Raw genomic sequence first — 502,647 nt, 5'->3', positions numbered from 1 at the left:
CTGCCTGACCTGCTGAGTTCCTCCGACATCCTGTGTGTGTTGACTTTTTTAAACGACATAAATCATATACAACTTGCACACAAAATAGTGACACTAGTGCAAGTTAAGAGAGAAAAAGGTCAGTCGGCATCTGCGGGGAGAGACAAACGGATAACGTTTTAGGTGAAAGATCCTTCACTTCTTCTATTCCAAAACCTGTCCGTGTGGACCAATTAATCCCAATTAATTGCCAGTTTTAACTGCCCCACCCTGATGGCTGAGGCTGAGAATTACGTTCACCAAGCTGAACAGGCCAGGCTTCCCCAGGAACAAACCACCCCACCCCAGCACTGAGAAGGAAGGACCAGCATTTCTGTAGCACCTTTCACATCCTGAAAGCCAACAACGTCATAGCTGTAGGAGAGAGGACTGGCAGGCGAAGGCTCCGTGAACTCACCACATAAGGGGGCTCTTGGCCCATTGCATCCGTGCCAGCTCCGTACAGAGCTGAGGGGAAGAAGCTATTCCTGAATCGTCAAGTGTGGGTCTTCAGGCTCCTGTACAGCCTCCCCAATGGTAGTGATGGGAAGAAGGGCGTGTCCCAGGTGGTGAGGGTCCTTAATGATGGATGTCGCCTTCCTGAGGCACCGCCTCTTGAAGATGTCCTCGATGCTGGGAGGGTTGTGCCCGTGATGGAGCTGGCTGAGCCTACAACCCTCTGCAGCCTCTTGCGATCCTGTGCATTGGAGCCTCCATACCAGGCGCCAGTCAGAATGCTCTCCATTCTATCCGTACTGCATGTGTCACCAGTCCTTCATCATTGCTGGGTCTAAACTCTGGAACTCCCCTCCCAACTACATCAGATGGGCTGCAGCAGATCAAGAAGGTGGCTCACACCCTCACCCAACAGCAATTAGGGGACAGACAATGAATGCTGGCCTTTCCGACCATGTTCAGATCCCAGAAAATTACATGTACTCTGGGTGTGAGCAGTAGGGAGAGGGCACAGTGAGTGTGAGCAGTAGGGAGAGGGATCAGTGAGTGTGAGCAGAGGGATCAGTGAGTGTGAGCAGTAGGGGGAGTGCACAGTGATTGTGAGCAGTAGGGAGAGGGCACAGTGAGTGTGAGCAGAGGGCATAGTGAGAGCAGTAGGGAGAGTGCACAGTGAGTGTGAGCAGTAGGGAGAGGGATCAGTGAGTGTGAGCAGTAGGGGGAGTGCACAGTGATTGTGAGCAGTAGGGAGAGGGCACAGTGAGTGTGAGCAGAGGGCATAGTGAGAGCAGTAGGGGGAGTGCACAGTGAGTGTGAGCAGTAGGGAGAGGGATCAGTGAGTGTGAGCAGTAGGGGGAGTGCACAGTGATTGTGAGCAGTAGGGAGAGGGCACAGTGAGTGTGAGCAGAGGGCATAGTGAGAGCAGTAGGGAGAGTGCACAGTGAGTGTGAGCAGTAGGGAGAGGGATCAGTGAGTGTGAGCAGTAGGGGGAGTGCACAGTGATTGTGAGCAGTAGGGAGAGGGCACAGTGAGTGTGAGCAGAGGGCATAGTGAGAGCAGTAGGGGGAGTGCACAGTGAGTGTGAGCAGTAGGGAGAGGGCACAGTGAGTGTGAGCAGAGGGCATAGTGTGAGCAGTAGGGAGAGGGCACAGTGAGTGTGAGCAGTAGGGGGAGTGCACAGTGAGTTGAGCAGAGGGCAGTGAGTGTGAGCAGTAGGGGGAGTGCACAGTGAGTGTGAGCAGAGGGCACAGTGAGTGTGAGCAGTAGAGAGAGGGCACAGTGAGTGTGAGCAGAGGGCACAGTGAGTGTGAGCAGTAGGGGGAGGGCACAGTGAGTGTGAGCAGTAGGGGGAGGGCACAGTGAGTGTGAGCAGAGGGCACAGTGAGTGTGAGCTGGGTGGGAAAGTGCACACCGCGTGTGAACAGGTAGTGAGCGCGCAATTGCGAGCAGTCGGGAGCGCGCACGGTGAGCGGTCGCGGGCGCGCACGCAGCGGCCGGGTCCGGGCCGTCTGCTCATCAGCAGGGGGCGGGCGGGAGCGCGCTCCGACGGGACGGCCGCCGGGAGCGGGGGCGCGCTCGCTCGGCGCGGAGCGGCGTCGTGACGTCTGTGAGAGGGCGTCCAGCTGCGCGACTGACGTAACGAAGAGCGCGACGGAGCCAAGGGAGCAGGAGAGGGAGAGCGGAGCCATGACGGTGAGGGGGGTAAATAGTGGGGGCGGGGGCGAGGGGAGGGGCCGAGCGGCCCCGGGGGGGGGGGAGGGAGCGAGGGAGAGCGGCCCGGGGCGGGGGCGGCGGAGGGGGCTCGGCTGCTTCAGTGGGGGGGGGGGCGGTGACAGTTCCTGGGGTGAGGGACAGGGCGACCCCCCCCTCCCTCCTCCCTTCCCCCCTCCCTCCTCCCTTCCCCCCTCCCTCCTCCCTTCCCCCCTCCCTCCTCCCTCCCCCTCCCTCTCCCCCCTCCCTCCCCCTCCCTCCCCCTCCCTCTCCCCCCTCCCTCCCCCTCCCTCTCCCCCCTCCCTCCCCCTCCCTCCCCCTCCCTCTCCCCCCTCCCTCCCCCTCCCTCTCCCCCCTCCCTCCCCCTCCCTCCCCCTCCCTCCCCCTCCCTCTCCCCCCTCCCTCCCCCCTCCCTCCCCCCTCCCCCCTCCCTCCCTCTCCACCCCCTCCCCCCCTCCCTCTCCACCCCCTCCCCCCCTCCCTCCCCCTCCCTCTCCCCCCCCTCCCTCCCCCTCCCTCTCCCCCCCCTCCCTCCCCCTCCCTCTCCCCCCCCTCCCTCCCCCTCCCTCTCCCCCCCTCCCTCCCCCTCCCTCTCCCCCCCTCCCTCCCCCTCCCTCTCCCCCCTCCCTCCCCCTCCCTCTCCCCCCCTCCCTCCCCCTCCCTCTCCCCCCCTCCCTCCCCCTCCCTCTCCCCCCTCCCTCCCCCTCCCTCTCCCCCCCTCCCTCCCCCTCCCTCTCCCCCCCTCCCTCCCCCTCCCTCTCCCCCCCTCCCTCCCCCTCCCTCTCCCCCCCTCCCTCCCCCTCCCTCTCCCCCCTCCCTCCCCCTCCCTCTCCCCCCTCCCTCTCCCCCCCTCCCTCCCCCTCCCTCTCCCCCCCTCCCTCCCCCTCCCTCTCCCCCCTCCCTCCCCCTCCCTCTCCCCCCCTCCCTCCCCCTCCCTCTCCCCCCCTCCCTCCCCCTCCCTCTCCCCCCCTCCCTCTCCCTCCCTCTCCCTCCCTCCCCCTCTCTCCCCCTCCCTCCCCCTCCCTCCCCCTCCCTCCCCCTCCCTCCCCCTCCCTCCCCCTCCCTCTCCCTCCCTCCCCCTCCCTCTCCCTCCCTCCCCCTCCCTCTCCCCCCCCTCCCTCTCCCCCTCCCTCTCCCCCCCCTCCCCCTCCCCCTCCCCCTCCCCCCTCCCTCCCCCCTCCCCCTCCCCCCTCTCCCTCCCCCTCCCCCTCCCCCCTCTCCCTCCCCCCTCCCCCTCCCCCTCTCCCTCCCCCCTCCCCCCTCCCCCCCTCCCTCCCCCTCTCCCTCCCCCTCCCTCCCCCTCCCTCTCCCCCTCCCCCTCCCCCCTCCCTCTCCCCCCCTCCCTCCCTCTCCCCCCCTCCCTCTCCCCCCCTCCCTCCCTCTCCCCCCCCTCCCTCCCCCCCCCTCCCTCCCATCTCCCCCCCCTCCCTCCCCCCCCCTCCCTCCCATCTCCCCCCCCTCCCTCCCATCTCCCCCCCCTCCCTCCCATCTCCCCCCCCTCCCTCCCATCTCCCCCTCCCTCCCACCCATCTCCCCCTCCCTCCCACCCATCTCCCCCTCCCACCCATCTCCCCCTCCCACCCATCTCCCCCTCCCTCCCATCCTCTCCCCCTCCCTCCCATCCTCTCCCCCTCCCTCCCATCCTCTCCCTCCCTCTCCCCCTCCCTCCCATCCTCTCCCTCCCTCCCTCCCATCCTCTCCCTCCCTCCCTCCCATCCTCTCCCTCTCCCTCCCATCCTCTCCCTCCCTCTCCCCCTCCCTCTCCCCCTCCCTCCCATCCTCTCCCTCCCTCTCCCTTCCCCCTCCTTATTTCTCCTCCTCTCCAGGAGATAGGGTTGTAATATATTTACAACAGTTTGGCCTTAATGTAGGAAAGTTTAATTGCAGATGATTGTTGATTTTCTCAAGAAATAAATTACATTTGGAGTTTGGGGCAAAATTAAGCTACGGTGTGGGGTGAATTTTGGTTTAATGGGCTGTAACTTTCCAGGTTGTTGGTTGAGATTTGCTGGGCTGGGAAACTAGCACAAGGAGGGCTTTTGTTTTAATTGGTTAAAATTATTTACATCTAGGCATTTTCATTTTGCTGGAACGTAAGCTATTAATTTAAAACTTGATCCGTGTTCTGGATCTGGTGATCTATCAAGTCCCTTCAGTTTGAATGAAATGCGTCGTACCCAGTGACAGGCCTGTGCACGTTACTGTATTATCAGAGCCAGGTTCATTATCACTGACATGTGTTGTTTTGTGGCAGCAGGACAGTGCAAGGCATAAAGGCATAAAAATTACTATAAGTTAAAAAAATAAATAAATAGTGCAAAAGAGGAATAACGAGGTCGTGTTCATGGGTTGATGGACCGTTCAGAAATCTGAGGGTGGAGGGGAAGAAGCTGTTCCTGAATCGTTGAGTGTGGATCCTGTACCTCCTCCCTGATGGTAGTAATGAGAAGAGGGCATGTCCCGGGTGGTGAGGGTCCTTACTGATGGATGCTGCCTTCTTGAGGCACCGCTTCTTGAAGATGTCCTCGATGGTAGGGAGGGTTGTGCCCATGATGGAGCTGGCTGAGCCTACAACCCTCTGCAGCCTCTCTCGATCCTGCACATTGGAGCCTCCATACTAGGCGGTGATGCAACCAGTCAGAATGCTCTCCACTGTACATCTGCAGAAATTTGCAAGACACTTTGGTGACGTACCAAATCTCCTCACCTCCTCATGAAGTAGAGCTGCTGGCGTGTCTTCTTCATGACTGTATCAATGTGTTGGGCTCAGGGTAGATCCTCGGAGACGTTGACGCCCAGGAACTTGAAGCTGCTCACCCAGTGAACTGTTACTGGAAACCCCAATGACAGTAAGAGAAGGGATATCTGAGACGTGATTCCTGCCCCCCAACAAATGAGCTTTAGCAGGAGTGGATGTGTGAACTTGGTGCGATTGTGTGAGAGTGTGAGTGAATCAAGTGCCCAGTGCTGATTGCTGTTCCAATCCCTCTTCTATCAGTAAGCACACGGTGTTTTGTTGTGATGTCGGTTCTTGCGTGGAATGTGCGGTGACTACATTCTCTTTGTCAAACATCCAGACCTAGAAGAGCGGAAGTTTCAGTATTTCCTTATCGGGAATTCCAAAGCCACCATCTCTGCCCCCAGCCCCTGAGTTCTCCCCTCTTCCCAGTACCTCTGAGGTTTGCAGCCTTAGTGTTATATTTGATCCTGAGGTCAACTTCTGACCACGTTTCGGTGTTATCATCAAGACCACCTATTTAGCCCCCATGTCATTGCTGGACTCCACCCTGCCTCAGCCCATGCCTTGGTTACCTCCAGATTTGATTCTTTTCATTGCTTCTCAGCCTTGTCTTTGAATCCTTCCATGGTCCTGCCCCTCCAGTGTCACTCCTTCAAGCTTCTGAGATCTCTGCCCTCCCAATTTTCACCTCCTGATCATCCCCACAATTTCCACCATTCCACCGTTGGCAGCCTTCCCAGTGCTTGGAATTCTCACCCTAATCCTACAGCTTCCTCTTTTATAATGCTGCTTGAAACCTCCTCCTTTGACCGAGCTTCTGGTCACTTGTCTTGATGCTCTCTTCTGTGAGTCACTTTTGTTCGGATAGTACTCCCGTGAAAGCCCCAGGACATTTCTGCATCAGTGCAGTGGAAGTGCAAGTGGTTGTTCTTGTGATGGGATCGTGCTGGGAGCCTGTGGGAGATGTTCCAAGTATTTGGTCAACACCTTAGATGGGGAGAGTTCGGCTGAGTGGAAGTTGAATTACTGAATGTTTACTGAATTTAACGTCTAATGGCAATCATCTGGAGCGTATCTGGAAAACAAAGCACTTTCAGTTGCAGTGCATTTATCCCGACCTCAATGTCACACAGCATTTTACAGCCAATGGAAAGTTTTCTGAAGTGTGACCATTGTAATATCTTCCAAACCAATGTGATATTGCTTGAAGAATAACTTTGACCCTTGCTCTTCTCTGGAGATCTTTATGCCCACCTGAAGTCTCAGTTTAATGTCTCATCAGTGAGCAGAACTTGTGACAATTTGCAGTTAATGGTTTGTGTGCCCTTCCATCACGAGGTCACAACACTGTACCAATGCTGGTAGGGTGCCGAGTTTCCTCTGAGGAGATGCATGTTGGTACGTTCTCAGTAGGGAAGATGATCCCTCCGCCCCATCCCACTCTTTCCCCACCCTCTTGTCTGGGAGGACACAGTCTCTTTCCTCCCCGTCCTTCTCTCAGATCTTGATTGCCCACCTCTATGCTTACATAAAGCCCGGTGCTGACCTTCCCCAGCACCTGTCCATTCCACCAAGACAAAATAAGATTTCTTTATTAGTCACACGTACATCGAAATACACAGTGAAATGCATCTTCTGCATAGAGTGTTCTGGGGGCAGCCGCAAGCGTCGCCACACCTCCGGCGCCAACACAGCACTGACTCAACTCTCAGCTTCAAAATGCACTTGTGTGGGTTCCAACTCTCAGCCGACTCCCCCACCCCCCCACCCCAACACCCCCAAACTCGATGAGACACATCCAAGACAAGAGTAAGTTATTCTTCCTCATGACCAAGCTGCCTGGTAAACCTGTATGTTGACTTTTATTCAGGCCCCTATTACAAAAGTTCTAAGAGCTTTCTGGGACTTCAGTCTCGGCAGACGATTTTGAGTCCAGTTTAACGCTCAGGGTGCCACTTGCGAATCTAAATGCCGCTGGCTGGAATAAGTCGTGGGTGAGGAGTGTGACGGAATACTTTCCACTTTGCTGACCTTGTTATCAAATTCTGCTCTTCTGTCCCTCAGCATCATCGTGTTTTTCATCTAGATTCCAGCATCTGCGGCCCTTTGTTTCTTTACTTCCCACTTGCCTGGATGAGCACAGCTCTAACAATGTTTGACACCATTGGACCAGGCAGCCTGGTTGATGCCATCCCCTCCACCAGTTCGACAAGAATTCTCTCCATCACCAGCACACTGTGGCTGCAATGTGTACTGTCTACAAAATGCACTACCATTTCTCGTCAAGGTTGGACTGACGGTACTTCCCAAACATTCACCAAGAAGGACAAGGGCAGAGGGTATACAGGAACACCAGAACTTGCAGGGTCCTCTCCAAGTCGCACAGCATCCCGACTTGGAAAAATAATCGCCATTCCTTCAGTGTCTCAGTGTCCAACTTGGAGTTTGAGGGGTTTCAGTTGAGGGAATGCAGGTAGAATATGCTATTGCACTATTGTCCAGCCTCATTGCTTATTTCTCAGCCAATGCATCAGTGCTTGTGGAATGGTGCACTGTGTCCTGTATCCGTGTTGCCCTTCAGAATTACATCATGCTCTTTGGGACACTGAAGTCGGGAAAGCTGCTGTGGGAATGGGGATCTGTGCAGAGATTTGGACCAAGGGCAGATTTGGGCATTGGTGCACTTTCCCCACATGACATTGTGCATGGCTGGTGTGAATTCGGTTCCGGTGAGGGGGTTGGGATTTCTTGCAGAGAGCTGGAGCTGAGCTGTCCCTAACACCGTGGTAAATCGTTCAGACAATCACAGTTCCTGTAACATGTGGGATGGGTGCATTCTTCTTTTGATAGGGAGACCAGACCTCTACACAATATTACAGGTGCAGCCTCGTATAAATGGTGCAATACATCTTAACTCTTGTACTCAAACCCTCATGCAATGAACATCAACATAACCCTAACTACTGATTGTACCAACATGATCACTTCCAGTGATTTACATACAAGGGCATCAGACGTACCTCTGAACATCAACACCTTTCAGTCCTTAAGCATTTAAAAAATACCTTTCCATTTATCATCCAGAATGGATGAGCTCACATTTCCTCCGTGTTCTGTCCGTCATGTCCTTGCTCATCCACTTTGCCTGTCTCTATACCCCGTGTCCTCTCCACATCCTCCTGAGCAGCTGGACCCCAGCACTTATCATTGCAGCACCCCACTGGTCACAGGCTTCCAGCCTAAAATTGGCCCATTTATTCCTGCCCATTAACCAATCTTCAGTCCACAGTATTATTTTACCCCCGATATCATGCTCTTTAGTTTTGTTTAATGAGCTCTCGTGTGGCACCTTAACAAAGGTCTTCCGGAAGTCAAAATACAGCACATCAGCTGGTGGCTCTTATCTACTTTGCCAGTTACATCTTCAACAACCCTTGGCAGATTTGTCAAACCGATTTTCCTTCAAAAAGTCTGAGCTGATTCTGTCCAATCCTTTTCCAATTATCTGGTTCCTCTTCAGCTCTTAGTCCTCCTGGAACATTCCCAATCCTCAGGACTACTGCGGTTTTTTTACTACATTATGCACCTTTTCCTTTGAACTTCTCTCGATAGCGATGGTTGGACCAGGCTTCATGTTTTGTTTTACTGTAAAGGGTATGTAATACTTCTCAGCTGTATGCTATATAACCACTAGGCATTGCTGGTTGACCTTTAAATGTAGATTCCCCAACCTACCACGGTCAATTCATGCCCAAACCTTAGTTTGCTTATTCAGATGTAAGAACCTGGTTTTGGATTGAACTAAATCACTTCCAATCTTTATATAAAATTCCATCCTGTTTTGATCACTTGGTTAAACCGTCGTCAATGAACCCTTCCTCACTGCACAAAACCAGTTATAAGATGTCCTGTGCCCTTGTTGGTTCCTCAACGCACTGATTGGCAAAACCATCCCTCATACACTCCACACCATCACTGCTCGGCCTGTGTGTAGACTGAAGTCCCCCCGATCACTGTCATTGTTACCATCACCTCTAATTTCTTGGTTTATACCATGGGCTGCGTTGCTGCCACCTGTGAGTTTTTCCCTTTGCCGTTTCTTGGCAGCCCCTGGTTTACTTTACCATGAGGTTCTAAGCTGAAAGCCTCCCTACTCCCTTTATCCCACTTTAAAAAATCAGGGCCACCCCGCCTCCTTTATACTTCTGCCTGTCTCTTCCAAATGTTAAAAATCCTGTAGTATTTAATTCCCAACCTTCGTCACTTTACAACGGTGTCATAGCTATTAAGTGGTACCTATTTATCTCCATCTGTGGTATTAATTCACCTATTTTGTTTTGAATGCTGGGTGCATTTTGGAGTGTGTGTGTTTGGAGCACACTTACCTGCTTCACAGTAGTTGGAGGTACACTCCGTTTATGTGCACTGTCTATTCCTGACGGATTTTTGCTACCATGCATTATCATTTTTGCCTTTCCTTTTTAACTGGATCTAATGAAGGAGAGACTTTAATCGCTGGGTTGCTTCCATGTGTAGCCAATACATTGGTGGTAGAGTGTTTCAATGAGTCTCTTTAAGTAAGTGGCAGTTTGCATTGATTAACGCTTCGAGTAAGGTGTTCCCTTTGCTAAGCACATTGATTTGAAATCAGTGTTCAATGCTTAACAGATTGGGCAAGTTATTAAATGTTGCTTGAGTTTTAGGATGCAGGGAAAGTGGAGAAGGGTGGAGAGACTCAACGAGGAGGTTTGTGACGGGGCTGAGGTCGGGAGAGATTAAAAGACAAATGGAATGATGGGGCAAGACAGAGAGGGCAGTAAAAGGGCAAATAATGGTGGTGGAGGAAGTGGGACTGCAAAGCAGTGGAGTCATCACCGGCAACTGTTGGGTGCGGAAGGTTGGGAAATGAGGTGCTGTGCCTCAGGGTTCTGTTGAACTTCACTGGGACAGTGCAGGACACCGATGACAGCGAGGTCAAAGCAGGTGCAGGCTAGAGAACTGACTGGGCTCAGGGTGAACAGTGGTGTGCCTACCTGCGTTTGGCCTCCCTACTGTGGAGGAGACTGCATTGTGGGTAACAGGTGCGGCGTGTTCCAGTGCAAGTACAAGGGGTTCGCTGATGCTCCTGGAAGGAGTGTTTGAGCCTTGGATGGTGGAGACACAGTCTTAAGACCACAAAGAGGAGCAATTTCAAAATCAGGGTTGTGAAGCCTTGGAGTTCTGTATCCCCGGGAGATGCAAGGAGTACATTTGGGAATGAGCTTTCTGGACCAGTGGCGACTTGAGGAATCTGGGAATTGGGCAGCTATAACACTGACTGACAAAGCAGATACATAGGGCTGTAAGGTCTTTCTCCCAGTCCAGGTGTTTTTGAGAGATGGTTAGGGGATTGGAGAACTTGGGGCCTGGCAGCAGGCTGGGAGAACTTGGTTATGGAGGAGAGGCCAGGATTAGAGGGAATCTCAGGGTTGGAGAGTGGGCAGTTGTTGGACATAACCTGGCCACTGGATTTTGAGGCCTTGACATTCAAAACCAACTCCAACCCTGGTGTGTTGCTTGGTTTGGGTTAGTCTGGAACTCCTTTCATGTTCAACTGCTTTTCACTCTAAATTATTTGAAGGGACGTTGGTGGGAAGATTGCATCCAATTTCTTGTTCCCGGTCACCATTTGCTGGAAGGGAGGTTTGTACAGAGCATGGTTTTAATTCTGTGCGTGGAACGGTGCAGAAATGACAGCTACCCAAGTGGTGTGCGTGGCGCGAGAGGAGAGCAGCGCGAGAATAACCTGTGTTAAACACCTCTGCTTTCTAAACCTGCAGGTATCTAGAAAGGATGCAAGATAACACTCAAAGAAGGCAGCCACTGTGAGAAGACTCATCTCAAGCGTGACGGATCATCCCCCCGACCCAAGAGCAGCTCTGTTCCAGTCGGAGGATGGACTTCAGAGGGAGGAGAGTGAAGCCTCTGTCGGCCGAAGCGTGGTTCCTTGAACAGGAGGGATATGGTGGTTCAGACCTGGCCGGGGGCAAGCTGCAGAAAGATGGGAGCTACTCCTTGGCCAACCACACCACCTGGAACAACGTGTCGAAGAAGAGCAAGGCCGCCTTTGAAGAACCGCCCGAGAGCTGTGCGAGCAGCTGGGGCGTGCTGTCTGGTTGGGAGGTTGCAGACTGCAGCGGTCCGGGTGACAGGGCCACCGGTACTTGGGCTGGCTCCAAGCAGGTGGGGAACAATTGCAGCTTTGTCGGCCCCCCTGCCAGCTGCGGCCGCTACGCTCCGACGGGAGGCGCGGCTCAGCGAGAGATGCAGCACAGGAGCCGAAGTGGGCACGGGACGGAGTCTGGCACAAAGACCTGCCGCCAGCTGAGACGCAGGCGGTTTCAGAAGAGGCGCAAGCTGGTGCAGGCGCTGCACATGCTGCTGTACCACCGCATCTCCCCCCTGACCTTCCACTGGCGGATCTGGAGCTTGTTCTCTGGGCGGAGGCGATCTGCTCGGCCTCGAGCCGCCCGGCACAGCCTGCCCCATTCCCAACGGCTGGTGGGTGAAGCATTGGAAGGGGGAGGGAGCGACCCGCCGCAGGAGTGCCGTCCCAAGTACCTTGAGGCCGGAGAGCTGTTCCGGACTGACGTGTCCAGCTTGGGCCCCGGTGTCTGCAGTCCTTTTGTGGAGGGCCACAGAGACGCCCACCTGCTGGAGGGAAGCAACAACCTGTGGCCGAAGCCGGCAGGCAGGAGTCCCAGTGCCAGGCTGCAGGGTCCGCCTGTCGCCAATTGCCAACCCTTGCCCGTGGACTACAGGCTCCTAACTCAAGCGAGCCCCTTTGAGAAAGTCGGCGATCCACCTGCGGGGTCCGTCCTGCTCAGAGGGGGTATTTCCGCCGACTTTCCGGAGGCGCCAAAGGAAGGCCCGAGCACCTTTGTGCCGACCGGTCACCGCGGACTTTCGGGAGCTAGCCGGGCGCCTGGGGGCGCGGACCAGGGGGAGAGCACGAGGCTGCTGGGCAGGGTGAATGTGGACCGGGATCACCTGTTGTACACCCGCTTCGTGGCTCGGCAGAAGGACACTCTTCAACTCTGCCAAGCCGACGCCAGTGGAGACACCCTGACCCTTAATTCCGTCGGCATTGGCACTCAAGAGCAGGCAAGAGGGATCACGTTGAACCGGGCAAAGGCAGCCGAAGTGGGGAGCTTCAGCCGGGCACCAGTCTCTGGCATTGGAGGTAGTTGTTGTGCTTACAGAGGAAAAGATTCAGTGCAGCTCGTGAAACCTTCGAAGGGTTTGGTTGGCTGATGGCACCATGTATCGGTGTTCCCTATTGGTCAGAAGGTCCCAGATCGCTGACCTCCACCAAGGCCACGATTGGGATGCTACCCTTACCCTCCACAGCCAGGGGTCAGCCGATTGTGTACAAAATGGAACCATGCTGGCTGGGCTTCACCCTGCACAGGTCAGACTGACTCACAATGCAACTGGTTGTCAATGGGCTCGGTGAATCTGTGCCAGCTCCTCACAGGGCCATGTGAGTGTCACTCCCCTGTCCTCTCACCCATGACCCGCAAGTTAATTTCTCCGAGAGCTCATCCAGTACCCCACCACCATCCCCTCCCCCCCCACCCCCCATCAGCTGTATCCCCCATCAGCTGTATCCAGCCCTCAGCAGCCAGTTCCAGGTCATAACTCTTCTCTGCACGTCAAAACAGCTCTTTTTCGTCCCTTTTGTAACTTTTGCTCGATATTTTAAATCAGTTTCTCCTAGTCTCTGAACCGCTAGCGGGGAATGGCTCCCTTCCCATCTCCCCGCTGTAAGCATCAGGTATACTTCTATCAAACGCCCTCCTTTTCTCCAAAGGAGAACAGCCCAATCTAACCTCGCAGCTGAAACCCCTCACTCCTGAAGCCATTGTGGTCATTAAGCCATTAATGAAGCCATTAAGCCTAGTGACCACATTGCGGTAACCTCTCGACCCTTGCTTATCAAGCATCCTTCTAACTTTGCCTTAAAAATATTCAGGGCTGTGCTTGCACTGAGGAAGTGAGTTCCAAAGACTTGGATCACTCAGGGAAATAAACTTGCCTCATTTGCAAACTGTGATCCCTGGTTCTGCCCTAACCAGTGTTTTATACAGGTTCATCGTAACTTCCCTACATTTGTACTCTGTCTCTCCAAGTTCCCAGCTGCACCAAGCTTAGTAGATTGTGCTGTAGTATATCTCAAAATCCTCACGTTCCATTGACTGTGCGACTGAGAATGGAGAGATTATGTGCAGTTAAATGAAACTTGAGGAAACTGGTCCATGTGTTTATGTTCGACTCACCCCTGTCTCAGCCGATTAGCTGCCACTTCTCCTCCGTACTTATCCAGCTTCCACCGAAACACATCCAGGCTGTTGGCTGAATTACTGCTCCTGGTAACGATCACCAAAGCTTGCACCATCACAGTTGTTAGTCACAATAATCATGCCATATGCTTATCCAAATCCCCACTATTTACAGCAATGTGCCACTTGGGGTGACCAGAACCACTGCCATTTATACACTGCAGGATGGCCACCACTTTACAAAATACCACAGTTCCACCATTTGCAGTTGGCGGTTCCAGGTCTGTGTTCTGTGCTGATTCCTTGTAGGTCAGCAGAGAAACTCTAGTAGTGTTTATAGTCTGAATTAATCCGGGCCAGATTATCTGCCCCTACGGCCTTAGTCCTTTCAAGCAGTGGGTTCCAGATGCCTACCATCTTTTACTAAAAAATAATTATCCTAAACTCTCGCCTGATCTCTCTGAATTACCTTAAATCCACGTCTCCCAGTTAGTGACCTGTTGGCCAAGTTCCCGTTCACCTCATCAATGCCTCGTAATTGTTATACCTTTTAATTAAATCTCCCCTCAGCCTCTGGTTCCATAGCAAATGCCCAGCCTGCTGGTACCAAACCTTGCAGCCCTGGCAACATCCTCCTGACCCTCCTCCACACCCTCCCCAGTGTTGTCACATCCTTCCTGTGGAGCTAGGCTAGATCTGCGCACAGAACCCAAGCTGTAAGCTTCTTGTGGCACATTCACTTAACGAACATTTCCATTACTTAAAGGGCTAGCATTCGTCTCTTTCCCTGGTGTGTGCGAGTGCCACGGTAAGCAGTGGTTTTGGCAGGGAGTCCATGCATGTAGGATCCTGATGAAGGTTTCCGTAGAGTGGGTCCGTCTGTGTTGGGCTCTGACTCCAGAGATAAGCAGTCTGTGTTTAAACCCAATGCTCTGCAAACTATGCCGTACAATTGAACATTCTTGTTTTATCACCTGCCTTGATTTTGCAGATACACTCGAAGTGAATGGGCACCCACTGAGTGACCCAGACGAAGTTCCCCGGTCAGAGGGCAGCGATCCACGGCAGCGTGTGGCTGGTGAAGACGCCATTGTCATCAGCCACGTGTGCAGCATTGGGTCCCAGATGGCCGAGCAGCTGTTTGGCGGAGAGGAGGACAGCAGGGAGGGCAGCTCGGCAAGCGTCAGCAAGCACAAGCGGGTGTCTGACGGCCAAGCCAGCGGAGCTGGGGATTCAGAGACCGAGGGAGCTGCTGCTGAGCAGCCGAAGAGCGGGGACAAACCTGGTGCAAATCACGTGTCGGCAATGAGTGACGAGCACATCGCTTGCATTCACGGTAAGAAAGGTCATCACAGTGAACCGGAGCGTGCAACTGAGAAACCATCCTCTGACGTTAGGGTGTTTCCAACATCGGCAACTCGTCATAATGGGTTTCAGTGGAATACAGAGAACTGGAGTCAGGGAGCGTCATACTGGGAGGGGCAGTGCTGAGGGAGGGTCACTGTGGGAGGGGCAGTACTGACGGAGGGTCACACTGTGGGAGGAGCGGTACTGAGGGAGGGTCACACTGTGGGAGGGGCGGTACTGACGGAGGGTCACACTGTGGGAGGAGCGGTACTGAGGGAGGGTCACACTGTGGGGGGGGCGGTACTGCCGGAGCATCACTGTGGGAGGGGCGGCACTGATGGAGGGTCACACTGTGGGAGGGGTGGTACTGACGGAGGGTCACACTGTGGGAGGAGCGGTACTGAGGGAGGGTCACACTGTGGGGGGTGGGCGGTACTGAGGGAGGGTCACACTGTGGGGGGTGGGCAGTACTGAGGGAGTGTCACACTGTGGGAGGGGTAGTACTGGGGGAGGGTCACACTGGGAGGGGCAGTACTGAGGGTGTGTTGCACTGTGGGGGCAGTGGGGAGGGAGGGTTTGTTGAGATGTGAGACCTAAGTTCCTTCTGCTCCATCAGATCTAAAAGGGCGCTGTTTACAGATAGTGAGGGCTGGTCTTCCCTGTGTTTGGGGACAGAAATATCTGATCATTCTCAGTTGCAACAGCCCTGTCACACAACCAACACACATTATCCACTGTATTTCCTACGTTACCACAGAAGTATTACACTGGCTGTAAAGTGTTTTGGGAAATGCTGAGGTGGTGGAAGGTTTTTGAAGATGTGTCAGTTAGGTGTACTTTGCTGTGCTGCTTGATCTTGTGGGCAGCCCTGAAATGCCTCTTCGGATTCCTGATCCGAGTGTAATTTCTCTTGTTGTCCTGTCCCTGAATCCTTCTGCAAAGTGTGTGGAGAGCAGATGATAACATCCAGCTTCACTGTCATGCTGCCTAACAGTGGAGTGTTGGTGCTCGGAAAGCCTCTTGGTATTGGTTTATTGTTGTCACTTGTACCGAGGTACATTTTTAGAAGGGAGTGATTTCTTTCACCCAAACGGACGATGGTCTTCCTTTGCAGGCCTCCTGGATGAGTATATCCAAGCATACGGCAGCCTAATCCCCCTGAACACTGACGAGGTCATTGAAAAGCTGCAGGATGTCTTTGAAGAAGACTTTGGAACTCCGCACAGGTACGTGACCTGTTGTGAGTGTTAGTTCCACGGCAGGCTGGGGGTGTAAACTTTAAGCTTTTCACTCACAGCAGAGCGGAGATTATGACCCCCCTTCCTTTTCCTGTGCCTGTGCTATTGCCTCCTTTACCCAAGGCCCATGCCACCTTCTCACAAAGCTTCCCTTCCCTCCCACCTCTGTGGACAGAGAGAGTGGCCAAAAACAGTTGTTTTCCATGCTTAGATTTCGAGTGCTGGGTGGACACACAGTCATTCCCCTCACTGCTGAGTGTGCTGACCTTGGCGGGCAGTACACTGTCCACAATGTTCCTGTGACTATGGGCTGGACAGGGCTCGGTGGGATTGTTGAATTGTGAGCTGGTGCAATGTGCCTGAGTGTGGAGTGGCCCACTGATGGGTGGAACTGGGAGATGTGGCGCACGTTGTTGGATTTGGAGCAGTTGTCAGGTTCAAGTCTTCACCGTGGCTTTTGTTTGTGTTTGCGCACAGGAAGAGTATGATTCACCATGTGATGCAGTCTTACCACCGGATGGTTGGGAATAATGCCGTCCGCAACTTCCGTGTAACCTACAAGAGGCACGTGCTGACCATGGACGATCTCTCTACTTTGTATGGACAAAACTGGCTTAATGACCAGGTTATACTTCTTTTGTTGTCGACTGTTTTGGATTGGAGGGTTATTGTTCCTGAATCTGTGATTTGACGTTTTCTTTCCTCTATCCTACACCACCACCCCCCACCCCCCCCCCCCCCCAAATGCTGAAGTAAGGCGCCTTGGTCTTGCCAACAACTCTTCAGCCAAATGGCCCTCAGCCCCAGCACCCACACTTCTGCGCATTGCTCTGTGGTCATCCGTGGATCTAGCCAAAGCCCAAGAAAAGATTTCCATTTCTGTGGCTGCCACAACCTTGACTCGGTCCAAACCTGGCAGCGTTGTGTACACAGCAGGCTCCCACGAACGACACCAGCATGGCACAGTGGTGCTGCTGTCTCACAGCACCAGCGACCTGGATTCAGTCCTGACCCCCGGTATTGTGTGGAGTTCTTCCTGTGTCTTTGTGTCCTCTGGGTGCTCCAGGTTGGCAAGGTAATTGGCCATGTTAAATTGCCCCCCAATGTGTAGGAGAGTGGTAGAATCTGGGGGGAGTGGATGGGAGTGTGGGGAGAATAAAATGGGATGAATATAAGTGGGTGCTTGTTAGTTGGTGTAGACCTAGTGGGCCAAAGCGCCTGTTTCTATGCTGTACGTATGACTCTGGTGGGTTAGGAACTGCTGTACAGCAGCGCACATCTGGAAGTCTTTGTGGAAAACTGAATGAATTGAAATCCCACTAAAATCCTGACATCGAACTGTTGTAACATAACATATAAAATGAATAAGATGTTCGATAGATTTGGTTAGTCAGGCAGGCCCTGTGGAGAAAATGAAATAGTTAACATTTGAAGTCAGTGTCCCGTCAGAAGTGAGGGATCTGGTGGGTTAGAGTGGACCTTTAAACTAAGTTTGCAAAATGTAATTTTGAGATCTAAGAATTGTACAGGCAGTGATTTTCAGAGCTGTCTACTGCCTCCCTGTGGGTGTGATAGAAAGGAGAAGACAGCAGTGATGATCATTGTACGTGCATGTTTGATTCTCAGCTCAGGGAGACTGCCATAACAGGTTGTGTTTCCAAACACAGCTCTTGGAAGAAGGGTAGAGGCACTCTACACTGAGGCAGACAACAGCAGGGAGAAAGAAAGGTTTTTGAAGTGATAGTTGGCAGTAAATGCAGAGAGAACAGGGCATTGAGTTCTAGAGGTCAAGAGAATGGGGACAGATCCAAATCAGATTAATTCTCACTGACGTATGAGGTGAAATGTGTTGTTTTGCGGCAGCAGTACAGTGCAAAGACATGAAATCCATAAATTACAGAAATAAATAAATGACGCAAACACAAAGGAATAATGAGGTAGTGTTCGTGGATCGTTCAGCAATCTGATGGCGGAGGGGAAGAAGCTGTTCCTGAATCACTGAGTTTGGGTTTGGCGCGGATTGCCACAGGTGGGAGAGCGGAGAACGTGGAGACGGCCATTGCTGGTGCTATAAACCAGGGCAGTGTCCCTGAGGTGACGTCATAGAGTTCAGATTTCCAGCAGCAGCCTGCTGAATGTTTTATACCATCCTAACATGACTTCCCTACTCTTCGATTCTTTGTCTCACGTATCCCAGCGGTTTTACCTGCCCTGCTACATTCTGGGATCCGGGGATATACGCTCCAATCTCTCATTTATTGTTCGTTCCCTTCACTGGCTGCCCTCTTGGAATGCATCGTCACATTTCTCCAGATTAAGTTCCAGTTTGCTTTATCAACTCATTCAAGAGGAGCTCTGTCCTGCTGCTGGGGGTAGTTGAAGAGTCTTTGGGTGAATGGAGGCTGAAGTCCTTGTCAGGGTGTGCTTGTAGAAACTGCCCCGTGGTATTGCTGATGCATGTAGATGCTGAACGATAGGACCCCAGCCTGCACATCAAGGCTGTTGCTATAAAGGGTCAGGTAACTTCTAATGATTTGAGGGGTGTCCCTGGGAGATTTTACCCCAACTCCAGTGATCAATGGAGGACGTCAGTGAATATGTTGGGTACGTGTGTATGCACATGTGTGCATTCTGTATCTGTCCTGGAGCGAGGGATAAACGTAAGGAAAAACATTAACGTGCGTTTCTCATTTTCATGGCTGCCTTTTGAGAGGCTTGAGCAAGAGTTCTGCATAAAATATTTGGGCTTGGGGGCAAAGAAAAGAGAATGAATGTTATCTGATTGCTGGGGTTGTCCTTTGTGTTACATTGGTGGGAAATGAATTACTCTTTCTTGTGTTTTACTGCAGGTCATGAATATGTATGGAGATCTCGTTATGGACACTGTCCCTGACAAAGTAAGTTCATTTACTTCTAAATCACTGCTGCCTGTAATGGTCTGTGCATGTGTGAGTATGTCTGCGTGTCCAAACATCACCGAGTATTGTGATACAGGTACAAGATGCTGAAATTTAAAGTTCCCATTCCTCATCGCTGATACCCCGAGCACAAGAGTGTGAAATGAGGGGTGTAGCTTTTTAAATGCAGCAACTGGCTCCAGTTGATGGCGAGCAGGATTAACACTGAGGTGCAGGTGACTGCTGTCACTTCGGGAATTATGTGAAGCACAGAAGGAGGTTGTTTTTCAGGATTTATAATCGGACGACTGACAGTGAAATGTATCCCCCAGTGCAGATGCCTAGATTTGCCTCGCATGCCACATTGCTGCCTTGTCACATTATGCTCATTTCTCCTGTGTCTTTTTGTAGATTATCGTAATGCTGTTTCTTTTATTTACTGACCCTCTTACCAGATGAAGGTTTCTCCCTAACTGATTCAAAGCTCTTATGGTGTCCCCTTAACCTCTCCAAGGACAGTGCCAGCTCCTCCAGTCTGTCTCCCTATAACTGAATTCCCTTGCCCCTACACCAACCATGCCCTCAACCTAAAGATTACAGAATGGTCCGGTAACGAAGGCTATGGATTACTGAGGGAAAGGTTCTTGTGGTTTGGATACGACCAGTTTGATGTGGAGGTGATGGGTATGGCGCAGGAAGATGTGATCACACACAACTAACGATTTGTCTCCTTCACTCAGGTTCACTTCTTCAACAGCTTCTTTTATGACAAGCTCAGAACAAAGGGATATGACGGAGTGAAAAGATGGACCAAAAATGTAAGATTCTACCCCACCCCCAGCCCTGTCCTGCCTTGAAAGTGGATTGGTTCAATGGAGCAAGCTGCCTCTGAGCCGTCTCTCCCAATCCTTTCTTCCGGGCCGGGTAGATCTTGGGTAGGATGTGGAGTGAACTTTATCCTAACCGCTGATCTCAACACTTGTGGGCAAAGTGCCTGCAAAGATTGGGTGGAGTGTGTAAAAGCTGCTCTAACTTCTAAAGGTGCTCCCACTTCACCCTTTGTGTTTTGTGGGGCTGATGTTCCTGAAAACCTCTCTTCTACCCCTCCACATGTTCTCTCCTTATCTCCAGAAGGCATTGAATGAGTGATTCCAGTTTACGATTCCAAGTGTATTCTGCACCCTCTGATGCTGCAACAGTATTTAACTTGGAAGGAGAATGTGGGAGGGAGTGGCAGGAATCTTGTCTACTGGATCCTCATCCCACGCTTGAGCGCACTGAGAGCAGTCACGAACTGCCCAGTCACATTATTTATTACCCTTCCACCCCACAGGTTGACATCTTCAACAAGGATCTGCTCTTGATCCCGATTCACCTGGAGGTCCACTGGTCCCTGATCTCTGTTGATGTGCGTCAAAAGACGATAACATACTTTGACTCCCAGCGCACCCTGAACAGGAGGTGCCCCAAGGTACAGTGGAAGGAATTGGCTTCTAGCGTTTGGGGATTATTGCAACATAACTTGCACTGTGTCAGGTGTAAGAGATCTGTTGGTTTCCCAGTTTCCACATGGCAAGATCAGAAGGCCCGTATATTTTGTTTGTCATCAAAGCTCGATTTCTGACAGCGATGAACTTTGTTGGATCACCTTCTACTCCAGAGCAGGAGTGACCAAAGCCTTGTACCTGCTGGCTCCTTTGCACTGAATCTCGGAGCTCCAAAGAGAGAATTAAAGAACTTACCAAAAATAGGAAATGCATGCCGACATTTACCTCCCTCCTTGCTGCGCTAAATTAAAGGTAGTAGTTTGTATTTGCAGCTCCAGTTTAGAAGAGGATTGCGGTTTTACGGGCCACTTTGCTAGAGATTGCAGCTAAGGTGTTGCTCGTGGCACAGTCGGCAGAGAGAGAAACTCCAGTAATCACTGAGGCAGGAGCCATGTAATCTTACACAACAATAGATCCATATCCAGCAGTGCTGTTTCCCAGTGTTAAAGAACAACAGACATGCCCTCTGGAACTGTTATACAGCGTCAGACTTATCCCTGCCAGCATTGTACCCGTTGTATTTCAGTCGAGGTGTATTTATGAAACAACTTGTGTTGGAAGGACTGAGTACTGAGCCGTGTGGCAGTAGCCAAGCTGCTGTCGTGCTATACTCAAGTGCAATGGTGAGGTTCAGTTTGTGAGCTGGCTGTAAGTGAAGGCAGTGTTGAGCTGGCTGGAGTCTGACAGTGTCAGGGCTCCAGGGCAGTGACGGAGAGCAGACATGGTATTGTAGCGGTTAGCGGAATGTTTTACAGCGCCAGCGACCTGGGTTCAAATCTGGCCACTGTCTGTAAGGGGTTTGTACGTTCTCCCCATGTCTGCGTGGGTTTCCTCCGGGTGCTCTGGATTCCTCCCACATTCCAAAGACGTACGGGTTAGGAAGTTGTGGGCGTGCTATGTTGGCGCCGGAAGCGTGGCGACACTTGTGGGCTGCCCCCCAGAACACTCTACGCAGAAGATGCATTTCACTGTGTTTCGATGTACATGTGACTAGTAAATATATCTTATAAACTGAAACATGTATTTAAAAGTCACCTGAAATCTCATTTCCATTTTAGCACATTGGAAAGTACCTGCAGGCAGAAGCTATGAAGAAGAACAGACATGACTTCTATGATGACTGGAAGGGATATTTTAAAATGGTGGGTAGCCTGCAAAATCAGCACTGTGGATTGAGAGTAGCCAGCCTTTGGAAAAGTTAAGGATGTTATTTTAATGTGAAAGCTTGCTGATGATGTATAAAATGTAATGAGACAAGTTATGTCACTAAATTGAGTGCAGCCCATTTTATATCCAGAGTAGGTAGCATCAAGTGTGGGACAGCTCAGGTAGAACCATGTAAAGTTCCCACCTCACTAATGTTCCATCAAACACCCCAGGGCTGGAACAGAAGAGGCTGTTGAGGGTCCATCCAAACTGACGGACTGCCTCTCTTCCAATGTTGTGTACGTGCCTGAGTGTCCCTGGAGAGGGAGCATGAGGTGTCTGCTGGGGGCCTTCTAGGACCAGCGGGCACCACAGGGGCTGTAGTTCGTACTGAACAAGGACGATAACTTTATTTACAACAGTTAAATTCGTGTGTGAGGTGATCAGCAAAAGAACTAGTGTTGATGTGAGGAAACCTTCCCCTCTGCGGTGAATTGTGAACTGGATCTTGCTGCCTGTGTGAGCAGTGGAGGCAAACTCAGCCGGGATTTGGAAAAATGAAGGGGGCAGTTTGCAGGGCTGTGGGAACAGAGTGAGGCTAATTAGAAAGCTCCAGGAAAGAGTCCGCATTTGGATAATAGCGTGAATGGCTTCCTGTGCTGTAACGATGTACTGAGGGACAGTGATATGGGTGGGACGTGCTACATTGGTTCAGCTCCATTCAAAGTTCTTGCCCCAAATGAAATGTCATCTTAAAGCAGCCGTCCGTATTCACTGGCAGGGATGTATTCCTACGGTCAGACCTGGGATTACACAAAAAGTTTTAAGAAAGGCAGGACCTGTGTAAAAGGTATCTTTTATATAGAGCTGTACCTCCTCCCCAGGGCATGTTGTAACTATTGCTGATGAAAGTACAGTGAGTTCTAGTTTACATAGACTGTAATTGTCACAGGTGTTAAGACCTATAAAATAGCCCCAAGCTAATGATGTCCCAAGTGCTAAACTCAGTTTGCTTTTTGAGAGGTTTCTGCTTGATTGTGCCCGGTGTCTGGAGCAGTGTAAGGAGTGTTACTTCAGTCTCTGACAGTCTGGAGGGGGAGACATACTGCCTCTGGTGGAGCTGATGTGGGAGAACACAGGACCGCGAGGTTATTGCGGTTCACCTGGCAGACTGGTCAGGTGGATCGTATTGTAGCGGCGAGCTACACGCTACAAAATGAAGACACAGAGTCGCTGGTTCGAAATCAGAAGTCGAATGAACGACAGGGGCGCAGTGCGCCTTTAATATCCCAAAACTTCCCGCGCTGACGTCACACGCGGGTCACCTGACCTTCCCGCGCGCGGGCTTTCCTAGCCCACCGATGGGGAAGAAGGAGGGCCCCGCGCCATCTTGGATCGGGGCCTCTGACGACGTTCGCGATGCCGGTGCGGTGAGTCGCTGCAGTATCGCAGTATCACTCTTACCCTCGATCAACAACTTCTGAGCTGCCAGTGTAACCCCATTAACTTGCTGATGGTGTTTGGCCCCATTGCCTCCCTTAGTTATTCTGTGTGATTCTCAAAATGGGATTCCCAGCCTTCCCTGAGTTACCAACAGGCTCGTTGATGCACACACCTCTTCTGTCTCTCCTTGACGCTGCTCCATCCTTTTTTTTAAACAGAAAGGGAAGCAGGATTATCCAGCTCCTCCTCAGCCAGGGAAAATTGTTCACCATCACCTCTCTGTCCCGTGTGACCTGTATTTGGTGAAGTGAGTGAGATCAGAGGGCAGTTGAACCCAGACTGTATCACTCCAAAGTACCCTGAGGGTCTGGATCCTGGGCAGGATTTTGTTCGATAAGCTCAAGAACAAAGCTGCTGATCTGTGGAACATCTTAATTCCGACTAAGATGAAGAATTTTTCTTGTTAATTGGTTATTTTGATCCGTTAGGTTTCAGTACGAAAGCAGTTGGAAAATTGATAAGTAATTTGATTACAATGTGCCCCTTCTATGTGTTAAAGTTTTCTTGAGATCTGACACAACAACTGTGGGCTAACATTAGTGATTGTATTTGCAGAACGTCGCGAGGCAAAACAACGACAGTGATTGTGGAGCCTTTGTACTGCAGGTACCTGTCAGACTTGGGTACTGAATTGTCAGTCACCCATTCCTCCTCCCAGCCCGAGTACAGTGTGTGGGGAAGTGTTCCTAATTTCTGCTCTGCATTATGTGAAGAAGTCCTTGCTGCATCCACTCCTCCATGGCCTGGCTCGAATTTTGTTACGCTCCCTTGTTCTGAACTTGTTATTTCTACTGCCCCCTTCTCCACCACCCACCGTTACTCTGCCCCATTGAATCTTTCAGTCATTTCAAATACCTCGATTAAGTAAACCTTCTAAGCTTAGGAATACAGGCCTGGTTTGTGTAACGTGACCCATTTAGTTGACGGCCGGGTGATCCACAGAGCCTGTCCTCAACTATCACAGTGTAAGTTTGGAACGCGCTGCACTTGGCTACCCCTCTCTCTCCATCAGTATTACCCCTCTGAATTTGAGGAACTGCAGATGCTCTCACCACCTGTGTGTAGATACACAGGCTGTTCCAGCTCTTCCCACACCCCTCACTTTCTTCAGATTGTCTCAGAGGTTGCTGACTCCAAAATGTATTCCCTCCCTGTACTTTAAATTTCCATGGTTCTGTGACACGTACCATTTATAGCCTGGCCACATTGACCTCGGATGGAGAATGCCTGTGAAGTATAACTGTCCAAAGTTCGATCAGTAAGAGGTGTTTTAGTTATCTATCACTTATTAAGTTAGTTTCTAGATATCTTTCCTTAAACGTTGTTTGCATGCCAGGCAGCGCCAAATCCACCAGGCCACCTGATGTGACTGTGGAATGTGACACCACACTTGTTATTTAGGCTTTTGTAGTGAAGAGCACAGTTGGTGCCCAGTGGAATTGTCTCCCCAGTGTAAGTCAGGACCTTGCAGTGGGGAAGATTGGGACGGGAGGTGGGGACACCAGAGCCCACAGACGCTGGAATCCGCAGCAACACACAAAGCACTGGAGGAACTCGGCGGGTCGGGCAGCATCTGTGGAGGGAAGTGGACGGTCAACGTTTCAGGTTGAGACCCTGCATGTATCCCTCATCAAGGGAGAGGCAGGATAGCCAGAATGGAAAGGTGGAGGCGAGGGGGTGGAGCCAGAGCTGGCAGGCAGGTGTGGGAGGGGAGGGTGGAAGTAGTGCCAGGAGAGGAAGGCGGAGCACGGAACCAAGGCAGGGAGGTGGGGAGGGCAGACGGGGACAGTGGTGGGACGAGTGTGTGGCTGATGGGCAGATGTGGAGGGAGGAGGAACTGGGTGCTGGGGCTGGGGTGGGTGCAGGAGGAACTGGGTGCTGGGGCTGTGGTGGGTGGAGGAGGAACTGGGTGCTGGGGCTGGGGTGGGTGCAGGAGGAACTGGGTGCTGGGGCTGGGGTGGGTGCAGGAGGAACTGGGTGCTGGGGCTGTGGTGGGCGGAGGAGGAACTGGGTGCTGGGGCTGTGGTGGGCAGAGGAGGAACTGGGTGCTGGGGCTGTGGTGGGCGGAGGAGGAACTGGGTGCTGGGGCTGTGGTGGGTGGAGGAGGAACTGGGTGCTGGGGCTGTGGTGGGTGGAGGAGGAACTGGGTGCTGGGGCTGGGGTGGGTGCAGGAGGAACTGGGTGCTGGGGCTGTGGTGGGTGGAGGAGGAACTGGGTGCTGGGGCTGTGGTGGGTGGAGGAGGAACTGGGTGCTGGGGCTGGGGTGGGTGCAGGAGGAACTGGGTGCTGGGGCTGTGGTGGGTGGAGGAGGAACTGGGTGCTGGGGCTGTGGTGGGTGGAGGAGGAACTGGGTGCTGGGGCTGTGGTGGGTGGAGGAGGAACTGGGTGCTGGGGCTGTGGTGGGCGGAGGAGGAACTGGGTGCTGGGGCTGTGGTGGGTGCAGGAGGAACTGGGTGCTGGGGCTGTGGTGGGTGGAGGAGGAACTGGGTGCTGGGGCTGTGGTGGGTGGAGGAGGAACTGGGTGCTGGGGCTGTGGTGGGCGGAGGAGGAACTGGGTGCTGGGGCTGTGGTGGGTGCAGGAGGAACTGGGTAGATCAGGAGGAGAGAGAAAAGGGACGGGGGGGGGGGGGGGAGTCGGAGAATGTGCGGGGAAGAGAGACTAGAGAATTGAGAAGATTTCAAATGCCCAGGCTAACAGCAGTGGCTTGTGTTGTTTCAGTTCTGTAAATGCCTGGCTCTGGGACAGCCGTTCAGCTTCACCCAGCAGGACATGCCCAAGCTCCGACGGCAGATCTACAAGGAACTCTGCAACTGCAAGCTCGCTGTGTGAGGAGCCTGCTCCCAGAGGGTGGCCAAGGCAAGCCCGGCATTGGGTGATCAACCAATCAGATGCACCCTTTTGTGAACATTACAAAGATGATGCAAGATAAGAGGCTTGGTTAAATAATCCCCGTCTTCAAATGTGTTGAAACATGAAAATGTTTTTCTCCTTTTTTTAAAAAAATCTTTTTTTCTATGCCATATTTTTTCAGTTATTTAAGTGTTGTTCAATTTTGAGGTTCCGGTTAGCTGTGTTGTACTCTCACATCCGGATTACGGGACAAAAAAGGCAGCAATGGCTAGACGTGAAGGTGTTTGGTCAGTTGGCATTGTCAAGGCTGCCCGATTGAGCTTGCAGACTAGGGCAGAAAGCAACCTGTGGGGGCAGAACTTCCATGCGGACAATCTGTTTCAGTTCGAGGCTTGTTTTCCTTGAATTGTGGCTGCAGTGGATGTGGAGTGAGCACGGTACTGGCCACCTTGTGACGATTACTGAGCTGCTCACCTGCCACGGGCTTGGGGAAAGAAAGAGAAAGTTCACTTGGTTACATGAGGTTTACAAGAAGAAAATTGCATTCAGTGACCTCTGGGTAAATGTGATTGCGGTGGTTACTCACTGTCCACCAGATTCACTGAAGACATTGTTTGGTGTTCTATTTCATATATTTTTGTGTTTATATTTTTTTTACAAGCTGGGACTTAATATGTGACCAAAATGTTTTGAAAGGAGAAGGGAAAGCACGTCACCCCAACACTCGAGTACCTCACTGTCCCGGCAGTGCAGTTGTGACCTTCTCACCAGACATCTCTCTGTGAGAGGTCCTGCTGTTCACTGGTAGCATGTGAGTGATCATTTCTCTCTGGACTGTGTAGAGAAAGGGGGGTGCAGCTGGGTAGGCAAGAGGCAATGGATGATTGGTTCTGGTTTCAGTGGAATACTTTTCCTCAAGAACTTCTGTATAAATGGCGTGAACTGGATTACCTTCTGTCTGTTTCCCTGTCTTATACTGCTCAGTAGGTACCATGGGTTTAAGGATTTTTTTTCTTTTATTTAAAGTTCCTAGTGGGAATTCAAAATTGATCCGTGGCATTTGGGCTGCGTTTTGAGTAGTCCCCGATACACTAATTGATGTTTTCTGTGTATAAATACAAGTAGCTGAAAACATTTTCCGAGATTACTTCTTTAAGCTGTGGTATGAAGTGTATTTTACTGGTGCCATCCCTGTTAATCTAAACAGCTGCCTCACAAAGTACCCTCTCATTCACCTGTGACATCTGTGACCTACAAAGTGCTACACTGAAGTTGCTTTGTTCACCCTCTGATCCCCTGGGTTTCCGATTCACATGCAGCTCAGATTGAGAGCACGTGGACTCTTCTATCATCTGGCTGTAAATTAAAGCAGAGCAAGGCCAAGGATAAGCCTGACTTCATATCATAACTTGCGATTAAAGTAAGGGACAGTCCAAGCTGGGGACTTTGGGGCAGGGTTAAAGGAGCTTTACTTGATCTCAGTCCATGGTGTACCTGAGCTGAGTGCCTGACGTTGGCAGTGGAGCCCACTGCTCCTCCGTACTGCCGTGTCCCTTTCTCAGTTCATGCTGCAGAAGAAGTGTCTGTCGCATTTGCCGGTTGTTTGCTATCCAGCTGAAGTTCTGTAGTTGTATTTTCTGGTTCCCCTTTGGTACCTCACTTGGCAGTTTTGTGGAAATGGGGTTGCAGGGTGCTGGCATGAAGCTGAGCTTAAGTTCCAGAGATGGGAAGGTGATGGCAGTAAGATTCTAAACAGAAAGGCTTCTGTTTTAAGTTGCTCTGTTTTGGAGAGGGGGAGGTTACACCCTATTTGTGCCAAGACTTCCTGAGATTCGTATCCTTCAACAATTTTTCAGTAACAACCTATTAATAAAACAGTTCTTGACCCAAAAGAGGAAGAATCCACCAGTAAGTACTGTGCAGTCAGCGAGCTGAACCTTTGAGAAGCCCAAGTATTTCTGGAACATACACAATCTGTCAGCTTCAGCCTGAGAATGGTGGTATTGTGGCTGAGGAGAGGAGCACAAGTGGGATTGATGGAAACTTGGACACCAGCTTTCTTTGTTACAATGTATGGAAGGGACAGGAGCTCTGCCTCTGCAGTACAGGTTTTATTTTAAGGTGTCTGTAACTCTGGGGCTGAAACCTACTGTGATCAAGTTGTTCTGCCTTAATCATCCCAGTGCAAACAAACTAGCAGCAGTTTGCAGCCAGAGGAGTTGATGTAAAGCTGCTTTCTGTCGTTCTTCCTCCCCATCCTTTGCCTTGGAAGCAGATGGAATTTGTACAGCATCTCAGAATTCTTGCAAAGACTTTTCTAGAAAGTTTGCTGATTGTTCTTCTTTGGATAAACCCATTTACATGGGCACAACGGAATCCATGACGTTGAATGGTCCAGTTAATGCAGGATCATTTTGCTGTGTACCTGCTTCCTCCCTCTAATCTCACCACTGAGGCCCAGACCTGTGAGGTGATACCCACACACCATATTGCTGGAGATCTTCACAATGATGCTTCACAATGAGCTGCCGCACGTGAGTGAGTTACTTTTGAACTTGTATATTCTGTCAGACCAGCAGACGGAAGAGAACAAGTCGGTTCCAAAATGTTACATTCAAATTAGGAACGAAGGGGTGAGAAGTTCCCTCATGCAGTGTGATGCCTGCAAATTGTGTGGCTCTTAGGTGTGCTTTTGACTAAATTACTGTAATTTGTTCCTAATTTATATCTGCAGCCCACATGCATTAAAATTCAAACGGATTAAGTCCAGCTCTGCAGGGTGTGGTGCAGCTGGGGTTAATGTGTTGATGGAAATGAGCAAAGACAATGGGAGGATACCCCTTGAGCTTTAAATATGGGAGGATACAAAACCTACAACCTGCTTTGCCTCACTTCCCAGATCTCAGCCTGACAACAGCCAAGAATGGTGCAGGCTCAGTGTCAACTCTATGTGTCTGTGAAGACAGCTCGCCTTTCAAGCTCTGGAAGAAGCATTTGAACAAGACTCTGCAGCTAACCTGGCTTTTGGAGGCTGCAGTACCATGCATTCCTATCAATTGGGGATTAGCTGCATGACTGTTGTGCAGTTCAGTGAGTAGTGTGCCAGCTACATTTCTGTCGTGTGTTGGGGTTCCACTTCACTGCTGTAGTCACCAGTTCTCAGTCTGTGCATTCTGACGATGGAGCACTCCAGTGATCACATGCTACCTCTAGGCAGTGAATGGTTAATCTTTGAGAGTCTGGGACAGTGCTACTGTTTTCTCACAAAGATTTTGTTCTGAAGTGCTCAGAACTTCATCAGATGTTTAAAACTCAGCTCCTTGCTGGGGTTACACTCTCTTCCAACACTAAACTGCCTAAGAGGTTTTGACCTGTGTGGCTGCAGATATGCTCTAGATTATTGTGCCTTTTTTATGACCAGGACTAATTAACATTGATGCACAGGTGTCGGTGTGGTCTATTCAAATAGTTCTCCAAATCCCTTTCAGAACCTGCTTCCACTGCCCTTTCTGACAGCATTTTCTTGATCACAAATCATTGCGTAAATACAAAATTCTTTGTTGTATTGTCTTCTGTCTTTATCCATTGATAAACAATCCTACTGCCACTACAGCCAGTTTCTTCTTTTCATGAAAACCTGCATGATTTTGAATACCTCTATTAAATCTCCTCTTAACCTTCAGAACAACACCAGGTTCTTAGCCTGTCACTCTCTATTTCACTCCTGTCCCGGTTGGGTTTTGGAGACGCCACGTCCTGCTAATGTTGTGAGAGGGGAAGGGGAAGGATTTGCTTCAAGAGAAAACACCACCCTGGAAGACCCCCTCTTTCATTTCTGGGTGGAAGCTCTGCTATAAGTAGCTTATGTCCCCTAAATTCCTATCACTGAAAATAACCTTTCACTGAAGGATTTAGACCTTGTTTGCAAAAGGCACTTGGGTGGTAACGAAAATGTCAAACCTCCATTATATTATATCGACTTTTATAAGCTGTGGATTGAGTCATTCCATGAGTCCATCCTCTCCCCCCACAAGCACGATCCACTGGCCATGCTCACGGTGGGAAGAAGAGGCTTGTAGAGTAAAGCCACTGCATGGAAAATGATGTGGCCAGAAACGGTGAAGGATTTAAGATATAGGCACAGCAATTATCTCTTGCACGTGGCTACAAAGGCCAGGTGTGGACAGAAGAGGGGAGACTTTTAGCTCTAGGTCACCTTTCTCATCCTCACTGCTTTTCCATCAACCCATCACTCCCCCATCCCAACCACCACGCTGTGTTCTCCAGTTGCTTTCTGCATTTGGGCAAAGGCTTAGATTGAGCCTTGCTGGATGGCTCCACCACCGTCCGTGGTAGCGGAAGCCGCAAGACCAGACATGGAAACTTTAGGAAAGCGAATGATGTGCACACAGGACCAGCAGCCAGTGCAGGTGCAATCAGCATGTGAGTTGTACCCTGACTGGCTCCTCATCGATAGGTCGCTGAATGTTGAATGTGCTGGGGTTGACTGGGTGGTGTTACCTGTTGGTGAATGGCAGTAGAACTGTAGAATGCACCCATCATTTTCTGGCCAGCTTCAGCTTTCCCCTCCATTCTGAACTCCACATCGGTACTTCCCTTCGCCTCTCCCAAGTCCCAGTTCCCACATCTGTGCACGTGTGCGTATCAGTTACATTTCATGCTCATTGGACACCGATGCGATATATACAGATGGGATTTTTTTCAGGTCATTTGGCTGGAAAGTAGGGTGGGTGGTTGGGAGGGGTGAGGGTCGTCATATACATGGGTTGTGTTACACTTGAGTATATATGATATAATGCAGACATGAAGGTTTATTGTGTTTTATACTCCTGTGCCCATATTCAACATGTATGAATATCACTGTTGTACCCAACTGGATTTCCTACCCCTTGTATTGACACAATAAAGATCTGAATCTTGAGCATATAAAAGAGAATATGAACGGTGTTTGTCGTGTAAGGGCTGGTAACTGAGTGCCTCTGAATAGTAGAGAAGTTGAAATTCTGGTAAAAGGAACAACCCTTTCTCCTTCCATCCAAAGTATGTACGTGACAGTCCCAAGATTTCTTCTATCCATTTTTTTCATTCCCCCACTCCCAACTCTAACTCTCACAGGAATGTAGGTCCACAAATATTGGCCATTTGCGAGCACCTTACCAACCTGCCTGTGTTTACTTTGTGCATCTGCCTCGGTGATGGATGTCACAGTCAAACAGCCACTCTCCCGGTGCCATCTCAGTTGGTGCTTTCTCCACAAGGGATTGCTGGCCAGTGCTCAAGATCCAGGTGCCTCTAGCTGATATTCCCTCTATGTTCCCTTTATATTATATAAATCTCAATTCAAGACCCATGGATGCTTAGTTTAATTGAAGTTCCTCTTGGTCATGTGCTTCTATGCATCAGTTGTAGCTCAGTCCATTAGCCAGAAAGTTATGGGTCAAATCCTACTTAAGCACAGAAATCCAGGTGATATACCAGATTAACACTGAGTGGGAAAGTCAGAGGGGTTTGTTAAACCGCAGGGAGGATGGGTGGGTGGGGGGGGGGGGGCTGGTGCATGTGATAGTGTAAAACCAGGGTGACCATGGGGACAAACTGTAAACAAGGTTATCTGGTCAGTGAGTGAATGGGAGCAGTTGTACAGTGAGAACATGGACAGAGAATGTAACTAACACATTACAAGCCTACCAATTCCCACAGCTGCCTCAATACTTTTACCCACCCTGCCTTTCTCTAAAGTCTCCCATTTCCCAGTTCCTCCATCTCCATTGTATTTGCTGCGATGATGAGACTTTCCGTATAGGTGCCTCTAAAACATCTTTCTCTGTGAACCTTGGCTTCCCCTCTACCATTGTTAGCTCAACCCTTGACCACATTGCATCATTTCCCCATGCCTCTATCACCCCTGTCCTCCAGGACACAAGGAAAGTGCTCCCCTGGGTCTCAGCTTCCACCCCACCAGCTTCTTCATCCAACAGATCATTCTCGGCAATTCCCGCCACCTTCAGAGAGACTCCACCACCATACACATCTTCCTCTCTCTTCCCCTTTCAGCATTTGGCAGGAACTGTTCTCTGGTCCAATCTTCCCTTCCCACCATCCAGGGACCCAAACTCTTTCCAAGTGAAGCAGCGATTCACTTGCACTTCTTCCAGTTGTGTTCACAATGTGTCTCCTCTGTATTGGAGAAACCAAACACCGATGGGGTGACTATTTTGCAGGGCACCTGTGTTCAGTCCATAGGGCCGATCCTGAGCTTCCCGTTCCCTGCCATTTTAATTCTCCACCCCATTCCCAGTCTGACCTGTCAGTCTGTGCCCTCCTGCACTGTTACGCTGAGGCCCGATGCAAGCTTGAGGAACGACACCTTGTCTTCTGTCTGGCCACGTTGCAACCTTCTGGACTCGGTACTGAACTCTACAACTTTAGGTAACTTGATTTCTGGGTCTGTATCAGTCACTGTCTGTGAGGTTGGCTCAGCTCGGTTGTGTTTCACTGAGATGGAGGAGATGCCCAGCCTGACCTGTCAGGCACGTCTCCCTGCCCGGCATTTTGTTCTTTCATCAGTGGTCTCTGTCCATGTTCTCACTGCCCAACTGCTCCCATTCACTCGCTGACCAGAAAACCTTTTTACAGCTGATCCCCGTGGTCACCCTGGTTTTACCTTGTCAAAGACACCCCTCCCTACAGCTTAACAAAGCTTTTTGCTCCTTCCCGGTGCTGACAAAGGGTTTTTGACCTGAAGTGTTATTTCACTTCCCACGGGAGCGGACCGGCCTGCTGAGTACTTCCAGCGTTTTCCATTTTTATTTTAGATTTCCAGCATCTGCAGGTGTATTTTGTTTTTATTTAGAGGGATTGCCTTTTGGGGATATTAAATCACAGCTCCTTTACCCTCTCAGACAGGCGTAAAAGATCCCCTTCTGCTATTTTGGGAAGTAAAGAGTTCTCCCCAACTGGTAATCCAGCTTGTTTAAACCTTGTTTAACACCACCAATCACGGTGCTTTTTGGGATCTTGCTGTGCACAATTTGCCTGCCCTTACATCCCTACATTTGAATGCTTCACTGTCAGTGAGGATATGGAAAGAAATATTTAAATGCGAGTTCTTTTTAGTCGCATGATTTTTTATATGTCAAGATGCCTGCTTTCCTTGTGTTGGATGTGGTTTTGAGGTCTGAAATTTTCCACGCCCATGTGTGATTATACAGAAGAATCTTTGCTTCAAGGAAAGTTGCACGTATTGCTGAATTTTCCAGTCTGTGATTGCAGTGTGTTGTAAGTTTCTCAAGGGGCAGATTGCAAGTCAACTTGTTTAATAAACACATTTTGCAGAGAAGGAAGTTATTGATCTGAAATCACTTGTCCGCACATGTCCATTTTCCTACCACGGTACCCAGCTTCTGTCTATTAGCTCACATATCTTATCTGTTCTGTCACAGGGCACCAATGAATTATCAGAATTAATCAATTGGTGTGGCTCAGTGTGTGCTGCTACCTAAGACCTATCAATCCTATAAAGAAGCTTAATACTTCCTCTATATTTTCACAGGCACTGCCACAGTTACAGAAAATATTTTTGCTAAAGTTACTTGTAAGTACCAAGAACACTAATAATAGGACAAGTTGTACCTTTTGCCTGGAATCTCAACAACCCTACACCAAAAACAGTTGACACGTTTTGCTAGCTCGTGTCCATTGAGTCAGCATGGTGGGAAGGCAGCTCCAGCGAGCCCAGGTTTGATCCTGACCTCCAGTGCTGTATGTGTGGAGTCTGCATGTTCTCCTTGTGACCCTGTGGGTTTCCCCCGAGTGCTTGTGTTATTCCGCACATCCCAAAAATAGTAGGTGAATCGTCTGCTGTAAACTACCCCCAGTGCAGGTGGAAGGTAAGAGAATCAGGGTGAAGTTGTGGGGCATACGAGAGACAATCGACTGCACAGACATGAATGGGGCAATCGGATCCCTCAGAGCTGGCGCAGATTTGATGGGTCAAATGATGTTCCTTGTTCTAAGAAAATATGAGAACTCAGTGTGTGCATTGCAAAGGAAGCTTAGATGCATATTAACAAAATGGGCTTGGGGGACTAACGACTTTGCCCCTGGCACTGAGATGCTGATGTGAGGCCAACATTCTTAGCCTATTGCTGTAAGCTAGTGAACCATGGACTACATACAGCTGCCAGGAAGGAAGGCTCAACAACTTCCACCTTCAATGTCTGCGGCATATTCTTGGTAACTCATTGAAGGGAAAGGTTTCCAACACGATAGATCTCTCAAACACAAAGTTGCCAGGCATCCCAGCATTCATAAAGCGAACAATTCACCAGCTCAAGCATGTGCCAGGATGAAAGATGGCCATAGCCCCAGATAGATTGTACAGGGAGGTAGCTCCCAAAGCTCTATATTAGGGATGTTAGTGTAAGAGACAGGAAAACCTTCAACATAAAATGTGACGAAAGGGAAATGGCTAATAACAGAAGTGAATGGCAGGGTTGGCTGTGGTGGGATCCCTAGAGTCTGTAAAGATAACTACAGAGGCACGAGAGAGGAGCTGGCCAAAGCTCATCGGAAGGGGACCCGAGCAGGGATGCCGGTAGAGCAGCAATGGCAGGAGTTTCTGGGAATAATTTGGAAGACGCAGGATCTGTTCATCCCAAAGAAGCAGCAGCATTCTAAAGGGAGGATGAGGCAACCGTGGCTGACAAGGGAAGTCAGAGACAGCATGAAAGCAAAAGGAAGGGCACACAATATTTCAAAAATTAGTGGGAAGCTGGAGGACTGGGAAGCTTTTAAAACCAACAGAAGGCAACTGAAGAAACAATAAGGGGAAAGAAGATGAAATGTAAGCCGGCCAATAATAGAAAAGAGGATACCAAAAGTTTTTTCAGATATATGAAGAGTAAAAGAGAGGCAAGTGCGGACATCAGACCGCTGGATGACAGGAGAGGTAGTAATGGGGAACAGAGAAATGGCGGACGAACTGAATAAGTATTTTGCGTCAGTCTTCACTGTGGGAGACACCAGCAACGTGGCAGAAATTCGAGAGCGTCAGGGGGCAGAGGTGAGTGTAGTTGCTATTACCAAGGAGAAGGTGCTTGGGAAGCTGAAAGGACTGAAGGTGGATAAGTCACCTGGACGGGATGGACGACACCCCAGGGTTCTGAAAGAGGCAGCTGAAGGGATTGCGGAGGCATTAGTGGTGATCCTTCAAGAATCACTAGAGTCAGGAATGGTTCCAGACGACTAGAAAATCACAAATGTCACTCCACTAGGAAATTATAGGCCGGTTAGCCTGACTTCAGTGGTTGGTAAGATTATTAAGGATGAGGTTTCGGGGTACTTGGAAGCTCAGGATAAAATAGGCTGAAGTCAGCATGGTTTCCTTAAGGGGAAATTTGCCTGACAAATCTGTTGGAATTCTTTGAGGAAGTAACAGGCAGGATAGACAAAGGAGAGTCAGTGGATGTTGTTTACTTGGATTTTCAGAAGGCCTTTGACAAGGTGCCACACATGAGGCTGCTAAACAAGATAGGAGCCTGTGGTATTACAGGAAAGGTACCAGCGTGGATAGAAGATTGGCTGACTGGCAGAAGGCAAAGAGTGGGAATAAAGGGGGCATTTTCTGGTTGGCTGCCGGTGACTAGCGGTGTTCCGCAGGGGTCGGTGTTTGGTCTGCTACTTTACACATTATATGTTAATGATCTGGATGACTGAATTGATGGTTTTGTGGCCAAGTTTGTGGCTGATACAAAGATAGGTGGAGGGACAGGTAGTGTTGAGGAAGCAGGGAGTCTGCAGAAGGACTTGGACGGGTTGGGAGAATGGGCAAAGAAGTGGCAGGTGGAATACAGTGTGGGGAAGTGTACGGTCACGCACTTTGGTAGAAGGAATAAAGACGTCAACTATTTTCTAAATGGGAAGAAAATTCAGAAATCAGAGGTGCAAAGGGACTTGGGAGGCCCAGTGCAGGATTCCCTACAGGTTAACTTGCACGTTGAGTCGGTAGTAAGGAAGGCAAATGCAATGTTAGCATTCATTTCAAGGGGTCTAGAATATAAAAGCAAGGATATAATGCTGAGGCTTTATAAGATGTTGGTCAGACCACATTTGGAGTATAATGAGCAGTTTTGGGCCTCACGTCTAAGGAAGGATGTGCTGGCATTGGAGGGGGTCCAGAGGAGGTTTACTAGAATGATCCCAGGGGTGAAAGGGTTAACATGTGAGTAGCGTTTGATGGCTCTGGGCCTGTCCTCGCTGGAGTTTAGAACGATGGTGGGGGGGGTCCTCATTGAAACCTACCAAATATTGAAAGGTCTGGATAAAGTGGACATGGAAAGGTCTGGATAGAGTGGACGTGGAGAGGATATTTCCATCAGTGGGAGAGTCCAGGACCAGAGGGCACAGCCTCAAAATAGAAGGACATCCCTTTAGAACAGAAATGAGGATGAATTTCTTTAGCCAGATGGTGGTGAATCTGTGGAATTCATTGCCACAGACGGCTGTAGAGCTGTCGAATGGCAGAGCAGACTTGATGGGTAGAAAGGCCTAATTCTGCTCTATATCTTATGGTCTTATGGTCAGCAGCACCCTAAGGAAGGCAGACCAGCTGACATCATCTGCCACAGATACTAACTGTTGTAGAACGTGGTGGACCCTTTCCAGAATCAGCTTGTTTAGTCATTAGTGGGAGGACCAGTACAGGATGTGGCCTCATCGGAGTTTGAAAGCTGTGTATCATCATCTACTGTGGATGGAATGATGCCAGCCGACCATACCCAGAGATTGAATGCACTGCTGCTCTCACTAGGCAAAGATTTCAACTGCCTGAAGACTGTTGGAAGGTGTGATGACTATATCCCATTCCCCACAGATTGTAGCACACTTGGCCAATTCCAGATTGCATCAGGACAGATGAGTTGGCAAGAACTGAAGCTGGAGAATGCTGAAGTGTACACACTACTGATAGGTGTACATCCATATGGAGGAGACCCACTAGTTGGTAACTCATTGCCGTGCCTATCCAGTCTGGGTTTGAAATGAATATATTTTTTATTATGAGTAAAATTTATTTTTGAAATAAAAAAGAAGTTTGTCCCATAAGATTGACTTGGTTGCAGTCGGCCAGCACCATCTGGGAGATTTGTCTGTCCTTGCCTCTGGGTAGGATGGGCACTAGGCAACTGAACCACACAAATTTGTTCAGTCTCTGGCTCAGATGGTTCACTCTGTGTAAGGGCATTGATTTTTCTGCCCATGTACTAAGAACATACACTGTACCCCATAAAGCTACAGCTGAAAGGGTTCTGCAACATCAGCTCACCTCTATGTAAACCCTGCTTCTAGGTAAAGCTTCCCACCCTACACAGCACAGCTAGTGTATGCCCTGCCACTTGATATTTCAGATGTCTCATGGTACAAACCCAGATTGGTCAGTATTTTAAATCCCATTTTTACGAGTGTCAGGGGCTTTATTTGGTGGTTGATGTAAATCAAAATCAGCTTTGCAACTGGGTTTTGGGCATTTGCACAGTTTTCACTTGCACACCCAGGAGGGCTGCACCACAAAAGGAAGTTGTGTATTTTTCAGGTACCCCAGAGGTATTGAAACTCAGCTTTGGAAAACCCCCGAAAGACCATAGAATTTAGCTCCTCCAAGTGGTCCAGAAGAACATTAGATAGATGAAACAAAATTGTCTCCCCGTAATTTTACCTTTGGGCTCTAAGTTAATTCCAGTAAATCTACCCTACACTCCCCAAAGGGCTAAAACAAATCCTTCCCAGAACTCCCTGTATAGCTGAGGCATAAGTTTCCTGGTAGTCCAGATCTCAACATGTAAAGTCCTGCATTCCATTAGCCTCTGATTAGTTCCTGTGCCTGCTTACAACATTTTAATGATCTACAGAGATTTACCCACACTTCCACATTTTCATCAGGAGGTACTCATTCTCAAAATGGATGACCTCTGATTTATCTATGTTGAAATCCATTTGCCAACTGCTTTCACATAAACGTCATTAGTCAGAGGTTAGTAAATAAATTTGGCTTATTGTTCAATGCTAAATCTACTTTGACCTGCTGCTATGACATGTTCTTGCTGCAAATTACCCTGAACAAATACAGAGCAATTTACTACATTTCACTCCTGAACTAAACCACTTGCCCCAATCTATATAAGAATGGAAATCCCCTTTAAACCCATCCTTCGCTATATGCCTGTCTAACTCCTGCATTTACATCACGTTGCAGCTGCTACCTGGGGTCCTCGACATGTGGCCAGAGTCTCAGATCATTTTTCTTAAGTCACAACATAAGAAATAGGAGCAGAAGTAGGCCAGCTGGCCCCTTGAGCGTGCACTGTCAGTGGTATTGGCATTGGTTTATTATTGTCACTTGTACCGAGGTCCAGTGAAAAACTTGTCTTGCATACCGATCGTACAGGTCAGTTCATTACACAGCGCAGTTACACTGAGTTAGTACAGAGTGCATTGATGTAGTACAGGTAAAAACAATAACAGTGCAGAGTAAAGTGTCACAGCTACAGAGAAAGTGCAGTGCAATATTGTGCAAGGTCACAACAAGGTAGATCGTGAGGTCAGAGTCTATCTCATTGTATAAGGGAACCGTTCAATAGTCTTATCACAGTGGGGTAGAAGCTGTCCTTAAGTCTGGTGGTACGTGCCCTCAGGCTCCTGTATCTTCTACCCAATGGAAGAGGAGAGAAGAGCGAATGTCCCGGGTGAGTGGGGTTTTTGATTATGCTGGCTGCTTCACCAAGACAACGAGAGGTAAAGACAGAGTCCAAGGAGGGGAGACTGGTGTCCGTGATGCGCTGGGCTGTGTCCACAACTCTCTGCAGTTTCCTGCGGTCCTGGGCAGAGCAGTTGCTGTACCAAGCCGTGATACATCCACATAGGATGCTTTCAGTAAGATCATGGCTGAACTACCTCAAAACCATTCCTGCCTTATCCCCATATTCCCCAATTCCTGTAATAACCAGAAATCTATTGATCAGTGTTTTGAATGGAATCAATAACGGACGAGAAGCAACCAAACCTTTCTGGGGTTTAGAATTCCAAAGATTCACCGACCTCTGAGTGAAGAAATGATTCCTCATTCCAGTGATAAGATGAATAACCACAGTCTTTTCCCCAGGGTAAGAGAGTCCAAAACTAGAGGGCATAGGTTTAATGTGAGGGGGAAAAGTTTTTCATACAGAGGGTTGTCTGTATATGGAACGAGCTGCCAGAGGAAGTGATTGAGGCAGGTACAATTCTGACATTTAAAAGACATCTGGCCAGGTACATGGATAGAAAAGGTTTAGAGGGACGTGAGTCAAATGCAGGCAAGTGGGACTAGTTCAGGTGGGCAACTTGGTCAGTGTGGACAGGTTGGGCCGAAGGGCCTGTTTTCCGTGCTATCTCTGCATGAGCCACCTTCATTTTGAGACTGACCATTTGTTCCAGACTCCTCAGTCTAGGGAAACGTCCTCCTGTGTCTACTCGATCAAGCTCTTAAGGAATTGTGTATGCTGCAAAGAGGTCATCTCTCATATTCTAAGCTCTAGAGAACGACAAACCCAGGATCCCAGGAACCCAAACTGGTGAGTCTTTGCTGCATTCCCTTTGTAGTACATATATCTTTATTTCAGGTAAGGAGACTAAGTGTGACGGTAAGGAGACAGGTTCGGTAGTGTAGCGGTTAGTGTAATGCTTTACAGCACCAGTGACCCGGGTTCAAATCTGGCCACTGTCTGTAAGGAGTTTGTACGTTCTCCCGTGTCTGCGTGGGTTTCCTCCGGGTGCTCCGGTTTCCTCCCACATTCCAAAGATGTATGGGTGTAGAAGTTGTGGGCGTGCTATGTTGGTGCCGGAAGCGTGGCGACACTTGCGGGCTGCCCCCAGAACACTCTGAGCAAAAAGATGCATTTCACTGTGTGTTTCGATGTACATGTGACTGATAAAGAAATCTTGCCTTCTATCAATAACATTTCCATAGACTGTTTAGCTTTCTTTATATTAGTGTGTCCACTGGAACCCAAGGCAGTGATGGCCTCAGTTTCGTTGCTGAGATCCCTTCCTGTGCAATGCAGAATACTTGCATTGTCTACTATTTAACCCACTCTTCAAAACCCTGATGGGATGCTCTGGATTGCCAGGGCATGGTGTCCACACAAAGAATCTTTGCCAATCTGTACACTATCATCAGCACCTTTCTGTCCTGTCCTTCCTGCCAAAGTGGATGACCTTCCACCTTCCACCTTCCAACATTCCTTGGCTGCATCTTTAATTAAGCCCCTTATAACCAATAAGATCTCCAATTAAAATCAGTTCTTGGAACAATCCCTTGCTTTTTGTTTTAGGTCTTTAGTATGTAAGAGTGCAGAATGGGCTAATCTAAAATGTGTATGGAATTATACAACAAATTCCATTTGTGTAGCTGATCTAACATCGTAAAACATGTAGAGGTGCATTTCTGGAACTTGACAGATAAAAGTTGACTCTGGCACAGAATGGTTTTTATTATAAGAGGTATGGAGGACAAAAGTAGGGAGGTTTTGCTGCAGCTTTCCAGGGGCCTAGTGAGACCACCGTTGGAGGACTGCATATTTAAGGAAGAGGGTTGACAATGCCGAGAAAGTACACTGGAGATGAATTTGGGATGAAGAGTCGCTGAGCAGGTTGGCCTTGTATTCAGTGGAGTATAGAAGAATGAGAGGTGATCATACTGAAACATTCAGGATTCTGAGGGAGATTGATAGGGTGGATGCTGAGAGGATGTCTCCCCGAGTGAAGATATCTAGAACTAGGGGGCATAGTTTCAGAATAAGAGGTCACCCATTTCTGATGGAGATGAGGAGGAATTTCTTCTCTAAGAGGGCTGTGACTCTTTAGAGTGAAGAGTCAGAGACTTTTTCCCAGGGCGACAATGGCTAACTTGAGGGGACATAATTTTGTGATTGGAGGAAGGTATAAGGGGGATGTCAGGGGTAAGTTTTTTTACACAGAGTGGTGGGTGCGTGGAACACACTGCCGGCAGAGGTTGGGGGGGGGGCAGATACATTAGGGACATTTAAGAGGCTCTTAGATATACACATGAATGATAGAAAAATAGGGGGCTATGTGGGAGGTAAGGGTTAGATACAGCAGGATAAAATGTCGGCACAACATTGTGGGCCGAAGGGCCTGTACTGTGCTGTAGTGTTATATATTTGTTTGACTCTCACAGCCGTTTTGTGTCCACTCACGTGAACAGTCCATAACCTTTTGCAGGCGTTTTGTGTATTCATCAAAACATTCCTCCCATCTATCTTTGTATTGTCAGAAACTTTCGACACATTCTCTGCGTTGTTTGTTAGATTATCTGCACAACTGGAGGATAATTGGCCCGGCTCCTTGTTCAAGTCCTATCGGGTCCGATCCTGACCTCGGGTGCTGGGTGTGTGGAGTGTACACGTTCTCTCCGTGACCACGTGGACTTCCCCAGTGTACCCAGTGTGTTCAAAACTGGCTGCTCTAAATCACCCCTAGAGTATGTGGATGGTAGGCGGGTGATGGGCATACGAGAGAGAATAGGTTACAGGGAAATAAGCGGGTGAATGGAACCCACATGAGGTCGAATAGGTCCTTATAGGGTGTAAAAAAATGCGAGTTACTTTTTGAAAGTCTGGAGCAACACACAGAAAGCTGGAGAAACTCAGCGGGTCAGGCAGCATCTATGGCGGGAAATGGGACAGTCGGCGTTTCGGGTCAGAGTCCAGATGAAGGGTCTCGACTCCTTAGACCCGCTGAGTTCCTCCACATCCCAGCATCGGCGGTCTCTTCTGTTTGAAAGTCCTCGGTTTCCTCTCCCAGTGAGTTCCAGACTCCGTGTGATTTTTTTTACTGTATTTTTGCCTAATTATTAACGTCCATTCTCCAGTCCTATTTACTCTCATCTAACCAACAGCGATCCTTCAAGTCTCTAATGTCCTCTGGACCTTCTTTACTGCAAGGATAGCCTCGCAACAGCGATCCTTCAAGTCTCTAATGTCCTCTGGACCTTCTTTACTGCAAGGATAGCCTCGGCGCTTGCAGAAATCCCAGACTACTGCCGCTCTCTGCCGTCCCTTCCCCAGGGTGGCAGCTGCTGGAGCGGGGCCTGGCCTCCTTTGTCTGGGAATGAATGGAGAGGTTTCCCGGACACGTGGTCGGCTACAGAGGGAATTCCCATTTGTCCCGCCAGCGCTCCATCACGTGCTCAGACCGGGGAGCTGGGCGGGGGGGGGGTGAAAACCTCTGCGGGCACCGGCGCTGCCCTGCTTTACCCGCCAGCCGGGCACCGCAGCGACTTTACCATTAAAATAAAAACCAAAAAAATCTTATTTCAGCGGACCGGAAATCGGGCTCGTCAGCGACCGCTCAACCTAACTTGGAAGCCGGGCGGGATCGCTGACGTCACTGGGAGGCGGGAGCAAGGGTGGGGGGGAGACGGCGGGCCGGGGAGCCGACCAACCAGGAGCGGCGGCGTGAGGGGTGACGCAGGAGCCGGCCGGCGCGGCGGCCAATGGGGAGGGGGCGGACGCCGGGCCAGCAGGTTGGGATGCGCCCGCGCCGCCGCGCCGGCGGTATAAAAGGCGAGGCGAGAGGCGCCGCGGTTCTCTCTCGGCTACGAGATGTCTAAAGCGGTCATGTCAGAGGACGGTGCGGACTATAGGTACGCCGCGGGGAGTGATCGGGGGGGGGGCTATCGGGGAGGGAAGGATGATTTATATAAAAAAAAACATCCTCCAAGGAAACCCCAGGCGTTGTTTTTAAGTCGGATGGTTTAGTGAAGGAAAAGCGGGGTGGAAATGTTCCACAAAATGGCCGATGGTGGTGGGGGGGGGCCGTTGGGGAGCGGAGCCGGTTCATTCAGCGCACTTACTCTGTGTCTTCAGCGTCCTGGTGAGCGGGAGCTTTAACCGGGCGGCGGCGGCGGCGGCTCCGGCTGGCGGTTGGCCGCGCGCCCGGCGACCGTTGGGGTTCAAACCCGCGGGGCGGGAGTCGCGTGCCGCGGGGCGTAAAATGGCGGGGTGGGGTTGGGGGGGGGGGTGCTGCTTATTGTCCGTGTGTCTCGGTGCCGCGACGGCGGCTCGACGGCCGCCGCATGGCGGGGCGGTTCGGCGGGGCGGGGGGGGGGGGGGGCGGCTGCGGCGGGAGCGCGGACCTTTCACAGCGAAAGGTGGCGGGGTTGGGGGGGGGGGGTGCGGACGGCGCAGTGCGCAGGCGCGGGAGGCTCCTCGTGGTGGCTGCGGGGGTGGGGAGCGCGCGCGCAGCCGGGAGGGGGGGGGCGCGTTCCCGCCATGTGCACCCGCTGGCCCCGCCCCTTTGCGCCAGCGGCGCTGCGCAACTGGAGCCGCATGGGGCTGCGGTTGCGCATGCGCGGCCGGTCACGGGACACGACTGCTCAGGTAAACAGGCCATTCGGCCCTTCTAGTCTGTGCCTGAACTTTACCCCACTAGTCCCATTGACCTGTGCCCGGTCCATAACCCTCCAGACCTCTCCCATCCATGTATCTATCTAATTTATTCTTAAAACTTAAAACTGAGCCTGCACTTACCGCATCAGACAGCAGCCCGTTCCACACTCCCACCACTCTGAGTGTAGATGTTCCCCTAAAGCCATGTCCTCTCGTATTTATCTCTCCTAATCTAGGTGGAAAGAGCCAACTCACATTTACTTTGTCTATACCCCTCATAATTTTGTAAACCTCTATCAAATCTCCCCTCATTCTTCTGCGCTCCAAGGAATAAAGTCCTAACATGCTCAATCTTTCCCTGTAACTCAACTCCTGAAGACCCGGCAACATTCTAGTAAATCTCTGCACTCTTTCAATCCCTGTTCATTTGGAGACAGGAAGTGGTGGGGAGGGGCCTGGGCTCCATCCAGTGGCATTGCTGTGTTCTAATGACTGTGGGGAACGGGTATGTCACTTGTTCCCCTTGTCGCTGTGTGTGGTTTGCTTCTAATTAGTGTTCTTTGCCATCTTTACAGTGCGAGCCCTTGTAGTTTCTACCCCTTTTCTGCCCCTCCCATGATCCTTGGCACATGGGTGATGAACTGTCTGTCAACAGTGATGCAGTCTGAGTTGTCAGTTCATCAGAATCTGCTACCCTTCAACCAGATCCTGTATAGGGCTAGCAATCCCGATTACCACAATGGTGTGTTCTCTTTTGCCGTAATGTGGTTCCTCATGTCTAGAATAGAGAAGTTATTCATTACTTAGGAAATGTCAGGAAGTGTGCCTTTCTTCTGCTAGCAGCTTTTGTTCAGGCTTGTATTACTCATAGTAAATTACTCTACAGGCAAAAATACAACTCGGTGAGTCATGACAAACTGTCTCACTTGGGTATTGTGAAATGCTTTACTGCAGTTACAGTTTTTACTTTTTTATGAATTTGTTAGGCTGGTGATGTCTTTGTTTCTAATCACTCATCCTTAATCTTAGATCTAATGATCATGGCTCCCCTGATGGAATGGAACCAGAAGGAGTCATTGAGGTAAGCAAAACAGTTCAATCTTGTGACTGAGGGTTTCCTTTGGGTGCTCCAGTTTCCTGCCACGTCTCGAGATACGTGGGTTGGTAAAGTTAATTGACCACTGTTACTTGCCCCCAAGTGTGTGGGTGAGTGGTAGAATTGGGCAGGGTGGGGGGTGGTTGAGAATGTGGGATTAATGTGGGGTTAGTGTAAATGGGTGGTTGATGTGGATTCACTTGGCTGAGAGTCTGCTTCTGTACCTCTACAAGTAAGGTCTTGTAAGATATGAATTTTGCAATTACATGCAATTTCAGTTTTAACTGAGATTTTGTGGAGTTAATGGGTGGACAGTGAGGGATATTGCACTAAGAACTGTTAGGTTGCCAGTAATTAGATTACAGAACTTGTATCAGATTCTGAACATCCCAGACTTGTCCTGTTTGAGTCTTCGGTAGCACAAACTTGGGGCCCAGTGCTGTGCTGAGCAGATGCTGCAGCCTGGAAGGTAGCAGGGTGGTGCCATAAGGGAGTGACACTTTTCATATGCAACTTCAAACCAAGCCCTAGTTGCAAAAGATTCTTGAAGTAGGGATTTTACTTCTGGTGTCCAGGTGTTGTTTGTGCAAGTTTGATCACTGCATTTCTTGTACTGCAACAGTAGCTGACGTCAAAGCCAGCTTTATTTGTATAGCACTTAGAATGTTGACTTGGATTAAAGGGGTTTGGAGGGGTAGTGGATTATTGTGGAGACAGACTGCAGATGCAGCAACACAAGAGGTGCTGGAGGAACTGTGCAGTGTCACTCCTGCCCCTACACCACCACGATGCAGGGCCCTAATCAATCCTGTAGGTGAGCCAGTCCTTCACGTTGTCAATCCATTGGTGTTATTTATTGCATCTAGTGCTCCATGTTACCTCGAATCTCCCACTGGCCAGCCATTCCAATTCCACTTCACATTCCCACACTGACATATCTGTCCACAGCCTCCTCCAATGCCAGGTCACAGCCAAACAAAAATTAGAGGAACAACGCCTCATATTCTGCCTGGGTTGTCTCCTACCTGGTGGCATGAACATGGAATTCTCAACCTTCCAGTAACTCCGCCCCCTCTCCTTTTTCCCCTGCTCTTTCTTTCTCTCCTGATCCAGCTTGGCCCCCCCCATCACCCATGTCTTTTCCCCTTCTCCATCTGCTTGGATCCACTTACCACTGTTAGTTCTTTACCCATTCCCTCCACCTTGTTATACTGGCCATCTTTCCCTTTCTTCCAGTCCAGATGAAGGGTCTCAACCCAAAATGTCGACTGTCCATTTCCTTCACAGATAGTGCCTGACCTGAGTTCCTCCAGCACCTCTTGTGTTGCAGTGGATTATTGTGCATGTGTTTGGTGAGTGGTAAATTTGATTGTCTGAATAACATGGATTGTTTTGTGTTTGCAGAGTAACTGGACTGAGATTGTTGATAACTTTGATGACATGAATCTACGTGAAAACCTCCTTCGTGGAATCTATGCCTACGGGTTTGAAAAACCATCTGCTATCCAGCAGCGAGCCATTCTTCCCTGCATCAGGGGTAGGGATTGCACTCTGTATTAAGGTAGTAGAGCAACTCACCAAACTTTCTGACTGATCACAGGGTGAGGTTGGGTTAGATTCAGGCAGGTGGGGCTACAAGCTTTAAATAACGCACACATCTAAAGCACTGAAGAAGTTTTTATTCATGGTGGTCTTGTTCTCTGACATAGAGTTCTATGTCTGGCCTATCCCCTGTCACTGGGCAAGGAATTACCTTTAAATATGGTAACATTTCTTAAATCTGACTTGGGGTATAATAATCAGCCCTCGTTCATCTCAGCATATTCTGTCAATGAATGCTTGCTGATTCATGCTGTGGGCACAAGGTTTCGCACAAACATTTGGGTTTCATTGACCAATGTGAGCTGTTCTGGACAGGTACTGTAGAAGAGCACAGTTCTGCTCTAATTATGACATTCTCCTTTCCAGAGTATGATGTCATTGCCCAGGCTCAGTCAGGAACAGGCAAGACAGCTACGTTTGCCATTTCTATCTTGCAACAGCTAGATGTGGAGCTGAAGGAGACACAGGCCTTGGTCCTGGCCCCAACCCGAGAGCTGGCTCTGCAGGTAATGCTTTGTTTATTTTCTGATCATTTTCTTTCCCTTACTCTTACAAATGTCTTTCCTTGCCAGTGGGGCTGCTGTGTTGGTCCATAGTTTGTGTGGAGGTGAGGTTTTCAGTGAGTCCACTTTTCCAAAGCTGCTTTGTAGTGGGTTGCACTGTTTGTTAACCTGTTAGTCCTGTGGAAAGTCATTAGCTTTGTAACACATTCAGACTGGGCCTTCAAGTAACATTTTGTATTTGCTTTAGATTCAAAAGGTCATTGTGGCTTTGGGAGACTACATGGGTGGAACCTGCTTCTCCTGCATTGGTGGCACCAGCATCAGGTCTGACATGCAGAAGTTTCAGCTGGAAGCACCGCACATTGTTGTAGGGACCCCAGGCCGTGTGTTTGATATGATGAACCGTCAACACCTTTGTAAGTATACCAAGTTTGGAGTGATTTTGCCAAGTTCCTAGTCAAACAAGCAATTATGTGTTGCCCTGTGTGGTAGACCAATAAAATGGCTTATTTACTGAGTCACTCAGGCAGCTGATGTTTCTGGTTGAAGGACCAGGATCAGATTTTCTGCCTCAATGATGACACCTGGGTGGCAAGTGCAGCTTACAGGCTAATATGGATATTGATGGGCCAGATGATTAACTGCTTCAAAAAAAAATTGCTGGAGGAGCTCTGCAGGTCGGGCAGCATCTGTGGAGGCAAGGAGATGGTCAATAGTTTGGACTGAGACCTCAGGTGTTGCCTGGCCTGCTGAGTCCCTCCAGCAATTTGTTTTTTTTACTCTATCTAGATTACAACATCTGAAGTTTCTTGTCTCAATTAAAACTGATTCAAGGGTATGAATGGTTCTTAAGTAGATCTCGTTTGCTGTGCAGCAAATCAGTTTAGATTGATGGATTTCTTTTTATTCTAGCTACAAGGTACATCAAGATGTTTGTTTTGGATGAAGCAGATGAAATGCTGAGCAGAGGATTTAAGGACCAGATCTATGAAATATTTCAGAAACTTAACACCTCCATTCAGGTATTGTTTGTGGAAGGCTTGTTAATTACTAGGCCTTAGCACTGCAGTTTGTGGCAATTTCATTACCTATGCCCATCTTGGCTTTCAGCTGTGCATAGATCATGGCAGTGTAATAAATCCCTTGGATCAAAGGTAGTTTAACACCCCTGCCTGTTTACTCCCCCACCCCCTCTTCCAGAACAGCATCTGGATGAATACTGATCTCAGGTTTTTGACCTGCTTGTCAAGCTTGTGTTGTATTTCAGTTAAAATTAAACACCTGTTAGTGTCTCAATGCAGTTTAATACAGAATTTGTTTGCAATCAGACTGTCCCTTGCAAGTATCTTGCTGAAGTTGAGAGCCTTGGATGAAATCTGATGTTCTCATCAGTGACAGTAGGATTTGTTGGGACATAGATTAAATTCCACCCATTGAAATGGGAGAAGTGGACCTCTTTCTTAATGTCCGGTGCTTTGACCTGTAGATGTGGTGGCACATTGTCCATGTAAGGACTGTTGCATCCGTGGCAGCTGGATGGAGATGGTAATTCTGAAGTGCTCTGCCTATTCTGTTCTGTTCAAACAGGTGGTTTTGCTGTCTGCTACAATGCCTTCTGATGTTCTGGAGGTGACGAAGAAGTTCATGCGCGATCCAATTCGTATCCTTGTGAAGAAGGAGGAGCTGACACTGGAGGGTATCAGGCAGTTCTACATAAATGTGGAGCGAGAGGTGAGGCCTTGGCAGTTCATTCACCGTTGTACCCAGGTGGGGGGAGGAGTGGGAGCAAACTACTGCCAATATGAAGAGTTATCCAGGGAGCTTTTTCACTTCCGTGACAGCTCTGTGCTGCATTTGGTCCCAGCTCTCTGGTAGAATGACAACCTGCACTCCACTGTGCTTGACTGTTTCAATAGTTTTGCATAACTATATTGCAGATGACATTTTTAGCTAAAGAATCTGATATTGTGACACCAGGGTTGGGGATGTTAACATTTCATTGATTTATTGTTAGTGCTGTTGCATAGAGACCTTTGCATCTGTTTCCTCCTAGGAGTGGAAGTTGGACACACTCTGTGATCTGTATGAAACTCTGACCATCACTCAAGCTGTGATATTCATCAACACCAGGAGGAAGGTGGATTGGCTGACTGAGAAAATGCTTGCCAGAGATTTCACAGTTTCTGCATTGGTAAGGATCGAGTAGCGATGTTTCTGGTTGATGAATGTCCTTTGTTATTCTGAATGTAGGTCTTCAGGTTGCTGCTTATTGCATTAACTCTTCATTATAATCCTGGCTGTGACTATGTCTAAATCTAGGTGTGGTTGCCCTGTTGATTTTCTGCTGTGACTGATCAGTTATAGTACCAAATAGCTGTGAGCATTCACCTAAATTGTGGCAGACAGCTGATGTGTGCTTTTCCTTACAGCACGGTGACATGGAGCAGAAGGAGAGAGACCTCATTATGCGAGAGTTCCGCTCTGGATCTAGCCGTGTTCTCATTACTACTGACTTGCTGGTGAGTCTTGTGGTGATTTGCATCTCTGACATACAATGACTCCTAGTCTGTGCCATGTTGGACTTTGTACTCAGTACAGAGTGTTTTGTGTGTTGCTCTGCTTAATAGTTTGCATCAATGTTACAAAGGTTGCTGCTGGTTTCTCTGGCAAATTCAAAGCCTTGCTGCTACTTCATCAATGCACTGTGTGACCTTGAGTGCAGGCTGCTGTAGCAAAATTGTTTATTGGCGTCTGATGGTGCTGGCTGTCTGTTTTAGGCCCGTGGGATTGATGTGCAGCAAGTCTCCTTGGTTATCAACTATGATCTGCCTTCAAACCGTGAGAACTACATTCATAGGTGGGTAATAGGCTTTATCCTTGCATTTTGATTAACTGCATCTAGTGAATCCTTGCCCCAACCCACTGACTGACTTCCCTTCCTCTTGCAGAATTGGCCGTGGAGGCCGTTTTGGGCGTAAAGGTGTTGCCATTAATCTAATCACTGAAGAAGACAGACGGACGCTTCGTGACATTGAGTCGTTCTACAACACTACTGTGGATGAGATGCCGATGAATGTGGCCGATCTGATCTAAGTTGATTCTGAGAAGCTGTGATTGAGGCTGTGAATGCTGACTGTTTACCTGCAATCCCAGATTCTCTCTTTAAACTGTTGAGTGTCGCCTGGATGCTCAGAACTGATCATTGTGTACAACACTGTTGGTGGTCAGCTTGCTTTTGGAGGCATTCCTCGTCCTTCCTCCTTGAAAGGTTCAGACTGGTATGGGGTGGGTAAAGAAAATACTTATGGGGTCATTAAAAATTCTGGGTAAGTACCTTTTTGGGCCCAGTCTTATCTTAGATTTAGTAGCATTAGATATTCTTCATCATGTAACCATGTACTTGCGGACCAGGAAGTATCACCGATGTTTGAAGTCTGCCAACTATGTGAAGCCAGCTTACTTCAGGATAATGTTTTAGGATTTGAAGTGCAGTGTGGGATAGCATTCTGGGTGTGTGTGCTAATCATGGACAGAGAAAGTGTACAAATCTTGCATTCTGTATAGTATTTATTAAATGCCGTTCAATAAATTTGTATTTGTTTACGTGCATTGTTCTGGGAATCTTCAATAACATCCTCTGTTGGAATAGGGCATGGGTTGATTTTTTAGTGTAATGGAGCCTTTCTCCAGTGCCCATAGTATTAGAATGGGGAGCGGCTGGAATTACTGTAGCTTGCAACACTTGTGCACAGAGCATTCTCAATGTTGCTGGGCAGGGCTACACATCTGTAGCCTTCTGGATGCCAAACTATCGTGTATAGGGCCAGTTTGAGGCCATCTCACCACCCTGTTACTTAAAAGAAAATTCCTCTTGCCTGAACTACAGCAAGTTGTTGAGCTCACCTTATGTTGCTGCAGAGTAGTGTCCCGTGTCTTGTGCTTTGGATGTTGCACTTTATAAATCCATGTATTATTGAACATTAAACTTGGTAAACACCCACCAATGCTGTTTGATTACATTATTTGACAATGCAATTCTGCTCAGTGAGGTGATGCTGGTGATTGTGGTCTGCATTACCCCAGCGTCTGTATTCCTTGGGTTCAGAATGAGGGCTGGCAATTCAAATATACAAAATCCTAAGGGGACTTGACAGGGTAGTTTTGAGATGTTTTCACTGGCAGGGGAGTCACAAACAAGGGGACATTGCTACAAAATAAGGGCTGATCATTTAAAACTGAGGTTTCCTAGAAATTTAAGGTTGTGAATGTCAGGAATTCTGCCCCCAAGGGGTGGTGGAGGCTTAATATTAGGTATATTTATGATGGCTTTTGGGGAATTTAAATAAAATTGGAACATTGGTTTATTGTCACATGTACTGAGATATGGTGGGGGGGATAAACTGTTGCATACAGTCCATACAGATCATTCACCACATCTGCACTGAGGTAGTACAAGGGGAAAGCAATAATGCAGAATGATGTTACAGTTACAGAGTACAGTGCAGGCAGACAATAAGGTGCAAGGCCAAGAGTACATTGTACAAGGGGACTGGTCAATAGCCTTATAACTGGGTTAGAAGCTGTCCATGAGCCTGGTGTTATGCGCTCTCAGGCTTCTATCTTCTGGCTGACGGTGGGGGGGGGGGGGGTGATGAGTTGAGGCCAGCACAGATGTCATTCAGTGACAACTGAGTTGAGGGGCTGAATGGCCTCCCTATTTTCCTGTGACTGCATATTTGCCCTACATCCATGGAGTGGGGCAGTGTCTGGAGAAATGGACAGGATGAGGTTACAAGCCTAGAATGGAGCATGTATTCAGTTGCTAATAAGGCTGCAGGACATGCCCAACTGACCAGACAACCAATAAAGGCTGAGCCAAAAATATGGATGGGTGAAAGTGACTAGTTCTGATGCACTGTTTTGTATTTGGAAACTACAGTATTTTGATAAGGGCATTGTGCTTTGCAGAGAAAAGCACCCAGCTTCTATTTCATTGGACTTGTAAACATTTGCTTTACAAACATTTCCAGCACAGTGGCCTCCTGAGTCCCAGCTAAATTTATAATGCAGTAGAACTGATCATATGTTTGCCTTAACCTAAAACCTTTCAGTTTCTCTAATTGCCTGTACTACCTGTGACCTTTTTGGTTCTGTACAGTTCTGGCCTGAAATGTAAATTTTCAGTAGGCAGTCTCCCAGCCCCCATGATCTGTGATAGTTTCCACTTCCCCTATCCCAACCAGAGAAGTAAACTGTGCACCTTCCAACATCTGGATGGCTCGAGGGTCCTCTGCTTCCTTGAACAAAGGCCCACTCGGCACAAGATGCTGGAATCTGGAGCTCAATCTGCTGGAGCAACGCAATGAATCGATTTGCATCTGTTGGGCCTGAAGCAGGGTATTGGCCAGAAACATTGACAATTCCTTCCTTCCCCCCCCACACCACCCCACAGATGTTGCTTGACCCACAGTTCCTGTGGCAGATTTGGTTGTTACAGAGGTGGCTCAGCTTGTTCTCACATTCAATGACTTCACTTTCTCCAAATCAAAGGTGGAATGGTGGTAATTCACATGGGCCCAAGTTATGCAAGCTATGTTTGTTTGGAGGAGCTCTCCCTCATTCTTTTTGCTGTGTTGACTGCATTAGTGTTGCTCTCTACAGAGCTTGAATTTTGTAACTTTTGAGACCAAGTTTCACCCTACTTTCACATGGCCCATTTGGCTTCCCTTTTTGGATCTCCATTTTAAGGGATAGGCTAGTATCAAAACCCATTACAAGCCTGCAGACTTGCCTCTCTCACTTTCTACCACGCTAAGGACTCCAGTCTCCCAGTTGTTCAGTCTGTCATATTTGCTCTATGACATTCCACATGAGGATCTGAGGACCTGAGCCATGGCTTCCTTTTGACCATCGTTGACAGAGTACTTGACCTCTGTCAGATTATACCTGACATCTCTGCTCTTTCCCAACTGGGCAGAGAGTTCCCCTGGCCCTTACCTTCCACCTCACCACCCTCCATATTCGACAAACCATCCTTTGTAATTTACACCAGTTTCAATAAGATTCCGCCACTGGAATTCCCTCATCTGTTAGCATTTGAAGGAACTGTTCTCTTTGTGACTCCCTGATCCATCCCCTCCTGCCACTACTTGGAGGACTTTGCTATGCATCTGTTAAATGATGCCTCATCTGCCCTACATTATCCACATATTTGTAAAATGAAATGGGTGTAACTGACTGGAACAGGAATCCCATTCTGGGCTCCTTCCACCTCATCTGACACATGGCACTCTGACACTGTGGTTTAGTTGATAGTAAAGGGTATAATGCTTGATCTGGGTTCTACACACCAGAAGAACTTGGTGAGGGGATTCCTATATTGGAGCCTGGGCTACTTTTAAATTGGAAGGTTGGAGAGGCCAGAAAGTTGGGCCTATCATCATTAGTATAACTGCAAGTCAAGATGGTTGGACAGTCTGGTCCAGGAAGGTTCCTATGGACCAATCTGGGTTTACTTCCACCCTCAGCTAGATGGTGCTGTCAGCACAATGATACCACTGCCTTGGGAGGCAGGCTGGTCCATCTGTAAGTACACAGGCACCCAGACACTTGGAGAGGTCCAGTCCAGTGGGTACAGGTTGCTGCTTTTGACGATCCTCTTGGAGGAGAGAGAGGTTTGGGGGAAGGGATTTCAGTGGTCGTAGGAATGGTGCATCAAACTCTGGGAGGGGCAGTGCTGAGGGAGCTTCGCAATGTGGGGGGGTAGTAATGTCGGAGCGTCACACTGGGAGGGGTGGTACTGAGGGAGTGCCGTGCTGTGGGAGGGGTGGTATTAAGGGAGTGCCACACTGTGGGAGGGGTGGTACTGAGGGAGGGTCACACTGGGAGGGGCAGTACTGAGGGAGCACCCTGTGGGAGGGGCAGTAGTATAGGGGGGCCCCCAGTGGTGGTGTCTACGTGGGAGTCCTCCCCGTTTACATCGGGGACCTGGGGTGGAGGGTGCTGCACCGGGCGGCGCCACGCAACCGTTTCCTGAGCCGGTTCACTGACGCCCCGGCTGCCTGTCACTTCTGTGGCCGGGAGGAGACGGTGTACCACGTGTACGTGGAGTGCGCGAGGTTGCAACCCCTCCTCGCATATCTGAGGGGGCTGCTGCTCAAGTTCTGGCTGCACTTCAGCCCGACGCTGCTGATCTACAGTCACCCGGTGAGGCGAGTTGTTGGGTGAATTCTGCAATCAGTGGGCCCCCCAGGGGATCACATGTCGTGGATGGTGTGAATGAGATTGTGATCTAAAGTAGTTCATTTTGCGGTAGTTTAGTTAGCATTCTCTGCTGTAGTTATGAGTCTGCGTAGTTCTTTCTTGCGTAAGTTGCTGTAGTTTTTGACACAATGTCATTTTGTGGTGCTTTTAGTGAATAAACTTTTGTATATAAAAAATGGGGCAGTACTGAGGGAGGGTCACACTGTGGGAGGGGTGGTACTGAGGGAGGGTCACACTGTGGGAGGGGTGGTACCGAGGGAGCACCGCACTGGGAGGGGCCGTACTGAGGGGAGGCCGTACTGAGGGAGTGCCGCACCACACTGGGAGGGGCAGTACTGAGGAGATTGTTGGCTGACTGTCAGGTTTTGAGGCGTTCGGTGAAATCGGTGCAATGAATTTAACGTCCTGCCTGACTACTCTGCCCCCTTGTATCTCCTTGCAGTAACAGCACCTGGCTGAACAAGATCAGGGGCATCTAGCTGGTCTGCAGGGTTCTCAACAGCAGCAGAGACCAGCTGTGTCCCATTTTCTCTTGCAAGGCAGAATTGGAACCTACTGATGAGGCTGCAGTTGCAGGAACTGCTGCTGACTTTGACACATGATCAGTGAGTCATACCAGAATCACCCACAGCTGATGAGGAATATGCAGCAACCTAGCTATGGATGGTTGCAGTAGACTGTCTATTCCTCTCCATAGATGCTGCCTGACCTGCTGATTACAACATAGATTCTGTGGGAGCTTGGCAGGGTGGATGCTGAGAAGATGCTCCCCCCCATGAGAGTAAAGGGGGGGGTCACAAATTTCAGGTGGAGTCATAGAGTCAAAAAACAGTAATGGCACGGAAACAGGCCCTTCAGCCCAATTATCCATGCTGACCGAGTTGTCTACCTGAGCTAGTCCCATTTCCAGGTGTTTGACCCACATCCCTCTGAACCTTTCCTGTTCGTGTACCAGTCCAAATGGAGGTGAGGAGGAATTTCATCCCACAGAGGCTGGTGAATCTTTGGAATTCTCTTCCTCAGTGCTGTTTAGGGGGAGTCACCGAATACATTCGAGGCCAAGGTGGATAGATGTTGGGATTCTAGGAAAGTCACAGGTTATGAGGAACGGTGGCAGAGTAGAATCTGCCTCCAACATCAGATCAGTCCTGAGACACAAGATATCCTGATGAAGGGTCTCGACCCAAAACGTCGACTGTCTATTTCTTTCTGTAGATGCTGCCTGACCCACTGAATTCCTCCAGCATTTTGTGTGTGTCAGTTCAGTCATTGGCAGGTTCAACTTTAACCAGTCCTTAACTCAATGATTCAAACTTCCTACCCTGTAGGGTATTTGGCCCATCAGACCTGCCCTGCTGATAACCCATTGGGCAGCATTGAAGGGAAAGGAGAGTACTTCTTGTTGTCTTCAAACAACACGTAAGAATTTGCAAGTGTATAACGGGGAAGAGGGGACAGCCAAGTAATGGAAATAACATTCCTTTGTGATGAAGATGTTGACTTGACCGTTCAGTATTCATATATTTTAGAACGTTTGTGTGACTACATTGTGGGCCAAATGGCCTGTCCCGTACTGTCATGTTCAATGTTCTCTGATCACATGGACTGATGTAGTTGACCAGGAGTTAAGGATGGGTGACAAACGTCAGCAATGCAGACGTCACTGCAAAATAAGTTAACTTCCCTAAATTTCCCTGAAACATCTGACGTTTAAGATGTTTATTTATTAATCACATGTACGTCGAAACACACAGTGAGATGCATCTCTTGCGTAGAGTGTTCTGGGGGCAGCCCACAAGTGTTGCCACACTTCCAGCGCCAACACAGCATGCCCACAACTTCCTAACTCATACGTCTTTGGAATGTGGGAGGAAACCGGAGCACCCGGAGGAAACCCACACAGACACGGGGAGAACGTACAAACTCCTTACAGACAGCGGCCAGAATTGAACCCGGGTCAGTGGCACTGTAATAGTGTTACGTTAACTGCTGTTACATCACTGAGCACACAACAGAAGTATTCCATAAACCCACATAAGTCAGACTTTACTTTTAGTTGTGTAAACCAAAAATGCAAATCAGGTGCTAATCAAAATGATGTCTTGCCCCTCCCACATTGTGACCCTCCCTCAGTACCGCCCCTTTTTTTATCTAAAACGTTTATTAGTTAAAAGCACTACAGAAGACTACAAATATCAAATGTATACATCTAATACAGAAAGGATCATCAAATCGACTACAGAACTTCAGAGATTACTGTAAACTAACACCCGCGAAAACACACCTACATCACTATGCCCAGTACCGCAACACTCAATATTTCATATCAAAATCATATTGGTGTCGTCCACGACACACGCGATCTCTTGAGGAGCACACCGAGTGCGGAACTCAGCCAGTGTGCCCGTGGAGACCGCGTGCTCCCTCTCCAAAGACACCCACGTATGCACGGAAGACGGGCAGGCAGGCAGACCGGCCAGGACCCTCGGCTGCCCGCCGCCACGTCCCATGGATGGTCAGCTTGGCCAGGCCCAGCAGAAGACCCACCAGGAGATCTCCCGCACACTCCGCCCCACACCACACCGAGTGGCTGTATACCAACATCGTCGGGCTGAAGTGCAGCCAGAACTTAAGCAGCAGACCCCTTCAGTACTGGCCCTTTTTTTTGTACAGAACGTTTATTCGTTAAAAAACACTACAAAAACAACCAACAGCAAACACGCTACATCTAGTACAGAAGACACAACCCGGCCGAAACCAATACCCGCGCAACACTACGCCCGCAACCACAAAACGCACGACACTTCACACCAGAATCGCATCGGTCTCGTCCACCACACACGCAATCCCCTGAGGGGCCCACCGAGCGCGGAACTCAGCCAGGGCGCCCGAGGAGACCGCGTGCTCCCGTTCCAATGACACCCGCGCGCGCACGTAAGCGCGGAAGACGGGCAGGCAGGCCGACCTGCTGGGACCCTCGGCCGCCCGCCGATGCGTCCAGTAGATGGCCAGCTTGGCCAGGCCCAGCAGGAGACCCACCAGGAGATCCGCCGCGCACCCCTCCCTGCGTCGCACCGGGTGCCCGTAGACCAACAGCGCTGGGCTGAAGTGCAACCAGAACTTCAGCAGCAGCCCCCACAGATACTCGAAGAGGGGCTGCAACCTCTCTCACACCACGTACATGTGGTACACTGTCTCCTCCCGGCCATCAGTACTGCCCCTTCCACGGTGTGACCCTCCCTCAGTACTGCCCTCCCAAAATCTTGAGATGGCTGCACGAGTTGTCCCTCTGCAGAACCCGGAGTGGGTCTCGAACCCACGACCTTCACCCTTGGGGACAAATGAGCTGCCCACTGAGCCACTGCCGTCTCTGAAGAGTCCTGTCATCATGTTCCTGACCCTGGAGTTGGCTCACAGCCACTACCGCCTGCAAGCAGAGGGCAGCCGTTTCCCGATTACCTCTGGACAAGCCAGGGAAGGTCACAGACAGGCTAGGCCAATTGGTATTGGTTCATTATTGTCACTTGTACCGAGGTACAGTGAAAAACTTGTCTTGCACACCGATCGTACAGATCAATTCATTACATAGTGCATTGAGGTAGTACAGGGTAAGAACAATAACAGAATACAGAATGTCACAGCTACAGAGGAAGTGCAGTGCAGGTAGACAATAAGGTGCAAGGTGCCTGATCCAGAAATTGCACAACTTTCACAGAACAAAAGTTTGAAGTTGAGACTGACAGGAGACTAGGGCAAGCTGTGCACTTCCTGCCACTTCCCTACTGCTGACTGCCCGCACTCTGACTGCAAGAATATCCAACAAACTCAGAGCGGCAACAAAGCTCCCCGCTCCCCAACTGACCCCAGTCTCAGCTACTGAGCACTCATTGCCTCTGTGGAGTCATTAATCCCCACCTCATTCACCCTCGTCAGTCTGAGGGCTCCTCTCCCAGCTTCTCCCAGCCTGCTCGCTCAGAACCTGCTGTCTCAACCAGAGCACCTCTCATAACCCCTACTGAGTTCAGGCCAATCGTACTCAGTCCTTCCACAGACAACAGCCCTCACCCCTGGAATTAACCCTCTGAGTTCAGGCCAATCGTACTCAGTCCTTCTACAGACAACAGCCCTCACCCCTGGAATTAACCCAGCACAGTCTCCAAAGGAAGCGTGTGCAGCAGAGCCTCTGTACAGCCCCTCCGTCAGTGTAGAGCCACTTCAATCCAGCACTGACCACATGGAGCACCCTCAACACAGTCCCTACGACAGTGTAGAGCTCTCTCAACACAGCCCCTTCGACTGTGTGGAGATCCCTCAGTACTGCCCCTATGACAGTGTGGATCTCCCTCAGTACTACCCCTGTGACAGTGTGGAGCTCCCTCAGTACTGCCCCTGTGGGTTGATTGGACCTCATTCCAAGCCTCAGCCTGTGGACAGGATGTCCTCGGCTGGTAGGGTGTTGGGGCGGGGGGGGGGGGTGGGGGGGGCTTCAGTTCCGGGGGACGTCTAATGGAGACATTGGGAATTGGGGAGTGAATGAGGGTGGGTCCCCGGTGCCCCCAGGCAACCTGGGTTCAATTCCCACCGCTGTCTGTAAGGAGTTTGTACGTTCCCCCCGTATCTGTGTGGGTTTCCTCCGGGTGCTCCGGTTTCCTCCCACATTCCAAAGACGTCCGGGTTAGTAGGTTAACATGGGTGAAATTGGGCGGCACAGGCTCGCTGGGCCAGAAGGGCCTGTTACCCTGCTGTATAAATAAAATGTTAAAAGATCATAAGGCCATAAGATATTGGAGTAGAATCAGGCCATTCAGCCCATCGAGTCTGTCCGCCATTCAATCATGGCTGATTTTTTTTCTCAACCCCATTCTCCCACCTTCTCCCCGTAACCCTTAACCGCCCCCCCCCACCAATCAAGAACATGTCAATCTCTGCCTTAAATGCACCCAATGACTTAATTCTCTACAGCCATCTGTGGCAACAAATTCCACAGATTCACCAACCTCTGGCTGAAGAAATTCCTCAAGGGATGTCCCTTTATTCTGAGGCTGTGCCCTCTGGTCCTAGACTCTCCCACTGATGGAAACATCTTCTCCACATCCACTCTATCGAGGCCTTTCCATATCCGGTAGGTTTCAATGAGATTCCCCCTCCTCCTTCTGAACTCCCGTGAATACAGGCCCGGAGACATCAAACGCTCCTCCTATGACGAGCCTTTCACTCCTGGGATCATTATCGTAAACTTCCTCTGGACCCTCTCCAACGCCAGCACATCCTTCCTTAGATAAAACTGCTCACAATACTCCAAATGTGGTCTGACCAACGCCTTATAAAGCCTCAGCAGTACATCCTTGCTTTTATATGCTAGTCCTCTCGAAATGAACGCTAACATTGCACTTGCCTTCTTTACGACTGACTCAACCTGCAAGTTAACCTTGAGGGAGTCCTGCACTTAGGACCTCCAAGTCCCTTTGCACCTCTGGTTTCTGAATTCTCTCCCGATTTAGGAAGCAGTCTACACCTTTATTCCTTCTACCAAAGTGCATGACCATACACTTCCCTCCACTGTATTCCATCGGCCACTTCTTTGCCCACTCTCCCAGCCTGTCCAAGTCCTTCTGCAGACTCCCTGCCTCTGTGACACTACCCGTCCCTCCACCTATCTTGGTATCATCTGCAGACTTGGCCACAACGCTGTCAGTTCCTTCATCCAGATCATCAACTTATAAAGTGAAACTCTGCGGTCCCAACACTGACCCCTGCGGAACTCCACTGGTCACCGGCAGCCATCCTGAGAAGGACATGTTTATCCCCACTGACCTTCTGCCCGTCAGTTCATGCTGCTACCTCCCCTCTCACACCATGGGCTCTTACCTTGTTTAGCAGCCTTGTGTGCGGCACCTTGTCAAAGGCCAAAGGGAGTGTCTCTGACATGTCCGATGAGGAATGTCCAGTTGATCCCAGTATTTACGAAGCCATCTGGTTAACAGGTTAATGGAGGACAGTTAGAGAAAAGAAAGAAACAAAGGGCGATAAAATAGAGGCCAGAACCTCAACCTGACAGTGCAGGAAGCTGGAAACTACCAGATACTGAAAGGCCCAGATAGAGTGGACATGGAGAGGATGTTTCCATCAGTGGGAGAGTCTAGAACCCGAGGGCACAGAATAAAGGGAGGTCCCTTTAGAACAGAGATGAGGAGGAATTTCTTCAGCCAGAAGGTGGTGAATCTGCAGAATTCATTGCCACACATGGCTGTGGAGGCCACGTCACTGGGTGTATTTGATGCAGAGACTGACAGGTTCTGGATCGGTGAGGGGAGAAGGATGGAGAAAAGGGCTGAGAAAAGAAAATCACGGTGATCGAATGTTGGAGCAGACATGTTAATGTTTTGTTTTATAATAATAATAGGTCAAAGTTTTGGGTCGACACCCTGCACCAGGACCAGGAGGGAAGAGGAAAGATTGCCAGTGGATTGTGGGAGAGAGGGGTGAGATAGAGGCTGGGAACTGGGTGGGGAGGGGATGATGGGCAGGAGAGCCCCAGGGTGTGGGTTACCTGCAGTTGCACAGTTCACTGTTCACATCATTGCATTGTACACTACCCAGGCAGAATCTGAGGTCCTTTCCAACCCTTTATCCTTTCTAACCCTCCTCCACCCTCCCTGTAACCTTCAAAGTCAAAGTGAAAGTCAAGTTTATTTTCACAAGTCTGTGTGTGCATGGGTGCAATGAAAAACTTTCTTGCAGCAGCATCACAGACACAGAGCATCAGATAAGTAGCATTCACAAGAAAGACATAAATTAAACATAAATTATACACAATTTTTACAAGAAAGAACACAATTAGAACCAAAGAAAAACATTTTCGTGCAAAGTGATCACGGCTGTCCCAGTGTTGCTGTACTGAGGCAGTGATCAGGGGTGTGCAGGTTGGTTCAAGAACCGGATGGTTGAAGGGCAGTAGCTGTTTCTGAACCTGGTGGTGTGGGGTCTTCAGGCTTCTGTACCTCCTGCCCGGTGGGAGCTGTGAGAAGACGGCATGGCCTGGATGGTGAGGATGTGTTGAAGTTGTTAAATAATATTAAGACATTAATCTCTGGGGCCTGACGCGATTTTTCCCCAGGCTGCTTCGAGAGGCTAGGGAGGAGATTGTTGAACCACTGGTAAGGATCTTTGAGTCCTCGTTGTCGACAGGGATGGTGCCAGAGGATTGGAGGGTTGCGAATGTTGTCCCCTTGTTCAAAAAAGGTAATAGGGATAGGCCAGGGAATTATAGACCGGTGAGTCTCACGTCTGTGGTGGGTAAACTGTTAGAAAGGATTCTAAGGGATAGGATTTATGAACACCTAGAGAATCATGGTCTGATTAGAGACAGCCAGCATGGCTTTGTGAAGGGAAGATCTTGCCTCACAAGCCTGATAGAGTTCTTTGAGGAGGTGACCAGGAAGATTGATGAGGGCAGTGCGGTGGATGTGGTTTACGTGGATTTTAGTAAGGCGTTTGATAAGGTTCCTCATGGTAGGCTTCTTCAGAAGGTCAGAGGCCAAGGGATCCAAGGAAGCTTGGCTGTGTGGATTAGGAATTGGCTTGCATGTAGAAAGCAGAGGGTTGTGGTGGAAGGAGTGCCCTCGGATTGGAAGGCAGTGACTAGTGGTGTCCCGCAGGGATCGGTTCTGGGACCTCTATGTTTTGTGATATTTATAGATGACTTAGATGAGGGGGTTCAAGGCTGGGTTGGTAAGTTTGCGGACGATACTAAGATAGGCGGTGTTGTGGATAGTGTGGAGGGCTGTCGGAGCTTACAGAGGGATATTGATAGGATGCAGAGCTGGGCTGACAAGTGGCAGATGGAGTTCAATCCGGAGAAGTGTGAGGTGGTACACTTTGGAAGGACAAACTCCAGGGCAGAGTACAGGGTAAACGGCAAGGTACTTGGCAGTGTGGAGGAGCAGAGGGATCTGGGGGTTCATATTCACAGTTCACTGAAAGTTGCCTCACGGGTGGATAGAGCAGTTAAGAAGGCCAATGGGATGTTAGCTTTCATAAATCACGGGATTGAGTTTAAGAGCCGCGAGGTGATGATGCAGCTTTACAAAACTCTAGTTAGGCCACACTTAGAGTACTGTGTTCAGTTCTGGTCGCCTCATTATAGGAAGGATGTGGAGGCATTGGAGAGGGTGCAGAGGAGATTTACCAGGATGCTACCTGGATTAGAGAGTATTGAATATGAGGAGAGGCTTAAGGTGCTAGGGCTTTATTCACTGGAAAGGAGGAGGATGAGAGGAGACATGATAGAGGTATATAAAATATTGAGAGGAATAGATAGAGTAGACAGTCAGCGCCTCCTTCCCAGGGCACCAATGCTCAAGACGAGAGGGCATGGCTTTAAGGTTATGGGTGGGAGGTTCAGGGGAGATGTCAGGGGGAGGTTTTTCACCCAGAGAGTGGTTGGTGCATGGAATGCACTGCCTGGGGTGGTGGTGGAGGCAGATACATTGGACAGGTTCAAGAGCTTGTTGGATAGGCATATGGAGGAGTGTGGGATGGGGGGATATGCGGGAGGAAGGGGTTAGGTAGTGTGAGGGTGGTTTGATGGACGGCACAACATGGTGGGCCGAAGGGCCTGTTTTGTGCTGTATGGTTCTATGGTTCTATGATCTTTGATGATGGATGTTGCCGCCCTGAGGCAGCGCCTCCTGTAGATACTCCCGATGGTGGGGAGGGATGTGCCCGTGATGTATTGGGCAGAGTCCACTACTCTCTGCAGCTTCTTACGTTCCTGTGCATTCAAATTGCCGTCCCAGACCCTGATGCAATCAGTCAGGATACTTTCACCAGTACATCTGTAGAAGTTTGTTGGGGTGTTTGATGACAAGCTCAACCTCCTTAACCTCCTAAGAAAGACATTGGCGCGCCTTCCTTGTGATGCATTGATGTGCTGGGCCCAGGACAGGGATTTCTCCTTGACCCTGATTTAAAGGTCTTTAACCCAACATTAACCCTGTTTTCCTCTCTCTGCAGTTGCTGCCTGACGTGCTGTGTGTTTGTAACCCAGTGCTGGCGGTTTCTATGCCTCAATGCCGCAAATTTTCAGGGTGGGTGTCAGGACTGAGTCAATGGAAAAATAACGTTACTGGCGCTTGGGTCAGAGGCGAACTTTGGTTTGAGCAACTTTCGGTTTGCGATTGGTGGGTTGGAGCGAGAGCTCAGTTTCATTTCCTAAAGTCGACGCGGAGATCACACACACACACAGCCCGCACTCGGTGAGCTCGGCAATGGCTCTCCTCCTCCTCCTCACCCTCCTGGCCTCGGTCGCCCTGGGTGAGTTTGCCTCCGCAGTGACCGACTCCGGGCAAAATTCAGAGCGGAATATTTAAAAGTTTGTCGAGTTGTTTGGCTGCAGCCCCGCCGTCTCTGCAGTTGTTGGGGAGTTAACGGGGGGGGGGGGGGGGGGCTCCCGCTGTAACGGAGGGAGTGGGGAGGGGAGGGAGTGAGCAGCGGGCGGAGGGAGTGGGGTGGGGAGTTGTGTGGGGTGGGGTGGGGAGCGTGGGGGGCGGAAGGGAATGCGGTGGGGGAGGGGTGTGGGGAGTGGGCGGAGGGAGTGGGGAGGGGAGGGGAGGGAGTGGGGAGGGAGTGGAGTGGGGAGGGGGCTGGGGAGGGAGGGAGTGGAGTGGGGAGGGGAGGGGAGGGGGCTGGGGAGGGAGGGAGTGGGATGGGGAGTGGGGAGTGGGGAGGGGAGGGGGTCAGGGCTGGGCGATGCCTCGCTAGGTTAAGGTAGAAGTCCGGGCTGAAAACGGAAAGCGCCCGGAATACTCAGCGGGTCGGCCGGCGACTGTGGGGAGAGATGGACGGGGTCCGGGGTCCGGGGTCGAAGGCCCTTCGTCAGAAGCGGCAAAGGAAGAGTGAGCGAGATTGTGGAGGGGGGGAGAGGGGAGAGGGGGAGAGGGAGAGGGGGAGGGGGGAGGGGGAGGGGAGGGGTGGGGAGACGGGTGTCGGTGACGGGGGTGGGGAGGGAGGGGGAGGGAGGGGGAGGGGAGGGAGGGGTGTCGGGCCTGCTGAGTCTGTGGGTGGCCCCAGGTTCCGGCATCTGCAGAGTCTCTTGTGTCTCGAAGCCTTGAGGCCTCTCATTCCAGGGGGCAACCGCTCGGCCCATCCAGCCTGTGCTAGCTCTGTGCACAATCTCTTCATCCAGCCACCCGCTCTCCCTGCTCCCTCCCCACATCCCGGCACGTTCCCCCGTCCTGGGCCCCCCCCCCCCCCCCCCCCAACGTTCCCTTCAGAAGTTCCCGTTGAATCCGCTCCCACCGCCCCTCCAGGCAGCGCGTTCCTGATCACAACAACCCTCTGCGGAGAAACGTTCTCCTCCTCCCCACCCCACCCCACCCCACCCCCGCAGTCAGTCAGCAGTGGTGGGTCAGGATGGTCCAGGCTGGGAGGTATCAATGGCAGGGTTATGGGGCCCTCCAGTGAGGCAGTGTACAATAGTACTCAGGAAAGCAGAAGCTGCAGGAAACCCTCAGCAGGTCAGGCAGCACCTGTGGAGAGAGAATCAGTCAATGTTTCAGGTCTGGGACCCTCCATTCGAACAGGGAAGGAGGGAGACTAGTTTTAGGCAGCAGTGCCGGGAGAGGGGTGTACATCGGAGGGATTACCTCCGATGGGGTGGGACCAGATGGGGTAAATGCTTTTGGTCCGTGCAATCTGTTGTTAGCAGGGAGGCTGTGTGACATTACACAGATTTGTACAAATAGAATAAGAAAACTGAGCCAAAATAACGTCAGCAGCAACGACCGTGTGTGTGTGTGTGTGTGAGAGAGAGAGAGAGAGAGATGAAGCTGGGGACCGACGTTGAGTTGGGAAGACAAGGTGCTGTTCCTCAAGCTTGCCCTGCGCCTCGGTGTGAAGTGCGGGAGGGCACAGACCGACAGGTCAGACTGGGAATGGGATGGAGAATTAAAGTGCCAGGGAACGGGAAGCTCGGGGTCACTCCTGCTCGCACACTGCTCTACACACCAGTCACACTAAGTGTGACAAAGTGCAGGCTGACACACCCGTGCAGTGCTGCAGTGTCACAAGTTCTTTCTTTAGGTCCAGCCCCCGTTTGTTCTCCCAGCTGGTGTGGATGATTCCGTTGCACTGTTCTGAAAAGGGCAGCAGCTTGCCCCAGTGTCCTGGCCAATATTTTTTCACATTTTCTAAGATATATTAATAGGATCTTACTGTGCAAAAAATCAGTGTTGCGTTTTCTACATTACAAAAGTGATTCAACTTAAAAAGTACATCATTGGCTGTAAAGAGATTCAGAATGTTCTGAGCAGGTTGTGACAGGCGCCTTATAAATGCAAGTTCACGGTCTGTTGTTTGTAATTTGGGAGCCATTTAGTGTCTCAGCCTGGTCTACAGCAAGCAGTTAGTGCCTCTGTCGCTTGTGTGACAATGGCTCTTAAAGGGCCTGTTTTGTGCTGTATGGTTCTATGGTAATCAGAAGGCAGCTCATTCACACACAGGGGACTGGGAACGCCGTAACACTCCTCCCCAAATGGTTATCCACACTGTGTCCACTGGATAGTTCAGGAAGCATCAGGCAAAGGAAAGTGGCGGCAGAAAGTGGATAGACAGAGCGGCTCTGGTTTGGCTGCTTATACTAGTACATCCCTTCCTGTCAAGGCATTCAGAATCAGGAAGGGTTTTGATTGGGTAAGCAACAAGCAGAAAGAGTAGAGGCGGTGGTGTCAGTGACCAGAGGATGTGGCTCTCAACACCTGCCTTTCACACAGTAACACTGCATTTAGTGCTCACCGTCCGGCCTCCTGTACACTGGAGAAACCAACAGGCAGGTTGGGTGACAGAAGCCAGAATAAGAAGGTCGGGGATGGGGAGGAGCGCACGCAGGCAGGTGATGGGCAAGGGGGGGAGGTAGGAGGGTGGGGGAGGCATGAAGCTGAGGTGACAGGTAGCAGAGGGCTGAGGAAGGAATCCGGTAGGAGAGGGCAGTGGACCGTGGAATAAAGTGGGGAATCGATGGGCAGGGAAGGGGGAGGGGGCCACAGGAACGAGGGAGGACAAAGGAGAAAAATGAAAGAGCGAAGGGGAGAGAAGAGTTCAGGAGTCACCGGGAGTTGGAGAAATCAATGCTGAGGCCGTCAGGTTGGAGACCACCAGGGCGAAATATGAGGTGTTGTTCCTCCAGTCTGTGTCTGGCCTCAACGTGGCCGTAGAGGAGGCTGGGGACAGACAGGTCAGTGTGGGAGTGGGATGTGGAATTGAAGTGGGTGGCCGCCGGGAGGTCCTGGCTGTTGTTGCAGACGGAGTGAAGGTGCTCAATGAAGCGGTCACCCAATCTGCGTCGGGCCTCACCGATGTGGAGGAGGCCGCACCGGGAGCACTGGATGCAATAAATGACACCCTTGGATTCACAGGTGAAGCGCTGCCTCACCTGGAAGGATTGTTTGGGGCCCTGAATGGTGGTGAGGGAGGAGGTGTAGGGACAGGTGTGGCAGTTAGCACACTTGCAGGGATCAGAGGGTCATCTGTGGGGAGGGACAAGTGGAGAAGGGAGTCGCAGAGAGCGATTTCTACAGAAAGCGGGGAGAGGGGGGAAGGCGAAGATGTGCCTTGTGGTGGGATCCCGTTGGAGGTGATGGAAGTTTATCTATGCCCCTCATAGTCTTGTAAGCCTCTGTTCTCCCTGGACCAGAGGGGGTTACAAGGGGACATGATTAAGGTATACAAAATTCTGAGGGGTACAGATAGGGCAGACTGCAGGAAACTTTCTCTCATATTAGAGGTGGACAAAACTAGAGGACGTGGATTTGGGATTAGGGGGAGAGGTTTAGAGAGGATCTGAGGGTTCCTTCTTCACTCAGAGAGTGGTGAGTACCTGGAACACTGCCAGAGAGTGTGGTGGCAGTGGGGTTGCTGAGGAAGTGTTGAGATGAGCATTTGAACCACCCAGGTACAGAAGTCTATGGGCCAAGTGCTGGAAGATGAGATTAATACGGGAGTGTGCCCACTGGCCATATTGGGCCAAATGGCCTGTTTCCATTCTGTATGACTCTGTGACATTCAACGGCATTCCTGTCACTGAGCCTCCGACCGTCAACATCCTGAGGGTCACCATTGACCAGAAACTCACTGGGCTACAGGAGCAGGTCAGAGACTGGGGGTCCTGTGAAGAGTGACTCACCTCCTGACGCCCCAAGGCCTTTTCCCCATCTACAGGGCACAGGTCAGGTGCGATGGAACACTCCCCACTCGCCTGGGTAAATGTGGCTCTAACAACTCCCGAGAAGCTCGGTACCATCCAGGAGAAAGGAGCCCTTTTGACTGACACCTTAAACACCCCCTCCCTCCACCACCAGCGTACAGTGCAGTGCACACCATCCACAGACTCTGCTGCAGTTACTCACCCAGGCTACTCTGTCAGCACCTCCCAAACTCGCCACCTCTCCCACAAGGAAGGACAAGGGTGCAGGTTCAGAGAACGCCACCACCTGCAGCTTCCCCTCCCACTCCCACACCATCCCGACGAGGAAATACATTGTCACTGGGTCTAAGTCCCGGAACTCCCTCCCCAACAGCACCTTCCCCAGAAGGACTGCTGCGGTTCCAGAAGGTGGCTCACCCTCAGCTTCTTGGGAGTAGTTAGGGACAGGTGATGGGTGCTGGTCTTGTCTGTGATGCTCACATCTGCTGACAGAATGAGGAAACTGACCTCCTGTTGCCTACTGATCCTCTGTCTGCAGATCTTCCACCTTCCCCACATAGAGATATTTAAGATATTGAAAGGACTGGACAGAGTAGATGTGGTCAAGCTGTTTCCCTTGGTGGGTGAGTCCAGGACCAGAGGGCACAATCTTAGAATTAGAGGGTACAGGTTTAAAACAGAGATGAGGAGAAATTTCTTTAGCCAGAGGGTGGTGAATTTGTGGAATTCCTTGCCACGTACAGCAGTGGAGGCCAGATCATTGGAGGCGTTTAAGGAAGAGATAGGTAGATATCTAAATAGTGGGGGTATCAAGGGATATGGGAATAAGGCCGGAAATTGGGGTTAGAGTAGGGGTTTTTTGCGCCCCCCCCCCCCAATTTCTCATTTCTTTTTCTTTTTTCCCTTTTCTTTGGAGCAGACTCGATGGGCTGAATGGCCTACTTCTGCTCCCTTGTCTTGTGATCTTGTGACTTGTCCTTGAAACACGCTCAAAGTTCATTCCTTTCTGCCACCACTGATATCTCTGTCTTGCTGCTTCCCCTCACCCCCATTAACTCGTCTACTGGAGCCCTTCAGAATAGGTAAAGGGGGAGCCCGTACTGGCATTTTGTCTGGGCAACGTCTCGCAGAGGACACTGGGGGTGATATACTGGCACAGAGTGAGGACTAGTAACCAGATGGAAAGCAAAGAGTGGGAGTAATTCAGGCCGTCAGGGTGAGGCTGATCGGTGCCTCTTCACACACTGCTGCTACCATCTGTCTGTAGGACCCGTGTCATTTTCCCAAGTTGGCTGTTGGTACAAGCCAGTGGGACCGGATATGGTGGAGGATGGAAAGACGTTTGGAATTGGTTATTATTGTCACTTGTACCGAGGTGAAAAATGTCCTGTTCATACAGATTACAACAGTGCAGCGAGGTACTATGGCGAAACAGTAACAGGATGCAGAATAAGTTACAGAGAAAGTGCAATACAGGCAGACAAGAAGGTGCAATCATAACGAGGTAGGTAGTGAAAACAGGAGTCCATCTTATTGTACTAGGGAACCTTTCGATAGTGTTATAACAGCGGGATAGAAGCTGTCCTTGAGCCTGGTGGCACGCACTTTCAGGCTTTTGTATCTTCTGCCCGATGGGAGGGGGAAGAAGAGAGAATGTCCGGGGTGGGTGGGGTCTTTGATTATGTCGGCTGCTTTACCGAGGCAGCGAGAAGTGTAGACAGAGTCCATGGAGGGGAGGCTGGTGTCCGTGATGTGCTGGGCTGTGTCCACAACTCTCTGCAGTATCTTGTGGTCCTGGGAAGAGCAGTTGCCGTCCCAAGCCGTGATGCATCTGGATAGGATGCTTTCTGTGGTGCATCGATAAAAATTGGTGAGGGTCAAAGGGGACATGCTGAATTTCTTTAGCCTCCTGAGGAAGTAGAGGTGCTGGTGAGCTTTCTTGGCCATGGCGTCTACATGAATGGACCGGGACAGGCTGTTGGTGATGTTCACTCCTAGGAACTTGAAGCTCTCAACCCTCTCGACCTCAGCACCATTTGAGGAGACAGTTTGAAGGGGGTATGTATAAACTGGGATCTAACACTGCAAAAGTGTGACGTTAAGCACTTTGGAACCCAAAACAGAAAAAGCAGAGTAGGTTTTTAAAATGGTGAAAGACTGTGTAACATGGGTGTGTCTGTACACCAGTCACTGACAGCCAGTGTACAGGTGCAGCTGGCAGTTGGGAAGCAAGTTGTATGTTGGCCTTTGTTACATGAGGATATGAACAGAAGAATAAGGAAGTCTCATCACATTTCATGGTGAGGCTGCACCTGGAGCACTGTGGGTCATTGTGGTCTCTGCATCTAGGGAAGGAATTTATCTCCCGGGGAGGGAGTGCGGTGACAGTTCACCAGACTGTCCCGGGGAGGGTGGGTTTGTTGTACAGGGAGGGCCTGAGTAGACTGGCACCGTATTCAGTGTCAAAGGATGAGAGAGGGAGGGAGAGAGCGAGGGAGGGGGAGTGAGAGAGAATGGGGGTGTAGAGGAGAGGGAGTATGGGGGAATGGGACCGGAACGGAGAGGAGAGAGGTAGGGGGGAGTAGAGGGAGAGGAAGCAAGGGGGGGGGGGAAGATTTGTGGGAGGGAGAGAAAGAGGGGTTGTAGAGGATGTGGGAAGACTCTCCCCTCTACCCTCCCCCTCTCTCCCCTCCACCCTCCCCCTCTCTCCCCTCCACCCTCCCCCTCTCTCCCCTCCACCCTCCCCCACCCTCCCCCTCTCTCCCCTCCACCCTCCCCCTCTCTCCCCTCCACCCTCCCCCACCCTCCCCCTCTCTCCCCTCCACCCTCCCCCTCACCCCTCCACCCTCCCCCTCACTCCCCTCCACCCTCCCCCTCTACCCTCCCCCCACCCCCCCTCACCCCTCCACCCTCCCCCTCTCTCCCCTCCACCCTCCCCCTCACCCCTCCACCCTCCCCCACCCTCCCCCTCTCTCCCCTCCCCCTCTCTCCCCTCCACCCTCCCCCTCTCTCCCCTCCACCCTCCCCCTCCCCCCTCCACCCTCCCCACCCCCCCCTCCCCACTCCCCTCCCCCTCTCCCCTCCCCCCTCCCCTTCCCCTCTCTCTCCATTTCTCCTCACCCCCTTTCCTATCCCCTCTCCTCCTCTCTCTCCCCTCTCCCTCCCTCCGTCCCTCTCCATTCCCCCTGACTCCATTGCAGACAGTCAGTCCCCTGGAGCTGGGAATGATTTCAGACTTCCCTGTGGTGATGAGTCAACCACTTCCCTCCCAGCCACTGTTGAAATGGAGAAGTGGTGCGAGAGGCTGGAGCTGACACTGGGACAGTGAACTGCTGATGGCAAAATACTCAGCAGTTTTACAGCCTGTTCAGTGAATTCTGAAACCCCCAAACCTTCAGAGTTTGAAGGAATTTCCATGTGAAGAGAAACGGGGAAGGGCCGGCAGAAGAGAGAGAGTGTGTGGTAGAGAGAGAGAGAGAGAGAGAGTGAGAGAGAAAAGGAGAGCTGGAGAGGGACAGATAAAATGAGGAGAGAGAGAAGTAGAGAAAGAGAGAGTGTGGGGATGGAGAGGGAGAGTCCAGCTCTTTTTCCCAGGAGAATCAGATATCTGATCTCTGGGAACTGTCTAAGGTACCCTCCCCCAAGGAGGGATGTCCACAGTTCCAGCTTCCCCTTCCCCCCTTCCATACTCAGGAAGCTCGGATCCCAACCAGTCCCCTCCCCCTGCACCCCAACCCCACTCAGCACCCCTCCCCCTCTTGGTATTTTGGTTTATTATTGTCACTTGTACCAAGGTCCAGTGAAAAACTTGTCTTGCACACCGATCGTACAGGTCAGTTCATTACACAGTGCAGTTACATTGAGTTAGTACAGAGTGCATTGAGGTAGTACAGGTAAGAACAATAACAGTGCAGAGTAAAGTGTCACAGCTACAGAGAAAGTGCAGTGCAATGAGGTCACAACAAGGTAGATGGTGAGGTCAGAGTCCATCTCATCATATAAGGGAACCGTTCAATAGTCTTATCACAGTGGGGTAGAAGCTGTCCTTAAGTCTGGTGGTACGTGCCCTCAGGCTCCTGTATCTTCTACCCAATGGGAGAGGAGAGAAGAGAGAATGTCCCGGGTGGTGGGGTCTTTGATTATGCTGGCTGCTTCACCAAGGCAGCGAGAGGTAAAGACAGAGTCCAAGGAGGAGAGGCTGGTGTCTGTGACGCGCTGGGCTGTGTCCCTCCAGCTTCCCACATACCACAACAGTCTCCTCCCCGATGCCCACCATTCCCCTCCCTCCTGACACACCCTCAGCCACCCACCTAACTCCCTAGCACATTTTCTTCCACCTCCACCATTTTGCTTTCTCAACCCTCGCTGTACTCAACCCCAAAATACCTTCCCTCCCCTCTCCCTTGCCCACAATACTGTGGTCAGGCTGCACTTGGAGTGTTGTAAATTTTTTTTAACAGAGATCGGTGGGTGCCTGGAACGGGCTGCCAGGGATGGTGGAAGCAGGTATGATAATGGCGTTAAGAGGCCACAATCAAATCTGCTCTTGACGCCACTATCGGATAGACGTGTGAAAGTGCAGAGAATGGAGAGATATTCATCACGTGCAGGCAGAAGGGATTTAGTTTAATTTGGCATCGTGTTCAGCACAGATATTGTGGGCCAAAGGGCCTGTTCCTGTGCTGTTCTGTGTTCTATGCTCCACTCCTTAACCCCACTGTCACCGACCCAGAGGACACAGGATTCTTACTGTGAACAGGGACCCTGGCAGATTTCCCCACTCGCTAACACAGAGCTCACTGATACACACTGAGGTTGAAATCTCCAAAATTAGCCACAAAAGCATTATCCTCCAGATAATATCAGACAAATATGGTCAGTTCATTCTCTGCAGCTCTGCTTACACATACTCATTGCCACCCTGCCCTCAGTTTCCTGTAGAGACATGACTACCGGTCTCTGAAGATCAGAACCATAATGATATCAAGTCCTTCTGAGAGATGTTACCCTGGACTTTGTCTAACTGAGGAAAAATAGTGTTCTAAATGGAACATTCCCAGGGCAGGGACAGCCAGGGTCAGAGGCGGGGTGAAGCTCCCTCTGCACCGTCCCATCACACACTCCCAGGGTCAGACACAGGGTGAAGCTCCCTCTGCACCGTCCCATCACACACTCCCAGGGTCAGACACAGGGTGAAGCTCCCTCCACACTGTCCCATCACACATTTCCAGGATCAGACAAAGGGTGAAGCTCCCTCTACACATTCCCGTCACACACTCCTAGGCCAATTTTCTGCCTTCTACAACTGCATTGCAGAATTGTCTCAGTACAGGTTCCTGTTTCAGCCCAGGTTCTCTCCACACAAGTGACCTTTAGTTTTGAAGGGGTGTTAAATCTAAACATCTTTAATTGGTCCTGTGCAACATGACACTTGTACCAGGGTCTCCTGACCAATCAGACTGAGGAAATCTACTGCAGGGGCTGGGTTTGATGTGTTGGTGACACTGACCTTGCCTTGGTCCTGTGGTCTCCACACTGGGAGTCCCACCAACCGAGCGAGCTCAGACATTTGGGAGAAGTAATGTCGAGAATTGTGTTTTCTTTGCAGGAAGTGCTGAAGTCCAATGTGAAGGGAAGAACTGTAAGCCCAGACCAGCCACGCTCCTTCCTGCCACCTCTGTGATACCCCCAACCCCAGCGTCATTGGAGCCAGCCAGCACTCCACTCCCCACCACCCACACGCCAACACCGGCCAATCACACCACGCCAACACCGGCCAATCACACCACGCCAACACCGGCCAATCACACCACGCCAACACCGGCCAATCACACCACGCCGATACCATCTAATCATACCACTCTAACCAATCACACCACACTGATACCAACCAATCACACCACACCGATACCAACCAATCACACCACACCGATACCAACCCATCACACCACACATTTAATCCCACCCACTGTGGTCCCTCCGGTGCTGAGAAAGGGGACGTACAAAGTGACAGACAAGAAGGTGGTTTGTGCCTTGGCAACAATGAAGATCGAGCTCCGTGTTCACTACAAGGGTTACAAGCAAGAGAAGGTGAGCAAGTTGAGGGTGGGGAGATACAGATCTCCCTCTACACTGTCCCATCACACACTCCCGGGGTCAGACACAGGGTGAAGCTCCCTCTGCACCGTCCCGTCACACACTCCCGGGGTCAGACACAGGGTGAAGCTCCCTCTACACTGTCACGTCACACACTCCCAGGGTCAGACACAGGGTAAAGCTCCCTCCACACCGTCCTGTCACACACTCCCGGGGTCAGACATAGGGTGAAGCTCCCTCCTCACCCGGGGTCAGACACAGGGTGAAGCTCCCTCCGCACCATCCCATCACACACTCCCAGGGTCAGACACAGAGTGAAGCTCCCTCTACACCGTCCCATCACACACTCCTGGGGTAGAGGTTAGACACAACTGCCCTGCCCACAGGGAGCGTCCCTTGCCTGTTTGGCTCCCCCTCTCCTCCCTTGGCCCCACTTCAAACCCTAGGCTAAAACCCCAGTCCCGTCTGTGCCTGATCACCTTCAATGGGAACCGCTCAGGGTTACGCCTGGGGTAAATCCCACAGCCAACATCCCAGCTGCAAGTTCCTGGAGCCATCATTATCAGAGTGGGGGGTGGAAGAGAGGTGTGTAAAACGTTGCTGCTAACCTCGTGCTTTGTTTGCAGTGGGGAACATTCTTCATCCAACCCAACAAGACCAGGGCATCAGGAAAATGTGGTGACGATTCCGTGAACATGACTCTGACGTTCCCGCAGGGGTTCCTGACCTTCAGATTTCTGAAGGTGAGTATTTGCAAAACGTGGTCAAAGGAGGTAGGACCTACCTCTAGGGGTGACTGGGCAGGGGGTGGGAGCAGGAACCCTCTGACCCAGGGGTCAGAGGACAGGGATCGAGGGCAGGAACCCTCTCTGACCTAGGGGTCAGTGAATGGGGAGCATGAACTCTCTTTGACCCAGGGGTCAGGGGACAGGGATTGGAGGCAGGAACCCCCCTCAGAGAATGGATGGCATTGATACACAGGTCTCATCTGCCTGGGTTACCTTGGGGTCAGAGGGTAAGGGTTATTAGTGGTTGCTGTATATTGTACCTGCTGACGTGTGATGTTTCGATTCCCACAGAACACCAAAGACAAGACGTACCACCTCCAGCAGATTCAGACCCAGCTCACCTATCAGTTCCCGGGTGCGACTGGTGAGTTCCCACATCTCCATCTCGTCAGTGACACCAGGACGCACTTCAGCCCCTTGGGGCTGTTCACAGAAACCGGGAGAGACTGTCCTGTCCCTCGGGGTAGAGAACATCACAGAGACAGGCGGAGGTGTAGGGGCCGGAGGGGGTCACAAGTGACAGGGAGGGGTGTAAGGGTTGGAGGGAGTTACATAGATATGGAAGGTGTAGAGCCTGCTGGGTGTCACAGAGACAGGGAGGGGAGGGGGGATTCGAGGGGAGATCAGGATGATCTGAGTGGATTGCATGGGTCTGGTCCTCACACCTCGGCAGCTGCTGTCAGCGCTCAGGAATGCCACAAGCTGAACGTGCACTGATTGTGGCAAGGGGCCGTTCTCCCCATCACACCCTGTGCTAGCCCTTCCAATGTCCACTCTCATCCCAACCCCAAACCCTTCTGCAAATCCTCCTCATCTTTGAGGATTTCTCCATTTCCATGTGTAAAGATGTTCCAGTCCCAGACACTCGCCTCATTCAACGCACCAGCTGCCAGGAACACTCAGCGGGTCGGGCAGCCTCTGTGGAGAGGGAAACAGAGTTAATGTTTTGGCTCAGAGACCCCTTGTTTCCCTCACCACAGACGCTGCCCAACCCGCTGACAGTTTGTGACATTTTGTTTTATTTCAGCATTCCGGTATCTGCAGTGATATCTCCCTGCTTGGGTGCTGGTCCCTGGTTGAGCAATTCTGCTTCTGGCGGCGTCTCGCTCTGATTCAGCTGCTCATGTTCCTCACAAGATGTGAATTGGCACTTTCACATCCTCTAACTGCCTGTTTCTCAGCTCCCACTCCCTGCTCAACCCTTGTCCCTCTGGTCTAACCCCTGCCCTCCCTCTCCCTCCCTGCCCCTCCCACATCCCTCTACCTCCTCCTCCACCATCTGTCTATTCCTATATCTCTCTCTCTCACCATGTCCCCACCCCCCTCCCTGTCATGAGCCTTTGACCTTTCTACCTTGATCCCAGTTGGGCTACCTTTGACCTCCAACTCATGGACAGCAAAGCAGAGAGAGAGAGAGAGAGCGCGGGGTGGATGGAGAAAGTCAGGGAGAGAGGTGGAGGCAGTGAGAATGGATGGAGAGAGGGCAAAAGGGATGGGTATGAATGGATAGAGGGAGGGAGAGCAGGAGAGAGGTGGGGAGTGGGATGAAGAGAGAGAGATGGGCAGAGATGCTAAGTCAGAAGGAACAGGAGAGAGTTTTAGGCAGAGAAAGGGAGGGAGGACAGTGAGAGGTGGGGGTACAGGGAGGGGCAGAGAGGTACAGGGAGAGATGGATACGGGGGGGGGAGGGAGAGAGGGACATGGGAGGGGGACGGGGTGGGGATTGGATGGGCTGTGGGTGAATAAATGCAGAGGTTGGGGGGTTTTGGCAGAATTTTCCAGAGAGCAGAGCGAGGAGGGGCAGAGAACCACGGTGACAGTCACCCCGGGCACCAACCCCATCCCAAGGCAGCGACCAATCACAGGAGGGAGGGAGGGAGCCGGGACTGGGGACAGGGACGACACTTGGGAATTCCCAGCGGAGGGAAGCTCGGCTGCCTCAGGTGGATGTGGCCCTTGGTCTCAGCGGGGTCTTGGTTGTTTTGGCAGCACCGACGAAGTTCGTGGCACATAACTCGGCCTTGCTGGTGATGCACACACGGCTGGGCCACTGCTACCAGTGCTCCAATCAGACGCTGGAGGCCAGCAACTCCTTCTGGGTGGACCTGGTGGACCAGCAGCTGCAGGTCTTCGAAATCCCAAAAACACAGACCTTTGGCCCAGGTACCACCGGACCCTGGGGGGTGGGGCGCGGGAGGGGAGGGGGGATCGGGGTCACGGGCACAGGCTGGAGGTGTTGGCTGGGTGTGGATGGTGAGTTGGGAGGGGGATGGCTGGTGTTATATTGGGAGGGGTGGCAGGTGGGACACTGGGAGATGGGAGGAGGGTGATTATTTGAGAGAGGGTGAGGGGAGGGGGTGGGTGTAATGGGGAGGGGAGTGGAAGAGGCAGGATGGTGGATGTAACAAGCACGTGGGGAGAAGGGGTGGGAAGGTGGTCAGATTGGGTTGTGTGAGGGGAGGGGGTGGGGGTTGAAGGGAGGGGTTGGGTGAGTTGAGAGGCGGGTTGGGTGGGGTTTGGATGAGGGGGTGGTTAGGTGGGGGGCTTGGGCGAGGGGGTTTGGTGAGTGGTTGAATTGGGTGGGGAGGGTGGGTGAGGGGGAGTGGATGGGGGGGTTTGGGTTGGGTGGGAGGGGTTGGGCGAGGGGTTTTGGTGAGTGGTTCGGTTGGGTGAGGGGGTTTGGATGGGGGGGTTTGGGTTGGGTGGGGTTTGGTGAGAGGGTGGGTGGGGGTATTGGGTGGGGGGGTTTGAGTTGGGTGGGGGTGTGGGTTGGCTGGGCGGGTGGATCACGGCAGTGAGAGGAGGTTGGGGCGGGGTTGTGTGGGGGGTTGAATGAGGGGGTGGGTTGGGTGGGTGAGGGGTTGGGTTGGGTGGGGAGGGGGTGGGTGATTGGCTGGACGGGTGGATCGTGGCAGTGGGAGGAGGTTGGTGGGGTGCAGTGGGAGACGGGAGCAGGTGGGGGGCAGGGGAGGGTTTCATTGATTGGGTGGCCTCTGGGCGAAGGGTGAGTGGTCCCACACTGAGCCGTCCCTCGGTCCCCCTGCCCACAGCGGACATCTGCCCCAGCGACCACAAGGTGCCGGTGGTGGCCATCGTGGTGGTCGTGCTGCTGGTCGTCCTCATCCTCATCATCGTCATCGCCTACCTGATCAGCAGGAAGCGGAGCCCGGCCGGCTACCAGAGCATCTGATTGGAGCCCCGTCACCCCCGACCTCCGACGATGAGGAGATGCTGCTGGGTTCAGGGGTTAGCAGGTTACTGGGGTTGGGGCCAAGGGGTATTTGGGGATGCGGGGGGGGGGGGGGGGTGAAAGGGTGAGGGGGTTCCTCTAACCGTCTGTTGAAGATCTGGGATGGTCCCGGGGACGGATGGACCTTCCTTTTGTCTCGTTGTTGCTCAGAGACGGACCGTGTGGTTGGGAATCAGGATGGCCAGATTTTCGATGTGTGTGTTTGTGCTTGGTCCGCTTCATGTTGTTGGGGCGCGGTGGCAGGGAACATTTCCTCCCTCCCACCTCCCTCATGCCCCCTCCCCTCCCCTCCCCTCCCCTCCCTACCCCCTCCTCCACCATTCCATTCTCCTCCCCTCCCCATCCCCTCGTCCCCTCCCCACACTACTCCCTTCCCCCTTACCCTATCCCTCCACCTCTTCCCTTCCCACCCTCCTCCCCTTCCCCTCTGCCACCCCTCCCCTCAGCCACCATTCCCCGTCCTCTGCCCTTCCCCCTTCTCCTGGTCCAGCTCTCAGTGCTTGCTACTTACAGTAGTGTGCGTGTGCGTGTGTGGGGGTTCATGTTTAAAGTACCTACAGTGGGAGGGGTGTTGGGGGGTGCTGTGTGGTGTCTCCTCCTCCCCCCATCTCTCAGCTTGGGGGTGGAGGTTGGAAGGGGAAGCGATAGGTGGGTGGGGGGTAGTGAGGGGGCAGGACAGTTGTCAGAGAGGTTGGGAGTCCCGGACCTGGGAATAAAGCAGGAGGCTGCGGCTGCTCTGGGAGAGCTCTTCACCGAGCCGGCACTGGTTCGATGGGCCGAGTGGCCTCGCAGAGACCTCCATCTCTCTTCAGGGGCTCAGTCTGGAAGGCTCATCGACTCGGAGAGGCATCAGCCCTGGGAAAGAGGGCGAAGGTTTGTTCTGCTGGCTGCCACTGAGGGCCAGTCAAACCCAACTTCATTCTGTGTTGAAAACTCTGTTTGTAATAAAAACGGAAAGGGTCCGTGCCCAATTTCTCCCGTGTCTGTTCTCTGCAGCCAATCCTCTGCCCCCAACTCATGGGCTGCCGGGGGAGCAGGGTTCCTTCAAAGCCCCAGGCCCCAGTTCCAACACCCTTGCCTGGTTCAGGGGTGGAATTCAGGGTGGGACTATTGTGTTCATCATTCAGGCAGGGTTATTTCATTGTTTCTGATCAACCCTGGTATCAAAGGTCTCTGGTTCTGCTCTTCCCCACAGATCCAAGTACCTTCTCTCCATCCATTCACCCATCCAAACCCTTCATCACTGTGAGAACCTCGAGCAGGTCTACCCTTAGCCTTCTTCTCTCAAAGGAGAGAGGCCCATCCCGTGCCTCCTCTCGCCATATGGGAACCCCCACACTTCAGGTATCCCCCTCCACATCCACATGTGGTCTCACCAAGGTCTGAGTTGGCCTCAGTATCACCCCCTTTGTTCAGTCCTGCCCCTCTAGAGATAACCCCTAGTCTCCGCACTCTTTGTACGGCCTTTCATGCCTGTAGTATCAGCATGCTGAGATCCCAACCCAGACCCGCACGGTGCTAGTCACCTCCCCTCCCTAGTATCCCTCCCACAAAGTACCAGCGTCCACTTATCTGTGTCCAACTTCTTTTGTCACGATTCCCCCAGTCTGCCGGCTGAGTCGCATCCTCCTGGGAGTGGTACAGCACAGAAACAGGCCCTTCGGCCCACCACGTCTATGCTGACCTTTTTTTTGCTCACCTACATTAATCCCATTTGCTTGTATTAGGACCATCTCTTTCTACACCTTGTCTGTTTACGTGACTGTCTAACTGCCTCTTAAACATAGCAATTGTATCTGACCCCACCACACTCTCTGGCAGTGCGTTCCAGATACCAACCGCGCTCTGCGTAAAAAGCAAAACCTTTTACCGCCTCAGATTCCCTTTAAATCTCCTTCCTCGCACCTTAAGCCCACGCCCTCTTGCTCTCGTTGCACTCCTCGTATCTCCCTGTTCCAATGCAGAAACTGTGTTCTTGATTCCAAAGTCTAAACGTTTGGAGTGAACAGTGCGTGACATCGTCTGATCACTGATCCCTGCGGAACACCACAGCCAACCTCCCTCCGCTGGCAACCGCATGCATTTTACGCCCACCCTCTGCCATCTGCTTTGTAGCCAGAGAGCTGCCTCCCCTCAAATGTAAATTAATCATTTGTAGATGGTAGAAACCTGAAATAAAAGCGGAAAATGCTGGAAACACTCAGCAGGTCAGGCAGCGTCTGTAGGGAGGGAAACTGAGTCATTGCAGCAGTGCCTAGCCTAAAACATTCACCCTGGTTCTTTCTCCACAGGCGCTGCCTGACCTCTTGAGTGTTTCCAGTGCTTTCTGTTGCTCAGCCTGACTCCGCATTCCCTGACCCTGTTCTTTCGTCTATTATAGATGAGCTTATCTGAAAGGCTTTTGAAAATCCTGATAACTTACATCAGCTGCGTCTCCCTGTCACCTCTTCAAAAATTCAATAAGGTTGGATAAGCAAAATGTTCCCTTTTTGAAGTTCTACACTGACTACCTTTATACCCACCTACAGTCTATTCCCTCCCTAGGTAAATATTCCATTATTTTTCTTAACACCGCTGGTAAACTGACTGCTCTGTAATTCCCAGGACACCTTCTACCCCTCTTCTTAAGCACATTAACTATCCACCAATTCTCTAGCACTGTATGGTGATAAGATACTGCAGACACTGAAATCTGGAGCAACAAACAAGATGCTGGAGGGACTCAGCGGTCGAGCAGCATCTGTGGGGGAAAGAGATTAGAAAATTCCTCCCCCCCCCCCCCCCCCCCAACAGATGCTGCTCAACCTGCTGAGTTGAATAACCTAAACACTCCTGAGACTCTGTTGATGGACAAGGCACGTTATTTGTTGTTTTGGCACTATCTGTTCCTAAAATGTGTGGATGCAATCTATTTGGACCCTGGTTTTATCAAACTCAGATTTATGTAATATACACCCCTTTCCTATTTTAAATGTACTTCTTCATTGCTCATTATCCAAAGTTGGTATCCAAGAGAGATTCTATCCCTGGTAAACAATGACTGGAGACTTCTGCCAACTCTCTGTGTTATCTGTGGGAGGGTTTAGTCAGCTCCTCATGACTGTTTCCATACCAACCCTCAACTAGTTTTGTTTTTCTTTGAGAATTTAATTTCATACTCCCCCTTTTCTGCCTTAACTTTCTATTACTTCACTTGTAATCCTGTTGTACCCCTTCGCCTCTGTCTGTACTTAACCCTTTCCTTACCCACAAGAGGCCCCCAAAGTCTTTGTCTGTCCACAGAGTCTCAGGAGTGTTTAGGTTATTCATTCTTTTTAGTGGATTATATTTTCCCTTTGTTACGTGCCAGCAACAATACAAACACACCGAGGTAAGTGCACAAGTGTTAGAAACTATTTTATCAATAACTACTTGTAATAATAAGTAAAACCGTTAGATATCAAATATAATCCCCAAAACTAAACTCAAAGTGTGTGTGTGGCAAATTCCCAAACTCCAAGTCCAGGAATAGTTCTCAAAGTTCAGTTCAGCAAGTCATTAGATGAAACAAGAGCAAAAGCTTTTGCAAAACCACCGTTGACTGAAGAGAGTGTGGAGAGAATTTACGAAATCCACATGTTCCACGATGGAACCCATACGACACCTCAATCTCTGATGATCTCCACTGCTTTGTTCTGAAGTATCTGCCACCCCAAAAGGCATTCGATACGTGGCCGTCCCCAGAAATACCTGTTTCCCACTACAGGTTAACGACAAAGTGGACCCCACTTGTTTGCTCCAAAAATCCATACATGGATTGTAGTGGCGGACACAGCTGTTGGTCCTCATCCATCGACACAGAGACCAGCAGTCAGTGTCTCTCTCTTCTCAACTTCCTTCAACTCACTGAACAAAACCATCAGCACATTGTCGTCTTCGTGCTGTCTTGATGACACCACACACACACACACAGTCCAGGTGCCTTAAAGGGACATTCACCAAATAGCAACCTGGCTCGTAACACCTTCACCCTGCTAAACATTTCAAATGCTCCTTGTTGTCGAACATCACTATTTGCCAATATTGTTCCCATTTTATCTCCCCAAGTGTTGTTCTCAGCCCCTCAAACCTTTAACCTTTTTGTCCCATTTATGTCCTTCTCTGTTGCCATCCAAAAGTGTATTATGGTCACTATTGCCTCGATGCTCCTCACTTTTATTGCCCTATTTACTCTGGTTCATTTCCCATTGCTAAATTCTCCCTAGTTAAGCGTTTAATATGTCAGAAAGGGGTGTTTGATGTGTTCGTGCCCTGGGTGCGCACGGAGCCCTGCGTAAGTAGCGGAAGGAGTGCGTCACCTCATACACTAGTCACCTGCCCACCCCGTCAGCCGTCTGTAGAAAAGAACGTTCGTCATTTATATGAATGATTTGGATGAGAATTTGTTGCCATGGTTACTAAGTGTGCAGGTGATGCTGAAATTGGTGATCTAGTGGACAGTAAGAAGTTTATCCAAGATTACAACGGGATCTTGATTAACTGGACCAGTGGGCTGAGGAGTGGCAGATGGAGTTTAATTCAGATGAACGCAAGGTGTTGCACTTTGATAAGACAAACCAGGGCAGGACCTGCACAGTAAATGGTAGGGCCCTGGAGAGTGTTGTAGAACAGAGAGACCTAGGGGTGCAGGTACATAGTTCCTTTAAAATGTGACAGAGGTAGACAGAATGGTGAAAAAGGCAATTAGTCACTTGCTTTCATCGGTCAGAATATTCAGTACAGGAGTTGGGATGTCACATTACACCTGGACGTTGGTAAGGCCACGCGGCTATACGAAGGGACATCACTAAACTAAAACGATACAAAAAAGATTCACGAGGATGTTACCAGGACCGGAGGGCTTGAGATATAAGGAGAGGCTGGATAGGCGGGACTGTTTTCCCTGGAGTGTCTGAAGGGTGATTTTAAATGTTTATAAACTCATGAGGGGCATAGATAAGGTCAAGGGCCAAAGTCTTTTCCCCAGCGTAGGCGAGTCTAAAATTAGAGGGCATAGGTTTAAAGTGAGAGCAGAAAGATTTAAAAGGAACTGAGGGGCGAGTTTTTCACACAGGGTGGTGGGTATGTGGAACGAGCTGCCTGAGGAAGTGGGTGAGGTGGGTACAGTCACAATGTTTAAAAGACATTTGGACGGTTACAAGGATTGGAAAAGTTTAGAGAGATATGGACCAAACAAAGGCGAATGTGACTGGCTAATGTAGGCACCTTGGTCAGCATGGATGCGTCGGGCCGAAGGGCCTGTTTTTCATGCTGTGTAACTCTGTGAATCTGTGGTTCCGACACTGGGCACATCAGAACCCTGAAAACCAGAGTGGAACTGAGCCCCCTTTGCTGAAGAAGAAATACTTTAAGAATCTCCTTTACCTTTCTCTTCAATACGGTTCATATCACGGTTGTATAAATTATAATGAAACTGACTGAGGCCATTTGGCCCATCAGATGCATGCTGGTTCCCATCAGTCCCATTCCACCTCCTTAATTCCCTATACCCCTACAGCATTACCCATCGCACCAGTTTGACTCTGTTGCCATTAACCCACACCAGGGCATTTTTTACAGCAGCCAATCAGCCAACTCGCACGTCTTTGGAGCACTGTAGACTCCTTACCCAAGGCAGGATGGACTTACCACAGAGGGAGAGCGGTGAAGATTCCCAGGAATGCCGGGTTTGCCACACAAGGAGAGGTTGGCCAGACCGGGACTGTGCTCTCTGGGGTGTAGAAGAATGTAGGAGACTTACCAGGTCACAGAAGGACGATAGGCTGGATTCAGGGAGGATACAGGGTCATAGAGAGATGCAGCACAGAAACAGGCCCTTCGGCCCCCGAGTCTATGCCGACCATTGACCACACGGTTACACTGATCCTACATTCATCCATTTTATTCCCATCAGCTCTCCCCAGATTCTAGCACTCACCTACACACCAGGGGCAATCTACAATGGCTAATTAATGCACCAACCTGTACGTCTGTGGGAAAAAACTGGAGCACCAGGTAGTCACAGGGAGAGCGTGCAAACTGGAGCACCAGGCAGCCCCAGAGGTCAGGACCAAACCTGGGTCTCTGGTGCCGTGAGGCAGTGACTCCACCAGCTGCAAGGCTATGCCCCAGCTGAGGTTGTAGTTTAAGGACTGAGATGACAAAAAGTTTTCTCTCCCCCAGAGAGGTAGGGAATCTTTGGAATTCTCTACCCGGAAGCTCAGTCACCGAGTTCATTCAAGACAGAGATCAATAGATTTCTGGACATGAAAGGAATCTAGGGATTTGGGTTAGGGCCAATTCAGATTAGCTTATTGCCATTTACACCGGGGTGCAATGAAATGCCTTGCTCACGTGAAGCTCACAGAGAAAGCAGAATACATGGTAATAATAAACACAAAACTTAACACAGCAACGAGCACAGACAGACAGAACGGTGCAGAGACTGTGGTGCAGTCTGAGGTGGTGCAGAGAGAAATGCTGAAGTGACAGTAACAGAATAACTGAGAGAGGGAGAGTTAAGATGGTGCCAGCACCTTCAGGAAGGGGGTGTGAGAGAGGGGACTGGTTCAAGAGTCTGACAGCAGTGGGGAAGAAGCCGTTCTTGGGTCTGACATCCGGGCTTTCAAGCTCCTGTATCTTCTCCCAGAAGGTAGAAGAGAAAAAAGGAAATGGCCAGGGTGGCAGGCGTCCTCGACGATACCGTCAGCCTTCCTGAAGCAATACATTGATAGGTCTCAGTTGTTCCCTTCTGCACCATCTCTAGATCAAGGTCAAAAGTCGAGTTTATTGTCACATGCACAAGTCCGTGTGTGCACAGGGGCAATGAAAAGCTTACTTGCAGCAGCATCACAGGCACGTGGAATCAGATAGGTAACATTCACAAAAAAAACATAAATTAAAGATAAATTATACCCAATTTTTACAAGAATGAACAAAATTAGAACGAAAAAAGTCATGTGATCATAGTGTTGCTGTACTGAGGTGGTGATCAGGGATGTGCTGGTCGGTTCAAGAACCGAACGGTTGAAGGGAAGTAGCTGTTCCTGAACCTGGTGGTGTGGGACTTCAGGCTTCTGTACCTCCTGCCTGATGGGAGCTGTGAGAAGATGGCATGGCCCGGATGGTGGGGATCTTTGATGTTGGATGTTGCCTTCTTGAGGCAGCACCTCCTGTAGATACTCCCGATGGTGGGGAGGGATGTGCCCATGATGTACTGGGCTGAGTCCACTCCTCTCTGCAGCTTCTTACATTCCTGTGCATTCGAATTGCCGACCCAGACCCTGATGCAACCAATCAGGACACTTTCAACAGTACATCTCCAGAGGTTTGTCAGTGTTCGGTGACAAGATGAACCTCCTTAACCATCCAAGAAAGTAGAAACACTGGCATGTGTTCCATCGAGATATAGGAGCAGAACTAGGCCGTTCGGCCCATTGAGTCTGGTCCATCATTCAATCACGACTGATTTTTTTCAAACCCATTCTCCTGCCTTCTCCCTGTAACCCTTAACCTCCCCCCCCCCCCCACCTTACCAATCAAGAACCTATCAATCTCTGCCTTAAATACACCCAATGACTTGGCCTCCACAGCCATCTGTGGCAACGAATTCCACATATTCACTGCCCTCTGGCTGAAGAAATTCCTCCTCTTCTCAGTTCTAAAGGGACGTCCCTTTATTCTGAGGCTGTGCCGTCGGATCCTGGACTCTCCCACTGATGGAAACATCCTCTCCACGTCCACTCTATCCAGGCCTTTCAGTATCTGGTAGGTTTCAATGAAATCCCCCCTCATTCTTCTGAACTCTGTTAAGCACAGGCCCAGAGACATCAAACGCTCCTCACACATTAAGCCTTTCATTCCTTGTGATTGCATCCATGTGGTGGGCCCAGGATAGAGCATCCTACCTGGATGTATCACGGCTTGGTACGGCAACTGCTCTGCCCAGGACCGCAAGAAACTGCAGAGAGTTGTGGACACAGCCCAGCACATCACGGAAACCAGCCTCCCCTCCTTGGACTCTGTCTTTACCTCTCGTTGTCTTGGTGAAGCAGCCAGCATAATCAAAGACCCCACCCACCCGGGACATTCTCTCTTCTCTCCTCTTCCATCGGGTAGAAGATACAGGAGCCTGAGGGCACGTACCACCAGACTTAAGGACAGCTTCTACCCCACTGTGATAAGACTATTGAACGGTTCCCTTATACGATGAGATGGACTCTGACCTCACGATCTACCTTGTTGTGACCTTGCACCTTATTGCACTGCACTTTCTCTGTAGCTGTGACATTTTACTCTGTACTGTTATTGTTTTTACCTGTACTGCATCAATGCACTCTGTACCAACTCAGTGTACTGCACTGTGCAATGAATTGACCTGTACGATCGGTGTGCAAGACAAGTTTTCCACTGGACCTCGGTACAAGTGACAATAATAAACCAAAACCAATACGTTAACGCCCAGCAATTTAACGCTGATGACCCTCCCCACCGCCAATCCCCCAACGAAGACTGGTGCATGTTCGTCATCGATCCAGTTGCAACACACACAAAGCGGTGGAGAGACCCAGCGGGTCAGGCAGCATCTGTGGAGGGAGATGGGACGGTCAATGTCTTGTCCAGAACCATCAACCCTTTAGTTTTACTGAGGATGAGGAAGAGTTTGTGGCACAACTGATTCAACCAGATTAAAACTATTGTTTTAAAGATATAAACCCTGCTGCTTTGAAGTTAAAATTATCATTATATTTTAAAAAATGGATGGGGGGGGGGGAGGTAAAGAATCTTTGATGCTCCAATGGCCAGGTAGGTAGGAACCTTTGACGTGGGAACCTTACGAGTCGGTTTGCACCGCTTCCGGTTCCGCCCGGACCTCCGGAGCGCGACACACGGGAAGGCATCAGGCGGTGGCCCTGCGGAGATGGCGGCCGCCGAGCTGCTGAAGACGCTGCTGTTGAACTTTCTCCTCACCGAGCGATGCTACGACGAATTCTTCCTGGAGCTGAACGTCCTGCACGGTGAGTCCCGCGGTCGAAACCGGCCGCCAACCGACCGCCGGCGCCCTCATCCCGCCGCCGGTCTGCGGGGGCCGTCCGCTGAGCCGCTCCCGTTCCCCGCATCCGATTGGCTCATCCCGGTGCGCTGTGGCCAATTAGGAAGGCGCGGAGAATGCGCTCGCGTCCGGTTGGCGGAGATGGCTGTCAATCACCAGAGGAGCCCCCCCCCCGACTTCTTAAAGCGGTAATGTCCTGGGTGGCGTTTGGCGCTGGGACCACTGCAAACCACAAGTTGCAGCCAGACGTTTTTATTTTATTTTATATTATATTATATATAATGTTACGTAATATGTAATATTATATATCCAGATAACATAAGGAGTAGGAATAGGCCACTCAGCCCTTCTAGCCTGCTCTGCCCTGATCATGACTGATCCAACCTTGGCCTCAGCACCGCTTCCCTGAACCTGTCATCTCTTGTGGAGTCAAAGGGTCACATAGCACAGAAACAGGCCCTTCGGCCCAACCTGTCCATGCCGACCAAGGTGCCTTCCGAGCTAGTCTCATTTGCCTGCATTTGGCCCATATCCCTCTAAACTTTTCCTATCAATGGACCTGTCCAAGTGTCTTTTAAATATTGTTAATGTACCTGCCTCACCCACTTCCTCTGGCGGCTCGTTCCATAAATGGACCACCCTCTGTGCGAAGAAGTTGCCCCCTGTTATAAGACTATTGAACGGTTCCCTAGTACGATAAGATGGACTCTTGACCTCACAATCTACCTCATTCCGACCTTGCACCTTATTGTCTGCCTGCACTGAACTTTCTCTGTAGCTGTAACACTTTATTCTGCATTCTGTTATTGTTTTACCTTGTAATACCTCAATGCACTGTTGTAATGAATTGATCTGCATGAATGATGTGCAGGACAAAGTCCTTCCCTGTACCTCAGTATGTGTGACAATAATTTACCCTATTAAATCTTTCACCTTAAACTCGTGCCCTCTGGTTCTTGATTCCCCAACCCTGGGAAACCCTGGCAGCACCACCGACACTTGTCTCCTGGTCTCACAGACACCCCTTTTGTTCTCCCCATTGCTTTCTGTCTTTAAAACTTAAAACATGCTTGTTTTCCAACCTTTCCTGGTTCACCAAGCTGAAACGTTAACTGATACATCAGACTGCTGTTTATCATTTACAGCTCGACGTTCAATATCATCGTCCCTTCAGTGTTAATCACCAAGCCTCTAAACCTGGGCCTCTGTATCTCCTTCTGCAACCAGATCCTCAACTTCCTCATTGCGAGACCACAGTCAGTGTGGATCGGTAATAACATGTCCTCCTCGCTGACAATCAACACAGGCACACCTCAAGAATGCGTGCTTAGCCCACTGCTCTACTCTCTCTACACTCACAACTGTGTGGCTAAGTACAGCTCAAATGCCATCTATAAATTCGCCGATGACACCACTGTTGTTGGTAGAATCTCAGATGGCGATGAGGCGGCTTACAGGAGTGAGATAGATCGGCTGGTTGAGTGGTGTCACAACAACAACCTCACACTCAATGTCAGCAAGACCAAGGAACTGATTGTAGACTTCAGGAAGGGGAAGTCAGGAGAACACACACCAGTCCTCATTGAGGGGTCAGCGGTGGAAAGGGTGGGCAGCTTCAAGTTCTTGGGTGTCTTGAAAATTTCTATAGATGTACAGTGGAGAGCATTCTGACTGCTTGCATCGCCGCCTGGTACGGAGGCTCCAATGCGCAGGATCGCAAGAGGCTGCAAAGGGTTATAGACTCAGCCAGTTCCATCAAAGGCACAACCCTCCCCACCAACGAAGACATCTTCAAGAAGTGGTCCATCATTAAGGACCCTCACCACCTGGGACATGCCTTCTTCTCGTTACTGCCATCGGGGAGGAGGTACAGGAGGCTGAAGACCCACACTTAATGATTCAGGAGCAGCTTCTTCCCCTCCGCCCTCAAGATTTCTGAACGGTCCATGAACCTATGAACACTACCTCATTGTTCCTTTTTTTTTTGCACTATTTATTTATTTTCTCATTTATGGGTTTTATGCTGTGTGCTGTACTGCTGCTGTAAGACAACACATTTCACATCATATAAGACAGTGGTAATAAACCTGATTCTGAACTCTGCTTCTCTCTCTGCAGACGCTGTCTGATCTGCTGACTATCCCCAGCATCCTGTATTTTTATTAACGTCAGCAGGCTTTGTGCAGGTGGAACAGTAATATTTTATTTTCCAACCCTTTCAGTTCCATGTCTGAAGATTCTCCTCAGCAAGGTCCTGGGACTGGGCATCATCGCAGGATCAGTGATGGGTGAGTACGCTTGAACCTTCCGCCACTAACGCAAACCCCAGCACTAAATAAGGACTGTAAAATGCCATTTACAGAAAGAGAAACAAAGCGAACATTTCAGCCTGATGAGCAATTCATGATCGGGAAGCCAGTGGGGCCCCAGTGAGTGCTGCTGCCTCACAGCTCCGCGATCCAGGTTGAATGACACGAGAGGCTTGAGGGGCTAAATGGCCTATTTTCTTGGAGACAAAAGACACTGCAGATGCTGTAGAACCATAGAAAACTACAGCACAGAAAACAGGCCATTCGGCCCTTCTAGTCTGTGCCGAAAGATTATTCTGCTAGTCCCATCTACCTGCCCCCAGCCCATACCCCTCCAGACCTCTCTCGTCCATGTATCTATCCAATTTACTCTTAAAAGTTAAGAGTGAGCCTGCATTTACCACATCAGATGGCAGCCCGTTCCACACTCCCACCACTCTCTGGGTGAAGAAGTTCCCTCTAATGTTCCCCCTGCCTTTACCCTTTCACCCTAAAGCCGTGTCCTCTCGTACTTATCTCTCCTAATCTGGGTGGAAATAGCCTACTTGCATTAACTCTGTCTATGCCCCTCATCATTTTGTAAACCTCTATCAAATCTCCCCTCATTCTTCTCCGCTCCAAGGAATAAAGTCCTAACATGCTCAATCTTTCCCTGTAACTCAACTCCTGAAGACCCGGCAACATTCTTGTAAATCTCCTCCACACTCTTTCAATTTTACTTTGAAATCTGGAGCAACAAGGAATCTGCGAGAGAGAGAGAGAGATATCTTTATTAGTCATATGTTCACTGAAACACACAGTGAAATGCATCTTTTGCGTCGAGTGTTCTGGGGGCAGCCCGCAAGTGTCGCCACGCTTCCGGCGCCAACATAGCACGCCCACAACTTCCTAACCCGTACGTCTTTGGAAGGCAGGAGGAAACCCACGCAGACACGGGGAGAACGTACAAACTCCTTACAGACAGCGGCAGCAATTGAACCCGGGTCGCTGGTGCTGTAAAGCGTTATGCTAACCACTACACTACCGTGCCTGCCCTGTCGACGTTTCGGGTCAAGACCCTGCATCAGGATTGAGAGTGGGGAGGGGAGCTAAGTGGTATAAAGAAGAGGGGGAGGGGTGAGACAGGAGCCCGAGCTGATTGGTGGACTGAGGAAGGGTGAAAGGTGACGGGCAGGTGGGGGGTGGAGTTGGAACACAGTGGCAGGTAGACAAAGAGTTCCTCATCTGCGACCCAGCCGCTGGTGAGGACCTGCCGAAACCCAGGCCAGGCTTGTGTTTCCACTGCCTCCTCTGACACTTACCGGATGTTTCCCTTTGGAGAGGGTGGGTCACTGGGGAGTTGTGGAGTGATAAGCAGACACCAGTTCTGTGCACTCCCCCCCCGCTGATTCCAGACACTTCACGGTGCCTTGCTTCAGGAAGGCTGATGGTATCGTCGAGGATTCCTGCCGCCCCGGACTTTCCCTCTTCTCTCTTCCACCTTCTGGGAGAAGATACAGGAGCTTGAAAGCCCAGATGTCAGACTCAGGAACAGCTTCGTCCCCATTGCTGTCAGACTCCTGAACCAGTCCCCTCTCTCACACCCCCTTCCCGGTGGTGCTGACACATTCTTGGACTCTTAACTCTCCCGCTCTCGGTTATTCTGCTATCGTCACTTCAGCATTTCTTCTTACACGACAATCTTTGCACCGTGCTGTAGTTTAGTGCCACTGTGTTTACTGTTGTAAGTTATTATCACCACGTACACTGTTTACTCTGTAGGCTTCAGGCGAACAAGGAATTTCACTGCTCCCTGGTGGATGTGACAATAAACTCAGCTGAATCCGACTTTTCTTTCTGCTTCCAGTGAAACTGCCTCAGATTTTTAAAATCCTTCGAGCAAAGAGCACGGCGGGTCTCAGCTTCAAGTCGGTGCTGCTGGAGATGCTGTCCATCACGGGGACCATGACGTACAGCATCAGGAACCACTTCCCCTTCAGGTACCCTTCCCCCACCCCCCCACCGCATCCTGCTCTGTGTTACCTGAACTGCCCCCGTCCTGCACCACGTTACATGACCCCTGCAGCTTCGAGGCCGCTCTGTCTCCTCTCTGAATCATACAGCACGGAAACAGGCCCTTCGGCCCAATGGGTCCATGCCGACCAAATACCCATCTAATTCAGTCCCATTTGCCAGCGTTTGGCCCGTATCCCTCGAAACCTTTCCCATCCATGGACCTGTCCAAGTGTCTTTTAAATGTTGTTCATATACCTGCCTCACCCACTTCCTCTGGCAGCTCGTTCCATATACAGACCAGCCTCTGGGTGAAAAAGTTGCCCTCAGGTCTCCTTTAATCTCTCCCCTCTCACTTTAAACCTGTGCCCTCCAGTTCTTGATTCCCCAGCCCTGGGAAAAAGACCGTGCACATTCACCCTATCGATGCCCCTCAGGATGTTATCCACCTCTCTCAGGTCACCGCTCTGCTCCAGTGAATAAAGTCTCCCTTTACCCCTGTTGATCCAGCTTCTTCTTAGACTCCCTCCCCTCCCTTTGGGAGTGAACCCCCCTCGTGGGAGTGAGCTCCACACTACCCCCACCCCCCCCCCCCCCCCCCCCCGCCCCGGGAGTGAGTGCCACACTCCCTCCCCTCCTGTTCTCTGGAGAACAACATTTCTCCTCCATTCCTCAGGATTCCTCAGTGGGTTTATAGCCGAACCCTTGTGGTCAGACTCTGAAAAGCTGCTCTGTAAGTGTTGTGAAATCCCGGCGGTCCGACAGGTGATGTCTGCCACACTTTCTCTCAGCGCGGCCCTGGTTCCTTTGCCCCCTCCCAACTCACCAGGGCTTTGGCTTCTGCGCTCACGTTAAACCGTCCGGGACCCGTCTCCCTCCCTCCCTTTAAATCACCAGGAAGTTTATTTAAAAACATTGTGTATCATCTAAAAATAGTGACTTAAAAATCCTTTGGGATATTAATTGGGATTACCATCCAAAAGTCTGGAAGATCTGCATTCCTAGTCCTGAATGTTCCAGATTATTGGACTTTTACCTCTTCCACAAGAGGGAAGATCTGTACCGCTGCCTTGCTGGAAGAGGACGGACGCCGGGGTGTGTTTGGTTGGTGTTTCTCACAGTCCCAAGATGCTGCAAAGAGCTGTCCTGTGACGTCACTGTTCGCTGCAGGAAATGAGGCAGCGTGTTTCCTCGGTGACCTTACAGGAACATGCCAAATAGAAGCGGGTGTAAGCTGATGGCCCCTCGAACCTGCTGCAGACCTACCTCAGCTCCAACCTTCTGCCCTTTCCCCATGTCCCTCAATTCTCTTGACGTTCCAAAATTTATCCCTCTCTGTTTTGAATGAACTCAAACACCGAGCCTCCACAGACCAGGGCAGAGGATTCCAAAGATTCCGCACCCTCTGCATTAAGAAGTTTCTCCTCCCATCAGTGCACTTTTGCTGCATGTGTGGAGGGAACTTATAAATTCTGTTCAAACAGAATGTCTACCGTGACCCCCAAATTAGCAATGTTCCAACTGACCCGTTCTTCTGAGACTGTGACCGCTTGATCTGGTCTCAGCCAGGAGGGATATGGGCCGAACTCAGGAAGCTGGGACTAGCTGGGTGGGCACCGTGGTCGGCATGGACTAGTTGGGCTGAAGGGCCTTTATCTGTGCTGTGTTGCTCCCTGACTCTGAGAAACATCCACTCCTGTCCAGCTGTAACAATTTTGCAAGTTTCAATAAGATCACCTCTCTCTTCTGAACTCTAGTGAATGCGGTGTTAGCTTACCCAGTCTCTCCGCTTACGACAAATGCACCATCTTCATTATACTCCCTCTGTGCCAAGTCTATTCATTTTCAGCAAAGCAGACCAAAACTGCGGGCAATACCCCAGCTGCAGTCTCACTCGAGGCCATTACTGCAGTGAGGGACTTGTAACAATCCAACCTACCATTTGCCTTCCTGATCAGTGCATGCTGGTTTTCAGTGACTGATTACAAGGGCATGTTGTCCCTCTGCCTGTCAACATATCCCGCTCTCAGCATCTGAAACACTCTCACACTTTTCCACGGAATGTTCCGTCTGCCACGTTCTCACCCACTCGCTCCCTGCCCACTTCCCCACTCACACCTCGTGTAGTGCTGTCAGCAGACCTGCACAGTGGTGTTTGGTCTCCTTGGCTGACCCCACCTGTCTCCTTCAGACACCCAGATAACACCGATCCCTGTGCTCCCTCAGCACCACCCCTCCCCCAGTGCAGTGCTTCCTCGGTACTGCCCCTCCCTCAGTACCGCCCCTCCCTCAGTACAGCGTTCCCTCACCGCCCCCCCACAGTGTGACCCTACCTGTACTGCCCCTCCCACAGTGTGACCCTCCCTCAGTTAAACCATCTTTCTGTTACACATTGGCTACAAATCCCCAGATTAAATCAAGCGAAGAGTGTTTCAGATTGACAGTAACTTGAAGCCAAGTTGAGAGAACTTCAGCCTGGAAATTTCTACAATTCCTGCTCTATCTCTCCTCATCTTCACACACAGCTCGTGGGGTGAGGCGCTGTTCCTGATGTTACAGACCCTGACAATCGGCTTCCTTATTCAGTACTATGCAGGCCGGACGCACCAAGGTACTATCACCTCGGGCAATCGCTTGCCTGCTGTTCCAGTAGCTTTACGGAGTGCTCTGTGCTGTCTTGTGAGGGTTGAATGATGCTTTAGGACATCACAGCCTCTGGCATCCCGGACAGGGAAGGCATCACAGAAAGGAGGACTTGCCGACGTTTGGGGTTGAAGCCCTGCGTCAGGGCTGAGAGGGGAGAGGGGAGGTGGCCGGTATAAAGAGGAGAGGGGGGAGGGGTGGGTCAGGAGGTGATTGGTGGACTGAGGAGGGGTGAAGGTTGACGGGCAGTTGAAGCCAGGGGAAGGAAGGAGAAGAGCTGCTGGCAGAACTTGTTCTCACCCTGACCAACTTCTCTCTCGACTCCTCTCACTTCCTACAAACCAAAGGTGTGGCCGTGGGCACCGATGGGCCCCAGTTACACTGCCTTGTCGTTGGCTCCGTGGAACAGTCCCTGTTCCAACCCTACCTGGACACCACTGCACACCTCGTTCTCCGTTACGGCGGTGACTACATACGTGCCGCTTCCTGCCCACTTGTCAAATCCGCCACCGACTTCCACCCCGGCCTCAAATTCACTTGGACCATTTCCGACACTTCTGCTCCTTTTCTGGATTTCTCCGTCTCTATCTCGGCAGACAAACCTTCCAGTGACATTAACTTTAAACCCTCTGACTCCCACAGCTACCTCAACTACACCTCCTCCCACCTATGGCCCTCTGCAGCCTTCTTTTGCCCCCTTCATAACTTTTCCTCCTGATTTCAGTGTGATTGGCAAATATACAACCATGTCCTCCGTGTGTTCAGCCAACTCGTTTGTGTAAATTGTGAAACGCTGGGGCCCCGGTTCCGATCGCCCGTTACACCTTGTCAACCAGAGTAATACCTGTTCACCCACTCTCGGATTGCTGTCAGTCAATCTTCTATCACGCCAATATAAGCAGAAACTATTCAGCAAGTCAGGCAGCTCCTGTGAAGAGGGAAATGGAGAATGTTTCAGGTGGAAGACGCAGCAGAACTGGGAAGGGGAGGGAATGGGGAGACACCAGACTGGAATCTGGAGCAACACACGAAGAGCTTTCTGTTGCATGGAGGGTGTGGGGAGAAACAGATACTGTGTGGGAATATCTGCAGTAGGTTGAGGCGTCAGGGTTGGTGAACGCAGGTGTTATAAGTCAGACCATAATACATAGGAGGAGAATTAGGCCATTTGGCCCATCGAGTCTGCTCCGCCATTCAATCGTGGCTGATTTTTTTTTCAACCCCATTCTCCCGCCGTCTCCCCGTAAAACCCCCTTCACCAATCAATCTCTGCCTTAAATACACCCCGTGACTTGGCCTCCACAGCCGTCTGTGGCAACAAATTCTACAGATTCACTGCCCTCCGGCTGAAGAAATTCCTCCTCATCCCAGTTCTAAAGGGACGTCCCTTCATTCTGAGGCTGTGCCCTCGGATCCTGGACTCTCCCACTGATGGAAACATCCTCTCCACGTCCGCTCTATCCAGGCCTTTCAGTATCCTGTAGGTTTCAGTGAGATTCCACCCCCCCCCCCCCCCCCCCACCCATCCTTCTGAACTCCAGCGAGTACAGGCCCAGAGACATCAAACACTCCTCATGTGTTAACCCTTTCATTCCCTGGATCAGTCTTGTGAACTTCCTCTGGACCCTCTCCAACGCCAGCACATCCTTCCTTAGATATGGGGCCCAAAACTGCTCACAATGCTCCAAATGTGGTCTGACCAACGCCTTATAAAGCCTCAGCATTACATCTTACTACTGATTCAACCTGCAAGTTAACCTGAAGGTAACTAGGACCAGGACTCCCAAGTCCCTTTGCACCTCCCATTTCTGAATTCTCTTCCCGTTTAGAAAATAGTCTACGCCTTTATTCTTCCTACCAAAGTGCATGACCGTACACTTCCCCAGGCTGTATTCCAGTTTCAGAAGGGGAAAGGTTGGAGAGTGTGAGGGGGAGTTCAAAAGTCAAAGCAATCAATGTCCCATCAGCAAATAGAGGGGAAGAGGCCAGAGAGAAGGGTCCAGGTGGATCGAGCGAGGGTCTGCAGTCTGGGCCAAAGAAGTGAGCCTGGAGGAGCTGCAGAGCAAACGTTCATCGTTACCGTCACCCAGAATTCATTAAGTTGGGTGTAGGGGACCGTGCCTGGGATCAATCGCTGGGCTTCAGAGATGGGGAGGCTGGAGAGCTGGGGGTCAGAGTGTAAGGGGAGAAAGGTCAGGGAGAGGGGGCATTGGAAGCCAAGGGCTGCTGAAGTTTGAAGTCTTTCATGTTTGAAAGGAAAGTAAAAAAAATATAGGTGTCCATTTGTAACACCAGATGTGGCAAGGAATAAAGTGGAACTGTGGGTTACAACACCTCTGAGACGCAGCGAGTCAGTGTGGTTGCAGAGAGGGGGCCAGGGACATGGATGTGTCAGTGCGCGGTCTCAGGGTGGGATGGGAACACCTCCTCCAGGAATGCTGGCTAATGTGTTCCTGGGCGGGCCAGTTGTGAAGGTTGGAATTAAATCCATGTGGGGGCAGTTGGATTCCGAGGTGTTTCCTAAAGTAGCAGATATGGCTGTGGAAAGCAGTTCTGGTCAAAGCTTGATCAAAGAGAAACTGCTGATGGCAGAAAACTGGTGGTGAATTCACCACTAAATGAAAGCCACAACACACTGGATATCTGAAATAAAACCCAAGCACAGGAAACACTCAGTGGGTCAGGCAGCATCTGTGGAGAGAGAAGCAGAGTTAACATTTCAGGTCAGAGACCCTCTGTCAGAAGTGGGAAGGAGAGATGACAACTTGGAGGACAGATGGGAAGGGGATCACTGAGTGAACTGCTGTAACTCCTGACCAGATATTCTTTGTCCAATCCAGTCCCCTGCAAACCAACTTGTTCCCCACCACCTGATCAGCTCACCCTCCTCCCTCCCCTAACCCCACACGTTCCAGCCCTACACTTGTAGAGAAAGGATTTGTGACTGTCAGCGTGCCTAGAGCTATGTATACTGTTCCCAGTGTGGTCTGACCCAGGGACAGAGAGACCAGAACTGTGGGTGGTGCTCCCAGTGTGGTCTGACCCAGGGACAGAGAGACCAGAACTGTGGGTGGTGCTCCCAGTGTGGTCTGACCCAGGGACAGAGAGACCAGAACTGTGGGTGGTGCTCCCAGTGTGGTCTGACCCAGGGACAGAGAGACCAGAACTGTGGGTGGTGCTCCCAGTGTGGTCTGACCAAGGTCCTGCTGACTGACTAGTTGAGGGAGGGGTGGGGTGATGGTCAGTGTGGATCTGTAGTGGCTCACTGGCCGTTTGGGTCTTAGTGGAGTAGCCCACATCCTATCCTGCTCATTGACCGCGTGGGGCATCGACCCTGCGTGTATTCCAGAGGGTGGGGACCAGTTCCCCTCGACGTGAGTCTGACCTTGTGCGTTGCAGGTTGGGGAGGGAGGAGTTGGGTGTGGGTGAAGGCAGCAGGGCCAGGGTTTCTGCTGGGAGGGGGAGCTGCAGCCTGGGGAGGGGGTTTCCTCATCTGTCTCCGCTCCCTCTCCACTAGGCGTGCTGCTCCTGCTGGTTTACTCCCTGCTGGTCGGGCTCCTGCTGTTGTCTGTCACCCCTCTGGTGGTCGTGGCCTTCCTCCAGACCCTCAACATGCCCGCGGTCATCGTCAGCAGGGTAAGGACTATGCGGGGCAGACCCAGAGCTGCTGGGGCACATCCCCAGGGGGGTACCGCTGCACAGCAGGATCCCACACATCTGCGTTATCGACCGGTGCAATCTCCTGCCTTCCAAAGTCGCCGACGGCCACGGCCTTGAATGAAATAACAGCATCTAACGGTGCGGCACTCCCTCACTGCCCGCCCCCCAACAGTGACACCACACCCCCCCACAGTGACGCACCCTCACCGCCCCCTCACAGTGACCCCCCCCCTCACTGCCACCGCTCCGCCCCACAGTGACCGCCCCCCACACAGAGCAGTGCTCCCTCAGCACTGCCCCTCCCACAGTGTCACCCTCCCTCAGCACCGCCCTGGGTCTTCAGTCTATCGGACGGACTTTCCGACCGAGTGACTCGGAGGTCGGACTGACCGACAGCAGGCAGCAAAGTGTAACCTTCGACCTTCCGTCCAACAGTGGAGGCCTTTTGGCCCATCGAGTGTGGGCGATCCAATTCCACACGGTCTCTCCCTGTCACCACGCTCCCATCAACTCCCCCCGGACTCCACCCCTCACCCACACACTGGGGGCCGATTAACAGACGTGGGAGGGAACCGGAGCCCCTGGGGGAACCCTCACAGACACAGAGAACGTGCAGACTCCACACAGACAGCGCCAGAGGTCGGGATCGAACCCGGGTCCCTGGGGCTGTCTGTCAGTAGCTGTACCCGCTGCACCACTGGAGCACAGATGGGGCGAGGTTCAGGAAGGGGTTTCCGGGTGGGGGAGGGTCCTTGGGGGAGGGAGGTCCCAGGTGGGAGTGGGGGTCCAGGGTGGGGGTCTTCACTGCTGACTCTGCTGCTTTGCTCCCCCCACAGCTGATCCAGATCGTCACCAACTACAGGAACGGCCACACGGGGCAGCTGTCGGCTGTCACCGTGCTGCTGCTCTTTGCTGGCTCCGTGGCACGGATCTTCACCTCCATCCAGGTCAGTGCGGCCAGTGTTGGCCGATGACCCCCGACCCCCCGCCTGACCCCCCCCCCACCCCCACCCCCGGACCCTCCCGACCGCTGCCTGACCCCGCTAGACCCCCCTGACTGCCGCCCGACCCTGCCGGACCCCCCCGACCCCTGCCGGACCCCACCCCCTCCCCCGACCCCTTCGGACACCCCCCGCACCCCCCCCAACATGACCCCTGCTGGACCACCACCCCCCCCCCCACCCCTGCCGGACCCCCCGAGCCCTGCTGGACCCCTGACTCTGCTCCGGACCCTCCTCCAGGCTCCCAACCCCACCAACCCCTGTCCGTCCCGGTCCGGTGCCCTCCCCAGGGATGTGACGGCTGCTCCTCCCCCCCCCACAGGAGACAGGAGACCAGCTGATGGTCCTGACCTACGTGGTCTCGTCCTTGTTCAACGGAGTGATCGCCACCCAGCTGCTCCTGTACTGGTCCGTGCCCCTGGACAAGGTCACCAAGGCCGACTAACCGAGGCCGGGGCAGCACCGCAGCCAAAATCCTCAGGAGCCCCCCCCAACCCATTCACCGCACTGCCCCAGGGACAGGGGGCACACCTCAATCATGGATACCCTCCTCCCCTCTGACCCTCACTGGGGGACGGGTCCCACACACACCCACCCACCCACACACACACACACACACACACACACACACACACACACACACACACACACACACTGACCCTCACTGGGGGACGGGTCCCACACACACACTGACCTTCACTGGGGACTGGGTCCCCCACACACACACACACACACTGACCCTCACTGAGGGACGGGTCCCACACATGCTGACCCTCACTGAGGGATAGGTTCCACACACACTGACCCTTACTGGGGGACGGGTCTCACACACACACACACACACACACACACACACACACACACACACACACACACACACACACACTGACCCTCACTGTGACCTGTGCTCCTAGACCCTGTGGTTTAGTGCCCAGGACTGGGCTGTCTGAGCTCCCAGCACTGGGACTGTGTCGGAGGGTGTGGCTGGACTTTGGGGGCCTCTCAGTGAGGTGGAGAATCATTGACGCAGTATGGAGCTGGAAGTTTGGAGGGCTCTGGGGTAGGGTGGGGAATGTTTGATTGGGGTAATGTACACTCCAACTTGCTGATACCCCACTTAAACCCCCAGGGGCTGGGGTCAGTTCCCTCAGTGTGGGGAACTCACCATTACACCATCGGAAGTCCCGGGAGGGGGAGAGTCTGCTGGGGATTGGTGTGGGTTGGGCTGTATTGATGTGGTGGGGGTGAGATTCTACATTCCCACCGTGTTATCCCGGGACCAGGGCAGCGCTCCCATGCTGGGACAGGGCTGGAATTCTCTGTTCCTTCCCTCCCGCTGTTCCACGGTGTCCAAATCCATCACCGTTCTGTCGATGCTGTCTGTAGATTAACTGTGATTAAAACCTGATTTGATTGTCCCTGATCTCGGTGAAGTGTTTCTCTGCCCACGGTCTTTCACTTCCATATCCAACCCCCCTCCCCCCCGCCCCCCTCCCTCCCCTCCTCCGTCCCTCCCCTCCTCCGTCCCTCCCCTCCTCCGTCCCTTCCTCCCTCCGTCCCTTCCTCCCTCCGTCCCTTCCTCCCTCCGTCCCTTCCTCCCTTTCCTTCCCGGTCTCCCCCTCCCCTTCCCTCTCCTCCAAACTCACTCCCACTCTGCGCCCCCACCCCTGCTCCCCCAACCCTCACCCATTTCTGGGATCTTGCAGTGCACAAAGAGACTGCCCACTCTCCCGACCTGCAGCAGGGGCTCCTGGTCACCCACCAGAATGGGGCAAGAGGTGGGGGGGAGAGCCCAGGGAGAGCTGGCACCCCTCGGCTCCCACCACAGCCCTGGGCTGGCGAGGAGGCAAGGCTGAGCGCCGCGGTGGGGTGGCACAGGGGAGCTGGACGGAGAGGAGGGGGAACAGGTCGTCCCCCTGCCCCAGGGGATGGGCTGCAGGTGGACAGGTGAGTTCCTGCCCCCATCCCTTCAGCTGCCCCTGTGGGCGCCGTTGTACCGGTGGCGACCTGCAGGTCGCGCTGCTGAGCCGAGTCACGTGGGGCGAGCCTCGAAGCGCCGCCTGCTGCCCATTGTGGGCACTGCTGCTGTTCATGGCTCTGCTCCAGATTCGGTGTCTGTCTGTGTGTGTCTGTGTCTGTGTGTGTGTCTGTGTGTGTGTGTCTGTGTGTGTGTCTGTGTGTGTGTGTCTGTGTGTGTGTGTCTGTGTGCTGTGTGTGTGTGTGTGTGTGTCTGTGTGTGTGTCTGTGTGTCTGTGTGTGTGTGTGTGTCTGTGTGTGTCTGTGTGTGTGTGTCTGTGTGTGTGTGTGTGTCTGTGTGTGTGTGTGTGTCTGTGTGTGTGTCTGTGTGTGTGTGTGTCTGTGTGTGTGTCTGTGTGTGTGTGTGTGTCTGTGTGTCTGTCCCCAGATCCAGGGTGTGTCTCTGGCTTCCTCTCTCACTTTCTTAGGCTTGGGACCAACAGGCAAAACTTCCTAACTGCTGGAAAACTATTGCTGTAACCAAAAACCTGCTTCCTCAGCCTGCCAGTCACTCCTGAGAACTGTTCTACGAGAGGCCCCCAACCCCTGGATCGGATTCCCACCCATAGCCCATTCCCTGGTATTCCAGGTATAAACCCCACACATCTCTTGATTAGACCCCTGCCTGTAACCCTCTTCCAGGGATCTATCCTATATATAAACTCCTGAACTGTTGGATTAGATCCCAGCCTGCATCCCACACCTGGGGATCAGTATTTCTAGAAGCATCATTAACTCTTGGATTTTTGCACTATATTCTTCCATTGTGGCTAAAGCCATTTTTTATTATTATGACCTCGGCTGCTGCCTGTGTGGAGTTTGCACGTTCTCCCTGTGACGGAGAAGGCAGCATCAGTCACCACCCAGGACACACCCTCTTCTCGTTACTACCATCAGGGAGGAGGTACAGGAGCCTGAAGACCCACACTCAAAGATTCAGGAACAGCTTCTTCCCCTCCGCCATCAGATTTCTGAACGGTCCGTGAACCCATGAACACTACCTCGTTATTCCTCTTTTGCGCTATTTATTTATTTTGTAATTTATCGTGATGTTTATGTCTCTGCACTGTACTGCTGTTGCAAAAAACACATAAGATATCTTTATTAGTCACATGTACATCGAAACACACAGTAAAACGCATCTTTCTGCAGAGTGTTCTGGGGGCAGCCCGCAAGTGTCGCCACACTTCTGGCGCTAACATAGCACGCCCACAACTTCCTAACCCGTACGTCTTTGGAATGTGGGAAGAAACCGGAGCACCTGGAGGAAACCCACGCAGACACGGGGAGAACGTACAAACCCCTTACAGACAGCGGCCGGAATTGAACACGGGTTGCTGGCGCTGTAATAACGTCACACTAACTGCTACACTACCTGTGCCCGTCATCTAAGTCGGTGTCATTATGTCATCTGATTCTGACTGTGCGGGTTTCCCTGGGTGCTCTGGTTCCCTCCCACGTCCCGACGACATGCGGGGTCGATAGGTTAATTGGCCGCTGTAAATTGCGCCCAGTGAGTAGGTGGGTGGTAGGGAAATCGGAGGGAGCTGAAGGGAACGTGGGGAGAACAGGTCACAGGGAGATGTGAGGGATGCAGTCACTGACTCACACAGCACGGAAACAGACCCTTTGGCCTAACTCGTCCGTGCCGACTGTGTTGCCCAGTGAGCTGGTCCCGTCTGCCCGCATTTGGCCCAGAGCCCTCTAAACCTATCCATGGATTCATCCAGATGGGTTGTAAACGTTGCTAATGTGCCCACCTCAACCACTGTTTCTGGGAGCTCGTTCCAAATATGCACCACCCTCTGTGTGAAGCAGCTGCCCCTGATGTCCCTTTTAAATCTCTCCCCTCTGATCTTAAACCTATGCCTGCTTGTTTTAAGCGCTCTCCCTCCCTGGGGAAAAGACTGTGTGCTTTCACCCTGTCCATGCCCCTCGTGATCTTATAGCTTGTGCCAACAATGCGCTACACACCTCCTATGTGGTAAGAGTAAATGAGGGATAAGAATATAAAAATCTTCCAAAAGCCAATCAATTAGTTTCTAGCCTGTAGCTCCCTATTGGTTATTCTATCGTTAAACCAACCAATAAACCTAAAGTAGGAAAGGACTTGGGAAGAGGTTGGCCAGGCTAGGACTTTATTCTTTGGAATGTACGAGACTGAGGGGTGACCTTATAGAAGTGTATAAAACCATGAGGGGCATCGATAAGATCTCTATTAGTCACATGTACCATCGAAACACGCAGTGAAACGCATCTTTCTGCAGAGTGTTCTGGGAGCAGCCCGCAAGTGTCGACACGCTTCCGGCGCCAACATGGCACGCCCGCAACTTCCTAACCTGTACGTCTTTGCAATGTGGGAGGAAACCGGAGCACCCAGAGGAAACCCACGCAGACACGGGGAGAACGTACAAACTCTTTACAGACAGCGGCTGGAATTGAACCCGGGTCGCTGGTGCTGTAATAGCGTTACACTAACTGCTACACTACCCTGCCTGAATGGGAAAGGGAACCAAAAACTAGAGGGCGCAGGTTTAATATGAGAGGGAAAAGATTTAAAAGGGGACTGAGGGGCACCCTTCACATGCAGAGGGTGATCTGTATATGGAACGAGTTGCCAGAGGAAGTAGTTGAGGCAGGTACAATAACATTTAAGAGACGTTTGGACAGTTAGGTGGATAGGAAAGGCTTCGAGGGATATGGGCCAAACGTGGGGAAATGGGTGTCTTGGCCAGCAGTTGAGCTGACCTGTTTCTGTGCTGTATTGGTTTATACCGAGGTGCAGTGAAAAACTTGTCTTGCAAACCGATCGTACAGGTCAATTCATTACACAGTGCAGTTACATTGAGTCAGTACAGAGTGCATTGATGTAGTACAGGTAAAAACAATAACAGTACAGAGTAAAGTGTCACAGCTACAGAGAAAGTGCAGTGCAATAAGGTGCAAGGTCACAACAAGGTAGATCGTGAGGTCAGAGTCCATATCGTATAAGGGAACCATTCAATAGTGTTATCACAGTGGGGTAGAAGCTGTCCTTGAGCCTGGTGGTTCGTGCCCTCAGGCTCCTGTATCTTCTGCCAGATGGGAGAGGAGAGAAGGGGGAGTGTCCTGGGTGGGTGGGGTCTTTGATCATGCTGGCTGCTTCACCAAGGCAGCGAGAGGTAAAGACCATGGAGGGGAGGCTGGTGTCTGTGATGCGCTGGGCTGCGTCCACAACTCTCTGCAGTTTCTTGCGGTCCTGGGCAGGGCAGTTGCCGTCCCGAGCCGTGATACATCCAGATAGGATGCTTTCTATTAGCATTGGCTCCCTCCGAGGTAAAAGGGCCACCACTCACTTTCCACCAGTGGTCACAAGAGGGCAATGTGGTCCCACCCACAGCTGAGAGCAGTGGGAACCTGGAGCACCCACCTGCTGGGGGACCGGCGGGCGGAGGGGCATCTGTGGGGGAGGGAGAGGAAACCTGCCGGAGGCTGGGTTGAGGATTTGGTAGTGGCAGCTCCTCAGGGTGATTAGACCGCGTGATAAGAAAATGCAACTGGTCTTCATCACGTTGGGGAAAGATAACAGAGGAGTTAATGAGGCAATTCTGCCGCACCTTTTGTCTTGAAAGGGCCCAGATGAAGGGTCTCCCCCCGCAGATGCTGCCTGACCCGCTGGGTTCCTCCGGCCGTTTGTGTTTGGCTCCTGATTCCAGCATCTGCAGTCTCCTTCCTGCTCCTTTTGTCTCGGGTTTATTGTCATCTGCACAAGTACAGGTGCGACGATAAACTTCCAGCAGTATCACAGGCACAGAGCATCAGATAAGCAACATTCACAAGAAAAACAAACCTAAATTTTTTGCAAATTTTACAAGAACACAATTAAAACAGATAAACAAAGGTCCACCTTTCGGTGCCTATCGATGTGTAGTCTTGCTCTGGGCATGCAGTGGTGTGCTCACCAGAACTGGTTGTGGTGTGAGGGAGTTCCCCACTGACCCACTCCCAGGTGAGCACAGACTCTGACGTTTCCACCGTTTCCAGTAAAACTCCAATAATCCGACACCCTCAGCACTTTGGTGCTGGAGTAGTCGGTTTTCCGCACTATCACCTTTCCTTCATTATACTCTCTGATATCTTTCTGACTGCTCACTTAACCTGTCTAAATCGATTTGTGTTCTGCTCACAACTACGTTCTGCCACCTGACTTGGATACCTTACACTGAAGTCATCGATGCAGGCCATATTGGGCAAAGGAAGATGTTTATGACAGGAAAAGTTGATGAGCCTAATTTTGCTCTGACTGGGTCACAGGTAGACAGGGTTGTAAAGGAGGCTTTTGGCATCCTGGCATTTATAAATCAAAGTATTGAGTACAGGAGTTGGGATGTTATGCCGAGGTTGTATAAGACATTGGTGAGGCCAAATTTGGAGCATTGTGTGCAGTTCTGGTCACCTAACTATAGGAAGGATATCAGTAAGATTGAAAGAGTGCAGAGGAGATTTACTAGAATGTTGCCAGGCCTTCAGGAGTTGAGTTACAGGGAAAGAGTGAACAGGTTAGGACTTTATTCCTTGGACCGTAGAAGAATGAGGGGATATTTGATAGAGGTTTACAAAATTCTGAGGGGTATAGACAGAGTAAATGCGAGTAGGCTCTTTCCACCTAGATTAGGAGAGATAAGTACGAGAGGACATGGCGTTAGGGTGAAAGGGGAAAGGTTTAGGGGGAACATTAGGGGGAATTTCTTCACTCAGAGAGTGGTGGGAATGTGGAACGAGCTGCCATCTGACGTAAATGTGGGCTCACCCTTATGTTTTAAGAATAAATTGGATAGATACATGGATGAGAGGTCTGGAGGGTTACGGACTGGGTGCAGGTCAATGGGACTTGCGGAATAAAGTTTCGGCACAGGCTAGAAGGGCCGAATGGCCTGTTTCCTGTGCTGTAGTGTTCTATGGTTCTATAACTGATTTGCTATCTGATCTGAGAGATTTAGAAGGGACATCGGGGGCAGCTTCTTCACACAGAGGGTGGTGCGTATTTGGAATGAGCTGCCAGAAACAGTGGCTGAGGCGGGCACATCAGCAACGTTTAAAAGCCATCTCGATAAGTCTGTGGATGGGAGAGGTTCAGAGGGCTCTGGGCCAAATGCAGGCAGGTGGGACCAGCTCGCTGGGTGACAGAGTCAGCATGGACGAGTTGGGCCGAAGGGCCTGTTTCTGTGCATCTATGGGATGTTAATTAATACCCAAACGCACTTTTATTTGTAAATGTTGTAAATAAATATTCTGGTGAACCCGGTGAGTTTAAAGGGAGCGGGAAATATACACAATCCCTGGACCCCAGCTCAGGTTCCGGACTAATGAGGGAACCAGGCATCCGACCAGGAGGGTTTCCACAGAATCGGGTGCCGGATTACCGGAGGTTTGTGGCTGTAACTTGTTGCCCATCCCTACCTGCCCCTGACAGGGTGGGAGTCAGCCACTCCTTGAAGGTCTGCAGTCCTGGGGAAGTTCCGATGGTACCACTGGGAGGGGAACCTGCGGGTGGTGGTGTCCTCTACATCAGCTGCTCTTATTGATGGTTGGGGGAGGGGGTGGGGGGTGTTGAGTGGGAGAGGGTGGGGGAGGGGGGTGGGGGGATTGTTGAGTGGCTTCACCAGTAAAACTGTTCCTCACATCCCATGAGTTTCCCACCTCCATCTCCTGGACCCCCTTCCCCAACCCCCCCGGTACCCTCCTGCTGTAACCCGCTTCCTGCACAGCTGCCCACAGCTGCACTGTGTTTGCTGATGTGTGGGACATTTCACTGTGTTCAAGGTGCCCGATACAAGTTGGGCTCATAGACCAGAGGCATCAGTGTTGGTAACATCTGTGTGCCTTGTCAGTCTGTCTGTGTCTCCCCGCCCTCCCTCCCTCTGGTCCCCGTCTCTCTGCCTCGTCTCCTCTCACCCCCGTCTCCCCCCCCCCCCCCACCCATCTCCTCATCCCAAGCTCTCTCCCGCCATTTCTACTCTCCAATTCTCTCTCTGTTCCTCCAATTCTCTCTCCCCTCCCCATTTCCCTCACTTTCCCCCTCCCTCTGTCCTCTCTTCCCTTCCCCCCTTCCATCCTCCCTCTCCCTCCTCCTGATTCCCCTCTCTCTACCTCCCCCCATTATCTCTCTCCCCCACCCGCTGAGTCAGAGACTCGGGCAGATCAGAAGATCTCCAGGAGGGACGAAGCTTTGGGGCGGCGATGAATATTTAACCCTGGGAGTGGGATGGGTCTGGGGATCCGTCAGTGGGACCTCAACACTAGTCAGGATCTCCCAAAGCCTCGGAGCCGTTGGGAATCACCGGCCACTGTTGTAATGAAGGAAATGAGGCACCCAGTTGTACACAGCAAGATCCCACAAACCGATGGGAGGACCCAGAGCAGGAATTTCACGAGTGTTGACGTGAGGGGTGCTGTGGAGACCTCCCCCGCTCACGGCGGTGGTCGGGGGTCCCTTCCATCCAGCTGAGATACCATTCAGTCTCCTCCGGAATTCCACATTCCCTGGCTGATCTGGACCTCCACCAACACCCCCCCCCCTCCTCCGCCGTTCTCCAAAAACCCTCCACACCCCCCCCCACCCCAATAAAAACTTGCCTCCCCCGGGCCTGAGCGCACTCAGTCACTCCTCCCTCACAGCCGACAGGGAGTGAACTCCCAAATTCCCGTTCTCCTCCCCCGATACGGACGGGACCTTATCCCAAAACCTCCCCCCCCCCTCAGTTGTAGACACCCAACCCCTTCCGGGAGGGGAGAATCCTCCCCGCACCCATCCTGCCCTCCCCCCCCCCCCACCACCCACCCCACTCCCAAGTATGGGAAAGGTTTGCACGATGCATCGCCCCAACCTGTTGATCCCAGTGAACCCTCTCAGAGTTCATGCAGTGTGACCCTCCCAGACACGGAGCCGCCCCTCCCCGGGTGCGGTCGCACCCCCGCCCTGCCCGGTTGTGCTGAGAATTCCCTGACAGTCCACCCCCTCCGCAAAACATGACGCTCCACTCACCCCCCTCCGCTGTTCCTGCGTCATGGGTGGTGAGGGGGCTGGTCTGGTCTCAAGCCAAGGACTGCACCGCCCCTCCCACAGTGCGGCGCTCCCTCCTCCGCCCCTCCCACAGTGCGGCGCTCCCTCCTCCGCCCCTCCCACAGTGCGGCGCTCCCTCCTCCGCCCCTCCCACAGTGCGGCGCTCCCTCCTCCGCCCCTCCCACAGTGCGGCGCTCCCTCCTCCGCCCCTCCCACAGTGCGGCGCTCCCTCCTCCGCCCCTCCCACAGTGCGGCGCTCCTTCCTCACCGCCCCTCCCACAGAATTAGCCCGGTAACTGCGGAGGGGGAGGGGAAGCAGACCCCCTGCCTGTGTCCCGGCCACAACAGCTGGATGTAACGTCCCGAAATCAGTGACAACCCCCAGCACATGGGGGCCCCTCCCGACTCCACCCCACCCGGGACATGCCCCCTTCTCGTCACTGCCATCGGGAGGGGGTGCAGGACCCCGAAGACCCGCACCCAACGATTCAGCAACAGCTTCTTCCCCTCCGCCATCAGATCCCTGAACCCACGAACCGCCTCGTTCTCCCTCTGCACTGGGGATTTACCCCCCCCCCCCCACACCACCACCCCCACAACCCCCGCGCTGTTCCGCTGCGGCAAAACCAACAGTTCCCCACGTCAGTGATAAACCCCATTCTGATACCGACACCCCCACCCCCTACACACCCCCCCCCCTCTACACTCCCCCAGCCCCCTCTACACACCCCAAACCCTCTACACACCCCAAACCCTCTACACCCCCACCCCCTCACACACCCCCACCCCCCTACACTCCCCCCACACCCTATACACCCCCACCCCTACACTCCCCCACCCCCTCTACACACCCCCACCCCCTACACTCCCCCACCCCCTCACACCCCCCCACCCCCCTACACTCCCCCCACACCCTATACACCCCCACCCCTACACTCCCCCACCCCCTCTACACACCCCCACCCCTACACTCCCCCACCCCCTCTACACACCCCCACCCCCTACACTCCCCCCACACCCTATACACCCCCACCCCTACACTCCCCCACCCCCTCTACACCCGCCACCCCTACTCCCCCACTCCCTCTACACACACCCCCTTACACCCCCACCCCGCTACACTCCCCCAGCCCCCTCTACACCCCACCCCCTCTACACACCCCCACCCTACACTCCCCCACCCCCTCTACACACTCATCCCCCTTACAACCCCCACCCCTTCTACACTCCCCCCACACCCTCTACACTCCCCCCACCCTCCCCTCTACACCCCCACCCCCTCACCCTCTACACCCCCTCGACACACCCCCACCCCCCCCCCACTACAATTTCCCACCCAACTCCCTGAGGGGAGGAGGCTGTGAATCCTCCCCCCCCCCCCCGGGAGACCACGAGTCAGGCCGATCCCGCAGCCTGAGGGGGTGGGTGCTCGCACTCGACACCCCCCCTCCCTCTCCCCCCCCCCCCGTGTGTTTTTGTCTCAGTCCCTGACTCTGCCGCTCCCCTCGGTGGGACGGGCCGCCCTGATCCCTCTGCATACCTGCGCTGTCGCTCGGCAACCGGGTGGGGGGAGGCGGGGCGGGGCGGCCTGTTCCCAGGGTCGGGGAGGCGCTGGGCGGGGCTCCCGCACACACACTGCCCCCCCCCCCCACCCCCCACCCACCCCCCGCCGCCACCACCCTCCCTCTCCGCCGGAGGGTGGGTGCGCTGCGATCTCTCCCGTCTTTCCGGGAAGGGCCGGGGCTTGGGTGGCCGGAGAGGGAGGGGTCCAGGGTCCAGGCCCCCTCAGATGTCACCACCAACTGGTGCAGAGCAAGACTCCACAGGCCACCTCAGTGACGGGGAGGGGGGAAGGGGGGAGGGGGGAAGAGGAGGGGGGAGGAAGGAGGGAGGGAGAGGGGAGGAGCTGGGGAGATATTCCCCGTCACACCCGGGAAGGGTTAATGGGGAAGGTGAGTGCAGGGAGGTGTCCCCCGAGGGGGTGAGAGGGAGGGGGATGTTCCGTCGGGGCGGGGCTGACTGCCTGAGGCCAAAATCTCGCTCGTGTGTGAACAGGACCGGGCAGATCTTTGCCGCTGCTCCCCCTCCCCCTCCCTCCTCTCCCCCCTCCCCTCCCCCTCCCTCTTCACCCCCTCCTCTCCCCCTCCCTCCCCCACGTCCCCCTCCCATCCCTCCCTCCCCAATGCCCCCCATCCTGTTGTTAAAAGGTTAATGAGGTCATCAGAGGGGAGCTGGAAACAAGCGTGGAAGGATAGGATCGTCTTCAGGGGCCGACTGGCCGCCTGGTTCTACCGCAGGCTGAATCTGCTTTGAAAGGGCTCATGGGATCCTGCTGTGCATCGCTCCCTGTGAATCCACCTTTTTCCCTTTAAGAGAATTAGCGAGAGAAGTCATTTCCTTTCTGCGTTTTGTGGGAGCCCCCGGTGTAGTGCGGGGAGCCGGCTGTCACCTGGGAACTCGGTCCGGACCCTCCGGCAGGTCCGGAGGGACCCTCCGAAGTTCATGTCCGCACCCGAAACCCCTGAATCCCAGCGCTGAGGAGCGGATGTTCCCAAACCTCGGGCGGGAGATGCAGTCCAGGGAACTGAGGGCAAAAATCGGGACTGTTGTTCCAAGTGCGGTGGGGAGGGAGCGCCGCACTGTGGGAAGGGGCGGTGAGGGAGCGCCGCTCTGTGGGAAGGGGCTGTGAGGGAGCGCCGCTCTGTGGGAGGGGCGGTGAGGGAGCTCCGCACTGTGGGAGGGGCGGTGAGGGAGCGCCGCTCTGTGGGAAGGGGCGGTGAGGGAGCGCCGCTCTGTGGGAAGGGGCGGTGAGGGAGCGCCGCTCTGTGGGAAGGGGCGGTGAGGGAGCTCCGCACTGTGGGAGGAGTGGTGAGGGAGCTCCGCACTGTGGGAGGAGTGGTGAGGGAGCTCCGCACTGTGGGAAGGGGCGGTGAGGGAGCTCCGCACTGTGGGAAGGGGCGGTGAGGGAGCTCCGCACTGTGGGAGGAGTGGTGAGGGAGCTCCGCACTGTGGGAGGAGTGGTGAGGGAGCTCCGCACTGTGGGAGGGGCGGTGAAGGAGCTCCGCACTGTGGGAAGGGGCGGTGAGGGAGCTCCGCACTGTGGGAGGGGCGGTGAAGGAGCTCCGCACTGTGGGAAGGGGCGGTGAGGGAGCTCCGCACTGTGGGAAGGGGCGGTGAGGGAGCTCCGCACTGTGGGAAGGGGCGGTGAGGGAGCTCCGCACTGTGGGAGGAGTGGTGAGGGAGCGCCGGTCCTGCCGCCCACCCTGCTCCCCCGGGGCAGTGTCCTCTGGCACTCTCGGCTCTGCTGTTGCGTCAGCGCCCGGACTGTGGATGGTGTTTACGGGTTTGTGAGATCCTTTAACCAGCTCAACAGGTTACAGGAGCCGGAGATCTCGGCACGCACAGTGTGGGAGATCCGTCCCTCCCTCCTCCCACGTCCTCTCTGATTTGCTGGTTCCTGTTGTCAAAGACATTAAGTAGTGTGGGGGAGGTGAGGGCCTAAGGATTGACCAGGCTGTCTAGATGGGCCCAATGGCCTCCCTCTGTGCCGGCACTGGAGGGAGGGAGGGAGGAATGTTTGCAAAGCGGGAGTTGTGGTCGGGGTTTACCCCACCCTGATCCCCACCATTACCCCTCGGGGTTCCTGTCACAGGAGGTGAGGGGGCTGGAGAGGGGGCAACCCCCGGGCATCAGACGGGTCCCCACCACCCCTGACCCTTTACTGAGGCTCTCAGCGCACTGGTATCACCACCTCCGTCCCTCCACCCCATCCCTCCCCCTCTGTCCCTCCCCCTCCATCCATCCCCTCCATCCCTCCCCTCCACTTCCCTCCCTCCCCTCCACTCTCTCTCCCTCTCTTGCTCCCATCCATTTCCTCCCCTCATCCTCTCTCCCCCTCTTCCCTCTCTCCCTCATTACATCCCTCCCTGCCTCTTTCCATCTGTCTCTTCACTCCCCCTCACACTCCCTCCCTCCCTCCCCTCTCACCACCCCCCCTTCCCATCACCAGACTCAGTAACTCTCCTACCCCTGGGTCAGTAGGTTAGTGACCCTCAGCCGCTTCCGACTACGCCCCCTCCCTCCCTCCCCCCCCTGCTGTCTCCAGATAACCCCTTTCCCCCTCCTCAAGTGTCCCCCTCACCTCCAATGGTCTGTCCATCAGTAGAGGCGCCCCCACACCCTCCCTCACCCTCTTCCCCTCCCAAACACCCTTTTACATCGCCCCCTCCCTTCTTCACCCCTGTCCCGTGATTATCACCCCTCTCACCCCTCGCGCCCTCTCTTCACTCAGTCCCCTGCGGATGTTGGCTGCCGCTGGGGAGGAAGCCCCCTCTCTGTGTGGGCCACACTGCCCCTCCCACATTCCTGTCTGTGACTCAGGGTGGGCACACTGAGCTTCCAGTTCTTATCTGCACCACTTGTTTATAAACTTGGCAGGTCCAGGCTCAAGGTGGGTGGTGGAGGAGGGAGGGGCGGGGAGGAGGGAGGGAGGGACGGGACCACAAATTCGGCAAGATTCACCCTGGCAGAGCTGCAGGGACAGGTCTCCGGGGCAGTTCACACCACGACGATCACTGTGATTCATATGTAGTGGCATTAACCTCCCCACCCCCAACTACTCCCCAGTCCCTCCCTCTCCCTCTGTTTAACTCTTTCCCTGAATACTTTGGGCTTTTCACAACACCAAGTGATTCACAGGAGACAAGAGCTGAAAGTCACTGAAAATCAAAACTCTGACAACACTGTAAACCTGAAGTAAAGCCCAGTGGGTGCTGGGAACACTTAGTAGGTTGTGCAGTGTCTGTGGAGAGAAACACCTTTCAGGTGTTGGTCTGAACTCAGAACTGAGAAAGGGTCTCAGACCTGAAACATTACCTGTGTTTTTCTCTCTCCACAGACGCTACCTGACCTGCTGAGTGTTTCCAGCATCGCCTGGCTTTATTTAAAACTTGACCTCAGTCACGTAAAACATTGAGCCAAAGAATGGAAGAGGGAAGGTTTTTCTTCGAGGACGTGAGGGTTTAGGGCGTGAGTTCGGGGCCCGGGCAGCTGAAGGCCTGATGGGAAGTGGCTGGGATTGGGAGAGCACAGACATCGGAGTGTTGTAGGGCTGGAGGGAGGGAGGGTGGATGGAAAACTTTCAAATCCAAGTGTTGCTTTCACAGAGGGACTCAGTCAAAATGCTGGAGGAACTCAGTGGGTCAGGCAGCGTCTGTGGAGGGAAATGAACAGTCGATGTTTCGGGTCGAGACCCTTCATCAGGGAGGGGTCATCAGCCTCAGACAGGAGCTTAGTATCACAACCGTCCCTCTCTTCCCCCAGACACACGCGCGCACACACACTAGAGGGTGGTGAACCTCTGAAGCTCTCTGAAGATGAAGTCGATCAATTTTTGAAAGATCAGGGAATCGAGGGCTGTGGGGAACTGGCACAGAGGGGTGAGATGGGCAGAGCAGCCATGATCAAATTGAATGCTAGGGTGGGCTTGAGGGGCCGAATGGCCGTCTATTTTCTAGTCTTGTATTCTCTCTTCCTTGTCTCCTTCATGCTCCCCTCTTCCCAGCTTCCTCGTGCTTTCCCTTCACTCTCTCCCCTCCCCTCTCTCTCCCCCCCACTATTCCTCACTCTGCTAGCAGTTCCCAGGCCTCGAGTAGACCAGGTTACCCCGAGGGGTCCTCTCATCATTCCAGCGAACCTGGATAATTGATGTCTGAGCAGTGTGTGTGCAGTGACTCCGGGCTCCAGGGCAGCTGGTTCACGGTGACTCACCGGCAGTGCTGATCTAATACTCTGAGAATTCCACCCTCCCCTCTCGCCCTCCTACCCCTGTCCCCCTCCCTCCTGTCCCTCTCCCCCCATCCCCCTCCCCCTTCACCCTCCCTCCTACCCCTCTCCCCCTCCCACCTGCCCCTCTCCCTCCCCCTCCCACCCACCCCCTCCCTCCCCCGCCCACCCCCTCCCTCCCGTTCCTCTCCCCCTCCCACCCGCCCCTCTCCCTCCCCCTCTCCCTCCCACCCACCCCCTCCCTCCCGTTCCTCTCCCCTCCCACCTGCCCCTCTCCCTCCCCGCCCACCCCCTCCCTCCCGTTCCTCTCCCCTCCCACCCGCCCCTCTCCCTCCCCCTCTCCCTCCCACCCACCCCCTCCCTCCCGTTCCTCTCCCCTCCCACCTGCCCCTTTCCCTCCCCCGCCCACCCCCTCCCTCCCGTTCCTCTCCCCCTCCCACCTGCCCCTCTCCCTCCCCCTCCCACCCACCCCCTCCCTCCCCCGCCCACCCCCTCCCTCCCGTTCCTCTCCCCCTCCCACCTGCCCCTCTCCCTCCCCCTCCCACCCACCCCCTCCCTCCCCCGCCCCACCCCCTCCCTCCCGTTCCTCTCCCCCTCCCACCCGCCCCTCTCCCTCCCCCGCCCACCCCCTCCGTCCCGTTCCTCTCCCCCTCCCACCCGCCCCTCTCCCTCCCCCACCCACCCCCTCCCTCCCGTTCCTCTCCCCCTCCCACCCGCCCCTCTCCCTCCCCCCCCCACCCCCTCCGTCCCGTTCCTCTCCCCCTCCCACCCGCCCCTCTTCCTCCTCCCTCGCTCTTACTTTCATCTCCCTCTCCCCTTCTTTCTTGCTCCCTCTTTTTCTCCCACTATCCTTCCCTCCCTCTCTCCCCTTCCTCCTCTCACTTTTGCCCTCTTGTCTTTTCTTCTCTCTCTCTGTCTCTCTCTCTCTCCCTTTTCCATAAAGGTTTGGGTTCCTCTAAAGAATTTTAAAGTTCGGAGGTGAGGCCACGTTGTGAGACACAATGTACATCCAGCTAAGTCACACAAACATCTCGGGGAATATTTACCCTGATGTCCAGGGCACAGAAGACCGTGTCTGTTTTGTGGAGCTGTAGGTGACAGAGTGGTGCAGTGGACAGAACACTGCTCCACAGCTCCAGAGACCCCGGTTCGATCCCGACCTCTGCCACTGTCTGTGCAGAGTTTGCACGCTCTCCCTGTGACTGCGAGGGTTTCCCCCGGGGGCTCCGGTTCCCTCCCGCGTCCCAGTGCAAATTGCTGATTTAGATTAATTTTTGTCTTCATCTATCACTCTCTCTCTCTCTCCCTCCTCTCTTCCTCCTCACATTTTCTCCCTTTACCTCTCTCTCTTTCACCTCTCTATTTCTCCCTCTCTTTTGTAAGAGAAAATGGATGAGGCCATTCAGCCCCTCATTGTTGTTCTGCTTGATCTTGGCAGATGTTGTAACTGAGCAACACTTCCCTGCCCTCAGTTCCACAGGTCTATTGACCTCTGACTACACTCAGTGACTGAGCCTCCCTGGTGCTCAAAAGGGGAATTCCAAACCTCCCCCACCCTATGGGTGAAGCTATTTCTTCCCATCCGTGTGTGAATGACCTGCCCCTAGACCAATGACTTGTAGGAGGGGGCAGAGTGTGAGGTGTCGCCACAACGGGATGTAGGAGATTGAGGAAGTGGGTGAGAACTTGGCAAGAGGAGTTTAATGTGGGCAAGTGTGAGGTCATGCGCCTCAGCGAGAGAAATCTGAAGGCAGGTTATTGTCTAAATGGAGAGAGACTGAAGTTCAGAGGGATCGAGGTGCTCTGGTGCATGAAAAGGTTCACAAGCAAGTGCAGCGAATGGTTCAGAAGGCAAACAGTGTGTTGGCCTTTATTGCAAATTCAGAGGTAGGGAAGTCTCGTTACAGATGTACAGGGTGTGGGTGAGGCCGCACCTGGAGTGTTGCCACAGCTTTGATTCCCTTATTTAAGAAAGGATTTACAGGCGTTGGAAACGGTCCAGGAAAGGTTCACCAGGCTAATTCCCGGAATGAAAGGGTTTTCCTAGTACCAGTGGCTAAAGAAATTAGGTCTGTATCTTTTGGAGTTTCGGAGAAGGAGGGGTGATCTTATTGAAATGTATAAAACCCCCGAGGGGTCACGAGAGGGAAGTGTGGAGGTGTCTCCACCAGTGGGGGAGTCTAGAACGAGGGGACGGAGTTACAGGATTAGGGGGAAGTCATTTCAAACTGAGGTGTGTGGGCATGCCTCCTCACAGAGGGAGGGGAATCTCCAGAATTCTCTGTCCCAGAAGGCTGTGGAGGTGGGATCGCTGCAGGGATTTAAAGGGGAAATAGATAAATTTCTGGGAGATGGAGGAGTTGAGGCCAGTGGGAACTGGTACAGAGCAGGAGGTGAGACCTGAGGCCGTGATCATTTGACTGGTAGGGCAGTCTTGAGGGGCCGAGTGGCCTATTCCTGCTCCTGTTTCCTTATGACCCAGGTTATGGAAACCCCAGCCAGGTTATGGAAACCTCAGCTCCTATCTACCCTGTCAAGACCTGTACATTTAAGTGAGATCACCTCTTGTTTTTCAAAAGCACAGATCTAGTCAGCCTAGTCTTTCTTCCTGAGATAGGCCATCGATCGGTCTGGTGAACCTTCAATGCACCCCCTGGTTACTCCTCCCTGTGGACATTAATCCAGATGCAACCCACCAGGGATCAATCTAATTTTGCGAAGGCATCTTTCCTCCTGTGGACATCAGAAAAAACCCACAGGTGTGGGAAATCTGGAACAAAACCAGAAAAAGCTGGAAACACTCAGCAGGTCGGGCAGCATCCGTGGCGTGGGGGGGGGGGGGGGTGATGTTTCAGGTCAAACATCTTGTACTAAAATCCGCAAAGACCAACATAGTTCCTGACTCCCTGTACTTTAAGGTTCAGGGCCCCCCACGTCCCAGAACACCAATACCTTTCAACCTCAACAAACTTGGATATATTACACTTGATCCCTCCAAGTCATCAGTTTTCATTGTGAGCAGTTGGGGCTCTGGCACTGACCCTGCAGCTCACTGAACACAACCTGAAAATTACCCACTTCCTTCCCACTCTCCACTTTCCCCTAGATAGCCAATGGTCGATCCACTCCGGAATCCCACCTGAATCCACTCTGGTGACCCTCCTCAGTAACATGTGTTCCAATGTTGATTCATGTCCTCTTGTGTGGCACTTTATAAAAGGCCTTCTGAAAGCAGCAATTTATCACGTTAACTGGTATAACCTCATCTCCTCTGTCAGCTGCAACCTTCAAAGATTCCAAAGGGAGTTTGTACAACTTAGCTTTCCTTCCATAAATCCACGTTGACTTTGCCAAACCCTAGTATTGATTTCCAGATGGCCTGTTACTGCTTCGTCAATAATAGGGACTTCATGTAGCGAGTATCCAGAATATTCTTTGGGTGGGGACTTCACCGGTGGGGGGGCGGTGTCGGTAGGACCACCCTTGACCCAGCTGCTTGGGGGCTGAAGTGGTGAGTGATCCAACAGGAGGGGTAAACCTACGGGACCTCGTCCTCCCCGATCCACCTGTGGCCGGTCCATCTGTCCGTGACCGCAGTGGAGGTGACCACTCACGGTCAAGTCATTGACTTCAGGAAAGGGGGCGGTTTACATGCACCTGCCTACATCAACGGTGCTGACATTGAGAGGGTTGAGAGCATCAAGTTCATGGGAGTGAACATCACCAACAGCCTGTCCTGGTCCAACCACATTGATGCCACAAGCAAGAAAACTCACCAGTGCATCTACTTCCTCAGGAGGCTAAAGAAATTCGGCATGTCCCCTTTGACCCTCAGCAATTTTAACAATGCACCATAGAAAGCATCCTATCCAGATGTATCACGGCTTGGGACGGCAACTGCTCTGTCCGGGACCGCAAGAAACTGCAGAGAGTTGTGAACACAGCCGAGCGCATCATGCACACCAGCCTCCCCTCCATGGACTCTGCCTACACTTCTTGCTGCCTCGGTAAAGCAACCAACATAATCAAAGACCCCACCCACCCTGGACATTCTCTCTTCTCCGCCCCCCCCCCCCCCCCATTGGGCAGAAGATACAAAAGCCTGAAAGCACGTACCACCAGGCTCAAGGACAGCTTCTATCCCGCTGTTATAAGACTATTGAACGGTTCCCCAGTAAGACAAGATGAACTCTTGATCTCACAATCTGCCTTGTTATGGCCTTGCACCTTATTGTCTGCCTGCACTGCACTTTCTCTGTAGCTGTAACACTTTATTCTGCATTCTGTTATTCTTTTACCTTGTACTACCTCAATACACTGTGTAATGAATTGATCTGTATGAACGGTATGCAAGACAAGTTTTTCACTGTGCCTCGGTTCAAGTGACAATAATAAACCAATTTAACAATTGACCAAGTCAAGTTTATTGTCGTGTGCACAAGTACAGTCAGGTACAGGTACAGGTACAATCACAGGCACACAGATTCAGACATCACACGGAACATAAATGATACAAGACAGTAAAGAAAAAAGTGTGCGAAACAAGACATTAGTGCAAGGAACTCACAACCAGAGATGTCTCTGGTAGTGTAAGAGGTGGTTCTCCTTTTCTCTCTCTCCCTTTTCTTAATTTGTGGGCTGTTACCTTCCCATCTGCGGGAAGCACTCTAGAATATCCAGAATTTTGTTAGATGACAACCAGTGCTCCCACGGCCCCCACAGACACTTCCTTCAGTCCCCAGGATGTAAACCATCTGGCCCTGGGTGCCCTGTTGCCTTTCAATAACTTCACCAGTATTTGCCTTTCACCAATGCAACTTTCATTCAACTCCTCAATCACTCTGAATGTTCCACGATTCCCAGGTTTTATCTGAACCTTCTGTGAAGATGGACACTAATTTACCTGCCATTTCCTTATTCACAATGTGGTTTCTCCTGTCTCGGCCTCTGCAGGACCCACATCAATTTAGCTTTTATTTTCCTTGATATGTTGCTGGGGGAGCTCCTCCAGTTGTTAACTTTCCCCATTCCTCATCGATGCTGAGTTCTGATGTTTGCCCAGTGCCCAGTGTTCAGTCTGCAGGGGCGACCTGAGCTTCCCGTTCCCTGCCACTTTAATTCTCCATCCCATTCCCACTCTGACCTGTTGGTCTGTGTCCTCCTGCATGGTTACACTGAGTCCCCATGCAGGCTTGAGGAACAGCACCTTGTCTTCTGTCTGGGCATGTTGCAACCTTCTGGACTCAATATTGAACTCTATGACTTTGGGTAACTTGATTTCTGGGTCACCATCTGTGAGATAGGCTCAGCTCGGTTGTGTTTCATCTTTTATCTTGTTTTTCTCTCTGGGAGTGGCAGACGTGCCCAGCCTGACATGTCGGGCATGTCGCCCTGCTCTGCATTTCACAACTTCTACATTCTTCTGTCCACGTCTCACTCCCCAACTTCTCCCGTTCACTCACTAGCCTTGTTTACAGCCCATCCTCATGATCACCCCAGCTTTACCCCATCAGAGACAACTTATCCCCCGTCTCTCTGCTGTTTAACATCTTATCCCTACTTCCCAGTCTTGATGAAGGGTTTCCAGCCTGAAACATTAACTCGGTTTCTCTTCCCACAGATGCGATCTGACCCACTGAGTGCCTTCTGCTTTTATTTAAAATAAAAGTGTGTTTGGGTATCGGGATGAGTAACATCCATTAGTCCAGAAAATCTGTCGGTCCGACATTACTGAAACCCCAAGGGTGTCGGATTATTGGAGATTGACGCCAGCGTTAATTCTTTATTCCCTGTTTTCACTCTCTTTCGCAAACACACACTCACTATCTCTCTCTCTTTCTCACACACACTCAATATCTCTCTCCTTCCTCTCTCCCTCTCTCCCTCTCTCCCTCTCTCTCTCTCTCTGTCTCTCTCTCTCTGAGAGTTCCACTCGGCACTCACTGTGTGTGGGAAATCTGAAACCTGCGTGCAAGCCCAGGGGTGTGTCAGCCGCGGAGAGGTTCAGGTACCTAGAGGTGGGCAGACCCAAAATGTGAGCGCTGGTGAGCATCGGAAGCTGCCTTGACATTTAGAACATGACGTGAATTGGACACTATCGCTCGATCTCGCCAGGTAGGCCGGGAGTCTCATTCAGCTAATAATAGATCTGGGTAGATCTGGGAGATGTTATCAGTCATGGGATGGGAGGGGGGGTGTTGGCAAGAGAAGGTTTGTCTCTCCCTGATCAAGCTGCCTCGACGTCAATTAGTGGCCAAGGATTGATGGCATCCTGAGCTGTCAGTAACCTGTCCCCTCTCACTGGGGGACGGGCCCCATACACACTGACCCTCACTGGGGGACAGGTCCCACACACTGACCCTCACCAGGGTACAGTCCCAGACACACACACACACACTGACCCTCACTGGGGGACGGGTCCCCCACACACACACTGACCCTCACTGGGGAACGGGTCCCACACACACTGACCCTCACTGGGGGACAGTCCACACACACACTGACCCTCACTGGGGGACAGTCCCATAGACGCTGACGGCCCACACACACCAGTTCTCGGTGGTAGCTGCCACAATGACAGCGTAGCACTCACAGTCCTGCAGTGTTTCAACAGTGTCTCCTCTTCCTCTTGGTGTGGTAACACTGAGACAGTCTGTAGACACTGACCAACTCACGGGGATGTCTATCATTTCAAGCAGACTCTTGGATGGCCCTTGTAAATACAAACGAGTGTGCAGGGAACCCCTGTAATACTGACACACTCCATGGGACCCCCTGTAAATACTGACACACTCCCCAGGAACCTCCTGTAAATACTGACACAATCCCCAGGACCCTCTGTAAATAGCGACACACTCCCCGGGAACCTCCTGTAAATCCCGACACACTCCCCAGGACCCTCTGTAAATACCGACACACTCTCTGGGACCCCCTGTAAACGCTGACAACCCAAAAACAGATCATACTGCAAACACTCAGGAGGTCCGGCAGCATCTGTGGAGAGAGAAACAGGGTCAGGCACTGCCTGACCTGCTGAGTATTTGCATCCTCCTGTGCTTTTATTTAAGGATTTGCTTTGCTGGGGACTGGGGCTGAGGAAATTTCCACCCTCCTGACCCTCATCCCCCCTGACCCTCACCCCCTGACCTTCACCCCCCCCGACCCTCACACCTCCCCAACCCTGTCCAACACACAAATCACCTCCCCTCTGCTGACTCCGTCTACACTTCCCACTGCCTCAGGAAGGCAGCTGATGTAATCAAAGACCCCTCCCACCCCAGACATTCTCTCTTCTTCCCCTCTCGTGTGTGTGTGTCCGTCTGTGCCAGAGGTTGTGTGTGTGTGTGTGTGTGTCCGTCTGTGCCAGAGGGTGTGTGTGAGGGAGAATGTGTGGAGGGGGTGGTCTGTGTGTCTGAACCAGCGAGACTGCAGCTGATGGGGATGGGGTGGTGCTTCTGAGTTTGTGGGGAGGGCATTTGGGGTGGGCTCGGGTGTTTGGGGGGGGTGTGGGTTAGTGGGGAGGGGGCAATGTTGGACTTTCCCCCTTTCACCTTTCAAGCACCATCACCTATCTGCTCACTCTCACAGCACCGTTGGTGGCATCCTGCTGTGCGCTGGTGGGCCCAGCTCTGAGCTCTCTCACTGGTGGCTCTTCCAGCGGTCCAGAGATTCCCATCTGCAGCTGTGACCGTGGCCTCCCTCCGGCCTCCCTCTGATCAATAGGCTGAGTCACCAAATGACACTCACAGGGCAGCTGACGTGTGTGTGTTGATCACCCGTTAACGATGCAGTTATCCATGGTAACAAGGGACTAATGACCTTCCCTCTGTGTCAGTGTGGGCTGAGCCAACACCTCCAATCCACTGACTCTGAGGGGGGACGTGAGTGATGTGATTTGCAGAACATTACAACACATTCAATCATTCAGACCTGAGAGAAGTTCATAAAATGTTGAGGGGCAGAGATGGGGTGGACAGTCAGAACCTTTTCCCCAGGGTAGAAATGTCAAATACTAGAGGACGTGTATTTAAGGTGAGAGGGGGAAAGTTTCAAGGAGGTGTGCGGGGCAGGTTTTTTATGCAGAGAGCGGTGGGTGCCTGGAACGGGCTGCCGGGGTGGTGGAGGCAGGTATAACAGTGGTGTTTAAGAGATGAACATGCAGGGTGTGGAGGGATGTGGATCGTGTGCAGGCACCATACAGGGAGGTAGAAGCCTGAAGTCCCACACCACCAGCTTCAAGAGAGGAATCAGAATCAGGTTTATTATCACTGACTTATATGTGGTGAAATTTGCTTTGAGGCAGCAGTACGGTGCAAAGGTAAAAAAATTACTAGAAATTACAAAATTAATAAATACTGCAAAAATAAGGAATAACGAGGTGTTCATGGGCACATGGACCGTTCAGAAATCTGATGGCAGAGGGGAAGAAGCTGTTCCTGAATCGTTGAATCTTTAGGCTCCTGTACCTCCTCCCTGATGGTAGTAACAAGAAGAGGGCACGTCCCGGGTGGTGAGGGTGCCGCCTTCTTGAACCAACCAGCACAGCCCTACTCACTACAGTTTAGCAACACTATGTCCTTCTTATTCTGGCTTCTACCCTCTTCCTTTCCAGTCCTGATGAAGGGTCTCGACCCGAAACGTCAACTGTTTATTTCCCTCCATGGATGCTGCCTGACCTGCTGAGTTCCTCCAGCACTTTGTGTGTTGCTCCAGATTCTGGCATCTGCAGAATCTCGTGTCTGCACTGTGACCACTTCAATCACTTTCCACTGTGTTCTAATTGTGTTCTTTCTTGTAAAATTTGTGTATAATTTATGTTTTTCTTGTGAATGCTGCTTATCTGATGCTATGTGCCTGTGATGCTGCTGCAAGTAAGTTTTTCATTGCACCCGTGCACACATGGACCATAAATTTCGACTAGTTTAATTCGGCACTGTGTTTGGCACAGACACGGTGGGCCGAAGGTCCTGTTCCTGTACTGTACTGTTGTATGTTGTAGGTAAACCCTCCCCACACATCTGCCACTGCTCATTCCCCTCTGACCCATCACCCTCCAGTTGACGTTTTACCAATAACCAGGTTGGCACTGCCAGTCGAACGACCGTCCCTCAGCACCAGAGACCCCGGTTTGATCCCGACCTCCAGCACTGTGTCTATGTGGAGTTCGCACGCTCTCTCTGTGACCGACTGGGCTTCCCCCGGGTGCTCCGGTTCCCTCCCACATCCCAAGGTCTGTGCTGGTGGGTTAATTGGCCGCTGTAATTTGCTCCTAGTGTGTGAGTGGTAAAGTTAATGAGCTTGTGTCACACGGAAGATCAGTGGGGAGAGGGAAGTGCTGTGGCAACACACAGTCTGCCAGAGGAACACAGTGGGTCGAGCAGCATCATTGGGGGGAAAGGAACAGTCGATGTTTTGGGTCGGGACCCTGCTGTGAGTTGGCATCGACTCCATGGGCCAATGGTCAGGGGAATCATATAAAAAAACAAGCTGCTGGAGGAACTCAGCGGGTCGAGCAGAGTCTGCGGAGGGAAATACGATGGAGGCATTTAAGAGGTTCTTAGGTACACGGATGTGCAGAGAATGGAGGGATGTGGACATTGAGTAGGCAGAAGGGACTCAGTTAGTTAGGTGTTTAATTACTAGTTTAATTAGTTCAGCACAGCACTGTGGGCCGAAGGGCCTGTTCCTGTTCTGTTCTGTGTTTATGGTCTATGAAATAGACAAGGAGGAGGATGAGAGGAGACATGATAGAGGTGCACAAAATATTAAGAGGAATAGATAGAGTGGACAGCCAGCGCCTCTTTCCCAGGGCACCAATGCTCAATACAAGAGGGCATGGCTTTAAAGTAATGGGTGGGAAGTTCAAGGGAGATATCAGAGGGAGGTTTTTTACCCAGAGAGTGGTTGGGGCGTGGAATGCGCTGCCTGGGGCGGTGGTGGAGGCAGGTACATTGGTTAAATTCAGGAGATTACTAGATAAGCATATGGAGGAATTTAAAATAGAGGGATATGTGGGAGGAAGGGGTTAGATAGTCTTAGGCGAGGTTTAAAGGGCGGCACAACATTGTGGGCTGAAGGGCCTTATTGTTATATGTTCTAAGTCAACGTTTCAGTCCAAGACCCCTCATCGGGGCTGCCCATTTGTACGGGGAATCGTGTTGACAAAAGTCTTGGAGTTTTTTGACACCATAACATGCAGGATAGATAAGGGTGAACCAGTTACGAGTTGTACAGCACAGAACCAGGCCCTTCCGCCCATCATGTCTATGCCGACCATCTTGATGAGCACTTGGTCTGAAGACTACATGCCTTAAGTGCTCATCAAGATAATTCTTAACTGCGAGTGTCTCTCCCCTCCACCACCCCTTCAAGCAGTGCATTCCAGATTCCAGCCCCCCCACCGGGGAGAAGATTCCTCCCCAGATCCCCTTTAACCCCCTCACTCCTCACCTTAAGCCCATTCCTTCTGGTCCTTGACCCCTCTGCCACGGGGAAAGGTTTCCCACTATGTAACTTGTATAATGTTGTAACCTCTATCAGCACCACCTGCACTCCAGGGAAAACAAGCCCAACCTCTCCTTATAACCGAGAACCACACCCCCCCCCCCCCACGTCCTGGTGAATCCCCTCTGCACCCTCTCCAGTGCAGTCACCTCCTTCCTACAGTGTGGTGAACAGAAATGCACACAGTGCTCTGGCTGTGGTCTGGCCACTGTTGAATAAAGTTGTAGAAAGATCTCCCTGCACAGACTCCAAGTGCCAGCTGAGGAGGGGCTTCCCAAGTCTGTGATCAGGAGCCACACAAGAGCTTGGTAAACAAAATTCGTGTGGGTAGGAGAGAGGAATAAGCAGGCCAGTTCTGTGTGGAGGACATATTGTCAGTGGTTCCCACAGGGATGTGTGGAGGGGCTTACCATCCATATAGGTGCCTTGGATCAAGTGTAATATATCCAAGGTTAGGGGCAGCAGCGTGGGCTGGCAGGAGGGTACAAAGAGGCTTCTTGGTTGGTTAAACCACCCTCCTGTTGTGTTAGGGCAATGAGACGTCCAACCCAGACACCAGCACCTGTGGGTGCACATCATCTGGGAGAGAGAGACCACTAACTGCTGCCCACGCATAGGATTGTTTCCTGCTGTGTACCTCACTGATGGCAGTCTGACATGAGGCTGCTGCCTCTTCCCCTATCGCTACCAGTAACATCACTGACCAGCACTGTAGCTCACTGACAGCTGCACTCACAGTAGTTACTGGCAATATAACTTGACCATAGGTACAGCCTAAGCTGTCAGTAAACAGTCTGGGTGCTTTAGGAAATAGTTTTGCGTGTGTACATGTAAATACAACCGTGGCCTGTTTAATGGACGAGTGGTTTATAGTCACTGAAGTTGCCTTTCTTCAGGCAGCCCCTGGGCGCGGAGGGAGGCTTGTTTTCACACCAGTCCTGAGGTCTTGTTGTGGACCCACAGGGATCATCATGGGGGGGGGGGGGGGGGAGAGAAGAAGTGGTGCACCCCTCTCTTTACACAGGGTTTCTATGCATTGGAATTGGTTTGCCATCATGTGTGCCAAGGTACAGTGAAAAACTTGTCTTGCACACCATTCATACAGATCAATTCATTACACAGTGCATTCAGGTAGTACAGGGTAAAACAGTAACAGAATGCAGAATAAAGTGTCACAGCTACAGAGAAAGTGCAGTGCAGGCAGACAATAAGGTGCAAGGTCATAATGAGGTAGATTGTGAGGTCAAGAGTCATCTTATCATACTAGGGAACTGTTCAATAGTTATAACAGTGGGATAGAAATTGTCCTTGAGCCTGGGGGGGTACGTGCCTTCAGGCTTTTGTATCTTCTGCCCAATGGGAGGGGAGAGAAGAGAGAACATCTGGGGTGGGCAAGGGCTGATTATGTCGGCTGCTTTACCAAGGCCGTGAGAAGTATAGACAGAGTCCATGGAGGGGAGGCTGGTTTCTGTGATGCTCTGGGCTGTGTCCACAACTCTCTGCAGTTTCTTGCAGTCCTGGGCAGAGCAGTTGCCATATCAAGCCATGATGTATCCAGATAGGACAAATAGACCCAAGGTTATTTTGTCCCCAAGGGGAGCCCTAAAAAGCTCATGAATCCTTCCTCTTGCTGTGACACAGCTCAGAGTGGTACCTGTTTCAGGAGTCTGATGTCAGGACAAAGCCCGTGTCATCAGGACCCTGTGCTGGCATCTGGTCCAGGAGAGGACACTGGTGTTAGTCCACTGACAGTCATGCCACATGTGCCATGCAGTGCATCTCCGAGAGAATCCAGCCACCTAACATCGACATTTCCCCCTCTACCACCCCAAGACATCCTGGGGATCACTGCTGACCAGAAACTCAACTGGACCAGCCACAGAAACACTGTAGCTGCAAGAGTTGGGGACCCTCAGATCATGGAACATTACAGGCCTTTCAGCCCAATGTTGTGCCAACATTTTATCCTGCTCTAAGATCTAACCCTTCCCTCCCACATAGACACATGAATGATAGAGAAATGTGGGCTAAGAGTCTCTTAGATGTCCCTAATGTATCTGCCCCCACAACCTCTGCTGGCAGTGCGTTCCACACACCCACCACTGTGGGGAAAAAAACTTACCCCTGACATCCCCCTTATACCTTCCTCCAATTGCTTTAAAATTATGCCCTTGTGTTAGCCATTGTTGCACTGGGAAAAAAGTCTGACTGTCCACTCAATCTACACCTCTTATCTGGTACATCTCTCAGGTCACTGCTCATCCTCCTCTCCAAAGAGGAAAGTCCCAGCTTGCTCAACCTAGAGGATAAAATGCATTCTCTAATCCAGGCAGCATCCTGGTAAATCTCCTCTGCACCCTCTAAAGCTTCCACATCCTTCCTAAAATGAGGTGACCAGAACTGAACAATTAAGTGCAGTCCAACCAGAATTCTATAGAGCTGCAACATTACCTCATGGCTCTAAACTCAATACCCTGACTAATGAAGGCCAACACTCCATATACCTTCTTAATAACCCTATTGACCTGCGCAGCAACCTTGAGGGATCTATGGACATGGACCCCAAGATCCCTCTGTTCCTCCACACTGCTAAGAGTCCTGCCATTAACCTTGTATTCAGCCTTCAAATTCAACCTCTTGAAGTGTATCACTTCACTTTTCCAGGTTGAACTCCATCTGCCACTTCTCAGCCCAGCTCTGCATTCTATCAATATCCTGTTGTAATCTACAGCAACCTTCTACACTATCCACACCACCACCAACCTTTGTATCATCAGCAAACGCACTAACCCACCCTTCCACATCCTCATCCGTCATTTATAAAAATCAGAGCAGGGGTCCCAGAACAGATCCCTGTAGAACACCACTGGTCACTGACCTCCAGGCAGAATACGCTGTGTCTACCACCACCCTCTGTCTTCTATGGGTGAGCCAATTCTGAATCCACACAACCAAATTTCCCTGGATCCCATGCCTACTGACTTTCAGAATAAGCCTTCCATGAGGAACCTTAAAGGCCTTACTAAAATCCATGTACACCACACCCACTGCTCTACCTTCATCAATGTGCTTTGTCACATCCTCAAAGAATTCAGTCAGGCTCGTGAGGCACGACCTGCCCCTCACAAAGCCATGCTGACTGTCCCTAATCAGCCTGCGCTTCTCCAGATCAGGAGTGCGACAGAAAATTCCCCACCTGCCCGGGTGAGTGCAGCTCTGACTCTGGAGAAGTCCAGCACCACCTAGGGCAGATCAGCCCCTCCCTCCACTGTGTCTGTATAAACATGGGATCCTCAGCTCCCTTAACTGAGGCAAGAGCAAGGAGGTAATGTGGACATCAAAACACTTATGCAGATGCTGGAGATCTGCAGTACAAACAGAAGATGCTGGAAACAGGGGACAGCCCAGTGACACAGCGGGTAGAGCCACTGCCTCCCAGCTCCAGGTTCGATTCCCACCTCCGGTGCTGTCTATGTGGAGTGTGTACGTTCTCCCCAAATCCCAAAGACTAGGCAGATCAGTGTGCGTGTGAAACCGATGGGAACGTGGGAAGGAACCGGTGTGGCTGACGGTCAGGACGGACTGGATGGGCCGAAGGGCCCGTTTCCAGGATGTACCCGTGACACACGAGGGGTCAGGCAGCATCAGTGGGGAGAAGCTGAACGTTGCAGGTGTGACGAGCCCCGGTCCTCTCGTCACAGACGCTGCCCGACCTGCTGAGTGTTTCTAGTCCGGTATCTCTCAGAGGTCAGTGGGGACCGACTGACTTATCGGGTCAGGGAACAGGCAACGGGCGAAAGCGGAAAGGGGCGGTGGAGGAGAGAGAAAAGATTGCAGGATTTTAAAAAAGGCAAAACTGACCGTCTGGGGAAACTGGAGGGAAAATTCACAGCATCTGCAGAGTTAACATAGAGCCACTTGTAGCAGGAAGGGGGTGAGAATTTGGAACAGGGAGGGCCCCAAGCGAATCCTTAAATATTTAGAAACTCAGATACATAATCCACTCCTTCCCCAAACCCACGTTAAGGGGTTTCCCCACAAAGTGTGTAGATTACCGCAGACTCTTCAGGACACCGATTGTGATGTTAAAACAGTATGACTGACTTCACAATGCGGCTCCCCACCAGCGAATGTTAGTGCAGGCGCTGCGAGCTCCCCCGTTTAATGAGCTTCTGACACCAAGATTAAAATCGAACCATTCCCACCCACCCCGGGTTCTAAAGAAAAAATTTAAAAGTGAGAGAAATCCATGGTTTTGCTCCGGATCGTTCTGGTTTGAGACTATCGTGACAGTAAAGGTCTTCCGGGCCCCAACCATTAGCACCACGCCCACAGTGTAAATCCACCCAATTCCCCTTTCTGCAAATTCAAATAAACCTGCTTCCACTGACCACTCGGCCAGAAGTAATTCGATGGCACAGACACTGGAGCCTGACAGACTCACCGGAGCGTCGAACACTCATTTCTGACCTTCCAGTAATTTAGAAATAGGTTTTATTTTTAAAAGTATGGAAGACACGAGAACTGACGAATTCTACAGGAGAGTGCGCCGAGCAATAAACCACAAGTTCAAATATATCAGAAAAAGGGAAAAGTTTTTAATGTATAAACTTTCCCCAACCACTAAAATAGAGGAGCACTCTCCTCAGAATCCAACCGATTTGTAGGTTAGTAAAACCTTTTGTTAACACAAGGCGATTTCACGAGGGGGGGGGGGGTCTCAGAGATAGGATTAACAATTAAACACTGATCATTTCCCCCTGCAGAATGAGGCAATAAATCTTAAACTTACAACTTATTTGTTACAAACAGCCCGCGTCCTGTCCGTAAAACGATCCAGGAACTAGTTTTAAAACCACAAACCAAAATTATTTGTTTAACGTGTCTCAGCCCCACCACACAGCGAGGTGGAAATTGCAGAATCAGTCGGCGAGTGGGTCGCTTGTTTACCAGCGGAGTGGCGTCCCACTCGCCACAGGACCTCTGGCGCACTCGGTCACACCGGTTTACACTCCTTGTACAACCAGTTCCAAACCCACCACTGATCGGGCGCACGTGCAAGGAACGCCTTGCACAAACATCGATAAATACTGTACAACCTAAGGAGATATTATCGTTTTCTGCACGCACTTACTGCGTTAGAACAGAAATAACCTGTACATCACTTTAAAATAATACGTGGGGCCAACTGTCTGCAGTGCAGCCGGTTTGACCCATGTTATACACCGGGCTGTTTCTCCCAGAAAGCATTAGATAAACAGGCAATACAAAATTTACAAAAAACCCTTGTTGTCAGCACTGGAGCGGTTGGAACGGTAATAACACAAGATCCCCGTTTGTAACTGGCAAAACCACGCGGAGAAGTGGTAGCTATCTGGATATGCTGATAAAACTGACGCCCAATAAACGATTAAGATGAAAGTATCACACGGGAGCCAAATGGGCCCCTCCCCGTGATAAACCTGGTCCTGAAAGTAGGAGTTGGGCAAGTTGAACAAGACACACAACCTCTTAAAAAAAACACACAACCTCTTAAAAAAAACACACACATTACCTTCTATCTGCAACCTGGGAACCCAGAGCTGGGAGTATAAAACGTTAAAACTCATTCCTTAAAAAGTTCATTACAAGTTTAAAAATTACTCCCCCCCCAACTCCGGAGGAATTCAAATCAAAATATATATAAACATATATACAGTGAATAAAAAAGTTCCTTCCAGAAGTATTTCCGAGTCCGTTCCTGCTTATCTCCGGTCAGATGTGCGTGAGGGGCACCGTGCCGTTCAACGGGACGTTCTGGTAGTGCTGAGGCAGGGGGTGATAACTCCTGTGGCCGAAAAGCTCCTGCCCGTCACTGCCAGGGAGGAACAAGCTGATGGTGTCGCGCAGTTCCCCTGGCGGGGCCCCCGGCGTCTGCGCATGCGTCGCTGCCGATACCTCGCTCTTGGGCAGGGAGGCGGGCGGCGGGCGGTAGGACGGCGGCAGACTGTAGGGCGACGACCCGGCCGGGTAGGGCTGAGAAGCGGGCGGGTACTGCAGTTCGTAGCGGGGCTGGAGGGCGGCCGGCGGCGGCTGGTAAGCCAGGGGCTCGGGCGGCAGCGTCGCGAACCCCCCGGGGGAGCCCCAGCCGAAGGAGTCGAGACGCTGGCTGCCGCAGGGTCCCTGCGCCCGCAGTGTTCCCCCGGCCAGGCTGCCGCAGGGTCCCTGCGCCCGCAGTGTTCCCCCGGCCAGGGGGAACTTGGCTTCTTTCTTGGCCAGCGCCTTGCTCTTGCGCCGGGGCCGGTATTTGTAATCCGGATAGTCCTTCATGTGCACAGCCCGCAGCCTCTTGGCCTCGTCGATGAACGGCCGCTTCTCCGAGTCGCTCAGCAGCTTCCACTCCGCTCCCAGCCGCTTGCTGATCTCGGAGTTGTGCATTTTGGGGTGCTGCTGGGCCATCTTCCTCCTCTGGCCCCGGGACCAGACCATGAAGGCGTTCATGGGCCGCTTCACCTTGTCCAGTTCTACCTTGGGGCTGGCGCCGGGGCTGGGCTGGCCGGGCTGCTGCTGCTGGTCCAGGACACCGAACATCTCCGGCAGACAAGTAACTCAAGTCCAGGTGACTCCCGGCACCGCCGTTTATACAGGTTAATCAGCCGCGGCAGCCAATCAGCGTCCAAAGCCCCGCCCACCCCGTGTGATGATGTCATCCTGCCCCGCCCCGTCATTAACATACAAGGTGGGGGCTTCACGCCGGTTCAGTGGGTCTCTGAGCTCCCCCCCCCCCCCCCCGACCCCACCCCACAGTCAGTGTAAACTGACCCTCAGTCCAGATTCCTGCACGGTTCCCCACTCCCTATCTGTTAGATCCCCCACCCCTCCCCGTGTCTGTCAACCCCTCCGGCCCCTACACCCCTCCCATATCTGGGACCCCCTCTGGCCCTTCCACCAGTTTTTAAACGTCTGCTGCAGACGCGGTGGGAACACAACCCTCTCCAAGGGAAAACCTGCTCCACCAGACCTCACATCAGGGGGCATCGGACATGGAGGTTGCCCCAGGGTGTGCTCACAGAGTGTGAGTTGGAGGGGGAGGGAGGGGAGGGGGAATTCTGGCTGCTGGTAGTAAAACGATTTAATTCAGAGACAGGAAAGAGGTAGAACTGGAGTAAAACATTTCTGTCTCGAGTTCTGACGTGTACACCCATCCACCACACACACTGCGCCCACTGACCCTCATCCCATCCCGGTGAAGCAGAGCCTCTGGATTTATTGTCACATTCAGATTCCTCCATTGAGTTCCCCTCCCGATCTCTTTACTCCACCTCTCCCCATCTCTGTGACCCCTCTGGCCCCTCCACCTCTCCCCATCTCTGTGACCCCCTCCGGCCCCTCCACCTCTCCCCATCTCTGTGACCCCCTCTGGCCCCTACACCCCTCCTCCTCCCTGTAACATCACTGAACAATCACGATGTCCACTCCCTCAGAACCTCACGTCGGTCAGTGGGATCACCTCTCACCCTGAGCCTCACCCTGCCCCTTGGCTCAGCCCCCTTTACCCCTGGGATTGCGCTAGTTCATCTCTGCCACAGGAAACTAGTGGTGTGCAGGGTTCCTGAGGTGTGGTCTCTCCTCAGAATTAGTTCCAACAGGACCTCGCCACTCTGAGGCAGTTTGGGAAGTTGGAACTGACAAGTTAATCATCAGCGAGACGCCAAACCCCCCCCCCCCCCCCCGAGCGATTCCCCGACCTCACGGAACAGTCACAGATACTTGTTGTTGGTAATGTTGGGGGTCAGTCTACACTAACGAGCATCCCGTTATCTAAACTCTTCACTGGAAACAAAGGTCTCTCCCCAACCAGATTCATCACTATAGGCCTGCCTGTGGTGCTGAGGGAGCACCACACCTTGGGAGGGGCAGTGCTGAGTGCAGCACTGAGGGAGCACTGAACTGAGGGAGGGGAGCTGAGGGAGCACCGCGCTGTGGGAGGGGCGGTGCTGAGGGAGCACCGCGCTGTGGGAGGGGCAGTGCTGAGGGAGCACCGCGCTGTGGGAGGGGCGGTGCTGAGGGAGCACCGCGCTGTGGGAGGGGCGGTGCTGAGGGAGCACCGCGCTGTGGGAGGGGCAGTGCTGAGGGAGAACCGCGCTGTGGGAGGGGCGGTGCTGAGGGAGCACCGCGCTGTGGGAGGGGCAGTGCTGAGTGTGGAACCTCCCCTCCAAGCTGCCTCTCCCCCCACCCCTGACCACTGGGGACAGTTCTCCCGGTGCGGGCCGAATGTCCTGGGTAGTCTGTTACCTGTTGAGCATCCTTGGGGGTGGGGGAGAGAGTTAACGTTAACCTGATAAAGGTTTATACACAGTCAGAATCTTTTCCCCTGGGTAGACACGTCCAACACTGGAGGACGTGTATTTAAGGTGAGGGGGGGAGTTTAAAGGTGACGAGGAGGGCGTTTTTCACACAGTGCGGTGGGTGCCTGGAATGGGCTGTCAGGGGTGGGGGTGGAGGCAGATACGATAGAGGGGGTTAAGAGGCTGTTAGACACATGAACATGCGGGGAGTGGAGGTGTGGATCGGGCAGGCAGATGTGGTTTAGTTTACTTCGGCATCGTGGTCAGCACAGACATGGTGGGCCGAAGGGTCTGTTCCTCTGCTGGACCATTTCTCCTCCTCGCCAGCTTCCCCTTAAACTCACTCCCGCCTTCACCCTCTGTCCCTCCTGGGGGGTGAGGGGGGAGTTTCACCCTCCCTGGGGAAAGAAGTGTCTCCCCTGGGTGAGGAATGGCCAGCACCGGGGGGTGGGGGGGGCACTTGGTTACTGTTATTACATTTCAGATTTGCGGGCGGGGGGGGAAGGGATTGGAGGGGGAGGGGAGGGGAGGGGATTAGGGGAGGAGGGGGAAGGGGAAGTGGGGGAGGGAGGAGGGGGGAGTGGAGTGTGGAGGGGGAGGGGGAAGGGGAGGGGGAGGGGAAGTGAAGGCTGACAGGGAGGTGGGGTCAGACGCCGTCCCCAGGACGATGTGCCCTTGGGGAGTGAAGGGTCCCGTTCTGCAGGGTGAATTTCACACAGTGACAGAGTTTCTCATTGCACCTGTGCACGCATGTACCTGTGCATGCATGTAGCTGTACATGCATGTAGCTGTGTACGCATGTACTGGTGCACACGTACTTTGACAAGTTGCAGACTCTTGCTCAGAATTGGAGAGAAAAACAAGGCAGTTTCTCTCTCCACAGATGCTGCCCGACCTCACAGAGCCATAGATACAGCGCAGAAACAGGCCCTTCGGCCCAACTCATCCATGCCGACCATGTTGCCCAGCGAGCTGGTCCCACCTGCCCGCGTTTGGCCCATAGCCCTCTAAACCTCTCCTACCAATGGACTTATCTGGATGGGTTTTAAACGTTGCTGATGTGCCCGCTTCAACCACTATTTCTGGCAGCTCATTCCAAATACGCACCACCCTTTGTGTGAAGAAGCTGCCCCTGACGTCCCTTTTAAATCTCTCTCCTCTGACCTTAAACCTCTGCCCTCTTGTTATCCCCCTCCCTGGGACAAAATTCTGTACTTTCACTCTGTCTCCACCCCTCGTGATCTTATAAACCCCTCAACCTCCCACATTCCAGGGAATGAAGTGTTTTATTTTGACCAGGGTTTGCAGCTGCCAGCAGTGTATTTAGGATTAAACTGAAGGGTTTACACTGACTCTGACCCTTTAGTGTGTTTGCAACTTGCAGGAGCCCCTGTAATACCCTGCGCCTTCCAAACACAAACTCCCCCCCCCACCCCCTGAGTTGCTGGGTGGGAGCCATCATTAAAACCCGGGCAGGGGATTGGGTGAGGCTGCAGCCGGTGCCGTTGCCCGGGAGACGATGAATGGGGTCCCGGACGGAGGCTGTCAATCACCCGGCCAGGCAAACGCCAGTGCGGGGCACCCACCCCGGGAGCGCGTTCACATAAATGCGGAGTCCGCTCGCTGCAGGGCAAAGGGTTTGTGGGCGGGGGAGGGAGGCAAGGGGGAGGGGAGAGGGAGAGGAGGGGGAAGGGGGAGGAGGGGGAGGGAGAGGAGGGGGAGGGAAGGGGAGAGGGGGAAGGGGAGGGGGAGGGGGCAGCATCGATAGATCCAAGACTCACAACCGCATTCCCGGGAATTCTTTGTTCCAAGGCTTCAAAGGAAGGAAAGTGAATGTTCCCTTCCGCGGGGCAGGAGCATCTGGCAGGGGTTGGGATCTTGCTGTGCATGAGGGTGAGGGGTGAGGAAGGGGGTGAGTGGTGAGGAGGGGGTGGGGTGGGTGATGAGGGGTGGGGAGGGGTGGGAGGGAGGGTGGGGTGAGGGGTGAGGTGGGGGTTGGGAGGGTGGGGGAGGGGGTGGGGATGGGAGGGGTGGGGTGGGGTGGGTCTCCTGAAGCCACAGTGTTGAGGGTGGTGGGTAGGGGTGAGGGGTTGGGGTGGGGGCGAGGGGTGAGGGTTGGAGGTGAGGGATGGGGAGGGGGTGGTGTGGTTGATGGGGGTGGGGATGGGAGGGTCTCCTGCAGCCACAGTTGAACCCTAAACTCTCCCGCCGAAAGAGTTCCTCAGGACAGGGTGGGCGAGCTGGTGCCCCCGACGGTCCCACTGTGCGGCACCCTCTCGGATTAGAGTCTGCTTCCACAGTCAGTGCCTCCTCTGGGCAGCGAGTGGACGCCGTGCGTCGCTTGGCCGCAGCCGACTGTCCGGCGCCGTGTCGTGTAACCCGTTCCCCGCTGACCAACCACACCGTTCCTGGGATCTCATCAGCTCCCGCCTCGCCCTAACGCCGCTGACCGGCTCCTCGTTAATCGCCTCTGAATCGGTTACATTAGCAACTCGTCTGCTCCGATTATTGACACCGGTAGGAACAGGTTAACACACAGTCTGCTGGGGGAGCTCTGCGGGTCGAGCAGCGTCTGTGCAGGGAAGGAGTCCTGACAGTTCCTCCCCCACAGATGCTGGTCGACCCACTGAGTTCCTCCAGCAGATTGGGGGTTACTCCAGGTTCCAGCATCTGCAGTCTCTGGTGTGTCCTCAGAACCTGGCTGTTGGTGACCACACCTCCCCATCTCCCCCCACCCACACACCCCTCACCCATTCGGCCCATCATGGCTAAATTTATTTCAACCCCCTTCCAATCAAGAACCTATCGATCTCTGCCTTCAGTACACCCAATGACTTGGCCTCCACAGCCGTCTGTGGCAACGAATTCCACAGATTCACCACCCTCTGGCTGAAGAAATTCCTCCTCATCCCAGTTCTAAAGGGATGTCCCTTTATTCTGAGGCTGTGCCCTCTAGTCCTGGACTCTCCCACTGATGGAAACATCCTCTCCACGTCCACTCGATCCAGGCCTTTCAATATTCAGTAGGTTTCAATGAGATTCCCCCCCTTCATCCTTCTAAACTCCATTGAGTACAGGCCCAGAGACATCAAACGTTCCTCATATGACAAGCCTTTCACTCCTGAGATCATGCTTATAAAGCCTCAGCAGTATATCCTTGCTTTTATGTTCTAGACCCCTTGAAATGAATGAACAATGCTGCCAGGTCTCTCCAGTGTAACCACTCCACTCCCAGTCCTCCGGCTCGCTGGAGCTGAGGGATTTCCCCATTGCCCTCCGTCTCTCCCTGAAACCTCCCTCCCTGACAGCCTCCCTGTCACCACCCCCCCCCCCCCCACCGCCACAAATATCTCATGATCTCCAACAGGGAAGAGCTGCAGGTTGTTCTGATCCAATTGGATTTTCTAACAGTCCCCCCCTTTCCCGTTGAGAGTTGTGTCCGGCAGGTTACTGGCCTGGGGGGGGGGCGGTGCCTAACACCACTCGCCCACAGCTGGTCAACAACAAACAGACAAGATGGGGGGTGGGACCAGGGGTGGCGGGGCTCAGACCCCGACCGAAATAAGGGCCCACATCCCAAAGCCCAGACCTCAGTCCCACCACAGCAGGGAGGCGAGGGAGGGGCGGACGCAGGGTGAAGAGGTTGGGTGGGGGGGTGGGACAGCACAGGCCCTGGGGAATGTTGGCCCAGGATGGAATGGCCTCCCCTTGCTGGAGATGTGCCCAGAATTCGAGGGGACGAGTGGCCTCCTTTTACTGGAGACGTTCTTGTCCATGGGTGGTGCTTGTCCATTGGTCAGTCTGACCCCTTCTGTCACGGAACGCCTCTACTTCCTCAGGAGGCTAAAGAAATTCAGCATGTCCCCTTTGACACTCACCAACTTTTACCGATGCACCATAGAAAGCATCCTATCCACATGTATCACGGCTTGGGACGGCAACTGCTCTGCCCAGGACCACAAGAAACTGCAGAGAGTTGTGGACACAGCTCAGCACATCACGGAAACCAGCCTCCTCTCCTTGGACTCTCTGCACCTCTCGCTGCCTTAGTGTAGCAGCCAGCATAATCAAAGACCCCCCCCACCCGGGACATTCTCTCTTCTCCCCTTCCATCGGGTAGAAGATACAGGAGCCTGAGGGCATGTACCACCAGACTTAAGGACAGCTTCTACCCCACTGTGATAAGACTATTGAATGGTTCCCTTATACGATGAGATGGACTCTGATCTCACGATCTACCTTGTTGTGACCTTGCACCTTATTGCACTGCACTTTCTCTGTAGCTGTGACACTTTACTCTGTACTGTTATTGTTTTTACCTGTACTACCTCAATGCATTTGGTACTAACTCAATGTAACTGCACTGTGTAATGAATTGACCTGTATGATCGGTTTGCAAGACAAGTTTTTCACTGTACCTCAGTACAAGTGACAATAATAAACCAATACCAATCAACTCAATGCAGAGGCCCTTGCACAGTGCCAATGAAACTAGTTGATGCACAGCAAGATCCCATTAACCACGTTTCTAACCAAGCAACGTGACAACTCTAGTTCACCCAAGCGACTCCCTAGTTCACTCCCCCCAACCCCCCCCCCCACCCATCCCGCTCCCACCCCAGGAACTTTCCACTGCCCCTGCCATAGGTGCAACACCTGCCCCTACACCACCTCCATCCAGGGACCCAAACAGTCCTTTCAGGTGAGGCAGAGATTCACCTGCACCTCCCTTCATATCATCGACTGCATTCGGTGCTCCAAGTGTGGCCTCCTCTACATCGGTGAGACCAAAGGCAGACTGGGTGACCGTCTCTGTCCATAACCGCGACCTACATCTCCCCGTCGCCGGTCACTTCAACTCCCCTCCCAGACTATCACTGATATGTCCGGCCTCGGCCTCCTCTGCTGCCGGCAGAATTCCCAGCACAAACCGGAGGAACAGCCCCTCATTTTCCGTCTTGGAACCTTGCAGCCTGACGGCATGAACATCGAATTCTCCCGCTTTAAGTAACCCCCCCCCCCCACGACCCCCACCCCCACTATACTTCTTCTCTTGGTCCCTCTCCAGCCTATCCCTCCTTCTCCTATCCCTTGTTTTTCCTCTCTCCTTATCTTTCACCCACCCCCCGGTGGATCTGCTCGCCCCTCGTCCCCGCACCTGCCCATCACCACCCTGTGCCCACCCCGCCTCCCCCCTTCTGTCCACCTGTCACTGCTCGGCTTTCCCCTCCTATATGTCAGGCTTCCCCTTTTCCTATCTTCAGTCCTGAGGAAGGGTCCTGACCCGAAACGTTGACCAGCTGCTTTTCTCCACGGAGGCTGCCCGGCCTCCAGCATCTGCAGTTTCTCTAACATGACAACCTGGTCCCTCGCTGCAGTGGGGGAACCCCCTCCACCTCTCCAGTAAGACCCCTCCACTCCTCCTCTCCCCCAACCCTTCCTCCTCACATACACCCGTAACATCCATGAAACAGAAACTTGTTTCAAATGATTGCTCCCTCAGTACTGCCCCTCATACAGTATGACCCTTCCTCAGTACTGCCCCTCCCACATTGTGACGGCTGGGTAGGCGGTGGCGGGATGGGGAGGGAGTCTGGGAGAGGTGGTGGGGTGGTGGGGAGTCCGGTACGGGAGGGGTGTGAGCCCACTGCCTCCTGGCCTGCATTGACCAGCAGAGCCACACACAGACGGGGGGTGTGTGTAGAGGGAGACAGGGCATCGATCTGTAATGAATCAGAGGTTGACTGAGCGGGACTTCAATGGCCTGGGACTGGGGAGGGGGTGTTGGGAAAATGGGGACGGGAATGGCCCCTGATGCGGAGCGGAGGCGGGGGCAGGGTGAGGGTGGGGCTGCAGGGAAGGGACAATAGGCCCTGGGGAGCGAGCGCTGTCAGAGACGTGCTCTCCATCACCCACCATTGTCCGGGCCATCTGCTCCATTCACCGCTGCGTGAAAGCGATTCCAGGCAGTGGGAGCACTGGATTGACAACCGGGGGAGGGGCAGTGTGGGGAGGGGAGGGGGTGTGGGGAGGGGAGAGAGGGAGGGAGGGGAGGGGGTGTGGGGAGGGGAGGGGGTGTGGGGAGGGGAGAGAGGGAGGGAGGGGAGGGGCAGTGTGGGGAGGGGAGGGGGTGTGGGGAGGGGAGAGAGGGAGGGAGGGGGAGTGTGGGGAGGGGAGGGGGTGTGGGGAGGGGAGAGAGGGAGGGAGGGGGAGTGTGGGGAGGGGAGAGAGGGAGGGAGGGGAGGGGGTGTGGGGAGGGGAGAGAGGGAGGGAGGGGAGGGGGTGTGGGGAGGGGAGGCAGGGGGAGTGGGGATGGGGAAGGATGTGGAGAGGGGAGGGAGGGAGTGTGGGAGGGGACAGAGGGGAAGTATGAGGAGGACCAGACTGTGGGGAGGGGAGGAGAGGAGAGGAGAGCGTGGGAAGGGGAGGGGAGAGTGTGGGGAGGGATGGGGAGGAGAGGGGGGTGTAGGGAGGGCAGGGGGGTGTGTGGAGAGGGGAGGGGGTGTGGGGAGTGGAGGGGGGAGTGTGGGGAAGGGGGAGTTTGGGGAGGGGAGGTGGGAGTGGGGAGGGGGAGTTTGGGGAGGAAGGGGTAGTGTGCTGGATAGGGGAGGAATGGGGGGGAATGTGGGGAGGGGTGGGGAGAGCAGAGGGAGGGTGGGGGGAGTGGGGAGGGAATGGGGGAGTGTGCGAGGGGGCAGGGGAGACGGAGTGAGGGAGAGCATGAAAAGGGGGAGAGAGAATGTGGGGACAGGAGGAAGGAAGTGAGAGAGGGGAGGGGGAGAGAGAGGGGAGGGGGAGAGAGAGAGGGGAGGGGGAGAGAGAGGGGAGGGGGAGAGAGAGAGGGGAGGGGGAGAGAGAGGGGGGGAGAGAGAGAGGGGAGGGGGAGAGAGAGGGGAGGGGGAGAGAGAGAGGGGAGGGGGAGAGAGAGGGGAGGGGGAGAGAGAGAGGGGAGGGGAGAGAGGGGAGGGGGAGAGGGGGAGGGGGAGAGAGAGGGGAGGGGAGGGAGGGGAGGTAGAGAGAGGGGAGGGGGAGAGAGAGGGGAGGGGAGGGGGAGGGGGAGGGAGGAGGGGGAGGGAGAGGGGAGGGAGAAAAAGAGAGGGAGGTGGGGGGGAGGGAGGGAGAAACTCTGAAAACATTGAGAGATAAAGTGAGTGTGAGAAGGGATGTTAATCACAGATCCAACCCTCACCTCCAGACCTGGGGGTGGGGGGGAGGGGGTGGTGCCCAGAGTGGGTGGGACACCCAGTGACCCAAACACACCCTGACCCACACCCACTGACCGGACCGAACAAGTGAACCCATTGAGAGGTCAGTGAGCAGCTTCAAGTTCCTGGGCGTCAACATCTCAGAGGCTCTGTCCTGGGCCCAACACATTGATGCAATCACGAAGAAGGCACGCCAGTGACTCTACTTTGTTCAGAGTTTGAGGAGGTTTGGTAGGTCACCAAAGACTCTTACAAATTTCTACAGATGTACGGTGGAGGGCATTCTGACTGGTTGCATCACCGCCTGGTATGGAGGCTCCAATGCACAGTATCGCAAGAGGCTGCAGAGGGTTGTAGACTCAGCCAGCTCCATCACGGGCACAACCCTCCCCACCATCAAGGGCATCTTCAAGAGGCGGTGCCTCAAGAAGGCGGCATCCATCACTGAGGACCCTCACCACCCGGGACATGCCCGCTTCTCGTTACTGCCATTGGGGAGGAGGTACAGGAGCCTGAAGACCCACACTCAACTATTCAGGAACAGCTTCTTCCCCTCTGCTATTATCATGAACCCATGAACACTACCTCGTTATTCCTTTATGTGGCACTATTTATAATTTGTGATTTACAGTAACTTTATGCCTGCACCGTGCTGCTGCCACAGAACACACTTCAGTCATCCGAGTCAGTGATATTAAACCTGATTCCAATTTCTAATGGGACAGCAGCCAGCTGCTGCCCTCTGCTGTCACTGCCCCGAACTGCAGCCTCAGAATGATGTCCGGCTTCTGAGGCTGCAACTTCTCTCTACAGAAAGGGACCATTCAGCCCATCTAGCCCATGCTTGTACTTTGGAATGGCTCTGCACTTAAACCCATTTACATGCTCTGGCCACAGCTTTTTCCAGTTTGTTTTGGTTCAACGTGAGATTTCAACAAATAGTGTGTGGTATCACCCCTCCCACAGTGGGTGCTCCCTCACCGCCCCTCCCACAGTGTGACCCTCCCTCACCGCCCCCCCCACAGTGTGACCCTCCCTCACCGCCCCTCCCACGGTGCGGTGCTCCCTCACCGCCCCCCCACAGTGTGATGCTCCCTCACCGCCCCCCACGGTACGGCAGTACCAGAGATCAGGTCGGCACCGTTGGTCCTGACAGATCTTTATTATGCTGTCGTTAAATATCACTTTCTAAACTTTTAACATTTGTTATTTTTCAGGTGCAGCTTGGTGCTCTGCATGTTCCGGAGGGCGCATGCGTGGCTTTTCAACTTTAACCTGCAAATACAGGAGGAGAGGGGTGAGAGGGGCAGTAACACCCTCCCCAGACCCAGTGTGGTGGGTCCGCTGTCCGCGATCAGGGAGAGTGTGGGGGGGGGGGGAAGGTTCCCAGCCCCGTACCCACTCATTCTCCCCCCCGACTCTGAGCCTCGAACCGTGGCTGGCAGTTAAGCTGATGATGCCTCCTCTAGTCAAATAGCTTTCTTCCCAAGACCCACATCCGATCCTGGGCCCCTCTGATATTCCACCCAGTTTCTTGGACCGAGCCTTTAACATGAATAGGATCAGCCCCCTGCCCCCTCTCTGGGGGGGGTGCGGTGGAGAGAGTGGTGCAGGGGGTAGAGCTGCTGCCTATCCCAACCTCTGGTGCTGTCTGTGTGGAGTTTGCGTGTTCTCCCTGTGACCACATGGGTTTCCCCTGGTCTCCGGTTTCCTTCCACATCCCAGCGATGTGCGGGGTCAGTAAGTTAACTGACCGGTGTAATTTACCCCCAGTGTCTGGGTGTGGGGCAGAATCTGGGGGGGAGGGGAGGAGTTGGTGTGAATATGGGGACCAGTGAAAAGGGGTGTTTGATGGTCAAAATGGACTTGACGGGCCAAAGGGGCTATTTCAGTGCTGTACAGATCTAGAAGTGTTTATCTGATGCTTCCAGGCCTCTACCCGCAGGGTCAATCATCGAACAAAGGAAATCGGAGCTCTTAGACCTGGTCTCGCCCTACCGCAGGTACTACCTTCGACCTGGTCTCACCCTACAGCAGATATTCCCCTTGACCTGGTCTCACCCTACCACAGGTACTACCTTCGACCTGGTCTCACCCTACCACAGGTATTCCCTTCGACCTGGTCTCGCCCTACCACAGGTATTCCCTTCGACCTGGTCTCGCCCTACCACAGGTATTCCCTTCGACCTATCCATTCTCCTACCACCTTCTCTGCAACTTAAAACTACCTGTTTTTCTCTATTCAACCTGAAACATTAACTCGGTTCCTCTCTCCACAGGCGCTGCCCATCCCACTGAGTGTTTCCATCATCAAGCAGAGTCTGACACACAGTCACATCAGATATTGGGCCCAGTGACTCGAGGCTTAGTCACACGGAGAGGTGTTAAAGGTGGAGAGAGACGGGGGCGGGGGGGGAGGAGGTTTAGGGGGGGAATTCCTGAGCTCTGGCACAGTGGGGAGGTGGGACGGAGAGGCCAGTACTCAGACTACAAGTGTTCCAAACCCTCAGCCCCCGACACATCTCATTGGGTCCCTTTGGATTCAGGACAAGCTGCCAGCCTGCACAAGTGGCCGGGATTGGAGGGATGCAGAGATCTGAACCAGGAGGTGGGGAGAGAGGTGGGAATCGTGGATTCCAGAGCCAGGGAGCTCAGGGACAGATGGGAACTACACGGAACTGCCCCCAGTAGTTGGGACTGAGGGAAGGGTTGCACGGGTTGGGGGTAGAGGAGGGGCCACAAACTTCGTTCCCACCCATACCCATAGGAGGAGGGTGGAGGGTGGCCTCCTCGGCAGAAATACAGACTCGTGTTGTTAAAGCAACATTTTTCCCAGGACCACAGAGGTGTTAAAGGGTGTGGAGTGCGAGGGGATTGTGGGATTAGACTGGGTGGGGAATTAAAGGGTGAAGGTACAGTGGGATTAGAGGGCACAGCGGGATTAGAGGGCACAGCGGGGTTAGAGGGCACAGCTGAGTCATTCTTCCTTCTCGAGAGTTAGAGCAACCACATGCAGGTTATTGAGCAGATTCACACCTAAAGTTAAAGTCACCACACGGATGCCTGTACACACATGCACGCTCATGTCCCCATTATGTATGTTGGCATGTCCCCTTTGATTCTCACCAACTTTTATCGATGCACCATAGAAAGCATCCTATCTGGATACATCACGGCTTGGTACGGCAACTGCTCTGCCCGGGACCGCAAGAAACTGCAGAGAGTTGTGGACACAGCCCAGCGCATCACGGACACCAGCCTCCCCTCCACAGACTCTGTCTACACTTATCGCTGCCTTGGTAAAGCAGCCAACGTAATCAAAGACCCCTCCCACCCTGGGCATTCTCTCCCCCCTCCCATCAGGCAGAAGATACAAAAGCCTGAAAGCACATACCACCAGGCTCAAGGACAGCTTCTATCCCACTGTTGTAAAACTATTGAACGGTTCCCTAGTACAAGATGGACTCTTGACCTCACAATCTGCCTCATTATGACTTTGCACCTTATTGTCTGCCTGCACTGCACTTTCTCTGTAGCTGTGACACTTTATTCTGTCTTGATGAAGGGTCTCGACCCGAAATGTCGACTGTTCCATTTCCCTCCACAGATGCTGCCCAACCCACTGAGTTCCTCCAACACTTTGTGTGTTGCTCCAGATTCCAGCATCTGCAGAATCTCTTGTGTCTGCCCTTTATTCTGCAACCTGTTACCGTTTCCCTGAACTACCTCAGTGCACGGATGTGATGAAATGATCTGTATGGACGGCATGCAGAATGACGGTTTTCACTGTACCTCGGCACATGTGACAATAATAAACTGATTTACTGATGTGTACATTAACGTGCTCATGTATACACATCCACACACACACGCAACACGCACGTACACACCACATGCACACACAACCTTCCAGCAGAGGTGACACTATTGTGAACAGAAACTGGAACCTGGGCTGACCTTTTTCCCTGCCCCCTGACCCTCCCTGCCGTCCCTTCCTCTACCTAACCGTGCGCTCGAGGCTGGGCTGGGCCCTGGGGAGGGCAGGGGTGACATCTGGGCGGTGGGTGTGCGGCCGTGTTACCTGGGCTGGCCTGATAGGTATAGTTATTGGCCCGCTCATCATCCCGGAGGTTTCTGTGTGAGCCTCGCCGTTTACTGTAGGGCTGGCGGTCTTCGTAATCTGGCACCTCGTCACCCTGCTCTCTGGCCCTCCTGCAGCGCAACAGATAACAGTGTTACCCTCAGCTGGGCCTGGGGGCGAGGGGGGAGCAGGGAGAGGGGGACGGCCAGGAACTGGGTGGGATTCTCTCCCCCCGTCAGCACATATGCCAGGGCACAGCACAGCGAGTTGGATGAGGAATGGTGGGGGAACTGATGGTGTCATCGCTGGTTTGGGCCACTCAGCCCCTTGAGCCCAGTGATATCCCTCTCTCAGTTTCTTCATCCCCAACTATGGCTCTCTGCCTGCATTCAGACCTCTGCTTTCACAGTTCCCGTTCCGTCCCCGACCCCCCTGCACCCCCCAGACCCTACCCTCATCACCCCCACACACCCAGCTGGTGCTGAAGCCCCTGCCTCTGGGGAATGTTCCCACTCAGTCCACCCCTCAGTGAGGCACAGTGGGGGAGTGCGCTGAATGCCCTTCAGTGACCTCTTCTGGAAGTGGTGCATGTGCATGCGTGTGTGTGCGTGTGTGCAAGTTTACATGAGCAGGTGTGCGTGCATACCGGCTTGTGCACTTACACCTTTACCTTACACGTGGGACTTGCTTCAAGCTGAGGTCAGCGCCTTCAGGAGAGGAGAGTGGGGACTGGGAGGTAAACCCTGGGGAGGAGGTTGGGTGGGGGGTGGGAGGGGGTGTGGGGGGTGTTACGGAGCCTTACAGCACAGAAACAGGCCCTTCGGCCCACCAGATCCGTGCTGTCCATCAAGCACCCATTTTCGTGTACCCACAAACCAGGGGCAATTTACAGCGGCCAGTCGGGATGTGGGAGGAAACCGGAGCCCTCGGGGGAAACCCACGCGGTCACCAGGAGAACGTGAAAACTCCACACAGATAGCGCCGGATGCTGGGATTGAACCCCGGTCTCTGGAGCTGTGAGGCAGCGGCACTACCCACTGCTCCACCGTGTCTCCTCTTGGTGGAGAGGGGAACTGCGGACGAGACCATTAAGGAGGCAGCCAATCAGCCCCCAGCTTGTTCCGCCATTGGATGAATCCCAGCCAATCGCTGACCCACATCCCTGAAGTTAACAATTTTCCCAGGATGGATCGGTGCGGGAGAGAGTCCGGAATTCTGACCAGCCGCTGGGTGTCGGAGTTTCAAAACTCCCCTTGCTCCCTGCACCCAGTCTAACCCCACTCCCTCCTCCCTGTAATATTCTGCCCAGACTAACCCTCTGAATGGCCAATATTCTATTCGCTTTCCTAATCTCTTGTTGAACACAGAACAGTACAGGAACAGGCCCTTCAGCCCACGACGTCAATACTGACCATGATGCCCATCTAACTAGTCCCATCTACCTGCACACAGCCCATCTCCCTCCATCTGTCTAAACACCTCTTAAGCACACACTGCTCCAAGTGCAGCCTAACCAAAGCTTCATACAGCTGCAACACGACTTCCTGGCCCTTAAACTCAGCACCCCGGCTGATGAAGTATACCGTACACCTTCTGTCCACCCTATCTACTTGTGTGGCCAATTTCAGGGAGCTGCGGACTTGGACCCCAAGATCCCACTGTACTCAGTGCTGTTAAGGGTCCTGTCATTTACTCTACACTTTCCCCTTACATTTGACCTCCCAAAGTGCATCAGCTCACACTGTGCAGATTAAACTCCATCTGCCACTTCTCTGCCCACGCCCATACATTCTGCTGAACCCTTCGACATGTCACCATTCACAACTCCATCCATTTTTGTGTCACCTACAAACTTACTAACCCCACCCCCTCCCCACCTACACTTTGGTCCAAATCATTTCTATATGTCGCAGACAACGGAGGTCCCAGCACCGATCCCTGCGGAACACCAACGGTCACAGAGCTGCAGTCAGAAGAACACTCCCCCAACACCACCCTTTACTCCCTGCGTGCCACGTTCCCGATCTCTCTATAAACCTTGGGATAGGTTTTGGGGTTACATCGTACAGGCCCTTCGGCCCACTGTGTCTGTGCCGAACACAATGCCAGGTTAAACTAAATCCCTTCTGCCTTCACGTGATCCCCACCCCTCTATTCCCTGCATGTTCACGTGCGGAGCTAAAAGCTTCTTAAACGCCACTGTCGTATCTGCTTCCACCCCCAACTCCTGGCAGCCCGTCCCAGGCACCCACCGTGCTCTGTGTAAAGTAAACTTTCCCCACACATCTCCTTTAAACTTTGCCCCTCTCACCTTAAACCCACGCCCACTAGTATTTGACATTTCCACCTGGGAAACAGACTCTGACTGCGTACTCTATCTGTGCCTCTCAGAATTTTATAAACCTCTATCAGATCTCCCCTCAGCCTCTGCTGCTCCAGAGAAAACAACCCAAGTTTGTCCGACCTCTCCTTATAGCTCATGCCCTCTAATCCAGGCAGCGTCCTGGTGAACCCTGTCCAAAGTTTCCACAGCCTGTAATGGGGCGACCAGAACTGCAGACAAAACTGTGAAACATCCTGGGCTCTCGTATTATCCATACCAGCTGGGTGACCCCAGAACCTGCCACACTACCAGCGGCTCAGCCTGGGCCCTGCTCCCCCGTCACCTTGGGGCGAGCTGTGACTTGACGACGTCTCCTGACGGCCCCGTGTCAGTGATCTCATTACTGGCAGGGTCGTTTCTTCCCCCCACCACCCAGATGGGGTCTGAACCCTGCTGATCGGGTTGTGATCTCCCCTGGTCAGATGACAATCTCCCCCTCGGCCCCTCAAGCCTGCCTCAAAGCACTCGATATGACTTTTGCTGATCTACCCCGGGCCACATCTCCTCCTCTGCACCAGATCCCCACAGCCCTCGATTCCCCGATCAAACGTTCATCCCCCACAGTGATCCCACCTCCACAACTCGAGGTTCCCCTCCCTATACATCCCAGTTTTAAATGACTGCCCCCAATCCTGTAACTCTGCCCCCTCATTCGAGATAGATAGAACCCCACCTCATGACCCCTCAGAGTGTTGCAGGTTTCAATAAGATCACCCCTCGTTCCTCTAAACCAAAGAATACAGACCTCAGTGATGGGTGAAAGGACATCTCCCTCACCCCGGATCTCACCTCGGGAATCTCCCCCAATTCCAGCAGATCCTTTCTTACATCAGGGAACCCCTCCCACCACACCCCCACCCTCTCTCCCCACACTGGGGGCAGGTCTGCACCCACGTGTGTAACATCTGGCAGCTCTCCTCCCTCCCCCCTCCCAACATCTGGCTGCCAGTTCCTCTCCCAACATCTGGCAGCCAGCACCTCCCATCTCCCACCCTAAACATCTAGCAGGCAGCTCCCCTCCTGCCCCTCCCTATTGCACACGGGGTGGGGACCTGCCCACTCCAACTGCCCCCAGTGTGGGGAGGAGGTGGGGGTGTGGTGGGGGAGTTCCCTGATGTAGGAAAGGATCTGCTGGAACTGGGGGAGGTTCCCGGGGCGAGATCCAGGCTGTGGGTTTCCAGTCGACACCTCTCGTGGCGGCAGGTAAAATGAATCCAAACCTTCACAGACCCGAGGCTGACCCCAGCGGGTCAGGGATGGGGGGGGGGGGGGCGGCAGCAGTAGGTCTGTGCAGATCCCAGCCCACGGGCAGGGTCTGGGGTTCGGGGGGTGGGTAGGTGACTCCTCGAGTCGACCGCAGGGACGCAGGGAACAGGCGGATTTCTCAGCGACATCCTCGGTGAAGGCTCCCAGCTGCAGGGAGTGGGGGGAGGGACGGGCTGGGGGTGGGGGGAAGGATAGGGAGGGATGGGGTGGGAGATGGGACGGAGGTGCGAGGGAGTGGAGGGAGGGTGGGGGAGTCGGGAGGGAGGGGAGATGGGAGGGAGGGATGGGAGAGGAGATGGGAGGGAGGGAGGGGAGGGGAGATGGGAGGGAGGGAGGGGAGGGGAGATGGGAGGGAGGGAGGGGAGGGGAGATGGGAGGGAGGGTGGGGAGGGGAGATGGGAGGGAGGGAGGGTGGGGAGGGGAGATGGGAGGGAGGGAGGGGGGGGAGGGGAGATGGGAGGGAGGGAGGGTGGGGAGGGGAGATGGGAGGGAGGGAGGGGAGGGGAGATGGGTGGGAGGGAGGGGAGGGGAGATGGGAGGGAGGGTGGGGAGGGGAGATGGGAGGGAGGGAGGGTGGGGAGGGGAGATGGGAGGGAGGGAGGGTGGGGAGGGGAGATGGGAGGGAGGGAGGGGAGGGGAGATGGGAGGGAGGGAGGGGAGGGGAGATGGGAGGGAGGGTGGGGAGGGGAGATGGGAGGGAGGGAGGGTGGGGAGGGGAGACGGGAGGGATGGGAGAGGAGATGGGAGGGAGGGAGGGGAGGGGAGATGGGAGGGAGGGAGGGGAGGGGAGATGGGAGGGAGGGAGGGAGGGAGGGAGGGAGGGGAGTGACCAGTCAGAGGTAGGGAACTGACCTGAGCCTGCGGTACCAGAAGTAGTAGATGAGAGCAGCCACGACGGCGACACCCACTCCCACCCCCAGCAGCTTGGAGAGGCACTGCTGGAAAAACCCGCTCTCTGCTGGGAGTAAACAGCAGCAGGTCAGAGGCAGGGTGGGGGTGGAGAGGGGGGAAGGAGGGAGAGGGAGAGCGGTGGGACGGGGAAGGGGAGGGGGACAGGGTGTAGAGGGAGTGGTGGAAGGAAGGAGAAATGGAGAGAGGGAGCAAGCTGGGGACAGAGATCGGGCGGGAGAGGACGGAGAAGAAAAGGCGGGGATAGACAAAGATGGAGAGGGGAGAGGGGAGAGGGGAGGGGGAGAGGGGGAGAGGGGAGAGGGGAGAGGGGAGAGGGAGAGGGGAGAGGGAGAGGGGAGAGGGGAGGGGGAGAGGGGAGAGGGGAGAGGGGAGAGGGGAGGGGGAGAGGGGAGGGAGGGAGAGGGGAGGGAGAGGGGAGGGAGGGAGAGGGGAGGGAGAGGGGAGGGAGGGAGAAGGGAGGGAGGGAGAGGGGCACAGTGAGGGTTTAGGGGTACAGCTGGGGCAGGGGGTATGGAGCGGGGGGGGGTGGTGGAGGGTGTGAGTGAGGCTCCTCACACACACCACCGACCTCAGAAAGGTACAGGCCAGCAGCAGAGGGCTGGAGAAGTGGTGCGGACGGGGGGCACCCTCCTGCGGACGGGGGAGACAGAGACAGAGACAGAGACAGAGAATGAGAACGAGAACAGAGAGAGAGACAGACAGGGAGAGAGGAGGATAGAGAGAGGGGAAGGGAGAGAGGGGTGGGGAAGAAATGGAAGGAGGGGAAAGAGGGAGAGAGGAGAGAGAGGAGAGGAGGGGAGGGGAGGGACAAAGGGAAACAGAAGGAAATGGAGGGAGGGGTGGAGGGACGAAGAGGGAGAGGGGAGTGGGAGGAGGACAGGGGCTCCCCCTTGCATGGGGAAGGGGGTAGGGAAGAACACACAGGTAGGGGGATCGACAGGATGTTCAGTACCTGAACGCTTGGGTCTGATGAAGAATCCCGAATCATAGATCACGGGGTAGGTGACTGTGGGAGAGGCCGGAGCAGGAGGTTAATGAGGCCAAGTCCATGGAGACGAGAGGCAGGTCAGCAGCCCCTCTCCCCCAGTGCCAGGCAGCTCCCTCTCTCACTGTGGGGGCCACATTCCCATCTCCCTCCCCCTCAGAGAACCATCGTTCCCAACGTAATTTGTACACCTCACTCCCGAGTGTCTGTCATTCCCACCGAACACACTCCTGAGCCACTGCTAACTCCCACTATCTCACTCCCAGGTATCCCTTATTCCCAAGCACTTCACTCCCAGTTTTCCATTATTCCCCATGTAGTTCCAAGACCGGACACAGGGAAGGAACTCAGAGCCGGAATAACTCAGCCAGGTCCCAGGAATGTGGAGACAGACCCAGTTGGAGAGCTGTCCTGCCCCAGTGACACACACATGCACATCCTTCCGTCAACACCCCACACTCTCCCCCGTCAGTCGCTGGGTGCGTCCTGCCTCACTGACATAACCGACACTCGCGGAGGTAGTGGAGGGGCTCAGCTGGTAGAGACACTGCCTCACAGACCCGGGTTTGATCCTGTCCTTATCCTGGGTAGAGGCTCCTCAGACACCTAGTGTGTCATCCCAGGAGGTCACCTGAGTGGCGATGGTGCTCTGCACACAAAGTGTGCGAACACGATGCATGTGTGGGACCATAAACATTGGGAATGTATGAACAGAACATGAATGTACAGACAAACGATATGTGTCCCTGTGTGTTAGAGTGTGCCTGGGGCCCTGGCCTTCATTGCAAAGGGGTTGGGGTTCCCGAATAGGAAGGCTTTGCTCCGGTTGTACAGGGTGTTGGTGAGGCCACACCTGGATCTGGTAACATCGGAGGCAGTCCAAAGGGGATCAGAGGGTCGTCCTACCAAGAGAGGCTGAATAGTCTGGGTCTGTTTTCCTTGGTGAGGGGCGACCTTATTCAAATGTACAGATAATTATTCCTAAGGGTTCTGACTGGGGAGATGTTGGGACGTTTCGTTCAGTGGGAGAGTCACGACGGAGGGGACGCAGTCACAGAGTAACGGGCCAGTCATTTAAAACCAAGGTGTGTAGAAATCCCTTCCTTTGGGGCGGGGGGGGGGGCGCGGTTGAATCATTGGATATATTCAAGGTGGAGATAGATAAATATTTGGAAAATCAAGGAATTGAGGGTTATGGAGAGGTGCTGAGGCCAGTGTAGATCAGCCATGGACTGAATGGTGGGGTAGGTTTGAGGGGCCGAGTGGCTGACTCCCTATTTCTTTGTGGACAGGCGTGAGACATCACCCTTTGCAGAGTTCAACCACAGTGCAGGGGTTGGTGGGGCAGTTAACGGGAACGGTGTGGGGGCTGACTGTCAGCAACTCACTGACCCCACCACATGCCTGCGGACAAAGAGCCTTAATGGGAAGCAGTCTCCGGGGAAAGACTTACCTGTGGTGATAATGTCTTCCTCAAAGTATGGCTTTCCTGTTTCATGAGGCTCTGGGGAGAGGGAGAGAGGGGGGAGAGATAGAGGGGGGAGAGATAGAGGGAGTGGGGAGAGATAGAGGGGGGAGAGATAGAGCGAGAGGGGGTGAGAGATTGAGGGAGGGGGGAGAGATGGAGAGATGAAGTTACTTCAGTGAGCTAAGGACGAGACAAACCCCTGCCCTTTGACTTGAGCTACCAGAAGCAGCTGATTCTGCGGAGACCAGGAATGTCATAGAGTCACACAGCAGGGAAAGAGGCCCTTCAGCCCAACTTGTCCATACCGACCAAGGTGCCTTCCTGAGTTGGTCCCATTTGCCCATATTTGGCCCATATCCCTCTAAACCTTTCCCATCCACGCGCCTTTCCCAGGGTCTTTTAAACACTGTAATTGTACCCGCCTCAAGCACTTCCTCCTGCAGCTCGTTCCACCACCCACCACCCTCTGCGTGAAAACCCTGCCCCTCTGGTCCCCTCTACATCTTGCCCCCCTCACCTTCAACCTATGCCTTCTAGTCTTAGACTCCCCTACCCTGGGGAAAGGTTTTAGACCCCCCAGTCCTGCTGTGGCCACCAAGTCACAGATTAGGGCACACTGAACCTTCACTTCCAGTGGGTCGGGAACATTTCACCTTCCCGTCTCTGAGGATCCACAGTCTGCCTGGTGGTGGGTCTGGGGACTCAGCCTTCCACCAAACCCACTGCCGGGTGTTCGCTGCATCAACCTCTCCCACCATCCACAGGGACCAGGTGGCATTTCAACCACCCCTCGATTTGCCAGACTCCCCGGCCCCACCCTCACCTCTTCCCCACAAACCCGGCCCCTCCACACAACCCCGGCCCCTCTCTCACCCCCTCCCTACAAACCTGGCCCCTCCCTCATCTTATGCACAAGGAGTTGAGTCAGGTTTGAGGTGGGTCAAGCTGCTGCCTCACTGCTCCAGAGACCCGGGTTCGATCCTGACCTCTGGCGCTGTCTGTGTGGAGTTTACACGTTCTCCCTGTGACCACGTGGGTTTCCCCCGCGGGCTCCTGTTCCCTCCCACATCCCAACGACACGCGGGGGTTGGTGGGTTAATCGGCCTCTGTAATTGTGGGTGGGGGGTGGAATCTGGGGGGAGTTTGATGGGAATGTGGGGGTAATGGGGGAACAAAAGGGAGTGTTCTGCAGGGAGCTAGCATGGACCCGATGGGCTGAATGTCCTCCCGTAAATGAAATGCACAGGTTGTGCTTGAGAGACCATCAGGGCGGAACATGTGACGGGACCCTCCCCCACCGCCCCCACACACAGAAATCCAACACCACTGCAGCCTGCCTCCACGCCTCTACCACCCCCCACCAAATCCATTCTCCCCCTCCCCAGAGGAATCAGGGGTCCCGGGGCAGTGTGTGCGTCCCGTGGGGGGAGGTGATGTGGACTTGGTCAGTGGTATTGGGATTGGTATTGGTTTATTATTGTCACTTGTACTGAGGTACAGTGAAAAACTTGTCTTACAAACCGATCGTACAGGTCAGTTCATTACACAGTGCAGTTACGCTGAGTTAGTACAGAGTGCATTGAGGTAGTACAGGTAACAACAATAATAGTGCAGAGTAAAGTGTCACAGCTACAGAGAAAGTGCAGTGCAATAAGGTGCAAGGTCACAACAAGGTAGATCGTGAGGTCAGAGTCCATCTCATCGTATAAGGGAACCGTTCAATAGTCTTATCACAGTGGGGTAGAAGCTGTCCTTAAGTCTGGTGGTACGTGCCCTCAGGCTCCTGTATCTTCTACCCGATGGAAGAGGAGAGAATAGAGAATGTCCCGGGTGGGTGGGGTCTTTGATTATGCTGGCTGCTTCACCAAGACAGCAAGAGGTAAAGACAGAGTCCAAGGAGGGGAGGCTGGTGTCCATGATGTGCTGGGCTGTGTCCACTCTGTAGTGACTGACAGGCAGTGGGCAAGTCCTGCCCCTTCCCTCTAGAAGCTCAGGGTCAAGGGCACAACCCAAGACCCTCCCAGCTCCCACCCATCCTCCTGTCAGTGAGGGGCCGGCTCACACCCCAAACCACAGCCGATCCAAAGTCCACCGCACTTACGGGACGTGATGTACTCTTTGAGGTACGGCCGACTCGACGGGGAAGGTTCTGCACAGAGGGAGAATCATTACTAAATGCTAGATAAAGAAAACCTCAGCCCAGACCTAAACATCTGACCCCCCTCGACAGACGCCAATCAGACCGAAACACTCCCCCCAATATGCACACAGGATGGAGGCCATCCTTAACTGCCCCTTCAGGAGGTGGGGTGAGCCGCCCTCTCGAACCGCTGCAGTCCCTCCAGTGAAGGTGCTTCCACATTGCTGTCGGGATTCCCAGGATTTCAACCCAATGACGATGAGGAACGGCGATAGGTTTCCCGGTTGGGACGGTGTGGGACTTGGAGGGGAAGCTGGGGGTGGTGGACATGGAGGGGAAGCTGGGGGTGGTGGTGTTCCCCGGCACCTGCTGCCCTCGGTGGGAGAGGTGGTGGAGGTCTTGGCGAGTAACCGCAGTGCTGTCTGTGGATGGTCCACACCGCAGCCACTGTGCGCCGGTGAGGGGGTGTTTGGGGGGTGGACGGGGTGCCGATCGTGTGGCCTGCTTTGTCCCAGGACGGTGTGGAGCTGCAGTCGCTCGGCAGGCGGGGGGTGTCCCGTCACACTCCCGACCCGTGCCCTGTGGATGGGGGAAGGGCCCTGGGGTGTCAGGGGGCGAGTCACTCACCGCAGGAGCCCCGACCCCTCACCCGCGCCTGAAGCCCAGTGTTTACGTGGCAGATCCAGTTGAGTTTCTGGTCAATGGTGAACCCCAGGATGTTGTTGGTGGGCGACTTGGCAATGGTGACGGCACTGAGGGTGGGCTGCTGGACGCTGTTGGTGGAGGGGGGACCGCCTGACGTTGGTGTGTGAAGGTTGCCTACCGCAGATTATCCTGTGCCGGTGTGTGCGGAGAGGTGTGTGTGGGGTGGTGTGTGGGGGGGGAGGTGTGTGGGGTGGTGTGGGGGACGAGATGTGTGGGGAGTTGTGTGTGGGGAGAATGTGTGTGGGGAGAATGTGTGTGGGGAGAATGTGTGTGGGGAGGTGTGTGAGGAGGTCTGGGGGTGGGGGGAGGTGTGTGAGGAGGTCTGGGGGTGGGGGGAGGTGTGGGGGTGTGGGGGGAGGTTTGTGGAGAGGTGTGTGGGTGTGGGGAGGTGTGTGGGGAGGTATGGGGGAGGCATGGGGGAGGTGTGTGGGGGTGCGGAGGTGTGGGGGAGGTGTGGGGGAGGTGTGGGGGGGGTGTGGGGGAGGTGTGGGGGAGGTGTGGAGGAGGTGGGGGGGAGGTGTGTGGGGGTGCGGGGGTGTGGGGGAGGTGGGGGGGGGGTGTGGGGGGTGTGGGGGAGGTGGGGGAGGTGTGGGGGAGGTGTGGGGAGGTGTGTGGGGGTGCGGAGGTGTGGGGAGGTGTGGGGGGGTGTGGGGGGTGTGGGGGAGGTGTGGGGGGTGTGGGGGAGGTGTGGGGGAGGTGTGGGGGGGGTGTGGGGGAGGTGTGGGGGAGGTGTGGAGGAGGTGGGGGGAGGTGTGTGGGGGTGCGGGGGTGTGGGGGAGGTGTGGGGGGGGTGTGGGGGGTGTGGGGGAGGTGGGGGAGGTGTGGGGGAGGTGTGGGGAGGTGTGTGGGGTGCGGAGGTGTGGGGAGGTGTGGGGGGGGTGTGGGGGGTGTGGGGGAGGTGGGGGAGGTGTGGGGGGTGTGGGGGAGGTGTGGGGAGGTGGGGGAGGTGTGGGGGAGGTGTGGGGGAGGTGTGGGGGAGGTGTGGGGGGGTGTGGGGGAGGTGGGGGGAGGTGTGGGGGGTGTGGGGGAGGTGTGGGGGGAGGTGTGGGGGAGGTGGGGGAGGTGTGGGGGAGGTGTGGGGGAGGTGGGGGGAGGTGTGGGGGAGGTGTGGGGGGTGTGGGGAGGTGGGGGAGGTGTGGGGGAGGTGTGGGGGAGGTGTGGGGGGTGTGGGGGAGGTGTGGGGGAGGTGGGGGGAGGTGTGGGGGAGGTGTGGGGGGTGTGGGGGAGGTGTGGGGAGGTGGGGGGAGGTGTGGGGGAGGTGGGGGGAGGTGTGGGGGAGGTGTGGGGGAGGTGGGAGAGGTGTGGGGGAGGTGTGGGGGAGGGGTGGGGGAGGTGTGGGGGAGGTGTGGGGGAGGTGGGGGGAGGTGTGGGGGAGGTGGGGGGAGGTGTGGGGGAGGTGTGGGGGAGGTGGGAGAGGTGTGGGGGAGGTGTGGGGGAGGTGTGGGGGGGTGTGGGGGAGGTGTGGGGGGGGTGTGGGGGAGGTGGGGGAGGTGTGGGGGAGGTGTGGGGGGTGTGGGGGGTGTGGGGGGGTTGTGGGGGTGTGGGGGAGGTGGGGGAGGTGTGGGGGAGGTGGGGGAGGTGTGGGAGGTGTGGGGGGGTGTGTGGGGGAGGTGTGGGGGGTGTGGGGGAGGTGTGGGGAGGTGGGGGAGGTGTGGGGGAGGTGTGGGAGGTGTGGGGGGGGTGTGGGGGGGTGTGGGGGAGGTGTGGGGGGTGTGGGGGGTGTGGGGGAGGTGTGGGGGAGGTGTGGGGGAGGTGTGGGGTTGTGGGGAGGTGTGGGGGAGGTGGGGGAGGTGTGGGGTTGTGGGGAGGTGGGACGTCTCACACGCCCGGTTACCCACACAAATCACCTGGGATATCTGGCCAGAGGAGCGGAGGGTTCAGGGTAACATCTGGCCCTGGGGTGGAGGGTGGAGGGTGGAGGGTGGAGGGTGGAGGGGGAGGGGGAGGGTGGAGGGTGGAGGGTGGAGGGTGGAGGGGGAGGGTGGAGGGTGGAGGGTGGAGGGTGGAGGGGGAGGGAGGGGGCAAGTGCAGGGACGGAGGACAGTCCATGTACCTGCACGGCGGTTTCGGTGAGCTTGCTGCGTGTTGCCCTTCCTGATGGGACGACGAGCTGCGAGGAGGAAGAGGAGAGGTCGTTACCCAAAGTGTCCACAGACCCCCTGCTCCCACCTCGCGGACCCTCACCCACACCCTACAGCACCCGGGATGGCCAGATCAGGACAGACCGGTGGGAGGGTGGCGGAAGGGGGAGGGTGTGGAGGGGGGAGAAGGGGGGGAGGGTGGCAGACAGGGGATGGTGGCGGAGGTGGGGCTGTGGGCTCATCCGAGTAGAACCTCACTGGCTCCATCACTGACCTGTGGTGATCGCCTCGCGAATCGGCCAGAACTGGGCTCCTGGTTTCGCTGTGACGGACAAACAGAATGGAGCAGTCAGTCGCAGCCTTCCAAAGTCCCCCGACTTAATGCCCACCACCCCCCTCCACGCCCCCACCCGTGCTCAGTTCTGATCTCCCCCTCCACAGCCCCACATAGGTTAAGGGTCAAACCAACCCTTGGACCCGTCCCAGCCAAAGCCACAAATATACCTCATTTCATGCAAAACACATCCAATGGGACCCTCCCTCACTGCCCCTCCCACAGTACTGCCTCTCCCATAGTGTGACCCTCCCTCACCGCCCCTCCCAATATGACCCTCCCTCAGTATTGCCCCTTTTTTTAATAATAAGCGTGTATTCGCTAAAAGCACTACAAAAGACAACCAGTGTCAATACACGACATCTAATACAGAAAAGAAGAAACTACGCAACGACAGAACTACGGTAGAGAATGCAAACTAATACTACCGAAACACACACGCAACGCTACACCCGTTAACGTGACACGCGACACTTCAAATAAGAATCGCGTTCGTACCGTCCACGACACACGCGATCCCCTGAGGGGCCCACCGAGCGCGGAACTCGGCTAGGGTGCCCACGGAAACCGCGTGCTCCCTCTCTAAACGCACCTGCGCGCGCACGTAAGCGCAGAAGACGGGCAGGCAGGCCGACCTGCCAGGTCCCTCGGCCGCCCACCGACGCATCCCGTCGATGGCCAGCTTGGTCAGGCCCAGCAGGAGACCCACCAGGAGATCCGCCGTGCGCCTCAGTATTGCCCCTCCCACAGTGTGACCCTCCCTCAGTACTGCCTCTCCCATAGTGTGACCCTCCCTCACCACTGGCCACACGTCTCACACACGGGGGCTGACAATTCGCCTCTAGGACAGTGAATCCTGGTCAGGACACCAGCCTTTGAGGAGAATCTTCCATCAGGGAGATGGGTGGTGCAGGGACATAGTTCCAGAGCTTCTGCTGCCTTGTTTATTAAATTCCCATTCTGAATTCCCGATCCTTCCGGTTCCGTCCCCTCATCCACCCCTGCACAACCTCTGCTCCATTGTCCTCATCGTCCTGGAATTTGTTGTGCCAGTGGTATCCACGCCTTGAGTTGTCAGGGGTCCAATTGGACATCCTCCCGGGACCCCTCTGCTCTGTCCTGATGCATGGGCTCGAGCTTTGCATTTCTATCCCTGAACCTCTCGCTCCTCCCTCAGCTGCCCAGACCCCAGGCCCCAGAACCCTCTCCATCTCCCTCCCCCCTCCTCTGTGGTTGGTCACTCCTTCCATTGATTCACTGCTCTTGAACAGACCTCTCACACGCTAAAGATGAACTCTTGATCTCACAACCTACCTCATTGTGGCCCTTGCACCTTATTGTCTGCCTGCAACTGCAACACTTTATTCTGCATTCTGTTTACTACCTCAATGTACTAATGTACGGAATGACCTGTCTGGAGTGTGTGTAAACAAATCTTTCATTGTATCTCGGTACATGCGACAATAGTAAACCAATTACCAATCACCACCGTAGAAGTGGGAGGATATGTTAACTCACGTAACCCAGGATACCACCGGATAAATCAGTGGCTGTGTCTGGTGCAATGTGGGAAGGCAGGAGCCAAGTGTCAACTGACTGGGCATGTTCCCACTGGGGTCACAGTATAGGGGGAAGGGGTCAGCTATTCAAGGCCAAGAAAGCTCACTAGCGCCTCTACTTCTCCAGATGGCTAAAGAAATTTGACATGTCTAATTTGCCCCTCACCAATTTTTATCGATGCACCATAGAAAGCATCCTATCCAGATGCATCACGGCTTGGGACGGCAACTGCTCTGCCCAGGACCACAAGAAGCTGCAGAGAGTTGTGGACACAGCCCAGCGCATCACGGAAACCAGCCTCCCCTCCATGGACTCTCTGTCTACACTTCTCGCTGCCCTGGGGAAGCAGCCGACATAATCAAAGACCCCACCCACCCCGGACATTCTCTCTTCTTCCCCCCTCCCATCGGGCAGAAGATACAAAAGCCTGACAGCACGTACCACCAGGCTCAAGGACAGCTTCTATCCCACTGTTATAAGACTATTGAACAGTCCCCTAGTACAACAAGATGGACTCTTGACCTCACAATCTACCTCATTATGATCTTGCACCTTATTGTCTGCCTGCACTGCACTTTCTCTGTAGCTGTAACACTTTATTCTACACTCTGTGTTGTTTTACCCTGTACTACCTCAATGCACTGTGTAATGAAATGATCTGTTGCAAGACAAGTTTTTCACTGTACTGATAATAAACCAATTACCAGATACTGAGATGAGGAGGAAAGACTTCTCGCAGAGTGGTGAATGTGGGAATTCTCTCAGGAGGAGGTTGAAACCAGATCTTTGACTGCATTGGACATTGTTCCGAGGTGGGGTCAGGGATCACAGTGAGACTGAATCTGGTCGATCAGTCGTTGGGCGTATGACCTGGGGAAGTGTGTGTGGAGACGGTCGTCGCTGGGGAGGGAGGGTGGTCTTTGTGGCCCCTTTCACAAGAAGGATGTTTGACCAGTTTGGCATGTGGACCTCAAGCTGAAACATTAACCAGTTCCCTCCTCACAGTTGCTGACTGACCCACAGAGTATTCCCAGTGTTTCCTGGTTCGGTTTCAGATATCCAGCGTCTGCGGGATTCCTGCTTTTGATTGGCCGCTTCACTTACCGGCTTCCCTCTTGTCTCGGATGACCTCAATCATCCCTTCGTCCTCCAACACCGGGAAGAGTGCTGTAACAGAGGGACGGGAATTACAGGACCTTTCTCCGGTGGAGATGCCACACACAGAATGGGTGTAGTGAGTGAGAGGGGGCTTCATGGCAGAGCCAACCCCAGCCAGTCACAGGCCAGCGTCCTCACTGCCCACCCCCAACCGACTCTCCACATCTCCTCCAACCCCACCTCAGTCCAGCAGAACCTGGAGCTCCCCCCAACCCACCCACCACCAGCCATTGCCCGTCACCCACCCTACCACAAGTACCGTCCAACCACGGGTCTCCGAACCCCACCCCAAGTCCTCTCACACAGACGGACAGCACGGGAACAGACCCTTCGGCCCAACAAGTCTGTGCCGACCACCCAGAATCTACTTGCATCTATCTTTGGACAGGTACATGGATAGGAAAGGTTTGGAGTGTATGGGTCAAACACAGCTTCGATGGTTTGCAAGACAAGTTTTTCACTGTACCTCAGTACAAGTGACAATAATAAACCAATTCCAGTCTTGGTCAGCATGGACGGGTTGGGCTGTATTACACACTGACTCTAATCTGACATTAATCCCACTGCATTCTCCCCATAGCCCTCGTCACCACCATCGGGGAGGAGGTACAGGAGCCTGAAGACCCACACTCAACGATTCAGGAACAGCTTCTTCCCCTCCGCCGTCAGATTTCTGAACGGTCCATGAACCCGTGAACACCACCTCGTTCTTCCTTTTGCATTAATTATTTAGTTTGTAACTTATGGTAATATTTTAGGTCCTTGCACTGTACTGCTGCCAGAAAACAACATACAGGTCAGTGACAACAAACCTGATTCTGATTCTCCCCCCTCACCCACACACTGGGGGCAACTAACCCACCGACCCCGCATATCGTTGGGATGTGGGACACAGTCACAGGGAGAACGTGCAGACTCCACACACAGGCAGCGCCGGAGGTCGGGATTGAACCGGAGCTGTGAGGCAGCAGCTCTACCAGTGCACCCCTGTGCTGTTCGCAATCCCTCCATCTCACCTCCATCTCCAAACCAGCCAGCCCCTCAGTCCAGGCCCAGCAGATACCGGGACAACTCATCCAATCAGACACCTGAACTCTGGGCCAACCCTTGCCCCAGTTGTGGATCACCTGCTGTGTTCACTGAGCCATGCCCCAAGACACAGGGTGTCCTCGCTGGCCTCCCCTACAATGCACCTCTCCCCACAGCTCTGCTCCATCTCTGGCCAGTGGCGCAGCAGGTAGGACCATTGCCCGACAGCGCCAGAGACCCGGGTTCGATCCCGACCTCTGGCGCAGTCTGTGTGAGTGTGTGGAGTTTGCACGTTCTCCCCATGTCCGTGTGGGCTCCCCCCACCACCACCCCCTCCCCGAGTGCTCCGGTTTCCTCCCACATCCCAACGACTTGAAGGTTGGTAGGTTCAGTAGCTGCTGGAAACTTCCCTGAGTGCATAGGTTAGTGGCAAAAGACTGGAAAGGGGAGATTGTGGACCTGTGTGAGCGAGGAGTGTTTCAGGAAATAAGGAGAGGAGAAAGGGATGGAGGGATTCGTGTTCCTGGGAGCTAGCACCGATCCAATGGGCTGAAGAGCCTCAGGTTAAATACATTAGGTTAGGCCGTGCATTATATTTCCAGTCGCTGCCTTGGGAAAGCAGCCAATGTAACCAAAGACCCCTCCCAACCCAGACATTCTCTCTTCTCCCCCCTCCCATCGGGCAGCAGACACTAAAGCCTGAGAGCACCTACCCCCAGGCTCAAGGACACCTTCTATCCCACTGTTATCAGACTAATGAACGGACCTCTTGTACGATAAGATGGACCCTTGACCTCACAATCCACCTCGTCATGACCTTGCACCTTATCGTCTGCCTGCACTGCACTCTCTCTATAGCTGTGACACTATATTCTGCACTCTGTTACTGTTTTCCCCTGAACTACCTCAATGCACTGATGTTTCGAAATGACCTGTCTGGATGGCATGCAAAACTAAATTTTTAACTGCACCTCAGTACATGAGACAATAATAAACCAATCACCAATATCAGTCAGCTCGGTCCCTGAGGAACAGTCCCCTCCTGATCCCATCCTGCAGCTCCGCTGGATATTCGACTGCAGTTTCCTTCACAAAGCCTCGTTCGATCAGCCTCAGAGGTTAGACCAGGCGGAAGGAAGACCCACAGGGATACGTGGTGTGGCGGGAGTTGGGGATGCTGAGGTCGACTGCAGTTTGCCCCCTTCCCCTTCCCATCCCGTGAGCCCACCTGAGCAGGGGGCAATTCCCTGTAAGTTACCCAACATACGTACTGGTGCTGATGTATTCCTTGATGGGACGGAACATCACGGCATGCTCTGTGGGAGGAGGGCGAGAGGGTTAAAGCTTTACAGTAGGCAGGTAATCACAGGGCAAAGTCCCCCCGAACCCCCGACTCACACACAGCGGACCCCACACTGAGGGAGCGTCGCACTGTGGGAGGGGCAGTGAGGGAGGGTCACACTGTGGGAGGGGCAGTACTATGGGAGTGTCACACTGTCGGAGGGTCACACTATGGGAGGGGCAGTACTGAGGGAGGGTCACACTGTGGGAGGGGCAGTACTGAACCCGGTGCAGTGTGGAGCAGGTTGCGCGGGGGATCTCCTGGTGCGTCTTCTCCTGGGCCTGGCCAAGCTGGCCATCCACGGGTCACGGCGGCGGGTGGTCAAGGGTTCCAGCCGGTCCGCCTGCCTGCCCGTCTTCCGGGCTTATGTCTGCACGCGGATGTCCTTGGAGAGGGAGCACGCGGTATCCGCGGGCACCCTGGTTGAGTTCTGCACTCGGTGGGCCCCTCAGGGGATCGCGTGTGTTGTGGACGGTGAGAATGCGATTCTTATCTGGAGAATTGCCTGTGCGTTTTGTGGTTGTTAGTTGGCCTTACTGCTGTAAGTGTGTAGTTTGCAGATTTTCTTCTACTTTCTTGTATAGTTGTAGTATTTTTGACACTGGATGTCCTTTCGTAGTGCTTTTAGCAAATAAACGTTTGTAATTTATAAAAAGGGGCAGTACTGAGGAAGTGTCCCATTGTGGGAGGGGCAGTGAGGAAGGAGCACCTTGTAACGTCCCCCCGTCTCTACATTAAAGGGGAGGGCTCTATTTTTTGCGATTTGCCCAAGGCGGAAAAGGCGGTCAGCCTCACTTACCTGCCTTCCTTTTATTGCGGATCACTTCAATAACCCCGTCCTCTTCGATCTCTGGGAAATGAGCTGTGACACAGAGGCTCAGAGTGAGGGGAGACATCGGGGACACCCCTGGGGCCCTCATGGAGCAGTGCCCCTTCCCTCCACTGGCCGGTACGCACTGGGGAATGACCCGTCCCAAACCCCTCACCTTCGGGGAGATTGGGAACCCAACCCCAATGTCACCCATGTCCCATCCCAAACCCAACCCCAATCTCATCCATATCCCACCCCAAATCCACTCATATCCCATCCCAAACCCAAGCCCAACGTCACCCATATCCCACCCCAAACCATCCCAACTCAGACAAGACCCAGACCTCTCCTGAGCCACACCACAGTGACCCATCCCAGCTCAACTCCCCCCACTGGACCAGGGTCCCTTCGATAACAGAACCCATCTCATCCCAACATTACCCAAAGCCACTGCAGTAAAACTCCGGTAATCCGGCAACCAGGCAGTGCCGGACTATTGGATGTCACTCCCATTAATACCCAAACACTCTGTTCTTTTACCTTCCTCCCATTACACAGCTGTGTAACTCAATGTTCCAGTGAAGCCCCGGAATCCAGCTCACGTTCCCGACTAATGAGTGAGCCAGACCTTCAGGAATTCCGAACTATTGGACAGCGGATTACCGTAGTTTTGCTGTAAAGCCAATCTAACCTCAGCCCACACACCAAGACCCAGCTCCTGACGGTGCGCCACCGCACTTTGTGAACGTGCACGCCCGCAGGCCCGGTGTGATGCAAGTGTGCTCCTTTTGAGAAGAATGCACTCCCTTGAGCTCCATCGACCACACCGAATGCATCATCCTCGGTGGGGGGATTTCACCTGTACCCCGAGGAGGGATCACTCCTGTACCCAGCGCGGCCAAGCGTTGAAGAACTGGTCGGCTCCTTTGATTTGGTGGAATGTCCCTCCCGACTCCATCGTCTTCACCTGTAGGTCTGGAGGAGGGGGCTCCCGGATCGACCACCTGTACGTTCCACAGGTGGACGTCTCCTGTTTCTCGGCAGCCTCCATGCGGCCGGTGCCGTGCCCAGACCACCAGCTGGTGTGGGCGCATGCAGGTGGGGCCCACGTGCTGGCACTTCAACGACCGGCTGCCGGAGGGCAGCCGATTCTGCGCCCTGCTCCCGTCTGCCTACTGGGAGCTGTTGGCCGACAACGGCTCCTCCATCAGCCGACTCCCTGGATCCCTGCAGCCAGGACACGCGGAGTCTTGTGGGAGGCCCTGTCGAAGGGAAGCCCGGAGGGTGCCAATTGCTTGGACAGTCCGCTGGCATTGGGGAGTTGATGGGTACCCCCCTCCATCTCCGGGGGGGGGGCATGTCCCCGGGGCTGGGACCGGCTGGCTGGAGTTCCTCAGGACTTTCTGGGATCAACTACAAGCAGGGAGATCCCTCACTTGTCGTTCAGGGCAGTTATCCCAACCAGTCCTGCACAGTCCTGGGCCATCCAGCCAGGACAACATCCATCTGGTCCAGGACCTTGCCCACCTTTCCCCAGAAGAATGGTCCTTCAGTGTCCTCTCCCTCAGGCAGGAGAAGGTGCCCGACAGGGGACCTGTACGGGACTCTGCGTGTGTACAGACTTGGGCTACATTTCACGGGTCTGATGCCTGTCCGGTGCTGCAGAGAGCCCGGTGAACGGTAATGGGTCCATCACGGTTGCCACTTCACTTTGGGAGAGGAGTACGTCAGGGATGCCCCCATCCGGCCAGTTGTATCCCATCTGCATGGAGTCATTCCGGTGTCTACTTTGGAGGAGGTCGACAGATCTGGCTCTGCACGGGACGGGCGCGGAGGTGGTCTTCTCGGCTTGTGCCAACGACGTGCCACTGATGGTCACAGATCCCATTGACCTGCGGAGGATGCACGAGTGCCAACGGGTCTTCTCAGCCGTGTCCTCTGCATGGACCCGTGTTCCGGACTCTTGGTAGGTCAGTGTTGGGTGGGCTCATTCCCGGAAGAGATGACACCATTTGCAAGGGATTTGCCCCATCCGAGTGCCAGCCCCTCTTCCGGGGATACATCCGTGCCCAGGTATCCCTGGATAGGGAGCACGCAGTGTCCACTGACCCTCTGGAGGCTTTCTGGGACTGGTGGACACCTCAGGAGCTGAGTATGTCCCAGATCCTGACAACCCTCATTTTAATTCAAGTTCTGTTGATGTATTAATGAAGTTGTTTTAAACAAGAAAGGGTTAATTATTGAACAAGATCCCAACTTGTGGAAGCACTCATCTCCCAGCCCGCACTTGGCCAGACCCGTGGGTTCACTATCACTTGAGGACACCTCCCTCAGTGCTGGCAGTTAGTACCCTGGGGCGTGGGGCAGTGCAGAGCCATCCCCAGTATATCAGTGGCCCTCAGTGGTACTCACTGGTGGTGATAATCTCCTCAATGGGCCAGAACGTTGGAGAAGGAGAGGGCTCTGTTCAAGGCAAGAGAAGCAACGTCACACAAGGCTCACTTCCAGTGTGTGGGACAGAGTACCCCCTCCGCTTTGCCCTGCTCCCACCACAGCTCAGACACCAGGGCTCTCCCCCCATGAACGCCAGCCCATCAGCGGGCAGGAGACTCGTGTGTAGCTGACCCACATGTCCGAGGAGGCGGTCCCCACCCTCCCCCCAACACTCGGGTCACCCGAGGGAGCTGCCTGGAGCCCTGGGTTGAGACCACTTTGGTCAGTGGGGGCCCTGGTTTAACACGGAACAGTCCAGCGCAGGAAAAGGCCCTTCGGCCCACCATGTCTGTGCTGAACACGATGCTGAATTAAACTAAATCCCTTCTCCCTGCCCATGATCCACATCCGTCCGCTCCCTGCACATCCACGTGTCTGTCTAGCAGCCTCTTAAACCCCTCTATCATATCTGCCTCCACCCCCACCCCTGGCAGCCCGTGCCGGGCACCCACCACTCACTGTGTAAAAAAAATTTGCCCCGCACATCTCCTTTAAACTTTCCCCCCTCTCACCTTAAATGCAAGCTCTCTCGTATTTGACATTTCCACCCTGGAAAAAGACTCTTGACTGTCTACTCTATCTGTGCCTCTCTCAATTTTATAAACCTCTATCAGGTCTCCCCTCAGCCTCCACCGCTCCAGAGAAGACAACCCAAGTCTGTCCAACCTCTCCTTGTAGCTGATGGTCTCTAATCCAGGCAGCATCCCGGTGAACCTCCTCTGCACCCTCTCCAAAGCCCCACATCCTTCCTGTAATGGGGCGACCAGAACTGCACACAGTACCCCAAGTGCAGCCCAACAGAAGTTTTATACGGCTGCAACGTGAGGGAGACTTGGAGGGTGAATTGACTGCAGAGAGGGAGGGGCAGTGGGAAAGTGATCAACACTAACCCTAAGGGGGAGTGGGCCATGAGGGAGGGAGGGAGGGTGGTTCAGTACTGAGGGAGATTCACACTGTGGGAGGGGTGGTGAGGAGCCTGTCCAAGCTGGCCATCCACGGGACGCGGCGGGCGGCGGAGGGTACTGGCCGGTCTGCCTGCCTGCCCGCTTACGTGCGTGCATGGGTGTGTTTAGAGAGGGAGCACGCGGCTTCCGCGGGCACCCTAGCTGAGTTCTGTGCTCGGTGGGCCCCTCAGCTGATCGCGCGTGTCGTGGACAGTACAAACACGGTTCTTATTTGAAGTGTTGCGTGTTGCGTGAGTGGGTGTAGTGTTGCGTGTGTGTTTCGTTAGTATTGGTTTGCATTCTCTACTGTAGTTTTGTCGTTGCGTAGTTTCTTCTTTTCTGTATTAGATGTCGTGTATTGACACTGGTTGTCTTTTGTAGTGCTTTTGGCGAATAAATGTTTATATTTAAAAAAAAGGGGTGGCGAGGAGGGACACACAGAGACACCAAGAGCCGGCAGACCATTGGAGGACCTGGTGACTGAACCTGGAGACACAGAGAGAGCCGGGGCAGGTGTGTGGGTCACAGCTGGACACTCTGATCGCGTGTGTTCTGGTACCTGCTCGCTTGTCTCTGATGTACTCCACCATGCCTCCATCTGTGTAGGCTTCGATCCTCTCCTCAGGGTAGTCAATTGCTGCAACTGAGAAAAGTGGGCATGGGTTAGCTGGTGACTTGTGTTTGTCCAGCCCCTTTCCTCTCCTCAGGACGTCCCCACACGTACAAGTACAAGCTTTTTTTAAAATTTTATTTACAGTGTGGTAACAGGCCCTTCCGGCCCAATGAGTCCACGCCATCCATTTTAAACCCAAATTAACCTACCCGTACGTCTTTGGGACGTGGGATGAAACCGGAGCACCCGAAGGAAACCCATGCAGACACGGGAGAACGTACAAACTCCTTACAGACAGCGACGGGAATCGAAGCCCGATCGCCGGCGCTGTAATAGCATCGCGCTAACCGCTACGCTACCGTGCCGGCCTGTGACTGGCTTTGTGACCTGTCACCTTCAGAGGTTGGTGGGACCTTGACAAGAAGATCGGTGGTCATCCACACCCCCCACATCCCCGCATCCCATCACTGCCCAGGGTGACCGAGGACCGATTGACGTTAGCCCGGAATCTCCTCAATGACAGACCTTCTCCAGGACACAGAATTCCAAAGATCCATCAGCTTTTGAGAGAAGAAATTCCTCACCACAGTTTAAGGCGGCCCGTTTCCTTGCCAGTGTTGTCTCCCACCCTCATCCTTAACCCAGCCTGCCCCAACCTTTCTCCCAATCCCATGCCGGTGTTCCTTCCCTCTGGCACAGATACACATCTCCCCAAAGGGGTCCCACCAAAGCCCTGTCCAACTGCAGCCAGATTCCCTTTGTCCACCCATGGAGAACATACACCGGCCTTTCCAAGCTGCTTGTGCCCGATGTTGACCTGCATCTCATGGATCAACTACCCAGATGTTGGCCTACAGCACATAGATGCAGTCACAAGGAAGATGCACCAGCATCTTTACTGTCTCAGGAGGTTAAGGAGGTTCGGCTTGTCACTGAACACTCTGACAAACTTCTACAGATGTGCTGTTGAAAGTGTCCTGACTGGTTGCGTCACGGTCTGGGACGGCAATTCGAATGCGCAGGAACGTAAGAAGCTGCAGAGAGGAGTGGACTCAGCCCAATACATCACGGGCACATCCCTCCCCACCATCGGGAGTATCTACAGGAGGCGCTTCCTCAAGAAGGCAACATCCATCATCAAAGATCCTCACCATCCGGGCCGTGCCATCTTCTCACAGCTCCCATCAGGCAGGAGGTACAGAAGCCTGAAGTCCCCACACCACCAGGTTCAGGAACAGATATTTCCCTTCAACCATTTGGTTCTTGAACCAACCGGCACAAACCTAATCACTATAGTTTAGCAACACTGGGACCATTTTGATCACTTTGCACAAAAATGGTCTCTGTTTTTTTTGTTCTAATTGTGTTCTTTCTTGTAAAAGTTGTACATAATTTATATTTTCCTTGTGAGTGCTGCTCACCTGATGCTCTGTGCCTGTGATGTGCAGACGACAATAAACTCGACTTGACACATCATGGACCAACCAGCCAGATGTTGTCCTGTACATCATGAACCAGCCGTCCAGATGTTGGTCCTCTGCATCTCATGGACCAACCTCCCAGATTCCCCTCCCCATCATTTACCAATTTCTCACCATTAGGGGAAAGTCCTCCTCCCGACCAGTGATTAACCCCACCCTCTCCCACACTGCGCTCCACCAGATATCTTCCTGACCACTCCTCACACCTCGTGTCTCTCTCCTCCTCAAACCTCACTCCTCCCCAGCTCGGTACATTCACCGCCCACCGACTCTGTCATTGATGTAAATGGTGAGCAGCCGAGATCCATTACTGATCCCTGAGGCACCACTAGACCCTGAGAACAACCTGCTCATTTCTCTTGTCCTGCAGCTGATTCTCTCCCCAGACTAGTGTTACCTGGAGTCCGACATTAAACAACAGGCTTTCTATTCCTTATTCCCATCCCTTATTGCCTGGGGTGCTCAGTAAAACTCCGATATTCTGGCATCCTTGGGACTTTAGTGATGTCGGTCTGGCAGATCTGACTATTGGATGTCACTCCCACTGATACAGCAACACACTTTCAATGCACTTTTTCTTAGACGTCACATAGTACTGTGATAAATTTTTGAGTAAATCGGGTGATCTTAAAGGGATTGGGAAACGGGGCCCTGGTGAGTTTAAAGGGAGTGTGGGGAAGATCATCTGGTGAGCCAGATGCTGAAACATCTGGATTTCTGAACAATCGGATAGCAGGTTATGGCGTTTTGTTGTTAGATGGAAGTGAACTGTGTTGTTGGTTCTGGAGCTACCCACAGACCAGACCGGGTACAGACTTCAGGGAGACAGGTGGGTTCACCATGGTCGCTCCAAGGTCACCGTAACCAACTCTACTTTGTAATTGCAGATTCTTATTTAAGTATTTGAACTTAAACTCCTGGCTGCGATGGGATTTGAACTTGTGTCTCTGGATCCAAGGCCAATGTCTCTGGCTGCTGGTTTAGCACCTGTACTCCTGCCCTGGTAACATCTTCTCAAAAGGTTCAAAGGTTCCACTTTGAGTGGTCAAACACGATCGTTGACCCCGGGAGTGTGTGATGGGACAGTGTGGAGGGAGCTTCACCTTGTGTCTGACCCCGGGAGTGTGTGATGGGACAGTGTAGAGGGAGCTTCACTCTGTGTCTGACCCCGGGACTGTGTGATGGGACAGTGCGGAGGGAGCTTCACCCTGTGTCTGACCCCGGGAGTGTGTGACGGGACAGTGCGGAGGGAGCTTCACTCCGTGCCTGGGAAGTGTGTGATCTCTAGACCTGGTCAATGCCACAATCCCAGACACAACCACCGCTCATCAAAAGGCCTGACATAAGGTGGGTCTGCTTCAGGAGGGATTGTCTGCCAGCAGCTCACTTACTCTCGGTGATGTATTCATCTTCAAAGGGCATCGGCTTCATCACTGGAGCTGCCGCTGTTGTGGAGGGAGCAGAGAGTTAATTGAAGTATTGAGTCCCATATCCAGTCAGCAGTGGTGAGTAGCTCATGCCTCAGGGAGGGAGGAAGGGAGGGACACTCCCCACCACCCCTGAAAAAACTACCAACCACATCTGGGTGATCCTCAAGCCAGAGGAGGGGAGCCTGAAGATCCAGAACCCCGTGATTTGGTCACCGCACTGGAGTTACACAGGAACCACGACACAGGGAGCCAACATTCAAATCACGACCCCCACACCCCCCCTCTTCTCCCTCCCCACACGTGACCTTGGCGATGGGGTCGTGATGCTGCACCAGAAGTGGACGGCTTGGACAGTGTGAGCTCGGTCAACATCCCACGAGGTGGAGCACGGCTATGTTACCCGTGTCCTGGGTTAGGGTTACAGCTGTGTTAACCGTGTCCTGGGTTAGGGTTACAGCTGTGTTACCGTGTCCTGGGTTAGGGTTACGGCTGTGTTACCGTGCCCTGGGTTAGGGTTACGGCTGTGTTACCCGTGCCCTGGGTTAGGGTTACAGCTGTGTTACCGTGTCCTGGGTTAGGGTTACAGCTGTGTTAACCGTGTCCTGGGTTAGTGTTACAGCTGTCTTACCCGTGTCCTGGTTTAGGGTTACAGCTGTGTTACCGTGCCCTGGCTTAGGGTTACATCTGTGTTCCCGTGTCCTGGGTTAGGGTTACAGCTGTGTTCCTGTGCCCTGGGTTAGGGTTACAGCTGTGTTACCGTGTCCTGGGTTAGGGTTACAGCTGTGTTACCGTGTCCTGGGTTAGGGTTGCAGCTGTGTTACCCATGTCCTGGGTTAGGGTTACAGCCGTGTTACCGTGTCCTGGGTTAGGATTACCACAGTACCATGTCTGGAAGTCACTGCCCAGAGACAGGTTCTGAGGGACCTTTCCATCTACCAACTGCAAGGACAACGGGTCAAACAAACGTTTGAAATTGCCCCTCAAGACTGCTCTGCTGCTGAATAACCTGCTTGTCACCTCCACTCCCCACCTCCCTCCAGCCCCTGTAATCCTTGCCCTTAAAAATATCTGCTCTGCCCCCACTGTGAGGAAGAGAGTTCCAAAGACTCACCACCCTCTGTGAGAAAACGTTTCATCTCATCCCCATCTTAAATGGGTACAGTGAGCCCTTATTTTTTTAAGCTGGGACGCCTGGTTGTTGATCTTCCCACAAGAGGGAACATCCTCTCCACACCCATCCTCGTCACAGTCAATTCTCCTTTCAATCTTCTGAACCCCAGTGGATACGAGCCCAGCCTGTTCGACCTTTCCTCATACAACATGCTGCCCGTTCCTGTTCCAGTAAACCCTCTCTGAACGGCCTCCAATGCATTAAACCGGCCAGCAAACTTGGGATCTCATCCAGGGCCATCGGCATTAGTGGAAAAGCAGGTGAATATAGTCGATGGTCACAAGAATCAGCTGACTTTACAAAAGACGCAAAAATCTATCTCCAAAATCAATTAGTAAAATCAGGAAGGGTTAAGAGGGATTTTTTTTTCTCGGGGTAGGGGAGTCTCAACCAAGAGGGTAGAGGGTTAAGTTGAGGGGAAAGAGTTAAGGGGGCCCTGGGGCTCAAGTTTTTCCATATACCCACCACCCTCCCTGTGGGAACGAGCTGCCAGAGGAGGTGGTTAAGGCAGGTACAATTCCAACATTTGAAAGGCAATTGGACAGGTCCATGGATAGGAAAGGTTCAGAGGGATATGGGCCAAACGCAGGCAAACGGGACTGGCTTAGATGGGCATCTTGGTCACCATGGATGAGTTGGGCCGAAGGGCCTGTTTCCGTGCTGGAGACTTTGCCTCTATCTGAGTGCCCTTCTCTGTGACCTCTCCTAAGGAGTGAAGGCCCTCATCATGGCAGGGGAAGGAAAAGCATCATTGGGACTCACTGGGTGAAAGCGGACAATGGGTGGGGTTTAACCCCTGCCTCCCCCACCTCTGTGGAGAGAGCCAGCTCTAGGACTCCCACAGCTTTGCTCCTGATTGACCATAAATAGGACCAGGAGGCCATTCAACTCCTCGAGCCTCTTCCATCATTCATTGGAATCATGGATACATGGAACATAGAACAGTCCAGCACAGGACAGGCCATTTGGCCCAGGATGTTATGCCGACCTTGATGCCGATTTATACTAAATGTCCTCCTCCTGTGTATCATCCACATCCCTCCGTTCCCTTCATATTCATGTGTCTGTATAAAAGCCTCTTAAACTCCAAACTGCCCGCTTCCACTACTACCCCTGGTAACCTATTCCAGGCACCCCCACTCTGTGTAAAAAACTTGCCCTTCACATCACCTTTAAACCTTCCCTGCCTAACAAACCTTAAAAGCATGTCCTCTAGTATTTGACATTTCTACCCTGGGGAAAAGACTGTCTACCCTATCTATGCATCTCAATTTTAAAAACCTCGATCAGGTCTCCCCTCAGCCTCTGACGCTCCAGGGAGAACAACCCAAGTTTGTCCAACATTTCCTTATAGCTCATATCCTCTAATCCAGGCAGCATCCTGGTGAACCTCTTCTGCACCCTCTCCACATCCTTCCCATAATGGGGCGACCAGAACTGCACGCAATACTCTGAGTGCGGTCTGACTAAAGTTTTACATAGCTGCAGCATGACTTCCTCACTCTTGTACTCAACACCCCGACCAATGAAGGCAAGCATGCCATACGCCTTCTTTACTACCTTATCCACTTGTGTAGCCACTTCCAGTGAACTATGGACCTGCATGACCACTTTCCAGCATTATCCCATTTCCCGGAAATCTGTCATTCGTAGTTCTGAATGACCACAATGACTGAGCCCCACCAGTTCACTGGGGAAGAGAATTGCATTGTAACCATCAATTCTATGCCAATCTCTCCTCAGTCCCAAGCAGCTCACCCCTTATTCTATTTGTCCAAGTGGCCTTGGCCAAGGGAACCAACCTTCTGGCATCCAACCCATCAAATCCTTCAAGAATATTGTATGTTTCCATCAGAGTTTCTCTCAATCTTCTAAATGGCTCAGGATTCAGCCCCAGTCTACCCACCCACTGACCCACAGAGGCTACTGAATCTTCACTGCATTCCCTTCACGTTGAAGACGCTAATAATCTGGAATCCAATTGTTTGGGAATCCCAATGGCCTGGCATCCGGCTTGCTCATTAGTCCGGAGCGGGGGCAGTGGGAGTCAGCGATCCGGATGGGGCCGGGGCCCAGGCTGCGCGCCTGGAGACAGGATTGGGTCTGGAATATCAGGAGTCAGGAATTTTGTGGCCAGACTGCTCGTATTTTCCCTGATCTTTTTTTTTTTAACTCACTGGAGGATAAATTATTCTACCATGTAACGTGTGAAACAGAATGGAATAAACGTTTATGGGATTGCAGGAATAACATCCAATAATCCGGCACCAACAACAGCCTGGCACGCCGGATTATCGAGGTTTTACTGCATCCTCTCTCATTGGAAGTTAAAACACAGAAGCAAACGAGAAACTTTCTTCAACAAGCAGCCCCTCTGGCTGCAGTTCACAAAGCGCCCACCTCCTCCGGAAAACATCTGTGTGTTTTCGACGGGACGCTCGTCGGAGAGGGGCTGCCTTTGAATCAATCACCCTCCCTACTTGCTGCCAACTCCCGCCGAGGGTCCTTACCTTCCGGAGGGATGAGCATGGAGCTGAACAAGACGAGGCTGGACAGCAGGGCGGTGACCAGAGTCGAAGGATTAAACATCGCCCTTTTCCCGCCCCGATTCAAAAGAAACTAAAGTGTTGAGAATGGCTTGGGTGGTCCCGGACCTTCCCCACGCCCCTGCCTTCTCGCTAAAGTTTGGCTCGACTGAGGTGGTGGGTCGCTGGGCGTCTCACAATGGGACCCGAGGCGTCACAAGGACCGTCTCCAGGGAGAAGGCACCAACAATGGGTCACCTAACTTTTCAAAAACAAACTCCATTCCATTTGATATTCCCCTCCCTGACTGGGGAACTCCCACTTACCCCGAGGCAGTTGGGAGCTCCCCGCTGAAGCCTGGAGTTAACTGCAGATGCTAGAACATCTGGAATAAAACTAAAGCAGCTGGGAACATTCAGCAGGTCAGGCAGCATCTGTGGGGAGAGAAGAAGGGAATCGACGTTTAGATGACGCCGAGTATTTCCTGCATTTAGGGTTTCGTTCTGCATAGGAATTGGTGCTTGATTAGAAGGGAAAGAGGTAGCTATTGAAGGATTCATCTCCACATCTTCAAGGAATGGCCACAGACTGAGATCGGGGGTGGTCGGTTGAATGGAACCAGGGAAGGTGGGGGGGGGGGGGGTGGAAGCAATTTATCTTTATTTATAGAGAGCTTCAATGCAGTGGAGTGTTCCAAAGCACCGGGCAACATTACTCAGCAAGTTGGTCAAAACCCCACAAACCTGCTCCATCATTCCACAAGACCATGGCTGTTCTACCTCTGCGCCTTTCCCCACAGCCATCGCTTCCTCCAACATCCACAAATGTATGGGTGTTTTTGCAATGAGCTTGATATTACTCTGGGGCAAAGAATTCCAAAGTTAAGTGAGCTATAAGGAGAGGTTGGACAGACTTGGGTTGTTTTCTCTGGAGCGGCGGAGGATGAGGGGAGACCTGATAGAGGTTTATAACATTACGAGGCTGTCTCCTAGGGTCAAAATGTCTAATACTAGAGGGCAAGTTCAAAGGAGATGGGTGGGGGCAAGGTTTGTTTTAAAGAGTGGTGGGTGCCTGGAATGGGCTGCCAGGGAGATGGTGGAGGCAGATACCATAGAGCTTAAGAGGATCTTAGGTACCTGGATGTGCAGAGAATGGATATGGACATTGCGCCGGCAAAATGGATAGTTCAGCACAACATTGCGGGCCGAAGGGCCTGTACAGGGATTCTACCAGGAATTTCTCCTCATTTCAGTCGTCAATGGCCCACCCTTACTTTGAGACAGTGACCACTGGTTCTAGAATCCTCGGCAATCTACCCCACCAAGCCCTCGCAGAAGTTTTGTTTCAATAAAATCACTGCTCAATCTTCGACACTCTGTGGAGGATGCATGGAACAGGCCGAGCTGCCGGCGGTCACAGTAACGTTCTCCCATGTGACACCCCAGAACCAGGCCGATGGACCTTTTGTTGCATTTCCCGCTACATCCTTCCCTAAAAAGGATGGAAACGGTTCACAATGCTCCAGGTCTCACCAACACCCTGGATATTATAGCAAGGTAACTTCATTTCCAGAGAAAGCTATAGCTGCAGGGCTTTCAGTGACCTTCTGCACAAGGACACCATCAGCATTGCCCAATCTCTCACCATTTAAGACACTAAGTATGTTTTTCCCTCTCTACATTTTCCCATATTGTACTCCTTTTGCCACACTGTTGACTCATTTAGTTGTCTACATCTTGAAACCCCTTTGCACCCTCATTAAATAACATTTCTATTGAGTTACATTTGATCCCCTCCGTTGACCAGTTGAAATATTGGGGGTGGGGGGATAGAGTTATTAGAACTTTGGGTTGAGGCAGCCGGTAAAACACGGCTACCAACTGTGGAGGCGTCAAATTCAGGAATCCACGAGTATGGAATTGACATGTAGGGAGGAGAGCAGGGCTAGCAAACCTTAAAACCATTCATTCAACCTCACACCCAGTGGTGAACAGACCAGAGGTGGCTAGTGAGATGTCGATAGGAGGTATTCTGATAACAGAGGGTTTCAATAGGAGGATCAGTGTCTAGGACCCAGGTGGAGAGATGTGGAAAAACTGAAGGACACTTTAAAATAAAATGAAGCACTGAGTGCTGGAATGGCAGCGGAAGCAGATTCAATAGGAACCTTGAAAACAGAACATGGGTTTGTAAAAAAAAAACAGGAAGGCGGAGGGCATGTGGATGGTGTATTGGGCAATGCTGAGAGCTGGATGGGCTGACTGATCCCTTACACTGTGAGATGGGAGGTCAGTTAGTGATGGGACGGGTGTTTGCATTGGGTCAGATGGACTGGAACCTCTCCTCATCCTGTACTTTCCCTGTTGAGTCATTTATGTTCTACAAACGAATGCACAAAGTCAGTAAGTTTTGAAGGTAATCCACTGCCAACTTGTGCAGGGGAGGATCTCCACTCCAGTGCAATTCATCATGCACCAGGTGGCTTTTGTACAGCCACCCTCCAAGGTCTCTGCACTCCTGCACATCGAGTTTCCATTGTACCCTCAGCAGCACCGCTGCCTTCGGCTCCCGGGCCACCTTAACCCACATTAAATGGCTCAGTATCACTGATACGATCTTAATTGCCATGGGATATTTTACTGATGTTAAAGACACCATTCAAATGATTACCCAAAAGGACAAGTGGAACATTTATCCTATTGACAGTTTTGTAGGAACAATCATCCCTAAAGCAATACATTTATCTGGGTTACATCTACCAGTTTTGGTTGTGGTTAAACCTCAGGACCCATTGACATTTTCAATTGATACCAGCTAAGTTGGCAGCTCCAGCTTTTTCAGGAAAGTGCTGAGTGATACAGCAGGGAAACAGGCCCTTCAACCCAACAAACCCGTGCTGACCACTCACTCATTTACATAAATCACATTTTATTCTTTCCACACTCGGGTACCAGCCCCAGATACAGTACAGCACAGGAACAGGCCCTTTGGCCCAAACCAAGCAAGCACGAGCATCATTTGCCTGTTCTGACCTGCACCGAAACTACAGGCCGACTTCAGACCGAGGGAGCAGGTGAAAGATCTGGAAGTGGCCTCGAGAAGTTCTTCTCACCTCCAATCTTCAAGGGAGGAGTGGGGGTTGGAGAAAGTTGCACAAAGTTCACCAAACTCGCCCAGTGCCCACCACTGTCAAACAGCGCCTGCTCTTGGTCACGTTTAGCTCAGTGGTGTCCAGAGCGTGCTCCAAGTGAATGCTTTGAGCCCAGCCAGCATGAAGTGTACATAATCCCATACCTCCCTGATCCAAGAGGGGCGGTCGGGGTCAGAACATTCCTGCCCCACCCATCACCATTTCTGCTCTTCCCTCCTCACTGATCCACCCATTACCTGTTCCACCCCCTCCCCTCTTTAAACTACTCGTCTCCCGTCTACTCCTCCAGTGCAGATGAAGGGTCTTGACTGTCCACGTCCCTCCACAGATGCTGCCTGACCTGCTGAGGTCCTCTGAGTGGCCTCCTTCCTCTACAATAGTCTCCGATCTTAGACAGATCTCAGCAGTCCGATTGTGCCCTCAATCACCCTGTCGTGGGCTGAGATGCTTCAAGATCAGGCCCAAGGCCTGGAACCCCTCCCCAAACCTCTCCTTGGGTGCTTCTTGGAACTTACTTCCTTAAATCAAGGATTGGATCACAGCCACATGGCTTCCGTCAGAAGTTCATCAACGTCACACAGATCACAAGTAGCGAGAGCACTGCTGTACCTAGAGCCCTGTAATCAGAGTCTTTGCTCTCACACAACGAGATACCCAACTACAAGCCAAATGTAAAGTGAAGAAACATCAGCCGTTCAGAAGATGGAAGATCAAACTTTATTGTGTAACTACTTGCATACAAAAAAACATATTGCACATCAACCAAAAGAAACAAAATAAAAAAAATAGAAAAACAAAACTAAAGGACAAACAATAGTTTGGGATCTCATACACAAGACAGTTGGAGACAGGAACCCTTCAGCTTAGACGACATCTGGGTTTCCAAGTGTTAAACAACCAGTGTACGAAACAGATCCAAACCAACACCATAGAGCAGGCTCAAACATCCTTCAAACTGTCCAAGATGCACAGTGGGCGAAATAAAAAAAAACTTGGAACACAGAAACAAAATTACTTCATTTGTGGTTCCAACCTTGCCACCCACACTACATGTACGTGAGTGGGAAAGTCGTTGTAACACTGGGCACACCACCCAACTTCAACCTGACTGCTGCTCTCACTGCGAGCAGCTGGTCACTCAGACCACCTCCTGTTGGGTGTGGCACCAACTACAAGGTACACTCACCCCGTCCCCCCACCCTCCCCCCCCCCCCCACCCACCCCAAGGACTCTGGCCCATAGCCAGTGGCTCATTCACCTCAAGCCGACACCATCACATCCCAGCAGGGGCTCTGAGATATCTCGAGAGCCAAGTGGCTACTGATGCTGGATCTGTGGTGTCCCATGTCACAATACCAGAGCCAAGTGCCTCCGTCCTTGGGTCTTTTGTAAGTAGGGTCATGAAGTAATTTGAAAGGAAAACAAAGAATAGTTAAGATTAGGAGCTTCTTTTTGCTGCTTATGATATCTCATGATCACACACACCATCTGTCCATCCTTCCTCCTACAGCATAGTGGGTTACAGTATCAAAAACTGCCGCAGTGCCTCAGTTATACATCCCTACCAAAGAACTCTGGGCTTTAGGTTAGTGTGATGAAAACAACAGCTAGGCTGAGAGTTTGGTTTTTAAATACTGTACAGTGAAAATAAATTAACCTTTTAAATGAAGCTGCTTTGTCCGACCTCTGACCTTCCTGACAATCTCCTTTCTGCCGCTGCTCCTGGAGCCCTTGTCCACGACTCCTCTCTCTCTCCCTCTCTCTCTCCGCACCGTCTCCAGTGTTTCTCCTACATTTCTAACCAGCAATGACCCGACTCACTTTTTTTTTTCCTGTTTTGATTTTCCCCGCAGTTTACATTAGTTGTTCCTTTGATTTACTAATCAGTGCAAGTAATACAGACTGCATCGTTTTATACAGTGTCTCCTTACCAGAAGTGGTTGCATACTCATTTCCTATGTTGCTTTTTTTTAAAAAAAAGTTTTTTTTATTTTGTTTTAAACAGCTTTAAGTAACTGACCTTTTTCTCCACTCTACCAGACTTTTTTCTGATCTATCCATCTTCAGCTTCTATAACCAAACCTCAAGATATATATCAGTCACTGATCTCTGCCATCGAAACTTCGGAAAACAAAACCCCACTTTTCTTTCACACTGTCAGAAGGCACAACATCTTTATTTAAATGTGTTTTTTTTTGTGTGTGTTTTTTTAAATTTCCTCGAACTTTTTAATTAAATCTCAAAAAACAGATACACATATACGTCAGAACACCTCCCCTCAAACCTCCGGCCGGTGCGGAGATAAGGGGAGGGCCAGTGCTGTGTCGAGTCGGGTAGTAAGTAGTATTCAATTTCTATCTTTGGCAAGCTTTGACAAGCACTATTGAATAAACATGATGCAAGCGGGACTGAGATTCACGGGTGGAGGCTGTGGTGTTTTACGAAACACCATTGACCACAGCCTGCTGCTTGATGGTGGGGCCAGCTTGCTCGTGCTCCTGGGAGCTGCCTGGTGTCTTGGTTGCGCTGCCGTTTGGGCTAGTGACAGGGCCATTGGGCACAGCGTCGGGCTCGTCGCTAGGGTCCGTTCGCTCCTGAGGGGGGGGGTCCAAGCACAAACACACAGTGATTGCACATCCCCTCTGCCTGCTTTCCGGCACCTCTCTTCCCAACCAGTGGGCGATGACACCAACACACAGGAGAACAAGAGCTGCCCTCTCCACCCCAACACCGAGTCAGACTTGAATAGCATGGAAACACCTCTGCCCAACCCACCCACACCCACCAAGGTGCCTACCTCAGCTAGTCCCATATGTCCATGTTTGGCCCGTATCCCTCCAAACCTCCCTTATCCATGTACCTGTACAAAAGTCTTTTAAACGTAATTGTATCTGCCTCTGCCACCTCCTCTGGCAGCTCACTCCAGTTACGCACCCGTGTGAAAATGTTGCCCCTCGGGTCCCCTTTAAACCTTCCCCTCTCACCTTAAACCCGTGCCCTCTGGTGTTAGACTCCCCAGCCCTGGGGCACAGACTGACCACTCACCTTACCTAACCCTCATCATTTTATAAACCTCTACAAGTTCACCCCTCAGCCTCCTGCGCTCCAGGGTAAAAACCCCAGCCTGTCCGGTCTCTCCTTCTAGCTCCAACCCTCCAGTCCCCAAACATCCTCGTGAATCTTTTCTGCTCCTTTTCCAGCTTAATGACATCCTGCTTGTAGCCGGGTGACCAGAACTGAGTGTGGTCTCACCACCGGCGGATACAGCTGTAATGTGACATCCCGGCTCCTGTACGCGGTGCCCCGACAGATGCCAGACACCACCCTCACCACCGTCCACCTGTGGTACACACTATTGGAGCCAAGTTAGACTGCTCTCCCACTGCATCTACCAGCAGAGAAGATTTCCAGCTAACTTCAAGGCTCAATATGCTCTGCAATTTTAACCCACTTCAATACTGTCAACTGTTTGGGCAGGCACAGCTGTCTGGGACAAAAAACTATGAGGGTATGGCAGGATCTGTGGAGGCAAAGGGATGGTCGATGTTTCGGGCTGAGAACTTGCATCAGGACTTGACCCACCGAGTTCCTCCAGCCGTTTGTCTGTTGCTGCAGACTCTGGTGTCTCCCCAGTGGCTGGTACTCTGTCACACACCCACGCCCACCATGCTCACTGCCCGCCCACCCCTCTCCCATGCTCCAGGGAGTCAGTTCAGCCACGTGCAGCATCTGCCACTGAGGTCCCTCTTGCACATGCGTATTCGGAATGAGGGCAAGGGTACCTCACCTGAAGGATGCGGAACACTTGCTAACCTGAGGGCAGAAACCACGGGGGGCAGGGGGTGTTGTGGTGAACCACCAAATCCGGGGAGGGAACAGAAGGTCAAAGTGGTGGAAGCTTCAGTAGCTTTCAACAGGGAAGTGATCGAGACGACAGTCTGGGGTGCTTTGGGGTTGGGGGGGCGGAACTGGCAGGAACAGGATGGGCCAGTCAGTCTCGTGCTACATGACTCGATGGTCCAGGCACCGGTCCTCCAGCCCCTTACTGCGTCTTCCACAACACCTGAGGCCACCAGGGCAGGTCACAGTGCTCCCCTGCAGTCAGGACTACAGGCAGCTCACCCAGAGCAAGTCATAGAACAGGACAGCACAGGAGCAGGCCCTTTGGCCCACAATGTCTGTGCCAACCACAATGCCAAGTTAAACTAATCCCTTCTGCCTGACATCCACTCGTCCATCTAACAGCCTCTTAAATGCCACCATCGTGTCTGCTTGCACCACCTCCCCCGGCAGCCTGTCCCAGGCACCCACTGCTGTAAAACAAAATTACCCCACACATCTCCATTAAACTGTCCCCTCTCACCTTAAACCCCTGCCCTTTAGTATTTGGCATTTCTACCCGGGGAAAGCGACCATCTACCCAATCTGCCCGTCAGTTTTATAAACCTCCATCAGGTCTCCCTACAGATGTTTGTCCAACATCTCCTTGTAGCTAATCCTCTAATCCAGGCAGCATCCTGGTGAATCCCTTCTGCACCCTCTCCAAAGCCTCCACATCCTTCCTGTAATTCTGCACACAATTGCAGCCTGACCAAAGTTTTGTACAGCTGCAACGTGACTTCCTGACTCTGACACTCAGTGACCCGACCGATGAAAGCCAGCGTGCTGGACACCTTCACCAACCCATCCTTACCGGTCGCTTCTCTTCCGGCTCTGGCTGGGGGGTTTTCTCTGATCGCTCCTTTTGCGTGATGCGCTGTCGGCTTTGAGACTCGGCGCGGGAAATGTAATCGGCCACTGTAACTGATGTAACAAACACGTAAGGACTGTGGCATCGTCCGTCCCCACCACCAGCACAGACTCTCAGCAGGACTGAAACCACTGTTACTCGAGAGCAGTGGCATGGGGAGAGTCAAAGCCTTTCAAGGCCATGCAGTCTTTACTATAGAGTAACTGGAAAGTTCTTCCATGACAGGAGGGCCAGTAACCACTGCAGAGATGCTTGGCAGAGGAACCAGAGGGGAGAGGTGGATGTTTCTCCGCGATTGCGCTGCATGAGAGGGCAGTGGGAGCAGATTCAACAGGAAGTTGTAGAAAAGAACCGGAGCAATAATTGAGGGGAATTTTATGTCGTCGTGGAGAACTAGCAGTGGTACGGACTCATACAAGTCCGACTCTGCAGCTGAGGCGAGCCACTGCATGTACCACTGGAGGGAGACAAAGCTTCCTGCCACATACCACACCTCTGCCACCATCAGCGATCTCACCTGGTTGCCTGTCTCTGCTCAGTGAACTGTCCAGTCTGCTACCACGGTTGCGACGTCTTCGGCTCCTGTTACGTCGCGGGAGTCTCCCCTCGATCTCATCTTGGGGATTGTAGGGAGGAAAAAGCAGCAATGACTTTACTTCACTCCAGATTTGCCCTTTGCTCAGTTACCCCAAAGCCCATCATTTCATTACACAAGGGGGAACTAAACAATTTCCACCTGGCCTCTTTTCTCAAAGCTGGTAAGTTAACAATGCAGGTATAAGCAGCATTTAAGGAAATATTACATTGGTTTTTTTGTTGTAAAGTGATCAGAGAACTTGGAGTACTCTGGCCAGTTTTGGTCTGTTTCCATGGAGTCAGTACAGGCAGATACACCAGACTAAGGCTAATTCCTCAGAAGGATGAGGAGATCTCAATCACTGAATTAGTTACAAAGTACTGACAAAACAATGCCCTCAACGTCCCTAGGAGAGAAGGATACTTTTCATTAATGCAATATAACACCCATGAATTGGAAAATGCTGTCTGAACGACCAGTGGCAGCAGATTCAACGGGTACTTTCAAACAGAAAATGAGATTTTGAAAATCGTCCAGAGCCAGGAATTGGGATTTTCAGGGCTGCCACAGGCACAGCAGAGCAACAGGCAGCCTCCTTCTCATCTGAGGCACTGCCCTAAGGCAACATCCAAAGATCCCCACCATTCGGGCTGTGCCATCTTCTCGCAGCTCCCATCGGGCAGGAGGTACAGAAGCCTTGTCCCCACACCACCAGGTTCAGAAACAACTACTTCCCTTCAACCATTTGGTTCTTAAACCAACCAGCACAACCCTAATCACTACAGTTTAGGAACACTATGACCACTTTGCACTAAAATGGACTTTGTTTTTTCTAATTGTTCTTTCTTGTAAATAATTAGTTTAATTTATGTTTTTATTGTGAATGCTGCTGACATGATGCTGTGTGCCTGTGATGCTGCTGCAAGTAAGTTTTTCTTCGTACCTATGCACACAACAATGAACTCAACTTTGACTTCAGGCTTCTACTGATGCAGAATTCTCACCAACAGGCTCCCCCCGCCGCCACCCTCCACCAGCAGCCCATCACCTACCCACACCATTCTCGTTGATGGACGCACTATCAGACTCCACTACACCGTCCATCATGGTGGCATCGTCGTCAGTGCGCCTTCTGCGGGACCGGCGGCGCCTGCTCGTGTTGGCATGGGACTCGCTGGCATCCGTGTCCCCCGTTTGATCCGTTTCCGCGTTCTCCAGCAGGCTGTAGGGGTTACTGTCTGGGTCTTTGAGCACTAGGGTGTGATCAGACAACCAATTACCAGCAAGAACAATACTCAGGCAAACAGAAAATTGGTCAAGGATTTATCGTTAAGCAGCACTGTCCAACCTGGGATGTAAAGGCCAAAATCTCAGCTCAATAACCTGCCAGCACAAATGGTCATTACTCTCCTGACGGAAACACCAGTACACAGGGCATTGGTGGCTGAGGGAAGACCAGGTAGAAGTTTATAAAATTATGAGAGGCATAGATAGAGTGGACAATCAGAGACATTTCTACCCTGGAAAAAAGACAAGTAGTAGAGAACATAGCTTCAAGGTGAGGGGGAGGGTGGGGGAGTTTAAAAAGGAGATGTGGGGTAAGGTTTTTTTAAAACAACCACAGAGCGGTGGGTGTCTGGAACAGGCTGCCGGGGAGGTGGTGCAAGCAGATACGATAGTGGCATTTAAGAGGGTTTTAGACAGACATGAATATGCAGGGAATGGGAGGCAGAAGAGATTTAGTTTAAGTCAGCATCATGTTCGATGCAGACATCATGGGCCTAAGGGCCTGTTCCTGTGCTGTTCTACATACTCAAACATCAAATCCATCCACGATGCCCCAGTCTCCTGTTCAACTGATCAAAGGCCACCTCAGGCTTCCTTTCATGACCTGGATAATCTGCACACCTGGATCTCCACTCATGGGCTCTGGCCTCCAGCTGCCACCACTTCTGTCCACCACAAACAAAACCAGGATCAGCAGCCTGTAACTCAGGCTGATACACTCACAGCACCTCCATGGAGGTGGTCTTTCAGATGAGAAATGAAACTGAGGATCTGACGCCAATAAAGATTCCCCAGTGTTACTTTGATGAGTAGCATGGGAAGATCGTCTACTCATTTACCATTCAACTAAGAGCAGTTGGTGGTCATCACTGGAAGCTCTGAAGGTCATCAGCTTGAAACACAGACCTTCTCCCTGCACAGACGCTGCCTGACCTGCTGAGTGTTTCCAGCATTTCATTTTTATTTCCGATTTCCAGCATCTACAGTTTCCTGATTTTCAACTGACTGCCACTGTCTGTGGGAAGCAGAGCTTGGAACTTTTACCGGCTTCCTACATTGCAAGCAGACACACTTTGAGGATGCTTCTTTGGCCACAGGGAATTTTGTGATACCTTGTTGCTGGAGAAATACAAGTTCTTCTAATTTCTTCTCCCACCTCAAACATTCTCCCTCCCACCAAGTCTACCACCTACTTGCAAGGATTGAAAGACCGTGTATTAAAAGGAACTGCAAATTCTTGCTGAGAACGGCGGGGCTGCTATTTGCAACAGATGCAGATTTCATTCAAAGTGACCAACCTGACAAGATGAACAAACACAAGTGACTGCAAGAATGAACTACAGTTCTAGAATCAGGCCCTTCAGCCCACCATCCAATGCTGACCATCGGGGACCCATCTGCACTCACCCCATTTACCAGCACTTGGTGCAGGGTTCTCTATACCTTGCCAATTCAAGTGCTTGCCCAGGTACTCGAGTCTCTCCCTCCACCACTCACTCAGGCAGTGTGTTCCAGATCCCAAACTCCCTCGAGTTAAAAGAACTCCTCAGATCCCCTCTAAACCCCTCACTCCTTACCCTGAACCCACGTCCTCTGATTAAACTACAGGCAATTTGACACCCTCTGGTGGTTTCAATTATGGACACTCATCAGATTTGAAAATATGAAGGGCATATAGCGGTGGGTCTGATAGTAGCGGAGGCAGAATAATTGGAAAGGAACTCCCATAATAAAGATGGGGAAATGTGGATCCAAAAAGGTGGATGGAAGATGTGGGGAAATTCTCATGAAAAAGATGCAGTGATTATGATCTGGAAGTCAGCAGCTGGATGGTGGAAGCGTTTTCAAAAGCAAACAGGATAAGCACGAGAGGGAAAAGCAGGGGAATGGATCCCAGTGACGACCTCCTGTGCCACAGTAATTTACATTAAGAGGCAGAAGTGCCTTTGAACAGCTTGGACCCCAGTGGAATAAAATGTAGGAACACGAGGATGAGCCCCAGAATCTCATACATTTCAATAAAACCATGTCTTGTTGTAATAAACTCCTGCCTGACAAGTGTTCAGGTTGAAACACAAGAACCCAGAGCTACAGCTTTGGGGGAGGGGAGGGAGGGGTAAGCTGAAGTTACCTGCGCTGATAGAGGACGTCCCCCCTCGTCCTGCACCGCGACCTCTTGCGTTAGGGGCACCCCCTCGCCCACGGCCTCCGGCTGGTCTCCTGCGGTTGGTATCCGAGCCCTGCCTGCGCTCCCGCTCTTCCTCGGCCTGGCCAAGTGACCAATCACTCGGATCATCCCTGCGCTCGGATTCAGTCTCAGAAGCATTGGAGAAATCGGAGTTGTTATCTGCAGCAAGGAAAACTCAGACATTAGGGAAGAGTGTCCTGTTGTGACGGTAACTTGGGCGAGTACGGAATCGGGGTATTTATCCCATGGCTGGCACATCTGCACCGGGCTGGTCAGGGTAGGCAAGGGTCGTATACAAGCCATCTGATCAATGAAGAATCTGTACACCAAGTCTCCAATTACTTGGGGCGAAGTCTCGCTCCCTGACCCAAGGCTTATTTATTGGTTTATTACTGCCACACGTACCGAGAGACAGTGGAAAGCTTTGTGTGCCATCCATACACAAGTATACTGAGATAGTAAGAAAGGAGAACAGAGTGCAGAATATAGTGTTGCAGTTAGAGAAAGTGCAGTGCAGGTAGACAAGTGCAAGGGCTGTGGTGAGGTAGATTAGGAGGTCAAGAGTTCATCTTTAGCATACGAGAGGTCCATTCAAGAGTCTGATAACAGTGGGATAGAAGCTATCCACGAGTCTGGTGGATTGCGCTCTCAGGCTTTTGTATCTTCAGCTCGATGGGAGGGGGGAGAAGAGGGAATGTCCAGGGTGGGAGGGGTCCTTGATTATATTGGCAGCTTTCCCGAGGAAGCGGGAAGTGTAGACGGAGCCAGTGGAAGGGAGGTTGGTTTGTGTGATGGACTGTGCTGAAATGCCCTGACTACGTGGGTCGGTTGGGTGTTGTGATTAAATGCTTGGCTTCCAGTCCACTCATGTACAGGTCAGTACTTTATCCAAGACAGGATTGTTTGCTTATTCCCAGTGTGGGAACAGAATGTTTAAAGTTGTTAGATATACATGGCTGGAGTAACTCTAGGAAAAGTTATAAGTACTCAGGCTGTTTGTGGTAGATTTAAATTTTTTTTTAAAAATCTGGAATTCACTTGGGGTCTGCTCAAACTTCTCAAGTGCAAGCAATGGAATTCAGAGTTGCATCTTGCCTTCTGCTTCCAGTGTCAGTGAGACTCTGTGGGTGGCACTCACAAGCCCAGAGGCAGGCCAAGTTCACGGGGCTTTGAATGTGTAAGCCAGGCCAACATGCCACTTCGGTTTCTGTGTAGCATCTTAACAATGAAATGTCTTCATCCACATCAGCTGTAAGTCAACGTGTGTCACAGCTGCACTAAACATTGGAACAGCTCAAAAAGCACGGCCAAAGTTTTAAGGTACATCTTATAGGAGAGCGAGAATCGGGGGAGGTGGTGGTGGGGCATTATTTCTAGAATCTGAAGGCACAGCCACAAATGGCGCAGCAAGGAATTCACAAGGACAAAGGAATACCCGCGACAAACAATTTATCAAGGTTGAAGTTGACAGCAAAGAGGCAAATGATAAAAATCAGCAAGCTGGAGGACACGAACCTCGCCGGCCACGTCCCCGGCCACTGTAGGAGCGCGAGCTGTGCATGGAGGAAGCAGTGCTGTCATCTGTGGCGTAGCCACGCTCCTTGTCTGCACGGCTAGACAAGGGACGGTACCCCACACCGATCTGTCGGAGCTGCTCGTCAATCTGTAGCCTCTCCAACCGCAGCTGTTCCACCTCCTGGTTTTTGGGGGTGGGGGGGAAAGAAGAGATCAACCAATTAGCTTAACCACACAGTCCCACAATTTGCCCCCTTTTCCTTAAAGCAAGGTATCACGGCTCTTACTGCTCTTCACTGGCAACCAAACATCCCTTCTGCAGACACAGCACAGAACCCACTCATCTCATCCCTACTTTGACCTGTCAGAGCAGAAAACAGAAACACCAAAGCCTTTGATCTCAGTTCCCTAAGCACTGTAGACCATCAAATGCTTTTGGAAGTCAGTCTACATGGGCTCCCACAAATGAACAATAAAAACATGTAGAGTATCAGCACTTAATTGTATAACAATATTGACTGCAAGTTACTTTGGCAGTGAGGGAGAGAACACTCCCCTGCTGTCCTTCAAACAGCACCCACTGAAGATCAGGTGAAGAGTGCCAGCAGTTTTCTGACCTACATCATCCAAGGCTTTATGCCTCAGTGATCAAGTGGCTGAACACGCTGGACTGAAACAGTTCTCTGCAGTTTTGGAACGACACAGTGACAGTAACCCCACTGCAGTCAGTCACTGGTGAGGACACACTCTGGAACATCCCATGCAAGCTGATGGTCCAACAATGCAGCAAGTTGCACAAGGTTATAGAACACAACAGCACTGGACAGGCCATTCAGCCCATGTTGTGCCAATCCTGATGCCAATTTACACCTAATATCCTTCTGTTGTGGATCATCCATATCCCTCTATTCCCTTTATATTCATGAGTCTATCAGCTCTCCCCTCAGCCTCTGATGCTCTAGGAAGAACAACCCAAGTTTGTCCAACCTTTCCTTGTAGTTCATACCCTCTAATCCAGGCAGCATCCTGGTGAACCTCTCCTGCACTCTCTCCAGTCTCCACATCCTGTAATGGGGCGACCAGAACTGCACACAATACTCCAAGTGCGGTCTGACTAAAGTTTTATACAGCTGCAGCAGGACTTCCTTACTCTTGTACTCAACACCCCTACCGATGAAGGCAAACAGGCCACACACCTCCTTTACCACCTTATCCACTTGCTTATTAAACCGGTTGGGCAGGTGAGGCTGTTGCTTAAAGGGATGGGCTGTAGGGGGCACTGCAACCATGGTCCTCCAGAGGAAGGCTGTGGTGACCCAACTCAGTGTTGTTCAAGTGGTGATAGTGAGCAGTGGGCAAACTCTGCCCAATAGGTCCACAGATGAGAGATGCTGTTGTAACATGGACCTCGACGGTATGGCTTCTCTCAGGTGTGGAGCACCATACACAGAGGTCCGGCACTTTACAGGTACCATGAAAACTGATCACTGATATTCCAGGTTTACAGCTGCTGTTCCAGAGACAGTCAGGATCACTAAACAAATGGCACTATTCCTACCCAGTAAAATTAAGCCTCACTTTTCCCCAGTGTTGGAGGGAAGGAGAAACAAATTACTTAGGGACCAATGAGAGCACACCACCAGATGTGCAGTCAGACAGATTCATAAATCTTCCAATGAAGCTTCTAATTTTAAAAACAGATTGAACACCACAAATGCCCCACTTCACTCAGACTGCAGATGGTCCTATGCACCGGCAGCTCTCTCCACACCATGGACAAGCCCCAGCTCCTGAAATTTATTCATTCCTGGTATCTGGGCAGCTCTGGCAGGACAGCTTTTATTGCCCATCCCCGAGTCTGAGCTGGTGGTGAAGTCACTTGCTGAACTGCAGCAGCCCTGAAGGTGCTCCCATCGCACTGCTCCGGTTGGACATTCCAGGATACAGACACAGGGATGCAGGAGTGCCGATGTATTTCCAAGTCAGGATAAAGTGTGATGAGGAGGGGAACCTGCAAGTAGTGATGTTCCCAGGTGCCAGCTGCCCCTTGTTCTCCTCTGTGGAGGAGGAGAAACCCAAGTAACAGTGCTTTTCTTGGAAGATACACAGTGCAGCCTCCGTACGCTGCTAGAGGGAGCGAATGTTTCAGGGGGTGAGTGTGGTGCCAATCAAGCAGGCTGTTTTGTCCCACATGGAGCAAACAAGCTGCCGGAGGAACTCAGCAGGTCAGGCAGCATCTGTGGAGACAGAGGGAGAGTTGACATTTCAGGTTGAGACCCTAGTTCTAATGCAGCTTGTTTTTTCTGCTCCAGATCCTGGAATCTGCAGTTTCTGGTGTCTCCAAAATCCTGCATGGTGTTGGGCTTCAGGTATTGTTGGCATCCAGGCAGGTGAAGAGAATTCTATCATACTCCAGACTTACCTTGTAGATGGGAGAAAGGCTGCAGGATCCCCAGTGTCTGACCTGCTCTTGTAACTACAGCACGTGGCTGGTCTGGTTGTTAGTGACCTCCAAGTGTTGGTGTTGGGGGCTTGGCAATGGTAATACCACTGAACGAAAGGTGATCGGTGCTAGAGACGTCATTGCCTGGCACTTTAGTGGTGTGAATGTCACATCAGCCCATGCCTGAACATTGGCCAAGTCTCACTGCAAACAGGTGTGGGCTGATTTATTTGCTGATGAGTTGTGAACAGTTGGACATTGCACAATCAGTAAATCCCCACATCTACCTTCTGATGGAAGGGAGGTCATTGATGAAGTTGCTGAAGATGGTTGGGCCCAGGACACTGCCCTGAGGAACTCCTGCAGTGATGTTCTGGGGCTGGGATGACTGACCAACAACCACAGCCATCGTCCTTTGTGTGAGGCCCGAATCCAGCCACTGGAGTGTTTTCCCCTTTGCTTCCCATTAACCAGTTTTACCAGAGCTCCTTGATGCCACACTCAAATACTGCCTGGATATCAAGGGCAATCACTCCTCATCTTTGGAATTCAGTTCTTTGGGCACATTTGGACCAAGGTTGTGAAGCGGCCTGGAGCAGAGGTGCCCTGGCAAAACCCGGAGGATCCTGGTAAATACATCAACGACAGTTGCCACCACTTTGCCGATGACCATGGTAAAGACAAGAGTTTGAATCTGATCCAGAGGCATGCTCTCCAGATGTTGTGGGAGTTGGAGTGATCAGAAACATGGTGACACAATTCTTCCTCTGTTCGCTCCACTGACACCCCAATCCCCAGCTGAACCAGGAATTCCAAGGACCACAAGAGATCTGCACATAGGAGAGAACAAGGCTGGGATCTAGTGAGAACTAGAGATCAGGGCTGGAAAGTGGATGAATGGTTCATTGTCAGGGTATGCCCACCATAGTCTGAGGCTGAAGACTCGGGTCAGTTAGCATCTCAATGTTAAGCTTTGGGTTGAATCCCTCCCCTCTGCCCCCCCTCAGGCTCTCAGAATGGACCATGGGTAGAGCTCATCCCACAGACAACCCCATCAAGAAAATAAAATCTATGGTTTGTGCAAAGCAAAATTTCACTAATATTGTGTTTTGCATGGTGGTGAATCTCTGGAATTCTCTTCCCCAGAGGGTTGTAGAGGTTGAATAATTTGAAGTACTTAAGATGGAGGTAGATGAATTTTGGAAAGATCAGGGAACCGAGGACAATGGGGAAAAACAGGTACAGAAGAGGAACCAAGGACTGGGGTGGATCAGCCACCATCATTGAATGGTGGGCAGGCTTGAGGGGCCGAGTGGCCTACTCCTATTTCCTTGTGCACAGCAAGATTGCACACTGCTCCACTGGCCACATTTCAGAGTGTAACTGTGTGTAGTTCCCTGCGATCTTGTGATGCGTGCTGTAGAATCGAAAGTTGACTAGGGCCCATGACGTGAAGAACATGAAGCCGGTCGGCATGGCACCAGATTAAAGCACAAGCAAACTTTGCTGATGAAACGTAATCCCAGAATTTACAGGTGCAAGCCACTTGCTCAAACCACCATGCAGGGAAGGAGACCAGAGACAGAGCTGTCAGCAGATGCTGACCTACAAGAGCAGCTGAACATTTAAAAAAACTCTCAGTCTTACAGGCAGCGACAGAAGGCTGCATGCCTGTGGTTCGCTATCATTAGGAGGGTGGGGTGAAGATGTGGCTTCCCAGTGGAGCAGCACAAAGCAGCGCACTCTCCCACAGGGCTTGCCCAGAATCAGACACTTTACCTCCGCTGGGAGCACAGCCAGGGGTCATGACATCAAGTTGAATTTAGACACACAAGTGATGAGCTTGGAAAAATCCATTCCTGGGGTAAGCAAATGCCAGTAATTAAATTAACACATGTCACAAGAGACATGCATGTGGAGTGGAAGGCTGTACCTTGTGACATGCCCCCACCAATACAAGATCAATAAACACACTTTTAGCCTCCAGTACACAGGCTGATCCTCTTGAACCTGCTGGGAATCCACACCACTCAATCTCACTGCAGTGATATTGCAGGCTGTGGCTTGGAGTTGTGCTATACGACTAACCAGCACCAACAGCTCACCAGAATCACACTCGCAGTTACATATGGCATTCTATCCAGTGTGGGGTAAATTCATACACAAAAGGCCATTCAGCCCACTGTTCTTTGAAAGAACTATTATCCCCTCCCTGCTTCCCCTTTTCTAAGAGATCAATACCCTTTCAGAAGTTGTGCTCAGTCTTCACCACCTCTGTTCTTTCACAGGCCGTTTCCTTCTGTTAAGGTTTAACTGCCACACGTTATAGTCACCATAATTATAACAAATACGTGCGCACTTTGATGCGAGCGCGCACTCGTTCTTTGTGATTAAGTGGCAGAAATTGCCTTTGGTTTACCTCAGTGCTGTGGGCCCCAAATGGTGGCATCATCACATCCCAAAGGCAACCGCTCTCAATGCGTCGGTCCCTCTCCTGCTCTTCCTCCACCCCCCACTCCCCTGGCCCCACAGGGTGAAATCAGCACACGGCTGATGTTACAATTACCGTCAGGTACGACAGGTGATATTCCAGGAGCACTTGTGCATTGACGAGATTCTCCTTGGTGCCAACGAACGTGAATGGAACCATCCCCTGCAAAAAGAGGGACACACAAACAGATGACCTGCTGCCTCTCACTTTGGGTGGGGGAGCGGGAATTGTGTGTGCTGACAGCTGTGACCACAACCCAAAGAACGTCTGGCTCAGGGTGCCTTTCTGCTGGACTGACTTCCAACCTTGCTGCGGTCTCAGTGGAACACGGGGCAGGCAGTTAGGATAGATCCATCCCAGTAGCACACTCGTGCTGGATGAAGGGCATTGAGACGATAGGATGTTGGATCTGCTTCTGTGGCTGGAAGGGAACACCCAACATGCTCACAGTAGTCATGCCAGCTTTGTGAACCTGGCATTAGTTGGCTCCCTCATTGCCCACACTAGGGAGAACTCCAAGGTGAAGCATAATCAAAACCCAAGTGATTGTCACCGAGGAAGTGACCCTCAACAAGCAGCAGACTAACACTGCTTTATCGTAACTTCACTGAATCCCGTTAGACTCAAGGTACTCACCTCCTCCCTGGGTAGCTTCTTATCATTGTCTCCTTCAATTCGAACCCTGACCACACCGGACTTGTCCACAATCTCCTGAATCACTTTCCCATTCTTGCCGATAACTTTGCCTGCATTGCGGACAGCACAGATAGACACGAATGACTAACTAGCTAGGAGACATCCAAGTCATCAGGTCAAGTAGAACAGAAACAGGACCTTCAGTCACTGAGTCCACACCAACCATCAAACACTAATGCCATTTTATTCTCCCCACATTCCCATCAACTCCCTCAGATTCTACTCTTCACCTGCACAGTATGACCAATGTACAGTGGCCAACCCGCATGTCTTTGGGATGTGGGAGGGAACCAGAGCCCCCGGGAGAAACCCACATGGTCACAGGGAGAATGAGCAAATTCCACACAGACAGCAACAGGAGGTCAGGATCAAACCTGGGTCACTGGAGCTCCACTGTGCTTTCCTCTTAAATCCAGTGTTTAGAACCATCTGATGTCCCAGAACAGAGGCCAAAGTACATTTTGATATTCTTCAAAGCCACTCCAGTGCATAGTGCCTGGACTTATTCATTTTTCAGGATCTGGGCATTGAGGCAACTCCAGTATTCATTGGCCCATCACCATTGGCCTTGGAGCGAGCAGTTCGAGTCAAGCCCATAGTTGGGTCTAGAAGCACAGGTAGAGACCAAGTAGAAAGTCTCCTCCAGAACCAGATGGGTTTTCCAGTAATTGTGGGCGTTACTAATGATTATACTTTAAATTCCTCCTTATTAAACAAATTAAAATCCACAGCTACTGTAGTAGGATTTGAACTCTGTTCCCTGGGTTGTTTGCTCACTGTTCTGGACTACTTGCTTGTACATCTAACTGCTGCACCACCACCACTTTTGACTTGATAGACATTCAGCTGCAGACACCAAGTATCAACTTGGTTGTAGCTTCACTCCTGCAGTCAGGAGAAGCCCCCACCAAAGGCAAACAAATGCATTACAGGTAGGACCTGGTGCAGACCAAGTCCATGGAAAACCTGTGGCAGATGAACTGTCTGAGGAACAGCAAGCTCATCCATCTCAGACCCAAGGATGACAGAACCTTCTAAGCTGGAAGATGAGAAGCAGAGGGGGCCCCAGTGATCACAAAGTTACTGGCCTTCAAGGGGGCTGGAATACAAAGGCCTTGAAGTTGCACTTCAGTTAGGGGCCTGGATGGGCCATGTGTGGGGCATTAACCCTGGGCACTGCACAGAGGGGCAAAGTGAAGATTCATCTGAAGGCTTACACTGAGGATGGGGATAAAAGTTTGGTTATTTCCTCATATGTGTACAAGTTTAAACAGGTGAACTAACTGAAGATTAGGGAGGGATGGACAGAAACTACATCCTCTGATTGGGGTGGAAGTGAGTTCAAGGTTGGTTAAAGGCAATTCCAGAACAAGGGCGTAGAAACAAAGCTAGAGCCAGATCCTTCAGAGGTGATGTCAAAGTGTTCCTTCATTCAAAGGACATTGGAAACCTGGAACTATCCCTCAAAATGCTGCCGAGAGAGGGGGTCCATTGGAAATTTCAAACCAAAGTTGGAACATGTTATATGATGCCAAATGTCAGAAGCATTAGGGGTCATATAACCAAGACTGGCAAATAGAGACCATCTCGAAATTGAACAGACAGTTCGAGCCAAATGATAGATCCTGGGCTCCAAAATTCACCTCATGTGTGTTGGAATGGAAGGCAGGTCGGGAAAACAGGAGGGGGAGAATTCATTTTCACTGCACCTCCTTGACAAAAGACAAACCCTCCATCTAGTTGATAAGATGCTACCAATTACAGATGGAGCCAGTGACTTTGAACAGCACTCACCAACCAGGCTGCGTGGCACTTGGACAGAGTTTTCAGAGAATTCTAGGTAGCCTCTAGCCTGTTTCACTGCTTCTGGTGTCTGGGGGGGAAGAAAGGGAAATAATTGAAGCATTTTCCAGGTTGGTTATACCACACTGCTTGTACAAGTGTTAATCCAACTACTACAATAGCCAATCTTCTCCCAGTTTTGTAGAGTTGCCATCAGGAATCAGCTTACACTGTAGGTACAAAACAGTATTAGAACACAGCAACAGTCTGTTAGAGGAACTCAGTGGGTCGAGCAGCATCTGGAGGAGGAAAGGAATTGTTGGTGCTTCTGGTCAAAACCCTACACCAGTCCTGGGAACAGGGACGGTGGAGGTTCCAGGGCAAGGAAACATCACAAGTCCCTCATTTTCAGATTCCTTCTTGTGGGTGTCACTGGACAATGATCAGGAGCAGGGTTTCCAGCCCAAATCTTTTCTGCTTCCCAGTATAGGAGCAGTCAACAGAGGCAGAGTGATACCAGACATGAAATGCTCTGATCAGGAGATTCTCAGTGGATCACTCTTCTGCAAGGGGTTTGACCCAGGCAAGATTTTTCTCTTTAAATGATTGACTTTGACCCAATAGACATTTCCAATAATAGGGAGCTCCAAATCAACTAGGGATCCTAAACACAAGATTGCCACTGGTAAACCCATTAGGGAATTCAGGAGGAATCCACAAGGTGTTGACATGTGGAACCCGTTCCTACGGGGGAGAATGAGGTGACTAGCAGGTACACTTATGGGGAAGCTAGATAAACGCAAGGAATAATGATAGAGGTTAAAGGTGGGAGGCAGCTAGTAGAGAAGCAAGGGCTGAACAGTCCGAGGTCTAACTGTAACCTATGGAATAACTCCCATCAGTTAATGCCACAGATCGCAGCTTTGGAATTTTGTTAATAAAAGACCAATAGTAACTAGCAATTCTAATCTTATGTTACAGAGTAAAGCACAAACCTTACAAGTGACTAGATAACAGATGCAGGCACTCTGCTGACTCACCTCTCCATATATTCGGAACGTGCAAGTGTCTTCGTCGAGTTCTATTGCTGTGACCCCAGGAACCTTCCTGGCCTGCTGAATGTTGGCACCATGCGTTCCGATGGCAAGCCCCATCAGATCCTCTCGGACACTGAACTCCTCTTGGAATGCAGCTGCTAGCTGCTTAGTGGTCTGCGGGTAGTGAGAGCGAGAAGTTGCTTATCTTGTAGCAAACACTTGACTCAATGGCAGGTTAGTCAAGCTCCAAACTGCCCTCTGGAGCCGTATTAAGTGGATCTTGAAACTTGGCAATTAAGTATGAAGCCCAAGCAACTCAAACCCCACGTGTCCATTTCTCATTCATTGAATAAGTTTGAATTTATGGGTCCATGTGTTTGGAAAAGGTTTTCAAAGGGACGGGGAGCACATTTGCTTACTGGTGAACAAATCTTTAAATCAGAATTCCAAGAGCCATTAGCACTGTGTGGCCAGCTGAGAATTGGGCTTTAACCTGACCCGTACTTATCCCCAGCATGAACACCAGGTTATAAAAGGACTTGGATAAAGAGCCTACTATCCTCGTCTTCCCCTTCCCCCTCCCACCCCCATTTGTTTTCACCAGTATCAATCACAGGTATCAGTGGGTAACAGCCCTGTAGCTCTCCATTTGGTCAGACATACAGCACAGAAACAGATCCTTCAACCACCCACCTGCATTAATTCCAGTTTATTCTCCCCACATACCCATCAACTCCCCCCCCCCCCCAAATTTAACCCCTCACCTGCACAGTAGGGGAAGTTCACAGCAGCTAACTAACCACTGAGGCACACGTCTTTGGGATGTGGGAGGAAACAGAGAACATGCAAACTACACAGACAGTGCCAGATGTCGGGATCAAACCCAGGTCTCTGGAACTGACGCAGCAGCTCTATCCACGGCACCATTGAGCAATCAAATTACTCAAAAAACAGGAGCCAAATGTTATGTTCTTATGGCCAAATGAAGAACCACCTAAGGGAGATGAAGGCAGAGGCTTTGGTAGAAATGCAGGATTGGTGTTCACCTTGCCTTGAACAGTCAGGCAGTCAGAACAGCTGCAGTCGTCACCAAGTGTCACAGGAGACTCCAGGACGAGACCTGGAGACAAGCCAGGAAGTAGCGTGCACCACCTGGCAAGCGGACCGATAACCGTCAGGGGAAGGTTTGCAGTGCATGCCTCAGGCTGGTCTCCCACACCAGTGTGGAAAGCTGATGTCACTTTTCAGCTCCCAAAACACAGGCACCTTTCTAAAACCCACCTTTGTCAAAGCTCCAGGCAGTTCGGTGTCAGGCAAGGCTCGTGTGAAACGTGGCCAAGACACACGTAGTCATGGTGCTTTACCAATATAAACAACTTGTGGCAGCCCAGTTCCACCCTTTTCCAGAGAGGGGTGTGAATTTGGTCTCAAGGCTACCAGTCCCAAGCATCAGAAACGTCAGACTGCACACACTGCTCCAGCTCGTCTCCTCACCTCAAGGTGTTTAGTGGCCTCCTCATTTCGGGACATCAGCATCAGTTTGGTACGAATACTGCGGAAATGCATGTCACTCAGCAAGCCCGCACGCTTCACAGTTGACTCGTTTATGGACTGCAAGAGATCAGCAAGAGACTTAGTTTCCCTGTTTGCTGGCCCAGAGCTCCATAATGGGGCACAAGAATACAAAAGTAGCAGCAAATAAAGACACAAGCCCAAAGCTTAGCTCCCATCTATCCTGTACTTCAGTGCTCCTAACCTCAGTTTCATCAGCGTCAAATCACCAAGACCTCCATGTTCACAGTTACCAATAAAGCTCAGAAGAAACAGTAAATGCTGGAAACACTCACTCAACAGGACAGGCAGCCTCTGCGGAGGAAGTCAAGGGACAACATTCCAGGTCATTGACCTTCAGTCCCTTTCCACAGATGCTGCTCAACCTGCTGAGTCTTTCCAGAATTTTCTGTTCAGAGTTCCAGCATCTGGAGTGTTTATTTTGTTTTCCACTAAAGATTCTATTGCAACTATTTACACCTCCCCTGGGCCCATCTTTTCTCTTTATAAAGCAAAGTGCTACAGGTACTAGGTTCTGCAATTAAAATTCAGAAGACAACCTTTTATTGGAGTTTGCAGATGTGAAATATTGCCGTCTCTATAACTGTCTGCCTGCAGAGGACTTGCAGCATTGTTTTTCTTTACCTGTCCCATTAGCAACCCAGCCCTGCATTTACTCACCCCTGGCCTCCACCTCCTTTCTCGACCCCCAGCTCTACAACTTAAGATCATTGAGCCATTACCCTCCTTGTGCAATGCTGACAGAAGGTCATCAAACTGAAACTTCAACCGTTTATCTCTACAAAACCAACTGGCCATACTGCAGCCTTTTTGAATTTTATTTCCATTCCGACGCCCACAGGATTCTGTGGGGCCGACTCCAGTTAAGTAGATTGACAGATAATCTACTAGGCCTCTGCTGCTCTTCAACAAGACATCTGAGGTCATGCTGCACAATCCTTCTAAAAAAGGGCCAGGATGTGTACAGTACAAAGCACAACACTCAGTCATTTAAAGCCCAAAGCTGACAGATTCTCCTGGTGTGGAAGATCCTCACCCCAGGGATATACAAGCACATTTGTAAGGTTGCCATTCTTCACCCTGCATTCTTTAGAAACTTAAACAATTCTGACAACTTCCTTGCACTTTACTAGAAAATTAGTTCCCTTATTTTCAGTAAATTCTCTCCTTTCCATTCCAAAAGGGAATTCTTTGTTGGAATACAAGGAGTAGGTACTGTCTGCAACTTGACTGAGCCTGGCCTTCATGTGCTTCAGCACAAGAAATGGAACTCTCTACATGGGGCTAATGACAAAGGTCCCGAGAATAATTCAGTGTAGACCAGGCAGCAAAATGGACTCCTCCAGAGTCTACATCACCCCTCTCTACTGCATAAACACAGAGCCAAAGGAAAACCTCAACCTGCTCATACAACAGTAGTGCTGACATTGATGGCAAATTAAACTAAACCTATCTGCCTTCAAATGATCCACATCCCTCCATTCCTGACACGTTCACATGCCTGTCTAACTGCCTCTTAAATACTCCTATTGTGTCTGCTTCCACAACCTCCCCTGGTAGTCTATTCCAGGCACTACAATTTTGTGTCTGATTTTTTTTTCCAATTTACATCTGCCTGAAACTTTCCCTTCTCACGTTAAATGCGTGTCTTCTAGTAATTTGACATTTCTACCCTGGGAAAAAGATTCTGACAATCTACCCTGTCTATTCCTCCCAATTAATTTTATAAACCTCTTATCAAGCCTCCCTTCAGCCTCAATGCTTCAGAGAAACCAAGTTTGTTCAACCTCTCCTTACAGCTAGTAAGCTCTAATCCAGGCAGCATCCTGGTGAACCTCTTCTGCACCCTCCCTGAAGCCTCCACATCCTTCCTGCAATGAGGCAGCCAGAACTGCACACAGTACTCCAAATGCAGCCCAAAGTTTAAAAAGATTGCCCTAATACATGCTTGTGGGCCAAAGGAACATCAGCTGGGCTTGAGTTGGTCAGCAGACAGCAAAGTTCTGAGCAGTCAGTGGAATTAAGTCAGCGTGCTCTTACCAGCAGGACCAACTCATTGCTGGCGGCATTGTACACAATGGAGTGGGCTCCAACAGCTTTTTTGAAATCCTTGTGGGCATTCTCATTTGCACAGCTGAAAAAGCAAACAGATTGGATGGGCAGTGAAAAAGAGGAAATGAAAATACATCCCATTTCTGCAGCACCTTTCCTGATCTCTGTATGTCTCAGTTTGTGAAGTACCTTTAAGAAAATAGTGTAGAACCTATTGCATGCAGTAGACTCTGATTCCTTTAAGTCTCAAAGATTAAAAAGGCTAACTGGTTGATGCATGCAAGAATAAAGGAATGTGTTTGTTTTGGCATTAAGATCCCAGGTCAGAAAGCTGGGAGACGCACTTTAAATCAGAGACAGCTGTGATGGCAGGAGGCACCCTCTGCATGCAAGGGGAGTGAAACAACTCCTCCCATCACACTAACCACACCCACAAAAGCCAAGAACCCAACTGAAGATTCAGAACTGACATTATGCATGCCAGTAAAACTCCAGTAATCCGGCATCTGACTGTTGAGAAATCCTGATGGTCCAATATCCAGTTCATTCGTTAGTCCGGAGTGTGAGCTGGATGTGCAGCTGGGGCCTCGGACAGCTTGCTTATTCCCATTCCTACTCCCTTTAAACTTATCTGGTTCACTGGAAAATTAGACTACAGTATAACATTAAAAAGTGAAAGTGAAGTGTGCTTGGGTATTAATACCACCCAATAGTGTGAAAAATCAGCTAGCCCAGCACTACCAAAGTGACAAAGGTGCCAGATAATTAGAGTTTCACTGTAGAACTAAAACTGGTAAATGGACACAAGGCAGAGATCAGCCATAATGTAACACAATAAGTTTGGTGAAGGTCATCATGTCATTATCCTCTTGGATGACCTTGTTATGTTGCAAATTCCCTGCACAGCAATAATGACCACCATTGGTTGGATGGGCTGACAGATCTTCTCCCGTTCCTACTTTTCGCCAGATCCATTTCAAACAATGGTACAGCTGGACAGTACATTGGACAGTACAGAGTATTCCCTGCCCAGTCCAAAAAACTTTCCAACCCAAAACAAAAATCCTGTGCAGATAAAGGCCAAATTCACAAGATTACAACTTAGAGAACTACAGGTCTAAATATCTCACACTGTTCTTTCTCCTGTGGGGCTGCCGGCAAGATATGCTACATTGTGTGTTTCTGAACATTAGGAATGGTGGACTTCATTTTCCAAACAAAACTCACGCTTCTTTAAGGTCTTCTGGCACGGGAATAGTGTGTTTGTAGAACAGGTTCTTGGTGGCAGTCTTGTTGGGATTGACAGGACGAAGCCTCTCCATTGTGACTATTTCATTGTAAGTGGCATCACAGGCAGCATATTCTATGACGTAAAACTGGAAAACAAACAGAAATCCTTGGCAAATCTCATTTTACATTGGGGGAGATAGGTGGTGTCAGATTTTGATCCAGTTACATATGGCCAACATATTCCCATCCCTCCCCTCTCCCCATTTAAACTTTAGTTTACATCTGGCCAAGGTATAACTATATTGGAACTCTTACAGGTCATTCCCTACCCGCACCTCAATCAAGTAATTTTGCGCTGGCCAACAGCACTGACTGTATAGGATGTATAGTACAGAAAGAGGCACTGTGGCCAAATGACTTATGCCAGCCCTAATGCTCCACAGCAGCCTACAGTCCATTTGATCCCAAAAGAATAATTTTCCCCAAATTTGCTCATCTACTTTCCCATTAAATACAATCATCTTTCATTATTTAGAAAGTACAAATAGGCAAGATATTTCATTCCATGCATCTATAAGCATAGAGAGATAAGAGTTATGGGAAGCATTGAATACTCCGTGATCAGTGATACCCAGAGGTTAGCGTTAAAACCTGCGGATATGGTATATGAAGGACCTGGAAGGGTTAAAATTTGAGGGTGTATAGTCTGGATGTGGGTGGCCTGGACAGGGTAAATTCTTGATTAATCCTAGCAAGTTAGATGCACAGCTTCACAGGATTATGACTTACTTTATATTATTGAACAAATGGATTACTTGGATCTTGGGGCCTATATGCTTTTAAAAGTGTTCAGGAGAGCTAGTGTTCAAGTAGAAATTCAGTGCAAATGAAAGAATTATTTGCATTATGCCAGCTTTTTGGGCTCCAGGCAAACACAAAAGGCTCCGATAAAGTGCACACTTGTGAAAGCTGAAGTACACTGTTGCCAAATTGGATCGGCCATCTCCATTTGCCGCAGAAGATTTTGAAAGCACTTAGTAAGTTATACAATTGAGGATTGTACTTAATACTTCATGGATCCTTCCCAATGTTCGCAAGACCCTACAATCATCAGCTTGGCGACTACACCTGCAACTTCTGCTTCCCCAAAGAAAATGCTTGGCTTTGAGCTACTTCACCTTGGATGCAGTCTGCCATACTTACATCTCCCTTCATCATCCGGACCCTCGCCATCCACCATCCACAAGGCTCATGCTCATTGGCTCTCGAATATACCTGCAACATTGTCAAACACACATTTGGTGACCTTGGACAAGTTTGGAAGAACCAAATCACATAATTTCAGCAAAGACTCCAGCATCAAAGTGTGAATAGCTAGATAGGATGCCAACACAGTACAAGCAGTTAGGCTTGAACTCAAGTGAAAGAATGCAACTTGCATCCTGAAGTGCCCAACATTCCAGTGCAACTCCACTCTTCCCCCAACTTGGAGATTAATTGTTTGCTCCTTGTGGAACAGAAGGTTATAGGAGCAAAACAGAAAATTGTCACCACAGCTACCAATTTACTTATTGGATTGGCCACAATAGTCATGTGTCAGAATACTTGGGAAAAGTCCATAACCAAACAGAAAGTGGAAATTAATAAATTAAAGTCAATATAATTCTCTTTAAACATCAGGCAGAGATATAGCTCACCCAGACCAGAGCCAGTTCCCCTCAGTCAATGAGAACACAATGGTGGCAGATCCAGTGCCCACCCTTCCAAAGGAAACATCACTCAATTTTACCCAAATACCGCGTAATGAAGCACGTGACAAGCACACAGGTTTCACTGCCGTTGCTGTGTAGGATAGCAAGGAATGTTGAACAGTGCATCACAGCTCGCCCATCCAGGAGGATCCTACACTCACACCCACTGCTGTATTGCAAAAGCTTCCCGGTTGATTCCCGCTCCGTGGCATGTGTGGTAGGATATTGCAATTCAGGTTTTCCCCTCAACCTCCCAGTATCAGATTTCCACATTCTTGTGTTTAGTTCCTTGTCAATTTTCTTGGAAAGGCTCAGCACTCCTCCAGCTTTAAAAAGTCGACCTGAAACAGGGGCAGCACTGTGATGCAGCTTGTACAGTTGCTTCCTCACCTCCAGCATCCAGAGTTTAATCCTGAACTCCAGCGCTGTGTGGAGTTTGCATGTTCTCCCTGTGACCACATGGGTTTCCCCACCCATCCCAAAAATAAACAGGTTGATAGGTTAATTTGCTACTGTAAATTGCTCCTAGTGTGTAGGTGAGTGTCAAATCTGAGGGGAGTTAATGGGAACATGGAGAACAAAATGGGATTAGTGTAGAATTAGTGTAAAAATGAGTGTCTGGTGGACAGCAAGTACACACTGACCGAAGGTCCCATTTCCATGCTGTATCTGACTGACTTAAATGCTTCTTGCCACAGATGCTGAGGATTTTAAGCACTTCTATACGCTGTGGTATTTTGCTACTGTTCAGCTAGATAAGCCACTTTTGGTATGAATTCAATTCAGAAACTCAGCCCAAACAGTAAAAACCCTTTAATCCTGAAAGTATCGATAGAAGTCACCAGCAAACAGGCAGTTGCTGGCACTAAAGCCCAGTGTCCATCAGCTGCTTGTACCAATTCAACCGAGTTTGCTGTCAAAAACAGTCCATGCCACAAGGAAACGACAAATACTAATGGAGCTTTTCTGAAAATCAGGAGGTGCAGCTAATCCAGCAGGGAAAATATAGATTTCATCATAGAAATCATAGATTCAAAGGGATCCCAGTACTCAAAGCAGCAAGTCAGGGGGCAGAGGAAAGTTTCACTGTGCTGTGTTAGATTACAGCAGCAAGGTGACATTCTCCTCAATGGGACACCCTCTACAGTGCTGACAGGGCATTCATTACACCAGACAAATTTAAATCTCCAAGTGTGGATATCAAAAAGGTGACCAGACAAACAATTGAAATACCTGATAGGACACCTCCTTTTGCTCCAAGGAACTGGAATACAAAGGGGGTGAAAAGATTTAAGGATCCAGTGAGACTATGTTTGGAATAACATTTGACTCTGGGCTGGGAACTTGAAGGACAATCAAAGGTTAAATTCGTCACATCTTCTTACAACCAGGAGAACATTTAGCCCTTCAAACCAATGCCACTTCTCAGAGTACTCTACTCAATCCCATACCCTCACATTTCCCTGTAACCCCTCATGCTCAAACTCCCAATTTTCCTGACACCCACCTACACTTGGGACTATTTGTGCAGCCAAATGAACCGACCAGGTGGGAGGAAACTGGAGCACCTGGGGGAACTTCACTTGGCCACAGGGAAAGCAAAACTGCACAGACAGCATCCGAGGTCAGAGTCAAATTCTGGTTGCTAGAGGTGTGGAAGCTGCAATTATCTAAAGGTTTTCCAGTCAGAGCCTCGGTGGATTATGCTGTATCAATATCTAAGGTGCTTGTACTGAACTCACTTTCACCCAGGGACACTGCAGGTGAAAGGAGAAAGTCCAAGGATTCTTGTCTCCTAACATCCGGCAATCACTGGGAAGAGAACCTTAATTATTGCAGGTAATGGAGGTTCCACTACACCCAGTCACCAAACTTCTCCAAGTGTGGGCTATGTGACAGAACAAACAACTGATGTCCATCTTACCTCAACCTCATCTCCTTCACTGATCTCTTTGTTGAAATCTGCAGGCGGTGGCAAGCGCACGTCGTTGAAGGGAAGCTGTCTCTCAGGTTGCCAGCTGGAAACAGTGTGCAAGAGCAGGATTATTGCAACACAGGAACCTGGAATGAGCTGGAAGAACATCCCTTCCCCTCCAGCAACCACCCATCCCCAGAAAGATTTTGGGAATTATTGCACATTGTCTAAACTAGATGCCCCCACGACAAGCCTCAGTCAAGATTTCTTGACCACTTCTGGAACCACAGAGTGTGACTGGAGTCATGCAAAGGATAAAGCAACACAGACTCCTCAAATGAGGAAGGTTTATTAGGGCGATGAATGTCTTTTCTAAACTTGAGCTCTGATGACTCAGCAGGCACGGCAGCATTTAGCTGTGCCATACAGATCTTGGATTGTACACATATAGCAGATTTCAGAGAGGTCAACATCTGGGCCATTAAAGTTGGTCGTCAAACAAAAACAGACAAGAAAAAAAAACGTGTAGTTGCCCTGTTTGATTCAATGCCTCAATACAGGCACCACAGGCCCAATTCAGTTAATGGGAAAGCACAGAAATGGCACAGCCAAGGTGGGATCATCTGAAATGTCCCTACAATCCTCTAAGGAAATTGAAATACTCCAAACATCACCCCATATTTAAATTCCCAGGAACCTCATTTTACTTTTGTGAATCTTTACCACACTCATACATGGCTCTTTCTAAAATAAGCAGCATTCGCTGGAGGATGCAGCCTGACCCACTTCACCACCCCTGGTCGAAGACCTAGTCCCTAGTTCTGCCCTTGCACAAAAATCATTGGTATTAACTTCACATTCCAGCACACCTTGGTCTACACAAACTCTGGATCTACTCAACGACTTGGTGGTTTAGGAGGCATTTGAGACACCTCAGTTCTCTTCTGGATTCTTTTCAAAGTCCCATCATGAAATGACCAAACCTGAAGAGTTTGAACTCGAGACCTGACCATTTCATCTTTGGCTTTGTACAGTAAGCTCCTGTGAATAACATGGCAACTTATTTGCTTTCACAATGGCTTGACAAGATTGGTTAAGAACCATAACACTGATAAACATTTTATCACCGACTTTCATTTGGTTCCCTGCAGGGTTTAGTACTTGATCTACACACCACGTAATAATACACTTATGTAGTTTGCCAGACAGGGCCAATCCACCAATATTTCTAATCTGTCAACAGCAATTTAGCTCCCATTACTGTGGCAACCATCACACTTATTGTCTGCAATCCAGAGATCATTCAACTACATCCAGACTATTAATAAAAATAGCAAGTAGCATGTGTCTTAACACTGATTCCCAAGAGGCACCATTGGTAGCCAGCCTCTTAGCAGATCCAAATCCAGTGACTTAGCAAATTCTACCTTTGGGCACTTAGCCAATTCTCAATCGACTGCAGCACATTACCACCAATTCCACAAGATCCCAATGTACAGAAGGTTCTCGCGAGGCTCCTTAATCAAAAGCTCACGTCTTTAGTCACTGTCTACCAAGTTGCTCTCATTCACTCATCCACTGAAACAAGAACAATGTTGGGCAATCCTGGCAAGGGATGCGAAAAAAGACAACTCCATTGCTATAACGATTTAAGGACTCAAAGCCAAAGCAAAGACGAACTTAAATATCTTTCTCAACATCACTAATAGATAATTATGAACATATAGCAATTGTAATGAAGAAAATCTGGTAGGCAATTTAGTACAGTAAACGTCTGCACAGGGGAATGCAGAACAGTCATGGAGCACCAACACACCTTCAATCCTCTGCACCCAACCAAGAAGCCATCTACACATCCCATTTCCCCCTCATCCCCACACCCTCCTGCTGATTGAGCAGTGTTCCCTCATGCTGCACCAGCCTGTATTGCAACATTCATATAACAGAGACAGCATTTTCTATGGTACAGGACACAATCATTTGGTCAAACTACTGATATTCAATCCCCTCCCTATCCCAAGCCTTCAGCCCGAGTCAGAGAACATAGAACAGGCTCTTTGGCCCACAATCTGCACCTTCCATGATGCCAGTTCATTCTGATCCCATGTGCCAACACAAGGTCTGCACCCCTCCATTCCCTATCTGTTCCCATGCCTCGTAAATGTTGCTATCTTATCTGCTTTCACCACTTGCCCTGGCAACACATTCCAGGCACCTACCACTCTTCAAAAAAACTCCCCCCCCCCCCCCCCCACCCCAGCTATGCCCTCTAGTGTTTCACATTTCCACCCTGAGAGAAAGACCATCTACCCTGTCTATCCCTCTCAATTTTATAAACCTCTATCAGGTCACCCCTCAGCCTCCAACATTGCAGAGAAAACAACACACGTTTGTCCAACCTCTTCTTATAGCTAAAGTTATTGGCCATACCAGTAAACTATTAAAATAACCTTCCACATTCATCTATTCATGGATAAACAATGATTGTGATCTTTCATTCTTTCCTCTTTCACCAGCACCTCATCCCCAAAAATAGAAAACCTCGGGAAACCAGCCTAAGCCACTTCTAAGTCATAATCCTAAGTAGCTTGAAGTTCAAAGCACACAGCAGAGATTCTTGCCTTTTCTACCGCACACCTGTGGTGATGTTCAAGTCTGTTCCTCCCCACTTGTGATACCATCAGTAACATCAGGGGAACAATGGAGGTTTGAGCAGAATCTGCTCGTGGAGACATCTTTGTCTATCGAACACAGCAGACTTGTGGACACGAACACGAGTGTTGGGGAAGTAAAAGCCACTGGGTCTGAGGGATAGGGGGAGACTGCTGCCAACCTGATGGACATTCACCAATCAGAAAGCAGCCTAATCCACAACTCATGGCTTATCAAATTCAAAGGTTAACCAAAAGGGAAAAAGCAGGCCGACCCTTGGAAATGGCACTGAATGCACAGTGGTCTGGTGATCTACCTCAACAAAACAAATTAATGGCCCCCAGTGTCCAAAGTACTGGCTGCCCCTTTATGATAACTAACGGTAGGAGAATCTGATGTGCACCATTGGCTTAAAGTGCAAAATTATCCAGAATCAAAAGGAGATAAGATGGTGAATCAGATGACTGCCCATGCCAGTGTTATCCCACCTCTGGGTCTGCAGCTTCCAGCAGACTAATCACATTTTAAAAAACATTTGGGAGACATTTGTTCTTTGACAGAGCTAGCTGCCATACACTGTTCTCCTTCTCCCCTACCACCAAATATTGGAAAAATGTACCCGAACGGATGTAGTGTGAATCTGCTCCCACTGCCTTTTCAGACAGGGCCTCCTAGATCACATCCATTCACAGCACAAAAGGAGTTGTCTCCCCTTCCCCACCTAATTCTTTTGACAATTATCTTAAACATGTACCATCCAGCTACTGACCTTCCTGCCTATGGAAACCACCTTTCCTTACAGGTGAGCTTTCAAAAAAAAGCCTGCCAGACTGCAAGGCTGACAAAAGCAAGAGCAGCTGTTGTAGACGGCAGCTGTCTCCAGCATTCCCAGCACTCGTCTGACTTGAGAACAAAGGGCAGTGGAAGCACATTGGGAAAGAGAGCACTTCAAAAGGAATGCTTCTTCCATCCCTGACCTCCTTGCATCAGGGATTTGCACTGGAGGTTCAGTTAAAGGTGGCATCAAATGAATAGTTCGTTAAGGTCATATCGCAAGGGGTAATATATAGCTCTTGTTCAGTTTAGAGGTGCATTCCAGGGAACGGTCTTGTAATCCCTCAGTGAAGTGTACAAAATTAAACCCTCCCCCAGACCTCCCACCCATATTTACTGCCATGAATTCTGCTGCAATTATAGAATGCCTTTCTGTCCAATGTTTTGCCTCAAGGTCATCGAGTTGCTTTTTTTGGTGGGATGGGTGGAGTTAGTGAAGGGGGAAGGTCTGTATGAAGCAAAGATTCACAAAGTGGCTGAACTACAACTTAACAGCAATAATGCAGGAACGAAGACATCAACAGCAAGGTAGATTATAACCCTACACTATTCACAGCTCAAAGAATATGCTCCTTTTAAAATGGAATGACTGATTTCTTACCGCTCCATCAACATACATTATCCCAAGGGTCTATGACTGCAATTAAAGGGCTCTCCAGCTTTCCTCAATAATTCAGTCTATCACAGAGAGACCCCTGGCTGCTGGGAGAGGCATCCCATATATCCCTAGCATTAAACAGGCCTCCAATGGTTACCAAATGTCAATCTTTCAGAAGATTGAGCAGGGAAGGGGAAATGACAAAGTGCAGTTGGGGGTTAGAAAAAGTGATTCAAACAAGGATTATTTAAGAATTACAGACAACTTCCAAAATGAGGAAGGAGGAATATATTTAAAGTGGAAAACTCTGATCATCACAACAATTGATTAGGCAGGGGCCCCAGCTCTACGGAACAAACAGCGTTAATGCAACGAGAGATTAGAGTTTACTTAATTAACAACATTCCTGAAGCCTTTTTAAAGCCTTATTTGCATTGCATCGATAAAGGTTTCCTTCTGCACACTTATTTCTGTCTGGGTGCATGACAAAAATAGTTTCAGGAACACAAGCTTGGAGCCAAGCCAATCGGAACATCAGGCATTGCTCATCAAGCAGCAGCAGCGTTAAGGACAGACATACAATGTGGTACTTTTTAAATTCTCCTTTTCCAGAGACAAATGATCAAAGAGCATCACTTCACTGGAAGCCTACAAACCGTACCAACTCAGGGTCATGTGTAAAAACATGGAACATTTAGATGGATTGGATAAAATCTGCTCTACTGCCAAATTCCAGCATTTGCAGGAGAAAGTCAGGCCATGTGATTCATTAGCTCCAGGTTAATGTTTACATTGCACTCACCTTTTCATCCTCTCTCCCACTGTACAGCCCACCTCATTCGTTCACCCAGCTTCTCCTTCAATGCACCCTTGCTATTCACTTTATCATTCTCATCACTCCAAGTTTGATCCTGAGTCAAGGACTTGTTTTCCCTTAGATTTTAGTGACTGCTTTATAAAAAGGATGCAAGCTTTTGCTCCTGCCACACCCCTCCTCTTCAAAACCTCGTGTGGAAACCCTTCATTACAAGTACGTTATACAAATGTTCTCAGTCCAGTCTGTTCTGGAAGGGAATAGATCCTTAAATTGACTTACTACCTACTTCAAAGTACTGACAATCAGACAACAGGTTTTACTGTCTCACACCCAGATCAAACAAACACAACCAGCAGGATAATAGCCAATAAAAGCAGTGCCAATTTACCACTTCAATTTCAAAATTCTAATAGAATACATAAATTATCTCCAACCTGACTGTGCCCAGATTAAATCCAAGACCATGCAGCGATAAGTATCTCCACTATTTTCCAATACCAACAAGATCAATGCCAAAAATCTGCTCTTTATCCCAGTCTAACGGGGTAGGTTAGAGACAGGAGAAATTAGGTTTCACATCCCAGGCCACCACAGAATCAAGTTGGGAGGGCTAATCCATCATTCAAGTGGCACATTCAGCAGCACCACAAGGATGGAACAAACAACAGAATCCTTAGCTTCACGTGGCTGCACAAGGACACCGACAGTTGGTTATTCTGCACTGTACAAAGTACAAGTCTTACACTGCTGTTTCACCAAAGCCATACCCACCACATCACCCTCCCCGCCTGTGCCCCCCCTCCCTGAAGTGATCCAAAGAAATTTTAAGTGCACAGGCATTTGATGCAGATTCATCAGCCAGAGACTGATCACATACACACTTCATACCCCACCAGCCCATCAGCAGTCACTTAGAGAGCAGCACATTGTTTGACTAGTATGGACAGGCTACACGCACACTACAGCCCAGGCCATAAATATCAGATTTGTAACAGTGCTGCATTTGAAATAAGACCCCAGTTATTGACTACCAATTTCTCCAAGCGAGACAAGGATGATGGCAAGAGACAAGCAAATCTTGTTCAAGCACAGCAGATGACACCAGCAGCACAATATAGCCTTCAACAATACACTTCTAATCAACTGTGGAAGCATGGGATTCTGGTACTGCAGTCAGCATTTCATGAATTCCAGAATTTTTTTGACGACTAATTGGTAACCAGATCAAAGAGCACGGGAAAGATACTCACCAGAGCAATGTTTTAAAAGGTTTTAGTCACACTGGCTAAATTACTGGATTAACAGCCAGTGACCTGGACAATTTATCGCATACATTAGACCAAGGTTATACAAATCTGGAATGAAAAGCAAAACACTTACGGACTTTAAGCCATCTGGAATAGAATGCAAATGCCAGAATGGCATAGCCTTTCTCCAGGTGCTAGAAAACAGAAGCTAAGCTCTCATATCAAGGTTGGTTAGGCCTGGACAGATAATTTTGTCCAATTCACTCATCACTACAGTGTGTTTGATGAACTACATTAGATAATTGCAGCAAAGCCTTCATTTGAAAATGTGCATCCCTGTGTCCAAATCCATAATGGCCTTGCCATAATCTCCCCCAGCCCCACAACCCTCAGTCGGGTGTCAAGTACTCTCTGTTTTCATCATTCCACAATTGCCAGTGGTGGCTTCAGTGCCATAGGCCTTAAATACTGGAATTTAACGCACAAAAAGGAAAAGTGATTCATCTACAGCTGACAAGGCAAATTGAAGATAGCATTAAAGTTGCTAGAAATAGCAGTGGCCCAAGGGATTGTAAGTACTTTAGAAGTCAGCAAAAGAGGACCAAGAAATTGTTTTACAAAAGACAGAATACAAGAGCAGACTGACAAGAGAAAAACAACATCTGTAAGAGCTTCTATACACATGCAAGAAAGACTAAAAAGGGCAAGTGTTGGTCCCTTACACGAGAGAGCAGAGAATTTATGGGGAATAAGGAAATAGCAGAGGAATTAAATACTGTCTGCCTTGAGAGAAGTCAAACCTGCCAGATATAGTCGCACAAAACATTGGTTAGACAGCACTTAGAGTACTGTGTGCAGTTCTAGTCACTACACTATAGGAAGGATGTGATTATGCTAGGGAGGAAGCAGAGAAGATTCAAAGGACATTGCCTAGACTGGAGGGCTTGAGTTAAGAGGATAAGATTGGACAGGCTGGGACTGTTTTCCCTGGAGTGAAGGTGGCTGAAGAGTGACCTTATAGAGGATTATAAAAGTTATGAGGGGTATAGGTAGGGTCTTTTTCCCAGGGCAGGGGAGCCTAAAACTAGAGGGCATAGGTTTAAGGTTTTTGGGGAGGCAGGGGGAGATGCGAGAGATTTAAAAAGGGATCTGAGAGGCAAGATTTGCACTGACAGTAGGGGGTGTATGGAACAAGCTGCCAGAACATTTCAGGTACATGGATAGGAAAAGGGTCAAAGGAATATGGGCCAAATGCAGGCAAATGCGACTAGCTCAGATAGTCAACTTGGTTGGCATGGACAAGTTGCACTGAAGGGTCTATTTCCATGATGTGTAACAATGAATCTATATTAGAGATATAGGTGTCTAGCAAGAATGAGGAACTAAAGCACCGGTCAAAAAATAATACTAGTGAAGTTGTTGAGCTTGTAAATACCTGTAGATACATCCCAGGTAGATCAGTGATGACAGAGCAAGGCCAAAGTAGCAGATAGCTTCCTCTTGTCTTAGGTTCTTATGAATTCCTTTGGAAAACATTTCTGCATTGCTTTTTTTTAAACAAAACATTCAAATCTGGCCAGCCAAAGCATTTGCTCCCCTGTCTGGGAATCTCCTTATGTGGCTTAGTGTCAATTGTGTTTGATTAAGGTCCTGGAAGAAGTATTCCATGATGTTTTGTTGCATTAAAGGTTCTATACACTGAAACACCTTTGTTACTTACCTCCAAATCACCCATCAACATTTTTTTTAAGAAAGGTACTCCATTTTACAGCATTTCCTCAGTGAAAACACTCATGATGGGGTAATTTGCCAAATTCATGCTTCTAAGTAAATGCAAGCTAAATGAGAGCAGGACTTTTAGTTACAAGACAAAACCCAACATCTTTGCTCATCTGTTTTTAGTGGAAATTCAAGTATATGAAACAGCTCCATCACAAAATGAAATGCCCTCCTTAAAATAATTATACAATGTAATTGACAATAAACAATACAGAAATGACTGACAGAAGTTCAGAATAAGTTTTCTTATGTTAGTTGCATGCTGTACCCCTCCTCTCTACAACTATCAGTTATCACAAAGCAAAGACAAAACAAAAGCTCTATTTAAGATTTATATTAATGATAAATAGACAACTGGGAATACCAATCTCACTCAGTGCGTACACATTTTGATCCAATGACAATGCCAATTTAATGATCCCAGCAGTGGTGTTGGGATCACTGAAGTTCACGTTTTTAAGCTGAGCCACCCTTCACCACACGGAGAACACTCCACACTGTTGCCATGAAAGTCTGAGACACAGACAATTTGTTATGGCCAGGTTATTACTCTTTGGTGTGCATCAGTGAAAAGAACCACTTCTGAAGTGCACCAACTATGCAACAAAACCTGTCAGCATTAGCAGCACCTTGTGGTCGATGTCCTTCAACACCCCCAGCCCTTGCATTAATTTTTAAGGCAAATCTTGATTTAATCCCTTTCTGAAGGAAGCAACCATAAGAGGGTTATGGTGAAGACAGTTTAAAACCAGGCGAGCTCCCCAATTACTAGGACTACTAGAAGGCTAGGTTTGTACACTAGGTTTTCTATTTAAATGGAATCTATTACCCCAAATCAACACCTTTCCCAACACACCATGAAAACAATCCGTCAGCAGGGTGAGACGCGACCATAGCTCGGTGCTAGTTGGCGTGCAGATTGAAGAGGACAAAAAAACGTGGCACTTACTTGTTTTCAAATGCGATGGTGACGGAGTCTTCGTGTACATCTTTCACAAACCCCTGGGAGAAAAATAAACATAAATACATGGAAAAATACCCATGAAGGGGAAGGAGAACAATCTCCATCCCTACTCTTCAACCCTTTACATCTGGATACAGATTTCAGAATCAGACACTGCTTGTGACTGAACAATCAAAAACCCTGCTTCATTACCCCCTCCTGCCCCTTCGTCAGCCCCACCACAGCCAGATACGACATTAACTATGACTGCTTTCCCATTTCTTCCCTGGACAACTAACGCTTACACCAGTATGGAGAAATCTTGCATTTGGTACCAGATACAAACACTTTCCATCCATCATGCCCAACCCATAAAACGAAGCCAGACCACCTGTAACCATGGTGTTGTTTCTGCTGCTAAACCCTAACCCATGCCTGTCACCTCTAGATTCAAGGTCCCCTGATCAACCTCACATTTTCTGCCCAATGTCAACTCATGCTCAACCGTCTCAGCTGAGTGCATCTTAACCACTCCAGATCTCATCTCACTCCTCTGCTTGCTGACCCACAACCCCCAGTTTACCAGCGTAAAAATCAAGACTTTCGCCCTAACTTGTCCCTCTGTGGCTCACCCACCCCATCACCTTGCCCAAACCCATTTACACACCATTGCATCCCCCACCCACAACCCCTCCCACTTAACCCATGCTTTGCAACCATTAAGGTACCTCAAACTACCTTGCAAAACATAATTTCCCAGCCCTGTAAAATGCCTTTCACCTCAGGGACATGACCCCTATTAGCAGAAAGCTCTGACTAATTTAGCTCGATAGTGTCATGGCCAACAGGAATATGGGATGTACAGGAAACTGAAGGAGTTGGTTCATTCCTGACTATATCCTCAATACTCATGCCTGCCTCCCATCTGTGACCTGCCCTACCCTCCAATCTAAATTCCCCATTTCCCCTCTGGCTGGGAAAAGGATGCATATTGATGACTCCACGAAACAGGACAAAGCAACATTCAGTCATAACTCTTCCCACCATCAAGGACATCTTCAAGAGGCTGTGCCTCAGGTGGTAGCATCCATCACTAAGGACCCTCACCATCCAGGACATGCCCTCTTCTTGTTACTACCAAAGAGGAGCCTGAAGACCCACACTCAAATGATTCAGGAACAGCTTCTCCCCTCCGCCATCAGATTTCTGAACAATCCATGAACCCATGAGCACTACCTCGTTATTTTATTTTGCACTATTATTTTTGTAATTTATAGATTATGTCTTTGTACTGCTACTGCAAAACAACAAATTTCACGTCATTTGTCAGTGATAAGCCTGATTCTGATGTCTGACGTGACAGCAATAATCCTGGGTACAAACACCTGGAATGATTCTAGTATTAGATGGACCATATCAACCTTCAGATAGCACAGGTACATCAACAGGGTTGTTAAACCCACACATTCTCTCAACTAGAATAATGCAGGAGGGTGGAACGAAGGTGGTTTCACAGCTGTTTGTGAGGTCAGTGCAAAGGCATCAGCGTCTGCTCATTCCAGTCACAAGATGCAAACCACACGGACACAGCCAGAACATGGGACAAACTAACACCTTCATACCACAACAAAAATAAAATGCAGCTTATAAAAAGGGACTTAGGACTACAAGTTATATAAATGCCATAGATATTGTGCCACAAAATATACACCACAGGCCACAGTTCATCTGATCCGTGCTGGTATCTATGCTCCCAATACATTTCCTCCATCTCTGTGCTCACCCCCCATTTTCATCCCATCAACTCTCGACTTCACTTCTCTCTCTTGTGCTCATCTCCGCCAGTCACCCCACTGTAGATAAAGCTTCCAGTTGTGTGACAAATACCGGAATAACCACTTGGAAATCCACCATTAATTTCAAAGGCAGCTAAAACTATAGGAATAAATTTCATCAGCAGAGTTTACTTTTAAGCCAGGTTGATCACCCTTCGCATGATAAAAATGTTACAACTGCAGCATTGCATACAAGCCCCAAAGCCAAGACCAGAAACTGCTACAAGTGCCTTGGGCGCAACAGGTCAATCCACACTGAGGAAACGAAACTGCTGAGTGCCCCACTCAGGAGACTTGTTAGCTGGTTACAGATCGCAAAGCACAATGCAACACTACAGCTTAAACCAATATGCACTTCAAATCAATAGAACCACACCTTTATATCCTCATATTGTCTCCTCTGCACCAAGGGTGTCGAACAGTTACCTGTACCACACTAGCCTTGGGCCAGTGCCATGCAACCCTAAAATTACACATGCCATCTCAAAAGGCCCACAAAATGCTTGTGATCTTAGACCAATGAGAGCACATTATCCTGATGTATAAATAATGTTATTTCTTGAGCTCATACTACTGAAGGACAGCTCATTCTCAGCAGCAGATATGTACAACCTCAGCCAAATAGCATTTCATCTGACAACAATGCCACATTTAGCACGAAGGGAGCCTGTCATTGGAGGGTATTTTCTGCAACAGTCCTTTCGGCTGACATCAATCATAACACTGAATGGTGGACCACTGCCCTGTGCCAACATTTGACATAGGAATCAAGAATGCATTTCACTCCACACATTTTGGATGACCAGAGTTTCCATTCACATTGACAGCAACACTGATAAAGATCTCTCAGAATGACATTATACTGCAGTTTTACTACTAATTAAATAAGCCCACCTGTCAAAAAAGTGATATCAATCTTTGCATGCTATGCTCATTCAGTGCAATTTCAACCTTAAATGCACAAGAATAAGCTTCTCTCCTTTCCTTCCCAACCTATACCATCCTATCCAATGTCATCTACAAGGATGAGTAACATCTGCTACAATATCTGCAACCCCTTCCAGCCCAATCCAACTTGTTACCCAAGAGTATCACTTATTCGTGCATGAATTTATCATTGAAAACTCCTTTCTGATCCTCCAGTAATGATTATCCAAAAGCCCAAGATGTAGGAAAATGGAAGAAATCATGGCCTCCTCTGGGCATGGTTAGAGAGGGTTTGCAAAGTTCCTCTGATTACACTTGGTTAGTCAAGTCATGATTTGACATTATTTGAAACCTAGGCTTTACAGAGCATAACATTCCCAAATCATCAGTCTGATGCAACCCATTGGAGATAGAGTCAGAGTCATACAACATGGAAAGATGCCATCCAGCCACAGAATACATGCTGCATCATTCCCATCTATACCAATCCCATGCTATCCTCCTCACACGCCCATCTACACACCAGGGGCAATTTACACTACCAATACTCTTGGGATGTGGGAGGAAAGAGTGCACTGAGGAAATCCACACAGTTCCAGGGAGAATGTGAAACAGCTACCCAGAACACCAGGTCAGGATTGAACCCAGGTTGTGAGGACACGAGGCAGCAGCTCCACTATGAAATCCAGGTATTTAGAACCATTCGATGCCACAGGGCAGAGGCCAAAGTACATTGTGCTATTTGTACAAGCAATGCCAGTGGACCATGTCTGCACCTTTCAGGATCTGGACTTCACAGCAACTCCAGCACTGATGTGCCTACTATCATTTGTTTTTGAATAGAGCACGAGTCAACGACATTGGTGGGTCCAGACTCTGATCAAGATGATTTCCTCCAGGACATTGGAGAATTGGATGGATTTTCCACTAATTTTGTGGTCAAACCCACAGGTCACAGGCAGATTCCACAGAGACAATACCAGAAGTCAGGATTGAACTTGAGTTGCTGGAGCTATAAGACAGCAGTTCTAACTGTTGCACCACTGCGCCTTCACAGTCAGACCTGCACACCTACCAGCCATGCAAATGTGACAAAAGACGAAGTGACTCATATACAAGAGTGCCTAGGCATGGGACAAACCCATGGCATGATGTTGATAGTTTCCTCCACACAACATGTAGGACAAATTATACCCTCCCTGCTAACTACCAACTTGCTCCCTAGAAAATCATTCCAACCCTCGTCCACCCTCACAGCCAAAGTCATTCAGCAGTTCCAGAATGTTAAACAGGACAGCATTTCAAATCTGCTGCCAATGCATTCATTTCAGCTCAACGGATAATTTCATCAGCAAACGTATGATATACAAATTCTTTTTTCATTAGGTCATACATGTGTCACTTTTACTTAACTTCTTTGAATGCCCAATTCACCCAATCATTTGCATAGCCTGCTACAAGCCACCATTTCAAACTCATAGCCCCCTTTTTTTTAAAAAAAGAACACTTCAGATCTTCAGCAGATCTGCTCTCAGTTTGGTGCTCATCTCACAGGAGGTTGTGGTCCCAAGCCCAATGAATGCTGCTCTGATAGAGAAGCCATCTACTGGAGAGACTTAAAATGAGGGCCTGCATGTCATCTCTGGTGGACAAAAAATATTCTTCAACATTGTAGTAAACAGCTGCCACGTTTCCCATCATACTTCATTGGATGTAAAGCACTTTGGGTGATCAAAACTGCAAAAGGGACACATTGAGAATGGTCTCGTCTTGCAAGGTTGGATTTTCCAGCAGTTCAAATGGATTAACAGCTTAATTCTCTCATTTCATCCTTCATCTCATTATTCCTCTCACCAATAGTAACCCAAAGCATTATTTAAATTAATGGAGGTAGGCATCAGTGGCTAGGACAACATTTAGTGCCTGTCCCTAACTGCCTTTGAACAGAGTGACTAACTGGATTATTTCAGAGGGAAGCTGAGAGTTAACCACAATTCTGGGGACCTGGAATCACATGCACACCAGATCAGGATCTCACAGCCGGCAGTAATAAACCAACACACGTCTTCCAATGCAGAAAGAGCCCCATTACACAAAAATGACCATTACCTTGGCTGTTCCAAGCAGAATGAGATTTGTATTGATGCTTTCATACTTGTGACAAATCAAGAGTAGGCATCCAAATGTGCACTGCCAATACCAAAAATTTACTCTGGAGGAGTCTTGGACAACTGCTGTGCAATTGCAGATCTCCATTTCAAACTCTACAGCCTCACCTCATCAATATAGACACAGTTCCTAATAACACGTTCCATTCTATTTCTTTGTTCTTCAGAGAAACCCTTTCAGCCATTTCAAAGCATCACCAAATCTCCATTTTAGTAGCCTTCTGTTCAAAGGTTCTGGTTGTGCCTTGTCCCTTCTACCACTGTCCCTAAAAGTTTCTGAACTGCATGCTCTAGGTCTACAACTTCTATAAAGCCCTTAATTACATTGCTCATTGGTCTAGTAAGAGCTAGACAAACGTAATATTTTGAAAAGAGCCATAATAATCAGCAAGAAAAAAAACATAACATTAATATCCATCCAATTACCAGGAGCAAAGCCCAGATCTGGACTCCAACTACATGCACTTCCCCAATTCATGGTGCCTCTGGCTCCCAAAGCACAGGAACCCAAAGATTCAAAGCTTTCACACAGGATACATCCAAAACTCAAGAGTGCAGCAGCTGTAATAAATCACTGCCATGATGTTAAAATGTGATGTCACCTTACATTCAAGGTATTTAAGCCCTCAGGAATATCAGCATTTTTTGCTATTTAACTACCAAATGAACGCTTCCAGTGGCAAAACACCTGCTACAACAGGATAGCACACCACACAAGCTGCCAACATTCTTTAAAGTCTGGGTTTGGTTTTTTTTGGAAGTGGGGGGGGGGGGGGAGGGCGGGAGAGAAAAAAAAGGGAAACTTCAAGACATTAAGAAAAGATTTCCTTTTAACACAACGGAGACAAGAGACTGCAGATGACGGAATCCAGCAGATTATTTGTTGCTTGCTTTTAACACAGTAAACCACCCAATCAGGCCAACAATTTACATTTGTTTAGCACTTAATGCAGTAAACTATTCAGAGGCACTTTATAGGAGCTTTAGAAGATGAGGTGCATCACCTGGATGAGTGCAACTCCAAGTCAAACAACTCAACACCATCCAGAACAAAAGAAACCTACTTGACTGAGTTGCTGTCCACCACTCTAACCACCTATTTCCTCCACCACTGGCACACTGATTGCAGTTGCATCATCTACAAAACACCCAGCACCTCCCAAACCCATGACCTCTACCACCGAGGACAATGGCAGCATGGGAATACCACCACCACCTGCGGGTTCCCCAAGTCACACACCATTCTGGGTTGGAAATATATCACTGGGTCTAAATCCTGCTCTATAGGACCATGGGAGTATCTTCACCTAATGAACTCTAGCGGTTCAGGAAGACAGCTCTCTACCTTCCCAAGGGCAGTCAGAGAAGGACAAATGCTGGCTTTGTCCATGACACCCAGATCTCCAAAAATAAATTAGAAAATTACACCACACCATACAAGGAAGCCATCGGAATAAGTGTCTTAAAGATAGCAAGGAAAAAAGGAAGAAATTCAAGAGAAAACCAGATTTTCTTTTAATACATTAAACCACCCAATCGAGGCAACAGTTTGCATTTGTTTAGCATTTAATACAGTAAACTACTTGGAGGCCATGAAGGTACAACTGATGATGAAACATAGAATTAGTATTATCAAAAGACCAGAATATCAGGAGCACAGATCTGGGGTTTGAGTAGTTTCAGAATTCAGGAGCAGTGAGACTGTGGAGACCTGCCAAATAATGGAATTCAGACTTCTGTCATCAGTACTGCTTTCAATTAGGTTGCTCTCGCATCAGTTTTAATTGCTCCATTGTTGACGGCTGTCTCTTACCACCAAGTAGTATATACTGTTCAAAGAATAGGAAATAAGGAAGACCCTCAGCAAAGCTCACTTGCCCAAGTCTACAAGCTGCTACACAAGGGATGCAAACCCAGTAACATGGGTGTACTGAAGGAAGGACTAGGCATTTTTAGCAGCCCAAGTCACCTGTGACTGTCACTGATGAATTATCAACTGGACACGACTCAGAGGTAATCTTACCAGAGGGGCTGCAGATGCCAGGATCTGTGACAAATCCTTATTAGGGATTGCTTACTTGCACCACTCAGCCCGTGCCCTTTTGCAAACTCCGCGGTCATTTCAAGTATGGAGTTTTCTTTAAAGCTGACAAAATACAGGGATCGAATTTCAGAGTATTCTGCTGCACACAGCCCTTCCCCCACCAGCATTCCAATACCACACGGTGCACTAACACTACCTCAGCTGGCATTGAGCAGTTTCCCCTGATAACTCCTGCTATTGTCACTCATGCTAGCCATGGGAATAAACAACTCTGGGGTAAAAATACACAACACTATTAGTGCTTCCTATGCTCAGCAGACCAAGTTAAACGCAGCACTCAGAACCTGAGCGTTTCCTCCACCAAGCCAGGCATTTTTGTAGCTGCTGCACTGCAGGCACTCCACACTAAAACCCAGAAATTCTCTCCAATTATTCCAACAAGCAACAAAAACACAGCGGAAAAACAATTTTATCATTCTTGCTGCACAACATCAAATCTATTAATCCAATTAGTTCAGAACATGAGCCAGTAAATAGTTATAAAAGCAGGCTCACTAACAGAAATAAAAACAGAACATGCTGGAAACTCTGGTCAGGCACTCTCTGTGGAAAGGGAAACAGTTAACATTTCAGGTCCAAGATCCTCCTTCAGAATTGGGCTGGATTTGAAAACTAGCTGCAAAAGGTTAAAGGAACTCTTCCACCTACCACGTCACAAACCCAAACACTATGGCCCATGATTTTGCTGTGCTGATGGTAAATTATGGAATATCCCTCTAGGTTAAGCCAATTCTACACAGATAGGGCTATCTAACAAAAGCTGTGAGCCACCACTTTCACCACTTCCTGCCTACCTCTAGTTTTACAGCCACGTCTTTATTATAACTAAACTTATTTCAACTCGTCTCATTGGTTGCTCATCTTCCACCCTGCAAACAAGTTCATCCAAAACTGCTTCTCATGCCTTAGCTTGCATTGACTCCCATTGATCCTTTGCCCCATGCCTGCAGCATCACCATTTTGAAATTCTTTTCCTTGTTTCCAGATTCTTTCATAGGTTCACTTCCTGGCCCCATTTCTAAGCCTTCAATTCTCAAAGATACCTGCGCTCCTGACACATTGGCAACTTTCTTCATTTCACCACTGGTGGCCTTGCCTTCAGCTGCCAAGGTTTCAATCTCTGGAATTTCATTCACAAATCCTCACTGCCCTCTTAAGATGCTACTTTGACCAAGCTTGGCTTAGCACCAATTTTTTGTTTGACGATTTTCCTGCGAAATGCCTCTGGGTGTTTTGCTACATTAGTCATTGCTGCCAAATACAGTGTCAACAAGACAGAGTTCAAAAACTAGCAGAAACCTCAAGTCATCCAACAAGGGGAGGAATTTGATTCATGCTTGTCTGACAAACGTCAGAAAACTAAGACTCCTAATCAGATGTTAACACACTCAGTGCTAGCCATGCAATGTTTTAATGGACAGTGGGAATCTGTAGTCACTCAATGGAGATTAAATTGAATAATTTCATTATATAACAAGTACGGGGCTGAGAGAGACTAATTTACAGCAGACTCAGGCAAGCTTTTAGTTTTTCACTTCCTAGGCAGTCGCTTGGATTCAGAGTGACTTCACTCCAGTTATGTGGGTTCTGAGGTGGCAGCTGAGGCCAATTCACGACCCACAGACTTGGCCGCAAGGCAGCTTTGAACCTGGTGCACTCCTACCACTGGGCTGGTACTCCTGATGAATGGACTAGGTTTGCAATGCCACCCAATGCCCTTCTTCATTTTGAGTGGTTATGGGCCAGGGATCCCTACAAGTTTAAGGTCAAATCCTCCTTGAAATTGTTTTCTCTAGTCACTTTGTAATCTCATGCTGCAACAGAGCTGAGAGTGGTTTGTCCGGGTTTCAGGAATCTCGTGTTGGATATGTGAAAGATGTGGCCTGTCCAGAGCTGACTAATTACAACCTCAAGTGCTGGTTTGGGACAGGATTTATCCAATCAGTGAATTTGCATAGACAGCACTGATAGTAACCTTTGAGACGCCTGCAGCAAGCCATCCACATCTCAGAAGCAGACAAGGGGCCAGGAATCACTGCCATCTAGTAGACCATTTGCTTTGAGGTGGGTCTGAGCTTTTAAAACATTGTTTTCCTCAATCAGCCAAAGGTTTGCAGCCACTTTGAGTGACGGTGAATTTCAATGTCTTTCTTCATTGAAAGACAGCTCCCAGAATAGGGAAATGGTCCACACTTTCCAAGTCTCTTGTGTACCTTCATTGTTAGGGGTAGTGTTATACTCTGGGACAGGTTGCTAGAGGATTTGTTTAGTGGATTTTAAATATAATCCATCCACTCTTTTGAACAAATAGCTTGCAGCTCAACCTCTAATCACACACATACAAGAGCTGTGTACTGCAACTTGAAGACTGAAGGTGAGGCAACGTTGGATCTTAGTTCTGTCGCAGCTCACTCCAACAGAAGCACGTCGGAAATGAGGTGCATTGCAGTAAAACGCTGGGCCAATGCCGTGGCCTTCCTTCACACCAGCTGCACCAAGACTGGGTCTGCTGTGGGCCCATTATGCAAGATGGAAGCAAATTTGCAGGCAGCCACATCTGAGAAGGATGTGCCCATCCTCCCTGCCAAATGATGAGCTTTTGAGGGGTCAGGAAAGGCTATTCCCTGCATTTCTCTTGGAGCTCACACACGAAGGTTATGAGTTGCCCTTAAGCTGGTTGACAACTTTTAAACCATATTTGTCTTTCTTAAAGATGGTCATGATTACTGCATCTGAGGGGCTCTGGCACATCTCCTACATTCAGAAAGCACTTGTGGCTTGTCAAAGGGAATTCAGAAGGCCAGTGCAGCACCAAGGAACCATTTTATGGGGGCTGAGGGCAGGAGGAAATCACAGTGGAGCAACTAACAGAACTGCTGCCCCACAGCACCAGAGACTCAGGTTCACTCCTGACCTCTGATACTGTGTCTAGAGTATGCATCTCCTTTGGGTGCCCTGATTTCCCCTCCCCACATCTCAAAGATGTGTTATAGGTTGATTGGTCACTGTAAATGGCCCCTAGGGTGCGAGTGGTAGAATTAGATTGTGGGGGGGGGGGGGGGGGGTCGGGGGGCAGGAGTGTTGATATGTATGTGGGAATTAAAAAGAGGGTTTAATGCAGGATTAGTGTAAGTAAGTGGGAGGTTGATGGGCAGTGGGACTCTGGCTGAAGGGCCTAGTTCCATGCTTCTCCATGACTGTGACAAGGAATGCAAATTCAGTCACATTAACTCCCATGCTTCCAATCACACCTTTCAGCTCTCCTTTTTCACTAACACCACATCTGGTCATTTGTGGTCCAGATAAATTCACAAAGGACAAAGCAGAGTTCGCTTCTGGGCTTTCACGAGCCAGACTGGTATCAGACACAAAGTTTGAGCACGCCTTTAAGGCAGGGTGAAAGAGGCCCAGAGCATGGTAAAATATACAATTACTGAAAGAATCGTAAGCATTTTGGGACCTAACAAAGTAATAAATCTTTGTGACAGATCAGTTGTAAGCTGATACCATCATGTAAACAGCTCTTGGGGTTGGGGGGGGGGGGGGGGTGGGTAGTGCTTCCTTCACGTCCCCAGTGAACACCCACTCCAAAACATGACAAATCTGCAGTCCAGTGGCAAGCTTGTCTTGTATCAGACGTCATTCAGCACAATTGATTTTGATCATGTAGTTTAGAAGTTTCATCCTTTCAAGACAACAAACAAAACTTTGTTTCAGTACTTCAGACAGTGAACTTTTGGGAGTTTGATGTGGCACACAACCTTTCCTGCACATTGCAGACATTTTAGTAAACATGCACTAACATTGTAAACTTAGTTCCAAGGATTAAGGCACATGGGATACTCTTATTAGCAATGACAAAGCTTACAAGAGATAAGAGGCAATGCTGGAACAGAATAAACTTCTAATTGGATGGCAGCTAGAGCATAGTTCTGGTCAGTTGGTAAGAGTTCTGGTCACCACATGACACAAAAGGTGTGACTGAACTGGATCGTGACAACGATGTGGGCTGGCTCAAGAATTTTAGCCAAGAAAGATCAGCCAGGATCAGGTTGGAACGAATGAGATGGGGGAGATTTAATCAAGATATTAATAAAGGGACATGGATTAAGGCACAAGAATAATACATTGTTATAGAGGTAGGAGCTGAAAAACACTGCCTGAATGAGTGGAGGCAGAAACCCTCAACACTTAACATATACCTGAATGAGCATTTGAAGAATATTTCAAGGGCGATGATCAACAGCAGTCCACAGAGCTGGGAAGTGGGATGAGGATGGACAGATCTTGCTCATCTGTGTGAACACAGCAGGTCTAATGGACTGATGTGCTGCAAATTTCTTTCATTCAATAATTACTGAAAAGCTACTCATTATACTGGCACATTAATACATCTTTGGTGTTGGTCATTAATGTGCAATTGAAAGAGCACGTCTGAATTAATCCAGTCAGTTTGATTGTCCCCTCCTGGTTTGTTAAAATCCTAGCTGGATGCCGTTACCTCCAGTCAGTGTAAATGCAATAGCATAGGACATTGGGCTGAAACAGAGGGCAAGTTTTTATCTGCAATAGGGGTGAGGCAAAGGGGATTGGGAGTATATTAAGAGTTCAGCATGGCAATAAACTGTGGCCATTAATGTGCAGTTTAATGACATGTGTGCTATTAGTCAAATGACATTATTCTTAGGCAGTCCCTCAAAACAGAGGATGAATTGCTCAACTATGTGGGTCGGAGGCAGCTGATCAGGGAACTGGAGCTGGAGATGCCCAGAAGGCAGGCAGGTGAGTAGTTTGAGATGGCAGATAACCCAGCTTGTTTTCTGGGCATTAGTTTTCTTGGTAGGGATTGCTAGTAAATTCCGATCTGCTTACTAACATGACAGTCAAGGTAACACAGTCAAATACTTATTGCTGGTAGGGCAGTGATCACAGCAGTAGATGATTCTTTTCAGGCTCATACCAAAGTCATTTCTCCAGATGAGAGACTGCCAATTTATTGCATTAAAAATTATAAATCCATTTTTAAAAGTCAGAGTCCAGGTTCTCTCACAACTTGTACAGAGGTCTTAGAATAGACAAAGAGGACAAAGGGCAAGACCAAGGCCACATTTCTGCAATTTGAAAAGGATTATTACTGTTTCCAAAAACCACAATTGGAGAAGCTTTTCATTCTCCAGGGGACTCAGGAGCATCTTCAATTCTTTCAATGCTCAATTAAAAGATTAGTTCTCCATCCCTACACTTCAGATGGGATCAATGCCCTGCAAAACTTTGTACAAGCTAACAAAAAGCATCTAACCAAATGTGTATCAGATGGACAAAATTCATTTTTACTGAATTAAACGAGGCTCAGTTTGGGAACAGCCTGTACCACAGACCAACTAACTTGGAATGCAAACCCTTAGCTATAATACTGGGCAAAAGTACAGGATGAATCATGCCCAGGAGCCTCCACAGAGATAAAGCTTGAAGCACAAGTACTAGGTTTCACTGGCACACAGGAAGGAGAAAACTAGCTGCCATGTTTAAGCACAATGAAAGTAGACATGGAAACAGCATGAGGTATTCAGTACATAGGTCTGGGTTTGAACATCCCTCTGGTACATTTCCCTGTTCTTCAGCAAACAAACAGTTGGCAGCCATACCATGCCTTCAGCCTTCCCCACCAGTTATGGCAGCTGACCTGCATTGCATCTCAATCTTGATCCCATTTCTCTCAATACCCTTGCCCAACAAAATCTCAGTTTTGAAACTCCCCAACTTTCAGAATCAGATTTATCATCACTGACATGACATGAAATTTGATGTATTTCCAACAATCTTTCAGTAAGATGCAGTGCTCCAGAGTTCTACCTCTACCAAATCCTTCCTGACATTACCTTCAAACTGCTTGGCTCTACCACCCTCGTGTTTTGGACTCCTCCCACCAGGAAAAATAACATATCCCATCAAGCTTTTATTTTCAAAGGCATTCAAGCCCAATTTGTGCAATCCACTCTCTTAATGTAACCCTGGTGAAAAGTTAGAGAGTTAATAAATGCCATACTGGCACACTTAAAAGCCCTATTAAGTCATGGTTGAGGCAATGGGGAAGCCATTATCCTCAGAACTTGACCTTTACCCAAGGCCAGAATGATTGATGCATTCAAGCAGTGAGTGCTGGGGAGCATTCCAGTTACTAGTGGCAGACCATCGTAATAGCATCTGAAGCACATCACTATACAAGACAGAACTTTGCTGCTTTAATGCTGTTCATGCTGGATCACTGTACAATCCATGTCACCGTCACAATGTTTTCATGTTTGTCCATTAATGTAAATCCAAAGTAAAAAGGAACTTAGACTAAAACCTACAAGAACATAACCCACACCCCTGAAGTAAACTTGTCAGGGATCGGACACTATGCACCACACACACAGAGATGCCAACTAAAATCCAGACAGTTTAACAGGGACAGGTGTCAGGATCTCATCAACAACATTCTCCCTTACCCAAGCAAGACCACAAATACAGCAATGCAGTTTCTACAAGCGCCAGACAGCCTCTGGGATCCCATTTGCCCACAAGCCTGAACAGCAACTGCTGCAAGCTGCTGGAGCCAAGGGAGCTTCAGTGCAAGCCCGATGCTGTCCTCAGCCACCAGCTACACTACTCGGCAGAAAGATGACACTGGAGCTAGAATATCTACATCATATCAAACTACTCAGTTCCAGACTGGCATCTGCAATTGGACCAACTTTCTAGAGGTCCTTTGGAGCTGATTTTTCTGGCTTCCCAGTGCTGTTCAGCAGGGATCTCCCAGTTAAACTGCAGAACTAAGCTTGGCAGAAACCCTGTCCACTCCCCCACTCTTACCCCCTCTTCAGATAATACTGATAGTCAAATTGATTGACTTAGGTCAGCAATGGGATTTGAGGCTTGGTCTGATCAGCACCTCAAATCCATCCAGTTCAACCATCCTCAAATCCCATTGCTGGCATGTCAATAAATTTGAGCTTTGAAAGTGTGCAACTGACTTCCAACCTCATCCTTTTGGAGATGGGAATGGGAAGGAGAAAAAAAACTTGTGGTTTACCATTACTGTTATGTAACACATTAACAGTGAATGGCCTAGCTCTAATTCAAAGGGAATACCTACTTCTTCCAGACTTTGGCACCTGGAGTTTCTCCACCTCCAATCCTTTAGGTCTCTCCTTTATCTTCAGACTGTGCATTTCATCCATCTGGGTCCCCATGAGTTTAGAGATGTGTGGAAATCCAAATCTCTCTACTTACCCACAGATCCTAAATGTTCACCATCTAAAAAATTTACAGACCAGCATTTCTCAAGTTTAGCTTACACTTCCTCACATTGAACCCCAACTGCCTGAGAATCTCCTGGCACAGCACAACATACACCTGAGAATACAGTCCTTCTCTGCCACCCCACCTCCCCCACTAGCCACTGCAAAAAGATGCTGAATTCAACTTCAGATCAAAAGAAAGATTGCATCTGTGATGTCAGCAATAAAGAGAATATTGTAATTAAAAATCTGCAAAATCCACACCTTCAGAGTCAGTCAGAACTAGTGGGTGAGAACCAGCCTTCTGACACTCAAGCATGTGTGATTAAGTATTCTTCTAATCAAATATTCAGGCAGGCTCAGGACAGTAGCACTAGACACAAGCTAAGCAACAAGATAACACATTCAATGAACTCAAAATAGATGTCACCAGTGAGGGCACAGAGAGTCATTTTGCATTGCTAAATGAATGAAGTGGTCAATGGTTTTGCCACTGGTTTGTATTTTATGGTCTGGACACAGCACCTTTAAAAACCGCAAAAATCAATGAAAAACAGGGTGTGGGCCAAGAGGCCATTGATTGCACTTATGCAAGTGGATCATTCACAATCATTCCCTATCTCAGGTGATGAGAGCATGAAATACCTGTAGTTTCATATCCATAAAGAAAATCATTGTAGTCCTGGGACATCACCACAGGAGTTCCTCAGGACAGTACCATAAGCACAAGTATCTTCAGTTGTTTCGTCAATGACTTGCCTTCCATAATATCAGAAGTAGGGATGCTCAGTAATGACTGCACAACGTTCTGTTTCATTCACAACTCAGCAATGAAGCAATCCATGCTACCATGGAACAAAACTTCGACAATATTCAGACGTGGGCTGATAACGTCAAGGTCATGCTACAGAAGTACCAGGGGATCCTCATGCCCTACAAGAGTCCAACCTGCCCCCCCCCCCACCCCCCCCCCACCAGCAATGCTCAACGGCACTGCAATCACACAATATCCCACCATCAACAGCCTGGAGTTCACCACTGACTAGACACTCAACTAGACTAACTGCAAATACTGTGGCTATAAAAACAGGTTATTGCCTGGGTATCCTGTGGCAAGCGACTCATATCATGACATCCTAGAGCCTTTCCACCACCTACAAAGGACAAATCAGAAATGTGATGGAATACTCCCTACCTGCCTGGATGAGTAGAGATCCAACAAGCTCGATGTCACCAGGATACCCTGCAGTGTACACCTTCTACAAAATGCAGTTACCCACCTAAACTACCAAGTACAAAGGCTTCAAGCACAGGGGAAACCATCATTGCATGTTTCCACCTAACACCACCAAGCTGGAAATGTATCAGCCCACTTTCAAAACCACATCCAAATCCCGAACACGCTGCTGCATCAGAAGCTCAGAAATTCAAGGCTGCAACTCTTCTCCAGGTCATTGTGGAATAGGCAATAAATTAATGTCCAGATCCCAGAAACAAATAAATTCTCAACAGCACTTTCAAGCCACAACCGGCACTATTTGTGTTGCAGTTCTGTGCCAATACTCAATCGGCTGATCATAAAACAAATGGCTGGCATTTCTGTGTTTGAATGTGTTACATGGAATACATTATATACCACCACTGGACAAGCTGTTGAAGTGTCTGTCTACCCTCACATGGTGCACATGAAAGACCCTACCGATCCTGAAGGCAATAGAAGTTCCCCCAGCGTTCTGGTTGGTATTTATCCTTCAACTAAGCTGTTGTACTTCAGCAGCATTTCCAACAGTAGTAAAACATTACAAGAGATTTCACAAACAGAAGTGCATACAAAGTTACCAAGATAGAATAGACAATCAAAAGCTCAGTCAAGGAAGTGGGCTTTCAGGGAGGGATATACTAACATGGGGTAAGAGTCAATGGTGAGGGGTGTTGGTAAGAAGGGAGTTCCGGAGTTTTGTTCCAGTCTGCCAACAGTGGAGTGATTAAATTTAGCATGTTAGTCTCCCACCATTTCTGTACTGTCCCTTGAATGCTCTTCCCAAATGCATGACCTTACTTCTAAAGAGCGATTTCATTTGCCACTTACGTCCATCTAACCAGTTCATTGCCATCTTGCAGCTTGAATGTTTTCCCTCCAGCAACCACATTGTCAGTTTTGGGATCAGCAAACTTCTTAATCATGGCCCAGATGTCAGCACAACATTGTGGACCAAAGGGCCTGTACTGTGCTATAATGTTCCATGTAAGGTCAGAGTCACTGGTATCATGAAAAGGGATCTGCAGAAACCCACTGCATTCACTCCTCTAATCACACACTCATTGAGCACAACCCTTTGCTTTCTCCAGTTGAGCAATTTTTATTCAACTAGTCATGTACCCTTAGATATCATGAGTTCTTACTTTCCTTACCAATTTACGTAGGACTGTGGGAAATACCTGTTACTATTAAAGGCACTATCTTCATCAGCAAACCTGAGTAGTGTCAGAATAGCACGTGATCTAAGAGGGAAGGATGCAGATGGTGATATTCCTGTGCTTGATGCCCCTCATCTTGGTATCACGAGTTTGTTTGGAGGTGTGTAGTAGCCTAGATGGCACACTGCAGTTACTATGTGACATTGTTAAGGGAATTAATGTTTAGAGTACTGGATAAGTACTAATCAAGAATATTGTCAGGTCTTAGATGGTGTTGAATTTCTTGATTGTTGTTAAGAGTTATAATCAACCAGGCAAGTGCAAAGGATAGCCAGCTCGAACCTGCCCTTGCAGCCTAGTATTCGCTTGGCTTGCTGAGTTGAGTTTCTAGTCAATGGTGACCCCAGAATGCCAATGCTGGAGATATTAATGACATTGAATCTCAAGGCTAGGGGATTAGCCCAATTCTTGGAGATATTTATCACCTGGCATTTTTGCAGCAAAAATGCCATTTTGCCATTTATCAAGCCCATGGCTGAACGCTGTCTAGGTTTTGTTTCATGCAGGCATGGACAAGTTCATTTGCTGGGGGTCTACCAGTAGCTCTCTAAAGAGAAGTTATGTTGTCCCTCAAATTTTGTTCAGAAACTTGTTCACTGCCCAACATTGACAGGTCTGGAATTACTTGGTTGACCCCTTTTCTCTTTATAGACAATGGTACCAGATTAACCTTCTAGATGTAACCAGCAGCCAAAGAAGATTAGAAATACTCTCTCTCTGTTACTTCTTTAAAGAGCCTGTGACAGTTTCCCTGATTCTGGGGATTTGTCCACTATCAATGATTCTAGACTCTTGTTCTGGAAGGTGGGAGACTGACCGCCTCAGCAGGGCAATAGCCAAATCTGAATGCAACAATGGCGTGGACGTCAGTGGCAGTATTACAGATTATGTGGTCATTTATCTCACTGCTACTTTATGGGAGCTTGTAGTTGCCAAATTTTCTATATAGTTGTAAACAATTGCAAGACACCCATGGTAATGAAAGGTGCTTATACCCTATTTGTCAAGTGAAAGGTGATGAGGATTAGTTGGGCAGTGAACACCAAGTCCAATCAAGCCCATTAGACTTAAACCATTGAAGAGATGGTAAAATTATCCTGGCTTTGACAATAACAAAACATAATGGCGAGGTGCAGAGGGAGAGAGAAACAAAAGGCAATTAATATTTAACAGGCCTATCAGGTGGCAATACTCAGCTACGTGGGTGAAACATCTCAGTAGCAGCTCCACTGGAAGGAGTAAATGCAAGTTGAAAATCCACACTATGACAAGGATAACCAGAGCCACTGTTTCAAAATAATTCTCTCTGATAATGAGTTGTGCACAATGTGGATAAGCCAGCAAATCCACCTCAAAAAGCAGTACTGTCCTTTCCCAGATGGTCATATACAAAACAAAAAATTACTGTGTTGACCTGGCAAAACCTACAAAATATCTGGGATATTATCTTGGTGCTTACTATAACATAGCCAGCTTTAGTTAGTTACACTGGCTCAGTACATGACTGTCTCAGGTTGACTGATCACTCTGTATACCTTGTTCTACAGTGTCTGTGAAAGAGAGCCGACCAGCACATCCCCATGGTTACAGACAGGACTTTATGGCAGATGGAAAATGGGGGAGGAATTTAAACGGTTGAACGTCATTTTGCGTACAACGTGTTGAGATTTACAATTGGGATTTACGCGCATTGTAAATGTTTTTGCACTTGTCTCACTGAAAGGTCAAACACCAATTCTCAAGACAATGGGGAGTTTAACCTCTTTCACTCATTAGAGCCGGGTTTGCTTTCTATCTAACACCAGCTTCTGCCTCCCAATATCGCAACCTGAATGTGGCCCCAGTCCACAAACAAATCTTCAGCATCCACCACAGCACACCAGTTCAAACATTTTCTAAAGATTTATTGGAATAACACCTCAAGATCTCCATATGGACAAACTATTCATTTAACACATTATATTATTAAGTGAATAAATGGAACAAAGTGCAGCTTGCTTCCCTGTCCATAGATAGCAACTTAATTCAGGCTCTTTCTCCCCAAAGGCTCAAACACTACCAATGGGTTTTAATTCATTGATAGATGCAGCCACCCTTAAGTTAGCACTTGGTATCTTCTTCCTAATTACTCTCAGTGGTTTGCTCAGTCACCTAAGCAATTGGGGATGACCTGCTATGATGTGGGTCTGAAATCATGTATGGCCGAGACCAGGTCATGACACTGTTGCTCAGAATGGAATCTGAGGCAACCAAGAATTACAGGGATTTGAAAGGAAAAAAATCACTGAGGCCAAACTCCAAATTAGATTGAATATCCGGCACTCTCCAGCCCCTCTTTCATATTCTTATCAATGAACCACAAGGATCTTTATAACAACCCAATATTTTCATGGTCACCATTACCATTTGCTTGTTTTCAATTACAGATTTACTATTAAAATTAGAAGTCCCCAGTTTTTAATTCCTGTTGCTAGATCATTTATCTGGGTGTCTAGATTACAAGCAACATGACTTCCACACACTACTGAACAAGAGTGTGAAATGGTGTTGCTTACACACTACCAGAAGTTCTCAGGCAAAACTGGTTGTGAAATAATATCAAGCAAACTCAGCAAAGCCCAAGGTTCAGACTGGATCTTTCTGACCTCCATGGTTGTTCAGGAATGGCAGTTTTTAATCTGCAGATCTGAATATTTAAATACATTAACACAGAAAATTCGATCTGTCTGTAGGTCAACAAGTACCTTTGTGCATTTTAAAGTGCCTTGCCAAGAGTTCTGCTAGAAAATCGTTCGAGCTTCCTTGTTGCGTGTCATGGTAGGTAAGGCATTTGGTTTCTTCTAACACCTTCCCCCCCCACCCCCCCCAAATTACTTATAACAGTTGGGGCGATTGCTTCAGACAGTTTGGGCATATGTTCATCCCATATTGAATAGCTCTCTCCTTTTCCTACAAACGTTTGGAAAGGTTTTAAAAAGACAATTTGCATTTAGTTACTGCTGTAACCTACTAAAAGGTCTCAATGTACTTTACAGGCACATAATAGCCACAAACCAAGCATTAGAAGGTGGTAATGACTGGACTGGTGTGCAAGTGGTTGGTCAGAGGTCAGTGTCAGAAGGTTGGAGGCGAGGTAAGGGGAGTGAGAGAATTCAAGAACTTTGGGTCTGTGCAGGTGAAGACATGGCTGCCAATGACAGGAAATCAAGAATGTGAAACAGGTCAGAATTGGAAGTATGACTAGTAGGAAACTGTAGAGCTGAAAGGAGTTAGACATGGGAACAGGGCAAAACCAGAGAACACCAGGCACTAAATTTGCAAATGGAGGCAGAGGGGAAGAACTGTACAGAGCCACTCATCTGCTCACACTAGGGAAGAATGAGCACCCATTCTCACAGATTGAGATCCCAGGATAGCAAGGGCAATGTGGCAGAGACCAAAAGCCAGGCAAGTCATGACATTAGTGGTGATACCACCTGCCAGAAACTGGACTAGGAACAACACTGTACAGTACACCACTGCCCCATCCCAAACAAATATGGACAGCTTTGGCAAACCCTCAAGCAGGAAATGCAAGCATATTTTCCCATTTCGAAAGCCAATGTTAGTAATGAACCCATCAGCATCAAACCAGGGTACTTGAGAGATTATGACAACTTAATGCAGTTCCATCAACCTGTAAATACAAGCCAGCTCTCTCCTGGACAGTCATCCTCGTTAATATAACATGCCTGGGGCCATGAATAAAACACTGCTTGTTGGAAAATCTCTAGGATCCCCATTCCTCTCAGTATGTACCACATCGAACTGAGCAAAAAGCCACCAGAACAGCCAGTGCACTGCACATTACTGCCCATTACAGGTGTCAATGTTTTCAGGAAAATCATTAGAGGAAATCACGAACAAATTAAGGAAGATCTGGAAGACAACAATTAGAGTTGAGCAGACTGTGTGGGGCTACAGGCACCTCACAATTGTCACAGAAAGAAAACAATCCAGGATTGTCCAACCTCTCCCTGCAGCTAATAGGCTCCAACTTGGGAAACAACCCAGTAAACCACTTCTCCATATTCTCCAGAGCCTCCTTTTCCTTCCAACAGTGTAGTGACCAGAACTACACACAATACTCCAAATGTGGCCCAAGTTTTATACAGCTGCAACATGACTGCCTGACTTTTATAATCAATGAAAAGGATGAAAGCAAGCCCACCATGTGCCTTCTAGCCACCCGTGTTACCTCTTTCAGAGAGCTAGGGACTTGCACACCAAGATCCCTCCGTACATTAATGTCCTTAAAGTTCCTGCCATTTACTGTACAACTTCCTCTTACATTTGACCTCCCGAAGTATAATACCTTATACTTGTCTGGATTGAAATCCATCAGCCACATATCATTGTGTTCGGTTCTGGTCGCCTCATTATAGAAAGGACGTGGAAGCTTTAGAGAGGGTGCAGTGGAGATTTACCAGGATGTTGCCTGGATTGGAGAGCATGTCTCTGAAGATAGGTTGAGTGAGCTGGGGCTTTTCTCTTTGGAGAGGAGGATGAGAGGTGGCTTGATAGAGATGTACAAGATGATAAGAGGCATAGATCAAGTGGACAGTCAGAGACCTTTTTCCCAGGGTGACAATGGCTAACACGAGGGGACATAATTTTAAGGTGACTGGAGGAAGGTATAAGGGGGATGTCAGGGGTAAGTTTTTTTTAATACAGAGAGTGGTGGGTGCGTGGAACACACTGCAGCAGAGGTTGTGGGGGCAGGTACATTAGAGATATTTAAGAGACTCTGAGACACATGAATGATAGAAAAATAGGGGGCTATGTGGGAGGGAAGGGTTAGATAGATCTTAGAGCATGATAAAGTGTCGGCACAACGTTGTGGGCCAAAGGGCCTGTCCTGTGCTGTAGTGTTCTATGTTCTATATCTGCCTACATTTCCAACTGGTCTATATCCTGCTGAACCCTTTGACAAACTTCCTCAATATCCACAATTCCACCGATTTTCATGTCATTTGCAAACTTACTAATCAGGCCACCTACACTTTTGCCCAAATCATCTATATCACAAACAGACGATCCAGCATCAATCCCTGTAGAACACCACTGATCACAGACCAATAACACCCCTCCACCATCAATGGACAATCTACCAAGTCTCCATGGACTCTACGAACCTTAATCTTCCAAATCAGCCTACCATGAGACCCCTTATCGAAAACTTTACTATTGTAGACAACACCCACTGCCCTACCCTCAATTGTCTTTGTCACCTCAAAAAGACTCATTTGAAAGACTCAACCTCCCTGCACCAAGCCACGTTAACTGCTTTTTCACATGCAAGTAGGCCCAATCCCTAAGAATCTTCTCCAATAATTTCCCTACCACTGATGCAAGGCTCACCAGCTTAGAATTTACTGGTTTGTCCCTATCACCCTTCTTAAACAGGGGAATAAAATTGGCTATTCCCTCATCCTTTGGGACCTCACCCGTGTCCGAGGATACAAAGATCTGTCCCTCTCAATAATCTGGGACAGATCCCATCAGGCCCTGGGGACATCCACCTTAATGCTTTTCAAGAGATCAAACACCACCTCTTTGATACATGTCCAAGAATATCACAGCCCTCTCTGATCTCAGCATCCTCCATATCCCTCTCCTTGGTGAAAACTGATGTGAAGTATTGTTTAGTCCCTCACTCACTCCTGCTCCAGGCAGAAATTCCTTCCTTTGTCCTTGAGTGGTCCTACCCTCTCCCTAGTTACCCTCTTGTTGTTAATCTACATAAAAATGCCTTGGGAAATGCCTTTAATCCTACTCAGCAAGGACATTTCATGGCCCCTTCAGCCCTCCTAATTTCTTGTTCAAGGTATTGCCTGTTTCCTTCATTTTTGTCAAGGACCTTGTCTGATTTCAGCTGCTTAAACTTTACACAAGCTTCATTTTTCTTTGACTAAACTTGCAATCTTTCTCATCATTCAAGGTCTTGCTCCCATTCAGTTCGAGGAACCTGTGTAACACTGAGCAGATTAGAAAAACTGTGTCACTTCCAAGCCTTTCATTCGAGATGTGGCTTTCATTTCCATGGTCAATTGGTGTTTAGCCACCTCACTGAACCCCTGCAGATTTTCTGGCAATGGTCCACAGAGGCATCAGGTACAGAACTTCCAGATTACTGCACAGCAACAATGCAGGGACAATACATTTCTGAAGTCAGCATAAAGTGTGGCTTGAGAGAGGAACCTGCAGGTTGTAGTGTTCTCATTCACCTGCTGCCCCTGCCCTTCTGAGTGGTGAAGGTTCTGGATTTGGAGCAGCCTATCCTCATGGGATGGAGACAGTTACTCAGCATTCAACCCCAAAGGACCTTCAGCCATTATATGAAATTGAGCTTGAATAGTAGGTAGTAAGAGCCAGCTTCCTCAAGCTAGACAGCCTAGAACTAGGGGCATAGTTCCAAGATAAGGAGTTGATCATTCAGGACTGGAATGACTTGAGGATATTCAGGGCTGAGGTGGATGGAATTTTGGACAAAGGAGTCATGGGATATGGAATCAGATGCAGAATAAATGTGAAGATGGAGGTCCAAATGGACTCCTCCTGCTCCAACTGATGTCCTTAAAGCTGCAGCTCTTTTCTTTCTTCAGTTTCTTGCTTTCCCCAACCTTCGCCACAGTTTAACAACCCATGTTTGGCACAGCAACAATAATTACTGGATTTGCCACATCTTCAGACATGGCCAACATTGATGTAGGAACCCACTAGTTTTTGTACAAGCTTTCCTTCTAACTGGGGTTAAAAGCTGGCCCATTCCCAAATGGTGGATCATAACAGGTGGCATTCTTTAGATGACGTTGCTGGGGTCCTGAACAGAAGGACAGTTGAAGAGCAGAAACCAACATATGATATATGAAGAATGTGGAAGAAAATCTATGCTTATTTATACACGGTAAGTTACAAATTGGAATGAAATGTTAAAAAGGAGGAAGCTTTCAAAGAACAATTGAGAAATATTTGTATGGCCACAGATCAAGAAGGGGGCCTCCTATACAGTACCATTCTGCAAGGTGGTACAACTTGGATACAACAATAGGCTACTGGTCCAAATGGGGAAATTCTGGAGGAAACAAAAGGATTAAGGCAAGTTATACTATTTAAAGCTTCTTGGAAGTGGAAAAAGTGTGATCCAAATGAAAACAGGGGTTTTTAATCACACAAGGCAGAACAAAGGGTCACTGACTATATTTCTGTGAAAATCAGATCTCAGCTTGTGGCACCCTATCCTAGCCAGCATCAAAGTTCAGGAACTGTTCAGTGAAGGTACTTCACAATAACACAGGTCAACTGAAAAAGACAGCCTCGAAGAGAGGTGAAGAATCGGCTGAGTCCTTGGAAGGTCATCATAGGAAAAAGTCAATCTCCATCGGGAACAGGAAAGGGAATGCCATCTAAAATAGTGAACCAAACCAGCTTAAATAAATCTTATACACAAATGGCTGGGAGGTACAAAATTCATCAGCCCAGAAGATAACAATATCACAATTTATTACACATCTAGCAGCATAGCATACAGTTAGTTGGGAAATAAGAATAAAAAATTACCCAGTTCAAGGTTGAGGCAACTCAGATTCAAGGTCACACAGCACAGAAACAACCCTTCTGCCCACTGTACTGATCAAGTATCTATTCTAATCCCATTTACCAGGTCTGTAGTCTTCTATACCTTGGTGATTCAAGTGCCCACCCAGAAACTCCTTATACATTCTGTAGATTGATAACCTACTTCCTCGAAGTTTAAGCAACAGGATTACCAAGATCCACTGAGCTAATATTTACAGTGGGAACTTAGGGAAAAAGGAGGAGCAGCCATTTTGCACTGCTTACCTACTCAGGTCTAGCAACAGAAATCCTGAATCAAACCGATGTGTCCAATTGATGGACGAGGTTATTAAAACCCCAGAAGGATCTAAAATACAGGATCACCACTGATCTGATTGAACGGCAATACAGATACAAGGGGCTGATTGGCCTTGATGTGTTCCTATCGTGCTCGTGTGCAGAGGAGGCCAATCTCCCAGAGGCCTCCTCTGCTACCTGCCAGCCCTCAAGATGTGGCCTTTGCAAGCCACAAGTTATTTGATATCACTGATTTTAATATTTTTGAATATAACAACACATACAGTCTTTAACTGGGAGAGAACACAAAAGCTCACTGCAGTTTCAAAAGTTGTTTTAAACAACTTTGTTCATTGAAAAGGCAGGGTAACAGATAGCAAGCAGGATCAACACTAAGTTAATAAAGGTCAGATGACATCAAACCATGAGACCAGTTCAACCATTTTATCCACACTGGCCCAATACTGAAACACAATTTCAGCCCTGTTACTCATTTCCATCTCAGAAGCAGATGCCTCAACAGTAACTGGGAAGTGACGGCTGTCTCACCGCAGCTTGGAATGAGATTCCTTCTGAAGATATGGGACAACCTCAGCTTGCTGCAGCTTTGTTCAGCTTGCCGTTGTGAAGTTAAACAGGACCAAAAAAAAACTCCATTTCCCACAAAGATCAGGACCTTGATCAAATGCTGCTCACGTTTTTTTAAAATATACTAAAGAACTTAGGCAATGCCAGTGTAAAAAGCCACAGCTACTGTGGGGCAATAGTTTCTCCACCCAATGGAGCAAATTCAAAACTCATGAAAAAAATCTCTCAAATATCATTGAAGTGGAGTATTGTTGTTTAAGTACATACAGGTTGTAAATTGCATACCACTTCTCTTTAACTGAAGATCTGAACAAATGGTTTTCAGGGCTGTTAATGCAGCATACTATTAAGCTGGATTAGAGAAATGCACCAACCTTCAAAACGTTTCACTGGGCCAGGCCCATTTAGGTTACATTGACTTTAATTTTCCTTTTGCAAGAACTGAGAGCACTGGTCCAGTCAAGTTTTGGTACACATTTTTACCATAAACATTTAGAACTTGGGCTATCCAAATGCTTGCATGAACAGTGAATGCCAATAGACTGGTTGGGCCAAATGGACAATTTTAGCGCTGCAACTCAAAGCACCAAGTAGGAAATGGACTTCTGAAGGTCTAAGACAGATTAAAAATATTACTCCAAGAAAGCAGGACTGTGGAGTAAGGCCATAGAGCAATAGAGCACTCCTCTAAGCACTAAGGCACTCTTGGCCTGGCTCTCTCTGCCCCATTCACTCATCATCTAAGCTCACAGATCTACACTGCAATGCCAGTGGGTGCACCATCCCCATCTCCACAGCCCTCAGATTTCCACAAATCTGATATCTCATCCAGCTGTGATTTCTCACCTCTTCCACAGGCAGCATAGCATCAACCACTTTAGCCTCAAGCTCAAGAATTCCCTTCCCAAATCTATTCACCTTCCTTAAATGATCACCAAAACTCTGCTCTGGCATTGGGTAACTCGCACTATAATTTCAAGCAATGGTGGAAAGCATCCTACGACTTCCTTGAAAGTGCCTGGATGAATGATTGTGTCACTACTGCATAATGCATTATTCTCACTAAAAACTTGTACTAAAAAGGAGATAATTTGTAAGTATCCCCAAACAAGGTTTGGGGCAACTGCAACAGACAGGAATGCAAGGCCAGTTAGCTCCTTGAGCCTGATCTGCCATTCAACAAGTTCACTACTGATCTGCGACCTGTAAAGGGAAAACCCATCAGCAGCAAATGGTTTCAAAATTGATCATCCTCTAACCTTCTCAGCACTTGTATTTATAAAGCACCCGTAGCATGGCAAAGCATCCCCAAGCACTTCTCAGCGGTACCAGCAAACCCATTTCTTAGGGTCATACCAAGAGATATTGGGACAGATGCAGAAAAGGCTTGTTTTTTTTTTAGAAAGAGGGGCTGAAAGTAAGGAGTGATGGGGTGATTTAAGAATTTTAAAGTAGAGGAACTTAGAATCTAGAGGCAAGCCCAGCAGAGAGACAGTCTGGGTCATGCAGAATTTAACCTAGGAATGAACACATCAGTCTGGGAAATTATACTACGCTCCCTCAGAGGCTAAAGATATCATTCTGAGGACTGGTGCCCAGAATGGAGCACAGTATTCCACACGTGATCTAACCAAGAGATTGCAAAGTAGTTGCGCAAATTCAAGCCCCCTTGTATACAACATGGGAAGGCCAATATTCCATTAGCCTTTTGGATTTATTTTCTGTACCTGTTCGTGATATTTCAATGATATACACAAATCCCCAAGTCACTAGGAGCTCCATTTCTAGCTTCTCACCATTAGGAATGAATCCTGACCTACCTTCACTTGGCCAATCTGCATTGGCCTACAATGTAATACATTCGCCATGGTTAACCTAGTAATAGATTTGTAATGTCATGCTTCAGTCTCTACTGTCTTAGGTCATTGGTTAAAAAAAACTACCCTATAAATAGGCCTCTTTAGGATCTTCCAAAGCATTTCTTCCGGCCACTCTTTTTACAGTAGTCATTGCAGCAGCCAATTTGTGTCCTGCAAGGTCCTATTAACTAAGGACGGATGTTGAGGAATAAATATTACCCTGGTTGGCAAAGAGAACTCATGTTATTGTTCAGAACATTTACCCTGGAAAGGGGGGCAGGCAAAGCTTCAAACTCAGAGCTCATCTGAAAGGCAACACCTCCAATGTTGCAACGCTCCCTCAATACTGCAGTGGATTATCCACTGTTCTTCTACAGGCAGCATGGCTTCAACTGCTTCAGCCCTAAACCTGTACTAAGCTGAAGTGGACCTCCAACCCAAGTCCTTCTGATTCAGAGTGTCACCTACTGAGACATGGCTAACACCTACTTAACAGCCTTCTCAGCTCTCCTCTCCCCACCTTGGACTGGATTTCCTCTTTCCTCACCTGCACTTCAGAACTAACTTTTTCTAATGCCTAACACAAATAGATACTCAATTTTCAACAGTTCCATGCTTAAGCATTACTGTAAAAAGAAAAGATGATCTTAAAATTAAGGAAGTTAATACGTAAAGAGAAAGTGGATTGGGTACAGCTAAAGATGGAAAGCCAACCAAAAAAATGTTTGCAGCTCCAGCAGTCACAGACATCCCGTGAAAATATTTTGAAGATTTAAACACACACACCAATGCAGACATGCAGATCATCTGCATGGGTTGGCAACGGAGAGAACAAGACTAAATGTTATCAATATCACTCAGTTAACAAGGAGCCAGCCAAGACAAGGATGTCAACCACACCTCCCAAAAAAAACTGGAAGGGTCAGGAGAAAGGTAGAACATGCAGTTAGGTGGGGCGGGGGGGGGGGGCACCACCAGGAGAGGGGTGCAACAGCAGAAGTGGAGAGCTACAGGAGGGTTAAGCACATGTGGGGTGGAAGGAAGGAGAAAGGATCTGGTTGGGGCTGCAATGGAGCAAATACAGAAGTTGTCAAGGCAGAAGGGTGGGAAAGGATTATGGTGCAAGGGGAGGATAGTAGAATGATCAAAGGTGAGTGAGATCCTGGGGCAGAGGGGAAATTGAATGCAATGAATAGGAGCTTTTGCAGAAGTAGAACTGGGATTGAGAGACAAGAGGCAGAGATCCAGGGGTGGGGGGTGAAAGTGGGGGATGGGAAGTCCCAAGGATGGAGTACAGGGATGGTGGTGGATGGGTTGGGGTGAAGATAACATGGGAGGTCCTGAGGGTGTGAGTGGAATAGGTGGGGGGGGGGGATAGTTGTGGGAGTGGGGATAAGGTTCAGGTGGAGAGACGTAGGGAGGGGGTGGGGAAGGGGGGATAGGGCATGGAGGGAGGGGGTGGAGGATGCAGCTGAATGGAGGAGGGGTAAGGGGGTGTGGGGGGGAACGGGTGCCAGCAGAGGGAGGGGGTGGGGTGGAGGAGGGTATGTGGGGGGAGGGGGAGAGGTAGGAATGTGTGGGGGATGGGGTTGCGGGGGAGGGGGAGGGGGAGGGGGTTGCGGGAGGGAGGTAGGGATGTGTGGGGGATGGGGTTGCGGGGGAGGGGAGGAGGGGGGAGGGGAGGGGGGAGGGGGAGGGGAGATGGGGTTGCGGGGGGAGGGAGGGATGTGTGGGGGAGGGGGTTGCGGGGGGAGGGAGGGATGTGTGGGGGAGGGGGTTGCGGGGGGAGGGAGGGATGTGTGGGGGATGGGGTTGCGGGGGAGGGGATGGGGTTGCGGGGGAGGGGAGGGGATGGGGTTGCGGGGGAGGGGAGGGGGGGGAGGGGGGAGGGGGAGATGGGGTTGCGGGGGGAGGGAGGGATGTGTGGGGGAGGGGGTTGCGGGGAAGGGAGGGATGTGTGGGGGAGGGAGGGATGTGTGGGGGAGGGAGGGATGTGTGGGGGATGGGGTTGCGGGGGAGGGGAGGGGGGATGGGGTTGCGGGGGAGGGGAGGGGGAGGGGGGATGGGGTTGCGGGGGGAGGGAGGGATGTGTGGGGGATGGGGTTGCGGGGGGAGGGAGGGATGTGTGGGGGATGGGAGGGATGTGTGGGGGATGGGGTTGCGGGGGGAGGGAGGGATGTGTGGGGGATGGGGTTGCGGGGGGATGGGACGGGCTGGAAGCCCCGGGGTGGGGGATGGGGCGGGTGTTTAGGGAGGCGTTGGGAAGCAGGAGGTCGCAGCCGCCGGCCTGGGAGGAAAGGCCTCTCCCTCCCCGGCCGCTCTCCCGGCGGGTCCCGGGCCCGCTGCCCCGGGCTGGGGGAACGGCCGCAGCGCCGGCTCGGGTGGGGGCAGTGCCGGGTTCCGCTCCCACCTCTCCTCACCTTGTAAAAGGCGCCGTTGGAGCCGCGCACCTCCACCGCCAGCCCGTCCATCGCTGACCCGCGCCGCCGCCCGGGGAGCGTCGCCGAGCCGCCGCCACCGACCGAAAAAGCCCTTTCGCCGTCTCCGCTCCGGCTATTAACAAAGCCCCGCCTTCTAACTGGCCACGCCTACTTTGCCGCCGATGATTGGGCCACTCCAGCCAATAGAGTGACGCGAACACCAATTCGCTATCATTATTGGTCTGTTAGGTCCGTCAATCTCCCGACCTCTCCTACGCTGACTGGTCTTCCTACCCGTCCATCATCACCGACCGCACCCCCTCCCCCACTTCAAGGCGAACGATATTTTGCGCCCGTTGGCTCCTCCGCGCCGCTTGCCCGCCCCTCACGCGCGCTGATTGGACAGACATCCTGCTTTCCCATTGGTTGTTCCGACATTCCTGAAGAATCCGTTGGTGCTATCCAGCACGAGCGAACTGATGGGTTCGGACCCTGCCCTTTGAGTGTGTTGATTGGATTATCTGAATGTCAATCTCCTGTCTGATTGAATGTCATGGTTGTCAATCAAGGACGTTTGTCTTAACGGTTGGGTTTGAAGTTCGGTCGCGAGCGTGACCATGTCTTTCATAGCGCTGCGTTCTGATTGGGTCAGCGACCTGTCAGTTATTAATGCAAATGACTAACGCCCCCTGCAAGCAATACTGTCACATTGCACCGAGACGTCGATCACTGCAGGATATCCCGCCCACTCGCTTTTGATTCGTTACTGCCTGCGCTCAACGCCAATGAACAATCGCCGCCTCAAACCCCACGTGCTCGCTGCCGGGTCTTTGATTGGCGGCTGGTTCCCTGCCAATCGCACACGGAGTGGTTTGTGAATGGGTTGCAGCGAGGGAGCGCCGCGCTGCGGGGGGGGGGGGGGGGGGCGGTGCTGAGGGAGCGCCGCGCTGCGGGGGGGGGAGGGGCGGTGCGGAGGGAGCGCCGCGCTGCGGGGGGGGGGGGCGGTGCTGAGGGAGCGCCGCGCTGCGGGGGGGAGGGGCGGTGCTGAGGGAGCGCCGCGCTGCGGGGGGGAGGGGCGGTGCTGAGGGAGCGCCGCGCTGCGGGGGGGAGGGGCGGTGCTGAGGGAGCGCCGCGCTGCGGGGGGGAGGGGCGGTGCTGAGGGAGCGCCGCGCTGCGGGGGGGAGGGGCGGTGCTGAGGGAGCGCCGCGCTGCGGGGGGGAGGGGCGGTGCTGAGGGAGCGCCGCGCTGCGGGGGGAGGGGCGGTGCTGAGGGAGCGCCGCGCTGCGGGGGGAGGGGCGGTGCTGAGGGAGCGCCGCGCTACCAGACTGCGGGATGAAGCATTAGACCAGCGCACTGACGTTCCCCCACATCACAGATTCACTGTGGGGATCTCTTGGGACCCCCGAGCCGGGGGGTGCCCGCCTGTCTTCTGTTCCTTTGGAAAACTCCCATTGAATCTTCCTCCACCTGCTCCTTTCCCCCATCCTTCACTGTACCCTTCTCTTTAATTAAATGTCTACAACCGCCAGGGAGGGAGTTGTATCCCATCTCTGCGCTGCTGATTCAGGAGGTGGTACAGATTTGCCAGTGGTGCAGTTGAGGAGCATTCAGGAACACTTGCTCCTTAACTATGCTGCTGTCAAGACCCACACCACCAGGTTCAGGAACAGCTACCAGCCAGCCCTCCAGTGACTCTGTCTACACTTACCTCATGAAAGCAGCCAACATACTCAAGGACACAAGAAACTGCAGACGCTGGAATCTCAAACAATCTGCTAGAGGAGCTCAATGGATTGAGCAGCATCTATGGAGGGAAATGGACAGTCGACATTTAGGGTTGAGACCCTTCACGTGGACTTGCATCCGGATGAAGGGTCTCGACCTGAAATGTAGTCAAGGACCCCTCCCACCCTCTATTCTCCCCTTCCTATTGGGTAGAAGAGAGCTTGGGAGCACGTACCATCAGGCTCAAGGACAGCTTCTCTCCTGCTGTTATCAGACTCTTGAACAGACATCTAAAAGCTGAACTCTTGATCTCCCAATCTACCTTATCGTGGCCCTTACACTTTATTTGTCTGCCTGTACTGCACTTTCTCTGTAACTGTAACCCAACATTGTTTTTTATCCCCCCTTTTGTACTATGTATGGAACGATCTGTCTGGATGGCACAGAAACACAAGCTTTTCATAGAACATAGGACAATTACAGCACAATTCAGGCCCTTCAGCCCACAAAGCTGTGCCAAACACGTCCCTACCCTAGAAATTACTAGGCTTACCCATAGCCCTCTATTTTACTCAGCTCCATATACCGCTCTAACAAGTCTCTTGAAAGGCCCTATCGTATTCGCCTCCACCACCGTTTCCGGCAGCCCACTCCACGCACTCACTACTCTGAGTAAAAAAACTTACCCCTGACATCTCCTCTATATCTACTCCCCAGCACCTTAAACCTGTGTCCTCTTGTGGCCACCAATTCAGCCCTGGGGAAAAGCCTCTACCTACCCGATCAATACCTCTCATCATCTTATACACCTCAATCAGGTCCCCCCTCATCCTCTGTCGTTCCAAGGAGAAAAGGCCGAGTTCCCTCAACCTGCTTTCATAAGTCATGCTCCGCATCCCAGGCAGCATCCTTGTAAATCTCCTCTGCACCCTCTCTGTGGCTTCATTTTGTTTTGTGTTTCATTCCACATGACAATAGTAAATCAATTACAACCATCAGGTTCTTGAACCGACCGCACAACCCTAACCCTACCTCAGCCACGGAATACTACAGACCACCTCGAACTACCATGGATTGTGTTTTTGCACAGTCTTTTTCTTTACTGTCTTGTATAATTTGTGTACAATTTATATTCTGTGTTGTCTGAATCTACGAGCCTGTGATGTGCTGCAAGTTTTCCATTGTACCTATACCTCACCGTACTTGTGCAGTTGACAATAAATTGGACCAGTCTTGAACTGTCAGTCTGGGGTACTTGCCATCAAAGCAAGCTTTATTGAGTTGAGACTCACTTCTGACTGCCCTCCTAGCTCATAGCTCTCATAAACACGACCTCAATCTGATCAGTTCCACATAATATCTTGAAAAGTTCACTCCAGGGAGCTGCCCTCTTGTTCGTGTGGAATCTCCCTAAAGTTAACCCTTGAAGTCCAGATATCGTTCTGGCAATTCACCACCTGCTGCCTCACAGCTCCAGTGACCCGGGTTCAATCCCGACCTCCGGCGCTGTCTATGTGGAGTTTGCATGTTCTCTGTGACCATGTGGGTTTCCCCCCGGGTGCTCCAGTTAACTCCCACATCCCAAACACGTGCAGGGTTGGTGGGTTAATTGGCCGCTGTAAATTGCCCCAAGTGTGTGGGTGAGGGGTAGAATCTGGGGGGAGTTGATGGGAATGTGGGGAGAATAGGGTGGGATTAATGTAAATGGGTGGTTGATGGTTGGTGTGGAACTGATGGGCTGAAGAGCCTTTTCCTATGCTGGGTGACAATAGGATTATATTCTTCCAGCTTACAGTGTTCTCGGGGTGGGAGCCCTCTCACCAGGGTCTTGTATCGCTGTGATTAACCCCTGCGCTCTTTCTCACACCTGCTCTTTCAATAATGGTTGCAACAGCGGAGTGAGATTTTGCCTTTCATCTTTAAACCCACAAACTTTACTGAAAGTGAAACATTCAGTTTTTTTCGGTTTCGTTTTCCTTCAGTTGTTAATTTCACTTTCTGAAACCCTTGTTTACCTCTCGTAGTCACAGGGAAAACTCATCCAGTCTGGTGGCAAACTCCAGGGAATACTGGGCTAATCCATGGCTACATCATCAGCACGAAGAATGTGCTTTAGAGCAACAGAAACTCACGTGCCCCCTCTCTTGCCTCAGTACAGTTTGTTCCTGCAACTTTCAATTTCTCTGCAGCGTCGGAGGCTGAGGGGAACCTGATAGAAGTTTATAAAATTATGAGAAGCACAGACAGGGTAGAAATGTCTAATACTAGAGGATGTGCATTTAAGGTTAGAGGGCAAAAGTTTAAAGGAGATGTACAGGACATTTGTTTCTCCACACAGAGAGCGGTGGGTGCCTGGAATGAGCTGCCGGGGTGGTGGTGGAAGCAGATATATAGAACATGGAAAACCTACAGCACAATTCAGGCCCTTCGGCCCACAAAGTTGTGCCGAACATGTCCATACCTTAGAAATTCCTAGGTTTACCCATAGCCTTGTTTTTCTCAGCTCCATGTACCTATCCAAAAGTCTCTTAAAAGACCCTATCGTATCTGCCTCCACCACCGTTGCCGGCAGCCCATTCCACACACTCACCACTCTCTGAGTAAAAAACTTACCCCTGACATCTCCTCTGTACCTGCTCCCCAGCACCTTAAACCTGTGTCCTCTTGTGGCCACCATTTCAGCCCTGGGAAAAATTCTCTGACTATCCACACGATCAATGCCTCTCATCACCTTATACACCTCGATACGATAGCTTTTAGACAGACACAATAATATGCAGGGAGTGGAGGGATATGGATCATGAGCAGGCAGGAGAGATTTAGTTTAATTTGGCATCGTTTTCAGCACAGACGCGGTGGGCCGAAGGGCCTGTTCCTATGCTGTTCTGTGTACTCCTCCGCCCTTTTACAAGCGGTGGGACGTGTGGATGTTTTCATTGCCAGCTGGAGAGTCAGAACTTAGTGACAAAGAATCAAAGGGGAGCTGGCAGGCATCTGAGAGAATAAGTTATAGGGAAGATTGTGATGGGAGAGAACGATACTGATGGGATTACTCCATTGGGAGTCGATGGCCTGAATGGCCCCTGTGCTATAGTAAGTAAGGAAGAGCCAGGATCAGCTCAATGGGCCGAGAGGCCACAAGACAGAGTATATGAATGCAGTCTTTTCATTGGATGGGTCATGCTCTGTATCAATAGAGGGCTTTCCCTAGCACTAGGAATACCTGACGCCACAACTGCACCTTTGCTCTTCCTTATTGCAGCACAAGAGGCCACTCAGCCCAATGCCTCCCAATAGAGTATCCCCATCTCCGCCGTTCCCTGTCATAATTTTCCTACAATTTTTTTCTCCCTCAAATGCCCACCAGCTCCCCTTTGATTCTTTGCCATTTAACATTTTACAGCGGCAATGTAACCTAGCAGCATGTGATGTGGAGGAAACCCATGCGGTCACAGGGAGAATGTGCAAACTCCACACAGACAGTGCCAGTGGTCAGGATTGAACCCAGGTTGTGGAGCTGTGAGGCTAATTGAAAGAACCCTACGATTAGATGGGACTCTTGACCTCACAATCTACCTCATGTGATCTTGCTGCACTTTCTCTGTAACTTTATTCTGCACTGTTTTTGTTTTACCCTGTACTACCTCAATGCACTGTGTAATGAATTGATCTGTACAAACAGTATGCAAGACAAGTTTTTCACTGTACCTCAGTACAAGTGACAATAATAAACCAATTCCAATATTCCTACTCTCCTGCTCTCTTCCCATTTCTCTGAAAACACCTGATTTCCTATTGAAATGTTTCCTCTGCCTTTTAAGGTTGTGCATTTCAGATCACTGTGACAGACTGATTTTGTTTTTCATTGAAAGAACTGCAAATGAACTCAAATCCACTTCTGCTCAACAACCAGCCTTCTCCTGCAGTGTAATCGAGTAACAAGGCAGCAGCTTTACATTTCATTCCCACCACATGCTAAACATACCATTCAGACTCGGTAGAAGTGGTAAATTTATCCCAAGGCCAGTGGACGTACACACAGAATTCATTGTCTTTTCAAAAATATGTTGCAGTTATTAATTAATCAGATTTGGAGTGAAAAGCACTCAGCCCTCTCACCTGCACGTTGAATCCTTTTGTAAAAGTAATACAACTAGGATAGCACAGCGGGTAGAGCCGCCACCTCACAGCTCCAGTAACCCGGTTCAATCCCGACCTCTGCAGCTGTCTGCGTGGAGTTTCTACATTCTCCCTGTGACCGCGTGGGTTTCCCCCGGGTGCTCCCGAAGACGTGCGGGGTCGGTGGGTTAATTGGCTGCTGTAAGTTGTCCCCCTAGTCTGTGGGTGAGGGGTAGAATCTGGGGTGTGTGATAGGAATTGTGGGCTGAAGGGCCTATTTCCGTGCTGTGTGACTCTACGTGACGGTGAGAGGTTGTTACCTGAATCCACATCATCCTGACCACACATCCGTTGAATCATCCAGGAAAGTCTGAGCAGAACCAGGTCCTTACGGCTGAAGTGTGACCTGTTAGAAATCTTTAAATATGGGAGAGAGTTTGATCATTGAGATTTGTTTCACCAGAGAATGGGGAACCTCTGCAACAGGGAGTGCTGGAGCTGGGCAGCAGAGCTGAAAGCACGGTGTGTTCTTTAGCACGGCATCCTCCGCAGTGCAGCACAGCAGAAGGACTGAGTCGGGGTGATAAGAGCCAAAGTGACAATGTTGAATTAAATTAATATTTTACGACAGACAAAACAGGCCAGGTGATGTAGCTTCAGATCTGACAGCTCGGAACTGAGGTACTGTGGACCATCAGTAATGCAGTATGTATCATTACAGCGTGGGACATCCTGGTTCAATAACGGGCACAAAGACATGGTGGGAGAAGGTATACCCAGAAATGATGAGGTGCCAACCCAGTGAGGCTGCAGCACACAACACCTTGTATGCTGAGCAGCAGCTAAAACCAAGTGACCTCACCACCAATGGATCAGATGGAAACTCTTCAGTGCTGACACATTGGGTCATGGACGGTGGTGGACAATTCAAGAACAGACTCCAACAACATCCACTGTGGGAGGGGCAGTACTGAGAGAGTGTCACACTGGGGAAGGGGTGGCACTGAGGGAGCATCGGTACTGAGGGAGGGTCACACTGTGGGAGGGGTGGTGCGGTGATGAGGGAGCGCCACACTGCAGGAGGAGTGGTGAATGTAAAAACAAAATCAACAATTCTAATGCAGAAGACAACAGGGGTTCCAGATGTTTGACTCAATCTCCATCACAGAACCCAACTACCTGCTCATAATCTCAACGTTTCGGGAGCTTGCTGTGCATAAATTGGATGCCGTACACACAACAGTATAACAGAGGCGGTGACATCCTGAACAGGTGAAAGTTGCTGTATAAGATTTGCCACTTTTTGTTCCCAACAGTGCTGTTGTTTTCAGGTGTGGACTCCTAAACCCACAACACCCCCCTCAACCCCAGCCCAGAATCTGTACAGCATTAAGTTCCTCTGTCACATCAAATAATTTGTTACTAGCAGCCTTGGAGCTGAACTCAATCACAATCCCAGTTTGGATTTGGTGCTCACACTGAGCTCCTATTGCCATCTGCTGACTATGCGATGCAGCTACAAGTGAGAGAGATGTTTCTCCTTTTATCATGGTGAAGGTGTGGGGAGGGAGTCCAGGAATGTGGAGCCAGTCAGGGCCAGGATGGTGGTGGGTCTCAGAGATGGACCTGCTGCTGCAGAGGTCACAGGTGAGGAAGGTGCCGAAGGAGCTATGGCCAGTTGTTGCAGCACGGTCTGCAGGTGGTACACTCAAAGAGTGTCCAGATACAGAGTTACACAGGAGGAAAACAGGCCCTTCGGCCCAACTGATCCATGCTAACTGAGATGCCCATCTAAGCTAGTCCTATTTGCCCGCGTTTGGCCCATATCCTTCCACACCTTCCCTAGCCACATATCTGTCCAAGTGCTTTTTAAATGTGGTTAATATACCTGCCTCAACCACTTCCACCTTCCAACCAGTCCATATACTGATAACTCTGGGTGAAAAAGTTGTCCCTCAGGTTTCTATTAAATCTCTCCCCTCTCACCTTAAACCTGTGCCCTCTAGTTCGATTCCCAAATCCTGGAAAAAAGATGTGACCATTCACCATATCCATGCCCCTCATGATTTTATACAGCTCCACTAGATCACCCCTCATTCTCCTGCACTCCAATGGAAATAGTCCCAACCTGCTCAACCTCTCTCCATAACTCAATCCCGGCAACATTCTCATAATTCTCCTCTGCTCTCTTTCCAGCTTAATGGTGTTTTTCCTATAGCTTGATGACCAAAACTGAACACAATATTCCTGTCCTCCCCAGTAGAGCCCCTCGAGCCCCCTCCATCTCTCAATATTACACCCCATCTGCTCCTCAGCTCCACCTTCTGGCCTTCGATCAGTTCCTTCAACACCGTTGGCCACCAATATCCATTAATCTCAGTCTGGAAAATTTCCATTCACCCCAGGCTTGAGGAAGTGCCAAATCCCTAACGACCATCGTAACATTAGTCATGTTGAGTGGGTACAGCCACTGCCTCCCAGCGCCAGAGACCTGGGTTTGACCCTGGCCCCTGGCACTGTCTGTGTGGAGTTTGCACATTCTGTGACCGCGTGGGATCCACCCCCCCACCCTGGGGTGCTCCAGTTTCCTCCCAGGTCCCAACAACTTGCAGGGTCAGTGGGTCAATTGCCCCCCAAGTGTGTGGCTGAGGGGTGGAATCCAGGGGGAATTGGTGCTAGTGTGGGGAGAAGATAGGATTAGTGTGAATGGACAGTTGACGATCAGTGCAGACTCGATGGGCCAAAGGGCCTGTTTCTGAGGCGACAGAAATGTGGGTCTTATCTCAGCCCCGCATATTGCTCTCTTTTCCTCATGTATCCTTCTAAAACTGGTCTTTACTGCCAATACTGTATCAGCCAACGAATAGAGTTGGGGGGGGGGGCAGAGGGGGGGGCAGGGCAAGTAACTCAGCAAACAGGCTACTGCTCAGCAAGTAATCTGCTCGGAAAACCAAGGAGCAAAAGAAACAAGGTACTGCAGCAACTTCTCCCAACAGAACCAGGGCGATTCATTTTATAAAGGCAAGTGAGTGGAGGAGGACAATGTATAAATCACGTGGATGGTCAATCCTAGTCACACACAACGTGGTCACCAAGTCTGTGTGGGAGGGGACTCCCCAACCATCTCCACCCTGGCTAGATCTGGTTCTGAAGAGTCTGCCCGTCTCTGCTCATTTCCACCAGCGGAGCAGTTTCTCCAAACCTTGATGATGACACGGAGTACAAGAAATTAGGTTTTACTGGAGAGTCTTGAACAAGTGTCCATCACCTGTCACCTCTAAAGAGGACAAGAAGAGTTAGGAAGGAGGAGCAATACTTGAAGAGGAAATCACCACTGAAACACGTCACAGCAGCTGTGCCCAAGGGAAGGGAAGAAACTCCCATGGCCAAGAAAAATCTAAACTGTGGCCGTGAGCAAGACAGAGCGATGAGCGAGGGAATGTCAGAAGGATGAAGGAATAACAATGAGGGCTGTTAAAGAGTGAAGAAGAGGTAGGTGGCAAAGAGCAGCTACTTAGGGAGTCGAGTTATGACAGCAGTGATAACTTTATTGGCAGAAGTGAAAAATGGAGTGCTTCAGGAGGGCAGCGAGTTAAGGACAGCACTCCGGGTGGCCAGGATCGATCGTCTGTACCGACGGGATCGAGCTGAGTGATCACCAGAGAGTTGTGTTTAGGGTCAGAGTTACAGTTCAAGAAAAGTTTGTGCAAGTCAAAGTTACAGTCACTTAGGAGTTCAAGCTGTCCAAGATCATCGGTATAGAGGAGCTACGTCAAAGCAGTATTTTATATCATGCAAGTGTTATTAATAGACAACAAAAAATGATATAAAAAACAGTACAATTATTAGTTGTAGTGTTTACAAGGTTAAAATAAACCTTTAAAAGAGTTTGGAATTCAGCTGTGAGTCTTGACTAGCTTGGCGCTATCTGAAAAGGTAACAAGGTGTGAATAACCACCTGGTTTCACTTGACTACCACGAATGAAAAACGCAGCCTGAAGCCACTCAACTATAAGGAGTGTCCCAAGTCTGTGACCTTTCACCTCCCAGAGGAGGAGGAACAGGAAGCAAACCCAAGGTCCCACACACTGTCACCCGTTACAACGGAACAAAGGCTCCCACAGCTCTGACTGCTCTCCAATTACACCCCCCCCTCCAATCTCTGCACTCCTCCAACTCAGCATTCCTGACTGGTCTTCAACTGCCTAGGCCCCACACTCTGGGATTCCATTCCTAAACTCCCTGCTCCTTTCAGGCGCCGCCTTTTAACTTGTATCTGCAGCCAAGCTTCTGACTTCCCGTAGCTGAGCCTCAAGCTTTGTTTGATTTACACTCCCGGGAAGCACCTTGGGATGGTTCTCCACTTCCGAGGCCGAGCTGGCTTGCTGTTGCAGGATTGAGGATCGAGCCAGACCGGGGCTAATGCATTCCATACGTGGAACCACATTCAGATTGTGGTCGGAAAGAACAGGGGGAACACGTCAGACAGACAAGCTCAAGTTTGCTATAAAGATGTAAGACTAAGTTTCCTTTTATTTTTTTTTAAGAAACAAAATCAATGCAAACTTGCACTAATGATTATTGCTTTCTTCCAAAAAAACATTCCAACAACATAATTGAGTTACTTGTATTCTAAAAAAAAGTTATTTAAAAAAAATGCCAGACCTTTCACTTTCCTCTAAGTTACCCTGCAAGGCACTGGAGACTAGCAAAGCATCTCTGCCCCTCAGGAATGCTGCAGCAGGCAGTGATGTGAAACTCGTTGTGGGGAGTTGATCGGGCAGTTGCTGTGCAGTCTGGTTTTAAGGTTGTTTTGCAGGTGAGAGTGGAGTTTGTGGCACAAACTCTACAGACAGGTCCTGTGATCACAGTGGAGGATAATACTCGGTCTTGGTTTATAATATATAAAACAGATAAAAAAGGCTAGAATTGCACTCGTTAATTGTACTTCAATTAAATTATACTAAAACACAGTTTATGTTAAAATACTTGTCTGGGTCTCTGCTCCAGCGCTGATCTTTTCAGCTGGGAATTTTCAAGCTGGAGTTCAGGACTGGTGTGGAACGTCGGTGTCTGGTCTTCCACTTGAGTTTCCCGGCGTTCCGTGGGGAGGAGCGCGGATTCCGGCGCCGCCCTCCGTGTCACATGACATCCACGAAGAACTCGCTGGGGTTTCCCATGGCCATGTGGAAGGACTGGCGGCTGGCGGTGAGCTCGGGTGGAACGGAGCCCAGGTCTCGGACGGGGGGAGCCCCCGGGGGCACGGCCGTGGACGGGGGCTGTGGCACCATCATCACCATCAGGGGGTTGTACTGCAGGGGGACGCCGGGCGGTCCGTAGGCGTGGACAGAGTGGTGGGAGCGCACGCTGCCCATCACCGAGTGGTGGTGGCTGCGGTGGCTCTGCTCGCTGCCGGCCGCCGACCGCTCGCTGGCCGCGTGCTCCCGCCGCACACTGCTCCGTGTGGAGTACTCAGACTCGCTGCCACTCCCCGACTTGGAATCCACCGTCTTGCCGTCCTTGTCCTTGGCGGCCCGCCTCTCGCTCTCGCTGCGGTTCGACCCGCTGCTCCGGCTCCCTGTGAGGGAAGGGGCAAGGATGTTAACCCCCAGCACCACCTGATGGTCCTCACCAGAGCCACAGCACAGAAACAGGCCCTTCGGCCCATCCTGCCCGTCCATACCAATCCCAGTCACCTCCTGTGCCTCGAGTCAAGTCCTCCTCTATATACTCAGTGTCGTAGAACAATACAGCACGAAAACAGGCCCTTCGGCCCAACTTGTCCACGCAGAGCATCTTGAGCCAGTCCCATTTGCCTGTATTTGGCCCATCTCTCTCGAAATCTTTCCTATCCATGTACCTCTCCAAGTGTCTTTTAAATGTAGTTAGTGTACACCTGCCTCACCCACTTCCTCATTCTATATACCCACCACTCTCTGTGTGAAAAAGTTGCCCCTCAGATCCCCTTTAAATCTCTCCCATCTCACCTTAAACCCATGCCCTCTAGTTATAGACTTTCCAACCCTGGGAAAAAAGTCCCACACTATCCTCCTAACTCAAGCCCCCCAGTTCCGGTGAGTGCATTCACCCAATGTCCCTTATGATTCTATATGTTGTGAGAGTTCCTCCCTCTGCCATGCCCTCAGGCAGTGGGCTCCAGATTCCAGCCACCCACCAATTCTACCCCCCCCAACCCTCACCCATGCTTGGCATCCAGTACAACACTGAGCAGCTGCAGCTCTGGTGGGTCCCTGGGTGGACAATGAGCAGAACCAGTGGTGACAGGAGCTGCAGCAGGCGAAGCAGCCTCCAGCTCAGCCCACAGGTCGTCAAAGCTGGAGATCAGCCAGGGCGACACCACCCCGCCCCCCCCCCCCCCCCCCCCCCCACTGCCCCAGGGGCCAGGCTGCACTCAGGAAAGCAGCCAATATAACTAAGGACCCCACCCACCCTGGTCATTCTCTCTTCTCCCCACTCCCGTCAGGCAGAAGATACAGAAGCTCGAGAACACGTACCGCCAGGCTCAAGGACAGTTTCGATCCCGCTGTTATCAGACTCCTGAACGGACCTCTCATACACTGAAGATGAACTCTTGATCTCCCACTCTACCTTGTCGTGGCCCTTGCACTTAGTGCAGGCAGACATTCTCTGTAACTATAACACTGTATTCTCTTTTTTCTTTTTACTACCTCGATATATGGAATGATCTGTCTGGATGGCACGCAAACAAAAGCTTTTCACTGTCTCTCAGTACACGTGACAATAATAAACCAAATCCAATTCCCAGGCCCCAGGAATCCTGACCCCACCTCTCCCACCCCTGGAAGCCCCACCTCTCCTGCCTGCTGCATCTCTCCAGGAGCCTCAGCTCTTCCGGCACTCCAGGGTCCTGCCTCTGCCGACTGGAACACGTTTAATGACCTTCCTTGGCTGCTGACCTATTCCCTAAACCAAAACCAACAAACTCAGCACTGTGCAACCTGCTCGATGCACATTAACGTGCACTCTGTTTTCCATGGAGATGCTCCCTGGATAAATCCAGCGAGAAACATCCATGGAACTCTCATTCCTCCAGAATTCCTAACGAGTTGATCCTCTCGGCACTGGCTGGAACACAACAGCATTGCTCACCTTCACTGTGCTGGCTGCCAGCACTCCCACCTCCTCCGTAGCTGTAGGTGGTCAGCTCGTGGTAGCTGGGTGGCTGCGTGGAGTAGGGGTGCGGCGGTGGGTAGGGGTACTGGAAGGAATGCATTATTGGCCAGGGGGTGCTCCCTGGGTGTGGGAGGGGTGCCAGCGTGTCCTGGTCCGATGCACCGCTCGAGCCATCGTTGTCATTCAGCGAGAGGTTGGCCAAGTCTGGATTGGGAAGGAACACAATTAACTCGTTGTAGGCGCAGTCAAACCAGCAGCACCTCAATCAACCATCCCCTCGCTTCTTCTGAGCCCCACCACCAGCTCAAACCCTCCTCCCTCTACAGGGCATCAGACACAGATCCAGCCAGCAGTGCTGCCTCACCCCACTCCTCCTTGGACAACCTCCCATCTGCTCTCCTTCTCCCTCCCCTCCCTCCACCCGTTTTCAAGTGTCCTTGGCTATTTCACCACTTCACTGTTCTTGATTTTTCTACAGTGTTCAGAAGGCCCTTCAGCCCAACTCATCCATGCTGACAAAGTTGCCTACCAGAGCTAGTACCATATCCCTCTAACCTTTCCTACCATGTACCTGCCTAAATGTCTTTTCAATGCTGTAATTGTACCCACCTCTACCACTTCCTCTGGCAGCTCGTTGCATATACCCTCTACCCTGTGTGAAAAAGTTCCCCTTGTCCCTTTTTAAATCTTTCCCCTCTCACCTTAAACTGTGCCCTCTAGTTTTAGATTTCTCCTACCCTGGGAAAAAGACTGATCATCCATCCCATCTCTGCCCCTCATCATTTTATAAACCTCTATAAGGTCCCCCCTCAGCCTCCTTCACTCCAGGGAAAACAATCCCGGTCTCTCCTGAGGACTCAAGCCCTCCAGTTCCGGCTCCAGAAACAAAAACCATCCAGAGAAACTGCAGGAGCACAAAGGAGTCACACAGTCCTCCGCCATTCTACAAGATGACAGCTGATCTGCATCCTAACTCCATGTCCCCACTGTGGTTCTGGATCCTCATTCCCCTGACTGTACAGAATTTACAGTTCTGAAACTTCCACTCAGCCTTTGGAGATGTGCATTCCAGATTTCCACCCACCTGTGTGGGGAAATGCTTCCTGATCACTCCTGCATGGCCTGGCTTCCAGAGTGGCGCAGCTGGCAGAGCCGCTGCCTCACAGCTCCAGAGACCCAGGTTTGACCCCAACCTCCGGTGCCGTTTGTGTGGAGTGTGCACATTCTCCCTGTGACCACGTGGGTTTTCCCCAGGTGCTCCGGTTTCCTCCCACAGCCCAATGGCGAGTGGGGTCAGTGGGTTAATTGGCTGCTATAAATTACCCCCCTAGTGTGTGGGTGAGGGGTAGAATCTGGGAGGGGAAGGAGGGAGGGGGTGATGGAAATATGGGGAGAATGGATCGCAGGGCAAATTAGCAGGAGAATGGAGTTGCTCTGTGAACCAACATTGGTTCGATGGGCTGAATGAACTCCTCATGTGGTAGGGAATGGTGGAAATTTTAAGGTTCTGAGCCCTTGTTCTGAACCACATCCTCTCACCAGAGAGAACAGTTTCTCTCCCCGCTGTACATAATCCTTTAACCATCTTAAACCCCTGAACCAAATCTTCTACTACGGGGAACGTTTGTGCAAAGTGTCCTTGGGATTTAACCCTCTCAGCTCCAGCATAACTGGAGTGAATCTGTACTGCACCACTCTCCATTTTGTCAATGTTCAGAACCAAATACAGATGTTCCAGATGAGGTCCCAGGACACAAGAGTTCTCCCCGCCCAAGGGGTCAGACTGAGGCTCCCTCTCTCTCACTCACAATTCTCGCAGCCACTGAAGTCCCCGAAGATGTAGTAGCACTGCTCAGAGAAGGTAATTTTGTTCACGGTGTGGCGGATGAAGCCAGCCTTCAGCAGGTTACTGGCGTACTTCCTGGCTTCCCTGCGATCCTGGAAGCCCTCGATGTGGTGGTAAAGCCAATCCACGACATCGGAGCCTGGGAATGAGACAAGGTTTAGTGATAGAACAAAGGGTAAAGGAATTAAGGGATCAGAACATGTTGGAATACTCAGCATATCAGGCAGCAACTGTGGGAAGAGGAACAGGATTAACCTTCCTCTTCAACCCAAGAAGTGGCAGAGTGATGCAGCCTCCCAGCTCCAGAGACACGGGTTCGATCCCAACCTCCGATGCAGTGTGTGTCGAGTTTGCACGTTCTCCCTGTGTGGGTTTCCCAAAGATGTACAGGTTGGTAAGTTGATTGGCCACAGTAAATTGCATTGGCGTATGTATGCAGTTTTGATCACCCCACTATAGGAAGGATGTGGAGGCTTTGAAGAGGGTACAGAAGAGGTTCATGTTGCCTGGATTAGAGAGTAGTAGCTACAAGAAGAGGTTGGACAAAGAATGACAAATCCTATTGTTTATGCATGAATGGATGAAGGTGAAAGCTAATTCTTATAGTTTAGGCTGGTACAGCCAATGACTCCCTCACCAATGATTTTAGCAATAAGGAGAGGTTGAACAAACTTGGGTTGTTCTCTCTGGAGTGTTGGATGATGAGGGGAGACCTGATAGAAGTTTATAAAATTATGAGAGGCATAGATAGAGTAGGCAGTAGGTTTTTTCCACCAGGGTGGAAATGTCAAATACTACAGGACATGGGTTTAAGGTGAGAGGGGGAGATTTGGGAGGCAAGATTTTTTTTACACACAGAAAGTAGTAGGTGCCTGGCACACCCTGCTAGCAGAGGCAGTGGAAGCAGACACAATAGCAATGTTTAAGAGGCATTTAGACAGACATATAAACAGGCAGGGAATGGATGGATACAGACCATGTGCAGGCAGATAGGATTAGTTTAATTTAACATCATGGTTGACACAGACACTGTGGATCGGAGGGCCTGTTCCTGTACTCTACAGTTGTATGGTAGAATCTGGGGGAAGTTGATGGGAATGTGGGGAGAATAATGGTGGAGGATTAGTGTATCTGTGTGGTTGATGGTTCACATAGACTCAGTGGGCTGAAAGGCCTGTTTCTGTCCTGTACAACTCTACCTCAGATTTTCAGCGTCTGGAGTTTTGGAATTTTCATTGGGCAAAGCAACAGTATCACAGGCAGCAGCAGGCAGCCCAGAATGGAGCCAGAGCCACTAACCAGGGTACCAATACCTCCGCTAAAAGAGGAAGGAGAAACACCATTGGTGTCCTGATCTCTCTCCCCAAGGAAGAGGGGACTGAATCACGTTAGTGTATTGAAACCTCCCCATCAGTTACATACCAATATTGGGGACAGAGTCAAACAAGTTCTCCAATATCTTAAGGGAAATGGAGCACAACACCAGTCCAAATGTTGAGGGATTGCATCACACCAGTCAGTGTACACAGATATCACGGAAGAGGCCACTGCAACATTAGCCTGAATATTGAGCTCTCCCTGATGGAAGGGAGTTGTACACAGGTATCACTGAAGAGGCCACTGCAACGTTAGCCTGAATATTGAGCTCTCCCTGATGGAAGGGAGTTGATACCTTCCCAAGGAAGCAGAATGAAAGAGACTGAAAGACAGATTTATGTACAAATCTCCCTCCGAGATTGGGGGATTGGACAACACCCATCTTGTGCTCGTGACCACAGAAACGTGAACGTCCTGCATATTGGGTTTTAAATGCCTGTTAACAAATAACCCACCTAAAAATGCATTGGGGATTGTAATTTTCAACCACATCCTGTCTCGAACTTCAAGGCCAGACTCCGGGGAAGCCATGGCCTTGGCAACCGACATCATATCCGTGTGGATCGACAGATTAAAGTCATCAAACCCTGGGGAGAGATTGCGAAAAACGATTACAGGATGGGAACTGAGAGAGATCAGGGTCATCCCCTTCATTTACTCTCACTGTCCACCTTTAGATACCACAATATCTATCAACTCATCACTACTAACCCAGGGACAGGAGCGAAGATGTAGCAGGATCGTATCAGATTTCTTTTTTAGTTTATTCTCTTATGGGATGTGTGCACTGTTGACAAGGCCAATGGTTATTGCCTTGGTCAGACGGTGTTGGTAAGGCATTGGTCAGACCACATTTGGAGTATTGAGACCAGTTTTGGACCCCATATCCAAGGATGTTGCTGGCGTTGGAGAGGGTCTAGAGGAGGTTTATGAGAATGATCCTAAGAATGAAAGGGTTAATGTATGAGGAGCATTTGATGGCTCTGGACCTGTACTCACTGGAGTTTAGAAGAATGAGGGGGAAACCTACCGAATCATTGAAACCTACCGAATATTGAAAGGCCTAGATAGAGTGGAGGAATGTTCCCAGTGGTGGGAGAGTCTGGGACCACAGGGCACAGCCTCAAAATAGAAGGACGTCCCTTTAGAACAGAGATAAGGAGGAATTTTTTTTTTTAGCCAGAGGGTGGTGAATCTGTGGAATTCATTGTCACAGATGGCTGTGGAGGCCAAGTCATTGAGTATATTTAAAGCGGAGGTTGATAGGTTCTTGATTAGTAAGAGTGTCAAATGTTATGGGGAGAAGGCAGAAGAATGGGATTGAGGGGGAAAAATAAATCAGCCATGATTGAATGGTGGAGCAGACTCGATGGGCTGAATGGCCCAATTCTGCTCCTATGTCTTTATGGCCTTTGAGAAAGTGGTGGAGCCTTCTTGAACCATTGCAATCCATCAGGTGAAGGTGCTCTCACACAGCTGCTGGGTGGAGATCTCCAGGGTTTAGATCCTGCAGCACTAAAGTACGGCGCATGACGTAGAGGGAGCGACACAGCCAATGGAGATGGTCATTTGCCATTTCTCAGCCCAAGTCCAAATTGGTCCATGGTTACGTGGACAGCACACATGTTGCTCCATTATCCAGGGAGTGGTGAATGGAAATGAACGTTGTGCAATCATCAGCCAACACTTCCAGACTTACAACACCCTGATGGTCATTGACAAAGCACTTAAAGATAGCCAGGATGAGAACACTGCACCTCACCTGCTGAAAGATGGGTGTCACTTCTATCAGAAAGTTCCAAACAAATTGAGCCGGACAGTAACCCAATCGATATCTACAGAGTTTAACTTCCCTTCCAACGATGAGGAAGTCACTTACGCTCGGTTTCAGTGATTGAGCTGCTTGAAGTTATTGTGCTCATGGATGAACTGGCACCGTAAGCTGGATATGCTCCTGTCAAGGCAACAGAATGGGAAACCCAAGCAGCGGGATCAATTGGTCTGATTGGCTCATCTAGAGAAAGAGGCACAGAGAGTCTCGTCAGTGAGTGAAGGACACCTGGAGAGGAGAGGGGGAGACAGTAAAAGCACAGAGGAAGAGCAATGATCAACACTGGAACTCACCAAGGGATGCAGTTAAACATGCAGCAACGCAGCAACATACCAGAACAACTGTGGTCCTTTCTATTTGTTTCTCCCTCTGATGTACCCACTCCTGATGGTACCATACCCCTTGCACTGGATGCCCTGTGTTCATCACATGAGTGGGCAGTCTGCGTGTGAGTACTACGAGTATCCAAAGGTTAGACAAACAGGTGGGGACAGGGGAATGTTTGTCACGTCCCTGATCTTGTCCTAATTCAGCATCCTGTTTCTAACATGGTAATCAGACAGGGTACTTCCAACAGGGACATTCTAAAGAATTATCTAATACGTCCCCATGCCGAGGGACCTTTGCTCTAACTCTTGCTGCCCCTGCCCTGGGAGTTTTTGACAGGACAGTGTCTTAAAGAAATTTACTCCATATCTAAGCCACAGTCTCTCTGCCCTGGGAGTGTTTGATCGGACAGTGCAAATGCAGCTTTACTCTTTATCTATGCCATATTTTCTCTGCCTGAGAGCATTTGATGAGTCAGTTAAGGGAGGGCTTTATACAAAGCCATACTGTGACTGCTGCAGGTAGAGAGAGCTTTACTTTATTCTGTACCCAAAGGTATACTGTGACTTCCCTGGTAGAATGTAGATGGAATTTGATCTGAAGCTAGCCCATACCTACACTACCTGGGAAGGTGTGATGGGACAATGCGAGGGAAGTTTGGCTCTGTACCCAAATCATGTTTTGTCTGACCTGATTAAATAGCGAAGTCACTAAACTTCCTGAACTTGAGCTATTAAAATGTTACTTACACATGCCACCAATAAAAGTCTATCGAGGTGGCACGGAACATTCTGCTCTTTAATGCAGTGAAAAGTTAAGTCTTCAAACAGCTGGTGTGATACTTACTTCTGGGCAATGTAAAATAACCCTGAGGCGATGGGTCCCAGCACTTGGCAACTGTTAAAATGATTGGCCTTAAAACAGGAAAAGCACACAGATTACCGTTGAACAAAGTACAGAGTCACTAAAACGGGTGAAAATGCAGCACAAGAGCACAATGGGAGAGGGAAGATGAGAAAAGGTCAAACAGACTTACAGATCCAGATGTAAAATCTGCTTCAATCACGTTCAGCCACTCAACGTTTAGGACTAAGACTTACTCATCCTCGTATCTCTCACCTCAAGGCTCGTCCCCATTATAATGTCTGACTGCCTTTGGAGCAATGCCTGACTTCCCCCTCCATTCCCCGTTCCAGGGTTTGACACGTTTGCGTGCAGCTTTATCGACATTCTCCCACCACTGTTGCCTCCTGCGTTTTCTTGCTCTACCCTCACAGTTTAACGTGAAATTATACTAAGTCAGCATTATTTGTCCACTTACTATCTTGGGGTGCCTCTCCCTTCTTACCTGCTCTTTCCCGAGGGCGTGAGCCTGTTGGGCCATGCTGTCTGTCTTGTTATGTATAACCACAAACAACAAAACTGGATTTGATCAGTTTCTTCCGTGAAGAGAGAAATTAGTTCACGTTTCAGGCCATTGAAGCTGCTGACCATTTCTAGCATTTCAGATCCTTGTCTGATTATTTCATGCTCACAGTTGCTGAATCAGTCAGCACTGAAGCTCACACCAGCTCTGTTCCCTGGTTGTCCCATTCTATAGCGGATTAATGCCATCTGCTTCATAACCCCCGATATCCTTGCATTTAAAAATAAAATCTGCCGATTTCACAACTGATCCCTGGCCCTGCCAGTTTTCCGTGAAGAGTTTCAGATTTCCTCTCCCCTTTGTGGGAAGAGGTGCTTCCTGATATCGCCCTTGCAGAGAAAAGTTCTTTATTCTGGCTGGGGATACCTTGCCAACATTGGCTTTCCTTTCAATGAGAGGTGGGACAGGAGGGATGAAAGATTCAGCAGTTCAGGTGTTACTTACCCAGGCTTGTGCACAATCTCCCTCAGAACCCGCACAGCGTCATCATTGCTCATGTTTTCGAAGTTGATGTCGTTTACCTTCAGGAGACAGGAGGACCTGGAGTGAGTGTTGGAGGAAGTATCCCACCCGATATAACAATTCACCCACACCTTTCAACTACACCCAGCAACCATGAGTACACGACCATTTCAATATTAAACACAACTATCCCAGAACAAGTTCAACTGGCGAAACCAAGCGGATACTGAAAGGCCTGTATAAACTGGATGAGGAGAGGATGTTTCCATCAGTGGGAGAGTCCAGGATCCGAGGGCACAGCCTCAGAATAAGGGGACATCCCTTTAGAACTGAGACGAGGAGGAATTTCTTCAGCAAGAGGGTGGTGAATCTGTGGAATTTGTGGGGGGTAGAGGGCAAGTCATTGGGTGTATTTAAGGCAGAAATTGATAGGTTCTTGATTGGTAAGGGGGTTAAGGGTTACAGGGAGAAGGGAGAACAGGGTTGGGAGACAAATGAGCCATGATTGAGTGGCGGAGAAGATTCGATGGGCCGAATGGCCTAATTCTGCTCCTATATTTTATGGTCAGCTTACCAATTTTCAACATATGCACTATAAAAAGCATCCTATTCAGATCCATCACAGCTTGGGGTGGCAACTGCTCTGCCCAAGACCACAAGAAATTGCAGAGAGTTGTGAACACAGCCCAGTCCATCACACAAACCAGCCTCCCCTCCATTGACTCTGTCAACACTTCTCACTGCCTTGGGAAAGCAGCTGCTATAATCAAGGACCCCTCCCACCCCAGTCTTTCTTGCTTCTCCCCCCCTCCCATCAGGCAGGGGATACAAAAGCTGGAAAAGTACCAGCAAACTCAACGACAGCTTCTACCCCACTGTTATCAGCCTCTTGGAGGGACCTCTCATACACTAACAGATGAACTCTTGATCTTCCGGTCTACCTTGTTGTAGCCCTTGCACTTTATTTGTCTGCCTGCACTGCACTCTCTCTGTAACAGTAACACTATATTCTGCATTCTTTTTATTTTTACTACTTCAACGTACTTATGTATGGAATGATCTGTCTGGATGACACACAAACAAAAGGATTTCACTGTAACTCAGTACATGTGACATTAATAAACCAATAGCTCTGTATAATGTGGCACTGAGCCACGTTGTCCCAAAGGTCCCTGTTTCCAGCTCCAATCTGTGGTCAGCATGATGAATGTGGCCGGAATGGGGTGGGAGGAGGAGCAGGTAAATTATACAAGGCCTCAGATTCCTTGTTGAAAGACAGAAAGCCAAGCCAGCAACACTCCTCTCCCTTGATTGCCACACTGAAAGGTAGGGTGCACGTGAAGAGGGATTGACCAGGTTTGAAGACTCACCCAGCCGACAAAGCTGCCCACCATCCAGGTTCACACAAGCAACAACTCTACCTCAGGGTAGGTCACTGAGAGCAATATTGGAGGTTATAGTCCAATAGGAACCCACGCTGTCAATGTGTGATGGGGGTGAGGGCTAAAGTTTAATTACAATGCTGCCCCATTTAATAAGATCTCCTTGTACAGACTGGCCAAATGTGATGTTCTGCACTCCTGCTTTTGATGGGGAGAGCCTGGCTGGATCAGATTCCATCGGTGAAAACCCGACAGCCCATTTCACAGACAGGTCCTCGGTTACCTGCAACAGCATGTCCCCTGGTTCGATCCTACCATCCGCTGCCACTGCTCCTCCTTTCATTATCGAGCCGATATAAATCCCTCCGTCCCCTCGCTCGTTGCTCTGACCGACAATACTGATGCCCAAGAAGTTGTACTTCTCTGGAGATGGTTAAAAGCAGAAGGGTTATTTCCTTTTTTCTTGATGATCAGGACACTGTCAGAGTGCAAAAAAAATCTTAATTATCTGCATAATTTCTAAAAAGACTTGGAACAGAAGTGTTAGCAGGAGTGGCCCTACAATCCCTCGAGCCTGCTCTGCCATTTGATACAATCATGGCAGATCTATCTTGGCCTCACTTCCACTTTCCTGCCTGCCCCTTATATTTCACATTGAGTATATATTTAATGCCGCAGCCTCTACAGCTCTCTGAGGTACGGGAATTCCGAAGGTTCCTGACCCAGAGGGAAGAAATTCCTATTCATCTCAATATCAAACAGGCAATCCTTTACCTTGAGACTATGCCCCCTAATTCTAGAATCCCTCAAGAGATGAAACACCCTTTCACCATCAACCTCAGAATATCTAAACTTCACAGTAGCCCAATCTCCTCAATCTTGTCATAATCATTGAGTTATGCAGCACAGAAATGGGCCCTTCAGCCCAACTTGTCCATGCCAACTGTGATGCCTATGAGAGTCCCATTTTCCCATACTAGGTCTGTATCCCTCTTTTCCTTTCCTACTCAAGAACCCGTCCAAATGTCTCTTAAACATTGTAATTGTAACTGCCTCCACCACCTCCATATAACCGCCACTGTGTGTGTGAAAGACAGGTCCCTTTAAATTTCTCCCCTTTCACCTTAAACCTATGCCCTCTAGCTTTAGACTCCTGTACCCTGGGAAAAAACCTCTGACTATTTATGCCCCCTAACACAACCACCTTCGCTGCACTGCTTTCAAGACAAGTACATCCATTCTTAAATCAGGAAACCAAAACCGTTTGCAGTGCTCCAGGATGCCATCACGTTGGAGTAAGATTTCTTTGGTACGCCATCCCTTATGTACTAAAGGCTGACATTCCATTTGCCTTTTTAATTACCTGCTGTACCTTCAGGTCTAATTTGTGTTTCTTGTACTCGTGTTTCTAAAGCATTTTTTGGGATCACAGGACACTTCACAGTATTTTGCAGTTTGGTATAAGTATATTGGTATAAGGCTCTATTTTTCACCCAGTGGGTTCCCAAAAATGGTCTGGATCATTTATTTTGGTACAGCTGAATGAGGGAGATACACCAGGTAGGATATTGGTGAGAAATCTGTGGTTTTCTTTGTCATACCATCCTACAATGGTGCAACAGGTAGAGCCACTGCCCTGCAGCACCGGAGACCAAGATTTGATCCTGACCTTGGGCGCTGTCTGTATGTGGAGTTTCTATGTTGTCCCTGCGACTGTGCAGGTTTTCCCCATGGTTCTCCGGTTTCCTCCCATGTCCCAAAGACATGCGGGTTGGTAGGTTAATCAGTAGGTTAACTGCTAACCTGCCCCTAGTGAGCAAGTGAGTGGTAAAATCTGGAGGGAGTTGATGAGAACAAAATAGGGATAACGTAGGATTAATATAAATGGGTGGTTGATGGTTGGTACAGTCTTGGTGAAGCCAAATGGCCCATCTCCGCGCTGAATGACTATTTGACTGTGACTAAAAACTTGCATTCATTGTTTTACCCAATGATAGCACCTTCCCTTGTACTGGCACAGGGAGCATCAACCTCAACCTGTGACCGCGAGCCATACAATCTAAACACTCCCATTGTATGCTACAGTTTCATCTCTAGAGCTAAAGGTGGCCAACTATGACAGCCTGGGGACTTTGTGATAGAAGCTAGACCCTCAAGCCTCAGCAAACACCAGCAGTGACCCACTTACCCATGTTTAGTGTGACTGTGATGATGTTCAGGGACATTGTTGAATCAGTGACGCTGCTGAACGAGGACGCCTACAAAGGGTTACAACCAGAGGAGCCACATCAGAGGCAAGGCAACACAAACTCACGGCTGAACCCATCAACATAGCACTCTGTCCCCACCAACATCACCCACAGATAATGCCAACTTCCCATCGCATCGCTCACACGGATACCTCACCTAGGGACAAGACCACAACCAGGTGATAGTGGGATACATCATAGCCAAGCCTAATCCTATTCTCATTGGGATCAGAGAGTGCAGAGGAGCTGGAATCAATGTGCCAATCCTCACTGCGGGAAGGGGCCCAGGACAGGAGATGGGCATGGAGTGGGGAAAGAAACGGCAAATTAACTGCAAAAGCTGTTCCTCTTACATTATTCCATGAAAAGGGTGAAAGTGTTCAACACCAGCTGAGCAGGGATCAATTTATTTTGGTACAGGAGTAACTCCAAAGTGTGGAGACCGTGCCAAATCCAGCATAAAACCTGGATTCAAAGGATCTACTAGTGAGGTGGTGAATAAGAATAAACTCTCCAGAATGGGAAATCACTTTGCTTCAAGCCACAACTGCTAGGCAGGGAGAAGCAGGGAGAAACCAAGAGGAGGGCAAGTTTAAGGTGAAAGTCCAATTCCGAGAGTTTAATAGAACCTTCAGGGTTTTCAGGGTAAGAAAGTACTTTTGCATTTATAAGGAGGATCTGTCACTGGAGGTCACAGATTTAATAGAACTGATTAAAACCCAGGGGACATAAAGAGAGCATAATTTACACTTCAGATTACACAGCGTAAAATATTCAGAGATGAATATTAAAAGGCTCAATGTGCAGAGCTCTGGGGAAACAACAGCTGATTGGGATTATTGCAGGGAATATGAATGAACCAAATGGGCCCCTCCTGTTCTGTATCAACATTAAGGGAACTGCATCCAGCTCAGTGACCTTCTGCACTAGCTGGTTACGGGTGCGATGGCAAAATCTCGAGTCACTGAACTGGCTGTGATTTGGGAAGGAAGAGGACAAAGTGGTTGGGAATGGGGACACAATGGTCGCAAATTACAGGTTTCCAGGGAACATCGAGGTCATTGGAGGAATGATTCTCGTTTCTACTTTCGGTTCACAAGACTCCATTTGCAAAGTACGTCGCACGGTGCTCTTACACGTTCGAGGCGTGGGGGCCGCTGCTTCCGTCTGCGCCGGTGACGTTTCAGGATCCGGGAAGTGTTGCTTTGTTCAGTGGAGCTGCTGAACCTAGGGAGAGAAGATCAAACAAAGTCCAGGAACTTCACCCACGCTGCAAAATTACTTTAGTCTTTCTAGAAGTTTCCATGGCACTGTCAGATACTTCGCTATCTTTGCCTATCCCACCACCATCCCCACCCCCCCCCACCCCATCACCTCCCCAAACACCAGGTGTTGCTAGGGTATAATTCTCCGGTTTATATCTAAGTTCCAACACCATCCTTCTCTCGTTCATCTCCTCCGGTTTACACCAGACAGGATCATCAACCCTTCACACCTGCATCATTCAGTCCCTCAATTGTACACTACAGTCTTTTCCCCAGGGTTGGGGAATCGAGTACTAGAGGACTGAGGTTTAAGGTGAGGGGAAAGATTTAATAGGAACCTGACACAGAGACCTGCGGATATTGGAATCTGAATCAACAGGAAAAGCGATGGAGGAACTCAGCGGGTCAGACAGCACCCACGGAGGGAACAGTTGAAATTTTGGGTCAAGACTCTTCATCTGGGCTGAGGGTGGTACGTATCTGAAGTGGTTGAGGCAGGTACAATAACAACAGTTAAAAGACACTTGGACAGGTACACAGATGGGAAAGGTTTAGAGGGTTATGGGCCAAAAGCTGAGATGGGGATTTGATTGGCATGGACCAGTTGGGTGAACAGTCTGTTTCTGGGCTGTATGACTCTATGACTGAGTCTATGACACAGAGTACAACAGTAAAGGCATCTTACTACTACAATTCCATAGTGCCTTGGTAAAACATCACCTGCAGTATTGTTGTGGCTTCCTTACCTAAAGAAGGATTTACTTGCCACAGAGTGAGTGAAACAAGGATTCATCCGGCTGGTTCCTGGGATGGGAGGTTTGTCATACGAGTAGGCTAGGCCTCCATTCGTTTAAAAGAATGGGAGGGGACCTTATGGAGTCATACAATATTCTTAAGAGGGCTAATGGGTGGTTGATAGTAGGCAGGGACTTTGTGGGGCATAGGGCCTGCTTCCATGCTGCATCTCTCTACAACTCTAACTATGACTGGCACAATGTGGTAGATGTGGGAAGGATAGAGAGACAACACAGAAGCAGGCCCTTCGGTCCACCAAGTGTTTTCCCTGGGGAGTCTAGAACAAAAGGCCACAAAATAGGAAATAGGTCACTCAGGAGTGAAATAAGAAATTTCTTCACTTGGATGGCGGTGAATATTTGGAATTCTTCACCCCAGAGGACAGCCAATTGCCAGAGCTCTGGATCTTAGAGGAATCAGGGACATGAGGATAGAGCTGAAAAATGTAGCTGAGGTAGATCAGCCATGATCTTATTGTAGGGCAGGGCAGGCTTGAAAGGCTGAATGGCCTGCTTCTGCTCCTGCTCCTAATTCTCATGTTCTTGATACTGGAGGGAATGAATCAAAGCTCGCAGCTTAGGGTATTATCAAAACTGAGGAGAGAAGGAAGAGACGAGGTATGTCAGGCTGTTGGGGGGGGGGGGGGGGGGGGTGGGGTGTGGTGGTGAGTCATGGGTCAGGAAATCCTGCACGGGTACAGAAGAACAGGCGAAGCAGTCTCACTGCTCTGAGACACTGGAACAAGTGAGTTCAAGTGGGAGACTGTGTGGCAGTTCAGTTTCAGACATTGAGAATGTGAGGAGCAGCAGTTGAAGCAGGATTTGTAGAGCTTTGCAGGAACAAGCTGGTTAAGTTGGGGCAAGTTGTGATTGACACGGTAATGACACGATGGAGAAAAACTGGCAAGGGACTGAGGGAGTTACAGAGGCATACACTAAAACAGGAGGTGAGAGAAATACTGCTTCTCAGAACGTGGTTCCTTCATTCTGATGAGGATCTGAGGAAGCTCTATGAGGGACCTTTGGAGCATATTGGAAAGGTCTACCTGCTGGCTGCATCGTCCTCATCCGAATCACAGAAACTGGTTGTTTCCAGCTCACTGCTCAGGAGTGTGGACGAACTCTCGTAGCCTGCAAGATGGCGCTCCATCTTGGGGTGTCCGTTAACTCTGGGACCTTGGGAGGCAGAACATATTTCTTAATTGCAACACAGACACTGAGTAACAGTAATCAAAAGTATTTTGTGTTTTGTTTCCAAAATACCATCCCTAACTCGCGATGAGAGTGTTGCTTGAAGCTTTAAAACTAAGCCATACCACACAGTGCAGTCTGTACAGGAACTGGACGGCCATTTCTTGGCCCTATCAACGACGCTGAAGTGCCTTTAAAATGACAAGTGTTTGCACCATCCCTATTCAAGCGTTTGGCAGCTTCACCAAGCTCACAGCTTAGACACAAATAATTTCTGGTGTTGCTGCTTCTGCAATGGCAGCTTTAGTCACAGCATCCCCAAGGCCCCCACACTCTGCTCTTACCATGTTCCATACTCTCTCTGCGCCGAGGTTTCTCTCTCCGCGACAGGACCACAGACTCCGTCTCCGTCTCATTGTCCAAATTTTCCCGACTCCCAGTCACGTTTGCACTGCAAGAGCACGAAAAGCATCACACCACTTCCAGGAGAAGCCACGTGGGAATAGGAACACAAAGCACAGCCAAAAGATGGAGACTAAAACAAAACCCTTCATCTAATATTCAACACCCATCTTTTCTTACCATTTCTGTATTTAGCTGCATGTTCACAGCAACCTATAACTTGCTTAAAACACAAAACTTTCTTTTAAAAAGCACTTTTGCAATGACTGCTTTGACCCATGGTCAGGCTGTAATAAATAATCACTTTAGTGGAGGATGCCAAGCATTTACTCCACCCAACTGTCGATATTAAAACACTAAGTGACGCCTCCTTCTCTGGAATCTGAGTGCACTATGCTCACACTGTTAGTCAATCCTGTTTGTTAGACCCAAGCCAATAGGTTGAGAAGCTCCCAAGACTCCTGTGGTCAGTAACTTCATCTGTACCCCTGATGCATGGACACAATGGGGAGGTTCACTGCTTCAACGAAAGCTCATAAACTGATCCCAGCAGCTGCTCTTGCACTTTTCAAAATACTCTCACCACACAGGACCCAAGCTAGCCAAGTTCATTATAGCAATTGGTTTATTTGCAACTGTAATGAAAAGAGCCACCATCATGTTTCACTAAAAACCCTGGGAGGTTCACTGCAGAGGAACCAGAGATGCATCTCCCAGTAATTGTACACTTCAAGTCTTCTGAAACCTACAAGTCACTGGGTGGATGGAGTGCTGATCCTGTGCCACATATTTTGGCCTCTTCAGTGCTGAACAATACACAATGCACGGAAAACTTCTCAGTGCCTTGGTTAATAAACTGACAACACTCACTGGAAGGAAGGGGGTCTTGAATCTCCAATTCCACCCGTCCTCTCTATCGGAGGGGGCACTTCAGCCACATTGCTAACCGGGTGTGAAGCAGGTTCTGACTGCGACCCTTCAGCAGACACCAACTGTGGGAATAAAAGAGAAAATCATGAAGTGGTAAACGATGGCAACAGACATGACAGTAACATCGATCTGTTCATACACAAATTACCTACACAGGAATTAAAGATTAATGTAGCAGCTTTCTGGTTACATTCCTCAAAAAAAACTACCGTGCCAACAACCCTCAGGCACCTGGGTTCCGTGTGGTTAGTTAATCTCAGCCAATACAATTGTTTTCACTTCCCAGAAAGGAAGGGAGACAGAAAGGTCAAAGTCGATTGTTATACAGTGACCACATCCAGTCCCTACACAAACCATATTAAGATTCAGCCTCAGTGCAATCATAACAATTTATAGAGGAGGCCATTCAGCCCATCTTGTTCAGCAGCCAGAAGATGTGCCCAATCCCATTTCCCTGTTCTTGGTCCGTTCTGGCAGGCTACAGTTCAGTTCTTTTGGTTCTTGTCCAGGTACATTTCGAAAGTGGTCTGTGTATCTACCTCCACCAACCTTTCAGGCAGTAAGGTTCACCGCTTGGGTGAAAACATTTCCTGAACTCCCCACTAACCTGACAGCTTAAATCTATATCTCCTGGTTATTCCATCGGTCCTACACCTCTCAGTTTTATACACCAGGACTAAATGGCTCTCAACCTACTCTTTTCTACAGGGGAAAAAAAAACACCAGCCAAGGCAACCTTGCTTAATTAACTCCACAACTGTGGTAACATCCTGGTTAATCCCCTCTGATGGATTATGTGCATCAGCTGGCTTCAGATGTGGCATGGTATGGAAACGGTATGAATAGATGCTCCAGAATTCAAGAGAAATACATTGAGGGTTATATTAATTGTCTGTGGCTGGTGCACTGATTGGTGGATAGGAAAGTGACACCACATACTCTACCATCACATCAGATTCACTTCCACTCGGTTTCCCATTCAGGAAAATATCAGTCATGTTTAACCAGATAAAAATGCTGGGGATACTCAGCAGATCAGGCAGCATCTTAGGAGAGAGAAACAGTTAACGTTTCAGGTCTATGACCTTTCATTGGAGCTCAACAATGAAAGATCATTGACCCGAAACATTAACTGTTTCGCTCTCCACAGGTGCTGCCTGACCCGTTGAGTGTTTCCTGGATGTTCTGCTATTATTTCAGATTTACAGCAGCTGCAAGTTTTTGCTTTCCACACTTGTCCCAGTAAAGACAGGCCTGGTGTGTTCCAGGAGCTGATGCAGGTTACACCCAGGCTGCAGCATGTGGCAGGCCTCAACTGTGCCTCTTCTCATCTGACAGGCGAGCACTCAGCCTTTTGACAAAGAGCAGTTACTGAAATGAAAAGTGATTGTACAGCAACACATGTACACGACGATGCTGAGCAAACAGCTTCCTGTAATAACCCTACCAGCTGAAACCATTACAATAGATGGTAACACCAAAACACCATGCAATCCTTCTGTTCTGCAACAGCTGTTTCCCATCTGAGAGATGATTGTTTCCTTAATTACCATCCCAAAGGAAACAACTTGCACAGGCACTCAGCCAGGACGACTAATAATGGGCCCTGCCGATTTAACCCCTCAAAGATTGTAATGTGTCCTCAATGAAGAAACAAGACAGATAACAAGGAGAAGGGCTTACTGAGTGAACTGCGTAAACTGCATTTTATTTCACAACTTTGCCAAAATTCTCGACACTCAAGGGATTAGCTGCTGCACAGATACACTCTGGCAGCAACGTTCCCTCTGCCGTGTCTCCTGCTTCATGAACACGTGCCCCCTGCAAAAGGTCCATCAGACTCGAAGAACGAACTGCGTGGCTGCTTTACAGCTGAATCACTCACTGTGCTTGGCCACAAAATTACAGCAGGAGCTCTCCATTACTGTCAGCAGAGGAGATCTTGGCTAGCATGCACGACTCCTTCCCATCACAAGGATACTGGCCAAATGAAGTGCTGCTCGAGATCGTGACCCAGAACAAGCTAGGCAGCAACCAGGGTGGGGTGGATGGGAGCAGGGACCTCGTTAATCACTGTGAGGAAGTAACTCACTGTCACAATAGTGGAGCCATTATGAAGTGAGAAAATATTCAACAAATAACAAAATGGCTCAAAAGCACCATAACAACAAATTTCTCAACTTTTTTGTTCACAATGAGCTGAAGTTAGTTTGGTCCCGTGGAACTGTCACTTGCCAGATAAGACATTTTAGTCTCATGAATCAGCAAAGTCAATTAAACACGTAGCAGTATTCCCCTGTTACCACATACAGTATATACACAGCTGAAAGTGATACCGATTACCACGCAGAAATTTTTTTTTATTCAACTGCATCAAGATAGTTTTTGGGTTAAGACAGTCTTTGAGAGGCATAGATAGGCTAGACAGCCAGAATCTTTTTCCCAGGGTAGAAATCTCGAATACTACAGGGCTTAGATTTAAGGTGAGAGGGGAAAATTTTAAAGATGTGTGGGGCAAGTAGACAAGTGTTTTTTTTTTACACAGAGAGTGGTGGGTGCCTGAAACGGGCTGCCTGGGGAGGTGGTGAAGGTAGATACAATAGTGGCATTAAAGAAGCTTTTAGATAGGCACATGAACATGCAGGGAATGGAGGCATATGGAACACTTGCAGGCAGAAGGGATGAAGTTTAATTTGGCATCATGCTTGGTACAGACATCATGGGCCACAGGGCCTGCTCCTGTGCTGTACTACGTTCAAAGTATGTCCACAAAATGGGGAGCAAGGAAGCAACAATCCCAGAGACAAGAGGACAATGCATAATCTGAAACACCACCCACTACTAATACAGGCTACACGTTGTCCTTTCATAGATTGAGTTATCATTCCCTTCCCTTTCTCTCCATCCTCAAACTCTCCCTAAACTTAACTCCATATCTGGGCACAGGATGCCAAATTACAAAGGTTGGGGTTTTTTTTAAAAGAAAAAAGGACATCTTACCCAGGACACCACCCTGCCATTGAAACAGGGCAACTTTGCATTGTCATCGGAGATCTCTTCCTTTACAACACTGAAAAACACAGAAGTTCAGAATTAAATGCTGATACAAGAGGCTACAAACACTGGAATCTGGACCAACAAACAGTCTGCTGGAGGAACTCAAGAGGTCAAGCAGCATCTGTGGGAGGAAAAGAATAGTTGATGTTTCAGATCCTGATGCAGGGTTTTGAACCAAAATGTCAACAATTCCTTTCCTCTCACAGACACTGCTCGACCTGAATTCCTTCAGCAGATTGTTTATTAGTCCAGAATTAAATGCTGTTGGCCAAGAGCTGGCAGTACAGGGACAAAAAAGTTAATACTTTGATACAGAATATCAAATGAAATAGAGCTAAAGTTATAAAATACCATCTATACTTTACCAATGCAATTACCCAAGTTGGTCCTGTCATGTTACATGGGGGCGGGGGAGGGGTGGAGAGCGCAGTGGAAGACTTTTGTTACTTAGCACCTTTCACAACCTTAAGACTTTACAAACAATGAGGCACTTTTGAAGAAAGGTCGCTGTTAAAATGTAGGAAATCTGACGACAAACTTGCACATGCCAAATCCCTACCAACATTAGTGTGGGGTGAGTTGCCCCAACGATATTAGTGGAGTGGTAAACATTGGCCAGGACACCAGAGATGTCCCCTGCTTCTCTTCAAAAGAGTACCTTGGAATCTTTTACATCTACCCAGTAAGTGAATGTGGCCGATGGACACATTCCAAGGTGCGGGAATACGTGCTGAGGGACCAACGGAAGATAAGTCCAACCAAAGGCTCTGTGAGGAAGGACCTCAAGTCTTAGGTCCTGACATCACTGCACACTGAAGGGCTGGACCTTGTATAACAGCCTCTCAAGCACTTCACGGGTACATTGTTTGAGGAAACATGACTCGTAAGAAAATGTATTGAACTGATGGGATGATGAAGATGTGTATTGAATGTATTTACTGTATATACTATGAACAAAGTATATTTTTGAGCAAAATCTACCCGGTAAGGCAGAGGGAGCCAAGTTTAACATCTCTGCAAATGCTTCTTCAGGTCTTCACTTTGGTTATCCATTCCTCAAAATAAAATATTTGCCTCAAATCCCTGCAGGGAATTACCCCAACCAATCCTTGTACCTCCCCCATTTTCTCCTCAGGGCTCTTCAGTGAATCCTACCTTCCTTCACTGCATTGTTAGCGGAAGGTTTAACTTCCACTCTCTCCTGTTTGACCTTCCTATAAATCTCCAAAACATCCCCAAATCCTCTTCCAGTTTTCAATCAGTCCCTAATTATTCTTTTTGGTTCAGCGCATGCTTTCTCAAACTTATCCTGCAAAGAGCCTTAGATTAAAGGCACTTTAGAAATGCAAATGTTTCTCGTTAAATCTCCCACAGAGCGGTGGGGAGGGGGTAGGGTTTGGCTATTTCTACAGATAAAACTGCTAGGAACACGGAGAGCTTCCTCCCATCATCCTTACCCCGCGCCTCCCCTCAAAATGTAAACAGGTACAATGCCCACGCTGTACTGACTCAATTGGTCTCAGTAGCGGGTCAGAAGGGCTGAGATCGGTTTAACCCATGAATTGTTGCTGGAAAAGTGGCTGCTTGCAAAGAAGCCTGGTCAAGGAGCCCACCAATCCCTCTAATTTCAAACAGTGCCTCAGCTTGCTATTCCAATGGACTAGATTCCAGCACACAGAAATAGTTATTGAACAACAACTTTGAAACTACAGTAATGGGAGAAAGTTGACTCAAACCATGTTGACATTCTCTCGTGGCAACAGGTCATTCAACTCAACACACACAAAATGCTGGAAGAACTCAGTGGGTCAGGCAGCATCTATGGAGGGAAATGGACAGTCAGCGTTTTGCACCAAGACCCTTCACCTGAGTCCGGATGTTGACTGTCCATTTCCCTCCACGGATGCTGCCTGACCTGCTGAGTTCCTCCAGCATTGTGTGTTGCTCCAGATTCCAGCATCTGCCATCTCTTGAATTGTCATTCAACTCAAGCCTGTTTTGCCATTCAGTGACATTGGTAACCAAAATCCATGCGTCTTTTCCTCGTATCATTTAATACTCTGTTAACAAAAACCTAAACCTCAGATTTAGTATTAACAGCTGACTTAACATCAATTGCTGTTTGTGGAGTAGAGATCAACATTTCTACCAGTGTGCGCAAGTCTTTCCTAACTTTGTCCCAAACTGCCTGGCATTAATTTTTTTTTAAGACAGTTCCAGATTCCCAACCAGCAGAACGAGTTTCTCTCCATCCACCCTATCAGTTACCTTCAATATGCTGAACAGTCTGATCAAATTACCTCATAATAGTCAAATTCCAGAGAGCACAGTTTAGTTTGTGTAGTCATTCTGTATAATTTAATCGCTGGAGTCCAGGCAACATCCAAATCCAGTCAGTGTTTAATTTATCCACTACAGACCCTCGCTGAGTTACAAACCTCTGACTTATGGACACCCCAAGGTTTGGGAGACCAGCAGGATGGATGGGGACAGATTTGTAGTTCCCACGGGGCTGCAGGCATCTTCCACCAGGTGGTAACGGGGCATTTCCGCGTGCCTTCTCTCCCCATCCCTGATCCACAACGATTGGGGGCTGGGTCAAACTGAGCAGAGCTGGGAGCACTGAGCAGACTCACTGAGTCAGTGAGATTGGCTGGCCGCTGCTCTTTCCATGCCTGCTCGCTCTTCCTTCACAGCTGTCTCTGTGACCCTCTCCCATTTCCGATTTACAAACAGTTTAGTTATGAACAGTTCTCAGGAACAGAACCCTGTTATAACCCAGGGACTGCCTATACTACTTCCAAGGCCAATATATTTTCTAACAGCGATGCCCAGAATTGAACCTGCTAACCCAGAGTCAGAAAATGAAAACTGAAAAAACTGCAGATTCTGGAAATCTGAAATAAAAACAGAAAATGCTAGAAACACTCAGGTTAGGCAGCATGTGTGAACAGAGAAACAGAGTTAATGCTTCAAGTCAGAGACATTTCATCACAACTGGCTTTTTCACGGGCATGGACGCGATGGAAGGAGAATTCAATGGGATCAGAACTCATTAAGGTGAGGTTATTGGAGGACGAAGCTGAGGACTGATCGTTCGGGATCAGAGAGGGGAAGATCAGAAGGGATGGGGAAAATGTGGCAGTGTTGGAATAGCAGGGAGAGGCTGTCCTGACAAAGGCTCTCAGTCCTGAAACACAAACTGTTTCTCTTTCCGGATTGTGGCTGACCTGCTGAGTGTTTCCAGCATTTTCTGTTTTTAACCAGTACGTCGGGTAACTGTAGCTGAACTTCTCCCCCATGTAAACCCCTAAATATAAAAGCCAGCATTCCATTTGTCTTCCAGATATTTATCCCAGTTGCCAGCCATTTTAATTCCCCTCCCCATTCCCACACTGACATGTCTGTCCTCAGCCTCCTCCACTACCAAGGTGAGGCTAAGTGCAAACTAAAGGAACAGCACCTCGTTTTCCCCGGATAGTCTCAAACCTGACAGCATGAACATTGAATTCTCCACTTTTAGGTAAACTGCTCCCCCTGTTCCTCTTCTCTCTCCTCCTGATCTACTCAGTTTTTCCTACACTCACCACAGCCCCCATCACCCTGTTTCTTTCCCCTCCTCCACCCACCCTCTGCCCATCACCCACACTCTCCTTCTATTGGGTCCCCTCCCCTACTGTTTCCATCTGCCCTCCCCACCTCCATTACTTAATTCCATACTCCACCTTCCTCTCCAATTCCATCTTCAACCCTTTGGCACCTCCACCTATCACCTCCCAGCTTCTGTCACCATTCCACTCTTTCTCCCTCCATCTGCCTATCACCGGGACCCACCTATCGCTTGCTTGCTCCACCCCTTCCCCTCACCTTTATATACTGGCTATCTCCCCTCTACCTTTCAGTCCAGGTGAAGGGTCTCGACCCGAAACGTTGACTGTCCATTTCCCTCCACAGATGGTGCCTGACCCGCTGAGTTCCTCCAGCACCTTGTTCATTGCTACAGATTCCAGCGTCTGCAGTCTCATGTCTCTGCACAGATATTTATTATCTACAACATTTTAACTGCGCACCACCAGCCCCACAACCCAAAAGTCTCTTTGGGCCACCAGCACGCAAGGCTTTACAGAATTTAGAATGCACCCTGCTCCTACCTTTGGTGATCAGCGCACAATAACTGGAATTGGAATGCGTTTGCCCGTTTGCTCACTCTGTTACTATCCCTTCATAATTTCAGCCTTCATCAACACCACTCACAATGCCCACTATCTTTGAATCACCAGCAAACCTCAACCTATGGCCTTCTATCATCATCTAAGCTGGACATAAGCAAGGCAAATAGTTATGAGATAAGATCTTTATTAGTCACATGTACATTGAAACACACAGTGAAATGCATCTTTGCGTAGAATGTTCTGGGGGCAGCCCGCAAGTGTCGCCACGCTTCCGGCGCCAACATAGCATGCCCACAACTTCCTAACCCGTACGTCTTTGGAATGTGGGAGGAAACCGGAGCACCCGGAGGAAACCCACACAGGCACGGGAGAACGTACAAACTCCTTACAGACAGCAGGCGGAATTGAACCCGGGTCGCTGGCGCTGTAATAGCATTACGCTAACTGCTACACCCAATACACATTTTCGTGGGACCCCACTTGTCAAATCCTTTCACTTAAATACATGCCAATCTTTTACAGCTGTCTACCTGATCTGAGCCCAATGGGGCCCAACTATAACCCCTGGCTAAGATGGGGTGCATATTCTGTTAAAGTAATCAGATGGGTCTGTGCCATTCCATGCCAACTCAGTTTAGCACTTTTGCTGGGTCAGGATGATTTGCTGACTACTACTGCATGAGACCTCTACTCTTTATCAACAGTAATGTGTGTGCAACATAACGAGCCTTTATATTGGAGACACAAGAGCCTGCATATGCTGGAAATCTGGAGCTACACACAAAGGAGTTGGAGGAACTCAGCGGGCCAGACAGCATTTATGGAGGAAAATGGACAGTCGACGTCTCGAGTCAAATCATCAACTGACCATTTCCCTCCATAGATGCTGCCTGACTTGCTGAGCCCCTGCAGCGCCTTTTGTGTTGCTCAAGCCGTTTTATTGGCTTTTCTGCAAATATCTCTGGGTTAGGTCGGGTATAAAGAAAATTACGTGTACTTGGGCCATGTTTAGATTGGTTGCGGTCAGGTCAGAACTTTGTGCTGGGGCAGACTGCTAGTCACTACTGAAAAATCAATAAACTCCAGGAGTTAGAAAATCTGAACACAGAATGCCGGGCAACACTCGGCTGGTCAGGCAGAGCAGTTGCGATGAAGGGTCTCTGACCCGAAATGTTAACACCATTTCTCGTTCTACAGATGCTGCCTAACTTGGTGTATGTTGCCAGCATTTAATGTTTTTATCTCCAATCTCCACTGTGTGTTATCCTAGTCTGCTCCTGGCACCCAGCCAATTTCTGTGCCAGGTCAATAAACTGCTATCAATACCACAAACTTCAATTTTAGCTAAAAGTTCCTTCCACACAACTTCAGACTCCTGCAAATCCACATAAACAATACACATAGATGCTCCCGTGCACTATAGTTAGTGCTTCAAGATATTCAGCCTGGTTCCTAAGGTACAACCTGCCTTTTACATACCTGTGCCAGGTCTCTCAGATCACCTGAAAACTCACAAGGCATTCAATGATCCCTAATTATAAACCTAGTAGTTTCCCCAACTACAGATGTTAGGTTAACCAACAGCCATTAATTTACAGGACTAGTAATCCACAAACCCGGGCTGGTGACTGAAAGACACAAGTGCAAATCCAACCAAGACAGCTGGGCTATTTAATTTAATTAATTCTGGAACAGAAAACAGAAACCGTGAAATTACCCGATTATAACAAAAGTCCATCTGGTTCACTGATGTTCTTTGAGGAAAGGGGATCTGCTGCCCTTACTCCATGTGAATCCAGATCCATAGCAGTGCTTAACTGCCCTCAGAAGTGGCCAACCAATCAACAGGGAAAAGTATAGAAACAGGAGTGGGTCATATGGCCCCTCACTCATCCTCACCATTCAATAAAATCACGGTTGACCCACGAGCTCAGAGCTACTTCCCTGCACTAACCCCATATCCCTTGATCCCCTTAAATCTCTTTCTCACATACACTCAGCAACTGAACCTCCATATGTCCTTTGGGCAGAGAATTCCGAAGATTCACCACCCCATGCACAAAAAAATTCTGCCCTGAATGGTCGACAACTGGTAGGGGAACCACCAATTCTGCATTAATCCTGTTACACCCCAGTAGAATTTTGTACGTTTCAATGAGATCACCTCCCAATTTTTTTCATTGCACCCGTGCATACACGTTCTTGTGCATATAACAATAAATTCAACTTCGATCTTCCAAACACAGGAGTGTACCAGCCTAGTCTAATTAATTTTTTAATCTCAAAAATAAACTTTATTCATAATAAAAAATATATACAAAGGAAGAACAGTGCAAAATACAAAGGTTAACACACATGGTTGTTACATTCAGTAGTGCAAAATCTTTCCTCATACTATAAACCTGCCACCTCGGAATCAACCTGGTGAACCTTCACTGCACTCCCTCAACTGAAGGTACATCCACCCTTAGGTACAATGACCAGACTGGTTAGCAATATTCCAGATACAGTCTCACCAGGGTTCCACACACCTGGAGCAAGACTTACTCTTGTGCTGATAACCTCTTGCAATAAAGGATGGGTATTACATTTTGGCCTCATCACCCAAGTCTTCTGAACGAATAAATTAGCTAAATTAACAGATGCTTAACTCCCTGATTTTATCCTGTACCTTCTTTAAATAGCAAATTCATTTTCCCCAATTGTTCGATCTGAAGGCATGGTTCCTAAAGAAAGGAACCTTTGGAAGATTTTCATTAAGGCACTACACCTACCTCCTCTAATACAGACAACCCCGTATTACAGGGGGGCTAATGGTCTGTATTTTCCACAATGCGAATCCACGTCATCTGCATATGCGGCAAGAAATGAGAGTTGAAAAAAATTGATTTACTTTTCTTTCCCCTCCAATAAATTTCATAAGAGCAAAATTTTATTCTGTATCCCAGATATTTTTGGTCGTGATTTGTGAATTCCCGGGGGACAAATTTCCGTAATCCAGATGGCCATAATGCAGGGGTTGCCTGTACTAGAGGAAGCAGGTGTAGTGCCAGAACCAAAATCTTCCAAAGTTTCCTGTGTTTCGGAAACCATCTAGTCCCGGGCATTTACCACTTTTCAGTCCCAATATTTCCTTCATTGTCATTGCACCCCATCCCTCATTCAATCTCGTTTTCTTGAGACAACCAGCATGCTATCCTCTTCTGATCCAAAGCAATTATTCGATATGTCTGCAGTTGTGACACTTTACTCTGTACTGTTACCGTTTTTACCTGTACTACATCAATTCACTCTGTACTAACTCAATCTAACTGCACTGTGTAATGAATTAACCTATACGATTTGTAAGACAAGCTTTTCACTGTACCTCAGTACAAGTGACAATAATAAACCAATACCACCTTCTGACTTTTGTTTACAATGTCATTTTCAGCAATTCTCGAGAGTTCCACTTTGTATCTGACCACACTCTATTTCTGATGATAAAGTTTTCCTGTATTGATTTTGAGTTTCCTTGCAGGTTTCTTATCATGGCTGTTACCACTCTGTCACCCTCAGGGTATGAAGAAAGAAAGAATTGGATAAATCAGGTAACCTCAGTAAGGCAGCACAAAGCCAAATGAAGACTAACACATTGTCAGCACTCAGCCCAGGGGCTCATCTGCTCAAACATTTGCTACACAGCAGAACAGATACATTATTCAGCAGCTCAAAATGCAAAATGGGGAAGTCTTTCTTTCCAGCCCTGATGGGGCAGACTGTGCAAGGTGCTCTGGGGCCATTAATTGGAGCATACAGCCAGTGGTTAATTAACAGAAGAAAAGGAAATGTTCCAGCTTGCAGAAAGGCTCCTGGCTCCCATTGAAAGTCGTGGTCTATTGATCAAGTACAGCACAATCCTCAAACTAATGAGCTGCTCAATTTTCAGACTTCAATCAGCCCCAGCTAATCTGTTGGGCAAAAGGAATGTGAAGGATTGACCCAGAGACAAGGAAATAGTCACCACCTTCCCCCCCCTCCCCCCACCTCCATCCCACTAAACTCATTTTAATACACAAAAAAGGTGAGAGAATCAGGCATTCACACGGTCATAGTGCAGGCATTCTTCACTCAACGCAATAAATTGCAGAGTCGTAATGTGAAGGCTTCCTACCACAATTAGTTTTTTCAGTATCTTAACAGTAGAAGTGTCAATACACTCATTCCAAACTTGAATTGTAACTGGCAAGAGCATTTTCAGTAGTATAACTCTTGGTTAAAGTACTATGCTGGCTGAAACAGCAGGCCAAAATCTAGCATTGTATGACAATGGAATCCAATGCTGGTGGACCACATTGAAAAACTTGTAACATTACGGTAGAAGGTACAGACACTATATAATGCACAGTACAGATCCACCACTGTACACAGTTTCAACACATCTACTCCTTTCTTACCCTGGTCTAAATACAGCTGATAGAATCAGAGAGCACAGAAACAGGCCCTTCAGCCCACCTTGTCCATGCCAACCAAGAGTCCATCTAAGCTAGTCCCATTTATAAGACAAGATTTCTTTATTAGTCACATGTACATCAAAACACACAGTGAAATGCATCTTTTGTGGAGAGTGTTCTGGGGGCAGCCCGCAAGTGTCGCCACGCTTCCGGCACCAACACAGCATGCCCACAACTTCCTAACCTGTACGTCTTTAGAACATTGGAGGAAATTGGAGCACCCGGAGGAAGCCCATGCAGACACGGGGAGAACGTACAAACTCCTGTTACGGACTCAGTGAATGTCCCTTTTAGAGAGTGTGTGTGTGTGTGTGTGTGTGGCATGCTTATGTCAATAGAAGATAAAGGATGTAATGATGTTGTTGAAGAGGTCAGAAGAGAGAGAGAAGGGAGAGAGACACCAGCCTGCTAGTGTTCTCTATCGATGGATGAGAAACAATAACTGTGTCTGCCACAGAAATCCATGTATGGAAGTTGGAAGTAATCCGGTGGAGTCCACTTTGTTGCTGACCTGTAGAAGGAAACAGGTATTTGTGTGGACGACCACGATTCGGATGCTTTTCAGGGTGAGGAAGTCACTACCGAGTAAACACTGAGGTGTCGTTTGGGTTCCATCGTGGAAAATTTGGACTTCGTAATTACTCTCTCTCTCTCTACATCTACGTCTTATCTTCAGACAACGGTGGTTGTTGAAGAAGCCCTTGCACATGTTTCACCTTATGGCTTGCGGAACTGAACTTTAAGAACCATTCCTGAACTTGGAGTTTGGGACTTTGTCACACACACACACACGAAGACTTTAGTTTTGAGGTTAACGTTCAAGGTTTAACATTTTTGAATTCTAACATACTAACATTTTTACTTTTATTTTACGTATGGTCATAAGTAGTGATTAATAAAATAGTTTTTAACACTGAATCATGCTCAGTGTGTTTCTTTTGTTGCTGATTCGTGACACTCCTTACAGACAGTGGCCTGAATTGAACCCGGGTCGCTGGCGCAGTAATAGTGTTACGCTAACTGCTACACTACCGTGCCTGCCATTTGCCTACAAGTTTGTTTGTCAGTAATGATAATTTCAGGGTCTAGTTTTAAACTTGGAAAGCAGATGCCAGGACTTCAACATGGAAATGTTAGGTGTAGTAATAGGGAAGTTTACCTCTGACTCCAACATGGAAAGTCATGGGTTAAGTGAATTTACATCAATCAGAAACTAGCGCTCCATACATCATTCAGACACTCTCACTTCATACAGCTGCAGACTGAAATACTTTTGTTCAATGATTATATCAAAGACACAGATTTCAGATCACCTGGGGAGATTAGCCAAAAATATTTATGCAACACATCCAGATAATATGGAATGTAGTTTTTAAAGGGAGGTGATACATGTTCAGATTTTTAAGGGAGAGATGGAGAAATTCTTGATTAGCAAGGGATGAAAAGTTACCACAAGCAGACAGGAAAGAGGAGGAGGTTATAACCAGATCGGCCATGATTTGATTGAATGGCAGAGTAGCCTTCTCCTGCTCCCAACTTCTGTATTCAATGGGAACTCTCAAAAGGCAATTTAATAAATACAATGGAAAGGATTAATCTGCAGTAATCCCCAAGAGCATGGACATGTTTCCTACTGTTTGATGGTTAAAAGGGGGACCTATTTATACCTGTTAATACAGGACATTTACAGTAAAGTTTAACCGGCACTCAGTAAACTACAACTTTACCACCTCAGCGCTGGGACATTCGTGCTGAACCCTAACTAGCAGAAACTTGCAGTCAATGACACAAACCAACCTTGGGAAAACCAGGCTCAGGTACACCGAACATCTAGAGCAGAGCACATTTCGCCCATCAATAGCCACCCAATAGCTCAGCAGATAAATGTTTCACTCAGAACAAGCCCCCAGGATTTCAGTCAGGATTTTTCTCTCCCAGAATCAGCCGAGGATCAGGAGGTAGCATCCTTGCCCAAATTAGAAGTTTGTGTGCTCATGAGGAATGAATAGCGCCCAAGATAACTCTCATCCTTTCTCCAAGTAGCTGTGTGTGAACTCTAGAGACTTCAACAAAATCTCAGCTAGCAGTGTGGCACTGAAGGAGTGCTGCAGTGTTCAAGCTTCACAAACTTTTGGGCAGGATGTTCAAATTTAAAGTTCATTTCCCTCAGAAAAAGATCCAGGCAACTACTTGGAAGAACAGCCTGTCTGCCTGGGTCAATATTGATCCTGAGCCAGGACCAAAGCAGGATATTTGGCCATTATTGTAGTTGTTTATGGGATTTTGGCACAACCTGGCTGCTGCATGTCCTACAGTAGAACAATGATTATACTAGGTGACTGTAACACCTAGGGTCAGCACACAGAACTGATCTCTGGAGCCAGGAGGGCCAGCCTGGCTCCACAGGAATGGCTCCAGTGTACAAGGAATGGGAATCTTGAAGGCAGAGTAAAATGGACAGAATGGGGCAGAAAATGAAAACGCAAATTTCAGACAGTGTCTTTTTTTTTGTTTGAACTACACAACGGGCACTAACAGGAAGAAAGTTGGGCAAGAACAAGATACAGGATGCATCAGCTGGGTGCTATAATTGAAGGATCAGATTTGGGAAGATATCAAATAAACTTAACTACTCTGTTCTTCCAAATCCATAATGTTATTCGATCCTTTAAACACACTATGGAAAGACAGTATATTCTACTCATCGATTACTCTGTCTGCCATACCATCAACAAGTTATTCACTGCTCCTTAACACGATGCTGCAAATCTCTTCATAGAGGAAAGTTTCAGATTCTTTGCCAACTAGCACTGGGCTCTGTCTTCATTAAAGAGGAAGTGGACAAATCTATTGAATGCAGACAGGCTGGAACATGTATTTGATTAGAACACCTTGCATTCACTTCTGGGACTGGACTCACTCTGAGCTAAGAACAATGGTGCAAAGTCCTCCCACTGCTGAACTACATGGGCCCCTGCAAAGAGATTTAACCCAGTCCCAATCACGTTCGCAGAGGGGGTAGTCGAACAGCACAGTTAGTAATGGTTCAGCCGGCTGCAGTAAAACCAGCAGGAACTGGTGTGGAAATGTAAACATCAGCCTCGTGCACTTGGGGATATTTCCTGTAGATCAGGACTAACAGCTTTCTGTTACATGGCAGACGGACTTTGCCTTCACACCCGGTGGTCTGTCAAAGGGACCTTCCCTCCACACCCAGTGATCTATCAGAGAGATCCTCACCACCAGGCAGACAGAGGGACCCTCACCCACACCACCGGGCAGACAGAGAGACCCTCACCCACACCAGCGGGCAGACAGAAAGACCTTCCCCTACACCCAATGGTCTGTCAGAGACCCACACTTGATGGTCCATCAGAGGGACCCCCCCAACCACACTCGGCAGGCAGACAGAAGGACCCTCCCCCACACCCAGTGGTCCGTCAGAGAGACCCCCAACCACACCCGACTCATGTTAAAGTTGTACTGTCTATACTGCTAGACCGTGCTCCCAAGCACATGCCGTCGCTTAATCAAGCCTCAGAAGCAACTTCAAAACCACCCGTTTCATTCCCCTGAAGTCTGCGCTTAAATTCAGCTTATATCCCAAAACAAACACGTGACACACGGAAAATAGAAATACAAACAGGAGTATGCTATTCAGCTAATTAACAGTCACGCAAATTGTCCTGATACAGGATGTCGACCTGAAACATTGACAATTCCCTCCCACCCCCACCGAGCTCCTCCAGCAGATTGTTTGCTGCTCACAATTGTGCAAACTAATTAAACAACCCCCCACAAACCCCAACTCGACAAAGTGTGGCTGAATGGAGAACGCTTGCCTGCTGCTGAGACCCAAGAAGGAAACAAGGAAACGGGTGATTTCCTCTCAGCCCCCAGAAAGCCGCAGGAACATAAAGCTGCCTCTCCAACAGTACAACTGAGGGACAATAACCAATGGAAGGATGGTCTCTGCAGTCCTGGGGTGGGGGATGGGGGCTATCACATAGTCACCCAGTCACGGCTGCATTCTCAGGTGCCTGATCCAGGTCACTGAAGCCTGTTGGCCTTCATAAAACCCACAGCCTTGCTGCGGGATTCCTCCAGCCCCCTTCCCATGCAGCTCAGTGAAAGGCACTTCCTGCTGCCTTTCTCTCAGATTCAGCCCTGTGGTCAGACACTGAAGAGCCTCTGGGGAGGGAGGTTGGAGGGAAGGAAAAGCGGGAGAACTAGGGAACAGTACAGAGGAGTGGCGAGGGTGGGGAGAAAAAAGTGCAAAGAGAGAGGAAAAAAACAATGCTTGGAGACAAAACAGATTCTGAGCCAGGATCCCAGACAGAAAGCCAGAAATTCAGATTCCAGGGAAAAGTTACAAGAGAAACCGGAATGTTACTTGTCAGCAAGATAGAAAAACTACTGTTGGAATCCAGGACACACAATCTCAACTCACATCGAACCCTAAACAAGTCCACAGGGGTACAGTAGGACTCAACAGCATTCCCTTTTTTTTTGGGGGGGGGGGTGGAAATTGGAAGGAGAGAGGAGGTTTAAGTGGATCCAGCCTGGAAAAAAAAATCACTGGAAGTTTAAATACTTGCAGATTTCTGAGAGCCATGGCGAGCACGAAACCAGGCCAGACCAGGCTGGGAGACAAGTAGCTCGCTCTCCAAAACGGGCAGAAAGAGGGTAGCGGAGGGAACACTGGACTTGAAATTGGTTTAGTATTGTCACACGTGCTGAGATACAATGAAAAGCTTTTGTTTGTTTGCCATCCAGGCAGATCATTCCATACAAAAGTACATCAAGGTAGTAAAAAGGAAAAACAATGCCCAGAATAAAGTGTTACTGTTACAGAGAAAGTACAGTGCAGGCAGACAATAAGGTGCAAGGGCCACGACAAGGTAGACGGAGTGATAGCAGTGGTGGGATTGTGGGAGACTGTGGGCGAGAGCAAGGCCTCCAGATACAAGCCGGGGAACAAAGTCAAACTGGAAACTTTCCTTTAAAATCCAGATGGGTCAGTGGGAGGGAATTCAAACCTGAAGAGAGAGAGGGGAGAGGGAAGGGGGACCAATGGAGGGAGGAGGCAGATCAAGGAGAGGAGAGCACCTGATGAGGGTGAACTCAGCGAGTCGAGCAGCATCTGTGGGGAAAAGGAATTGTCGACATTTTGTCGAAACCCTGTACCTGGACTGCACATATCTCTCTTGCTCAATCCCCCACCACCCCCTCAGCTTCCTCATTCTGCCAAACCATCCCCCAATCCCTCACCCCTCTGCCTCCCCAACCCCGGTCCCTCCCCCTCACCCCAGCCCCTACCTCCCAGGTCCACTCCCTCACCACCTTTCTCCCCCAGGCCCGCTCCCTCACCCCCCTCCCCTCCCCCCAGTCCCGCTCCCTCACACCCCTCCCCCCCGGCCCCGCTCCCTCACCCCCCCTCCCTTCCCCCGGGCCCCGCTCCCTCACCCCCCTCCCCTCCCCCCAGTCCCGCTCCCTCACACCCCTCCCCTCCCCCCCGGCCCCACTCCCTCACCCCCCCTCCCTTCCCCCGGGCCCCGCTCTCTCACCCCCCCCTCCCCCCGGCCCGCTCCCTCACCCCCCCCTCCCCCAGGCTCCGCTCCCTCACCCCCCCTCCCCTCCCCCAGGCTCCGCTCCCTCACCCCCCCTCCCCTCCCCCAGGCCCCGCTCCCTCACCCCCCCTCCCCTCCCCCAGGCCCCGCTCCCACACCCCCCTCCCCTCCCCCCAGGCCCCGCTCCCTCACCCCCCCTCCCCTCCCCCAGGCCCCGCTCCCTCACCCCCCCCTCCCCTCCCCCAGGCCCCGCTCCCTCACCCCCCCTCCCCTCCCCCCAGGCCCCGCTCCCTCACCCCCCCTCCCCTCCCCCCAGGCCCCGCTCCCTCACACCCCTCCCCTCCCCCCCGGCCAGGCTCCCTCACCCCCCCTCCCTTCCCCCGGGCCCCGCTCTCTCACCCCCCTCCCCCCGGCCCGCTCCCTCACCCCCCCCTCCCCCAGGCTCCGCTCCCTCACCCCCCCTCCCCTCCCCCAGGCCCTGCTCCCTCACCCCCCCTCCCCTCCCCCAGGCCCCGCTCCCACACCCCCCTCCCCTCCCCCCCGGCCCCGCTCCCACACCCCCCTCCCCTCCCCCCAGGCCCCGCTCCCTCACCCCCCCTCCCCTCCCCCCAGGCCCCGCTCCCTCACCCCCCCTCCCTCACTCCCCTCCCCTCCCCCAGGCCCCGCTCCCTCACTCCGCCCCCCAGGGCCCGATCCTTCACCCCCCCCTCCTCACCCCCCCTCCCCTCCCCCCAGGCCCCGCTCCCTCACCCCCCTCCCCTCCCCCCAGGCCCCGCTCCCTCACCCCCCCTCCCTCACCCCCCCTCCCCTCCCCCCAGGCCCCGCTCCCTCACCCCCCCTCCCCCCAGGCCCCGCTCCCTCACCCCCCTCCCCTCCCCCCAGGCCCCGCTCCCTCACCCCCCCTCCCTCACTCCGCCCCCCAGGGCCCGATCCTTCACCCCCCCTCCCCTCCCCCAGGCCCCGCTCCCTCACCCCCCCCTCCCCTCCCCCCAGGCCCCGCTCCCTCACACCCCTCCCCTCCCCCCCGGCCAGGCTCCCTCACCCCCCCTCCCTTCCCCCGGGCCCCGCTCTCTCACCCCCCTCCCCCCGGCCCGCTCCCTCACCCCCCCCTCCCCCAGGCTCCGCTCCCTCACCCCCCCTCCCCTCCCCCAGGCCCCGCTCCCTCACCCCCCCTCCCCTCCCCCAGGCCCCGCTCCCACACCCCCCTCCCCTCCCCCCAGGCCCCGCTCCCTCACCCCCCCTCCCCTCCCCCAGGCCCCGCTCCCTCACCCCCCCTCCCCTCCCCCCAGGCCCCGCTCCCTCACCCCCCCTCCCTCACTCCCCTCCCCTCCCCCAGGCCCCGCTCCCTCACTCCGCCCCCCAGGGCCCGATCCTTCACCCCCCCCTCCCTCACCCCCCCTCCCCTCCCCCCAGGCCCCGCTCCCTCACCCCCCTCCCCTCCCCCCAGGCCCCGCTCCCTCACCCCCCCTCCCTCACCCCCCCTACCCTCCCCCCAGGCCCCGCTCCCTCACCCCCCCTCCCCCCAGGCCCCGCTCCCTCACCCCCCTCCCCTCCCCCCAGGCCCCGCTCCCTCACCCCCCCTCCCTCACTCCGCCCCCCAGGGCCCGATCCTTCACCCCCCCTCCCCTCCCCCAGGCCCCGCTCCCTCACCCCCCCTCCCTCACTCCGCCCCCCAGGGCCCGATCCTTCACCCCCCCTCCCCTCCCCCCGGCCCGCTCCCTCACCCGAAGTCCTGGTCCATGGATTTGAAGAAGAATTTGTAGTTGGGCTTGTTGAGCACCAGCTTGAAATCGGCGAGCGTGACGCGGTCGGCGGGCAGCTGCAGCTTCACCAGGTACGGCGTCTCCTCCTCGTCCATGTGGTAGATGATCTTGGTCTCGGCCATGGCGGCGGGCGGCGGGCGGCGGGCGGGCGGCCCGGGCTCGAGCTCCAGCTGCTCCTCCGGGTCCGGCTCGAGCGCGCTCCCCCCACCCCACCACCTCCCCACAGACCCCGCCCACCGGCGTCTGACGTCACCGCGCCGGCGGAGCCCGCCCGCCCGCCGCCCTCCTCACGTCACCGCGGACCGAGAGAGGGAGTCGTGTGACGCCATCGCGCACCACGTACACAGTTTGTGGCCGGGAGGTTGGGGGGGAGAGACCCGGTCTATGACGTCATGGGGATTCCTGCATGTCAATGAGGGCCGAGTGGATACAGTGGGCGGGGAGGAGGATGAGGGTTTGCAGTTTTCTAGCGCCTTTCTCATCCCAAACCTTCACAACCAGTGATTTTTTTTAAAAAAATAATTTTGGTCAGTGCTGTAGGACCCAATGCAAGGTCCCAGAAGCAGCAAGTTGGCGAAAGACCAGGTCATTACAGTTGTGCCCGTGAGTCCACAAGCCTCTGCAGCCTCTTGCAATCCTGTGCATTGGAGCCTCCATAGCAGGCGGTGATGCAACCAGTCAGAATGCCCTCCACCATTCATCTATAAAGAGTTGTATGAGTCCTTGGTGACATACTGAATCTCCTCAAACTCCTAACGAAGTAGCTGGCTCTCCTTTAATGAGCTGCAAACAGAGTGTAAAATCTATTGGGAGATAACTAATGGGATGCCACAGGATTCATGCTGGGACTACAGTTGTTTGCATTCTCTGTCAATAATTTCGTTAAGGGGACTGGGTGTAATGTATCCTTGTTTGATGATGATACAAAACTGGGTTGCATTGTGAGGAGGGATATGGGCTGAACAAAGGAAATTGGGACAAGTTGGGTGGACAACATGGTCGGCATGGACTGGTTGGGCTGAAGGGCCTGTATCCGTGCTTTATGGCTCTATAACTCTAAATTACAATGTTGATGGATAAAATATTGACATCAAGACATTGTATCTTTTTCTCAGGCTCGAAATGTTTACTACTAGACGCCATGTATTTAAGGTGAGAGGGGGCAAGTTCAAAAGATACGCAGGGGCAAGGTTTTTCCTACTGCTCTTTGCATGGGGTGGGGAGTGGTGTCTGGAAATGGGCTGTCAGGGGTGGTGGTGAAGGCAGATACGATGGAGGCGTTTAAGAGGCTCTTAGATGGGCATGTGTATGTGCAGAGAATGGACATTGTGTCAGCAGAAGAGATTAGTTTAGTTAGGCATTTAATTACTAGTCTAATTAGCTCAGCACACCCTCTTGGGCCAAAGGGCCTGTTCCTGTGCTGTAGTATGTTCTATGTTCCAAAAAGCTCTCTGCTCTTCATTGCAATAGTAGACTAGGGATGTTTTACAGCAGAACACAAGGGATAGAAGCAGCAAGATACATGCCCCTCTAGTTTGTTCCATTGCTTTTCTACCTCTGATCAATTTTGCCCTCCCTATCCTTGGTCTCCAAAAATCTGCTGATCTCGACGACAGTGCAGCCACAGCCCCGAGATCTACATCCTTCTCATCCCAGTACTACGCAGCAGGTCCACTCATCACAACTTTCCACTAAGAAGAGACAGCCTCCTTGGCCTCTGCCCTGCCAGCTTTGCTCAGAATCTCACATTTATTTTGCACTGCGAGTATTGCCAGGTACTGACCCATGCTCCAAGTTCATCACCCTTGTTCCTGATATTTCTTGCATTAAAATAGACACACTTTCAACCCATCTAACTGACTGCAATTTTGCCCTATCTACTGCCTATCCTTCCTCACAGTCTCCCTACACGCTGCATCAACCTGTACACCAACTGCCCCATCCTCTGACCTGTCACTCAGGTTCCCATCCCCTTGCCAAACTAGTTTACCCTCTGCAATAGCTCTAGCAAACCTGCCCGCAAGAATATTGTTCTCCCTCCAGTTCAGGTGTAACCCATCCCTTTTGTACAGGTCATACCTTCCCCAGAAGAGATCCCAATGATCCACAAATCTGAAACCCTATCCCAATTTCTCAGCCACACATTCATCTGCCAAATCAACCCATTCAACCTCACTGGCACGTGGCACAGGCAGCAATCCAGAGATTACTACCCTTGAGGTCCTGCTTTTCAGCTTCCTACCTAGTTCCCCATATTCACTTTTCAGGACCTCATCCTTTTCCTACCTACATCATTGGTACTAATGTGTACCACGACTTCTGGCTGCTCACCCTCCCCCTTTAGAATGCGGTGGGCCTGATCTGAGACATTCCTGACCCCAGCACCTGGGAGGCAACGTACCAACCAGGAGTCTCTTTCACACCCACAGAATCTCCTGTCTGCTCCCCTAACTAGAGTCCCCTCTCACTACTGCTTTCCTCTTCTCCCCCCACTTCCATTTGAGCCACAGAGCCAGATAGTGCCAGTGACCTGACCACTGTGGCTTTCCCCTGGTAGGTCATCCCCCCAAACAGTATCCAAAGTGGTGTACCTGTTATTGAGGGGAACAGCCACAGGGGTTCTCTGCACTACCTGCCTATTCCCTTCCCCTCTGCTGACAGTCACCCAGCTGTCTGCCTCCTGCAACTTAGGTGTGGCTTAGATGGCTTTTATCCATCACCTCCTCATTCTCCCGTATGAGCCAAAAGGTCATCCGGCTGCAGCTCCAGTTCCCGAACATGGTCTGTAAGGAGCTGCAGCTGGATGCACCTTCTGCAGATGTAGCTATCAGGGAGACTTGAGATCTCCCAGATCTGTCAGGAAGAACCCACCACTGACCCTGGATCCATTGTCACTACTTTAGCTGGGCACTAACAGACAGAGAAAGAAATTTACCAGAAACTTACCTCAGCCTCTAGAGCCAGAGCCCCACACTCCAACACTGGCTGCTCTACTTGTCCCTACCTTCTTTTCATTGGTTGTTGCCAATTGGCTAATTTGCCACTCAATTATCACCTCACAATTCACAGTTGTCTGGAAAAGAACTGGGTCCCGACACTCACCTCTTTATATGCTCCCACTTCTCACACCGAGAGTCCCGCTTCTCGCTCCAAGTCATGGCCCTCGCTACCTGGACAACCGGCTAACATCTTGTCCAAAAGAAGGCACATCTGGCGATGCAGTGTTCCCTCAGTATCTGGCAGACAACTTACATCTCTCTGGAGTGGCGTGAAACCTCGGCCATGTGATCGAGAGATAAGAATGAAACCTGTCAAACTGTCCATTGGGATTAATTGGTCCCACCAGTGTTCCTATTCCATGGGATCCAGGTAACCCACCCACCCCTTCTGCACGTATCTACCTTTCTCTAACATGCATCAATGCTAAACATCTCAACAATTCCTTGTGGTAGAGTTGATATACTTCAATATACTGAGTTACAAGGAGAGGTTGTGTAGACTAGGACTTTATTCCCCAGACCGTAGGAGATTGAGGGGTGACCTGATAGAGGTGTATAAGATCGTGAGGGGCATAGACAAGATGAAAGCACAGGGTCTTTTTCCCAGGGAGGGGGTGCTAAAAACAAGAGGGCGTAGGTTTAAGATCAGAGGGGAGAGATTTAAAAGGGACATCAGGGGCAGCTTCTTCACCCAAAGGGCAGTGCGTATTTGGAATGAGCTGCCAGAAATAGTGGTTGAGGTGGGCACATCAGCCACGTTTAAAAGCCATCTAGATAAGTACGTAGATAGGAAAGTTTAGAGGGCTCTGGGCCAAATGCGGGCAGAAGGGACTCGCTCGCTGGGCAACAACATGGACGAGTTGGGCCGAAGGGCCTGTTTCCATGCTGTATGACTCTATGACTCAGCCGTCTCTGGATAAACAAAGCAAGTTTCAACAACTACTCACGGGTAGGTTAAGGAGTTAAGAGGGATACGGGTCAAACGCGGGCAAATGGGACCAGCTTAGATGGGCATCTTGGTCAGCATGGACTGGTTGGGCCGAAGGGCCTGTTTCTGTGCTGTATCACTCTATGACTCTTGGAGTCACACAGCCCTTCGGCCCATCGAGTTTGTGCCAACTATCAAGCACCCATTTATGATCGAACACTAATCCTGTTTTATTCTCCATCCATTCCCGCCAACTTCCCCTGGAACCAACCGCTCATCTATGCCCTAGGGGTAATGAGAAGGTGTCCCTCACACCATTTCTCCAGACTCTTTCACTTTAGGAGATCCTACAGTAACTCAGCCCTTTCGAGCTGCAACCACTTTTGTGAAGTAGGAAAAAGGTGGCCAATTTGCACACAGCAAGCTCCCACAAACAGCATTACAAACGACCGGTGATGTTGGTCAAGGAATAGATATTGGCAAGGACTCATTTGCAAAGGAGGCCTCAGTTTAACATTGAGCCCAAACGACAGCTGATAGACCTGGGCTTCCTCACTGCTGCAGTGAGACAATTTAAGGTGTTTGCTGAAAAGGCCAACCCCCTCAAACCTGACCCTTCCTCCTGAACGCAACACTAAATCATTGTCAAGGGGGCAGTTCTTGCGCTGGTAGCTCCAGCTCACTTCATACACAGCGAGTAGCCAAGAGACAGTGATCAATCCTGGCTGCATCAGAAAAGCAGAGGGCTGCAGGTGCTGGAGATACTCAGAGAGCAGTGGAAACAGTTAACAGGTCAGCCAGCATCTGTGGGGAAAGGAACAGAGTCAACGCTCAAGGGTGTTGATCTTTCATTGGCTCACCCACCAGGTGAAAACTCGTCTCCAGATGGCCGTTCAAGGATGCTGCAATACCTGAGAGCTGGCTGTAGCTAGAGACAGACACGTCCAGCCTCTTACCAATTTTTACAGAAACACCAAAGAAAGCATCCTATCCAGATGCATCAGCTTGGCATAGCAACTGCTCTGCCCAAGACCGCAAGAAATTGCAGCCCAGTCCATCACGCATACCAGCCTCCCCTCCATTGACTCTGTTTACATTTCCTGGTGCCTCGGGAAAGCAGTCAATGTAATCAAAGACCCCCCTCACCCTAGGCATTCTCTCTTCTCCCCTCTCTTGTTGGGCAGAAGACACAAAAGCCTGAAAGCACGTACCACCAGGGTCAAGGACAGCTTCTATCCCACTGTTATCAGACTCTTGAACGGAACTCTCATACGCCAAAGATGAGACTTTTGATCTCCCAATCTACCTCGTTGTGGCCCTTGCACTTTATTTGTCTTCCTGTGCTGCACTTTCTATGTAACTACACCACTATATTCTGCATTCTGTTCTCCTTTTACTACCTTGATGTACTTATGCAAGGAATGATCTGCCTGAATGGCACACTAAAAGCTTTTCACTGTATCTCAGTACGTGTGACAATAAACCAATAATGATAATAATTCTACTCGAAGTCAAGGGCCTGAAATGTTGGGGTAATTTTAACGCTGCATCATGAAGGAATCTCACGAGATCGACACACCGTCTCACCCTCACCAACTTCAGCAGAGAATTATAGCGGTAAATGCATGTTGTACCAATCACGTCACAGTTCCCACTGGGGAGGGTGAAGGATGGTGGGTTTAAAATTACCCCTGAAATGCCTTCTCCTCTCTCTCTGTCTCCAATGTTACAAGCCCTTGGGCGTGTTCCTGGCAGTGCTGGCTTACATCTCAGCTGAGTTTATCACAGTTTGGCAACACATCACTCTGCTGTCTCTTTCCTACAATGCCAGGGATGGGAACAACTGCAAGGAAGCTGGGGCTTCAGACGACGTGGTAAGCCACAGTAAGCTGACTTGTGGGCCTTTAATATGCAGCCATCATATAATTGTGTATCATCTGCAGCAGTGTGTGGTTAATATTTTAGCCAGTGGACCATTAAGGACTGCAGGAAGTCCTTGATCCAGTCAGAGAATTCCATAGTGACTGGCTCACATTCCAACCCCAAGGAAGAATTGAACCATTAAACAAAAATGACATTTTTTAACTATCCTGGCAAATTATCTCACTGTCCCTTGGCAAGGAAGAGTCACAAAATCAGCCGTTGGTACACAGAGGCATGTCATATTATCAGCCAGACTTCTGGAGTACTGAGACACAAGAGACGGCAGGTGCTGGCATCCAGAGCAACAAGAATCCGGAGGAACTCAGCGGGTCGGGCAGCATCCGAGGAGGGAAGCAGACAGTCGACGTTTGGGTCAGGACCCTTCATCTGGACTAAAGGGCAGAGGAGAAATGATACCGAGGTTCTGATGAATTAGCCTCATGTCTCACGTTGAGAAACTAAGGCTCTTTTCATTAGAGCGGAGGTTACCAATATTTATAACCATAGAACGGTACAGTACAACACAATACAGCACAATACCACCATGTTATGCCAACCTTTAAACCTCGCCTAAGACTATCTAACCCCTTCCTCCCACATATCCCTCTATTTTAAATTCCTCCATATGCTTATCTAGTAATCTCTTGAATTTGACCAATGTACCTGCCTCCACCACCTCCCCAGGCAGCGCATTCCACGCCCCAACCACTCTCTGGGTAAAAAAACCTTCCTCTGACATCTCTCTTGAACTTCCCACCCATTACTTTAAAGCCATGCCCTCTTGTGTTGAGCATTGGTGCCCTGGGAAAGAGGTGCTGGCTGTCCACTCTATTCCTCTTAATATTTTGTGCACCTCTATCATGTCTCCTCTCATCCTCCTTCTCTCCAAAGAGTAAAGCCCTAGCTCCCTTAGTCTCTCCTCAGAATCCATACTCTCCAATCCAGGCAGCATCCTGGTAAACCTCCTCTGCACCCTTTCCAATGCTTCCACATCCTTCCTATAATGAGGCGACTCCCTTTCCAATGCTTCCACATCCTTCCTATAAACTTCATTTATACAGCAACTTTAACAGAGTACAAGGTCCCAAAGCACCTTATGGGTACCTTAGAAGATAAAAGCGACATTAGATCACATGCAGAACCTTCAGGTCAGGTGACATAAAGCTCTGTTAAGGAGCTAGGTTTTCAGAAGGGGCGCAGAAGAGAGAGGGGAACAGGTTTCTGGAGGTAGTGCTGGGGATCAGGACCAAGAACGAGCAGGAGCAGGATCAGTCCACCCGGTCCTCACGCCTGTTCTACCACCCACCAATCACAAGGCCTAGAAGGTGTTTGGACAGATGCGGACAGGAAAGGTGGCGAGGGATACAGGCCTAATGTGGGCAAAGGGGATCGGTATCATGGTCAGGATGGAGGAGGTGGGCAGCAAGGTGATTGTAGGATCCTATGACGATGCTGCTGTGAAGCGCTTTAGGACATTCTACATTAACGGCTCTTTGTTAATTGGTGGTAAATGCATGAGGAGCTGGACCCCAATGAGCAGAGAGAGATCAGTGTTACAGTCAATCTCACGCCAGTCCCACTGCTCTCTCTCGTATCAATCCAGCTGTCCCCTTGCTCCCTGTATCAAACCCATTCCTGAGCACTGCATCAATGCCCATACACATACAGCCAACACCACACAGCTGGCAAGGACAGCAAAGCCATGCGGTCCACTGCAAACCCACACTCCCTGGACTGAAATGCTCAAGTGTTCCAAGTGGTCGGGGTCTGGTCACGCTGCAGGGGGCGGGGATGTGTGAGCACTGGGCTTCCTTCACCGGTATCCACGCCCAGCCTGGCTAACGTTCAACCCGGCCCAATATCCTCGCAAACAGAGGTCCACCAGGCAGTGATCAGGAGCAGAGACCTCAGCCGGTTCCTCCGAGTCAGACACCACGGGGGAGCTGAAACACCCAGGTCACGCTCCACAACTCAGTGTGCTTTTTAACCGGATTTAGGAAGGAAGGTGACCCTGGTAACAGGGAAGCGCTGTTTATTCGTACCCCATCCCTCATTCCTGGGATACAGTGGAGGAATACATCTACAGAGTGGTGGGACATCCAGTCCCATCACGGGTACAGCTCTCCCCACCATCCGTCTACAACAGGCGATGTCTCAGGAAGGTGACATCCACCATCAGGGACCCCCACCACCATCCAGGCCGTGCCCCCTTCTCGATGCTGCCATCAGGCAGGAGGTACAGGAGCATGAAGACCCACAGTTCGAGGTTCAACAACAGCTTCTTCCCCACTGCCCTCAGGATCTTGGGCCCACCTGAAAAACCCCAACACTACCTCAGACTGTATTTTATCCTTCTCTCATAATCTTGCACTAGTGTTATGTTTATTTTGTACATGTGTATAATTTATTTTAATTCACGTTAACCTACATTTGTCCTCGTCCTGTAACGTACTGTGCTGCTGCTGCTAAAAGCTAATTTTTCATGGCATTTATACCCTGTGTACGTGCACTCATGATGACAATAAACTTGAACAATTTATTCTGACGAAACAAAAATATACAGTCTTTCATTATGTACAGGTTATTCAAAAAATAAATATCTCGATTGTAAAAAGAAAATCGGCCGAGGGTCGGTGGTGACCTCACTGCCTGCACCTGAACTGCATCAGGTCCTCACTGTGTGTTCGCTGTGTCACAGCCCCAGCCCTGGGACTTCCGCTGCTCTCCCAGACCTGAGGAAGATAACAGTCGCGTCAGAAACAAAGGCAGAAACGGGGCGGCACGGTAGCGTAGCGGTTAGTGCGATGCTATTACAGCGCCAGCGATCGGGGTTCAATTCCCGTCTCTGTCTGTAAGGAGTTTGTACGTTCTCCCATGTCTGCGTGGGTTTCCTCCGGGTGCTCCGGTTTCCTCCCACATTCCAAAGACGTACGGGTAGGTTAATTTGGGTTTAAAATAGGTGGCGCAGACTCATTGGCCCGGAAGGGCCTGTTATCACGCTGTAAAAATTTTTTTAAAAATGCCAGTAATACTCAGCAGGTCACACAGGGTTAGAATACCCTAAAAGTTAACCTCCAGGCTAAGTTGCTGGTGAAGAAGGTGAATGCAATGTTGGCATTAATTTCTAGAGGAATAGAATATAAGAGCAGGGAGGTGATGTTGAGGCTCTATAAGGCATTGGTAAGACCTCACTTGGAGTACTGTGTGCAGCTTTGGGCTCCTTATTTATGAAAGGATGTGCTGACGTTGGAGATAGTTCAGAGAGGATTCACTAGAATGATTCCAGGAATGAGAGGGTTAACACATGGGGAATGTTTGACGGCTCTTGGGCTGTACTCCTTGGAGTTCAGAAGAATGAGGGGGGACCTCATAGAAACATTTCGAATGTTAAAAGACCTGGACAGAGTAGATGTGGCAAAGTTGTTTCCCATGGTAGGGGAGTCTAGTACAAGAGGGCACGGCTTCAGGATTGAAGGGCGCCCATTCAGAACAGAGATGCAGAGAAATTTCTTTAACCAGAGAGCGGTGAATCTGTGGAATTTGTTGCCACGGGCGGCTGTGGAAGCAAAGTCATCGGGTGTATTTAAGGCAGAGATTGATAGGTATCTGAGTAGCCAGGGCATCAAAGGTTATGGTGAGAAGGCGGGGGAGTGGGGCTAAATGGGAGAATGGATCAGCTCATGACAGAATGGCGGAGCAGACTCGATGGACCGAATGGCTGACTTCTGCTCCTTTGTCTTATGGTCTTATGGTTAATGGTTCTGGGCAACGAGCTCCAATCAGTGAAGGTTCTCGGCCTGAAGCCTGGACTCTGCTTCTCTCTCCACAGACACAACATGATCAGCATTTATTTTTACATTCCGTACTTCCAGCAATTTTTCCCAATCAAAGCTGGGCTGGGTACGTAAACATTGGGAAGTTGTGGGGTGGGGATGGGGGGAGGCGGGGTGTGGAGGGAGGCCATTCTGCCCCTTGAGTCCATCCTCCATGCAGTTGAATTGTAACCAACTCCATCTACACACAAACAGGACACTGGAGGAACTCAGCAGGTCAGGCAGCATCAGTGGAGGGAGATGAGCAGACGATGTTTCGGGTTGAGACCCTGCATCTGAACAAACTGAAACATCAACTGTTGGCAAATTTAGAAACATTTCACTCCGTCTCCCCATCCAACTCATTGCCGTACAGTGAGACCAGCTGGGTCCCCAGCAGTGATCCCTGCTCTGCCCCAGTAGTTACTGCCTGTCCCCCAGAGAATGCCCCATTCATTCCTACCCTCCATTTCCTCTTCCCTGTCTGTGTCCCGGTCCCGTGGGATGTAACATTACACACTGACCTCTTATGTAGGATTTTACCAAAGACCTCACTGCAGGATCCCATCCTCCCTAGCTCCCCACTGCACCCCCCCCACCCTCGAATCCCCCCAGCTCGCTGCAGGGCTCCCAGCTCTGCCCCCACTGTGGTATCCCGCCCTCTCCCACCCCGGACCGCTGCACAATCCGGCCTCACGAACATGGCAACAGGAGGGAGAGCTCACTGGAGCAAAAGCACTTACAAACACACAGATCTAAAGCCTGACACCAGCTTGTATCCTAGGCTCTTGAAAGAATTGGCTGCAGGAGTGGACATATCGGCTGTGACCTTCCAGGATTTCCGAGATTCTGGAGAAATCCCAGCAGAAACTACAAATGTAACATTGCTACTCAGGGAAGCATGGAGACAGACAGCAGGAAATTTATAAAAGCCAGTTAACATCTGACAGAGGGGAAATGCTGGAATCCACCAGTCTGGAAGCAGTGGGGAGATCTTGGCATTCCATGGATAGTGGATTGGACAACTGACGGAAAACAGTGGGATAACTGGCTCATCACCATGCTGGCAAACTATTACCAGTGGGATCCCATGGGGATCAATGGTGGGGCTCAACTATTCACAGCCTTACATGAAGGATTGGGTGTATCAGAGCAAGATTTGCTGATGATGCAACAGTAGTTGAGAACACCTGGAGTTTGCAGAGGGCTAGAGACAGGAAGCGAGCGGACAACTCATCAGATGGAGCACCATGTGGGGAAACGTCAGCTTATCCACTTTAGTGGGAAGGATAGCAAAGCAGAATAACTGGAGGGAGATGACAGATAGCCAGACTACAGAGGGTTCTGGGGTCCTCATACATGAAGCACACAAGGCATGCAGACACAGCAAGTAACTGGGGAGGCAAACAGAACGTTGGGCTTTATTGCAAGAGGGACGGAATTTAAATGTAGGGAAGATGAGACCACACCTGGAGTAATGCTTTGGTCTATTTGTTTAAGAGGGGATGTACTTGAAGTTCAAAGAGGGTTTACGAGGTTAGTTCTGGGAGTGAAGGTGTTGGTGAGCAGACTGGGTCTTTACTCATTGGAACGCAAAGAGATAAAAGGCGATCTTAGAACAGAGAACAGAACGGCACAGCACAGGAACAGGCCCTTTGGCCCACCATGTCTGTGCCGAACATTGTACCAGATTAAACTAATCCCTTCTGCCTGCACATGATCCATCTCCCTCCATCCCCTGCATATTCACGTGCCTACCTGAAAGCCTCTTAAACACCACTATTGTGTCTGCCTCCACCACCACCCCTGGCAGCCCGTTCCAGGCACCCACCACTCTCAATGCAAAAAATTTCCCCCTCTCACTTTAAACCTATGCCCTCTAGTATTTGACATTTCTACCCTGGGGACTGCCTAGCCTATCGATGCCTCTCATAATCTTATAAACTTCTATCAAGTGATCTTATTGAAACATAGAAGATTCAGAGGGGATACTTCCCTTCAGGGACAATCTAGAACTAGGGAGCATTGTTTCAGAAGAAGGGGTTAACCACTTATGACAGACGAGTGTGTTCTGCCCAGTGGGGTGATTCCTTGCCTGTTCACTCACCAGAGCTGGGAGAGATCCCGGATTGAGGAAAACCCTAGGGGTTGTTCTGTCACCATTTCAGAAGAAGGCCGACTTTGACTTTTCAGCCTGTAGTTGGAGGAGACAAAGGGCCGTTAATACAGAGGAAATGACCTCAACCCTGCAGGATTTACCTGCAAAAAATACACTTGCTGGAAAGTTGAAATAAAAGCATTTAATGCTGGAAGTACCCAGCAGGTCAGGCCACAACCGTGGGAAGAGAAGCAGAGTTAACATTTCAGGTCAGAGATCCTTCATCAGAACTGACCTGAAACGTTTGCTGTTACTCTCCCCATGGATGCCGTCTGTCCTGCTGAGTGTTTCCAGCATTTTCTGTTCTTATTCGACCCTGTTGCAGTGCCTTGTCACCTGTTCGGGATTGGATTACCATTAGTAACCCATCAGGAGCTGAGGATTAACCTCCAGGACACCGGACACCAGTGACAAAAGACACCGGAGAGTCAAGGCAGGTGGAGTCAGTCCAGGAAAATGGCTCTTTAGGCAAAAGACCTGCTGTAATTTTATTCAGGAGCGGAACAAGAAGGAATGCCCACACCCGTTTCTGTTCCTGATGTTCCATTGTGGGGTACTGGGGGGACAAAGGTGTTTTCTTTGTCAATATTTTCACAAACACTTTGATTTATTAGTCCTAACCTTATTAAAAACGAGGAAAGAGTTCTGCTTCCACATCACTGTGCCTCTGAGGATACCGCTGGCCATTCAGTGTCTCAATGCAAGTCACTCTTGAAAGATGACCTCTGTTGATTTCTCTCACGCCCAGGGATTTGCTACAAAGACGCGCCTGGGGATTGTGACTGTTAATTGGAGCATCTCAAGGATGTGGTGCAGTGGAGGAGATCGTCACCTGATCAACGGTGCAACAGACCATCGTCTCCCCAGCTCCTGACCTGACTCCTGTAACCCAGGCTGTGATGGGGGAGGTAGCCACAGAAAGGTCAGTATTGGCACAGAGGCATTCACAGTTTCATTTCTTCCCTCCTTCACGTCCACAGATGGACAGATGGTCTGTCGGACAAGGTGTTGAAGGATGGATCTCCTCTGTGCAACTGCGATGATCAGCGCGAGGGACTGGGTCCCAGCCAGTGTCTTTAGGTAGATGATATCAAATACTTACAGTTCCAAGTTAATTCAGCAAAATAGGTTGGGAATGGAGCAGAAAGACAACAGACTCACCCAGTCTACATTCTCTGAGGAGGGACTATCACTCCTGGGAGGCTTCTTGTTTCTCCTGCCCGGGAAATCCTTGTCGTTCTGCGTCAGATCAGACTGCTTCTGCTTGTCGCTGAAACTCACAGCCATCACCTCCTGCCGCAATAGATCCAGGGCAAACTCCTACAAGTGCAGGGCAAGGGCTCGCTGTGAGTCAGCTCTCAGTGCGCCACCGTTCCCGATGTCCCCAGTGTATACGCGACCCAGCCAAATATGAGGCGTTGCACTTTGGGAGGTCAAACGTAAACTGACAGTACACTGTTAATGGCAGGACTCTTAACAGTGTTGATGTGCAGAGGGATCTCGAGGTCCAAGTCCAGAGCTCCCTGAAGGTGGCTGCACAGGTTGACAGGGTGGTAAAGAAGGCGTATGGCACGCTTTGCCTTTATTAGTTGAGGAACTGAGTTCAAGAGTCGGGAGGTTATGTTGCAGCTTTATAAAACTCTAGTGAGGCTATATTTGGAGCATTGTGTGTAGTTCTGGTTGCCCCATTACAGGAAGGATGTGGAGGCTTTGGAGAGGGTGCAGAAGAGGTTCACCGAGATGCTGCCTGGATTAGAGGGCATGTGCTATAAGGAGAGTTTGGACAAACTTGGGTTGTTTTGTCTGGAGCGGTGGAGGCTGAGGGGAGATCTGATAGAGGTTTATAAGAGAGGACACAGCCGGTATCTTTTTCCCAGGGTTGAAATGCCGACTACCAGAGGGCATGCATTTAAGGTGAGAGGGGGAAAGTTCAAAGGAGATGTGTGGGGCAAGTTTTTATTTTACACAGAGAGCGGTGGGTGCCTGGAATGCACTGTTCTATGTCCTATGACTGAGCAGAGGGAGTATGGTTGAAAGCAAACGTTGTGCTTTTGGGAGCTTGCTGTGCACAGAATGCCAGCTGCAGTGGGTGCTCTCATTCACTGGGAGTTACACCAAATTCTCCGACAATTTTGCTGCACAAAGAATTTTTAGTTTAAACACAGCAACTCTTATCAGAGTTGGGGGCCCCCAACATCACATGGTCCCTATTCCTCCATTCCTTTCATGTTCATGTGTCTGTCTAAATGCCCCTTAAACATTGCTATCGTATCTACTTCCACCGGCTCCCCAGGCAGCCCGTTCCAGGCACCCACCGCTCTCTGAGTAAAAAAGATTGCCTCATGAATCTCTGTAAACTTTCCCCTCTCACCTTAAAGTTATGCCCTCTAGTTTTTTACACTTCCACTCTAGGAAAAAGACTCTGAATGCCTCCCCTATCTCTGCCTCTTATAATTTTATAAATTATCAGATCTCCCCTCAGCCTCCAGCACTCCAGAGAAAACAACCCAAGTTTGTCTAACCTCTCTCTATAGCACATGCTCTCTAATCCAGGCAGCATCCTGGTGAACCTCTTCTGCACCCTCTCCAAAGTCTCCACATCCTTCCTCTGATGGGGCGACCAGAACTGCACACAATACTCCAAATGCATCATAACCAAAGTTCTATACAGCTGCAAAATGACTTCCACTAGTTCCCATCACCAGCCCAATACATCATGGGCACATCCCTCCCTACCATCAGTAGTATCTACACAAGATGCTGCCTCAAGAAGGCGACGTCCATCATCAAAGATCCCCACCATCCGGGCCATGCCATCTTCTCGCAGCTCCCATTGGGCAGGAGGTACAGAAGCCTGAAGTCCCACACCACCAGGTTCAGGAACAGCTACTTCCCTTCAACCATTTGGTTCTTGAACTGACCGGCACATCCCTAATCACTGCCTCAGTACAGCAACACTGGGACCACTCTGATCACTTTGCACTAAAATGGGCTTTTTTGTTCTGTGTTCTTTCTTATAAAAAGTTTATATAATTTATGTTTGTTTTTCTTGTGAGTGCTGCTTATCTGGTGCTATGTGCCTGTGATGCTGCTGCGAGTAAGTTTTTCATTGCCCCTGTGCACACATGGACCTGTGCACATGACCGTAAACTCGACTTTGACTTTGTTCCCCATCAGAAATTCTCCACCTCAGTGCAAGGGGCCCCACACTCGCCCTTGCTGGTCCTTTCCTTTCCCCCAACTATAGCAGCTCCTTGCAAGTTTACCCTCACATCCTATTTTCCCCTTCTCGATCAATTTCTTGCTATTCCTTTGTCGAACACCAAGCTATTTCTTTTGCTGGCAAGTTTTCTGAAGTTTAATACTAACTTTAATTTCTCCTGTGATCCATAGCTGGACATCTTTCCTATCTCAAAGGAATGTATATCTGTTGCAAATCACATTATTTCTTTGTATATTATCACTGCCTGTCTACTGTCAGCCTTGAATACAGTTTCCCAGTCTAACACAGCAAACCTACCCCATTACTCCAGTTGCCTTTGTTTAGGCAGAACAACAGCACTTGTCTTCCATTTCGTGGTCACTCTTTTGAATAAGATTATTATTTAACCTGCATTGCACAGTCCATTATCTATAATAACTTGTTCCCTAGTCAGCTAAACATAACGATCTAAAATCCATCTTGTATACATTCCAGGAATTCACCCTCTACAATACTCGGGCAGCACAGTAGCTCAGCTGGTAGAGCTGCTGTCTCACAACTCAAGAGACCAAGGTTTGATCCCAACCTCTGGTGCTGTCCGTGTGTGGAGTTTGCATGTTCTCCCTGTGACCGCGTGGGTTTCCCCCCAGTGCTCTGGTTTCATACAGCACGGAAACAGGCCCTTCAGCCCAACTCATCCATGCCGACTGTGTTCCCCAGCAGGCGAGTCCCATCAGCCTACATTTGGCCCAGAGCCCTCTGAACCCCTCCTATCCACAGACATGTCTAGATGGGTTTTAAACGTTGCTGATGTGCCCGCCTCAACCACTATTTCTGGCAGCTCATTCCAAATACGCACCACCCTTTGTGTGAAGAAGCTGCCCTTGATGTCCCTTTTAAATCTCTCGCCTCTGATCTTAAATCTTCGCCCTCTTGTTTTTAAGACCCCCTCCCTCGGAAAAAGGCTGTGCTTTCACCCTGTCTATGCCCCTCGTGATTGTATACACCTCTATCATTTCACCCTTCGATCTCCTGCGTTCCAGGGAATAAAGTCCTAATTGTACACAACCTCTCCTTGTAACTCAGGCCCCAAGTCCAGGCAACATCCTGGTAAATCTTTTCTGCAACGGAAATATCCCATCTCCTACACTCAGTGCCCTGACTGACGAAGGCCAGCGTGCCAAACACCTTCTGCACCACCCTGTCTACCGGCGATGCTGCTTTCAGTGAACTATGCACTTGCACTCCTGGGTCCCTCTGTTCCATAACCCTCCCACATCGCAAAAGAAATGCAGGTTGGTAGGTTAACAGGTCGCTGCAAATACCTCTAAAGTGTAGGGGAGTGGTAGAACCTGGGGGAATGTGGGGAGAATAGGGTAAATGGATGGTTGGTGGTTAGCATGGACTTGATGGGCCGAAGGACCTATTTCCGTGATCATGATTCTAAGACTCTAATTTGACCTGTCCAACCTATAAAGTCCCCATGGTTTCTGCACTCACCATATCTCTAATCCATCACTACTACTATCTAGAACCTTATTAACAACCCCCACCGATGTTTCCTGCCCCTTCTGTGTCTCAGCAGGTCGTGATGGTTGGTGGAGCTAAACCAAGCTCCTATCTGACCACTCCGCTGGCATCATCCTTCGCTAACAACACTACCCCACCCGCTTTTCCTTATTCTCCATCCTTCCCGAGCGTTGAATACGGTGCAACACTCAGTTCCCAGTGTTGGTCACAGCTGTGTAACGGTACACCATAGGATTAGGAGGTGTTCGTTTAAAACTGAGCTGTGTCGGAACTTCCAGCAGAGGGGTGAATTTCTGAAATTCTCTGCCTTGGAAGGTTATGGAGGCTGGACCATCAGGGGAGGGATTTAAACAGGAGGTGGATACACGTTTGAAAGACTGGGGAATTGAGGGCTGTGGGGAGCTGGCACAGGAGAGATGAGGCCTAGGGAAGATCAGCCATGATCGTATTGAACAGCAGGGTTGGCTTGAGGGGCCCAGTGCCTATTCTTGTTTCCTATTGTCTTGTGTTTGGGGGGGGGGGGGGGGGGGGGGGGGGGGGGGGGGGAGGGGGGGAAGATGTTGACAGGAAGAATGAAATAGGATTGGTATAGGTTAAATGTCTGGCTGGTGGTCAGCATTACTCCGTGGGCCGAAGGGCCTGTTTCTATGCTAAGCGACTACGATGGAGGCTCTTGTCCTGCTGTGGTGTGAGCCGACTCACCTGCACAGGTCCCACCTGGCCCCAAAACCTTCCCAAAGTCTCAGAAATCCAAGGCCCATCCTCCCGCACCTTCTCTCCAGCCATTCATTGATTTGCTTCCCCCTCCCATTTCTGAAATAGAAACAATGCTGCAAACACTCAGCGGGCCGGACAGCATCCAGGGAGAGAGGAACAGGAAACGTTTCCAGTCGGACACCCCACAACTCCTGCTTCTGTACTCGTCGGCAAGCTCCTGCTTTCAGATAACCCTCATATCCGGTTCCCACTGCTCCCCCCACCCCCACTCTCTCCCTCCGATCCCATCCTCCTCCGGTCCCCGTACTTTTGTCCCCTCCCCCTCCCCAGTCCCCCATCACTCATTTCAGTCCCCCACTACCCACACGTTTCACCCACTGGTTCCGTCTCTCGTCCCCCAGCTCTCTCCCTTCCTCTCTCTGTGTCACCCATTCCCACAGACCCCTTCACTCCTTGCTCAGGAATACTCAGGGGACAGATCTCTCCCCAGTACGAGTCACTCACCTCATCCCGGGCCAGCTGAAGCTGCTTCTCATCTGCTGTTGCCTTTCGCAGTTGAGCTCGCTGCCAAGAAGAACGAAAATAGAACAAGACTTCAGCAGGTGAATTCGGGGATAGTTACACACACTCAGTGAGCCCTGCATTGCCCACCCCCTGATCTACACCCCAGACCGACAGATGACTGTGGCTGTGCCCTGGGAACAAGGTTAGAGTGGGCAGGCCTTGGATCCCAAGGTAATGCTGAGCTGTTCCACCTGCACCGGGGCCAAGGACAGCTCACCTGCAGCATCGCAGGCACTGCAGTAAACAGCACCAGTGCAGCAAACAGCACCAGTGCAGCGCGGAGCGAGGGGAAAGACACAACTTGATGCGGATCAGGAAGAGGTTCGATGGTGGAGGAGGACGAGTGCGGGGAGGAGGAGGGGGGGAGGGGATGATGGGCTTAGTGGGGGAGGAGGAAGAGGACAGGGACGAACAAAATACAGAGGGGTCCAGGAGCAGAGAGAGGAGGGGGGGAGCCTCCATTACCCTGCCCTTGACCTGCTCACTCACCCGCAGCTCCAGGGCCTGCAGAGCTTTGAGTGTCTCGTCACTGCACCACAGGGAGGCGGGGAGCCCATTCCTCGGATCACTGCCCTTGCTGCTCGCCAAGTCTCTGCCAGTTTCTGTGATCAACAGGGCGACAGGCAAAGGCACAAGAATTAAACAGAATTACACAGTGGGAACAGACAGAGAGATGTACAGCACAGGAACAGGCCCTTCAGCCCAACTCATCCACACTGACCAACATACCAACCTGAGCTCGTCCCACTTGCCTGCGTTTGGCCCATATCCCTGGAAACTTTTCCTATCCGTGTACCTGTCCAAGTGTCTTTTAAATGGTGTAATTGTACCCGCCTCTCCCACTTCCTCTGGCAGCTCGATCCACACACCCACCACCCTCTGTGTTAACAACCTGCCCCTCAGGTCCCATTTAAATCTCCCCCCCCACCTGAAGCCTGTGCCCTCTAGTTTTAGACTCCCCCGCCCTGGGAAAAAGGCAGTGACCATCCACCTTATCTCTGCCCCTCGTGACTCTTATAAACCTCTACAGGATCACCCCTCAGCCTCCTACGCTCCAGGGAAAACAGCCCCAGCCTATCCAGTCTCTCCTGATACCTCAAGGCCTCCAGTCCTGGCAACATGCTGGTGAATCCAACCCATTTTATTCCCCCCACATTCCCACCCACAGATTCCACCATTCATCCACGCACTACAGGCAGGGCTAATTTACCCCAATGCAGATAAGGCACCCTCAGCACAAAGCCTTAGGCACAGCCCCATGGTGCAGGGAGCACCTCAGTGTAACTGGCTTAACACGAGGGTGTGCTGTTCAAAGTGTACCCACACCCGCCCCATGCCCACACACAGCCCCGCGCCCCGCCCTACCTGTAGGGACTTGGTGCTGCCGGTCCGAGGGAGAGTGAGAGCGACTGTGGCCGGATCTCCTTCTCACTGCTTGTCCTCTGCTCTGGGTATCGCGGGACCTCGGCCGGTGGTGTCCTCCCCGTGGGCAGCTCGGAGCCTCTGTGCGATCCTGGGAAGGGGTAAGAGGGGGAGAGGACGAGTAGCAACGTCAGCCGAAACCTTTCCATTCCCACCGTCTGCCCCGGGCCACAGAAACCCCCACACCCTCCCTCCTCGGGACACGGGGAGAGAGTCTCTCCCCCTACCTCTTGACTGTGGGAGCCCATCCACGGGAGAGAATCATCACCCCTCCCCCCCCCCCCCCCCACCACGTCTCTCCCCCTCTCCCCCCGACCAGGGACCCCACCTCGGGAGAGAGTTTCAACCTCCCCACCCCACCCAGGGAGAGAGTTTCTCCCATACTCAACCCCCGACCGTGGACTCCTGAGGAGAGAGTACCTCCCTGCCCCTGACCACAGACCCCACCACCCTCAGAGGGGGAGTCTCTCCCCACCCCAGTGGGAGAACTGTACCACCCTGACCCCAAGCAGATAGCCACAGTCCAGCAGGGAGAGAGCCACCCCTCCCCCCATGGACCACCAGGGAGGGAGGCGCCCCCTCCCCGCGGACCCCCAGGGAGGGAGGCGCCCCCTCCCCGCGGACCACCAGGGAGGGAGGCGCCCCCTCCCCCTCCATCCCCTGGGGAACCATCTCCATCAGACGAATGCACTGATCATTCTTGCACCACTGGGATTGCTGTGGGGGATCTCGCTGCCTCCTCCCCACTAACAGTAGCCCTCCCTCCCTCGCCACAGATTGATCCCATCACCTTCAGTCGGTTCGTAGTCTCATCACTCCACCCAGAGCTGTCCACAGAGTCACTCATCACATCGGGACACCTGCTGCTCGGATTCCTGGTGGGATCCTTCTCTGTGCGCCAACTTGCAGGTTGCAAAAGCTTCTCCTGAGCGTCAGCAGGAGGCTTGGGCACCAATAACCGTGCTTTATCTGGTGCTGCCTCTGCAGGGCTGCCTCTACTCTGCCCCGACATGTTCTCCCAGTGAGCAGGTGGTGATCTGACGGCGTGTTTTGGAGACGAGGAAGCCCTTCCTTTCCGCTTATCCAAAACGTAGTCAATAATCGCCTCCGTGTCCTTGCTTTCCAATCGGTACTGGATGGGATTTCGCTTCACAGCCAATGGGGATGGACCTGGGTGTTCCTTCCCGTTGCTAGCCAATGGGCATGGAACACCGTTCTCCTTGACCAGTAACGGACCACGGACAGCTGCTTCCTTCTCTCCAACAGCCAATGGGAAACGGACATGCCTTTGCTTGCCAACCAATGAGGATCTAACTTCCTTTCCCTTTGAATCCAATGGAAGTTGGATTTGCTTTTCCTTGTGAGTCAACCGGGTTTGGTTGGGACTTACTCTGTCTGAAGGAGCCAATTGGAAATGGACTTGTTTCCCTTTTGCTTTAGTGCGTGGTGGGTTACAAACATGTTTGTCAACAGTCAGTGGATGAAGAGCATGATTTTGGTTGGTAGCCTGAGGATACCGGGCTTGCTTTTGATTGCGAGCCAATGGATGGTGGGCTTGGTCTTCACCAACAAGCAGTGGCCTATGGACATGCCTCTGATCAACAGCCAATGGGTGATGGACGTGCTTCTGGTCGGCAGCCAATGGGTGATGAATGTGCTTTTGATTGGCAGCCAATGGGTGATGAATGTGCTTTTGATCGGCAGCCAATGGCCAATGGATGTGCTTCTGATTGGCAGCCAATGGCCAATGGATGTGCTTCTGATTGGCAGTCAATGGGTGATGGACGTGCTTCTGATCGGCAGCCAATGGGTGATGGACATGCTTCTGACTGGCAGCCAATGGGTGATGGACTTCTTTCTCTTTATCTGCCAATAGCTGATGGATTTCATTCCCTTGTCCTCCAGAAGCCAAAGGATTTCGGCCTCTCTCAACCTTCCACCTACCATCCTGCCCCAGTTTCTCCTTCGACTCCAGGGGAGAATGGGAATTCACGGCTCTTCCCTCAATACCCTGCTGCTTCCGAGGAGCTGGGGGGGTCTCGGCCATGGGTAGATGAGGGCCTGGGCTCCTGTGTTTGTTGCCGTGCCTGGCTCGGACGGGTCGGTGACTAACCTCGGACATGGCCCTTGCCCGCACGTCCTCTGGATCCCTTCCACGCCGACGGCGTCTTGGATACGACTCTGAATCAGACGCGCTGCCCCGAAAGGCATCGTGCTCCTTCCTATCAGGGAGTCCTGCAGGGGGAGAGGCTGCGAGGTAGCCAGAGATAGGAGCAGCGGTGGAGGAACCCACTGTCCCTTCGAGGTGACGGTGGGAGCCGCCGCCAGCAGCCGGTGGATCCAGCTTCCGAGCTTCTCTTCGGTCGCCCCTCGCTGGCTGCTGGCTCCCTTCAGTAACACAGGGCCGGGTCCTGTGCCGCTTGGGTTGGTCCTGTGTGCTTGCAGGAGGGTCCCCGTCCTCAGGAGAATCACCCACCTTCTGTCCCAGTTTAACATGATCCGAGTGGCGAGCTGGAGACCGGTGCCTCTGTCGCTCTGCGGCCGCTTGTCTGTTGACTTGGGGCAGCCCAGAGCCGACGGCCGCGCGTTCTCTCTCCATGTCTGATCCGCAGTTGAGCTGGCTGCAGTCTCCCTCTCGCCTGCTCCCCTCCTCGCACCACACAGCACCCTCCTCAATCTCAGCTACAACGAAGGGTCGGCGGGACCTGGGCTGGCTGTTGCGGATTCCATGCCACAGGGAAGCTGGAGGCAGGAGGAGAAGGGGACACGAGTGTCAGCTGTGGAAGCCACTACCTTAGTGTTTGCAACTCGACAGCAAGGGAAGCGAGTCTGCAAACAAGCACGGATCGCAGTGTGGGTCGTCAAGTTCACGTAGAACCACCAGAGAGGTTACAGTGCCCTCCCACAGCCAAGTACATGAACTTCCACAGACGTACTGTTGAAAGTGTCCAGACTGGCTGCATCACGGTCTGGGACGGTAACTCGAATGCACAGGAACGCAAGAAGCTGCAGAGAGGAGTGGACTCAGCCCAATACATCACGGGCACATCCCTCCCCACCATCGGGAGTATCACAGGAGGCGCTGCCTCAAGAAGGCAACATCCATCATCAAAGATCCCCACCATCCGGGCCGTGCCATCTTCTCACAGCTCCCATTGGGCAGGAGGTACAGAAGCCTGAAGTCCCACACCACCAGGTTCAGGAACAGCTACTTCCCTTCAACCACTCAGTTCTTGAACCAACCGGCACAACCCTATCACTACAGTTTAGACCACTTTGATTATTTTGCATTAAAATGGACTTTTTTTTTGTTCTAATTGTTTTTTCTTGTAGAAATTGTGTATAATTTATGTTAAATTTGTGTTTTTCTTGTGAATGCTGCTGATCTGATGCTCTGTGCCTGTGATGCTGCTGCAGGTAAGTCTTTCATTGCACCCGTGCGCACATGGACTTGTGCAGATGACAATAAACTTGACTTTGAAGCCCTGGAAACAGGTTAACAAAGGTGCATGCAAGAAGCACATGGGATAGGAACCATCAGATTCTGGAACCGACCTGCACAACCCTAACCCTCCCTCAGCAATGGGACACTAGGGGCCACCTCTTGTACTGCCGTGGACCTGTCTCTGACTGTGTCTGCACTGATGTCTTGTTTTGCTTCACTGCCTTGTATAATTTCTGTACAGGTAATGTTCTGTGTGTTGCCTGTACCTACGTCCAGCCTGCGATGCTGCTGCAAATTTTCCATTGTACCTGTACCTCTCCGCACATGACAATAAACTCCACTCGAGGAAGAGTGTGTGTGGCCTTCTCTCAGGATTGGGGAGGGTACGGGGGGACATCACTCCAGAGTAACACTGACCTCCAGCTCTCCTCTCCATCACAGGCTCCTCCTCATTCTCCTCGGACCGCCGACCCACCTCCCCCGAAAACCCACGCGCCCGGCTCTTCCTCTGCTGGAGAAACGGCAGGTTTTAGTACGCACTCACGGAGCGGGGGGCAATGCCGAGGGCGATCCTCACCAGGCAGAGCCTGGCACAGGTGCCACAGAGAGCACCTGAGCCACCCTGGTGTTACCTCTCTGCCTGAACGTCGCCCACACACTCCTCCCACTGGGTCCCCTCCGCCACCGTTCCCATCCGCCCTCCCCACCTCAGTTCCATGCTCCACCTCCCTCTATCAGATTCAATCATCTGTTGCCTCCACCTCTCACCTCCCAGTCACTATTCCCACTCTCCCCTCCTCCATCTGCCTATCCCCCTCCTCACCTCGATCCACCATCACCTGCTCCACCTTCATACCGGCTACCTACCCTCTCTCTCTCAGTCCGGATGAAGGGTCTCGACCTGAAATGTTGACTGCCCATTTCCCCCCACAGATGCTGCCCGACCCACTGAGTTCCTCCAGCACTTTGTGTGTTGCTCCAGGCTCCAGCGTCTGCCGTCTCTTGCATCCCCGTGGTGTTACCATCTGATGGGCATCCCCTCAGCACCAGCGGGAGATCTGTGGTTCCAAGTCTTACCGCAGCTCTGTGTGCACAGAACTCAGCCGTACGTTCCCAGTGCAGTGCCTGGGGAGTGCCACCGAGAGAGGGGAGCCACAGTCCAAGGTTACAAAACCCTTCTGAGGAAGAGAAAATGCCATTTCCCCAGTGGGATAGGGTCCACTGTTACCCCCCCCCCCCCACCCCAGCAAAGACAGCATGATCTGGGTCACATTGCTGTCTGTGCAATACTGCTGTGCACACTCTCATATCTCCTGTTACAACACCACCAAAATATTTCATCGCCTGCAAAGCATTCTAGAAAACCGTGTTATAATAACAACTGTGACAACGGGAAGAAGGGGGTTAAAAGACTAGAGAGTTTCAGACTCAAAATAAAGTTATTTCCCCCCCCACAGATTTTCCAAAAATAAAGGCATTTTTAATAGCTACGAGTTTATTTTGGGCAACTCTGTACGGAAGACCTGGAGGTTAACTGCAGGGTGCAGTGGTGTAAGGGTTAATTAACCAGACTAGCAACTAGAGTCCTGTTCCACTGATTCAGCAACTCCAAGACTTTAAATGTCCATAATTAAATTTAAAGACTGGAATTTTTAAGAAAAGTTTCAGAAAAGAAAAATGGAATTGTGGTAAAAATATCACTGGGTGGATTATCTACCCGGTCTGGCTGGTGACACGAGACCCATCAACGTGGTTGACCCTTAACTGTGTCCTGGGCAACTAAAAGATAACTAACCATATTCATTTCCATCCATATTCGTGTCCCGATGATGAAGACTCCTACCTCTGTGTGTGATCGCTGCTTGGTCTCTTCCTGCCACTGCAATTCCTCCTCCAACATCTGTTTGTAATCGTTTTCCATGTCCATACTGCCGAGGGAGAAGGTACAGGTCAGAGCCGCACAGAGACAGAAGCATCAGGCAGCCACAGCAACAGTGCAGCATGCTTCTCCCCTCCTCTTCACCTAGCCGAGCCACCCCTCTCCCCCCACTTCCCAGTGCATCCCTCTTAGTAAAAGTAGGTTCTGCTGCAACACAACAGTTGCGTTCCTAGGAAACCTCCCATTACAGAAAATCACACTTACCGCACAGAAACAGGCCCTTCGGCCCAACTGGTCCATGCCGACCAAGACTCCCATCCAAGCTAGTCCCATTTGCCCGCGTTTAGCCCATCTCCCTCTAAACCTTTCCTGTCCAAGTACCTGCCTCAGCCACTTCCTCTGGCAGCTCGTTCCATATATGGACCAACTCTAGGTGAAAAAGTTGCCCTTCAGTTTCCTATTAAATCTCTCCCCTCTTTGCTTAAACCTGCGCCCTCTGGTTTTTGATTCCCCAAAAGACGTAACACAGGAAGATAGGACCAGGAGTATCCTGCCCCACCATTCAATATGATCATGGCTGACCTATGCTGGCCTCAACTCCTCTTCTGTGCCAGTTTCCCAAAGCTCTCAATTCCCTGACCTTTCAAATATTTAACTACCTCCTCCTTAAATATATACCTAGTGATCCAGCCTCCACCACCCTCTGAGAGAAGACATTTCTACGCACCTCAGTTTTAAATGATCGGCCTCTTATTCTGTAGCTACGTCCCCTCGTTTGTGACTCTCCCACTGGTGGAGACAACTCAACATCTGCCCTGTCAACTCCCCTCAGGATTTTTAAGTTTGAATAAGGTCACCCCTCACTCTTCTAAAGTCCAGGGAATACAGAGCCAACTGTCTAGTCTCTCTTGATAGGACAACCCTCCAATCCCCCATTATGAATATGCCTCCTCTGATGTTATGAAGTACCCCAGAGCTCTGTATGGGAGCGTTACCACAGAAGGTGCAATGCCAAGCCAAACATTAGGACAGGTGACCAAAAGCTTGGTCACAGTGGTCAGTTGTAGGAAACACTTAATAGAAGAGGGGTGGGGACACTTAAGGGTGCACTTCCAGAACTCAGGTCCCAGGCAGCTGGAGGCACAGCTAAAATATAGTGAAGTGACTAAACATGAAGGCGGACTCAGAAGTGTAGACAGGTTGGAGGGCTGTGGGGCTGGAGGAGGTTATGGAGACTGGGAGCCAGTGGGGGTGAACAGGACTCAGGGAGTTAGGACACAGGCAGCAGTGTCTGGTGATCCCAGGTCTAGGCGGAATGGAAGGTGGGAGCCAGGACACCACTGCAACAATCAAGTCAACAGCTTCCTGTTGTTGGGTATTGAGCAATAAGATACAAAGCTCCGTGGGACAGTGGAACCACTCCTAGGAGAACATCTAACAGTACAGCACAGGGACAGGCCCTTTGGCCCATGATTTCTGTGCTGACCATGATGCCAGTTTAAACTGCACATGGTCCGTATCCCTCCATTCCCTGCCTGTCTGAATGCCTCTTAAACGTTGCTATGGTATCTCCTTCCACCACCACCCCTGAGAGCCCGTTCCAGGCACCCACCGCTCTCTAAAAACCTTGCTCCGCACATCTCCCTTAAACTTTCTCCCTCTTGTAAAAGTAACTGGATATGTAAGGGTTAATAACATATGGCTGTTATTGCTTCAACCATGGCGTGACTACAGTTATAACTGCAAGATGTGCAGGTGCTTGGGAGTGCTTCAGGCATATCTTGTTTTGCTAAAGGTTTGCTGTAAGCAACTGCCCAATTATGGGCAACTTCACACGTAGGCATCTTTAGATTAAGTATAAAAGGAGGGACACAAACACGTAAATCTTTGAGTGGGGATCAGTACAGAGCTTGGGTTACACTGGTTACTCTCTCGCTGTATCCCTCAATCCCGCTAGCGTTAAATAATAAAGCACTAATTGTACGCTTCTTGGTTCTGCTGTTGTCTGCTTTATTACAGCATGGGTCGACTGTCACACTCTCACCTTAAAGCAATGCCCTCTAGTATTTGACATTTCCACTCTGGGAAAGGGACTCTGACCGTCTACCCTGTCTATGCCTCTCATAATTTTATAAACTTCTCTATCATGTCGCCCCTCAGCCTCCGACGCTCCAGAGAAAACAACACAAATTTGTCCAGCTTCTCTTTCAGGGAGCTGTGGACTTGCACCTCAAGACCCCTCTGTAAATCAGTGCTCACAAGGGTCCTGCCATTTACTGTACACCTTCCTCTGACATTTGACCTCCCGAAGGGCAACACCTCACACTTGTCCAGGTTCAACTCCATAAATTCTGAGCTTTCGGAAACAAGTGAAGTGGAATGCCAAGATCGAAGAAAGAAAGGAAAAGTTGGAGGTCAGCTCCGGTGACCACTCCGCCTCACAGTTGTCTGCGCAGCTTCCTGGCGAGCCTCCTGCTCTGCTCATCTTCCTCTTCCTGCAGCTTCCTCGCCACCCTAAGGTTCACCCGAACTTGCTCGGCCTTCTGCTTGTTGGCTGCAAGGTGCTCCTCAACTGCAGGAGGAAGCGCAGGAGGTAAGTGAATTGCCAGAGACACTATGGTCATGCACAGGCCCCGGCACACACACACACAGAATCAAACAAGCAGGGGCAGGCAGAGCACCACACACAGGAAGCACTAAACCAGCTTCACCAGTAAGATCCTGGCTGATCCTCTTCCTTCACCTCCCTGCCTGACCTCCAAACCCCTTTACACCCCGTTCATCAGGCTCTTCCTGAATGTACTCAACATCCATCATCAGCGACCCCCACCATCCAGACCGTGCCCTCTTCTCCATGCTGCCGTCAGGCAGGAGGTACAGGAGCCTGAAGACCCCACACCTCAAGGTTCAACAACAGCTTCTTCCCCACTGCCATTTGGTTCTTGAACCCACCTGAAAAACCCTGATTATACTTCAGACTATACTTCCCTCCCTGCTCAAATATCTGCTGCTCTGTGCCTGTGACACTGCTGCAAGTACGTTTTCTCATCGCACCTGTGCACACACGTACTCGTGCATGTGACAATAAACTTGACTTTGACGTTTGACTTTGATGTTTGGTTTTGTTTATTCTGTCGCCCGAGTTATATATAATTTATGGGAATTTACATTTATGTAATTTATGTCTGTAACATACTGAGCTGCTGCTGCAAAAGGCTGATGTTCATGGCATTTACACCCTGGGGATGTCTGCCCGTGACATTCAACTTGAAGACCTCCAGCGACAGAATCCCAAAAACAGTGCAGAATGTCTCCTCATCACAGTCCTGCCAGGCTGAAACTTATCCTGGGGCTGTGTCCCTGTTTCTAACTCTCATTCCAGACGTCAGCATCTTCCCTGTCCATCCATCCCAGTACCTCGCGTCTCAATGGGAACAGACCTCACAGGGGAATTCCCTTATCCCAGCAATCCCATGGTGTAATTTCACAGACAGACAGGCACAGACTGATACACATCAAATGCAAAGGCATCAACACACACCAGCATGAAAGGATCTTGATAGGTCAGAAGTCGAGTTTATTGTCATGTGCACAAGTACATGTGTGCACAGTGTCACGAGCCAGGTTGCTACTTGGTGAATGTCCTTTTAAGGCACCTGGACAGTAGAGTAGTAGTGTATGTGTGGTGTTTTCACAGTGTCAGAGTGAGAGAGAGAGCAAGAGAGACTGGCTGCTGCTCTCTGCATCAATGGATGAGGAACAATAGCTGTGTCCGTCACTACAATCCATGTATGGATTTTTGGAGCAATCAAGTGGAGTCCACTTTGTCGTTATCCTGAACTGGAAAGCAGGTATTTGTGTGGGCGGCCACGTATCGAATGCCTTCGGGGTGGCAGATACTTCGGAACAAAGTAATGGAGATCATCGGAGATTAATGAACATATGGGTTCCATCGTGGAACATGTGGATTTCGTAAATCTTCTCTCTACATTCTCTCAACAACCTACTGAGGTTTTCAAAAGCTTTTGCTCATGTTCCATCTTATGACTTGCTGAACTGAACTGAGAACTATTCCTAGACAGGGTTTGGGAATTTGCCACACACACACTTAAAGTTTATATTTTTGGGGTCAATGTTTAATGTCTAACGTTTTTACTTTTCTTATTATTATAAGTAGTTATTAATAAAATAGTTTCTAACACTTAGACATGGCTTGATGTGTTTCCACTGTTGCTGGAACGTAACAACAGGTGCAATGAAAAACTTATTTACAGCAGCATCACAGGCACATAGCATCAATGAAGGATCTGGGCAAGAGGGTGAATCCACAAAAGGCGTCCGGTCCAAACGGTGTACTTGGCTGGGTACTAGAGATCTGTGCGGACCAACTGGCTGGATTATTTACAGACATACTCAGCCTCTCACGCCTGCGGTCTGAGGTATAAACACATGTGCTTCTTCGATAGCACCTCCCAAACCTGTGACCTCAGCATTAGAGGAGTAGCTTCACCCCAAGGACAGCATCATTTCAAGACAGCACACGCACACCTATACTTACCTTCCTGCTCCTGTAATACGTGCGCAACTGTCCGGTCTTCCAGAATCTGGAACTTCTGGCAAACTGCAGGGAAGAAATGGGAAAGAGTCAGGAAGTTCCTCAGAGCTGGCTGCACTGGAAGTGGCCAGGGTGACTCCAGACCCAAGCAACGTCCCTCTGAGGTACATCTGGCCTGTACTCTGACAACCCCTCATTCAAATATTCTGCTAATTCACATATAATACGCACCTAACATCCAAACACAGTTCTGGATGGCAGCTGCCCTGATACTGAGCAATAGATACAAAGCATTTTGTTATCAATTCTCTCCAGGATCTTTCCCCACCTTTCTTCCGTCATCTCCTCCAACCCTCCAAGATCACTGCACTCCTCCAATTCTGGCCTCGATCATCCCCAGTTTTAACCACTACTTGGATGACAACACATCAGTTCTCCTTAAGGTCAGGAATTCCCTCTCAAAACCTCTCTCATTCTCTCCTCTCCTCAAAAGGACCACCTTAAAGCTCTATAAAAAGCAATCACTTTGCAATTTGATTGAGTATTTAGTCACCTGAACTACGATCTCAGACTTAGTCCGATGTGCTAACTGTAAAACATCTTGGGACAATTTGCTGCGTTCAAGCTGCTATATCAATGCAAGAGGCTGTTGTTGTAACGCTATTACAGCACCAGCGACCCAGGTTAAACTCCAGCCGCTGTCTGTAAGGAGTTTGCATGTTCTCCCCGTGTCTGCATGGGTTTCCTCCGGGTGCTCCGGTTTCTTCCCACATTCCAAAGACGTACAGGTTAGGAAGACGTGGGCATGCTATGTTGACACCAGAAGCGTGGCGACACTTGCAGGCTGCTCCCAGAACACTCTACGCAAAAGATGCATTTCACTGTGTGTTTCGATGTACATGTGACTAATAAAGACATCTTATCTTATTAATAAAACATAATCAAATCAATCTGCAGAATACCAAGTTTGGGAGCACAGTGCTCAAGTTACTGGTCTAGCACCGAGACATCTGGACCATTGATCCCACCATTTTAACCAAGAACTAAATAAATTTGGAATAAAGAACAAATATCAACATGGAATTGTAAAAACATATCTGGCTCACTACGCCCACAGAGTCTGGCATCCTTACCCAATCTGGCCTTTACGAGACTCCAGACCCAACGGTCTGCTTGACCATTAACTACTTCCTTAGTTCAGGTAGTTAAGGGTTAGGGTTAGGATGGTACAATGGTGAAGCTAGTACAGCCACTGTTTCACAGCTCCAGGAACCTGCAATGGAACCTGACCTCAGGCGCCGTGTGTGGAGTTTGCACGTTCTCCCTGTGACCGCATGAATTTCCACTGGGTGCTCCAGTTTCCTCCCACATCCTAAAAACATGCAGGTCAGTAGGTTAATTGGCCGCTACAAATTGCCCCCTAGTGTGTAGTTGAGGGGTAGAATCTGGTATTGGTTTATCATTGTCACGTACTGAGATATAGTGAAAAACTTTTGTTTGTGTACCATCCAGGCAGATCATTCCATACATCAAGGTAGTACAAAGAAAAACAGAATGCAGAATATCATATTGCAGTCACAGAGAAGGTGCAGTGCAGGGAGACAAAGTGCAAGGGCCACAACGAGGGAGATTGGGAGATCAAGAGTTCATCTTTACAAGAGGTCCGTTCAAGAATCTGATAACAGTGGGATAGAAACCGTCCTCGAGTCTGGGGAGTTGGGGAGAATGAAAAAGTGGAATTAATGTAGGATTAGAGTAAATGGGTGGTTAATGAAGGGCACATCACCACACTATACATCTGTATGACTCAAATGAAATATTGTCATTGACCACGACCTGTGACCAAAGCTTATCCTGAGTTTTAGTGGTTGATAGCAGAGCTCCTGTTGTACATTCTACATCTTACCTTCCTTCACTCGACTCAGCCCTGTCCCTCCATCCTCCACTTCCCTCCGGTTTATCTGCCCTCCATCGTCTCCTGGTAGCCTCCACCAAGTCGGCATGTCTTCCGGTGCTCCCGGCACTCTCGTGGCTTCATGCAGCAGCGTCGCAGGTGGGTGTCCTCAGCTAGCCCGCTGCAGAAACCCAGTCTGCCCCAGATCCTTGCAGTCCTGTCACCCCGTCTGGGACCACAGGGCAACTCTGCCCCTCACCCAGGAACCCTGTCCCACCTCACCGCCTCACCAGATACGTTCTTGCCGAGTTAGATGAAGATTTGTCACTCGGCCACTTGTTCAGTTCATGGGTCTGTCGTTAATCAGTGTGAGTTGGCCTGCAACTTCCTGATCAACAGCTAGGTTTGCAATAGTTACTGCAGCTTGATTAGTCAATTATTTACCACAACTATTAGTTAGCTGCACATTTTATCCTTGATCTTGTAGATGATGGTGTAGCTGTTTAGCAGTTACCATCAGTTAACAACCAACATTTAATAACCAGTTACTGTAGCTTACCTAGTTACTGTAGTTTAAAATTAGTCCCAATAACTAAACAATCAGCCCCAATAATTTAGTTGCCGCTCTTTTATCAGGCAGATACCCCAGTTATCAGCTACAATAATGGGTTTCAATAGTTTAATGACTAGTTATTTGCCTGTAATCAGTTCCCATAGGTTATTGATTAGTTAGGGTAGTTTAATTAGTCAAGTACCTTTCAATGATCAATGACAATGAGTTAAAGGTCAGTTTTACTAGTCTGAAGTTCAGGGAGTGGTTCCGACGCTTCACCCGCTGACTCGGGGCTCCGGCGGGGCCGGGCTGGGCCTCTCCCCGGGCCCGGGCTCCGCTCCCGGGGCCGCCGCCTCACCTGGCGCCGGGGCCTACCTGTCCTACGGCGCGCCGCGCAGCCCAAACCAAGGGGGGCGGGGCGGGGCGGGGCGGGGCGGGGCCGGGGGCGGGGCAGCCTGCTGATTGACAGCCGCTATCCGCCCCGCTCATTGAACCAGTGGCAACATCTGGAAACAAGACCCAGGCTCCTGCAGATTACAGACCAGATACCATCGGCAATGCTCAATTAATATTTAATACCGAAATATTATTATAATTATTATTGATCTGCTTAGTTTTTGTTAGTTTAAAACTGCAATTCTGTGCTTGTTATTTTGTGTTCCAATATTATAATCACAATCCGATTCAGATGTTCATTGTCATATACAGCAGGATGCAATGACGTTCCTGCTTCATGTGAGGCTTGCAAAGTAAGCAGTCTACATGGGAATAATAAATACAGCCAGGAGCGTAAAACAGCAGAATGGTGAAAAGATTGCAGTGCAATTTGAAGTAGTGCCAAGAAAAAATGCTGAAGTGACAATGATGGAATAATAAGAAGTATGGAATAATGGAAGACATGGTCCAAGAATGTGCTAGCACCACCGGGAAGGGGATGTGAGAGAGGGGACTGGTTCAGAAGTCTGACGGCAGTGGGGATGAAGCTGTCCTTGAGTCTGACGTCTGGGCTTTCAAGCTCCTGTGTCTTCTCGCAGAAGGTGGAAGAGAGAAGAGGAAATGGCCAAGGTGGCAGGAATCCTCGACAAAATGGACTGGATGGAAGGAAGTGAGGAACCTGTGGCGGACTGGGCTGTGTTTGCTGCTCTCTGCAGGTTCTGTCAGCCCAGAGCAGAGCAGTTCCCGTACCGGGCTGAGATGCAACCCATCAGGACACTTTCTATAGCCCATCTGTAGAAGTTCGAGATAATCCTGGTGGACAAGCTAAATCTTCTCAAGGAATTCTGCACCATGGGAAGGACATTACAGAGGGAAGGCCACATTCGTCCAGGAGCAGTGCTGAGGGGGTGCCGCATTGTCTCAGACGCAGTAACTATGCAACATCAGTCAATGAAAATCAAAACAAAACTGCAGATGCTGGAAATCTGAAATAAAAATAGAAAATGCTGGAAACACTCAGCAGGTCAGGCAGCGTCTGACATAGGGCCTCCGACCTGAGACGATAACTCTGTTTCTCCTTCCACAGATGCTGCCTGACCTGCTGTTTACAGCATTCTGTTTTTCTCATTAAAGAATATCTCACAGTACTGAGGGAGGGTCACACTGTGGGAGGGGTGGTACTGAGGGAGGGTCACACTGTGGGAGCAGCAGTACTGAGGGAGGGTCACACTGTGAGAGGGGCAGTACTGAGTGTGCTCTCCCATTGAACTGATGATGTGATTGTGTAAATCCAAAGGTGCAGCTGTGGAGAATGTTGGGCGGTGGGGGAGTGTGGGTTTCAGCTGGAGCAGTTTTCTTCTTGCAAGGACTCTGTTTTGCCAGGTGTTGGAGTCTGTGATCCGAGCGCTGTGGAGGGACGGCGCTGGTGTTTCATCACATGGACTGTCTGCTTATCTGGAGAAGACTTCCACCTCTCCTTTCTCTGCACTGCTCTTTTGCGGGACTAATTACTGGTGAGCCCTGCAGGTTGTGTCGCTGTTTATTGCACCGGCAGTGTTTAGTGATCACTGACTGCGTAGTGCCTTGTCATGGCGGCTGTAAAGGTTCTAAGATGGCGGGCCCTCGGTCCTACGCAGCAGTTGCAGCTCCTGGAGGCATGGCTCCTGTGAAGACGTCACCTTTCAGTCTGTTGACTTTGTAAAATGCTGAGCGCAGTTCTGTGCCTCCGTCAGTCGGTCTGGATGGTGGTTTCCAGGCCGTGTCCGAGACTGTGGGGGGGGGGAGGGTGGTGGGGTGGAGGCGAGTGTTGTTGCGTTTACTTAGATGTTTGGTAGAATTGTGTTCCTTTTGTGAAGTTAATTTGAAGTGCGTGTGTAATATGTAATAAAGACATACTAATTGTAAAAAAAAGGGGCAGTACTGAGGGAGGGTCAAACTGTGTGGGAGGGGCGGTACTGAGGGAGGGTCACTGTGGTAGGAGCGGTACTGAGGGAGGGTCACACTGTGTGGGAGGGGCAGTACTGAGGGAGGGTCACACTGTGGGAGGAGCAGTACTGAGGGAGGGTCACACTGTGGTAGGAGCGGTACTGAGGGAGGGTCACACTGTGGGAGGGGCAGTACTGAGGGAGGGTCACACTGTGGGAGGGGCAGTACTGAGGGAGGGTCACGCTGTGGGAGGAGCGGTACTGAGGGAGGGTCACACTGTGTGGGAGGGGCAGTACTGAGGGAGGGTCACACTGTGGGAGGAGCGGTACTGAGGGAGGGTCACACTGTGGGGGGGGCAGTACTGAGGGAGGGTCACACTGTGGGAGGAGCGGTACTGAGGGAGGGTCACACTGTGGTAGGAGCGGTACTGAGGGAGGGTCACACTGTGGGAGGGGCAGTACTGAGGGAGGGTCACACTGTGGGAGGAGCGGTACTGAGGGAGGGTCACACTGTGTGGGAGGGGCAGTACTGAGGGAGGGTCACACTGTGGGAGGAGCAGTACTGAGGGAGGGTCACACTGTGGTAGGAGCGGTACTGAGGGAGGGTCACACTGTGGGAGGGGCAGTACTGAGGGAGGGTCACACTGTGGGAGGAGCGGTACTGAGGGAGGGTCACACTGTGGTAGGAGCGGTACTGAGGGAGGGTCACACTGTGTGGGAGGGGCAGTACTGAGGGAGGGTCACACTGTGGGAGGAGCGGTACTGAGGGAGGGTCACACTGTGGGGGGGGGGGTGGTTTGGGTTTTGATGGGGCAGTCTGCCAGGTGACACTCTGAATCAGGGCCCTTCCTCCTGTCAGTGGGTATGAAAGATATTTATTGGAAGGGGAGGAGCGAGCTCCCCGATGCCCTGGAGAGGGTATTTATCACTCAGCCAACCTCACTGAAACTGACGATCTGGGACGTTATCGCAGTGCTGTTTGTGGGAGCCTGCAGTGCACAAAAGGCCACCACACGTCCTGCATTACAACACTCAGGTGGTATTTCATTAGTTGTAACGTGCATTGGGAGAGACAGGTGCCGTAGAAACGCAAGACTTCCCCACCGGATTCCTCCTCCTTCATCCCTGCTCCTCTTCCACCCGTCACCTCTCAGCTTCTCACCCCTCCTCCACCCACCTACCGTCCCCCTCTCACCTGGACTCACCTGTCCCCTGCCAGCCTGTGCTCCTCCCCCTCCCCAGCTTCTCATTCTGGCTTCTCCTCTCTTCCTTTCCAGTCCTGATGAAGGGTCTCGGCCCGAAACGTCGACTGTTTATTTCCCTCCATGGATGCTGCCTGACCCGCTGAGTTCCTCCAGCACTGTGTGTGTGTGTGTGTGTGTGTTGCTCTCGATTCCAGCAACCGCAGAATCTCTTGTGTCTCTGATGGAAGAACCAGCAGTGACCGTCTTACCGTCCACTGATCAGAAGTTACATGGCTCTAACTGGTGAGGGCTTCGTACCACTTGGACAAAGGGCACAGCGGGTAGAGCCACTGTCTCACAGCTCCAGAGACCTAGGTTCAATCCCGACCTCCAACACTGTGTGTGTGTCCCTGTGTCCCCGTGCGTGTGTGTGTATTTGCACGTTCTCCCTGTGACAGCGTGGGTTTCTCCTGGGTGATCCGGTTTCCTCCCACATCCCAGTGACGTGCGGGGTCGGTGAGTCATTTACTCGCTCTCACCGACCCAACATTAGTCCCATCTCATCCTCCCCACATTCCCATCAACACTCCCCCCAGTGTGTGGGTGAGGGGTAGGATCTGGGGGGGGGAGGGGGGTTGATGGGAATGTGGGGAGAATCAGATGGGACTAATGTTGGGTCGGTGAGAGCGAGTGATTGGGTGCTGAGGGAGTGAATGGGCAAGCAGACATGAGGGACCAAATGGCCTCCTTCTGCATTTGCCTCCTATTATTCTCCTGTTATTGTGTGTGGCAACAGAGCCCCTGCAAGGGGTATTGTAGTCCCCCTTGTACCACAATACAACTACCTATGCAGTAATTTGTACTTTCACAATGTAAAACTTTTAAAGTTCAAAACTTTGATTTGATTTGTAAAGCGGTGAATATTTTCAAATTGCTGCTGAGGGATTAAAAATGCTGAGTGACGCAAGAGTCCCCAGCACCAGCAGGTGCTGCAGGAGTCCCCAGCACCAGCAGGTGCTGCAGGAGTCCCCAGCGCCAGCAGGTGCTGCAGGAGTCCCCAGCGCCAGCAGGTGCTGCAGGAGTCCCCAGCGCCAGCAGGTGCTGCAGGAGTCCCCAGCGCCAGCAGGTGCTGCAGGAGTCCCCAGCGCCAGCAAGGAATATTCAGGCAAAGCACAGCATCATAAGTCAAGGGATCGAGTTTAAGAGCCGTGAGGTAATGATGCAGCTCTACAAAACTCTGGTTAGACCACACTTGGAATACTGTGTCCGGTTCTGGTCCCCTCATTATAGGAAGGATGTGGAGGTGTTGGAAAGGGTGCAGAGGAGATTTACCAGGATGCTGCCTGGTTTAGAGAGGATGCATTATGAGGGGAGACTAAGGGAGCTCGGGCTTTACTCTTTGGAGAGAAGGAGGATGAGAGGAGACATGACAGAGATGTACAAGATACTGAGAAGGATAGATAGAGTGGACAGCCAGCGCCTCTTTCCCAGGGCACCAATACTCAATACAAGAGGGCACGGCTTTAAAGTAATGGGTGGGAAGTTCAAGGGAGATATCAGAGGAAGGTTTTTTACCCAGAGAGTGGTTGGGGCATGGAATGCGCTGCCTGGGGTGGTGGTGGAGGCAGGTACATTGGTCAAATTCAAGAGATTACTAGATAAGCATATGGAGGAATTTAAAATATGGAGGGATATGTGGGAGGAAGGGGTTAGATAGTCTTAGGCGAGGTTTAAAGGTTGACACAACATTGTGGGCCGAAGGGCCTGTATTGTGCTGGAGTGTTCTATGTTCTATCAAACACATAGACAAACCATAATTCCCTGCATTTTAAATAAATGTTCTTTTTATTGGTGGGAAACTGAACAGGAACCAGAAGTTAAACTCCAGCATTTGTGCCTTTATACGTGTGGCTAGAAAGATCAGTGACTGGTTATGCATGATTAAAATAACCTGTGACTTGCAGGAGGTCCCCGCTGTGATACAAACTGTAACTGGCCCCTCCCCATCACACCACTCCGTCCAGTGCCTTCTCAAAGACATTCACCCACAATCCCAGCCCTCATTACTGAATCGCAGCTTTCAACATAATATGGATTCATCACAAGCAAAATCTCCATTTAAAGTGTGTGTTTCAGAGAGCTCCGCCGGATCTGAGGCTATTCGCTCCGGATTACGGATCTCCCATCAGTTGCTGGGCAGTTTCCATCTGGGAATAAGTCAGCTCACCTTCGTAAAGATCCCAGTCCATCTCGGGATAATCCTAATTGAGAGAGGGAGAGCTTTAGGGTTAATTGGAATGCTGTGATCATGGATTCTGCAGTCCCTCCCGACGGTTCCAGAGGGTCCACTTCCCACTGGCAATGAGCTGCTGAGCTGAAAGGGTTAATGACGAGGACAGGTTGCTTGGGAGGGAGATGGGGGGGTGTAGGGCTCAGTGTGTCAGATGGTTGAGGGTTCAAGTCCCCACTGTAGCTCAAAATCTAGGCCAGCAGTGCGCTGTGGGAGGAGCGGTACTGAGGGAGGGTCACACTGTAGGAGGGGCATTACTGACAAATGGGCAGCTCCCTCCTCAAAGGCAAAGAGCAGGAGGAGTGTGGGGGTGGGGGGGGGTATCTCTGTCAGGACTTCTGAAGACTGGCCCCACAGCACCTCACTGGCTCCTCGGCCCGGACGCCTCTGCTCATGTCTGTTTATTATGATTAGTTATCTCTGGAGCTGTCTATTGTATGGTATCTTTCAAAGCCATATTGGACATTCCTACTTACACAGTGAACCTCTTTCAAGTTAAACTCTGCTTTTGTTTTTAAATTTACATGATGCTTTTTATTAAGCAATCTTCACTCCTAATTATTTTATGCCACGGTGTTTATTTTTTTTTAATCTGAATTCAGCTGAAGATTGAGTGCAGACCATAAACTAATCGCATCAGTGGAATTGGATGACTCAAGACAATACTACATTTATAGGTTGACCTGTTCCTTTGTATGTTTATAATGAATAAAGCTACATTTTGATTTGAAAAAAAAGGGGCAGTACTGAGGGAGGGTCACACTGTGGGAGGGGCAGTGCTAAGGGAGTGTCACACTGTGGGAGGGGCGGTGAGGAGGGAGTGCCGTGCAGTGGGAGGTGTGATGAGGAGGGAATGCCGTACTGTGGGATGGGTAGTGAGGAGGGAGTGCCGCGCTGTGGGAGGGGCATCATTTGGGTGAGAGGATAAATCAAGGCCTGTCTGCCCTCTGGAGCAGTTCTCCAAGACAAGAGACCAAGATTTATCCCCCATTGCAGGGACAGATTACGTGGCGATGGTTGCTGGACGTTTCCCCCACGGGTGACAAACGTTCCTGGGACAGGCAGCCGTGTGAGTAAATGACGTCAGAGAATAGCCAGTCTGCCAAACACTCACCGACCAGCTTCTTCTGTGGGTTAAGTAGGAGCCTCCAATGCGATCCAAAGGCACCGTCGTCCTCCTCCTACAACCAGGCACAGAAAGGGTTAACCCGGCGGTTCGAGGGGAAGGCGGAGAGACAACCATAATTAACCCAGATCGAGCCATCGGCACTGCACCTTCTCCGGTCTGGAAATTCAACCCCACTCCATCGTGGTTCCATCGTCTACACCTCGGGAGGCCCAGTGCCTCAGAGCGCTAGAGACCCGAGTTCAATCCCTGCCTCTGGCACTGTCTGTGTGGAGTCTGCACGCTCTCCCTGAAACTGCGTGGGTTTCCCCCGGGTGCTCCGGTTCCCTCCCATGTCCCAACGGCGTGTGGGGTCGGTGGGTTAATCGGCCGCTGTAAATTGTAGCTGAGGGGTAGAATCTGGGGGGAGTTGATGGAAATATCAGGAAATCGTGGGAGAAACAATTCTGGGACAGGTAGGCAGGTGAGTAAAAGCCATTATAGAATGGGTGCCATTATAGGGCAGACTCAGTGGGCTGAATGGCCTTTTCTGTGCTCTATACTCTTTGATGTACAGGCTGGTAACCTGCAGTAAGTTACCGTTTAGGTTCAAGTTCATTGTCACGGGCAGACAAAGCCAGGTATAAATGCGTCGAAAATTAGCTTTTTGCAGTGGTAGCTCAGTATTTAAATTATGTAAACTTAAAGTAACATAAATTATTTGTAACATACGACAGAACAAACAAAACTAAACATCACGACATTAGCGTGTTGAGAGATATATAGACTTGAGGTGTATATATATTATAGTCCAGTCTTTCCCCCAGGGTGGGGGAGTCCAAAACTAGGGGGCATAGGCTTAGGATGAGAGGGGAAAGGTTTAAAAGGGACCTGAGGGGCAACTCTTTCACGCAGAGGGTGGTGAGTGTGTGGAACGAGCTGCCAGAGGAAGTGGGTGAGGCAGGGACAACAGGATCATTTAAGAAGCACTTGGACAGGTACATGGAGGGTCGGGGCTTGGAGGGATATGGGCCGAACGCAGGAAACTGGGACTAGCTGGGTGGGCACCATGATCGGCACAGACTGGTTGGGCCGAAGGGCCTGTATCCATGCCATATTGCTCTGTGACTCTTTCAGGTTGGTTCAAGGACCCGATGGAGGTGGGGAGGGGGGGAGGAAGAAGCTGTTGTTGAACCCTTGAGGTGTGGGGCTTCCTTGAGGGGGCGGTCGATGGTTACCTGAGTGAATAGGACACTTGACAATAAACAATAACAGCACAGACTCGATGGCCCGAGTGGCCTCCTTGTGAGAAAAACATCAAACTGTCCCTTGACAGAGAGGTCTGTTGATTACTTAGAGGGGAGGCAAGGATAAATCCTTTCACTCAGAGAGAGTCTGAGGGTTGGGAACTCACTGCAGGAAGGTCTGGTGGAGGCAGAGGCTGTCTGAACATCTAAAACACAGGTTCAAGGAACCGGTCTTGAGGGCTGGCCAGGCTACGATGGGCTGAATGTCCTCTTTCTCTGGGACAACATTGTGACCATATTTCAAGACCAGGAGCGGGAGGTAACAACAGAAGGTAAACGAGTAACGAAGTCCAGGAGAATTCAGGAGGGGTCAGCTTCCCCCAGAGAGTGGGAGGGCTCGTGTAAATCACTCCCCAGAGAGGGGTTGAGTGCAGCAGGTGCAGGGGAAGCTGGAGAGAACACACGGATTAGGAGATGGCAGAGAGGGCTAGGAGTCTGGAGCAGAGGGGCCAAATGGCCTACACTTGTCCTGTAGGTTTGAGATCGACTGTGAGCATGAGGCACTCCAAGGTCGAGCAGCACCCTTGGGAGGGGAGAAGGTTTGAGAGAGGTTCGGCTCACCGGGGAACGTTGTGAGGATGGCGGCCGGGTCGCTTCTCCGCCGAGATCCTGTCCAGGGGGCTCCCGAAGCCGGGAATCAGCGGCCCCCTCACTCCTTGTCTCCTGGCCGCCTCAGGGAACGCAGCCTGACCCTCGAAATCGGCAACGTCAACGAGCCAGGAACGCAGGGGGGCAAGGCCTGAGGCAGGAACATCGGCAGCCTGTGGGGAGATTCCACACCGTCCATAATGTGGGAATGAAACGGGAGGAGAGAGGGATGGAGAACGGGGAGAGAGGAGGGGGTGATGGAGAAAGGATGGGTGGAGGGACGGAGAGAGAGAGAGAGAGAGAAAGAGAGAGAGAGAGGGCAGAGGGATGGGGAGAGAGAAGGGGAAATAGGTAAAGTGAGAGAGGGAGAGAGCGGAGAGGGAGAAAGAGAGAGAGAGGTAAAGATTGAGAAAGAGGGAGAGGGAGGAGGGAGAGGGAGGAGAGGGAGGAGGGAGAGGGAGGAGAGGGAGGAGGGAGAGGGAGGAGGGAGAGAGAGAGGTGGGGGGAGAGAAAGAGAGAGAGGGAGGTAAAGATTGAGAAAGAGAGAGAGGGCAGAGGGACGGGGAGAGAGAAGGGGAAAGAAAAGGGTAGTGAGAGAGAGGGAGAGGGAGGGAGAGGGAGGAGAGAGATGGGGAGAGAGTGGTTGAGACAGTAAGAGATAGAGGGTGACAGAGAAAGAAAGGGAGGGAAGGAGAGAGGGGGTGAGAGGGAGATGGGGAGAGAAGGTGTGGGGAGGCTCTAATTTCAATCTCTGGATTTTCCGTCTCTCCTCCCCTCGGTCTCTCCCTCCACCTCTTTCTCATTCCTCCCTCCGTGTCGTTCACTGCCTCTGCCTCGCCCTCTTTATTGCGCCCGCCTCGTGCCCTCCCTCTCTGCCTCACTCCCTCCACCCTGCTCCCACTCCCTCCCTCTTTTCATTCCCTCCCTCGATCCTTTCCTCTACCTCCCTCCCCCACCTCCATCCTGCTCCCTCCCTCCCTCCCTCCATCTCCCACCTCGCTCCGTCCCTCGCCCCTCCTCCCCTCCTCTCGCCCTCGGCCCCTTCCTCACAACCTCACCTGCCTCCTGCTCCTCTTCAGGACACGTCCACCACCTAGGTGAACAAGCAGAACCACCAGCAGAATGCGGGCAAGGGAGTGGGGCAGGAACATCTGTGGGAGAAGGTCGGGTTATTGGCAGACCATGAACAGAAGCTCGACAGTATAACTACCATCTACCCTCTGGTCTATTAATAACTGGGACGTGGAAACTTCCCATGTGTACAAGGGAGAGTTCGGCTCTGTACAGATCCCACAGAGATCTGCTCCTGATCTACACAGACTAGGAGAACCCAGAAACTATGCCCAACATGCGCTGATCTTAACCGGGAGAATGGAGACAGGAGTCCTAGAGCCACGGAGACAAGAATCACCAGCAGGTCCTGCTGAGGGAGGGGGCTTCATCTGTACTGCCTACTGCAGTTGAATAGTCACATCATGAATGGGCCACCTGAGCAAGTGGCTGGTGCTGTTGTCCGGGGAGCTCGGTACCGCCGGGAACAAAGGGGGCAAGGCTGCCGAGTGACACGACACAGAACCAGGCCATTCAACCCCTCAGATCCGTGCCAGCCCTGTGAACAAGCTCTTCAATCAACCCCACTTCTCCTGCTCCTTCCCCACAGCCTCAACATTTCCCCCGTCAAATTCCCTCCGGAAGTTCCCGCTGAATCCACTCCCACCGCACATTCCCGATCACAACAACTCGCTGCGGAGAAACGTTCTCCTCCTCCCCCCTCTGGTTCATCTGCCCACCCCCTTCACTCCATGTCCCCTGGGCACCCACCCTCCTGCCCCAGGAACAGTTCCCCCTCATTCACTCCGTCCCAACCCTCCCCGATTCCCAATGACTCCAATAAATCTCCCCTGAACCTGCTCTGAGGGGAACAGCCCAGTTGCCAGTCTCCTAGCTGCCTAGGACCATCTTTGCAAATTTCACTGCCCTGCTTCTCCAAAGGTCCCACTGCCTCTAATTCAGAGATCGGAAGAGGATTCCCCCAGTACATCCCAATCAACATCAGTAAAACAACTTAACTGGTAAATATCTTGGCCTCTTGTGGAAACTGCCTTGTCCCCTACAGTGAACACATTAACACAACTCAATATTAAATCTATGTTGAAACCTTCTAAACCTGGTGGGAATCCACAAAGCAAGTGAAACAAGAAAGCAAAATATATATCTCTGAAGTAATTAATTACAAAGTTTTCGATAATTCCTCCCAACTTTTATTTGAGGATGTTGTGTAATTGGAAGTGCTCTCACCTTCAGTCCTAGTCAAGCCTCCTCAGCAACAAACCTCTTCCTTCACTGCCTTTGGGATACGCAGACTCTGTTACTACCTCCCTGTGTTGGGGGATTTATACAGTGTGCTCTGGGTGGGTTTTTAATAAATTTAAAAGTCACGTGGATCGCTTTGACCTGGGTTCATTTGGGTTTCTTTTTCCCTCCCTATTTTAATCTTAATAAAAATCAATTGAAAACACAGCGGAGATACAACCCCTCCCAAAAGCACAGACAGAGAGACGGTTTCACTCAGGTCTGACCTTTGGGTCAAGTGAGTTTCAGACTTGCTTCCAGTGGGTTCGATTATTGATCAGGTTCCCATTCCCACAGCCTGATTCCAGCAGAGAGAACAACAAGAAATTGCAACTTAAAAAAATTTAAAAAGTAAAACTCCGATAATCCAGCACCCTCAGGACTTTGGTGGCGACAGACTGGCAGAGTTTATGGACTATTGGATGTTATTCCTAGTAATTCACATTCTTAGATGATACGCAGTGGTATAATGATTTTTTTCAGTGAACCCAGTGAGCTTAAAGGGAGTGTGGGAAACGGGGTCCTGGTGAGTTTAAAGGGAGTGGGAAATGGGACGCTTGTGGGTTTCTGAGCAACCGGACAGAAGATTATCAGAGTTTTACTGCAATCGAATTGTCTCAGTAAAACACTGTCCCCACCAGATTAAAGAAAACACTATAAGAAAACCTGGATGATTTTGATCAATTATAAACACAAGAAAATGAAAATCCTCGACCCCATCAAACAAACACAGGTTTTTTTAATGAAACTATATCGGGGCTGCTTGTCCCAATTAATTCCATTGTCAAAGAAAATTTAAACAAAAGCACCGATCTGGGATTCCAGCAACCGGCTGGTGACAAGTAATTTCTAAAAACAGCACAGAAACAGGTGATCTGGTCATTGTCAGCCAGCTCTTGTTGGAAGCTCCTTTCCTACGCTTAGTGCTCTGGATGACTCTGTATCGCTCTGGGAATTTAAGCCACCGGTGCTCTGGGTCTCGTTGAAATGAGATAAAAGGGTTGAAAGAAATTTATTTTATTAATTGCAGACACTCGACTCTGGAAGTGATGGTAGAACATTCCAAAATCAAATAGACATTGGAATTAAGTTTTAAAAAATCTTTGATCCCAAGCCCTGAATGTTAAGGCAAATACATTCATACTGGATTCTAGAAATTAAAATGATCAGAAAATAGCAGTTCTGATCGACCTGAAGTGATAGTGCGTTTTTCTCTCTCCACAGATGCTGCCTGACCTGTTGACAGTTTCTCATCTTCCTGGGTATTAGGGTCTGATTTGACTAACCGCTCCCAGATTAGGACAAGTCAGTTTTCACTGACTGATGAACCCTCAAATGTCAAAGTAGGAAAATTGTCAAAAAAAAAGACATAATGGTCAGTAAAACATCTACTTACATGGGATGAGTGGAAGATCGGAGAGAGGAAGTCTTCTTGTGATCCATTGAGAGAACAGTCCTTGATCATCCTCAGTGCTCCCCTCCCACAGTGTGACCCTCCCTCAGTACCACCCCTCCCACAGTGTGACCCTCCCTCAGTACCGCGCCCCCCCCCAACAGTGCAGACAGAGTGCTGTATTGTCAGAGGAGCAGTGCTGAAGGAGCACCGAACTGTGGGAGGGGAGGTACTGAGGGAGGGACGGTACTGAGGGAGTGCCCCACTGTGGGAGGGGCAGTACTGAGGGAGGGTCATACTGTAGGAGGGGCAGTACTGAGGGAGGGTCATACTGTAGGAGGGGCAGTACTGAGGGAGTTTTGCACTGTGGGAGGGGCAGTACTGAGGGAGGGTCACTGTGGGAGGGGCGGTACTGAGGGAGGGTCACTGTGGGAGGGGCAGTACTGAGGGAGTGCCCCACTGTGGGAGGGGCAGTACTGAGGGAGGGTCATACCGTAGGATGGGCAGTACTGAGGGAGGGTCACTGTGGGAGGGGCAGTACTGAGGGAGTGCCCCACTGTGGGAGGGGCAGTACTGAGGGAGGGTCATACCGTAGGATGGGCAGTACTGAGGGAGGGTCACTGTGGGAGGGGCAGTACTGAGGGAGGGTCACACTGTGGGAGGGGCAGTACTGAGGGAGTGCCCCACTGTGGGAGGGGCAGTACTGAGGGAGGGTCACACTGTGGGAGGGGCAGTACTGAGGGAGTGCCCCACTGTGGGAGGGGCAGTACTGAGGGAGGGTCACTGTGGGAGGGGCAGTACTGAGGGAGGGTCACTGTGGGAGGGGCAGTACTGAGGGAGGGGCAGTACTGAGGAAGTGTTTGAGGGACAGTGCATTCCCTTTTGGTTGCCCTACCGTTACTACCTCTCACCCTGCCCCAGGACCACTGATCATCCAAGTCATTGTACAAAAAATACAAAGGTCTCTTCATAACTGTGTTCTTGTACCTGGGAACTTACTGTGTATAGACCTTCTACTACGAGAGTGAGAACACTCCAGAAGGGTCTCCATTGGCTGTGAAGACGTGTTGGGATGGTGTGGAGAGCGTAGGTTCACTGACCTCGTGGTCCACGTAAAGCTCATCTGGATGAAGGTGCTTTGACCACACAACCAAGCCCCAAATGCAAATGAGTAGCCTCCCTCCATCCGGGTGCCACTGAGGAGGTTGACATTCATGGTCCATCCCTAATTGCCCCTTGGTGGGGGTGAGCCACCATCCAGTGAAGGTGCTCCCACAGACCTGTTGGGTCAGGAGCTCCTGCCCTTCCATTACGAAGGACTGGCAATGTATTTCCAAGTTGGGAAAGTGTGTACCTGGGAGGGGAACCTGCAGGTGGTGGCACCCACTGCCCTCGACCTCCCGGTCACACGTTTGCAAGGCTGCTGTCAACGAGATCGGTGAAACGGGCCACATACAGAGCCATCTCACTGGGTGGCAACACTCGCTGCCAGCTCCATTTCAACCCTGATTGTTCTGAGCAATTCGAACAACTCCCTCCTAAACGACCATCCCGATACGTATCGCGGGCGGTGATAATTTGCGAGACACCCCAGACTATGCCTCCCTTTCTTCTCTTTTGTCCTTTGCTGAGATTCCGGGCTGATTTGCCGAGTGATTTGGGAAGCTCATCCCTGCCAGGCAGCTCCTAGCTAATTACAGGAAGCAGGACTTTCTAAACAAGACTGGGTGCAAACCTGCAGAGCAACACGTTTGCACAGTCTGCAGGGAGCTGTCCGCCGCCATCCCCTCTATTTTATTTACCCAGCCGCGGGCGGGAAGGAACATAAATAGACAAGCTGTTGACAGCCCATCATTCCCCTTGGATCCGCTCTCCAACAATCTGCGGCCACTTCCCCAGGGCCCACCTCAATTGTCGGCTAATGGGTCTCATTTCACTGGGCAAGGTCCACGATCAAAAGCAGCAGATAAGGAACGATGACGGCTCGCTGCAGGAAAGTGTCTCCCAGCTCCCATCAGACGTGGCCTGTCTTCGATGCCACACCCTCGTATGATCCTCCCGGAGGTCAGATCCTTGTTCTATTTTTACCCACGGTCACCAGTGCCAAGTGAGATAAATGTCAGCGGCCCAGAACCCAGGTCAGGAGGTCAGGCTGCCTATTGCACAGAATTAGGTAATCTATTTTTTTCGTTTCCCACAGAGAGGAGGCGGCTAAGGGGTGGGGACTGGATATAGTGTGCACCATTATGAGGGGCATAGATAGTAATTGATTTATTATTGTCACGTTACCGAGGTACAGTGAAAAACTTTGTTTTGCATGCCATCCATACAGATCTTACACAGTGCACTGAGGTAGTACAGGGGAAAACAGTAACAGAATGCAGAATAAAGTGTTACAGTTACAGAGAAAGTGCAGTGCAGGCAGACAATTAGGTGCAAGGGAAGGTTGTAGGTTGTGAGGTCAAGAGTCCATCTTATCATACTAGGGGACTGTTCAATAGTCTTATAACAGTGGGATAGAAGCTGTCCTTGAGCCTGGTGGTACGTGCTGTCAGGCTTTTGGATCTTCTGCGCAATGGGTGAGGTAAGAAGTGGGGGGTCTCTGATTACATTGTCTGCTTTAACAAGGCAGCAAGAAGTATAGACAGCTGGGATGGGAGTAAGAAACTTCTACCCATACCAGAAGTGTCTGGGACCAGAAGGCACAGGTTTAAGGCAAGAGGTTCTCACCCAGGGTGGGTTGGAATCTGGAACACGCTGCCTGAGGGAGTGGTGGAGGCAGAGACCCTCACAACACTCAAGTATCCTGGTGAACCTAGGCATTAGAAGGCAATGGACCAAGTGCTGGTAAATGGGATTAGTACGGTGGTCAGCGTGGACAGGATGGGTCGAAGGCCCTGTTTCTGTGCTGTATGACTATGACAGTGCACCATTAGGTCTCACGGTGCAGGAAGGGGACATTCAGCCCATCCTGTCTGTGCCAGCTCTTTGTGAGAGCTCCCCAATTGGTCCCACTCTTTCCCAACAGTGGGACAATTATTCCCCTTCCAAGGGGAAATTTGGGATGAGCATTAATAGGCCACAGTGCCGCCCCTTCCAAGACAACGCTGACAACCACCATGGTGGGTTAGACAAGGTGGGATTTGCCCAAGACTGGAGGGGTCTTAGTGAAACAAAAGTGTCTGAGGGAATGGGCAGGGGGTTACTGGGGTGCTGCAGGTACCAGGAGGCATAGTTTCATGGTAAGGAGCTCGTCTATTTCAGACAGAGGTGAGGTTGACTCTCTTCCCCAGAAGAATCAGGAACATCTGGAATTCTCTTCCGGAGAGAGCTGTGGAGGCAGAGGCAGTGAGTAGATCCAAGGCTGAGGTTGGCCAATTCTTTTCTGGTCAAGGGGGGGGGGAAGTCAGGGGTCATGGAGAAAAGGCAGGGAATTGGGACTGAGGCCAATATACAGATCAGGGATAGCAAGCTCAAGGGGCCCAGTGGCCCACTCTTGCTTCCAATTCCGGCTCTTTAGACCAATGGCATATTGTCAAGATGATATCAACGTTCCATTTTGGAGCGAGCACACTCTCCTTCCCTCCGCGGTGCTGGGGGAACAGAGGGAGCGAACAGTGTACTGGAGCCACAACCCGCACCCTACAGGCAACCCTTGCTGACTGCCCATTTCCTCCACAGATGCTGCCTGACTCACTGAATTCCTCCAGCATTTTGCTTCTTGCTTCAGATTCCAGCATCTGCAGTCCCTCGTGTCTCCATCTATTTATTTGGGACACTTGTGTGTCCCATACATTCTCAGACAAACCCCACTCGTGTTTGAGGGGTGAAAATATCTTCCCTCCAATCCTTCAACAAATTTGCAGCCCTCATTTTGACCCAGCTGTCAAGGGAAATAGGTCCTATTTCCTCTGGCTTGATCCCTCAATTAAACCTCCCATCAGCCTACCCTGCACCGAAGGAAATAAGCCCAGCCCATCTGTTCTCAGTGCCAAAAGTTCCAGCTCCAACAATGTCCTTGTAAATCTCCTCTCCAAGGCCATCACATTTTCCCTTTAACACAGGGACCAGGACAGTAGGTGGGACTCGAAGTTCTGGTCAAACCAGTGTTTTATCCAGCTTTAGGATAACCTCTGCTCCTAATGTGCCCTGGTTAATAAAGGAAAGCATCCTGTATACATGAAGCAGAGTCACTTGCCCGTGCATCAAGAAACAAGAGTTGAAAAGTAAATTTTATTTGTTTACATTTTTTCACAAATTCCTTGTGTGAATTTTATTCTGTATCACAAATATTTGTTTAGTGATTTGTGAATTCTGTAAGGGCAAATTTCTACAATCCGAACATCTGCAATGCAGAGGTCACCTGTATTGTGTAATGTGTAAAAAAAAGTTTCTGGGTATTAATAACATCCAATAGTCCAGAAAAAAAATCATTCAGTCCAGCACTATCTAGGTTGCTGGACAATCAGTATTATTGCATTGTGTATGCCCTTGCCTTGTAACGTGCCACAAACGGATGGTTTAAGGGCCAGGGCAAAGGATAGAAGATGGGGTAACTGGGAAAATGTGAGGATAAACAAAGTGTGGTTATGATCTGAGACACTGCCTGTGAGGCCAATGAAAGGAATTAATCAGGGGTTCAAAAGAAGGGAAAATAATTTATGGAGCTGCAGGGAACTAGCCTGACAGGATTGCTTCACAAGGAGCTAGCATGGACTCAATGGGCCTCCACTTTTTCCACAACACTTGCAATGTTCAAGTGAATGTGGATCTTGTGATTATCTGAAGAGGAACGAGTTCATCCCTTCCCTCCAACCTGCATCAAGAACACTAGAACCACCAATGGACCTCATTGCTATTGTGGGATTTTACTGGGTCCTGTGTAGCAGGACTACAGTTAGTTGGGAAGCTCCAGAAGAAGGCAAAGATGCTACTGTTAAAAGTTTTTATTCAGTGAGTCACTGGAAAGTCAAAAGATACAAACCATTCCAACAAGAAGCTAGCTCCAATCAGGATTTCAATAAGGTGGCATCAAAGCAGCACTGGCACAAGACATAGGTATAGGGCTCGGGAAACTTTTTTTCTAACTGGTGTGGCACAGCAAAAATTTCTAATAGATATTTGCAGAAATTTGTCATAGATGATCTGTGAAACTTTGATTACAAGGGATTTATACTGTGCAGTCTACAGCGAGACTTGTTTGGTGCTCCTCAGTATTAGCAAGATGATGATACAAAGGGTTTCTGTGAAGATCCTGACACCAACCGGGAGAGCCAATGACATTGACCTGCTCTTTTGACCATTATCGCAACCAACCAACCAACTATCTGCCCTTGCTAGCAGGGAAGATTAAACAGCGAGGGGCTCTTGTGTCAAGAGAAGATTCAGCTGAGGAAGGATCTGATAAAAAGATTTAAGACTAAGTAGATAGGTTAGTCAGCTGTCTCCACTTATGGGAAATTCAGAACTAGGAGCCATCAATGTAAGGTAGCATTAAACACAATAATGAACTCTGGAGAAACTTAGTGAGATGTGGAACTCACTCCCACAGGGGGCAGTGAGGCAGATATTGATGCACTTAAAAGGAAACTGACTAAACAGGAAGAGGCAGCAAAGGACAAGCTGAAAGGACGAGATGAAGCAGAGTGCGAGGAGGATTGTGCAGAGCAAACATCAACGTCAATAGGGCTGAATGGCTTTTTTGTCAATTAATGTAACCACCAAAACAAAGTGAATAAATTCTCATAGCTCTTTTGCACCAGCTATCTGTCACTGAACAGCAGTGTAATTTAGTGCATAAAGTACTTTGAGACATCCAGACAAATGGTCAATATATAAATGAAAGACCATTCAAAATAATCTTTCCTGTATCTACATCCAGGAGATTCAAAGTAGGGTTGACATCCATTTTGGTTCCAACTGGACAATTTCAATGAGAACTGAACTGCACAGACATTTCAAGGTGGCAAAACAATGTTAATGTTGATGTACAGTGGCATGCAAAAGTTTGGGCACCCCTGGTCAAAATTTCTGTTGCTGTGAATAGCGTGGTCAGTCCTGTGGACCGATGAAGTTAAAATAGAACTTTTTGGCCCCAATGAGCAAAGGTAAAGGTAAAGGAAAAGGAAAAAAGGGTGCAGAATTTCATGAAAAGAACACCTCTCCAACTGTTATGCACGGGGGTTGATCGATCATGCTTTGGGCTTGTGTTGCAACCAGTGGCATGGGGAACATTTCACTGGTAGAGGGAAGAATGAATTCAATTAAATACCAACACATTCTGGAAGCAAACATCACATTGTCTGTAAAAAAGCTGAAGGTGAAAAGAGGATGGCTTCTACAACAGGATAACGATCCTAAACACACCTCAAACTCCACAATGGACTACCTCAAGAGGCACAAGCTGAAGGTTTTGCCACAGCCCTCGCAGTCCCCCGACCTAAACATCATCGAAAATCTGTGGATAGACCTCAAAAGAGCAGTGCATGCAAGACGGCCCAAGAGTTTCACAGAACTAGAAGCCTTTTGCAAGGAAGAATGGGCAAAAATCCCCCAAACAAGAATTGAAAGACTCTTAGCTGGCTGCAGAAAGTGTTTACAAGCTGTGATACTTGCCAAAGGGAGTGTTAGTAAGTACTGACCATGCAGGGTGCCCAAACTTTTCCTTAGGGCCCTTTTCCTTTTTTGTTATTTTGAAACTGTAAAAGATGGAAATAAAAAAGTACTCTTGCTTAAAATATTTAAAAAAAGTGTCGTCTTTAACTTTATGCCTTTTGGAAATCAGGTCATCTTTTACTTGCTTAGCTATTCACAGTAACAGAAATTTTGACCAGGAGTGCCCAAACTTTTGCATGCCACTGTACAAGGCAAGTTGCCCTCAGAGGCCAGTGGACTTATGTTTGACCTCCATGTGAGTACAGAGTCTGACAAATTTACTATAACCCCATAACTCCCTTACCCACACCCAATTAAAATGTCATTGGCATTTCTCCCTCAACTACAAACCCTGGAGGTCACCACCTCAGCTCTTCCATCCTCTGTCAATTCCACTCTTGTCAATATCTGAGATTGTCCCACTCGAGAGACTCAAGCATACAAATTTAGGCTGCTACGCCCAAGTGCAGTACTTGGAAGAGCTGCCCTGCCAGAGGACTGCCCACATTAATGAGATAGCAAGCCAAGGCTTCACCCAGGGAGATTTGGGAGATCCCACAGCTCGATTTCAGATAGCAAGGAAGCTCCTCCAGAGCCCTCTGGCAAATATTTATCCCAAATTCAAGCATTACTGAGAAAGAGAATACTATTCAGTTACTATATCACTGTGTGCGAGCTTCCTGCACTCAAACTGGTTGGTGTTTTCTACAGTGACCACACTACAAAAAAAAAATTAGCTCTAAACCTCTTTGGAAAGTTTGGAGATTTAAAAAAAATAGAGAAATTCTAGACCTCATTAAATCTTTCACTTTGGCCCCATGGTGAAAATTCAATGGATGTGGATTGCTAACTATCAGAACATGGATGTAGAAGGTTCAAACACAGGCAACAGGCCGAATCTATCTGGATTATTAGTACTGTGGTATCAAAATGCTTAGTAGACTAGTTGGCAGCAAACTCCTACAGATCAACACGTACACACATCAGTTACAAAAAAAGTAGCTTTATTTTCTCCAAAAGTGTTGGACCATTTATCAGAATCTTCTTCCTACAGACACTTATTTACAACAGCACTTTGCAAAAATACACCTTCAGTTGAAATTCCTGAGGCTCTGGCAGGCTGTGGGCAGTAACTTTTTACTGCTACTCACAATTCAGAACCAAATCTATCTGTGCTCTGTACTGAAATAGCCTGGAATCTACCCAACATCAGAGCAAGGACATACAGAATACATTGACTGGAAATATGAAGCATTCTGTGACCATTCTCAATTCTCCCCATCCCTGCTGAAGTCACTGAGTGCTGCTGGGCACCAGTCAGCCACAAGGATCAATGCCTGTGGCCTTTCTTCCACCCCTGGACCAGCAGTTGCTATCGACAGACTATTTAATAAAAGGACACATTGCACCCAAGACCGACCAGCGTTTTCCCTCAGAAGTGACCACCTCCACTCCCCTTGCGCTCGTTCAGAAAGGGGAGTGAACCCAGATCTTTCAGTCACCGTGACTCAGTTGGACACGGCCAGGCTGACCAGTTCAAGCTAGCATCCAGACAAGGTTTACAGCACCACCTCGTTTAACCCGTAACTTGCCCCATTTGCTACCCCATTCTCCGAACAAGAAACAAACCCAAACTCGGAACGCCACATTCGACATCAAACTAGCAATAAAAAAAAGGCAGAGATTGCGGTAGTTTGCCTCAATTCTCCTCTTTAGCCCTTCCCCAACCAAAGCAGAACCACACTAGCCACAGCTGGTCGAGAACAATCACTGCTGCCAACTCCCAGCGTGGGCATCCTGGCCCTCTTCTGCATAGGCACACACAAGTATTTACAGAATGTGCATCGCTTGGATTTTAACATTTGTAGTTTCAGATCATTGGAGTTTTGCTCCAATATATTAAGTCCTGAGTAAATGAATTTTAAATTCATTTGTTCCATACCCGCTTTCAGTTTACACCTCGTTATCTGGGCTGCAGCATGATAACCCCTACTCCCTTCACAAGATATACAACTAACAACATTTGTTCTTTCTCCTCCCCACAGGACATGGGTGAATGGAAGTACGTCATCAGAATTGCTACACAATGCTAGGTTAAGAGATGCAATCCTGACTAGTGCCGCAAATACCAAATGCCTGGTAGTACCTCAGCCAAACATCCCCGCTACTCAACCAGCCCTACAGCACTCACAGTTTTGTGCAGGGATCAGCACAGACAGATCTCACAAGCAGACAATTTTCCCTAGACCCTTTCTTCCCATCTATCCAGACTCCCCGGCACTTCACCCAAGGACAAAATAATTAGCCGAATGCTGACATGGCAACACGCCATTGGGTGGGGGGGGTGGGGGGGGGGGGTTTAGAAATCACAGCCTGGAAATTTGTTTTACTCAGATTTAATGAGCACAATTACAGGATCTGTTTAATGCTCTGGATCTATTGCATTGAGGCAGCTAGGAAGGAGATGTTTTGTGGGACTTGCAACATTTATCCACTACATCCCATAAATAGCTTGATTCCCCCAATCGTGTAGCATTGTCACTCTCTTTCCACAACAGTTAACTGTGCAGTTAATTCAGTACATACTTCCACTTCAAATCCTTGCCCTCCAGATTAAAAAAATCCAAATTTAAACATACTGCATACAATTCAGGATCAGATCTGTGTCAAAGCCTTGTTTAATCTGGTCTGACTTTCACAGACATCACATATTATCCTACTTAATTCGATCTTAAGATATCCAGGTTTCTCATAATGAAAATAAACTAGTAACATTTAAAAAAAACACTCAATTCTAGCAAGGGGGGCTGGAATCCAAATGGATTTGGTGGCGCACAGCCCAAAATGGGAACTCAGAAGGCTAACGGACGCCCAGTTAAACGCCTGACCCAATGCAACTTCTGGCTGAACCACATCTGGCTTGCATCCCTAGACACTTCAACATGCCAACATCCAAGACATAAAAACTACCATCACTGTGCCTGGGGACCAGAGGCAGTAAAGAAAACAAACTCTTGGTAGGAACCGTGCACACAATGGGCTCACTGGTCAACAAAGCACTGACAAAGAAACTTAAACCTCCTAGTCTGGTACCAACACAAACCCAAGGTCTCTTAAAACATTTTTAAAAAAAAGCAAAAAATAAAACTTTCATAAATACAGAAAGTTAATATTTATTTGATAACCACCTTCTTTCAGTTCTTGCATGAAGTGCGCCATGTTGCAAGTAGAGATGAAGATGACACACCCTAGCTAAACAGGGACAATCTGACCCGCCTTCAAATTAGGGCTTCCTGGTATTGACAAATACTTAGGAGTCTGTTATTCCTCTTTTCTTGGGTATGGAGAGAGCAACAAAGATCCTTCTTTTTTTAATGCCAGTTGCAGCCATTCGTCGAGGGCAGATTTGAACTACTTCACAATGGAAAAAGTCACTACTCTAGACCACCAAGATATTTCAATGAGGCTGAGCAAATACTCTGCCCTTGTACCAACCAAACCTTTCACTCAGACCCAGAAGGCACCGGAAACCTGAATTGGCTGCATCAGTATGAAACAGCCACACTTTTACAATGGTAAGTGTTTGCAGACTCTTTACAGTTCAAGCAAAGCCTGTTTCTCTCTCCTGGGTGGTCTGTTACCCCCTCCCCCCTAAGTTTCTTTGGCCGACCTTCCACCTCGCTTACTTTATACGTTCTTGTTTTACCTCACAAAAGTGAGTCACAAAAACAGGCTCAGAAGGAATTCATTCAAGGAACTTTCTTCTGGCTCGAACCAGACTTCCTGCTTTCTTTTGCATCTCTGCATTTCTCACAGAAGAACACATCAGGGACGTTGGACTTCCGGATTTTGGCACAGGACAGGTGGATCCAGGTATTGCATTGATTACACTCGATCATTGGCCGGCCTGCAAAGGGCTTCTGGCAGTAGCACGTCACCAAGCTCCAAGAGTCGTCATCTGGAACAAACACAAGAGTCGTCGCTGTCAGTTTGAAGTTGAATCTAAACACACTGCACCATCTACTGCTCTCACAAATTATGATGACCAGTCACTCCCCTCACCCCAAACACCTGCAACTTGCCACAGCCAGCTCTTGTGGTCATATCAAAGGACACAAACTCAAGTTCAGAAGAGATAAAGTAAACAGCTTCGATTAAAAAGCAGATCTACTTGATCGCTCTCATCTGCAAGGCTGGGGTGCCGGAAGGCAAGATTGAGCTGGATAGGTCTCGCAACCAGCACACAAAGCAATGGACTGAATGTGGCTATGATTCTCTGAAAAATACTTTTGCAATAAAGGGCACTGAGCAGCTAGGAATAGTCCTACAGGAAGTAAAACACCTCAGTTCATTCTATATCACTTGAAAATAAAAACAGTAGGTCATTCAGCTTCACATTCAACAAGATCATGGCTGATCTTCAAACGCAACACCATATTCCTGCCCTTTCTCCATATCCTGATTCCTCTCTCCAAGAATCTTGAAAACAATGACTGATCCTCCACAGCCACTGGGGCAGGGAATCACCAGCATTTGCAAGAGGAAATTTCTCACTTCAGCCCTGATGGACACCACAACCCCTAGTTCTAGATTGGGCACCTATCCTGACAAAACTAAGAACTTTATATGTTTCAATGAGGTCACCTCTTGTCCTTCTAAACCCAAGGGAATAGAGGCCAAGCTTACTTAATCTCTTCTCAGATGACAAACCTGCCATGGCAGAAATCAGTCTGGTGAATGTACACTGCACTCACTTTATAGAAGAGATACCTTCATTAGACAAGGAAACCAAAATTGTATACAACACCCCAGATGTGGTCTCATCAAAGCCTACATCATCTGCTCAAATCCTCCAGGATTTGCCTTCCTAATTACCTGCTGCACCTGCGTTATTAGTTTTCAGTTGTGTAGAAAGGTATCTAGGTCCCTTTGACACCAATACCTGCAGTTTCTTACCATTTAAGAAATACCCACCACCTCTTTTAACTGGAAGGTACAACTACACCTTTCCCCATATTATACTCCATTTGCCATGCTGCTGCCCACTCACTGAGCTTGTCTGTGTGCTTTCTCAAGCTGCTTTACCTCCTCCTCTGTACTTATAGCCCAATCTAGTTTTGCATCATCAACAAACTCAGAAATATGACAGTGAAATTGTTCATTTAGATTATGAGTAGTTGGGCCCCAAGGATAGATGCTTGCAGTACCCCACTAGTTACCACCTGTCAACCCAAGGACCCGGTGATTCAGACTCTCTGCTTTCTATCTTCCAGACTAGTTTATTAACCTCTAATAGCTTGCTGTTTGTTGTTGGGAAAATGCTGGGACGTACAATAAACTACATATAAATGCTGGAATGTACAATAAACCATAGATAAATGCTGGAATGTAAAATAAAATGGAAGGCTTTCAATATCATAGGATATTACCGAACAAAGTTAGAGCACGTGGAATTGGGGTTAATAAACTAGTCTGGTAATATTCTATGACATTATTGAAAGCCTTCCAAAAGTACCATATCCACTGGTTTCCCCAACTATTAGAAACCCACTCAAAGAAATCCGAAAGATTAGTCAAATACGACTTCCCATTAAATCCATGTTGACGTTGTTCAATTTTTTTTAAAAAGAAAAGTGTGTTGACATCACATCCTTTATGGTATATTCCAGCATCTTCCCAACAAACTGATTTTTACTTTACATAAATCCTATTCAGCAAACTGTGGTTTTGGAAAGGGGACACGAAACAGCAGAGGCTAGAATCTGGAGCACAAAATACTGTAGGAACTCATGAATGTCAGACAATTTTAAGGCAGCGGAGGCTGGGGATATTCACTAGGGCAGGGCTCTAAGCTTTATGTATTTTTTTAAATCCTCTTGGAAAATATTGTCTCTTTGCTGACATTATCCACACCACTGCCGACTCTTGTGCCTAAATTCCATTCAGGCTTCTTAAAAAAGAAATATACAGAGAACTGGCTCAAAAGAAGCCAGATTAAAAAGATCCAAAATTCTTTCAGTTTTATCTCACTGCAACTGAAGAACAAAATTAAATTTACAAAGTGCTTTGTTTTTATTGTGTCCCACTTTGAAGTGTTAAAACAAAACATGCTGGAGGTCGTCAGATTAGGCAGCGTCTGTGGAGAGAGAAACAGTTAAGGTTTCAGGTTGGTGACCATTTATCAGAACAAGGACAAAATGAAAAGTGGGGAGTGAAAAGAGAAAAACTTACATTAGCTGTTTTACTCTTCACTAATACTGCCTGGCTTTCCAGACAATACCCATAGATTTTCAGCAACTGCTGCATTCCGGACCTTGTTTTGATTTCCTCCCCATTTTCCCCTATATTTACACCCTCTCCGAACAAATTAGGTGACTTCACCCTTTCAATCCACACCAATGTGTGCAATCTGTTTTCTCTCGGTCTCACCTTATGACAGACATCCCCTTTGTTCTCCCCAATCATTCCTCTGCTCTGCATTTTAAAACGTCTGAAGGTCACCAGACTGAAGCGTTAACTGCTTCTCTCCACTGATGCTGCCCAACCTACTGCAGATTTTCAGTGCTGGATTTCATTTCCAGGTTTACAGCAACCAGTTTTTTTTTGCAGTTTGATTACTTTTGAAGTATGATTACAGTTGTCTAGCAGACAAACATCAGGTGTACATCAAAGTCTGACCAATGAGGTGACTGACCAGTTAACGTATTCAATAGAGGTTAAGTACCAGGAGAACTCACATGGCGACAATGCTGCATGAAGGATACCCCAAGCATCACATCTCATGACTCACTACTTCTGTAAATACAAGCTTAACTGCTTGCTCTTTCCTACAGCAAACTTTAAAAGTTTATAATTAGCTGTAACATGCTCTGGGATGACCATAAGGCTGTGAGGGATTCTTTAGAAATTCAGGTCTCTCTTTCACACCTCTGGAGTGGGGTGTGAAATCAACCTCGAGGGATGCCCAACACTGGAGCTCACAGACAGGCGACTTCTCCCTCACCTCCATGTTAAATTCCAACTAGACATCAGGGACAAAAGGGTGACACTTAATGCAAATTCAACTCTAGAGACAGCAGATGACAAAATAGTCAAAACTGACCTGATTCCACCATAATGTCCTCGTCCATTATCCGTGGTTCCCCCTCACTGGAACTGGTCTCTCCATCGTGACTATTTCCCATGCTCAGGCACTCTTCGATTTCCATTTTATAGTTCTCTGTATGAGCCACCGCTGGAGCTGGTCTCAGAGGCTCTGAGAGGAAGTTTGCTTTCACCACTTCCTCGTCGGAGTCAGTCTCACTCAGGGAGCTCTTGATCTTTTTCTCAGTCCTCTCTTTCTTCAGCTTGCGTTTCTTGCTCCGTTTAATGCGGGCGAAGCTGGACTTCTCCCCGTCCAGACCCCTCTGCTGCTGCACCTCTGGGCTCCACCTCTTGCTCTTCCGCTCCTTCTTCTTGTCTGCTGGTGGGTAGAGAGAATCCTTCAGCTTCAGCCTGTCGAGCAGCATGCCATCTGATTTCAGCCGGTGGAAGCCATTGCCCTTGGAGGATTTGGCTTTCTTTACAAAATTTTGGATAGTATCAAAGTCAATAGACTGGGTGGAATCCCAGCTGTCGCTGTCCACCACACTCTCAGTCCTGATGGGAGAATTTGAACTGGACGGTGTCCATTCACATTCCTGCAATTTTAAAAAGAACCAAACTGAAATTACAACTTGTTACAGAATCGAAGTCTTACTTACTGCCCCCTCCTCAACTGCATATTTACACTTTAAGAAGAAAAGGCCAAGGCCTCTTCCTCCATTCAGTAAGACCACAGCTGACTACCTATCAATTCTGATATCCTCTGATTCCTGTTGTGCTCAAAAATCTCTCAGCCTTCAACATACTCAACAATTGGGCATCCTCAGTCCTCTGGGTAGGGAATTCCAAAGATTGTTATCCAGTTGGTCTGAAACTTGGGTGCTTCAAGGTAAACACAGATACACACTCAGCACAGCAACCAAATACAGGCTGTTCCTGGGTAACAAACAGGTTCTGTTTTTACAGATGTTACAAATACAAAAAATCACTCGATATGGCAACCATATCTCCACAGTACTGTAATGAAATGGCAACAAAAGCACACAAGACTGATATGAAAGAACAATTACTAAAAAGAGAGAGGGGGGAACTCGTTCTGTTTGTAGGAACAAATGTATGCATGTACGTTGGACTTTTGAATAATATTATGGGAGCTTGCTCGTAAGTAGGGGATAACTACAAGTCAAGTGTTCTTAACCTGTTACTGTGCATAGCGTGGGCGTATCAGGAAATGTTACTGCAAGGTGTGGGAAGAACAGTAATACAATACTGAGAGGAATTTTGCAATGAATGTGAGGGTACCAGTGATATTACTGCAAGGAGGGTGGGACATAATGTTTAGTGTAGAGGGGGAGGAAGCTAGTTCTGCTGTTCATAGGAATGAACACATGTACATACATCAGACTTCTGCATTTAATATTATGGAAGCTTGTAAGTAGGGGGTGTCCACAAGTCAGGCATTCATAACCTGGGGACAGCCGGCATCAATATGACAAATGTACTGCCTGCACAGTCAGCGGGGCCACATTAACAACTGTAGAATAATAGATCAATTGATCTAGATCGGATGATGTTGGATGAGTGAAGGAACGCTGCTGGGGAACAATGGGAAAACCAAAATAAAAACAGAAGTTGCAGGAAATACTGAGCAGGCTAAGCAGCATGTGTGGAAAGAGAACCAGCAACATATCAAGAAACATCGGTGGGCTGTGCTGAGCAAGCCAGGCAGAAATTACATTATAGTCAGCCTCAGGATCATCACCATGTGGAATTGGTAGAAGGGTAGCCAGGGTTGCCCTGTCTGAACACCCTACACTGGGGAGATGCCGTTTGGACACCAAGGGAAATGGTAGCTGGACTGCAAAACTTATTAGTCTGGGAGTTTCAGAGATGTAGCAGACACCTGGTATTTATGAAGCCGAACAGAATCAGCTCTTCTATGTGACTGGGAAAAGGGCTGAACAAAAGATCTTCTAACTTCCCCACAACACTCCCAGGGCATTCACTCCGGGGATGTGGCTCCCCACCTTATGTAATGTAAAGGTAATGTAGTATCAGCACTATCCAAGCACAAAATACTTCTTTTGATCAATGCAGCACACATTAACAGACCAACAACACAAACTGCTGGAGGAACTCAGCATCTGTGGAGGGAGAGGAATTCAGGCAGACTTCTTACACTACTATGATTAAAGCACAGCTCAATCCACACAGAAAATTCTAGTTAGTTAGGATCTTGGAAAATGAAGGGTTTCTTCATACTGTGCAGTTTCAGAGCCTGTAGTGTTCTATCAGCAACACTGGCTGAAACACCTACTCTTAATCTTAGAGAGTTCTCAACTAATCATGTTAGGCACAATCCAGTAAATAGCACCTTTTCACAAGTTGGAGGTGGTGGTTTCAAATCTCACCCAAAATTGGTGCACAGAAGGAAAGTAATCAGGAGCTTCAACATCAGGCGAGACACGAAACTGATGTAAGTGCCCTGTGCAGACCGAACAAGGTCATTGTGGCCAGTATTTCAAAGGCAGGAGAGCTTCCCTGATGCTGGGGCTAATGCCGCCATCAAGCGAAATCAACGACACATTATGGTGCTGCAGTTTGTGGGAGTTTGCTGTGTGTAAACCAGTGTAGTCCAACGTCACGTTTCTCCATCATTGGCTGCAAAGCACTTTGGGATGTCTGGAGGTTGTGGAAGTAGCTGTGCAGATGCTACTAATCACAAGCAAAAGCTGGAGGAACTCAGCGGGTCAGCCAGCAGCTGTAGAGGGAACCGGACAGCTGATGTTTCGGGCTGAGACCTACTAATCCCGAGATGGTTACTACTAATTAAAAAGGAGGCATGAAAGTGTCACACCTGGAGCACTCCGTGACTTACACAGGTGCCCAGGAGCTGCACCAGCAGCAGGTCCGATATACCGGTACCCTGCTTAGACCTACCTGTTCTGGTGCTCTGTTCTCCAGTCCGTATGCTCACAAGTACATATCCCTTTGTAATTTAAAAAAGACAAGCACTCAGGCCGTGTGCTGCTGTGTCAGAATCCCTGCTCCTGGCTGGTGCTCCCCCAGCAGTGAATCACCCCACAGCTTGGTGTGGAGAGGCTGCCTGTGAGGTCTGATGTTGAGTGAGCCGGGGCAAGGGGTGCTTCCTGTGGACTTCAGGAAGTCTGGAGAACACACACCAGTCCTCATTGAGGGGTCAGTGGTGAGCAGCTTCAAGTTTCTGGGTGTCAGAATCTCTGAGGATCTATCTTGTGCCCAATACATTGATGCAATCATGGAGGAATGCCAGCAGCTCTACTTCGTTAGGAGTTTGAGATTTGGTATGTCACCAAAGACCCTTGAAAATTTCTACAGCTGTACAGTGGAGAGGATTCTGACTGGTTGCATCACCGCCTGGTATGAAAGCTCCAATGCACAGGATCGCAAGAGGCTGCAGTGGGTTGTAGACTCAGCCAGCTCCATCACGGGCACAACCCTCCCCACCATCAAGGGCATCTTCAAGAGGCTGTGCCTCAAGAAGGTGGCATCCATCACTAAGGACCCTCACCATCCAGGACATGCCCTCTTTACATTACTACCATCAGGGAGGAGGTACAGGAGCCTGAAGACCCACACCCAACGTTTTAGGAACAGCTTCTTCCCCTCTGCCATCCTGAACGGTCCATGATCATATAGTAATTTTTTTTATGCCTTGCACTGTACTGCTGCCACAAAAAAAATTTCACAACATATGTCAGTGATAATAAATCCGATTCTAATTCTCAGCACTGAGAAACGGTGCATCAAATGTAGTTACTGAGGACTGGCAGTGGCTGCTCCACTGACAGACTGCCCAAATCCTCGGGTCTCTCTCATCACCCGTGTAGGGAAGCCGCTGTCTCCCCCTCATTGTTTGCCTACAGAGACCCCTCTGAGGTGACAGCAGCCATGGTGCTTGAGCTGGAGGAGCACCAGAAGGCAGGGAATCACAACAGACATCCAGCACAGAGGATAGGAGTTCTCACCAGTCCCTGGTAACACACCTCTCTACCCCATTTGCATTAGCACTCTCATTCCCGGAAATGCATCCTGAGCATCAATGCACAGGTCTTCCCTGGGTTACAAATGCCTGACTTGTGTACAGCCCATACAGAAGGACGAGCATTTGGGAGACTGGCGGGATGGAGTTGATGGCTGCAGGCATGGTCTACTGTGTGGGAACTTGGTCCGTAGCTTTGTCATTGCATCTAGCAGAGAAATCCAAGTGACCGAGTCAAATGCCCTGGTTTAACCACGTTGCTCTGGGTTGGTCTATATTTTTATTTAAATATATTACTGGCAGCCACATTCCCAATTTATAAACTGTTCGGATTATGAACAGTTCTAAGGAATGGAAGCCTGTCATAACCTGGGGAGGATCCGTACCAGTGTACCCACCCAGTTAGACCACAGCAAAGGGACATCGTCATACAATAATGTTTCCATTCAAATGTAATCATGCATGCTTGACCCTTTTCATACAACCTTGTTTTAGATTCAGGCCTTGAGTGGCATCATAAAATCTTCTTACAGTCCATCAGATCAATGATGACTTACCTCTACCAGGTTCCAAGGGGGCTAACATGGGAACCACATGCATCCAGCTGATGGGATAGATGGCAGCTGACAGTGCTGCAGGTGGGTAGTTTGAGGTGGTCTGCCCCTTGCACAGGGCTTGGGCGCTCCCAGTGCATGGCCATGGAATCATTTCTACACAGGCTGAAAGTAATTTGCAACTCTCTGCAAATTGCAATAGGTGTCAGCTTGCTTGTTCATTTTTAGTCAGAAATTGATTGATTTTGATTAACCAAAGACGAAGGGATATGAAGAAAAGTTGGACATGTTGAGCAAGGTCACAGACCACCACTGAATAGCATAACAGTATAATCTGTTCAGAGGTTTCCCATATTGAATTCCCTCTGCTAGTTTTGCCCACTGAATCAAAACGGCTTGAAGTCCAGGTAAAACAAAGAACATGGGCTTATAACTTGACAGGACGAGTGGACTCACCTCTCGGGAGGGTGGAATGTATCCAGTGTATGCCAGAACGAAGTTGCAGAACTGATTGAAATCCTCCACCGTACGCTTGCGTTTCTCAGTTGGCTGCAGGGAGATGAGAGAATAAAGACAGTAAGGAAGGACATGCAATACTTGAAAAATAACAGTCGTGCAACTGTACTAAAGCTTCAACAACTGTGCAGATATTTATGATTTCCAGATAGGTGAAACCAAAGATTATTTTCTTTACTCCCCCCCCCCCCCATTTCAAAATAAACCATGCAGAATAAGATATATAAACAAAAAGAAAAAGCATAGTTCAAAACTCTTTACATTCTTAGTTTAAATTTGGACAATACATTCAGTAGTGTTAACACTTTAGTTTAAAATATTGGTTTTGGTTTATTATTGTCACTTGTACCAAGGTACAGTGAAAAACTTGTCTTGCAAACTGATCGTACAGGTCAGTTCATTACACAGTGCAGTTACATTGGGTCAGTACAGATTGCATTGATGTAGTACAGGTAAAAACAATAACAGTACAGAGTAAAGCGTCACAGCTACAGAGAAAGTACAGTGCAATAATGTGCAAGGTCACAACAAGGTAGATCGTGAGGTCAGAGTCCATCTCATCGTATAAGGGAACCGTTCAATAGTCTTATCACAGTGGGGGTAGGAGCTGTCCTTAAGTCTGGAAGTATGTGCCCTCAGGCTCCTGTGTCTTCTACCTGATGGAAGAGGAGAGGAGAGAATGACTCTGGTGGGTGGGGTCTTTGATTATGCTGGCTGCTTCGCCAAGACAGCAAGGGGTAAAGACAGTCCAAGGAGAGGCTGGTGTCCGTGATGCGCTGGGCTGTATCCACAACTCTCTGCAGTTTCTTGCGGTCCTGGGCAGAGCAGTTGTTGTACTAAGCCACGATACATCCAGATAGGATGCTTTCTATTGTGCATCAATAAAAGTTGGAGAGAGTCAAAGGGGACAAATCGAATATAGATACCATTGCTACTCATGTGGCACCCTTTCATCGTTTGGGGGACTTTCCCACCAGACTCAGCCCCTCCATGTCCAACAGCAGAAGGAGCCTAGACTGTGGTCCTTCCCCACAGAACCTTTGCAATGACTACACCAAAGATTATTCTCTTACTGACTCCAGCCCAGGCAGGGAAGATACAAGATACTAGAATCTGGAGCAACACACAAAATGCTGGAGGAACTCTGCAAGTCAGGCAGCATCTGTGGAGATTAAGGTCCATCTAGGTAATAAGGTTCCCACCTAGTGACAGAGAGGTCACCATTCAAGGATCAGGCTGAATAAAGTTTATATTCTAACAACAACAAATATATTCACTCACCTGAGCACACACTCCAGCTGCTTGCAATGGATCTGAAAGAGAGAGAACCTGCTTAGTAACAATCACAGGCACCAAACTTCAAATCAGGCAGGTAGGCAAATGGAGCTCAGGTAGAACCTCATTTGTTGGAAAAAAACAGCCATTCACTACACCCCAGGCCTTTGCAACACCCCTCCCCCGCCCGATGCCTTCGTTTCCAACAGTAATATCTCATAGCTTTCCTTTCTCCACACCCACAGCAAGCCCACATGGACATTCCCAACCTCCACCTCGACCACCCCTCCCCCAAGCTTTCCCCCACCTGCGAAGGTCTGACCTGCCATCTCCATCTTCCGCACATTCCTCCTTTTCCCTTCCAAAAACCCTCTGCTCCTTCAGCAGAACTCCTGCCCAAACCTCCCATCACCTTAACTCCAAGGCCCTCAAACCCCTACATTACAGTCTCCTCATCCACAAAACACTTGCCGGCCTCCTTCTCCCTCCCCAAAACAACCCCGCGCCCTCTACCCCCTCCCCCAAAACAACCCCCAGTCTCTCTCTCACCCTCCTCACCCGCCCCCCAAAACAACCCACCCAGCATCTCTGTATCTCCCCCCACCACAAACAACCTACCCAGCCTCTTCCCCCCACCTCCTCTCCCGGAATAACCCACTCGGCCTCTCTTTCTCTCGCCCACCTCCTCCCCAAACAACCCACGCAACCTGTCTCTCTCCCCCCCCCCCCCAATCAACCCACCCGGCCCCACTCTCCCTCCCTCACCTCTCCCCTCTCTCTCCCTCCCCCCCCTCCTCCAATCAACCCACCCGGCCTCTCTCTCCCTCTCCTCCAATCGACCCACCCAGCCTCTCTCTCCCTCCCCCCCTCCTCCAATCGACCCACCCGGCCTCTCTCTCCCTCCCCCCCCTCCTCCAATCGACCCACCCGGCCTCTCTCTCCCTCCCCCCCCTCCCTCCAATCGACCCACCCGGCCTCTCTCTCCCTCCCCCCCTCCCTCCAATCGACCCACCCGGCCTCTCTCTCCCTCCCCCCCCTCCCTCCAATCGACCCACCCGGTCTCTCTCTCCCCACCCCCCCTCCAAATCAACCCACCCGGCCTCTCTCCCCCTCCCCCCCCTCCAAATCAACCCACCCGGCCTCTCTCTCCCTCCCCCCCTCCAAATCAACCCACCCGGCCTCTCTCTTCCCACCCCCCCCCCCATCACCCCACCCGGCCTCTCTCTCCCTCCCCCCCCCTCCAAATCAACCCACCTGGCCTCTCTCTCCCTCCCCCCCCTCCAAATCAACCCACCCGGCCTCTCTCTCCCCACCTCCCCCCCACCATCAACCCACCCGGCCTCTCTCTCCCTCCCCCCTTCCTCCAAATCAACTCACCCGACCTCTCTCTCCCCCTCTCCCCCCCCCCCCAATCAACCCACCCGGCCTCTCTCTTCCCACCCCCCCCCCCCATCAACCCACCCGGCCTCTCTCTCCCTCCCCCCCCCTCCAAATCAACCCACCTGGCCTCTCTCTCCCTCCCCCCCCTCCAAATCAACCCACCCGGCCTCTCTCTCCCCACCTCCCCCCCACCATCAACCCACCCGGCCTCTCTCTCCCTCCCCCCTTCCTCCAAATCAACTCACCCGACCTCTCTCTCCCCCTCTCCCCCCCCCCCAATCAACCCACCCGGCCTCTCTCTCCCTCCCCCCCCCTCCAAATCAACCCACCCGGCCTCTCTCTCCCTCCCCCCCCTCCAAATCAACCCACCCGGCCTCTCTCTCTCTCCCTCCCCCCCCTCCAAATCAACCCACCCGGCCTCTCCCTCCCTCCCTCCCCCCCCTCCAAATCAACCCACCCGGCCTCTCCCTCCCTCCCCCTCTCCAAATCAACCCACCCGGCCTCTCCCTCCCTCCTGCCTTCCTCTCTCCCTCCCTCCTGCCTTCCTCTCTCCCTCCCTCCCGCCTCCCTCCCTCCCCCCCCTCCAAATTAACCCACCCGGCCTCTCCCTCCCTCCCCCCCCTCCAAATCAACCCACCCGGCCTCTCCCTCCCTCCCTCCCCCCCCCTCCAAATCAACCCACCCGGCCTCTCCCTCCCTCCCCCTCTCCAAATCAACCCACCCGGCCTCTCCCTCCCTCCCCCTCTCCAAATCAACCCACCCGGCCTCTCCCTCCCTCCTGCCTTCCTCTCTCCCTCCCTCCCGCCTCCCTCCCTCCCCCCCCCTCCAAATTAACCCACCCGGCCTCTCCCTCCCTCCCCCCCTCCAAATCAACCCACCCGGCCTCTCCCTCCCTCCCCCCCTCCAAATCAACCCACCCTCCAAATCAACCCACCCGGCCTCTCTCCCCACCCCACCCCCAATCAACCCACCCGGCCCCTCTCGCCACCCCCCCATCGACCCACCCGGCCTCTCTCCTCCCCCATCGACCCGCCTTGCCCCTCTCCCCCCCGCCCGACCCGCCAGCATCCCCACTCCCCACCCTCGGTGTCGCCGGGCCCGGGATCGGCTCCTCCTCCTCTCACCTTCTCCGCTCTCCGCCATTTTCAGCATCTTCCGCCGCCGTTCCGCGGGCGCCCGGTGCCCGCCTCCGCCCGCCCACCGGCCCGGCTCGGGCTCGGGGTCCGGGTCCGCGCGCTCCGCCGCCCGCCTCTTGCGCCTCCCGCCCGCCGCTCTCCCGCCACTTTCTCCCCCCTCCTCACCCCAGTGACGTCACAGCCCGGTCCTGACCCCAACACTGAGCGGTCCGCGGGAAGCAACACGGGAGGAGGGGGGGAGTGGGTACAAATTGCTGAATATATTTCTAAACCCCCCCTGCAGACTCCAAAATATCGGAAGTGCGTTGATGAATTTACGAGTGCTGCGTTCAAATAATCGCATAATGAGGTGGAGCGACCGGATTTTTTTTGATTTCTGGCGATTCATCCGCACACCTTCCCCCCCCCCCACCCCGTGTCCACCACTTGTTTACTCTCCGGGAACCCGCTGCCTGTCAATCAAAGGAGGCCACGCCCATTCTGGCGAGGCGCGCCAAAGGCTGTGGTGAGGACGGTTGCGCGATTACGTCAGCGTTTCCCCGCCTGACGTTCTGAGGGAAGGCGGGACGCGTGGGAAGAGAAGGCAAGCGGTCGCCATCTTGGTAATGGAGATGGATGGGATCCAGTACTCGATGGGAACTCTTCTGTTTCAGTGGAGAGTCGTTTGAGGTGGACTATTACTATCAGTTGGCAAAGGGCAGAGAGATCCCTCTGTAATTTCCGGAAATGAACGAGATCCCTGTCTTCCCAGGTGAGGGAGACGAGATTATGGATTGGTCCCATCGTGGTCTCGAACTCAAGTAGGGCTTAAGTTGGCACCAGAAGCCCGGTTGGTAGATGGTGAGGCTGGGGTAACTTTGCCATGGTGGTAGAAAGATAGTTGTAAAGATTGGCAAAGGCCACTCACGTGAAAGATGGTCATTTATAACTGAGTACTCTGTGGTGAACCTCTGGAATTCTCTGCCCCAGAGTTATGGAGGCCAGCTCATTGGAAGTATTTAAAGTAGTGGTATATTTGTTTTTGAAATATAAGGGGAATTGAGAGAGTCCTGATTCGGGTTTTGACTTAAAAAGTTGACAATTCCTCCTTTGCCACACCCCCCCCCCCACCCCTAGATGCTGCTCAACTCACTGAGTTCCTCCAGCAGATTGTTTGTTGCTCTAGTATCCGCAGTCTCGGGTCTCCTGAGAGCTGTGGGAATCTGCGGAGGAATTGAGGTGGATCATCTTGACTGATGGGCAGGTTTGAGGGGCTGAATGGCCTCCTTGTGCTCATATTTTCAGTTGAGGGCACCTTCCAGTTCCAACACACAAGGATTGTCTCTTTTTTCTTCATTTCTGGTGGGGTACGACCTTGAGTGTTGGACCTTGGATGTTCTGGTTCTACTGAAGAACCCACAGACATCAAACAAAAACAGACCAGATCTGGGTCCCTTCATCAGAACTGGCACCTGAAACATTAACTGTTTCTCTTTCCATGGATGTTGTCTGACCTGCTGGGTGTTTCCAGTGTTTTCTGGTTTTGTTTCACATTTCCTGCATCTAGTTTTTTTGATTTTCATTAACTTACAAATGGATGGTTATTGGCTGTTGCTGGATCTAATGTGATTTCTTTTTGCCCAGCCATCTTTTTTTTTAGATGAAAGGACTAATGTCAAAAGACCCTTTGTTAGAACTGGGAAAGAGATTAAAAATGTTAGTTTTCAGTTGTAGAGAAGGTGACAGGAGGACAGATCAGACAAAGGTAAAATCTGTGATAGATGTTAATTTTCAGCCTCTGCTACACGAGCTTCATTGTATGACAAATCCAGAAAATATAGAGAGCAGCATCAATCACTGTAAATGGCTTCGGTCAACTGCACAAAATCCTTCGACTGAGAGGATACCTCAAGTTTGGCTATGTTCAACTACTTGCCTTTCTGCATCTACTGGATGATGACATGGAAGCCATGATCGTAACCATCAAGTCCACTAAAGTCCCATTCATAGTGTAGGCAATTAAACAAGGTTAGAGAATAAGGGATTGGGGGTAATACACTGGTGTGGATTTAGAGTCACAGAGTAATGCAGCAAGGGCACAGGCCCTTTGGACCAATTTACCCATGCCCATCTATCCCTCTGAGCCTTTCCTATCCATCTACCTATCTTAATATGTTGTAAATGTTATTGTACCAGCCTCACCCCCTTCCTCTGGCAACTCGTTCCATATATGCACCACCTTCTGCATGAAGAAGTTGCCCCTCAGGTCCCTTGTAAATCTTTCCTCTCTCACCTCAAACCTATGCAGTCTAATTTTTGATTCCCTTTCTCTGGGGAAGAATTGTGTGCGTTCACTCTATCTATGTGCCTCATGATTTTATACCTCTGAGGTCAAAAGGACCTTAAGGATTGGTATTTGTTCATGGACAGGAAACAGTGTGATAAATGAGTCATTTTCATGTTGGGAAGGTGTGACTAGTCAGGTGCAGCAGGGATTGGAGACCTAGCTGCAGGTAACACCCACATCGCGGGCATGGATGAGGGGTTGCATACCTAGAAAATGGACCGTACCTTAATGCGAGGGTTGCCTATATTTGTTTTCCTTGAAGCAGAGGAAGCTGAGGCATGACCTGATAGAGGTGCACAAAATTATGGGGGGGATAGATATGGTAGATAGTAAGGATCTTCTTCCCATGCTGGAGGTGTCTAGAGCAAGAGGTTGTAGGTGTAAGGTGAGAGATTAGGAGGTCTGGAAGGGATCTGAGGGGCAAGTATTTTTTTACATGTAGAATGGCTGGAAACTGGAATGAGCTGCCAAGCTGGTGGAGGCAGGTACGTTCATAACATTTAAGAAGTATTTAGAAAAGCACTTGAATGATGAAGTAAGAGTGAGGAGCCGAATGATATGCTCCTACTTCTGTTTCTTCAGTTCTAATCTCACCAATCCTCTAATCTTTCTCACTCCAGTATTGCATCTCGCTTCCAAGAATCTCCCCAGTAGAGTGAATTAATCTACAGGATGAAGGGGAAACTGTTCAACCTTTGTCATCTCCACTCCAACCTTAATCACTGAGTTAAAATATTCCAACAATACTTGCATAGCTGCAGACTTCAAGGCTGAGCTCCAAGTCATTGTTGAATCACATGACATGGGCCTTGCCCTAAACACCACAAGTGAGAGATCCTCTTAACATCTTGCCCACCACAGCATAATACTGTCGCCTAACAAACAAGATCCACAAAGAGAACCTGGAAAAAGTGGATCACTATCCATATTTTGACAGCTACCTCTAGTTAAATATAGACATTGATAATAAAATTTACTGCTGCTTCCAGTCTGCTAGCAGAGTGTTCAGCTGAGTAAGGAAAAGAACATGCTAAAATACCAATCTCAGATCCAACACCAAACCCATCATCTCTTGGGCAGCATCGTCTTCACCCTTCTCTATGTGTAGGAGAAATAGATAATCTAGATTTGATATCTTGAAGTATCACAGCACTGTCTGTACAAAATTCTCCAAATCCATCGGCAGGATAGGCAAACCAATGTCAGTCTCCTCCCAGGCCAACATCCACAGCAGTAAGGTTCTAAGGTCCATCATGGCAAGAGATTTCCAGGATGACAGAGAAAATGCTTCAAGCTCTCTCAAAGTTTCATTGAAAAAATTGTAACGTTCTCACTGACCTGTGGGAATCTCTAGGCCATGATTTCTCCAAATGGAGAAGCAACCAAGAAGGCACTGAGCACCTTGAGTCTTTACAAAGGGAGTATGTGAAGGCCAGTGCAATAGTAGAACAATTGCATAACACTGCAAGTGACTTGAAAAGAATAAGAAATGTAAGTTTTGGAAATCTGAACTGGCACATAAAATGCCAGAAATACTCAGCAAGTCAGGCAGAAGCTTTGAAGAGGGAAAAAAACATTTAATGTTTCAGGTCAATAACCATTTCTCACTCCACAGATGCTTTTATCCCAAAAACCCACCCTTTCTAGTCAAGCAGCACCTGCCCTACCTGTGGCAGAGTTTATGAATCCTGCGTTGGACTCATCAGCCACTTCAGAACCCACATAACTGCAGTGAAAGAGAGTTGTCCTTAACCAAGGGACAGCCTGAGAAATGGACTTGTGGATGTTAGTAATGGCCCGTGCAGGAATTTCACTCCATCAGATTTCTCACCCAAAGCCTGTCATTTTCCTTTTTAAATATAGCTTTTCTCAGTAGTTGTGTTTTTCTCTCTCATTTTGTACCATGACAGAAACAGGGGGAAAAAAATCAGTTTCATGTTACCACGGACAGGTGCCTAACTGTTTGGATAATGGATTCTCTTCACTTTCACATGGTCCATGTTAAACGTAGAACAATACAGCACTGGAACAGGCCCTTCGGCCCACAGTCTATATGCCAACCATGATGCAATTTAAACTACATATCTGCCTGCATGTGGTCTAGATCCGTCCATTCCCTACCTATTCATGTGTCTGTCTAAATGCCTCTTAACAATAGCTATCATATCTGCTTCCACCACTTCCCCTGGCAGTGTGTTCCAGGCACCTACCACTTCCTGTGTGTAAAAAAAAAAGCCCTAAATCTCTTTAAACTTTCCCCTTCTCACTTTAGAGCTGTGCCCTCTGGTATTTGACATTTCCACCCTGGAGAAAAATAGTATCTACCCTGTCTATGCCTTTCATAATTTTATATACTTCTGTCAGGTTTCCCCTCAGCCTCTGCCACTCCAGAGAAAACAATCCAAGTTTGTCCAACCTCTCCTTATAGCTAATGGGCTCTAATCCAGGTAGCATCCTGGTGAACTTCCTCTGCACATCCTCCTGTAATGTGGTGACCAGAACTGCACTCAGTACTCTGAATATGGCCTAACCAAAGTTGTATGCAGCTGCAATGCGACTTCCTGACTTTTATACTCAAGCCCCGATCGACGAAGTCAAACATATCGTACACCTTGGCCAGTATCTGCTTGTGTTGCCACCTTCAGGGACTTGCACCCCAAGATCCCTCCATACATAAAGGAAGTGAGAAGTTCTGTTGGGTGTCTGCGTGATTTAACCTCTCCCGCCTTCTGCACTGACTACCTCACGTTATTTTCTTTCTCCTGCTTTACCCCATCTCTGCTCCCTAAATCTAATTCACTCTACCCCATGTAGTGAGTTTAGAATGCTGCTGGACAATTAAGGTAACAGGGTATTACATGGAACTTTGAGCCCACACAACACAAATTAAGATCTGGTGGGCAAGCACTGCAACTCAGATGATGTACAGTGTGACCCACTGAGACAAGTCAAAGTCGAGTATATTATCATCTGCACAAGTCCATATGTGCACATGTGCAACGAAAACCTTGCAGCAGCATCACACCCACATAGCTTCATATAAGCAGCATTCACAAGAAAAACATAAATTATATACAATTTTTACAAGAAAAAAAGCACAATTAGAACAAAAAGTCCATTTAGTACAAAATGATCAAAGTGGACAAAATGTTGCTGAACTGTAGTGATTAGGGTTTTGCCGGTTGGCTCAAGAAGGGAAGTAGCTGTTCCTGAACCTGGTGGTGTGGGACTTCAGGCTTCTGTACCTCCTGCCCGATGGGAGCTGCGAGAAGATGGCACGGCCTGGATGGTGGGGATCTTTGATGATGGATGTTGCCATCTTGAGGTAGCGCCTCCTGTAGATACTACTGATGGTGGGGAGGGATGTGCCCGTGATGTATTGGGCAGAGTCCACTACTCTCTGGAACTTCTTACATTCCTGCACATTTGAATTGCTGTACCAGACCGTGATGCAACCAGTCAGGATACTTTCAATACTACATCCATAGAAGTTTGTTAGAATGTTCAGTGACAAGTTGAACCTCCTTAACCTCCTAATATGGGATAAGTAATATGGGATGTGGTGCCTAGGTAAACATTTTCTCTTTTATGGAGTAACAGAAGGTGAATCAGGCAGGTCTGAATTCTGCTAATTTTAAATTCGGATTGATTTTTTTGCCTATAAAGCTGGAAAGTTTAAACTAATTAATGAACCATTGGGATATTGAACCAGGATTGACCTTAAAAACGCTCACTTTTAACGCTTCAAAAAATTAAAAGGTGTGCCAATGCATTCTGATTTTTGTGTTTGAGACTACTTCAATTAACAACAGGAAAAACACCTCAAGTACCTCAAAACAAAATACTGGCAGTGCCTGGTGGAGGGTTGACTGGACTGGACCGAAGACAGCCTTATAATTTACCAATAGTTGTAAACAGCACAAATGTTTTATTAGTGAAATACAACATGTTTTTAATGGGAATGAAACTACCAATAAGATTCACGGTAGTTACAGCAGTTAAAAGGGGGAAAATATCCCAACCCATTAAGTTATTGAAAAGGTAGTGCATCAATTAAATTCTAAATGTATTAAGTCATATTTTAACTTTTCTGTGATGTTGATCTGAATTATGATGATTATTGCTTGTTTGCCGTAATGTGTGAAAGTTTGCAATGACTATTTGTTGTTCTGGTTGCCACATCTTAGAAAACATGTAAAGAGGGTTCAGAAGAGATTTACTGGAATAATTCCAGGGACAAGGGACTTTAGTTAGGTGGATAAACTGGATAAAGTTAGTAAAGTGGATAAGGTTGGCGTTGCCTTCCTTGGAAAGGAGCAGGTTGCAAGGCGATCTGACAGGTATTTAAAATAATGAAGAGTCAAAAAAATTGAAAAGAGTTAACAGAATTGATAAAGAGAAGAGTGAAAAAAACTGCAGAGAGAGAAACACAGACTGCAGATGCTGGAACAACACACACAAAATGCTGGAGGGACTCATCAGGTCAGGCAGCATCTATGGAGGGAAATAAACAGTCAACGATTCAGGTCAAGACCCTTCATGAGTCCTGATGAAAGGTCTCAACCTGAAACACTGACCGTTTATTTCCCTCCATAGATGCTGCTGCCTGACCTGCTGAGTTCCTCCAGCATTTGGTATGCTTTGCAACAGCAATTGTCTTTGGGATTATGTAAGTGTCCTGCTTCCAGAATTTGGATCTTGCTTAAGTGTTCTGTTATGGTTTGGTCCAAATCAGGACTACTGAGGTATCCCAACTTTATACTACTTGTAACCTTAGATGTGCATTGCTTCCTGATGGAAGTCACTTTGCACAGAAGGGATGCCTAAGACCACCCAGTGAGCTGTCATTGGCAGTCTAATCTAAGGTTATACAGACTGCAAAATCCTGCAGACATTGGATATCTGAACCAAAAGATCTCTGAGAACATTCAGAGTGGTGACAACGAATGGGAAATCTCATTGCCAAACTGATTAAATCAGGGCCAAACTTGGCCTGATAATATGTGATATTATTTCCAGCACATGGGTCATGTTTTCCTCAGTTATTCATGAGCAGGCAAGTTGGAGATGGCAGATTTTCATCAGGAAGCAGCAGGAAACTCCTTTGAATGAAACATTTCATCCTTGAGAAGTAAGAGGTTGATGTTAGACAGGGTGGTGAAGAAGGCGTTTGGCACGTCTGCCTTCATTGGTCACGGCATCAAGTACAAGAGTTGGGATGTCATGTTACAACTGTGTGAGATATTGGTAACACTGCACTTGGAGTATTATATGCAGTTCTAGTTGCCCAGCTATAGAAAAAATGTCATTAAGCTGGAAAGAGTGCAGAAAGGATTCCCAAGAATGTTGGTAGGACTGGAGGGCTTGAGTTATAAGGAGAGACTGGATATGCTGGGGCTGTTTTACTTGTAGTGTGGGAGATTGAGGGGTGACATTATGGGGGTTTATAAAATTATGAGGGTCATAGATAAGGTGGATGGTCACAGTCTTTTACCCAGGGTAAGGGAGTCTACAACTACAGGGCACATGTGTTAAGGCAGGAGGGGAAAGATTTAAAAGGGAACAGAGAGGTTTTTCCACACACAGGGTGGTGGATATATGGAACGAGCTGCCAGAGGAATTGGTAGAGGTGGGTACAATTACAACATTTGAAAGACATCTAGACAGGATAGAAAATGTTTAGAGGGATATGGCCCAAACACATCCAAGTGGGACTAGCTCAGGTAGGTACCTTGGTTAGCATGGACAAGTTGAGCCAAAGGGCTTGTTTCCATGCTATATGACTCTACCTGGGCAAGCAAATTTCTCTGAGTGCAACAGACAGGAAGACTTTATTTCAGTACAAAGTGGACAGCCCCAGGTAAGATCGACTCTCCCTCTGTCCAGCTTTACACTGCACAGTGTTATTTTTGTGGGCCATTTGGAGATTGCAAGAAGATAGAAATTGGGTACTGTAGATGGTATATTAGTAGAGGCAAACCTTGTACAGTAAGCTCTCATTTATTCAGTATTTATGCATCTGGAATTCTCATGCAATTTGCAAAAATTTCTAAGAATATTAAGCAATTTCTTCTTCTGAAAATAAGTTTAAACAATGAATTTTATTTTAGGTATATTGCAAAATAGGTGTGAAAAGGCATCTTAGTTTATTGGCGTTTATACATAAGGGCAGTGCAGTTGGAGGCTGATTAGCAGGAACGTCCTCTGAAGATTTGGCACTTCATGTGAGGGTGAGTACAGTCTGATTTATTTTTCCTGTATTTTACCTTAATACTGTTTAGCTTTGAAATATATAATTACAATGTAAAATATTGTTACTTAAAAGGGTAGGGATATGACATATGGTTTGCCAATTTATTTAAAGGTTTATGCACAGAATACAGTGTGTGACGTACAGTAATTTTATTTAGTGTTTTTCATTCAACCGGTACCCCCACATTCTCATTGATGCTGATGGCTGAAAGTATCCTGTATATGGGTTGCAATGTGGAAAGAAACAGGTCTATGTTTATGGTCGATGAAGGGTCCTCAACTTGAAAGGATTTCTCTCTCCACTGATGTTGCCCAAACTGCTGAGTGCTCCCAGCATTTTCCGTTGTTGTTTTGGTTGTGTCTATGTGAATATTTTTACCTGCACCAAACATGCTTTGAGATTCCACACAACATAAATTGCAGAATTAGATTGCTGTGCAGCCATTTTGTGCTCGGCAATGTCCCCCAAATAGCAACAGGATGAATGTTTAGAAAGGATTGACCAGGATATTGTGATAACTTATGGCTTTTGTTGAACTGTGTCCTGGGATCTTTGTAGTTCACTCGAAGTTTAGCACTTGTGTTAAGTCTTGAAAAGTTAATTTCTTTTTAATGTTCTTTATAGAGCCACCTTGATTGTTTGTGAACCAGTTCCATCTCTGTGTTGATGTATAAATCACATTTCATTGAAAATAAATCAAACCAAAATATTGTTCTAGTGTTTCACAATGTACTCCAGTCCTTCTAGTGCCTGTAAACCACAGAAGAAATGCCGTTGGACACTGTATTTCCTCTCCTGGGACACATAGGTATAAATGTTCCTGTGGAAGATCGATAGGCATGCAGGAGCAATCCCATGTGGAGGTTCGTCACTCTGTCTGCTACTCCCTCTTCATTGTGCAGCCAAAGATCACGGGCTATGGGAGTGCAGCATCCCCTTCAAATTGTGTAAGAGAGGCTGCAGACTCTCATATGTGAAACACAGAAATAGCAGGAGCACAGAGCTGCCTTTGTCATAGTGCAACACCAGAGGGAACCCTCCTCCCACATACCAGTCAACCAAGTCAGCGAAAGTCAAGAGCAGACACAGAGTGCTCACAGATCAAAACATAGACATGGTACTGCGGGCAGCAAGTGTTAGAGTGAAGCTACCCCACCACTAGGAATGATATAGAAAAGATTTGCCTTTATAGAGCCTTTCACCATCTGAGCATGTCCCAAAGCACTTACAGCCAATGTCGTATTTCTGTCATATCATGACCATCATAGGTGATGGTTTGTGCCCACAAACCGCTAAATGATAACAAGCAGATTATGTGTCTTTAGGTTCAGGTTGAGGGATCAGTACTGGTCCCAGGACACTGGGGAGATCCCCTTGCTCACCTCCAAAATAATATGGGATCTTTTATGTTAGCCTGGTTTAATCTGACACCTCCGACTGTACCTAGGAGCTTCAACCAAGATTACGCATTCCATTGTCTGGAGTGGGACTTGAGCCCACGGTTTCCTGATTCACTCGGGGTCATTGATCCTTTGCTGACAATAAGGTTTGCGAGCAGCCCCTTGGGCCTGCCCTGTTCCATTAGATCAAGGCTGATCTACACTGTTCAAAGCCATAATTTACTTACCAAACAAAAATAGTCTGTCCCAAAAGCCCATTTACCCTTCAGCATCACAGTAGACACATTTCTAGACTCTTGCTGCCCTTGATGTATGGAATGTGAGAGCCAATTCTCAAGCTTGATAGAGCAAGACAAGAAGCAGGTGGCAATCCTGACATTGGGCGCTGTATGTATAGAATTTGCATGTTCTCCCTGTCACTGTGTGGGTTTCCCCGGTGCTCTAGTTTCCTCTCACATCCCAAAGGTATGAGAGGTTGGTAGTTTAAATGGTTGCTGTAAATTAGTGTAGGTGAGTGGTAGAATCTGGAGGAACAGCTGGAAATGTGAGGAGAATGGAGTGGGATTAACATAGGATTGGTGTAAATGGGTGGTTGATGGAACGGTATGGACTCAGTGGGCTAAAGGGCCTGTTTCCATGCTGAATGACTTTGTGTCTATCGCTCAGATTAAAATTTAATTGAAAAGTAAGAAGTTATTTTCATAAAAAGGTTGTACAAGTAAAATGACTGTAAGAACAGAGAGACCTGGAGGTTTGCATTTACAAATCTTTGAAGGCAGTGGAACAAGTAAATAAGTCTGTCAAAAGAAAGCTTACAATATCTTTGGCTTTATCAATTGTGGCAATGAATACAAAGCAAGGAATGCACCTTAACCCTTTGAAAAAAACATTTCTTTAGACCTGAGCTGGTATATCCAATTCACGGCATCACACCATGGCGAGGGTGCAGAGGGTAAATGTACCATGGTTGAGGTACTTCAGTTACAATCATAATCAGATTTATTCTCACTGAGATATGACATGAAATTTGTTGTTTTGATGCAGTGGTACAGTGCAAAGACAGAAAAATCTATAGATAAAAATAAATAAATAGTGCAAAAAAAACGAGGTAGAGTTCATGGACTGTTCAGGAATCTGATGGCAGAAGGGAAGAAGCTGTTTTTGAATCGTTGAGTGTGGGTCTTCAGGCTCCTGTACCTCCTCCCTGATGGTAGTAACGAGAAGAGGGTCTGTCCCAGATGGGGAGGGTCCTTAGTGATGGATGCTGCCTTCTTGAGGGCCTGCCTCCTAAAGAAGTCCTCGATGGTGGAAAGAGTTGTGTCTGTGATGGAGCTGGCTGAGTCTACAGCCCTCTGCAGCCTCTTGCAATCCTGTGCGTTGGAGGCTCCATACCAGGCTGTGATGCAAGCAGTCAGAATGTTCTCCCGTATACATTTATAGAAATTTGTAAGAGTCTTTGGTGACATACCAAATTGCCTCAAACTCCTAACAAAGCAGAGTCACTGGCGTGCCTTCTTCATGATTGCATCACTGTGTTGGGCCCAGGATAGATCCTCTCAGATGTTGATGCCTAGGGGCTTGAAGCTTCTCACCATTTCCACCACTGACCTGGGCAGGCATGGTAGTGTAGTGGTTAGCGTAACGCGATTACAGCGTCAGCGACCCGGGTTCAATTCCGACTGCTCTCTGTAAGGAGTTTGTATGTTCTCCCCATGTCTGCGTGGGCTTCCTCCGGATGCTCCGGTTTCCTCCCACATTCCAAAGACATACGGATTAGGAAGTTGTGGGCATACTATGTTGGCGCCAGAAGAGTGGTGACATTTGCAGGTTTCCCCCAGAACACTCTACACAAAATAAAGATATCAATGAGGACTGGTGTGTGTTCTCCCGACTTCTCCTTCCTAAAGTCCACAATCAGTTCCTTGATCTTGCTGCCACGAGTATGAGGTTGTTGTTGCAACACCACTCAACCAACCGATCTATCTCAGTCCTGTACGCCTCCTCGTCGCTATCTGAGATTCTACCAACAACAATGGTATCATCGGCAAATTTATAGATGGCGTTTGAGCTGTGCTTAGCTACAGTCATTAGAGAGTAGAGCAATGGGCTAAGCACGCATCCTTGAGGTTCGCCTGTACTGATAGTCAGTGAGGAGGAGATGTTATTACCGATCCACACTGACTGTGGTCTCCCGATAAGGAAGTTGAGGATCCAGTTGCAGAGGGAGATACAGAGGCCCAGGCTTTGAAGCTTGGTTATTAATACTGAGGGAATGATGGTGTTGAACACAGAGCTGTAATCGATAAACAGTAGCCTGAGGTATGTCTTGCTGTTGTCTAGGTGGTCCAAAGCAGAGTGGAGTGCCAGTGAGATTGCATCTGCTGCAGATCTGTTGTGGCGGTGGGCAATATCACTCAATAATGATCTAGAGCACGAAGCTCTGCCCATCTCCTGCCACAGCCCTCCTATTGCACCCTCTGAGACAGTGGCATTAAGCCAGCTATGACCTGACCATCAACAACCTTTATAAATGCACCATAGAAAGCATCCTATCCAGATGTATCCTGGCTTGGTGTGGCAACTGCTCTGCCCGAGACCGCAAGAAACTGCAAAGAGTTGTGAACACAGCTCAGCACATCACGAAAACCAGCCTCCCCTCTGTGGACTCTGTCTATACCTCACTGCCTCAGTAAAGCAGCCAACATAATCAAAGACCTCACCCACCCCGGACATTCTCTCTTCTTCCCCCTCCCATCGGGCAGAAGATACAAAAGCCTGAAAGCATGTACCACCAGGCTCAAGGACAGCTTCTGTTGCACTGTTATAAGACTATTGAACAGTTCCCTAGTACGATAAGGTGGACACTTGACCTCACAATCTACCTCAATATGGCCTTGCACCTTATTGTCTGCCTGCACTGCACTCTCTCTGTAACTGTGACACTTTACTCTGCACCCTGTTATTGTTTCCCATGTAATACCTCATGGCACTGATGTGATGAAATGATCTGTACAGATGGCATGCAGAACAACGTTTTTCACTGTACCTCGGTACTTGTAACGATAATAAACCAATTTACCAACTGATAGTAGCTAATCTACAGCACAAAAGGTGGCCATTCAGCCCATTGCTCTACAGAGAACTAGCAGAGGCCCAATCTATTCAGTCTCTTCCCATCCTCTTTCTCCACTGTCCTGAAAATTATTTTCCTTCAAGAGCCTTCCCAATTCCCTTTTTAAGGGTTTCCACACCCTTCTAGGGAGTCGAAGATCATCAACACTGTGTGAAAATGTTTTTCATCACATCTCCTCGTAACCTTCACCTCAGACCTTTGTCCTATGGTTTTCATATGGGAATTAGCAGATTTGGAAGTTACTGGTTTACATGGCTTAATCATGGAAATCACGATAATAGAGATATTGGATTACTATACACCCAGTTAATAGAGATTCTGGGTTAATGAACAAGCGGTTAATTTGGTGTTGGGTTAATGCCTCCCCCGCTATGTGACATTAGAATATTCGACATACACTCAATTCATGAGGGTACTGTGATGACGTGTACTTTGATAATGAGGATTGCTCGATTTTGATGAAAGGTTGACTTGAAGCATTAACCATTTCTCTCTCTCAGGTGCTGTGCTGGTGAGTATTTTCGACATGTTCTATTTCAGATTTCTGCCATTTTCAGTATTTTGCTTTTGTGGTGAAGTACATTAGTCAAACGTTATGTTAATTAAAAAAATAGGAAGATTAGATTGAACGGGACACTTTTTGTGGATGTGCACCGTTAGGTGAATCCTGAATCAAGTGCATCCTATAGCAATGCTTGATTTAAAATTATCAAACATTACAGCATAGGTGGCCATTCAGCGCATTGTGCCTGAAAAAGGTCTCCAATCATTCCTACCAACTCCACCCTCTTGCTTTTGAAATTTTTTTCCTTATCAATTATATTTGTTCAATTTCCTTTGAAACTTCCCATTGACTGCAGGTTCCACTGCAGATCACGACTTGCTGTATTAAAATCCAATTCACAACTAATCAGACCAAGGGCTGGCAAATGGGACTAGTACAGCTGGGTACTTGATGGTAGTCATGGATATGGTGAAGTGAAGGGCCTGTTTCTGTGCTGTATGACTCTATGACTACTCACTGCCTTACAAAAAAGCTTCATATCTCTCCTACAGCCCTTTTGTCAATTGCCTTGAATCTGTGTCCTCTACCAGGAGAAATAATTTTGTCATATTTATTCTATTGAAACACAACACAGTAAATCTCTCCTTGTGTTCTCTTCTATAGTTAAGATAATCTCAATTTCTCCCATCTCTCCATCTAAACGCCATCTATAAATTCGCTGATGACACCACTGTTGGTAAAATCTCAGATGGGGATGTGGAGGCATACAGGAGTGAGATAGATCAGCTGGTTGAGTGGTGTCACAACAACAACCTCGCACTCAATGTCAGCAAGACCAAGGAACTGATTGTGGACTTCAGGAAGGGGAAGTCAGGAGAACACACACCAGTCCTCATTGAGGGGTCAGTGGTGGAAAGGGTGAGCAACTTCAAGATCCTGGGCGTCAACATCACAGAGGATCTGTCCTGGGCCCAACACATTGATACAATCACGAAGAAGACACGCCAGCAGCTCTACTTCATCAGGAGTTGAGGAGATTTGGTGTGTCACCAAAGACTCTTACAAAGCTAGGGCTTCTCTCCAATGAGAAAAGAGGATGAGAGGTGACTTGATAGAGGTGTACAAGATGATAAGAGACATAGATCGAGTGGACAGTCAGAGACTTCTTCCCAGGGCGACAATGGCTAACACGAGGGGACATAATTTTAAGGTGATTGGAGGAAGGTGTAAGGGGGAGGTCAGGGGTAAGTTTTTTTTACACAGAGAGTGGTGGGTGCGTGGAACACACTGCCAGCAGAGGTTGTGGGGCAGATACATTAGGGACATTTAAGAGACTCTTAGATAGACACATGAATGATAGAGAAATGGGGGGCTATGTGGGAGGGAAGGGTTAGATAGATCTTAGAGCAGGATAAAATGTAAGCACAACATCGTGGGCCGAAGGGCCTGTACTGTGCTGTAATGTTCTATGTTTGGTGGAGAGCATTCTGACTGGTTGCATCACAGCCTGGTATGGAGCCTGTAATGCATAGGGTTGCAAGAGGCTGCAGAGGGTTGTAGACTCAGCCAGCTCCATCATGGGCACAACCCTCCCCACCATCAAAGAGACCTTCAAGAGGTGGTGCCTCAGGACCCTCATCATCCAGGATATGCCCTCTTCTTGTTACTGCCACAGGGGAGGAGGTACAGGAGCCTGAAGACCCACACTCAACGATTCAGGAACAACCTCTTCCCCTCCACCATCAGATTTCTGAATGGTCCATGAATCCATGAACACCACCTCATTCTTCCTTTTTTTTTGGCACTTTATTTATTTATTTTTGTTATCTATGGATTTTTCTGTCTTACACTGTACCGCTGCATCAAAACAGCAAGTTTCACATCATATGTCAGTGATAATAATTCTGATTCTGATTCTGAATGCCTCTGCCACACATGAAAAATAGGAGCAGACTCAGCTCAGATCTCATCGTGATTCAACGATCACATATCACTGATAGTGTAGATTCCAATACTGTCAACAGCAGTAGAAAGGAATGTACTGTACATCTAATCTCAGGACAACGTCATCCTTTATCTGTCCACTGAATGGGGAAAAATGTAATCAAGTATAACATATTACAACTCCTGATTATGCAGCATGTGATGGAATGTGACAAATGGGCAAACTCCTCTGGAACACAGGATATATCAGAGTCTGAGAAAGAAAGACCCTTGTGTACTTAATGGCTTTTACCACCTCATAACATCTCAAGTATTTGAAGCTAATCAATACTTATATAATTTTCTTAAGTGCTTCCTCGGGCTGCAGGATGACCTAATTCCATTCCAATTCTGGTGGCTGATACCAATGTGGAATCCACAGACTTTGCCACAAGTGGGGCAGAAGGTGTTTGGTATGGTGGGTCCATGGGTAGTTTGAGAGGAGGTGTGTTTCTTCCACTGGTTATGCTGGCCTTTTGTGTGCCCTGTATTGCATAGATTTGAGGTTTTCAGTGCCAACCTGAATGCTCCTTCTTCACTTTGAGTGATTGTAGGCCAGAGATTCCCAGGATCCTCTGTGATGTTGTATTTGTGAATTGTTCCTCTGTTCACCTGATAATTTCTTACAGTGACAGAGCTCAGAATAATATCTGTTTCAGGAGTGTTCTATCAGGCACACAAATGACGTGGCCTGCCCAGTGGAGCTGAGTGTAATTAGGGATGCATTTTTGGGGGTGTTGTCCTGGGAGAGACGCTGACTTTTTTAAGTTTGTCCTGCCAGTGTATTTGGAGGACCTTATGGTATCAGTCAGTGTTTCTCCACTCTCTGTGGTACCTGCTGTTAATGGTCCAAATTTCAGAAGCACGAAGGACAGCTGGAGTCACTGCTCCCTATTAAACCATGTTCTGTGCTGGGTCTGAGGCCTTGATCTTCAAACATCTCTTCCTCAGCTGACCCAGGGTTGCTATGGTGAACTGAGGCGATGGTGAATGTCATCATCAAGTCTGCTTTTACTGAGAGGTGGCTCCCAAGATATAGACATAGGGAGGTACAGCACAGAACAGGCCCTTCAGCCCACTGAGTGTGTACTGAACATCAACTACCCATACACACTAACCCCTTTTTATTCTCCCTACATTCCCATCCACTCTCCCCAGATGCTACCATTCATTTACACTCTAGGGGCAATTTACATTGTACATGTACTGTGAGATATCAGTGTAATGTTACTGTAGGACTCTGAGGCATATCAGGGTAATGGTACTGTGAGTGGTATATAGGGTATAATGAGATTTTCACTGCAAGAAGCATGGTGTATATCAGGGATTGTTGCTAAGGGGTGTGGGATTTATCAGGGTAATGTTACTGTGCAGAGTCTGGGTTTTTCAGGTTAATTTTACTGTGAGGTATGTAGGAAGAATGTGAATGATGTCACGGTGAGAGCGTAGGGAATTTCTACTTTGAGTAGTATGGCATACACCAGTTTACTGTTAGGGAAAAATCTGGGGTAATTCAGGGTAATGTTACTGTGAGAAGTGTGTGATCAGAGTAAGGTCATTCGGTGAGTGAAAGCAAAAGAACTGTTACTCCATCGTCCCCCATGGTGCAGTCCCCTCCCACCACTTCAACAACTTCCATTTCCCTAGCCCTGACTGCCTCGTTTTCACCAGGGACGCTAGTCCTGTACTCTTCTATCCCCCATCAGGAAGGCCTCGGTACTCTCCGTTTCTTTCTGGATAACAAACCCAACCAGTTCCCCTCCACCACCACCCTCCTCCGTCTGGCAGAACTGGGACTTGCCCTCAAGAACTTCTCCTTCGGCTCCTCCCACTTTCTCCAGACCAAATGTGTAGCCGTGGGCACTCGCATGGGCCCCAGTAGTGCCTGCCTTTTTGTTGGCTACATGGAACAGTCCATGTTCCAAACCTACCCCAGCACTGCTCCCTCACTTTTTCTCCGCTACGTTGATGACTGCGTTGGGAAGAACAGTGTAATACTGAGAGGAATTTTACAGTGAGGAGTGTGAGGGTACCAGACCGATTTTACTGCAAGGAATATTGGACATAACAGTGTAATGTTACTGTAAGGAGTGTGAGTGTATTGGATTAATGTTACCATTCTGATTCCTGGGATGGCAGGACTGATGTAACAGATTGGGTTAATTAGACCTGTATTCATTGAAGTTGAGAAGATTGAGAAAGGTTCTCATGAAAACCTGCACAATTCTCCCAGGACTGGATAGATTAGATGTAGGAAGGTTGTTCCCTATTGCTGGGAAGTCTGGGACCAGGGTCACGCTCAATACAAGGGGAAAGCCATTTAAGAGTGGGATGAGGGGAAATGTCTTCTCCCAGAGAGTGGCACATAGAACAGTACACCACAATACAGGCCCTTCGGCCCACAATGTTGTGCTGACCTTTAAACCTTGCCTAAGACTACCTAACCCCTATCCCTCTATTTTAAATTCCTCCATATGCTTATCTAGTAATCTCTTGAATTTGACCAATGTAGCTGCCTCCACCACCGCCCCAGGCTAAACCTGTGGAATTCTCTCCCACAGAAAGTAGTTGAAACTAAACTGTTAAATATATTCAAGAAGCAGTTGCATATTTTTCCAAGGACTAAAGGGATCACAGGATATCGGGAGAAAGCTGGAGCAGGTATTAAATTTGAATGATCAGTCACGATCATGTTGAATGATGGAACAGCTAGAGGGCCGAATGGCCTACTGTTTTTCAACAGTTTCTATGTATGCCAGGGTGATGTTATTGTGAGAAGTGTAAATCACTGCAGGGTATGAGTAGGGTAAAGATACTGTGAGGAGTGTAAGGTCTATCAAGTTAATGCTACAAGGAAGAGTGTTGGGTAGATATTGCTGTGAAAAATATGGTGTGGAAGAGTAACATCACTGTGAGGTCTCTCAGGGTGATATTGCTATGAGGTATATGGGGTATATCAGGGTAAAGTTACTGTGAGGGGCTATATCAGGATGTTACTGTGAGGAGTGTGGCGTATAAGGGTAATATCACTGTGAGGTCCAGCAGGGTGACGTTACAGGGAGGAGTGTGGTGTCAGGGTGAGGAGTGGCACATTGGAAATATGTTATTCTGGGCTGTGTGGCATAACTAATAACAACTTTAAGTATAAATGGAAATATCTTTTATCTCGGTATTTTCCTTTTGCATCCTTAGATAGTACATGACTTCCTTATATAAAACTTGCTTTATAGTTATTTACTGTGTGCACCAGTGATTAGCATGCTTTTGCAGGCTGCAGCGATGTTGGTGTTATCTTGGAGATTATCTACTTGAATAAATCAGCTCCCGGGGCTTGCAGTGGGATGCTGGGCGCCTCTTGCCCCAAAAGATGTCTGGGCCAGATGAAGCAACACCTGGCCCTCTCTAAACGTGACAGCGCATGCCATGACAGACTGCCTTGTGTGTGTGGTGTTTCAGGGGGTTGGACAGGGGGATGGACAGGAGAGCTGGACTGGCAGATGGAGGGTGGACTCCTTTATATATACCACTATGCTTGGAGCACCTGCAGTTTGTCGGCAGTTGTTGAACATATCCAGCAATGAATCAAGTCTTCATTTTTGTTCTCCTTGCAGGGCTGTTGCTGGCTTCGTCCTGGGTGCAGTCAGCAGGTAGGAAGGTTTGGGGTTAGGGAGGTAATGTCCTGCATCACTTCCACTCCTGCTCACTGCCGTGGATGTGGGGGTGATATGGGATCAGGCTTGGCTGTGAATTCATGCTCCCACCTTTGAGCAGGGTATCCACAGCCAGAGAGTAATACGTGAGTGGTGAAGGAGTTGCTCAGGCTCCACCAACAACCAGGGCAAAAGGACAAGCTTTTTTCTACAAGGTTACCTATCAAACTCATTGTCCACCTGCCAGGAGTTACCCTCCTCCCTGAATACGACAGTGTGCCCCGCTCTGAGCTCAGGGTAGATAGTATTCCCTTTGAGATGAAGTGGTTTAATTCTCATCTGCTAATTCCTTAAAGTGTCTGGAATTCTTAAACATCTTCCTTTCTTTTGTAGATTGCCTTTAAAATTGGCTTATGATCTAATTTTTGGCCCTCTGCCCTGAAGTCACCTCTGCACGTCGCTGTTTGATTCGAATATCTTCCGCCGTTGGTTATGTGGTGTGAGAGGAGCTGTTGTGAAATCCTCATTGAACATTGCACCAAAGCTTGAAATGTCACCTCTCCTATTCAGTGTGTTTGTACTCTGAACCATATGTAGACCCACGGGATCGATAGTGGTGGTCAGAGCTAGTAAGCTCTGACCACCCCCATATAGAGCCTGTGTGTTTAATTCATTTATAAATTGGCTGAAGGTTGGGAGGGAATGTGTTCGTGGCCTCCTGCTCTGTAGCTCAGTGAGTAAATTTGAGGTGTGGGCAAACAGGGATCCTGATCTGAACAAGGGCAGGGAGTTCAACAGCTTGCCTCTTTGCTCCTAGTTTCTGGAGATGTGACATCCAATCTGTCGCTGCTTTTTGCCTCTGCTAACAGTTTTATTACATTGCAACTGGGTCAGTTACCTTGGTGTGGGACTGGTCAGATATTGATGGTCTCCAGGTTTCGTTCCACTGAGCACAGCAGGGAACCAGCTGGGTTTCTATGGCAATCTGACGGGTTCATTGGTTGCAGATTATTTTCAGATTCTCATACTCCTCTGTCCCTCCACTGTGAGCAGGAATGGCCCAGAGATTCCCAGTGATCAGTGGGGATGTTGCAATTCAAGGAAGCCTTGAGCACATCCTCGAATCTTTTTCTCTGTCTGTTTGATAATCTTGTTCTGTGACAGAGCTCAGAATACAGTGTCTGCTTTCGAGTCTGGTGACAGGCATGCCCAGCATAGCTGACAAACTAACGCAGGGCCTCAGTGCCAACGATGGCAGTTTGCTTACCTGCCCAATGGATTTGGAGAATTTACAGGAATGGTTTTGGTGGTATTGTTCCAGTGCCTTAAGATAGCTGCTGTAGATACTCCAGAAGCATGCAGGAGATAAGGGATCACTTGTACCTGACAGACCATGGCGGTTAGTGCTGCTGCTACACTACCCCAACAAACCAATCCTGACCTTAGGTGCTGTCTGTGTGGAATCTGCACATTCATTTATCAACAAATCATACACATGGGACCTATAGGTTAATTGGCCACTAGAATTGCCCCTGGACAAGGCGAGTGGGAGAAGGGCGAAGAGAGGGGAAAGGTTACTGGGAAATGCACATTTACTGCTTCCTCTGTTGCAGAGAGTTCGCTGATGGATCCCTACAATGGAAAGCTGAGAAAAGGAGAGATTTTCTGTCACTGCACGAGTGAGTATTGTGCTCGGCCAGTCACTGATTGCAAAGGATGAGGAGTGGTGTGTGTGAGCTGCACTGAGGAGAGGCACTTCCAGTGGTAGGGTACGAGTGGGAGCAGACATCACTGAGGTGGGTGGGGGAGTGCAGAAGGGCTTTGTGCTGGTGATGAGGGGACAGATCAGCCATCGTTTCCATGGGGATGGGAGCTGAGGGCACAGCATTGATGTCAGCCTCACTGTCCTGTCTCCCCAGAGCGGCACAATGGGATGGTGAGATGCAAGAGAGAGACTGCTCAGACCATCAAATCAAACAGAAAATGTGTTTGCAAAAAGAAAGGTATGATGGAGGGGAGAGGAGAGGGGGAGGGGGAGGGAGGAGGGGAGGGGGAGGGAAGGGGAGAAGGAGGTAGAGGGGGAGGGAGGTGAGGGAGAGGAGGAGGGGAGGGAGGGGAAGGTAGAGGAGGGGAGGTGAGGGAGAGTGGGGAAGAGGGAGGGAGGCAAGTTGGGGGATAAGGGATTGCTGTTAGTTGTCAGACTGACTTTCCCCTCTCCCCTGACTGCTGTTCAGGGCTACTCAGCGAGCTGGGGTTTGCTGACAAGTGTCAGTGATTTAAAAAGGGGGAACCTTTACCCAGTGACCACAGCTGGGTGATGACCGTCTGCAACCTTCCCTTTGGCAGGAAAGTACCACCGGCTGAAGCAATGTTTCCGCATCTTTTCCCCGGACGTCCTCAGCTGAGGGACAAGCCAGGAATGAGGAGGATTGGACGATCCAAGCCTCCTGCAACCACCGCCTCCCCGCCCCCCCACCCCCGGCCCTTTCACCGAAGCCCACGCCAATGCTCTTTGCTTAAGGAATGTGATCGCCCTGCACAGCCTCGCCCTCAGCCTTTGCTCCACGGCCAATTCCTTGATCATTATTTCAATCCATCATTCCCTGCTCTTTTGATAGAACAAGCAAGGATTGTCTGCAAAGGAAACTGTTAAACACAGCTGGGAGCAAGGAACTCAGCGCTACGAGCAGCATCTGTGGAGGAAGAGTTGTCGAAACCCTGCCTCACAATTAAATACCAAGTTCCTGCCACCTCCCACTAAATCAGCCCGCTCTCACCTGCCGCCAGCTGTGTTGGATCCATCTGATTGCTCTGGGCAGCTGCTCACCTTTTATCTGAACCACGGCAGGTAACAGGACTACCTACCTCCCACAGTGCACAAGGCTGGCCAGTGGTTGCTTTATTCGTTTTTCAGAAAACGACAAAGCTGCAGCTGTTGGTAATCTGGACTGTAAACACATGCTGAAAATGCTCAGCAGGTCGGGCAGCGCCTGTGGAGACAGACACAGTTACCATTCCAGCTGCATGACCTTTCATCAGAACCAGGTCAAAAATTAACCCTGTTTCTCCCTGTACGGCTGCTGTCTGACCTGCTGAGTATTTCTGTTTTTTTTAAAAAATATATTTCTTAATTTCAATCTTGCTTTTTACCAATTTTGTTGAGATCTAAACTGTGACAGGTCCACAATAAAATGCTTTATGCTTATCTGGGATCGTCGTTTCATTGAGCCCTGGTCCTAACCCAGGCTTTGTCAGAGGGGACCCAAGTCACAACACAGCCCATGAAAGGCAGGAGCAGGGCAAGCAAACTGACACACCCAGGTCCTTGGAAAAAATTGAGAACAGGGGTCGAGGGAGAAACGAGAACCCTGGGACTGCACACGCCACTCACCACAGACAGTTGAAGTACAATTCACAGTAATACCTAAAGGATCGCAAATGAGCAAACCTTCAGGAGTCCGTACAACCGTTTAATGATAAATATGTAATCTCAGCTACTGCTGTACAGTGTCCCTGTGTGATTCAGACATGGTGACCGGCGGCCAGGACGGGTCATTCTGCAGCTCCTGGTGTAGTCTCTTGTGCCTCACCAGCGAGGCAGATGGACAGTACACACGGCTCAGCCAGTTCCACAGGCGGGGGTTGTTGGTCACCATCTCCTACAACACATGAACATGATAGTCATCCAGGCTCTGTCCTAAACAGGGACAGGTTGGGGCTCAGAGAGAGGGGGACACAGGGAGATGGAGGGGATGGACTGGGAACCAGGGGATAGAGGGACGGACTGGGGAATTGGGGGGGGGGGGGGTGAGATAGAGTGGACGGACAAGGAAATGGAGAGAGGGGCCAGACTGGGAACTGGGGATAGACAGAGAGATGGACTGAGTGGAGGGAATAGAGAGGGATGGAACGGGGGTGGGTACGGAGAGAGGGGTGGACTGGGGACCGGGGGGGCGCGAGATGACGGGATGCACAGTGAGATGAGGGGACGCACTGGGGGGGGTACGGAGAGAGGGGTGGACTAGGGAACAGGGGGGGACGAGATGAGGGACGCACTGGGGGGGGTACGGAGAGAGGGGTGGACTGGGGACCGGGGGGGACGAGATGAGGGGACGCACTGGGGGGGGTACGGAGAGAGGGGTGGACTGGGGACCGGGGGGGGCGCGAGATGAGGGGACGCACTGGGGGGGGGTACGGAGAGAGGGGTGGACTGGGGACCGGGGGGGGCGCGAGATGACGGGACGCACTGGGGGGGGTACGGAGAGAGGGGTGGACTGGGGAACAGGGGGGGGACGAGATGACGGGACGCACTGGGGGGTTGGGAATGAAGGGATTTTGGACGAGGTGCAGGGAGATCTCCTGGGCTACAGCACCCCGTGGGCAGCGTAACCCAGGAGCATACTACGCAACCTCCATGTTCAGAACCCGTGTAAATGAAACAACTGAGGGTGGTTCAGTGTTACCTCCAGAAAAACAGACAATACAAAGTGAGCGATAACCATGAGCAAAATGTAGATCCTCCAAATGTACGGGACGCACACAAACTGGGAGAGCGCGAGAGAGAGAGAGAGAGAGAGAGAGATTAGCAACGGCCACTGGCCTGGACCCGACTGTGGGTCACAGCTGGTGCTCGGAGCACTGTCTGTCGTGCACTGACACCACCCACTCAGCATTTCACACCCAGATCTGTGCAGAGACTGCGGTACCTCCTGGATCTGACCCCCAACATGGGGAAAGCCCTCTGGGACCCCTGCCCCATGAGTGCGGACACTGGACCAAGCTCGGTGGCATTTTGCTTCAGGCCAAGCGGCCTGCCAGTTTACAGAGAGGGATCTGCTATTGACTGCTGTTACAAGGGATTCCTCATGTGTGCAGGGTTACAGTGGCACCTCCCAACCCCCCACACACAGAAAAAATCAACCCCTTTACACCCAATGACTTATTGAAGGATGGTCCCCGTGGTAACTCCAGGGAGCAGGCAGTCAACTGATCCATCACCATCTCCCTCAGGTAGCCGGATATAATGACCAGATCACCAGTACACACAGTGATGGTGGTTGAAGGATTAACATTAACCCAAAACTCCTCCTTCAAATGGTGACCGTGGATTCTTTCGTGCCCCTCCCACAGTGCAGCACTCCCCCCCACAGTGTGACCCTCCCTCACTACCGCCCCCCCCCACAGTGTGACCCTCCCTCAGTACCGCCCCTCCCACAGTGTGACCCTCCCTCACTACCGCCCCCCCCCACAGTGTGACCCTCCCTCAGTACCGCCCCTCCCACAGTGTGACCCTCCCTCAGTACTGCCCCTCCCACAGTGGGACCCTCCCTCACTACCGCCCCCCCCCACAGTGTGACCCTCCCTCAGTACCGCCCCTCCCACAGTGTGACCCTCCCTCAGTACCGCCCCTCCCACAGTGGGACCCTCCCTCAGTACCGCCCCTCCCACAGTGGGACCCTCCCTCAGTACCGCCCCTCCCACAGTGTGACCCTCCCTCAGTACTGCCCCCCCAGTGTGATCCTCCCTCAGTACCGCCCCCCCCCACAGTGTGACCCTCCCTCAGTACCGCCCCTCCCACAGTGGGACCCTCCCTCAGTACTGCCCCTCCCACAGTGCCGCCCCCCCCCACAGTGTGACCCTCCCTCAGTACCGCCCCCCCCCCACAGTGTGACCCTCCCTCAGTACTGCCCCTCCCACAGTGCTGCCCCCCCCCCACAGTGTGACCCTCCCTCAGTACTGCCCCTCCCACAGTGGGACCCTCCCTCAGTGCCGCCCCTCCCACAGTGGGACCCTCCCTCAGTGCCGCCCCTCCCACAGTGGGACCCTCCCTCAGTGCCGCCCCTCCCACAGTGGGACCCTCCCTCAGTGCCGCCCCATGTTTTCTGCCGATTGTATCCATGAGCTTTGATTCAGCAGTAACTCATCCCTCCGGGAGAGGGCGCCTTAAGGGCAAAGTAAGGGAGCTGAGCACCGACTGACAACTTACGACCGAGAGACGGATTACCTCAAAAAACGTGTCGAGGCTGCTGCTCGGAAAGAGCATCAGGAAGAGGGTGAAGAGGTAAAGGGTGCCCAGCACGGCCAGGAACAAGTCTGGGAAGGGAAGCAAACCAGAGTCACCCTGTGCTCCTATCAGACCGGACCGCAGTCAGCCCAAGTCAACCCACACACCTGGGAATTCAACAGAAAATTAGAGGCACATGCCCCAAGGGTGCAACCATAATCAAGGGTGACTTTGGAGAGATATTGGACCAACAAAGTTAGTAATAATACTGAGGAAGAATTATCCCTGGTTTGTCTATGGGGTTCTCTGGACCGACACAGTGAGGAAGGAATGCCATCCTAGACTGGGCTTATGTTTGGAGGGGTGGAGACAGAACAAGGGTGGGTACAGAAGCCTGAAGTCCCACACAACCAGCTACTTCCCTTCAACCATTCGGTTCTTGAACCAACTGGCAAAACACTAATCACTACCTCAGTACAGCAGCACTGGGACCACTTTGCACTCAAATGGACTTTGTTTTTTTGTTGTTCTAAATTGTGTTCTCTCTTGTAAAATTGTGTTTATGTTTAGTTTATATTTTTCTTGTGAGTGCTGTTGCTCTGTGCCTGGGACGCTGCCGCAAGTAAGTTTTTCATTGCACCCGCGCACACATGGACTTGTGCAGATGACAATAAACTGACTTTGACTATGATGAGATGGTTAATTAGTCATCTGGTTGTGTGGGGGCTCCACGGGGTAAAGCAACAACAGTATGATAATAATTCCTCATTAAGGTGGAGGGGATTTTGAGACCTAAATCCACACAAAGGAAACCACAAGGATACGAGACAGGAGGTGGCAAAGATAGATCACTAATAGGTTTGGACGATGGATTGACAATGGCAAACATTTAACTGCAACTGTTCATTCCTGTCTGTGACAAAGTTAAAACAGGAAGGTTTGCTCAGTCCTTGCTGTCCGGGGAAATGAGGGAGAGTGTTAGATCCAAGGAGGAGACAGATCAGCCCAAAAAAGCAGCAAATCCAAGGATGGGAATCATTTTAAAACACAACAGAGGAGCAAGAGGTTAACTATGGGAAAATGAGTGCACATGAATAAGCTTGCAGAGAACACAAGTTACTGTAAAAACTTCTATGCATCAGTAAAAAGATCAGTGAAGACAATTATAGGTTCCTTCAAGTCAGAGACGGGGGAAATTTATACAGGGGGACAAAGGCCAATATTTTGGCTCTCGTCTTCACAAATAACTTCCCAGAAATGTGAGGGAACCGAGGGGGGGGGGGGGGGGGGGGGGAAGGAACTGAGGGAACTCAGCATCAGTGGGAAAATTGATGGGATTCAAGGCCAATAAATCCCCAGCCGATAATCTGCATTCCAGGAAGTGGTCCTGAAAATGGTGGATGGATTGCCGGTCACTTTCTGACCATCTTTTAAGACTCTGGATCAGTTCGTATGGATTGGAGGGTAGCTAATGTAACCTCAATATTTATAGAAGGACAGAGAGAGAGAGAAGGGAATGACAGACCAGTTACCCTGACATTGGAAGTGGGGTCCATTATTAAAGATGCAGTAGCAGAGTTTTTGGACAACAGTGACAGGGTCAGACAAAGTCAGCGTGGGTTAACACAAGGGAAATCACGCGCGACAGATCTACTGGAACTCTGGGGCTGGAACCAGTGTCACTGACATAGAACGAGCGGATGAGTCCCCTCCACACTGTCCGGGGACGGTCCCGACCACGGGCCACTCACAGTTCGTGGAGATGGGCTTGCGGAAGGGTTTGCCCAAGGAGAAGACGAAGGCAATGGTGATGTACTGGAAAACAGACACGAAGAAGACGGTGGTGTTAATGTAGTTGCTGATCTTCCACTGCATGTTGAAGACCCCACTGCTGTTGCGCTGCTGTGAGGTGGGCACTCCGTAGAACGTGTCGTTAGATGCACAGGCTCTGCCGGTACAAAGGGCTTCATTAAAATTACATCCAGAGGGTCAAACTGCCCTTCGGCCCATCGAGTGCACACTGACTAATCCTGGTGTCCTCTTGTAACTCCCCCTAAACCATCTGCGGTGGCCAACTAACCCACCGACATTGTTGGGATGTGGGAGGGAACGGGAGCCCCCGGGGGAAACCCGTGGGGTCACAGGGAGAACGTGCAGACTCCACACAGACAGCGCCTGAGGTCAGGATCGAACCCGGGTCTCTGGAGCTGGGAGACAGCAGCACCACCCGCTGCACCTCGATAATGAAGGTCCTCTACAGTCGAAGCTTTGCAATGCAAGAACTGCAAAGGTACAGTCTGGAAGGTTAGGGAGAGATGGTTCAGCCCCAGTTGGGTTAAAGTGATCACCTCCCATCTAAGAGGAATAGATAGAGTGGACAGCCAGCGCCTCTTTCCCAGGGCACCAATGCTCAATACAAGAGGGCACGGCTTTAAAGTAACAGGTGGGAAGTTCAAGGGAGATGTCAGAGGAAGGTTTTTTACCCAGTGTGGGGTTGGGGCATGGAATGCGCTGCCTGGGGCGGTGGTGGAGGCAGGTACATTGGTCAAATTCAAGAGATTACTAGATAAGCATATGGAGGAATTTAAAATAGAGGGATATGTGGGAGGAAGGGGTTAGATAGTCTTAGGCGAGGTTTAAAGGTCGGCACAACATTGTGGGCCGAAGGGCCCGTACTGTGCTGCACTGTTCCATGTTCCCAAAACCTTTCCACCACCTGCAAGACGTTGGGAATGTGACGGAACATTCTCCATGTACCAGTGTAGCTGCAGCAGCCAACTCTCAAGCTCGGTACCACCCACAGCAGCCCTCTCAATCACCAGTCCGTCCACCCCCCGAACCCTGCCTCCCTCCACCACCAGCGCACAGTGGCTGCGGTGTGCACCATCTCCACAACGCCCCGCAGTTACTCACCTAGACAGCACCTCCCAAACCCACCACCTCTCCCACCGAGGGGCCGGGGAGCCCCCCCACCTGCAGGTTCCCTTCCCAGTCACCAGCCGTGGAAATCTATCGCTGTTCCTTCATCGCCACTGGGTCCAAATCCTGGAAACTCCCTCCCCACCAGCACGGTGGGAGAACCCTCAGCACACCAGGCCAGCAGCTCCAACACCACCCACTGGGTGAACTGGCTGAACTTCATTGTCTACCCACTACCACAGAGCTGCGTAGACGATAATAGTTCAGCTACCGAGCCAGGAAATGAATAAATCAATCCCACCTCTCTCTCACACACACACACACACACACACACACACGCGCGCGCACACAGACACACCAGAGCCACGTACTGTGCTCCCTGGTCCCAAGAGTTGTACCAGGGTTGGATCTGGACCAGGAGGAAGCCCATCAGCTGGAAAGTGGAACAGAGGCCGATGTGCATCAGCACGGAGATCAGGAGCTGGGGTGACACCAGGTTGGCGTTGGGGCGCTGTGGAACCAGGTGCTCGTAGGCCTTGTTCCTGCTCACTGAGGGCAGAAGGGAAGACTGGGTGAGTGTAGCTGCAGCAGCCAACTCTCAAGCTCGGTACCACCCACAGCAGCCCTCTCAATCACCAGTCCGTCCACCCCCCGAACCCTGCCTCCCTCCACCACCAGCGCACAGTGGCTGCGGTGTGCACCATCTCCACAACGCCCCGCAGTTACTCACCTAGACAGCACCTCCCAAACCCACCACCTCTCCCACCGAGGGGCCGGGGAGCCCCCCCACCTGCCGGTTCCCTTCCCAGTCACCAGCCGTGGAAATCTATCGCTGTTCCTTCATCGCCACTGGGTTCATTCGTCCCATCACACCCACCAACGCCGCTGCTAGCCCACCTCAGATCCAGCAACCCCTTTTCTTTGTCCCCCTCACTGTGCCCTTAATTTTTGCCCCTAATTTCCCCTTACATGTGGCAATTGGCAGCTTTTAATGCAAGTTACAAGGGGGAGGAAGAAATAGAGAAGTGTTGTTAGGGCACTGCGGGACTGAAGGCCCGGCTTCAGTTCGCCATCCCCCACATTACAAGATCTTTGACCTCAGCACCACTTCCCTGAGCAACCCCACTGCCAGTATCTAAAGATCAAAGACCCTCAGAGGCTGAGCCTCCGTGGTGGAGAATATCTGCTGCCACAAGACAACAACTTTCATGACATACCTCAGTGATAACAAACCTGGTTCTGGTTCTGGGGAGAGAATTCCAAAGATTTCTCCTTCTCTGGGTCCCAAATGGCCAACCCTTACTTTGAGGCCGTGACCCCTGGTTCTGGATGCCCCAGCCCAGGGGAACAGCCTCCCTGCATCCACCCAGCCCAGCCCTTCAATTTTGTCCAGATCAGTGGGAATACCTCTCTTTAAAAGACGTTTGGACAGGTACATGGACAGAAAAGGTTGAGAGGGACGGAGGCCAAACACAGGAAACTGAGACTAGTTGAGGACCTTGGACAGGATTCACGGGATGGGCCGAAGGGCCTGTTTCCGTGCTGGACAACTCTGTAACTCTTCTGAAAGGGGCACAGGCTCAAGTAAAGACAAGTCTTCCTTCCCAGGAATCAACCACTCCCTTGACCACACCTTCCCTTCCTCGCCAGGAAGACCAGATCCCTCCACCGTATTCCAGCTGAGGTCTCACCAAACCCTACAGACAGATCTTCTGAGGTTGTTCCTGAGTGTTGAACGGGGAGACTCTCGGAGTCTCCCAGTGCAGACCCTTCAGCCCATCGGGTTGGTGCGGACCACACCAACCACACATTTACACGGATCCCATTCCCATCAACTCCCTCCAGATTCTACCCCTCACCCCCACACAATTTACAGCGGCCAATTAACCCACCGACCCCACACGTCGTTGGGCCGTGGGAGGGAACCGGAGCACCCGGTCGCAGGGAGAACTCCCCACTCTGTCAGCGCCAGAGGTTGGGATTGAACCGGGGTCTCTGGGGCTGGGAGGCAGCGGCTCTACCCCTGCACCACCGTGCTGTTAAAGTCACTGCCGTGACCCTTGTCCCTCCCCCAACCCACGAGCTCCTCACTGACCCCACTCAGGGGAACAGTCCCAGACCCGAGCAGAGCCAGGGTCCGGCCACCCACTGGAATTTTGTGACCTGGCGCTCCCCGGCTCGGGACACAAGTGGGAATGCCGAGACCGTGCGGTAGCGAGAGGACCTACTGGTGATGGCGATGGCACTGGTGATGAACAGATCCTCGTACAGGAACTCCCAGTTGCCCAGGTTACTGGAGATCTGCAGACAGGGCGGGGGAGGGGGGGAGGTGGAGGCATTAGGGGGGCTGTGTTACCCAGCTAACCGACCCATTCCAACCCCCACCCACCAGACGACAGACCCGTCCCTCCTGCCCCACCCCTGACCAGCAGACACGTCCATCACTCTTCCCCCCGACCCCCCCAATACACCCGGGGCTGGTCCCAGGCACACACCCTGCCCCGTCTGGGCTGGGCAGTGAGGGAGCCTGCCTTCTCGGTCAGACTCCTACGAAGGGCCGGGGGGAGGGGACTGGGGGAGGATTTCTCCGCGACACCTCGGTCCTCGTCGATCAGACCACCAACAGGTGGTCCTGGTCCCCATCCCCAAGTCGGCTGTGGGATCTTGCTGTGCACCGCTCCCTGCTCTGCCCCTTGGGGTGTTGGCAGGATTGGGTTCTGTGTCCCAGACACCAGGTCCCCGTTTGCTTTGACCTGACGGCTCTGGCTGTTACTGGCTACAGTCCAAACACCTGACACCACAATCCCCGAGCCGGTGTGGGAGGAACACTGTCTATACCACTGCCCCACCCCCTGGGGAGAGCGGACGGTCAGGGGCAGGGTTCCCAGACCCAGGGGGTGCAGGACGTGTCTACAGATATCCCCCCTTCCCAGTTCCAGGGGTCCCGGTACTCACGTAGTACAGGATGAGGACACTGACGTACTGGATCATGCTGTACAGAGCCATGTACTTGAAGGCACAGAAGGAGGTCACCAGGGCAGCACGACCCTCCCTGAAACACAACTACCGGCTGAAGGCAGCATTGGCTTAGGGTGAATCTCCCTCCACACCGTCCCATCCCACACTCCCGGGGTCAGACACAGGGTGAAGCTCCCTCTACACCATCCCATCACACACTCCCGGGGTCAGACACAGGGTGAAGCTCCCTCTACACCATCCCATCACACACTCCCGGGGTCAGACACAGGGTGAAGCTCCCTCTACACCGTCCCATCACACACTCCCAGGGCACGTGTGCCCCCTCGGTGGGTCTGACCTCCGTGGGTTACTGATCCTGCTCTGGGATGAACAGGGACCGAGGCCCACCCACCCCCCCGGTCCGGGGTCTTTGGTCCATTGTTGGTGGGACATTGGGACAGGTATCTGGTGTAGAATCAGGTCCTTCCCTACCCGCATCCCTCCCAGCCTGAGGCCGCAGGGAGGGAGTGCAGTTCCCTCCACTTACTTGATGAGGATGGGCACACATTCGATGGTGGGCAGCTTGGAGGTGAAGGGAGAGGCCACCGACGCTTCCAGCTGTGACAGGGAGATTCCCACGTGGGCCGTCTTCAATGCCTGTGGAGAACAGGGAGGTAAACACGGGGAGGCAGGGCCGGAGTCCCACCCGCAGACCCCCACACGTCAGGTGTCGCCGTGTCCGGCGGGGAGCGGTCCTGTGTGACGGGACCGCCAGGTGAACCCTCCCACTGATGACGCCACAGGCAGTGACGCCGGGTCCTACACACCAGGGTGCACTCACACCCCTCGCTCCCGTGAAACTCAGAGAGTAAACCACGGACATGGGAATACTAAATCCAACGAAAAATAAAAACGTCCAAGTCATTGAGGCTGCACCTGAAGCACTGTGGATAGTTTCGGTCACCCTGTTATAAGAAGGACCTGGTTAAAGAGTGCAGAGATTTCTGAGGATGTTGCCAGGACTCAAGGGCCTGAGTTATAGGGAGAGGTTGGCCAGGCTGGGACTTTATTCCTTGAAGCGTAGGAGAATGAGGGGTGACCTTATAGAGGTTTATAAAATCACGAGGGGCAGAGAATATAGTGGACGGTAACAGTCTTTTCCCCAGGGTAGGGGAGTCCAAAACAAGGGGGCACATTTAGGGTGAGAGGGGAAAGATTACTGCTCCCGGGATGGAACAGTTAGGATCAGTCAGCATCGCCGAGGACAAATCCCACGAAGGTGAGGGGGGGGGGCAAGATTGGCCGCAACTGTGATGCCTTCCATGGTCGAAGTGCCCAGGTCAACTGGGTGAGGAACAACAGCAGGTAAACTCACCCCACAGTCATTGGCGCCGTCTCCACACATCCCCACGATGTACCTGTGCCAACGGGAAGCAGAGCGAAGAATTACCGGACATTGCCAGACTGAACCTTGTCAAGGTCAGCGCCGCTGCTACATTTGAAGAAAAATCGCTAACCGTTGTACTTTTGGGGAGCATCAGAGGCAAGGACACTACTGCCCCTTGGATGGGATGAGCTACCTCCTAGGTGTAGGTCTCCAGTGCTGTTGGGGGATGGATCCATGAGTCAGGCCCACAAAGGGCTAACGACAGAATTTCAAGGCTGGGAGGGGAACCTGTGGGTGGGGGTGCTCCCCCGCGCCCGCTGTCCTCAGTGGGAGAGGTGGGGGGTTTGGGAGGGGCTGGAGTAGCTCAGGCGAGTAACTGTGGTGCGTTCTGTAGCTGACACACATACCTCTGGTTTAAACCCTCACTGAGTGAGATCGAGGGCAGCCAACGAGACCCCTCGGCGTCCCCCCCATACCGGACAATGAGGTGCCCACCCAATTGGGGTGGGCTGAGCTGTGAGCCCCCTCCTGCCCTCTGGTATCAGGGTCAGTGGGGGGTCTCTGGGTCACCACCTCCTCTGTGCCAGTTCTGCACAATCCTCCATTCCCCGATCTTTCAAACATTTATCTCCCCCCTCTTCCAATCCCCCGTGCCCCCCCCCAGTGATCCCACCTCCACACCCCTCCAGGGCAGAGAAATCTGGGGAATCCCCTCCCTCTGCGAGGAGACGTTCCCATACACCTCCGTTTCAAATGACCCTGAACCCTGTAACTCCGTCCCCCCATACTGAGGCTCTGGTGGAAACACCTCCACATTCCCCCTCTCCTGACCACTCAATCCTCCAAACTCCAAAAAATACAGACCGATTACCTTTTGCCCCCCGCTCCCCAGCCCTAGTCCAGACAACCTTCACCTTGGGCGAGACATCAGGGCTCGGACAGAGATTGGATGGAGGAAGCAGGGTGTTTGAGCATCATAACAGAGCAGAGGTGTGGGTAGGGAAATTCCGGAGCTCGGAGCCCAGGCCGCTGAAGGCACCCTAAGGATGGCGTTCCCAGTGCTGGGGTGTAGGGCAGGGTCCCGTGTTGTAGCATCAGTGGGCAGGATGCAGGAGCAGTGGTGAAGGGGAGGGAACCCAGGGCGAGGCGGGGCCCTGGGCGAGGGAGACTCACGCACTCGAGGCTCTGCAGACATTTGATCAGCTTGGTCTTCATGTCCGGAGACATCCTCGCAAACACCGTCCCGTACAGGGTGACCTGTGATGGCACATGGAGAGAATGTGAGAGAGAACGAGGGGAGGGGGAGGAAGGAGGGGGACTGGGAACGAGGGGAGGGGTGGTAAGATGGGTGAGTGACCCGAGACTCCCGACACGGAGCACTGATTCCTTCCACACACGGACGGGACGTCCACCCCCAGTCCCAAAGCTCAGGGCTGCAGCAGGTGCCGGGACCCACCTTGGGCAGGAGCTCGGGGAACTTGTCCTCGATCACGGCCAACGACGGCCCATCGATGACGAAGTGGATCCTGGGTTTGGCCTCCTCCTGCTTATCTCCAGAGAGAGGGGCTTCCTGCAACACCAGACACCTCCATTAACAGCACCGTCCCGTCACACACTCCCGGGGTCAGACACAGAGTGAAGCTCCCTCCGCACCGTCCCGTCACACACTCCCGGGGTCAGACACAGGGTGAAGCTCCCTCCGCACCGTCCCGTCACACACTCCCGGGGTCAGACACAGGGTGAAGCTCCCTCTACACTGTCCCATCACACACTCCTGGGGTCAGACACAGGGTGAAGCTCCCTCCACACTGTCCCATCACACACTCCCGAGGTCAGACACAGAGTGGAGCTCCCTCCGCACCGTCCCATCACACTCGAGGGACCGAGCGCCCTCCTCTTGGTCTTTTTATTTCAAAGGAATTTCATTCATTCACGGGATGTGGTTGTCACCAGCAACGTCAGCATCTACCTGCCCATCTCCAATTACCCCCTTAACGGAGACAGCAGATAAAATCCAACCACATAGGCATGGGTCTGGAGTAACCAGGGGCAGGGAGACAACGACAGTTCCTCTCTGATGGGATCAGTGAACCCGAAGTTGTGTTTTGAACAAATCCCAGAGGCGACACACCTGTATGGCTGACACTACGTTTTAATTCCGAATTTGATCAACTTATTGCCAATGTACCGGCTTTGCCTCATGATCGGTGCCCCAGAAGACTGGATAACTTGAGGGGGGGTAGGGGGGTGGGGGGGGCACTGGGAATATTTGGGAGGTGGGGTACGGGTGCGGACTGCAGTGGGTCGAGGTGGGGTACAGACCAGGGTCCTCACCTGCTCAGACGCCTTCAGCTCCCTGGCCTGTGGCTCCTTCACACTCCTCCAGCTGACCGAAGCCTTGGAGGTGGCCGTGGGTGACTTCGCCTTCACCCGGACGACCTTCTCCGTCATCCCAATCATTCCGGACTCCTTGGCCACCTGGATGGCAGTCAGAGTGCTGTCACCTGGAGAGAGAGTCCAGACAAACGCCTGTCAGGCCGAACCTCCTTCACCTCCCAAGTGAAAAGATGTCAGTGCACCTTCCCCGTGACTGCGTCTGTGCGCTGGGCCCTGGACAGGTCGCCTGATACGTTTAAAGCTGCTGACCCTCTCCACCACTGATCCCCCCAACAGACCGGCGCACATTCGCCCTCCTCCCCTTCCCAAACCCGTCGTTAGTTCTTCAGCTTCACTGATGTTGAGCGAGAGGAAGCCGACGGCAAATCTGCCTTCATCACGAGGGGGTTACAGTTGTACAGGGTGCGGGGGCGAGGCCCACCGAGGAGCCTGGGAGTGCGGGGGCGAGGGGCCCAGCAAGGGCCCAGGGCGTGGGGGCGAGGCCCATTGACGGGCCTGGGGGTGAGGGGGACGAGGGGCCCAGTGAGGGGTCAGCTGCAGGCCGGCACCAACCACCACAGATACGATGAACACGGGTGGCAGGGACTGCGCACGGCTTCCATTGCTGGGAGGGAGGGAGGGAGGGAGGGACCCAAACACCCGAACACTCACCAGTGAGGTAACAGTGAGGGCTTCTGTGGTCAAACAGCCCAGGCCTTGAGCAGCTGCACTCCGGCAGCTTCTGACTCACAGGGCAAATCGACGAGGTGCAAGGAACCTGGGCTGGAAACCCTCCTCCCCCTCACCCCCCCTCCTCCCCCCACCTTCTAACACCGCTCCTTCCCCTCAACCCCTTTCCCACCCTCTCACCCTCACCGGGCGCCCCACCCCCACGTACCTGTGATCATGACCAGCCGAATTCCGGCCTTGAGCAGCTCCCTGAAGACGGACGAGGTGACTTTCTTCAGCCGGTTCTCCAGGATCACCAGGCCGGTGAAGGTCATGTTCTGCTCCACAAACTCCCTGCAACACGGTCACAGCCACAGTCACCCCTGTGGTCACCTCCTGACCGGGGTCCGGGGTCCCATTATGGAGCAGGGCCCAGGCACCAGGAGGGGAACAGGGTCAGAACCCAAACATGGGGCGGCCATGCTGGTTACTGCCAACAGAAGGCCCGCGTACACGCAGTCCCGTACACCAACACATCCCCACAACACACGGGCCCAGAGCCCAGGGCACCAAGTACAGGGGTCTACAACTGGAGGGCACAGGTTTAAGGTGAGAGGGGAGAGATTTAAAGGGGACCGGAGCTGCAAGTGTTCTTTCCCCACACAGAGGGCAGTGGGTGTGAGCTGCCAGAGGACGTGGTAGAGGCGGGGACAATTGCAGTGTTTACACTGTTTGGACAGGTACGCGCAGAGGGAAGGTTCAGAGGGATATGGGCCAACACGGGCAAATGGGACAGGCTCAGCAAGGTGTCTTGGTCAGCATGGACAAGTTGGGGCCAAAGGGCCTGCTTCCGTGCCGTACGACTCTGCGACTGGGATCCCCAGGGGCCGTGTGATCAGTGGAGGGGGTCACAGCCAGGCAGAGGGCTGGCACACCAACTAACGGTGCACAGTCCAACATCACGGGGTTCACACCGTCACTCCACCTGTCACACACACGCACTCACGCCCCCCACACGCCCGCCCCTCACACACACGTGTCCTGCACGCACCCCGCGCCACACACACACACACGCCCCTCACCCACCTGTTGACGTTTTTGACGTCGGATTCCTTGAGGGAGCCCTTGAATTCCCGGAAGGCCAGCCCGATGACTCGGTAACCACGCTGCGTGAAGCTCTCCATCACCGCCTGGAAATCATCGGGAACTGCTCCAGGAAACGGGAACAGCAGTGTTACCATGGAAACCCAACGAGCAGCTCAGGAACCGGGTGGGAGCGGTGGGGGGGCAGGGAGGGGAGGCTGGGGGGCGCGGAGGGGTCCCAGAGACTGCCTGTCCTCCCTCAAAGCAGATGCCCCCCGATCTGCCCCTTTGCCGCAGGCTCCGTCGCCCCCCTGCCCTCCCTCACTGCGCACCGCGAGGGGTCCGACCCCAACCTGTTCCCAGCCCGCGCTGGCTGCCTTGGGGGGGGGGGGGGTGCAGGGCTGGGTCGGTGGGGGAAGTGGCTCCTGGAAACCCACGTCTGCCGGAGCAGACCCTCCCTCTGCCCCTCCCTCCCTCCCTGGGACCTGACTCCCCCCCCCCCCCACCTGAGTCGGGGCTGCAGAGCTTTGCCACGGTCTCAGGAGCCCCCTTGCAGTAGGCGACCAGGTTCTGCTCGTCCAGGTTCTTGCCGACGACCGTCATCCGCTGCAGGGCGGAGGAGAAGGGAAACTGCCGCAGGATCCCGATCCCGGACCGGAACCGGCAGACCTGGAACGGGAGGAGGGCAGAGGGTCAGGGGAGGAGGGCAGAGGGTCAGGGGGGGAGACAGGGTCACAGGGGACGTGAGGGGGAGTGGGGCAATGGGGGGGGAGAGCCTGAGTGACCGTCGGCGGGGAGGGGGGAGGCAGGGACTGGGATGGTTTGAGTGGGGACAGAGCCCCCCTCACCTCACTCACCACCTCACCGGAGGGGCTGGGCCTGGCGTTGAGGGGACGTGTCGGTTTGACGACGATCAGCGGATTCATCCGGTTCAGCCACCGCGCCTGAGACACCATCTCCTCCAGCACCTGAGGCAGACAAACGTCAGACGTGGCCCCCGTGGCCAAAGGAGCGACACGATTGGCTGCCTGCAGGGGGCAGGAGGTCCCTGCTCCGCCAACACAGAGACTGCAGATGCTGGAACCTCACCCTCAAACCTGCGGACAACCTTGACCCACTGCAATTCACCTATCGCCGAAACAGGTCTACAGCGGACGCCATCTCCCTGGCCCTGCACTCAGCTCTGGAGCATCTGGACAGCAACTGTGCCCCATGGTGATAAGACTATTGATCGGTTCCCTTATACAATGAGATGGACTCTGAGCTCACGATCTACCTTGTTGTGACCTTGCACCTTATTGCACTGCACTTTCTCTGTAGCTGTGACACTTTACTCTGTACTGTTACTGTTTTTACCTGTACTACCTCAATGCACTCTGTACTAACTCATTGTAACTGCACTGTGTAATGAACTGACCTGTGCGATCGGTCTGCAAGGCAAGTTTTTCACTGCACCTCGGTACAAGTGACAATAATAAACCAATTCCAATACAAACGCACTGCTGTCCTAGTCCGGCCGACTGACTGCTATCTCGCTGCGGCCAGACGTCAGCTCTCGGACACCCCTCAACCTGGACCCCACCGAGGGGCATCTGGCCACTGTCTCCCGCACCATCACCGACCTCACCACCTCTGGAGACCTCCCACCGACAGCCTCCAACCCCAGCCTGCCCCTTCCAACCTCTTACCCCAAGATCCACAAACCTCACTGCCCGTGTTCCAAGCCTGCACCGGTAACGCCCCCCAACTCTCTCTCCGCCGCACTGACGACTGCATTGGGGCTGCTTCCTGCACCCGTGCAGAGCTCGACAACTTCATCAACTTCGTCTCCAACTGTCACCCTGCCCTCAGGTCCGTCTCCGACACCTCTCTCCCCTTTCTGGATCTGTCTCCATTTCCAGAGACAGATTGTCCACTGAGATCTTTCACAAACCCACAGTTACCCTGACTACACCTCTTCCCACCCCATCACCTGTAAGGACGCCATCCCCTTCTGCCAGTTCCTCCACCTCATCTGTTCACACGATGAGGCTTTCCACTCGGGGACATCCGAGATGTCCTCTTTTTTCGGTGACCGGGGTTTCACTTCCCCCACCAGCAATGCAGCCCTCACCTGCAACCCCTCCATTTCCCGCACATCTGCCCTCACCCCATTCCACCCCACCCCCCGACATAACAGGGACAGGTTCCCCTTGTCCTCACCTACCGCCCCACGTGCCTCTGCATCCAACACATCATTCTCCCCAACATCCGCCACTGCCAATGGGATCCCACACCAGGCACATCTTCCCCTCTCCGCAGGGATCGCTCTCTCCGCGACTCCCTTGTCCCCTCGTCCCTCCCCACTGATCCCGCTCCGGGCAATTTATCCCTGCAGCCACACCACGCCCCCTCCCTCGCCCCCATTCACCGCGCCTCCTCCCTCGCCCCCATTCACCGCGCCCCCTCCCTCGCCCCCATTCACCACACCGTGACCCCTCCCTCGCCCCATTCACCGCGCCCCCTCCCTCGCCCCCATTCACTGCGCCCCCTCCCTCGCCCCCATTCACCGCGCCCCCTCCCTCGCCCCCATTCACCGCGCCCCCTCCCTCGCCCCCATTCACCGTGCCCCCTCCCTCGCCCCCATTCACCGCTCCTTCTCCCTCGCCCCCATTCACTGCTCCTCCTCCCTCGCCCCCATTCACTGCTCCTCCTCCCTCGCCCCCATTCACCACACCGTGACCCCTCCCTCGCCCCATTCACCGCACCCCCTCCCTCACCCCCATTCACCGCTCCTCCTCCCTCGCCCCCATTCACCGCTCCTCCTCCCTCGCCCCCATTCACCACACCGTGACCCCTCCCTCGCCCCCATTCACCGCGCCCCCTCCCTTGCCCCCATTCACCGCGCCTCCTCCCTCGCCCCCATTCACCGCACCCCCTCCCTCGCCCCCATTCACCACACCGTGACCCCTCCCTCGCCCCCATTCACCGCGACCCCTCCCTCGCCCCCATTCACCGCGCCCCCTCCCTCGCCCCCATTCACCGCACCCCCTCCCTCGCCCCCATTCACCGCACCCCCTCCCTCGCCCCCATTCAGGGTCCCAAACTATCCTTCCAGGTGAGGCAGCGCTTCACCTGCGAGTCCCGAGGGGGTCATTTATTGCGTCCAGTGTGGCCTCCTCTACATCGGTGAGACCCGACGCAGACTGGGTGACTGCTTCGTCGAGCACCTTCATTCCGCCCGCCGCAAAAGCCAGGACCTCCCAGTGGCCACCCACTTGGGCAGGCACGGTAGTGCAGCGGTCAGCCTAACGCTATTACAGCGCCAGTGACCCAGGTTCGATTCCCGCCGCTGTCAGTAAGGAGTTTGTACGTTCTCCCTGTGTGTCTGCGCCGAGTGTCTCTCAGACACCACAAGGCGGAGGTTCCACTGATCGCTGGAAACTGCACCCAATGCCTGGTACCCCTCCGGGAACCCCCATCCCCTTCCCCCTCACCCCCTTCTCCAGGACCTCTCCCACCTCCTTCCCCCTCCAGGGCCCCTCCCACCTCCTTCCACCAACCCTCTGGGACCCCTCCCAGCCCCTCTGGGACCTCCCACCCCCCCTTCAGGACCCCTCCCACGGACTACTCCCACCTCTTCAGAGACCCTCTTACCTCGGACCCCTCCACCTGCCCCCGCCCTTCCCCCCCTCCCCCCACTGGGATCCCTTCTCTGACTCCCCCCTTCCCAGGACCCCTTCCCTCACCGGGACTCCTCCCCACTGGTACCCTTGTCCCTCCCCCGCACTGGATCCTGCCCCCCCCCAACCCCCGGAACCCTTCCCTCCCCCCAGCCTGTTCATAAGCCGCTCCCCAAATATCCATCCCAACACCCCCCTCACTGCCCCAGCCTCCAACACAACATTGCCCCAGCACAACTGAACCCCCATTCTGAGGGGGGAGCCGGGGGGAGGGGGGCTAATGCTACGAAGTACTTTGGGGGAAAAGTCACTGCCTTAAACCTGTGGGGGACTGCCGATGCTTACACAGCAAGATCCCACAAATTGCAACCTGCTTTCCCTTCAGGGACGTTGGTCGAGAGATTATCAGTGGGGGCCCCCCCCTCACCACCACCCCCTCCCACCGCACCCGCTCACACAGCGTGCCACTCCCTCACTGCGGCCCCTCCCACAGCACAGCGCTCCCTCACCACCTCGATCCTTCAGCCACCCCTCCCTCAAAGCGCCGCCCCCTCGCTGGGACAGAACCATCAGGCTGGGGGTGGGGATGTACTCACCCAGTTGGTGGCCCGGAAGAGGGTGAGGTCGAGCGGCTCTCCCTGCAGGGTGCTGTGGGACGAGGTGAGGGTCAGGGAGTGGCAGGTCGCCATGGCAGCCAGCACCTCGTCCTCGGTGAACACGTTTATCCTCAGCGTGCTGTCGCTGTACAGGAAGCTGTCGATCACAGCGGGACGTTGTCAGGGACACTTTGTGGATGGGGTCAACCCACAGAGCGGGTGTGTCGATTGATGGGGTGCAGGGGGGGGGGGTGGTCTGCCTGCAGGGAGCGGGAAGGGTCCACCTGTAGGGGGTGGGTGGGGAGGTCCACCTGTAGTGGGCGTAAGGATTGGCGTGGGGTGGGTGGGGGTCCACCTGTAGGAAACAGGAGGACCAGCTTTGGGGGGGGGGGGGGGGGGGGACCGGCGTGGGTGTCGCCTGGATCTTGAGTGGAACGCAGCGGGGGGAGCCCCCGTCAGCGTGTGTCCGACTGTAGCAGCCTCCACCCCCTCACCCCCACCAACAGCCCAACTACTCACTTCTTGTTCTTGGCCGGCACCACCCTGTACAGGTCCATCCCGTTCTCCGTCAGGGTCCCCGTCTGCAGTGGAGAGAGAACAGGGGTCAAACACAGAGACCCCCACCCTCCCCCACGGAGGGGGACGGGGAGGGAGAGGGGAGGGGGGAAACCAGGACCCACCTTATCGAAGCAGACCAGGTCGAGCTGGCCACACAGGTTGATGCGGTGGGGGCTGATGCAGTAAATGCCCCGTCTCCGGAGGCGCCGCTGTGCGTAGACCACACCGACCGTCACGGCGGCGGGCAGCGCGGGTGGGACCACGATGGTGATGACATCGAAGGCTTTCAGCAAGATCTCCGGGATGGGCTCCTGGCGGGGCGTGGAAGGTGGGTGTGGGGGGGTGGAAGGTGAGTGGGTGGGGGGGAAGGAGCCATCAGCAGACAACAACCCACCATAATTACTCATTGGAGAGGAGGAGCATGAGAGGAGACATGATAGAGGTGCATAAAATATTAAGAGGAATAGATAGAGTGGACAGCCAGCACCTCTTTCCCAGGGCACCAATGCCTAATACAAGAGGGCATGGCTTTAAAGTAATGGGTGCGAAGTTCAAGGGAGACGGCAGAGGGAGGTTTTTTACCCAGAGGGTGGTTGGGGCATGGAATGCGCTGCCTGGGGCGGTGGTGGAGGCAGGTACATTGGTCAAATTCAAGAAATTGCTAGATAAGCATATGGAGGAATTTAAAATAGAGGGATATGTGGGAGGAAGGGGTTAGATAGTCTTAGGCGAGGTTTAAAGGTCAGCACAACATTGTTGGCTGAAGGACCTGTATTGTGCTGGACTGTTCTATGATTCTATGATCCCCAACCCCACTGAGACAGGGAGGGTGGGCTCCACAGGGCAGGGTGTTCCCGAACCAGCAGCACTGGGGGGAGATATTCCTTCCTCGAGCTGCGAACCCCCGGAATTCTCTCTCCCACCTGAGTGAGCAGATGCTGGCCGGATCCAGGAGACACTGGGTCCCTGAAGCCCATTGCCCCCTTCCTGACTCCCCGAATATCCACTGATCCCGGCCTGGATCCCAACCACAGAGAGATCCGGCCAACCCTGGGGGCGGGGCCTCAAAGATTCCCAACCCTCAGAGTGGGGAGGGTTTTTCCTAAACTCAGGCTGATGTGGCCAGTCAGAGTTATACAGCACAGCATGGAAACAGGCCCTTCGGCCCAAATCATCCGTAATGACCAAGGTGCCCATCCAAGCCAGTCCCATTCACCCACGTTTGGCCTATATCCCTCTAAACCTTTCCTATCCATGGACCCATCCAAGTGTCTTTTAAATGTTGTCAATGTACCTGCCTAACCCACTTTTTCTGGCAGCTCGTTCTTTATATGGACCACCCTCTGGGTGAAGAAGTTGCCCCTCAGGTCCCCTTTAAATCTCTCCCCTCTCACTTTAAACCTGTGCCCTCTAGTTCTTAATTCCCTAACCCTGGGAAAAAGATTGTATGCATTCACCCTGTTGACGCCCCTCAGGATTTTATACACCTCTATAAGGTCACCCCTCAGTCTCCTACACTCTGACGAATAAAGGCCCAACCTGCTCAACCTCTCTCCATAACTCAGTCCCTCGAGTCCCAGCAGCATCCTCGTAAATCTCCTCTGCACTCTTTCCAGCTTAACACCATCTTTCCTACAGCAGGGCGACCAGAACTGAACACAATATCCCAAATGCGGCCTCACGAACGTCCTGTACGACTGCAATATTTTGCCCCAACTCCTGTACTCAGTGCCCTGACCGATGAAGGCCACATGCCAAATGCCTTCTTCACCTCCCTGTCTACCTGCAACACCACTTTCAGGAAACCACGTACCTGTATGTTGAGATGCTGCAGCCCAGGGAAGGGGTCACTCTGAAGCACACCTCCCAGGAGGGGCTCACCCTGGGTACCCTGGGGTCACGGCTGATGTCCGTACCACAGCGGGACAGAACTTGCAGAGTGAACACCTGCCTCCTGCGCCCGAGATCCCTCAGCCCACATAGGGGGACCCGGGCGACCCTGGGGCCCAGTACGCACTCACCCCTCGGATGCAGCTGACAACAACCGTGTAGACGAAGCCCAGGACCGCAGCGAGCACCAGGCAGACCACAAACCGCTTGGCATCACGGAAGAGCTTGAAGTCAACAGGCTTGGGGAAGAGGATGGACCTGACCAGCTGCCCCTTGGTGGTGAGGAAGCCTGGGCGAGGAGGAGAGGAGAGGGAGGGTGAGTGCAGGGGCCGGGACCCTGAGGGGTGGTCACCGACCCCGCCAGCGAGACCTTACCCGTGCGGATCACCACTGCCTTCACATACTGCTCGTAGGGCCGAACTTGGATAATCAACGTCCCACAGAACAGCACGTGCCGCTTGTAGTCCTGCAGGCAGAAGATCGGGTCGTTGTAGTTGCCGGCTTCACAGATGTCGGGAAGGGGAGTCTTGGTCACCGGCACGCTCTCCCCTGGAGAGGCAGACACACCGTCAGAGGCTCCCCGTTACCCCGGGCGCACTGGCTACAGGTGCTCGGTAACAGTAACAGCCAACCACCTTCTCCACAGCCCGCGCTTCTCCCAGCCCACAGACCCCTCCCTCGCAGCACCCTCCCCCAGCCCCCACACCCCTCCCTCCCCGCACCCTCAAGCCGCTACACCACCCTCAGACCCCACACACCTCCCTCCCTGCACCCCCCCCCCCCCTTCAGAACCACGGTGGTGTTTTGTGTCCACCCAGCCCGCCCCCACCCTACAACAGTCCCGCTCCCTGTGGGTGTCCCGGGACAGGGGTCCTACCTGTCAACATGCTCTCGTTGACCACCACCGCCCCATTCATCAGCACCACGTCACAGGGCAGGATCATCTCCCGCTCCGGGATAACGATCACGTCGCCGGGAACCAGCTCCGACGAACTCACCATCTCCGAGGCTGCGGGGGGCGGATGGTCAAGGTCAGGAGGACGACGAAACGGCACCGCCCCTCCTAAGGGGCCGAGCTCCCTCAGGCAACGCCCCTCCCTCAGCACTGCCCCCCCCCGACCCCCACTGTGCTGAACCTCAGACACCGCCCCTCCCACCGCGCCGAGCCCCCTCGGACACCGTCCTCGGCACTGCCCCACCGCCCCCCCCACGGCGCTGAACCTCAGACACCGCCCCTCCCCCTCCCACGGCATGGTGCGATCCCTGACCCTTGACCCCTGCACACTCCCCCCACCCACCCCCAGTTACAGGCGCTCTGGGCTGGTTCACGACTTCAGGCCCCCTGACTCATCCCCTCTCCGCCTGTAGTCACGGGGACCCTCCCCTCCACCCGTAGTCACGGGATCCTACCCTCCGCCTGTAGTCACGGGGGGACCCTACCCTCCGCGGCGGTCTCTGAGGTTGTGTGAGGGCAGCCCAGCACTCACCACTTCCCTTGCGCAGCACGGACACCCGGACAGAGCTGTGGGACTGCACCATGTCATGGAGCATCGTGTACTGCTGCAGGGAGCGGGGCAGGGCCGTCAGCACCAGGGCACAGCATGATCCCACACCCACCTCCTCCTACTCCCTCACCAGGGCACAGCACAATCCCACACCCACCTCCCCCCTCACTGGGGCACAGCATGATCCCACACCGACCACATCCTCCTGGAACCTGCTCCCCCCTCACAGCTGAGGATGGAGGGCAGGAACTCCCTCCCCTCCCCATCCCTCCCCACCGAGGGGCAGGTCACATCCCAACCAAGATCAGCTTCTGACTCGATGAGACCACCCAAGAGCAAATTCAGCCACCACCCCCCCCCACCCCCCCCGTACCTGTGACCCCCTCCGGCCCCTACACCCCTCCCCATCTCTTGTAACCCCCTCCAGCCCCCACACCCCTCCTGGTCTTTGTGACCCCCCTCCCTCCCCTCCATCTCTGTAACCCCATCCAGTCCCCTCCACCTCCCTCTGACCCTGTACCGCCTCCCCTCCCCCCCCACAGTCCCCCCTCTACCCCTCCCTTACCTTGCGTGCCGTGTACAGGGACAACGCGATGGACGAGATGCTCATCACGATGATGGCCACAGCGTAGGGGTAATAAGCCTCCACGAACCACAGGATGACACTGAAGGCTTGGAAGGCGTAGAACGGATTGAGGATCTGCAGAGAGACAGGAGCAGCTCAGATTGCCAGGGCCGGTGACTCCACCCCTCCTCACTGAGCCCCGATTGTGGGATTGCGCTGTGCACACATTGACAGCTCTCTGCGGAGCCACGGGGTGGGAGATGCACTCCTGATGTTCTCACTGCTGCAGCACTCTTGTAGAATTACAAATTCCCCCTTTCGTCACCTGAACAATTGGGGCTTGAAGAGCTCAGCAGAACACAGAACAGCACAGGAACAGGCCCTTCGGCCCACCCTGTCTCTGCCGGCCACGATGCCAGCCCCATCAGCCCGCACACGGCTGACATCCCTCTGGTCCCTGCCTGTTTCAATGCCTCCCAGACGCTGTAACTATCTGGTCCCAACACTGCCCGTCCCCCTGCCTCCCCCCCCACCAGTCAACGTGGGCAGGACCACAAACAGAGCCCCCGAAATAATCACAGATCGAGCAGCGTCTGTGGGGGGGGAAGAGAGTTCATGTTTCAGGTCCAAGACCCTTCGTCAGAACAAAAGGTGCCAGACCCGAAACATTAACGGTTCTTCTCTCTCCACAGATGCTGCCCAACCTGCTGAGTGTTTCCAGCATTTCCTGCTTTTATTTCAGATTTCCAACATCTGCAGTTTTTATTAAATAAAGTTATATTAATGCAGGAAGGACTTGGGTGAGAGGTTGAGAAACGGGCACATTCTGTAATGACTGTCCCCCAGTGAGGGTCAGTGTGTGCGCCTGGGACCCGTCCCCCCCAGTGAGGGACAGACTATCCTGGGACAGTGGGATACAGGAGTTTGCTGGGACTGTTCTCACCTCCTTTGCCAGGAGCTTCCAGTATGGAGGGACCTGGACAGCAATAACGTTGGGGCCATAAATCAGTTTCCTGGGTGGAAAGTTGTGAAACAAGTAGAATTAAACATGAGGCAAAACAACAGGGAAAGGAATAGTCTCCGGCGTGCGGGAATTTCATATTTTGCCAACAACCTGTTCTGAGATTCCTGGTAAACTAAACCATCCGGGTAGTTCTTGTGGAGATCAGAGCAGGACACATTCTGTTCCAGACCTCTAGAAAACAGCAGGAAAACAGAGTCAGGAGCGAGTCCCAGACTTCTCCTCTACTCCTGCACACGCACAACTGCGTGGCCAGATTCTGCTGTAACTCCATCTACAGGTTTACAGATGATACCACCGTAGCGGGCCGTATCTCAAACAGCGATGAGTCGGAGTACAGGAAGGAGACAGAGAGCTTAGTGACATGGTGTCATGACAACCTTTCCCTCAATGTCCACAAAACAAAAGAGCTAGTCACTGACCACAGGAAGTGGGGCGGTGCACATGCTCCTGTCTACATCAACGGTGCTGAGGTCAAGAGGGTTGAGAGTTTCAAGTTCCTGGGAGTGAACATCACCAATAGCCTGTCCTGGTTCAACCATGTAGACACCACGGCCAAGAAAGCTCACCAGCGCCTCTACTTCCTCAGGAGGCTAAAGAAATTCGGCTTGTCCCCTTTGACCCTCACCAACTTTTATCGATGCACCATAGAAAGCATCCTATCCAGATGCATCACGGCTTGGGACGGCAATTGCTCTGCCCAGGACCACAAGAAACTGCAGAGAGCTGTGAACACAGCCCATCGCATCACGGACACCAGCCTCCCCTCCATGGACTCTATACATCTTGCTGCCTTGGTGTAGCAGCCAGCATAATCAAAGACCCCACCCACCTGGGATACTCTCTCTTCTCCCCTCTCCCATCAGGCCAAAGATACAAAAGCTCGAAAACACGTACCACCAGGCTCAAGGACAGCTTCTATCCCACTGTTGTAAGACTATTGAATAGTTTCCTAGTATAAGATGGACTCCTGACCTCACAATCTACCTCATGGCCTTGCACCTTATTGTCTGCCTGCACTGCACTTTCTCTGTAACTGTAACACTTTATTCTGCGTTGTTAAAGACATTCTATAAGACATAGGAGCAGAATTAGGCCATTAGGCCCATTGTGTCCACTCCATCATTCCTACATGGCTGATTTATTTTCCCCTCTCAACCCCATTGTCCTGCCTTCTCCCTGTGACACCCTCACTAATCAAGAACCTATCAACCTCTGCTTTAAATACACCCAGTGACGTGGCCTCCACAGCCGTCTGTGACAATGAATTCCACAGACTCACCACCCTCTGGCTAAAGAGATTCCTCCTCATCTCTGTTCTAAAGGGACGTCCCTTCATTCTGAGGCTGTTCCCTCGGATCCTGGACTCTCCCATTGATGGAAACCCCCTCTCCACGTCCACTCTACCCAGGCCTTTCAGTATCCGGTAGGTTTCCATCCTACCAAACAGGTAATCGGTATTGTTTACCCCTGCACTACCTCGATGTACTGATGTGATGAAACAATCTGTATGAACAGCATGCAAAACAAAGCTTGTCACCGTACTTCAGTACATGTGACAGTAACAAAGCAATTCAATTCAGATATAATCAGGGGGTGGGAAGGGGGGGGGTGGGGCAGGGGAGACCCCGCTGGACAGGATGAGGTGTGTAAATAACTGGGGTAACGTTCTGGGGTCAGATCACACCTCAGCATGAAGAAGGATCTCTTGTTGGGGTCCCAGATGTACCGGATGCTCTGGTGCTGCAGGTAGCGGATCTGTGGGAACACAGGGGGAATAAAACAGTGAGGGCAGCTCCCACAATGGGACGTCCCGATTCCCCCCTCCCCCCACCACTGGTCTCCTGCTCCCCGACCCACCCCCGGGGTCACCTGTATCCCGGTGAAGGAGATGTTCTTCCGCAGCAGGGAAAATTCGTCGACGTCCTCGGGGGCCCCGGGGTCCCGGCGGTCCACCTGCGGGCTGTACTTTAGGTACATGAACTTCACCCGCTGACGGTGCCATTCCTGGAACTCGTCCTGTTCCGGGGGAGGGGGGAGGGGGTGGGGGGCAGCAATGGACAATGGGGGGAGGGAGTGGAGGAAGGGAGAGAGAGTTTGAGCAAAACAAGACACAAAGCGCAACGTCTCCACCGGTCACGGCACCCCGTCCCCTCCCTCCTGCTCCAGCCCCACCCCCTATCCCCCTTAACGCGAGGAGCAGGAGGCAGTTCAGCCCATCGACTGTGCTACCGTCCTGAGCCAATCTCACTGCCCCCTACCTCCCCCCAACACCCAAGAATCAGCGACTGTGGCCTTCAGTGGGAGGGGCTGCAGCTCCTCTGTGCCAAATAGTCCCGCCCCGAACCCGACTGACCCGGCCGCTCCTCCCCCCCAACTCCCCCCCCACCACCCCTGCCCCCTCCCCTCGCCCCCTCCTGCCCTCCCCTCTCCTCAACCCCTCCCTTTGTCCCCCACACCCCTCTCCACGTGTCTCTCTCCCCCTTCCCCCAGTGCCCCCTCCCCCTGCACCCCCCCACCCCCTTCACCCCTCTCACCATCCCCTCCCCTCCTCTCACCGTGGTCTTCATCAGGACGTACTCGGCGTCCTGCAGGTCACAGGGGGAGCAGAAACACCTCATGTGCCACTGGGGCCTCCAGTAAAAGGCCACGAGGATGAGGCCACAGGACAGGAGGGTGAGCAGGGCCGAGAGAGCTGCCCTCCACCAGCTCCAACAGTACCCGTAGATCACCTGCGGAGGGAGAGCACGGCGCGTAAACCCCGGGGAGGGGAGGGGCAGCACACAAGCCACAGTGATCCGTCCGCATGCTCACATCCATCGGGCCCCCCAAATCTGCTCTCCAATAACACCAAGGCTGACCTTGACCTCAAGACGACTCTCCCGCACTGACCCCTATCATCTAAAAAATCTATCAGCAGAATGAGCCTCAAACGTGAAACTCCCTCTGCACCGTCCCGTCACACACTCCCGGGGTCAGACGCAGGGTGAAGATCCCTCCGCACCGTCCCGTCACACACTCCCAGGGTCCGACACAGGGTGAAGCTCCCTCCGCACTGTCCCATCACACACTCCCGGGGTCAGACACAGGGTGAAGCTCCCTCTACACTGTCCCGTCACACACTCCCGGGGTCAGACACAGGGTGAAGCTCCCACCGCACCGTCCCGTCACACACTCCCAGGGTCAGACGCAGGGTGAAGCTCCCTCCACACCGTCCCATCACATGCTCCCGGGGTCAGACACAGGATGAAGCTCCCTCCACACAGTCCCGTCACACACTCCAGGGGTTAGTCAATGTATAAACTTCACTCTGCGGTTTCCTGTCACTCACAGCCCAGCGCCCTTCCCCCACACGCCACTGCCCCTCCCCCAGCCGCACAGCAGGATCCCACGGCCAATTACCATCTCGTTGCCTTCGCCCACGTTCACCACTCGACAATGGAGGGGGGCCTCCGGCTCGGCATCCCCAGAACCCCTGATGTGGCAGGGCTCGCAGAAGTTCAGCAGCTCGGTGATGCTGTGCTGGTCGTTCCCGCTAGGCACCGCTCCCTCCTCCCTGGGCTGTGGGGTACGGGCCAATCCTCGGGACCCGTCAGCCGTCACCCAGAGGGTCCGCTCACTGCCGCCGCTCCCGTGGCCACCGGCGGGGCTCTGCTGGCCAGCGTCCCGGTGAGGCTCTGCCGTCCCCATGTTCCTCACTTCACTCCTGTCATCACCGGACACATCATCTGTAGAATTGTCGAAGATTGCAGAGGGACATTGATAGGACGCAGAGCTGGGCTGACAAGTGGCAGATGGAGTTCAATCCGGAGAAGTGTGAGGTGGTGCACTGTGGAAGGACAAACTCCAAGGCAGAGTACACAGTTAATGGCAGGATTCTGGGCAGTGTAGAGGAGCAGAGGAATCTGGGGGTCCATATCCACAGCTCACTGAAAGTTGCCTCACAGGTGGATAGGGTAGTTAAGAAAGCTTATGGGGTGTTAGCTTCCATAAGTCGAGGGATTGAGTTTAAGAGCTGCGATGTAATGATGGAGCTCTATGAAACTCTGGTTAGACCACACTTGGAGCACTGTGTCCAGTTCTGGTCGCCTCATTATAGGAAGGATGTGGAGGTGTTGGAAAAGGTGCAGAGGAGATTTACCGGGATGCTGCCCGGTTTAGAGAGTATGGATTATGAGGAGAGACTAAGGGAGCTAGGGCTTTACTCTTTGGAGAGGAGGAGGATGAGAGGAGACATGATAGAGGTGCACAAAATGTTAAGAGGAATAGATAGAGTGGACAGCCAGCGCCTCTTTCCCAGGGCACCAATGCTCAATACAAGAGGGCATGGCTTTAAAGTAATGGGTGGGAGGTTCAGGGGAGATGTCAGAGGGAGGTTTTTTTACCCAGAGTGGTTGGGGCATGGAATGTGCTGCCTGGGGCGGTGGTGGAGGCGGTTACATTGGTCAAATTCAAGAAATTGCTAGATAAGCATATGGAGGAATTTAAAATAGAGGGATATGTGGGAGGAAGGGGTTAGATAGTCTTAGGCGAGGTTTAAAGGTCGGCACAACATTGTTGGCTGAAGGGCCTGTATTGTGCTGGACTGTTCTATGTTCTAAAACACCCCACGCCAGTGTGAACATGTTTTACACCCCCTCCCACCCACGCCCAAACTTCAGTCAGTGAGGCTTTTTAACACCTTATGAACTTGATTGACTTTTTTTTTTGAGTAGGTGACGAATGAAAGGGGAGGGCGGTGAATGCTGTTGGCATGAACTTCAGGAAGGTATTTGAGAAGATCCCTCAAGGTCAGCTGATCCAGAAGGCACATGGGATCCACGGTGACTTGATAGCTTGGATGAAGAATTGACTCGGCTGTAGAGACAGAGGGCAGTGGTGGAGGGGTGTTATTCTGACTCGAGGTCTGTGATCAGCGGCGTTCCGCAGGGATCAGTGCTGGGATCACCCAAAGGACTTGGATGAAAATGTAAGCTTGCATATGAAACAGAAGTTGGTGGAGCTGTGGGGGGCACGGAAGGTCGTTGAAAGGGTCCGGCGGGATTTAGAGCAGTTGGAAATGTGGGCAGAGAAATGGCAGGTGTGATTTAATCTGGCCAAGTGTGAGGTGTTGCACTTTGGGAGGTCAAATGTAAGGGGAAAGTGTAGAGTAAATGGCAGGACCCTTCAGAGCGCTGACGTACAGAGGGGTCTTGGGGTTCAGGTCAATAGCTCCCTGAAGGTGGTAACACATGTAGAGAGGGGGGTAAAAAGGTGTGCCATATCTGTCAGGGCACTGAGTGTAAGAGTCAGGAAGTCGTGTTGCAGCTGTATAAAACTTTGATTAGGCCACATCTGGAGTATTGTGTGTAGTTCTGGTCTCCCCCACTACAGGAAGGATGCGGGGGGTTTGGAGAGGATGCAGAAGAGGTTCACCAGGACGTTGCGTGGATTAGAGGGCATGAGCTACGAGAGGTTGGACAAACCTGGGTTATTTCCTCTGGAGCGTCAGTGACTGAGGGGAGACCTTATGGAAGCTTATAAAATTATGAGAGGCATAGATAGGGTAGGCAGAGAGAGTTTTTATTCCCTGTGTGAAAATGTCAACTATCAGAGCTTTAACCTGAGGGGGTTGGGGGAAGTTTAAAGAAGATTTGTGAGGCTTTTTTTTAGAAAGTATACAGAGAGGTGGGTGCCTGGAGGCAGATACAACAGTGACATTTAAGAGCAATTTAGACAGAGACATGAACACGCAGGGAATGGAGGAATGTGGATCACCTGCAGGCAGATAGGATTAGTTTGATTTGGCATAAGAAGATCTCTTTATTAGGCACATGTACATCAAAACACACAGCGAAATGCACCTTTTGTGCAGTGTTCTGGGGGCAGCCCGTAGGTGTCACCACGCTTCCGGCACCAACATAGCACGCCCACAACTTCCTAACCACGGACAGCATAGACATTGTGGACCGAAGGGCCTGTTCCTGTGCCGTTTCATGCTCTGTGTCAACCCTCTGCAGCGACAGCACTGTGGCTGTGGGCTGCCAGGACTGCCCAGTCCTGCCTTGTAACGAGACTGTCTGTCCAGCGGGCCCGTGGGATCTTCCTCTTCCCTACTGCGTACAGGCACCGTAACCAGGGCTGTACAGGAGGAGCCTGCCGGCACCCCACGGAGGTGGATCATTGGGGAAGGGCAGTGGGTACAACAGGACGAGGCAGTAATCACCACCACGGGAATGCCGGAGGCAACATTCCTGGCTCCCACCCTCCACCGTGGGAATCCCAGAGGTTCAACATCGTCACAACTGCCAGTCTGGCAAAATTCCTGATCCCGTTGCAGTCACTGTGCAGGTGGTGAGGTGTCGGAGAAAGGGAATGGGTGTGAGGAGGGAGGGGAATGGAAAAGCGGCATCACACCCCTGGATACTTTGCCGGGGCTTTGCGCAGGGGTCAGGAAGTGTGGGACAGTCACCGACAGGACAGGGTCAGTGAGAGAGAGACTAACCGGCACCTAGCACAGTGGCTGCGGACAGAAGATCCCACCCCTCTCGCGTGACCCATCAGCCCCGGTGTCGCTGGAGAAGGAACGGCCTCATTTCCTGAGGCAGGAACCGAAATCGAGCCAGGGAACCAGCGCGTCACCACCTGCAGCCTCCGTCCCTCTGCTGCTGGGTTGGGGAGGTGGTCCCATCCCAACCTACACACAACCCATTCACAGGGACCAGTCAACCACAGGAACAGTGCGGACCCCCGGTGCCTGGCTGTGGATGGAGGGGAGAGCTCAACGGGCCATCGTGCAGGAGCTCCCAGCTGTTTGTCCTCCCCTTCCCTACTCCAGGGTCTTGAAATCAAATCTGTGACTGCAAGGAGCCACTGCCTCACAGCTCCAGAATCCCGGGTTCGATCCTCACCTCCGGCGCTGTGTGTGTGTGTGTGTGTGTGTGTGTGTGTGTGTGTGTGTGTGTGTGTGTGTGTGTGTGTGTGTGTGTGTGTGTGGATAGCTGGGAATGGGAATGGGTCTGATCTGAGAGTTGGTGTACCCAAGGGGTTCCTATGTCGTAAAAATGTTCAAGAAACTTGGTCTATACACAATGGATGCAATACAGCTAGCCACTGGCAGTCTGTGAGCAGGGGCACGCTGCGGAGAGCAGAGCTGGGACTGTTGCTTGTCACCGACATAAATGACTTGGTTGAGAATGTGGGTGGTCTGATTGGCAATTTTACAGATGACACAAAAACTGGTGGAGTTGTGGGTAACGAGAAAGGTTGTCTCAGGATACAGCAGGACACAGAACAGCTGGGAAGTTGGGCAGAGATGGAATTTAATCCAGACAAGTGTGAGGAGATGTGCTTTAGGGGTGGGGGTTCAAGTTCTGGCAGGGACCTTGGGAGTGTTGATGTACAGAGAGACCTTGGTGCAAGCCCACAGCTCCCTGAAAGTGGTGACGCAGGTGGATGGGGTGGTGAAGGAGGCATTCGGTACGCTTGCCTTCACAGGCTGAAGCATCGAGTACAAGAGTTGGAACGTGACGTTGCAGTTGTACAAAACGTTGGTGACACCATACTGAGGTACTGTGGACAGTTCTGGTCACCACACCACAGGAAGGATGTGGTAGCAACAGGGAGAGTGCAGAGGAGATGGGATGTTGCCCAGAATGGAGCGCTGTGGTTACAGGGATAGATTGGACAGGCCAGGTTTGTCCTCACTGGGACGTGGGGCTGAGGGTGACCTGATAGATTTACAGCATTATGAGGAGCATAGACAGAATAGAGCCTTTTTCCCCCAGGGTTGGGGAGTCTAGAACTAGAGGGCACAGGTTTAAGGTGGGAAGAAGAAATTTAAGGGAGCCCCGAGGGGTGGGTTTTCCACACAGAGGGCAGTGGTTATTTTGAACGAGCTACCAAAGGAAGCAGTAGAGGCGGGTACAACGACGATGTTTTAGAGATATTTGGACAGATACGGGGATAGGGAAGGAGAGGTCAGATATAGGCCCAAGGTCGGCAAATGGGACTGGGCTATCATAGATGAGGTGGGCTGTATGATTCTACGAGGCTTGGACAAACCACATGTTCAGTTTCACAGATGACGATGTGTGCTCGTGTTACAGGCAAGGTCAGTGACCACGGTCCAGATCCACGTGGCCCTGAAATGAGTGGTCATTTCAGCCGTCAATTAAAGTTGTGGTGTCATGTGGCCTCCACGGAACCCTCCCACCCCAAAGGACAAGATGGATTATTACAACAATCCAACACTTTCATGGCCACATTCCCAATTCCTTTTTAATTAAATTCCCCAGTGGCTGCTGTGAGATTCGAACCCACACCTGGAGGTGACTGGGGTTTCTGGTTTGGTAACATAACCAGTAGCTTCCCCTGACAGAAACGTCTGGCCGCGGAAGTCACGCGGAGACCCTCCGTTCCACAACACACCTCCAACCCTCCAGACAGCAGAGGGTTGAGAAGGAACGGGCGAGAGAATGGGGTTGGGTGGAGGGAGGGTAACAAGGGAGTGGATACACCCAGCCTGGCTTCAGACATCGGCTCCACGGCCGTTACCTTGTGTCCCGAGAGCTGGAGGCTGCCTGGCTGCTCCCCTTGTCTCATGGCCAGGCTCCCATCATTGGCTGAGAGCGGGCAGCCTCCTGCAAGCAAGGTCACAATGTCCCATTGTTGCGGGCGCTGCCATTGGTTCCATTGGCAACAGAACAGGTCGTGACCCCAGGTGGGGGAGGGGGTGGGCCAAAGAGGCTGAGGCCCTGGGAGGGGTGTGCGTGATGATCGGCCCAGATACGAGGGGCCGAAGGGCCTGGTTCGCGCAGTGCGACTCCATGCCACACTGCGCCCACAGATCGGGCGGGCTCTGTCCCATCCTGAGGCCAAGTCGAGGAGGGTTCCTGAAGATCGGCAGGACAGGGGATTTCTCTCCGGCATCGAGAGGACATCCCTAGATACAGTAAAATCCAGTGAAGTCCCTGCTGTAAAGGGTCAGTAACACAAGGAGACGGACTTTAGATAACGGGGGAGGATTTGCTTTATTTACTTAGTGACATTGCAAATTGTGGGGATCCAGGATGTGCTGCCTGGAAGTGTATCCCGCAGGAACTTTCAGAAGGGAATTGGAAAATCTGGGAAAAGATCTGCAGGATCGTGGGAGAAGAACTCTTTCCTCACAATACTGGAGGCAGTTCGGCCCATCAAATCTGTGCCAGCTCCCAGAACTATCCCATTCCCCCATACATTCCCCTGTAACCCATCCTCTCTCACACTCCCCTGACTCACCAATACCACAGGCGATTTACAGCAGAAAATTAACCCACCAATCCACGGGTCGTAGGGACACGAGAGGAAACCGGAGCACCTGGGGGAACCCCATGCGGTCACGGGGAGAGCGTGCAAACTCCACACGGACAGTGCCGGAGGTGGGGACTGGAGGTAAGCAGCAACACTTCCTGCAGTGCTGTCCAACCAGAGAGATTTTCCCAAAGAGCTGGCATGGGTACGATGGATTCGCCCTTCTGGTTGAGTGAGCTGGGGCTTCTCTCTTTGGAGAGGAGGAGGATGAGAGGTAACATGATAGAGGTGCACAAGATGATAAGAGGCATAGATCGAGTGGACAGTCAGAGACTTTTCCCCAGGCATCAATGGCTAACACGAGGGGACATAATTTTAAGGTGATTGGAGGAAGGTATAAGGGGGATGTCAGGGGTCAGGTTTTTTTTATACAGAGAGTGGTGGGTGCTTGGAACGCACTGCCGGCAGAGGTTGTGGGGGCAGATACATTAGGGATATTTAAGAGATTCTGAAATAGACACATTAATGATGGAGAAATGGAGGGCTATGTGGGTGGGAAGGGTTAGATAGATCTTAGAGCAGGATAAAATGTCGGCACAACATTGTGGGCCGAAGGGCCTGCACTGTGCTGTAGTGTTCTATGTTCTATGGTCCTGGCCCTAGCACAAATACAAGAGCCTGTCACCCACTCACTCCTGGTCCTAGTCCCCACCCACAGCCCTGGCCACTTCTCAGCACATCCTGACCCACCTGGACCTTGGCCTCCATTCTTTGCATTGTGCTTTCCACAGCGAGCATTACCAAGCCTCTGGGAACCAGGACCCCTCTCCACTTCTACCGGGGGAGCTGAGCCAGGAACCCTGAAGGATTTGGAGGATCTCCCCTGCAACTCTTGGATGTGGTTTAACTCCAACTGTACAACATAAAGACAGACCTTAAGCAACAAAAACCGTTGAAATGATCTGTCTGGATGGCATGAGAAACAAAGTTTTCCACTGTACTTTGGTACACGTGATAATGATAAACTGATTTACACACTTCCCAGTCATTCTGCCTGGGTGTGTCAGCACAATTTGAAAGACCCATTAACCCTTCAATAGCCCACCCTACGGACCCGGACTCACCTGTTTTGACATCTTGGGAGATTTCGAAGGAGCCAGCTGTAGTTCCATGGTTTTCCTGTACACACATCCTGGAGATCCGGGTGGATGCTGGAGGCTGAGAGTGCCTTTCTGCTGGTGGTAGTCTGGGAACCATGTGAGCTTTGGCTCAATCACCCCACCTCAATAAAATTCTTTAGAAATTCTTGCTGTGACACTTTACAGTGCTGGCCATTCGGCCCACCCCATGTATGCTGGGCAAAGAACGGACCCAATCAGATTCAAAGGGCTCCTGGTTCAACAACACATTCACAGAGCGACGTCCTCTGACGCCCACAGATACCTCGACTACAGCTCCTCCCACCCTGTCTCTCGCAAGGACATGACACCTTTTTCTCAATTTCTCCATCTCTGCCCCCACGATGAGGCTTTCCACTCCAAGACATTCGAGATGTCCAACTTCTTTACCGACCGTGGCTTCCCCACCCCACCAACTGTGGTCGAGAGAGCTCGCACACATACCTCTGCCATTTCCCGCACCTCCGCTCTCACCCCCACCCCTCCCAGACCCAACAGGGATAGGGTCCCCCTTGTTCTCACATTTCATCCCACCAGCCTACGTACCCAACACATCATTCTCCGCCACTTCCGCCATCTCCAACAGGACCCCACCACCAAGCTTACCTCCCCCTCCCCACCCCTTTCTGCCTTTCGCAGGGACCGCTCTCTCCGTGACTCCCTCGTTCACTCCTCCCACCCACACCCATCCTGCTCCCAACCCGGGAACCTTCCACTGCCCCCGCCATAGGTGCAACATCTGCCCCTGGACCACCTCCATCACCTCCATCCAGGGACCCTAACAGTCCTTTCAGGTGAGACAGAGATTCACCTGCATGCATTCAGTGCTCCAAGTATGGCCTCCTCTACATTGTGAGACCAAACGCAGACTAGGTGACCATTTCGCAGAACACTTGTACTCTGTCCATAACTGCGATCTACATGTCCCCGTTGCCAGTCACTTCAACTCCCCCTCCCACACTATCACTGATATGTCCGGCCTCGGCCTCCTCCGCTGCCGGGAGAATTCCCGGCACAAACCGGAGGAACAGCACCTCATTTTCCGTCTTGGAACCTTGCAGCCTAACGGCATGAACATCGAATTCTCCCGCTTGAAGTAATCTGCGCCCAACCAGGCCTCTTCTTTTCTTCCCTTTCCCAGTCTCTTTTTTCTACCCCCCCCTCCCTTTTTCCTCCTAACCTTTGACCCATCCCCCAGTGGATCTGCTCTCCCCTCCTCCCCCACACCTGCCTATCACCACCCTGTGCCCACCCCGCCTCCCCTCTTTTGTCTACCTATCACTGCTCTGCTTTCCCCTCCTATATATCAGGCTTCCCCTTTCCCCATCTGCAGTCCTGAGGAAGGGTCCTGACCGAAAACGTTGACCGCCTGCTTTTCTCCACAGATGCTGCCTGGCCTGCTGAGTTCCTCCAGCACCATCATGGTTTTCATTTGGGTTCCAGCATCTGCGGTCCTTGGTTTCTCACAGAGCACCATCCCTTCAGTACATCTGTTTGGATAACCTGGTGTACCCGATTCCACCGCTGGATTCAGTGACAGCACCTTGTGACTGGGATGGTGGCCAAGCCTCAGACATGGGAGACAGCACTGCAGAGGCAGCAAACATGACCTTTGAGACTTGGAGCCGCTGGCCCAGAACATTGTGTATCTGGCCAGTGCAGGCAAACGACAACGCCCTTCCCCCCCCGAGTTAGTTGAATGGCCGAGCAGGTCAGGAGCTGAGCAGGTCTCCTCCCAAGTCTGTGGTCTGGATTCAGAGCTGGAGGAACACTACAGGGAAGGTGTCAGCTCCCGTGGATCTGGAGTCGAACGGCAGTGGGGAGGTGGGGAGCATTAGAAGGGTCGGTGAAAGCAGAAACCCTCATCATAGTTAAAAAGGGATTTGGATGAAGGGACACTGGGAGCAGGGCCGGACACCGGGAACTGATGGGGCCCTCCTCACAACGGACTGAATGTCCCACCTATGCAATCGTGTAATACAGTAAACTGGCAGCAAACAACTGCCGATTCAAGGGGTGCCTCCGTCCCGAGCAGTCGTTTGCTCCCAGTTCTGTAGACGAGCTCCCAGCCCATGTTAGATGAGCGACAGTGCACTCCAGACATCGCTTTAATCAGCTCCCTGCACAGCCTCGTGTCTCCCCACGAGGACTTCAGAATCCCACAGCACAGAAACAGGCCCTTCGGCCCATCACGGGCATGTCAACCATTTTGCCCATCTACACGAATCCCATTTGCCTGCATTAAGACTGTATCCTTCCACATTGCCCATGTCTAGATGCCTCTTCAGGGGAGCGATTGTACCCGATCCCGCCACCTCCTCAGGCGGTGCGTTCCAGATGCCAACCACTGTGCAAACTCCCCTCAAATTCCTTTAAAACTCTTTCTCGTCCTAACCCTACACCTTCGTTTTGTTACCCCGACCATGCAAGAAGATTTTGACCATCTACCCGATCTATGCCTTTCATCATTTGCCAGAGTCCCTAGCATGATAAGATGGACTCTTGACCTCACAATCTACCTCGTCGTGACCTTGCACTTTATTGTCTGCCTGCAGTGCACTCTCTCTGTAACTAACACTATATTCTGCATTCTGTATTGTTTTCCCTTGTACTACCACAATGCACTGCATAATGAAATGAACTGTATGAATGGCATGCAAAACAGTTTTTCACTGTCCCTTGGCACAATAATAAACATTTAATTTTTTGATTTTACCTGTTTATACACCTCTATCAGGTCTCTTCTCAGCCTCCTTCGCTCCAGGGAAAACAAGCCCAGCCTATCCGGTCTCTCCTTGTTCACACTACCCGGACGAAAATCAGCCAGGGTCCCTACTTAATTTAGTTGCCTGCAGAGGAATATGCAGCCTCGTGAGGATTACATTCCTGGAGTAATTCTGGGCAGGAATCCACTACACTAATCCGGTTTTCCTCTCTCATGTTCTCATTGCCACCCCCACACCTGCTCCCCCACCTATACTAAGACGTCAGTCAATTAACCCACCAACCTGCACGTCGTTGGGATGTGGGAGGAAACCGAAGCAACCAGGGAAACTCGCGCGGTCACAGGGAGAACGTGCAGACTCCACAAGGACAGCGCCCAAGGTCAGGATCGAACCAGGTCCCTGGAGACGTGAGGCAGCAATGCTAACTCCTACACCACTGAAGCTTTCTCTTAGACAACCAATGCCTATCTGTGCACTTTGACATGAGGTTCATTCTGCAATGATAAGAATTGCAATGCAAAAATGTCAACAGCTCTTCTATTCAAATCCCCAGCACTTAATTTATTTAATTTGCTCTTTAACATTGTCCTTGGCAGTTCAACTACAAGAGGCAGCACGCCAGAGGATCCCATTTCCTAAAGCTTCAGACATTACCACAATCCAGAGGCTCGGAATAATGATCGAGAGTCAAGTTCAAATTCCACCACGGCAGCTGGGAAACTTAAATTCAATGAGCTTAAATCAATTTATTGTTAATGCCACCTTGAACCTACCAGAAAAACTAATTTGTCTCTCAGAAGAAATCTATCACCCCACCCAACCTTGAGCATGCAATCCACAGCTTGGTACAGCAACTGCTCTGCCCGTGACTGCCAGAAACTGCATTGAGTTGTGGACACAGCTCAGCACATGACAGAAACCAGCCTCCCCTCCATGGACTCTTGTCTACACTTCCCACTGCCTCGGTAAAGCAGCCAATGTAATCAAAGACCCCTCCCACCCTGGACATGCTCTCTTCTTCCCCCCTCCCATCAGGCAGAAGATACAAAAGCCTGAAAGCACGTACCACCAGGCTCAAGGACAGCTTCTATCCCGCTGTTGTAAGACTATTGAACAGTTCCCTAGTACAATAAGATGGACTCCTGTTTTCACAATCTACCTTGTTATGACCTTGCACCTTATTGTCTGCCTGCACTGCATTTTCTCTGTAACTGTAACACTTTATTCTGCATTTTGTTATTGTTTTCCCTTGTACTACCTCGATGAACTGTTGTAATGAATTGATCTGTATGAATGGTATGCAACACAAGTTTCTCACTGTATCTCAGTACGTGTGACAATAATAAACCAATTTCCCAATTTTCAGACACACAGTAGTTCGATTGACTCTTAACTGCCATCTGAAGTTGCCTGTAAGTCACCGAAATCCAAGTGTAATTAAGGAAACATTGATCTCCTCAAAGACTCCCATATTCCGAGAATAAATTTTAACTCAATCTCAAGTATCCATGCTCTTCCTTGGTAACCCCAGCACGGATACCCATAGGAACCACAGTTACTATTCATACCAGCTCTACACACTTCCCAAAGTCAACCTGCCTGGCTGTGTCGGCACCATTGAAAGACCCATTAACCCTTCAACAGTCCACCCTACAGAACTGAACTCAATGGTTATTTGAACTCACCTGTTTTGACATCTTGGGAGGCTTCGAAGGAGCCAGCTGTAGTTCCATGGTTTTCCTGTACACACATCCTGGAGATCCGGGTGGATGCTGGAGGCTGAGAGTGCCTTTCTGCTGGTGGTAGCCTGGGAACCATGTGAGCTTTGGCTCAATCACCCCACTTCAATTAAAACCCTTTAGAAATTCTTGCTGTGACACTTACAATGCCAGCCATTTGGCCCATCCCATGCATGCTGGGCAAAAATAAAGCCAATTAGATTCAAAGGACTTCTGGCTCACCACCCTATCAAGCTGTGAATTCCAACCCCACCAGTCACTGGACTTTGGGCAATAAAATGTGTTACTCACCTCCCCTCGTCTACCCCTAATTATTCACCCCTCTGCTTGGGGTAAACAGGTCGCTGTTATTTCACTGTGTCCAGGCTGCCCCATACACAACTCACCTTGTCTCTTGTCCTACACCACCTGCAAGCCTCAGCAGTGGCCCAGACTGTAAGCCTCCAGCCCCAGTTCCATCCTTGAGAGTCAGCTCTGCATCCTCTCTGGTGGGGTCATATCCCGTAAAGTTTCCAAATTAAACCAGGACAGTCAGGAAACAGAGTCACCACCTGTCCCAGACTAAAAGGGATGGCAAACCCTGGGAACTCTCCATCCGGCTTGGTTTCTGCACTCACAGGGGACCGGACCTGCCTTTGGGTCAGAGAGAGAGCTTGCAAACATCACTAGTGAAGTCATGCAATCACAAGCAATCACTGCGCAAGCAAGTTGATTAAAACTGGATCAAATCTGAAAGAAATATCACGACACTCACATTACAGAAAAACAATTTTGACTGGCAGAGGCGCAAGATATCTGAGTGCACCGTTGAAGTCTCTCAGCATACCCAGAGACAGAAGTTCTACCCTACCTGTAGCAACATTCAAGCATAAAACACAGGAACAGTCCCTTCAACCCACGACATCTGTGCTGAACACAATGCCGCATTAAACTAAATCCCTTCTGCCTGCACATGATCCACATCCCTCCATATTCATACGTCTATCTAAAAAGCCTCTTAAATGCCACCATCGTATCTGCTTCCACCACCCCTGATGGCCCATTCCAGGCACCCACCTATCTGTGTTTAACAAAACTTGGCCCACACATCTCCTTTCAACTACCCCTTCCCCCCCCCCCCCGGCCCCCCCACCTTAAATGTATGCCCTCTAGTATTCGACATTGCTACCCTGGGAGAAAGATTGTGTCTAGTTCATTCTGCTTTTCAAACCTTGAGTGCTGTGGGACCATTCCAGCAGACCTTGCATTCACCTTCACCTGGAACCAGACTGTGCTCTGTGGACTGGGTTACAAGGAGGAAGCTGCCCGACTCCCCCTCTCCACAAAGGCAGAGACGGCGACCATCCATCTCCCTCCACAGACACTGCCCGACCCACCAGGTTCCTCCAGCGTTTTGCGCTGCTCCAGACTCCAGCATCCTGCAGTCTCTCGTATCAGCAAAACTATGGCTGAATTACAAACGGGATCCAACTGTACACATTGGGAGTTTCCGACTGCCTGGGCCTTCTGGAAGTCCAAGATGTTCAGCTTTCTTCACCTACCTGGGCCAGGGAATTGGGGTGGGGAGGGAACTCACTGGTGTTTAACAAACTCAGATCTTGCCTCCCTGTAGGTGCTCAGCCCCTCCCAGTCTTCTGTCACACTGCTATCCTTCTTCCAAATGCAAACTCCTCTCCTCTATCCCACCGGTGAAGTGGCTGGAAAGCTGGAGCTCTCTCTACCTCTTGAGTTCCCACTGACTGACTGCAGCAGCCAGCGCACTGACTGGGGTCTGGTGCTCCCAATTCTCCTGATCAGCCCTGGGAGTTGAAGCTGGGCTACAAGGAGCAGGCTGCCCACGGCCTCTCTCTCCACAAGGGCAGCGGGGGTGAAATCACAAACAGTATTTGCCACAATCCTACTGTCTACAAGCTGGGGTTTCTCACTGCAACCTTAGCTCCCAAAACAGGGCAAAGAACACAGAGCACAAGCTCAAATCCCCAATGTGGAGAGCTGCCTGTGCAGTGGGGGGAAAAGACAGATGGTCTTTTGCTAACCAAAGTGTATTTGGATGCTGCTGTCTGGAAATCAAAAACTTTGGCCAACTCACCCCATCTGTATGAGAACTGAACGTTTCTGCCAGGCACCCTGTGTGACTTTGGCTCAGTTTCTCCTCCCCCCATTACCATAGCCTCACCTACTGGGCAGGATCCCACAGCCCTGCTGTTGGCAAGGCAGCATGATGTGCTTCTAACGGCCACTAACTCCCTATCAGGGATATTTCCTCTCTCCTACCCATCCCTCCCTCACTGAAAACTAACACGTTTCTCTTTCACAGCTCCGCTAAAGGTCCCCAACCTGAAACATTAACTGTTTTTCTTTCCACGGATGCCGCCTGACCCCGTTTTTATTACTGGTACCCCAAGTGCAGCGAGGTTAGAGTAGGAACGAGGGGGCGAGCATCAGTACAGCTCAAAGGGTCTTCTCGAGTCATTAGGTGTCATGCTGTAAAACCACTCCGAGGTACTGATGGAGCGCCAGCCTGTCAGAGGTCACCGCTGCTTGTATGATGAGGATTAACCACAGCTCTGATGCTCGTGGCTCTGTCTCAGAGCATCAGGATAGTCCTCCCTGGTTTCTGGGGTCAATTATTTATCCCTCCCCCTACAGGAGGCCTGGTCATTATCACACGGCTGTCTGACCGAGTGAGTGTCTCATTTCCTGCATTACACCAGACACTGCACTGCCACCGGCCAGGATGTCAGAGAATGGAAAAACCCAAGCTTGAGCTATAAAGGTTCCAGAGGCCAAAGGTGTTACAGATGTAAAACAACAAAAAACATAGGCTTTAAAGCACAAAGTTCTAAAGGTTTTCTTTAAATCGATAGTGGGAACAAATCCAGAGTAAAGGGGAAGCAGCAGAGAGGAATCTGCCACCAATCTCACTCAAGGTTCTTAGAAATGGGAATGCAATCCTGCAAGAACTCAGAAAACTGAGACCAAGACCATCTCAAGAAGAGGACACGGTGACCGTAGTGAACAGCTCCAGTTCAAAAGTGAGCACAACAGGCCTCCCTGAACACTAATATCCAGGACTCAGTGAAAGGTAAAGGAATGACACTGACACAGTATGTACTGGTGTTTTATTATTAGCCTCCACGGTACATGAGGTGTGTCCTTCGGGAAATATAGAGCACAGCTGGCGAAAGATTTATCTGTTCAACTTCGACATTTTAAAAGGAGAATCAATAATCCAGGAAGGAAATCCCCCCCACTCCCCCCCCAAAACCTAGCCATCCCCCCCACAACCAACAAAAAGGGGGTGGGGGGGAGAAAATAAAAACAGCCAAAAGCAGGACTGCAGAAATAACAACACAGAAGCTTAGAAACTCGACAAATCAAAACAAGTGAATTCGAAGACTTATTTCACACTTCCCTCCCACCTGAAGCCCATCCCCGTTTATCCAGAGGGATACGACAGATGCACAGAAGGTCAGCGATTAGAGAACACACCAGGAAGTGCAGAACCAGAGAATGCTTGGCCTCCAAAGTGATCAGTAGCGATGCAGGGACTACATCCCGTAAACACTTTCGTCGCTGTAAGCAATGTACAGAAAGAAGTCTTCTTCATGATGTTCCTTAAAATAAAACAGGGAAAGGAGTAAAAGGCAGGAACCGTCAAGCCATCAGGTGATCTTTGGACTCCCCACCCATCCTCAAATCCAATGCCAGTTTGACTCTGCAGGCAAAATAGTAACCTCTGGTAGATCCGAGTGTTGCAAACCATGCAGATGCATTTCTACAGCACCTTCTTAACACGTTTGTCCTCAAAGCACTAGGTTTTCTGCAGTCACTCCAACATCGATGCAGTACTGCTCCAGAGTCATCAGCCTGGACTTCATACCCAAGGCCTGAACCAGTGCTCAACTCAGACGAGCAGGGGAGCACACAAGAGTGAGGTACGTACAAAGCCTCAACTGGGGAGGCAAGGAGAAATTCAAGGCCCTCCAAGTTACTGCTCCCTACAGACTGTAGCACAGTGCATCCTCCATGCTACAGGTCAGTGTCATCTCATTGTAGGCCTGCAGTGAATATACACAGCCACCTTGCAGCCATTTTAAATCAACCCCAAACCCTCCCATCTTGGGAATTTGCTCTGCAGAGAATACTGTTTTTGTTTGAGGATTTACTTGGCCCATTGCATGCATCCCCTCAATGTCCGCCACCTCTGCTCAAGAGGTGCTGCGGTGTGGCAGGGGCAAGGAAAGTTCTAGGGTTTCGTTACCGAGCCCGACCCACAGGAAGTGGGAGCGTTAAGTGGCAGTCAGTCCACGGCCCACCCGCTGCTACTGACCTGGTAAAGCTGCCCCATGGTTGCACTGGTTGGTGGAATGACATTGTTCACGAAAAAGAAGAGGGCATCCTCAGCCCTCAGATGAATGCGCTTGCGGATCAGGAAGTAGAACTGTCCCACTGCGGAAAGGTGCAAGATAAAAGGGATAGAAGTGTCAGTGTGGGGCTCAAAACTGGGTCTGAAAGCAAAGCTGGCTTCCTTAACAGACTGAAGACAGAACAAGTTCATGTCAGAGCTCCTGCCGATGACCAAGTTGCAGTGTCACTGTCTGACAACGATAGACTGGACTTGGCAGTGATGTCCGTCAACCATCAGCCTCCTGTCGAGACCTTCTGGGCTCATGGACAGAGGCCAAATCCACAAGGGTTCAAAGACAGCGTTTTGTGGACACGTGCTGTTATTACTTCAAAGGCAGCTGATAGACTAAAAAATCTTGGGGTTAACGATCAGGTCTCGTGAATGTCTAATAACTTTGTCTAATAACTCCCTCGGAGCAAATAAGTTGGTTAAATGTGCAGCTCGCTGGAAGGAATCACTCAATACTAAGGCAGCTTTAAAGGCAATGAACTGTCATCAAGCACATGGTGCTCTAGTCTCACGCTGCACATGTAAATGGGTAAAGTTACGCAAATCTAGGGAGAAACAAGCCAGGTTAGGGTCTTTGACACGAAATGTTTCTTTCCCTCGACGCTGCCTGACCTGCTGAGTATTTCTGGTCTTTGCTGCTTTTGTTTCAGATTTACAACATCTGCACGTTGTGTTTGATTTTGAGGTCCATCTCCACATGGGGTGGGTCTGGGGTCGAGGAGGATCCCATGCTCCAAGGCTGCTGACTGCTTTGTGACCAATCAGCAGTAATTTTACAGTCGCAGCAACGACAGCCTTTTCTATTCAGTTCCAAGCTATTTCAGAAGCTCAGGACAAACTGGGACCAACTACAAAATCATTGGGGCTTGGGTCGGTACAACAAGACCAACAGAGCGATCTCTGACCAGTTCTGAAAGCACCAGCCAAGTACCTGCAGTTCTACGTTACGCACCATCAAAAGAATGCCCACGAGCACGACTCGAGATGGGAGAATGATACGGACACCTGGGTGAGCCTAGCACACACGCTCCATAACTGCAAAATTAATTGCTTTGAGAGAAAATCCACTGAGTGAGCAAGTGCTTGTTGCAATTCAAGGTGGAGTTCAGAAAACCTATTTTATCAGAATATTAATTAACCTGAGCCTTAGCCCCAGATAGACGACGTGCTAATTTTAGTAGCTGTTCAACTTGGCCAAAAACTTCAGGCAAGAAAGGGCACGTCCTTTGCCTCGATTACTTTGATGTGCTCCACATGCATTCTGTTTCAAATCTCCATGGTACATTCCTTATCCCTGGAATTAAAGATCAGAACTAACTCTGTCCTACTTTAACAAAGGATAGGGAGCAGGGATGGTCAGGCTAATCTGAAGCAAGGAAAACAGAATACACTGCCAGTGGAGTGATTTGGGACGGGTGCAGATCACAAATACACCACAGGCAGCTACCTCGGTACCAGTGGGTGTTATATCGAGGGAGCAACAAAAGTCACACAGCGGAAGGAGGCCATTTGGCCCATCATGTCCATGCCAGCTCATTACTGGAGGAACAGATGCAGTGATCACTTACCTGTCAGGTCAGATGGCACAAGATACTTCTTCTTGTCCAGGTCCCCTATCCTGGCCTTTGGAGCCTTCTCGACAATCACCTGCACCGGTAAAACAGAGGCACTCAAGATTTGTGAAATTCTTTTAAATTATTCCATAGAGCCATACAGCACAAAACAGGCCCTTCGGCCCACCATGTTGTGCCGTCCATCAAACCACCCTCACACTACCTAACCCCTTCCTCCCGCATATCCCCCCATCCCACACTCCTTTGGGCAACAAACTGAGAACCTGGATAAACAGCAAACCACAAGAGGGTTAATGAATTGGGAAACACTACTTGGTGAGAGAAAGCGTGAGGAAGAGACTATTCAACCCATTATATCTGTGCCATCTCAAAACAGAGCTGCTGAGGTTAACTCACTTCCCAGCTCTCGAACTGCAGTCCTGTACATTTCAAGCACAACACGAGTTTCTAACCTTTCAAGCACTCTGCTGTAGACACTCACCATTCACCTTTTGTTTTACCCCCTCAACCTTTTAACCATGACCTTGGACCCGTGTCCCACTGCAGATGGTTGTAGGTCACCGTTGGAGAGGGATGGCCCAGTAAACTTACCGAGCTAGTCATTGGGATTTCAAAGTGTTGTGTACCAACTAACTTGAACCTTGACAAATACCTGGCAGCACAGACGCAGTACCTGCCCTGCCTTGCATTACGGATGGATACAGGCTGTAGATCCCTTATCTTGATCTGAAACAATTTAGCATTCAGGTACTATATGTTCTAGTATATTTGCCCCACTTGCAAGCTTCAGAACATGGGTAATCTACCCATCTTGTCACTGAAGGCTAATATTCTGGACACCTGCACATCTCAACAAGGTAGATGTTCTACAAGTCCCAGAATCACAAGACTCCCAAGCCAGTGTTAACAAAATATTTACAAGTCTCTAATTTAAACTAAGAGTCAGTGATCCAAGGTAAACTTGTGATAGGGCACCATTACAGATTCCTGAACAGGAAAGAAGTGGGACAGGGAGAGGAATTAATCCAGGGTTCTTGCTGGGAAATGACCAGAGAGCAGAGTTAACTCCGACTCATCAGTCCCAAATAGGCAAAGGGGAGAGATGGACCTCAAACAGAATTAAGGAAGCTGTCTCGACAAAGAAACAGAGTGCCTGTTTGGTACCAGCACAAAGCTGTTCAAAGTAACCCAACATTGGAAGACCAAAGGTTAACCAGCAGGAAAGTGTACTAGGTTACTCAAAGTGGGCAAAATCCAGACAGGTTTCTTCTCTTCATCCCACAGCTCAGTTTTGATTCCAAAACCCTCAACATTTTAAATCTTAACTGGAGACTCACTGCATTCATAAAAATCACTGGTACCCACATGCAATACAACCCTTGGTCACAGTGAGTTAGGTTGGAACAGCAAGTCACCCAACCCCATGAGTTTACTTCATCATTAAGATCACAGTCGATCATCACTCAGAGTGATCAACACTGACATCCAATATACTCCAATGCTGATCAGGCTGTAACCGTACTTGGATGTCAAGTCATGAGATATATTCATGGTTAACAGTATTTTCTGGTCTAAAGGTGAATCTTGGGTAATAGGGATTGAGGAGGAAGGTGGAGCGGAGTTAATCAGATGAACTATGATCTCACTGAATGTTGTAGACTCAGAGTTGTAAGGCCTAATATCTTCTAGCTAACCATTACTAGGCAATGCAGGACCAAGCTCTGTCTGTGCAAACCATTAAGAATTGTGCTCACCAGCTTTTACAACAATGACCTTGCACGTCCCCCACTCCAAGGGTCAAGTATTGCCTAAAAAGGCATTAAAGAAATTTAAGAACTCAGACTCTGCTGATCCAGCTGCAAAGTGAATTAGAAAGTACTAAGATTAAATTGTGATAATTCAGCTTATGCAGACTGTCAATGATACATGATCATTAGCACTGAAAATGACAGGCAACTGCTCACAAAAATGACATCCCAAAACTAAAGGACCCGACAGCGAGCTGTGAAGGTGGGTCCCTGTATAATGAATGTTTTAACTCACACAGGTCTCCACTTCTGCAATGGCATGTACCTGGGTTTTGGTCTGTTGCAAGTAGCCAAACGCTCACGTTGAAGTCCACCACAATTATTAGAGCACAAATGTTGAACACAGCGCGACCCTTTCCATCTAGCTTGTGGTTACTACAACACACACCCCTTCGAATCAGTCAGCCTCAACCTTTCCATTCCTTTTTGGTTACATTTAAGCAGCTGAAAGTCTTCCAAGAACAGTGTCTAGCTATCAATATTTTAATGGTACATTAGTCTTTCACCAGATTCAATGATTAAACTACACACTAAACTTTTTCCACAGAATATCGCATTCAGGAGTCATGATAGTCATTTCCAAACAGATTTTGAATTACTCTGGAAGTACAGTAGCTCTCAGACAAGACAAGCAGCCAATCTGTACACAGCGAGACCCCACAAACGGCAGAATAAACAGATGGCTAACATCTTTAATGGCACTAGCTGAGAGGTAAACATTGGCCGTGACACACAGGTGCATTCCTGTGCTGTTCTTAAAAGAGTCCCATCGTAGGTTTTACTGTCACCCAAGGAAACAGGAAGGAGTCGATGTTCAACAAACAATGCGTCAGCTGAGAAGGAGCGTTCCAATCCTGGAACGAGAAACCAGCCCTGCAGTCTACAGCTTCAATGTATCACAAAGCCAAGGTTCAGACTGAAGCACAGGGAGGGATTTATATGTTCAGTGATTCACACTGCCCAATGTATATCCCTCTCTGTATTTATAGACACCGATAATCAGTGTTAGCCTCTTACAAGTCCAGATCAGGTACAACAGAGCTCAGAAGTTGAAGGAAAAATCTTGCTATATCAACAATGCATTTTAAATTCCATTCTCAATGTGACATTTCCAACACGAAGAACCCTGTGACCACCCCATGATTTCCAGATTTAGCACAAACAGCTTTGTTAATACTTCACTGGCCAGAATTGGGAGGGAAAACACACAAAGCTCTTTGGGGCAAATGGTGGATTGGGGGTGGGGGGGGGGGGGGAGAGTAAGGGAATGGGAGATAGCCTTGGGCTCCATCACACAAAGCATTACCACCAACTATGGCCAAAAGGATTCACTTCATGACACCACAGGTTACCATCCATTGGGTATCAGGTATAGGTGCCCATATACAATGTACAGAGTCCCATTATTAATACGTGATACTCCCAGGCACCTTGCTCATTTCCCCCGAAACGCAGTAAGTTCCGTTTGCCAAAACAGAACAAAGTGACATCAGCACATCAATGGAGGTCAGCAGAAAAGGAGAAACAAGGACCGACTGACATTTACAAAGCTTGTAGCGATGTTATCTCCCCCGAGTATGACAGACAAAGACTGCAATCTGTTGCAAGGTTACATGTGGCCGTGACAGTGTCTGATGCAGCCAGAGTAGACTGTGTACGTACTGAAGCTACTGCAATTAGAGAGACCATTCTCCATCTGTCCCACAACACAAGCAGTGCTGTTAAAGGGTGCTGTCTAACGCTAGTCCAGGCCAGACTGGTGGAAGTCTGCACACTTCTCCTTCCGTCCATTACAGATGTACGTTTAAAAGGACTTCGATATTTGGCTATCCCAAAGCACCATACAGCTAATACACCCATGACTGCGAGAAACGTGGCAGTGACTTTGTACGCAGCAAGCTCAAATGAACAACAACCAGATAATCTCTAAGTAACAATGGTTGAGGGCTGTTTATTTGTGCATAGGTGAAAATATCATTGACAAGGCCAGCATTTAGCATCTAACCCGACTTGACCTGAGTGCTCAGCAGGGTACCCCACAGCACAGTTAACAGTCAGCCACATTGTCGTGGGGGCCCCAAGTCACATGGAGAGCAGAGCAACAGTGACAGTTTGCCTGAAGGACGTTAGAGTCAGCATCATACGGCACCAAAACAGGCCCTCAGCCAACTGAGTCTGCGCCAATCAGGCACCCACCTCATTCTCACATCAACTCCCTCCAAAATCCTATCACCTACACATGGAGGACAATCTACAGCGGCCAATTAACCCACCAACCCACACTCTTTGGGACGTGGGAGGAAACCGAGCACCCGGTGGAAGCCCATCCTGGCTGGGTGCTCACAGACAGCACTGGAGGTCGGGACTGAATGCGGGTGGCTGCAGCTGAGTTCCATTCGCTGTGCCTCTGACACTTGCTTTCCCAAATAAATAGCAGTCTCATGCTCACCATTCCCAAGGCCAACAAAAGATTGCTGGGTTTAACTCTCAATGCTGGTTATACATGATGTTCTGACAAATGCCAATAAAACTAGTAATATTAGGAAATGTATTATTTTACAAACCAGATTAACAACCGAGCAAACGTACATTTTATAAAGCTGCTGATACAAAACAAATCTGCCCATTAGTGGTTGAGGGTGGTTTATTTGTACAGAGGTGCAAACGTTCTGACAAGACCAGTGTTTAGCAGGGTCAGAGCTTATCTATGGAGACAGAACCTTACACCCCAAGATGTTTCTCCCCCACTTGCAAACATCTGCAGCTGGCTTTATTTTTTTTTACAGGGTGTTAAACACCATTTTCCTCAGTGAGCCCCACTGTTTAATGCAGCAGAATTTTTTTTAAAAACCCTGATTAGAGTAACTTGCCCAGCCTGACCACAGTCTTCCTGAGCAAGTCCCAAACCTGTCCCATCCAATGATTATAGCACGAAAGCTGCGGGTGTGGGGAAGTGTCAGAGAGAAAGTGAAGGGGGTGGGGGGGGACCGTCACCCGCATCACCCCACCTCACCCCCCCCCCCGCTGCCTGTGTGTGTGTGTGTGGGGGGGGTGATAGGAGTGGGTGTGTCCGGGACTGAAGTGGGGGGGGGGTGGTGGGAGAGAGGGAGTGGAGATGGGGGGCGTGACTGACCGGGGGGGGGGGGTTGGGGGAAGAGGAGGAGAAAGGGAAAGGGGGGAGAGGGGGAGGAGGAGGGGGGAGAGGGGGAGGAGGGGGGGGGAACTGACTGGGACTGTGTGTGTGTGTGGTGGGGGGGGATGATCGGGGTGGGCGTGACCTACCGGGATGGGAGGGAGAGAGGAAGGGGAGACGGGGGGCGTGTTCGACCCCGGGACCGAGATGGGGGGGGGGGGGGGGGGCGTGACGTGACTGCCTGGGGGGGGGGGGGGAGGAAGGGGTACGGGACCGAGGTGGGGGGGGGGAAGAACTGACCGGGACCGGGGGGGGGGGGGGACTGACCGGGACCGGGGGGGGGGGGGGGGGACTGACCGGGACCGGGGGGGGGGGACTGACCGGGACCGGGGGGCGGGGACTGACCGGGACCGGGGGGCGGGGACTGACCGGGACCGGGGGGGGGGGGAACTGACCGGGACCGGGGGGGGGGGGAACTGACCGGGACCGGGGGGGGGGGGACTGACCGGGACCGGGGGGGGGGGGGGGGGACTGACCGGGACCGGGGGGGGGGGGGGGGGGGGACTGACCGGGACCGGGGGGGGGGGGGGGGACTGACCGGGACCGGGGGGGGGGGACTGACCGGGACGCGGTCCGGGTATTTCTTGCGGATCTTCTCGCCCTCCGAGCGCCGCTTCTCGAACAGGTGCTCCTCCTTGTACTGGAACTTCATCCCGCCGCCGGGCCTCGGGCCTCGCCTCTCGCTCGGTCTCCGCGCCTCACCCCCCGCTCGCTGCGCAGCCTGGCCTCGGCCGCCTGTCACTGTCACTGTCACTGCCGGTGTCGGTGCCGCCGCCCGCTCGGTCCGTCCGTGCCCACCTCTCCCTCACCGAGGCCCCGGGGTGTCCGCGCCGCTCGCTCCCGCCGCTCGTCCCCGGCCCGCGCACCGATACACGCCCCGCCCCCCCGCCGCCCCGGCCGCGAAAACAAAAGAGTCCCCCGCACACCCCCCGGGCAAACGCCGCCACCTTCCCTCAGACCCCGTTCCGGACCGCCTCCCCTCGCACCGCCCGGCCACCGCTGCCCCTCTCCCCGCCTCGCTTCACCCCGGACCTCGGGCTGTTACTACCCGCAGCCGGCGGAGTGACACGCCGCAGTGGGCCGGGGGGAGGGAGTGCTGCGGCCTGCGTCATAGTGGGGAGTCATGAGACTCCGGCCGACGCCCCCTCGCTTCCGGTCACGTGAGTCCACGCCCCCTCCCGCGGTGCGGGGGTCACGTGGTTTGCTCAGCGCAGAATGAATGGGCGCCGCAGCCCCCTGTCAATCATCGCGTCTGCAGTGACCCTGTTAAAATGTATTTTAGGGAGCGACAGTTTTCATTAAACACAATTAATGCAACTCATCTAAACAGAATCCCACTCCAATCTTTGCAGCATCATTGCCACAACTGTTTTTTTTTGTTTTGACGGCTCCTCTAGCCTTTGAGCAGAAGCCCCTGTCCGATGGAGAGCAGCGGGGTTGTGCACCCCTCTAGTAATGTGCATGGATTCTCAGATTTGCAGCGCAAATTGCAATCCATGCAGTTGCAAAAAATTGCATCCAACCTGCGCCACATTTCAAATACGTGCATGGATCTCAAAGGACCGCTGAAGATGACCTAATCTCAAATTCAGCTTATGCCTTGTAATTATCTCCGTTATTAACAAGAGATTTATTATGCAGCTTTGATTTAACTAACTGCCTGTTCTTCTGCATCTTCCCCTGTCCAAAATTAATTCATCCCAAACTCTGCACCCCCATGCAGACGAAATCCCCATCAGCCACTGTGCCAGGCGATCTACAGCCCAATGACTCATGTTCAGGTCCATCAAAGGCTGAGCTGTTCTACAAACCCTGCTCTTCAAAGGCTTCCTTCACTCAGCGAAGGCATCAGTACCTTTTAAGATGTTAGCACATTCCATTATGTAAGGTGATGAGAGCATTATTCTGCATCAGTTAGGTGTAGACATGCCCAAAAAACACATCATAGCACAGCACAGTGGAAAATTGACAAGAGGACTATGTGGATCCATAATAAGGCACAGTGACTGAGGGTCAAACTGATGGTCAGTGAATGGGGCAGGGACAATGGTTCTAATGATGATGACACAGACTGATTATCAACAACAATGCTACAGGAAGATAGGTTGAGCGAGCTGGGGCTTTTTCTCTTTGGAGAGGAGGAGGATGAGTGGTGACTTGATAGAGGTGTACAAGATGATAAGAGACATAGATCGAGTGGACAGTCAGAGACTTTTTCCCAGGGACACAATGGCTAACACGAGGGGGCATAAGTTTAAGGTGATTGGAGGAAAGTGTAAGGGGGAGGTCAGGGGTAAGATTTTTTTTACACAGAGAGTGGTGGGTGTGTGGAACACACTGCCGGCAGAGGCTGTGGGGCAGATACATTAGGGACATATAAGAGACTCTTAGATAGACACATGAATGATAGAAAAATGGAGGGCTATTTGGGAGGGAAGGGTTAGGTAGATCTTAGAGCAGGATAAAATGTCGGCACAACATCATGGGCTGAAGGGCCTGTACTGTGCTGCAATGTTCTGTGCTCTAATGTGACTAAGGATGTTGCTGGGGCTGTACACAATCCTCTTGGCGAGGCTGCACCCTTGTATTGTGCACAGTTTTGGTTAATCTGTTATGGGAAAGCAGTCATTAAGCTGGAAAGAGTGCAGAGATTTAGGCAAATGTGTAGGGAGAGGTTGGGGAGGCTCGGACTTTATTCCTTGGAGTGTTGGACAATGAAGGGGTGATGTTATAGAGGTGTACAAAATCATGAGGGGCATAGACAGGGTGAACGCGCACAGTCCTTCCCAGAAAAAGAGAATCAAAAACTAGAGGCACAGGTTTAAGGTGAGAGGGCAGAGTTTTAGAAGGGACCTGAGGGGCAACCTCTTCACCCAGAGGGTGGTCCATATGTGGAACGAGCTGCCAGAGGAAGTGGTTGAGGCAGGTTCATTAACAACATTGAAAGGACACGGACAGGTATGTGGATAGGAAAGGTTTAGAGGGATACGGGCCAAACACAGACAAATGGGACTGACTCAGAGGGGCAGCTTGGTCGGCGTTGACCAGTTGACCAAAGGGCCTGTACAGCTCTATGACAGCAGGGCTCAGGTTACAAGGAGAGACTGGATAGGCTGGGACTGTGTTCTCTGGAGCAAAGGCAGCAGAGTGTGACCCGACAGAGGTTTATAAAACAACGAGGGGCACGGATGACAGGCACAATTACAACATTTAAAAGACAAGAGTACAGGGGTAGGAAAGGTTGAGAGATATGGGCCAAATGCAGGGCACCTTGGTCAGCATGGATGAGTTGGGCCGAAGGGCCTGTTTCCATGCTGTATAACTCTATGACTCTGTAACAAGAACTGCCAGGGGGTTGGGGAATAAGGGACAGGGGCATTGGTAGGGGCCAGGAGTCAGTGACATGAGAGGGGATGGGGAGACGGACCAAGGGTCAGTGACAGGGGAGGGGGTGAGGGACCAGTGGTCATTAACAAGTGTGTGTGGGGGGGGGACCAGGGGTCAGTAACAAGATGGGGTAGGGGAGGACCAGTGGGCCAGTAACGCGAAGTTTCAGTCTTAGCATCACACAGGAGACAGAAGAGACGGCAGACGCTGGAATCGTCTCCAGCAAAAACCGAGCTGCTGGAGGAATCAGCGGGTCGAGCAGCATCTGTGGGGGGGGGGGGGGGGGGGGGGGGGAGGGAGGAACTGCTGATATTTTGGGGTGAAACCCTGCATCAGGACAATTCCTGCCCCCCCACAGATGCTGCTCGACCCGCTGGGTTCCTCCAGCAGATTGCCTGTTGCTTTGCATCAGTTAGCATCGTTTTACGGATGATTTTAACAGCCAGCGTACTGACAGATGGAAACTTCACTTCAAAGGGAATTCACTAACAGAACAGAAACAAAAAAGACCTACTGTTAACAGGAATCTAAGTGATTCTGGACAAATGTTCTTATTTATACAACTCTTCATAAACCAATGATTTATCAGAATAAACCGAAATGTGAAATAACAGTAAAAACTTTAAATAAAAATGTTTTATTGTTAAATGGAAAAAACCATGTTAATTTATTCTGCACCCACGTAGGAAGGAGGTAGTCAGGGTAACATATGGTTTAACACAGAGTATGGCTCCCGTCGGAGCCCATTTCCAACCAGTTGTTCCATTGAGAGAGTTTTCAACAGATCAAGTCCGGGAAGCAGCTGCCCCCACTGCGGATTTTATCACACATGTTGGATGCTTCACAACCAAAGTCCCAGCAGTCCGGGATTCGAGGATAGACGGGGCTCTCAGCCCTGGGAGGACGGGACAGTTCAGACAAGGAGATTGGAGTGGCCGGGAAGTGCTGAGAGGGTGCATTACGTTGCAATCTGCAAGGTGCTCCTTCTGGACAAGTTGACGTGGCAACGAGCTCTGTGGGCGATTCCCCAAATGATCTCCGACATTCCCAGATTCTCTTCGGTCCCATCAACAAAACCAAGCCGGTGCTGGCACGAGAGACTTGCCCGCGTTGAGATAATCGCATGGTTTTCATCTGGTGGTGTTGTTTACAGGGTACTACATACAGCATAAAGGTGGGTGGGGAGAGAGAGCGAGAGAGATTCTCGGGCTGTATGTATCTGGGTGATAGTGGAGCTGTCCGGTTTTTCTTACACCATCCAACGTCAGTGTAAGTTCAGGGAAAGAGCAGTGGGGGAAGAAGAGAAACAAACAGAGGGGTGGGGGGGGTGGTGTAGAGGGGGGAGAAAGAGTTCGACTTTTCTAATACAAGAACATTTTTTTTAAAAATAGGGAAAGTGGGGAGAAAAAATATGAGCTTCATAATCTGCGTGAGGGGGATCAAACCTTTCCCCACAAACGCTGTACAATACTGTCCCTCTGCATCATTGTCGTCTGTACGGAGTGTGTCGGCACATGGACATCACAGGCACGTGGCTACGTCCGGCACAGTGCGTGTGTGAGTGCGTGTGTAACGTGTGTGCATGGCGACCGATCTCCAGGGGGCACGGAGAGGCCAGTTCACCAGACAGGTGCCCGTGCCCGAGACATGGCGTGGGGGGAGGAGGGATGGAGGGCAAGGGACATCGGAAGTAGGACAGAGATGGGTAGTAAACTGCGTCACGTGAGGGGGCAAACAGGAGGAGAGAGGGCAAGGGGGGGAGAGGGTCGGAGAGGCCGGATATTGGGGTGCCAATGACGATAAGGCATAGGTCGTCCCATGGTTGAGGGGGCAGGAGTTGAGGGTCACCATAACCGGTGCTGATGTAAGTTCCGACTTAGCACTGATCGGACATCTGCTGTAAACCTGGAAGAGAGAGAAAACAAAACTCATGATCTTCACCGGAATCGTCGAGGATCAGCTCCCCACACCCCTTCCCAACAACCAGCGAGGCGTTAATCACCACCATGGATCCAGTGGCTGCTTCCCCAGACACGGGGAGCCCAGAAGAGAGAGACTTAAAAATTCAAGTCACACATAAAGACGGACTCTTGATCTTGCAGTCAACCTCGTCATGGCCCACTGTATTGTGGAGGGTCGTGGCTGTCAAGTGACAGCACTGCCCCTACCTGGTCGGAAGACACACCACTGCCAATCGAGGTTTGGCCCCACCCCACCCACCAGTGCACACCTGACCATTGGCCTTTGTGGGGGAACATCCCGAGGTTGTGAAAAGCAATGTAGAAATGGGACGGGGGGGGGGGGGGGGGGCGGAGGGGGTGGTCACTTGGCCTCTGTACCCACCCCAGGAGCTGAAATTCGATTAGCCTCCTCACGATGCCCCTCCACGTACCGTAATGCATCAAGCATTGGTAGAAGGTTCAGCAGTGCCGTGTCGCTGGGATCGCTGAACCATGATTTAATGGGTATTGCATTATCTGCAAAGCAACAGGAAGAGAAATCAGATCTGAATCCGAGGGGAGTTAGCAGACTGACAACGACCTTCCCCATGACCACCCTCCTCACGGCAACTTCAGCTCCTCCTGTGTTCTCCAGGTTACCCTGCAGCACCCTCCCCTCATGGGGTAGTTTGGGCACAAATGGGGTCCTTGCCAAATTCAACATTCCCCTGATGCCTCAGAAGCCTGGGGATGTTAGCAGGTATTGAGAAATGTACATTATGGGTAAAGCTCCCTCTACACCGTCCCATCACACACTCCCAGGGTCAGGCACAGAATGAAGCGCCCTCTACGCCGTCCCATCACACACTCCCGGGGTCAGACACAGGGTGAACCTCCCTCCACACAGTCCCGTCACACACTCCCGGGGTCAGACACAGGGTGAGGCTCCCTCTAAACCGTCCCATCACACACTCCCAGGGTCAGGCACAGAATGAAGCGCCCTCTACACCATCCCATCACACACTCCTGGGGTCAGACACAGAATGAAGCTCCCTCTACACCGTCCCATCACACACTCCCAGGGTCAGACACAGGGTGAACCTCCCTCTACACCGTCCCATCACACACTCCCAGGGTCAGGCACAGAATGAAGCGCCCTCCACGCCGTCCCGTCACACACTCCCGGGGTCAGACACAGGGTGAGGCTCCCTCTACACCGTCCCATCACACACTCCCAGGGTCAGACACAGGGTGAACCTCCCTCTACACCGTCCCATCACACACTCCCGGGGTCAGACACAGGGTGAAGCTCCCTCTACACCGTCCCATCACACACTCCCGGCATCAGACATAGAATGAAGCTCCCTCCGCACCGTCCCATCACACACTCCCGGGGTCAGACACAGGGTGAAGCTCCCTCCGCACCGTCCCGTCACACACTCCCGGGCAGGGGACAACAATGATTAGATACAGAACACAGCACTGTCCCATCAAATGCTCCCGGGAAGGAGACCTGGAGTATAAATTGGTTTCTGCTTTCCAAGATTTTGCTAAAAAGATTAAAGTTTAATCCCCTTTTGCATTATCAGGAGGAATGTGGAGCGGTCACACTCTGTCAGAAGCAGCAGCTAACACCACATTATTGAAGGGGAGGGACGCAGCTGGAGAAGGCAGCAGTGAAAGAGAAAAACCCACAGTCGCTGGAGATCCGAAATAAAAATAGAAAATTCCGTAAAAATTCAGCAGGTCAGGCAGCATCTGTGGAGAGAGAAACAGAGCATTTCAGGTCAAAGCCTCTTCATCAGCAGTGCAAGAGCACTGGACTGTTGGAAGGGACATGGGTGGGGGGTGTCACACCAGGGGAGGCAGCAGAGTGGGAGAACCCCATCGTTGGAGGGGCCACACTGAGGGAGTGCGGCACTGGGGGAGGAGCAGAGCTGAGGGAGTCCCACACAGCAGGAGGGTGCAAACTGACCGCCTGCTGACCCAACACAGATGCATCCTTTTGCGTGTGAAGCTCATCCTGAGCCCCATCTCATGGGTGTGAAAGATCCCCTGCCCACCATTGGAAGTAAAGTTCTTCCGGGATCCTGTGGAGTCAAAAGTGATCCCTCAATCAACGTCACTAAAGTAGATTTGTTGCTGTCTGTGGGATCTTGCTATGCATAAATTATCTGTCACTATTTTAGAGGGCCACACCGTCTTCTCGCAGGTCCCATCGGGCAGGAGGTACAGGAGCCTGAAGTCCCACACCACCAGGTTCAGGAACAGCTACTTCCCTTCAACCATTCGGTTCTTGAACCGAGCGGCACAACCCTGATCACTGCCTCAGCAACAGAACACTATGGACCACGTCCTGCACTGCCGTGGACCTGTCTCTGTGTTTGCACTGACGTCCTGTTTTACACGTCTTTTTTTCCCCTCACTGTCTTGTATAATTTACGTACAATTTATGTTCTGTGTTGTCTGTACCTGTGATGGTGCTGCAAGATTTTCACTGTAGCTGTACCTCACCGCACGTGCACATGACAATAACGTGACAGTAACAAACAGAAGTTCTTCCACTGGCTGAGAGGCTTTGGAACAATCTGGATGGAGAAAGGTGCAGGAGAAACTGGTCTTTCTCTCATTCCCCATTGACTCTATCCACGTTTGAGAAAATTGATCTAACTTTACTTGCATACAGCGAAAGGTTTCAGGCGCTGTTTTTGTAATCCCAGACACAGCACAGGCTTTTAGTTGGTCCAATTGCAACAAAAAAAAACACCCCTTGAAATTAGGCCATTGTGTTAAACCTTATTCCCCTCCACCCTCCCCTGTAAATGTCCCACAGACACGATTCTAAAGAGCAGCAGGGAGCGTCTCCCTGGTGTCAATTTATCCTGGAATCAGCATCAAAAAAAGAGGTGCAGCTGGTCGAGTCGCTGCCTCAGAGCTCCAGAGACCCTGGTTCGATCCCGACCTCCGGCGCTGTCTGTGTGGAGTTTGCACACTCTCCCTCTGACCACGTGGGTTTCCCCTCTCCAGGGGCTCCGGTTTCCTCCACATCCTATCGACGTGCGGGGTTGGTATGTTGATTGGCCCCCTAGTGTGGTCGAATCTGAGGGAGTTGTTGGGAATGTCAGGAGAAAGTAGGATTAGTGTAAATAGGTGTCTGATGGTAGGTGCAGACTCTGTGGGCCAAAGGGCCTGTATCTGTGCTGTGTGGCTGAATTAGCCATCAGTCTCTCAGACCTGTTTATGGGAGCTTGCAGTGTGCAGCTGAGTAGGTGCTTCAGTCTGTGAAGCCCTGTGCAATGTCGAGAGGAATGGACAAACACAATTTCTTTCTTACATTGTCTTTGAATATTTTGTGGGCAACTCGACTCAGTTAAGTCAGACCCATTCTATACCTAATCCTTCGCAAGGTCCTCCTGGAGGGTGGTCTTTCACGTGGTTGGATACAGCAGGGCACCAGCTACACTTGCTCAGCCTCTCTGGGTTCCTTTGGCGTGGAAGGTGGTTTGCACGGGAAGGGGGCGAGGACCTTCACAGGCTTCGGCCAGCAGGGGTGCAAGCTCACTGGAGAGCCACCAGAACAACAAGCCCACTGCGCTCTCCAGAAGAGCCAAGACCAAACACAAGGGATGCGATTTACTTACATGAGTCACTGTTGAGAGGAAGACACTGACCGGTGTATTCACAGAGCAGTTGAGCATATCAGTAAAGTTATACTGTGCTCTACTAAGTGAAGTCGGTGCTGGGGGAAATGGTGGCATTTTGCCAGATCCCACAATCGAATGCGGTTGCTCGAGGGGGAAGGTACTCCCACTTCTCCACCCTTTTTGTCACCAAGGACTCCTGCAAGTTTCTGCAGAATGCTCTACAGCGGAGAGCATTCTGACTGGTTGCATCACCGCCTAGTACAGAGGCTCCAATGCGCAGGGTCGCAAGAGGCTGCAGAGGGTTGCAGGCTCAGCCAGCTCCATCGCGGGCACGACCCTCCCCACTGTGGAGGACATCTTCAAGAGGTGGTGCCTCAAGAAGGCGACATCCATCACTAAGTATCCTCACCGCCTGGGACACGCCCTCTTCTCGTTACTACCATCGGGGAGGAAGTACGGGAGCCCGAAGACCCACACTCAATGATTCAGGAACAGCTTCTTCCCCTCCGCCATCAGATTTCTGAACGGTCCATGAACACTACCTCGTTCTTCCACTTTTGCACTATTTATGTTTGTAACATAGTAAGTTTTACGTCTTACACTGTACTGCTGCCACAAAACAACAAACTTCATAATATCTGTCAGCGGTAAACCTGATTCTGATTGCGTCCAGGATCATTCTAACCTGTCATGGGGTCACAGAGACACACAGTGTGGAAGCAGGCCCTTCGGCCCCTCAAGTCTGTGCCAACCATAAACCATTTCTTTGAAGAGGTAACTGATGAAGGCAGCACAGTAGATGTGGTTGATGTGGACCTTAGCGAGGTTCGCAAAGTCCTGCACAGCAGGCTGGTCCAGACGGTTAAGGTATGTGGGATCCAAGGTGTGTTGGCAAACTGGATCCAAAATTGGCTTGATGAGAGGAGACAGAGGGTGGCGGTTTTTCTAACTGATCAATTGGTTTATTATTTTCACATGTACCGAGGTACAGTGAAAAACTTGTCATTTCATTACAACAGTGCATTGAGGTATTACAAGGGAAACCAATAACAGAATGCAGAATAAAGTGTTACAGTTACAGAGAAAGTGCAGTGCAGGCAGACAATAAGGTGCAAGGTCATAATGAGGCAGATTGTGAGGTCAAGAGTCCATCTTATCGTACTAGGGGATCATTCAAGAGTCTTACAACAGCGAGACAGAAGCTGTCCTTGAGCCTGGTGGTACGTGCTTTCAGGCTTTTGTATCTTCTTCCCGATGGGAGGGGGGAGAAGAGACAATGTCCGGGGTGGGTGGGGTCTTTGATTACATTGGCTGGTTTACCGAGGCAGCGAGAAGTATAGAGTTCATGGAGGAGAGGCTGGTTTCCGCAATGTGCTGAGCTGTCTCCACAACTCTCTGCACTTTCTTGCGGTCTCAGACAGAGCAGTTGTCGTCCCAAGCCGTGATGCACCCAGATAGAATGCTTTCTATGGTGCATCGATAAAAACTGGTGAGGGGCAAAGGGGACTGCAAGTCTGTAACCAGTGGGGTAACTCAAGGACAGTGCTGGGAGCGTTGCTGTTTGTCACACATGTAAATGACTTGGATGAGGATGTGGTGCACTGACCAGCAATTTTGTTGACGACACAAAAAAATTGATGGAGCTGTAGATATCGTAGGTTCTGAAAGGATACAGGGGGACATAGACCAGCTGGAAAGTTGGGGGAGCGGAGGCAATGGAAGCTAATCCAGACAGGTGCGAGGTACCACTAACAGGACGTATGTGCGGTGACCTCAGGAGCGCTGAGGTACAGAAGGACCTTGAGGTGCAAGTCCCCAGCTCCACCAAAAAGGCAAAACAGGTGGACGGGATAGTGAAGGTGGCATTCGGCACGCTCGCCTTCATAAGCTGAGGCATTGAGTGTACGAGTTGGGACATCCTGCTGCAGTTGTACAAAACATTGGCCAGTCCGCACTTGCAGTATTGCACGTGGCTCTGGTTGCCACACCGCAGGAAGGATGTGGTTAGCGTGTGAAAGAGTCACCAGGATGCTGCCTGGAATGGAGGGCTTTTCAAGGAAAGTTTGGATAGGCCGAGTTTATTCTGGGAGACTGAGGGGTCATCTTAATACGTTATAAAATTATGAGGGGAGTAGATACGCTGGATAGTCAGTGGGTGGGTCTAAAACAGTGGGAGGGAACAGCTTTAAGGGAGAAAGTTAAAGGAAATTGGAGAGGTAAGCTTTCCCCACACAGTGGGTGGTGGTACACGGAACAAGCTGCCAGAGACAGATGCAACTACACCATTTGCACAGGAAAGGAGCAGAGGGATAACAGCCTGATGGGATTAGTGTAGACAGGCATCCCGGTCAGCACGGAGGAAGAGGGCTGAAGGGCCTGATCCTGTGCCGTACAACTCTATGGCACCCAGTTACATTAACCCCACAGCAATCCTGTATTTTATCCTCCACACTTTCTCAGATTCTAGCACTCACCTACAAACCAGGAACAACGTACTGCGGCTAATTTACCTCCCGACCCACACGTTGGGATGTGGGAGGAAGCTATGAAAATCCGGTCCTGTTTTCTGAAATGGGAGCAGGAGTCGGCCATCTGGCCCATCAAGCCTGTTCCACCATTCAACGAGATCGTGGCTGATCTGGCCGTGGACTCGGATCCACCTACCTGCCTTTTCCCCATAACCCTCAATTCCCCTGCCATGCAAAAATCTATCCAACTGTGTCTTAAATACATTTAATGAGGTAGTCTCTACTGCTTCCCTGGGCTGAGAATTCCACAGATTCACTACTCGCTGGGAAAAGCAGTTCCTCCTCATCTTCATCCTAAATCTACTCCCCCGAATCTTGAGGCTACGTCCCCTCGTTCTAGTCTCACCTACCAGTGGAAACAACTTTTCTGCTTCTATCCTATATAAAATTATTAAAGGGATACATGTTTCTACAAGATCTCCTCTCATTCTTCTGAATTCCACCAAGTATAGTCCCAGGCGACTCAATCTCTCCTCATTGGCTAACCCCTTCATCTCCGGAATCAACCTGGTGAACCTCCTCTGCACCGCCTCCAAAGCCAGTATATCTTTCCTCAAGTAAGGAGACCAGAACTGCACGCAGTACTCCAGGTGCGGCCTCACCAGTACCCTGCATAACCTCCCTGCTCTTAAATTCAATCCCTCCAGCAATGAAGGCCAACGTTCCATTTGCTTTCTTGATAACCTGTTGCAGCTGCAAACCAACCTTTTGCGATTCATGCACAAGCACTCCCAAGTCCCTCTGCACAACAGCATGCTGCAATCTTTCCCCATTTAAATAATAATCTGATCTTCTATTTTTCCTTCCAAAGTGGACGACCTCGCATTTACCAACATTGTACTCCATCTGCCAGACCCTTGCCCACTCACTTAACCTATCTATATCTCTCTGCAGACTCTCCGCAGCTTCAGCACAGTTTGCTTTTCCACTCAATTTAGTGTCATCAGCAAACTGAGATACGCTGCACTCGGTCCCCTCTTCCAAATCGTTAATGTATTTTGTGAACAGTTGTGGGCCCAGCACCGACCCCTGCGGCACCCCGCTCGCCACTGATTGCCAACCAGAGAAACACCCATTTATCCCAACTCTCTGCCTTCTATTGGTAACCAATCCTCTGTCCATGCTGATACATTACCCCCAACTCCATGCATCCTTATCTTATGGATAAGTTTTTTATGCGGCACCTTATCGAATTCCTTTTGGAAACCTAAGTATACAAAACCCACCTGTTCCCCTCTATCCACTGCGCTCATTATATCCTCAAAGAACTCCAGTAAGTTTGTCAAATAGGACTTGCTCTTCCTGAATCCACGCTGTGTCTGCCTGGTGGAACCACTTCTATCCAGGATCCCTAAACTATAAGATCATTAATTTTACCTGTGTCATTGCACAGGACCAGATCCAAGAGCATTTTCCCTTGTACGTTCACTAACATGCTGTTCAAGAAAGCTATCGTGGATGCATTCTACAAAGTCCTCCTCAAGACTGCCTCGACTAACTTGATTCGCCCAATGCGGAAGTTCAGGACCCCCACAACAAGAGCCGTTCCATTCTTCCATGCATCAGATATTTCTTGGTTCATTGCCTGTACCACTGTAATGTTATTATTCGTGGCCTATACACCCACTAGTGATTTTTTCCCTTTACCGTTCCTAATCTCTACCCAGATGGACTCAACATTCTGCTCGATCTTATATCGTCTCTCACTATCGCCCTGATCTCATTCTTAATTAAGAGCGCTACCCCACCTCCCTAACCTTCCTGCCTACCCTTCCGTATTACCTGATACCCTTGGATATTTAATTCCCACTCATCTCCACCCTGTAACCACGTTTCTGTAATGGCCACTAAATCCTACCCCTTTGTACTGATTTGTGCCACAAGTTCACCGACCTTGTTTCGAATACTACGGGCATTCAGGTAAAGTACCCATTCACTCATTGTCCTTTTAGAATCCAGTAACCTTTGTGTCCTTTGCGTTTGACTTTCCCGTTCTCCACTCTTACGTTTCTCTTTTCTAACTTTTGCCCTGGTCTCTGCTTCCCTCTGTCTTTCTGCATGGATTCCCATCCCCCTGCCGTATTAGTTTAAACCCTCCCCAACAAGCACTAGCAAACAATTTTCCTAGGACATTGATCCCAGTCCTGCCCAGGTGTAGACCCTCCCGATTGTACTGATCCCACCTCCCCCATAACTGGTTCCAATGCCCCAGGAATCTGAAACCCTCCCTCCTGCACCACTGCTCAAGCCACATGTTCATCCGAACTGTGCTGCTGTTCCTACTCTGACCAGCACGTGGCACAGGGAGTAATCCTGAGATCATTACCTTTGAGGTCCTGCTTTTTAAATCTATCTCCAAGCTCCCTAAATTTGGCTTGTAGGACCTCATCCTGCTTTTTTTCCTTTATCGTTGGTACCTACAAGCACCACGACAACTGGCTGTTCACCCTCTCCATGCAGAATGCCCTGCAGCCGCTCTGAGACATCCCTGACCCTTGCACCCGGGAGGCAAAACACCAACCAGGAGTCCCGTTTGCAGCCACAGAAGCTCCTGTCTATTCCCCTTACCATGGAATCCCCGACGACTATAGCCCTGTCACTTCTTCCTACCCTCCTGTGCAGCGGAGCCACTCACGGTGCTGTGATCCTGGCTACTGCTGCCTTCTGCTGATGAGCCATCTCCCCCAACAGTATCCAAAGTGGTGTATCTGTTCTGGAGGGAGATGACCGAAGGGGACTCCTGCACTACCTCCCCGCTACTGCTCTGCCCGTTGGTCACCGATTCCCTATCTTTCCATAGGCCTTTAAACTGCGGTGTGGCCAACTCACTAAATGTGCTGTCCACAACACTCTCAGCATCGCGGATGCTCCAAAGTGAATCCATGCGCAGCTCCAGTGCCGTCATGCGGTCTGTCAGGAGCTGCAGCTGGACACACTTCCTGCACACATGGTCATCAGGGACACCGGCAGCCTCCCTGAGTTCCCACATTGCGCAGGAGGAGCATGACCGGGGTCTGAGCTCACCTGCCAGGACTGAAAAGCTTTGAGGGAAAATAAAGAGACAGAAAAAAAAAAGAATAAGAACCTCCCCTCACCTCACCTCAGTGTTGCTCGCCCTCCTCGCTGAAGCCCAGTGTTCACCAAAGCCCACACTTAGCCAGCCAGCAGCACTCTGACTCAACAGCAGCCCCTCTCAAAATGGCTGCTCCAAAATGGCCACGCCACTTGACCCTAACTTGTTTTTATTGGCTGCTGATAATTAGATAATCAGCCGTCACCTATTAACCAACAACTAGCAGACTTGCCCCTTAAGTTCCTGCAAGTGAAACTCACAAGCAAGAAGACTTTCTTTTCAATTCTCCCACTCTCACTCCAAGTCACCAACTCCTTGGTCTCTGCCTCAGCTCCCCAACCCTAACACTGAAGTTGGATGATTGTATCGAATGGCAGAACTGGTTTGAAGGGCCAAATAGCCTGTCCTACTTCTATTTTCTATGATTAACTTCCCATCTGCCATTTCAGACAGGACCTTGGGTTGAATGCCTGCAGGATAACAGCAGCTCTGACACTGCGGCACTCCCTCAGTGCTGGTTCCAGGGCTACTGGCCTGCAGAATGGATTCAAGCCTCAGTAAAGGGCAAAACCTGCTGAGGCGGACATAATGCACGTAGTGGTTAGTGTAACGCTATTACAGCGCCAGTGACCAGGGTTCAATTCCCACCACCGTCTGTAAGGAGTTTGTACGTTCTCCCCGTGTCTGCGTGGGTTTCCTCTGCGTGCTCTGGTTTCCTCCCACATTCCAAAGACGTACAGGTTAGGAAGTTGTGGGCGTGCTATGTTGGCGCCGGAAGCGTGGCGACACTTGCGGGCTGCCCCCAGAACACTCTACGCAAATGCATTTCACTGTGTTTCGATGTACATGTGACTAATAAAGAATTCTTACATGCAACCGAGCAGCAGGTAAAACATCGCTAGGCCTTGCGTCTCTTACCTGGATGGCTTCTGTAGGCTCCAGGTGAGTTGTCTAATATGACGATGCTGGAAAGGTCACTGTGCACCACTGAGAGATCTTTAATGTAGCTGCCCAGCTCCAGTGTACAGTGCTGTCACAAACAGGGTGGATGTGGGAGGGCAAGGCGTGGAGTGGGGGGGGGGGGGCGGGGGGGAAGAAACTGTTCAGATACTTGGACATCAACCTACAACAACCCGTTAACTGTGACCAATACACGTACTGCATCGAGCTCCCCAACAACAGGTTAGTGAAGACTCTGTCTCCACTACCTCGCCTCCAAGTCGAAGGTCGAGTTCAGACGGTCCACCACTGGGCTGATGTGGCCAGTGCAGCACTGAGGGAGTGCAACACTGCCTGAGGCGGCGTGCTTCAGACGGGCAGGTTAAGTGTCCCACCCCCATTATTTCAAAGCTGGGGGAGCTCCCTCCAGTAGCCCAGAGTCAGTATTTATGCCTCAGCAACAGCACAACAAACACATCTCCTTGCTGCTGTTATGGGATCTTCCTGTGCTGGTATTGACATAACTTTTCAAAAGTTCGTCATTTTCTGGTAACGTCCAGGGGTCACATTAAATGCTCTCAAACACAAGGCTCTTTCCTTCATTCCTCTGAAGGGCAGTCGCCGGCGTTCCCAGGACCAGCACAGCCTCCCACTCCCAGATGCCAGAGGCTCCTCGTTCATTAACCCAGTGGGCGGGAGGACCCTGCGCTCTCACCACTGACTGAGCCGAGCTCCCAGTTAGTTGCTGGGCCGATCAGCTAACTCGACACGGCCGAGGGAATAAAGACCTGCATTTCTCCGCCGCAGCCCCGGCCCAAGGTTCACTGTGCTCAGCAAGATCCCACAGCAAGATTTAGCAACGTCGACGTGGGGATAAATATTTGCCTGGCCGCCTCCCAGTGGGGCTACTGGGATCTTCCTGGCTCCAGCCTGAAGACAGCACCCGTGACAGGGTTGAGCTCCCTCGGTACTGCACAAGGAGCATCAGCCAGTCTCTGGGTCGCTGAAGCAGGGCTCCAGTTCACGGTTTCGGACATTGAGAGGGAGTATGACCCTTGAATGTGCCGACACGGACTTGGACCCGGATTATCCCTTGTCCGCACAGGATCGACCAATGCAAGATCATTCACAGAGGGGCACCTTCACTGTGCGGGGCGCCTTTCTGTAGTGAGCCCAGTATCAGGTCCTCGGGATCGAACTCAATCAAGATACCGGCTGCATCCGAGCGCCAGGGTCAGTTCACACCCCAGCGGCACGCAGGGAACACAACCGTCCCTCGCCCTCCCCCAACAACACGCGGTGCTGTATCCCTTACCTGTCTGTAATACCTTCGCTTTAGGATGCCTCTGTTATTGTCCAACTTGTCAGCAACAGCAGAGCCGTATATCTCCATGCTGGCTGTGAAGACGACCAACTCGTACCACTGACTCACCTAAAAACAGGAGCAGGAAGGACGTCAGGAAGGAGAGAGAGAGAATCATGTTCATTATCCCTGATTTAGATGACGACATGAAACTTATTGTCTTGCAGCAGCAGTAGGGTGCAAAGACACTATATTTATTTTGTAATTTATAGTAAATTTGAGTAAGAAAAAATAACAAGGTAGTGTTCGTGGGTTCATGGACCATTCAGAAATCTGATGGCGGAGGGGAAGAATCTGGATCGTGGAGTGTGGGTCTTAGGCTCCTGTACCTCCTCCCCGATGGTAGTAACGAGAAGAGGGCATGTCCCGGGTGGTGAGGGTCCTCAGTGATGGATGCCGCCCTCTTGAGGCACCACCTCTTGAAGATGTCCTCGATGGTGGGGAGGGTTGTGCCTGTGATGGAGCCAAGAGGACACAGCTTGCCCACCTACCTACGGTACCTTCCCACCTCCCCCTCCCAAGACTGTTGCTGCAGCCCACTACACCTCCGTTGTTTCCCGAGAATAGCAACTCTAAGGGTCCAACCTCTCCGTGTCTAAGGGAGATACGTTGTCCGGTGTCTGCAGCTGCCTCAGAGTACGAGAAATCACCAGCTCACTTCACATCCGTGCATCGTGCCACAGACTGCCCACTGGGACTGGATCTGTCCCCCTCCATCACCTCACCAGTGGAGAAGCCCACAGTCCTGGTGCAGGGCTTCCACTCGAAATGTCGACAATTCCAACCCCCCCACCACCAGATGCTGCTCAACCCGCTGAGTTCCTCCAGCAGATTGGTTGTAGCACCCACTGTAACTCTGGCTGGAAGATGCCAGCTCACCCCACAGATGCCACACCCTGACATCCTCTTCCCCCACCCTCAATGAGGAGTTCTCTCCCCTCACACGTGGGGTGTGAGACAGCCAGTGTCTGTTTCCCATGGTAGGGGTGTCAAGCACTAGAGGGCAGAGGTTTAAGGTGAGAGGGAGAAGGTTCAAAGGGGATGTGAGGGGTAAACGTTTCACACACTGAGAGTGGCTGGTATCTGGAATGAGCTGTCACAGGAGGTGGTGGGGAAGGAACGGTAACAACATTTAAGAGACAACTTCACAGGCGCACAGAACAGCACAGGCCCTTCAGCCCATCGTGTCTGTTCCGGCCATGATGCTAAATTAAACTAATCCCATGTGCCTGCATATAATCCAATCTCTCCATTCCCTGCCTGTTCATGTGTCTAAATGCCTCTTATACACCACTATCGTATCTGCTCCCACCACCTCCGCTGGCAGCCCCTTCCAGGCACCCACAGCTCCCTGTGTAAAAGAGAGACTTGCCCCGCACACCTCCTTCAAACTTTCCCCCATCTCCCCTTCAACATGCCCTCTGGTACTTGACATTTCTACCCTGGGAAAAAAAGACCCTCTGCTCTATCTATACTTCTCATAACCTCTCCCCTCAGCCTCCGCCGCTCCAGAGAACCAGCAAGGCAGAGGGACAGGGAATTAAGCAAGCAAGTGGGGGTGTAGATCAGCACGATGGTTGGCATGGACAGGATGGGCCGAAGGGCCTGTTTCCATGCTGGACAACTCTGTGATTCCCCACCGCTGCTGGGCGTCTCTGTGTCCCCACTCCTCCCCCCCACCCCCCCGACACTCACCACCTCCAGGAAGAAGTCGACGTGCGGTCGTTTATGGACAAAGAACCGGACTGGGTGTTTGTCGATCACAACCTGCGGGCAGACAAGGAAAGGCGGTGAGCGCAGAGCGTTCGACGGCCCCAAGCTCGGCTCCCCCCCCGCCACCACCTGCTCTGCTGCTCCTCCCCACTGCTGGACCAGGGTCCAGACTGCTGTTTTCCTTGTTTTAGCTTTCTTTACGCTTGCTTACATGTCAGTATAATCACCTGTTTGTCTGTAAACTTTTAGTAACTTGTAGCATATTTGGTTCTATACTTCCGTAGTTTCTTTGTCTGTAAAACTGAAGTACCTGTTCACAGGTTCCTTATCCAACCGGTCTGCAGTATAAAGGGAGAGCATGTGGTCAAGTTCCTTTGTTACTCCTTTACTTGCCTTGCTTGCTGGTGCAGGCTGACCCTGTACTACGATGAACATCTAATAAAACGGCTGTAACCGTAAGATTTGCACCTCATTCTCGACTTCTGGACAACACCATCCCCAGATCTAACACCACACCCACATGCAGCCAGGCAGTGACAGCGGGGAGGGGGACGGTTACCTTTAATATAAAGTCGGGCGGCGTCCCTGGCCGGACTGTCGGCCTCAGCACCCCGTCGTGGTGTGAGTGAATTAACGTTTCGTCCAGGTCCAGCACCAGCACTTTCCCCTTCACTTCACCTGCAGCAGAAAGGGGGTTGTCGACAGGTTATAGGTCAAGGGTCGAGAACCCATCTCAGGAGGGGCAGAGGGAGGGTGGAGCACGAGGGAAGGGTGATGGGGAGAGACGGCCACAGGGTGACAGTGGCGGTGGGGTCCTGGGAACAAGCAGCCAGACGGCAGGACGTGCAGGTACTCACCGAGTCTGTTCCTTGAGATGGGCGAGAGAGGTAGAATATCATATCGAACGGTCTGATACTGAATAATCTGCAGGAAATCAGAGGGTTGAGTTAGAGTCTCTTCACCCAGGCCTTCTCACAGCTGAGTCACAGGTATCCCACTGAGGAGAGTGGGAATGCTGCCCAGGTACCCGGTCACCTCCTGGTCTACAGAGGGAACTAGTTAAATGGAGCGGGTGCTGACTAATACTACCACTTCACACCACACTCAGTTTAATAGGCAAAAGCAGCATGAACGTCAGACAGTCCAGTAACCCCCTCCTGGAACCAATAACCAATTATCCGGTTGTTATCATCTTCCTGTTTGTAGGATCTTGCTGTGCATACATGGGCAGGGTTTGTCAAGCTGGACAGAGAATAAGAACTTCTCTGACCCAGTGGTCAGAGGTCAGGGATCGGGGGCAGGAATGATCTCTGACCCAGGGGTCAGAGGACAGGGATCAGGGGCAGGAACGATCTCTGACCCAGGGGTCAGAGGACAGGGATTGGTGGCAGGAACGATCTCTGACCAGGACTCGAGGAATCAGATGTTAAAAACATAATGATGTCGAAGGGTAAACATTTGCCCCTGCTCCTCCCCTGCACCTACCTCAGAGGGCAGATGTTTAACATCTCCTCCAACAGACAGGGCTTCTGACAGTGCAGTGTTCCCCAGCACAGCTCCTCCAGTAGCACAGAGCTACCTCAGCAGTACCCCCACAGAGCAGCCCTCAGACCTCTGGACCCTCCAACAGTGCGTCACACAACATCTCCACTGCTACTCCCGTGTAAATCTGAAGGAGCGCCGCGCCGCGGGAGGGAGCATTGTATAGTCGAGGGGAAGTACTGAGAACACTGCATAGAGTCAGGGCATGGTAGCAGGCCCTTCAGCCCATCACGCCCATGCCGACCATCTGTTCTAGCCCGTTTACCTGCACCCTAGCCTTCTGTGCCTTGGTGATTCAGACACTCACCAGATCTTTCTGAAATGTGACCGGCTCTACCTCCCCCCACCCCCTCAGGCAATGCACTCCGGATTCCAACCATCCACGAGCTGAAGAAATTCCTTCTGAGATCCCCTCCACCTCCTACCCCTGACCTTAGACCCACACCCTCTGGTCTCGGACCCCTCTGCTCGTGGGGGAAAGTTTCTCACTGCCCGCCCCGTCTATGCCCTGCTTGGACCTGTGGCGGCGGACGGGCGTTATTGAGGGAGCCATGCACAGCTGTGAAGCAGCGCAGAGGGAACACCACACAGTCGGAGCAGCAGCGCAGGGAGGATAACGCAATACAGAGGGAGCAACACACATAGGTGAAAGCCAGAGGCCAAAGTTCTGCTGGAGGCACCGTCCTCACAGTCATGCAGCATGCAGACAGGCCATTCGGTCTATCACATCTATGCTGACCCAGCCACGTTAATCCCACTTAGCCCGTAGCATTCTACACCTGGGTGATTCATCTGTCAGTGACTCTGCTCCCACCTCTCTCTCAGGCAGAGCGTTCCAGGTACCCAACACATTCTGGGTGATAAAGGACGCCCTAAGGTCCCCTCTGCATCTCCTCCCCCTCCCCCTAAATCTGCATTCTGTAGTTTTATCTACCTCTGACACAGGGGAAGGTCCCTGCAGTCTAACCCTCACCATTCAGATCTCCCTCAGTCACATCCCGTGCTGACCTCCTCCACTCTGGGGGGAATGGAGTTGTCACAAGTACACGGGAGACAGAAACTGGCCACGGCAGTCTTGTCCCTGAAGCCAGCTCACGTTGGAACCAGACACCAGATGGAAGCCCGTTCTCACTCCCCGGCGCATGTGGAAGATCCCAAGTACAATTTCAAAGAGCAGACAAGTTCTCCTCAGGTCCCAGGGCCAGTGGTTGACCCCAGACCCCACAATCTGCTCACTATCAGGCTGCTGTCTGCGGGACCTTGCAGTGCACGCTGGCTGCTATGTCCCCCAATGTTCTCAGTGACCACAAGAAGAGGTATGTCCATGCCTTGCAATGTCCCCGTGATACCTGGAGAAGGAATGCCAGCCACACATCCCCCGAGCTCACTTCATGACGCCGTGCTGAAAGTGAAGTCCGCAGAAACAGGACGTCACAGCCACCGATGGCCCGCGGTGTCAGGGGACAGACCACTGCCGGTTTGAGTTCCCGCCACCACACAAGCCCGTGCTCCCGAGGAACACAGACGGGGCACTGCCTTGCCAGAACTCTCATCTTTTATACTTTCAACTAAAAGCTGAACCGCCAAGTTCTGGAATCTTGCTGTGCAAAGACTTGGTGTACCGAGATAAAGAGAAAAGCTTTTGTTTGTGTGCCAGGTCATTCCATACACAAGTACGTCGAGGTAGTAAGAAGGAAAACAGAATGCAGAGTGTAGTGTTACTGTTGCAGAGAAAGGGCAGTGTAGGCAGACAATAAGGTGCAAGGGCCACGACGAGGTCGACTGGGAGATCAAGCATATGAGAGGTCCGTTCTGATTGCAACGGGATGGAAGCTGTCCTTGAGCCTGGTGGTACAAGGTCTCAGGCTTCTTTATCTTCTGCCCAACAGGAGAGGGGAGAGGAGAGAATGACCAGGGTGGGAGGGGTTCTTGATTATGTTCCAAGCTTCTCAGTGAATGCTCACTGGGATGGATCCCAAAGTTCCTGGCGTCCATTTCTCCTGCCAGACCAGACTGTGCTGATGCACAACAGGTGGTGGCTTCAACAACGCAGTGACCTTCTCTGTGCTCCCAGATATGCCTACAGGTGGCGACAGCGAGCAGGGGACACCGATTCACTCCCCACCCCACACAGCGCCCCTCACACCCGTGGCACCTGCCATGAGTGCAGCGATGATTACAAGGGAAATTTTAGCCCCAGCATAAAATAAATGTCTTGGGATCTTCTATATCCACCAGAGAAAGACGACAGGGTCTCAAGTACATGATACAGTCAGGAAGAAACGATGCTTGCCCTCAAGCCCGAGTCCCTGAGCACAAGATCCTGACTGACCCAGGTCTGCTCCTGCCTTTCACGTATCCTGCAGCAACAAAGATCTCTCAACCCTTACTCTCAACCAAAATGGATCACTGCCATTGACATACAGTTACAAATTTCTTCCACACTTTGAGGTGGTTCCCCTTTCGTCCGAAGGGTGACAGTGCGGGGTACGGCACTAGTGTCAGTCGAGATGTTTATGCTGAAGTGAGGTTAGAAGCCACAACGGTCTGTCTCAGCCAGGGGAGGATGTGACACTCCTATATGCCAGGGTAAATCTGAGTGGATGCCAGCAATCCAGTCCTTGAAACCAAAGGTCTCTGAGCTCCAGGGCAGGAGGCAGCCCTGAAAGCTACTGTTGGGGTAAGGAAGATGATCCTCCTGGAACACAGTTCGCTCCCGCAGTGTGTCCGAGGGGAACCACATCGACCATTCAATGCATCGGACGTGCAGCTCGAGGAACTGCGGGTCTCAGCCCAAACAAACCTCAAACCAACTCAGAAACTTGTTTCCCAACACAACTCCTTCCAACATCACTGCGTGCCCGCTGCCTACGGACAGGCAGAGCGGTTCTGACACAATCCTGTCAGCCCCACATCCGGCTGCCTCAAATCAGAACCTCAGGGTCGGACCACACTGTCCTGCGCCAGGACCAGACCGGACCCCGGGACCACGCCGTCCCACACTGGGACCGGACCCCGGGACCACGCTGTCCCGCGCCATCCCGCTCTGGGACCAGACCCCGGTGTCATACCGTCACACACCAGGACCAGACCCCGGCGCCACACCATCACACACTGGTATTACAGAGAAAGTGCAGTGCAGGCAGACGTAAGGTGCAAGGTCATAATGAGGTCAAGAGTCCATCTTATCCTACTAGGGGCCCATTCAATAGTCTTATAACAGTGGGATAGAAACTGCCCTTGAGCCTGGTGGTATGTGCTTTCAGGATTTTGTATCTTCTGCTCAATAGGGGAGAGGAGAACTGAGAATGTCCAGGGTGGGTGGATCTTAAATATGCCAGCTGCTTTACCGAGGCAGTGAGAAGTGTAGACAGAGTCCATAGAGGGGAGGTTGGTTTCTGTGATGTGCTGGGCTGTGTCCACAACTCTCTGCAGTATCTTGAGGTCCCGGGCAGAGCAGTTGCCGTGATGCATCAGGATAGGATGCTTTCTATCGTGTATCGATAAAAATTGGCCAGGGTCAAAGGGGACATGCCAAATTTCTTTAGTCTCCTGAGGAAGTAGAAGCACTGGTGAGCTCTCCTGGCCACGGCATCAGTAAAATGATGCTTGTCTGTGGGGAGGGGTGATTCAGCGGCAGTCTGCTGGGGGGAGGGGGGTAACAGAGTTCCAATGAGAGTGATCAGGAAGAAGTTAATGGGGGTCTTTGGGCAATGAGGTCAGTCTGGGTTGGTGGGGTGATGGGAGCCTAGAGGGGTGAGCAAGAGTCTTTGGGGAGAGGGTGGGCAGGGGTGATAAGAGGGTGTGAGATGGGACCTGGATGAGATTCCAGGCTCAGGTAGAGTGGGAACGTCAGTATCCAGGAGGTTCGAGGTGGGAGTTGAGGGGATGGGGAGTTGTTGCCATGGGTACAGCAGTTCCATGGGCTGGTTTATGATGGATACCAGGTCCTCAGGGCATGGGGGGGGGGGGGCGGGGGAGGTCACACTGGGGATCTGGGGGAGGTTTGATGCTCAGACCAGCTTCCTACCTCTGCCGGGTGGACTCACGCTACGGATACCTGTCACCCTCGATTCAGGGTACGTATCTCCCCCCCTTCACCCCAGTACAGACACCCGATCCCCAGACTCACGGTACATATCTCTCCCCCTCAGCCCCGCCACCCAATACTGACCCCCAATCCCTGGACTCACAGTAGATATTCCTCGCCCCCGGACTCAGTGTACGTATCTCCACCCCCCCTCACCCCAGTACAGACTCACAGTACATATATCTCTCCCCACAGTACAGTCCCCCCAACTCACAGTACGTATCTCCCCCCCCTCACCCCCACCACCCAGTACTGACCCCCAATCCCTGGACTCTCAGTACGTATCCCTCGCCCCCAAACTCAGGTTACCTACCCCTCCCCCGCCGTACGAACCCCCGGACTCGCGGTACGGAGCCCTCCCCCGCGGTACGGCTCCCCAGACTCACGGTAAGGAGCCCTCCCCCGCGGTACAGACCCCCCGGACCCGCGGTACGGAGCCCTCCCCCGCGGTACGGCCCCCCGGACCCGCGGTACGGAGCCCTCCCCCGCGGTACGGAGCCCCAGACCCGCGGTACGGCCCCCCGGACTCACGGTACGGATCTGCCGCCGCAGGATGTAGACGATGAAGCTCCAGACTTTGGCCGCGAACGCCACGAAGGTTTTCAGCCCCAGCAGACACTGGTTCTTCATCATGGTCGCCGCCGGCCGCAGCCTGCCCGCCCTCTCCAGCTTGTCCGGAGTGCGGGCGCCGTTCCCCCGCGGCCGGGGACGGGACGGGAGCGGCTCCGGGACCGGGACCCGCCTCAGTGAGGCCGAACCGACGCCGGGGCCTGCCTGAGAGCCGCCATCACTGAGCGGAAACGGCGCCGTGCGTCACCTCCGGCTGACGTCCACGGGACGCCCTCCCTGGGACACCTCCCGTCAGCCTCGGCGGGACACCCTCCCTGGGACACCTCCCGTCAGCCTCGGCGGGACGCCCTCCATGGGACACCTCCCGTCAGCCTCGGTGGGACCCCCCCTCCCTCCCTCCCTCCCTGGGACACCTCCCGTCAGCCTCGGCGGGACCCCCCCCCCCCTCCCTGGGACACCTCCCATCAGCCTCGGTGGGACCCCCCCCCCTCCCTCCCTGGGACACCTCCCGTCAGCCTCGGCGGGACCCCCCCCCCCCCCCTCCCTGGGACACCTCCCATCAGCCTCGGTGGGACACCCTCCCTGGGACACCTCCTGTCAGCCTCGGCGGGACCCCCCCCCCCCTCCCTGGGACACCTCCCGTCAGCCTCGGTGGGACACCCTCCCTGGGGCACCTCCTGTCAGCCTCGGCGGGACGCCCTCACTGGGGCACCTCCCGTGAGCCTTTGCGCACATTGCCCCGCCCCTCTGGATCTGCCCATCAGACCGGGGCAGGTTCAGGGAGGGGCAGAGATCTGGGGCGCAGGATAATTGGTCATTGGCCGTGAAAAACTTTGGTTGAGGTGCCATCCAGACAGATGGTTCCACACACAAGCCCATCGTCATGGCTATCCCACGAGGGCTTCCTTCCGTTGATCTACTTATGGGCTCTTAGGTGGCGTACAAGTCCAATCTTGGCAGAAGTAGCCCACAGAGCGAAGACGCCTGTGCATGTTTGCTTAACGTGTACTTGATGTTGCACGACAAAAAGTACACGATACTTCTCAATTCAACCAACTGATTCCAACGGCATGGAAACCACGACGATTGGAGCTGATGGATTTGTTGCAGCCTTCATCCGCCTTCAGAGCCTTTGAGTTTGAAGTAACTTTGTCCGCCTATTCCACCGCTGAGGTCTTGGTTAGATTGTTCTTTATCAGGGGCTTCACCATCGACCTTACCGCCATGGGTGACCCTACCAGGAGCATAGCTCCAGACGGCATCGCTCTCGGGATCTCAGGACCACACAAGCTTCTCCACCACGACAAGGTGACAATCCATGGAGAAGATACACAAGTACATCGAGGTAGTAAAATGAAAACAGAATGCAGAATAAAGAGCTGCAAAGAATCTTACAGATTCCTACAGATGTACGGTGGAGAACATCATGACTGGTTGCATCACTGCCAATGCACAGGATCGCAAGAGGCTGCAGAGGGTTGTGGACACAGCCAGCTCCATCACTGGCACAACCCTCCCCGCCATCGGTGACGTACTGGGCTGCAGCAACAGTCTCAGGAGGGAGAGGTGGGAAGGGTAGCCTGGGGAGGTGGGAAAGTTGTGCCCTCTTGGCTCCATCATGTCAGCTCCTTCACGGGTCCAACCCTCCCCACCACCGAGGACATCTTCAGGAGGCGGTGCCTCAAGAAGGCGGCATTCATCACTAAGGACCCTCACCACCCGGGACATGCCCTCTACTCGTTACTACCATTGGGGAGGAGGTACAGGAGGCTGAAGACCCACACTCAACGATTCAGGAACAGCTTCTTCCCCTCTGCCATCAGATTTCTGAACGGTCCATGAACCCATGAACACGACCTCATTATTCCTTTTTTTTGCCCTATTTATTTGTTTTGTAATTTATGTTAATTTTATGTCTTTGCACTGTACTGCTGCCACAAAACAACACATTTCACGTCATATAAGTCAGTGATAATAAACCTGATTCTGAGTTAGAAAGTGCAGTGCAGGTAGACAAATAAATTGCAAGGACCACGAAGAGGTAGATTGGGAGATCAAGAGTTCATCTTTTAGCATATGAGAGGTCTGTTTAAGAGTCTGCTAACAGCGGGACAGAAGCTGTCCCTGAGCCTGGTGGTACCTGCTCTCAGGCTTTTGTATCTTCTGCCTGACAGGAGGGGGAAGAAGAGAGAATGTCCGGGGTGGATGGGGTCTTTGATTATGTTGGCTGCTTTACTGAGGCAGCAAGAAGTGTGGACTGAACTCTTGGGAATCCCTGGGCTGTGACCACTCAAACTGCAGAGGAAACACTCAGGATGGCGTTGAGCTCAGGTGGGCTCCCTCGGGCCAGACCCAGGGGTAAGTCCCGGAGGTGTTTAGGTTTCTTCTTTGCCTTCTTTCCTCTCAGCCGATCTCCCCCCAACCACAACCACCCACTGCCCCACTGCCCACCCACGAGGGACCTTGTCAACAGCCACAGCCTGACCTTCATCAATCACCCTCGTCACCTCATCAAAAAACTAGTAAGGTGTGACTCGCCCTGTGCAAAGCCATGCTGATCGTCCCTAATTAGGCCACGTTAATAAATCCTAACACCAAGTATCCTCTCCAGAAACCTCCCTTCCACTGACATGAGACTCACTGGTCTGTAGTAACCAGGATTATCCCCATTTCCCTCCTTGAATAATGGAACAACACTCGCTACTCGCCGGTCCTCCGGGACCTCGCCTGTGGCTGGAGAGGACACGAAGATTGGTCCAAAGCCCCAGCAATCTCATCTCTTGCCTCCCTCAATAACCTGGGGTATATCCCATCAGGAACTGGGGTCTTATCCATCTTAATACTCTGAGAGACCCAACATTACCTCCCCCTTTATCTCAAAATGCCCCAGTGTATTAGCACGCTCCGCACTGATCTCCCCGTCCTCCATCGCCTTCTCCTTGGTAAACACTGATGCTAAGTACTCATTAAGGACCTCACCCACCTCCTCTGCCTCCAAGCACATGTTTCCTCCTTTATCCTTGAGCGTTCCTACCCCCTCCCTAGTCATCCTCTTGCTCTCGATGCGTGTACAGAACGCCTTGGGCTTCTCTTTAATCCTACTTGCCACGGATTTTCCACGGCCCCTCCTGGCTTTCCCAATTTCCTTCGAGATTTTTTCTCCCCTCTTTATTATCCTCAAGGGCTCTGTTTGACTGTAGCTTCCTAAGCCTTACATACATTTCCTTTTACTTCCGAAGCTCCCCACCACTCTCGACATCCAAGGTTCGCTAACCCTGCCACCCTTGTCCTTCCCTCTCACTGGAACATCCCTGCCCTGTACTCCGTGCAGCTGGTCTTTAACCAATGTGGACTTGCCTGAAAACAGCTAAACTGAAACAACAGAAGTGGGGGGGGGGGAATCTCCCACCACGCCTCCCCCAGAGGACACAGGTTGGGGGGGGGGGGGGGGCTGGAGGGACTCACCGAGAATGAAGGGCAGGATATTCGGAAGGGTGACCCTCCGCACGGCAGCCCCCAGTGAGTCACCCCCCACCATGTCACCCCCCACCATAATCCCCTGGCTCAGGGTCAGTGACACCGCCCCCTCGGCAGCCTTCCCGGGCACCAGTGAAGGGACAACACCCTCGGCACCACTGTCACACACACCCCACCTTCGTGCTGGGGGCACAGAGCCCTTCACCCTACGTTTAGGTGTCAGGCCGAAAGGAACATCTGCCCCCACCGGACAGGATTAGTTCGACGTTGTTTTCACCGACACCCCTACAGAGACTAAAACCCCGCCGACACCGGGACACAGAACCATGGTGGGTGGCGTGGTAGTGCAGCGGTTAGCGTAACGCTATTACAGCGCCAGCGATCGGGGTCCGACTCCCACCGCCGTCTGTAAGGATTTTGCATGTTCTCCCCATATCTGTGTGGGTTTCCTCCGGGTGCCCCGGTTTCCTCCCACATTCCAAAGACGTCCGGGTTAGTAGGTTAACATGGGTGTAATTGGGTGGCACAGGCTCGCTGGGCCAGAAGGGCCTGTTACCCTACTGTGTAAATAAAATAAATAATGTTTTAAAAACTAGCAGTGCAGGCAAGGCACAGCACAGGAGAGGGAGGAGAGGGAGGGAAGGTCCCTGAAGGTGGTGCGTCGATGATTTTCCTGCACTGACCCTTCACCCCGGGAGAGGCTTTTACACCAGGTCAGCCTGAGGCCTCCGAGGCCGCACAAAGTCTCTCCACCCAACGGCCTCGGCTGATCTGACCAAGTAACCGGGGTGGGAGGGTCGGGGAGGGTGGGGGAGTGACGGGGGTCAACGACTGAAACAACCACGGCCTTCCTTCCCTTTTGGCACACAGTTCACCGTGAACTTCTCGATGCTGTTATCTTCCCCAGACAGGTTTCTCCCCAGCCGCAGGCACAAACCTCACAAGGGCAGGAATTCTCCGAAAAGAAATTCCACTGTGCTCCACGTTCAACCAGTAAACGTTTTTCAGATTGTTTGCAAACAATCAGTCCCTCCTTCCTTCAGTTTCTCCCAGCTTGGCGACAGAACTCCACTCTGCATGGTGCCTGGGAGCGTGTGATGGGACAGTGTGGAGGGAGCTTCACCCTGTGTCTGACCCCGGGAGTGTGTGATGGGACGGTGCAGGGGGAGCTTCACCCTGTGTCTGACCCCAGGAGTGTGTGATGGGACGGTGCAGGGGGAGCTTCACCCTGTGTCTGACCCTGAGTGGCTGAAACGCTTTGGAGATGGGCAGAGAGCAGCTCCTCCCAACCATCCAACTCACAACCTGTTGGAGAGCAGAATCACTGTGACTCGTGCAGTCTGGGAGTCTGGAATGAAAAGCCAAAGTTTTATTTAGAACCAGGAGGTGCAGCACTTCCCAAAGCGAGGAGTAGAGGAACATGTGGATCCGGGGAATCTGAGGGAAGTTCCACAAAAGAGCTCAGCGGCCGACACTGAATCCCATCTCCAGAGTTCGTGCTTTATCCACATTTATGCGAAGTCCCATCTGGAGAAGTGCCATATCCAGGAAACGGGTGCAGTTCAATGGACATGGGAGTGTCTACGAGCGATGCCACAACAGTTCAACATCGTGTGTGTGTGTGTGTGTGTGTGTGTGTGTGTGTGTGTGTGTGTGTGTGTGTGTGTGTGTGTGTGTGTGTGAGAGACCCGTCCCCTAGTGAGGGTTAATATGTGTGTGGGACCATCCTCCAGTGAGGGTCAGTGTGTGTGTGGGACCCGTCCCCCAGTGAGGGTCAGTGTGTGTGTGGGACCCGTCCCCCAGTGAGGGTCAGTGTGGGGGACCCGTCCCCTAGTGAGGGTCAGTGTGTGGGGGACCCGTCCCCCAGTGAGGGTCAGTGTGTGTGGGGGACCCATCCCCCAGTGAGGGTCAGTGTGTGTGTGGGACCCATCCCCCAGTGAGGGTCAGTGTGTGGGGGTCAGTATGTGGGGGACAGACCGCAGCCGATTTCTCAGATGTCCAAATCGTCGTCGGGATCCTCTGGGTCGACGTCGTCGCCAGGCTCCAGCTCGTAGTGAATGGTCCCCCCGTCAGCTCCGCGCTGTAACAGGGCCGCCTTCCTGCACACACACACGGAGCGTCCGTGAGGGGAGCGGGACCCCTAGCCGCACCCCCCCACCCTCCCTCCTTCGTCCTGTACCCCTGCTTGTCCCCCACCCCCACCCGTCCCCCTCCCCACCCCTGGCCTGTCCCCCTCCCCCAACCCCCACTTGTCCCCCTCCCCCTCCCCCACAACCCCGCTGCCCCCCCCTCCCCCGCTCATCCCCCTCCCCCACCCCCCCCCGGGACACGTACCTGGCTGCCGTGAAGTGGAAGGGCAGCGACACCCCCTCCCTCGCTCGCCGCTCCTCCCCCGTCAGCCGCAGGTTAAAGGTCAGGTTCGCGGCCGGGTCAGCCTGACGGCAGAGGGAACATTGACGTCACGGAGGGAAACTCAGGGGGGAGAGGCGGAGGGGAGGGGGGAGAGGCGGAGGGGAGGGGGAGGGAGGGGGAGGGGAGGGGGGAGAGGCGGAGGGGAGGGGGGAGAGGCGGAGGGGAGGGGGGAGAGGCGGAGGGGAGGGGGGAGAGGCGGAGGGGAGGGGGGAGAGGCGGAGGGGAGGGGGGAGAGGCGGAGGGGAGGGGGAGGGAGGGGGAGAGAAACAGAGGAGGGAGAGGCGGAGAGAGGTGCCGGCGTCAGAGCCGCAGACGACGGGGACGTGGGTGGGGGGGGGGGGGGGTCACTGAATAACTCGGAGAGCAGGGCAGGGGGAGACATGTTGCAGCTGAAGGGGGTGTTCGGAGCGACAGGGTACAGCAGTGAGGAGCCCGCCCCCAGGGTCCGGCGGAGGGCCACAGGAGCCCCCCTGTCGTACCGACGTCACGTCGCCCTCCGACACTGCCTCCTTCGTCCCGACTGGTCCCACTGAGGTTCTGACACCAAATCCGTCCTCGACCGTGAAATACTCCACCTGCGACAGAGAGACCTGGGGTCAGAGCCTCCGTCCCACTACTCACTGCCCTCCTTACCCCCCCACCCCCACCCCTCCCCTCTCCCCCCACCGCCCCCCCTCTGTAACCCTCAGACAAGCGCACATTTCCCTGGTATCTTTTGCCAGCTTGGGACGTCCCATCGAGGACTTCAATCTGCTCACAGAGTGAGCTGTTGACGGGCAGACCGTTTCCTTCCTGCGACGTTGATCACTGACCCTCTGCCCACACCCACCGACGCCTCGGATGGTGAACCACTCGCTGTAACTCCCCCCCCGTGGAGAGGAGATCGGTGCGGGGAGGGTGGGGGGGGAGTTTGATGGGTAGGTGCGAGAGAGAAGTTGCAGATGTTCAGGGGAATGGCACTGATGGGAGCCGGCATGGACAGGATGGAGTGAATGGCCTCCCCCTTTGATACCAAGACCCAGTCCCTCAGCCTTTCCAACACCAGTTCCACCCAACGTACCAGGGGGAGAGGGCTTCAGCTCCCACCAGGAGGCAGTGGGGCAGTGGATGCCGGGGAACAGCAGCACCAGCAGGTCCCCCTCCCACTCCCACACCATCCCCACTGTGAAACCATTCACCGTTCTTGCACCAGATCCCACAACTCCCTCCCCAGCAGCGCCGTGGGAGCTCCCTCCCCACTGAAGCTCACTCCGACCTCCTCGAGAGCCTCGATAAGCAGCCGAGCCCCGGGAACAAATGACAAACAAAACCCCAAAGGCCTCGCTCCCTCGGCCCTGCGCCGGGGGAGTCGGGCCTGGGAGCGGGACATGGGTTTCCGAGGTGGGAATCAGTCCTACAGCCTCTGACGCCAGGGTCGAGGGAGGGACCCAGCGTCATCCTCCGTTACAGAGCCCCGAAGATCATCGGCAGCCCACCACCTCAGCCGCGGGCATGGAGCAGGCACCCAGGGCTCCCCGAACCCAGAGACAACCACAGCCTGAGGGGTGTGGAGGAGGAGGTGGAGAGGAAGGGGAGGACGAGGAGGGAGTTAGGAGGAGGGTGAGGACGAGGGGTGGGGAGGAGGGGGAGTTGGGGGGAGGGGCAGTGGGGGGGGGAGGGGCACACACCGTCCTGACGACCTTCCCCGATTTCTTCCGGAGCAGTGTTGTGGCCACGCCGTGGGGCAGGAAGTCCCGGCACGACTCGTGACCCTCGGGGACGGGGGTCAGCGTGACCACGGCGCTTGCCATCTGACCCACGACCTCCAGCACCTGTGGCGGGTGAAGGTCGGCGTGCAACAGTCCCAGTACCTGCCGAATCTGCAGCCCTGGGGAGAGAAAGCAGAGGCGCGCACTGGGTAACGGGTCCCGCGTAACCCCTAACACCTTCCCCCGACCCTCAGGAAGCCGCCCCACCGCTCCCCATCCCCTCTCCCCAAAGTGGAACCCACTCTGGGCAGCCAATGACCTTTGACAGGAATCCGTGACCTCCGACCTGTGCCAAGAGTTGGTGACCTATGACCCGCACGAGGAGTCATTGACCTTTGACAGGAATCCGTGACCTCCAACCTGCGCCGAGAGTTGGTGACCCATGACCTGCACGGGGAGTCAGTAACCTTTGACAGGAATCTGTGACCTCCGACCTGCGTCGAGGGTTGGTGACCTACGACCTGCAATGGGAAGTCAGTGACCTTTGACAGGAATCTGTGACCTCTGACCCATGTCAAGAGCTGGTGACCTGTGACCCCTGCAGGAGGGCAGCTCCGTGACATGGACGTCATTCTCCCCCCATGATGTGAAGTCACTGACCTTTTGACCTGGGGCAGGTCAATCACCGTGACCTCAGCAGTGAAGGGTCACCGATCTGTGACCTGCAAGGGGAACCCCAAACAATGACCTGTACCGACCGCCTCTCTACCCTTTGACCTGCACGGGGCAGGGGGCAGAGGTCACTGACCTGCAGCAGCGGCTCTTCGCTGGAACTCCCCGAGCTCGCGGCAGAGCGCGGTGGCGCCCTTCCTCTGCAGGACCCGGCTAAGGGAGTCCACCACCACCGTGCAGGGTCCCCGCGATGTTCCCAGGGCCCAGCTGACCCGGGCCAGCAGCTCCGGGGCCCGGAACTGGTCCAGGGAGAAGGCCTCGCTCTGCTCCCAGTGCAGGGGGTCGCTGAAACCGTCCTCGAACCGCAGCCTGGTCGGGGAGTGAGAGTGAGAGTGGGAGTGAGAGCCTCTGCGCAACCTCCCGTCCCCGACCCTCCCCTCGGCGCAACCTCCCCTCACCTGCCAGACCCTCCCCTCCCCTCCCCTGCCCCCAAGGGAGGTTTGACTGAAGAAGGCTGCATCCCCCGAACCCCAATACCCCCCAATCCCCTCCGCCCTCCATCCCTGTCCGTGGGGAACCAGCCCGGGAATCCCGGCCGATCTCTCCCACGGCCTTATCGGGAGACAAGCTCAGCAGGAAACCCCCAAAGGGTCCACCTACCCCCCCTCCCCCCACCCCTCATCCTTCACCCCTCCTCCACCCACCCATCACCTCCTGGCCCCCATCTCACCCCCTCCCCTCGTTATACCCGTTCTCAGCCCTGCTGCAGGGTCTGAACCTGCAACATCGATGACTCCTCCCCACCCCCACAGTCGCTGCTCGACCCGCTGAGTTCCTCCAGCAGTTTGCTTGCTGCTGCCCGGGATCGCCCTGTCCCTCGTGGTTCCTCACCACACCGGGTGGTACCTTCCCCCTCCTCCCCACCCCCAGGGGACTCCGCGCAGCCGGTTCCAGGAAAGCGGGGGTCTCACCTGCCTCTGACACCCTCGTCCAGCCCGTGACTGAAGTCCGACACCGACAGCTCCAGACTGAAGACGTGGACGGGTTCCCCCCTGGAGAAAAACGGCAGACACAGCGCGGCGTCACCAGCGCCTCCGCCCCACACAGGCCCTTCGGCCTGCCCTCGCTCTGCTAGCTAGCTCTTTGAGCTCCCGATCTGCACGACCCTGCTCTTTCCTCTCACGCGATCAGGGGCACGGCAGCACAGAGGTTACGGGACTGATCCAGAAACAGGTTCGAATCCCACCACCGCTGTTCAAATTAATCCAGAATTAAAGCTCACAGCAACCAGTAAACCACTGGATTGTCAGAAAAACAACAGTTCGGTGACATCCCCCGGGGAAGGAAACCCTCCGTCCTGACCCGGTCTGGCCTGAATGTGGCTGCAGGCCCACCGATAGTAACTCCAGTCCACTCTGAGCAACCTCCCGAATCAAAGCGGCAGTCAGGGGTGGACGATAAACGCTGGCGTTTTTCCTCACATTGACATCCTTTTCCGAAGCTCCAGTTACATTCTGCTGCCCTTTCCCGATCACACACCCCGAGGGGAAACCCCTCATCCTGCCCAAACGCTTCCTCTGCCAATTATTTTAAATTCATCAGCTCTCTCTCAGCTCCACTCCAACGCCACATCAGCTGCTCCCTGCCTTCTCGGTCTAGCCTGCCCCGCTCCCAGCTTCTCCCATTTACTGAAGCTCTGGTGTCACCCTGGCAAATCCTTCCCGCTCCGCCTCAGAAGCCGGAACAGTTTCCTTAGAACACAAAGCCCCGAGTTGCAGCAGCTGCTGCTCTGCGGACCGCCGGCTCGGCCTCGGTTTTGCCCAACACCCGGGTTTACAGAGCCCCTTCCCTTCTGCAAGTGTTTTCATTCCTCGTTACTGAGCCCACGGCCATTTCAGAGGAGAGGACCCTCGACCGAGAGCTGCCTACTGCCGGTCTCAGTACAAAACCTCGGATAAGTTAGTGGTACGGGGACAAAAGGAATCCCAGCCTCTCCGAGTGGGATCCGTGCAGACTGGAGCCTGCACACTCTGTATCAGGAGAGGTCAATACTGGATGGAGACCAACATCTGTACCCTTGGTCCGGGTGCTGGGATGGGAACAGGAACAGTGTGGATGTGTCCACACACTACCTGATGCCAAGAAGGGTCACAGGGTCATAAACAGGCCCTTCTGCCCAACTCGTACATGCTGACCGAGGTGCCCATCTACGCCAGTCCCATTCACCCATGTTTGGCCCGTATCCCTCTAAACCTTTCCTATCCACCTACCTGTCCAAGTGGCTTTTAAACTGGCAGCTCGTTCCACACACCCACCACCCTCTGTGTGAAATACTTGCCCCTCAATTTTAATTCTTCCCCTCTCTCCCCTACCCCAGTTTAAGTCTCCCCTACCCCAGGAAAAAGACAGTGACAATCTACTCCAGTTATGCCCCTCGTGATTTTATAAACCTCTATAAGGTCACCCCTCAGCCTCCTTCACTCCAGTCACAGCCTGTCCAGCCTCTCCTGATAACTCAAGGCCTCTGGTCCCGGCAACATCCTGGTGAATCTTTTCAGTACCGTCACCAGGTTCACCGTACACGCAGACTCCAGGGGGGGCAGTGGTATTCTTGCACTAAACATCAGAGAATGCACAACAGACAGCTGCGGGAATTGAACCCGTGTTTCTGGCACTGTAATAGCGTTACGCTAACCACTACGCTACCGTGCTTGCATTACCTTTGTAAGGGGGATACAGAGCCCTTAACCAATGCTGTACAAGGCTGAATCATTGAGCCAGGACTAAACATCATCCCTTACACTGTACCCCAGCCCAGCAAGAAGAGCAATGCACTTTGTTGCAGTTAACCGCACTCCTGCTGCCTTTTTCTCATTTTCTACAAAATTCTCCTCTCTCCGGACTTTTCTGGCTTAGTTTGGAAGTTGCTTCTGGATCCAGTTTGATACTTCCAGGGTAACACAACATGAACGTTTAAACGTTCTGTGTCCCTCCCCCTCTGGGTTGTTTGATTACCCCCTTCACCGTGTGCCCACCGGTTACCCCCTTCACCGTGTGCCCACCGGTTACCCCCTTCACTGTGCCCACCGGTTACCCCCTTCACCGTGTGCCCACCGGTTACCCCTTCACTGTGCCCACCGGTTACCCCCTTCACTGTGCCCACCGGTTACCCCCTTCACTGTGCCCACCGGTTACTGGCAGTCCCGCCCCCGGGAACAGTCGCTCGTCACCTACTCCGACCACACGCGGGTCTGACCTCGGACACTCACCGCAGAGCAGCCGCTGAGACCAAACTCTTCACCAAACTGCGGCCCTCACACTCCAGGCTGTCTGCAGGGAGAGCAAGTTACCCTCCGTCTGAATCAGCAGGTGGCTCCCCCCACAACATGTACCCCCCACAACCCCCTCCCCCCACAACATGTACCCCCTACAACCCCCTCCCCCCACAACATGTACCCCCCACAACCCCCTCCCCCCACAACATGTACCCCCCACAACCCCCTCCCCCCACAACATGTACCCCCCACACCCCCCTCCCCCCACAACATGTACCCCCCACAACCCCCTCCCCCCACAACCTGCTCCTCACATAACCTCTCCCCCATAACCTGTCACCCCCGACCCCTGAATCTGTCACCACCCCGACCCCCGAACCCTGACCCTGGTACCTGTCAACCCGACCCCTGAATCTGTCACCACCCTGACCCCTGACCCGGTACCTGTCACCCCCAACCCCTGACCCGGTACCTGTCACCCCCAACCCCTGACCCGGTACCTGTCACCACCACCACCCCCTCCAGCCCGGAGCCGCCGCTCAGCCCCGACATCCCGGCCGCCAACACGAGGGGCGCACAATTCGTGCGTCATCAGCTCCGGGGTCCTCACCTGCAGCGAGGAGCCCGCGCTGCGCCTGCAGAAGTTGGCAGTGACGGCGGGACGGTGACTCCGGGCCGCTTCACTGCCTGACGGTGAGGGGCAGCCGATCACCGGGCCGCCTGCGGTCAGATATCCCGACGGTCGACGTTCAGTCTCCCAGCTGCATCGCAGAATAAATTCCGGCGGATTCGCTCGTAATTCCTTCCCCGACAACCCGGGGAAGTTCGTGATTTGGTTTTCCTGCAGGCGCGGGAGTGGACAGCTCCGGACCGAGGTCCTGCTGGGCGGTGACGTCATTGGAAAGCGGTCTATTGGAGAGACTGAGGCACCACCCGGCACCGGCACCAGGGGGCGGCAGTGAGGCACCGCCCGGCACCGACACCGGCACCAGGGGGCGGCAGTGAGGCACCGCCCGGCACCGGCACCAGGGGGCGGCAGTGAGGCACCGCCCGGCACCGGCACCGCCCGGCACCGGCACCAGGGGGCGGCAGTGAGGCACCGCCCGGCACCGACACCGGCACCAGGGGGCGGCAGTGAGGCACCGCCCGGCACCGGCACCAGGGGGCGGCAGTGAGGCACCGCCCGGCACCAGGGGGCGGCAGTGAGCAGGCTGCAGCCCTGAGCCTGTACATATGCAGCCCTGAGCCTGTACATATGCAGCCCTGAGCCTGTACATATGCAGCCCAGCCGCACAGTTTCATCTGACGCCCTGTGCAGAGAAGCAGACGCAGGGGGAGACTTTACCCCAGCAGGGGAAGTGTCCCACGGGCCAGCAGCCCTCTGCTCCCCCCGGAGCTGCCCCCCAACCACAGAGCAGCCGCCCCAGCCGTGAGCAGCTGGTCTCACTGGGTGCCAGACCAAAGACGGGGGGTGTTGCCCCATCCGAGGCGCCGTGCGGTGTCGAGGCCAACGCCACACTTTCACAAGGGCAGATGCTGTTGTAATAAAGGAAACGCAGTAAATCTCACCCAAACAGCCGTGTGAAACCGGCACCAAGCGATGGGGTAAACACCAGCCCCGGAGATCGGGCAGGACCCCATCAGAATGTGGGGGGTAGGGGGTCAGTCCCGAGAGAGAGAGAGAAAGGTGGTGTGACCCTCCCTCACCGCCCCTCCCACAGTGTGAACCTCCCTCACCGCCCCTCCCACAGTGTGAACCTCCCTCACCACCCCTTTTCTTTTAATATAAACATTTATTAACTAAAAGCAGTACAAAAGGACACCCAGTGTCACTACACTACAACTAATACAGAAAGAGAACAAACTGAGCAGCTACAAAACTACAGCAAAATAACGCAAACGAAACACCCGCTAAACACACTCACAACACAGCGGAGAAGATTCGCATTCTCACCGTCCACGACACACACGATCCCGACGGGCCCACCGAGCGCAGAACTCAACCAGGGTGCCCGCGGAGACTGCGTGCTCCCTCTCCAAGGACACCCGCGCGCGCACGTAAGCCTGGAAGACGGGCAGGCAGGCGGACCGGCTGGAACCCTCGGCCACCCACCGCCGTGACCCTCACCGCCCCTCCCACAGCGCGGCGCTCCCCTCTGATAGGGTGACGCGGGACGTGATTTCCTTCTGTCCTCAGCTCCTCAGGGGGTGGGGGGGGAGTTGGTGGTGGGGGAGAGGAGTCGGTGGGGTGGGGGGGAGTTGGGATCTGAAGCCTGTGTCCTGTCTGCAGGAAGTCAACAAAAACCGACCTAGGCGGGGAGGGGAGAGGGCACAGTGCGATCCCAGAGCCCAGCCCCTCTGTGGAGGCTTCACTTCTTCCAGGGCCGCACCGTCTTACAGACAAGGGGCAGGACAGGCCATTCAACCCGCCAGCTGGTGCTGTCCTTCAACGTGACCCTGACTATCAGACAGTCACCTCAGCAGCTTCCCACCTACTCCCGGAGACCTTTCACCCTCTGGATTGTCAAACATCTCCCCCTCTGTCCTGGGAACACCCCAGGATTCTGCTTCCACTGCCCTCTGAGGGGACAACCCAAAGCTCCACCGAGGATCCCAGCGTTGTCACCAGTTCTGTTGCTTCCAGGTTGACTCCAGGCGCCCGTCCCACCAGGAAAGTTTCAGCGGGACTACCAGGAACACGACCCCGGCGTCTGTCCACGGACGGGACATTTCAGGACAACTTAACCCAGGGATAGTGATCGGCTAACAGATAGGATTGGCTGGAGAGGGGGAAACTACTTCTCCTGGTGGGAAGGATGGGGTGGGAGCCAAGCAAATGGAGGGGGTGGGGCCCACAGGGAGAATCCAAAATCAAAATGTTGCAGATGCTGGAGACCCGAATTAAAGTGCTGGAAATATTCAGGAGGTCGGGCAGCATCTGTGGAGGGAAAGTTGACGAGAAGAAGGGAAGAGGAAATGTTAGAAAACAAGCATGTTCTGAGTTGCAGAGGGGTCTGTGATGGGTGGCGGGGCCGGAGAGACTCTGAATGACACAGAGGGGGTGTTGGTTTTGTCCGACAGGTTGGTGACTCACAGCTCAGCGGTCTGAGGGAGGCGTACACAGAGGGAGGTGAATGAGAGTGTAAGTTCAAGATTCAGTTGGCAACATTTGCAGGGATCTGAAACCCAGCAAAGAAACACTCAGCAGGTCAGGCAGCATCTGAGGAGAGAGTAACCCATCAATGACTCCATCAGGCCAGTCTTTGCCAGACAGGGTCCACAGGGCACAGAACTTTCTCCCTGCCCATTCCCACCCTGCCCCACCATCAATGTCAAGTTCAGGCTACAGGATGGAATCCTGACTGCATGGTTCGGGGTTGGATTTCAATCGATCTCTGCATCAAGGCTTCGGGTAAGGGGGCGGCTCTGAACACTGCAGACTCTCCGCGGTTTCATTCACAAACTCAGAAAGTTGCTAGTTGAACGGCTGTAAAAGTTCACATGGGTGACAGAGGCAGAGGTGAGCCTCGCCTCAGTCCAGACAAGGTCACCTTCAGAGTCAGAACCAGACGCAACCACAGCCTTTTACGACTTGTTTTGGTGTGTAAGATCTCGACCAAACCAAATGCCTCCGCCTGCGACGGGCAGAAAGAAGGGAAGAAGAGGTTCACTATTTTTAATCAGAAGTCTTAAAAGTTCTGTATTTTTTCTACCAATCCCTAAAGTCACAAATTCCCTGCCAAAAGTGGCAAGGTACCCTGAAAAAAAACAAGGCAGGGTTAGTATGTTTGCAGCTGACACTAAAATATGTGGTGTCATAGTCAGTGAAGGAGGTCGTCAGGACGCACAGGGGATCTTGCTCAGTTGGGTTACTGGGCCAAGGAATGGCAGATGGAGTTTAATTCAGATATGTGCAAGGTGTTGCATGGTACCATAGCGGTTAGTGTAACGCTATTACAGCGCCAGTGACCTGGGTTCAATTCCCGCTGCTGCCTGTAAGGAATTTGTACGTTCTCCCCGTGCCTGCATGGGTTTCCTCCGGGCGCTCCGGTTTCCTCCCACATTCCAAAGACATACAGGTTAGGAAGTTGTGGGCGTGCTATGTTGGCGCCGGAAGCGTGGCGACACTTGCGGGCTGCCCCCAGCACATTCTCAGTAACGCAAAAACACTATGTGTTTCAATGTACGTGTGACTAATAAATAAATATCTTATCTTATTTCAGGAAGTCAAACCAGGGTAGGGGTCTCACAGTCAACGGCAGGGCCCTGGGGAGTGTTGTAGAACAAGGGGACCCAGGGGAACAGGTACAGGCTTCCCTGAAAGTGGCATCACAGGTAGACAGGGTGGTGAAGAAGGCGTTTGGCACACTGGCCTTCGTCAGTCAGGGCACTGAGTACAGGAATTGGGACGTTATGTTGCAGTTGTACAGGATGCTGGTGAGGCCGCACTTGAAGTATTGTGTACAGTTTTGGTCGCCCTACTATAGGAAAGATGTTATGGAAAGAGTGCAGAAAGATTTACGAGGGTGTTGCCAGGACCCAAGGGGGTGAGTTACAGGGAGAGGTTGGGCAGGCTGGGACCTTGGAGCATAGGAGACTGAGGGGTGATCTTATAGAGGTGTGTGAAATCATCAGGGCCATTGACAGGGTGAATGTGCATGGTCTTTTTCCCAGGGTTGGAGAAACAAGAACTAGAGGGCACAGGTTTAAGGTGAGAGGTTTAAGGAGAGAGGGGAGAGATTTAATAGGAACCTGAGGGGCAACTTTTTCACACAGTGGGTGGTGAGAATACGGAACGAGCTGCCAGAGGAAGTGGGTGAGGCAGGTACAGTAACTAACGTTTAAGAGACATTTGGACAGGTCCACGGATGGAAAGGTTTAGAAGGTTATGGGCCAAATGCAGGCAAATGGAACTAGCATGGATGGGGTATCTTGGTCAGCATGGGCCGAATGGCCTGTTTCCGTACTGTGTGACTCTATAAGTGACCCTGGGACGCAACAGAGGCACAGATTAGAATGGGGGAATGGGGAGGCACGGAGGCTGGGTGAGCAGGTGGTCGGATAGCTGGAGGGCAGCAGAGGTGCAGAACAACAGACGGTTCTACTCACCCACACACACTGGAGGATTCTGCTCACTGGACTTCCGGAAGGTTCTCACGGTCCTGGACAGGAGTTAGAGGCACATGGTCCTGGGGACGGAGGGATCTCAGCCCCAAGGGGTTCTCCTTGGAACAAGAATGGTGTTTGATGGAAGCGGCATGTGGTTTAGGCGGGGCGGTTATGCAGACACTGTTCCCAGTGTATGGGTGAGGGGCAGATGAAAGGGGGTGTGAGGGATATGCAGAGGCTGCGATAGACCTCGCTGCGTTGAGGGGCAGTGGGAACAGTGTCAGACAACGCTCCAAAAGGGAAAGAAACAGTAACAGACACAACGGGTCGAGCAGCATCTGTGGAGGGAGAAAGAGTTCAGGTCAAGGACCTTTCATCAGGACAGGGGAAACAGATTTGGAATTGGTAACTGGCTGATTATTGTCACGTGTACCAAGATACAGTGAAAAACTTCTGTTTATCTGCCATCCAGACAGATCATCCCGTACATCGAGGTAGTACAAAAGGAAGACAGAATGCAGAATAAAGTGTTACAGTTACAGAGAAAGTGCAGTGCAGGCAGACAATAAGGTGCAAGGGCCACAACGAGGTAGATTGGGAGATCAACAGTTCGTCTTTAACGTGTGAGAGGTCTGATCAAGAGTCTGATAACAGTGGATAGAAGCTGTCCTTAAGCCTGGTCGTACAAGGTCTCAAGCTTCTGTATCTTCTGCCCATGGGAGAGGAGAGAAGAGGGATTGTCCGGGGTGGGAGAGGGTCCTTGGTTACATCGGCTGCTTTCCCGAGGCTGTCCGTGGAGGGGAGGCTGGTCAGGGACGGACTGGACACCTGCAGGAAAACGCAGAAACCAGGAGCTGGATGACACCATTCAGCCGGTTGGCCTTATGCTACAATTTGATACAACGATCTCCCCCCCTCACTGCCAGATCCCAGTCTCTCCCTCCACACAAAAGGTGTGGTGAAATGTATCGACGTCTCAAACATCTCCCGAGACACGTCCTCTGCGGCCTTTAGTGGTTCCTCCATCTCCGTCCTTAACACCTTCCCCTGTAGCCTGAGACTGTGAACTGGGTACCTGGTCCCCAGCCGGGGACCCAACCTCCCCACATCCCACCTCTTCTCATTTTCCTAAACCGCAGTGAACGCAGGCCTAACTGACCCAGTCTACACCTGTGACCCATCACCACACTCTCCAACAAGCAGATGCTCACTTCAGTCAGGAGACCAAGCCTGTGCACGAGGTGTGGACTCACCGAGGCCCTGTGTGATTGTAGCCACACACCCTTGTTCCTCCTGCAGAAAGGTGAACCGACCACTTCCCTTCTTAATCGCTCGGTTTCATGAGTGGTTAGCGCGACGCTATTACAGCACCAGCGATCGGGGTTCAATTCCCGTCTCTGCCTGTAAGGAGTTTGTACGTTCTCCCGTGTCTGCGCGGGTTTCCTCCGGGTGCTCTGGTTTCCTCCCACATTCCAAAGACGTACAGGTTAGGAAGTTGTGGGCGTGCTATGTTGGCGCCGGAAGCGTGGCGACACTTGTGGGCTGCCCCCAGAACACTCTACACAGAAAGATGCATTTCACTGTGTGTTTTGATGTACATGTGAGTAATAAAGAAATCTTATCTTACGCTTGCTGTCAGTGACTGGTGTTCAAGGTCAATCTCTCACCATTTAAGTAACACTCTGACTTGGTTTCTCCCTCCACAGTGGATAACATCACATTTTTCCACGTTAAATTGCATTTGCCGAGTACTTGCCCACTCACTCACCTGGACCAAATCGCCCCGAAGCCCCTTCGTGTTCTCCTCACTCCCAATCCCACTCAATTTTGCATCATCAGCACATTTAGAAACATTTTACTCTGTCCCCCCATCCGACTCGTTGCCGTACAGTGAGACCGGCTGGATCCTGGGCACTGATCCCTGCCCTGCCCCAGTAGTTACTGCCTGTCCCCCAGAGAATGCCCCATTCATTCCTACCCTCCGTTTCCTCTCCTCTGTCCGTGTCCCGGTCCCATGGGATGTAACATTACACACTGACCTCTTGGACTTTCTGAACATTTGAACACACCACATCCACTGGTCTCTCTTACCCATCAGATCCGTTACATCCTGAACAATGTGTGTCAAACACAGTCTCCGGTACAGAAATCCGTGGTAACCTTGTCTAATCCCAGGAATTTTTGCTAAGTGCCTCTGTTTTCATGTCCTTCAGAGTCACAGAGCAATACAACACGGATTGAGGCCCTTCAGCCCAACCAGTCCGTGCCGACCACGGTGCCCACCCAGCTAGTCCCAGTTTCCTGTGTTCGGCCCATATCTCTCCCAGCCCCGACCCTCCATGTACCTGTCCAAGTGCTTCTTAAGTGACACTGTTGTACCTGCCTCACCCACTTCCTCTGGCAGCTCGTTCCATACACTCACCACCATGTGGGAAAAACTTGCCCCTCAGGTCCCTTTTAAACCTTTCCTCTCTCACCCTAAACCTATGCCCCCTAGTTTTGGACTCTCCTACCCTGGGGAAAAGACTGTTACCGTCCACCTTATCTGTGCCTCTCATGATTTTATAAATGTCTACAAGATCACCCCTCATTCTCCTTCACCCCAAGGAGTAAAGACCCAGCCCGGCCAACCTTTCCTTTACCAGACTCAAGCGTTCTCAGTAGTACTGACAATGGGTTACCCGCTCTCTAGTTCCCCATTTACTCCCCCCCCCACCCCCATGTTTCAAACAGTGGGGTGATATTTGCTGCCTCCCAGCCCCAGAGACCCGGGTTTGATCCTGACCTCCGGCGCTGTCGATGTAAAGTTTGCACATTCTCCCTGTGACCGCGTGGGTTTCCCCCCGGTAATTGGCCGCCATAAACTGCCCCCATTGTAGGTTTGTGGCAGAGGAGTGGATGGGTGTGTGTGAGGGGGAATAAGCTGCAGAGGTACAGGGAGGGAGGATAACATCAATGGGATTGGACTGCAGGAGCCATATGGATCTAATGGGCTGAAAGGCCTCCTCCAGAGTTAACTGGAAGAACCAAAGTATTTGTTTAATCGCTTCTATATTCCCCAGTATAAATGTCCCATTTTTAACTGTAAGGACCAACATTTTACGTTCGTTATTTTTGCTTCTTTCACATACTTGCAGAAGCGTTTGAGACCACTTTTCTGTTCCTTGCAGGTTTACTCCCATTCTCGATACTTAGACCATAGAACAGTACAGCCCAGGACCAGGCCCTTCAGCCCACAATGTTGTGCGGAACTAGTTACATTAGTAAGCAAATGCCCAACTAAACGAATCCCTTCTGCCTGCACACGGTCCACATCCCTCCATTCCCTGAACATTCATGTGCCGAGCTAAAAACCCCTTGAACCCCTCTATCGTATCTGCCTCCACCCCCACCCCAGGCAGCACATTCCAGGCACCTACCACTCGCTATGTAAAAAACCTGACCCACACATCTCCCCTCACCTTAAATGCACACCCTCTGGTATTAGACATTTCAACCCTGGGGAAAAGATACCGGCTGTCTGCTCTATCTGTGCCTCTCATAATCTTATAAACCTCTGTCAGGTCTCCCCTCAGCCTCCACCGCTCCAGAGAAAACAACCCAAGTTTGTCCAACCTCTCCTTATAGCTCATGCCCTCTAATCCAGGCAGCATCTCGGTGAACCTCTTCTGCACCCTCTCCAAAGCCTCCACATCCTTCCTGTAATGAGGCGACCAGAACTACACACAATGCTCCAAATATAGCCTCACTAGAGTTTTATAAAGCTGCAACGTAACCTCCCGACTCTTGAACTCAGTTCCTCGACTAATAAAAGGCACACGTGCCATACGCCTTCTTTACCACCCTGTCAACCTGTGCAGCCACCTTCAGGGAGCTCTGGACTTGGACCTCAAGATCCCTCTGCACATCAACACTGTTAAGGGTCCTGCCAGTAATAGTGTACTGTCAGTTTACATTTGACCTCCCAAAGTGAAACACCTCACACTTCTTCCCTTCATCAAACTCTTGGTCCTATTTTTTGCTGGATTTTAAGCTACTCACGATCCTCAGAGCAGCCACCTTTCCCTTTAGGTCTAAAGCCACCCTTGACTTCCTTTTTTTGCTGAGGTTGGGTCACTTCTCTGTTTGTGTTGTAACCACTACAGTCAAATATTCATACCTTAAACATTAGCCATTGACTATCGACTGTTGTACCTTCGATGAAACTCCCCGGTCCGTCATTGTCAACTCTCCCCTCACTGTTTGTCTCAAACTGGACCCATCGTTCCACACTGAACGGCTTCAATTTCCTCTTAATGAAAAAATCCTGTCATGTTGAGAAGCCCACACACAATTATTAACTAACACCTTCTCATTGCCCAGCCAAGGATAGCCTGTTCCCCAGCCACGTCAACGTAACATCTTGTACACACTCCAGGAATCCATCCACCGAAGCTTTATTATTGAAATGTTTTGGCCAATCGAAATGGAGATTAAAGTCGCTGTCACCAGGAGCTGATGAAAAAACAAAGCAGGAAAGTACAATTAGGTGATTAATAAATTTAAGTAAACCGGACCAATTTTCAAAAAGTAAATTTGCCCAGAAAAGTATAATTTGTAAAACGGTAAATATTTTAAAATCTGATTGGATCTAAATCCAGACGTTATTGGAACTTTAGAAGTGATTTGAATAAAGTTATGTTATAAACTCCAGTCTACACTCAGCATTTTAAATAAGAAAAACATCATTGGATTCTAATTTAAATCAAAAATCAGAACTTAATAAACTCAATCAGCCCTGTCTCACTACCTGCAGCCAAACAAAAGGTTTCTGGTTACGCAGAGATAAGATGCATTTCATATACTCGGGGAAGGGTTGGGTGTTGAATGGGGGTGTTGGGGAGGTGGGTGGGTAATTGGGTGCTTGTAAGGTCTGGAGCTTTTTATCTCGCCAGCAGCAGGTTTGAACTCTGCAAACGGGCTGATGTTATCCGAGTATCAGTCCCACTCTGAGGCAAAGCAGGGGAAGCTTATCAAAACAGATGACTTCATTGATGCTGTCCCTGTTGATCTGTCCCGACAGGCGGCACAGAGAGAGGGAGCGACACACAGACTGTTGGAGGAACTCAGCGGGTCGGGCAGCATCTGTGGAGGGAAATGGACAGTCGATGTTTCAGGTCGAGGCCCTTCATCCGGTGGGAGGGCCAGTTTGTCCTGATGAAGGGTCTCGACCCAAAACGTCGACTGTGCATTTCCCTCCACAGATGCTGCCCGACCCGCTGAGTTCCTCCAGCGCCTTGTGTGTTGCTCCAGATTCCAACGTCTGCCGTCCCCTGTCCTGCACAGAGAGAGGGAACTGTTCAAGGAAACCAGGACACAGACGTTGTCCCGGAAGTGGAGCGTGTGTCCAGAAACTCTGTCCGCTGTCCTCACCTGTGGGAGTCACACCTCCTCCACTCAAATCACAGGCTGAGGCCGCATTCCAGGCCCTGGTCAGATCGAGGACCTCGTCCCAATGGCGGATGGTGGTCTGATTGGTATTGGTTTATTATTGTCACTTGTACCAAGGTACTGTGAAAAACTTGTCTTACAAACCGATCATACAGGTCAGTTCATTATACAGTGCAGTTACACTGAGTTAGTACAGAGTGCATTGAGGAAGTCCAGGTAAAGACAATAACAGTACAGAGTAAAGTGTAGTAAGTGACGTAGAATTTAAATTTAAAAGTGAAGAGTGATTATAGTAGGGGTAATGAGTAGATCTGTAGAGAGCAGCTTGCAATGAGTCACCATGCTCCGGTGCCACCTTGCCAGATTACGGGCCCTGGCTTGTAATCTTGTTTAGTTTACAAACCCTTGTTACTAATAGGTCCAGGATTGATTAAGAACAATAGTTCAACTACAGGTTCAGGTCGTGTTGTTTGATTACAGACCAAGGATCAAATACAAACAATGGTTGATTCTGTCATAGAACATAGAACAGTACACCACAATACAGGCCCTTCAGCCCACAATGTTGTGCCAACCTTTAAACCTCGCCTAAGACTATCTAACCCCTTCCTCCCACATATTCCTCTATTTTAAATTCCTCCATATGCTTATCTAATAATCTCTTGAATTTGACCAATGTACCTGCCTCCACCACCGCCCCAGGCAGCGCATTCCATGCCCCAACCACTCTCTGGGTAAAAAACCTTCCTCTGACATCTCCTTTGAACTTCCCACCCATTACTTTAAAGCCATGTCCTCTTGTATTGAGCATTGGTGCCCTGGGAAAGAGGCGCTGGCTGTCCACTCTATCTATTCCTCTTAATATTTTGTGCACCTCTATCATGTCTCCTCTCATCCTCCTCCTCTCCACAGAGTAAAGCCCGAGCTCCCTTAGTCTCCCCTCATAATGCATCCTCTCTAATCCAGGCAGCATCCTGGTAAATCTCCTCTGCACCCTTTCCAACACCTCCACATCCTTCCTATAATGAGGCGACCAGAACTGGACACAGTGCTCCAAGTGTGGTCTAACCAGAGCTTTGTAAAGCTGCATCATTACCTTGTGGCTCTTAAACTCGATCCCACGACTTATGAAAGCTAACACCCCATAAGCTTTCTTAACTACCCTATCCACCTGTGAGGCAACTTTCAGTGATCTGTGGATATGGACCCCCAGATCCCTCTGCTCCTCCACACTGCCCAGAATCCTGCCATTAACTTTGTACTCTGCCTTGGAGTTTGTCCTTCCAAGGTGTACCACCTCACACTTCTCCGATTGAACTTCATCTGCCACTTGTCAGCCCAGCTCTTCTGCAATCTTCAACAATCCTCTACACTATCCACAACACCACCAACCTTTGTGTCATCTGCAAACTTGCCAACCCCCCCTTCTACCCCCTCATCCAAGTCATTAAGAAAAATCACAAAAAGCAGAGGTCCCAGAACCGATCCTTGTGGGACACCGCTGGTCACTCGCTCCACCACAACCCTCTGCTTACTACAGGCAAGCCAATTCTGAATCCACACGGCCAAGTTTCCCTGGATCCCATGCCCTCTCACCTTCTGAAGAAGCCTACCATGTGGAACCTTGTCAAATGCCTTACTAAAATCCATGTAGACCGCATCTACTGCACTACCCTCATCGATCTGTCTGGTCACCTCCTCAAAGAACTCTATCAGGCTTGTGAGACATGATCTGCCCTTCACAAAGCCATGCTGGCTGTCCCTGATCAGTCCCCGATTTGATTACAGGCGCTGGTTGCTATGGTTTTATTACAGTCCCCGATTTGATTACAGGCGCTGGTTGCTATGGTTTTATTACAGTCCCCGATTTGATTACAGGCGCTGGTTGCTATGGTTTTATTACAGTCCCCGATTTGATTACAGGCGCTGGTTGCTATGGTTTTATTACAGTCCCCGATTTGATTACAGGCGCTGGTTGCTATGGTTTTACCACAGTCCCCGAATGGATTACAGGCGCTGGTTGCTATGGTTTTACCACAGTCCCCGATTTGATTACAGGCGCTGGTTGCTATGGTTTTATTACAGTCCCCGATTTGATTACAGGCGCTGGTTGCTATGGTTTTATTACAGTCCCCGATTTGATTACAGGCGCTGGTTGCTATGGTTTTATTACAGTCCCCGATTTGATTACAGGCGCTGGTTGCTATGGTTTTACCACAGTCCCCGAATGGATTACAGGCGCTGGTTGCTATGGTTTTACCACAGTCCCCGATTTGATTACAGGCGCTGGTTGCTATGGTTTTACTACAGTCCCCAATCTGATTACAGGCACTGGTTGCTATGGTTTTACTACAGTCCCCAATCTGATTACAGGCCTGGCTGTTGTCGATCACATTCAGACCCTGCTGGTTGCTACGGTTCCATTACAGGCTCCGACTGTTGGATGGCCCCGGTTGCCATGGTTTCAGTCTGCCACCTGACGCGACCCACCCACATAGCCTGTGCAGCCGAGATGAGATAAGTGCAGGCGGCGAGAGTTAAAGTGGACGTACTGGTTCTTCCAGTTCTGCTCAACCTTCCGGAACCTTCTGATTCATACAGATCGGCTCGTGTCGGGCGGCCCGTGGAAAGTCTGAGTCCCTCGGTGCCAGGGTTACCCTGACTGTCAAACTCACCCCGGGGAGGGACAAGTGCAGGGGAAGAGTCCAGGACAGAACCACGGGCTGGGAGTTTACCTGGTGACCGGATACATCTCAGGAAAATCCCAAATTATATCCAGGTCCGTGCCGAGCACCGGTGGTGTGGTCAGGAATTTGTGGGATTTAGTTAGAATTCAGGAGGGTCATCATTGTTCCTGCTCCCCATTCCCGTCCACTGAACCCTGGGTCAGAGAGGGTTCCTGCCCCCGATCCCTGGCCACTGACCCCTGGGTCAGAGAGGGTTCCTGCCCCCGATCCCTGGCCACTGACCCCTGGGTCAGAGAGGGCTCCCACTCCCCATCCCTGTCCTCTGAACCCTGGGTCAGAGAGTGTTCCTGCCCCCAATCCCTGTCCACTGACCCTGGGGTCAGAGGGTTCCTGCTCCCAATGCTCTGTGTCAGAGAAGCTTTTAATCTCTCTCCAGCTTGACAAACCTTGCCCATGTGTGCACAGCAAGATCCCACAAACAGGAAGATGATAACAACCAGATAATTAGTCATTGGCTCCAGGAGTCCATGGAGAATTCCCCAGCTCTTCCTCTGACGGGACGGGCACTGACATTACAGACGTTTTCAGGGACACAGCGCACTCTACGGAGTAAGACAGCCCTCAAACCCTCCAGGGCCGCCCCAGAACGGGATGCACCAGGTGAAATCCATCCCGGTCAGAGACAGAGGTGCTGCAGGAGCCAGGGAGGTTTGGGGCGGGAAGGACCAGGGGGTTTGGGGAGGGAATTCGGGAGCTGAGGACCCTGGGGGTTGAAGGCCACCAACGGCAGACCAATGGGCATTGGGGGAATGAAGGAGATCACCGTGGGTTGTGGGGGCAGAGGGTACGGAGACAGGGAGGGGTGATCTTGGTCACTGCCAGTGACCAAGGGGTGGTTCAGTGGACAGTGGGAGCGCAGGTGGGGGGCGGGGGGGGGGAGATCCCTCGGCCAATGGCGAGGGTTCCTGGTGACATCACTGGGAACGGTGAACCATCACCCATGGAGCAAGTGACTCAGTGTTCCTTCTCCGTGGGGAATCTGGTGACATCATTGGGAAGAGGTGATTCTGGATTGTGTTTCTGCTTGAATAAATTAGTTTCAGTCCGGAGCTGACGTAGCCATGACATCCAGTGGGGGAGGGGACGGGAGGGGCGGAAGCGGATCTTGGGAAAGAGAGGGAGGGAGATGGAGAGGGGTGAAAGGGAAAGGAGGGGAGAACAAAGGTGAGAGAAAGAGAAGAAAAAGGAAGAAATTGAGAGGGAAATAGATTCAGAAAAAAGGAGATAAAGTTAAAATCAAAGTCGAGTTTATTGTCACAGGTCCGTGTGCGCACGGGTGCAATGAAGAACTTACTTGCAGCAGCATCACAGACACAGAGCATCAGATGAGCAGCACTCACAAGAAACACATAAATTGAACATAAATTAAACACAATTTTTACGAGAAAGAACACAATTAGAAGAAAAAAAACCAAAGTCCACTTTCATGCAAAGTGATCAGAGTGGTCCCAGTGTTGCTGTACTGAGGCAGTGATCAGGGTTGTGCCGGTCAGTTCAAGAACCGAATGGTTGAAGGGAAGTAGCTGTTCCTGAACCTGGAGGTGTGGGGACTTCAGGCTTTTGTACCTCCTGCCCGGTGGGAGCTGTGAGAAGATGGCACGGCCCGGATGGTGGGGATCTTTGATGATGAATGTTGCCATCTTGAGGCAGCGCTTCCTGTGGATACTCCAGATGGTGGGGAGCGACGTGCCCATGATGTACTGGGCTGAGTTCACTCCTCTCTGCAGCTTCTTGCGTTCCTGCACATTGGAATTGCCGTCCCAGACTGTGATGCAACCAGTCAGGACACTTTCACCAGTACAAGTTTGGTAGAGTGTTCGGTGACAAGCTGAACCTCGTTAACCTTCTAAATAAGTAAAGTCAGGCAGAGGTAAGAGGCGGAGAGGTGTGAGGAGAGTTGAGAGAAAGAAGGGAGGGGTGTCACAAAGGTAAAGAATGCCAAAGATAGACTTCAAATGGAGAGCAAATTAAAAGAGGGAGCAGGAGAGGAAGAGAGAGGAAACACGAAGAGCAGCAAGAGGTTAGAGTAGGGAGGGAGGCAAGGAGCAAGTCCTAACCCTGCAGATGCCAGAAAGCTGTAATAAAGACCCAGACATTCTCCCCTCTCCCCCCTCTCGTCAGGCAGAAGATGCAGAAGCCTGAGAACAGACACCACCGGGCTCCAGGACGGCTTCTGTCCCACTGCGATCCGACCACTGAACAGACTTCTCACCCACTAAAGGGTGGACTCTCGATCTCCCGACCTACCCAGTCGTGGCCCTTGCACCTTACTGTCTGCCTGCCCTGCACCTTCTCTGTAACTGTGACACCACATTCAGTTCTGCTTGTCCTTTTGCCTTGCAATGATCCGTCTGGACAACATGCAGGTTCCCACTGTAACTGGGTACATGTGACAACAATAAACCAACTCCCTACCAAAGGCCAGGCGACTCCCGGCTGGTTCAATGGGACTAGTGCGATCCCACACAGCTGAAGCAGTACAGGGCTGATGGGACAGGGGGGCACTCAGTGCTCTCTTTATACAGTAGTCACAACACTTGGATCGCCCAGAATCAAATCAGGAAATGCTGGAAACACTCAGCAGGTCAGGCAGCCTCTGTGGAGCAAGGGGCAGGGTTAATGGGGTCTTCGACCTGAAATATTAACCCTTTCCTCTCTCCACAGTGGAGTACTGGGTGTTTCCAGCAGTATTTTTGTTTTTATTTCAGCTTTCCAGCAAGTGCAGCCCTTTGCTTTGCAGGGTGAGTCTTTGCTTTCCAACTGTGGTCTATGCCCAGACAGAGAGGCTCCCCTCTGCCCCAAGGAGTATTGTCGAACAGAGAAACCCAGGGGTACAGGTACATGGTTCCCTGAAAGTGGCATCACAGGCAGACAGGGCGGTGAAGAAGGCGTTCGGCACGCTGGCCTTCATCGGTCAGGGCACTGACTTGGGACGTTATGTTAGAGCTGTACAGGACATTGGTGAGACCAGGAGTGTTGTGTACAGCTCTGCTCACCCAGCTGTAGGAAGGATGTCATTAAGCTGGAGGGGGGGGCAGAAATTATTTACAAGGATATTACCAGGACTGGAGGGCTTGGGTTATAAGGAGAGGCCAGACAGGCTGGGACTTATTTCCCTGGAGGGAAGGAGGCCGAGGGTTGACCTTACAGAGGTTTATAAAATCACGAGGGGCATCGATAAAGTGGACGGTCACAATCTTTTTGCCCAGGGTAGGGGAGTCTAAGGGTTTAAGGTGAGGGGGTAAGGTTTAAAGGGGACCTGAGGGGCAACTTCTTCACACAGAAGGTGGTGGGTACGTGGAACGAGCTGCCAGAGGAAGCGGGTGAGGCAGGTACATTAACAACATTTGAAAGGCACCCGGACAGGTACACGGCAAAGGAAGGGTCTAGAGGGACGTGGGCCAAACGTGGGCAAATGGGACGGTCGGCATGGACGAATTGGGCTGAAGGGCCTGTTTCCATGCTGTGTGACTCTGGGACACTCCTACCCCCCTCCCAGACACAGAGTCCCACAATCTGAGGTAAGATCCTGGCCTGAACCACTGACAGTCCTCCTCTCCCAGTCAGACCAGTCCCCTCTGTACATGGCAGGTGTCACACCCAAGGGGGCCCTCCTGAGTTATCTGCACCCCCCCCCCCCGAGTTATCTGTACCCTCCACCCATGTATGGGACTGCATTGGCCTCCTGTAACCAATCACACCCAAAGATGCCCCAGGTCTTGTCACCAATTGCAAGAGTTTCCTATTAATCAAAATTCAGACACACTTAAAATGAAACTTACCGATCAGAGTGAGGTTGGGAGCGTGTGTCGGTGACCCCCTCCCCCCCCCAGGGGACGGGCGTGCGATTTCAGAGTTCAGAGAGCGCCAGCATCATCCCCAGAGACCCTCAGGGAGGGAACCATCCCCGTCCCCATTGACGGGAGGGGAGGGGAGGGGAGGGGAGGGGCGGGGATGAGGGAGCGCCGCGCCGTGCTGAGGGAGCCCCCCTCCGCTGGACGTAAACCGCGGCCACCTTTCTCAGTCTCAGGTTTACCCCCTCCCCGGGGGGGGGGGGAAATATTTACCCCCTGAATCAACCCAACGAAACCAGAGGAGGTGAGTCAGCATCACGTGGCTCCCCGTGGGATCTTGCTGTTCCACTGGCTGCGGCAGCCGCCACCGTCTAACCGAGTTTGTGGCGGGGCTGCAGTAACGTCGGCAGCGAGCCGATTAGTTATTTCTGTTGCGTTGGGTGAAACCCCGGGAGCGCGCACCATGCCGAAACTTGGGCGGTTTCCCAATCGAAACCCGCCGCGCGTCCCCGAGGAGGCGGGGCGCGTCCCCGCGGCCCTCCAGTTAAAAACAGGTGCCGGCGGGGCCGTGCCAGGTAGGAGAGGCGAGCACCGGACAGGCAGGACACCGGCTCCAGCGCTGCGCAAAGTCTCCGCAACTTTTGCTCCAACTCGCTAATTTCAGGTGAACTTCGTGCGGCGGGTGGGGACCGAACCGATGGCGAACGCGGGGCTGCAGATCCTGGGCTATACCCTGGCCATCCTGGGCTGGATCGCCGTGGTGGCCAGCACCATCATGCCTCAGTGGAAGATGTCGAGTTACGCCGGGGACAACATTATCACGGCGCAGGCGGTGTACCAGGGGCTGTGGATGAACTGCGTCTTCCAGAGCACCGGGCAGATGCAGTGCAAGGTGTACGACTCGATCCTGGCGCTGGGAGGTGAGGCAGCGGCGGCCGCGGGGTCCCGGGGGTCTGTGCCGGGGTTGGACGGGGTCTGGAGCGGGTTCTAGGGATCTGGAGCGGGGTCCCGGGGTTGGACGGGGTCTGGAGCGGGTTCCGAGGGGTCTGGAACGGGTCCCAGGGGGCTGTGCCGGGGTTGGACGGGGTCTGGAGCGGGTTCCGGGGGGCTGTGCCGGGGTTGGACGGGGTCTGGAGCGGGTTCCGAGGGGTCTGTGCTGGGGTCTGGAGCGGGTCCCAGGGGGGCTGTGCCGGGGTTGGACGGGGTCTGGAGCGGGTTCCGGGGATCTGTACCGGGGTTTCGAGCGGGTCTCAAGACTTCGTGGGACGATTGTTTGCACCCGGGGAGGGGCTGGGGGAAGTCCTGCGGGTCAAACAATGAATCTGATTAATTAGTGTTTGAACAAGCCCCGCCCGGGCGGTTAAATCTCTTCACCACCTCTTTCTCCTCTTCCCCCCCCCCCAATGTTTTTCCTAAACACTCTATAAACTCGGTTCTCTCTAAATTAAGTGGTGGCAAATTGCCAAACTTTTTTTTTCTAAAAGTCGTTTCTTCCTTCGGCCTGTCTGTGTGGACGTCACCCCCCCCCCCCCCCCCCGGGGAGACTGGAGATTAAACAAAGAAACCTTCCGTCCAGGACATGGTGCTTGTCTTCCCCCCTCCCGGCCGCTAATGTTGTGGCGAGGACTCTCTGGGCTTGAGGTGTTCTTTTACGGCGCGCTTTATTTAATTTATCTTATCGTGTTTGTTAAATTAACACCAATGCTGATAAACTCGGGCGTTTAAGGTCAGATTGGGTGCAGTGGGAACTGATAACATCCCAACCACGGGTCATTGACCGAGATTGGGAAGGAGCCCAGCAAATGGGGGGGGGGGGAGACCTCCCAGCAGGTGGGCGCCCGCCTTGGGGTGGGCGCTGGTGCCTCTACCCCGTTAAAGGGTTGGATTTGAGGGTTTAAATGTTCTCTTCCCCCCCCCCCCCCATGGGTTGGAACTCCTGTGGGTCTTGGGGTTCACTCGTTCACCCCCAACCGTGGGGTGGAGCACCTGCAGTGGGTCCACCGTTGCCCCCTCCCTGCGTGTGTGGGGATCTCCGACCTTCCCCCTTCCTGGGGACCTGGGTATGTCACCAACGGGGAATTCCAGCCTCTCCCCACCTGCAGACATTCCCCCTGAGCTCCTGTGAATCGCCCGGACGGCTGAGGCAGGTGTGACGGTGGGTCTTCCTGTAACCTGTGGTGTCCTTCCCTCCCCTCCCCCAGGGAACCAGCTCCAGCCCCGGTCCTGTGTGTCCATGGGTCTCAATCCTCTCCCAAGCCCCACCCTGACCTTTTGTTATTTCCAAAATAAATTTTAATCATAAAAAAATATATCCAACAATAAAACAGTGCAAACCTTTACAGATCAATCATTAGTGTTACCTTTTTATATAAACCAGCACCAATGCCACACATGTGGCTCCCTGGGGGCTATCCCAATCCCATATTTACAATATTTAAGGGTCTTCCTCGCCTGACCCCCCCCACCCCTCCCTCTCCAATGGCAGAAGAACCCTAAACTGTAGTCCTTCCCCACCCTGATTTGTTGGGGTGAGTTCCTGTTTTCACAAAGCAGCTTGTACCAGGAAATGTCCCTCCACAAATACCTGACAGTCAACCGACCATGTGGTGGGGGTAGGGAGCTGGAGATGGGATTGGGGTGTGTGTTTGGGTGGGGTGGGGAAGGATTAGGAATTGATGGGGGGGAGGGAAACACACCCCTCCCCCTCCTCTGCTGACCATGCTGCAGGTGAGGCTGTTTCTTGCCTTGTGGCCAAGTTCCATTGAAATGCAAATGCTGTTTGTGTGAAACTGTGACCCAGAGGTCACACCTGCAGCAAGCAGGAGCTGCTCCCATTCCCTTCCTGTTGGGGAGGGTTGGACACCTCCCAGCTCCTGTCCTGTCCCTGGGTAAAGTGTGGGGGAGGGGGGAGAGCGGTGACACAAACCCTCTGCTGCGTGCACCCCCACCACCACCACCAACACAGCTCTCCAATCCCCTTCATCCACCTCCCAATATTCCATGTTCTTGGAAGAATTTTCTCCAACATTTTCTGAGCCCCCAGGACCTTGCAACTGCCCATGCCAGTTGTATGGAGCAGCTCATTATGGGCTCCCGGTCACCCTAGGGAGGGTTTTGGCTGACGACACCCCCTCACTGGCCTCTGTCATTCCCCCTCCCTTGTTCTGTTGTCAGTCAGGAGTGTGATATGACTGTGACTGCACTGTTCCTCTCGCTTGGCTCCACTTCCCCCTGTGAGGTTTTGGTAACACTCCTGCTGCTCAGCACCGGTTCCCGGTTACCCTGCTCTAATGTGACTCCATTCCCAGGATGTGTCCTGGGGAGCCATCACTGCCCTCAGTTTGAAGGGAGGGAGGTGCTGGAGGATGAGGGCAGGACATGGGGTTTAAAGGATAATCCAATGGTTTCAGTTTGTTTTTTAATTTCCTGTTATTTAGTTGACTGAATTGAATTTGCGTGGGGTGTGATTTTTCTGTGGATCATCCTTGCCCTTGGTTACTGTTCCAGTGGCCCTGTCACTGTTCCCATTACCCAGACCATCTATTTCTAGAACTGCAAGGCCACTCTCCCTTTCTGTCTGTGCTAGCCCTTGGTAGATGTGGGTACATTTCCCATTGATGAACTTCCTCTGTGTGGGGGGGGGGTGGGTAAGCTGATTATTGGGGGTGAGCTGTTGGTTGGAGAGCAACTTGCTGCTTGGGGGAGGTGGGGGGCAGGCAGCTTCTGCAGGGGAGACCTGGCAGCCCCCCCCCCCCCACTGTGGGGTGTGTCAGTGGGCATTGGAATTCCACAGGTGTGTCTTCTGGGATTCAGGGATGGAGGTCCCAGGGACAAAGGGTCTCCATTCCATTGGGATACTGAGCCCTTCCTGCCCCAAGGAAGGGACCCAGCGTGTGGTGATTCCTGTTCGGGACGGCTGGGCCCCAGGTGTGGCCCGGAGTGTGGCGATTCCTGTTTGGGACGGCTGGGCCCCAGGTGTGGCCCGGAGTGTGGCGATTCCTGTTTGGGACGGCTGGGCCCCAGGTGTGGCCCGGAGTGTGGCGATTCCTGTTTGGGACGGCTGGGCCCCAGGTGTGGCCCGGAGTGTGGCGATTCCTGTTTGGGACGGCTGGGCCCCAGGTGTGGCCCGGAGTGTGGCGATTCCTGTTTGGGACGGCTGGGCCCCAGGTGTGGCCCGGAGTGTGGCGATTCCTGTTTGGGACGGCTGGGCCCCAGGTGTGGCCCGGAGTGTGGCGATTCCTGTTCGGGACGGTTGGGATGACTGCTGCAGCCTCTCAGTCTCTTTCTCTTTTTCAGCATCCCTGCAGGCGACCCGTGCCCTGATGGTAGTGGGGATTGTGGTTGGCATCCTGGCACTTGGCATCAGCACCGTGGGCATGAAGTGCACCAAGTGCGGCGGTGACGACAAAGTGCGCAAGGCCCGTATCGCCATGAGCGGGGGCATCGCCTTCATCCTCGCAGGTGAGCTCCAGACTGTGGCCTGATTTCCCCACCCCATGGGGGTGGTGGGGACTTTCTGCTGCTCCTCCTGGCCCCATCTGGGGGAGTGTGGGTCCCAGCTCGTGGGGTTGGGGGGGGGGGGGTGGCTGTGGTGTCCAGGGGAGAAGGGGGCTGTCTTACACCCCAAATATTCCAGCACCCATTGGGCCACCCTACAGGGCAACTGCCTGTCCCACCAAGGAGAACTTTGCCCTCATTTACCCTTCCCCCCAGTCTCTTGCCCATCTCCTTCCCTCTGCCTGGTTTGGTGGGGGGGGGGGGGGCAGTGAGGGCAAGTTGCCTAACAAGATCAAGTGAGGAGAATCCAACCAAACCCTCCTGGTGCTGGGCAGAGATGGATCTGTGCCCTCCTGGCTTTGATTAGAGGGGAGAGCCCTTCAGTTTCGCCCCCTACCTGCCAGAGGTGCACGTCCAACCTGACCAATGGGAATGGAGGCTGGTGACCAGACCTCCCATCACTGGAGCTCCTGGAGGGGGCTCTGTTGTGGATGAGGTCGTGGAATTCATGGCCCTGTGGGCCATTTGGCCCATCATTGGCACACTGGGCTAGCCGCCACTTCCACAGCTCTGTGCCCCAGTGGGTGGAGCCTCTGATTCTCCAACCAGTGAGTTCCAGGCCCCAGCATTCCAAGAATTCCCTCATCCTTCTGCTGAATTTGTACACCTGCTCTTTTTTCCCCCAAGTTCTAGGAATCATGTACACCTCAGTTAAATCTCCGTTTAGTTCCAGAGTAAACAATAGCGTCCCTGTTAATGGGCAGCGTCGTTGTATCTGTCTGCTGCCATGCTGTGACCACCGGCTGATTCCATGCCCCTCCCCTAACCTCAGCTATGGGAACCCGTGTGTTCTATTTCCCGCTTTGTCCCGGACACCCCACCTCTCACCTGACAATCGGCCCCTTCCCTGCTCCAGTCCCAGGTCAGTCTGTGTCAGCAAGGGGGGGGGGGGGGGGTGGTGGGCAGGGCCTACCCCCTCCTCCCCTGCTCTATCTCCTTGACCCAGGATTCCTTCAATGTACCTGGTCTGTCCTTGTGTTAACTGGGTGTGCACACCCTCTTGGGGGGGGGGGGGGGGGGGTCACTGCCCTCCTCCTGAGCTGGGTGTCCAACCCCTAATTCTGAGGAATCCTCTTCCCTCATTTTCTGGGATTTGGATTTTTATTGCACATTCCTCAAGGACTTGGGTGAATAGAACTGAAGGTTCTGAGGTTGACTTTTTTCGATCTCTTTTCCCCCTCTGCCCCAGTCCTCCTCCCTCAAACCCCCCCCCCCCTTCCCCACTTCATGTCCTGTATCCTCATTTTTTGCTTTCAAAGCACCTCATGGATGGCTTTCTGCTGGAGGAGCCATTCGGCCCTTCTCCTGCTGTTCCTTGCAGGTAGTAAAGTTTTTGGGTTTTTACTCCATGGTGTCCAGTTAAGGGGATATAATTTTAAAAAGGGAATTAAAAAAGAATTTCTGTCCATTGGGGTGAGGATGCCTTGATGTCTGCTGCCCTGCGTGATGTTCTGTAACCACCTGCCTCTCTCCGCTGCAGGGCTCTGTGTGCTGATTGGTGCCTCCTGGTTCGGGAATCAGATCGTGCGAGACTTCTACAATCCACTCACTCCTGTGAACACAAAGTAAGTCCCTCTGGTTACGGGAGGTGTGAAGTCAAAGGCTCTGGAATTTAATCTGGCACCACCCTGCAGGACTCTTGTGAAACTCTACTGCCAAACCAGTCTGTTGTGTTCTGTGCTGGGTGACTGCTGCACTGAGTGCAGGGATGCTCCACTGGCTGCCGTTGTGGGAGATGTTGGGAGCTGTGCTGGCACAGGGCAAAGCTGCCCCACAGATCCAGGGACCTGTGTCTGTGTCTCCTCCCTGTGGGTTTCCCTGGGTTCTCTGGTTTCCTCCCACATCCCAATGACGTGGGGTGGGGGCTGGGGAAATGAAATGGCTGAGTTGGCCTATCCTTGATGGGCTGAATGGTGTCCTATGTCGTCATGATAGTCAGTACAGCCTCGGTGCTGTGCCCTAGTCTTGACCAGGACTCCCCCGTCACTGTATCTAATCTTCACCCCCTGATCCAATCTTCTTGTTTTCTTTCAGGTATGAATTTGGATCTGCCATCTTTGTCAACTGGGCTGGCGCAGCTCTGGTGCTGATTGGCGGTGGGATGCTCAGTTGCTCCTGTCCCAGGAAGAGCGGCTATCCTAGCTCCTATCCAAAATCCAAGGCTCGTTCCAAGGCCTCCAGCAACAAGGAGTTTGTCTGAGGTTGGGATAGACTTGAAGCCTGGGCAGCTCTGGAAAGTGTGTCCCAGCCAGAGGTTTTCTTTAAATGGAAACCACCTCCAAGAACTGTTGACTGAAGGATTGTCTCTGGGATGTGCAGAATGAAGAGAGAATTTGTGACTTAAGCAGAGCATTGTAAATTTTGTGCTTTAAGTTGTTATTATTTTAAACATTTAATGTGTGGATTTTTTTTGTTTAGAGGCTTTTTTTAAAACTGAGGGAGGGAGAGGGGTTTTGGCGGGGTGTGATAGATTTAATTTTTGTGCAGGAGTAGCACTGGATGAGAACTTTCTGGAATAAAAATGCATCGTGAATATTTCAAACACTTGTTTGCGGAGGGCACAAGATTAGTGGGAGGGGTGGATCAAACTGTGACTCTACTGGCCAGCTTGCCCTGAGTGAGCTTGGGCCATTGGCATGGCCTCCAGACTGTGTCTAATGGGGTCACTTTTAATTGGGAGAGGGGTGGGTGTGTCCAGAAGTGTGGGGAGACTGGGAGCTGCTTCAGATCTCTGCTGGGAAATGCTCTGATAACTGCCACACTGATCCTGGGTTGTACTGGAACCAGCAGCAAGGTGCACGATCTTCCCAATCCTTCAGTGCCTGCAACCCTCCACTGCTTCTCTCTCCAAACTCCCTTTTACTTGTCCCTACTGATACACCCACTCCACTCGGCTCAGTCCTGTCTCCCGCACACCCTCCCACAGGTGTAGAATCAAACTCCTGCCGCACTGCTGGACAGTATAACTCTGGTCTGTGATCTGCTGCTCGCTGAGGGAGAGAATTGTTACCGAGGATGTCGGTGGATCCGTTCTGCGAGGGAGACCCCATTCCTGCTTCTCCGAGAGGCTCACTGTTCAGGTCCTGTGACATCCTAGTTGGGGTCCAATGCGACTGTTCCTTCTGTGGAAGTCGGGGGTTCAAAAACAATTTCTGCTCGCTTAAGCCTCCTGTCAGCAGTCGGGGGGGTTTTCAAGAGTGGTCCTGTTTTATATTTAAAATGCGTACCTGTACATTTTTTTGTCATAAATAAAGTTCATAATCTGCTGTGTTGTGAAGTCTGCACTCTTCCGTTCACCGTGGGCAGAGCTGCTGCCTGCATGGACGCTGCCACAAACTCTCCTGTTGCACAGCAGAGGCTGGACGCTCAATTCCTGCTCCTTCAGCCTTGGTTCCGGCCAACAGTTGGCCTGCCCTCGCCAGCAGGAGGCTGGAAGTGCTGAGTTCTCTCCGCTGCCTGGCTCCACGCCCCTGCGTTGCGGAGAAGTTTTCCCCGTCACCATTTACGTTTTGTTGCATGTGGGATCTTGCTGTGCCTCTTTACCACATCTCATTGGATTAGAGGAAGAGGGAGGTGGTTGGTCTGTTCTTCTGTCCCTGGAGGGGGGGTGGGTGCAGGTTTGGAGGTTAATTGGCTGCTTTGAATTGCTCTGAGTGAAAATGGGGAGTTGATTTGCTGGGGGGAATAACACAGGATTAGTGCGAATGGGCAGCAGAGAGTGGGCCGAAGGGCCTGTTCCTGCCATTGTGACTCTTGGGAGGAACTGCCCTGCAGTGTGGACCAATCTGAGAGTAGGGAACTCCAGTAGCCAATAGGAGCAGGTTGTGATGAGATTGGCAGCTTGGTCACCCAATCACCACCTCCCTTCATATTAACCCTCTTGGGTTGTCTGCTGGGGCTTCTCATGCTGTGACCTGTGACCTCCAGCCACCCCATGTAGTTGAATAGCCTTTTCCTCCAGTTGCTGCTGAGAAATGTTTCCCCAAACCATAGGGGTGTTGGAGGAGGGAGGCGGAAAATTACCGCAATGATCTTTGATGGAGCAGGGGTCTGGAGATTGAGGGCTGTGCTGGCCCGAGTCTGGACTACGAGGCCTAACTCCTAGCCTCCCACAGCACGGAAACGGGCCCTTCAGCCCAACTCGTCCATGCTGACTGTGGCCCAGTGAGATAGTCCCACCTGCCCACATTTGGCCCAGAGCCCTCTGAACCTCTCCTACCCATGGACATCTGGACAGCTTATAAATGTCACTGATGTGCCTGCCTCAACCACTACTGGCAGCTCATTCCAAATACACACCACCCTCTGTGTGAAGAAGTTGCCCCTGGTGTTCCTTTTAAATCTCTCACCTCTGACCTTAAACCTGTGCCCTCTTGTTTTTAGCTTCTCCCTTCCTGGGCAGGGGGAAAGAACCAGACTTGCATGATGTGAAATTTGTTTTGTGGCAGCACTACAGTGCAAACACACAAAATTACTATAAATAAATCGTGCAAACAAAAAAGGAACAATGAGGCAGTGTTCATGGGCTCATGCAACGTTCAGAAATCTGATGGCAGAGGGGAAGAAGCTGTTGCTGAATCATTGAGTGTGGGTCTTCAGGCTCCTGTACCTCCTCCCCGATGGTAGTAACGAGAAGAGGGCAAGTCCTGGGTGGTGAGGGTCCTTAGTGATGGGTGTTGCCTTTTGAAGATGTCCTCGATGGTGGGGAGGGTTGTGCCCGTGATGGAGCTGGCTGAGTCTACAACCTTCTGCAGCCTCTTGCGGTCCTGTGCATTGGAGCCTCTGTGTCAGGCAGTGATGCAACCAGTCAGAATGCTCTCCACTGTACAGCTGTAGAAATTTGCGAGACTCTTTGGTGACATATCGAATCTCCTCAAACTCCTAATGAAGTAGAGCCACTGGTGTGCCTTCTTCGTGATTGCATCAATGTGTGAATGTGATAATCAGTGAAAGACTCTGCTTTCACCCTGTCTATGCCCCTCATGATCTTAGATACCTCCATCAGGTCACCCCTCGATCTGCTACGTCCCAGGGAATAAAGTCCTGGTCTACACAACCTCTTCTTGTAACTCAGGCCCCCAAGTCCAGGCAACATCCTGGTAAACCTTTTCTGCACTTGCTAGTTTAACAAGAATCCCAATAAAATTCCTGAGCCCCACTTATTGGGTCACCTATTTTCCAGTGATTTGTACAGTGTCGTCGAACAAAGGGAACACCAGAGACTGCCGATGCAGGAATCGGGAGCCACAAACAATCTGCTGCAGGAACTCAGCGGGTCGAGCAGCGCCTGTGGGGGGAGAGGAATTGTTGACATATGGGGTCAAAACCCTGCATCAGGAACTTCCCCCCCCCCCACAAGAATTCAGGAATCAGAGGTGCAAAGGGACTTGGGAGTCCCAGTGCAGGATTCCCTACAGGTTAACTTGCAGGTTGAGTCAGCAAATGCAATGTTGGCATTCGTTGGGAGAGGACTAGAATATTGAAGCAAGGAGGAACTGCTGAAGTGTTGGTCAGAGTGTGTTTGGAATATTATGAGCAGTATCTGAGGAAGGATGTGCTGGCGTTGGAGAGGGTCCAGAGGGGGTTTACAAGAGTGATCCCAGCAGTGAAAGGCTTAACGTATGAGGAGCGTTTGATGTCTCTGGGCCTGCACTCGATGGAGTTCAGAAGGATGAAGGGGGATCTCATTGAAACCTCTTGGATACTGAAAGGCCTGGATAGGGTGGACTTGGAGAGGATGTTTCCATCAGTGGGAGAGTCCAGGATCTGAGGGCACAGCCTCAGAATAAAGGGAGGTCCCTTTAGAACTGAGATGAGGAGGAATTTCTTCAGCCAGAGGGCAGTGAATCTGTGGAATTTGTTGCCACGGGGGGCTGTGGAGGCCAACTCATTGGGTGTACTGAAGGCAGAGATCGATAGGTTCTTGATTGGTGGTGGGGGGGGAGGTGGTTAAGGGTTACAGGGAGGCCGGAGAATGGGGTTAAAAAAATCCAGGATTAAATTGTGGAGCAGACTCGATGGGCCGAATGGCCTAATTCTGTTCCTGTGTTATAGGAACATTTTCTTATATTATCCTATTCCTATGTTATAGGTTCCTCATTATAGGAAGGATGTGGAGGTGTTGGAAAGGGTGCAGGGATTTACCAGGATGCTGCCTGGTTTAGAGAGGATGCATTACGAGGAGAGACTAAGGGAGCTAGGGCTTTACTCTGTGAAGAGGAGGAGGATGAGAGCAGACATGACAGAGGTGCACAAAATATTAAGAGGAATAGGTAGAGTAGACAGCCAGTGCCTCTTTCCCAGGGCACCAATGCTCAATACAAGAGGGCATGGCTTTAAAGTAATGGGTGGGAAGTTCAAGGGAGATGTCAGAGGAAGGTTTTTTACCCAGAGAGTGGTTGGGGCATGGAATGCGCTGCCTGGGGCGGTGGTGGAGGCAGGTACATTGGTCAAATTCAAGAGATTGCTAGATAAGCATACGGAGGAATTTAAAATAGAGGGATATGTGGGAGGAAGGGGTTAGATAGTCTTAGGCGAGGTTTAAAGGTCGGCACAAGATTGTGGGCCGAAAAGCCTGTATTGTGCTGTACTGTTCTATGATTCTATATGGTGTTAAGGGCCTGTTAAGTTCCTCCAGCAGATTGTTGCTGCAGAGTCCATAACGAGAGGTCACTCAAAGCCCAGTCCCAGAGCATTTTACACAGAGCAAGGGAGAGGGAAGAGACGGGCCCTGTGGCTGAGGGTACGGATTTCAGCAGGAATCGGGAAAAGTCAGAATTAGCGGAGCAAAGGGATTGCGGCTGGAAGAGTGGACCACCGGATAAGTGAGGCAGGACCCTACCCCCACTGGTACTGAGGCCAATTGTTTCTGCCTGAATTCCAGAGCTGCAGGCCTGGCTTCTCTCTGGACGGCCAATCAGCTGCAGTGACAGCTGCAGCTCTGGGATGTCGGAGCAACACCTGGGAACAGGCTGAGCTGGAACTACCACCTGTTTACCTGCTTGGAAAAACGTCACCGTCACTGGCGGCTGTTTACTCCTTCAGAACTTTTGGGAGCGGCACTTTAAATCTGTATTAGTCAGAGGCTTAGAAATATTACTCCATGTGTGGGAGGTAGCTGTGGAACTGAGGGGGTGGATTTGGCTGTGGGGAACTGAGGGGTGTGGTGTGTGTTTGTGTGTGTATGAGAGAGAGAGAGAGAGAGTATGAGAGAGAGAGTGTGTGAGAGTGTGAGAGAGAGTGTGTATGAGAGAGAGAGGGAGAGAGAGAGAGTGTGAGAGAGAGAGTGTGAGAGTGAGAGTGTGTGTGTGAAAGAGAGAGAGGGAGGGAGGATGAAGAGGAACGGAGGGGGGAGGGAGGGTGGAGGGACTGGGAGAGGGTGGACGAAATGGCCGTTGGAGAAGGAGTGAGGTCCCTGTGGTGACTGTCAGTCAGCCCCAGGGCGACGGAACCCGGCTTTGCATTCCACTGGCGCCGGGCCAACCCCAGCTCCGAGCAGCAAGTGAGCTCAGCCCAGTGCTGCTGGTTCCCCCCCCACCCTCCCCCAACCGTCCCCCCACCCACCCCCACCCTACTCCCAACCATCCCCCCTCGCCCCAGCCTCTCCCCCACCCTCTCCCCCAACCTGCCCCACCGCCTCCCCCACCCTCTCCCCCCACCCTCTCGCCCCACTGTCTCCCCGCAGCCTCTCCCCTGTGTTTAAAATGGCAGCCACACAGAAGAAGCTGGGCTCCCGGCGGGAGGGGTGGGGTTAGCAGATTGCAGGCAGAATGACCTGCCCAGGACATGGTGTGATTTTGCTTCCCACTGTTCACTCTCAGACAGAGGGAACCAGCCCCTGTCCCAGGAGTGTGTGACGGGACGGTGCGGAGGGAGCTTCACCCTGTGTCTGACCCCAGGAGTGTGTGACGGGACGGTGTGGAGGGAGCTTCACCCTGTGTCTGACCCCAGGAGTGTGTGACGGGACGGTGCAGAGGGAGCTTCACCCTGTGTCTGACCCCGGGAGTGTGTGACGGGACGGTGTAGAGGGAGCTTCACCCTGTGTCTAATCATATTTACTTCAAGGTACTGTATATATTATTCATAACAAATTCTAAAATATATAAACACAGAACATTCAAGCCAACATTTCCATAAAGAAGTAACATTATCCCCATTACTTAACATCAGTAGGTCATGTTATGGTTAGATTAGATGAGATTAGTTTATTGTCATGTACAGCAGGGTGCAATAAATTCCTTGCTCGCATGAAGCTCACAGAATAAACAGCATATAGTTTACAAATAAATAGTTAACGGGGTTTAAACACACAATTCACCCAACTGGTGTGCAGTGATGAAGGGACCTGCACTGTGCCCCTTCCCCATACAGAGTTTGTGAAACTCTGGTCAGGCCACATCTGGAGTGTTGTGTTCACTTCTGGTCACCCCATTACAGGAAAGGCGTGCAGGCGTTGGAGGGGGTTCACCAGGACCCTGCCTGGATTAGAGGGCATGAGCTATAAGGAGAGGTTGCACAGAGTTGGGTGGTTTTCTCTGGAGCAGCAGAACCTGAGGGGAGACCTGATGGAAATTTATAAACTTATGAGAGGCACAGAGAGAGCAGTCGTTCTCTTTCTCCCAGGGTCGAAATATCTAATACCAGAGGGCATCCATTTCAAGTGAGAAGGGGTAAATTCAAAGGAGATATGCAGGGTAAGTTTTTTACACAGAGCGCGGTGGGTGCCTGGAATGCGCTGCCAGGGGTGGGGGTGGGGGTGGAGGCAGATACGACAGAGGGGTTTCGGAGGCTGATGAATGTGCAGGGAATGGAGGGAGATGGACATCGTGCAGGCAGAAGGGATTAGTTTAGTTAGGTGTTTAATTACTAGTTTAGTTAATTCAGCACGACGTTGTAGGCCGAAGGGCCTGTTCCTGAGCTGTACTGTGTAAACATTGCAGGTTTGTTTGAACAATAACTTTACTTTCTGCCTTAACCCTGTCCTGGGAGCACCAGAGGTAGCTTGGGAGGGTCACTGAAGTCCGCTTGACACCGTCCTGTCACGGATTTCAATGCGGAGAGAGAGCATATTTTTTACGGTAACGCTGGTGTCTGTCTGTACCGTTGGGAGAGGCAGGAAGAGCTTCAGCGCCTCAGCTGGGGCTGTTGGGAGGGAGCCAAGCACTGCACGTGATCCCACAGGTAAACTTTCACCACACCCCGATCGCCTGGGGGAGGGACATTTATTCTAAAACCCTGCACTTTGGGTGAAGATGCCTTCCCTCATCGAACAAGGGGACTTCGTACCCTGGGTCAGGCCCGTCTCTCCCTTCCCACACAGGAGGGAGAGGTTCCACACTCAGTCCATACCCTCCCATGCCCTCAAACATCCTGTGCTCCCTCCCCCCGCCCCCCCCGTCCCACCAGCACAGGGATCCCACCTCTCCCACTGGGACCCGGAGGGTGTGTGTCAGTGAGTCAGGCAGCACAGGCACCATCCTGGGCCCAGCACACGGAGATGGCGCCCCAGTGTCTCTACTTCTTTAGAAGTTTGTTGGGCATGACATTGAAGACTCTGACAAACCTCTCCAGATGTTCCATGGGGAGCGCGATGACTGGTTGCATCACGGCCCGATGTGGGAGCTCCAAAGCACTGGCTGAGTCCCACCACAGATAGCGGCGGGACTCAGCCAGTTCCATCACGGGTACAGCTCTCCCCACCGCCAAGGACAAGAGGTGATTGTGAGGTGATGCATTTTGGAAAGTCAAACCAGTGTAGGACTTGCACTATGAATGGTGGGGCACCAGGGAGTGTAATAGAACAGAGGGACCTAGGAGTACAAGTGCAGAATTCATTGGAAGTGGTGTCACAGGCAGACAGGGCGGTGAAGAAGGTGTTCAGCACGCTGGCCTTCATCGGTCAGGGCACTGAGTACAGGAGTTGGGACATTATGTTGCAGTTGTGTAAGTTGTTGGTGAGGCCGCACTTTTGGTCAGCCTGTTACTGCAAGGATGTGGAGAGAGTGGTGAATTTGTGAAACTCCTTGCCACGTACAGCAGTAGAGGCCAGACCAGTGGGGGCGTTCAAGGAGGAGATAGATAGATATCTAAATAGTCAGGATATCAAGGGATATGGGGATAAGGCCGGAAATTGGGATTCGAATAGATTTTTTTTCCCCATTCCCCATTTCTATTTTCCCTTTCCTTGGAGCAGACTCGATGGGCCGAATGGCCTGCTTCTGCTCCCTTGTCTTGTGATCTTGTGAGTGCAGAGATTTACAAGGATGTTGCTGGGACTCGAGGGCTTGAGTTATAGGGAGAGGTTGGGCATGCTGGGACTTTATTACTTGGAGCGTAGGAGACTCAGGAGCGACCTTACAGAGAGTAATCCTGACCCCAGCACCTTTACCTGTAGACCTGGGGGGAGTCTGTTCCTCTCGTGAACGTCCTTGTGTCCCTCTACACTGCACGGGGAAGGTGCTCTACAGACTGTAGGAGTCACCTTCCTCAGTGAGGGTCAGTGTGTGTGTGTGTGCCCCATCCCCTAGTGAGGGTCAGTGTGTGTGTGCAGGTCCCATCCCCCAGTGTGTGTGTGTGTGTGACCCACCCCCCCCCCAGCGAGGGTCAGTTTGCGTGTGGGAGCCGTCCCCCAGTGAGGGTCAGTGTGTGTGTGTGTGTGTGTGTGTGTGTGTGTGTATCGCACCCCCCCCCCCCAGTGAAGGTCAGTGTGCGTGTGGGACCCGTCCCCCGGTGCAGGTCTGTGTGTGTGTGTGTGTGTGTGTGTGTGTGTGTCCCACCCCCCCAGTGAGGGTCAGTGTGCGTGTGGGACCCGTCCCCCAGTGAGAACTCAGAAATAAGAACAGACACCTCAACATTCAGTCATTTATTGGTGCTGCAGCTGGTAACAGGAGGGGGGTTGTGGTGAGGAGGGGGGGGTGAGGGGGAGGGGTGGGCAGGGTGGCGAGGGGGCAGGGCCAGGCAGTCACACATCCGACGAAGCTCAGCTGTGCGGGGACGGGCTCCAGGGTGGTTATCCCAACCCGGTGACGACCTCCCCCTCCAGGTACAGCTCAGCGAAGGGGGAGCCAGCGAGGGTTTCCCGGGGGGGGGGGCACCATTCTGGAGGATGCCACAGAACCCATGTACGAGTGGAAGGGGCGGGGGCATCGTGCACTACAAGCAACCTGCGGGACCCTGGATGGGCCAACAGTAACACCATGCAGGGCAGCGGGGGGGGGGGGGGGGGGGGGGGTCAAATCCCATCCAAGGCAGCTCTGAGCGTCCCGACATTCTTGGACGGCAGACATTCTCAGAGGGTCGGGCAGCAGTGTCAATCACAGAGACCATCCGCGGAGGGGGCAGTGAACGATCGGCCCCATCTCATCCTAGGCAGGGGGGGAAAAGAGTCCAGCTCGGAGATCCGGTCAGCACACTGAGGAAATCCGCAGGGTCCCAGGACACGACACACAGGCAGAGGTTCGTGCAGGACTGTCCCATCTAAAGCTTGTCCTGTTGTCCGACGACTCTAGCCCAGGGTCCTGGCTCTCCCGATGTCTCCGCTTCAGCACCTGGGGCTGAGCTGTCATAGGTGGGAGAGTGGCTTGTCGGGGACTTGGCCAAGAAACTGCTCCAACAGGCTGTCCTCAATGTCAACTGTGAGGAGAGGTGCAGGGGCTGTGGTCACTGTTTGTCCTTACAAGCCACCCCCAACACTCCCCCCACTCCAAACTCCTCTACTCGCCCCCCCCTTCCCGATGTGGACCCAAGCTCCGACACGGAGACCCGAGCTCCTGATCCCAGCTGCCTCTCCCCCTGCACTGCCAGCGGCTCCGTCCCTACCCCCTGGTCTGTCTCCTTCCCCCGATCGTCCCCTCACCAAAGTCACCAGCACATGTGGGCTCTGTCCTGCGGCCATGGGAGCTTGCTGTGTACCACTTATCTGCCACGTTTCCGGGGGGAAGCAGTGACGACCGTTGGAACGTTCCACTGGGACATTCCCCGACATGCAGGCAGCTACACAAATGCAAACCTTTCAAACCCAACTTTTGTCCTCTGACCCACTTTCTTCCCCCTCCCCAATCTGCAGAGTTCCCCGCTGACCCCTCAACCTCATGAAGACCCCAACTCAACCAAGCAGCCATTTGCAGTGGCAGCACAGAACACAAGTCCAGTACAGGCCCTTCGGCCCACCGTGTCTGTACTGAACACCATGCCACATTCAGGTGTCTAACAGCCCCTTGGACACCACTGTCGTACCTGCCTCCACCCCCACCCCTGGCAGCCCGTTCCAGGCACCCACCGCTCTCTGTGTAAAAGGTTTACCCCACACATCTCCCCTAAACGTTTCCCCCCTCAAACCCTAAATGCGTGCCCTCTAGTACTTGACATCTCTACCCGCGGAAAAAGATTCCGTCTCCCCTATCTGTGCCTCTCATAGTTTTATAAACCTCTATCAGGTCTCCCCTCGGTCTCTGCCGCTCCAGAGAAAACAACCCAAGTTTGTCCAACCTCTCCTGATAACACATGCCCTCTAATCCAGGCAGCATCCTGGTGAACCTCTTCAGCACCCTCCCCAAAGCCCCCACACCCTTCCTGTAATGGGACGGCCAGCAGGACGTTCGACTACAGAGGGCATCACAGTTGAAGGTAATTCCTCCCACACCTCCCCCTCCGACTGGACAATTGGGACTGGATGAGGTAACTGAACCCCCACCTCCCCCCTTCTCCCTCTACAATGTCCCGGGACAAGCCGCCCCGCCCTCACCACCCCAGGACAACCTCCCTCCCCGCCCCTTCCTCACCTTTCTTGGATCGGCCGATCTGCCCCAGTTTGGGGGCTCGCCGGGGGCGGCAGCAGAGCCCGAGAGGGTCCCGGGGATAGTGAACGTCCCTCGGACTGGGGAGTAGCAGAGCGGGCACCGAGTGCGCCTGGCCCGGGCTAGCGCGCATCACACCCGGGCTAGCGCACCCTGCCTGGCCCGGGACGGGACCCGACTGCCCCGGGAGAGGGTGCACCGGACCCGGGATATCCTGCCGCCAGCACGGCCGCCCCCGGCCCGGCTCGGCCTCTCCCGTTCCGGCTTGGCTCGGCCCGCTTCCACTCTGGGACATTTCCGCCTTCCCCGACCCCGCGGCCGCTGCTCTGATCCGGGATCGGACCGTGCCGTCCCGGAAGGGAGCTTTAAACCCGCCTTAAAGCGGGACCGATCCATCCACCAATAAATCCCTTAAAGCACGACAGGCCCCGTCCCGGACATCACGGGCGGGCCACCGACCCCGGCACCGCCTGATCGCGAGGGGCCGTCTGCATTTTAACGGATGCAAAGGCCGAAGGAGCTCTCGGGGAGCCGGTGCCCGCAAACCGGGAGCCCGGAGCGGGGACGGTCCGAGCGCTCGATGACTGCAACAGCGACCCGGGCGACTTCGTGGCCGACTCTGCCCTCTGGTGGCGACCGCGGGAGGTGTCGGTTTATTGTCACATGGCCCGAGCTTCAGGGAGAGGAGGGGCTGAGGCTTAAAGGGACAGGCACCCTGAAGTTCAGGACCTCCCTCCTGCACTGGGCAATTGTACCGGCAGTTCAAATGGAGCAGACTCGATGGGCCGAATGGCCTACTTCTGCTCCCTTGTCTTGTGATCTTGTGAATGTGCAGGAACGTAAGAAGCTGCAGAGTCGTGGACATCACGGGCACATCCCTCCCCACCATCGGGAGTATCTACAGGAGCCGCTGCCTCAAGAAGGCAACATCCATCATCAAAGATCCCCACCATCCGGGCCGTGCCATCTTCTCACAGCTCCCATCGGGCAGGAGGTACAGAAGCCTGAAGTCCCCACACCACCAGGTTCAGGAACAGTGACTTCCCTTCTCGAACCAACCCGCACAACCTGAATCACCACAGTTCAGCGACACTAGGACCACTTTGATTTTTTTTTGTTCTAATTGCGTTCTTGTAAAAGTTGTGTGTAATTTATGTTTAATTAATGTTTTTCTTGTGAATGCTGCTCATATGATGTTAGGTGGCTGCTGCAAGGTTTTCGTTGCACCTGTGCACACATGGACTTGAGCAAATGACAATAAACTCGACTTTGGCTTTGAGGTACAGTGAAAAACTTTGTTTTGCATGTCATCCATAAAGTTCATTTTATTACAACAGTGCATCGAGGTAGTACAAGGGAAAACAATAACAGAATGCAGAATAAAGTGTTACAGCTACAGAGAAAGTGCAGTGCAGGCAGACAATAAGGCGCAAGACCATAACGAGGTAGGTTGTGAGGTCAGGAGTCCACTTTATCACACTAGGAAACTGTTCAAAAGTCTTAAAAGAGTGGGACAGAAGCTGTCCCTGAACCTGGTGGTACGTGCTTTCAGGCTTTTGTATCTTCTGTCTGATGGGAGGGGGGAGAAGAGAGAATGACCAGGGTGGGTGGGGTCTTTGATTATGTTGGCTACTTTGAATAGAAGACGTTGGTTTGGAGCCATCCACTGGCCAGACCACCTCTCCAGCAAAGGGTGCCCAAGGTTCCAATGTTTACACGGTCTCCATTATTGCTGGTCTTTATTCCAGTTATTTAACATTTATTGTTACTAAATTCCACTGTGCCAGCACTTAGGTTTGAACCCATCTCAAGACGTCTGCTTTGAAGCTCCGAGATTGTACACACAAAGTGAATTCAAAGCAAGGATCGGAATGACAATCCCTTCCTTGCACACGTGTTCTTTAGAATGAATTACTTCAGACATCCTCTGGGGACATTAAATATTATTCCCAGGAAAATTAAACCTCTTCACTCTTGCCCTTTTCTGAAACACAGCCCTGTGCAGCATCAAATGTCGACGTACTATGTACGGCGAGGTCGGTCTCAAAAGGTTTGCAAATTTAAAGATAAGGTTCCGCTGATGCCTCACCCCTCCTCCCCACCTCTTTAGACAGATTATCTCCCCTCTCGGTCTCGACCTGAAACATCGACCATCCCACTGCCTCCACAGACGCTGCTCGACCCGCTGTTCCTCCTACAGTTTCCTGTCTCTTTTGTTGTTCATGCTGAACAGCGTCACAGAGAGACGGCAGAGAAACAGGCTCTTCAGCCCATCGACACCACACTGACCAGAATCCTACATTGCTCCCATTTTTTTGTTCTCACATTCTCATCAACTCCGCCCAGATCCACCGGGAGAATTACTGTTACCAGTTTTAAGCTGAATGGGTGGCGTGGTTTACTGAGTCTAGGCCTGACCCAGTTCTGGGATCACAGCTTGCAGATGGTAACAACTTCTAGTGTTCCTGGGGCCAGGCTTTCAGACTCAGCGGGAGGTTCTCAGTATTTGTTGAGCAGCCTGGGTGTGTGTCAGTGTTCGAGAGTTGGGAAAAGGTCCTCAGGGAGTGTGTCTGTGTTATAGGGGGTCCCGGAAAGTGTCCATATTTGTAGGAGGTCCTGGGGACTGTCAGTGTTTACAGGGGGCCCCGATGAGTGTGTTGATATTTACAGGGGGTCCCGGAGAGTGGGTCAGTGTTTACAGGGGGTCCCTGGAGATTGTGTTGGTATTTACAGGGGGTCCTGGAAAGTGGGTCAGTGTTTACAGGGGGCCCCGATGAGTGTGTCAATATTTACAGGGGGTCCTGGAGATTGGGTCAGTGTTTACAGGGGGTCCCCGGAGACTGTGTTGGTATTTACAGGGGGGTCCCGGGGAGTGGGTCAGTGTTTACAGGGGGCCCCGATGAGTGTGTCGATATTTACAGGGGGTCCCGGAGAGTGGGTCAGCGTTTACAGGGGGTCCCCGGAGATTGTGTTGGTATTTACAGGGGGTCCTGGAAAGTGGGTCAGTGTTTACAGGGGGCCCCGATGAGTGTGTCAATATTTACAGGGGGTCCTGGAGATTGGGTCAGTGTTTACAGGGGGTCCCCGGAGACTGTGTTGGTATTTACAGGGGGTCCCGGGGAGTGGGTCAGTGTTTACAGGGGGCCCCGATGAGTGTGTCGATATTTACAGGGGGTCCCAGAGAGTGGGTCAGTGTTTACAGGGGGTCCCCAGAGATTATGTTGGCATTTACAGGGGGTCCCGGGGAGTGGGTCTGCCTCACTGGTTTCCCAAGCTCTCTTTAAACAGCAGGACCCTGTTTCCCACATTCCCTTTAAACTGACCAGGTTCACTAGAAATTTATCCCACTGTGCAACATCTTAAAGTGAGTTAAAATTGTGTGGGCAATATTAACACGAATAACATCCAAGAGTGCAGAAAATCTGCCAGTGTTGTGCCAGCCAAGACACCTACGTGCCGCGCGGGAGTCTCACACCCAGGAATAGATGGCAATGCATGTTTTATTGACTGAATATAAAAAAACCGTCTACAGTAACAGGCACTGAGAGCAGACATCGGGTGGGATGGCTTGTGTACGACACCAGGGCTGTACATTTCAAACACTAAATAAAATAGGTCCCAGTGAGGTCTGAGGATAAAAGCTGGGAAGATCTTTGAACCTCGGGAAGATTAAGGATAGCAGCGAGGAGGAGGTGGGCCGGGGCTCTGAGGCAGTGTTCCGAGGGTCAGGGGAGGGAGCTGACCCTCTCCCACACTCTCCATTCAGTGCCACTACAAGTGGCAGTCTTCCTGCGCTTCCTCCCAGGTCTGAGCAGCTCTGATCCACCAGCAGCTCTCAGGAGAGGTGAAACCCCTCTCTCCGTCACGTGTCAGTCAGATGGACTGCAAACTACCGGAAAACGAGGCGTTAGTGTTTCTGGAACAGGAAAGGGGACACTGGTGTCCTGCACAGCCTCACCGTCAAACCTCACCCTCCGCCTGATTAAAAAAAACTATTAAAAACAAATGCATCAAGTTTGGTTAATAAAGCTTCCAAGGTAGTCTGGTCTGGGGTGGAGGGAGCAAGGTGGGTGTGGGTGAGCTGATGGGGGGAGTTCGGCCATCCTGTGGCCCAGATTGGACGGTTCCGTACCGCCCATCGAGATGTTCTCAGCTCCTGGGTAGGTCCGGATGTCAATGCCCGGCAGCTGGCGAGGGAGGAGAGGTCGGGATCAGTGGTTACTGGCCCCTGCAAACCCAGAGGACCAAATGGCTCTCCTTCCACTCCCCACCCTCACCCCCCAAACCCGCCATTTCCCAGACAGGGTGAAACCCCTCCACAGATTTCACCGTCTCCCTGGGAGGCTGGCGGAAGCAGAGATGGAAGGCAATGTTCCTGCTATTCCTTGGAAGTTGGGGTGAGGAGGGAGCTGGGAAACAAGGAGAGGAAATGCTTTCTATTTGGTGTGGGAGTGGGGGGAACAGATTGCTCATAGACCTGCTACAGTCAACGTTCCCCCGCCCGCCCTTAACAACAAGCAGCCTGATAAGCAGCCTGCCTGCCACCTCTCTCTGCCTCTGTCGGGAAGGCTCTGGGAGAACGGGCACACGGGGTCCCGGGATACTGGGTGGGTGGGCGAGGAACAGAGGGATATCACAGCACAAAGCCACAAAGGGTGGAGCAGGGGATAGGGGTAAGGGAGCAGATGGTTACTCCGAACACGTATAGAGCAGGACTGCAGCTGCCACACTGCAGGAAGGACGAGGGAGCAGAGCAGAGGGATTTAGCAGGGGAGTGTCAGGCCTGGGGAGTTACAGGCGTGAGGAGCCCCCGGCTGTTTTCTTTGGATCAGTGGAAGGAGATTTCACCAAGCCGTTTAGAACGACGAGTGCAGACGGA

At 51.2% G+C, this 502,647-nt stretch overlaps 16 protein-coding genes, 2 long non-coding RNA genes and 1 other non-coding gene across 30 annotated transcripts in view; 7 read left to right on the top strand and 12 right to left on the bottom strand.

Moving 5' to 3' along the window:
• Positions 1-2,049: 2,049 nt before the first annotated feature.
• On the top strand, positions 2,050-31,230 carry LOC127586667 (uncharacterized). The gene is made up of 11 exons (XM_052044783.1): positions 2,050-2,163; positions 10,741-12,143; positions 14,234-14,578; positions 15,704-15,815; positions 16,305-16,452; positions 18,677-18,724; positions 19,465-19,542; positions 20,058-20,195; positions 21,330-21,413; positions 23,476-23,526; positions 25,640-31,230. Exons 2-11 carry the CDS (start codon positions 10,856-10,858, stop codon positions 25,748-25,750), a joined length of 2,403 nt encoding a protein of 800 aa, XP_051900743.1. The 5' UTR covers positions 2,050-2,163; positions 10,741-10,855; the 3' UTR covers positions 25,751-31,230.
• Positions 31,231-42,384: 11,154 nt separating this feature from the next.
• LOC127586626 (eukaryotic initiation factor 4A-I-like) lies at positions 42,385-50,434 on the top strand. Its single transcript, XM_052044737.1, has 11 exons — positions 42,385-42,488; positions 44,263-44,314; positions 45,734-45,866; positions 46,298-46,437; positions 46,682-46,850; positions 47,347-47,456; positions 48,022-48,165; positions 48,488-48,625; positions 48,864-48,953; positions 49,212-49,291; positions 49,383-50,434. Exons 1-11 carry the CDS (start codon positions 42,448-42,450, stop codon positions 49,525-49,527), a joined length of 1,242 nt encoding a protein of 413 aa, XP_051900697.1. The 5' UTR covers positions 42,385-42,447; the 3' UTR covers positions 49,528-50,434.
• Positions 47,763-47,936, top strand: LOC127586720 (small nucleolar RNA SNORA81). The gene has a single exon (XR_007958726.1). It is a non-coding gene; the product is annotated as a small nucleolar RNA SNORA81 (small nucleolar RNA).
• Positions 50,435-62,816: 12,382 nt separating the features above from the next.
• On the top strand, positions 62,817-77,998 carry LOC127586582 (macrosialin-like). The gene is made up of 6 exons (XM_052044645.1): positions 62,817-63,012; positions 72,507-72,988; positions 73,621-73,737; positions 74,074-74,146; positions 75,772-75,945; positions 76,833-77,998. The coding sequence occupies exons 1-6, from the start codon at positions 62,967-62,969 to the stop codon at positions 76,970-76,972; spliced, it is 1,032 nt and encodes a 343-aa protein (XP_051900605.1). The 5' UTR covers positions 62,817-62,966; the 3' UTR covers positions 76,973-77,998.
• A 7,808-nt stretch (positions 77,999-85,806) lies between these two features.
• Positions 85,807-99,125, top strand: mpdu1b (mannose-P-dolichol utilization defect 1b). The gene is made up of 7 exons (XM_052044794.1): positions 85,807-86,067; positions 88,325-88,390; positions 90,258-90,390; positions 92,929-93,014; positions 96,564-96,682; positions 97,543-97,653; positions 98,030-99,125. The coding sequence occupies exons 1-7, from the start codon at positions 85,971-85,973 to the stop codon at positions 98,150-98,152; spliced, it is 735 nt and encodes a 244-aa protein (XP_051900754.1). The 5' UTR covers positions 85,807-85,970; the 3' UTR covers positions 98,153-99,125.
• A 28,505-nt stretch (positions 99,126-127,630) lies between these two features.
• LOC127586560 (transcription factor Sox-19b-like) lies at positions 127,631-129,621 on the bottom strand. Its single transcript, XM_052044607.1, has one exon. It carries the CDS (start codon positions 129,530-129,532, stop codon positions 128,807-128,809), a length of 726 nt encoding a protein of 241 aa, XP_051900567.1. The 5' UTR covers positions 129,533-129,621; the 3' UTR covers positions 127,631-128,806.
• Positions 129,622-175,357: 45,736 nt separating this feature from the next.
• LOC127586555 (RNA-binding protein FXR1-like) lies at positions 175,358-240,549 on the bottom strand. 3 transcript variants are annotated; one of them, XM_052044600.1, is made up of 18 exons: positions 240,359-240,526; positions 210,810-210,862; positions 201,943-202,036; positions 201,252-201,282; positions 199,471-199,542; positions 198,265-198,413; positions 197,026-197,119; positions 194,908-195,024; positions 193,417-193,587; positions 192,389-192,467; positions 190,535-190,644; positions 189,974-190,060; positions 184,965-185,145; positions 183,393-183,608; positions 181,027-181,227; positions 179,915-180,013; positions 179,341-179,450; positions 175,358-177,241 (listed from the first exon to the last, which is right to left on the bottom strand). In XM_052044600.1, the coding sequence occupies exons 2-18, from the start codon at positions 210,847-210,849 to the stop codon at positions 177,086-177,088; spliced, it is 2,007 nt and encodes a 668-aa protein (XP_051900560.1). In that variant the 5' UTR covers positions 210,850-210,862; positions 240,359-240,526; the 3' UTR covers positions 175,358-177,085. The 3 variants fall into 3 exon arrangements, with proteins under 3 accessions (XP_051900560.1, XP_051900559.1, XP_051900558.1); XM_052044599.1 differs by lacking the exon at positions 201,252-201,282 and having other exon boundaries at positions 179,341-179,444; positions 240,359-240,549; XM_052044598.1 differs by lacking the exon at positions 201,252-201,282 and having other exon boundaries at positions 240,359-240,546.
• Positions 240,550-250,394: 9,845 nt separating this feature from the next.
• Positions 250,395-288,133, bottom strand: dvl2 (dishevelled segment polarity protein 2). 2 transcript variants are annotated; one of them, XM_052044597.1, is made up of 15 exons: positions 287,856-288,133; positions 271,840-271,909; positions 268,780-268,901; positions 267,852-267,958; positions 267,363-267,492; positions 265,394-265,484; positions 264,197-264,266; positions 262,292-262,431; positions 260,609-260,685; positions 259,585-259,652; positions 258,460-258,594; positions 257,036-257,167; positions 255,166-255,342; positions 253,334-253,561; positions 250,395-251,780 (listed from the first exon to the last, which is right to left on the bottom strand). In XM_052044597.1, exons 1-15 carry the CDS (start codon positions 288,014-288,016, stop codon positions 251,344-251,346), a joined length of 2,145 nt encoding a protein of 714 aa, XP_051900557.1. In that variant the 5' UTR covers positions 288,017-288,133; the 3' UTR covers positions 250,395-251,343. The 2 variants fall into 2 exon arrangements, with proteins under 2 accessions (XP_051900557.1, XP_051900556.1); XM_052044596.1 differs by having other exon boundaries at positions 258,460-258,639; positions 287,856-288,063.
• Positions 288,134-296,302: 8,169 nt separating this feature from the next.
• Positions 296,303-319,833, bottom strand: LOC127586552 (uncharacterized). Of its 4 annotated transcripts, none has more exons than XM_052044591.1 (12): positions 318,935-319,833; positions 317,032-317,094; positions 314,916-315,045; positions 312,438-312,522; positions 311,012-311,105; positions 307,940-309,891; positions 307,093-307,240; positions 306,217-306,329; positions 305,668-305,727; positions 300,876-301,034; positions 299,664-299,750; positions 296,303-296,476 (listed from the first exon to the last, which is right to left on the bottom strand). In XM_052044591.1, the coding sequence occupies exons 1-11, from the start codon at positions 319,029-319,031 to the stop codon at positions 299,721-299,723; spliced, it is 2,931 nt and encodes a 976-aa protein (XP_051900551.1). In that variant the 5' UTR covers positions 319,032-319,833; the 3' UTR covers positions 296,303-296,476; positions 299,664-299,720. The 4 variants fall into 4 exon arrangements, with proteins under 4 accessions (XP_051900551.1, XP_051900553.1, XP_051900555.1 ...); XM_052044593.1 differs by having other exon boundaries at positions 311,012-311,102; XM_052044595.1 differs by having other exon boundaries at positions 319,678-319,833.
• A 5,047-nt stretch (positions 319,834-324,880) lies between these two features.
• On the bottom strand, positions 324,881-333,838 carry LOC127586648 (uncharacterized). Its single transcript, XM_052044764.1, has 6 exons — positions 333,790-333,838; positions 333,335-333,477; positions 329,368-329,460; positions 328,283-328,482; positions 326,424-326,490; positions 324,881-325,280 (listed from the first exon to the last, which is right to left on the bottom strand). Exons 1-6 carry the CDS (start codon positions 333,836-333,838, stop codon positions 325,191-325,193), a joined length of 642 nt encoding a protein of 213 aa, XP_051900724.1. The 3' UTR covers positions 324,881-325,190.
• A 2,596-nt stretch (positions 333,839-336,434) lies between these two features.
• Positions 336,435-355,081, bottom strand: LOC127586557 (PHD finger protein 23-like). The gene is made up of 5 exons (XM_052044604.1): positions 354,662-355,081; positions 352,164-352,195; positions 350,823-350,915; positions 345,811-346,387; positions 336,435-342,666 (listed from the first exon to the last, which is right to left on the bottom strand). Exons 1-5 carry the CDS (start codon positions 354,687-354,689, stop codon positions 342,458-342,460), a joined length of 939 nt encoding a protein of 312 aa, XP_051900564.1. The 5' UTR covers positions 354,690-355,081; the 3' UTR covers positions 336,435-342,457.
• Positions 355,082-355,268: 187 nt separating this feature from the next.
• LOC127586561 (uncharacterized) lies at positions 355,269-377,092 on the top strand. The gene is made up of 6 exons (XR_007958705.1): positions 355,269-355,424; positions 363,110-363,229; positions 373,885-373,920; positions 375,537-375,602; positions 375,843-375,926; positions 376,270-377,092. It is a non-coding gene; the product is annotated as an uncharacterized LOC127586561 (long non-coding RNA).
• Positions 377,093-377,417: 325 nt separating this feature from the next.
• Positions 377,418-411,823, bottom strand: LOC127586647 (polyamine-transporting ATPase 13A3-like). The gene is made up of 32 exons (XM_052044763.1): positions 411,511-411,823; positions 404,519-404,844; positions 403,675-403,848; positions 402,977-403,135; positions 402,804-402,874; positions 401,210-401,290; positions 401,039-401,108; positions 400,096-400,230; positions 399,513-399,585; positions 398,903-399,034; positions 398,401-398,574; positions 398,157-398,314; positions 396,258-396,446; positions 396,097-396,158; positions 395,578-395,734; positions 393,114-393,204; positions 392,168-392,403; positions 391,826-391,988; positions 391,323-391,443; positions 390,466-390,590; positions 389,526-389,695; positions 388,648-388,761; positions 388,369-388,448; positions 387,180-387,222; positions 386,352-386,461; positions 385,802-385,898; positions 385,075-385,147; positions 383,218-383,395; positions 381,679-381,875; positions 379,928-380,016; positions 378,387-378,467; positions 377,418-377,582 (listed from the first exon to the last, which is right to left on the bottom strand). The coding sequence occupies exons 1-32, from the start codon at positions 411,641-411,643 to the stop codon at positions 377,418-377,420; spliced, it is 4,227 nt and encodes a 1,408-aa protein (XP_051900723.1). The 5' UTR covers positions 411,644-411,823.
• Positions 411,824-419,134: 7,311 nt separating this feature from the next.
• Positions 419,135-427,892, bottom strand: LOC127586559 (gamma-aminobutyric acid receptor-associated protein). The gene is made up of 4 exons (XM_052044606.1): positions 427,587-427,892; positions 422,018-422,096; positions 420,363-420,481; positions 419,135-419,646 (listed from the first exon to the last, which is right to left on the bottom strand). Exons 1-4 carry the CDS (start codon positions 427,674-427,676, stop codon positions 419,581-419,583), a joined length of 354 nt encoding a protein of 117 aa, XP_051900566.1. The 5' UTR covers positions 427,677-427,892; the 3' UTR covers positions 419,135-419,580.
• Positions 427,893-431,032: 3,140 nt separating this feature from the next.
• LOC127586556 (CTD nuclear envelope phosphatase 1) lies at positions 431,033-452,164 on the bottom strand. Of its 3 annotated transcripts, XR_007958703.1 has the most exons (9): positions 451,775-452,164; positions 446,469-446,535; positions 446,171-446,289; positions 445,594-445,665; positions 443,851-443,967; positions 442,515-442,626; positions 434,824-435,451; positions 432,804-432,888; positions 432,276-432,316 (listed from the first exon to the last, which is right to left on the bottom strand). XR_007958703.1 is itself a non-coding variant. In XM_052044601.1 (8 exons), exons 1-8 carry the CDS (start codon positions 451,874-451,876, stop codon positions 431,933-431,935), a joined length of 1,107 nt encoding a protein of 368 aa, XP_051900561.1. In that variant the 5' UTR covers positions 451,877-452,162; the 3' UTR covers positions 431,033-431,932. The 3 variants fall into 3 exon arrangements, 2 of the variants coding, with proteins under 2 accessions (XP_051900561.1, XP_051900563.1); XM_052044601.1 differs by lacking the exon at positions 434,824-435,451 and having other exon boundaries at positions 431,033-432,316; positions 432,755-432,888; positions 451,775-452,162; XM_052044603.1 differs by lacking the exon at positions 434,824-435,451 and having other exon boundaries at positions 431,033-432,316; positions 451,775-452,155.
• Positions 452,165-456,637: 4,473 nt separating this feature from the next.
• On the bottom strand, positions 456,638-463,921 carry elp5 (elongator acetyltransferase complex subunit 5). 2 transcript variants are annotated; one of them, XR_007958704.1, is made up of 9 exons: positions 463,838-463,917; positions 463,332-463,392; positions 461,034-461,114; positions 460,199-460,431; positions 459,370-459,569; positions 458,182-458,277; positions 457,625-457,725; positions 457,225-457,389; positions 456,638-457,121 (listed from the first exon to the last, which is right to left on the bottom strand). XR_007958704.1 is itself a non-coding variant. In XM_052044605.1 (8 exons), exons 1-8 carry the CDS (start codon positions 463,887-463,889, stop codon positions 457,281-457,283), a joined length of 933 nt encoding a protein of 310 aa, XP_051900565.1. In that variant the 5' UTR covers positions 463,890-463,921; the 3' UTR covers positions 456,638-457,280. The 2 variants fall into 2 exon arrangements, 1 of the variants encoding a protein (XP_051900565.1); XM_052044605.1 differs by having other exon boundaries at positions 456,638-457,389; positions 463,838-463,921.
• Positions 463,922-469,715: 5,794 nt separating this feature from the next.
• Positions 469,716-480,878, bottom strand: LOC127586562 (uncharacterized). Its single transcript, XR_007958706.1, has 3 exons — positions 480,691-480,878; positions 472,606-472,940; positions 469,716-470,004 (listed from the first exon to the last, which is right to left on the bottom strand). It is a non-coding gene; the product is annotated as an uncharacterized LOC127586562 (long non-coding RNA).
• Positions 480,879-480,981: 103 nt separating this feature from the next.
• Positions 480,982-488,240, top strand: LOC127586573 (claudin-7-like). Its single transcript, XM_052044633.1, has 4 exons — positions 480,982-481,337; positions 484,714-484,878; positions 486,455-486,539; positions 487,009-488,240. Exons 1-4 carry the CDS (start codon positions 481,115-481,117, stop codon positions 487,172-487,174), a joined length of 639 nt encoding a protein of 212 aa, XP_051900593.1. The 5' UTR covers positions 480,982-481,114; the 3' UTR covers positions 487,175-488,240.
• Positions 488,241-501,250: 13,010 nt separating this feature from the next.
• The window catches only part of LOC127586571 (cellular tumor antigen p53-like), a 12,650-nt gene continuing 11,253 nt past the window's right edge, over positions 501,251-502,647 (bottom strand). For all 3 annotated transcript variants that reach the window (XM_052044626.1, XM_052044628.1, XM_052044625.1), the window contains exon 11: positions 501,251-502,647. This exon is cut by the window's right edge and continues 417 nt beyond it. The gene's annotated coding sequence lies outside the window, so the exon portion shown is untranslated.

This window comes from Pristis pectinata, chromosome 37 (genome assembly GCF_009764475.1).
Source record: "Pristis pectinata isolate sPriPec2 chromosome 37, sPriPec2.1.pri, whole genome shotgun sequence".
Lineage (NCBI taxonomy): Eukaryota > Metazoa > Chordata > Chondrichthyes > Rhinopristiformes > Pristidae > Pristis > Pristis pectinata.
Note: the sequence above shows the minus strand (reverse complement) of the source record. Positions and strands in the feature narration are given on the sequence as shown.

Excerpts from the sequence above, each read along its gene's own strand:
- LOC127586667 (XM_052044783.1), top strand. The coding sequence starts at position 10,856 with ATGGACTTCAGAGGGAGGAGAGTGAAGCCTCTGTCGGCCGAAGCGTGG. Across the intron at positions 12,144-14,233 it reads ACCAGTCTCTGGCATTGGAG|ATACACTCGAAGTGAATGGG; the intron begins GTAGTTGTTGTG and ends TTGATTTTGCAG. Across the intron at positions 16,453-18,676 it reads AAAACTGGCTTAATGACCAG|GTCATGAATATGTATGGAGA; the intron begins GTTATACTTCTT and ends GTTTTACTGCAG.
- LOC127586626 (XM_052044737.1), top strand. The coding sequence starts at position 42,448 with ATGTCTAAAGCGGTCATGTCAGAGGACGGTGCGGACTATAG. Across the intron at positions 46,851-47,346 it reads GATGAACCGTCAACACCTTT|CTACAAGGTACATCAAGATG; the intron begins GTAAGTATACCA and ends TTTTTATTCTAG. Across the intron at positions 49,292-49,382 it reads CGTGAGAACTACATTCATAG|AATTGGCCGTGGAGGCCGTT; the intron begins GTGGGTAATAGG and ends TTCCTCTTGCAG.
- LOC127586582 (XM_052044645.1), top strand. The coding sequence starts at position 62,967 with ATGGCTCTCCTCCTCCTCCTCACCCTCCTGGCCTCGGTCGCCCTGG. Across the intron at positions 63,013-72,506 it reads CCTGGCCTCGGTCGCCCTGG|GAAGTGCTGAAGTCCAATGT; the intron begins GTGAGTTTGCCT and ends TTTTCTTTGCAG. Across the intron at positions 73,738-74,073 it reads TGACCTTCAGATTTCTGAAG|AACACCAAAGACAAGACGTA; the intron begins GTGAGTATTTGC and ends CGATTCCCACAG.
- mpdu1b (XM_052044794.1), top strand. The coding sequence starts at position 85,971 with ATGGCGGCCGCCGAGCTGCTGAAGACGCTGCTGTTGAACTTTCTCCTC. Across the intron at positions 86,068-88,324 it reads GGAGCTGAACGTCCTGCACG|TTCCATGTCTGAAGATTCTC; the intron begins GTGAGTCCCGCG and ends CAACCCTTTCAG. Across the intron at positions 96,683-97,542 it reads CCGCGGTCATCGTCAGCAGG|CTGATCCAGATCGTCACCAA; the intron begins GTAAGGACTATG and ends CTCCCCCCACAG.
- LOC127586560 (XM_052044607.1), bottom strand. The coding sequence starts at position 129,532 with ATGAACGCCTTCATGGTCTGGTCCCGGGGCCAGAGGAGGAAGATGGCC.
- LOC127586555 (XM_052044598.1), bottom strand. The coding sequence starts at position 240,409 with ATGGACGGGCTGGCGGTGGAGGTGCGCGGCTCCAACGGCGCCTTTTAC. Across the intron at positions 179,451-179,914 it reads GAGCAGAGACAGGCAACCAG|TTACAGTGGCCGATTACATT; the intron begins GTGAGATCGCTG and ends TTGTTACATCAG. Across the intron at positions 177,242-179,340 it reads AGCCGGAAGAGAAGCGACCG|GAGCGAACGGACCCTAGCGA; the intron begins GTAAGGATGGGT and ends CCCCCCCCTCAG.
- dvl2 (XM_052044596.1), bottom strand. The coding sequence starts at position 288,016 with ATGGCCGAGACCAAGATCATCTACCACATGGACGAGGAGGAGACGCCG. Across the intron at positions 265,485-267,362 it reads GAGGACGATGCAGCCAGCAG|GTTCAGCAGCTCCACTGAAC; the intron begins GTAGACCTTTCC and ends TTCTCTCCCTAG. Across the intron at positions 262,432-264,196 it reads CACAGTCACACTAAACATGG|AGAAGTACAACTTCTTGGGC; the intron begins GTAAGTGGGTCA and ends AACCATCTCCAG.
- LOC127586552 (XM_052044591.1), bottom strand. The coding sequence starts at position 319,031 with ATGCCGACTTGGTGGAGGCTACCAGGAGACGATGGAGGGCAGATAAAC. Across the intron at positions 317,095-318,934 it reads GCTGAGTCGAGTGAAGGAAG|TTTGCCAGAAGTTCCAGATT; the intron begins GTAAGATGTAGA and ends TCTTCCCTGCAG. Across the intron at positions 306,330-307,092 it reads GCAGCACCAAGTCCCTACAG|AAACTGGCAGAGACTTGGCG; the intron begins GTAGGGCGGGGC and ends TGTTGATCACAG.
- LOC127586648 (XM_052044764.1), bottom strand. The coding sequence starts at position 333,838 with ATGGCGGCGGACAGCTCCCTGCAGACTGTGCAAACGTGTTGCTCTGCA. Across the intron at positions 333,478-333,789 it reads GCAAACGTGTTGCTCTGCAG|CAGCCTTGCAAACGTGTGAC; the intron begins GTTTGCACCCAG and ends TCTCGTTGACAG. Across the intron at positions 329,461-333,334 it reads AGGAGCTCCTGACCCAACAG|ATGTTCCTGCCCCACTCCCT; the intron begins GTCTGTGGGAGC and ends CTTCTCCCACAG.
- LOC127586557 (XM_052044604.1), bottom strand. The coding sequence starts at position 354,689 with ATGCTGAAAATGGCGGAGAGCGGAGAAG. Across the intron at positions 346,388-350,822 it reads ACATTCCACCCTCCCGAGAG|GAATGTGAATGGACACCGTC; the intron begins GTGAGTCCACTC and ends TTAAAATTGCAG. Across the intron at positions 342,667-345,810 it reads GGACATTATGGTGGAATCAG|ATGACGACTCTTGGAGCTTG; the intron begins GTCAGTTTTGAC and ends TGTTTGTTCCAG.
- LOC127586647 (XM_052044763.1), bottom strand. The coding sequence starts at position 411,643 with ATGGTTCCCAGACTACCACCAGCAGAAAGGCACTCTCAGCCTCCAGCA. Across the intron at positions 390,591-391,322 it reads GACGTCAAAAACGTCAACAG|GGAGTTTGTGGAGCAGAACA; the intron begins GTGGGTGAGGGG and ends ACCGTGTTGCAG. Across the intron at positions 389,696-390,465 it reads TCGGCTGGTCATGATCACAG|GTGACAGCACTCTGACTGCC; the intron begins GTACGTGGGGGT and ends CTCTCTCTCCAG.
- LOC127586559 (XM_052044606.1), bottom strand. The coding sequence starts at position 427,676 with ATGAAGTTCCAGTACAAGGAGGAGCACCTGTTCGAGAAGCGGCGCTCG. Across the intron at positions 422,097-427,586 it reads AATACCCGGACCGCGTCCCG|GTGATTGTCGAGAAGGCTCC; the intron begins GTCAGTCCCCCC and ends TTACCGGTGCAG. Across the intron at positions 419,647-420,362 it reads CCATGGGGCAGCTTTACCAG|GAACATCATGAAGAAGACTT; the intron begins GTCAGTAGCAGC and ends TTTTATTTTAAG.
- LOC127586556 (XM_052044601.1), bottom strand. The coding sequence starts at position 451,876 with ATGATGAAGAACCAGTGTCTGCTGGGGCTGAAAACCTTCGTGGCGTTC. Across the intron at positions 442,627-443,850 it reads AGCGAAGGTATTACAGACAG|CACTGTACACTGGAGCTGGG; the intron begins GTAAGGGATACA and ends TGTTTGTGACAG. Across the intron at positions 432,889-442,514 it reads AGCCTACAGAAGCCATCCAG|ATAATGCAATACCCATTAAA; the intron begins GTAAGAGACGCA and ends GTTGCTTTGCAG.
- elp5 (XM_052044605.1), bottom strand. The coding sequence starts at position 463,889 with ATGTCGGGGCTGAGCGGCGGCTCCGGGCTGGAGGGGGTGGTGGTGGTG. Across the intron at positions 463,393-463,837 it reads GGGGGTGGTGGTGGTGACAG|ACAGCCTGGAGTGTGAGGGC; the intron begins GTACCGGGTCAG and ends CTCTCCCTGCAG. Across the intron at positions 460,432-461,033 it reads GACGAGGGTGTCAGAGGCAG|GCTGCGGTTCGAGGACGGTT; the intron begins GTGAGACCCCCG and ends CTCCCCGACCAG.
- LOC127586573 (XM_052044633.1), top strand. The coding sequence starts at position 481,115 with ATGGCGAACGCGGGGCTGCAGATCCTGGGCTATACCCTGGCCATCCTG. Across the intron at positions 484,879-486,454 it reads CATCGCCTTCATCCTCGCAG|GGCTCTGTGTGCTGATTGGT; the intron begins GTGAGCTCCAGA and ends TCTCCGCTGCAG. Across the intron at positions 486,540-487,008 it reads CTCACTCCTGTGAACACAAA|GTATGAATTTGGATCTGCCA; the intron begins GTAAGTCCCTCT and ends GTTTTCTTTCAG.